Source organism: Loxodonta africana, chromosome 3 (assembly GCF_030014295.1).
Source record: "Loxodonta africana isolate mLoxAfr1 chromosome 3, mLoxAfr1.hap2, whole genome shotgun sequence".
Taxonomy (NCBI): Eukaryota; Metazoa; Chordata; class Mammalia; order Proboscidea; family Elephantidae; genus Loxodonta; species Loxodonta africana.
In genome coordinates, this window is record NC_087344.1 from 131,377,514 (window position 1) to 131,954,229 (window position 576,716).

At 40.0% G+C, this 576,716-nt stretch overlaps 3 protein-coding genes, 1 long non-coding RNA gene, 1 other non-coding gene and 1 pseudogene across 11 annotated transcripts in view; 4 read left to right on the top strand and 2 right to left on the bottom strand.

Moving 5' to 3' along the window:
• Nucleotides 1–34,813: 34,813 nt before the first annotated feature.
• On the bottom strand, nt 34,814–79,819 carry SELENOF (selenoprotein F). Its single transcript, XM_003411201.4, has 5 exons — nt 79,504–79,819; nt 63,660–63,827; nt 48,473–48,536; nt 37,195–37,244; nt 34,814–35,708 (listed from the first exon to the last, which is right to left on the bottom strand). Exons 1-5 carry the CDS (start codon nt 79,576–79,578, stop codon nt 35,577–35,579), a joined length of 489 nt encoding a protein of 162 aa, XP_003411249.2. The 5' UTR covers nt 79,579–79,819; the 3' UTR covers nt 34,814–35,576.
• Nucleotides 79,820–80,170: 351 nt separating this feature from the next.
• Nucleotides 80,171–300,300, top strand: HS2ST1 (heparan sulfate 2-O-sulfotransferase 1). Of its 5 annotated transcripts, none has more exons than XM_064282187.1 (8): nt 80,515–80,628; nt 158,679–158,823; nt 255,759–255,997; nt 266,617–266,702; nt 283,895–284,033; nt 294,223–294,320; nt 296,025–296,182; nt 297,033–300,300. In XM_064282187.1, exons 3-8 carry the CDS (start codon nt 255,809–255,811, stop codon nt 297,260–297,262), a joined length of 900 nt encoding a protein of 299 aa, XP_064138257.1. In that variant the 5' UTR covers nt 80,515–80,628; nt 158,679–158,823; nt 255,759–255,808; the 3' UTR covers nt 297,263–300,300. The 5 variants fall into 5 exon arrangements, with proteins under 5 accessions (XP_010589440.1, XP_003411248.1, XP_064138257.1 ...); XM_064282189.1 differs by lacking the exon at nt 158,679–158,823 and adding an exon at nt 90,253–90,310 and having other exon boundaries at nt 80,529–80,628; XM_023549410.2 differs by lacking the exon at nt 158,679–158,823 and adding an exon at nt 188,333–188,454 and having other exon boundaries at nt 80,544–80,628.
• On the top strand, nt 189,644–196,427 carry LOC135230742 (uncharacterized). The gene is made up of 2 exons (XR_010321432.1): nt 189,644–192,182; nt 192,530–196,427. It is a non-coding gene; the product is annotated as an uncharacterized LOC135230742 (long non-coding RNA).
• Nucleotides 191,310–191,416, top strand: LOC111751018 (U6 spliceosomal RNA). The gene has a single exon (XR_002786087.1). It is a non-coding gene; the product is annotated as a U6 spliceosomal RNA (small nuclear RNA).
• On the bottom strand, nt 239,581–242,539 carry LOC104846010 (AP-2 complex subunit beta-like; annotated as a pseudogene).
• Nucleotides 300,301–572,731: 272,431 nt separating the features above from the next.
• The window catches only part of LMO4 (LIM domain only 4), a 16,538-nt gene continuing 12,553 nt past the window's right edge, over nt 572,732–576,716 (top strand). For 2 of the 3 annotated variants that reach the window (XM_064282190.1, XM_010591135.3), the window contains exons 1-2: nt 572,732–573,130; nt 575,879–576,117. In XM_064282190.1, the coding sequence (XP_064138260.1) occupies nt 575,882–576,117 (236 nt within the window). In that variant the 5' untranslated portion in view covers nt 572,732–573,130; nt 575,879–575,881. The remainder of the gene's footprint in view (nt 573,131–575,878; nt 576,118–576,716) is intronic. The other variant, XM_010591137.3, reaches the window with a different exon arrangement.

The window sequence follows — 576,716 nt, forward strand, 5'->3', positions numbered from 1 at the left end:
GCAACCAAACACTCAATGGTTAGGCATTTGGTTGCTAACTGAAATGTCAGTAGTTCGAACCCCCCAGTAATTCTGTGTGAGAAAACACCTGGCAATCTGCTCCCATAAAGATTCAAAAAACCAAACCCATTGTCATAGTGACTCATAGTGACCCTACAGGACAGAGCTGAACTGCCCACAGGGTTTCCAAGCCTGTAAATCTTTATGGAAGCAGACTGCCACATGTTTCTCCCGAAGAGCAGCTGGTAGGTTTGAGTCACTGACCTTTTGGTTAGCAGCCAACCGCTTAACCATTGCCACCAGGATTCCTATTCCCGGACACAACAGCAAGAAACTTTTAAAAGCAATATGATACAGTAATTTTGTGTCTTTGAATCTAATAATAAAAATATCTAGGCTTGTATTTTGTATGTCTTTTTTCTTTATTTCACTTTTATAGTAATACATTTTTATTGTGTGTTTCATAAAAACATCAGTCATCAAAGGATTAAAAGTACAGTAAATAAATAATAATAAAAGCTGGTCCTTACCACAGGCAGTTTGAGAAGCACCATCTCAGAAGGCACCGTGGGCAACATGCTGGATCAGTGGCTCTCAACCTTGGCTGTCATTTTGATCTACTGAGGAGCTTTAAAAATACAGATCCTGGGTCCCACCCTCAAAGATTATGATGTAATTGGTCTGGGGAGCATCCTGGACACTGGGATTTTTAAAAGATCCCTCTGATATTTTAATGTGTGCTAACGTGGAGCCGTGGTGGCACAGTGGTTAAGAGCTCAGCTACTAACCAAAAGTTCAGCAGTTTGAATCCACCAGGATACCCTATCGGGCAGTTCTACTCTGTGCTTTAGGGTCTCTATGAGTCGGAATTGACTTAAGGGCAACACATTTGGTTTTGGTTTTAAAGTGGAGAACCACTGTGCTGGAGGAAAACCTTAGACCCCTTGGCGTTCTAGGTTTCACCTTCATATACCTGGTAAGGATAAAAGGTGAAGACAGTGGTTCTCAGCCCCGCCTGCTTAGATGAATCACCAGAACAATTTTAAAAGAACTCATACCTGGGCCCCACCCAAACCAATTAAATCAGAATCTTTGGTGGTGGGTTGTGGGCACTGGTCCTTTAATAAAATGATTCTAGGGAAAAAAACAAACCAGTTGCGGTCAAGTCGATTCCAATTAGGTCATTCCAATAGGCAGCCAGGGTTGAGAAGCACTGCGTTAGGAAGTCTGGTTGCAGATGGGACAATTGAAAGTGGGAAGGCCAGTCATTACTTTCCGCAAGACCCTCGGGGTTTCACATCTTCTACCTTTGCTGGGTCTACACAGCCAGGCAGCCAGGGGCTACAGCTGGGAGAGTTGGGGTGTGTGTGTGTCTGTGTCTGCGTCTCTGTGTCTCTGTGTCTGTGTGTGTGTGTGTGTGTGTGTGTGTAGGGTGCTCTGAGCCTCACCACAGAGACTAGTGACAAGCTGAGAGGCCCTGGCTTCAAAAGCAGCTTTGAATTCTTGTGTTCAGCCCTCTTCTCACTCCTGGCTGATGCTGTACCATCTGGGAGGCTGCACCACTTGTGCTTATTTTCCACTGAACCAAAGTGACCCCTGAGGGCCAGATTTTCTGAGCGAGGGGGAAAAAAGCATGGCTCTTTATGCCTGAAGTTTTAGCCTTTGCTGCTGAGCAGACACTTTCAGCCCCTCAGCAGCTGCGTTTCGGCATGTTCCATCACTTCCTAATGTGTCCTCTGAAAGAGTCCAGCTGTTTATTTCCATCAGTCTCTGAAGAGGGTGCCTTTTACTTGGGGAAAGCACAAATGCATTAGGACTTCTTATCTGGGAGGAAGAAAGAGAGGGGAGAGGAGAGACACATGGGCTTTGACATTTTCTGGTAAAAGTTGGGGGCAAATAATTGTAGTTTTTTTTTTTTTTTTAATGTATTTGTAGGAGAGTGATGGGATAGGCCTGACAGCAACTGAATATGCCTGTTCTGTTTGGCACACTGTCAGGTGTAATAACGGTTGTTTTTCACAAATAACTGGGACTCTCCATTGTCTTGCCGCATGGCTGTCATCAATTCTACCAAATGCTACAGGACAGTGGTGTTTGAAATATTTTTAAGTACAATTTTCTGTTGAAATTCTCGGTTTAAAAATCTGTTTTAGGAGACTTCCAGCCAACATGGCACCTTAAACAGAAGCACTATGCTGTCCCTCTACAGCAAAGACCCAAAAAACTAAGTAAAACACAGACAGATGCCATTCCTGGAACCTGAAGTGTCAAATGAAGAGATAAAGAACTCAGCTAAGCACCAAATGGAATAAGAAACTGACAGAGGACGGAGAGTGAGGAGAGATACCTGCGAAGGGCCCCATTGCTAACGCAGCAAGGATCCGCCATCTTGGACTCCTGTCCGGGATCGGTAGACAGGCAGCAGCTTTGCAGAACTCCCAGCAGGAGACACAGCACCCTGTAACCAGCAATACACGCTTTACCACCCCCCGTTCTCTGCCCTCTGCTTTACCTCCAAGCTTCCTGGCTGGCTGCGGTGGCTCTGCCAGCCGGGAAGTGCAGTTTCTTTGCCCCTTGGATTTGCCCCACCCACAAAGGAGATCAGCAGACAGGGCGTCTAAGAGAAAGCAGCTTCATGAAGTTCCTGGCAGGAGACAGAGTAAGACAGGGAGCTAAGCCCTGAGATCAGAGGGTGCCTGTTTGAGAAATAGCGAAGAGACTACTGTGGTTAGAGGAGAAACAAGTAAAAGAGAAATAGATTGTACTATCAAGGAGGTAATACGGGGTTGAGTGTGGAACCTAGAGACTTGGTAAAACAGAGAACAGAGGGGCCCCCAAATCTGCAATCAAAATAACAAGAAAAAGGCCAGGGTGCAGAAACAAAGCCATCCCCCAGAACAATGGGGCAGGGTATCTAAAAATAGTCCACTAACTTCTTTAAAGTTGCCTTTCAGAAGCAGCTGGGGAAAACCAGCCCCAGGGACATGTGCAGATCATCCACCTGTGACCACTGTGTGACCTTCTAACAGGGAGTGAAGGGCAGCCCCAGCCGGGGATCGAACCCAGGGAGCAAGAGACTGTGCAGGTGTGACACCCCATAACAAGTCCTGCTAGGAACCCCAGAGGCCTCCAGGACAGGAGCTATCTTGGAAAGCTGCTGCAAGGGCACCTTAGTTAACATATCACCGCCTATGCCTATGAATAAACATGAATCTTTTCCCACCCAAGAACTTTTAAAAACTCGGCCTGTCTTTTGTTCTGTGAGATGAAGGTATGTGTTGCTCTAGGCCCTTTTCGTCTCCGCTTGCAAGCCTCTTCAATAAAGCTTTGCTCATGTGTAAAACTACGTGCCTTACCTGCTCATTCTTGACCAGTTAGAGGCAAGAATCTTATTCCAGTAACAAGAGCACCCAGTAAGGAAGAATATATGCTTTCCCAACCCCCCCTATTCTTCCCCCCTTTGGCCTCCTCTGCTTCCTGCCAGCAGCAATCTCTTGGTGGGGAGGCAACTGCTTTGGCCTCAGGCTTCTTGGATTCCCCCTGCCCACACTGGCGGGGCTCCTGAACTGGTGTTAGTTCTTTCTGTTTATTTTGGTTTCTTCTGTGCCTCCTACCACCTCACCCTCCTTTCTCTGGAACACCTAGCTCCGTGTGCCATCTTTGCTTCCTTTTGAAAGGCTCACCATGCTAAACTGTGGAACCACTCCCCCAGCCCACAACACCATGCTGGTGGGATCCCTGGGGCATTTTTTTTTTGTTTTGTCTTGTTTTTGCTTTGTTCTGTTTTGTTTTGTTTATTTGTTTTCTTTTTCTTTTCGAAGCTTGGGAGCCCCTTCTAGCTAGGCTGCACTGCATGACTTAGGAGCCACTTCCCTAGGCTGCCCAGATGCGTAGGTGGGACCCTGGGAACATTTCTTTTTTTCTTTCTATCTTTTTTTTCTTTTCCCTCTCTTTTTCCCTTTCTGTCTTTCTTCATTCCTCAGTTTTCATCTCTCTACACTTATCTTCTTTTTCGGTCTCCTGAATACCTGGTGCTGTGTGACATCTTTACTCCCTCTAGCCAGGCTATACTGTGCAGCCTGAGAGCCGCTTCCCTGGTCTTAGCAGCCCCACCAGTGGGACTCTGGGACTCCTGAGGGCTTTTCTTTAACTCTTTTCCTAATTTTTATCTAGTTTTTTTTTCTCTTTTCCTTTTTTTCTTTTTGTTTTTCTCCATTTCTCAGTTTCTTTTCTCTCCACTCCAATGGCAAGCTCCCTTAACACTCTTTTTTTTCTTTCATTCTTTGCTTGTTTGTTTTTAGCTCCTGTTTCTCTCTCCTCTTTCCCATACCCTATTAACTCCACACATCAAAACCTCCCCCCTCTTTCCTGCCTACATGCACTGTGCACTGAACATCACATCCTGGAGCAGCACAGGCACAGCCTACCGGAACCTGCCCAGCACTGATTCCTGGCCTGCTGTGTTGGCCCTAGTATATGCCACAAACAACCCATCCCAGCCCATCCCCTTCAGATGGACCTGCCCTGCTGATTGACTGGCCCTGCCCTTTGGGCAAGTAGGTGAAAAGTATTGTGACTGCAGATGAGCAAACAACAAAGAACGCACAGCCAGCCTGCCCAGACATAACCAAATAAAACAAAAAAGCAGGATGGAACAAAAAAATCTACAATGAAGAAAATAACTACTGAATGTCCCAAAGACAGCGGGCAATATCAAAACATATTTAAAAAAAAAAAAGGACAGGATCGGTTCAGTAGGCATAGAAAATAAAACACCAGATGACTTTCCAGTAGAAGAAAAGGTACTAGAACTACCTGACAGGAAATTCAAACCTCTAATATTCAGAGCAATCCAAAAGTTGAAACAAAAAGCAGGCAAAAATGAGGAAAAAATAGACAAATTTATGGAAAAGGCAGACAAATTCATGGAAAATACAGACAAAAAATGGAAAAATTCAGGAAAGTAATACAGGAACAAAATGCCAAAATAAATTCACAACTAGAAATCATAAAAAAAAACAAAAAACAAAAAAACAAGATTTCAGAAATGGACAGTGTCAGAAAATCTGAGGAACAGTTTTGAAATAGTTGAAGACAGGATCAGGGAAATTGAAGACAAATACTTGGATATCACTTTGAAGAAAAGTCAGAAAAAAGAATGAAGAAAAATTAAGAAACCCTGAGAATGATGTGGGATAAAATCAAAAGCAAAAATTTGCTAGTGATGGGAGTTCCAGAACAGGGGGAGAAAATGGAAAACACAGAGAATATCATTGAAGAATTGCTGACAGAAAACTTCCCTAATATCATGAATGATGAAAAGCTGAACATCCAGGAAGCTCAGCGAACACCATATAGGATAGACCTCAAAAGAAAAATGCAAAGGCATGTCATAATCACACTCACTAAAACCAAAGACAAAGAAAAAATCCTGCGAGCAGCTCGAGAAAAAGAAAAAGTCACATACAGAGGAGAAACAATAAGACTAAGCTCTGATTATTCAGCAGAAGCCAAGCAGACAAGAAGGCAATGGGATGATATATATAAAAACTTGAAAGAAAAAAATTGGCAACCAAGAATAATATATCCTGCAAAACATTCAGTCAAATATGGTGGTGAAATTAGGACATTTCCAGATAAACAGAAATTAAGGGAATACATAAGAACCAAATCAAACTTAAAGAATTATTAAGTGGAGTCCTTCGATCTGAGGACAAACAATATCAGACCATAGCCTGAATCTAGGAGGCAAGATTGCACCAGCCAGATACCAACCTAGGAAATGAACTCTCAAGAACTATCCAAATCCAAAACAATTGCAACAAGGAACCAGAGAGGTTAATCTGTAAATGACACCAATATCAGAACAATAAAAGAGGGAGTAAACGGTGTAGGTATAGAACTTTCTAATGGAGAAGAAGGCAAAGCAATACCAAGTAATAATAGACTGGTTCAAACCTAGGAAGATAAGGGTAAATTTCAAGGTAACCACAAAGAAAGTTAACAAACCTCCTCATCAAAATAAAGAAGAAAAACATTAAGTCTCAATAAAAACAAAAATAAAAGAAATGCACAAACAAAAGAAACTCAGCATAGGAGAGTAAGAGGAACAAAGAAAGTGTTAGCATCACAAAAAAAGAAACTGCAAAGTGCAGCAATAAACACACCTATCAATAATTACACTGAATGTAGATGGCCTAAATGCACCCATAAAGAGATGCAGAGTGACGGAATGGATTAGAAAAAAAGGACCCATCAATATGCTATCTACAAGAGACACACACCTTAGAAACAAAAACATAAATTTATTAAAAATCAAAGGATGGAAAAATATATAGCAAGCAAATAACTACCAAAAAGAGCAGGAGTGGCGATACTAATCTCAAATAAGATAGACTTTAAAACAAAATCCACCATAGAAGATAAAGAAGGGCACTATATAACGATTAAAGGGACGATCCATCATGAAGACTTAACCATAATAAACATCTATGCACCTAATGACAAGGCTCCAAAATACACAAACTCTAACAGCATTGAAAACAGAAATTGATGGTTCCAAAATAATAGTAGGAGACTTCAACACACCACTCTCAGTAACAGACAGAATATCTAGAAAGAAACTCAACAAAGATACAGAAGACCTAAAGAGCACAATCAGCCAACTTGACCTCATAGACATATATAAAACATTCCACCCAACAGCTGCAAAGTACACATTCTTTTCCAATGCACATGGACAGTTCTCCAGAATAGACCACGTCTTAGGCCACAGAGCAAGCCTCAACAAAATCCAAAGCGTTAAAGTAATGCAAAGTATCTTCTCTGACCACAGTGCCATCAAAGAAGAAATTAACAACAGGAAGAACAAGGAAAAAAAATCAATTACATGGGAACTGAATAACACTCAGCTTAAAAACCACTAGGTAATAGAAGAAATCAAAGATGGAATCAAAAAATTCCCAGAATCAAATGAGAATGAAAACACATCATACCAAAACCTTTGAAACACAGCAAGGGCAGTCCTCAGAGGTCAATTTATAGCACTGGATACACACATCAAAAAAGAAGAAAGAAACATAATCAAAACATTAGTTACACAACTTGAACAAAGAGAAAGAGAACAGCAAAAGAAGCCCACAGCCACCAGAAGAAAGGAAATAATAAAGATCAGAGTAAAAATAAATAGAGAAAAGAAAAACAATATAAAGGATCAACAAAACCAAAAGTTGGTTCTTTGAAAGGATCAACAAAATCGACAAACCACTGGCCAAACTGACAAAAGAAAAACAAGAGAGAATGCAAATAACCCAAATAAGAAATGAAATGGGGGACATTACAACAGACCCAACTGAAATAAAAAGGATCATAACAGAGTATTATGAAAACCTATACTCCAACAAATTCAAAAAACTAGAAGAAATAGACAAATTTCTAGAGACACACTACCTACCCAAACAAACATAAAATGACTTTGAAAATCTGAACAGACCCATAACAAGAGAAGAGATTGCCAGGCTTTACTGGAGAATTCTACCAAACATTCAGAAAAAAGCTTATGCCGGTACTACTCAAAGTATTTCAGAACATAGAAAATGAACCAATACTCCCGAATTCATTCTATGAAGACAGCATAACCCTGATACCAAAAGCAGGAAAAAACACCACAAAAAAAAAAAATTACAAACCAATATCTTTCATGAATGTAGACGCAAAAATTCTCAACAAAATTCTAGCCAATAGAATTCAGCATCATATCAAAAAAATAATACACAATGACCAAGTAGAAAACATACCAGGTATGCAAGCATGGTTCAACATTAGAAAATCAATCAATGTAATCCACCACATAAATAAAAGGAAAGAAAAGAATCACATAATCACCTCAATCGACACAGAAAAGACATTTGACAAAGTCCAACACCCATTCCTGGTAAAACTCTCAATAAAATAGGTATAAAAAAAACAAAAAATAGGTGTAGAAGGGAAATTTCTCAACATAATAAAGAGCATCTTTGCAAAACCAATGGCCAACATCATTCTCAATGGAGAGAGGCTGAAAACATTCCCCTTGAAAACAGGAACAAGACAAAGATGTCCTTTATCAACACTCCTATTTAACATTGTGTTCCAAGTCTTATCTAGAGCAATAAGGCAAGAAACAGAAATAATTCAGGCCTGTTTCAGAAGAGGACTGGAACCAGGGGTATTATTGCTGATGTCAGATGGACCCTGGCTGAAAGCAGAGAATACCAGAAGGATGTTTACCTGTGTTTTATTGACTATGCAAAGGCACTCGACTGTGTGGTTCATAGCAAATTATGGATAATATTGAGAAGAATGGGAATTCAAGAACACTTATTTGTGCTCATAAGGAACCTTTACATAAATCAAGAGGCAGTTGTTCGAACATAACAAGGGGATACTGATTGGTTTAAAGTCAGGAAAGGTGTGCGTTGGAGTTGTATCCTTTCACCTTACCTATTCAATCTGTACGCTGAGCAAATAATCCAAGAAGCTAGACTATATGAAGGGCATCAGGATTGGAGGAAGACTCATTAACAACCTGCATTATGCGGATGACACAGCCTTCAGTATGGATAAAGAAAACAAAAATCCTCACAATTGGACCAATGAGTAACATCATGATAAATAGAGAAAAGATTGAAGTTGTCAAGGATTTCATTTTACTTGGATCCACAATCAACACCCACGGAAGTAGCAGTTAAGAAATCAAACAACACATTGCATTGGGTAAATCTGCTGCAAAGGACCTCTTTAAAGTGTTGAAAAGTAAAGATGTCACCTTGAAGACTAAGGTGTGCCCGACCCAAGCCATGGTATTTTCAATCGCATCATACCCATGTGAAAGCTGAATAATGAATAGGGAAGACCGAAGAAGAATTGACACCTTTGAATTATGGTGTTGGCAAAGAAGACTGAATATACCAGGGACTGCCAAAAGAATGAACAAATCTGTCTTAGAAGAAGTACAACCAGAATGCTCCTTAGAAGCAAGGATGGAGAGACTGCATCTTACATATTTTGGACATGTTTTCAGGAGGGATCAGTCCTTGGAGAAGAACATCATGCTTGGCAAAGTACAGGGTCAGTGGAAAAGAGGAAGACCCTCAACTAGGCGGATTGACACAGTGGCTGTGACAATGAGCTCAAGCATAACAAAGATTGTAAGGATGGCGCAGGACCGGGCAGTATTTCGTTCTGTTGTGCATGGGTCGCTATGAGTTGGAACAGGCTCGACGGCACCTAACAACAACAACAAACTGGTAATGAAGAAGTTAAACTCTCCCTGTTTGCAGATGATATGATACTATACTTACAAAATCCAAAAGACTCCACCAGAAAACTACTGGAACTAACAGAAAGATTCAGCAGAGTAGCAGGATACAAGATCAACACACAAAAATCAGTTGGATTCCTATACACCAATAAAGAGAACGATGAAAAGGAAATAAGAAAAACAATACCATTTATAATAGCCCCTAATAAAAATAAAATATTTGGAAACAAATCTAACCAGGGATGTAAAAGACCTATACAAAGAAAACTACAAAACACTACTGCAAGAAACCAAAAGAGATCGACATAAACAGAAAAACATACCATGTTCATGCAGAGGTAGACTCAACATTGTGAAAATGACAATTCCACCCAAAGCAATTTACAAATACAATGCAATCCCAATCCAAATACCAACAACATTCTTTAAAGAGATGGAAAAACTTACCACTAATTTTATATGGAAAGGGAAGGGGACCTGGATAAGTAAAGCTCTACTGAAGAAGAAGAATAAAGTAGGAGGACTCGCACTACCTGACCTTAGAGCCTACTATACAGCTACAGTAGTCAAAACAGCCAGGTACTGATACAACGACAGATACATTGACCAATGGAAGAGAATTGTGAATCCGATGTAAACCCAGTCGCCTATGGTCACCTGATCTTCGACAAGAGCCCAAAGTCCGTCAAATGGGGAAAAGACAACCTTCTTAACAAATGGTGCTGGCAAAACTGGATGTCCATCTGCAAAAAAATGAAGCAGGACCCATACATCACACCTATACAAAAATAACTCAAAATGGGTCAAACACCTAAATATAAAGCCAAAAACTATGAAGTTCATAGAAGAAAAAATAGGATAAATGCTGGAGGCCCTAATACACAGCATTAACAGGATACAAATCACAACCAACAACACACAAGCTCCAGAGATAAGCTAGATAACTGGGATCTTCTAAAAATTAAACACTTATGCTCATCAAAAGACTTCACCAAAAAAGTACAAAGAGGACCTGCAGACTGGGAAAAAATTTTTGGCTATTACAAATCAGACAAAGATCTAATCTCTAAAACCTACAAGAAAAGCCAACAGCTCCACAACAAAAAGACAAATAATCCAATTAAAAAATGGGCAGAGGATATGAACAGACACTTACCAAAGAAGACATTCAAGCAGCCAACAGACACATGAGGAAATGCTCACGATCTCTAGCCATCAGAGAAATGCAAATCAAAATCACAATGAGATACCATCTCACCCCAGCTTTACCGGCAGGAATCAATAAAACAGAAAATAACAAACTTTGGAGAGGCTGTGGAGAGATTGGAACTCTTATGCACTGCTGGTGGGAATGCAAAATGATACAACCATTTTGGAAAATTATATAGCAATTCTTTAGAAAGCTAGAAATAGAAATACCATATGATCCAGCAATCCCACTCCTAGGAATGTATCATAGAGAAATAAGAGTCATCACACGAATAGATATATGTACACGCATGTTCATTGGAGCATTGTTCACAACAGCAAAAAGATGGAAACAACATATATGCCCATCAACAGGTGAATGGATAAACAAACTGTGGTGTATACACACAATGGAGTATTATTCAACGCTAAAGAACAATGATGAATCTGTGAAGCATCACATAACATGGGTGCATCTGGAGGACATTATGCTGAGTGAAATAAGGCAATCACAAAAGGACAAATATTGTATGAGGCCAATACTATAAAAACTCATGAAAATGTTTACATACAAAAAGAAATAATCTTTGATGGTTATGAGGGTGGGGATGGGTGGAGATGGAAAAGCACTTAACAGAAAATAGATAAGTGGTAACTTTGGTGAAGGGTAAGACAGTACACAATTCTGGGGAAGCCAGCACAGCTTGTACAAGGCAGGGCCTTGGTAGCTCCATAGACACACCCAAACTCCCTGTGGGCCTGCATTGCTAGGCTGAGAGCTGTGGGGACCATGGTCTCAGCAAACATCTAGCTCAATTGGAATAAGAGTTTATAAATAAAATCTTCTACATTCTACTTTGGTGAGTAGCATCTGGGGTCTTAAAAGCCTGTAAGTGGTCATCTAGGACACTCCACTGGTCTCACCCCTTCGAGAGCAAGGAAGAACAAAGAAAACTAAAGACAGAAGGGAAAGATTAGTCCAAAGGACTAACGGAGCACATCTACCACAGCTTCCACCAGACTGAGTCCAGTACAACTCCATGGTGCCTGGATACCACCACTGACTGCTCTGACAGGGATCACAATAGAGGGTCCCGGACAGAGGTGGAGAAAAACGTAAAACAAAATTCTAACTCAAAAAGAAAGACCAGATTTGCTGGCCTGACAGACTGGAGAAACACTGAGAGTATGGATTCTGGACACTTTCTCAGCTCAGTAATGAGGCCACTCCGAAGGTTCACCCTTCAGCTAAAGATTGAACAGACCTGTGGAACAAAACAAGACTAAAGGGGTGCACCAGCTCTGGGGCGGGGACTGAAAAGTAGAAGAGAACAGGAAAGCTGGTAATAGGGAACCCAGGGTTGAGAAGGGAAAGTGTTGACATGCCGTGGGATTGTTAACCAATGTCATACAACAATGTGCGTACTAACTGATGAGAAACTAGTTTGTTCTGTAAACCTTCATCTAAAGTTCAATTTATTAAAAAATGTGTTTTAAATAATATCAGACTTCAAAACCAAAGAAATGTTTAAAAATGACAACAGTTCAGTAAGAAACACTCTGGACCCCCAGGGCACTCAGCCTTAGAGAAAAAAAAAATGCAATTAAGCTTATTTAAAGTGTCAGAATTTCGTTTCTGGTTGAAAAAGTTTGCATTTGCTATATGAAAGTGGAAATTATTTGGGGGATGAATTTTTGGTGGTGTTTTCAACTGTTCAGTAGTTATAGTTTTGTTATTGTGGCTTTTACACAACTTAATTGTTCATTCAAATATATTTATTGAGTACCCAAACATTGTGCTAGGCTCTGAAAGTTGAATCCATAATGAGAAAGGCAGGCGTCACCGTCTTCATGGAGCTTACATTTTGGTGAAGAAAATAACCATTAGTTAAATAATTCATTATCATAGTGAAGTGGTCCATTAAAATTTACGTAATTGTCTCTTCCTCGTCCCTTTCCCTCCCTTAAAAAAACAGAACTATTGCCTTCCTTCTTTCTTTTTTCCTTTCTTAAAAAGCCATTAAGTAGGTGCCAACAAGGCAAGCAGCCCATATGGTGGAGGTAGGCCTGAGCAGGGATTGCTGCCTGCAGGAGATGGGGACAGTAGCCCAGAAGCCAGAGACTGGCTACATAAAGTGGGGCTGAACAAATAAATAAAGATATTGAAGGTAGATCTGAGCCATCCTCTCACCGTCAGAAAAGGGAGACACGAATACACAAAGAAGTAAAGCTACAACAAACCCTGTGATTTTCAATTGCAGTTGGAGGTATCGTTAACAATATATACAATACACAGAGGAACAGATGTAAATATCTGTGTATAAATACGTGCATATATTTTCTAGCTCTGTCAATGAAAGGAACTGGGAGCAGTGATACCCTAGCAGCAATAAGCACATCTACTGCCCAGGTCTTGGTTTCTAAACACCTCTCTCCACTAAAAGGAAACAGGGCTCCATATAGAAGTGGCTGATTCCAGGATTGGGACAGGGAAATGATAAAATCAACCTGGACTATCTTTTCAGGCCAGAAAGAAAGAAAGTACTAAAAGAATGATGAAGACTGTTAAAAGAACATGAAGAGCAGCTTGAAGGGGCTCCCACAAGCCAAATCTGGGAAATTCAACCATCAAAATAAATACCAGTAGTAAAGCATCATAATTTAATGAATGAAATAGGAACCCATAAGTCCACAATGACACAAATAAATGAATAAATAAATGGAGAGAAGAGATAGCTCCTCCTTATGTTAAAAGCCAACTAATAAATGTAGAACGAATGATAGGATTAGAAAATTATCACTTGGCATCAGTAATAATTCAGGCAAGAAACATCAATGGATGCTGAAGCTCGTGGGTGAATGTAGAGATGAGTTACAGGAGTTTCCATAGTCTCAAAGTGCCTCTCCACAGAATATTTACTAATTACCATGGCAGACCAAATAACAGTCCCTGAAAGACGTCCACATCCTAATCCCCAGAATCTATGAACATGTTACCTTACATAGCAAAGGGATTTTGCAGATATGATCAAGGGCATTTATCTTGTTGTTGTTGTTAGGTGCCATCTGACTCATAGTGACCCTATATACTACAGAACTGAACACTGCCCAGTCATGTTCACAATTGTTGTTATGCTTGAGCCCATTGTCACAGCCACTGAGGGGTATTTATCTTAAGATAGCGATAATTTTCTTGAGGTGGGGATATTATCTAAATGGGCCCAATGTAATAATAGCAGTCTTAAAAGTGAAAAAGGAAGGTAGTAGAGTTAGGGAAGGAGATGTGAAGCAGGGATCCGAAGCAAGAAAGATTTGAAGATGCTACACTGCTGGCTTTGAAGATGGAAGAAAGTGGCCGAAAACTAAGGGATGTAGATGGCCTATAGAAGTTGGAAAAACAAGGAAACAGATTCTCCCCTAGAGGCTCCAGAAGGAGCACAGCCTTACTGACTGACACTTTTATTTCAGCCCAGGGAGATCCGTATCAGACTTCTCATCTCCCGAAATGTAAGATAAAATAAATTTGCGTTGTTTTAAGTCACTAGCTTTGTGGTGATTTGTTACAGCAACAGTAGGCAACTTACACAGCTACAAAAGGAAAAAAAGTAACTTCACAGTACAGAAACCTCAGTAACACCATCTTAATGAAAGTGATCAGAATTAATGCCATCAGAAACAGACAAATAGACATGGTGTACCACTGGATAGGATGCAATGAAAAGACACAGCATTTCTTATATTTCAGCCAAAAATGTATAAACTGGGTTTAATCATGAGCCATCATCAGACAAACCTCAACTGAGAGACATTCTGCTACCTGGCCTGTAATTTTCGAAAAGTGTCAAGGTTGTAAACTTCAGGGAAAGGCCGAGAAATATTCCAGATTGAAAGATACTAGAGAAACATGACAACATGATGTACGTCATGGGATCCTGAATTGAGTCCTTTTCTATAAAGGAGCTACTAAGGCAATTGGTAAAATGTGAATGGGGTTTCCCGGAGAGGGATATAGGGGAATTCTTTGTACTACTTTTGTGACTTTTCTGTGTGAAATGGGTTTCCAAACAAAATCTAAGTGGTCGATTGTCATGGATCTGAGTTTTGTGCAAGCCCTTAGTGCTGGTGAAAAGACCTCAGGGTATCGAAAGGGAGATTGGGGACGGGGGAGGTGCGGCTGTGAAACTTGAGGCTCAGGGTAAGATGGCACATTTGTGGGGTGGGAAGGGGATTGATTTAGGGATAGTGGTTTGAGAAGTCCCATCATTTCACCAATGAGGGCCTTGTTCCTGAATGAAAATTAGACATCAGCCATGTGTGGCTAAACTTCCCTTTGCTTTGAAATGTGGCCTGTGGACTTCCTAGATTATTCTGTGTGCTAACATTGCCCCAAGGCAGACCCAAAAGATGCCTCAGGAAAGTGCTGAGAAACAGCTGGAGCGTCTCTTAAAAAAATCTTAGGCTCCTAAAAAAAAAAAAAGGGAACATCAATGTGATGATTATTTTAACTTAATTTGGCCAGCAGATGGCACCAGGAAATTCAGAGAAAGAATTAGAGACAGCCCCGGTGGGGAGGCCGGCGGCTGCTGGTTCTTCAGTGTCTCGGAGCCAGGAGGGGACAGAGGCCTGGCTGGCTCATGAAGCTGGCAGTCTTTGAATCGAAGGGCTCCTGCCAGACTACAAAACCTCAGGCAGTCCAACCTCACTCGCTGGGAATAAAGGCAGAAGGAGGAAAACTGAGAGAAAAGTCTTCATTGTGTTTCTAAAGAAAGAAACGTTTATTTCTTCTTAATACTGTAATGTAAACCAGAAAAAAAGAAGCCATCATTTAACATAGGCTGAATTAGATCCTTCAGAGTCCCAAACTTTCAAAAAAAGAGAAAGAGTTGGACAAACACTTGACCTAAAGTGGCATCAACAATTTGTGGCAATAATCATAAACACAGGGTCCTGGTTTCTTTATTCGTAAAACGGGACCAGGGAGGTTTTGCAAATTAGATGAGTCAGAATATGTAGTGTTTTAAAACAGTGACTAGCACATGGAAAGCACTCAATAAAAATTAGCTGCAATTATTATTATTTACTGAGCACTTGCTATGGGCCAGGTGTTGGGCTGAGTGTTTGGTACATATGTTGGGCTATTTACTCCTTACAATAGTCTTGTACTATGTATTTTATTATCTCAATTTAAAAAAAAAAAGGCTCAATTTTAAATTTTAAGTCATTTGCTTAAATTCATTCAAGCATTTACTAAGTACCTAGTAGGGCACTGTGGATACAGCAGGGATCAGGACAGATGTGTACTCTGGTACTTAGACAGTCCTGAACCCAGGTCTAAAGTCTTGCTTTTACTGCCTTCCACAATAAAAAGAGCCAACTTTTACTGGATTTCTGTTATGTGCCAGGAATTTTACATATATTTAATTTTCACATCCACTCAATGGGGTGAGAATTATTGTCATTACAATTTGTGTTAGTTATCTAGTGCTGCTATAACAGAAATACCACAAGTGGACGGCTTTAACAAAGAGAAATTTATTCTCTCACAGTTTAGGATGCTAGAAGTCCAAATTCAGAATGCCAGCTCCAGGGAAAGACTTTCTCTCTCTGTCAGCTCTGGGAGAAGGTCCTTGTCGTCAACCTTCCCCTTGTCTCGGAGCTTCTCAACACAGGGACCCAAGGCCCAAAGGATGTGCTTGCTCCCGGCTCTTCTTTCTTGATGGTAGGAGGTCGCCCTGTGTCTCTGCTCACTTCTCTCCTTCATATCTCAAAAGAAATTGACTCAAGATACAAACTAATCTTGTAGATTGAGTCCTGACTCATTAATATAACTGCCTCTAATTCTGCTTCATTAACGTCATAGAGGTAGGATTTACAACAGATAGGAAAATCACATCAGATGACAAAATGGTGGACACTCACACAATACTGGGAATTCTGGCCTAGACAAATTGATACACATTTTTGGGGGACACAACTCAATCCATAACACTGTTTTACAAACTAGGCGGTATTAAGTAACTTGTCCAAAGGCTATGCGATAGCAAGTAGTCAAGCTTACATATTTGAAGACCGTGCCCTTTCCATGTCAACAAGAGGTCTTCACAAGCACCACCCTCATCCTGTCCAAAAGCTGCATCAATTCGAACACAGACAGGCCATGAAAACAGGAAGGTATCTTGGTATTAAAGGATCTTCTGAGCTCTTCAGATTCTTTCAGCATGTCAATGAGGCAGCTCTAGTATTAGCATTATAGATTTAAGATCAAAAGATCCAAGACTAAGACAAACCTCAACTGAGAGACATTCTGCAACCTGGCCTGTAATTTTCAAAAAATGTCAAGGTTGTAAACTTCAGGGAAGTTTGCTCTTTTTCTTATGAGCTACATAACTTTAAGCAAGTTACTGGCCTTTCTGGGACTCCATTTCCTTGTTTGCAAATCGTGGATAACGTATACTACATTGGTTAACTGTGGAAACCCTGGTGGTATAGTGGTTAAGTGCTACAGATGCTAACCAAGAGGTTGGCAGTTCAAATCTGGCAGGGGCTCTTTGGAAACTTTATGGGGCAGTTTTACTCTGTCTTATAGGGTCACTATGAGTCGGAATCGGCTCGACAGCAGTGGGTTTTTTGGTTAACTGTGAAGAGTCAAAGAGACAATTTATGTGAAACTGCTTTGGACACTTTAAAGGGAAATATAAGAATTATGTGGATTGCCTGCTAAAAACCTTGCTATTGAATCTAGTCCAAAGCCTGCATGAAAGGCCTTCTATTCTCTGGTTTCAAACTCTCTCTCCAGTCTTACCTCTTTCTTTTCTTCTACATGCTTTTAAGTAGACATTATAGAAATCCCAGTCAAAACTGGCTTAAGAAATAAAGGAAATGTATTGGTTAATGTAATAAATGGTTTGATTGGTGAATGGAATACTGAAGGAATACTTCAGCTTTGGGAGTGGCTTGATCAGAACACAATTTTTCTCTCTCCATTTTTTGGCTGTCCTTTCCCCATGCTAGCTCCATTCTTAGGCTTTCTGCTCATGTCACAAGCTGACTGCAGCAGCTCCTACCTCTACATCCTCTTAGCTTCAAATGCAATGGAAAGAGAGCTCTGGCAGATGAATTCTAACTAGATCCAGAGGTTCAAACAAAATATTCAAACAAAAGTCATGGTTCTGATTTCTATTGGTCTAAATTGGGTCACATTCCTACCATTCAACCAATCACCTTTTCAGGGGTCTAGAATACACTGATTGGCTATGACCAATAAGGTCCACCCTTAGAGCTGAAGGTTGTCAACCTCATGCCTTATGAGATGTCAGAGGGGAGGGATTATTCCCCAAGTACAATTTGGGGTATTATTTCTACGAGAAGAAAGATGAATGGTTGTTGAGTAGCAAACACAACAGATGACTTCCACACCTACATTCTAGTTGAATTGAAACTGTTTGTGGTGTCTGAAGCACATTTCGTGCTTCTGGCAGGCCTGTGGTCATACTCATCTCTTGATCTGTAATTTTGCTCTGCCTCTTCCAAGCTCTCCCTGCCAATTCACCTTGTTCCTCATAATTCAAATACTATCCTCTTACTGCCCTTGGATATAATTCATTTATTCTCTGAGCAGCAACACTTCTCGTAGTTAATGCTGTAGAATATCTCAATGCCTGAAAGTGAATCATTCTGGGGATGGTTGAGTGAGTATGTTAGGTAGATTGCTCATTTACTTGTCTTACTTTCATGGGTCTGTGAATTCCTTGGCACCTGTGCTGGGTCTGTATCTCCAGGGCTGAGCCCAGTGCCTAGAACATAATAGGCACTCCATAAATGTTTGGTAAATGATGATGTGAAGGAATAAAACAGTAAGATTGGGAAAAATATGTGCTTACTAATTTAGATGTTTTGAAAGAAATTTCCAGATGTCAGTTTACTTTGCTGGTTTTTTGCCTACTTCTGCATAAAAGAAGAAGCACTAAAATAATTTCTGATGAAGAGTTTTGAGTCACAGGCTCAAAGAATATTAGAGCTAAAGAACTCTCCACTGTTAACTGTGCCTGGCATTTAGCAGACATTCAAGTGGCATGGGAATGGATATGAAAGTGGGATAGGTGAACCAAAGTTCATGAGACTTAAAATCATAGTTGCTAAAACTGTATCAGACTGTATAGTTAGGGTTTTGGCAAAGAATAGATGACCCATTCAAAATGGGTAATTGAGAATTAGGGCTAGCAATGGCAGTGAGCCATTACCACCCCTAGACCGGAGAGGGCCAGAGATTGGAGTAGCTACCCAGCCCAGAGAGAGGTGAAGGAGAAGGCCACCCAACAGAAGCTGTGGCCTTTGATAAAAGAACTCAGCCACTGAGCCAGACAAATTAATGAGCCAACAACCTCTTTCTCCTCCCATCCTCTCCTATTAGCCAAACCCAACAGAAAGCTGATCCATACAGATCAGCCTTCCAGGATGGAGTAATGTGGAGAAGCATGGAGAAAGATAAACAGGGGATTTTCAAGAGCAAGCAGAGAATATTGACAGAGACCTTGGTGATCTTCTAGTCCCATGGTTAAAATTATTTTTGGCACCAGGAGCCTTTATTCTTTATATATTCGAGTTAAGAAGAAGCCAAACAGAAAGCAATGGAGATGTGATGGAATGAGTGGGTGGGGGGGGGGTTGGGGAGGAGAGCAGATACTTGTTCAGTGTCCCATTGCTCCCTATGGTAGATCCTAGGCACTGCCACAGAAGACCCTGTGCTTTGTGGAACATAGTTTGAAAGTCACTGGTAGTTTAATCTATTCATATAGATGAGAAAACTGAGATTCTAAAAACTGAGTAAGAAGCTTGCTAAAAGTTTTCCACTGTTAGTGGCAGAGCTGTCACTAGAACTCAGGCCTCCTGGTTCCCAGTTCAGTGTTCACACATCATTCAGGCACTAACGGTGTGGTAGGGAATTCCCAGAAAGTTGAGGCTATACTAGGCTGGGAGGCAGGACAGCACAGTTGAAGTCTGGAGTCAGGCCAATCCAAGTTTGAATCCTGGCTCTGGGACTTTTAGGGCAGTTGGAGTCCCTGGGTGGTGCAAACCATTAAGGTGCTCAGCTGCTAGTCAAAAGATTGTAGGCTCAAGTCCACCCAGAGTCACCTCAGAAGAAAAGCCTGGTAATCTTCTGAGAAGTCAGCCCATGAAAACCCTACGGAGCACAGTCCTACTCTGAAATGCATGGGGTCGCCACAAGTAGAAACCAGTTTGACAGCACTGGTTTTCATCTTCAGTTGCCTCATGAGCAAAGCAGAAATAAGAATGTCTAGCTCATAGACCTGTTCGGAGCATAAACAAAATAATGCTTATAAAGTGCTTAGAACAATGTCTGGCACTAAACCTCATCAATAACTGGTCATTGTTATCAATAGTAACTGCCTTGAGGGTCTCTGAAATCACACGCTAGCCTCATTGACTTGTCTTGAGAAATATCCAAGACCAGAATGTGACCAAGCTTGAAGAGGAGGGAGAGATTTTATAAGGGACATTTGTTGTCTTTGCCTTCCTAGCACCCATACCCCATTATTCTGGTAACAGAACCTTGATTTGGAGAGCCTTTCCTTCATTCTCAGCCCATGTCGCTTGAGTATTGTCAGCCCCAACCCCAACACCAGGGCTTTTGGTGTGACTCAATCCTGAGCCAGTCAGTGTAAATCCATCCTCCTAGGTGTCAATTTAGAATAATCCTAGGACTTTTGCAAGATTTTACTGGAAAAGAAGTGCTATTTTCAATTGGGATTCTTAGCAGAAAGGAATGATATCACCACAGAGTTGCTGGGAACTCATGTGGAACCAGAGTAAGGACTCCTTTTCAGAAAAAAAAATCAAAGCCAAGAAATAGAATGAGAATCCTGATAACATCATCTGAGCCCTTAGGCCAGGGGTTGGCCAAAGTTTTCTAGAAAGGGCTAGGTAGTAAATGTTTTAGGTTTGTGGGCCGTAAGGTCTCTCTTGCAACTAACTATGCAACTCTGCCTTTGTAGGTCAAAAGCAGCCATAGAAAATACATAAAAGGATGGAGGTGGCTGTGTGACAATAAGATTTTATTTACAGAAACATACAGTAGGCTATAGTTTGCTGATTTCTGCCCTAGGCCATGCATATAGCTGAACAACCTTTGGATTTTTCAGTTAGATTTTCCACTAAATTCCCTTTTTCTTAGGCTAGTCTGAGTCAGAGTTATATCACTATAATGGAAAGAGTACATTTAATAAACTAGTATGTCACAGATTGACTAATGGTAGAGAAATCAGCCATTTCTGTCATCACATGGAAACTTTTGGGGGTAAAAATCCCCTTTCTTTCTAAGTCCATTCTGCAGTTACTAGTTGTTTGGGGTCGTGTGTTGCTGTCGCAGAGATTGCATTTTAATTGGAGTTTATCTCCTTCTTATCATGAAGGAGAAACAAGTACCATCATGAGTCTTTGCCTTCGGGCAAGCAGTCCTACAAGAGACTAAAATATTCTCTTGAATTATTGCAAGACAAAATTATTCCAGAGGATGCCATCTCAAATATTTAAGAACCATGTAGAAGGGTTCTTATTCAGGTCACATAAAAATGGGAGCATGGGCCTACAGGCCCATCACATTCATAAAAAAAGACCAGGCTTACTGTCTGACAAGAGACTGGAAGAACCCCTGAGACTATGGCCCCCTGACACTCTGCTAACTCAGAACTAAAGCCACTCCCAAAGTTCACCCTTCAGCCAAAGATTAGACAGGTCTATAAAACAAACAATAACATACATGAGGAACATGTAGATGAGACAAAATGGGCAACATCTGCCCAAAGCAATGATGAGAAGGCAGGAAGGGACGGGAAAAAAATGGATGGACAGAAATGGGGAACCCGGGGTAGGGAAAGGGAGAGTATTGACATATCAAGGAGATTGTAATCAATGTCACAAAACAATTTGTGTATAAATTGTTGAATGAGAAAGTAATTTGTTCTGTAAACTTTCACCTAAAGCACAATTTAAAAACAAAAAAGCCAGGAATGTGGGTGTGTGGCGTGGAAGAGAAGGATGGGATCTTTAGAAAGGAGATTCAAATATTCCTGTCAAGGAAATTTATTGCCCTTCTTAGGAAATGACATTGCTATATGGAGAATCTCATGTTCTTGGATCGGTGCTGGCTGTTTTATTTTTTCTAATTCCTTACGGTTACGCAGATTTTCTTCAAGTTGACTTATTTGAAAGCTGAACACTGCATTCTTGATCCTCAAAACGTAAGAGGAGCTCCTGCTGGCAAGCTGTAGATATTATATTGCAAGCGTCTACGTAAAGGAGTTTCAGTGTTCACTGAGCAAGCAAATGAGCTAGGAGCAGCAAAGGACTTAATAATCAACATGTCCTTACCTGAAGATTGAAGGAATATCACCAGTGTGAAATATAATCCAATGCTCAGTTGTGCATAACCAACTTGAAATGCTATTCCTAAGAATGGAATCCCTGGGTGATGCAAATTTTTAACGTGCTTGGCTGCTAACCGAAAGGTTGGAGGTTCAAGTCCACTCAGAGGCACCTTGGAAGAAAGCCCTGGTGATCTAATTCTGAAAAGTCAACCATTAAGAACTCCATGGAGTACAGTTCTACTCTGACATGCCTGGGCCATCATGAGTCAGAACCAATTCCAAGGCAACTGGTTGATTATTAGAAGAATGAGATTAATATCAGCTAAAGGATATGGGCAAGGGCTCATGGAAGGATGAAGAGTGAGGACACTCCAGGTGGGGAGAATTAGACCCAGCACTGTGAGTGAACCAGTCCATTCAGTTTAGCACATATTTATGGGACACCTCCTTTGTGCCAGACACGGGCCTCAGCCCCATGAATACAATGGTAATAAAAGGAACAGGGTCTCTGCCCTTTGGCCTTACAGTCTAGTGAGGTATGCAGGGAACATCTGTCTGAGCAGACAAAATTTATCTGTATAGATTGTTGAGACAAAGTTGGAGAGAAAGGGGAGGCCAGATGAGATGTAGGAGCATGGAAATGATGTGACTGCTCCAAGGGAGGGCTTGATGAAAATGCAGGGTATTTTAATCCATGCTATGAAGAGAGCATTAAGGAGGGAAAGGGGACATGGAGGTCAGCGTGAGTGTGGGAGGCTGGTGGGAAGGCCTGAACTCCATCCTTGTACTTGTCCGGTGTTTTTGTTTGATACTGGGTCCTCTTTTATTCCTAGCTTTTTTAATGGAAGGGCCTGGTTTACATGTTTGTTGTTGTGTGCCATTGAGTTGATTTGTACTCATAGCGACTCTATAAGACAGAGTAGAACTGCCCCATGGGGTTTCCTAGGCTGTAATCTTTATGGGATCAGATTGCCAGGTCTTTTCTCCCACCAGAGCCACTGGTGGATTCAAACTGCTGGCCTTTCTGTTAACAACCAAGCTCTTAACGATTGAGCCACTATGGCTCCTTGTTTTGCATGTTTAGCACCCAGCAAAATGAAGGTGTTTAGAAAGCATTAAGTTTCTTTTTATGGTGATGGAAAATTTGGCAATGGATATTGGTGATGGTTGCACAACATGATCAATGCAATTGATCTGACTAAATGTACCTGTGAAAAATGTTAAATTAACAAATGTTGAGATATACATACACACATATGTGTGTATGTACGTATATATATATAACCCAATGCCGTCGAATCAATTCCAACTTATAGTGACCCTATAGGACAGAGTAAAACTGCCCCATAGGGTTTCCAAGGAGGAGTTGGTGGATTCAAATTGTTGATCTTTTGGTTGGCAGGTGAGCTCTTAACCACTGCGCCACCAGGGTGCTATATATATATAAAGGTTGGGTGATTTACCAAGGCACCTGGACACAAAGGCAGGAGTGATTATTGTTTTATTAGGCAGGGGTTGAGTGATAAACAGAATACCTGATAAATAGGTCCTATCTAGAGTCCTGAACAGGAAGACTCAGGTTCTGGGAGCATCTCTGTAAAGCCCAGTCCAGGAAATGATATTTGGCTAGGACAGTGTTTAAAAAACTTTGAGTTGTGGGTACCTTTACACAGAGTGTGCATTTCTCTTTGCCAGAGATCCCACTACTCCCTGCTAGTTATGTCTGACCTTGGTCTTACCTGCCTGGCCTTTGTGTTACCAAATACCCCTGCTGCCATTTAGCTTCTGATACTTGACAGGAGGAGGGGCAATGAGGCAGCCCTGGGGCAACTGCAATATTAATTGCAATATTTGTGGGTAGGCAGAGGAAGAGTAACCAGTTAATGAGACAGAAGAGAACTAGGAAAAAGCAGTATGCTGGAAACAATTGTTTCAAGGAGGGAGGTGAAATTGATACAGAAAGTTCCAATAGAGGGAGAACAAGAGAGAGCAATTAGGGGATCACTGGTAGTGAAGAAAACTCTCAGTGGTATGGCTGAGGCAGAAACCAGCTTGTAGCTGGGTTGGCAATGCAAGGAATTGAAATAGGACTAACAGCTTGTGTAGGTTTGGCTGTAAAACCATGCTTCGGACATGGAATCTAACCTTCCCAGTGATGTGTAGCAATCACCACCAAGTGTATATTTCCAGAAAAAATAAACTTTCAATGATGAATCTTAGTTGCATTGCCATTATTGAATCTGTGGCTGAGGGAAGGACTTTAACTGAGGTCATTGGGGAATATGAAAGAGATGCCAAGCAGAAAACAGGTTTAATTTCTTGGCAGAAGAAAGCCTGAGGTCTTCTAGAAGCCACTAATGCATTTTACATGATTGCTTAATTTCAGGAAATCCTGACTCACTGCCCCTATAGGGTAAGAAGCAAAAGGCTGGTGTCAATTTACAACCTGGCAAACCTGTTTTGAGTACAGCAGAGACTATTCCTGGCAGAAATACGTCTGTTCAGTGCCTATTTTAATTTTAAAATGCTTTGGTATGTGTATATTTTGTCTTATTTTTTTGAGAAAAATCAGACTGCGTTTGGAATGTTCTGCAAATAATTAAGACTGAATGGGCAAAGCAACACCTGGCTTAACTTTTGAATGAGAAATGGGAGTGCCGTCACCAGAGCTATACAATCAGAGAGAGGAGCCTTTGATAAATGGCCCAGATGAAGCTTAGAGGAAGAAGAATGAGAAGGAGGTTTGAACTAGTTTGCTAAGTAAGGGTACCAGAGTTGGCTAAAGCAAAAGGCAGAATGCTACCAACAATATTGCTGAAAATTGTATTGTATTTTAACCCATTCCTTCTCTCCTTCACTTTTACTTCTCTACTGACATCTTCCTCTCAATCTATAAACATGCTCAAATTTCTCTCTGGCTACAAAATTCCTTCTTTGACCCTCAAATGCAATTTAGTTTTTTTCTGTCTTATTCATGTTTCTTTAAAGAGATGGCTCTTCTTCCCACCTCCCAATCTCTCTTCCACTCACTTCTCTCCTTACCTCCCTGGAATCTGGTTTCTAGCAGTTTGCAAAGGTTCCCGCTAAGGTCACCAATGACCTTCCAATTAAAAAATCTAATAGACTTTTTTTTAGTCTATATTTTACTGGATTTTTCTTGTGCATGCTGATATGATAGATGAATACCTTGGTCTCTATGATACTCTCTTGGGCCCCTTCATATGTTGCTATTGTTTCCTTTCTTTTTCATTGGCTTCTCTCTCTTTGCTTTCCTTCTTAAACACTGACAGTCTCCTGGATTTGGTGCTCACACTACTGCTGCTCTTCTCATTACGTTCTTTTCCAGGATGATCTCATCCTCTCTCATAGTTTTCGTACAGTGGACTCAGATATTAGGTGGGAGCCAAGTTCTAAAGGGAGTTCTTGGGTGGTGCAAATGGTTAAGCACTCGACTAGTAGCCAAAAGTTTGGCGGTTTGAACCCACCCAGATGCTCCCCAGAAAATAGGCCGGGTGATCAGCTTCTCAAAGGGCACAGCCTTGAAAACCCTATGGAGCAGTTCTACTCTACACACATGGGGTTCACATGAGTCAGAAGAGCAACTAACAACAACTGAAGTTCTAAAGTCTGTGTGTGTGTAAGGCAAAAATACTGTGTATAGTGAAATTTCCTCTTGAAAATTCCTTAGGAAAGCACTTAGAATTAGACATAGTACAGCCAAGGTGCTCACCTACGAGAGATAAGAAAACTGAGACAAAATGAAGAGACTCACACTTCCTTCTCAAATTCACTTAGGTGTGTATGTTGAGTGGAGAAATCGCTCTATTTAAATTGTTACTTTTCTCCCTATTTTTATTTTGCCAAATGTGTTTGACTGAATTTGTACAGATTAAATGCACAGATGATGAATTCCGTTGTACCAGTGTACTTGACTAATAACTCCCAAACCTCTATGTCCCTCTCAAATCTCTCTTCTGAGCTTCAGACACATATAGCAACTTCCATTTGAACATCTCCCCTTGGAAATCTCACAGACACCTTAAGTTCAAACCTAAGACAGAATCTATTTTCTGGAGTCTCTTGAAAAAGCTAGAATATTTAGCAAGATTGGCCCCATACTCCTCCTGCCCAGCAAAGATCAGCTGGAACGGAGAAGCGGCTGTCTGGTTTCAATGGGTGAGGGACTCTAAATCTGTCACTATTTATAGTCTTTCCTCAAGCTTCTGCACTGATTTTTTACTAGCCTGGCTACCATAGGCATTTTATTTGGGATTCTTAATATATTTTCATATTTAAAAAAATGTATTTTTTCGTATCTGTCTTTTTCTTTCATTCTTTACTAATGCCCTCTGTCGTGAATTGAATTGTGTCCCTGTCATAGATTGAATTGTGTCCCCCCAAAATGTGTGTATCAGCTTGGGTAGGCCATGTGTGGTTGTCCTCCATTTTGTGATTGTAATTTTATGGTGAGGGGATTAGGCTGGGATTGTAACACCGCCCTTACTCAGGCCACTTCCCTGAGCCAAGGTAAAGGGAGTTTCCCTGGGGTGTGGCCTGCATCACCTTTTATCTTTCAAGAGATAAAAGGAAAGGGAAGCAAGCAGAGAGTTGGGGACCTCATACCACCAAGAAAGAAGCACCAGGAGCAGAGCGCATCCTTTGGACATGGGGTCTTTGTGCCTGAGAAACTCCTCGACCAGGTGAAGATTGACGAGAAAGACCTTCTTCCAGAGCCTCCAAAGACAGAAAGCCTTCCCCTGGAGCCGATGCCTTGAATTTGGACTTTTAGCCTACTTTACAGTGAGGAAGTAAATTTTTCTTTGTTAAAGCCACCCACTTGTGGTATTTCTGTTATGGCAGCACTAGATGACTAAGACAGTCTCCCAAAAATATCTGTCAACTTGGCTAGGTTACAGTTCCTAGTATTGTAAGATTGTCTATCATTTTGTCATCTGATGTGATTTTCCCTGTGTTGTAAATCCGATCACTATGATGTAATGAGATGGATTAGTGGCAGTTATATTGACGAGGGAAACCCTGGTGGCATAGTGGTTAAGTGCTACGGCTGCTAACCAAAAGGTCAGCAGTTCCAATCCACCAGGCACTCCTTGGAAACTCTAATGGGCAGTTCTACTCTGTCCTATAGGGTCGCTATGAGTTGGAATCGACTCGACGGCAGTGGGTTTTGTGGGATATTGATGAGATCTGCACGACTACATTGTGTCTTAAGCCAATGTCTTTTGAGGTATAAAAGAGAGAAGTGAGCAGAAGGACATGGGACCTCATACCACCCAGGAAGCAGTGCTGGGAGCAGAGCACGTCTTTGGACCTGAAGTTCCTGTACTGAGATGCTCCTAGACCAAGGGAAGACTGATGACAAGGACTTTCCTCCAGAGCCAACAGAGAGAGAAAGCCTTCCCTTGGAGCCAGGGCCCTGAATTTGGACTTGTAGCCTATTAGACTGTGAGAGAATAAACTTCTGTTAAAGCCATCCATTTGTGGTTTTTCTGTTATAGCATCACTAGATGACTATGACACCCTTCCTTCCCTACTTCCCTTAACACCCAAGTCATTGCTTTCTTGAGCTACTGCAATAGCCTTCAAACTGACCTTTCCTCCAATTCATCTGCAGCAAAACCTATTGTAAATACGTCTGACCATGCCAAAATGCCAAATGCTAATTTAATACCCTTCCATAGTTCCCTTCCTATAACTGTGTTTTTCAAAATGTGGTCTGAGGACTTCCTATATCGTAATTACCACAAAAAATAGATTACTATGTTCCACCCTAGACCTATTGAGCTACTAAACCAAAACTCTGGGGCCTCAGGCTTTGCACTTTTAACTACTTTCACAGGGAATTCTTATGTACTCTAAATTCCGAGAGCCACTGATACATAAGGGTAAAGCCTAAGCTTCTTAACATGCATTGATGGGTTCCTGACAAGTTGCTTCTTAAATTGAACTTTCGTAAATTAAGCCATTATTCAAATACATTAGGGCAGTTTCATCACATAAAGATGTGATAGATCACTCAATAAAGAATCACTTGGAAATGTAATTTCTTTCTAATTTATATGTTTAGAAAGTATGAGTAGTGTGACCTTAATGTGGGACAGACTTCTAATTCAACAGCTTGATGATTCATGGTAGTGGAATAAGGGAGGGAGCATTGAAAAGGATGAAATCCAAATCTCCCAATTCAAACTAGTAGAAATCTTAGAGGGCATTCCCTGGATGAGAGCACAGAGGAGACAAAGCTCCGATGTACCCAGCAATCATGAGGAAAAATAATCAGTGATGTCAAATATTAAAAAGAAGGCAGAAGGACTACCTTTATAGAAGATTGGCACCAGGGAGCGTGAGAGGTAGACCCATTGCCATTGAATTGATTTCGACTCATAGTGACCCTATAGAACAGAGTAGAACTGCCCCATAGCGTTTCCAAGGAATGGCCGGTAGATTCGAGGCTGACCCTTTGGTTAGCAGCTGAGCTCTGAACCACTGTGCCACCAGGGCTCCAGAGAGTTAGAAGTACATTTATAGTCTATTCCAGGAGAAATTACGAGACAGGAAACAATAACAGTTAAAAGCCAATTGAAAATCCAGCAGTGAGAGGATTCCTATTTATTGGTACTCTTTTTTCCCCTCTTGGCTACTCGCAGCCAAGTACCATGATTCTAGCAACAGTAATGTCATATTGGAAAGATGAAAATGCCACTTGCTTTGCTCTATGTTGTTACTGATCTATTGAAAATAAGTTGGACTAATCCTCCACCATTCTCTAATGAACCCACTTAAGACTGAGGTAATGTATCATATTTTTATAGTTTACAAATACCTATACAATGCCAGACAGGATAAAATACAGGGCTATGCTGGAGACAGATTACATCCATCACATTCCCCTCTTCTCTGTTGAAAAAGAATACATTAATTTGACAAGAGGTTATTTCTTCCAGAGCTATGCTAATTTATTACCCAGTAACTTTTTCACTTGTTTGCAAACCAATTACAAAAATTGGTTCAGAAACTTCTGAACCAATTGACATAGTTTGTACTCAAAATATGACTTTCTTTTACATTCTTTGTTAAGTCTTTTCTTGTAAACAGTGTTAAATGACTTTGAAGGTATATATTGTGGACCGTTAAACACAAACACAATCCCATATGTTACTGCTAATGAGGAAAACATCGCCACCTTGGCAAAAGCGTTTCCAGGTGGCTATGAGGAGAGGTCTGTTAAAATTCTGTCATAACTCAAGTACTATTGACAATATTGGAATATAGATTGTATATACTTTGCAAATCTTTATAAGTGAAAGTTAATCATTAATGCATAGAAATTTCCAAGACTGTCAAATTCTTTAAAACCAATCATTGTACTCATGAATGTTGTGTATCTTTATACCGAAATGAAGACAACCTGAAGTACTTACTGATGAAGATCAAAGACTAAAGCCTTCAGCAAGGATTACACTTGAGCATAAAGAAAATAAAAATCCTCCCAACTGGACCAATAAACAATATCATGATAAATGGAGAAAAAATTTAAGCTGTCAACAATTTTATTCTACTTGGATCAACAATTAATGCACATGGAAGCAGCAGTCAAGAAATCCCAAGTATTAGTTTGGGGAAATCTGCAAAACACCTCTTTAAAGTTTTAAAAAGCAAAGATATCATTTTGATGACTAAGGTGCACCTGATTCAAGCCATGGTCTTTTCAATTGTATCAAATGCATACAAAAGCTGGAAAATGAAAAAGGAAGGCAGAAGAATTCAAACTGTGGTGTTGGTGAAGAGTATTGAATATACGGTTGACTACCTGGAGAATAGGAAACCCTGCTGGTGCAGTGGTTAAGAACTACGGCTGTTAACCAAAACGTTGGCAGTTTGAATCCACCAGGTGCTCCTCGGGAACTCTACGGGGCTGTTCTGCTCTGTCCTATAGGGTCACTATGACTTGGAATTGACTCCACGGCAGTGGGTTTGTTTGTTTGTTTGTTTTTAACCAGAAGAACAAAACAAATCGGTCTTAGAAGAAATATAATCAGAATGCTCCTTAGAAGTGAGGATGGAGAGACTTTGGCTGGCTTACTTTGGGCACGCCAACATGAAAGACCAATCATTAGAAAAGGACATCATGTTTGGTAGAGGGTTAGCGAAATGAGGGAAACCCTTATTGAGATGGATTGACACAATACACACGATGGACTCAAACGTATCAGTGGTCACGGAGATGGCACAGGACCAGGCAACATTTTGTTTTGTTACACTTGATGGCAACTAACAACAACAAATAAGGTAATCAGATCTACAGAATTATTGACTTATGCTATGTGGGCAGGTGTTCTGCTCTAAGATTGGAAAGGTCTTGTGTGAAGACTTAAGAGATGTTCGAATTGTTTTGAAAATCATCTTAGCAGTGTTAATCACTTTTAGGTGAAAAATCTAGGTACAGCGGTTGCTGTCGAGTCACCTCTGACTCATAGTAATCCTACAGGACAGAGTAGAACTGTTCCAGAGTTTCCAAGGAGAGGCTGGTGGATTCAAACCTCTGATCTTTTGGTTACATAGCCAAGCTCTTAACCATTGCGCCACCAGGGCTCTCTGCAGTAAGAATCCTGGCACCAATTACATTAGGGGTGGGTGGGACTACCCTAGTTATTGAGTCAAACAACCAAGTTTGGTGCTCCGTGATCTTTGATTGGAGCCAAAATTGAGATTAATGCTCAGCTCAAGGAGTGCCTGAGTGAAGGGACAAGCCCTTCCTATTAGTTTACAAAATTAGTGACCATTCCAAGAATTCTTTGAGTATGTACAGATGAACAGCGGAATCTCATAAAATTCTAACATTTATGCTTTTTGTTCTTAATGTTGATGAATAGTTAAAAAAAGGAAACTGTATACTAGAAGCTTCTAAAAAGGTTATCATTCATTAGTGAAACCACTAGATAACGCACTTAAGTGTGTACCTAGGCATAACTGAATACTTGCTGATTGTACATGAACTTTAGAGATGATCTTTTAAAAACAAACTGGATTTTGCCATTCCCCTTCTTCAGGTTTTTTCCTTTTCTGGTTTTATTCCAAAAGTAACCTACAGTAAAATAAAATTCTTAAATGGTGTATACTGGACTCTTCTTGCCTACCTTCCCAATCTCATTTCCTACTACCCTTCCCCCTAGCTCATAGGCTCCAGATAGATTGAACTTCATTCTGTATGCAAAGCCAGGACCTTTGCACATGCTTTTCCAACTAGAAGGCATTCCCAGCACTCTTTGCATGGATAGCTTTTGTTCAACTTTTAGGCCTCAGTTTATACGCCTCATCCTTAGAGATCCTTGAACTCCCAAACTCACTTACGCCTTCTCTGTATCTCTCCTAGTAATTTTTTTTTCCACTGCTTTTTCTATACCAAAAAAAAAAAAAAAAAAACCAAACCCAGTGCCGTGGAGTTGATTCCGACTCATAGCGACCCTATAGGACAGAGTAGAACTGCCCCATAGTTTCCAAGGAGCGCCTGGTGGATTAGAGCTGCCGATCCTTTGGTTAGCAGCCGTAGCTCTTAACCTCTACACCACCAGGGTTTCCGGCTTTTACCATAGTTGTAATTATATATTTGTGTTTTTGCTTAATGGTTGCTTCCCACACTAGAATGTGATCTCCAATAGATCTGGGATCATTGTGTTTTTTTTCAAGACTGAAGCTGGGGATTGAGGAAAACAAATTAAATAAAATCTAGTAAAGCAACATAAGAGATTTACATGCCAAAAATAATTAAAAAAGAAAATCACAGTTTAAAGGTCATTTAGTGGAAGAGCAATGTGCCTAACACATCCCAATAGCTCCTGATAAAACTTGTTGCTGTAGAGTCGATTCTGATGCATGGTGACCATGTAGGACAGAGAACTGCCCCATAGGGTTTCCAAGGCTGTTAATCTTTAAGGAAGCAGATTGCGACATATTTCTTTCAAACTGTCACATTTTTCTCCTGTGGAGCTTCTGGTGGGTTCGTACCACTAACCATTCTGTTAGCAGCTGAGTGCCTAACCACTGTATCACCAGGGCTCCTTTCATAAGGAAAGGAAGCCTATGGGGCAGTTCTACTCTGTGTTACAGGGTCGCTGTGAGTTGGAATTGACTAGACTGCAAGGGTTTGAGATATCAAGAAACTGTAAGCTGTACAAAAATTAGAGCTCTCACTCATTGGTGGTGGGATGTAAAATGGAACAGCCACTTTAGAAAAGTTTGGAAACATCCCATACAATTTAAAAATAGAGTTACCATGTGACTCAGCAATTCCACTGCTAGGTATACATCTAAATAAAAACAGTGCCACACAAAAATTTGTATATAAATGCATATAGCAGCATTATTCATAATAGCCAAAAGGTAGAAACAACCCAAGTGTTCATCAATGGATAAGCAAAATGTGGTAATACAATGGACTATCACTCAGCTATAAAGAATGAAATACTGATACATGCTACAACATGAGCCTCAAAAACATTATGCTAAGCGAAAAAGCCAGTCACAAAAGATCACATTGTATGATTTCATTTATAGAAAATGTTCAGAATAGGCAAATCTACAGAAAGTAGATTAGTGGCTGGCTAGGGCTGGAAACGGAGTATAGGGAGTGATCCCGTAATGGGTACAGGGGATTCTTTTTGGGGTGATAAAAATGTTCTAAGCTTAGATTGTGGGGATGGTCGCACAATTCTGTGACTACTAAAAACCTTTAAATTGTATATTCTAAATGAGTGAATTTTATATGAGTATCGCAGTTAAGATGTTAAATTTTTTACCATTTTTTTTTAAGTTTTGAATTTAAAGGTCTAACTTCAGTCTTCACAATGCTGGATAAATAGAAAATTACTGTACTTAGCATATATGTTTCAGGAAGATAACAGCAAAAGACTAATTTTAGAAGCTTCAAATAATTATCCTTAGTTCTATTGGTTTGATATTTCTGAAAAGCGTTTCATACTAATGGCTCCTGGGCCAAGGGCCAGTTCAAAGGTAAAATGTTTACATTTAATAAGCAAAGCCTATTTTGAATTTTTGATTACAAAAGCTCACCTCGGCACCCCAAAAAAGTCCAGTCACCATAGGATATAATTGAGATATTTTCAAATAAAACTTATGTAAATGTGCTCATAACTGGAATCTGTAATCCTACCTTCCATGCATTTGCTGATGTTTTCACCTACTAACTGCTGTCAATTTTAACTTAGTTTTACAGTATTTGCTTTCAAAAGTATTTTCTACATTGATTTTCAGAATAGCTTTCAAGCCTCTGAGCCTCTTAAAACAGGAAATATCAGTCTTTGTCATAGTCTCTTAAAAATTTGTTTTTATGGTGGTGGAACATGTCAGAAAACACTTCAATCATTTTTATGTGTACAATTCAGTGACATTAACTACTCATAGCTCCTTGTAAGAGGCTTTTGTTAAAAACAGGAATTGAGATACATTAACTTGCTTTGGGTTATAATTGACATATAGTTTTGGCAGTGGGAAGTAAATTTGTAAATATCAGATGACTATTTTTTTTTTTATTACATTTCTACATTTGTGAATTTGAATAAGCTTAATCAAAATGTCAGAATTTGGCTACAAAATGGTCCTTTTTGGATCAGTACCTCTACCTCTTTCTTGTTTATCAGTACTTTTGTTTCTTGAACAAGCTCTTAGCTGTTCTTTGATTGGAATTGGTGAAAAGCAGCTGGCATTAACTCCAACCTCCCAATTAAAATAGTGGGGCTTGGTAGATAACACTTCTATTCATCAACTTGAGAACTTTAAGCTCAAAGATGCTGAGGGGTTCTTCAGTCTCTTTTGATCTCTCATAGTAACTTGAATATAATAGACTTCTTAGGCCTCTCTTTACCTTTTTTTTTCCAATCCCAATGCCAGATAATCATTTAACTGGCTCTTCCTGGCCAGAGACCAGTCTAAATACTTTTCTATGCTGAACCCAGTTCTGAAGTTTCACCTCCTTTCCCATCATTGTGTATGTAGTGGAGACTCCCCTCTTACTGTTTTTTTTTTTTTCCCCCCAGTGTCCATGACTGACTTCATTTCCCTCTTGTCCTGAAGTAATAACAACAACCATTAGGGATCAGTGGCACATTAGCCAGTGCCTTATACTCTCAAACTGATAACCCTCTCCACTAGTATCGATGATCAAAAGTAGACCACAGTTTGTTCGCCAGGATTTCTCATTATCCTTTGATTAGCCCAATTGCTCAAGATTTTTTCCTGTTCTTGCTGGCCTTAAAAAACACTTCTTAATTTAAATATTACATAACACAAACTGCTAGTACAGACAAATAAGTGATCTCTATTAAAAATAAGTATATTACAAACATTCTCTGGTAGAGTTGTCTTTAAGGCTTTCCAAATATTTGTTATTAAGGTGATTTAATTCAAAATGAACATTTAGGGAAGTTTTCAGATTTTAAGAGAAACCCTGGTGGCATAGTGGTTAAGTGCTGTGACTGTTAACCAAGAAGTTGGCAGTTCAGATTGTATGAATTTATCCTAAGTCAATGGGGTAGGATATTATCCCACTTAGATAAGTTAGTAAGGAGTTTTAATGACCTAGAAGACATCTGGATGCATGTTGGTCCTAGCAAGCCACCTCTTATCAAGGAGTCACTTTGACAAGAGAGATAACAAAGCAGAAAAATCATCATTTTTAACAGCTCATAAAAATTCTATTATTAAAAAAAGCATCCCTTTTGTAAAACATTAATACAAATGTCATCATAAATGAAAGCACTTAGAAATATTCAAAGCACTATTACCAACAATGCTAAGTTATTTTAAGTTTAAATTGTGTAGCCATTTAGACATTTTGGCTAAAATGATAATAATGCCCTGAGGAAACTGTCATTCTTAAAAACACAAAAGGACAAACAGGAAAAAATTTCAAATTCAGATAGATTTTTGCAACTTTATTTACATTTTGGTCTTAAGACAGATTCTTTTTAAATTCATTTTTTAGAATGTAAAACACAAAAACTTGCCAAATATCAGATCCACACAAATCCTTACAAAGGTTTTCTGTGCAGTCTTCATTAATGCAAATCTTTGTGAATGTTTCACTCTTACTATAGATCCTGAATCTGTTTCACAATCATGAGGTTACAAAGCTTTCATGCATGGCATTCATTATAAACTATAAATAAGATTTCTATTAATTTTTTATTAAAGGGAAAGCTGGGTAATACAAAATATGAGAGGCTGAGTAGCAGACAATCCGCTGAGGCTCAGTATATCTCACTTGCTCTGTAGCTTTCTGTCATTACTTTCAAAGAGCACACAGCACATGAGGAATAGTAATCATCTCCCTTATTAACCTCCCTAATTTAAAAATCTGTTGTTTGTAAAACTGGACCAATTATCACAAACTACCATTTGCATAATTAACCACAAGTCTGTTACAAAGGATTTAGTTAGTGGTATCAACAAATGAAAGAGGATGGAAATTTATAAAAAATGGGTTTTTCTAATAAGCATGCCAACTCATTAGGTATCATGGGCTGTGCTGCTACTTCAACTTCTAATTAGATGTTCAATGCCTCACAGTCAAAGATTGATCAATAGAAGGAAGCAAAAACTAAATTATTTTCTAGGGACTGTAATATTTCATTTGATAACAAAAGGATAGGACAAAATCTACGCAAGATTTATATGCGTTCCAACTTTTCACTCAAGAATTCTTCTACACTATCTGTGTTCCATTTGAGGATGCTCAGTTCTTCAGCAATGTTCCCATTGTCGTCCAAAAGCTTCAGTACAGGGTCTGAACCGCGAACATACTACAAAAAAGAGAAATGCCATTGTTATTTTCTGTTCATAAAAAACCTTCTCAGCTTCAAACAAGGTCCAAAACAATTTAATCCAGCTTCATTAAATTTAATAGTAATAAAAAACACTTTCAAATATAATATCAGAAATCAATGTGTCTTAAAGGAAGTCTTTTAAGAAAAAGTTTAAAGGGATTTTTGCAAATTAAAAAAAAAAAAAACCACGCACTGTACTTCTAAAGAGAAAAACACCTGTTGGTATCAAACTATTTAAGATTTAAGCTTATTACTGAATGTAACAAATATTTATTAAAAACACAAAACCTATTGCCATTAAGTTGATTCAGATTCATAGCGATCCTACAGGACAGAGTAGAACTGCCCCATAGGGTTTCCAAAGAGTGGCTGGTGGATTCAAACTGCTAACCTTTTGGTTAGCAGCTGAATGCTTAACCACTGTGCCACCAGGGCTCCATTATATGCATAGCACTCTGAAACTTTCAAATGAACTTAAAATCTCATGGAGGAAACAGACCAGTTCAAAGTTAATTGATGAGAGAGAATGATGGTATAATGAACAGTGTTGAAGTTTTATAAAAATAAATGATCAGACTCAGGATTCCTCTCGGGGTATTAAGCCTTACCTTAGTTTAAGAAATCTACTGATTTTGCTGTAATCAATCTAGAATTCGGCTGGATTCTTGAAACTTTAGACACACTAACTGGGTTCAGTATTTATCAGATAGCTCTGAGAAATTCCAACTCTGGGTAAATGTGACAACGAACATGGTTCCATTTTTAAGAGACTAAACCTTCAATTTTAAATTAAGTAGAACTGGATAACTAGATATACAGATCTCTGACAACTTCTTTCAGAAATTATGCTTCAGTTTTTCTAGGTCTTCTGGGGTTGTGAACTCTAGAAACGGAGGCAAGCTCTGATATACTATTAGCACTTGGTATATTCCCATCTCCATTTGTGGAGTTTTAGAAATGTAAGCTGAGGGCTGCGTATGTCTTGCCTCAGAGACATCTTACTACTGACACTGGGGTTTCAGACACCTGGAATGATAATTACCAATGTTACCTTTGAAGTTAATGTAAGGAAACATTTAACCCTGAGGCCCAATTCAAAAAGTCAGTTGATGATTTTTTGCTACCTATGCTAGACACACAAATACTTGATTATTAACATTAAGATATGGGACTTGGTCATTTTATCTATTAAATTACAAGTTCTAAAATTCGCAGTTAACTAAAATAATATCATGCTCATTGATCAGAGAAATAACCTGAGTTTAAAGAAAAACTGCCCCTAAGCTATAGGCCCTGTGAGCTAATAAATCAGTAATTACATTAATACTTAAACATTTCTGATCAGGCTACCTACAAAAACTCTTTTTAAACACTTATTTATTTAAATATTCATTTATTTTAATTTAAAAAAAAAAAAGAAATTAAAATTAGAACAAAGATATTCCATTAAAATCAACCATACCTTGATTTGTAGTCCTCGGAAGAGTTTGGGTTTATCACTCCTGACAAAAGCTTAAAAAAAAAAAAGATAGGTAATTGTTTACTTTCATGCCCAAACTGGCTACAAAACCAAAATAAGAAGTAGAAATAAACTGAACAAATGAAATACTCCAGCCCTAAATGGAAAAACTAAGGAAAACAAACACAAATGGAAAGACATACCATGTTCTTGGATGGCAAGACTATGTATTTTAACACACTGTCTCAAATTAACCAAAATACCAAACTCCAAAGGGGTTTCTAGGGCTACTGAGATAGCAAAGCTCATCTGTAAGAGTCAATGTGTAAGAATAGTGAAATCAGTTAAAGAAAAAAGTAAGTAAAATATGGAGGAATATCTGAGCAATTGAGACTCAGACACTAACCAAAAAGAGATCCTAAAGACACTGGAAAAACAAGGTAATTCTTAATATTGGTCCTATGTTATCATTTGCATGAATTTCTACTTAAATTTTATAGACATGCATATGCTTTTGAGAACTTTTTTTTTAACTTAGAATTGAATTACTTAGCAATAGCACTATAGACGTACTTCATTATGAAGGTCTTAACATACTTGCATTTAGGATAAAAAAAAGATTAGTAAAAGTTTTTTTTTTCTTTTTTTAAAGTTTTGAAGACTTATTGAAAGAGACACAGAAATTCCATCTAATCTTACAAAATGTGGCTCAAGATAAAATTGACTATGTTATTCTGGCTTATTAGAATATAGTCTCTATTAACTTCATTCTTTCAGATTTGTTCAAATGCCACTTCTCTGCAGATTTATGAATCCTCAACCAAAAATGATCTTATGATATCCTATTACATTTTATACCTCCCCTTTGGCAAATGCTATATGTACACCTGTGTAAAACAACAGAAAACACACAGTACCTGTGTCTATTTACTATTTTCCCTACTACAAAGAAACTTCTCTGGGAAAGGACTATTCTTATACTTCTTTGTTTCCATAACAAAGTCTAGCACATTTAATAATTTTCATTCATTCAACAGATTTTTAACAGGCTGGAACGAGTGATAGGAAGATGAGTCACTAATGACTATTTTCATCAGTTCTTTTCTCTCTGCTAAAGATAGATCTGTAAACCTCCTAATTTTGAATGCGGGGGCTATCTGTTAAACACCCTGTAGTAAGAAATGACATTTTGCATACAGTAAATGAATCTTTTAACAAATATTTGAGTAGTTATATCTACACAGCAGCAGGATAGGCTTATAAGGAAATTAAGTTCTTTAACTTCAAGAAACCTACAGTCTGCTTAATTAAACAGGCCTGCAATAAATAAAAAGATAAAACGTGGTCATAAAAATGATGTTGTCAATTCACCAACAATAGATAATAAGTACTCTGAGTTCAGAGAAGGACATTTTACTAGCTGGACTGATAAAGAAATAGGCAAAAAACAAACAAAAAAAAGATGCAACATTTGATGAGAACCAAATTACATGCATGTATGCACTTGAATATAAAACAATGCCCTGCCTTCAACATGGTTCAAAAGGATTAAAAATTTATCTTTTACTATTTTAAATAGTTTATTCATAAAATCTGACATTTCATAATAGTCAAAATAAACTTAACATCAACTATTTTGCCAGAGAAAGTAAATTGAAGTATGGTAAAAATGTATTCCAAGAAAAGGCAACATAATAGTACCTGTCGATCTTCAGCCAGTCAGGAAAAAACTACAGTTCCTGAAGTCCAACGCTTGTGTCCCACTTTTACTACTGACTGTAGCATTGTATTTAACCTCTCTATGTAAACATACAGAAACCCTGGTGGCTTAGTGGTTAAGTACTATGGCTGCTAACCAAGAGGTCGGCAGTTCAAATCCACCAGGTGCTCCTTGGAAACTCTACGGGGCAGTTCTACTCTGTCCTATAGGGTTGCTATGAGTCGGAATCGACTCGACGGCAGTGGGTTTGGTTTTGGTTTTTTTACGTAAACATACAGCTTGGCTCAGTTATGGTTGAGGGAAAATTTTCATGTTTCACAAATTATAATCAAAATCATGACAGCAAATTTTTAAAAACTTTATAAAAAAACCAATTTTGAATATGTAGTGTTGTTATTTGTATTATTCTTCTGATTTCATGATCTCATATTCACACTGTAATCAAATTTCATGTGCTCCATAGCTGCATGAGTCATCAAATACGCAAACAGTAAATGATGAAGTCCAGGAACACAAATGATGGGGTTTATGGCACCCCTTCAAGAGCCATTTTTTTCTTTTAAAAGATTCTGGAAGAGGAGAGCCTAAAACATACTAATGTTTAGTACACCAGGAAACAGTCGTCATCACTTACCATCTGGGTCCAGTAGACTCTTTTTATTTTTAAATGACTTTATGAATGAATAAAGGGAAAGTGAAAACAACAACATTATTACAAATTGTAACAAGAATGTAAATACAGTAAACTCAAATATTTATGCCGCATTTTCCTGGTTTTGAAATATATATAACGAATATGGGCAATGTGCTTTCAGTGCGGCTAACGGCTTATCAGTTCTCGTGCATGAACTTGGAACATATCCATCTTGTGAGTAAATACTGTTTCTAGATTTCAAATGCATCTTTCATAGGTTCTAATTTATAACTAGGCTGGTTATTCTCACATTTATATCATCTGGAAAACCTTGTTAGCCTAGAAGATAGTCATCTTATTTGCTTTATATCTGTAAAACTTTTTTTTTTTTTTATTTTTAGATGTGTAAACACCAATGAATCAAGTTAATGAATTTTTTTCATTTCTATACCATTTATTTTCTTCCAGTTGCCTCTGTAAGACGTACCTGCCTTCAGCACTTGCCCACTTAAAAACTGTATCAAATAAATTTTGATGTATAAACATCATAAAATTTGAAAGAATAACGTTACATGATTAGCAAACTGGGATGATTCAGATTCTCGTTGCAAACTATTTTATGAGAAAGTCCATCCTATCCAGTGACTGACTAGAATATGGAATTTCCTTTCTGTGCTTGGAAATATACTGTTCACTTATTGATTCTTGATGCTGAGAAAAATCACCCAGGATATCATCAAATGGGGTTTCACAGTCGGGAGATTTTGCGTATATGATCAACTTTACCATCACCATTAGTGTCTACAGTAGCACTGTCCAAAAGAGATTGTGGATTGTGGTTACTGCACATTTGAAATGTGGCTAGTGTGACTGAGGAACTAAATTTAAAGCTTTATTTAATTTAATTAATTTAAATCTAGTAGAAGTCTAGAGTGCTGCTATTTGTCTCTTTTCATTTATCTTCTGATCCATTAATCAGTATGAAATCTTTCTGTCAATCTTCTCTTTGTTTGCCATTATGGACAAAAAATCTGAATTCTCAAATGTGTTTAATGAAAGATAACAACAACAACAAGCCATAAAGACGGTGTCTTCAAGACTTCTTTTAAACTTTCTTGAAAGATATAAAACTCTGGGCAACACGAGATAATTGAACAATGATGTAATAATGATGATTTATTTCACTATTACATCATTATTCTTATAATTTGAATCTTTTTTAGCATAGCTGGGAACAACTGATGATTAACGACACCATAATATATCTTAAATATATAAAAGGATTCAATGGACTCATACAGTAATTAATTGCAAGATAGAATTTTATTCTATTAAAAAAGAAGTACATTTTTCTCTTTGTTCTTTGGAAGGCCTCTAAGAAGGAATAAGTCATAAAATAATAATCCTTACAACTAGTAAGGACAGCCCCCAAAAGAAACTCAAAAACAAAAATTGGGTCCAGTGGATCCTGATCATATAGGACAGGTTTAACAAAGTTAACAAATGTGCACAAATACCTCATAAAGGTAACTTATTTTCTAGTTTACTACCAGCTGTTTTAAAAATAGCTCAATGACATTAGTATGGAGATTGCTAAGGAAATCAACCGTATCTATTTCTAGAAAATGTTTTTATATTATTTGTCAATTATAAAGGCAGTTCTGTAAATAATACTTCAAAGTGATCAAATATACAGAAATGATTTTAAAAAACACAAACCAGGTGAAATGTTTCAGTTTCCCCCTTGGGATTCTTAGCAGCACGCCATTTGTGCGGCTCCCTAGAAGTGTAACTAAGTTTTGTTCCGCACACAGCTTAGAAAGTCGTGGGACTCTTCTCAGTGAAACCTTATAGTTCAGAGGCTCTTCAGAGCTAATTATAAAGAATATTAAAAAAACAAAAAAAACCCATCCTTCTATCCTCCTCCTTGTTCCACAAATGGAGTAAAAGCGGGAGTAGAAGGGAGAGAATAAGGAGGTATAGGCCTTGAAGTTAAAGGAAAATGTTTAAAGCATAGTTGACTAGATCTAATGATGTAACCTTTGACCACACTGACCACATTAGAAGTAGCTATACAAGTACTGTACTGGTTTTAAGATTTAATTTAATTACAGGAGCTTAAGACTTATGAACTCTCACATGAAATTACATGGATGGAAAATGAGATGTCTTCCTATTGATGACTTTACCCTGACACAACAAGACAAAGCAAACAGCAGTAGTGACAACAACAAAACTCAATTCTCAACTATGTTCAATAAACACTATAAAAAAAAAAAAACACTATAGGATATCCAAAAAAGGGTACTTCTAAAATATTAAAATTTACTACTGTATAAAAACTACCTGGAGTACAAAATTATGAGTCATTTAGATCATCACAACAAGACAATTTAAAAGCACTTAAAAATCCAGAAAAGGGCAACTTAAATAATTAAAAGAATTTAGGGGGATACGAGGTATAATAATGAAGAGAAGACAAAGAAAAAGGACTGACCCTCAATTCAGAAAAATAAAGCCAGAGAAGGAATGTTTGAAGCCTATTAATTCATCAAGGCTATGTAACCATTCATTTAACAAACATTTGAATTCCTCTTAATACCAGGTGCTGTGCTGGCAATTCTAGGTATATGAATGATAAAAAATTAAACAATTTAATTTTGGTCTTTAAGGAGCTCCCAGTTTAGTAGAGGAAAAAGGTAAGCCAAATACATTACAATGCTCTGCGAGAACTGCTATAGAACATAAAGGGGAAGAATAAAAAATTCTGTCTGGCAGACTATCCAAAGTCCAGGCAAAAATAATACTTTAATTAAATTCTGAATGATTAAGAGTTTCCCAAAAGAATTAGGAAGGGGCACGTGTCAGGCAGAACATACGATGTGCGCAAAGACATAGAGGTCAGAGTCCAGAGAACTGCACATAGTTCTGCACAGCTGCTTTGGGGGAAAGAGATATAAACCTAGAAAAGAGAAGCCATATTGTGGTGGGTCTTACATTTGATACAATTGAGTTTGATATTTATTCTGTATGTGATGGGGAGCTATAAAGGATTTTAAGCAAGAGAGCCACATCATCAATATGTCTGTGGAAAAGGTCTTTTTGGTAGTTGTGCGGAAGGGGCAATTAAAGTATGAAAAAGGAACAAGACAGGTAGGTCAGACAACAAGTGACTGTAACCTTCTGGATAAAGGTTTGCTAGAGGCTTGAATTAAAGGCACAGCGAAGGAGAAGGGAGTAAGGTTTGAAGGTTATTAAGAAGGGAATCAGGAGTTCCTGGGTGGCAAAAATGGTTAAACACAGGACTACTACCCAAAAGTATGGTGGTTCAAACCCACACAGAGGAGCCTCTGAAGTAAGGCCTGTTGATTTGCTTCCAAAAGGTCACAGCCTTGAAAACCCTATGGAGTAATCTACTCTGCACACATGGGGTCGTCATAAGTAGGAATCAACTCAATGGCAAATAACAACCACCACCACAAGAAGGGAAGAGAGATACTACTTGGGTAAAACATGGGAAAGAATGAGTAATTATGATTCTTGGGTTTCATACTTTTGCCTGATGATACAGCCATTTGTGGAAATAGGGAAGAAGATGGTATACTTTTATAAATGAAGAGGATTAATTCAGTTTTTCAACATCCTGGGTTTAAGGCCTTTTACTAAAAGCTTGGTTCAGTCTGCAGGACTATTAGAAATGCAAAATCTCAGGACCCACCTATACCAAATCTACTGAACTAGAACGTGCATTTTTACAATATGATTTATATGTATGTTAAAGTCTGAGAAGCAGTCAGAAATTTAAGTTTGTAGCTTAGGAAAAGTTTCGGTCTAAAAGTACAGATTTGGAAATCAGTAGGTAAGTACCTGAAACTGAGGAAGTGAGGTATCATTCAGGAGGAGAAGAAGAAAAAATCTGAAGCTAGACCTTGGCTAATACTACCATTTGAAGTACATGTGGTAGATGAGATGCCAGGAAAGTGAATGGAAAGACCTGTCAGAAGTAGGAGGAAATTAGGAGATAATGAATTCCCACATGTGAAAGGAATAGAGTTTCAAATGCTAAAAAAGTCAAGTAAGATTTAGTGGCCACAATGTAATAAGGGTAGAAACAGAAGCCAGATTGTAGTAGGTTGGGGAATGACTATAGGTGAATATATAGAATTTTGTATATGTTGATGACACAGGCTGCAGCTACAATAATATTGAGGGTTTTTTTTTCCTTCAAGCGGACAATAAATGAGTATGTTTAAATGTTTAATGTAACCAATACTATCTGAACGGTGTAAGATACAGTAGTAACAATAACCTATTTCCCTTGAGTAGATTCTGATTCATAGTGACCCTACAGGATAGAACAGAACTATCTCATAGGGTTTCCCAAGGCTGCAATCTTCTCCCATGGAGTGGCTGGTGAGTTTGAACCACTGACCTTTTGGTTAACAGCCAAGCACTTAAACACTGCATCACTAAGGTTCCTCAGTAATAACAATACCTACTATTTAATATCCTTCGTGCTGGAAGAGTGCTTGACATATAGTAAGCACTCAGTAGATACTTATAAAATGAATAAATGATTTAATCTGTATTTGCTGGTATCAGACATGTACTATATGATTTACATGTAATATAATTTAACCGTGAGTTGGAATCGACTTGGTAACAGTGAGTTTTAGTGGGTAGGTATAATTTAACACTCAAAATAGCCCTATATGGTAGGCTTTAACCTATTTTACCCCATCTGTAACCCATTTTATAAATAAGGAAATTGACGAAGATAATGCTAAAAGATCAGTACTCTTTCGAGTAAAACTCTAAAGTTGCATCATACTCCTAGGCATCACTACCCATCACAGTTGGTATGAAAAGTGAAAATTTTTATTTGCTACCTCATTGTTGTAGCTGCTGTCGAGTTGGTTCCCAACTCATGGCAACCGCATACACAAGAAATGAAATGCTGCCCTGTTTTATGGTATCTCCACGATCAGTTGTGGATCAGACCATTGTGATCCACAGGGTTTCATTGGCTGATTTTTGGAAGTAAACAGCGAGGCCTTTCCATCTTAGTCTGGAAGCTGCTCAAATCTGTTCGGCATCATAGCAACATGAAAGCCTCCACTGACAGACAGGCAGTGGCTGTGCATGAGGTGAACTGGCCAGGAATCAAATCCAGGTCTCCTGCATGGAAGGTGAGAATCCTACCACTGAGCCACCAATACCCTTGTGTTTGCTATCTTAACCAGTTGCCGTCAAGTCGATTCTGACTCATGTGTCAGAGTAGAATGGTGCTCCATAGGGTTTTCAAGGATTGATTTTTTGGAAGTAGATTGCTAGGCCTTTCTTCCATGGTGCCCTTGGATACTACATTATTTCAAAGTCCTTATCCTATGGGCCACATCTAGCCAGCTTGTTTTTGTAAGTTTTAATGGCTAAAGCCTATTCATTTGCATATTGTCTGTGGTTGCTTTTACATCAAAATAGGAGAGCTAAATAGTTGCAACAGAGCCAGTGTGGCCTGCAAAGCTAAACATATTTGTATTTGCTATGTTGCACTGGGCTTTTTTAATATGTTGCCCTTTACAGAAAAAGTTAGCCAAGCCCTATTCTAATACAAATTATGAGCAATTCACATTTTTTGAGGGACAGTCACATCTTTAACATGGTAAGACACATGCTAAAAAACCAAACCCAAACCCGTTGCCATCGAGTCGATTCTGACTCATAGTGACCCTATAGACACATGCTAGGCAAAAAAAAAAAAAAAAATGCTTACCCACATTATTTCTTTTGATATCACCAAAAGTAATAGTATACTAGGTCCAATCTATGATGAGAAATTATTATACCTAGTACTCTCCCTACTTAAACAACGTGAGAAAAAAGTATTTTAGGAAGCATATTTTTTTTTAAGGAATATGACCTGCCTGGGGTTCTTTTAAAGGAGGCCTGGTGGTATAGTGGTTAAAGCAGTTGATGGCTAACCGAAATGTCAGTGGTTTGAAAACACCAGTTGCTGCATGGGAGAAAGATGTGGTAGTCTGCTTTTGTAGAGATTTACAGCCTTGGAAACCCTATGTGTTCGTTATGAGTCGGAATTGACTTGATGGCAGTGGGTTTAGGGGATTCTTTTGCACAATCACTGAGTGGTTTAATGTGGATAAAACATACCAAATTTAAATCCTTCTCTCTTCTGTAACAGTTTAACATTAATTTAGTCTTCTGTTTCATGACACAGCTAATTTAAATTAAGTAATCTTAAAAAGTTACAATGCAATATAAGCTAAACTGTGATGAAGGTTATCATGATAATCCCATTAGCTACCCAATGTTGAAGACACAGAATATGAAGCAATGATGACATGAAAATTAGTTCAGTATTTGTAAGACTAACACATCATCTGTTTATACAGTCTTTAAAAAAGCAGTTAATCTAATTACAGTAAAAATGAACAATTCCCCTTTAGTACTTTTCCAGAATATAGCTTAGATAGCAATTTTGAAAGTGGGAATATACTTGTTGTATCAAAAATATATCTTTTCACAGGCTCACAATATACTGGTATTATATATAACTATATAAGTATGGATACACACTGTAGAATTAAACAATTATTTACATTTTCAAGAAAGCTTGTACTTATTAATCCAATTATTTTCAAAAGGAAAAGACTATGACTACATGTACCCAACCAAACCAAAAAACCCATTGCCACTGAGTCGATTCCAACTCATAGCGACCCGATACGGCAGGGTAGAACTGCCCCATAAGAGTTTCCAAGGAGCGCCTAGTGGATTTGATCTGCCGACTTTTAGGGTAGCAGCTGTAGCACTTAGCCACTATACCACCAAGGTTTCCCATGTACCCAAAGGTTTGATACTTTAACTATAGATAAGAAACATATGTCCTTACTACGATTGGTAGCCTACACCCAAGCTTTGGAAGACTGAATGCAACTATCAACTGTAAGGAATATTAGTGTAAACATAATAAAATCTGGTATCATAAACAGAAGGGTTAGTTGCTATATCAAAGCTCCTCTTTATTCTCATGAAAATGTAAGTCACAAGAGAAAACAAGCTAGTAAACATAAATAATCAGTAAAATTAAAAAACAAGGTATTCTATTTGCCAAAACTTTCTAGGATTAAGAATGATCGAAGTACCATTTAGGGAACTGATACTAAAAAAACTATAACTGTGGTACAATTCTGACTTGAAGTGTTTGAGACAAAAAAATCATACTAAGTAAGGATTTTCTTTCCCCAAGCAGAAGCAGATGTTATTTTCTGTGTTATATCAGAGTATGTGCTTATTCTAAAAAAGAATGCATTTCATTAGCTGTGTATCTGCTTATATGGGCCTCATATGAGATGTCACTACATTAAATTATTATATTTCTCTACCAAAATGAGCAATATTTTATAATAAACAATTCTAGGTCAGCAATGAAAGACATGCTAAATCGGGCAATTTTACAAAAAAACTAAACTAAAAAAGTCTCTTGCCATTAGGTAAATAAGGAAATAAATCATGGGAAAGTCAGCAGAAACTAAAACAGAACGAAAGGCATAGAAAAAGAGCACTTATGTATTTCAGTAAAAAACAAAAACAAAAACTTCATTACCTTCAAACAAGTTCAGTTTCATAAAACTGACTTTTAAATGACACATAAGGACAGAACAGAAAAACCTTAGTCCAACCTTTTTGGAGAGGCGAAGTTCCCTTACTATTTGATGTTAACCAAAAGAATACACTTTCACAATCACGCTTTCACGTACTTATCCTTAAAATGCCCAGTGAAGATGGACATGTACGGTTTTACTTCTATTCTTTTGTATCCCAAATCCTGTGGTAATTAACTCTCTTCTTGATGATTTGTCATTTTGGGCAGGTCTATTCTCACCTATTACAACTGCTCCTTAGGAGTTTCATATGTATCAATTCACCTTTAAGCATACTATAACGGTGTGTTATTTAAAGCAATGACATTTACATACGATAAAGGAAAGATTGGCTTTGTTGTATTTTAAATCTAAATGTCATATATTGGTTTTGCTCAACGTAACTTATCAAACAAAAAAACAAACTTGTTGCCATTGCATTGATTCCGACTCATCGAAAAAAAAAAAAAAAAAAAACCAAACCCTGTGCCATCGAGTCGATTCCGACTCATAGAGACCCTATAGAACAGAGTAAAACTGCCCCATAGAGTTTCCTAGGCTGTAAATCTTTTATAGAAGTAGACTGCCACATCTTTGTTCCACAGAGTGGCTGGTGGGTTAGAACCACCAACCCTTCAGTGAGTAGTCAAGTGCTTTAACCTCTGCACCACTAGGGCTCCTAAAGTAACTTAAACAAAAAACAGAACCCACTGCCTTCTGTTCGATTCTGACTCATAGCGACCCCACAGGGTTTCCAAAAGCTTGTAAATCTTTATGGAAGCAGACTGCCACATCTTTCTCTTGCAGAGTAGCTGGTGGGTTTGAACCGCTGACCCTTTTGGAAAGCAGCTGAGTGCTTTAACCACTGTAACTCCAGGGCTCCTAAAGTAATTTGTTGTTGTTAGGTGCTGTCAAGTCAGTTCCGACTCATAGCGATCCCGTGTACAACAGAATGAAACATTGCCTGGTCCTGCATCAGTCTCAAAATCGTTGTTACGCTTGAGCCCATTGTTGCAGCTACGGTTATCAGTTCATCTCGTTCAGGGTCTTCCTCTTTTTCACTGACCCTCTAGTAAAGTAACTTAGCATTCACTATTCAAAAAATTCCACTTCCATAAAAACAAATGTGGAAAAAAAAAATCACACGCTGTTGTGAAAGCTTAATCCTAAAAGTACTTATTGCTGGGAGTATTTACTGAAACTTTTCTTGTGAAATGTTGATTTTAAATTATTAAATTAAAAATTTACTAAGTTAAATTTACATACCTTGGACTTGAGGGAACCTCCCCAATTTTCATCCACAGACCTCAAGAATAGCTCCTGCGTATAACTACAAAAAGGAAAAACAGGAATTAATACAAATTTTAAAATTTTTAAAATTCTACAGCACAAACATTACAGTTAAGCAGATGTATAGATCAAAGATGCTAGATAAGACCACTGAGTTTCAGTCTAACTGAAAAGGAAACAGAACCAAGAATAAAAGTGGCTTCTCTAGGTACGGGAGCTTAAGCCCTACTTGGAGTACTCCTAAACCTAGCTGAAGGAGATATGGAGATTTGACAACAAACTCCAATAGGTAAGATGTTCTAGGAAGCTATTTACAAAGTCTTACAAAGGTTTCCTACAGTTTTTTTTCAGATAGTAAATTGAACATAGGTATATATCCATCTACCCTAGATACTTAATGTAAATTCTTTCTGGTTGCTTTTATTATAAGTGATCAATGTTTTAAAATTAGATAAAACAAAAACCCAATACTGTTTAAAAGTAATTATTATAGTAAGTACTGTGTAAAGATATTATAGGAAAACCAGTAAAACTTCACCATGGAGAACTCAAATGCAGATATCTTAATGAAGCTGAATTGGATTCAGTAGTAAATATTGCATTTCCTGCTATAGAGCCTGCACATTCCCTTTATAGTAAAAGCTCATTATAGAAAACTCAAATGCAAATATCTAATGGCAATGAATTCAGCTGAAATGGTTTCAATGGCAAAAATCACTTTTTTTTTGTAGCTGCAGAGCCTGTCCATTCTTTTTATGAAGACTTGGGAATACTGTGACCCAAAGAGAAGGCCTGCAATTGTTAAGAACATGCTGTTATCCATTCCATTTCTTCTTAGCCGTTAACATTTTTTTTATTTTTATTGAAGGCTCAAGAGCTAAAGATGAAATTTCACTTTTTTAAAAAAAATAATTTTTACTGTGCTTTAAGTTAAAGTTTACAAATCAAGTCAGTCCCTCACACAAAAACCCATACACACCTTGCTACATACTCCCAATTACTCTTCCCCTAATGAGACAGCCCACTCTCTCTTTTCCTGTCCATTTCGCCAGCTTCTAATCCCCTCCATCCTCTCATCTCCCCTCCAGGCAGGAGATGTCAACGTAGTCTCCAGTGTCCACCTGATCCAAGAAGCTCACTCCTCACCAGCATCCCTCTCCAACCCATTGTCCAGTCCAATCCGTGTCTGAAGAGTTGGCTTCGGGAATGGTTCCTGTCCTGGGCCAACAGAAGGTCTGGGGGCCATGACCACCGGGGTCCTTCTAGTCTCAGTCAGACCATTAAGTCTGCTCTTATGAGAATCTGGGGTCTGCATCCCACTGCTCTCCTGCTCCCTCAGGGGTTCTCTGTTGTGTTCCCTGTCAGGGGAGTCATTGGTTGTAGCTGGGCACCATCTAGTTCTTCTGATCTCAGGATGATGTAGTCTCTGGTTCATGTGGCCCTTTCTGTCTCTTGGGCTTGTAACCGCCCTGTGTCCTTGGTGTTCTTCATTTTCCTTTGATCCAGGTGGGTTGAGACCAACTGATGCATCTTAGATGGCTGCTTGCTAGCCTTTCAGACCCCAGACGCCACTCTTCAAAGTGGGATGCAGAATGTTTTCTTAATAGATTTTATTATGCCAACTGACTTAGATGTCCCCTGAAACCATGGTCCCCAGACCCCTGCCACGCCGGCCTTCAAAGCATTCAGTTTATTCAGGAAACTTCCTTGCTTTTGGTTTAGTCCAATCGTGCTGACCTCCCCTGTATTGTGTGCTGTCTCTCCCTTCACCTAAAGTAGTTCTTATCTACTATCTAATTAGTGAATGCCCCTGTCCCACCTTCCCTCCCTCCCCCCTCTCATAACCACGAAAGAATGTTTTCTTCTTAGTTTAAACTATTTCTCAAGTTCTTATAATAGTGGTCTTATACAATATTTGTCCTTTTGCAGCTGACTAATTTCACTCAGCATAATGCCTTCCAGGTTCCTTCATGTTATGAAATGTTTCACAGATTCCTCACTGTTCTTTATCGATGCGCAGTATTCCATTGTGTGAATATACCATAATTTATTTATCCATTCCTCCGTTGATGGGCACCTTGGTTGCTTCCATCTTTTTGCTATTGTAAACAGTGCTGCAATGAACATGGGTGTGCATATATCTGTTCCTGTAAAGGCTCTTGTTTCTCTAGGATATATTCCAAGGAGTGAGATTGCTGGATTGTATGGTAGTTCTATTTCTAGCTTTTCAAGGAAGCGCCAAATCAATTTCCAAAGTGGTTGTACCATTTGACATTCCCACCAGCAGTGTATAAGTGTTCCAATCTCTCCACAGCCTAACATTTATTATTTTGTGTTTTTTGGATTAATGCCAGCCTTGTTGGAGTGAGATGAAATCATATTGTAGTTTTGATCTGCATTTCTCTAATGGCTAATGATCGTGAACATTTCCTCATATATCTGTTAGCTATCTGAATGTCTTCTTTAGTGAAGTGTCTATTCATATCTTTTGCCCATTTTTTAATGGGGTTATTTGTCTTTTTGCAGTTGAGTTTTTGCAGTATGAAATTTTACTATTTAACTCCTAAAGTAGCATTTATTTAACTAAAAAATTACATGCACTACACATTTATTTTCCAAACTTTGGAAAATATAGAAAAGCACTAAGTAGAAATTAAAAATCACCTTAATTCTACCTACCCAAAAGATAATGACTTAACATTTTGGTGATTCTGGGCCAGATCCATAGTTCCTAAGTTTTTAAGGGTCAGAGACCCTTTTGAGAATGTGACAGAATTTTGCCTTAATTCAGGCTGTTCATGGACTTTCTGAAATCATTGATGGATTTCAGATTAAGAACTCTGAAAATCTTTCTAAGGTTCTTTCCAGCCCCCCTCAAAAAGAAAAGAAAAAAAAAACAAACCAGTTGACCTAATTGAGCTAATTCTAAACAATAAGTTGCTTTTAAATAAGATCTGGGTTAATAATAATAGATGACCAACAGAAAAAAAATCTTAAAAAATATAAGGCCATATAAAAATGTGGCTATTACATTTATCTTTTATTTACAAGTTTGTGATCCCTTGGAAACTCTTGGTGGAGATTCCATTCCATTACATAATGGCATTTCTCTACACCACTGCTTCCAATATTATTCATATCATGGGTGTACTTGGTTGAATAGTGTCCCTACAAAATTCGTGTCCATCTGGAACCTCAGAATGTGGCTTTATTTGGGAATAGTGTCTTTGCAGATGTAATTACTGGTAGTTCCCGACTTACGACGGGGTTGAAAGTCAGTTCTGATGCAAATTGAATACCTCTTGTTTTTTTAATTTTCATTACTATTGCACTTTATTATCAATATCTTTATAAATCTCATCTTTGAACATCTGTGAGTGGCCAGGTGAGACTGACAACATCAGCAAATTACATGCTGCAACACTGTATGTAGTATATATTACAATAAGATGTACCGGAAAAAAAAAAAAAAAAGGTCTGTAAGTCGTAACTAGAATATGTCATAAGTTGGGGGCTACTACTGGTTAGGTTAAAATGAAGTCATACTGGGTTAGAGTGGACCACTAACTGGTGCCCTTGGAGAAAACAAAGCCACACAAACACAGAGACACACAAGGAGAACGACACTTGACAATGAAGACTGGAGTGATGCGGCTGCAAACCAAGGACTGCTGGCATCCACCAGAAGCTAGGAGAAAGGCACGGAACAGATTCTCCCTTAGGGCCTCCGGAAGGAAACAACCCTGCCAATATCTTGATTTTGGACTCATAGCCTCCAGAACTGTGAGAAAATAAATTTCTGTTGTTCTAACGCTCCTAGCTTCTGGTACTTTGTTATGGCAACTCTAGGAAATGACTGCAGTGGTACAGTGGAAAAGGGTAGTAACTGTACGGGGGCTGTATGTAACTATTCACCCCACGCCCCCACCTGGCTGTCCCAAGGGCTGAAGGACTCAGCATCCTAGCATACCCGTAACCCATTTATAAAAGGGACTTCTCTGTACCACAAAATATCAACTTATTACGTAATTCAAAATATTAGAAACATATTCTTCAATACATTCAGATGTGACCTTCTCCAGGAAATTTTTTGATTTCCTAGTCTCAGGGACTTTCCTAGTAAACATCTATAGAACTCTGCTTTTATAATATACCTAAAATAATCTATAACTTGACTGTGGGCTGGAAATGTCTTATTTATCTTAATTTCCTATGGAACTGGACATAAAGCTGCTCAATATATGTGCACTGAATGGAAAGAATTATTCCTTTAACAGAAATAAATGCCTATTCTTTTCATCACATAAATTTAAAAATATTTCAAGTTTCTTTGGTATACTTTGGAGAGTAGATTGTACTTAGCTCCATTCTAAGGTACATTAAAAAAAAAAAGTAACTCAGGTTGCATTGACATTACTAAGTGAAATTCTAAAAGCATTAATTTGTGATGTCAGTTGGCATTTTACTCATGAATTTGTAGTGTTCATAGGAAAACATTTGTTTTTTACGGCAAATAAATAACATAAATTAACTACAGACTGTGGTAAATTTTAAATGCCTCAGAAAGTGGTCACAAACATTAGTGACATGGATGAACCTTGAAGACATGATAAGTAAAATAAGTCAGACACTATAAAGGACACACACTGTATGGCCCCACTTACATGAAATACTTAGAATAGGCAAATGCGTAGATAAAAGTTTATCAGTGGTTACCAGGGGCTGGGAGAAGGGGAAAGGAGGGAGTCATTACTTAAGGAGCAGCACCCTGGGTGGTGCAGTTAGTGCACTCGGCTGCTAACCAAAAGGTTGGAGGTTCAAGTATACCCAGAGGTGCCTTGGAAGAAAGACCCACTGGCCTACTTCTGAAAAATCAGCCACTGAAAACTCAGTGGAGCAGCTCTAGTCTGATACTCTGACATTTCACGGAGTTAACGTGACTGCAACTCATTTATTTGAAATGGATAGTGGTGGTAGTTGCACAACACGATGAATGTAATTAATGTCACTGAACTGTACACTTAAAAATGGTTAAAATAGCCAGTGTTTTGTTACACATATTTTACCACAATAAAAACAAACACCCAAAGACACGTGTACGTGGTCCAATTCTGGCTCTGTCACTTATAAGTAGCATGTCCCCATAAGTAAGTCAATCTCTCTGAGCCTCAGTTTACTGTTTGAGCAAAGAGATATTATCGACCTTCCAGGGTTGTTATGAGAAGTGAAAAAAAATTACATATATACAAAATATCTGGATATTTTAGATGCTCAATAAGTGAAAATAAGCTATTTAATGCTTTCTTTTACACTACTGAATAAGTTCAAGTTGTGTAGTTGAAACTCATTTCCATGCATGGTTAATGGAGTTTTCCGTTCAGGGACTAATGAAGGTTATCATTGATTGTTCCTCTGTAATTAGAATGGCCACTTCAACATTTCTCAAGCTCTCAAAATACAAAATTAGCCTAGACCAGTGGTTCGCAACACTGGCTGTACACTAGAATCATGTTGGGAAGTTTAAAAATTTAATCTACTACACTATTAAAGTGCTATTTCTTTCCATATCTTTAGTTTCTGTTTTGAGACTGAGAAGAAAAGTTACAAAACAAGCAAGGTAACATCTTCCTTAATTTAAATTAGGCACTAAAGAAGGTAATGAACTGGGGAAAATCTTTCCACAAAGATACAATGTTCCATTAAAAAATTCAATGAAAATGTACAAAAATAAAATAAACTGGAAGTGTTTCTTTGACATCGAATTCTAGATCAGATCATTTGAATTATGAAATCTAAGAAAAAGAACCAGGTTTCCTTCAGTACTATGATGTGGAACAGAAGCTGTATACGTATCTACTGTAAACCCAAAAAACCAAGCCCTTTGCCACTGAGTTGATTACAACTCATAGAGACCAACAAAGATTATTTCATCAACAAGGGAGCAAGACTGTAATAATGAGACTTTCATCTGGAAACAAACACACACAGAGACAGACACACCCATACATGCTTCAGCTACAAGTATGAATGATCCACAGTCATCACTTGCAAACACTGCATTTAATTCTAATGCTATTCAGGAAACAGAACGTATTGAAAGGATATAACATAAGAGGACTTAACGTGGTCACTGTATTTCCTGAGATCAAAATACTCAAAGGATTGGTAAAAATGACCCTAAGCCTGAATATCTCTATACTAAAGTTTTCAAATAAAACGATCAGCTCCTCAGTAATAAGTAAATATAAAAATATTTTAGAAAATGGCAAATCATTTAGTACTTAGAACTCAATACGAAAAAAATACTATGTCTTTTTTCTCTTACATGTTTGAAAAATACAACTTATTTTCCTGTTAATTTGAAAAAATTGAGATCCAGTCAAAAACGATTCAAAATTCAAACGTTCAACTGCCAGCCTTCAGAAACTGAACATGAAGGTGCTACATATGTGGCAGCAAAAGCTGCTTTTCCAAAAGAGAAATTAATTTTTTGTGTTAACGTTGATATTAGACAAACTTTCTTTGCCACAAAATGGGGCAATTATGAAAATCTTTTAAGAATGGTTACAAAATATATCTGAAAAAAGTACTGGCACAAGTTATAGTATTTCCCTACTAAAACTAAAGAAAGCAATTGCCATCTAAATCGAAAATTTTAACACTCATTTCTTCAAAAAGAAAACTGAAAGGCACTTTGTAGCTGCTAAAAGCCATCCCTTGTTGCTGCCTCTTTTCCCATCCACCATCATTGCCTTAATGAGCCACCTTGTAACTAAAGTGCGTTGTAGCCTTCTTGTACTGGGGTTACCAGTTCCTCAAATCAGAGCTCTGGGAAGCATCCTCACTCATTCTTTCTCCCCCCATCCCCAATCCAGTCAGTCAGTGAATCCTATAGATTTTACTGTCTAAATCACTTTCAAATCTGTCCCTTCATTTTCACTGTCAATGTGCTGGCTCAAGCCCTTGTAACTTTCCTCTGGAAAATGGCAATATAAGTTATTTTCCTGTCAATATTATTCCTTTCTGCCCTATCAACTATCATTCATACCACTAACAAATGTTATTAAAACACTAGTCTGACACCATTCACTGTCTACAGTTGTTTTCATTTGGTCCACTGCCTCAAGTCCTGACTTGTAATGAAGGCACACAAGGCCCTACATCATCTGGTACTTGTATATCTAACCATTACCGTCTCTTATCATAACCAAGCTATCTGATTTATCTTAGATGGTTATATTCTCTCATAACTCTGTGCCTTTTTATTAACTTTTCCTTCAGCCAGGGATCCCCTTCAGCTATTCATTTTCCAACTTACCATTAGGCATCAGCTCCTGTATAAGCAAGTGATGTTTTACCTGATTTGCTAAATGGTTAAGCCCTTCCTTCTGTGTGCTTATCATAGCACATGTGTATATTTTGTTTACAGCACATCTCACTGAGTTCTTTAATCAATAAAACTAGAATAAAAAGAAATAGTACAGAAGGGTATAAAATAAGAAGCAAAAATCTTCCTTGCCTGCATCTGCCCCTCTACTCAACAACTTTTAAACTGCTTGTTTTAGTTCTTCTGTCACACCATAATGATTATTATGGCTATATCCACAGTTCTTGATATACCAACTTTAAGGGATCTTTGATTCCTTCCTTCAAATTTTTATTTATTTTTAATTCTTTTAGTGTTTACCTTCAAAACATTAGATACTACGTTTTAGTCTAACAATCAAATATTCTCCTGTCAACTAAATTCTAGTAGTCCAGCTCATATGTCTGTTTTCCTACTCTTTGAGGCAGTGTCTTTTGTTTTATTTTAGCATTCTTAGAGCGTATACCAAGAAGAAATATTTATTACATAAATGTAAAGTTTACGACGACTTTGAAGTAGGTGCACCTAGGAAATGTAAGGTAGCCTGGAGATAGATCATGAATAATGTGAAGGGCTACTTCCTTTTTAAATATTACAATCTGCAAATATAACAGAATGTTTTAATATATTTAAATAGAAGATGACGCTAATTTTCAATACCTAAAAAGCTGACTATTTTTCATATTTAAGGCAGATAAAATATCACACTTAGAAATTATAAAAAATAAACTTAAATAATATTTTCAGCTCAATAACTCCATAAAAAAAGCTTTAAAACTCTGTTACACAAAAACGATACACATACTTATAGCTACTTATTAGATGTGCGATCTTGGGCAATTAAGATCTCCATGCCTCGGACTCAACTATAAAACGTGGATAATAACAGTACTTACCTCATAGAGTTGTAGAAATTGTATAAATTAATTCATGCGAAGTACTTGGAACAGTGCCTCCATATATTAAGAACTTAATGAATGTTAGAGGCTATTAAATATTTGTGTCAGTATTTAGCACTGTTCCTACTCAGGAGTTTTAGTGATACTTAAATTGAAATTGAACTCTTGCCAAACAGTCGTAGCTTAAAAAAAGCTTCTTTGTGAATAATGTTTTCGCATTATAATTAGAATAATCTGTTACAGACATTTATTTACGTTTTTGTTTCCTTTGAAGAAATCAGTTCGTATATTGATACTGCAGACACTCTATGAAAGTGAAACTATTTTAAGCAACTGTGAAATTTCTTTAGCAACTACAATTTCATGCACAGTTAGCTTAACCTCCATTTCATCCTATGTTTTACACACCAATAGAATTCTGTTTCCGACAGGCTAAAGCTTAAAATTTGCCACTGTCTTGAATAATGCTATTTAAGCTGCCTTCTGAATTACTCTGAAATTGGCAATAGAATTTCCATGTCAATTGAAAATAACTAAATGTTTTGATGCTGTTTTACCAGATTTAAGAAAAATTGTGTGACCTACATAAAACGCTGTTTGATTGGGTCTTAAAGCCAAATCTAGTAATAATGTATGTTTTTAAATAACAGCAAGTAATAGGAACCATTAAAGTTTATGGTAAACTGAGGAATAAAGATCTGATAACTTTAAATAAAAATAAGCAATGAAATTGTGTTATTAAAACTTGACTATAAATGCAAAAGGACTTGCAGATACCGAGTCCAGGTGCGTCTTCCTGCAGTAACCCTGTGAAGTATATATTACGGTAACATTTACAAGTTGAGAGGCAAAAGAGTATAGTAGTTTAAAAACTTGTGGTTCTGGAGTAAAAAAAACCTGAGATGAAACCACGTTGGCACCTACTTGGTAGGTAGCTTTGGGCAGATTACTTAACTTCCCTGAACCCCAGCTTCATCTTTTTTAAAAAGGGATCGAAAAAAAAAACTCCAGTGCTGTTGAGTCGATTCTGACTCGTAGCGACCCTACAGGACAGAGTAGAACTGCCCTACAGAGTTTCCAAGGAGCACCTGCCGGACTTGAACTGCCAACCCTTTGGTTAGCAACCGTAGCACTTAACCACTATACCACCAGGGTTTCCTTAAACAGGGATAAGAGTATTTAAATCATAGGGTTGCTGGGAGGATTAAACAGATAATATAAGAATACTTAGCCAATGTAATTTTTAAGTCAAAATTCAGGATCCAGGAGTTATCTGCATGCTCAAATTCACAAAGCCAGTAAGCAATGAAGCTGAGAAGAAACTCAACTTTGTCTCTCAAAAACTCTTGTAAAAAAGAGAAGAGGATGAACTTCTAATGAACTATACACATATGACTATTACCTCTGTACTGTTACCAGCCTGCTTGCAGTGCATGTGAACATAAAGGCAGAGTATGAAAATGCTACCATATACAGTGGGTAAATACAAATTGGTATAACTCCAACTAGGTAATGGAGTGGGAAGTGGAGGGGATCCAATTATATTTGTGAATTTATTTTATGCACTAGTTAGGTCTGTTTATTCAAATCTAGGGCAATAAGACCATTACTCAAGATAAATATTTTATTCATTCTATTATCTGAAAAGTAGATTTTCAGTAAGTGAAATAGTAGCCCTTTATCAAATTCCTGAACTTCTGAGCTATTTTCCAGAGCCAATAGTTATAAAATTCTGAGGATCAGGTATTCTCTGAATTAGACCAATATGTTTCAAAACTTAAGTAAATCTCTTCTCACTCTGTAGATTTCTAAAAAATGATTTTTAAGTTTCTCTCCAAATTTTTCTTAAACCTTTGAAAACTGTTACCATTGTCTTCTAGCAAGTGTGAGATTAAAAACATAAATAAGTAGCAGAGGAATGTTAGTGGGAAAACGAAAAATAAGTGTGATTAATTTGATAGCCTGCTTTTTTCACAAGTGATTATTTTTACATTGCAAACATGTAATCTACTTTCTGCTACAGTACTTCTCATTTCAAAGAATATCATAGCTTCCATGTGCTCTGTCATCTGAAAAAGTCTGAAAACCAAGAACACGTTTTATTCTAAAATGGCTTTAAAATATGGCTATCCTTCAGTTTTCAGACTAGGTTTGTTCCAATAATACTGAGCTCTACTTTACCAATGGTTTTTAATAGCAAAGCCCTTTTCTACCCAAATACAATCTTTTATATATTTTACAATGCTCAAATGGTGTACATTTTAAAAGTTCAAATTTGCAGTATTTCCTTATTAAAATGCCAATGAGCAGTACTCAAAAAACTGAAATCTGCAATTGTATTTGCCATAATCAGTTCATTTCTGTATTTTGTTTCATGTAGACACGTAGCCGCAAATAGTAAAAGTTTTCATAATACTCATTCTGTTATAAGACACTGCCCCTGAGTAACAGAAAATTTTATTCAAAATTTTTATTGTTGGCAAATGTAATAGTGTGTTGTATCTCTTAACTATTTTCTCTTAATCTTAACTTTACCAATAGCAATTGCTATCATGCTACTCTGAGTTCTTCAAATTCTTTTTCTTTCTTTCTTACTGAGTCTCATCAGCAAACCAGGTATTACTACTACTGTCATTACCACTGGCGGCAAACATTTATCTCGTACTTACTATATGCCGGATACCACTCTAAGCAGTGTACATATATTAACGGAATATTCACAACCAATAGTATCTATGAAATAGTACTATTATTATATCCACTTTATAGATGAGGTGGCAGAGAGTGATCAATTAATTTGTCCAAGATCATCAGCTTAGTGGCAGAGACAGGATTTGTATCTAGGAAGGAGTCCCTGGGTGGCGCAAATGGTTAAGCAATGCACTACTAGCCAAGAGGCTGGCAGTTTGAACCCATCCAGAGATGCCTCAGAAGATAGGCCTGGTGATCTGCTTCTAAAAGATCACAGCCTTGAAAACCCTATGGAGCAGTACGACTGTGCACACATGGTGTCACTGTGAGTCAGAATCAACTCTGTGGCAACTAACAACAACAGTAGGGTTCCAGAGCCTGTGCCCTTAACCACTACTCTAAACTATCTCCTGATACAATGAAGACTGAATGAACAGCAAATTAAGTTGAAATGGATTGCTTATTGATTTATATGTATGTGCAATTTAGCTAAGGGGACTCTTATCCCTAAGAAGGTGCACTGGCTTGATAACTAGCTTGGCCTTCAGAATAGTAGTTCAGAAATAAGACAGATGTAAATGCAAAAAAACTAGGACGTGCTAAAAAGCAATTAAATTACAACTATTTCCAAGAAAAAAGAGAAACCAGTATGACTACAAGATCTTGGTAAATCAAAATCTAAAAAAGAACATGTACAAGATATAGAAATAGAGGCAAATAATTAAAGACAAACACAAAAATTCTAAAATAACACTGTTTGGAAGAAGTTGAAATCACTGTTATTAAGATATGAAAACCTGAAATGAATGAAGAAACAGAAAAAGCACCCAGCTACCATAAGAAAGTTCAAGTTCACAGAACTGGAAAGATTACAAAAAGGTGAGAAAAATACCCCACCCCCATAGTAATACTACCTTTAATCTAATAAATTTTAGAAAACTGAAGTTCAAAAATTCTTAACAGAAAAAAACATTGGTATTTCAATCCAATGGTCCTGTATACTTTGAAAAAAATATTAATGTTATTGGTCAGATTAGAATCATTTAAAAATTGTGCTAAATAATTAACTTACATTTTATTTTAAAGATAGACACGGGATGTTTATGATATCCTTATAACAAAAATGTAAAAACGAGAGATCTCTACTGTAGTTGGATGAGCAATTATACCCAAAGAGCATTACTAATGGATAAATGCCAACATGGAGACAAGTATTCTTATTCTCTAAATTCAGGGTATGTAAGTGAAATACATGAAAGGCATCCACTAAGTTCATTTTCAACATAATTTTTAATAACATTACCTTTTCAACTTGTACTTAATAAGAACAGTTTATTCAAAGACAAAAAAATTATGAAGTATGTAGGGTACACTGAAGGTTGGGGATTCAGAAACAAAATACCGTCCTAGGCTTTAAAGAGCATGATTTATTAGGAGAGAAAGCAAAGCGAAATAAGTTATGATATAATGGAAAAACCAAAAAAACAAACTCAAACCTATTGCCACTGAGTTACGTCCAACCCATAGCAACCTTATGGGTCACAGTAGAACCCCCCATAGGATTTCCAAGGCTGTAATCTTTTGGGAGCAGACTGCTCCATCTTTCTCTGGCAGAGCGGCTGATGGGTTCGAACTGCTGACCTTTTGGTTAGCAGCTAAGTGCTTAACCACTGTACCACCAGGGGTCCTTATGATGTACTGTAGTGGAGTCAATGCAAATGGAGGCATCTCCAAGTGCTCTGGGTATACAGAAGTGTAGCTAATATAATTTGGGGGTGGTAATGGTGTAAATAGTGTAAATATTATAGCCTTGGAAACCCTAAGGGGCAGTTCTACTCTGTCCTATAGAATAGGGTCGCTATGAGTCAGAACACAGGGTCTACTCTGTCCTATAGTATAGGGTTACTATGAGTCAGAGTCGACTCAGCAGTAACGGGTTTTTTGGTATGGGTTAGGGGCTAGGAGAAAAGGAAAAAAAAACCCACCGGTTTTAGCACAGAAGGTATTTTAGGAGAGCTCACTTATTTAGATACAATAATCATTCCAGCTTGTAATTAGTTTGGCATATTATTAACTGGCAGACTACTTGTCTACTGTTATTGCTGAACTGTAACTGCTGAAAGGTGTTAAGATACCACACATAGCTCAATTAATGATGAAAACTGGACAGGAATATAATTAATTTTAGAAGTGTGTGTTTCAAGTTTCGCTCCACTGAAACTATCACAAAACTGGGATATTATGAAGAGCCACTGAGAAAAGGCAATAAGTAAAAATAGCTTTTACATGTACTTGGTTTAGTTTAGACACATTTGATATTAATCAAAGGGTAATGTTATTAACTGTCATGGAGTTGGCCTGACTCATGGCGACCCCATGTGTATCAGAGTACAATTGTGCTGCGCAGAGTTTCAATAGCTAAGTTTTCAGAAGTATACTGCTGTATCTTTCTTTCTGATGTGCTTCTGGGGGGACTCCAAATGCCAACTTTTTGGTTAGTAGCCTAGTGCTTAACTGTGCCACCCAAGGACTCCAATCAAAGGTAGAACTTTTCAAATTACTCTTAATCACAAGGGGAAAGGGTGATAAAGATTGCTTATTATAAAACACTCACTATTATTCAATCCTTACATAAACTTAGTGTACAAATGATAGTCACTGGTGGTTGTACAGTAGCATAATTCATAGAATAGCAGCTTAAAGATAGAGGATGACTTATACAGATTCCTTCAGCAATTTGTCCCATGTAAACATATCTCAAAAAACAAAACAAGAAGGGTTATAATAAACTAATTAAGTCTTATGCCTTAATTTAAAACCAAACTTTTAAAACTTGCTCTCTGGATTTTACTCATATGCAGTAAAGACTGACCTGTGTGTACAGAGATCTTACTGGCATATGAACCAAAAAAGTGAAAAATATGGAAGACTTTGCATGGCTTTTTTAAAGCCCTGGGAATATCTGCTTCACAATACTGAGAAATCAAGTACTATATTTTAGTGATTAAATACTACCACTTCTGAAGCTTGTCTGATTTTTTTCTTTTAGAAATATAAAACTGTATTTAGTGCTAGGAATAAACCTATAGGATGGCTATGAGTCAGAATCGAATTGATGGCAATGGGTTTGATTTGTTTATCTAACAATAAGGTATAGTTACTACTTGAAAGCTTTACAAACCATAAAAAACAAAAAATCAAACCCGCTGCCACTGAGTCAATTCTGACTCATAGCGACCCTATAGGACAGAGTAGAGCTGCCCCATAGGGTTTCCAAGGAGTGTCTGGTGGACTTAAAATGCAACTTTTTGGGTAGCAGCCAAACTCTTAACCACTGCACCAGCAGGGCTCTGTATTACAAACCATAACACCCGGAATAGAATTCAGCATATACAAATGAAAGAGAATATGAAAAGGAAAAAAAGAACAAAGAGATGCTAAAATTTTCTCATGCCAAACACAGGGACCTTACGAAGTCAGTTATCTGATTAACATCAATTATCTTTTTGGGCCATTTTATAATTCAAAGAAATCTAAGGGTTTTAATGAGAAGATTGAAAAACTGAACAAGTTCACTATTAATTTCCGTTTGAACAGAGGGTTCAAAACACGGCAGATTTTACTTGGATAATTAGAACTATAAACCTTGGCTCAATTTTCAAAAGTTAAAGGTGAAGTGTCTTGGAATATTAGCAACAGGCGTGTAAATTAACAGACCATATACTTTTTAAAAAAACCAGATCCAAAGTTATAATTTATTGTCTACCAGTTACATGCCAGGTATTGTTGTTTTCAGTTGCTGTTGAGTTGATTCCAACTCACGGTGATCACATGTGCCAGGTACTAGATGCTTTATTTTAATCTCAAATTTCACCATAATACTGTGTGGTTCTTACTACAAATGAATAAAAGCGCCTATTATTCTTGGGCTTCATCTGGCCAGAAATTAGGAAGATTGGAGAGTTAGTATCTAAGTGTGCTACAGTTGTTCTATGACCTCTTTGCTAGACAACCATGGTGGAATGAGATCCTGATATACCTTTTTTTCTTCCTATTTGGTTTGATTGATCTCATGGGCTAGGCAAGAAAACAGCTGAGTTTCTAAAACTAAAAACTAAAAGCTAGAGAAGTTGATTAAGCAATTTATGCTATTTTACCTCATCTCAATCAAACCATCCAATGGAAGAGATATATTAGAAAACAATACCTTTTTTGTTTCAAATTGTGCTTCTTCCTGACAGCATCCTCTGCAATCATGATCCAGCTGAAGCAGGCTGAACTGTCCAAGGAGATCACAAGAGCTGCAGAGCAAGTTGCTGGAAAAGCCTAACTCTCTGCATGCCTCAGATGAAAACTCTGCCCCAAATGCAGATACCTGAGAATAAAGAATGAGAAATAAAACATAATTCTACGTTTGCATTATAAAGCTCCAAAAAAGTGCAAGCTGGGGCTGTCAACATCTAACATGCTGAAAATGAATTACTGAAATGTTTCATTTGGAGACAAAGTCTCAATTATTTTGAACTGTAAAATCTTACACAAGAGTCTTCTTTCGTTCTTCTCAACACCCCTCCGCATCCCAAAAACCGAACCAAACCCATTGCCGTAGAGTCAATTCCAACTCATAGCGACTCTACAGAACAGAGTAGAACTGCTCCACTGGGGTTCCAAGGAGTGCCTGGTAGATTTGAACTGCCAACCTTTTGGCTAGCAGCCGTAGCTCTTAACCACTATGCCACCAGGGTTTCCCCCCACATCCCACACAAGCTTTTTTCACTTAAAAAATCTGTTATTTTTCAGTTTAGTAACAATACAGGTTAATAAAGACATGTCATTTCATTATAATATGTACTCTATTACATATGATGTATTTATTAAACATTAATCATTTTGCCTTTTTTAAGAATTATTTTAGAAGAAAAAATAATTCCATTTCATTTCAAGAACTTAGCACCTGTTCATATGGGTCTACAGAGTAGTATGAACTTCTAGGTCTCTACAACACCCTACAAACTTATTTGTATTCACATCTTGCAGGGGAACAGTGGGAAGGGGATACAGTGGGAGAAGGCAGGAGCACAGCAAAACAAAACTTGGGTTCAGGTGCTAGCTCCACCACTTACAAGATGTGTGACCCTAGACAAGCTAACTTCCCTAAGCCTTAATTTCTTCACTGGTAAAGCAGGGAGCAATGCATTCTACGTAAGACAAATTGTTGTAAAGATTAAATGGGAAGACTTATATAAAATAATGAATCAAACTGACTGGTAAAACAAGCTTTCAAAAAATATTAGTTCTCTTCCTTCACGTGTTCTTCTGTCATATCTCAGTGAATTCCTTTGGATCCTCTCCTCTAGGATTTCATTTCATTAATCCTTCAGCGTATTCATGCCCTCTAGTTCTAACTGCTCTCTCCACTTTGTCATTTCTGAGTTGAACTCTAGCCTGTTTCTGAACCTACCACTCCACTGAATTTGCCAAAGTCACCAAATGCAAAGACGTTCAAAACCGACGATCCTCTCTTGAAACTATCTCCTCCCTTGGTTTCTGTGATAACCACTCTCAACTAGATTTCTTCAAACATCTCTTGCTGCTCCAGCTGCTCCTTCAAAAAGCTTGTCCTTCCTCCTCTTTCATCTTCTACACATCTCTTAAATGCTGTTGTTGCCCTAGAGTTGTTTTCAGCCCTCTATTTGCTCTACATACTTTCTATGGATGACCTCATCTTTATTCACAGCTTTGAACATCTATTTATTGAAAATTCCCAATTCTTCTTGGGTGTCAAACTTCCAGAGTGAACAGCTCACTGGATGTCTCATTTAGATGTTGTATATGCACTGCAAAAGTTACAACCTCCAACAGTGAAACTTATCTTCTCAATTTAAATCTGTACTTTCTCATGCATTCAGTATCTGTGTAAAATGGCACCATTTTTCCTCATTACCTAGTTGCTGCCCAGGTCAGTCATCCTAGACTCCTCATTCTTCTTCATCATTCTCACAAACATTCACTTAAGAAGTTTTGACAAATCTATCTCTTAAAGCAATCTCAAATCTTTTCTTGCCTCAATATCTTAAATGGTCACTGCTAGCCCTGTCTCTCATCACTTCCCCAATCCCATTTTCTTTCCAGCTATAATGAATTACTCTAGTATCTCAAAGAATAAAACTCTTAATTCAACATACCTTTGCCCACACTTCTCCCTGTGTTTATGGCTCTTTTCCATTTTTTCTCACTTAGTTAATTCCTTCTTATTTTCAAAAGTATCAACCTTCTAAAAAGCCTTCTCTGAAAAAATTAGATCCGAATTTTTAGCCATAGTACTTTTCTTCTGAGAAATAATTTTGTACATAGCTGTAAAATAGCGCCACTCATGACACTGTACCATATATAAATCTAGGACTGACTGACTCCCCAAACAATACTATGATCTCTTTTGAGGGCATGTATTGTTTCTCTGTATTTATAGCACTTGTGCTAGTTCTTACATATTTAGCAAATGAATTAGATAAAGCCACAGCCTCAAGTAGGGGAATTTCAGTCTGACTGCCAAGGGTCTGTAAACTTTTCATGCAAAGGGTCAGATAGTAAATATTTTGGGCTTTGCTGGCCTGATTCGGCTGAATCTACTCAACTCTCCTATTGTAGCACAAAAGCAGCCATAGACAATATATATAGGAATGGGTGTGTTTGTGTGCCAATAAAACTTTCTTAACAAAAATAGGCAGCTGGCTGGATTTGGTCCACTGGCAACAGTTTGCAGATCTTCTAGACTGAACCAGGTAGATCAAAAACTAGTGGCATTTTCCAATGTAAAAAATTAAGTATAGCTGACATATCCCCGCCCCCATGTCGACCATCCCATTGGCTTTATGTTAGTTCATACCCTAACTTGATACACCTTATATATTTTGTATTTTTTCCCTTTAGGAATGTGGAATGCATATAATCTTCACAATAGATACAGTAAAAAGAAACCTGATCAAGTATTCCAGCCTAAAAGTTTATGGGTTAATTTTTGTATTTTATCTCTCTAGTTTAGCTATAAGAACTTACTTTGGTAATTGTTCCATCAGTAAAGTGATCTGTCTGATCTATTTCACAGGTTAATTTGAAAGTCAAGTATAACAATGTGTTCAATTATATTTCCCAAAGATGGTTGGATCAATATATACACACCACCCTAAATGTTCTTCCTGCAATGTGACTGGCATTCCTCCACTGAAAGGTAGGGTCTATGTTCCCTTCCCTTGAATCTGGGCAGGGGCTTGCAACTATTCTGATCAACAGATAGTGGAAGTGATACTATTCAATTTCTGAGAGTAGGTCATAAAAAAGTAACAGCCTCTGCTGGCTAGTGTGTTCTCTCTCTCTCACTCACCTTTGAAACTTAGCCACCATGCTATAAAGAAGTCCAAACTACAGAGACCACATGAAGAGGCCCATGTGGAGAGCAACTGAGGCCCCCTAGCGACAACTAGCATCAACTACTAGACATGTGAGTAAAGAGCCTTCAGATGATTTCAGACCCCAGACTTCAAGTCTTTCAGCTGAGGCCTAAGAAACCACGGAACAGACAGGCCACCCCTGCTGTGCCCTGTCTGAATTCCTGACCCACAGAATCTGTGAGCAAAAAACAAAACAAAAACCCAATTGTTTTAAATTACCAAATTTTAATTTGCCATGCAGCCACAGTAACTGAAAACCCAAACCAAACCTGTTGCCGTCGAGTCGATTCCAACCCACAGTGACCCTAACCCTGGTGGCATAGTGGTTAAGAGCTAGGGCTGCTAACCAAAAGGTCAGCAGTTTGAACCCACCAAGCGCTCCCTGGAAACCATATGGGGGCAGTTCTACTCTGTCCTATAGGGTTGCTACAGTAATTGAAAGAGGCAATAAAAGTGAAATCATTATAAAAACTGAAATGCTTAATAATGTCAGAATTGTTAATTAAGTGTGTTTTATAAAATAAGGATGTCAAATGAACAATCATGCATTTGCACTACACAATTTTATTCTAGCATTTACCAATCACCTACTGAAGAGGTGACATGTATTTGAGCCTGAAGACAACATTATTGAAATACCAGCATGGAGCAACTTTACTTCTGAACTTCAGAATAGGGGTAACTGTCACTTATCACGCTGAGTTTTGAGGATTAAATGAGAAAATGTACGGACAGCATTTAGTATCCTGCCTGGTATATAACCCACCAAACCATATCCAGTGCTGTCAAGTTGATTCCAACTCATAGCATCCTACAGGGCAGAGTAGAACCGCCCCATAAGGTTTCCAAAGCTGTAAATCTTTACAGAAGCAGACTATCACATCTTCCTCCCACAGAGCAGCTGGTGGATTCAAACCATCGACCTCTTGGTTAGCAGCCAATCGCATGACCACTGTTCCACCAGGGCTCCATTGCCTGGTATACCAAAATCATTGCTGTCAAGTCAATTTTGACTCATATCAACCCTACAGGACAGGGTAGAACTGCCCCACAGGTTTCCAAGGAGCACCTGATGGATTCGAAGTGCCGACATTCTGGTTAGCAGCCAAACTCTTAACCACTATGTCACCAGGGTTATGGGTACTTTATTTAAGTACCAGAAATGGGGCAGGGATCAAGGGTAGGAGAAATATATCTAGAGTTTGTTCTATCATTGGTTTTGCACATTCAAGGCTTTGCATCTAAGGGCATTAGTAGATATTTGTAAGCACTTCACAGATAAACACCCAATGCTACATAGTGTTTACAGAAGAGATCAAAATTATACCTATCTTTTTATTAACAAAAAATAAATGAATAGCATTTAAATTTGCACATTAAGGTCAAACATTAAATTTTAAAATAATCAGTCATACTTGTAAGAAAGACAGATTCTAAGCACATGATCATGACTGGGATAGCCATGCAACAGTTTAACTTTCCCCATTTCCAAGTAGGTTAAGAGATGCTATCCCCCTCCAACCATTACTAATTGACTTATTCTCTCTTTTTTTTTTTTTCTTCTAGTAATAATGAGCTCTTATGGAAGTGGATTGGCAGTAAACTGGATTAACAATTTGTAACTTTACCTGTTTAGACAAACGTCTGGTATAGTCATGGGTTTTACTACATTTATATGTTTATACATTTACTTGCCTCTTAACTGGTCTTTGCTCTCAGAAAACTGATAGGTTTCTAATGTAATTTTGAAAAGATTTCTAACCTGAGACAAACCATATAGGTGGTTTTACAAAATGAATCCCATGAAAATGAATACCAGAAACACGTCCATTACAGGGAGCTCAAAACAGACACTTTGTTAAGCACTTCAAGTTATTATCCTATTTAATCTTAATTACCTTGCATTTCACTACTATCCCCATTTTACAGTGAAAGAAACTGAGGCTAGGATACTTAAGGTAATTTGCTTAAATCTACACAACAAAAAATTGGTGGCAGCCTAATCCTGGCCTGCCCTCAAAACTCTTCACAGAATCCTTGATAAACCATTTTATTTTATAAAACACACTTAATTAACAATTCTGACATTATTAAGCATTTCAGTTTTTATAATGATTTCACTTTTATTGCCACTAAGAATAACAACAAAAATGTTAACAACTCTAACTGTGTGATCCATTGATTGTAACCTCATGCTGAACATTAACCTTTGAAAAAAAGGGAGTATCAGAATCAATGATAAAGAGTATCATACCGCACTGCTTCTCAGCACAGCGCCTTTCTGAAGAAATACTATGTATCAGCTGAATGAAGGACAGAATACCTCCTAGTCCTGGTAAACAGCTCCCTTGGGCTGCACCAAAATACCACTTTTCTAACGTTTAAGCATACTCAAAATGTACTTTCACTATACCCTCCCAGTTGTGACCTCACTGAATTGTTGATAGCTATCCATTGCTATTAACTTGAAATTACAGCTATTCAGAGGTGCAGACACAGTGATAAAAACCAAACTCCTCTAGTCTAAGGACTCAGAGGTGTGAATTAACAAAGCATGAACTAAGTCCTGACCATAGTTTCATCCTCTATTCACAGCAGTAGCTTACCTTCAAGTGTCAAGGAATCTTTGCCTCCTTCCTTTTCTAAAAATTAATCTTAATTTGTTTTTGTGATTTCCCTATTTGAGTTGATATCAGGATGTTCTGTTCTGTGACCTTGTGTTGTGCTGGTACCTGATACTGGTTTTCTGACCAATTTCCTTTAGTATCTCTTGTAGCTTTGGTTTGGTTTTTGCAAATTCTCTAAGCTTGTGTTTATCTGTAAATGTTCTAATTTCGCCTTCGTATTTGAGAGAGAGTTTTGCTGGATACATGATCCTTGGCTGGCAGTTTTTCTCCTTCAGTGCTCTCTATATGTCATCCCATTGCCTTCTTGACTGCATGGTTTCTGCTGAGTAGTCTGAACTTATTCTTATTGATTCTCCTTTGTAGGAGACCTTTCTTTTATCCCTGGCTGCTTTTAAAACTTTCTCTTTATCTTTGGTTTTGGCAAGTTTGATGATAATATGTCTTGGTGATTTTCTTTTTGGATCAATCTTAAATGGGGTTCGATGAGCATCTTGGATAGATATCCTTTCGTCTTTCATGATGTCAGGGAAGTTTTCTGCCAAGAGATCTTCAACTATTCTCTCTGTGTTTTCTGATATCCCTCCCTGTTCTGGGACTCCAATCACACGCAAGTTATTCTTCTTGATAGAGTCCCACATGATTCTTAGGGTTTCTTCATTTTTTAAAATTCTTTTATCTGATTTTTTTCCCACTATATTGGTGTCAATTCCCTGGTCCTCCAGATTTCCCACTCTGCACTCCAACTGCTTGAGTCTGCTCCTCTGACTTGCTATTGCATTGTCTAATTCTGTAATTTTATTGTTAATCTTTTGGATTTCTGAATGCTGTCTCTCTATGGATTCTTGCAGCTTATTAATTTTTCCACTATGTTCTTGAATAATCTTTTTGAGTTCTTCAACTGCTTTACCAGTGTGTTCCTTGGCTTTTTCTGTAGATTGCCTTATTTCATTTCTGAGGTCATCCCTGATGTCTTGAAGCATTCTGTAAATTAGTTTTTTATATTCTGTATCTGGCAATTCCAGGATTGTATCTTCATTTGGGAAAGATTTTGATTCTTTAATTTGGGGAGTTGTAGAAGCAATCATGGTCTGCTTCTTTACGTAGTTTGATATCGACTGCTGTCTCTGAGCCATCTCAAAGATATTGTAGTGATTTATTCTTTATTTGCTCACTGAATCTTATCTTGTTTTGTTTTCTTTCAATATACGTAGATGGGCTACTAGATTGCGCTGTCTTGATTGTTGTAGCCCTTGAATCACTTATGTCCTATTACCAGCTGTTTGGGCTGTTACCAGATATATAAGCCTAAGAGTCTGTTCACTATTCTTGAGTAGAATCTGATTTTGGGTCATCAAGTGTGTGGTGCAGACTGTCACCTATCCACCTAGAGGAGTAGTGGTGATAGTTGTGTGCACCAGATTCTAGTAGCAGCAGGGTTTCACACTCCAGGGGGAGCAGGATGCTGACAGGCTTCCCCCAAGTGCCAGTGAGGTAGCTGTGTCTCTATTCCTAAAGCACTTTGGTGGGTGGGCTCTGCAGCTGTACCTTAGGCCCCCAATGCAAGTACCTCTACAGATTGGTAGGTGTCACCCTCCTTAGACCCCTAAGGCTGGAGGCTAGGTGGTCTGGGGGGAGCTTCAGCCCTCAGTTCCCTGTTGTGGGTGAGGGCTCTGTTGAATACACAGAGATATCAGACCTGGGAAACTTGTCTTTCCAGTAATCCGCTAAAACAAGTATAGTCAGATCCCTATCAGAAATGCCTTTGCATTGTAATAGCCATCTTGTTCCCTGTAGGGATGAAAGCCCGAGATTGTGGATCACACATGCTTGGCTGGAGCTGGTTCTGTGTTTTTAGTCCAATCAGGGAAGGATTTTTGGTCCCTGGGTTTTTTGTAGCTCCTTCTCTCAGGACAGGAGAATGGGTTAGGAAAAGACCAAAAGAAAAGAAAGAAACACCGCAGGGCAGTTTGCTGCCTGGCTCAGGAAATTCCAATGTTAATGAAGCCACCTGGGAAGGGGAGCGGAGGGTTCAGATAAATAGGGGAGAGTAGTACCCCAGAATATAGCCAAAGGTACTTATCTTGCTTGGGATGACTGTTTTATCTGAGATTCCTGAGGGGCACGTCCACTGTGTGCGCTGGCTGTGTAGAGATTGCCCCCGAGAGTCAGGCCGCGTCCCGTGCTCGCGCTGTCTCAGAAGCCGCGGTTAGTTCCTCCGCTCCCAGTCCAAAGCCCAGCGCCAAGGTTCCCCGGCTGGGACGCCGCACTCCCGGCTCCAAAACCAGTCGCTGCCTCCCGGTGACTTCTCCTCCTGTCAGCCACGTCGCTGTGCTGCCTGCGTGCACTGGCTGGGGTTCCCCTGAGGTCAATTCTGGGGGGTAGGGCTGCACTCCGTGTTTGCGCTGTCTCAGGATGCTCTGCTCAGCTTCCCTGCGCCCAGTCCAAAGTCCGGCGCCAATGTTTCCTGACTGGGACGCTGGCTCCAGGCTCTGAAAACAGTCGCTGCTTCCCCATGGTTGTTCGTTCTCGGTCTCTGTCACTCAGGTCAAGAGTCTTTAGATCTGCGTTTATGGTCAGGGTTTGTAGATTGTCATATATGTGATCGATTCACTTGTTTTTCCAAGTCTTTGTTGCAAAAGGGATCCAAGGTAGCTTCTACCTAGTCAGCCATCTTGGCCCCCTCCCTCCTTTTTTTTAAACTTATCTGTCAGGTCCCAAGGAAACCCTGGTGGTATAGTGGTTTTTAAGTGCTACGGCGGCTCACCAAAAGGTCAGCAGTGCAAATCCACCAGTCGCTCCTTGGAAACTCTATGGGGAAGTTCTACTCTGTCCTATAGGATCGCTATGAGTTGGAATAGACTCGATGGCAGTGGGTTTGGGTGAGGCCCCAAAGATTTGGCTAACCTTTACTATTACCAACTATTTAACTCTACATGGCTTTCTTATACCCTTGAGCAAACTGAGAAATAGAAGTTTTTCTAACTTTTACTGCTTTTCAAACAAGCTTTCATATTCCACTTCATTTTCAAGGCTTTTGTCGGTTTCTTAAAAAAAAAAGCTAATCATTATAGAAGAGACAGGATTTACATATACTGGTATAACCCTGGAAACCCTGGTGGCCTAGTAGTTAAGAACTACAGCTGTTAACCAAAAGGTCAGCAGTTCGAATCCACCAGGTGCTCCCTGGATACCCTATGTGGAAGTTCTACTCTCTACAGACTTGCTATGAGTCGACATCGATTCTACAGCAACAGATTTGGTTTGGTATAAGCCTTGTTGTTATCTGCTGTCCAGCTGGCCATGACTCATGGTGACCCCATGCACAACAGGACAAAATGCTGCCCAGTCCTGTGCCATTCCCATGACTGGTTGCAGATCATTGTGATCCTTAGGGCTTCCATTGGCTGATTTTTGGAAGTAGATCAGCAGGCTTTTATTCCTACTCTGTCTTAGCCTGGAAGCTCTGCTGAAACCAGTTCAGCAGCACAGCAACACACAACCCACAAGGTGTTGATGGGTGATGGCTGCATACGAGGTACACTTGTTGGAATCAACCTTGATTTTCCCACATGAAAGGCAAGTATCTTGGTATAAACCTTCCACAAAAAAGAAAAACCAAACCTGTTGCAGTGGATTCCAACTCACAGTGATCCTACAGGACAGAGTAGAACTGCCCCACGCGGTTTCCAAGGAGTGGCTGGTGGATTCACATTGCCCACCTTTTGGTCAACAGCTAAGCTCTTAACCACTACACCACCAAAACAGATTGACAAGGGTGAATTTTGCTGGTTCTCACTTCCAGGACCCCCTTTCTTTTCCTGGAGTCATTTTTGTATGTTTGGGAGTGGGTAGGGTTCATCACTGCTCTACATAAGCTGCAGATATCCTGGTGGCCGTTGGTATGGAACACCACAAATTAACCAGAGTCCATTTACATCTCAGAGAGATTCAAATGAACAAATACATTTGGCGCACAATGAAAAACAAATAGAAAAATGGTCCCTGTATTCCCTTTAAGGAGCCCTGGTGGCACAGTGGTTAAGCATTCAGCTGCTAACTGGAAGGTCTGCAGTTCAAACCCACCAGCTGCTCTGTGGCAGAAAAATGTGGCATTCTGCTTCCGTAAAAATTAAACCAAAGAAAAAAAAAAAAACAAAAAAACAACCAAACCAGTTGCTGTTGAGTTGATTCCAACTCATAGCAACCCTACAGCGACCCTAGCCTTGGAAACCCTACGGGGCAGTTCTACTCTGTCTTACAGGGTCGCTGTGAGTCGGAAACCGCTGGATAGCAATGAGTTAGTATTCCCTTCGGCTACATTCTAATTGGCTGGGGAAGAGGTGTGTAGGGACACACACAACTATGTGGTTAAGACTGTGGATAGTACAATACAGTACAAAGTATAATGGCATAATATGTAAAGGAGGGAACCCTGATTAAGAGTTCAGGCAGCTAACCAAAAGGTCAGCAGTTCATCCTTGGAAACCCTATGGAGCAGTTCTACTGTCCTCTAGGGTCGCTATGAGTTGGAATCGACTGGACAGTAACAGGTTTGGTTTTTTTTGGATGTAAGGGACAGAGTATATGTTACTTTGAGTTGATTCTAGCATTTTATCTAATGACCTTACTTTACAGAAAAGGAACTAAGGAAACTAAGGCCATGAGTAAATTAATGTCTTAGCTTACAGTGAGTTCTAGCAGTTAAAACTAAAACATAGATTTTCATAAAGTTTAGTGTTTCCACTAAGTTATACTTCCTCATGAGTATGAACTCAATACGGAGAATTTACAGAGAACGCTTTAAGAGAGAGGATGCATGCAGAACGCCTATCTCTGGTAATATTCAAGTGGAATAATGTGGTGTGGTTGATAATCCAGCAGTTTTATTTGATGGCTTACTGTGTAAAATTAGGGTGTCATGCCCTCACAAAATCATGGATAAGTTGATTCCTGTCCTCAAAAGGTTTCTGTCTAGGGTATATTTACAACTAGAGTTGTAGAGCTTTCAGGAGATTCAAGGCAGAGCTCAAGTATTTCTATGTTAGCCCTCCTACCCCCCTAAGATATTGATATACACCTCCAGTTGGGACCACTGAAGCTAACTGGAATATATAGTTGATAATGACAAGCACCCCTTCAAAACAGTTTCCAATCAAGCAGGTCTCATACTTCTATATTTTCAGATCTTTGCTCATGGATTGAAAACCCTGGTGGTGTAGTGGTGAAGAGTTATGGCTGCTAACCAAAAGGTCAGCAGTTTGAATCCACCAGGTACTCCTTGGAAACAGTATGTGGCAGTTCTACCCTGTCCTACAGGGTTGTTATGCATCAGAATCGACTTGACAGCAACCAGTTTGGTTTTTTGGCTCACGGATTATCTGATTCATTCATCAAATACCTCATTTAGATATCAGGTATTATACCACTGGATATGTACCCTAAAGCGAAGAGGAAAGTCAAGGTCCCTCTCTAGAGGGCTCCAGTCAAGTCTGTGGGAGAATACCAATACAAAAAAATTACAAAAGAACACTCTTAATTATTTGTGCTGCTATAACAGAAATATCACAAGCAGATGGATATAACAAACAGAAATTTATTTTCTCACACTGTAGGAGGCTAGAAGCCCAAATTCAGGGAGCTTGCTCTAAAGGAACGCTTTCTCTGTTGGCTCTGGGGGAAGGTCCTTGTCTCCTTTCAGCTTGTTCCTGGGTCCCCTGGCAATCTTCATGTGTCCTGGCATCTATCTTCTCCCATCTCTGCTTACTTGTTTGCTTAATTTGCCTTTTTATACCACAAAAGAGACTGATTTAAGACACACTCTACACTAATATTGCCTCATTAACATAACAAAAAAACTCATTCCCAAATGGGACTATAACCACAGGTATAACCCAAACCAAACGCATCGCTGTCAAGTCAATTCTGACTCATAGTGATCCTATAGAACAGAGTAGAACTGCCCTATATGGTTTCCAAGGAGTGACCAGTGGATTCGAACTGTCGACCTTTTGGTTAGCAGGCGAGCTGTTAACCACTGTGCAACCAGGGCTCCAAACCACAGGTACAGGGGTTAGGATTTATGACACATATTTGTGGGGGACACAATTCAATCCATAACAAATACCATGAAAACTGCCTGAGAGAAAAAAGTATTAATCACCATTTGCACACATAGGAGAGACACCTAGACTTGGGGTATATGAAGCTTTCCTGGGGAAGTGACTTCTCCGTTGAGACCTGAAGGGTTAGAGAATAAGTAGATAGCCATATTTCTGTTGTGAGCAGGGGAGAGGATGGGAAGCTGGAAAGCTGGGAAGCTGCTCCTACGCAGAGGCAACATCAAGTTCAAAGACCTGGCATGAAGGACAACATGGTATGTGAGATATACTAAAACAAGTGGCCCCAGCTGCCACCCCTACCTGTTCCTCCCTCTCCCCAAAAAACCTGTTGCCATCAAGGGGATTCTGACTCATAGCGACCCTACAGGTCAAAGTAGAAATGTCCCATAGGGTATTCAAAGCTTTAATCTTTATGGAAGCAGACTGCCACATCTTTCTCCTGTGCAGTGGCTGGTGGGTTTGAACTGTCAACCTTTCGGTTCGCAGCCGAGTGCTTAGGCAGTGCACCACAGGAAATGTTGGAAAATAACCCTGGATAGACTAGTCATGTGAAGGAGGACAGACTTCACCTTAAAAGCAAGACAACCACAGAAGAGTTTCAAGCATTCAGTTTTAAATTTTAGCAAGATCACTTTGGATGTACTGTAGAGACTGGATTGGAAAGGGAGAAAAGAGATGGAGAGACTAGTTAGGAAGTGGTTTTAGTAATTCAAGGCAAACCAAACTACACCAAACCCAGTGCCATCAAGTTGATTTCGACTTACAGTGATCCTATAGGACAGAGTAGAACTGCCCCATAGAGTTTCCAAGGCTGTAAATCTTTATGGAAGCAGACTGCCACATCTTTCTCCGGTGAAGCAACTGGAGGGTTTGAACCACTGACCTTTGGGTTAGCAGCCAAGTGCTTTAACCACTATGATACCAAGGCTCCAATTCAAGGCAAACAAAGCCTAAATTTGCCTGTGGAAACAGAATTGTGGGTTGGCTCAGAGATTTTTAAGGACTTAACGAGTAATTGTGAGGGCAGTGGTGGTCCAGTGGTAGAATTCTCACTTTCCATGTGGGTCTGAGACCTGGGTTTGATCCCCAGCCAATGTTACCTCATGTGCAGCCACCACCTGTCTGCAGTGGAGGCTTGTGTGTTGCTATGACGCTTAACAGATTTTAGCAGAGCTTCCAGACTACTCTTAGTCTGGGAAAAAAAAAAAGAATTTTTCTTTTTTTTTTCCAGACTAAGAGTAGGAAGAAAGGTCTGGTGATCTACTTCTAGAAATCAGACAATGAAAACCCTATGGATCACTATGGTCTGATCTGTAACCAATCATGGGGATGGAGCAGGACTGGGCAGCATTTCTATTGTGCGTGGGGTCGCCATGAGTAGATTCAAAGGCAGCTCACAACAACAATAAGCAACAACGTATTTTATTTGGAGAATGAAAGGAAAGAGATGAATTTAAAATGACTCATTTCTGGCTTGGGCAACTGGGAACCTTGCAAAGCAATCATTTAGAATCTGAATACAGGCGGAGATAATTCAAAGGGTGAGTTGTTATTTCTCAGGATGAAGATGAAGATGTGGCATGAACTAGGGGTTAACAATATGTAGATAGGTTTGAGAAATACTTAGGGAATAAAATGAACAGGACTTGGTAATTGCCTGAATATGTAAGGAAAGGAAAGAGTCAAAGATGACACCCAACTTTCTGGCTTGCATTCTGCGGATGGTTACTGCAGTAGGCTGTCTAACGCCATTAAATCCTTCCTATTCTGGTATGGACACTGCAATGAGACTCTGTCATTCCTGACTCTTTCACTTCTCCCATGCTGAGACAGAGTCTATTTCCCCATCCTGGAAATTGGACTGGCCTTGTAACTTGTTTTATCAAATACTGTGTGGTGGAAGTGATGTATGTGACTTTGAAGGCTTGGCCTCAGGAGGTAGTGTAGTTTTCACCCTTTTGGAGTGCAGCCCTGAGACTGCCATTTAAAGAAGTTGGTCCAGCCTCCTGGAGGATGAGAGGACACATGCAGGAGAACCGAGTCCATGTAAATGACAATATGAACTATGAATAAGGCCATCTTGGATCTTGCAGTCCAGCTGACCCGCTAGTTCAACACAGTCGAATAAATGAGGCCAGAGAAAGTCAGCAGAGGAACTGCCCAGCCAACTCACAAAATTATGATACCATTGTTTTAAGCCATTAAGTTTTGGAACGGTTACATAGCTATAGATAACTGAAATAATCAGACAGGGAAATCAGAAGGCAGCCTGAAATGTCATTCCTTTTTACCTTTGCCTAGGAGTAAAAAAAAAAAAAAACTTAAAGAAATTACTACACTTTGGCAAACAATCTTAAAAAGTAGAAAATTTGGGGACAGGTCTTTAAGGAATTTCTAAGGTACCAGATATGAGTAATAATGATGATGGGGGTACTGGGATATTAATTAAAGAGAGAAAGAATTCACCCCTTGGGCAAGGAAGGAAAAGTAAAACAGAAAGATGCTTCGAATTCCTTCAATAACAAAAAGCAGACGTGTTTAGAGACCTAGGGTATAGTCTCCCAAAACCCACTGCCATCAAGTCGATTCTGACTCATAGTGGCCCTACAGGACAGAGCAGAACTGACCCATAGGGTTTCCAAGGAGCAGTTGGTGGATCTGAACTGCTGGCCTTTTGGTTACCAACCTCAGCTCTTAATCACTGTGCCACCAGGGCTCCAGGGTATAGTCTCCAGTTCCCCTTAAATGCTGGACAAATCAAATAAACCAGGTCTTCTGGGAGAAAAATTTTCAGTAGGCCCTGTAAAGAGACTATCTGAAGAAAGAGTTAAGCTTAAATAAGATAAAAGCTAACACCGGTAAAAAAAAAAAAAACCGTTGCCACCTAGTCGATTCTGACTCATAAAAAAAAAATAGCGACCCTATAAAACAGAAAAGAACTGTCCCATAGGGTTTCCTAGAAGCGGCTGGTGGATTCGAACCGCCGACATTTTGGTTAGCAGTCACAACGCTTAACTACTGCACCACCAGGGCTCACTCCAAAAACTAACAAAGGGGCTATAAAAAGTTTTATTATCCAGGTAGCAAAGTATGAATTGGAAACCTCACAGTTGTTTCGTAAATGAATAGGAAAATAAGTCAAAAGATTCAGTAATTATAGAACGCATCTATTCCACTAATTGGGAAAAACGAACACAAAACAAAAGAACAATAAACCTTGACTACACAGCGTAATTTTAAAAGATTAAGACCATCGTTTTAAAAAGTCCACTTTAAAAAGTATACATACTTTCGTATAAAGAAGCTCTTGTTAGTGCAGTAACATTGTTTAAAACCACAAACCGTACTGAAGTACACACAGTGGTACGTGAATGCCAGTGAACCGAGGTAAAAGGCTGCGTAACACTGAAGTAGAGAGAACACTAACAAGAGAGAAAAGCAAACTGGAATTGTAAGCCTGGACAAAGAACTGAGGGCTTTCCTCTAAGGTTTGGGAGTCTCGTCATAAATAACGGTAATCTATTGCGTTTCTGTCCGTTTAGAAAACGTTCACTCCTTTCCAAGTTTATTGCTTTCTTTTCTCACCGTGTGATTTACAGATTTTTTTTTTTAACTGGAGCGCTGTAAGTTAAGATAAATACTCAAGACCTCAAGACCCAGTCTGAAGTCTGGAGAAGAGCGCCGCAAGAAACCCGGGGCGGGAAAGAATAAGGAACGGAAGAACGGAGCCACGTCGCATTCCGAAGGCAGTAATCCCTAAGTAAGTGTGGCTCCCAAACGGGGCCAAATCTTCTGTCTTCCTAGGTGCAATCCCTCCCGTTTGCCTTGAGGAAGCTGCGGAGCTGATCTCCACTCACCGCTTGAAGCACAGTCATCAACAGCAGCCGCAGCCCAAACGCCGGCCGAAGCCACTCTCCTGCTCCAGCCGCCATGGCCAACTTCTTCCGTAGGTCTCTGGGGGGACAGAGGACCCCTCAGCTAGGGGCGTCCACTCCAGAGCCTGATCCAAAACAGACTGCTGAGGGCCGTTGCCATCAAATATCTCATTCCGCAGAGACGGGTAATTACCTAAGGGCATATAAAACCTTAAAGATCATAGGATAGAAATACAGTCACTAGGTCCTTTCTTTAGTCCAAATCAGGCACTTTCCTAAACTCCCCAATCTGTGCATCTCCGGCTTCTTCCTTTCATTCACGACATTTTGTCAAGCAGCCAAGAAGCACCGCCTTCACCAGTTTCAGCCTGCCTCCTTCTCCAAATTTATCCAATCGAATGCTTCCTCAGTTGAGACCTTTGGAGAGGAAACCAACCTTAACGCGAAACGGTAGCGATGTGCCGCGGTCCTTCGGGCCAATAAGCACAACCGAACGGGATGAAGGGTGGAGCCTCTGGTTGCCGAGCAGCGTACGTGGATGCGTGCGCGTGGCGGCAGAGGGGGATGGGGAGGGGGCGGGGCCGAGGGCGGCGCAGCCGCAGCCGCAGCGCTGGTGGCGGGGCGCGCGGCCGCGAGCAAAGGAGGGAGGGAAGGAAGGAAGAGAAGGAGGCGGGCAGGCTGGCTCGGGGGTCCGGGACTGAGGCAGTAGAGGGAGGCGAGAGCTCGGCAGCCGCTTCGCGCTGTTTGCTGCGCGGGCTTTTGGAGGAGGTGGCCGTTGAGTCCGCTGAGGAAAAGCGGGTATCGGCGGCGTGGGTACTGGCGTCTGGGGGCGGGGGACCGGGGAGGCAAGAAGGGGGGTCGCTGCGGTGGTTCTCTCGCAGTCGCTCTCTCCGGCTCGGTGGGCTCCTCCCGGCGTCTCCCTCGCCTCCGGGGCCCCACTCCCCGCCCCCCGCGGTATGTCTTGATCCCGAGCAGCGGGTTTCATGGGGCTCCTCAGGATTATGATGCCGCCCAAGTTGCAGCTGCTGGCGGTGGTGGCCTTCGCGGTGGCGATGCTCTTCTTGGAGAACCAGATCCAGAAACTGGAGGAGTCCCGGTCGAAGCTAGGTGAGGAGCCGAGCCGCTCCGGACTGAGTGGTGTGAGGGGCCGGGTCGGGGAGGTATTGCAACCGGAGCGAATGGCGTTCGTCTCACCTGGGGTCTGGCTCGGGGAGCTGGGACTGGGGGACATCGAGAGGACAAGCTCCAAGAATGGGGTGAATTAAGCTGAGTGGCGTGCTGGGCTCGCGAGGTCACGGGGCAGAGGCTGCAAGGTTGGACTTCCCGGAGCCAAAAGGTTGCTCCGAAGTAGGGATTCCATGAAGAGCGCGCATGAGAAGACCGAACTCAGTAGGGAGCGGGTGCTGCTGGAGGAGATAGAAACGTTCAGCCTCGCGTGTGCTCTTAAAAGTCGTTTAGAAAGCCCCGGCAGTGTCAGGCGAGAATTTATTGTATTTTGAGATGTGGACAACCTGTATACGGAATCTTTTGGGGCGAGGATTCGCGAAGGAATAAATAGATGCGCAGAAATGGAAGGAGATGCGGGGAGCGATGGTGAATAAAAGAAATACACTGTAGTGAGTTGCACTCCAGTGCTGGGGGCAGCAAGGGACCGCACAACTGACGGGAGAGGTAGGCTGCCCAGGTAGGACAAGAAAGCACATAAAAAGCTTCCACGGAGTACCGAAACTAGGAATCCGGGGCTTTAAAGTATTTTGTAGTAGCGCTAAACTGATGAAAGTTTGGGCTTAAGAAAGGGGAGTATAAATTGCGTTCGCGGCAGTGTAGATGGAGTAAATTTAGGAGAGGAGGTAACGCCGAAGAGGAGTTATAGCGAGGTTTACATTTATGAAAGGGAAAGTAAGATTAGGCGGAAGGTTAACCGTATGGTTAAGTACTGTAAGGAGTTAACGGTGCTTGCTTTAAGACGTGAAGGGGTCTCAAGTACAAAACTTGGAATGTGAAGTGGTGAAAGACCAGAAAAATGCGCAGATAATAGGCACTTTAAGATTAACAGGCAGCCTTGGCATTTGGAAGAGCTCAGGATGGGGAGCAAGTGTTAAAAGAATGTCAGCGATAAAATTTGATTTGAAAATGTACACCCAGAAAAGCCCAGTGCTGTCGATTGATTCCGACTCATAGCGACCCTATAGGACAGAGTAGAACTGCCCCATAGAGTTTCCAAGGAGTGCCTGGCATATTTGAACTGCCTGCGCTTTGGTTAGCAGCTGTAGCACTTAACCACTATGCCACCAGGGTTTCCAAAAACCAACTGAAAGACTGGAATTTGTGCGTGGAAAAGTAACGTGAAGTGTTTTTATGCGTACACTTTCACCTCAGCATCAGTTAAAATACCTTTGGAAATCAAGCAATAAAATACTTTCAGCAGTATAATTTAGACCAAGATGTAACTCTAAGGAACAGCTAGATGCTGCTGTGGATTATGATTAATTTTTAGGGAAAATATCCCAAGAAGTAATATTACATATGGTAGCCAACTATTTACAGTTTTGGTAGACTTTGTGAAAGCCGTGGAGACATTTTAAAGAGGACTGTATTAAAGAGCATCAAGTAAGGCTGATCGAAGTGCAACTGAAGTTGAAGAGATGACGATAATCCCAGTCCTCAACACTAGAGTAAAAATTGCCGGGTGCGATTCTGAAGCAATACCAAATTTATTTACCATGATTTTATTAACATGTGTCTTGTATAAGTAGATTCACCAATACCCTTTTTCTTTTTGCTTAAGATACTTTCAGCAGCATTCAGGGTCATATTCTCACCTCATTAATGACCCAGCATTACAGACAAAAATGATTCCTTTTAGAGGAAGTTGAAAGTTGTGTGAAAATTAAAATTTATATTCTTTGTTGTGTTGGTATTTGGAATTCTCTGGAGTTGATTTCTTAGACACGTAACAGTGGGATGGAATGAATAACTTCAACTTTTGCTTTTCTTTCCTTAACATTTTTTTTCACAATACTTAGAGTGATTTCCATAGAGACAGCATGGCTGATTTAAAAAAAAAGTTATCTAAAGTTGTAGAAAGCCACAGGTAAGAAATAATATGTTTCTCATAATTTTTTTTAAAAGAAAAAAACCTTATTCTATCAGAAATAGTAAATATGGGTCACAATAAGTAATTCTCAAAAATGATCCAAGAAGAAACCAACCTGCTGCTGTGGAGTCGATTCCAACTCATTGCGACCGTATAAAAGGAGCTTCAAAAACAAAACAGTTGAAGGATGTAATGATTCCCTAGAGATGCAAAAACATGGCAAAAAATGTATAACTTTATGTTTGCATCAGCAGTCTTGATTTTTTTTGTAAAGTCTTATAAAAGTCAATATTAAAAGAGATGTTGCCAGTTAGTAATTTGGCCCCTTGGGAAAAGAAGGCAGAAGGCACATTGACCATCAGACTGTATAAGCACCTTTTATCTGTGATATTCTTACTTAATCTTCTAAGAATGCCGTAAAAAACCCAGTGCCGTCAAGTCGATTCCGACTCATAGTGACCCTATGGGATGGAGTTGAACTGCCCCATAGAGTTTCCAAGGAGCACCTGGTGGATTCAAACTGCCGACCCTTTGGTTAGCAGCCGTAGCACTTAACGGATGCCATAGAAAACCATATTTACGGATGTTGGAAAAGGCTCAGAGGTTATATAACTTGCCCAAGATCACATAGCTTGTAAGTTGCAGAGCTTGATCAGAACCCAGGTAAATCTGATTCCAAATCAAGTGTTCCTTTAATTATACTATGCTATTTGAGACTTTATATTGGCATTACACTAAGATTTAGCTGTTTGAATATAATTTTGAAACTGCAATACCAATTTCTAATTGCATTTATTGCTAGGAATGAATATCATCTTGAGAAAATCCAGTTTCTGACACAAAGGGATTGCCTTACTATAATGCCTGCCCCTTGTTTATATCTGTATAATGAACATAATTATTTCACCCAATGAAACGACTGAAATAGATAGCTTTTTTCTGGTACAGGGAAAAAAAAAAAATTGTGGTTGCTTTCTATAAATGTAAAATCATAACATTAAAAACTGTTTTAATTTTGGCATCAGAAGAACTATCAAACATTTTGCCTTTAAAAGTAGTTTTTAGTGTTTATTATCTTTTCTGTTGTAGAAGGTTCATGGTATTGTCTCATAATGCCTTGTATGCACCTTGGTTTGAGAGTACAGTGTTTTGATGGTGAAATATCTGATAGATCAATAGATATATTTAAAATTAAAGGTGTATTCATTGACCACTTTGGACAATTAAATATATGAATAGGACTTGCTTAAAAATGAGGTACAGTTTTTAATTTTTTCTTTTTTTTTAAACAAGTATGGGGTCATGGTATACCTGTCATTCTAAAACTTGTTTTTTCCCCCCATGTGATAGAGACATCTTTCCAGATCAATGTATATAAACTTGACTTATTCTAATAGTTGTATAATATTCCACAGTATATAATCCACAGTATATATATCTTATAAATTATTAAGCCATTATGCCAGTAATGGACGTTCAGGTAGTGCCCTGCCCCCCCTTTTTAACCATTTTTTCTCTCATTATTACAAACAGTGCTACAAGAAGCACGCTTTTATGTCCAGTTATCTCCTCATGTGTTGATGTGAGTAGACTAGGTTCTCTTATATGTGGGATTGCTAGGACAAAGGTTATAGGTGTTTTGTAATTTAACAGATTTTAAAATTACTTTCCAAAAAATTATTTTCTAAAAGTTTACAGTAATTTACAGTGCCCCCACATGCTTACGAGCACTGGATACTATCAGCTTTTAATTTTCGCTAGTCTGAGGCTGTGAAATGATGTTTTTGCTTTAATTTATGTTCCCCCAACTTTGAGTTAGGTTGGACATCTTTACATATGCTTACTTCCCTTTTACCTGCTGGTTCATTTTCATCTATTTTTCTACTAGCTAGTTTCTCTTACAAATTATTAAGTTTTTCTTAACATTAGAATTAGTAACTCTTTTTCTGTCATACGTCTCGCATCTGTTTTTCTCCAAGTCTGTCATTTGTAAAACCTTGCCTTTGTTTATGATGTGTCTTTCTTATACAGAATTTAAAATATTTTTTACACAGTCAAATCTATCAATTTAGACAAGTAGTTTTCCTGTGATACTTAAGCAGATTCTTCCCAAGATGGTACACATTCTATTTTATCACAGTATTTTATAGTTTTTACAGTTAGCTCTTTAAACAGTTCATATATTTATATTTATTGTAATGTCAGTGAATAGTTACTTATGCTAAATATTTTAGTAAGTAATGCATTTTTTCCCGTAGTAACTGTGTGTTAGAATCCTTTTAATCATATTTTAAGCTTTCAAATGTTCTTGGATCATTTTTGGACTCTGTTCTTTTCCACCAATCAGCGATTCTTTAAGACTTAGAGTCTTATGTATGCTTCAAGGCATCCATAAATTCCCTGAAATACAAGCCTAGCTTTCATCAGATTTGCAAAGGAATATGGGATCCCTTTAATAGTAAGAATCACTGACTTACTGTAGATGTTTCATATTTGATGGAGTGTGTTTTTTGTTTGTGTTTAGTGTTAACATATTACAACATGCAGCTTGTGAATTAGATTTTGGAGACAAGCATATCAGTTATGAAAAAAAATTCTGTGGGAAGATTAGTATGTTATGTTGAAAAGACTTCATTTTATTAAAATATATATAATTTTTCTAATAGGGATAGAAAACAACAGGAAGTCAAAATGAAACTAGCTATGGCTTAGAACTGTACATAAGTCAATTTGTTGTTCCTAAAAAGTAGTTCTTTCTGTTGTCAATACTGACAGACTGAACAGTGTAATGAAACCTTCCTTTGTTTCATAAATGTTAGAATTATGTGTTGAATAATTTTATTTTTTGTAGGACCTAAGTATTTTAAATAATTTTTGTTGATCATTTTTCTAACACTACCATGTAAGGTTATGAATTTGTAATCTTTTAAATGAGGACGTTAATTCAGAATGGATTATGAGCCATCTCTACTTTTGAGAATTATGCTACTCTGTTCTTGTTGTTGTGTGTTGTAGAGTCTATTCTGATTCATAGTGACCCTGTATGACAGAGTAGAACTACCCCATAGGGTTTCTTAGGCTATGATCTTTACTAGAGCAGATTGCCAGATCTTTTCTCTCATGGAGCTGCTGCTGGGTTCGAACTGCCGACCTTAACCATTGTGCCATCAGGGCTCCTTACTTTGTACAGTGATACCTGTAAGATGTTCCTGAGAATCATAGATTCTAATCATTTGCAAACCTCTCATAATAGCTGCTGCTTAAGAGACTTTGGGTTAATAGGAAGTACAGTTATTCTAGAATTGCAGATTGGTGCTTCACTTTTGAGTCCTGGACCTCTAGTGTGCTGTGGAGTAGTCACCTGAAACAGTTAATCTCAATTAAGGTAATTCCAGGATGTCTGTTAAGCCTTCTAATAGCTTTTTGGTACTTAGTGAAATTGAAATAATAGTGAATATTCAAATACCGCTCTTCAGAAAGACCACTTCTGAGAGATGTACTTATAGATGGACTTCATAATCACGGCTCACTATACCCTAATTATTTACACCTATCTAAAAAAAAAAAAATTTTTTTTTTTTTTTTTATCCACCTACCAGTAATTGTACTCTTCTGCCTGTTAACTATAGATTGTTAGTTCTTCTTTTGGACCACTTGTGCATCTCATCCTGTCTTCCCACCTACTTAAGGACATTGCTTCAGTTCTCCTTCACTTTCCTAAAACTGTCATTTTCCCTTTCTAAGTAAAAAAAAAAAAATTTTTTTTTTTTTTACTGTATCGTTATGAACATGCTAGTGTTTCTCCCAACTCCAAAACAAAACAATACTTTGTCTTGGCCACCCATCTCCAGCCACCCTTTCTCCCACATTTCTGTTCCCCATTGCAGAATACTCTAAAAAATGTCTGTTCTGTCTGTCTTCAATTACCAAAATCATCAGTTGTTATGAGTTGCTGTTGAATTGGCTGACTTATGGTGACCTTACATATAACAGTGAAATATTGCCCAGGACCGTACCATCTTCATGATCATTAGTACGTTTGAATCCATCATTGTGGCTATTGTGTTAGTCCATCTTATTGAAGATTTCCTTCATTTTCACTGACCCTTTACTTTACCAACCACGATGTCCCTTTTTAGCAATTGGTCTTTTCTGATGATGTGTCCAAAGTAATCAAGCTAAAGTCTCGCCATCCTGAAGTCTTAAGGTGCATTCTAATTGTATTTCTTCTAAGACTGATTTGTTCCTTCTTCTGGTAGTCCACTGTATAATTCAGTATTCTTTGCCAACACTACCATTTGAATACGTCAGTTCCTCTGTCTTCCTTTTTCGTTATCCAACTTTCACATGCATATGAGGCGACTGACAAGACCATGGTTTGATAACCTCCTTAAATACAGTGGTAAATTTTTTGGTTCTTATCTAACTTATCAGCAGAATTTGACAAAATTTGTCACTTTCTCTTTCTTGATAAAATTTCTTTAACTGGCTTTCGCATTCTTGGTTTTTTTTCCTACCTCACTGGCCACTTCTCTGTCTCCTGTGTTGGATTCTTCCTTTCTCCTCAGCCTGACATAAGAATGCCTCGCAGCCCAGTTGTTGGAACTCTCCTTTTCTCTATAGACTCTCCCTTAGTTGATGATTTACATGCTGACAACTTTCAAATACATATTTCTAGTTTAGACCTGTTTCCTATTAATTCATACAACCAGCTTCCCACTCAAAAATTTTATTTGCATAGTTAATAGACCTCTCAATCTCAGTATGTTCAAAATGAATCTTCTGATCTATTTCCCACCTCGTCTTATCCAATCCCAGCTTGTTTAATTTCTGTCCTTCCCTTCCTCAGTTGATGGCAGCTCCAACCTTCCAGTTGCTAGGATTTTCCTTGACTTTTTTTTTTTCCTCACACTCTATGTCTAATCTGTCAGGAAAATCCTACTGGTTTTAACTTCAAAACACTTCTAGAACATGAGTACTTCTTGGCACTGTTATCACCCTAATGCAAGTTACCACCATCTCTTCCAGGATTATTGCCATATCTTAACTATGACTTGCCTTCCTATGACTATTCTTAATGTAGCAGTTAGAGTGATTCTGTAAAACATAAATCAAACTATGTCACTCCTCTGCATAAAATTCTTTAGAAGTTCCCTGAATTAGAGCGATTCCAGCTGCTTTTAAAATAAAGCCTACAATTTTATTGGCTAAACACAGTAAAAGTCCCCCCGGCCCCACTTATGTATTAGGTATTTTGGTGGGTGGTTTTCCTCTATGTGGTGATTCAGGGTCTTGGATACCTTCTGTCTTGTGGTACTACTATCACCTCAGACTTGGAGTTCTCTGCTGTTAGCCGGAGAAAGGGGCAAGAGAATTTTAGTGTAAGAGCTGTCATTCCTTTTAACTGTCCTTTTTCTTTTGTCCTAGATTTAAATTCTTGTGACTAATTAACCCCGTGACTAGAATTTAGTGCTCCTCATGACCACTCTGGCTTTCCTCTCGTCTCTTTTGTTTGTTTTGAATTTCTTCCTTCTTTACCATTGGATCCATGTTTCTTAAATGGTTTTATACTTTTCCTACTAATGGCAAGCCATCGTGACCTCTGAACCTTCATGTGTACCAACAACAATAACAAATGTCAAATGCTTATTACCTACTAGGCATATTCTAAGTGTTTTACATGTATTTATTTAATATAAAGGTTGATTGCCCTGCCCTCAGAGTTGCTGTGACGATCAGATGATCTACAAATGATACAATGAATGTGAAAATGTTTATAAACTATGAAAACAGTACAGTTAAGTAAGTTGTTATTAACAGTGATAGAATCAAACATACCAACAACCGTGAAGATGGCACAGGACTGGGCATTGTTTCATTTGGTTATACATAAGATCTCCATGAGTTGGAACTGGCTAGACAGCAACTAAACAGCAGTAATAGTGATAATAATATATAACTACTTTCTTTTTTCTATTGTTATTATGGTTTAATGTAGTCTAGAGTCTACGTTCTTTGTTGGTGTAGACTTTCCCAGTGCCCCATTACATGGGATAACCAGTTGCCTTGGAGTCGACTTCAGCTCATGTTGTGTGTCGGAGTAGAACTCTGCTCCCTAGGATTTTCAATAGCTGATTTTTCAGAAGTAGATTACCAAGCCTTTCTTCCAAGGTACCTCTGAGTGGACTCAATCACCAACCTTTTGGTTAACAGCTGAGCACGTTAACCACTTGTCTGATAAGTGTTCAGATAAATGATGATGTTACATGAGTTATAGATTTGACATTCAGATCAGCTATTTCTTTCCTTCTTCACTTAGGAAGGTGTAAAAATCACTGCGATTCATATGTTTTGCCCTTGAAGAAATCTATTAGCTTTTGTATAAATTAAGGAAAAGCCCTGACTTTTTAGTGTTACAGAACTGTTTTCACTCTTTCCTACTAAGCCTTTGCCAGTTTGGCAGCTTAAGGATAGATTTTTATAAAATGCAGTTAAAATTTGAACTATGATAGGGGAATTTCTCTCTCTCTGTGTTTATATACAAAATATTCTCCTAGAATGATAGCCAAATTAGTGAAGTAAGACAGAATCTAAGCTTACTTCTCCACTTTGGAAAAAATTTCTTGTGATATCTTTTACTACATTGTCAGCTTTCCCATGGTGATTCATTGTCATGACCCCAATGGAGGAAAAAATGCCATGAACGTGTTCTGTATTTCTTATTTTAATTTAGGAAGTTTAGTTTCTCTTAGTTTCTTCACTCGAATATAGAGAAGAATAAGTTGTACTTCTATATTTATTGCTAGGATTACAAGAATAACTAAAAAAACAAAAACAAAAACAGAATTCTTGAATTCAAAGGCTGTTAACTCAGGTGAACAATCATTTGCCATCTCCAATTAGAAATTTTGGTAGATCAGAAAGATAAAGAGACTATGAGTTAAACAGTGTGGTCACCTCTTTCATCATATATTATCATTGCTTCTTTTTCCCGACATTATAGTGTTATTTTTAAGTATAAGTCACCCTCACTGAAGGTTTAACATAATAGTTGCTATACACAGCTTTATGAGTTGAGCAGTGATTTAATTTGCAAACTATGATAACTTTTTATGTTTTGGGGTACCTTTTTGATTTTCCTAATTGGAGCCCTGGTTTTGAAGTGGTTACGAGTGTTTAGATACGGCTGCTAACCAAAAAGTTGGCAGTTCGATCTACCAGCCGTTCCTTGGAAACCTTATGGAGCGGTTTTAATTAGCTGGAAAAAAATCTTAAGAGATGCTGGATTTGTTTTTCTAGTAAAACATTGGGCATTTTATTTACTTGTATTTTAGCTGTACCTTTAAAATTATTCTTAATTCATTACTTAGTGGGTCTGCCAACCCAGAATTGAGAATGACAGAATTGAAAAACTCCGTGAATCTTTAAGCACAGTTCACCTAATCCTCTTCCATCCCTACATAAGGTTTACCGTGGATGGAAACTGTTATCTTAATTTTCATATGTTAATATGGGCTTTGAGGAATTATCTTCTAGAACAAAATTATCGAGGGACCCTATTATTTTCTAAGGATTTAATCCTAAGTTTATACTCACATTGGCAGAATTGACTTTTCCTTTTGTTTTTGTCTTAGGGCACACCTCCTCATCTCCCCCTGAATTGCCAGTTTCATTTGAAAACTGCCTAACCAAGTATGTAAGGTTTTATGTGTTCTTATGTGGAGTAAGATTCTTCTAAACATCAAAACACTGCTTACCTTACTATAAAAAATGGTGAGGTGGCGGTGTAGTCTGACCTCCTCCTCTAACTTCACAAACCAAAGCCAAACCAAACCTTTTGTCGTCGAGTCAATTCTGACTTAAAGCAACCCTACAGGACAGAGTAGAACTGCCCCATAGGGCTTCCAAGGAGCGTATGGTGAGTTTAAACTGCTGACCTTTTGGTTAGGAGCTGTAGCTCTTAACTGCTATGCCACCAGAGTTACCCTAACTTCACAAGGGAGAATCGTTATCATTATCAACAGCCCAAGGCTGATGCCTGTGAGGCAGCAGTCAGACATACCGCCACCCTCCACCCTTTTTACAAATTCTGACACCAGCTGTCCCTCCCCTGGCATTCTCTGCTTCTCTGCTGGATTCAATACTTCGTTGCAGTGGCCACACAGAACTCACAGGCAATACTCAATGATTACAAGGTTTATTAGGGAAGCAGAAGGTTGCAATTCAGGATCAGAAGCGACTCAGGATACAGCTCTTTGATCAGGACAGCTTCATCTCAGCTGTGCCAGCAGGCAGGCCTCTCTTTGGCCCTTGACCTCTCGGCCCCTTGGCCTTGCCTCTGCCCTGCTAGAGCAAGTGTTACAAAGCTCTTTAACTCTACCTGTAAGTGCCCAGAGGTACTTTACTCAATTAATAGGCCTCCATCCGAAGTTGCTCAGCTTTCTAGCTCTGTGGTTCAGCAAGCTTAAATCTGTTGAAAAGTGCCTGGATGCACCCCACTCTGCCAGCAAGCCTCCTTGCACAAAGGTGCTTATCTTTCTTGCCCCATTGGCTGGGAAGCCCAGTGTGCCATCTCCAGGCTCTGCTGGCTGCTTCTTGGTGTCTCTGATGTTATAGGTCTCTCTTTGTCTCCTGGGTCTAGGTGGTTCTCACTGCAGTCATCCTGGATCCAAAGGACACGCTGCATTCTAGCTATCCTTTCTTGGTAATGGTGACGTTCCTCCCTTTCTGCCTCTAGGATGGCTCATTTTAAGCCTAGTAGGATGGCAAAACTGATTAAACCCCTTGTTTGGGTTCTGTACACCTTATTTACATGATACTACCCTCACAAGGAGCTATGCACCTTATTTGTGTCATTAGCAAGCTGTGGGCCACAAACAACTTATCTGCATAGTCCCACCCAAACTTTTGGTGGATTTACAAGCCATGGCTAAAAAGGCCATATAAAGGCGATGCATCCCAACGCAATTACCCATTTAGCGTGTTGTCCACTTTTTCTATTAGAGCCCTTAGAATATTAATCAAAAAACCAGATTCATTGCTGTCAAGTCAGTTCTGACTCATGGTGACACCATGTATTACAGAGTAGAACTCCATAGGGTTTTCTTGGCTGTAATCTTAACAGAAGCAGATTGTTAGCCCATTTTTCTACACCGCTGGTAGATGGGTTCGAACTGCCAACTTTCAGGCTAGCAGTTGAACACAAAGTGTTTGTATCACCTAGTGATCTATATTAATCATAGTTATTTAAATCCCTGGTCTGATAATTCCAAAATCTCTGCCAGATCTGAGACAGGTTCTGATACTTGCTTTGTCTCTCAGGCTTTTTTTTTTTTTTGTCTTTTAGTGTGCCGTGTAATTTTTTGTTGAAGCTGGATGTGATGTTTTGGCTAAAATGAACTGAGGTAATACAGCCATTGCTGTTGCTGTGGTGACAGAGGCTAAAATTTCCTCTGGTATCATTTTTCTCTCACCTGTTGTCTTTGAGTTTTCCTGGAGACTCCTTCTTTTGTAGGATTTGAGACTTGAAGTTCTTTCAGTTGTAATGCCCAGTTATTATAAAAGAGCCCTATCGCTTAGCAGTTAAGAGCATGGCTGCTATTCAAGAAGTCAGCAGTTTGAATCTACCAGCTGCTTCTTGGAAACCCTACGGGACAGATCTGCTCTGTCTGATAGGATCACTGTAAATCAGAATTGACTTGATGGCAATGGGTTTGGTTTGATTTTTTGGTATTGATAGGCTAAGGAGACCCGGTGGCACAGTGATTAAGTGTTTGGCTGCTAACTGAAAGTTTGGTGCCTTGAACTTGCTCAGTAGCTCTGCAGGAGAAGTACCTGGTGATCTGCTTCTATTGGGATTACAGCCAACAAAACCCTATGGGGCACTTCTGCTTTGTCACATGGGCTTGCTGTGAGCCTGGAATCCACTTGGTGGTATGAGGTCCCCATGTTTCTCTGCTCTCACTTTTATCTTTTATATTTCAAAAGAGATTGACTTAAGACACAGTCTAATTTTGTCGATTGAACCGTGCATCGTTAGCATAACTGCCTGTAATCCTGCCTCATTATGACATCGTAGAATTAGGATTTACAACACACATCAGATGACAAAATGATGGACAGTTACACAATACTGGGAACCATGGTGTAGTCAAGTTGACATGTATTTTGGGGGGATTCAATTCAATCTATGACAGTATCCAGGTTTTACTGTGACTTAGAGTGAATGAATCATAAAATAATATATAATTTTATTTAGCTTCCTTTACATTGTAGGAATCCCTCCCTTTCTTACATTTCTTAGAATGTTTTTTGGGGGAGGGGTTATTATTCTTAGCTTTAGTCTATGACATTTTCTTAAAATTTTATGTTACTTTTCTATTTGATTTTGTCAGATTTCCTTTGCATCTGTCCTATGTATGTATCCCTTTCAAATCTCAGTAAATTGGGATTTTTGTGTAGCTATATTGGTTTCTTTAGGCACCTTTATTTTCTTCATTGACATTAATTGTCATTTTATTACCAGTTTTTAGTACCTTCTCTTCCACATGTTGTAAGACGTGTAGTAAGTTAATCTTATTTTAGTAATCTAATTAAGTGAAATCTGTAAAACCGCACATGTGCCCATAGATCTTTCTAAAATATACTCTAAAATGTATCATTGAGTCATTGACCTTTTTTACATGTGTACTCAGATGACTAGGAGTCAGAATCGACTCGACAGCACTGGGTTTGGTTGGGTTCGGTTACTCAGATGATAATCATTGTCTAAGATCTAACTAGACCATTTGATAAATTTTTTTAGCTTGTATGCCTAGCACTGAGCCATTACTTTAACACTGATACTCTGAAATCCTCTGGAAGGAAAAAGGTAAGATTATGTATATCTTCTGGCCAGAGGAAAGGCACATTGATAGAACATGGTACATAAACCTTTTGCTTCTGTTTTGTGTTTAACAATGGACCACATCCAGAGGCATCTTTTTTTTGAAAGTTTTGTTCTTAGTTAATGAGAAAGTTAAATGAACTTACTTTCTTGCAGAGGCAAACAGCTTGATATTTTGAAATTGAAGTATGCATAGGTTTTTCTGTATGGGAATGGGGGAGTGTTCTAGACTTGATTAAAGCACTGTTCAATTTTTTAGTGAGAATCTTCTTTCCTAACACTTAAAATGATGAATCATTTTTAATTAAGTTGCTGTGGAGTAATTCCTCCTGTACGTTTTTTGTCAGCTTATTCATTCTCTTCCCAGCTGAGTTCTTAATTCTTGATCTCTTTTGACAGCATTTTTTTTGAAACCAGTGTCGCTGTACATAGCTTTTGTGATAGACCAGTTATGAGAAACCAGTGGAGTAAATGTTCACATATTATAACTCCCTTTTTTTTTGGCTGGAGTGGGGTAGATTAGTTAAGATGAAAAAAAAGTGAATGTTGGCAAGTGTTCAGATATTTCTTCTTTTGTCTCATTTACCTTGGCACAGTTCAATAACTGCTTATGAGCAAGTTTTTCACATAGTCTCAGAGAATAAGGAGTTGAGAATAATGTGTGGGTAACTGATTAGTATATGTCTCACAGAGGTTGGATTGATTAATTGATTCTTTGAGACCCTAGGAAATATCACAAACACTATAAATGCACACTGCTATTATGACGAAGTAAAAGCTGCTTTGAAAAAAAGAATTCAGCTGGTAGAGGAAACTTCCTTTAAGGGAAAGACTTGAGTTTCTGCATCGTCGTTATTCTGAATACTAATTAGTACTTGCACATATGTAAAACTTAAAGTGTTTTTTTTTTTTTTTTTTAAATGTGAAGTGTTTATGCAAATAGATGCAGTTTAAATTTCTTGCCATATAAAATGTAGAGAAGGGCTTCTTGAGATTTGCTTTCAAATTTGGTATTTTCTCATTGGTAGGGCTAAACCATTTCCATCATTACCATTTGGACTTTTATTTTTGTTTCGGACAAAAGTTAAATGTATGTTCTTAGGAAAAATGTTTCATCTCACACTTATTTTGGGGTAAAGACTAGGTGGAGCAGTGTACAATAATGACTTGTAAAAAGCTGTATACATTCTTCCCAGGTTTTTGTGGCTTAATTCTCATCTCATCGATTTTCTGTGAATTTGTTTTTGCGGTGGGCAAATTAATTTGTTTGAGCTGAAGTGTGTCAGGATTGCTTAGAAAAAATGTTACTGTTATGTTGTCCCACCAAAAAAGCAGAGTCTGCTTACCTTTTTTACTCCACATTATGTGTGTGAGTGTTTTTGGTTAGTGGAACATTTAGTCAGGTTTGTACTGTTAGAATCTTAGAGTAGTGGTTCTCGACCTTGGTTACATGGTGAAATCACTTGGGGAGCTTTAAAAAATGCTGGTGCCTGGGTCCCGCCCTCCAGAGATTGATCTGATTGTAGGGTGTGGCCTGAGCCTTAGTTCCCTAGATGATTCTCATGTGCAGCTAAGGTTGAGAGCCTCTGTTTTAGAGACTCATACTGAAACTTCTCACTTTTCATGCACAATTTTTTTTGTTTTTGTTTAATCTCCTAAAAATTCTTGTCAGAGTTACAAGACTAACATTATGAATATTTTAAATTATGTTTTTGAGTTTACCACGGGCACCTTAAAATGAGCATTGTTAATGCTACATATATTTCCAAAGCCCTTTACCAGATTTGTCCAAAAGACCAAAAGCTAAACAATTACAGCCTTTGATAGTGAGCTGTCATTGTGTTCAAAATATAAGAAGTAACTGGTAGGGAGAGAAATAATGTTTTCTTTGTTAGTTCAAAAACATATATTTTAGGAGAATGAATAAAATCACAGACAGTCCATTTCCTGCTAGCAGTATTTTTTCATAAGGTGTGTTATAAATCCTTTACACCATGTACCAGCCCTTCTCTTGTTCTCAAAACTGGAACAGATTTTTGAAGTTGTACATAAAAACATTATTCAAATAGATTTTTAGTTTTAATACTTATTACTGTTTACCAAAACTTCATGTTTCAGAATTTCTGTAGGTGATTCCACATGTTATTTTCAAATTCAGTAGGCTATGGTAGGAACTATGCAGTAGTCCATTGTTCTGTTCGAATGACTGCCTCTTGATTCGTGTACAGGCTCTGCATGAGCACAATTAAGTGTTCTGGAATTCCCGTTTTTCTCAATGTTATCCATAATTTGTTATGATCCACACAGTCAAATACCTTTACATGGAAGCTAAAACACAGGTAAACATCTCTCTGATATTCTCTGCTTTCGGTCGAGATTCATCTGACATCAGCAATATTATCTCTCATTCCGCACCCTTTTCTGAATCTGATTTAAACTGCTGGCAGTTCCCTGTCAATGTATGGCTGCAAGTGTTTTTGAATTATCTTCAAAATTTTGCTAACATGTTATATTAATGATATTGCTTGATAATTTGAGCGTTCTGTTTGATTGCCTTTCTTTGGAATGGATGTGGATATGGATCTCTTCCAGTCCATTGGCCAAGTAGCTGTCTTCCAGATTTCTTGACACAGATGAGTAAGTGCTTCCAGTGTGGCATCTGTTTGTTGAAATATCTCATTTGGTGTTCCATCAATGCCTGGAGCCTTGTTTTTTGCCAGTACCTTCAATGCAGCTTGTACTTCTTCCTTTGGTACCAGTGGTTCTTGATCATGTGCTACCTCCTGAAATGTTTGAATGTCGACCAATTCTTTTTTGGTGCAGTGGCTCTGTATTTCTTTTATCTTCTTCTTATGGTTTCTGCATTATGCTATTTTTTGCCCATAGAATCCTTCAACATTGCAACTTGAGGCTTGGTTTAAAATTGGAAAAGTTTTGTGTCAGAGTTGTATCCATTTGCCATACTTATTCAATCTGTATGCCGATCCAGTAATCCAAGAAGCTGGACTATATGAAGAAGGACACAGTATATGGAGGAAGACTCATTACAACTTGAAATATGCAGATAATACTATCTTGCTTGCCAAAAGTGAAGATGACTGAAGCACTTACTTATGAAGGTAAAAGACTACAGCCTTAAGTATGGATTACTTCTGAACATCAAGACAATGAAAATCCTCACAACTGGACCAATAAACAATATAATGATGAGTGGCAAAGAAATTGAAGTTGTCAAGGATTTCACTCACCTTGGATCAACAGCCAGTGCCCATGGAAGCAGCAGTCAAAAAATGATATATTGCATCAGAAAAATCTGTGGCAAAAGACCTCTTTAAAGTGTTCAGAAGCAAAGATCACTTTGGTGACTATGGTATACCTGATCTGAGCCATGGTATTTTCAATTGCCTCATATGTATGTGAAAGCTGAAAAATTAAGAAACAAGATTGAAGAAGAATTGATGCATTTGAATTGTGGTGTTGACTAAGAATATTGAACCACCAGAGGAATGAACAAATCTGTCTCCGAGAAAGTACAGCCAGAATGCTCTTAGAAGCAAGGATGAGACTTTGTCCTACTTGTTTTGGATATGTCATCAGGAGAGACCAGTTGCTGGAGAAGGACATCATGCTTTCTAAGCAGAGGGTCAGAGGAAAAGAGGGAGATTGTCATTGAGATGTATTGACACAGTGGCTGCAGTAATGTGCTAAAACGTAGCAACGATTGTGAGGATGTTACAGGATTGGGCTGTGTTTCTTTTTGTTATGCGTAAGGATATTACAGGATTGGGCTATGTTTCTTTTTGTTATGCGTAAGGTCACTGTGAGTCGGAGTTGACTTGATGGCACCTGTCATGGGTTGAATTGTGTCCCCAAAAATATGCGTAATAATTTGGCTAGGCTATGATTCCCAGCATCGTGTGATTTCTACTGTTTTGTCATTTGATGTGATTTTCGTATGTGTCATAAATCCTATCACTATGATGTTAATGAGATAGATTATCAGCAGTTATATTGATGAGATCTACAATATTAGATTGTCTTAAGGCAATCTCTTTTTAAAATTTTTTTTTATTGTGCTTTAAGTGAAAGTTTACAATTCAAGTCAGTTTCTAATACAAAAACTTGTATACACATTGTTATGTGACCCTAATTGCTCTCCCTCTGATGTGACAGCACACTCTTTCTCTCCACCCTGTATTTTCCATGTCCATTCATCCAGCTCCTGTCCCCCTCTGCCTTCTTGTCTTGCCCCCAGACAGGAGCTGCCTACATAGTCTTATGTGTCTACTTGAGCTAAGTACACTCCTCATCAGTGTTGTTTTATGTCGTATAGTCCAGTCTAATCTTTGTCTGAAGAGTTGGCTTTGGGAATGGTTTTAGTTGTGGGCAGAGAGTCTGGGGGCCATGACCTCTGGATTCTATCCAGTCTCAGTTACATCATTAGTCTGGTCTTTTTACTAGAATTTGAGTTCTGCACCCCTTTTTTCTCCTGCTCCGTCAGGGATTCTCTGTTGTGTTCGTTGTCAGGGTTGTCATTGGTGGTAGCTGGGCACCATCTAGTTTTTCCCGTCTCAGGCTGATGGATTCTCTGGTTTATGTGGCCTTTTCTTTCTCTCAGGGTCATATTTTCCTTGTGTCTTTGGTGTTCCTTAGTCTCCTTTGCTCCAGGTGGGTTGAGACCAATTGAAGCATCCTGCATGGCTGCTTGCTAGCCTTTAAGACTCCAGATGCCACTCATCGAAGTGGAATGCAGAACATTTTCTTAATACACTTTGTTAAGGGTAATCTCTTTTGAGATATAAAAGAGAGAAGGAAGCTGAGAGACCTGGGGGACCTCGTACAACCAAGAAAGCAGTACTGGGAGCAGCGTGCACACTTTGGACCCAGGGTCCCTGTGCCTGAGAAGCTCCTCGGCCCAGGAAAGATTGATGACAAGGACCTTCCTCCAGAACCCACAGAGAGAGAAAGCCTTCCCCTGGAGATGACACCCTGAATTTGGACTTGTGGCCTACTAGACTGTGAGAGAATAAATTTCTCTTTGTTGAAGCCATCCACTTGTGACATTTCTTTTATAGCAGGAAAGAAAAAGAAAAAAAAATTTTTTCTTTTCTTTTTCTTTCCACATGACTAAGACAGCACCTAACAAAAACAACATGGTAGGAAGCCCATTTGGGTTCAAACTGATATTTAATGTTCTACTCTTAGAGTAATTAATGTGAGTTGGGGAGAGACTGGTGGCTGCCTTCTTATTTCAGCATATTTGGGCATAGGAAAATTAATTAAACCAAAATTGTCATGATTTGGAAAATAAGAGTATTAAAAACACATTGAAAGGTAGAAAAGCTTGTTCATTAGAGAATCAAAGGCATGTAGCTTAAACATCTGTAATCTTTTGTAGAACTGGAAAAAGTGATACTAAGGAAAATTTTTAGAAGCATCTTCATGGATAGTTACCGATCTGGGCTGATTCTTGGCAGAGTTATTTCATAGTTTGTAATTGGTGCCTTGCTGTTTTCTGAAGTCCCAACTATTATGTCACCAGTGCTATGGCACTGGCCCTCTCATTCACCTTCTATAAACTAGCTGTGTTACAATATTTCCAGACTGTTTCTTCTCCCCCTCGACCAAATTTTCTTAGTCTTAGAGTTTTTATTCTAGCGGGGGGTAAGTTGAGAGACAAACAAAGCAATTTATACCATTTTCCTACCTACAGTATAACCTTTATATCTACCACTTGGCTTTATTAAATATTAACATATTTCCACATTTATAATGCAACGTAACTAATATATCGAAGGCCCTGGCACTTCTTCCCGAACTCATTTCTCTCCCTTTCTCTGCTCAGCTAACCACTGTGTGTGGTTTATCTTTTTCAAAGATATTTTCATAAACCAAGTGAATCCCTTAAGTAATAAAGTGAGTGACATTTGGGAAGGAGATATTTATTAGTAGAAGCTGATACTTCTCTTAAGAGGTTATAAATAGTTGTTAAAACCAGCTCTGCGTCTGGATTTTTTTCATCCTTCTGTATTCGAATGTTTAGTACTAATTGTTTAAAGGCTTTTTAAAAAATGAAAAAGCTTGTGAACTTAGTCTGTAAGAGGACACAAAGGATTAAATCTACTTTGATAAAACCTACTAGTAGGTGTCAAAATGTGGTTATAGCTTGTTGACAAGGAACTGTTGTATGAACAGAATTCAGTGTTTATGGGACTAAATTTTTGGCAGGCACAATTAACACCATCAGCATCAGTCAAAACCAGCCAACTCTTATCTTTTGTAACTATTCTGTCAAATAAGGGATCAATGCCTTTTAAATTTTAGTTAATAAATAGAATTCATTTGGATTTTAATGTGTATTGCCAAGTAAAGATAGGTTACCATTGATTAGATTATCTTGGTTTTTTGTATGGTTCTATTTGGTTTAGATGAAAAGGGCTGAAGTAATGCCAAAGGAGGCAGCACAAAGAGAGCATGAACATTTTTAGAGTTAAAAAATTTAAGTAAAGTTATTTCAGAGATAATGAAAATATTTTGTACTGTTTCTAAGAGATCAGTATCTTAGGTTGTTCCTCTGTGGTATTGAGTTGATTCCAACTCATAGCGACAGAGTAGAACTGCCCCACTGGGTTTCCAAGGTTGTAATCTTTATGGAAGCAGACTGCCACATCTTCCGTGGAGTGCTTGGTGGTTTTGTGCTGCACACTTTTCAGTTAGTAGCTGAGCGCTTAACCACTGTGCCGCCAGGGCTCCTAATGTCTGAGGAGGACTATATAATACCATTGTTTATTCATTTGTGGCAAGTGAAGAAGGATCCACGTATTGGGGAGTAGAGACAGAGAGGTTTTCTACTTCAAGCTGAGACAATGAGCAGTACCCACCCTCTGCCCTACCACTTCCATCTCTGTAATAAGACATAAGCTTCTTTTTATTGATAAGGTAAGTTTTTCCATTTGGATTGGAGAAAAACTCATTAACAGCCTGTGGTATGCAGATGATACAGCCGTGCTTGCTGACAGTCAGAAGAACTTGAAGCACTTACTGATGAAAATCAAAGGCTTAAGCCTTCAGTGTGGACTGCACCTCAACATAAAGAAAAAAATCCTCACAACTGAACCAATAAGCAGCATCACAATAAATGGAGAAAAGATTAAAGTTGTCCAGGATTTCATTTTACTTGAATCCACAATCAAAGCCCATGGAAGCAGCAGTCAAGAAATCAAAAAAATGTGTTGCATTGGGCAAATCTGCAAAAGACCTCTTTAAAGTGTTAAAAAGCAAAGATGTCACTTTGAGGACTAGGGTGCCTCTGACTGAAGCCATGGTATTTTCAATTGCCTCATATGCGTGTGAAAGCTGGACAGTGAATAAGGAAGACTGAAGAAGAATTGAGGCCTTTGAATTATGGTGTTGGTGAAGAATATTGAATATACCACGGGCTACCAGAAGAATGAACAAGTTTGTCTTGGAACAAGTACAGCCAGAATGCTCCTTAGAAGCAAGGATGGTAATACTTCTCCTCTTGTACTTTGGACATGTTATCAGGAGGGACCAGTCCCTGGAGAAGAACATCATGCTTGGTAAAGTAGAAGGTCAGCGAAAAAGAGGAAGAGCCTCAAGGAGATAGATTGACACCGTATGGCACAGGACTGGGCAGCATTTTGTTCTGTCATATAGGGTTGCTATGAGTTGGAACTGACTCTACGGCACCTAACAACAACAGCAGCAAGTGCTTCATAATCAGTTTTTTCCTCCCCCAAATTAGCTTCCTTTCTGAACTCTCATTTTGATCAATGATTTCTTCATTTTTCCATATCTCCTAGGCTTGAAAACCAGAAGTCATACTTGCTTTCTTTTCCCCCTTTATATACAGTTAGCCACCAAGCTTTCTGGATTTTTTCTTTTTGTCTCTTCTAGGCTTACTTTAGTAACAATTAAAAAGCTTTACTTTTTTTATTAATTGTGCTTTAGGTGAAAGTTTACAGTTCAGGGTAATTTCTCATAGAAACATTTATACACATAGTGTTTTGTGACATTAGTTGCAATCCCTAAAATGTGACAGCACACTCCCCCTTTACACCCTGGGTTCCCTGTGTCCATTCAACCAGTTCCGGTCTCTTCCTGCCTTCTGTTCCTGCCTCCAGACAGGAGCCACCCGTTTGGTTTCGTGTATCTGATTGAACTAAGAAGCAGACTCCTCACATGTGTAATTTTTTGTTTTATGAGTCCTGTGTAATCTTTGAAGAGTGGGCATCGGGAATGATTTCAGTTCTGGGTTAACAGATGGTCCGGGCGCTGTAATTTCGGGGATTCCTCCAGTCTCTGTCAGATCATTGTCTGGCCTTTTTATGTGAATTTGAGTTCTGTTCCACACTTAAAAACTTTACATTTTATAATAAGCATGAGATGTTAGAGGTTTCCTCCCGCTTTAAAATGCTATGATGACCTTTACGATCTAAAATTAATTGTTAGACTGGAGAATTAAATGCTTGTTGAAGGGATATTATTAATAAATTTTGGGGAAAAAAGTACCGATTTTAGATTATAGTACCCTAACTAAAAGGATCCTAAAAATTCAGAGTGAGATTTAGAACTTCGTACTTAATATGAATTCATAGTGTTAATATTACATATGAATCATTTAATATTAATGATTTAAATGCCTAATACTGAGTTTTGCTTTTAGTTTTTCTGAAGGAAAAATTTTGAATTCTTCTTGAAGAAAGAACAAAGAATTTACAGTAATATCTTATCAACCAGGATCTGGGCAAATAGGACCCTCCGGCTACTGACAAAGGGAGAACTTGTGCCCAAAGATATAAAAATTTTTATTCAAAATTTGCATTTCTGAAGCCTTACAAAGAATTTCAAAGTCACTTTGAAAGATTTAATGTCTGATATTCATTTTCTTTGGGAATGATAAATTATGAAAAGAAAATATAGTATATAGTTTCATTTATCCAATATTATAAAATTAAGAAAAAATTTCTTTGGTAGTGGAAAGGAATTACTGGGAGAGTAGATAAAAGCATAAACTGAATTCTGAGAGTATGCCTATTTAGGTACAGTGGAAAGTAAATTGGAGTAGGTAAGTCTTGATATTTAGGATTTTTAAAAAAAATGTTAGAAAGCATATTGGCTTAAAGGCTGTAAAGACTATGGTGAGCCGTTTAGTATAGCTATCCCATTTACTAATATGCATAAAACCATGATAAGTTATTTTTAATGACCCAGCCTTTTTTGCTTATGTTTATATATTGGATGCTGTTTATTCAACTGTGTTAGGACTCTATGAAATATTTTCATTGAATTTTTATAAACAGCAGTCTTGGATGGCAGGCATTATCTTCTGAAGAAACTAGGGGTAAATAGGTTGATGAGACACAGGTGGCCAGTAAGTTGGATTTGAATCCAGACCTCTTTTCTTTTAAAATGTGCTACCATCATAGGCCCCTCCATTTAATTAAGTCTGGTTTGTAATGACCTCTAGATTTTTATACAAGAGGAAATTTGCAATGATCCTGAACTTGTCCTCATAGACTAGGTGGTTACTGTCATTTTGGACTAAGTGAAGAGCCATGCTTATTAGTATGTTAGGCTTCAGAAGAACTTCAAATATAAACCCAGCATTATAGGAATATGAACAGACAGCCTGAAAAAGAAGACTATACTACCTCCAGGGTTTATAAGAGGTTGAGGAGCCTCGGTGGTGCGACGATTAAGTGCTCAGCTGCTAACTGAAAGGTTGGTGGTTTGAACCCACTAAGCCTCTGTAGAAAGACCTGGTTATCTCTTTTTGTAAAGATTACGGACTAGAAAACCCTGTGGGGCAGTTCAGTTACATGGGGTCACTACGAGTTGGAAATGACTCTATGACACCTAACAACAATAGACCAGCGTAACAATATGTTGATCTTTTACTGGTTACAAGTCTGCACGGCCTAAAGCAGTGGTCTTAGCTGGGTGAGGTATAAACCAGAAAACCAAACCCACTGCCGTTGAGTCGATTCCGACTCGTAGCAACCCCTATAGGACAGAGTAGAACTACCTCATAGGGTTTTCAAGACTGTAATCTGTATGGAAGCAGACTGCCAGCACATCTTTCTCCCATGGAAAGGCTGGTGGGTTCGAACTGCTGGGCTTTTGGTTAGGAGCCAGGTGCTTTAACCACAGTGCCACCAGGGCTCCTTGGGTGAGATATAGGTGGTTATATATTCAAGGATCTTTCGCAGCATAAAAATACCAACCCCTCTTTGAAAACTACTTGGCCAAAGTGTACATCACATCAAGAGCGTCTTTAATCAGTGAGCGTAGGCCCTGTGGCTAGAACACATGGATAATATTTTTGTGTTTTGGAAACAGGTATCGGGAAAATGTATAGCTCAATAAACTTATTTAACGATAACATTGCACGTGGATACCATAAAGTTATCCTTTACAGTGTTCACTAACAAAAGACATTTGATAGGGTTGACATATCTGTTTGGAAAAACTATGAGTAAAAAAGACTGTGAGATTTGTTTTTTTTTTTTTAAACAATCTTTTTATGGATATACAAATTCTCATTGTCAAGAGCTGTGAAGGTTCTGAGATTTTATTGCAAGCTAACAAATTAAAAACAAACAAACAAACAAAAATCCATTGCCGTCAAGTTGATTCCGATTGATAGTGACACTATAGGACAGGGTAGAACCGCCCCAAAGGATTTCCAAGGCTATAAATCTTTATGGAAGCAGGCTGCCACATCTTTCTCCCACACATCGGTTGGTGGGTTTAAACTGCTGACCTTTTGATTAGCAGCCAAGTACTTGAAGCCCTTTGCCACCAGGGCTTCTTAAAACAAAACAAACCCTTTACCGTCAAGTCAGTTCCAACTCATAGCGACCCTATGGGATCGAGCAGAACTGCCCCATAGGATTTCCAAGGAGCGGCAGGTGGATTCAAACTGCCAACCTTTTTAATTAGCAACTGTAGCTCTTAGCCTGCCACAGTTTCATGATTGCTGGTAGGAGAAGAGTATTAGCCTTTTTTCACCAGTTTCCTGAGCTCTGGCTACCAGCAAGTGACACAAAGTGGGCTGGATGACACCTGTACATACAGTGGGGTACATTACTAGAGAGAAACCCTGAGTTTAGGGAGCCCAGGTTTTTGCTCCAGGGAGAGACAGTATCTCTGTATTCCAAAGCTATTGCTATACAACCACCCTAGAAAAGATGGTCTGAACAAAGACCAGTCAGTGTCTCTGCCCAGTGAGCGTGCAGATACGTGAGAAAGCAATGGAGAATTGTGTCCCAACAAATATCATGCTGTATTAGACAAAATTGTTGTTTATTCTCAATTTAAATACCCAAAACCAAACCCATTGCCTTTGAAACCATTCTGACTCATAGTGACCCTAGAGGACAGAGTAGAACTGCTCCATAGGGTTTCCAAGGCTGTAATCTTTACAGAAGCCAACTGCCACATCTTTCTCCCGTGAAGTGCTGGTGGGTTCTAACCACTGACCTTTCTGTTAGCAGCCAAGTGCTTAACCACTGTGCCATGAGGGCTCCTTTTCAATCTAAATATGTTAAAAAAAAATCTTAAACACAGAGTCTGGAGTGTGACCTCTGTGAACTTTGTTTTTAATTCCAGAAAAAATTCTGTTGTTTGCATATTATTCCAAAAGTATGGTAACATGAAAGTTGACTTTCTTAGCTTTGATGAAAGGTGTTCTGGGTAACTGGATTTTCTTTTTTTAGTTTTTATTGTGTTTTAAGTGAAAGTTTACAAACCAAGTCAGTATCTCATACAAAAACTTATATAAACCACCCAACCCAGTGCCGTCGAGTCGATACACCTTGCTATATACTCCTAGTTGCTCTCCCTCTAATGAGACAGCATATTCCTTCTCTCCACTCTATATTTTCATGTCCATTCGGCCAGCTTCTGACCCCCTCTGCCCTCTCATCTCTTCTGTAGGCAGGAGCTGCCCACATAGTCTCATGTGTCTACTTGATCCAAGAAGCTCACTCTTCCTTAGTATCATTTTCTATCCCATAAACTAGTCTAATCCCTGTCTGAAGAGTTGGCCTTGGGAATGGTTCCTGTCTTGGGTTAACAGAAGGTCTGGGGATCATGACCTCTGGGGTCCTTCTATTCTCAGTCTGACCGTTAAGTCTGGTCTTTTTACAAGAACTTGGGGTCTGCATCCCACTGCTCTCCTGCTTCCTCAGGGGTTCTCTGTCAGGGCAGTCATCAGTTGTAGCCTGGAATCATCTAGTTCTGGTCTCAGGCTGATGTAGTCTCTGGTTTATATGGCCCTTTCTGTCTCTGGGAAACCCTGGTGGTGTAGTGGTTAAGTGCTACAGCTGTTAATCAAGAGGTTGGCAGTTCAGATCCACCAGGTGCTCCTTGGAAACTCAATGGGCAGTTCTTCTCTGTCCTATAGGGTCGCTATGAGTTAAATCAACTTGACGGCAGTGGGTGGGTTCCGTTGTGTGAATATACCATAATGTATTTATCCATTCATCTGTTGATGGGCACCTTGGTTGCCTCCATCTTTTTGCTATTGTAAATAGTGCTGCAGTGAACATGGGTGTGCATATATCTGTTCATGTAAAGGCACTTATGTCTCTAGGATATATTCCAAGGAGTAGGATTGCTGGATCGTATGGTAGTTCTATTTCTAGCTTTTTAAGGAAGCACCAAATCGATTTCCAGAGTGGTTGTACCATTTGACATTCCCACCAGCAGTGTGTAAGTGTTCCAGTCTCTCCACAGCCTCTCCAACGTTTATTTTGTGTTTTTGGATTAATGTTGGAGTGAGATGGAATCTCATTGTAGTTTTGATTTGCATTTCTCTAATGGCTAATGATCGTGAGCATTTCCTCGTGTATCTGTTAGCTACCTGAATGTCTTCTTTAGTGAAGTGTCTATTCATGTCCTTTGCCCATTTTTTAATTGGGTTATTTGTCTTTTTGTAGTTGAGTTTTTGCAGTATCATGTAGATTTTAGAGATCAGAGGCTGATCAGAAATGTCATAACTAAAAACTTTTTCCCAGTCTGGAGGTAATCTTTTTCCTCTTTGGTGAAGTCTTTGGATGAGCATAGGTGTTTGATTTTTAGGAGCTCCCAGTTATCTAGTTTTTCTTCTGCATTGTTAGTAATGTTTTGTATACTTTTTATGCCATGTTTTAGGCTCCTAGCATTGTCCCTATTTTTTCTTCCATGATCTTTATCGTTTTAGATTTTATATTTAGGTCTTTGATCCATTTTGAGTTCACTTTAGTGCATGGAGTGAGGTATGGGTCTTGTTTCATTTTTTTGCAGATGGATATCCAGTTATGCCAGCACCCATTTGTTAAAGAGACTGTCTTTTCCCCCATTTAACTGACTTTGGGCCTTTGTCAAATATCAGTTGCTCATATGTAGATGGATTTATGTCTGGATTCTCAATTCTGTTCCATTGGCCTATGTATCTGTTGTTGTACCAGTACCAGGCTGTTTTGACTACTGTGGTGGTATAATAGGTTCTAAAATCAGGTAGAGTGAGGCCTACTACTTTGTTCTTCTTTTTCAGTAATGCTTTACTTACCCGGGGCCTCTTTCCCTTCCAAATGAAGTTGGTGATTTGTTTTTCTATCTCATTAAAAAATGTCATTGGTGGATTTTCTTTATAAAAATTTAAGTTCTTTTATGCCAGTAGGACACACATTATTCTCCTATCGCCTATCTCCCTTTTGAACACAAAACATTTTCGCTTCTTTTTTTTATTTCAGCAAACCTTAAGAGCGCACCTGTCATGAACCAGATACTGTATGGTAGCTAGGGATATAGATAGATATGGAAGGTTGTACTGGTATGCCTTTTATTAAGAATTATGAGATAGGCGGAAACCCTGGTAGCATAGTGGTTAAGACCTATGGCTGCTAACCAAAAAAAGGTCAGCAATTTGAATCCACTAGGTGCTCCTTGGAAACTCTATGGGGCAGCTCTGCTTTGTCTTATGGGGTTGCTTTGAATTGGAATCAACCCAACGGCAACAGGTTTGGTTTTGGTTTTTGATTATGAAGTAGGCACTTTTATTTTTCTTTTAATTCTTACTCCAACCCTTTGCTGCTGGAGGAGAGGAGATGAGGTGGGCTAAAGGTTAGAAGGGTGTTCCCGAAAGAGTGAATAACATGTGCAGAAGGTTTGGAGAAGAGGGAGAGATATGGAGAAAAGAGCATTCCAAGAAGAAGAGTAGTATATGTGACGGTTCAGAGGAGAGAAAGCATGTGAGATTGTGAACACTTCATCATATTGACACTGACCTCTTTTTAAAGTTTAAAATTTAATCTGTTGAGGTTTTTGCAAATTGTACTCCACAAGGGAATGAAGTTCTGATTCTAAAGATCTCACTCAATATACGTGAAGCTTCCTTGCAGGTCTCTTGTATCTTTCTTTTTGAGGGAATGGAAATGAGAGAAACATTTCACTATATATCTTTTAGTGTTAAATGCTATAGTATAAAAGATAGCAGTTTTCTGAGGTGTCTATGAGTTTGCTGTTTAAAGCTTAGTTTTCATTCCTATAATGTTATGAAATTTTCAAAATGGTTTTACTTAACCAGATCTCTTTATTTGCCTATCGACCAAAACTGTGGTTTCTTTTAAACTTGAAAAGCTTACACTTGTTCCAGGCATAGTATAGTCGATATTCATGTGCTGTTATGCTATGATGACATTAGAAATTAAATAAAGTTTTCTATGTGCCATGTATTTTTAATCTGAAGATTAAAGGTGTTGATATGTTTTTTTAAGTCTTCAACTAGAGGTTTTTATTAGCTATTCATTCCCTCCTACTAATGCTTTTAGTCTGGTATTAAAAATTTCCGTACATTAAAATGCAGATAACAATTTAAGTGGCCTAGGTTTTCTGAATGTATTTTGTTCTGGAGAGCTTTGCTGTAATTACAAAGATAATTTCATTATGAAATATTTCTCAAAAATTTTTATTAGAGGGCCATAAAAAAAAAAAAGAGAGCCATAGTAAAGATTAAATGAGAGTATGTAACACAGAACCCTGGTGATGCAGTGGTTGAGAGCTTGAGTACTAACCAAAAGGTTGGCATTTCAAGTCCACCAGCCACTCCTTGGGAACCCTATGGGGCCAGTTCTACTCTGTCCTGTAGTGTCTCTGTGAATCAGAATTGACGATGGCAACGGGGTTTTGGATATATGTATAGCACTTAATATAAAACTTGGCATCCAGAAAGTTCCCAGTGATAGCTACTGTTCCTTTTAGCATATTGTTATTTTTAAAAGCTGAATTAATTTGTGTTTCATATATTTGTACTTACATAGCAAACTGTCCTCCAAAATGGTAAAATTTTTCCATGGCAGTTCTCTAAGCCTAACAGTCTAATACAGTAGTTTACTAGCCACATGTGGTTATTTAAATGCTGTTCCTTGGTCCTACTAACCATGTTTAAAGTGCTCAGTAGTGGCACATGTTTAGTGGAAAGTAGTAGACAGTGAAGACACAGAACATTTTCATCAGTGCAGAAAATTCTGCTAGTGCTGTTATAAAGCTAATCGTTTTCAAACTTTTTTTCCCCAATTAGTGGAATGCTTTAATCATAAAATTTCAGCAGAATTCCATATGAAAAGTAATGAGATGCAGAGATACTCTTTAAAAAAAAAAAAAAAACAAACCCAGTAGGAGACCCGTAATCCACTGCACTTGAGCATCCCTTGGCACTCACAACACGGGGTTTTAGGACCAGATTTGCAAAGTGACCAATTGCTTTTTTTTTCTTTAACCAATTAATAAATGTAGAAACAGTAATAGAAGTAGAAGAATCCATAAGTTAAAAAAAAAAGAAAGAAACCAAACTAGTTGCCATGGAGTTGATTCTGACTCATAGCGACACTATAGCACAGAGTAGAACTGCCCCATAAGGTTTCCAGGGAGCAGCTGGTGGATTCGGACTGCCAGCTTTTTGATTAGCAGCCAAGTGCTTAAGCACTGTGCCACCAGGGCTCCAAATAGTATAAGGACCATAGAAATGTTTGATTGAAACAAAACTTTTTGGAGGATGCTGAAACCATTGACACAAGATTGTTGGGATAAGGTATGGAGAAGTCCAGCCGTTCAACCAAATGATCAAACTTAACATCAACATTGTGGGACAAACTAAAATCATGTTTCTTGATATGGTGTACTGAGAAGAACACAAGTTCACCTACTTCTGCCAATTTTTTTTTTACCAGAATTTAGTAAGGGAACCGATGGTTCTTGATCATATGCTACCCCCTGAAATGGTTGAATGTCAGCAATTCTTTTTGGTACAGTGACTCTGTGTATTCCTTCCATCCTCTTTTGATGCCTCCTGTGGCATTTAATATTTTCCCTGTAGAACCCTTCAGATTGCAACTTGAGCCTTGAATTTCTTCTTCTGTTCGTTCAGCTTGAGAAATGCTGAGTGTGTTCTTTTGGTTCTCTAACTCCAGGTGTTTGCACATTTCAATACTTTGCCTTCTTGAGTGGCCCTTTGAAATCTTCTGTCTCTTATTTCATCATTTCTTCTGTTTGTTTTGACTGCTCTGCCCTCAAGAGCATGTTTCAGAGTCTCTTCTGATACCCCTATTGGTCTTTTCTTTCTTGTCTTTTTAATGACCTTTTGCTTTTTTTATGTATATTGTCCTTGATGTCATCCCACAACTCTTCTGACCTTCCATCAATAGTACTCAGCGCATCAGATCTATTCCTGAGATGATCTTTAAATTCAGGCGGGATGTATTCAAGGTTTTTGCCCATTCCAAAGAAGGGCACTCAAACAGAATGTGGAAATTATTGAACAATATCATTAATACCACATGGTAGCAAAATTTTGCTGAAGATAATTCAGAACAGCTGTAGCTGTACATTGACAGGGAATTGCTAGAAGTTCAAGCCAGATTCAGAAGAGGACATGGAGCAAGAGATACCATTGCTGATGTGAGATGGATCTTAGCTGAAAGCAGAGACTACCAGAGAGATGTTCACCTGTGTTTTATCGACTACGCAAAGGCATTTGTGTGGATCATAACAAATTATGGAGTACATTGCTGAGAATGGCAATTCCAGAACAGTTAATTGTGTTCATGAGGAGCCTGTATGTGAATCAATAGGCAGTCGTTTGAATGGAACAAGGGGACACTGCGTGGTTTATAATTGGAAAAGGTCTTCATAAGCCTTACTCATTCAATCTATATGCTTAACAAATAAAGAAGCTGGGTTATATGAAGAAGAACACGTCATTAGGATTGGAGGAAGACTCATTAACAACCTGAGTTATGCAGATGACACAACCTTGCTTGCCAAAAGGGAAGACTACTTGAAGCATTTACAACCTTTGGTATGGAATACATCTGAACATGAAGAAATTACACGTCCTTACAACTGAACCAATAAACAGCATCATGAAAAGTGGCAAAGAAATTAAAGTTGTCAAGGATTTCATTCTTCTTGGATCAACAATTTCTGCCCAACAATTTATATGAAAAAGAATGCAGCGTCAGGATTGGAGGAAGACTCATTAACAATCTGCGATACGCAGATGACACATCCTTACTTGCTGAAAGTGAAGAGGACTTGAAGCACTTACTGATGAAGACTAAAGACTGCAGCCTTAAGTATGGATTACACCCAAACATAAAGAATACAAAAATGCTCACAACTGGTCCAATAAGCAGCATCATGATAAACTGAGAAAGGGTTGAAGTTGTCCAGGGTTTCATTTTACTTGAATCCACAATCAATACTCACAGAAGCAGCAGTCAAGTAATCAAACAACACATTGCATTGGGCAAATCTGCTGCAAAAAACTCCTTAAAGTGTTGAAAAGCAAAGATGTCACCTTGAAGACTAAGGTACGCCTGACCCAAGCCATGGTGTTTTCAGTTGCCTCATATGCATGCCAAAGCTGAACAGTGAATAAGGAAGACCAAAGAAAAATTGATGCCTTTGAGTTACGGTGTTGGTAAAGTATATTGAATATACCACGGACTGCCAAAAGAACAAACAAATCTGTCTTGGAGGAAGTACAGCCAGAAGGCTCCTTAGAAGCAAGGATGGCGAGACTACATCTCACATACTTTGGACATGTTACCAGGAGGGACCAGTTCCTGGAGAAGGACATCATGCTTAGTAAAATAGAGGGTTAGCAAAAAAGAGGAGGACCCTCAACGAGATAGACTGACACAGTGGGTGTAGTAATGGGTTCAAACATAACAATAGTTGTGAGGATGGTACTGGACAAGGTAGTGTGTCATTCCATCACATATGGGGTCACTGAGTTGGAGCTGCTCATTGGCACAACAACAATGAAGAAGAACAATCAGTGAAATCGAAATAGGAAATCTTCAAAACAACTGTCGTAGACCTTCAAAAATGTTAGTGTCATGCAAAACCAAGAAATAGGTAGATAGGTAAGTTAATGGACGTGGCGGTTAACTGCGCTGTGTGATGAATCCTTGATTAGGTCTTAGATTGGAAGGTAAAACGTTACGGATATTATCGGGATGACTGGAGAAATTTGAGAATGGAGGTATACTAGTAATAATATGAGTATAATAATATTAAATTTCTAAGTGTAATAATTGTGTGTAAATGGAAAAATTTTCTTGCTCTTTGGGGGGATACATGTTGATATATTCAGAAGTGAAACGTTGTGATGCTTCAGTTAACTTTTAAATGGTTCAAACAAACAAACAAAAAGTGTGTATGTATTTATGTGTATGTACAGGGTGGCCATAAATACTCTGGAAACACAAGTAATATTTTATCATATATTGTAATATAATTTCAGTAAAGCATCTATTAAGTATTTACCTGTGTTTCAAGACCTGAGAGCAACCCTGTGTATGTGTGTGTGTATAAAGACAGAAAGCAAATTGGCAGAATGTTAACAATTTGACCAATCTAGGTTTCTCACCTTTTTGTAATATTTAAAATTTTTCCATCCCCCACAAAGAACCAAGCTTTGCTTATTTGGAGGTCATATTGCCCACAGTGAGATACATGATCTAGATGAAGGATGTAAAGGTGCTCATCTTTTTTTAGGTTTGAAATTTTTCAAAATAAGTTAAGGGGAAAGAAGTGGCCCTACCTTAGCAGACAATGCCAGGAATTGCCCCTCCCTTATTTCGTGCTGTATGATTGCAGTGGAATGGACATGTCATGTTTCTGCAACCCTTTCAAGAGAAGGTAGTATTGTGCTAAACTTCAGATAAGGAGTTGTAAGTTGGTTTAACCAGCTATTAGGAAGGATGGGTTTCAGGCAAGGGAACAATGTAAATAAAAGCATTTGAGTAGTTTGTTTCCGTCTTTGTTTCGGCCACAGTTTATTAGCAGTAGATTGTTCAGATTCGTTTTTTCCTTTTATGGCAACTCGAAATACATAGGAGAATCATTCGCACATCAATTCCCTAACGACACTTTCCCCTGACACACATGCTTTCAGTGTCTTGAAAGATAGACAATTACTTGTAGACTCACAGATTTCCTTTTCTGCCTTCTTAATATTCTGGTGACCACCTAGATTCAGACATTAGGCTTATTAAATTGTTTAACATTATTCAACTAATAATTTCAAATAATATCTTGTATGCTATAAGTAACTAGTGTGATTTTCTTTGACCACTAATTTCCTTTCTCTAGGAAACTGTTGATAATAATTCACTGGTCAGGATTGGCTATGTCAAAGCCCTAGTCTGGTTTGTTCTGTTTTCTTCTCATGTGTAGTGCAGGACAATTTCAGGTTTCCTGTTGTGATTATGTCAATGGAAATAAAATAGATGAAAACAGAATTGTGTTTTAGGCTCAGGGTAAAACAGAAACTAAAAGTCAAAGTACAGGAACAGTTAGAACACAGAGTCCTAAACTGTTCACTATAGTTGATTTCAAAGTTAAAATTTTGGGGGGGGCGGTTATAACTTATTTCTTGTAAAATGTACAGATCTTAAGGGTACATTGCAGCTTGATGAATGTGAGTTGGAAATTTGGCTCTGAATTTCCTTCTGCCTGAAGCAAAAAAGAAAACATACTAGTTCGTTGGAGCAGACAAAACATTTCCTAGTGCTGATTTCTGGAAGAAATTTCTTGTATGGGGCCTCATATAGGAAGCATTGAATGATGTAGCGAGTATTGCCCTCACTGTATCTCCTCAGCAAATTTAGAATGAGATTTCACACAGCTGTTTCTTATAATGTCCCTAATTGAAAAGCTGAGGTCATGACACTGAGGTGTGCAGTCTTAATGGTGGTGAAGGATGGGGAGCTAAATAATCTTTATCTGAAATAAAACTTAGAGCATATAAAGAAACAGCTGATTTACATAACTGACAAAGTCGTTCTCATTCTCTACACACACCGACACAGACACACAGGGGAATGTGTGTATATGTGTGTGTATATATATATAAATTATTTGACTCTGTTGGTAAGGATTGGACTAGAAAAGCACAGCACTTATTTTGGGTTTTTGATTAGGTGAAACCATTGCTTTAAGGAATAAATAAGCAAATGATAATATTGCCATTCTTTTGTGAACATTCAGGATTTTAAGAAGATTTCCTTTTGAATCCAAGGTTGCCCCATATTCAGAGGAAAATAGGCCAATAGAGAACCTGCAGGTAAAACCAGAATTTTTCTGAAGAAACAATTCTGTGTCTCATTTAGCTCTTGAAAATGAATCAGTCAAAAGTCCGTTGGAGTATATAGCATGGCCTGGATACTTTCCCCTGCCTTAGATACTTTTAGCTGGAAGATAGTGTCAAAGCAGATGTTACCAGTTGGCCACCATTGCTGTACAAAAATATCACTAATACTTCCATGAAAATTTCCTTCTAAGCAATGTGAGCAAATGTTAACAATTGACCAATCTAGTTTCTCACCCTTTTGTTAACATTCTGCCACTTTGCAATGTAAGCAGTTCCCTGCCCAGAGGGAACTGGTGGTAAAAGGTGGTACTTTTTTCCCCTTCAAATCCTCTTCTTGTGTTTCTTTTACTCCCAGTCACCTTCTTTTTTTGTGGTCTTTCTTTTTGCTTTGCTGCCCTGATTTTTGATGTTTTTAAGGAAAGCCTTTAGTTAGCAAGGACTGGCTTTTTTATAGGGTACCACCAAGAAGAATGACACCTTGCTCTGGTGAGTGATGCAGCTTCATTATAAATTATCTTGAATTTGAAGGGATTGATACTGGCATATGGTTTTTTCTCTTTACATTTCAAGTAACATGTTTTTGTTAGTTACACATAGATCCTTGCTAGTTGAATTTAAGGAATTAGGGAATATATTTAGAATCTGCAAAATAGAACTTCTCTCCTCATCCCTGAATCTTTGGACAGTAAAATTGCATTGAATTTAACATTGAAATCATTCACGATTTTGTCGTTTTAAATTCCAGATGGTAACGCTGTGAAAATATCTGCCACATTTTGCTCCTTATGTTATGAAGGGGGCTATATTAATCTGAATTGGCAAGTGAGTTGTGGACTACAAATTGTCAGTATGTGCGAAGTGAATTTTTAGATAATGAGTAACTACTGAACATTCAGAGTCTTAAGTTACTAGAATAAATGTTATTTTAAAGAGCAATAATGGCAGTTCTACCCAGTCCTATAGGGTTGCTATGAGTCGGAATCGACTCGAGAGCACTGGTTTTTTTTAATGGCAAATTATTTTTAAAAATCCTTTAAATTCTTTACATGGATTAGATTTTTTCATTTGATAATTGAATCCTTATCAAAACCCTGCAAGGGTTGTTGTTGTTAGGTGCCGTCGAGTCGGTTCCGACTGATAGCGACCCCATGCACAACAGAACGAAACGCTGCCTGGTCGTGAGCCATCCTCACAATTGTTATGCTTGAGCTCATTCTTGCAGCCACTGTGGCAATCCGCCTCCTTGAGGGTTTTCCTCTTTTCTCCTGACCTTGTACCCTGTACCCTGCCAAGCATGATGTCCTTCTCCAGGGACTAATCCCTCCTGACAACCTGCAAGGGTAAGTAGTATTAATTAATTGTTCCATTTTATAGAGAAGGAAACGTGGTTCCAATAAGATAAACGGCCCACAGTTACACATCTCACAGGTGATGGAAACAAGATTTAAACCTGGGCAGTCTTTTTCTTAAACACTATGCTATGCTTCTTCTCAAGATGTGTAGGTTAAGTACTACTGCAGCATGTTACTTCCCATCGCTCGTTTTAAGGCCAAATTGCCATGGTGTCTGTTTTTTCATTCATTTTATTTCCCCTTTCACTTTTTAATCTCCAGCTTTCTCATGCTTTAATAATAATAAAGTACAGAGAAAGCCGGAAGTTTTAGAGTTAAATGTACTTGGGGTAAAAGACTGAATGTTCTATTTGTACTAGCTGTATGACCACAAGCAAGTTAATTTATTTGGGCTCACTTACTTTATTTGTAGTAAGGGATTAATAAGGGGGTTAGTAATAACTCATAGGTTTGTTGAAAAGATTATGAAGAGAATATTTTTAAAGTATTAGAACCATTGCCTGGCAGATATTAGGGGTTTAAAAATAGGAAACTGCTATTACTTTGTATCCACATTTCTACTTGAAAAGTTAAATTTTTTTTTTTTTAAAACATTCCTAGACTATACAAGCAATGAAAATGATTTATAGGTACATACAACAACATGAATGAATCTTACAAGTATAATTTGGATGAAAGAAAACAGGACAAAAGATTTCATACTACATGTGATGAAATTTTACTATATCATTTAAGGGTGGTTTTTTTTTTATGTAGCTAGTAAAACTACCAGAAAAGCTAGGAAATGATTATTAATAACCAGAATGGTTTTTATCTTTATGGAGAAGGGAATACTAGGAAGGAACATTCGACAGGCTTCTGGAGTACTGGAATAGTTCTGTTTTCCAATATGGTGGTGGGTTGCACAGGTGTTCATTTTATAAGTCTAAGTTTAAATTGTACATACAGTCTTTAAATTTTTTTTTAATTGAGATGAAATTTACATAACATACAACTGACCATTTAAAGTGTATAATTTAGTGGTAATTAGTATAGTAACAAGGTTGTACAGTCACCAGCCTACTCTAGTTTCAAAACTTGTTCATCATCGCACAAAAACACTATGCATTCCTCCTCCTACTTCCCAGCCTTAGTAACCTCTAGTCTGCGTTCTGTCTCTATGGATTTACTTATTCTGGATACATCATGTAAAAGGAATCATACACTAACGTGACCTTTTATATCTGGCTTCTTTCACTTAACATAATGTTTTCAAGTTTCATCAGATATCAGCAGGATCACCCATGGTGGACAGGTTTCACTTGAGGTTCCAGACTAAGACAGACTAGGAAGAAGGACCTAGCAGTCTACTTCTGAAAAGATTTAGCCAGTGAAAACCTTATGAATATCAACAAAACATTGTTTAATAATAGTGCTGGAAGATGAGCCACTGAGGTTGGAACGCACTCAAAAGACGACTGGGGAAGAGCTGCCATTTCAAAATAGAGTCCACCTTAATGATGTGGATGGAGTCAAGCTTTTGGGACCTTCATTTAGTGATGTGGCATGAATCAAAATGAGAAGAAAAAGTTGCAGACATTCATTAATAATCAGAACATGGAATGTATGAGGTATGAATCTAGGAAAATTGGAAGTAGTCAGAAATGAAATGGAACACATAGACATTGATATCCTAGGCATTGGTAACCTGAAATGGACTGGTATTGGTCATTTTGAATTGGACAATCATATAGGCTATTATGCTGGGAATGACAAATCGAAGTACAACGCTGTCAGTGGTAGGATAGTATCCACAAGTCTACAAGGAAGACCACTTAATATGACTATTATTCAAATTTACACACCAAGCACTAAGGCCAAAGAGGAAGAAATTGAAGATTTTTACCAACTTCTGCATTCTAAAATTGATCAAACATGCAATCAGGTTGCTTAGATAATTACTGAAGATTGGAATGCAAAAGTTGGAAACAAAGAAGAAGGATTGGTAATTGGAAAATATGGCCTTGGTGATAGAAACAATGCTGGAGATCACATTATAGAATTTTGCAAGACCGATGATGTCTTTATTGTAAATACCTTTTTTTCACCAACATAACGGCGACTGTACACATGGACCTTGCTAGATGGAATGCCCAGGAATCAAATCGACTACATCTGTGGAAAGAGATGATGGAAAAGCTCAATATCACCAGTCAAAACAGGGCCAGGGGCCAATTGTGAAACAGACCATCAGTTGCTCATATGCAAGTTCAAGTGGAAACTGAAGAAAATTAGACCAAGTCCACGAGAGCCAAAGTATGACCTTGAGTATATCCTACCTGAATTTAGAGATCATCTCAAGAATAGATTTGCTCTGTTGAACACTAATGACCAAAGACCAGATGAGTTGTGGAATGAAATCAAGGACGTCATACATGAAGAAAGCAAGAGGTCATTAAAAAGACAGAAAAGACCAAAATGAATGTCAGAAGAGACTCTGAAACTTGTTCTTGAATGTCTAGTAGCTAAAATGAAAGGAAGAAATGATGCAGTAAAAGAGTCGAAGAGAATATTTCAAACGGAAGCTTGAGAAGACAAAGTAAAATATTATAATGACATATGCAAAGACCTGGAGATGGAAAATCAAAAGGGAAGAACACACTCCGCATTTCTCAAGCTGAAAGAACTGAAGAAAAAATTCAAGCCTCGAATTGCAATATTGCAAGATTCTGTGGGGGAAATATTAAACGACTCAGGAAGCACCAAAAGAAGATGGAAGGAATACACAGAGTCAGGATACCAAAAAGAATTTGTCGACATTCAGCCATTTCAGGAGGTATCATATGAGCAAAAGGTACCATGGTACTGAAGGAAGAAGCCTAAGCTACACAGAAGGCATTGGCGAAAAACAAGCTCCATGAATTGACAGGATACCAACTGAGATGTTTCAGCAAACACATGCAATACTGGAAGTGCTTACTCGTCTATGCCAAGAAATTTGGAAGACAGAGCTACTTGGCCCACTGACTGAAAGAGATCTGTATTTATGCCGATTCCCAAGAAAGGTGATCCCATCGAATGTGGAAATTATCACAGTATCATTAACATCACACGCAAGTAGAATTTTGCTGAAGATCATTGAAAAGTATCTGCAGCAATATATCAGTGAACTGCCAGAAATTCAAGCTGGCTTCAGAAGAGGACTTGGAACCAGGGATATCATTGCTGATGTTGGATGGACCCTGGCTTAAAGCAGAAAATAGCAAAAAGATGTCTACCTGTGTTTTATTGACTACGCAAAGGCATTCGACTGTGTGGAGCATAACAAATTACGGATAACATTGCGAGGAATGGGAATTCCAGAACACTTAATTGTGCTTATGAGTAACCTGTATGTAGATCAAGAGGCAGTCATTTGAACAGAACGAGGGGATACTGATTGGTTTAAAGTCAGGAAAGGTGTACGTCAGGGTGGTATCCTTTCACCATACTTATTCAATCTGTAAACTGAGCAAATAATCTGAGAAACTGGACTATATGAAGAAGAACAGGGCATCAGGATTGGAGGAAGACTTACTAACAACCTGCGATATGCAGATGATACAGCTTTGCTTGCTGAAAGTGAAGAGGACTTGAAGCACTTACTGATGAAGATCAAAGACTACATACAGCCTTAAGTATGGATTAGACCTCAACATAAAGAAAACAAAAATCCCCAATACTGGACCAATAAGCAACATCATGATAAATGGGGAAAAGATTGAAGTTGTCAAGGATTTCATTTTACTTGGATCCACAATCAACACCCATGGAAACTGCAGTCAAGAAATCAAACGACTCATTGCATTGGGCAAATCTGCTGCAAAAGACCTCTTAAAAGTGTTGAAAAGCAAAGTTGTCACCTTGAAGACTAAGGTGTGCCTGACCCAAGTCATGATGTTTTCAGTTACCTCTTACGCAAGTGAAAGCTGGACAATGAATAAAGAATACCGAAGAATTGATGCCTTTGAATTGTGGTGTCGGAGAGGAATATGGAATATACCATGGACTGCCAAAAGAACAAATCTGTCTTGGAAGAAGTACAACCAGGATGCTCCTTAGAAGCAAGAATGGCAAGACTGTCTCATATACTTTGGACATGTTGTCAGGAGGTATCTGTCCCTGGAGTAGGACATCATGCTTGGTAAAGTAGAGGGTTAGGGAAAAAGAGAAAGACCTTTAATGAGATGGATTGACACAGTAGCTGCAATGGTGGGCTTAAGCATAGCAACGATTGTGTGGATGGCGCAGGAACGGGCAGTGTTTTGTTCTGTTGTACATAGGGTCGCTATGAGTAGGAACTGACTCGATGGCACCTGACAGCAACAACAGGATGTGGAATTACAAAAGTAGTAGACTAACAGTGCACATTATAAAAAGAACTACAGAATTGTGGCTCCCTTTACAGTAGTTTTAAGGTAATACAGACTGAGTTTATACAGTTATAAAATATGAAAATTGCACACAGACAATTGGCTAGGTTATGGGCTCACTAGACATCACTTACACATCTGTGATTACAAGTGAGAACCTTTGACAACTGACTTTTTCTTTTCTGTCAAGGTTATGATTCTCCTTCACTCCTCAGCCCTTAGAAAAAGGTGGTGGTATTGCCGTATTTATTTTTGAATAAAGCAAAGGGTAGACTCTAAATTTTGGCTAAAAGTAAGTCCTGAGAAATTTTTAATACTTTTTCACATTTCATTTTTCTGTCAAAAAGTACAGAGAAACTGTATTCATTAAAATGTTAAAGTTAAAACATCTTTTAAAATAGATACGCAGCTGCTGTCAAGTCAACTTTGACTCATGGTTACCTTATATACAGCAGAAGGAAACATTGTTCACTTCTGCATCATCCTCACAGTTTGGCAGCTTGTTCAAGTCCATCCTTGCATCTATTGTGCTATCCCATTTCACCAAGAGTCTCCCTTGCCAGCCCTCTACTTCATCAAACCTGATGTCAGTCTTGAGATCAGGATGAGTGGAAAATGAGCACAGAGAACATAGTTCTGTGAATAATATTAATACACAAAAATTCATGCCAGTCCAGCCTTAAAAGACCAGTGTCCTTAAGTTCCTAATGATCTATGAAAAGAGGGACTAGCCTGTACAATAGAAGTGATTATTATCTTTTTTTTTTTTGGCTAAGATATATAGGTTATAAATAGTTGAACGGTACTTGAATTAGAACACTTAATTTTAAGCACACTCCAGAAGAGGGATATGAAGTTATGTGCACACTGTTAAAGGTTGTCCTTAGGTGCCATTGAGTCAGTTCCAACTCATAGCAACCGTGCGTACAACAGAACAAAACACTGTCTGGTCATGTGCCATCCTCACCATTGTTGCGGCCACAGTGTCAAGCCATTTTGTAGAGGGCCTTCCTCTTTTTTGCTGACCCTCTGCTTTACTAAGCATGATGTCCTTCTCCAGGAACTGATTCCTCCTGATAACATGTCTAAAGTATGTGAGACGTAGTCTTGCCATCCTTGGTTCTAAGGAACACTCTGGTTGTACTTCTTCAAGACAAATTTATTCATTCTTTGGGCAGTCTATGGGATATTCAGTATTCTTCACCAGCACCACAATTTAAAGGCATCAGTTCTTCTTTGATCTTCCTTATTCATTGTTCAGCTTTCACATGCGTATGAGGCAATTGAAAACACCACGGGTTGGTTCAGGTGCACCTCAGTCTTCAAGGTGACCTTTTTTGTTATTGAACACTTTAAAGAAGTGCTTTGCAGCAGATTTGCTCAGTGCAGAGCATCGTTTGATTTCTTGGCGTAGATTAGTGAGTGCTTCCAGTGCTGTGTCCGTTTGTTAACACATCTCAATTGTTATCCTGTCAGTTCCCAGAACTCTGGTTTTTCGCCAGTGCCTTTAGTTCGGTTCCATAGTTTTGATTTTAAAACGAAAATACATTCTTTATTGTCGATTACTCTGACATTTCACATTGGTTCTTTTTATTAAGCTGTTTAAGATTTTTTAAAGATACCTGTTTGATGCCAATGTAACTCTAGTTTGTGAATTCCAAAACCACCTCTAAAGATTCCCACTATTTTTCCAGCTCATCTAGGTCTGTTATTTTTGAAGATGAGCGCTTCAGAAAGTTGTTCTGACTTCTCTTCTCATTTTGGAGAATTACCTTCTGCTTACTAATGACTCTAATTTTAGCCTCTTCATCCATTGAGTGGTCTTTTTGTGCCAGGCACTCCTCTTGCATTTCCTGGCTCTCTCTTGCACCTTCAACTCAATCTGTTTGCTGGCTTATCTCTACTTGGTTCCTTTCCATTCATTAGTTCCCACTGCTTGAGGCATGGCATTTATCCCAGAACACTTGAATCTTTATAGAGTTTTTCCCAGAGGACAGCTCTCTGCTTTAAAACCAAACCCAAACCCGTTGCTTAGGAGTTAATTCCAACTCATGACTACCCTATATAACAGAGTAGAACTGCCTTCATAGGATTTCCAAGGCAGTAAATCTTAACAGAAGCAGACTGCACATCTCCTGCAGAGCAGCTGGTAGATTTGAACCACCTTTTTGGATAGCAACTGTGTCACCAGGGCATCTGCTCCCTACTTCAAACCAAACCCCTTGCTGTCAAGTGAATTCCGAATCACAGTGACCCTATAGGGCAGAGTAGAACTGCCTGAAACGGTTTCCAAGGAGTGACTGGTGGATTTGAACTGCGGACCTTTTAGCAGGGAAACTCTTAACCATTGCTTCACCAGGGCTCCACTCCCACTTAGTATCATGTTTTTCCGTGTATGACTTTTCAGAATAGTTCCTTGCTGCCCTCTTCTGGCTATGGACATTAGGGTGTCGTGGAGCATGTTTTACTTTTTAATCATTATTTTGTATAGACCAGTGGTTCTCAAGCCTGCCTGCACACTAGAGTCACTTTGGAGAGCTTTGAAAAACTGCTAATGCCTGGACCTTACTTTTGGAGATTCTGATTTTCTTGGGCGGGGGGTGGGTGGGGTGGAACTGTGCATTGGTATTTTTTTTTAAGCTCCGTAGGTGATTAAAATCCGTAGCTATTGATTAAAGTCTAACCACTGCTGGAATTCTACGGGGCTTGAACTACTGAGATGTAGTCCTCACATTTTTAGATATCATAATGAATTTTTAAAAATAACATTAAAATGTGGAATATAGAACAATCTTTCCCTTTTCAGGAATGCCATAGCCTAGGCAAGGAAGTGAAATGAATGAGTAATGAAATCTAAGGTCTGTATAAAAAAAAAAAAAACTCTCTACTAATACCAGAAGAGCTTTTTTTGGGTATCATTTGCTTTTAGATCCATATCTCAATTTTCACCTCCTCTTCACTGTATTAGGGGCTGACCCCATAGGCTTCTCTTGGTTTTGTCCATTTTGGGAGATACTAGCAGACGATTGGAAGACAGGTGGAGGGATAAGTCAGGGTATTATTTTGCTTGTTCTGTCTTGGGTGCCATTTCAGATAAAAGCTGCATCTCTGGTTGTGGCTTCAACTTTTGCAAGAGAGATTTCTCTCTCCATCGTCCCAGGTTCTTCTGAGAAGTGGCTTGTTACCAGTAACTGCATCTTCCTGATTTGAAATATCTTGAGTACATTCAGTTTTCTTGTTTGGATCCTGACTGATAAACTCTTTAATGCCCTACAATGTGTTTCTCTTTTCTTCTCCTTTTTCTGAGCTCCTACCTTTCTTTCTGTTTTGCTTTTGTTTGGTACTTTTCATACTCCAACAACAGTCACAGGAATTATGAACAATATACAACAGTCAGGGTTATAAGGAGTTGAATCTTAATGTTAGGATCTCTAATTTCATGGAAGTTCTTTTACCCTTCTAAGTACTACTTTCTGAAATGCATAAAACATTCTTACTATCATAATTTCTTAGTTGGACACCTAATGAAAATACATCTTTAACCTGAACCTCTTAAGTACAATTCATTGTTGAAAACTATTTGTAATCATCATCTTTTTAATAATCTTAGGTGCCTTGGAAGACAGGCCTAATGATCTGCTTCCAAAAGGGTGCAGCCTTGAAAACCTTATGCAGCAGTTCTACTCTACACATACGAGGTGCCGTGAGTCATAGTCAACCCAATGGCAACTAACAGCAGACCTTCAGTATAACAGCTGCACAACAGCAACAAACCCAGTTTCTTTTCTTGAACTTTAATTTACATCATTTTAAAAAATAGTAAAATACATTCCATTCTTTAGGAATTTGGGACTAGACCTCTAGTGCACAAGTAAGTTATTTGAGCAAGGGCCCTCTCTTTTCCCTTTGAAAAGGAGATTGTAGTCGTTTGTATTGGCCTTTTTTTTAGAGCATATTACTGAGAATTTACCTCATTGTCTCTTGATCTTTTTTTTTTTTTTAAACATTAGGGTTCTTGGGAAATACAGTATTAAAGCTGCTAGCACTGGAGACTTTTGCTTAGTTTGTCTGTATAATTATAGTTCTTTATTTAGTTTTTGCAAAGAGTTAGGGGATCTTTAGTTTTTTCAAGTGGCCTATTAACTGGTTCATTAATATAACTATTTCACTGTATTTCCTTTGTTATAGTATTAATTCAGGTGTAGGCTTTGCATGTATTATTATTATTATTAGCTTTAGGTAAAAGTTTACAGCTCAAATTAATCTCTGGTACAAAAATTTATACACATATTATTATGTGATCCTGGTTGCAGTTGCTACAATGTGACAGCAAACTCCCTTTTTCCGCCCCGGGTTTCCCGTATCCATTCAACCAGCTCCTGTCCCTTTCTGCCTTCTAATCCCTCCTCCAGACAGGAGCTGCCCATTTAGTCTCATGTAGCTACTTGAATTAAGAAGCAAATTCTTCACGAGTATTAGTTTATGTTTTGTAGTCTGGTCTAATCTTTGTCTGAAGAGTTGGCTTCAGGAATGGTTTTCGTTCTGGGTTAACAGAGAGTCCGGGGGCTGTATTTTCTGGGGTTGCTCTAGTCTCAGTCAGACCATTAAGTCTGGAGTTTTTACATGAATTTGAGTTCTGCATCCTACTTTTCTCCTGCTCCATCAGGGACCCTCTGTTATGTTCGCTGTCAGGATAGTCATTGCTCATAGCTGGGCACCATCTAGTTCTTCTGGTTCCAGGCTGATGGAATCTCTGGTTTATGTGGCCCCTTTTGTCTCTTGGGCTAATATTCTCCTTTGCTCAGATGGGTTGGGACCAATTGATGGTATCTTGGATGGCTGCTTGCTAGCTTTTAAGAACCCAGATGCCACTCACCAATGTGGGATGCTGAACATTTTCTTAATAAACTTTGTTATGCCAGTTGACCTAGGTGTCCCCCAAAACCATGGTCCCCAGATCCCTGCCCCTGATACTCTGTCCCTTGAAGTGTTTGGTTGTGTTCAGGAAGCTTCTTAGCTTTTGGTTTCGTCCAGTCGTGCTGACTTCCTCTGTATTGTATATTGTCCTTCCCTTCACCTAAGATTATGCTTGTCTACTATCTAGTTAGTGAATTCCCCTCTTCCACTCTCCTCACCCTTGTAACCATTAAAGAATGTTTTCTTCTGTGTTTAAACCTTTTCTTGACTTCTTAAAATAGTGGTCTCACGCAATATTTGTCCTTTTATGACTAACAGATTTCACTCAACATAATGCCTTCCAGATTCATCCATGTCGTGAGATGTTCCTTGGATTCATCATTGTTCTTTATCATTGCGTAGTATTCCATTGTGTGAATATACCATAATTTGCTTATCCATTTTTCTGTTAATGGACACCTGGGTTGTTTCCATCTTTTTGCTATTGTAAACAGTGCTGCAGTGAACATGGATGCGCATATATCTATTTGTGCGACAGCTCTTATTCAAGGAGTGGGATTGGTAGATCATATAGTACTTCTATTTCTAGCTTTTTAAGGCAGTGCCAAATAGATTTCTAAAGTGGTTGTACCATTTTACATTCCCACCAGCAGTGTATAAGTATTCCAGTCTCTCCACAACCTCTCAATATTTATTATTTTGTGTTTTTTGGATTAATACCAGCCTTTTTTTTTTTTGTTGGGGTGAGATGGTATCGTATTGTAGTTTTGATTTACATTTCCCTAATGGCTTTTTTTTTTTTTAATGGCTAATGATTGTGAGCATTTCCTCATGTATCTGTTAGCCGTCTGAATGTCTTCTTTGGTGAAATGTCTGTTTATATCCTTTGCCCATCTTTTAATTGGGTTGTTTGTGTTTTTGTTGTTGAGGTTTTGCAGTATTTATAGATCTTGAAGATTAGACCTTGATCAGATATTTCGTAGCCAAAGATTTTTTCTCAGTTTGTAGGTTGTTTTTTTACTCTTTTGGTGAAGTCTTTTGATGAACATAAGTGTTTGATTTTTAGGAGCTCCCAGTTACCTAGTTTTTCTCCTGGTGTTTGTGCATTGTTAGTTATGTTTTGTATTCTGTTTATGCCATGTATTAGGGCTCCTAGTGTTGTCCCTATTTTTTCTTCCACGATCTGTATCTTTTTAGATTTTATATTTAGGTCTTTGATCCATTTTGAGTTCACTTTTGTGCATGGTATGAGTTATGGATCTTGTTTTTTTTTTTGCAGATGGATATCCAGTTATGCCAGCACCCATTTGTTAAAGAGACTGTCTTTTCCCCATTTGACTGACGTTGGTCCTTTGTCAAATATCAGTTGCTCATACGTGGATGGATTTATGTCTGGATTCTCAATTCTGTTCCATTGGTTTATGTATCTGTTGTACCAGTACCAGGCTGTTCTGACTTCTGTGGCGGTATAATAGGTTCTAAAATCAGGTAGTGTGAGGTCTCCCACTTTGTTCTTCTTCTTCAGTAATGCTTTACTTATCCAGGGCCTCTTCCCTTTCCATATGAAGTTTGGGGTTTGTTTTTCCATCTCATTAAAAAATGTTGGAATTTGGACCTGGTTCGCATTGTATCTGTAGATTGCCTTGGGCAGAATTGACATTTTCACAGTGTTGAGTCTTCCTATTCATGAGCAAATTATGTTTTTCCACTTATGTTGGTCTCTTTTGGTTTCTTACAGTAGTGTCTTGTAGTTTTCTTTGTATAGGTCTTTTATGTCTCTGGTTAGATGTATTCCTAAGTATTTTATCTTCTTGGGGGCTATTGTAAATGGAATAAATCAATACCAAATCAGGTGACTTCCTCTTCGAAGTTCTCTTTGTTGGTGTAGAGGAATCAAAGTGATTTTTGTATGTTATCTTGTATCTTAACACTTTGCTGAGCTCTTCTGTTAGTTTCAGTAGTTTTCTTGTGGATTTTTTTGGGTTTTCCGTGTATAAGATCATGTCATCTGCAAATAGGGATACTTTACTTCTTCCTTACCAATTTGGATGCCCTTGGTTTCTTTTTTTTTTGCTTTATTGCTCTGGCTCGGGCCTCCAACACAATGTTGAATAAGAGTGGTGATAAAGGACATCCTTGTCTTCTTCCCGTTCTCAAGGGGAATGCTTTCAGACTCTCCCCAGTTAGGATGATGTTGGTTGTTGGCTTTGTATAAATGCCCTTTATTGTGTTGAGGAATTTTCCTTCTATTCCTATTTTGCTGAGAGTTTTTATCATGAATGGGTGTTGGACTTTGTCAAATGCCTTTTCTGTGTCAGTTGATAAGATCATGTGGTGTGGTTCTTGTCTTTTGTTTTATTTGTGTGATGAGTTACATTGATTGTTTTTCTAATGTTGAGCCATCCCTGCATACCTGGTATGAATCCCACTTGGTCATGGTGAGTTATTTTTTTGGTATGTTGTTGAATTCTCTTGGCTAGAATTTTGTTGAGAATTTTCGTATTTATGTTCACGAGGGATATAGGTCTGTAATTTTCTATTTTTGTGGTGTTTTTACCTGGTTTTGGTATCAGGTTATGCTGGCTTCATAGAATGAGTTTAGGAGTATTCCATCCTTCTCTATGTTCTGAAATACCTTTAGTAGTAGTGATGTTAATTCTTCTCTGAAAGTTTGGTAGAGTTCTCTAGTGAAGCTGTCAAAGCCAGGGTTTTTTTTCATTGGGAGTTTTTAAATTACCTCTTCAATATCTTTTTTTTAATAGATTTATTTAGTTTTTCTGCCTCTGTCTGTGCTAGTTTATGTAGGCAGTTTGTTTCTGGAAATTTGTCAGCTTCTTCTAGGTTTTAAGATTTGTTGGGGTATAATTTTTCATAGTATTCTCTTATGGTTCTTTTAATTTCAGTTTGTTCTGTTGTGATGCCGCCTATCTCAATTCTTATTTGGGTTATTTGCTTCCGCTTCTGTTTTTCTTTTGTTAGTCTGGCCGATGGTTTATCGATTTTGTTCATCTTTTTAAAAAAACTGGCTTTTGGTCTTGTTAACTCTTTCAATTGTTTTTCTATTCTCTATTTCATTTATTTCTGCTCTAATTTTTATTATTTCCTTCCTTCTGCTGCTCTATTTGTTCAAGTTGTAGGGTTAATGTTTTGAATTTAGCCTTTTCTTCTTTCTGTATGTATGCATTTATTGCTATAAATTGACCTCTGAGCACTGCTTTTGCTGTGTCCTGAAGGTTCTGGTAGAATATGTTTTCGTTCTCTTTTGTTTCTGTGAATTTCTTTATTCCATCCTTAATTTGTTAATAACCCACTAATTTTTGGGCAAGATGTTGTTCAGTTTCCATGTGTTTGATTTTTTTTTTCCTTGCTTTTTCTGTTACTGATTTCTACTTTTATGGCTTTATGGTCTGAAAAGATGCTTTGTAATATTTCAGTGTTTTGGATTCTGTTAAGGCTTGCTTTGTTGCCTAATATGTGACTTATTATGGAGAATGTTCCATGTGCATTGGGAAAGAAAGTATACTTGGGTGCCATTGGGTGGAGTGTTCTGTGTATGTCTATGAGATCAAGTTGTTTGATTGTGGCATTTAGATCTTCTGTGTCTTTATTGAGGTTCTTTCTGGATGTTCTGTCCTTCATTGAAAGTAGTATGTTGAAGTCTTCTACTATTATTGTGGAGTTGTTTCTCTTTTAAATACTGTTAAAGTTTGTTTTATGTATTTTGGAGCCTTGTGGTTGGGTGTGTAAATATTTATTATGGTCATGGCCTCCTGGTGTCAAAAAAATAAAAAACCCGTTGCTGTTGAGTCGATTCTGACTCATAGCGACCCTATAGGTCAGAGTCGAACTGGCCTATAGGGTTTCCAGGGAGCACCTGGAGGATTTGAACTGCAGACCTTTAGGTTAGCTGCTGTATTGCTTAACCCTTATGCCACCAGGGTTTCCCCTCCTGGTGTATTGACCCTTCAATTACTATATAGTGTCTTTCCTTATCCTTTGTGGTAGATTTTGCTTTAAAATCTGTTTTGTCAGAAATTAATATTGCCACTTTTGCTCTTTTTTGATTGTTTGCTTGATATATTTTTTTTTCCATCCTTTTTTTGAGTTTTATTTTGTTTCTTTAGGTTAAGGTGTGTCTCTTATAGGCAGCATATAGATAGATTGTGCTTTTTTATCCATTCTGCCACTCTCTGTCTCTTTATTGGTGCATTTAGTCCATTTACATTCAGTGTAATTATTGATAGGTATGAGTTGAGTGTTGTCATTTTGATGTCTCTTTGCATATGTTGTTGACAGTTTCTTTTTCCACTTGATTTTCTGTGCTGAGTCATTTTTCTTTATGTGTTTTCTTTTCATCTTTTTCATTGTTGTTGATTTTGCATATTGCTGAGTTTTTTTTTTTTTTAATTTTTATTTTGGTGAATAGGAATTTTGCTTTCCTTTGTGGTTACCTTCATATTTACCTCTATTTTTCTATGTTTGTAAAAAAAATGTTTATAGAAGTCTTATATTTTTTGATACCATCTTGACTCCCTCTCCATAGGAAAGTTCTGTGCCTGCATTATTCAGTCCTTCTTTTTTGTTGTAATGTTGTCATCTTTTACATATAGAGGTCTCTGCTTCCCTATTTCAGTGTTTTCGCCTTGATTTATTTTGGTGACTTCCCTATCTGGGTTAAGAGTCTGGCAGCTAACCAAAACGTCAGCAGTTCAACTCCACCAGGCGCTCGCTCCTTGGAAACCGCATGGGGCAGACTACTTTGTCCTATAGGGTTGCTAGGGGTTGGAATTGACTCAGCGGTATTTTTTTAAAAATCTGGGTTGATATCTTGTTGTTCTGTCCTGTGTTGAGTTGTTAACTGATGTTATTGATTTTCTAACCCAAGGACTCCCTTTAGTATTTCTTGTAATTTTGGTTTCGTATGTATATGTATTTGGCAGCAGTTTTTGCAGTCCAAGCAAAGACATAATGTGTGTCTGCATGCTTTTGGCTTAGTGTCTGTTTCTCCAATCATTGAAACATAATGGTTCTTCTAACATCCTCTGTTTCTGTTTACATTTTAAGTGTCTTTTAAGCAGTATCCTAAAAAGGATCCCTGGCATCTCAACTTAACTGCCACCTAAGATGCGGAGCTCTGCCCAGCGACCTTAGAAATAGCTGCTGCATAGATCATGCTACTTTTTAGTCTTACATCGTTGGTTGTCCCTGACTCTCAGGCCCAGATTTTTATTAATTTTTTAAATCAGTGTTCCCTCTTTTCTAATTTGTCTGCTAATAGGATTCTTGTTTGCTCGCTGGAACTGCTGAGAACCCATGCAGATTATCTGTCTCCTCCCCCTGAACCCTAACTACTTAGAGATGTGGTTCTCAACCTAGTTTCACTTAGAATTACCTGGGGGATTAAAAAAAGAGGGAAAAAAATACTGATACCCAAGCTCCATTCTCAGAGATTCTAATTTAACTGGACAGAGATAGAGATGTCTCTTAAATCCGCCCTGGGGTTGGTACCTGGCCACTAGTATGTTCTAAAAGTTTATCAGATAATTTTTAATATGCAGCCAAGGTTGAGAACCTTTGACTTAAGGTTTGTTAAAAGTCCAGGGCTTCGAACCAGTTTTTTCTAGTTAAGTCATGGCTGAGGAAGTGACACCAGAGCAGACCTGAATTTTCAAAATTTGTGTGACCCAGAATGATAATCAGAACGGGAAAAATTATGGGTCGAAACCATGCTAGAAATATAATCTGCCTCCTAGAAAACAAGGGCAGTGTATGCATTTGTATAGCAACCAAATCTCTTGCCCGCGGGAGTTTGAAACAGCAGTGCCTAGCTTAAAGATGGCTACCGACCGCGCCACTTTCAACATGTCACAGACCTGGCAATAATCCAGCCTCCTGCATCAGACTTCTGGAAGGGCTCACTAGCCCCTTCCGAGTCTCCTATTCCAAGGCTTTGCCCATAACTTTTCCCGTTACGGTTATCGTTTCAGTTCACCTAAATCTAAAAAATTTGGCTCTCTTCGGGTTTTGCTGCATCAGCCGTGACTGAACCGGTTGGAACCAGTTCAAAGCCCTGGTTTTAATCTTTATTGGCCACATCAAAGTCGATGAAAAACATCTATCATTTGACATTGGTTGATTGATTTTGCTGTTCCAAGTGTTTGAAATGAGTGGAAGTTTGATATAGATATTACAAGCGAAGACTAAAAACGAAGCACATAAAACCTGTTGCTTTCTAGTCAATTTTGACTCATGGCAACCTCATCTCTCAAAATACTGAAGATGTAATCCAGTCCAATCAAGATAGTAACCTAGTTGTTTGCAGTGTTAGTTCCAGGGCATAGGGGTTAAGAACATTGATCCTGGAACTGCGTGGGCTCAAATCTTGGTTCATATACTCCTTGGACATTTGACTTAGGGCAAGATAGTGTGTCACTTCATCTTTAAAATAGGTTAAACAAAATTAATATATGAAAAGTACTTAAAACAGTTTGGAACTTAGTAAACATTTGAAACTCGTTAGCAGTGAGGATGATGTAAGCATTCAGAAATTGTTAATAGGATATTTTTGGTGGTGACATCCATTTACATTGTTTACAGTTTTAAATAGTCCTCTAGACATTTATGTTATTTACAGTTTTTCAATATTATACCTGGTACTGCAGTGAACAATCATTTATGTGAATTTTTATACTTCTCCACAATTCTTAGAAGTAATATTAGCTCATCAACCATGTTTGAAAAATTAGGGTTTGGGAGTAAGTGTTAAAAGTAGTAGCTTCTTGGGTCTTCTTAGAACTGTCTTCCATGGGGATTGTCTTGGTAGGTTGGTGTGGTTATTGTTAATTCAGATTTGACCCTTATACTGGAACAATTAATTGGTCCTAGAAAAGACACTGATGTCTTTATGTAATGTAAAAAATTTCCCTTCCTTTAGCTACTGATTTTAAAACAAATCATTAGCTGTATTAAGCACTGTGTGTCAAGCACAGTTCCAAATCCTTTTGCCTGTAATATTACTTTGGTATTTACAACAAACCCATTAGGTGCTTAGAGATGAGATAAGTGAGGCACAGACAAGCTAAATAACTTACTCCAGATTATGTAGCTGATACAAGGGGAACCAGTATCTGAAGGCAATTTTACTTCACATCTTATGTTACTAAATCCTATGTATAAAAAGCATTCTTATCTTACTTGACTTGCAACAGCTTTATTTTTTGTATTTTTTTTAATCTGTACTTTAGATGAAGATTTACAGAGCAAATTGTTTCTCGTTAAATAATTCATACACACTGTTTTGTGACATTGGTTGCCAAACCCACAACATGTCAACACTCTCCCCTTCTCGACCTTGAGTTCCACATTTCCATTCATTCAGCTTTCCTGTCCCCTCCTGCCTTCTCTTTCTTGCCCCTGGGCTGGTATGCCCATTTAGTCTCATATACATGGTTGAGCTACATGGCTACATGTATTATTGTTTAATGGGCCGATCTAATCTTTGGCTGATGGGTGAACCTCAGGACCTGATGGGTGAACCTCAGGAGTGACTTCAGTTTTGAGTTAAAAGAGTGTCTGGGGGCCATACTCTTTGGTTTCTCCAGTCTCTGTCAGACCAGTAAGTCTGTTCTTTTTTTGTGAGTTAGACTTTTGTTCTACATTTTTTTCCAGCTCCGTGCCCTCTGCTGTGATCCGTGTCAGAGCAGTCAGTGGTGGTAGTCGGGCACTATCTAGTTGTGCTGGATGCAGTCTGGTGGAGGCTGTGGTAGTTGTGGTCCGTTAGTCCTTGGACTAATCTTTCCCTTTGTCTTTGGTTTTCTTCATTCTGCCTTGCTCCAGATGTAGTGGGGCCAGTGGAGTATCTTAGATGGCTGCTCACAAGCTTTTAAGACCCCAAAGTAGGATGTAGAACAGTTTCTTTATAAACTGTGTTATGCCAATTGAGATAGATGCCCCCGAGATCATGGTCCCCAGCCCTCAGCCCAATAAGTCTGTCCCTCAGGGAGTTTGAATGTGTCTCTGAGGCTTCTGTGACTTTGCCTTGGTCAGGTCGTACATGCTTCCCCAGTATTAATGTACTGTCTTGGCCTTTACCAAAGTCGCCACTTAAACTGTTGTCTAGCTAGCGTTTTTCCCTCCTCGCTCCTCCTCTCCCTCATAACCCTCAAAGATTCTTTCTGTGTGTAAACCTTTTCATGAGTTTTTTATAATAGTGGTCATACAATATTTTGTCCTTTTGTGTTTGACTTATTTCACTAATGCCCTCAGATTCATCCGTGTTGTGAGATGTTTCGCAGATTCATCCTTATTCTTTATCATTGTATAGTATTCCATTGTATGTATGTACCACAGTTTGTTTATCCATTCATCTGTTGATGGGCACTTAGGTTGCTTCCATCTTTTGTACTGTTGTGAATAATGCTGCAGTGAACATGGGTGTGCATATGTCTATCATGTGACGGCTCTTATTTCTCTATGATATATTGCTAGGAGTGGGATTGCTGGATTGTATGGTATTTCTATTTGTAGCTTTTTAAGGAAGCATCATGTTGTTTTCCAAAATGGTTCTACCATTTTGCATTCTCATCAGCAGTCGTAAGAGTTCCAGTTTCCTTGCAGCCTCTCCAAAATTTATTTTCTGCAACAACTTTCTTTTGGCCTGTCTACAAAGGTCTCTCTTAAAAACCTGTCCTTAAAGTTACATTAATCTTTCTGGTTTAAACTTGCCCTTTTGTTTCTTAATTTCATACTGAGTTACAAGTCTCTGGCTGGATTCTCCTGGAACCTCAATTAATATTTCTTTTAAGGGTAAATTTTTCTTCTGTACTTTTTCTTTCTAAACTCCTGTATCTTGTCAGTGGAGCCTTTTTCTCCACTTTCAAGTTGCTGAACTAGCTCTGTAACAATTGTGTGTGTTGTACAAAGATGTGTGGGTTGGGGAAGGATTTGCAGCTGCAAGTCATTCTTTCTCAGCTAATTTCATGTAATTCCTCTCAATTCGAAGGTTCGAATGATTTAATGGTTTTCTAAGGGCTAGACTTTTATAATAATGACATATTTAAAAATACATTTTAATTATAAACAAAAAGATGTTTGTATAGGTGTTATTGAAATTTCAAAATTGATCATATGAAGTAAGGGACTTAATTTTATAAATTTATAAAAACAATTTATAAATTTTTCTCTGGCTTTTTAGTTGTGTTTTTACTTTTAACTGTAACAGTTAAGTTAAAATTGTTTACTGACAAGGCTCAGTTATATAAAGTCTTTTAATTAAGAGTATTTCTTAATTAAGGAGACCACTTTAACATTTCATAACAGAATGATTAAATCTTGTTTAGGGTATTAATTCTACCAATGCACATTTTACAATTAATAATGTATTGATGCAAGTAAACATAATTAAAATAATTTCCTGTGTAAGCAATTTAACAATCCGGAGAAGATCTGAAAGAAATGTATTCAGTTATGAATTAAAAAAATTTCTGAGTGGATATATCTGCTTAATGAAATCCAAATAAAAATACTTAAGCCTGATTTTAGCATTTATGCTTTTTATTTAGTTTTTCCAGTGATGGCATGGGTGAATGTTCATGTTTAAAATCATTTTGACTCACACATAGCATTTGCATATTAATAAGGAGAAGAAATAAAATTATACAAGTAAATCAAGGTATGATACAAATATGCAAGTCTAACCCAGTGCCTTCGAGTCGATTCAAGTCTAGAGACCTTAAAACTTATGTTAAGAATTCTTTATTTGATCTAATGGAATAATTGACAGGTCAGATATTTTAAGATTGATATGTATAGGCATCCCCAGGTTACAAACGGATGAGATCCATCCCTAAGTGTGTCTGTAAGAATTTGTAGGTAAGCCGGAACAGGTGCATAGGGTTCTTATTTAGCCTTACTTTAAAACCAAAGCCAAACCAAACCCATTGCCCTCGAGTCGATTCCGACTCATACAGCTCTGTAGGACAGCGGAGAACTGTCCCATAGAGTTTCCAAGGAGCGCCTCTTGGATTCAAACTGCTGACCTTTTGGGTAAAAACTGTAGCTCTTAACCAGTACACCACCAGGGTTTTCAGCCTTTAAAGCAAGAAAAAAGCTGGAAGCCTTTTCAGTGATATAAAAGCTACAGTGCAGCAAGTGAAGGTGATTGTGATGAATTTGTTGTGAATATTGGTTGGTTCCGTTTTTTCAAAGTGAGGGCAAAGTTACATAGCGTTGGAGGGCAAGTACAAGTCGTCTGACTTTGAGTTGTGTTAAGTCAGACATTTGTAACCCAGGGACTTACTGTAGTAGATACCAAGTACACCATTCACAAGTCCCTCTTATATGGAAAAGGCCCCAAAATAACTTCAACTGATTCTCTGACAGTGATTGAAAAAAAAAGGGGGTAGATAACTGAAATAAGCTAGGCTGATTAGATTTTCTCACCTAGGAATTAACTAGTTGTATATTCCACTTGATGGCAGTGGGTTGGTTTTTTTTTTGCTTATTGATTTATCCAGTCAACAGATATTTATATTGTACCTATTTATAAGGAGCCCTGGTGGCACAGTGGTTAAGCACTCAGCTGCTAACAGAAAGATAGGCAGTTTGAAACCACCAGCTGCCCTGTAGGAGAAAGATGCAGCATTGGAAACCTTATGGGGCAGTCCTGTAGGCTCGCTATGAGTCGGAATCGACGTTATGGCAGTGAGTTTTCTTTGAATGTGCTAGACATTATTTTAGTTGCTAGGCTTACAGTGGTAGAAAGGCAGATAAAGTCCCTCCTCTCCTGAAACAAATAAATGGTGCTAGAGTTGGAGATAGTGTCATCGAGAGGGAAAGCCCATAAATTTATGCTATTAAGGTCTAGAGAACGCACCTGCTCATGACATCCTATGGCCTGGTGGTCCATTTCTTTCTTCAGCTGTGTGAGCTACCCCAGTATCCTTCCAATGTTTCCAATAAAGCTGACTGCCTCCCTTCCACCCTTATTTTTAGCTTATTTCAACCAAAAGACCTTTACTAAAATATAACTTGGATCTGGAGTAGGGTTTTGTGATGGATTTAGGTCAGATGTGTACTCTTAGACTGAACAGTGTGGCCACGTAGAAATGGGATTTGAATGTACATGGCAGCTTCTTCAAAATTTCAGTCTTAAAGTATGAAAATGAACATTTTACAGCAGAATATGTGTGCCGTTTTGTTCTGGACAGATGAAACAATGTCCACTACAGTGTATACCTATCATATATGTTGTGTTTGGTTAGGACTTTGAAAATATATTTCATGGTATCTCAGATTTTTCTTAAAAATTTATAGGAATTTTGTGCAAGGAGAAGATCTAGTACTTATATTTATAGTCTGTCAGAAGTTGAATCCTTGGCTTTTAAAAGAAGAAAAAAGTAAAAATATGCTGGTCTCAGAAGATATGAAAACTATTACTTTCCAGTTTTGTGTTTTGTACTAGCTTTTTTGAGGTTTTGACCTCCAGCTTTTTGTATTTATCATAGCTAATCTGTTATAAATAGCTTAAAGGTAGTTGCCATGTCACCACATTCTGTAGTAACTCAGAGAACATGTTCAATAAACGTTGATGTGATATGTATTCAGTAAAAAACACCATACGTAGTTTCATCATAGGATTGCTTTAAAGCATTCTTAAAAGATGAATTCTTGAGTTTCAGAATAAAGTCCAAGAACCCTTTGTTAAAATTATTTTTTATGTTGAACTAATTTCATACTTAAAGAAAAGTTAAAGAAATTAAGGGTTTCCATATATCCCTTACTCAGCTTCATCTCTTATTAATAAGTTACATAATCATTGTGTAGTTATCAAAATGAGGTAATTAACATTGGTAGAAAAAAAATTAACATTGATACTATACTATTAATTAAATTGCAGACCTTATTTAAACTTCACAGGTTTTTTCATTGATGTCCTTTTTCTGGTCCAGCTTCCAATCCAGGATATCCCACATTGGCTTTAGTTATTATTTCATCTTATTCTCCTGCAATCTGTGACAGATCTTTTTTTTTCTTCGGTCCTAGCTTAGATCAGTTTCATTAAATTCATTTCATTGTTCAGACTACTGTGCTAGGTATGGTAGGCATGCAAAAATGAATGTGACTCAAAATCTGTAGTATTGCCTAATAGTCGGCTTTGGTATCAGACAGACCTGAATTTAAATCTTGGAGTTGTGTGAAGTTGGAAGTTGCTTAACTTCGTTGAGCCTTAGAATATCTCACAGAATTAATTGTAAGGGATAAATGAGGTACTACGTAAAAAATGGGTAGTATGGTGCTTGGTACATAGTAAGTGTTTTCTAGTCGTCATCATTGTTAGGTGCTGTGAACCAACTCACGGTGACCCTCCGTATTACAGAACTGAAACACTGTCTGGTCCTGTACCATCCTCACAATCGTCATCCTTGAGCCCATTGTTGTAGCTACCATGGCAGTCCATCTCACTGAGGGTCTTCTTCATTTCACTGACCCTCCACTTTACCAAGCACAGTGCCCTTTTCCAGGGACTGATCCCTCCTGACAACATGTCCAAAGTATGAGAGACGCAATTTCGCCATCCTTGCTTCTAAGGAGCATTCTGGTTGTACTCTTCCAAGACAGACTTGTTCACTAATAGAAGTGATAATATTATTAGACTTTTTTATTACAAAGGTGACTGGTCAGTACAGGAGCCCAGAATCTCATTGAAGCCCATTCTTTTATAAATCAGCATTTAGCTCCAGGGACTAATTAACCACTCCTACCTTCTACTCCCACCTTTTTCCCCTACTTTAGTAGCTAGTTCACTAGAACTCTTTTGCTTTTCATTTAAGAATATTTTGCTTTTCATTTCATCACTGCTGCTTCTTGAGTCTTGTTTATCCTTCTGCTGCTAGCTTATATATTCTTCTCCATTCAGATTCTGGAGGGAGAAATTATAATTGACCTAGCTAATTACCATGAACTAGTGTTTTTTTTTTTTTTTTTTTTTAGTGTTTAGTGGATAGTAGTTAAAATGTGAAAACCCATGGATGCTGTGAGTTAAAAACAAGATGTTTAAATTCTTTAAGGTAAAAATTAGTCCAGCTTGAAAAAACAGATTGTGGTATAACTATCCAGTGGATTATCACTCAGCAATAAAAAAGGAACCTATCTGAGAAATGCAAAAACCTTGATGAATCTCAGAAACATTATGCTGAGCAAAGAAGCCAGGCCAAAAGAGTATTGTCATGAAGTGAGTTATGTCCTCCCAAAAATACGTATATCAATTTGGCTGGGCCACAGTGCCCCATATTGTATGGTTGTCCTCCATTTTGAGATTGTAATTTTATGTTAAAGAGGATTAGGATGGGATTGTAACACCACCCTTACCCAGGTCACATCCCTGATCCAGTGTAAAGGGAGCTTCTCTGGAGCGCAGCCTGCACCACCTTTTATTTTACAAGAGATAAAAAGAAAGGGAAGCAAGCAGAGAGTTGGGGACCTCATACCACCAAGAAAGCAGCACCAGGAGCTGAGCGCATCCTTTGGACCTGAGGTTCCTGCACTGAAATGCTCCCAGACCAAGGGAAGACTGATGACAAGGACCTTCTTCCAGAGCTGACAAAGAGAAAGCTTTCCCCTGGAGCTGACGCCCTGCATTTGGACTTTTAACCTACTAAACAGTGAGAGAATAAATTTCTCTTTGTTAAAGCCATCCACTTGCGGTATGTCTGTTATAGCAGCAGTAGATGACTAAGACAAGTATATATAGCATAATTCCAATTATATATGGAATTCTAGAAAAGGCAAAATAATCTATAATAACAGTAGTTGTTGGTTATCTGGGGCAGGAAGTTGACTTCAAAGGGAGCTGAGGGAGCTTTCTGGGATGAAGAAAATATCCTCTCTTCTTTTCCCCCCAAACTCATCATACTGTGGATTTGAAATGTGAGCAACTTATTGTATGTAAATTATACCTCAATGAATTTGATTTAAAAACCGAGGCTCTTTTTGAACTCTTTTATTAATGGTAGGCACAAAGTGTGATTACTTGGAATTCAGAAATGTTCTGGGTTTTGGAAATTACCTAGCTCTTCCTTGTGACACCTGAGCATATGCAGAGCAATCTAAGAGTTCAGGTTATAGTTTTCACATGCTGGCTTATCTTTAGGGCTAGGACTCTTATTTTTTTCCCCTTATGTGGATTCTAAACCCTTAGGATCTTCATGATCTCTTTTGACCTCACTGGAATCTTTCAAATAGATTAAGTACGGTGTTTGATTACCTAGGAGGTTAATTGATTGAAGTCCAAAATTCTGGACTCTTTGAGTTCAGAATTTTTTCCCTTTCTCTCTGCAACCCCAGAATTGGCTGGCTTCTTACAAGTCCCGGGAAGCAAGAAGAGTTATTTGGTAATCTTTAATTTTAAGATCCATATGTTGACAAACCCATGTGTGTGTTTGTTGTTAAAAATAATCAGATCTCAAAGAAATTGAAACATCAGGTTTATTCTGGGCAGTAATTCTTTATGCATATAGGGAGATCATTCTGATTCCAAAAAAAAAAAAGGCCCAAAGTAGGCTAGTTACAATGAAGTTTATAAAGAGGGAGAAGAATTCAACTTCTGACAGACTATTTAAAAATACAAGTGCTGGATTCTCTCCTTGCACAAAATTCTTATAAATTTTTGATAAAAATTTGAGATATCATGAAATATATTTCAAAAGTCCTAACCAAACAACGTGTATGATAGGCATACATTGCAGTGGACATTGTTTGTCTGTCCAGAACAAACAGCACACATATTCTGCTGTGAAATGTTCATTTTCATACTTTAAGACTGAAATTTTAAAGAAGCTGTCATCTGTATTCAGATCCCATATCTACATGGCCACACTGTTCAGTCTAAGAGTATACATCTGACCTAACTAAAAAAAACAAAACAAAAAAACTCAAGTCCATCACAAAACCCTAGACAGAAGAATAGAAGGGGCTGCTCTTTCCTTCGTTGAATGGACTTGGCCCCCTTGTCAAAAATCACTTGGCCATAGATGTATGGTTTTATTTATGAACTCTCATTTCTGTTCCATTGTTCTATATGTCTGTCCTTATAGCAGTACCAGACTGTTCTGATTACTGTAGTTTATAGTATGTTTTATTTATTGAGGAGTATTAGTCCTCCCACTTTGTTCTTCTTTTTCTAGATTGCTTTGGTATTCAGGACTTCTTGCAATTCCATATGAATTTGAGAATTGGCTTTTCCATTATGTAAAAAAGGCTGTTGGAATTTTGATAGAATTATGTCATATCTATAGGTCGATTTGGTTTGTACTGACATCTTAACAGTACTAAGCCTTTGCCTCCATGTGCATGGGATATCTTTCCATTTACTTAGTTCTTTAATTTCTTTCAGCAATATTTTATAGTATTCAGTGAATAAGTAGTAAAACTTTGTGTATGTGAAAGCATTATTGATTGGAAAAGCTTCCAGATTTTGTTCTCAGGTTATATTCCTGTGGGAACCTATTTTAGGGTGGGGTACATGGAGCTCTGGTGGCACTAGTGGTTAAGCCCTCAGCTGCTAAACGAAATGTTGATGGTTCGAACCCACTCAGTGGCTCTTCGGGAGAAAGACCTAGTGATCTGCTTCCATAACAATTACAATGAAGAAAACCCTATGGGGCAATTCTACTCTGTCACATAGGGTAGCAGAGTCAAAATCTACTCCATGGCACCTAACAACAATGACAACAACGGGGGCTAATAAAGAGAAAACCGTTATCTTTCTGCTGGCTACTTCTGTTGCTATAAATTTTGACCAAATACTTTGGAGGAATTAAATAGGTCTCAGGAGATCTAATTTTACAAACCTCAGCGTATAATGCCATGGCAAATGTATATCTGGTTTTTGTTTTCTTCCTGATTCTGTAGAATAAAAGCAAAGTACACTTTCATTAAACACATCATTAAGATTACACTGGAATGCTGCAATTTAGGTATCTATAGCTGAAACATAGTTTAGAGTGATATATTTAAAGCTTCCGTTTCTGTTCAGTGGAGGATATTGTTACACATTCTAAGTTGGAAACCCTCATGGTAATAGATTTTGATTGAGAACTTGTCAGTCATCGTAGCAGCTGCTTTAGACGGCATTTATATTTAAATAGGGGAAAGTGATCTGTTTAGAATTTTAAAAGTTGTTGCCATGGCAAAATAACTTGCTATCTCATCTTTTATTTTTGCCATTGAAGTGATCTGACTGGCTGCATATTCCCTTGAGTGGGGAGGATGAACTGTTCTGTTGGAAAGCTTTCATTAGGACAAAGCTGAATGCTTCCTAATGAGATATAAGTTAGACTAAAGCTTTCTGAAATCATTGGCTTTGGTTAGGTATAATTAGAATTGATTGTTCTCAATTAAAAACAGACAAGATAAAGCTAGGACATTTTTAAAGAAGAAAAATATGAGCTTGATTTAACATTGCTCTTGACTGATTCAATGAGTAACATCCACATTGTATGCTATGAAAAAAGATTTTTCTATTCAAACGATCTATTATTTCTGGAACATAAGACAATGTAAGTCAGTCCTTTATAAAAGTGTATATCCATTTTTTTTTTTTAAAGAAAATAACATACCCCATCCCTTCTGCCTCCCCCTCTCTTCTCACCCCATCCCTCATTTTTCCACTGTTCTCTTGAAAACAATGGCGTCGTAATCTGATATAGGTGATTTTATGAAGACTGACTAAAGATTTTGTTTTACATTAACTTATTTCTAATAGAAAGAATAGTAATTCAACTCTTGCCAGACTAATAGTGACCTATTTGATGGATATTAAACCCACGACTATTGCCTAGTCTTTCTTTACTTGTTTTTGTCATAAGACAACGTAGAACTACTGCAGGGACTTTTCTCACTCCTTTGCATGTGCCTCTGAAAGTCAGATCCTTTTACTTGGGAAGCTGTTGTTGGCAAAATGACTGTTTTCCATTTGCCATTTACCTTCAGTTTATGTGGCTTTTGCTGTTAATATACACATTTAGCTATGTGCAGTATCTGAGTGTATCGTAAGGCTAACAGACATGTCTTTGATTAATCTGAGGTATGGGCCTGGCAGCTTTAAAGATAAACTATGTATTTGTAATATCACATCCTGAAATAATGCAGCTATTGTGGTGAGATTTACTAGGACATAATTATGTTTTTTGTACTCATCTAAGCATGTGAAAGTTCAACTAATAAAATATCATGAGTCTTATATGTAAATGAGGATACTTACTTAATAAACAGCCTTTCAAATAGGAAAGACCTTTAACCTCAAGTCCAAATGAAAGCAAGGCAATGTCGTGAATGATTTATCAAGTCTTGACTATTTTATTGGCTATTTGGTATTATTTTTATGTTAAGTACTTTAGAGAATTAAGTATATTTTCTGAAGGTTATACTTATTTTCTGGTTTTTGAGACATTTGGTAATGTAAAGATGTGGAGAGCATCAGGAATTAAAAAACTAACTGAAGGAAAGTTCAAGGCATTGATTTGCATGGTGTTGATACCTATATGGAGTCACTGGGTGGTGCAAACGGTTACTGGGCTCAGCAACTAACCAAAAGGTTGGAGGTTCTAGTCCACCGAGAGGTGCCTTGGAAGTAAGGCTTGGCAGTCTACTTCCAAAACATCTGCCAACCCTATGGCACACAGTTCCACTCTGACACACATGGGGCCACTATAGGTCAGAATCAACTTGATGGCAACTGGTTGGAAGCTTCCTCTACGAAGAGTTTGTGTCTCCTGCCGAAACTAATTTTTGAGTACTTTTAGATAACAATGTTTATAAACAAATAGAGTATGCGTAGTTTATAATATATTATACCTACCATTCTTCAGTTTTCCTTACTCAATATTACATGTTGAAATCTGTTTATACATGGAATTAGATAATCAAAAACCAGTTACTGTTGATTTGACTCCAAATCACGGTGACCCCCATGTATGTCAGAGTGTAACTGCTCCTTCATAGGGTTTTCAGTGGCTGATTTTTGGAGTAGATCACCAGGCCCTTCTTCTGAGTTACCTCTGGTGAACTTGGAATCTCCGACCTTTTGATTAACAGTTGAGCCTGTTAACTGTTTATACCACCCAGAGACTCCCATCAGTTGTTATAGTATCTGTTAATGTTAATAGCCACCATTTACTGAGATATCAGTAAGTGTCAGGCACTGATAACTTGCATGCTTGCATCCAGGCCCTTCCCTAAAATTTGCAGGATCTGGTGGTGTAATGGCTAAGAGCTGCGGCTGCTAACCAGAAGGCTGTCTGTTTGAATCCACCTGGCACTCTTTGGAAACCCTATGGGGCAGTTCTATAGGGTCGCTATGAGTCAGAATTGACTTGTTGGCAATGGGTTTCGTTTTGGTTTGGTTTGGGGTGAGGATAGAAAAGGAGAGGCAGATACCACGTGTCTAAATATGCAAAAATTAAATTCAGGCTAGCAAACCTGTTAAATATAATGTGTATTTCCTGACTGGACAAATACACCTTCATAATGACCTAGGGAATCCACAGGTGGTGCAAACAGTTAATGTACTTGGCTGCCAACTGAAATATTGGTGGTTCGAGTTCTCCTGAGGTACCTTGGAAGAAAGGCCTGCCTATCTACTTCTTGAATATCAACTACTGAAAACCCTATGGAGCACAGTTCTACTCTGACACACACCAGGTTGCCATGAGTTAAAATCAACTCAGATGGTAACTGGTACTAGCAGTAATATACATACATATAAAAGCTAATAAAAATCTTAAGGAACCTTAAAAATTTTTAAGTGTTTAGAGTATTTTAAGAATTTGTCAACTATTTTGTATCTATTTTTTTTTTAATTTTTATTGTGCTTTAAGTGAAAGTTTATAAATCAAGTCAGTCTCTCACACAAAAACTTATACACACCTTGCTACATACTCCCAATTGTTCTCCCCCGAATGAGACAACCCGCTCCCTCCCTCCACTCTCTCTTTTCATGTCCATTTCGCCAGCTTCTAACCCCCTCTACCCTCTCATCTCCCCTCCAGGGAGGAGATGCCAACATAGTCTCAAGTGACTATCAAGTGACTACCTGATCCAAGAGGCTCACTCCTTACCAGCATCCCTTTCCAACCCCTTGTCCAGTCCAATGCCTGTCTGAAGAGTTGGCTTTGGGAATAGTTCCTGCCCTGGGCCAACAGAAGGTCTGGGGGCCATGAACACTGGGGTCCTTCTAGTTTCAGTCAGCCCATTAAGTCTGGTCTTTTTACAAGAATTTGGGGTCTGCATTCCACTGCTCTCCTGCTCCCTCAGAGGTTCTCTGTTGTGTTCCCTGTCAGGACAGTCATTTGTTATAGCTGGGCACCATCTAGCTTTTCTGGTCTCAGGCAGATGTAAGCTCTGGTTTATGTGGCCCTTTCTGTCTCTTGGGCTCGTAATTACCTGTGTCCTTGGTGTTCTTCATTGTCCTTTGCTCCAGGTGGGTTGAGACCGATTGATGCATCTTAGATGTCCGCTTGCTAGCATTTAAGACCCCAGACGCCTCTCTCCAAGGTGGAATGCAGAATGTTAATAGATTTTATTATGCCATTTGACTTAGATGTCCCCTGAAACCATGGTCCCTAGACTCCTGTCCCTGTTACGCTGGCCTTCGAAGCATTCAGTTTATTCAGGAAACTTACTTTGCTTTTGGTTTAGTCCAGTTGTGCTGACCTCGCCTGTATTGCGTGTTGTCTTTCTTGTCACCTAAAATAGTTCTTACCTACTATCTAATTAGGGAATACCCCTCTCCCACCCTGCCTCCCTCTCCCCTCTTGTAACCATCAAAGAATGTTTTCTTCTCTGTTTAAACAATTTGAGTTCCTATAATAGTGGTCTTATACAATATTTGTCCTTTTGCAGCTGACTAATTTCACTCAGCATAATGCCTTCCAGATTCCTCCATGTTAAGAAATGTTTCACAGAGTCATCACTGTTCTTTATCGATGCATAGTGTTCCATTGTATAAATATACCATAATTTATTTATCCATTCATCTGTTAATGAGCACCTTGGTTGCTTTCATCTTCTTGCTATTGTAAACAGTGCTGCAGTGAACATGGGTGTGCCTATATCTGTTCGTTTAAAGACCCTTATGCCTCTAGGATATATTCCAAGGAGTAGGTTTGCTGGATCGTATGGTAGTTCTATTTGTAGCTTTTTAAGAAAGTGCCAAATTGATTTCCAAAGTGGTTGTACCATTTGACATTCCCACTAGCAGTGTATAAGTGTTCCAGTCTCTCTACAGCTTCTCCAACATTTATGGTTTTGTGTTTTTTGGATTAATGCCAGCCTTGTTGGAGTGAGATGGAATCTCACTGTAGTTGTGATTTGCATTTCTCTGATGGCTAATGATCGTGAGTATTTCCTCATGTACCTGTTAGCTACCTGAATGTCTTCTTTAGTGAAGCGTCTGGTCGTATCTTTTGCTTATTTTTTAATTGAGTTATTTGTCTTTTTGCAGTTGAGTTTTTGCAGTATCATGTAGATTTTAGAGATCAGGCGATGATCAGAAATGTCATAGCTAAAAAGTTTCTCCAGTCTGTAGGTAATCTTTTTACTCTTTTGGTGAAGTCTTTGAATGAGCATAGGTGTTTGATTTTTAGGAGCTCCTAGTTATCTAGTTTGTCTTCTGTATTGTTAGTGATGTTTTGTATACTGTTTATGCCATGTTTTAGTAACGTTGTCCCTATTTTTTCTTTCATGATCTTGATCATTTTAGATTTTATATTTAGGTCTTTGATCCATCTTGAGCTCGTTTTTGTGCATGGTGTGAGGTATGGCTCTTGTTTCATTTTTTTGCAGATGGATATCCATTTATGCCAGCACCAGTTGTTAAAAAGACTGTCTTTTCCCCATTTAACTGTTTTTGGGGCCTTTGTCAAATATCAGCTGCTTACATGTGGATGGATTTATGTCTGGGTTCTCAATTCTGTTCCATTGGCCTATGTATCTGATGTTGTACCAGTACCAGGCTGTTTTGACTACTGTGGTGGTATAATAGATTCTAAAATCAGGTAGAGTGAGGCCTCCCACTCTGTTTTTCTTTTTCAGTGATGCTGTACTTATCTGGGGCCTCTTTCCCTTCCGTATGAAGTTGGTGATTTGTTTGTCTATCTCATTAAAGAATGTCTTTGGAATTTGGATTGGAATTGCATTAAATGTATATATTGCTTTTGGTAGAATAAACCCAGTAATAGAATAGACGTTTTATAATGTTAAGTCTTCCTATCCATGAGCAGGTATGTTTTTCCACTTATGTAGGTCTCTTTTGGTTTCTTGCAGAAGTATATTGTAGTTTTCTTTGTATAAGTCTTTTACATCTCTGGTAAGATTTATTCCTACGTATTTTATCTTCCTGGGGGCTACCGTAAATGGCATTGATTTGGTGATACCCTCTTCGATGTTCTTTTTGTTGGTGTAGAGGAATCCAGCTGATTTTTGTATGTTTATCTTGTATATCAATACTCTGCTGAAGTCTTCTATTAGTTTCAGTAGTTTTCTGGAGGATTCCTTAGGGTTTTCTGTGTATAAGATCATGTCGCCTGCAAATAGAGATAATTTTACTTCTTCCTTGCCAATCTGGATGCCCTTTATTTCTTTATCTAGCCTAATTGCTCTGGCTAGGACCTCCAACACAGTGTTGAGTAAGAGTGGTGATAAAGGGCATCCTTGTCTGGTTCTCGTTCTCAAGGGGAATGCTTTCAGGCTCTCTCCATTTAGGGTGATGTTGGCTGTTGGCTTTGTATAAATGCCCTTTATTATGTTGAGGAATTTTTCTTCTATTCCTATTTTGCTGAGAGTTTTTATCATGAATGGGTGTTGAACTTTGTCAAATGCCTTTTCTGCAGCAGTTGATAAAATCGTGATTCCTGTCTTCTGTTTTATTTATGTGATGGATTACATTAATTGTTTTTCTAATGTTGAACCATCCCTGCACACCTGGTATGAATCCCACTTGGTCATGGTGAATTATTTTTTTGATACGTTGTTGAATTCTATTGGCTAGAATTTTGTTTAGGATTTTTGCATCTAAGTTCATGAGGGTTATAGGTCTGTAATTTTCTTTTTTTGTGGCGTCTTCACCTGGTTTGGGTATCAGGGATATGCTAGCTTCATAGAATGAGTTTGGTAGTATTCCGTCCTTTTCTATGTTCTGAAATACCTTTAGTAGTAGTGGTGTTAACTTTTCCCTGAAAGTGTGGTAGAACTCTGCAGTGGAGCTGTCCGGACCAGGGCTTTTTTTGGTTGGGAGTTTTTTGATTACCTTTTCAATCTCTTCTTTTGTTCTGGGTCTGTTTAGTTGTTCTACCTCTGTTTGTGTTATTTTAGGTGGATAGTGTGTTTCTAGGAAATCATCCATTTCTTCTAGGTTTTCAAATTTGTTAGAGTACAATTTTTCAGAGTAATCTGATATGATTCTTTAATTTCAGTTGGGTCTGTTGTAATACCACCCATCTCATATTCGGGTAACTATTTTGTATCTTGCACGCTTTAGTCACTTAATAAATACTCATTGGTGTCATAATGTGGAACAAATTCAGATGTATTCATACTGGACAAGTTTTACTCTGAAAGATAGGACAAATCCCTAACATTTGAGTTTTCACAAAAAGCAGTTTTCCAGGCCTAGAATACCAGTTTAAAAACCTTTGAGAACTATTCTTTTTCTTTCATCCTTATGTCCATATATGGCCATGAGGCTAGACTAGCATCTAAATTTTCAGATGATACTGTGATTGTGTGTTTAATAAGTCTGTGGTTGTATAACTTGGCATGGTAGAGAATATCAGAACATGGACAATATGTATTCCATCATAATTACAGTTATAACTGAATAATTGTATGTATGGTGGTGCAGTGGTTAAGAGCTCAACTGCTAACCTAAGGGTTGGCAGTTCAAATCCACCAGACACTCCTCGGAAACCCTACGGGACAGTTTTTCTCTGTCCTGTAGAATCACTATGAGTTGGAATCCACTCAGTGGCAGGTGGGTTTGGTTTGGGTTATATTAATAGAGATGGAATTATTATTTTTTTATTGTGCTTTAAGTAAAAATTTACAGTTCAAGTTAGTTTCTCATATAAAAATTTATACACACATTGTTATGTGACCCTAGTTCCTCCTCCTGTAATGTGACAGCACACTCCTCCTTTCCACCCTGTATTTCCTGTGTCCATTCAACCAGCTCCTGTCCCTTTCTGCCTTCTCATCTCTCCTCTGGACAGGAGCTGCCTATTTAGTCTCATGTATCTACTTGAGCTAAGAAGCACACTCTTCACAAGAACCATTTAATGTCTTATAGTCCAGTCTAATCTTTCTCTGAAGAGTTGGCCTCGGGAATGGTTTTAATTTTGGGCTAATAGAAAGTGCAGGGGCCATGTCTTCCAGAGTCCCTCCAGTCTCAGTCAGACCATTAAGTCTGATCTTGTTACTAGAATTTGAATTCTGCATCCCACTTTTGTCCCTCTCCGTCAGGGACTCTCTGTTGTGTTCCCTGTCAGAGCGGTCATTGGTGGTAGCCGGGCACCATCTAGTTTTTCTGGTCTCAGGCTGATGGAGTCTCTGGTTTATGTGTGTCTTTCTGTCTTTTGGGCTTATATTTTCTTTGTGTCTTTGATGTTCTTCATTCTTCTTTGCTCCAGGTGGGTTGGGACCAATTGATGCATCTTAGATGGCCACTTGCTAGATTTTAAGACCCTAGACGCCACTCACCAAAGTGAGATTTAGAACATTTTCTTAATAAACTTTGTTATGGTGGTTGATCTAAATGTCACCTGAAACCATGGTCCCTAGACCCCGCCCCGGCTACTTTATTTACTGTCCCTTGAAATGTTTGGTCGTTTTCAGGAGACTTCTTAGCTTTTGGTATAGTTCACTTGTGCTTACTTCCCCTGTATTGTGTGCTGTCCTTCCCTTCACCTAAGATAATTCTTGTCTATGGTCTAGTTAGTGAATTCCCTTCTCCCTCCCTCCCCACCCTCATAACCATCAAAGAATGTTTTCTTCTGTGTTTAAACCACTTATTGAGTTCTTATAATAGTGGTGTCATACAATGTTTGTCCTTTTTCAGCTGACTAATTTCACTCAGTGTAATGCCTTCCAGATTCATCCATGTCCTGAGATATTTTGAGGATTCATGGTTGTTCTTTATTGTTGCGTAGTATTCCATTGTGTGCATTGTTTATCCATTCATCAAGATGGAATTATTTTTAAGTTGAATTGAAATATATTGATAGCACTAAAAATAAATATAGGACTGTACCTCAGTCTCTTTTGATAATGCTTTGCCCGAAAGGTGAGATCTTTTAATTGGAAAACACTGATTCCTAGGGTTTTTCATTTATGAATCTTTATCCTTATTTGTTTTTACTTTTGCTTTAGGTGATCCTCCCTCTTTACTGGATTAATTGTTTTTTTCTTGGGAAATCTTGGTCAGAATAAAAGACAAATTACTAGATAAGCTGTGGCGTGAAAAATCTAACATGTATTATTGCGTTAAGGGAGAAGAATTATTCTGAAGATAGGAGAATAGATAAATAAGTTCATTCATGCATTTATGTAATCATATTTATTGCATACCTGTTTACTCCATGCCAGGCACTGTGCTCTGAGTAGGCAGTGGTGACTGAGAAAATCATGGCCCCTGCCCTAAGGGAGCTTACAGTTTAGTGGAAAAGAGAGACATTAACTAATGAACACAAAAATATAATAGCTGTTGTGGAATTTATTTAAGATCATTGCTTTAAAGACAATGTGTACAGTACTGAGTGAAAATAGTAATATTAAATGAAGAATATGTGTTGTAAAGTTACATATTGTATATATACCAATTATAGTCTCCTTTTAAAAAATGTGAAAAGAGGCTAAGGTAATGTAAAAAAAAAAAAAGGTAACAGTGGTTCTAAGATGATGAGACAGTATTCTATTGTATGCATATATTTTACTTTAGAAATTGTAAATAATTAGATAAGCAATATAGAAGAGGAATTTAGAGGTAATGTTTAATTTTTCTTTGTTTCATTTTACAAAGATCATTGTCTTGTTAGTTACCAAGGTAGAGACCAAAAAAATGCTAAGTATTAGTGAAACATTTTGTTTACCTTGAATTTATGGCAAATAAATTCAAAATTTATTGTTATCAAAGAAGAATGTTAAATTTTGCTCAAGGAAAATAGTTTTTATTTGGGGTCTGTTTCTAGCACTGTCAGGATATCTTAGCCTAGAGTAAAAAATACAATTTTTAGAGCAACTTAATTTTTATTAATGGAAACTTGTCATTTTTATGGAAAAAAAAAAAAGAGTAGAAAATTCACTGTAGTATGTTCTTTCTGGCTAATTGAATGCATTAGTAATGTATGAGAGCATAAAATTATTATCGAATGTTGAATAACCCTGTTATTCTGAATTCGTGTCACATTCTGATTTAAAGAGCACCTCTTAGGATAACTAGTATAGTATATTGCCTAGTAATAGGATAATGCTTCAGGAATGAGCTTTGGGGAGGGAACACAGAGTTTACAGCAGGACTTACGCTATGACAGTGGTTCAGGTGCCTTTGAAGGAAGAGAAGAAGAGAGTCAGTCAACCTTGACCCTCCCCTGTTAATTCTCTTTCATTCTGGACTCTTAACATTTTGTCTGCTTAAGACCACCTGCTAGGGAACTTTTCTGTGTGCTCCTTTCCCAGTTGTTCCCTTTTTAAAAATATAATTTCAACTAGGTAATAACTATTTATTGGAAACCCTGGTGGCATAGTGGCTAAGTGCCATGGCTTCTAACCAAAGCGTCGGCAGTTTGAATCCGCCATGCGCTCCTTGGAAACTCTATGGGGCAGTTCTACTCTGTCCTATAGGGTTGCTATGAGTCGGAATCAACTCATCGGCACTGGGGAATAACTATTTATTAGATGCCTGATAAATACCAGGCATTTTATGAGGCATTTAACACTGTAAAAGTAGATTTATATGTGAGAAAAACTGAGGCCAAAAAATGTTAATTTTTTCCAAAGTCACAAGTGAATTTATAGGTTTGAGTTAAAAAATAATGGCTACTGTACTAAGAAATTTAAGATTAATGTCCCAATAAGGCTTAGAAATGGATGTGGATATAGAAGTTCAAAGTCTCTTTGAAAAATTAATAGCCATATTTTGACTTAATCTGCCTAGTTTATAAGGTAATGTACCTTTGGGTTCGTTTTATCACTCAACTCTCTGTTGTTGTGTGCTGCGGAGTCAACTCTGACTCTTAATGAACCCATAGTTCAGAGCAGAACTGCCCTATAGAGTTTCCTAGGCTGTAATCTTTATGGGAGCAGGTGGCTCAGGTCTTTTCTCCCATGGAGATGCTTGTGGGTTCTAACCACCGACCTTTTGTTTAGCAGCTGAATGCTTTACAATTGCACCACCAGGGCTCCTCAACTCTGTTTGGAAGGAAGCTTTTCTTAAGAGCCTTTTCCTCCTCCGATTGAAATTAGAGAAAATGAAAATAAAGTGACTAGCTAGGGCTCGAATGTCTATGAATTAAATAAAAGGAAGGTAAATAGATTTAATACATACTCAGCTTAATCCTGTTTTTCTTATGTATTTTTAGTAGCTTCACGTAAATTAAGTGTTTAAAAGAAATATAAAGTGCCATTTCTTACAGACAGTAGTTTAATCCAGTTGAATATAATAAATTATTTAAGTATCTGTCTAGCATTTTTAGGAAATTCAAAGAACTGTAAAACTTTCTCTGTACTTCCATCTTGAACTTTGAAGATTTTGACTCACTATTGAAGTTCTATACATATGCGTGTAAGTAAAAGCCATTGTAATAGTGTTCTTTTTACCCCCATTGGTATGAACAAGTGAGTCTTGGTGTCACAGTGGTTAAAGCACTGGACTGCCAACTGAAAGGTCAGCCATTTGAACCCACCAGCCGTTCCTCAGGAGAAAGATGTGGCAGTATGCTTCTGTAAAGATTTACATCCTTGGAAACCTTATGGGGCAGTTCTACTCTGTCCTATTGGGTCCCTTCGAGTCAGAATCAACGGCAATATTGTTAGGTGCCATCGAGTTGCTTCCGACTCATAGCAGCCCCATGTACAACAGAATGAAACACTACCTCGTCCTGCACCATCCTCACATTGTTGCAGCCACTGCGTCAGTCCGTCTAGTTGAGTGCCTTCCTCTTTTTAACTGACCTTCTACTTCACCAAGCATGATGTCCTTCTCCAGGGACTCATCCCTCCTGATAAACATGTCCAAAGTATGTGAGATGAGGTCTCGCCATCCTTGTTTCTGTGGAGAATTCTGGCGGTACATCATTCAAGACAGATTTGTTCGTTCTTTTGACAGTCCATGGTATATTCAGTATTTTTTTCCAACACCATAATTCAGAGATGTCAGTTCTTCAGTCTTCCTTATTCATTGTCAAACTTTCGCATGCATATGAAGTGATTTAAAACACTATGGCTTGGGTCAGGTGCACCTTAGTCCTCAAGGTGACATCTTTGCTTTTTAACACTTCAAAGAGGTCTTTTGCAGCAAAGCTTCCAGCATCACAGCAACACACAAGCCTCCATTGCTATTGTCAGCTGACACATGCGTGGGGGCAATGGCAATGCTTTGGTTTTTGGCGGATGAACAAGTTATAGTGTACACCCACTACCGTCGAGTCGATTCCGACTTATAGCAACCCTACAGGACAGAGTAGAACTGCTCCTAGAGTTTCCAAGGAGCGCATGGTGGATTCGAACTGCCAACCTTCTGATCAGCAGCCGCAGCACTTAATCACTAAGCCGCCAGGGTTTCCATTATGTGTATAAAGAGCCAGTATTTTGAGTTAAACATACTAAGTTTAAATCCCAAATGTGCCACTTTATTTGGCAGGAAGCAATCTTGTCAAGTCTCTGGTTCCTCATCTACAAAATGGGGGTGATAAGGCCTGTTCTATAGAGATCTTGTAAGAATTAAATGAGAAAATGTATAAAGTCAGCCAGAATGGCTTGGTCCTTTAATACTCACATTAATATATCATTAGAAAAGAATAAAATATGTCCAAAATATTCTTTCCTTCTAAGAAGAAGGATATCTTCGTCATCAAACAATATATCTTGGGCCCTTGAAAAGATTAGGTTTTAACTATCTGGAAAATGTTCTTGAGTAACTCATACTCTGAGGGTGAGGGTTCAAGTTACTTGAAGCTGTGTTGTACATTAATTTTCTATTCCTTTATATGTACTGCCTTTTATCTCAAAAGCTTTTTAGTCCTCTGTGAGGAAAGGTCTGGGTGGAAATTTTTAGAAACCTGAAAATTGACAAGAGGATTTGGGGTTGGGGAGGTTGCCACTTTATCTACTACGGATGCTTACCTAGTGCTTAGATTGAAATTATCCCCCTACAGAAATACAGCAGTGCTGTTTTTTTTTTTTTTTTTTTTGCTTCTTTTTACTGCTGTAACACATTGTCTTTATTTCTAGATAATTTAAAAATTGGTTAGATACTGTCTTCTTTGGGCCTAATAAATATACTCTTATCTGGAAGATATATGTACTTACTATATGACCCTTCTAGGGTTTTTTAGATTCTCTGTAACTCATGTCCTTGTATCTTGGGTGGTGCAAACAATTAAGTGCTCGACTACTAGCCAAAAGGTTGGCAGTTCAACTCCACTCAGGCGCCTTGGAAGACAGGCCTGTCAGTCGCATCTGAAAAGTTACAGCCTTGAAAATCCTATGGACAACAGTTCTGTTCTGCACACATGGGGTTGCCATGACAACAACATATTGATACAGTTTGTAAATGTAGTATTCTAAGAAGCATGTTAAACAAGCACCTCATTCCCATTTCTGTGTAGTATTTCTCTATGAATTGCATTACCTATAAAGCATCATTTCACATTTCCATAAATTCGCATTTGCCAAATTACACCAAGAGGGAAAACTTAATATAATCATTTCATAAACATATAATCTATTCAGTCTGATTGCATTTTTTCTTGATGCAGTTTGATAAACTGGAGTTTGTGTAGATACAAGGTAGTGTCCTACAGATAATACAGTTTTATACATTTTATTTTTCAGTGTTCTTCATGTGGTTTGTATCCTGGAGAAATTGGATCATATATGTTTTCTTTATCCTTTATTCTGGGTAACAAAATTCTTTTGTTTGTTAGAGGTTACTAGGTCCCATAGTGAAGATGGCTCTGAGTTAGCTGTTGGCTCATTCTAGAGTACAAAAATGCTTGTGATAAAAGCTGTAAAGTGAGAACGAAGTTTGCTATACAAATGTGTTTTCTTCCCTCTTTTTCTGGGGAATTTTTTATTTAAACAAAAGTTAACAATAGTGGTGTTTCAGAAGGAAAGTGTGAAAGTGCAGTTTAATCTTTAGCAGTGAAATGTGAGACTTTATACTGAGATCACAAAGATATTTAGTAATGAGTAAGCCTAATACTTGAATAAGTAAAGCTGATTTTGGCTGTCTTTTACTACAGAATGGAAGTTGTATTGCTTCTTAAAGTATTAATAAACTAAAAAATGCATGCTTATAGCTTAATTGGGTGAGCACATCATACTTGAGCTGTAGTATTTTGACCATATATCTTCAAATAAGAAGTACACATACATACTTTTGTTAAATAATGAAATTTTCTGGAATTCGGGCAACCAAGTGAGGTGCCTGAGAATAGGTTTGTGAATACTTCAAATTTCTACTCATTATTTTCTTTTGACAAAACTCTCTTTGTAGCATTAACCATATTGCTACTGAATAAAGAATAAAGTGTTTCATTGCTTGCTATAAAAAAAGTAATTTTTAAAATGGCTATATGTGTCAAAAATAAATTCAATTTGATAAAGTTGTGAGAGTTTTTTCCTTCTTTCTCAGTGCTGCCCTTTCATCTTTGCTTTTTGTGATGAAAGAGTCTAAATGTAGTTACTTGACCACTGGATTAATAAAATGGTTGGAAAATTAAAACAAAAATCCACAGTTAATTTTTTAGTTGATCAATTTGTTTTCAATAGTACGTATTTAAATAAAAAAAAATCTAATGTAAACCATTTACTCATAGCAAACAGTTTACCCTAAGCATTGAATTATCTTTAAAAAATAGGTACCCTTATTGTATATGTGATTACCTTGGTGTTGAAGAGCTCTGATGAGTATTAATCTATATACCAGGATATGATCTCAGTCGTTTTCACAGTCTGATACTTGAAAGCTCTTAAAAGCATAAACATTATAATTTATTTCTCTCTATATTTGGTAATTTCTTAGCAACCTGGAGATGGCATGAAGAGCAGGTTATAGGGGATTAGACTTGGCTGCTTGGTATTGAGCTGTTAGAAATTAGAGGTCTGCCTAAACAGAGAAAGTGAAATGAAAGGTTTTTTTCAGGTAGGTTATAAGTTTATTTGGAAATCTCAGGTTTGTAATCAAATTTATTGATTTAACATACTACTTTAGTAAATATTGGAACAACTACAATACATTATGTCAGTAACTATGCTATATAAATTTTGGGTATATAATAATAAACTGAATAGACATGTCCCTGCTTCATTGGAGCTTATATTTTTACTCAAGAATAACAGAAAAATAAAATAAAATAAACAAGATGATATCATAGAGCCCTAAGCCCTATAAGTTTTAAAAAACAAAAAGGATAGAGTAAAAGAGAGTGATTGGGGAGCTACTTTAGATTCAGTGCTCATGGAAGGCCTCTCTGAAAAGGTTACAACTAAGATAATAAACCTCCCCCAAAAACCATTGCTGTCGAGTTGATTCTGACACATAGCGACCCTATGGGACAGAGTAGAACTGCCCTATAGAGCTTCCAAGGCTGTAAATCTTTACAAAAGCAGACTACCACATCTTTCTCCTGCGAAGTGGCTGGTGCTGACCTTTTGGTTAGCAGCTGAGTGATTAACCACTGTACCAACAGGGCTCCTTTACGATGTAATGGTAAGCTAAATTATTCAGGTTAATTTTTTTTTCACTGAAATGAGGGAAACACTGGATGCAAAATATTTTTAAGTTATTTAAAAACTAAACTCTAAAAAGACAACCACTTTTTGGATGACAGCCTATAACCAGATAAGGACCATAGGGAGGGATGTTTCAGTACTTAATAGAACAGGAGAATAAAAGAGATTTTGAAAACAAGTTCCCGAGAAGTGTGGCCCCAGTCTGCCCTTCACACATATTTGTGTTGCAGGTACATGCACCCCTACTTGGTTTGAAATGTTCCAGTCCGGTAGTGTTCCCAGAAGCAAACGTAAGCCTCTACAGATCAGGAGCATTATCCTAGGCCTCAGTGAACTTCCACAAATAAAATTTCAAGCAAAGATAACGAGGTACACTAAGAAACAGACAACAGAATGACAATCAGCAAGAATAGAGAATCAGAAGTCCACAGACTTCAGATTTTGAAATTATTAGACACAGATTTAAAACAACTGTTTACAAATTGTGGCACACATGAAAATATCTAAAGGGAAACTATAAAAAATGACATAGCATGTATGAAAATGGATCAGACAAAATTTCTAGTAATGAAAAACACAATAACTGAAATTCATTGACCCTTCTAGTTCTAGTTCTGTTGAGCAGTTTGTATCAAACAAACCATCCTGCTAAACCCAGTTATAAAAATTGTACCATACATATAAAGCAATTCTTTGAAGGTATTGGAAAGTAACAAGTGCAGGCCAGACTAGAAGGGCTATGGTTCTTGAAAACAGGGAAGCTAGTAACAGTGGTTAATAGCTTGGCTGTTAACCAAAAGGTCACCAGTTCAAATCCACCAGCCGCTCCTTGGAAATCCTGTGGGGCAGTTTTACTCTGTCCTGTACAGTCGCTAGAAACCCTGGTGGCATAGTGGTTAAGTGCTACCTCTGCTAACCGAAAGGATGGCAGTTCTGATCCCCCAGGCACTCCTTGGAAGCTCCATGGGGCAGTTCTACTCTGTCCTGTAGGGTCGCTATGAGTTGGAATTGACTTGAGGGCAGTTGGTTTGGTTTTTTTGGATAGGGTCGCTGTGAATCAGACAGCGCATAACAACATATTCATTATGGCTTTTTCCCTGAAAGAATGTCCGAATTCTCCATGCTGGATAGAGCTCAAACAGAAAACAGCAGTTTTAGTGGGTTAAGGAGATAGAGATTGGAGTCAAGGCTGCCAAACAGACCGGAAGGTGAGGCAAATCCTGGAGAGGAGAGAACTGCAGAGAATTCAGATATCTGCCTATAAAACTTTCACCTAGAGCAGGACTCCCAGAAACCGATCAGAAAACAGTGGTTGTAATGCTAAAGCGCTGAGAAGAAATTTCAGTAATTTTGAGGGACACTCATTAAATAGAGTTCAAGTCGCTCAAAAATTAGCAAGTGGCCCATTTAAGCCATTATCTAGAAAACATGTGCCTCCAGGATATATTCACCCATGTATAGTTATTTTGTTCTTAAGAGCCAAAGAGATTCTGTTTAAAGAAATACAATAATAGCACAGCGACTGTGATCTTTTTTTTTTTGAATAACATTTTTCTTTATTATTAACTTTTACTGAGCTTCAAGTGAACGTTTACAAATCAAGTCGGACTGTCACATATAAGTTTATATACACCTTACTCCGTACTCCCACTTGCTCTCCCCCTAATGAGTCAGCCCTTCCAGTCTCTCCTTTCGTGACGATTTTGCCAGCTTCCAACTCTCTCTAGCGACTGTGATCTTTTGTGGAAGAGTTAGGCTGTGTCCCAATTACAAATGTTGGTTAGATTTTAGAGATTAAACTGTGAAAATAATACATCTTTGGATCATAACTGTCCCTTATCTGAATGAAGCAGTGTATGATCCTTACTTTTCTTTTGCTGTATCTGATTGCTACAGGAGGTAAAAAGTATTTAGAGATTAAGGACATCCTTGTGTTGGGTATGTACATATTTCTTTAAGTCATCTTTTTGTTTTTATCATGTTAAAGCTTTCCAATTTATCTTTGCTCTCATAAACAACCAACTTTTAAGTGCTTACAGAAATTTGATGTAAAGCACTAAAATGTCCTCAGGATTCACCAGCACAGTTAATGCCTGAACAAATGCATTCACCATCCACAGGAACATACAACACTCAAGAACATGTTTTTTTTTTTTTTTTTAAATAGGTCAATGAATTTTCTACAGAGCTGTTGCTAACAGTTATTTTTAAAGTACCTTTTCAAATACGCTTGTCTAAGTCAGCAAATCCATTGCACTAGAAAGCTTCCAGGCAATAAATAAAGCGGAGCACTGAACAAATTGCTTGTTCTCTCAAGTGACATGATGCCTCTATTTTACTTACTGTTCACAATAATTTTACTACAAAAGTGATTCCTTTTTTCTTCTGAGTAGGAATTATTAATTTTTAGGGGCTTTTATAACATTGTTTTTATTAGACCTTAAGATCTCACGTTCTCTTAAGTTTCTTTTTCTGTGTGTGCACGTGCATATACACACACATTTAATATAGCTTTTGAAAAGTTGGTCTTCCTTCAATAAGAAATTATTTTTTTTGCTATGTTTCAAGCATCTTCTATTAAACTTTTTAATGTAATTTGCTAAATATAATATTTTGGTACTTCCTCCTAGAATCTAATCCCAAGGCCAGTTTTTTTTTTTTTTATATGTATAATTTTTATTGAGCTTTAAGTGAACATTTACAAATCAAGTCAGTCTGTCACATATAAGCTTATATACACCTTATTCCATACTCCCACTTACTCTCCCCCGAGTCAGCCCTTCCAGTCTCTCCTTTCGTGACAATTTTGCCAATTTCTAACCCCTCTACCCTCCCATCTCCCCTCCAGACAGAAGATGCCAACACAGTCTCAAGTGTCCACCTGATACAAGTAGTTCACCCTTCATCAGCATCTCTCTCCAACGCACTGTCGAGTCCCTTCCATGCCTGATGAGTTGTCTTCGGGAATGGTTCCTGTCCTGGGCCAACAGAAGGTTTGGGGACCGTGACCGCCGGGATTCCTCTAGTCTCAGTCAGACCATTAAGTCTGGTCTTTTTATGAGAATTTGGGGTCTGCATCCCACTGATCTCCTGCTCCCTCAGGGGTTCTCTGTTGTGTTCCCTGTCAGGGCAGTCATCGGTTGTGGCCGGGCACCATCTAGTTCTTCTGGTCTCAGGATGATGTAAGTCTGTGGTTCACGTGGCCCTTTCTGTCTCTTGGGCTCATAGTTACGGTGTGACCTTGGTGTTCTTCATTCTCCTTTGCTTCAGGTGGGTTGAGACCAATTGATGCATCTTAGATGTCCGCTTGTTAGCATTTAAGACCCCAGATGCCACATTTCAAAGTGGGATGCAGAATGTTTTCATAATAGTATTATTTTGCCAATTGACTTCGAAGTCCCCTTAAGCCATAGTCCCCAAACCCCCGCCCTTGCTCCGCTGACCTTTGAAGCATTCAGTTTATCCTGGAAACTTCTTAGCTTTTGGTCCGGTCCAGTTGAGCTGACCTTCCCTGTATTGAGTGTTGTCCTTCCCTTCACCTAAAGTAGTTCTTATCTACTAACTAATCAGTAAATAACCCTCTCTCACTCTCCCTCCCTCCCCCCCCATAACCACAAAAGTATGGGTTCTTCTCAGTTTATACTATTTCTCAAGATCTTATAATAGTGGTCTTATACAATATTTGTCCTTTTGCCTCTGACTGATTTCACTCAGCATAATGCCTTCCAGGTTCCTCCGTGTTATGAAATGTTTCACAGATTCGTCACTGTTCTTTACCGATGTGTAGTATTCCATTTTGTGAATATACCACAATTTAACCATTCATCCGTTGATGGACACCTTGGTTGCTTCCGTTTTTTGCAATTGTAAACAGAGCTGCAATAAACATGGGTGTGCATATATCTGTTTGTGTGAAGGCTCTTATTTCTCTAGGGTGTATTCCGAGGAGTGGGATTTCTGGGTTGTAAGGTAGTTCTATTTCTAATTTTTTAAGAAAACGCCAGATAGATTTCCAAAGTGGTTGTACCATTTTACATTCCCACCAGCAGTGTATAAGAGTTCCAATCTCTCCGCAGCCTCTCCAACATTTATTTTTTTGTGTTTTTTGGATTAATGCCAGCCTTGTTGGAGTGAGATGGAATCTCATCGTAGTTTTAGTTTGCATTTCTCGAATGGCTAATAATCAAGAGCATTTTCTCATGTATCTGTTAGCTGCCTGAATATCTTCTTTAGTGAAGTGCGTGTTCATATCCCAAGGCCAGTTTTTAGAAATTCATTTGAAACCTTACCAGTACTGTGTGGCTGTCACCTGGGAACTTTTTTTAAATTGTGCTTTAAGTGAACGTTTACAATTCAAGTCAGTTTCTCATACAAAAACTTAAACACACGTTGTTATGTGGCCCTAGTTGTTCTCCCTATAATGTGACAGCACACTCCTCCTCTCCCCCCTGTATTTCCCGTGTCCATTCAACCAGCTCTTCCCCCTCTGCCTTCTCATCTCGCCTCCAAACAGGAGCTGCCTGCAGTCTCATGTGTCTACTTGAGCCAAGAAACTCATTCCTCACCAGTATCATCTTCTGTCGTACTGTCCAGTCTAGTCCCTGTCTGAAGAGTTGGCTTCGGGAATGGTTTTAGTTTTGGGTTAATAGAGAGTCTGGGGGCCATGTCCTCTGGGGTCCTTCCAGTCTCAGTCAGACTTTTAAGTCTTTCTGTTTTTTTTTTTTTTTACTAGAATTTTTGAGTTCTGCATTCCACTTTTTCTCTTGCACCATTAGGAATTGTCTGCTGTGTTTCCTGTCAGGGCAGTCATTGGTGGTAGCTGGGAACCATCTAGTTCTTCTGGTCTCAGGCTGATATAGCCTCTAGTTTATGTGGCCCTTTCTGTCTCTTGGGCTCATATTTCTTCATTCAATGAAAGTTCTTCATTCTCCTTTGTTCTAGGTGGGTTGGGACCAACTGATGCATCTTAGATGGCTGCTTGCTAGCTTTTAAGACCCCAGACACCACTCACCAAAGTGGGATGTAGAATATTTTCTTAATAAACTTTGTTATACCAATTGATCTAGATGTCCCCTGAAACCATGGTCCCCAGACCCCTACCCGTGCTGGTCTGTCCCTTGAAGTGTTTGGTTATATTCAGGGAACTTCTTAGTTTTTGGTTCAGTCCAGTTGTGCTGACTTCCCCTGTATTGTCTGTTGTCTTTCCCTTTACCTAGAATAATTCTTGTCTACTATCTAGGCAGTTAATACCCCTCTCTCTTCCTCCCCATCCTCGTAACCATCAGAGAATGTTTTCTTCTGTGTTTAAACCTTTTCTTGAGTTATTATAATAGTGGTCTTGTATAATATTTGTCCTTTTGCGACTGACCGATTTCACACAGCATAATGCCTTCCAGATTCATCCATGTTATAAGATGTTTCATGGATTCATCATTTTCTTTATTGTTGTGTAGTATTCCATTGTGTGAATATACTATAGTTTGTTTATCCATTCATCCGTTGATGGGCACCTTGGTTGTTTCCATCTTTTTGCTATTGTGAACAGTGCTGCAGTGAACATCAGTGTGCATATATCTGTTTGTGTGAGGGCACTTACTTCTCTAGGATATATGCCAAGGAGTGGGATTGCTGGATCTCATGGTGGTTCTATTTCTAGCTTTTCAAGGCAGCGCAAAATCGATCTCCAAAGTGCTTGTGCTATTTTACATTCCCACCAGCAGTGTGTAAATGTTCCAGTCTCTCTACAAGTTCTCCAACATTTATTATTTTGTTTTTTTTGGATTAATGCTAGCCTTGTTGGGGCAAGATGGTATCTCATTGTAGTTTTGCTTTGCAGTGATCTAATGGCTAATGATCGTGAGTGTTTCCTCATACATCTGTTAGCTACCTGAATGTCTTCTTTGGTGACGTGTCTGTTCATATCCTTTGCCCATTTTTTAATTGGGTTTTTTGTCTTTTCGTTTTCGAGGCTTTGCAGTATCTTGTAGATTTTAGGGATTAGGCGCTGATCCAATTTGTCATAGCCGAAATTTTTTCCCCAGTCTGTAGGTCATCTTTTTATTCTTTTGATGAAATCTTTGCATTAGCAAAGTGTTTGATTTTTAGGAGCCCCCAGTTATCTAGTTTCTCTTCTGGTGTTTGTGCGTTGCTAGTAATGTGTCTGTATACCGTTCATGCCATTGTATTAGGGCTCCTAGCGTTATCCCTTTTTTTTTCTTCCATGATCTTTATTGTTTTAGATTTCATATTTAGGTTTTTGATCTATTCTGAATTAGTTTTTGTCCATAGTGTGAGGTATGGGTCATATTTCATTTTTTGCAGATGGATATGCAGTTATGCCATAAGAGACTGTTTTTTTTTCCTATTTAATGGACCTTGGGCCTTTGTCAAATATCACCTGCTCATCAGTGAATGAATTTACATCTGGATTCACAGTTCTATTTCACTGGTCTAAGTATCTGCTGTTATACTTGTACCAGGCTGTTTTGACTACTGTGGCGGTATAATGTGTCACCTGGGAGTTTATTGGAAATATAGAATCTTGGTCTCCACCCCAGACTTACTGACTCATCATTTGTATTTTTAATAAGCTCAAGTGGTTCATATGCCTATCAAACTTTGAGAAGCACTGATCTAAGAGCCTGTTTCCTGGTGTGTATTTCCAATCTACCTGAGCATTAAAGAGAAAATATACAAAATGCGCAAATCAAGGCATTTTAAAAGCTTTCAAGGAATATTTCAGAGACTGATGTAATCTGTACTTTTTAGAAATATTTGTGAAATATTTATTTTGTTCTAAGTGGCTTACCATGCCATTTGTTTTACCCTCTTCCTTTTGTTTATCTAATCTAATCTCACACATTTAGCACTTAGCTGCCTGCTGTAGAATTTTTAAACCAGTGTCAACCCTAACGTCTTTCACTTGGGCTTTTATATTTCTGACTTGTCATAGGATATTCATCATGCCTTAAAAGGAATATATGATCATCCTTTTCAAAGCCTGCTTTCTTTCTTAACTTCATTTTGTTAATCATATATCCAATAAAGCCTCATATCCTCCACAAGTCTTTTCACAACTTTTTTTAAGCATACAGTAATTTCTGCTATCTTTGTTCCTATAATCCCTTTTATCTCTTTTATAAGAGATGGAGATCAAATTCATGTCTTCAACACAACTCCCTATTTCCACATTACTTCTATTTCTAATATTTTCGTTTCTGACAGTAAAATGTGTCTTTGAAATGCAACATTTTATTTTAGTAAAAAATGCCCTAAATCATTCAGTTGAGAATAGTTATACCAGCAAGTACACCTTGCCAGTTGGTTGACTGTTTGTGAACATGAATTTTTATATGTTTCTGTGTTTTATAGTAAACTAGGTTTTCATGTGATGCAGTAACTAACTCATTAAAAATTTTTCAACTCATTAAAAATGAAACAAAACTAAATAAAAACACAACAGTAGAATAGTTCTTATAAGGAAACAATCAGCATCCTCTCCTTTCGTTAGGTACTTGTTTAGATGGTGGTACATAGAAGCGGAATTAACATTTGTGTTTGGTTGCTTAGCGTAAAATGAAGTTATGAGAGTCTGCATTAGATTATAAAATGGAAACTAATGAATACTAAAAGAACACAGTTTTTTTTTTTTTGTGCTTTAAGTGAAAGTTTATAGTTCAAGTCAATTTCTCATACAAAAACTTAAACACACATTGTTATGTGACCCTCGTTGCTCTCCCTACAATGTGACAGCACGCTCCTCCTTTTCACCCCGGATTTTCTGTGTCCATTCAATCAGCTCCTGTCCCCCTGGCGTTCTCATCTCACCTCTGGACAGGAGCTGCCCATTTAATCTCCTGTATCTGTTATCCGTTGAACTAAGAAGCACACAAGTATCATTTTATGTCTTATATTCCAGTCTAATCTTTATCTGAAGATTTGCTTTTGGGAATGATTTCAGTTTTGGGCTAACATAGAGTCCGGGGGCCATGTCTTCCAGGGTTCCTCCGGTCTCAGTCAGACCGTTAAGTCTGGTCTTTTTACTAGAATTTGAGTTCTGCATTCTACTTTTCTTCTGCTCCATCAGGGACACTCTGGTGTTTTCTCTGTCATAGTGGTCACTGGTGGTAGCTGGGTACCATCTAGTTCTTCTGGTCTCAGGCTGATGGAGTCGCTCTCTGGTTTATATGGCCCTTTCTGTCTCTTGGGCTCATATTTTCCTTGTGTCTTTGGTGTTCTTCATTATCCTTTGCTCCGTGGATTGGGACCAGTCATTGCATCTTAGATGGCCACTTGCTAGCTTTTAAGACCCCAGACACCACTCACCAAAGTGGGATGTAGAACATTTTCTTAATAAACTTTGTTATGCCATTTGACCTAGATAGCCCCTGAAACCATGGTCCCCAGACCCCCACCCCTGCTACTCTGTCCCTTGAAGTATTTGGTTGTATTCAGGGAACTTCTTAGCTTTTGGTTTAGTCCAGTTGTGCTGACTTCCACTGTATTGTCTGTTGTCCTTTCCTTCACCAATATAATTCTTGTCTACTATCTAGTTAGTGAATACTCCTCTCCCTCCCTCCCCACCCTCGTAACCACCAACGAATGTTTTCTTCTGTGTTTAAACCTTTCCTTGAGTTATTATAATAGTGGTCTCATAAAATATTTGTCCCTTTGTGATTGACTAATCTCACTGAGCCTAATGCCTTCCAGATTCATCCACGTTATGTGATGTTTCACAGATTCATCATTGAAAAGCATACATAATTTCTAGCTGAGGAATGTTAAAGATTATGTTGTTGTTGCTATTTGCTGTTGAGTGGATTCTGAACTCATTGTGACCTTGTGTGGGGAGTAGAACTCGAGGGTTTTCAAGGCTGTGACCTTTCAGAATCAGATGGCAGGGTCTGTCTTCCCAGGCACCTGTGGGTGTGTTCGAGCTGCCTATGTTTCCCCTAGTAGTCAAGTAGTTAACAATTTGCATCACCCAGGGACTCCTTTAAACATCATGTTGTTGTTAGGTGTTGTTGAATTGATTTTTGACTCATAACGACCCCATCTGACCTAGTAGAACTGCCCCATAGGGTTTCGTAGGCTGTAATGTTTACAGCAGCAGATCACCATCCGTGGAGCCCCTGGATGTGTTCAAGCTGCCGACTTTTCTGTTAGCAGCCAAGCACTTAACCGTTGTGCCGCCAGGGCTCCTTTAAAGATTATAGCCCCCTTATCCTATAGAAAAGGAAACCAAGATAGCGATTAACTGCCTGTTCCTATTTCTTGCCAAGATAGTATGCAGAATACACCTCTCAGCATCTGATTTTTAGTCTGAGATCCTGAAGCTTGAAGATTAAAAATTTTCAAATTATGTTCACTTTCAATTTGCAGTAAAAGGTTATCTCTCGGATTAATGACAGCATTTGGCATTAGGTTGTGCACGTGAGTAGTTTTAACACAAAAGACTTCAAGTTCCAAAAAATGATCCAAAGAGTAGAATGTACTTGGTAGTTTGTTGTAATGGATTGTTGGAACATCTGGAATTGTACAGTTAAAAGCATGTGAGGTTTTGCCAAGTTCCGTTTTGTGCATTTTTTTCCCCTCATTGCCTTTTTCTTTGTAAGGCATGGCGAGCCTTTTACCCTTTTTAGGCTTTGTATGTTTCAGCTATATAGCACAGTGGGAAAATACTCAGTTTCGCACTTGGGAAAATACTCCCTTTTGTGGAATTGTAACTACTGAAACAATTTTACCCTCAGTTGTTTTTATTGAAGAGTATCCAAATTCTGCTAACACTTTAAAGATACTTAAGAAACCAGTCAGTCGGGATCAGAATTAATTTTTGTTTCCTTGTGTTCAGCAGGTTCCCATAAGTCTAGTGTCTTCTGGTATTTTATAGTGTCAGGCCTAGTGTCTTGCAGTGCCAAGTGTAATGGGGAAAAGCTTTTGTGTTTATTCAAATTTGCATAACCTGTATGATTTCAGTATATTACTTGGGAAATAGGAAAAGCAAATGAAAAGCTAGAGCAAAAATATTAAAAAATTTTTTTTTTCCTTTAAAATGTTAAAATGTTTCATGGGAGGCAGTCAGAAGAGAGAGGTGCTGTATAAGTAAATAACTTTGAATTTATTGTACATAAACAGTTTCTCGTAATCTGTTGCGTATTTTTTCAAACCAAGTTCCTGTCTCCAAAAGATATTCATATAATCTCTGTGTAAAATTTTGTTAGAATCATGAGATTCAAATCTTTATTTCCTTTTGGGAAAGAGAGTCTGTTTTAGTACTTTTTTTCCAAATCTTCTTTGCCCTGTGCATATGTATAGGCTATCTGCAGGAGGGGAAATTTGAAATCTAAATTTATTGTAATTTCACATTTTTACTTTTAAATGGTAAAAAAAGAAAGGGAAAAAAAAATTGGAAATAGTTTTTCTCTGAAAATTAAGAGAAAGACCCTTTTAGAACATTGAAGCTCAAAAAACAAAAAACTTAGAGTATAATCTAAAGATTCTTCAGAGGAAGTTTTTATTGTGGTACCATTTCCTTTTTATTTTTTATAACATTTGTTTTTAAATGTTTTGATCCGTGACAGCTTTGTATGTGGCTACTGTTAAGACTCTTAAATGTTAAAGCTTTTTCACTTAATTTCTACATAGTTTTTTATTTTCTGTGTCTTTTCCCAAAATATATTATCAATTCCTTTTTCTCCTTCCACCAAATAGTTGTATAGTTCACTTTTTGGTAACCCTTTAAATCCTCGTTTAGCTCTTGATGGAGCCTTTTGGGGATCATTTCAGGACATTTGTAAATCATTGCTCAGTCTAGAGTGTAGGCTAGAACAATAGTGCTTCAGACTTTTTGGCTGTGGAACTTTTTAATTCAGAAATTTCATAGAAACTTAGCATATATAAATTTAAGACACATAAACGTACTGTTGCTCTTTTGAAGCAGTAGGCTCACAGGTGGAGTGTGGGACCCAATGTACTTGTGTGAGCAAGGGGGTGTATGTGATCCAAGCCCCTGGGGCTCCACAGATCCCAGTCCAGACTGGAAGACTGGGTCTTTTAGTTAGTGATGGGTCAGGTGAAATTGGAGAGAGAAAGCAGACTGTTGCTACTTCATAGGTTTTGAGGAGACACTTGATTGATTATGGTTGATTTCTTAGATGTAGGACATAAACCAAAAAAAAAAAAAAACCTGTTGTCATCTAGTCCATTCCGACTCATAGGATTACATAAAAAGTTGTGCAAGATGCATTACATCCGTTTTGTGCTAGGTATAGAATTAATTGAGAGAAAAACGATAGTATGCACAGGGTCTTGAAGTTGAATGGAAGCTTGTCATTAATATTTATACTAAATGAGATTTTATACACAGTTAGCCAACGTTAAAAAATGATTTTCAAAAGCTTACTGTATTCATGAACAAAGCCATTGAGGTTTTTTTTTTTTTCCTGTTTTTATAAAGTAGCATTATGAAGTTAAGCGCTTACATACTACAGACCCGTTTGATCAGTGGCTTTGTGTTAAGGCAAAAATAGTCAATTTTTATAATTCCTTTTGTGTATGTCTTTTGCATTTTGCTTGATGCTGTTACTTTTATAGGTACTGTCAGATTTGTAATTATTTTTTAGTCAGTAGGTTAGTGTAGCCTCTTGTTTGTTTTTTAACAACAGAATTTTTAGATGTGGCTAAGAGAAATGTTTGCTTAATGCTACCAAACGTAGTTTCTGAATACTTTGTGTTGTTGATCATTTATTGATTCAGAAAATATTTATTGAATGCCGGGCAGACATCTCAAACATTTAACTTTAAGACCCAGAGTATATGATTATGTGTCATCATTTACTAAGGAGTTGTTTGTCAGAGGAACGCATCATACAGCAAACATTGTTTATAAGCTTTTATAAAAGGATATTTACTCCTGTATTAGAGCTGCTGTCATCTGAAGAATGACAAAATTGTGTTGTACCAATCTGCTTGTCTTTCCTGAACTAATTCAATATATAGTTTGATATGAGAATATAAAAGAAAAAAAAAAAACCTATCAGGAAATATCTGTCAGTAGACTTATAACCAACACTAATGGTGCTGTAGAGCTTCAGGTTTTTCAAATATTAAGAGTTAAAATGAAATTTTAGAAGCCATATAGTCCACTCTCTCAACCAATATAGAAATCCACTTGGTATCATTTTTGATAGGCCAGCATCAATCCTTTACTTGATTATTTTTAGAAAAATGATGTTAGTAAAGGGCAGTCTATTTCATTTTTAAATTGCTCATTACTGGAAAGCTCTTAGTTGGTTGAACTAAGACCCGTTGCTGTTGAGTTGATTCCTATTCCCAGTGACTCTGTAGGACAGAGTAGAATTGCCCCCACAGGTTTCCAATTGACTTCTAGAGTTAAAAATTTAAGCCTAATCTAATCTAATCTAATCTAATCTAATCTAATCTAATCTAATCTAATCTAATCTAATCTGGCGTTGCACATGATGGCAGTTGACATATTTAAAGATAGTTATCATGTTCTTCTAGTAATTTTTTTTTTTTTAACTATACCTTGTCTGTATCTTTTGATCTAAATCTTAAGTTCAGGAGGATCATTTATCGTAGTTATAAATTCTCTTTTCCTCACTTAGAGGCAGAATTCTCTTCCTTATATGTTGGCTTTATCTTTTTTCTTGGGCTTTCATGTTTTATGCCTTGATAGTTTGAGAACTTTTTGGAGTAACCGATCCTGTAATTGTCCTGTAATTAAGTGTTCAAATAGATAAATCTTTTTAGGCAAAGAAAATATTTTATCTCTCTTTGTATATTAAAAAAATTAACTCTTAAAGTAATTATAGTTAATGTTACAGTAAATATTAAGGAATAGCCATTTAAAAATTAATTACAATAAAAGACAAAGTTAAGTCATATTAGCAGTTCTGTGTTTAATTAGACATCAGTGATGTACGCGATTTGCAAAATAATGACATCATTAAAATCATCTCTTTTTAGCAGTCCTGGATTCAGTAATAAAAGATGAAATAAATTTATATTTTTGTTAACCTCTATTAGTAGTGGAGAAAACTAGGGGAAAGAAAGAATTCTAGGAAGATGCAAAATAGCCATGAAGAGAAGAATCTTAAGAAAAATACAGTAACAAAATTAATTGGACAGAGGCATTAATAGCAAAGTTCTATGTATTTGCCTGTGATGTTTTTCCAGCCCACTCAAACTCAACCGTGCACTGTTTTAACCACTGTATTATAAATCATTGCTTGCTGGATACGTGAATATTCAGATTGCTTTTGTAGCATGTTTAAGTGATTCTCTTTTTCTAGTTAAACTGAGATGTTCCTGAAGTGTAATTTGACAATGAAAGATACCACATGCCAATCTTTGCTCTCCTGTAATCACAGTACCAAAATTTAGTGTATTCGGAAGGACTGTCTTCTGGTGAAATAACTTTTTTATTAGGATTTTTTGGAATGAGTATGTAGCTGTCCCTTGGAATACATGGAAGATTGATTCCAGGGCCCCCGCTCAGATGCCAAAATCCACGAGTACCCAAGTCCCTTATATAAAATGGTGTAGTATTTGCATATACCCTGTACACATCCTGCAGTATACTTTAAATCATCTCTACATTATCTAACACAATGTAAATGCTATGTAAGTAGTTGTTATACAGTACTGTATTTAGGGAATAATGGCAAGGCACGAGGTGAACAGTGCTCAAACCAGGAGTGCTGGAGAGAGGCTGGGGATCTGTGAAATGGTGGGAGGCTACAGCAGGGTGATCAATGTAGTGTGCTCTGCACAGAGAATTGAAGTTTTGCTTTTTGGAACTTTTTTTCTGAATATTCTCCATCCAGAGTTGATTGAGTCTGTGGATGCAGAACCTGCAGATACAAAGGGCAGACTGTTATTGCAGAAAGGAGTAAATTTCTGTTAACAGTTTTCTGGGCAGTGGAAGATGACATTGCCCTTTACCTCTGCTTATTCCATGTGAAGAAAATACTATATTTTTAGCTGACTGTGGAGAAAGATATCTTTTTAGAGCCATATTATTTTTATATAAAAATAGGGTATTTCATAATATTTCAAGTGTAAGGTGGAACAGGGATAAGTCTTGTTGAAACTGTCATAATGAAAAATAAAATTTCTGGATAAACATTCTTATGGAATTTTATAATAGACTATTTAGTGTCTCAGAGATTTGAGGAAATGCTTACAGTTTTCCTCCTAATGTTTTCTGTTACCTTAAAATGCACCCCTAACGCCTAGGGATAATAGTGAATTCAGGAAAAATCTCAGCATTGACGTGACCCACTCAGCTCATTTATTGCTGACAAGATATTCACAAAGAGACATTTAGTAATACTGTGAGCCATAGGAGTTGCTGAGCTAGTTCACTATTATAGCACAACCCAAATACGGAGGAAACCCTTAAATAAGGGACATCAAAGTAAATAATGCACATAGAGCACTTAGTAGTCATCAGGGACTGGTTTGCACATATAGGCAATGCCTGCCTACTGATTGATGAGGTCTGTTACCATGAGATTGTGTTTATTAAAGACAACACATCAGTAATTCTATGTACAAATGATTAATAACCACAATGATTATAGATTTTAGTTAATTAGAATGGTCAAGTAAAGAAAAATTCTGAATCCGATTAATTTGAATCATTTCATTATATTGATTCATCTACTTGAAATTATTAAAGCTTAACATTGCTACTTAAAGTTATGCTATGAGTATTTAAAGTTTGAATTATTTTTAGTCAATTCTTATAATATTAACTATTATGATTAATCTGAATTAGATGTTCAAGTATTTGCTAACATAGGATATTGCTTTAATTGCTTTATTAGCAAAACTTTGTTTACTAGCCATTACTGAGCTAGAGTTAAAAGTAAGTCGTTAACATTAATATTTTGATATATAATTTTTATAGTCCTTTCATTAAGTGGAGTAGCAGGTAAGAGCTACTGCTGCTAACCGGAAGGTCAGTGGTTCAAATCCACCAAGTGCTCCTTGGAAACTCTATGTGGGCAGTTCTGCTCTGTCCTGTAGGGTCACTATGAGTCAGAATTGACTTGACAGCAACGGGTTTGGTTTCAGTTTTACGTTTTCATTAAGTGGATACAGGCATACTAGCACAGGTTCCTGGGGGGTGCGAATGGTTTGCTCTTGACTGCAAACTGAAAAGCTGGCAGTTCGAATCTACCCATTGGTGCTGTGGAAGAAAGGCCTGGCAGTCTGCTTCCATATTGATTACAGCTAAGAAAACCCTGTGGAGCACAGTTCTACTCTGAAGCACATGGGGTTGCCATGAGTTGGAATCGACTTGAAGGCAATAAGTTTGGTTTGGGCTTTTTTTTTTTTAAGTTTAGTATACTAGTACTTTTTAACCTAGAAGTGTGTATGTGTTTTTCCCCTATCTTCTTCCCCTCTACAATGTGGATTGAGTGAAGTAGCAATCTTATAAAAGAGAGAGGATTGTAGACAGGTGCTGTACAATTGTATGATGGGTGATGCTGTCTATTGTGATTAATGCAGTAGGAAGAAGGGTTGAGTTCTTTTCTGACAATAGCATGAGAACTTGTTGGTCAACAACTTTTGTTATGGATTATACCAGAGTAACCTCTTAAACCCTTCAAACCAATTGCTACTGCCATGGTCACACCAGAAGCTAATGGAAACATTTAGAAACTCGGGCTAAGTGTTCTTGGTTCTAGAATTCACTGTCTTTATATATGTATGCCTTGACACACATTCATTCATATAAAATCCTAAGAGGAACATAAATGTGTGTATGTATGTCTTTTCTATCTATACTTAGATTTTGTTGTCCTTGGTTTCCTAATACATGAATGAAAATATCTACCAAATATTTAATTTGTAGGTTCTGCCAAGATTCCCACAGTGATTGGCTTGGACTTCTAGGGATTATAGAGAATAAACAGTAGGACATGAACCCAAACACTGTGAGAGAGTTATACTGATACCCATACACTGCCAATATAGCAAGGCTGATTAAACTGTGATGGAAGAAATTGCCTCTTGTATTTAACTTCATACCTGTTATTTTCCATTCAATTTTTTTTTTCGTCCAAAAATTCTGGGCATTCCTCTGACATCTCCAATGACACACGGCTTTACGGTATTTTTCTAGTCTAAGGCTACTTTGTGACAAAGGCTTTACAGTATTTTTAAAACAGTATGTTATAGTGTGACATAGTTTATCATTTATGTGCATGCCAATACGTAACTACCATTACTCTTTCTGGGCCGATGTCCTTATCTTTCTTTCATCAAAACATAATGACATAGATTTTTCCTTTGAATGATATATTTGAGATTTTCTATGTATTCTCGTGGACCCATTTTTAAAACTGTCAACAATCTCAACTGCTATGTTTATTCTCAGTAGAATAAAATGGTATAAATCTTTCTATTTTCTATCCTTATTTGCAAAATTAATCTAAAAGTAAAAATTGCTTCTTTAGATTGTGGCATACGACAGCTAAAAACACCACTTAGATTTCTGAATTGTGGGCAAAAGAAAACAATCACTGTTACAGAAAAAAAATTACTTAAATCGGGTGTTCTTGAACACTGTTTTAGATTAAGTCTTTGTGAAAGTGATTTGAATTGAATGTCTCCTTGTGTTAAATCTCAGAGAAACCAGGTCAGCTTATCTAAAATCTTCCCTAAGTACCAAGTCAACTTATCTAAAATCTTCCCTAAGTATAGTCAGCACATGGAATGACTAAAAAAATAGCAAAAATTTCAACAAGTCTTACATGGAAATCTGTATCATTAATTTTTCTTTTCATAACTCATGTTCTTAAATAATGTGTGACATGTTGAAGGACGTATACCATTAGTTAATGGCTCATATTTGGAATTTGATAATTAAATTATATCTAGCACTTAAAAATGAAGACTGATTGCTTATGCCATGTTTTGACAAAGCATTTATACACTATAATATTTCGAAATAATTACTGAGCAAAAAATGACATGTCAATGCTTTGTTTAATTGCATTTACTCCATTATCAGTTATCCAAAATCTTCAACACAGTTCTCCAGAACTTTACAGATTCGTCAGCAAGTAACCTTTTAGCCGAGCTCATAAATCCATGTTTTAACATCCCCTTTAACATGGCAGGAAGGTGAATTTTTTAGGAAATAATGCAGGATAAAATTAAAAAGACTTCAAATAGGTGTAATGACTTTATATTTGACTGGCTATATCTTAAAAAGATTTGGTAAGCCTCATTGTATTAAAAGTCCCTCATAACTAATTTTAAAACCTAGATGCTAATTCCTTAGCTGCCAAAATGTGAAATCAGGCGTTCCAGACTAGGAAATTACTGTGTCCAATATTTCTAATGTTCATCTTATTGCCACTGCCTCTTTTGTGTATAAGAAAATAAGTGGGATTAAAATCTCATTGATTAAGGGTATGACTGCACAGCTGATTATTAGAATTACTGTCCATAAGTTATATACCTGTAAAAAGTTGAACTGGCAAAAGTTATATGACAGATATATTTACAAAAACAAAAATAAGAGTAGCGCTGAAGCTGCTTCTGTACAGCCAAAAACCTTGTGGGATTTGGTTCATTGGTTTGAAGTTTTAAGGCCATGGTTTCGTAGGACATCCCAGTTAATTGGCCCAATAACATGTTTAGTGCTTTTGTTTTACCTGCTAGTTGGTTCATAGTTCCTGGGGTCTTAAAAACTTACAGGTGGCCATCCAAGGCACTATGTTGGTCTCTATTTGCCTGCAACAACAGAAAAAGGAGAGTCAGGAATAGGAGGAGGAATGTGTGGCTAATTGCCTCCATGAACAGCTGCCTCCTTTGCCATGAGATCAGAAGAAGTACATGGTGCCCAGCTGTCATTACTGAACATTTTGATCAAAGAAGCTGTAGAAGAGTTCTTATCGAAAAGGGGAAAACGTAGAACAGAATTTCATGTTCTTGTTGAATCCATACTTTCTGGACCCATGGGGGCTGGATGAACTCCTGAAACTCTTGCCCTGAGATAACCTTTAAACCTTAAACCAAGAATATCCTCAGAAATCTCCTTAATACCAAACAATAGTTTAGCTTAACTAGTAAAAAATGTCTGTTTTGAGCATTATGCTCTTTTAAGCTATTTATATGGAATCAAAGGACAACAGTAGCTCTAAAGATTAGATAGGAAACTTTGGGGGCAGTGAGTTTTTGTTAACGAGGGAGGAACAGGTCAGAAAAGGAGTTGAGAATGGTTGCACAACTTGAAGAATGTAATCAGTGTCACTGAATTGTATGTATAGAAACTGATGTGTTTTGCTGTGTATATTCTCAACAATAAAGTTAAAAAAAACAAAATACACACACACATATAGTAATTATTGACCTCCTGTAATCTTTGGAAAGTAGTAGAAAGAAAGGATAAGCCAGTTGCTGTTGCATCGACTTTGACTCATGTCTATTCCATGTGTGTTAGAATAGAAGTGTGCTCCATAAGGTTTTCAATGGCCATAGGTTACTAGACATCTCTTCTGAGGTGTCTCTTGGTGGACTCAAACCACCAACCTTTTGGATAGCAGCTGAGCATATTAACCAGTTGCATCACCCAGGGACTCCAGAAAGAAAGAATAAGCAGACTTAAATGAAAGCTCAGGCATCAGAGCAATATTCAGGAAAATGGGAACAACTGGCCTTGTTCTGTGGTAGTCTGCTGACATACAACTAGGCCAGTAGAGATTAACACAGAAAAGAGCTTTGTATTGAACATTTGCCATGTAATGTGGATAATTTATAATATTGAGCATCTTTCTCACTCTCCATAGATCAGGGTGTATTAGTCAGCTTTTTTTAAATTGTGAGAGCCTACAACTCCAAAATCTATGCCTTATTTCTTCTCGTGTGTACTCTGCGGATCTGCAATAGTGCTGCTTTATGTCCTCTTCATTCTGAGACCTAGGCTAAAAAGTGTGATGACAGAACTTGTATGGTGGGTCTTAAAGCTTCTGCTTAGAACTGACACAAGTCACTTTCACATTTCATTGGTAAAAGCAGATCACACGGAAGCAGGAAATATAATCCTTTTAGAGGAATAGACCCAGTAAGGGAAAGGCAACTAATATTAGGACGGTAGTAAGCCTATCACACGAGGGCTAACATTTCTGTCTCCCCACCAACCACTGCCCTTGCCCCTTCTGATTGTGGTGAAGAATAAAAATTTTTACTAGCTTTTATATGCTTCTTGATTTTTTTTTTCTTAATTACTATTTAAATATGGAACAGAAATGAGGAAGTAACGGCAAAATCAGTGACACTGTAAATGTAGAGAGATTAATTTATAGACATTCATATTCATACTTATAACCTCTTCTGAATTACCACAAAGCAAGTTGATCATGATGTGGAAATAGAATTATTTTTTTCCTTCTCTTTTCTTTTTATATAGAGCACCTTTCTGGGGATTCTGAAACCAACAGAGAAATTTAGTATAACAAAGAAATTACCTTTGTACTGTATTGTTAAGTGCCATTGAGTCGGATCCAGTGCATAGTGACCCCATACACAACAGAATGAAACACTGCCCGGTCCTGCGCCGTCTTTTATAGTATACAGTTTTATATCTCAAGTTAGATTTTCATAAGTAGGCTCAAACTAGATGCTCTCCTTGTATATTCATATAGATATAAATTTGAAATATTTTTAAGTACCAAGGCTTTTAAACTGATTGCTTACTTATTTAAAATGCAATAAAAGCACATAAAAATCAAAATAGACTCCCATGCATTCACTTTGATAAAAATAATATATATTTTCTTATTTTTACTGTTAGGTATTGATTTTTTTTATATTGCACTCATAGGCCAATCTACATTCTGCTTAATACTTAGTTATTACTGTAGAAATGTGATTGTCATAATGTGAACTGACTTCAGTGTATTGTGTGCATATCTTAATGAAATGTTCTGCCTGGCCCTGATCAGAATGGAGGTATATTTACATAATGTTAATCAAGCATTTGGAAAAGGGCAGTACTTTAATTTTAGTGGGTAGATACAAAAAAAAAAAATTTTTTTTTTTTTCTTAGATATATCTGTCACACAAATTTAGCAGCCAACTACTTAAAATACAAATCACTGTACTGCGGAAACTGTCAAGGTTAATTATAAGTACTATTGCCTTTTTTAAAAACATACCTTATGGTATATTTTAATATATTTAAGAGTACTGCTTCATTTGTTGATTGCGGACTTTTATTTTTTAGGTTACCAGAATAGTTCTCTGCATTCTCCGTTTGCTCGTTTCTTGTGTCTGGTTTAGATACCTGAATTTATTTTTAATTTAAAAAATTATTTTTGAATTTTGTTTGGCTTTGATTTAAAATCAACTGGGTGTATCTTAGGACCTTGGTTGTGCAATGATTAAGCACTGGACTGCTAACTGAAAAATCAGCTGTTCAAACCCACCAGCCACTCTCTGAGAGAAAAGACCTGGTAATCTGCTCCCATAAGGATTTACAGCCTTGGAAACCTTGTAGAACATTTCTACACTGACCTATAGGGTCACTATGAGTCGGATTCCACTGGATGGCAGACAACAACAGGTATATCTTGGAATATAGAGTCTTCAAAAGTGCTTTCCAAAGCATAACCCTTCATTCATTCAGCAGACTATTGACTGCTTACAGTGTTTTAGGTTATGGGTTCTCCCTACCCATGAGAAATTTACAGTCTCCTGGGAAAGATAGAAAATTAATATACAGTGGTGTTGTCAGATGCCATCAAGTTGTTTCCAACTCATAGAGACCCTAAGTACAACAACACAAAACACTGCTGGGTCGTGCGCCATCCTCAGCATCATTGTTATGCTTGAGCCCATCGCATCCACTGTGTCGATCCATCTTGTTGAAGGTCTTTCTCTTTTTCGATGACCCTCTACTTTACCAAGCATGACTTTCTTCTCCGGGGACTGATCCTCCTGATACATGTTCAAAGCATGTGAGACATAGTCTTGCCATCCTGGCTTCTAAGGAGCATTCTGGTTATACTTCTTCCAAGGCAGATTTGTTTGCTCTTTTGGCAGTCCATGGTATATTCAGTGTTCCTTGCCAACACCATAATCCGAAGGTGTCAATTGTTCTTTGGTCCTTGTTACTCATTGCCCAGTTTTCACATGCATATGAGGCGATTGAAAACACCTTTGCTTGGGTCAGGCACACCTTCGTCTTTAAAGTGACTTCTTTGCTTTTTAACACTTTAAAGAGGTCTTTGGCAGCAGATTTGCCCAATGCAAGGAGTCCTTTGATTTCTTGACTGCTGCTTCCTTGCATGAGCATTGATTGTGGATCCAAGTAAAATGAAATCCTTGACAACTTCAGTGTTTTCTCCGTTAATCATGATGTTACTGCTCATTGGTCCAGTTGTGAGGATTTTTGTTTTCTTTTTGTTGAGGTGTAATCCATATAGAAGACTGTGGTCTAAGTGCTTCAAGTCCTCTTTGCCTTCAGCAAGCATGGTTGTGTCATCTGCATATCACCAGGTTGTTAATACATCTTCCTCCAATCCTGATGCAGTGTTCTTCTTCCTATAGTCCAGCATCTCGGATTATTTGGTCAGCATAAGGATTGAATAAGTATGGTGAAAGGATACAACCCTGACGCACACCTTTCCTGACTTTAAACCATACAGTCTTCCCTTGTTCTGTTTGAACAACTGCTTTTTGATCCATGTCCAGGTTCCTCGTGACCACAATTAAGTGTTCTGGAATTTCCATCTTTTGCAATGTTACCCATCGTTATAACTCACACAGTCAAATGCCTTTGCATAGTCAATAAAGCAAGGGTAAGCATCTTTCTGGTATTGCGTTCACCTAGGGTCCATCTGACATCAGCAACGATATCTCATGTTCTACATCCTCTTCTGAATCCGGCAATTCTGGCAGTTCCCTGTCCATGTACTACTGCAACCACTTTTGAATGATCTCCAGCAAAATTTTACTTGTATGTGATATTAATTATATTGTTTGATAATTTCCGCATTCTGTTGGATCATCTTTCTTGGTATAGGCATAATTATGGATCTCTTCCAGTCGGTTAGCCAGATAGCTGTCTTCCAAATTTCTCAGCGTAGATGACGAGTGAGCACTGCCAGCACTGCATCCGTTTGTTGAAACATCTCAATTGGTATTCCATCAACTCCTGGAGGCTGTTTTTCACCAGTGCCTTCAGTGCAGCTTGGACTTCTTCCTTCACTGCCATTGGTTCTTGATCATGTGCTACCTCCTGAAATGATTGAATGTTGACCAGTTCATTTTGGTACAGTGACTCTGTGTATTCCTTCCATCTTCTTTTGATGTTTCCGGCGTCATTCAGTATTTTTCTCATAGAATCCTTCACCGTTGCAACTCCAGGCTTGATTTTTTCTTCTGTTCTTTCAGTTTGAGAAATGCCAAGTGTGTTCTTCCCTTTTGGTTTTCTAACTCCAGGTCTTTTCACATGTCATTATAATACTTTGTTTTCTTAAGCTACTCTTTGAAATCTTCTGTTCAGCTCTTTTACTTCATCATTTCTTCTGTTCATTTTAGCTACTCGACATTCAAGAGCAAGTTTCAAAGTCTCTTCTGACACCATTTTGGTCTTTTCTTTCTTTCCTGTCTTTTTAATAACCTCTTGCTTTCTTTATGTATGATGTCCTTGGTGTCATTCCACAACATGACTGGTCTTTGGTCATTTAGTGTTCAGTGCATCAAATCTATTCTTGAGATGGCCTTTATATTCAGGTGGAATATACTGAAGATCATACTTTGGCTCTCGTGGACTTGTTTTGATTTTCTTCAGCTTCAGCTTGGACTGGCATATAAGCAATCGATGGTGTGTTCCAGAGTCGGCTCCTGGCTTTGTTCTGACTGATGATATTGAGCTTTTCCATCATCTCTTTCCACAGGTGTAGTCGATTTCATTCCTGTCTATTCCATTTGGCAAGGTCCATGTGTATAGTCATTGTTTATGTTGTTGAAAAAAGACATTTGCAAATGAATGTCATTAGCCTTGCAAAATTCTATCACGTAATCTCTGGCATTGTTTATATCACCAAAGCGGTATTTTCCAGCTACCAGTCCCTTTTCTTTATTTAAAACTTCTGCATTCCAATCACCAGTAATTACCAGTGCATCCTGATTGCATGTTCCATCAATATCAGACTGCATAAGTTGGTAAAGATCTTCAATTTCTTCATCTTTATCCTTAGTGGTTGGTGTGTAAATTTAAATAATAGTCATGTTACATATGTTATCCATATGTAGACATATGGATATTATCCTATCACTGATAGCATTGTACTTCAGTTTGTCATTCCCGGCATAATAGCCTATATGATTGTCTAATTCAGAATAGCCACTACCAGTCCATTTCAGGTTAACAATGCATAGGATATCAATGTTTGTGTGTTTGATTTCATTTTTGACGATTTCCAGTTTTCCTAGATTCATACTTCATACATTCCATGTTCTGATCATTAATAGATGTTTGCAGCTGTTTCTTCTCATTTTGAGTTGTGCCACATTAGCAAATGAAGGTGCTGAAAGCGTGACTCCATCCACATCAGTAAGTTCTCCTCTATTTTGAGGAGACAGCTCTTCCCCAGTTTGTCTTTTGAGTGCCTTCCAACCTGAGGGGCTCATCTTCCAGCACTCTGTGATACAGTGTTCCACTGCTATCCATAACATTTTCACTGGCTAATTTTTTTTTTCAGACGTAGACCACCAGGTCCTTCTCTGCAGTCTCTCTTAGTCTGGAAGCTCAGCTGAAACCTGCCCACCATGGGTGACCCTGCTGGTATTTGAATACCAGTGGCATAGCTTCCAGTATCACAGCAACATGCAGGCCCCCACAGTAGGACAAACTGACAGATGTATGGGGGAATGGACAGATGCATGGGGGTAATGTATAAGTGCTATATTGGAGGTTTTTTATATATATATATATTTTATATTTATTTCTTATTGTGCTTGAAGTGAAAATTTACAGCTTTAGTTACTTTCTCATACAAAAATTTATATACACATTGTTATGTGACCCTAGTTTCTATCCCTGTGATATGTCTGCACACTCCTCCTTTCCACCCTGGATTTCCCTTGTCCATTCAACTTTTTTTTTTATTCAGCCAGCTCCTGTCCCTTTCTGCCTTCTCATCTCACCTCCAGCAGGAGCTGCCCATTTAGTCTCAAGTATCTACTTACACTAGAAGCACTCTCTTCACAAGTGTCATTTTATGTCTTATGGTCCAGTCTAATCTTTGTCTGAAGAGTTGGCTTTGGGAATGGTTTTGGTTCTGGGTTAGCAGAGAGTCTGGGGGCTTTGTCTTCTGGGGTTCCTCCAGTCTCAGTCAGACCATTAAGTCTGGTCTGTTTACTAGAATTTGAGTTCTGCACCCTCCTTTTTTTCTACTCCATCAGGGACTCTCTGTTATGTTCCCTGTCAGGGTGCTCAGTGATGGTAGCCAGGCACCATCTAGATCTTCTGGTTTCAGGCTGATGGAGCCTCTGGTTTATGTAGCCCTTTTTGGTCTCTTGAGCTAATATTTTCCTTATGTCTTTGATTTTCTTCATTCTCCTTTGCTCCAGGTGGGTTGGGACCAAGTAATGCATCTTAGATGACCTCTCACTAGGTTTTAAGACCCCCAGATGCCACTCACTGAAGTGGGATGCAGAGCATCTTCTGAACACACTTTGTTCTGCCACTTGACCTAGATGTCCCCTGAAACCATGATCACCAGACTCCCGACCCCACTACTGTGTCCCTTGAAGTGTATGGTTGTATTCAGGAAAGTTCTTAGCTTTTGGTTTAGTCCACTTGTGCTAATAACTTCCCCTGTATTGTGTGTTATCCTTCCCTTCGTCTAATTAGTGAATACCCCTCTCCCTCCCTCTCCACCCTCATAAACATCAAAGAATGTTTTCTTCTATATTTAAACCTTTTCTTGATTTCTTATAATAATGGTCTCATACAATATTTGTCCTTTTGAGACTGACAAGTTTCATTTAGCATAATGCCTTCCAGATTAATCCATGTCCACACTGCATATTGATCTGTGCTTTTAAGTGGTAGATTCAGGGCACTGTTATAGTTTTCCTTCTCAGCCTTGCTGAGTTACTCCAAATCTTCGTAAGCCCCCAAACGAAAACCCATTGCATTTGACCAGATTCTGACTCATAACAGCCCTCTTGGACAGATTAGAACTGCCACCGTAGGGTTTCTAAGGCTGGAACTCTTTTTTTTTTCTTATAATGTTTATTGTGCTTTAAGTGAAAGTTTACAAATCAAGTCAGTCTCTCACACAAAAATTTATAAACACCTTGCTACATACTCCCAATTACTCTCCCCCTAATGAGACAGCCCGCTCCCTCCCTCCCCTCTCTCTTTTCATATCCATTTCGCCAGCTTCTAACCCTCCTACCCTCTCATCTCCCCTCCAGACAGGAGATGCCAACATACTCTCAAGTGTCCACCTGATCCAAGAAGCTCACTCCTCACCAGCATCCCTCTCCAACCCCTTGTCCAGTCCAATCCCTGTCTGAAGAGTTACTTCGGGAATGGTTCCTGTCCTGGGCCAACAGAGGGTCTGGGAGCCATGACCACCGGGGTCCTTCTATTCTCAGTCAAACCATTAAGTCTGGTCTTTTTATGGGAATTTGGGTTCTGCATCCCAGTGATCTCTTGCTCCCTCAGGGGTCCTCTGTTGTGTTCCCTGTCAGGGCAGTCATCGGATGTAGCTGGGCACCATCCAGTTCTTCTGGTCTCAGGATGATGTAGTCTCTGGTTCATGTGGCCCTTTCTGTCTCTGGGGCTTGTAATTACCTTGTGTCCTTGGTGTTCTTCATTCTCCTTTGATGCAGGTGGGTTGAGACTCATTGATGCATCTTAGATGTCCGCTTGCTAGCATTTAAGACCCCAGACGCCACTCTTCAAAGCAGGATGCAGAATGTTTTCTTAATAGATTTTCTTATGCCAATTGACTTAGAAGTCTCCTGAAACCATGGTCCCCAAACCTCTGGCCCTGCTACACTGGCCTTTGAAGCATTCAGTTTATTCAGGAAACTTCTTTGCTTTTGGTTTAGTCCAGTTGTGCTGACCTCCCCTGTATTGTGTGTTGTCTTTCCCTTCACGTAAAGTAGTTCTTATCTACTATCTAATTAGTAAATACCCCCTCGCACCTCCCCTCCCCCTCTTGTAACCACAAGAGTGTTTTATTCTCAGTTTAAACTGTTTCTGAAGTTCTTATACTAGTGGTCTTATACAATATTTGTCCTTTTGCAACTGACTAATTTCACTCAGCATAATGCCTTCCAGGTTTCTCCATGTTATGAAACGTTTCACAGAGTCATCACTGTTCTTTATCAGTGCATAGTATTCCATTGTATGAATATACCATAATTTATCCATTCATCTATTGATGGGCACCTGGGTTGCTTCCGTCTTTTTGCTGTTGTAAACAATGCTGCAATAAACATGGGTGTGCATATATCTTTTCCTGTAAAGACTCTTATTTCTCTAGGATATATTCTGAGGAGTGGGATTGCTGGATCCTATGGTAGTTCTATTTCTAGCTTTTTAAGGAAGTGCCAAATCGATTTCCAAAGTGGTTGTACCGTTTTACATTCGCACCAGCAGCATATAAGTGTTCCAATCTCTCCACAGCCTCTCCAACATTGATTATTTTGTGTTTTTTGGATTAATGCCAGCCTTGTTGGAGTGAGATGAAATCTCATTGTAGTTTTGATCTGCATTTCTCTAATGGCTAATGATTGTGAGCGTTTCCTCATGTATCTGTTAGCTACCTGAATGGCTTCTTTAGTGAAGTGTCTGTTCATATCTTTTGCCCATATTTGAATTGGGTTATTTGTCTTTTTGTAGTTGAGTTTTTGCAGTATCATGTAGATTTTAGAGATCAGGTGCTGATCAGAAATGTCATACCTAAAAACTTTTTTCCAGCCTGTAGGTAATCTTTTTACTCTTTTGGTGAAGTATTTGGATGAGCAAAAGTGTTTGTTTGATTATTAGGAGCTCCCAGCTATCCAGTTTTTCTTCTGCATTCTTAATAATGTTTTGTATACCGTTTATGCCATGTATTCAGGCTCTCAACGTTGTACCTATTTTTTCTTCCACAGACTTTATTGCTCTAGATTTGATATTTAGGTCTTTGATCCATTATGAGCTCATTTTTGTGCATGGAGTGAGGTATGGGTCTTGTTTCATTTTTTTGCAGATGGATATGCAGTTATGCCAGCATCATTTGTTAAACAGACTGTCCTTTCCCCATTAACTGTCTTGGGGCCTTTGTAAAATATCAACTGTTCATATGTGGATGGATTTATGTCTGGATTCTCAATTCTGTTCCATTGGTCTATGTATCTGTTGTTATACCAGTAGCAGGCTGTTTTGACTACTGTGGCGGTATAATAGGTTCTAAAATCAGGTAAAGTAAGTCCTCCCACTTTGTTCTTCTTTTTCAGTAATGCTGTACTTATCTGGGGCCTCTTTCCCTTCCATAGGAAGTTGGTGATTTGTTTGTCCATCTCATTAAAGAATGTTGTTGGAATTTGGGTTGGAATTGCATTAAATGTATAGATCGCTTTTGGTAGAACAGACATTTTTATAATGTTAAGTCTTCCTATCCACGAGCAAGGTATGTTTTTCCACTTATGTAGGTTTCTTGCAGATGTGTATTGTAGTTTTCTTTGTATAAGAGTTGTACATCCCTGGTAAGATTTATTCCTAAGTATTTTATCTTCTTGGGGGCTACTGTAAGTGGCATTGATTTGTTGATTTCCTCTTTGATGTTCTTTTTGTTGGTGTAGAGGAATCCAACTGAGTTTTGTATGTTTATCTTGTATCCCGATACTCTGGTGAACTCTTCTATTAGTTTCTGTAGCTTCCTGGAGGATTCATTAGCGTTTTCTGTGTATAAGATCATGTCATCTGCAAACAGAGGTAATTTTACTTCTTCCTTGCCAATCTGTATGCCCTTTATTTCTTTATCTAACTTGATTTCTCTGGCTGCGACCACCAACACAATGTTTAATAAGAGCAGTGATAAAGGGCATCCTTTTTTTTTTTTTTGTCTGGTTCCCGATCTCAGTGGGAATGCTTTCAGGGTCTCTCCATTTAGGGTGATGTTGGGTGTTGGCTCTGTTTAAATGCCCTTTATAATGTTTAGGAATTTTCCTTCTATTCCTATTTTGCTGAGAGTTTTTATCATGAATCGGTGTTGAACTTTGTCAAAAGCCTTTTCTGCATCAATTGATAAAATCATGTGATTCTTGTCTTTTGTTTTATTTATGTGGTGGCTTACATTAATTGTTTTTCTAATGTTGAACCATCCCTGCATACCTGGTATGAATTCCACTTGGTCATGGTGAATTATTTTTTTGATATGTTGTTGAATTCTATTGGGTAGAATTTCACTGAGGATTTTTGCATCTAAGTTTGTGAGGGATCATTTTCTTTTCTTCTATAATTTTCTTTTCTTCTGGTGTCCTTACCTGGCTTTGGTATCAGGGATATAGTGGCTTCATAGAATGAGTTTGGTAGCGTTCCGTCCTTGTCTACACTCTGAAATACCTTTAGTAGTAGTGGTGTTAACTCTTCTCTGAAAGTGTGGTAGAACTCTGCAGTGGAGCCGTCGGGACCAGGGCTTTTTTTTTTGTTGGGAGCTTTTTGACGACCTTTTCAATCTCTTCTTTTGTTATGGGTCTATATAGTTGTTCTCCCTCAGTTTGTGTTAGTTTAGGTAGATAGTGTGTTTCTAGGAATTCATCCATTTGTTCTAGGTTTTCAAATATGTTAGAGTACAGTTTTTCATAGTAATCTGATATGATTCTTTTAATTTCAGTTGTGTCTTTTTTAATATCGCCCATCTCATTTTTTATTCGGGTTATTTGCTTCCTCTCCTGTTTTTCTTTTTTCAGATTGGCCAGTGGTTTATCAATTGTGTTAATTTTTTCAAAGAACCAGCTATTGGTCTTGTTAATTCTTTCAGTTGCTTTTCTGTTTTTTATTTCATTTAGTTCAGCTCTAATTTTTATTATTTGTTTTCTTCTGGTGCCTGTGGGTTTCTTTTGTTGCTCTCTTTCTATTTGTTCAAGTTTTAGGGATAATTCTTTGATTTTGGCCCTTCTTTTTGTATGTGTGCATTTATTGATATAAATTGGCCTCTGAGCACCGCTTTTGCTGTGTCCCAGAGCTTCTGATAGGAAGTGTTTGCATTCTCACTGGAGTCTATGAATTTCTTTATTCCGTCCTTAATGTCTTCTATAATCCAGCCTTTTTCGAGCAGGGTATTTGTTCAATTTCCAAGTGTTTGATTTCTTTTCCCTGTTTTTTCTGTTATTTATTTCCACTTTTATGGCCTTATGGTTAGAGAAGATGCTTTGTAATATTTCAGTTTTTTGGATTCTGCTAAGGCTTGCTTTATGACCTAATATGTGGTCTATTCTAGAGAATGTTCCATGTGCACTAGAAAAGAAAGTATACTTGGTTGCTGTTAGGTTTAGTGTCCTTTGTATGTCTATGAGGTCAAGTTGGTTGATTGTGGCATTTAGATCTTCTGTGTTTTTATTGAGCTTCTTTCTGGATGTCCTGTCCTTTACCAAAAGTGGTGTGTTGAAGTCTCCTACTATTATTGTGGAGCTGTCTGTCTCACTTTTTAATGCTGATAGAGTTTGTTTTATGTATCTCGCAGCCCTGTCATTGGTTGCATAAGTATTTAATATGGTTATATCTTCTTGGTGTATTGTCCCTTTAATCATTATATAGTGTCCTTCCTTATCCTTTATGATGGATTTAACTTTAAAGTCTAAATAGTCAGAAATTAACATTGCCCCCTCTGCTCTTTATTGATTGTTGTATGCTTGATATACTTTTTTCCATCCTTTGAGTTTTAGTTTGTTTGTGTCTTTAAGTTTAAGGTATGTGTCTTGTAGGCATCATATAGATGGATCATGTTTTTTAATCATTTTGCCACTCTCTGTCTCTTTATTGGTGCATTTAGTCCATTTACATTCAGCGTACTTATGATAGGTATGAATTCAGTGCTGTCATTTTGATGTCTTTTTTTGTGTGTTGTTGACAGTTTCTTTTTCCCACTTAATTTTATGTGCTGCGTAGATTATCTTTATATATTGCCCTTTCCTCATATTTTGTTGTTGGTTTTGTTTCTGCTGAGTCTCTGTTTCTTTCTTGTATTTTATTTTGATGAGTAGGATAGTTTGTCTCCTTTGTGGTTACCTTATTATTTACCCCTATTTTTCTAAATTCAAACCTGACTTTTAGTTCTTTGTATTGCCATATCTTCCCTTCCGTATGGAAGGTGTATGATTACATTTCTTAGTCCCTCTGTATTATTTTAATATTGTCTTCTTTTATATAATAACATCACTGTTACCCTGTTTTGAGCTTTTTTTTTCCCCTTATAATCTTTGTTTTTTTGGATTTCCCTGTCTGGGTTGACTTCTGGTTGCTCTGCCCAGTGTTCTAGTCTTGGGTCGATACCTGATATTATTGATTTTCTAACCAAAGAACTCCCTTTATTATTTCTTGTAGTTTTGGTTTGGTTTTTACGAATTTCCTCAACTTGTGTTTATCTGGAAATGTCTTAATTTCACCTTCATATTTAAGAGACAGTTTTGCTGGATATATGATTCTTGGAAGGCAATTTTTTTCCTTCATTTTTTAAAATATGTCGTCCCATTGCCTTCTTGCCTGCATGGTTTCTGCCGAGTAGTCTGAGGTTATCCTTATTGGCTGTCCTTTGTAGGTGACTTTTCATTTATCCCTCGCTGCTCTTGCAATTCTCTCTTTATCTTTGGTTTTGGCAAGTTTGATTATAATATGTCTTGGTGACTTTCTTTTAACATCTACCTTATGTGGAGTTCGATGAGCATCTTGGATAGATATCTTCTCATCTTTCATGATATCAGGGAAGTTTTCTGCCAAGAAATGTTAAACAATTCTCTCTGTATTTTCTGTTATCCCTTCCTGTTCTGGTATTCCAATCACTCGTAGCTTATTTCTCTTGATAGAGTCCCACGTGATTCTTAAGGTTTCTTTATTTTTTTTAATTCTTTTATCTGATTTTTCTTCAGATATATCAGTCTAAGTGATTTTTCTTCAAGTTCAGAAATTCTGTCTTCTGCTTGCTCAATTCTGCTCCTCTGACTTTCTACTGTGTTGTCTACTTCTGTAATTTTATTATTAATCATCTGAATTTCTGATTGCTGTCTTTCTATGGATTTTTTCCAGCTTATTAAACTTTTCATTATGTCCCTGAATAATCTTTCTTATTTCTTCAATTACTTTATCTGTGTGTTCCTTGCCTTGTTCTGTGTATTGCCTCATTTCTTTCCTGATGTCTTAAAGGTTCTGTACATTAAAGTTTTTATTCTGGCTCTGGTAATTGCAGGAATGCGTTTTCATCTACAAGATCGCTGGATTCTTTGTTTTGAGAGTTTCTTGAGGTGATCGTGTTCTGTTTATGTAACTTGATATTGAGTGTTGTCTCCGAGCCATCTATAAGTTATTGTATTAGTTTATGGTTGCTTACTGTGTCATAGCTTCTTGCTTTATTTTGTTTTGGTATACCAAAATGCTTGAGTGAACTAGCTTGATTATTTTCGCATTTGGAGCTCTGATGTCCTGTCCCTAGATGGCTAAAGCTGTTAACAGGTATATCAGTCTAGGAGTTCGTTCAGTTTTTTTGTATGAATTCAGCTCAGGTTTTCAGGTAGCTGATTGTCACATGTGTGGCACAGGCTCTGTCGTATAGTCCTAGAGGTGCGGGGGTGATGGGTGTATGTACCAATATCTGATTACAACAGGGGGTCATGCTCTGAACAATTCAGGGTGCTGAGAACTGACCCCAGAGTATCTGTGAGGAAAGTGCGTCCCTGTTCTCTAGAGCATGTAGATGCGTGGGTTCTGCAGAGGGACCATGGGCACCCAGTGTTTTTGATTGTAAGGACTGGGAGGTACCAGTTATCCTTGGATCCCTGTTGCAGGTGGCTGGGTGACCTGAGTGGAGCTACGAGTCCTTAGGTCCCTGGTGTCGGTAGGTGAGGACCTTGTTTAATAGTCAAAGCAATGTCAAAACATCAAACACCCACCTCTCCATCTCACAGCTGAAATGGTTGGCGTCTGCCAACAAGGGCCTGTACTCCCAGAATAGGCCCACACAGGTCCATGCAGAAGGGAAAGGTGCTGAAAATCCATGGACCATTTATACCTGGATAGGAGCTTCTTCTGTCCTGAGCTCCTCCGGTTAATGGAGCTAGTAAATTATCTTTTCCCCCAACTGCAATTTTTGTCCTTCACCAAGGCAGGGAGGCGCTCAACAGGGCCTATCTCAGGCCCAGAGAATTCAGCCACTGAAGCCGGCTTGGGGGTGGAGGGGGAGCGCAGTAAAATATACGCAAGTACCTAGCTTTTGCTGAGAGGGACGTTCTTCTTAGGTTCCAGAGGTGTGAGTCGGCTGCGTGGCTGGCTGCTTCTCCCTGAGGAAACTAGCCGAAAGCTTGTACCAGCCTGCTCCTGCTGCTCCAGGAATGGTGCCTGAGGGTTCCGCACGATTCAGGTCGGGTAACTCCTCTTTGCTTCTGAACCATCTGTTCCTCCCCTCTGCCCCTCTGTTCATTTTCTAAACTTGCCTTTGAAGCTCAGGGCCACCAGCTTGTCAGAAATATACCCGTTTCACTTGTTTTTTGGGGTTTTTGTTGTAAAGAGGGCTCGCCTGGTGTGTCTGTCTATTCCGTCATCTTGGCTCCGCCTCCTATTTTGGAGGTTTTTGCTAATGACTTTATGTATTATGAAGTTACATTCCATTTTAAAAATTGTTTAAATTGTTAAAAATGTTTAAATTTAAATTATTAAACTGTTTTTGGGTTTGGCAACATTATTATATTGTCTTACTCCTCTGCGTCGGCTTCTTCAGACCCATTCTTCTCGAGACTCCCTCATTAAGAAACTTTTCCAGCACTAATTCTGATAGTCTTCTCACATGCAACAATCTCCAGTGCATTTTTCTTCCCGTTAAAAATGTACTTTTCTTATCTGCACCAATTAATGGGGTCATTGAGCTGAAGTCATCCCATTCAAACAAAGTCCAGCAAAGCCTAAAGGATCCTTTTTCTGTATATAGTGACAGGATTTGGTATTGATGTGTTTCACATTTTCCAGGCTCCTTTCCTCCCCCTCTTTCATTGAAACAGAAAATGGTGCTTATGGTTCTTGAGTAGTCTTTTGGGCTTTTTTCTAAGATTCCTAAGAGAAGAAAATTAGTCTTAAGATACTAGGAATAAATAGAAAACGATGTTGGGGTAGTCAGAATAAATTTTAATAAGGCACATTTAAAGAGATAGTTTTTTTTTTTTTTAAACTTTCGGTTATTTCTTTTTTAATTTAGAACTCCTTGATGGTTTTACTTGAGAGATTATAAACACATTTCAAATGTTTTGATTGGAATAATGAATGCTGTGTTTAGTTTTAAAATAATTGAAACTGAATTGTTGGTTTACTTGATTCAGTCCTGTCTCTAAAACTAAATCACCACGTTCCAACTCTAATTTTGCATCACTGCAGGATAACATCCATTTATCTTAAAATGCTTGTGGAAATTTTTTTTTTAACTTTCAAGTAATTTTATTTTGGTTCCTTTTACTTTTTTAAGTTGGTAGTTAAAAATTTATATTTATAACTTCCTCACTACATGACGGAGTTGAGGCACTTTGCCTTGGTGGCAGGGCGAGGGGGGGTGGGAATCTAGACTTGAAAAAATATTAATTAGAATGGGGAGATCAAGATAAATGAAACAGAACACAAGTATGTAAACCATAAAGGCCATATTGTGTATTATAGATAACTTTTAAGAAAATAAAAGATGTCTAGGAATTTTAAAAATGACTTTTACATTATTGTAAGTGTTACATGCTTTATTATTATGAATGCTAGATTATTTGCTTAGATTTAGAAATATTAAGAAATGCTTGCTACCTAATGAATGCAAGTGACTTTGGCAACTAGGATATATGGAGTTACAAAAAGGATACATTACAGTCCATGGAATAACATAATGACAGTTTTTGTGTTTGGTGCCTGTCAAGTGTCTAGTACTATTTTAGCTACTTTGTGTGGGGAAGGTTGGTATAGAAGATGTTTTCATGTGCTGGATAAAAAAAAAATAACAAAATGCTAGATAAATAAAATGATAGTTAAACCAGAATATTTTAAAGACTGGTAGGTTTTACCTTTAAAAAGCAAAAACCAAAGCCAGTTGTCATCAGGTTTGTCGATAGGTGCACTGTTATCAATAAATCAAATTACGTAGAGGATGCGGACTCTCCTCACTGGGAATATCTTCCAGAGTATAGGATATTGGTTCCTATCTCTTGCCTCCTGCCTTTCCCTTAAACTAAAATTGTTGTTGTTGTGTGCCATCGAGTTAATTCCAACTCATAGCGATCCTGTAGGATAGAGTAGAACTGCCCCAAGGGGTTTTCGTGCCTGTGATCTTTACAGGAGCAGATTGCCAGGTCTTTTCTCCTGTGAAGCTACTGGTAGATTTGAACCTTTTGGTTAGCAGCAGAGCACTTACTTTCAAATTGATTCTAACTCATGGTGACTTCATGTGAATCAGAGTAGAACTCTGCTCCATAGAGTTTTCATGACTGTCGTCTTTTGGTAGCAGATCGCTAAGGCTTTTCTTCCAGATGCACCTTTGGATGGGTTCATTCAAACCACCCCTCCCCTTACCCCTGTTTTATTTGTGGCTTCTCCAACTCAGGTTTGTTGTTCCCAATAGTTATCGTACAGTGAAAATGAGCCTCAAACTTCTCTATCAAGTGCACAACCCTACCAGTCAGAATAGACTTTCCTTCCCAGTTCTTCCCTGCTCAAATTTTAAGTAGGTTTCCTGTACTAACTTCCCTTTAATATTAAGTTAACATAGTCTTTACCCTGGTTCATATTTCTCTTTGAGTTGTGTCTGCTCATAATTTTTTCTGTCATAATACACATTTCAGTCCAAGCAACCTGAACCACCTGTTACTGGCAGAACTATAGTAAGCTCACTTTGCCTTTTCCCAATCTTAGTCTGTAGATTTCCCAATAGATACCATTCGTCATCAACATTGCATTCTTAATTTTATAAACAGGGAACAGTAATCAAGCACCTACTATATGGCAGTCTTTACACTAGAAGCTTGGATTATAAAGATGAACCAGGCATGCCTACTATGTGTAAAGATCTTTTCTAATAGGGAAGAAAAAAAAATTTTTTTTTTTTTTGTCCGACAGACATGTAAATAATGAATAACTGTAAAATGTGTTGTATTATCATCTAGATGGAAACAAAGTATTCTAACTTAATGTTTAGGGAAAGGATGTCTTCAAGGAAATGGGATTTGAACTGGACCTTGAAGATTGAGTAGGAGGGTACTCACTTCGGCAGCACATGTACTAAAATTAGAATGATACAGAGAAGATTAGCGTGGCCCCTGTGTAACGATGACACACAAATTCGTGAAGCATTCCATATTTTTTATGGGAGTGTTGACATGTCCTGGGGTTGGTAACCAGTGTCACAAATTTGCTCCTTATATAGGGAGTCACATACATATTCATGTACAGTGAGGGGACAATCTTCAGTCCTGGGATCCATGCACAGTCCGCATAATTTTTGTGAATGAGTTTTTGCGCACAGCTCTAAAACTACTGCACACAGTCCTAGAAAAATGGTGATGGCTCACTACTGCCACCCCAGGAAGGTCGTGTAGCGGGTAAATTTGGAGTTCGTGCCCCTGCATCTCAGCCTCCTGCAAGAGAAGAAGAGGAAACCTGGTGAATCAACCAATCATGAAGTGCTATGGTGAAGTGCTATGAAAGTTGCAACAAAAATGTAACAAGGGTAGACTTTTCTGAAAAATAACTATTATGTGATGGTCAATAACCTTCTACCTGCTTCAGTACCTACTTTGTAGGGTTATTGTGAAGACTTTTTAGGACATTTTTAGTAGTTTCATAGTGATGACTAAGTGAGTTTAAAAAAAAATTATCCTGCACACAAAAAAATTAATAGGCATGGGAATAGTGACAGTCCTATAATGTAAAAATTTATCAGGCTTCTTCAAGTCTGTTTTAGAGAAATGGGAACAGCATGTATCATTCTGAATGTAAAGTCCAGAAATTCCTTCTTATCAAGTCTATCCTGTCATTATGTTTTTATTCAGTTAGTTATCATTTATTTCCTTTTTACCAGGATTGTGTCCCCAGTATTCCTGAATACCATTTGAAAGATCTGACTCATAAGTATGTTTACTTTACTTTTCATTTCTCAAATCATTAATAATACAATCAGGGCATTGTATACTGTTATTTCATAGGACAGCCGTCTATATTATCTAGCAAAATCAGCATAGTTTAAATCTTAATATATGTTGAGCACTTCTGTCAGAGTAGACAATAATTTGTCCTGTTCAGTAACACTCCAGACTGAAGCCAAAGGTAGTATGTCAGAATGACAGATTTAGGTCCAAGGTATGTACCTTGAAGAACTGAAGCTGTAACTTTCTTGTTTACACATGATTTTGGAGATGCAAGTAGCATACCTAGGATATGTGAATTTATACCCTCTTCTCTCTTATTGACATGGTTAGGTTCCAAAGACCAGGTGGTTATGTGAAACCAGCATTATGGAAAAATGGAGGATGACTACATCATTACATGACTGCCAAATTACATCTTTACATAGCTGTCAAATTACATCATTACATAACTGTCAAACCGCTGAGAATCATGGCCCAACCAAATTGACACATAACCATCATTGCAGTAAGAGTTATTCTCGCTTTGCACCTCGGTCCTTGGTAGTGCCTGATCTTTGACAAAGGCTCAAAGTCCATTAAATGGGGAAAAGACAGCCTTTTTAACAAATGGTGCTGGCAAAACTGGATGTCCGTCTGCAAAAAAATGAAACTGGACCCATACCTCACACCATACACAAAAAGTAATTCAAAATGGATCGAAGATCTAAATGTAAAATAAAAAACTATAAAGATCATAGAAGAAAAAATAGTGTCAATGCTAGAGGCCCTAATACACGGCATTAACAGGATACAAACTGTAACTAACAATACACAAACACCAGAAGATAAGCTAGATAACTGAGATCTTCTAAAAATTAAACACTTCGGCTCATCAAAAGACTTTACCAAAAGAGTAAAGAGACAACCTACAGGCTGGGAAAACATTTCTGGTTACGACAAATCTGACAAAGGTCTACTCTCTAAAATCTACTGCAAAATCCACCACCTCTACAACAAAAAGACAAATAATCCAATCAAAAAATGGGCAAAGGATATGAACAGACACTTCACCAAAGAAGACATTCAGGCAGCTAAAAACATGAGGAAGTGCTCACAATCACTAGGCATTACCCAGTACCCAGTGCCATCGAGTCGAACTCTATGGGGCAGTTCTACTCTGTCACTAGCCATTAGAGAAATGCAAATCAAAACCACAATGAGATACCATCTCACCCCAACATTACTGTCATGAACCAAAAAACAGAAAAGAAGCGTTGGAGAGGCTATGGGGAGATTGGAACTCTTATGCACTGCTGGTGGGAATGGAAAAGATAGAACATTTTTGGAAAATGATATGACGCTTTCTTAAAAAGCTAGAAATAGACGGGGCGGGGCCAAGATGATGAACTAGCCAGAAGCTTCAGACGATCACTCTAACAAAGAAGACCCGAAAAAACAAGTGAATTGATTGTATATATGACAAACTAGAAACCCTGAGCATCAAAGGCGAAATGAAGGAATCAGTCTGAGTGACAGGGTAGGGAGAGACGGTGTAGAAGCAGCGATGAGTTGCTGAGCCATGCAGTGCCTCAGCTCCAATTCTTTGACACCATTCTTTGGCACGACTGTGGCGGGGCTGATGGTAGTTCCCTGAGACACAGCAGCTTCAGCGAGAGAAGGCAAGCGGAGTAGTGCACCCCTGACCCTGTGGCATGTCTACAATGGGGCTGGCTGTGGCATTTAGGAAGTGGCTGCTTCAGTGAAAGAAGGCAGCCAAAGTGCTGACACCCTGACCCCCTGGCATGACAGCCACGGGACTGGCGGTGGAGTTTACGACACAGCTGCTTCAGCGAAAGAAGACAACGTGGGACACAGCCCTAACCCCCTGGGGCAGTCTCGGCGGGGAGCCAGCCAGTGCACACAGGCTACACATGCCTCTGGAATCTGAGATAAAACAGCGCTCTTGACACAGATAAGTGTGTTTGTCTAATTTACTGCTTGTGGATCTAATAGCTCCTTCTTTTGAAAGAACTCTCTCCTGTCTGTCTAATCCTTCCTCCTCTGCCCCAGCTGGCTTCATTAACAGTTGATTTCCCTGGGCCTGAGATAGAACCTGCTGCACTCCATGAGCCATTCTCCTGACCTTTTAGAAGGAACAGATTAACAAATGGGGGGAAAAATACTCTGCAGTCTCCCCTAATCTGGAAGCATAGAGCAAAAGCAGCTCTAGTCCAAGCATAAGCGATCCAGACTTTGTCTCTCACCCCTACATAGATCCAGGTGGCTATTATATTGCAAGGGCAAATATGTTTGAGGTCTGACTGTTTCAGCTGTACGGTGGAGAGGCAGGTTTTGGAGATCTGATACCACTCTGCCTATTAAATAGGGCCTTCACCTACCCACAGCAGGGGCCTGCAGACTGGAAGCTCCATCCATGCCAACTAGCCACCCGGGAAAGCATAGTGGTGCCTACCAGTCCTTACAGATATAAGCAATGGGTGCCTAAGGTACAGCTGCAGAGTCTACCCACCAGAGCGCTCTAAAGAACAGAGACGCTCCTTCCTCACTGACACTTGGGGGAAGGCTCTCAGCCCCCTGCCTTCCTCAGAGTGTGACCCCTGCCGCTACCAGAAACCAGTGCATACACCCATCACCACTGCTCCTCTAAGATAGTAGGTGAAAGCCTACACCACAAACTAGGTGACCGACTATCAGGAACCTGAGCTAAATCAATACAAGAATAGTGAATGGACTCCTGGGCTCATATACCTGGTAACAACTCCAGCCATCTGGTAACAGGACATTAGTGCTTCAAAGGCTCCGATAACCAAGTTAGCTCACTCTCGTAGCCTGTTTAGCTACATCAAAACAAAACAAAGCAAGAAACTAGGACACGGTGAGCAAACATAAAATGAATATAATAACTTATAGATGGTTTGGAGACAACAGTTGATATCAAATCACATAAAGAAGCAGACCATGATTGCTTCAACAAATTCACAAAACAGAGAATCAAGGACTCTCCCTGATAAAAATTTAATAAACTGCAAAAATCCATAGAGAGCAATCAGAAATTCAGAAGATTAACAATAAGATTACAGAATTAGACAACTCAATAGAAAGTCAGAGGAGCAGAATTGAGGAACTGGAAAGCAGAATTTGTGAGATTGAAGATAAATCACTTGGAACCAATATATTTGAGGAAAAAATCAGATAAAAGAATTTTTTAAAATGAGGAAACCCTAAAAATCATGTGGGACTCTGCGAGTGATTGGAATACCAGAACAGGGAGGGGTAATAGAAAATACAGAGAGAATTGTTGAAGATTTGTTGGCAAAAAACTTCCCTGATATCATGAAAGATGAGAAGATATCTATCCAAATTGCTCATTGAACTCCACATAAGGTAGATGTTAAAGTCACCAAGACATCTTATAATCAAACTTGCCAAAACCAAAGATAAAGAGAGAATTGCAAGAGCAGCGAGGGATAAACGAAAAGTCACCTACAAAGGACAGCCAATAAGGATAATCTCAGACTACTCGGCAGAAACCATGCAGGCAAGAAGGCAATGGGATGACATATCTAAAGCATTGAAGGAGAAAAATTGCCAGCCAGGGATCATATATCCAGCAAAACTGTCTTTTAAATATGAAGGCAAAATTAAGACATTTACAGATAGTAGGTGAAAACCTGCACCACACATGAAGTGACCAACTATCAGGACACCTGAGCCAAATCAGTACAAGAATAGTGAAGGAACTCCTAGGCTCATATACCTGGTAACAGCTCTGGCTATCTGGTAACAGGACATTAGTTCTTCAAATGCTCCGATAACCAAGTTAGCGCACTCTAGTAGCCTAGGAAATTTGCAAAAACCAAACCAAAACTACAAGAAGTACTAAAGGGAATTCTCTGGAGAGAAAATCAACAATATCAGATATCAGCCCAACACTAGAACATAGAACAGAGCAACCAGGTATCAAGTCAGATAGGGAAATCATAAAAATAAATCAAGATTAAAAAAAAAAAAAGCTCAAAACATGGAATCAGTGACGTCATTGTGTAAAAGGTGAAAATAATAAAGAAGGACTAAATAAAGTAGGTACAGATCTTCCGTATAGAGAGGAAATCAAGGCGATATAGGGTGATTCAAGTTAGCTTTAATCTTAGACAACTAGGGGTAAATATCGAGGTAACCACAAAGAAGACTAACAATCCTACACTTCAAAAAAAAAAAAAAAGATAAACATACAGACTCAGCAAAAACAAATTCAAACACAAGGAAAAAAGAGGAACACAATTTACAAAGAAAAACTCAGCCCAAAAAAGTAAGTGGAAAAATGAAACTGTCAACAATGCACAAAAAAATCAAAATGACAGCACTAAACTCATACCTATCTATAATCACGCTGAATGTAAATGGACTAAATGCACCAAAAAAGAGACAGAGTTGCAGAATGGACAAAAAAAACACAATCCGGCTATATGCTGCCTACAAGAGACGCACCTTAGACTTAAAGACACAAACTAAAATTCAAAGGATGGAAAAAAATTTATCAAGCAGACAACAATCAAAGAAGAGCAGGAGTGCCTATACTAATTTCTGACAAAACAGACTTGAAACTTAAATCTACCACAAAGGATAAGGAAGGACAGTATATAATGATTAAATGGACAATAAACCAGAAGGATATTACCATATTAAATATTTATGCACCTAACGACAGGGCTTCAAATTACATAAAACAAACTCTAACAGCATTGAAAAGTGAGATAGCTCCACAATAATAGTAGGAGACTTCAACATACCACTTTCAGTGAAGGACAGAACATCCAGAAAGAAGCTCAATAAAGACACGGAAGAGCTAAATGCCACAATTAACCAACTTGACCTCATATACAGAACACTGCACCCAACAGCATCCTACTATACTTTCTTTTCCAATGCACATGGAACATTCTCTAGAATAGAACACCTATTTAGGTCATAAAGGAAGTCTTACCAGAATCCAAAACATAGAAATATTACAAAGCATCTTTTCTGACCATAAGGCCATAAAAGTAGAAGTCAATAACAGAAAAAGAAGGGAAAAGAAATCAAACACTTGGAAACTGAACAATACCCTGCTCAGAAGACATTAAGGATGGAATAAAGAAATTGATAGAATCCAGTGAGAATGAAAACACTTCCTATCAGAACCTTTGGGATACAGTGAAAGCAGTGGTCAGAGGTCAATTTATATCAATAAATGCACACATACAAAAAGAAACTGCCAGAATCAAAGAATTATCCCTAAAACTTGAACAAACAGAGAACAATGAAAGAAACCTTCAGGCACCGTAAGAAAGCAAATAATAAAAATCAGAGCAGAATTAAATAGAAAACATAAAAACAATTGAAAGAGTTAACAAGACCAAAAGCTAGTTCTTTGAAAAGATTAACAAAACTGATAAACCATTGGCCAGACTGACAAAAGAAAAACAGGAGAGGAAGCAAATAACCCGAATAAGAAATGAGATAGGTGATATCAGAACAGACCCAACTGAAATTAAAACAATCAGAGTACTATGAAAAGTTGTACTCTAACAAATTTGAAAACCTAGAGGAAATGAACAAATTTCTAGAAACATACTACCTACCTAAACTAACACAAACAGAGACAGAACAACTAAATAAACCTGTAACAAAAGAAGAGATTGAAAAGGTAATCAGAAAACTCCCAGTGAAGAAAAGCCCTGACCCTGACGGCTTCACTGGAGAATTCTACCAAACTTTCAGAGAAGAGTTAACACCACTACTACTAAAGGTATTTCAGAGCGTAGAAATGGATGGAATACTCCTGAACTCATTTTATGAAGCCACCATATCCCTGATACCAAAACCAGGTAAAGACTCCACAAAAAAAGAAAAATTACAGGCCAATATCTCTCATGAACTTAGATGCAAAATTCCTCAACAAAATTCTAGCCAATAGAATTCAACAACATATCAAAAAAAATAATTCACCATGACTAAGCAGGATTCATAGCAGGTATGCAGGGATGGTTCAACATTAGAAAAATTCATAGCAGGTATGCAGGGATGGTTCAACATTAGAAAAACAATGTAATCCGTCACATAAATAAAAGACAAACATAGGGTCTTATTAGTTGATGCAGAAAAGGTATTTGACAAATTCCAACACCCATTCATGATAAGAACTCTCAGCAAAATAGGAACAGAAGGAAAATTCCTAAACATTATAAAAGGCATTTATACAAAGCCAACAGCCAACATCATCCTAAACAGAGAGAGATTGAAACCATTCCCACTGAAACCAGGAACCAGACAAGAGTGCCTTTTATCACCACTCTCATTCAACATTGTGCTGGAGATCCTAGTTAGAGGTATAAGGCTAGATGAAGAAATAAAGGGAATCCACACTGGCAAAGAAGAAGTAAAAGTGTCTGTATTTGCAGATGATGTGATCTTATACACTGAAAAACCTAAAGAATCCTTAAGAAAACTACTGAAACTAAGAGTTTGGCAGAGTTTCAGGGTACAAGATAAACATTCATAAATCAGTTGGATTCCTCTACATCAGCAGAGAGCAATGAAGAGGATATCACCAAATCAATACCATTTACAATAGCCCCTAAGAAGATAAAGTACTTAGAAATAAATCTAACCAGAGATGTAGAAGACCTATACAAAGAAAACTACAAGACACTACTGCAAGAAGCCAAAAGAGACCTTCTTAAGTGGAAAAACATACCTTGCTCATGGATAGGAAGACTCAATGTTGTAAAAGTTTCTGTTCTGCCCAGAGCGATCTATAGATACAATGCAATCCCGATCCAAATACTAGTGATATTTTTTTTTAATGAGACGGAGAAACAAATCACCAACTTCATATGGAAGGGAAAGAGGCCCCAGATAAGGAAAGCTTTACTGAAAAAGAAAAACAAAGTGGGAGACCTCACACTACCTGATTTTAGAACATATTATACTACCATGGTAGTCAGAATAGCTTGGTACAGGTACAGCAGCAGATACACAGACCAGTGGAATAGAATTGAGAATCCAGACATAAATCCATCCACATATGAGCAGCTGATACTTGACAAAGGCCCAGTGTCTGTTAAGTGGGGAAAAGACAGTCTCTTTAACAAATGGTGCTGGAATAACTGGATATCCATCTGCAAAAAAAAAAATGAAACAAGACCCATACCTCACACCATGCAGAAAAAACAACTCAAAATGGATCAAAGTCCTAAATATAAAATCTAAAACGATAAAGTCTATGGAAGAAAAAATAGGAACAATGCTAGGAGCCCCAATACCTGGAATAAACAGTATACAAAACATTACTAGAACTGCAAAAACAGCAAAAGAAGAATTAGATAACTGGGAGCTCTTAAAAGTCAAACACCTATACTCATCCAAAGACTTCACCAAAAGAGTAAAAGGATTACCTACAGACTGGGAGAAAGTTTGTAGCTATGACATCTCCGATCAGCAACTGATCTCTAAAATCTACATGTTACTGCAAAAACGCAACTACAAAAAAACAAATAACCCAATTAAAAAATGTGTAAAAGATATGAACAGGCACTTCACAAAAGAAGACATTCAGGTAGCTAACAGATACATGAGGAAATGCTCACCATCGTTAGCCGTTGGAGAAATGTGAATCAAAACTACAATGAAATTTCATCTCACCCCAACAAGGCTGGCATTAATGCAAAAAACACAAAATAATAAATGTTGGAGAGGTTGTGGAGAGACTGGAACACTGCTGCTGGTGGGGATGTCAAATGGTGCAGCCATTTTGGAAATCAATTTGGTGCTTCCTTAAAAAGCTAGAAATAGAACTACCACACGATCCAGCAATCCAACTCCTTGCAGTATATCCTAGAGAAGTAAGAGCCTTTACACGAACAGATACATGCACACCCGTGTTTATTGCAGCACCGTCTACAATAGCAAAAAGTTGGAAGCGACCAAGGTGCCCATCAGTGGATGAATGGATGAATAAATTAAGGTATATTCACACAATGGAATACTGTGCATTGATAATTAACAGCGATGAATCTGTGAAACATTTCATAACGTGGAGAAACCTGGAAGGCATTGTGCTGAGTGAAATTAGCCAGTTGCAAAAGGACAAATATTGTATGAGACCACTATTTAAAAAACTCAGGAAATAGTGTAAACAGAAGAAAACATTCTTTGATGTTTATGGTGGGGGAGAGAGAGAGGTAGGGAGCAGAGGATTCACTAATTAAATAGTACACAAGATCTAATTTAGCTGAAGGGATTGACAACAGAGAATACAGGAGAGGTCAGCAGAATTGCAGTATATCAAAAGCAAAGAAGTCTCCTGAATAAACCGAATGCTTCTAAGGCCAGAGTAGCAGGGGTAGGGATTTGGGGACCATGGTTTCAGGGCACATCTAGGTCAATTGGCATGATAAAAAAGTATTAAGAAAACGTTCTGCATCCCATTTTGGAGAGTGGTGTCTGGGGTCTTAAACGATAGCAAGCAAGCCATCTAAGATGCAACAACTTATCTCAAGCCACCTGGAGCAAAAGATAATGAAGATCTTCAAAGACACAAGGTAAGTATGAGCCCAGGAGTCAGAAAGGGCCACATAAATCAAAGACTACATTAGCCTGAGACCAGAAGAACTAGATGGTACCCAGCTACAACCAATGACTGTGACAAGGAGCACAAGAGAATTCCTGAAGGAGCAGGGGGTTGCAGACCCCAAATTCTAGTAAAAAGACCAGACTTAATGGTCTGACTGAGACTAGAGGGACCACGGAGGTCATGGTCCCCAGGCCTTCTGTTAGCCCAAGACAAGATCCATTCTTGAAGCCAACTCTTTAGGCAGGAATTGGACTGGACTGCAAGACAGAATATGATACTGGTGGGGAGTGGGCTTCTTGGATCAAGTAGACACATGAGACTATCCGGCCAGCTCCTGTCTGGAGGGGAGATGTGAGGGCCGAGGGGGACATAAAGTGGTTGAATGGACATGGAAACATAGGGTGGAGAGAAGGAATGAGCTGTCTCATTAGGGGGAGAGCAACCAGGAATATATATAGCAAGGTGTATATAAGGTTTTGTATGAGAGACTGACTTGTAAACTTCACTTGAAGCAGAATAAAAATTTAAAAAAACTAGAAGAAATACTTTATGATCCAGCAATCCCACTCCTAGGAATTTATACTAGAGAAATAAGTACATACATACAGTAGAATAATAATGATAAAGAACAATGATGAATCTGCAAAACATCTCACAACATGGAAGAAACTGGAGGCCATTATGGTGAGTGAAATAAGTCAATCACAAAAGGACAAATATTGTATGAGACCACTACTATAAAAACTCATGAAGAGGTTTACATACAAAAAAACACAATCTTTGGTGGTTAAGGGGGAGGGGGAGGGATGGAAAAACACTGAAGAGACAATAGATAAGTGGTAACTTTGGTGAAGGATAAGACAGTACACAGTACTGGGAAAGTCAGCCCAACTTGACCAAGGCAAGGTCACAGAAGCTGCATAGACACATCCACACTCTGAGGGAGCGAATTACTGGGCTGAGGCCTGTGGGGACCATGGTCTTGAGGGAAATCCAGCTCAATTGGCGTAACATAGTTTATAAAGAAACTGTTCTACATCATACATCTAGGGTCCTACATGCTTGTGAGTGGCCATCTGTGATACTCCACTGGCCTCACCCTTTTTGTAATACGGAAGAATGAAGAAAACCAAAGACACAAGGGAAAGATTAGTCCAAAGGACTAAGGGACTACAGCAACCTCTGCAGCATCCACCAGACTGAGTCCAGCACAACTTGATGGTGCCCGGCTACCACCACTAACTGCTTTGGCAGGACTCACAGTTGAGGGTCCCAGACAGAGCTGGAGAAAAATGTAGAACAAGATTCTAACTCTCACATGTGAAAAAGACCAGACTTACTGTCTGACGGAGTCTGGAGAAACCCCAAGAGGAAGGTCCCCGGACACTCTTTTAGCTCAGTACTGAAGTTACTCCTGAGGGTCACTCTTCAGCCAAGGATTAGACAGGCCCGTAAAACAAAACCAGACTAAATGGGCACACCTGCCCAGAGGCAAGGACAAGGAGGCAGGAGGGGACGGGAAAGCTGGTAATATGGAAACCAAGGTCTAGAAGGGGAGAGTGTTGACATGTCGTGGGCTTGGCAACCAGTGTCACAAAATAATAGGTGTATTGTTAAGCAATATTGTTTCAATATATTTAATATATATATTTCAGTGATAAACTAGTTTGCTCAGTAAACAATCTAAAGTACAATTTAAAAAAAAATTATAAAAACTAAATCTCCCTTTCACTCTGGATACTTCAAAACCCAGTACCATGGAGTTGGAGTCTTAGTGACCCTATAGGACAGAATAGCACTGCCCCATAGTGTTTCCAAGGGTGTAAATCATTAAGGAAGCAGTCATGGATTGAATTATGTCCCCCAAAATGTATGTATGTATTTGGTGGGGCCATGATTCCTAGTATTGTGTGGTGGTCCTTCATTTTGTGATTGTAATGTTATGTTAAAGAGGATTAGTGTGGGAGTGTAACACCATTACTAAGGTCACATCCCAGATCCAGTGTAAACAGAGTTTCCGTGGGTTGCAGCCTGCACCATCTTTTGTCTTACAAGTGATGAAAGAGAAGCAATGGGGGGGGGGGGCGACCTCATACCACCAAGAAAGAAGCACAGCGTGTCTTTTGGACCCAGGGTTCCCGAGCAGAGAAGCTCCTAGTGTAGGGGAAGATTGACAAGGAGGACCTTCTCCATAGCTGACAGAAAAAGAAAGCCTTCCCGTGGAGCTGACACCCTGAATTTGGACTTCAAGCATACTAAACTGAGAAAATTATCTTTGTTAAAGCCATCCTCTTGTGGTATTTCTGTTACAGCAGCACTAGATGACTAAGAAGCCAACTGCCACATCTTTCTCCCATGGAGCAGCTGGTAGATTCAAACCACTGAGGTTTTTGGGTAGCAGCTGAGCAATTAACCACTGCACCATTATGGTTCCTTCCCACTCTGGATAGCCCCAGTTAGAAACATAGAATGGCATAACTTCCAGGAACCTTAGCTTATCATCAGTAATGTTTTAATTTTGGAGAGCATTACCTTTTCCCCTCCCATTAGAAACCTGAATTGGAGAAGTGAGTTCTAGGAAAGAGGGTCTAATGCAGTTGTTTTTCAAATCAAGCAGCTGATCAATCAATTCCTCACTTTTTTTTTCTCATCTGTTCTCTCCCTCTCCTTTTCGCTCCATTTTCTCCTTCTCCCCACCTTCCAGTTTTCCCTCCTGCCAGTACAATTGTTTTTCAAATTAAATTTTACAGAAACAGTATAATCTATGTTACTACTTTAGTTATTTCTGAAAGTAATTTGGCTTATACACAATTAGAGCCCTGGTGGTGCAGTGGTTAACAGCTATGGCTACTGAGCAAAAGGTTGCCAGTTCGAATCTACTCCATGGGAGCAGGTTTGATTGGTTTGCTACACAACTGGTAAATAAAATAGAGTTGGTTTATAGTGGTATTTCCCAGCACCTCCAAGTTACAGCAGCTAAATACAAAACACAAAGTGAACACTGCACCCGAGTGCCTGAGCTCATTTACCCCATATGCCACCTTTTGTCTCTGTTTGGCCGGTGCTTTGTCTTAAAATATTTTATTCTGTGCTCTGCAGTTTCTGTTCACTCTTTTTTTCTGTAACTCAATCCTTCCTTATATCCTCTTCTGTCAAGCTACCTTCATTTTTTATTTTAAAAATAATGCCCTGTGTTTATAGGAATTTAACATATCTTTTTATTATGTTACCGTGTCTGTTAATTCTCTGGTTCAGAATGGCGTAGATTTTCAGTGGTCTGTCCTAACCCTGTTTTTCTCCAAAGTCCAATTAATTATAGTGTGTGGCTTTGAAGAATGAGAATTTTTTCTAGGAACTCATATGCCACCTTATAGCCTAAATACCTGTATATAAACAAAAATAGAGTTTCTCTGATTTATGAAGGGGATTAGAGCCCCACTTTGTTCTCCATTACTTGTCCTATGCCAGCCTATCCTTTGTAGCACTCCAGGGTAACTCCTTGGGTTCTGAGGAGTATAGTTTAGAAACATTTAAGGTAAAGAATAGGCAACTCATCATTTTGTCTAGGTATTGTAAATCCTTTCTTTAGATAAATTTTGGTTAATGGAAGAATATCCACCACCCATCTGTCAGTTTTTCGTACTGTGGTGGCTTGTGTGTCACTATGATTCTGGAAGTTATGCCACTGGTATCTCAGATACCAGCCAGGGCTACCCATGGTGGACAAGTTTCAGTGGGACTTCAGACTAAGAAGAAAGGCATGGTGATCTGCTTTCAAAAATCAGATGATAAAAACATTATGGATAACCACAGAATATTGTCCGATATAGAGTGCTCGTAAGATTAGCCCCTCAGCCCTCACATTGGAAGGCACTCGAAATACACAGCGGCCGCAACAATGGGCTCAAGCATACCAATAGTTGAGCAACATTTTGTTCTGTTGAGCGTGGGGTCACCATGACTTGAAGCCATCTTGACTGCAGCTAACAACAGAAGGAAAAAATATGTATTTAGACCAAATCATCCTGGTTTTCTATAAAATTACTGAGCTGTATCTCAGTTTTATACTTTCTCGTTTTGTTTCTGCAGGTCTTTGGAAGAACCAGCTTTGAGAATTTTATTTATTTTTTGGAAAACTGTTGAAGACATTATTTATTGTATTATATAATTTTGCATACAAAAATTTCTAAGTTTATTTTGGGGAAAATCTTTAAAGGAATTGTATATTCATTTTTGTTATTGTGCTTTAAGTGAAAATTATTCATTTTTAATAATGAAAATTTCTGTAAATAATTGAATTTTCTTTTTTGCCTTGGGTACTAGAAATTTTCACAGTTAATGGAGAGCATATTAACTCATAAGGTTGATATATCATAGTTGCTTTCCTTTTTCAATTCATTTTTTTCTTTTCCTTTTTGAGTCTTACTGCAGATGTCTTTTAAAAATAATCTTATTTGAAAAGAGAAGCTATAAAAAACATTCAATATGTGAAAGTAAAGCTAGAGGCAGAGTCTACTCATTAGTAGATTATAAATAATCTAGGCATGAGATGATAAGGGTCTCTTTGAGGGCAAGGAATCCAATAGAGAGTTGTTGTGTTTGTATCCTGTAACAAAGACATTGTGGAACACATAGGATTACCATGAGTTGGAATTAACTTGACAGCAGCAGGTTTGGCTTCTTTTTTTTTTTTTATTTTCTGGAGCTATGAACAAGAAAACTTGAGAACTTAATTGGTTGAGAGAAAAGTGAGAAAGAGGGAGAAGTTCAGAAAGATAATACATTTATGTATCTGTCCAAAACACAGGAGGAGGAACACAGTTGAAGATAATGAATTGGGTTTTAGACAAACTAAGTTTTTGGTATCCATTGAAATAATTTGTATTTTTTTTTCCTTTCATCTGTTAATGTAATAATACACTGAATGGTTTTCTGTTATTTCTGAGATAAACCTTATTTAGTCTTGATGTATTATTAGTATTGGATTTAATTTGCTATTTTGTTTAGAATATTTGCATCTGTGTTCATAAGGGATATTTGTAAGGTTATTGTATATGTCTAGTTGTGTTATTAAGGTCGGTATAAGGTATTAGATGCTTCATAAAATGGCATATCTTCTTTTTATAATATGACCTTTTTAAGGTAAAGTTGGTAAAACTCACTTGTAAAAAACCACCTGAATCTGATGCTTTTTGGGACAGGATATGGGCTAGTGGTAGGGTAGTAGATATTTTTGACTACCAGTTTCTTTAATAGCTATTAATCTTTGCGTGTTTTCTCCTTTTGGGGGGGGTCAATTTTTAACATATATATATATTTAGAAACCCTGGTGGCATAGTGGCTAAGAGCTATGGCTGCTAACCAAAAGGTCGGCAGTTTGAATCCACTAGGCACTCCTTGGGAACCCCATGGGGTAGTTCTCCTCTGTCCTGTAGGGTTGCTATGAGTTGGAATCAACTTGATGACAACAGGTTTGGTTTGGTTTTATATATATTTTTTTAATGAACTTGGCCATTTCATATGGCATGCTGTTTTTAGGGTGTCTTTTTTTAAGAGTCTAGAATGTTGAAAAGAGATTAGCCTGGAGATGAAGATTTAGGCATCAACATGGGAGAGAATGAGGTTTCTAGACCAAGGCTAAAAAATTTAAGAGTTATGGGAAAAAGAACAAAGTTTGTGTCTGGTGTAACAGCCCCCCCCCCCTTTTTTTTTTTTTTTTCTACCATTTTCTTCATATTTCTCATCTACTATAGTTTAACCATTATAAACCAGCAAGTTATACCCATATGACAAGAGGAAATGGTCACTTCTAAGTGTTAGCTGATCATGCTTGACAATGCTTGGCAGGCATATTAGCTAAAAAGAATAGAGACAGTCATTAGGTCTCTAAACAAAAGTAGGCTTCTGTTAAAGAGTTATTTGCATAGTAACTGGATATCTGCAATTTTTTTTTAAAAGCAAGTACATCCTTTCCTTTGGCTTAACCTAAGTTTCAGAGGGAAAACAGGCCCTAAATCAGGATCTTCAAATTTTGTATTTCATCAACCTGTCCTCCACAAATGTGCCTTAAATATGAATGATTGTTCCTTCATTATAAAATTAGGGAAATTGATGTTCAAGGGATAAATTTTATTTAAGGTCTTCCCTTAGTGACTCATTCATTTAGGTCTTTATTTTTAATTTCCCAGGGTAAAATATATAGCAATTTAGAATTCTAGCTGAGTATCCCCGTCATCAATTTATGACCTGTAAGTTCCATATTCACCCTTCATTGCCTGCTCTGGGAAATATAGATGAACTCTTTAAATATTTTTTCTTTGCCAGCTGGTACAGGGTTAAGGTTTGTCAGTTGAGGGTACTGGAGAGACACTGAGTGAAGAAGGAACCATCTTTCTGGACTCCAGGTTCTGGAGTGCTTGTAGTTTGCTTCCCCGGCTCCTATAGTGCACAGTGGTCAGCAACACCCGATGGCCAGCAGCTTCTTCCCACACCCTGTACCCATCTCTTCCCACCCCTTCTCCCCTGCCCCAGGCAGTTTTGTATTAGAGTGCCTCTGATGTCTGTAGCACTTGCAGCTCCCATGTCTGGCTCTTGTGGTGCATTGCAACCAGCAGCACCTTAGCAGCCAGGAGCTTGTCGGTAGTTTTATAGTGGAGTGCATCCAGTGAGATACTTTTCATGAACAACTTTCCTTGATACCCTAAAGGACAAATTTCCAGCAAGCTCTGCCATAAGTGAGCCATAGCTGTGTGCTTTCCAATAATGTCTGGATCTTAGCTGGTAGTGAGGTAGGGAGTGCTTTCTTGGGCATTCTATTTCAGTTCTGGGGGTAGTGGCTGCTTTTTATATCTGCTATTTTTATATTCTTTAGAGTTCTTTTATTGTTGATAGCCAATCTCTTGTTACTCTAATTGTCTGTTACAGTTAATGATTCCTTATGTTAGATTTTTCCTGTTCAAATTGCTGGGTGGTTTGTAACTCCTTCCTTATTGGACCTTGACTGATACATATGTGTGTTTGTAAAATGCTTGGAGTCTTGTATGTAACTTACGCTTATATACATGTATATAAATTAAATTATTAAGATGTTTCTTTAGATTGGCTTTCTTGAGCACATGAATCTGGAATATATTTCAACATAATGTTAGTTTTGATAACTATACTGATTTTCAAAACTGAAAGTTAGAACCCAGAATTTTAGATGTATGCATCAGCAATGTGATTTTACGTCATGTGGCTAATAGATTAGACATCCATCTACTAATGAGCTCAAAACTCTCCATGGGATTAAAATCACTTTGTAATGTATAGTACTTTGCAGAAATTTATTAATTTCTTTAGTAATTTTATGAAGTGCCAAGTAACATCATCCTGTTTTCTATAAAAAGAAATTAAGACTCTTAAGTTCAAAGGATTCCCGCTGAGTGTTTCTTAACCATCAAATTGTCAGTTTGCGAGAACATACATTATTTATCAGTTAAAATTAATATGAGCAATGCCAGACTGTCTGTTTTAGTGTCTTCAAGATCATAATCACCCCTTTCCAATCCTTTTTCCCCCAGAATTCACAATCTTAGTTAACTTTGTATGAAGCATGATTTTAATATTTTCATTTTTCCCTGAAAGCCACAGTACATTAAATTGAAGGTATTTACATTCCTGTGTCACATTAACATCACCTTAGCTTACTAGATAGTATTTTTTTTTAAGTTGGTTGCAAATGTTGATTTCTCCTTTTCAGTTTGCAAAATTATATGACAGGAAATCTGTAGCTAAATATCACTTTATGATTCCCATCTGTTCAAGTACAATAGTGTTTATAGTATAGTCCAGATTGCAATGTGAGAGAAATGTCCTATTACAGCAGATAGAATTTGAAGTGATCATTGTACATTCTAATGAGAAAACATTTTTAAACACGTACTTCACTTAATTTCAAAGCGGAGTAACTGAATACTACAGTTTGATCACAGCATCTCCTCTACAGAGTGTGTTTGTACAGTCAACAATAAAAACTTTTTCTGACTCCAGTAGAAATCTATCATTAGCTCATATATATACCAATATTGGAAGCTGGGCAGGTGGGGAGACTGTTAAAGTCAATTTGAATAACCTTAATTTTTTTTTTTCCTATTACCGTGGAGAACATCTTCCATTATATTGTGTGGCTTGACCATGAAGATGAGAGTGGGATTTATTTTGGCCTTTTTATTACATAACAGTGTGATTTTTGCTAAATTTTATCCTGGGAGTATGTCCACATTTATTTAAAAAAAAAATAAAATTTTTCTTATCACGTGAAACTCTAGCCATTTCTAATTTCTTTGACTGTAAAGTCGAGGAGTGGAGGAAAGGAGATAAAAATCATGGTCTCGGGGTATCTCATAAAGTGTTGAGTAATTCCAAGGTTTTTAGTCTCCCCAGTTTTGTGATAGTGTTTGCCTCTATTATACAAAATTATATATATATATTTTATATGATTTTTTATAATATATATATATTATAAAAAACTATACAAAATGCATCTCTCACCTTCATGCTGTCTGGTCGTTTACTTTCTCGTTTTTCTTTCCAGTAAGGTGCAGTGCTAAAGTGAAGGGGGGAAAACCACACTTTCCCACCAATGCTGCACTTCACTCTTAGCCCACAAAGTAGCACCATGTGTCCTGAGTTTCAAGCAGACTTTAGATACGAAGTTTCTTTGTATCCTAGCAGCTCCTCTCCTCCCTTTAGAGTGACCTTTGTCCCTATCCCAGACATTGGCTAGGTAATTAAGGGGTAACTTTTATACCCCAGTAATGTAAGGGATTTAGTGCAGAGACTAGTTGTCTATCTGAAGGTTTCCACTGATTTGTCTTTCTTTTTCTTTTAGTAGTATTTTATTAAATTTTTGTTGAAAGTGTACACAGCAGGACAGGTTCCCATTCAACAGTTTCTATGCATATTGTTCAGTGACATTGGTTAAGTTCTTCATTCACATTGTGTCTACATTGTCATTATTTCTAGTTGTTTCGTTTTCATGAAGCTATTGTCACTGCCCCCGACCTTTTCATCTATGCTTTAGAGTAATTGTTGACCAGTTGGTCTCATAGAGGTGATTTTTTTTAAAGAGTGCAGTACTCAAGAGCAATATTCTTTATGAACTGACTTGCTGTTTAGCTAAAAGGTGAGTTCAGGGTATTGTTCACGGTTTAAAGAGTGTCTCAGGGCAATATTCTCAGAGATTCATCCAGTCTCAGTGGGTTCAGTAAGTCTGGATTTTTGGAGGATTTGAAGTTCTGTTCCACATTTTTCTCCCTTTCTGTCACGATTCTTTTTATTGTGGCCCTGATCCACATGTTCCATGGTAGTAACCAGGCACCATCTATTTCTCTTAGTCTCAGGGTAAAGGAGACTGTGGTTCATGTAGACAGTTCTGTAAACTGGTGCTTCTCTGATTCTTGGGTTTCCTTCTTTCTCTTTTGCTTCAGATGAGTAGAGACCAATTGTATATTAGAAGGCAACTCACAAGCTTATAAGACCCCAGAACTCACCAGACTAGGATGTAGAACATAGTCTTTATGAATCGTATTATGCCAATTGACCAAGTTGTCCCATGAGACTATGACCCTAAGTCTTTAAACCAAGAGAAGTAATCCCATGAGGTGATACAGTTATACAGTTGCCAGTGAAGCCAGAGTTGTTTGTTTATTTAAATTTTTTATTGTGCTTTAGGTGAAAGCTTACAGATAAATGAAGTGTTCCATGACATTGATTGCATTCCTCTCAGTATGTCAGCACTGTCCGTATTTCTTCCCTGGGCTTCTCCATTTCCTTTTTTCTGGATTTTCTAACCCTGTCTTCTCATCTTTGCTTCAGGTCAAATGTTCTTTGGATCTCGTATAATTGATTATTCTAAGGAACATGTTGCTATTGGGTATTATTGTTTATTTTGGGGGCTGTCTGTTGTTTGACAGAAAGGTAGTCTCTGGGAATGGCTTCAGTTCCTCGTCAGAATGGTGTCTTAGGGCCGTAGTCTTGAGGGTTCCTCCAGTCTCCGTCAGACTAGTAAGTCTGGTCTTTTTTATAAAGTTGAAATTTTGTTATACAATTTTTCTACTGCTCTGTCCGGGGCCTTCTGTTGTGATCCCAGTCAGAGCATCCAGTAGTGGTAGCCGGGCACCATCTAGTTCTTTTGGTCTCAGGGCCATGTAGGGTGTGGCCCATGTGGTCCTGTAAAAATGGCATGGGTGCAGTGTCTGACCTCTTCCAAACCCACAAGGGGGAAAGAGAACCAAGATCAACAGCTTAAGGCTGACTCCCATGAGGTGGAGGCCAGACAAGCCTCCTTTCTGTACCATCTTTATCAATTCTGATAGCAACCGTCTCTCCCACAGCATTCTACTGAGTTTGATAATTCACTGCAATGGCCACACGGAATTCACAGATAGTACTCACCATTATGGGTTTTTTTGGAGAAGTAACAATTACAATTCAGGCTCAGGAACACTCCAGGATACAGTTCGTCCATCAGGACAGCCTCTTCACAGCCTTGCTCGCAGGTGCGCCTCTCCTAGGCCCTAGGTCTCTGCTCAGAGGCATTCAGCTTTCTCTTTCCGTGAGCTGGGAAGCCCACCGTGCCATTTCCTTCTGCTGGGTCTCTGCTGCCACCACTTCTCACCGTCTTCAAGGTTACAGCTCTCTCTCTTTCTCTTGGTCTTCTGCTTCCAGGAGCTTCTCAGTACAGGGATCCTGGGTCCAAAGGACATGCTGGCTCCTGGCTGTTCTTTCTTGGTGGTGAAATGCTCTCTTTCCTAACTCTGGGTGACTTATTTCAAGCCCAGTGGATGGCAAAACTGACCAGCCCCCTTTGTGGGCTACAATTACTCTGTCTGCACAGTCCTGGCCAATCGCCTAGGTGAGAGTTACAAGACCATGGGGGGAAAGGCCACGCACAAAAGTGATCTGTCACACCACAGGTCCATTAATCCTTTGGACTAACTACTTCCTTGAGTCTTTGGTTTCCTCACCCTGCCTTTGCTCCTGATGGAAGAGACTAATAGTTGTATCTTAGATGGCCACTGAGAAGCTTTTAAGACCCCAGACACTACACACCAAAGTAGGATGCAGAACATTGTCTTTATGAACTGTGTTGTACCAGTTGACTCAGATATTCCCCAAGTCTATGGTCCTTTGCCTTCAAGCCTAGAAACTTTGTCTTGTGAGGTGTTTGATTATGTGTAAGAAGCTTCCATAACTGTGCCCCTTGTGTTTGGTTATGTGTAAGAAGTTTCCATAACTTCTATATCAGTTATGTATGCAGCACCTACAATTACGTATGTAGCCACAGTTGTTTATTGGTCTTTGCTTGCTCTGAGATATGTTCATGGTTTCTAATCAGAAATACTTGTAGTTCTTTTAAAAGGATGCTTTCTTTAGCAAGCAGCCTTTGTAAAAACATGGCTGCTTTTATGGTAAGCTGCTATTGAGTTGGCCCCGACTCTTTAGAACCCCAGGGATTATGGGATCAAATTGTTGTGATCCACAGTGTTTTTACTGGCTGATTTTCAGAAGTAGATTGCCAGGCCTTTTTTCCTTGTCTGCTTAGTCTGGAAGCTCTGCTGAAGCCTGTTTAGCATCATAGCAACGCACAAGCCTCCACTGACAGTGGGTGGTGGCTGCACTCGAGGTACATTGGCCGGAACTCGAACCCAGGTCTCTTGCACAGAAGGTGAGAATTCAACAACTGAACCTCCAGTGCTCCCATAAAAATATGACAGGACCATACTTCTGAACCAACTTTTCTTTTTACCTTAGGACAGGCACTGGTTGAATTATGTCATACATAGCAGTATATGGAATTATAAAAGTTAAGGAAATGTTAGCAAATAGTGTCATTACCTTAAAGTATTTTGGAATGTAGGTAAAATTTTACATTATTAAAACACATTTTCAGCATTTCACAAAATTTATGGTTTGGTTGCAGTTTTTATTAAATAAGAATTACTTGATTAAATAAAAAATACTGGAAAAGTTTCTTAGTAGAAGATCTTTTTGATGTACACTTTTCATGTCATCATGAGGTTTAAATTGTGTGCCATAACTTCAGTGGCATTCTGGAGATGGAGTTTTGCTGATATTGGGCAGCTGTAGTGTGAAGTCTGCACTACAACCGGTGGATGAATGGCAACATAAAATTAGTATCTTTAATTATCAGCTTAAAAAAATTATCTAAAGTATAATGATCAGAAAACTCTTGATTAAAATGTCCTAAAGTTTAATGAAACTCATTAATATGTTTAATAGTGAAACTTAAATTTTCAGTCAAATTATTTTTCTGATTTTTATTAATAGAATGAACCTTCCTCAAAAATATTATATATGTTGGATAATAGTCTAGAAACAGAGTAAAACTTGCATAGAGAAAGAGTTTTATCTGTATTTTTAACCAGCCATGAAAGTGAGTAAAAATCAAGTGCTTAACACCAGTTGATAGCCATGCAGATTTTTGGTTTTTCAATACCATTGGTATGCCAGTATCATTTTTCAAACACAGTGTAGCTCCCTGTGTTAAAAATTCTATCTTCTGCCCAACAGGTATTTATTCTCTTGTGATATGCTTCTATACTCTGTGTTGGTTGTCAGCTTTCTTTTATAAAATACGAACAATTGCATAATTAAATTATTATGGTTTTATGCCCTAACTTACTCCATGTCTTTGAAATTGCTAAAATAAGCAACATAGTTAAGGCATTTTACCACTGGTCATTGGGAGAGAAGCATACAATGGATAACATGTTTGAAAATCATAGGAAAGAGGCATGATTTTCAAAATCTGAATGAGAATTCATAGGCAAGTTTAGATAAATATTTCTCAACTAGAGGCATATCCTACAAGTAGGTTAAAATAGATGATATAGTATGAAAAAGCATATTTAACTTTATAGCATAATTTTATACTTGATAAATGAAAAAAGAAAAGGATAACTATTTTGTTACGTAGACCACAGGAGAAAAGTTCAGTAACTGGTGGGGATGAGCAGTTACATAGATCTTCAACAGAGAAGAATGAGAATATAAGATTTTCATGTTTATCAGAATTTTTTTTTTTCTTTCCATCGCCGTTAAGTTGAGGATAAAGTAGAACTGCCCCATAGGATTTCCGAGCAGTTGCTGGTGGATTCCAACTGCTGACCTTTAACCACTGTGCCACCAGGGCTCCCTTATCAGAATAGGGCATACATTTAAAAAATGTTAAGCAACAGTGCCTTAGATTACATCTGGATGTTGTTTGGCATTAACTGTTATCTGCCTCTCCCTTCCAGCAGATCTAATAAGATCTTTCATTTGAAAGGCCAAACCTAGGTGTAGGCTACACAACAGGCAGTAACTACTTTAAGTATTTAAGACCAATCCTGTCTCCAGTTGTTGTTACCTGCCCTCGAATTGGTTCCGGCTCATAAGGGCCCTATATACAACAGAATGAAACATTGCCCAGTTTTGTGCCATCCTCGTGATTGCTATTATGCTTGAACCCATGTCGCGGCCACTGTGTCAGTCCATCTCGTTGAGGGTCTTCCTCTTTTTTGCTGACCCTACTTTACCATGCATGATGTCCTCTCCAGGGACTGATCCAAAGTATATGAGATGAAGTCTTGTATCCTCACTTCTAAGGAGCATTCCGGCTGTACTTCTTCCAAGACAGATTTATTCATTCTTTTTGTTTATTCTATCTCTCTCTTTTTTATTTTTTTGGTTCATTCTCTAGGAGGTAAGTGATATTTGTGTCAGGAGAACTCCAAATTGAAACTTTCCATCTGAGCAGTAATTTCTAAACTGTAAACCAGGAAACCCCAGAGCCCCACAAAGGTGCTTCAAAACTAAGACACGACCAGGGAGAAGCCCACTAGGCTTCCTTTTACCCTTCACATCAGAGCACTTCCACATTTTACTGCTTCTTTTTCTTTTTTTGAGGGTGGAGTGTATTTGACTTTTACCAAGTGAAACAAAAAAAAAATTGGGATCACCACTGAAGAGCATTTCCGCAAATGCCACTATTTTCCCTTTTGTGGTTAACATAGCCACTTGGGAAATGTTTTTCTAAAGAGCTTTCCAAGCTATTCTAACACATGAAGCTGGCCGCATTGTTTTATTTACTGTCTTATGAATAAATTCAGTGCGCCCTGGTGGCATAGTGGTTAAAGTGATCTGACTGCTCGCCGAAAGGTCAGCTGTTCAAAATAACCAGCAGCTTCTAGGGAGAGATGTAGTGGTCCGTAGAGATTTACAGTCTTGGAAACCCTGTGGGTCGCTATGAGTCAGAGTCAACTCGAAGGCAGTGGATTTGGGTTTATACATAAATTGGGGTGAAAGATGTGGCAGTCTGCTTGCATAAAGATTTACAGCCTTGGAAATCCTATGGCAGTTCTGCTCTGTCCTGTAGGGCCGGTGTGAGTCAGAATCGACTCGACGGTAATGAGTTTGGTTACACATAAACTGTGGAAAAATTAGAAAGTAGAAAACTACATATTTTGGGTATTTTAGCAATGTTTATATATTATGGGTACTGTAGACTACCACATCTTTTCTCCCAGAGAGCTGCCGGTGAGTTTGAACCACCGACCTTTTGGTTAGCAGTCTAGCGTGTTCAATCCCTGTTCCACCATGGCTCCTTTTCTAAAGAATAGGTAGTATATTTGAAGAACCCAGCCTATGACTGAGATGTTGCAGTTGTCTCCCCAGGTTTAACAGTAATAATGGCCTATCATTTTCAGACTGGATAGTTGTCATGGATTCAGTTGTGTCCCCCAGAGATATGTGTCAACTTGATTAGACCACGATTCCCAGTGTTGTGTGGTGGTTCTCCATTTTGTGATTGATGTAATTTTCCTATGTGTTGTAAATCCTAATCTCTTCCTGTGGTTAATGAGGCAAGATTAGAGTATGTTAAAGAGGATTAGGGTGGGATGTAACACCCTTGTAGGAAACCCTGGTGGTATAGTGGTTAAGAACTATGGTTGCTAACCAAAAGGTCAGCACTTCAAATTCACCGGGAACTTCTTGGAAACCCTATGGAGCAGTTCTGCTCTGTCCTGTAGGGTCACAGTGAGTCGGAATCTACTTGACAGCCTTACTCAGGTCACATCCCTGATCCAATGTAAAGGTAGATTCCCTGGGGTGTGGCCTGCGTCACCTTTTATCTTACAAGAGATGGAAAGGGAAGTGAGCAGAGAGTTGGGGACATCATAACACCAACGAAGCAGTGCTGGGAGCAGAGCGCGTCCTTTGGACTTGGGGTTCCTGCACAGAGAACCCCTAGTCCAGTGGAAGATTCATGACAAGGACTTTCCTACAGAGCCAACAAAGAAAGAAAGCCTTCGCCGGGAGCTGGCACCCTGAATTTGGATTTCTAGCCTCTTAGTCTGTGAGAGAATAAATTTCTCTTTGTGAAAGTCATCCACCTGTGGTATTTCTGTTATAGCAGCACTAGATGACTAACACAATAGTTGAAAAGGATTATATGAAAAGACTGATGTAAAAACAGGAAAGCTGATATTTCTAAAGTTAACTGCCTCCATTCTTTTATTAGCTTTCTATTGAAAAATAAATTTCCTCCAAAAAGTGTGATTATTTATTTTTAAACTCATACTGAAATTAGAGTCTGTTTTATGCAAAGGTAGTAAAACAGAAGATTTGTCCCGGTGTTCTGTTCTTGGGTTTGGATAATTGGATGTCCCTAGTTTGGTCTGGAAACTCTGGTGGCTTAGTGGTTAAGAGCTACAGCTGCTAATCAGAAGGTCAGCTGTTCAAATCTACCAGTTACTCCTTGGAAACCCTGTGGGGCAGTTCTACTCTGTCCTTTAGAGTTGCCATGAGTTGGAATTGACTCGACGGCAATGGGGTTTGTTTTGTTTGTTTGTTTGTTTGGTTTGGATGTGGGGAACAAACCTTACCAAGTTGTCTTCTTTTAGATTGGATTCACTGTTGGAGGGTGACAGGGGATACTTGGTAGTTTTTGTTTTGCCTTTATGATGATAGGATGGCGATGATGATGATTGAGCCAAGCCTATCAAAATCAAGACTTGCCTGTGAAATAGTAATTATCCAAATGGGTCTGACCTAGATTTTTTACCCTGAAATTGTTCTGTAACTTCCTGGACAGCCGATAAAGAACTATGGGTTACGGTGTGCTGTACATCTCAAGTCTTACCTGCCCTTTTTTTTTTAGAACACCTGAAAAGTGTTAACTGTTGGCACGTGTTGGTAAAGTTTTTTCATAACTCTCTCTGCGAGCAGTGCTGCATGGTTCTGCCACTCAGCTGCAGTATTTTAACATAAATAGAAATACCCACTTTCTTTTGACGGTGCCACGTGAATTACTCTTTTTTTTTTTTTTGCATAGAACTTACACAAATTATTCCTGTTGCCATTGTACTCATTTTTGTTATTTTAATTTAAAATCTTTGTTTATGTCTTTGAACAAGGTCATCACATAGTACTGTTAGTAGTAGTGCTGAAAAACATGCAGAAATCATTAACTTTGGAAAAGAAGTTATTATGGTAAAATATAATAAAGAAGGCCAAAAAATGCTGTGCAGTTAATTTGAGAAAGAAAAGTCTACAAAATACTAGTGATAAGGTTGAGAAAACAAAAAGCATTAAAACAAAAATATTACAATGATTATAGATTTATGTATTCTCACATTTTTTTTTTTTTGTATGAGAAAATTAGTATTCAATACTAAGTTTTGACTTATGTAAGATCTTCAGGAACAAGTCTCCTCATTAAAATGAGACATCCCTGTGTATATTGGGGGCTGAAAGCAGAGAATACCAGAAAGATGTTTGTCTGTGTTTTATTGACTATAAAGGCATTTGACTGTGGATCATAGCAAATTATGGATAATATTATGATGAATGGGAATTCCAGAACACTTAATCGTGCTCATGAGGAGCCTGTACATAGACCAAGAAGCAGTCGTTTGAACAGAACAAGGGGACACTGCATGGTGTAAAAGCAGGAAGGGTGTGCATCAGAGTTATATCCTTTCACCATACTCATTCAGTCTGTATACTGAGCAAATAATCTGAGAAGCTGGACTATATGAAGAAGAACGTGGCATCAGGATTGGAGGAAGACTCATTAACAGCCTGCGATATGCAGAGGACAGTCTTGCTTGCTGGAAGTGAAGAGAACTTGGCAAGACTTCATCTCACATACTTTGGACATATTTTTAGGTGAGACCAGCCCTGGAGAAGGACGACATGCTTGGTGAGGTAGAGGGACATTGAAAGAAAGGAAGAACCTCAACGATGTGGATTGACACAGTGGCTGCAGCGATGGGCTCAAGGATAGCAACAGTTGTGAGGATGGCACCGGACTGCGCAGTGTTTCATTCTGTTTTACATGGGTTGGCTATGAGACTGAACCAACCAGATGTCACCTAACAACAACAACAAAGAAACGAGGAGAGGCACCTAATTCAGCTGGGCCAGGACAGGAAGGTGTTACAAGGAGAAGTGACTAGGAGATTTATGCAGATGAGGAAGCTGAAGCTCCACAACATGAAGAAACATATTGGAGAGCACATACAGATGGATGAAAGGCAAGTTGTTTAAAGGTATCATCAGTTCATACTCCAGCAGGTCTTCTAAGTAGAATTGGGTTTGACTTCATTAATATGCTCACCACATTTGGTTTCATGCCCCAGAAGAAAAGTATTTCAGTAAAAATGAAAGCAAATTAGTGCCACAGTTTTCCTTTAAGATGCAGAAGATGCAAAGCACTCTAGCACTTACTAATATTAATCCCAGTTTGCTCCCGTCTGTGCTTTTGCCAGTCTTTAGAACTTGCAGAAAGGATTACAAAACTCTGTGGTCCTTGTTTAACCAGCACTTGTTTGTCACTGACCAGGATGTGCTGGTTAACTGTTTTACAATAAGCTTTAAGCTGGGAGAGAAATACGAAAGTCCATTTAGCTTTTTTATGTTCATAGAATATTTTCAAATTGGAGAAAAAAAATGCCTTTCCACTTGACATAAAATAGTCATTAATTTGCTGTTAGCTTATTGCTTAAGAATTGATAAATTAGTATTTTAAAGAAAATCACAGGATATTTAACTCACTAATGTCCTTTTCTGGATTTTCCCTAAGTAACAGAAACCAATTTATCATACCTTAAGGAAGATACAATTAATCCTTCAAGTAACCAAAAATCAACCATGTAATGCTTTCTTAATACTTTGTTATCTTTTACTTCAATAATAAGAAGCCAAAAGTTTTCCAGACAAATGTTTCTATTCTTCCAGTGTCTTGAGTACAGGGTGGTGCTATAATAATTTAATCTTATGTATTGGGTACAGCGGAAAGAGCATTATACTGAAGAGTCAGTTCTTTTCATCTCAGGTCCCATAAACCAGGGCTTCAGATCAGTTCATTTCTGGTTGGAACCCCTGCTGAGAATTTGCATTTCCACTCCAGATATGCTGAATCAGTATCTACCTTTTAACAAGATCCCCTGGTGATTCTTATGTACACCTGGGGATCTCGTTAAGATATATATTCTGCTTCCGCCTACAGACATTCAATGCGTTATGAACAAGATCTGTTCCTGACTAAGTCTTTCAGTCAAATTTGTAGCTGTGTCAGAACAGGTGCATACAGTTCTTATTCAGCCTTTCTTGAGGGCAAGAAAAGACTCTAAGCCTTTTCAGTGATTTAAAAAGCTGCACATGTAGCAAGTGAAGATGATTGTGATGAAGAATTTGTTGTGTGTAAAACCAAGGAAAAACCAAACCCATTGCCATTGAGTAGATTCTGACTTATACTGACCCTAGTGGAAACCCTGGTGGCATAGTGGTTAAGAGCTACGGCTGCTGACCAAAAGGTCTGCAGCTTGAATCCACCAGGTGCTCCTTGGAAATTCTGTGGGGCAGTTCTACTCTGTCCTGTAGGGTGGCTATGAGTTGGAATCGACTGGATAACAGTGGTTTTTTATACGACAGAGTAGAACTGCCCCTGTAGCGTTTTCAAGGACCAGCTGGTGGATTGCACCTGCTGACCTTTTGATTATCTGCTGAGCTCTTAACCACTTTGACACCAGGGCTCCTTGTTTCAGTGTAGAGGTTGGTTAAATCATTTCAAATTGAAATTTATATAACATTAAAGGCCATGAGGGCAAATTTACATAATACTAAAGAGCTAGTAGGAGCTGTGTTAGCCAGATGTTAGTAACCCCAGGGACTGCCTGTATCTGGGATAGAAGTACAAATTCTCAGTAGGGGACTGAACTGGAACGAACCGGTTCGAAGCCCTGGGGAAAAACCCAAACTATTTTTGAGGTGAAGCCCCAAAACCAAACCCATTGCCATCTAGTGAATTCCTCTCAGTCCTTGTCTGCGGAATAGGATGGTCCTAGACCATATTTTTGCTCCATGCTGCAGACCAATTAAATCAGCCTCTGAAAGAGAGGCCCAGTGGACTTTTTTCTTTTTATGTTTCCCAGATTATTGTCACGTGGAGTCAGAATGGAGGACCACTGGAGTAGATGATCGTTAAGACAGTACTTTGCTCAGAGTGTGTAGACTGGCCACCAGTCTACAAACTGTCTATAACTAGTCCACAAGGAGTCGTGGAGCTTACATCAGAATGTCAGTCAACTAAAAGCCCTCAAGCCTTAGTTTGGCAGAGAGTTTTTCTTTTTTTTAAGGTGGCAAGACTTCGTTGACTAAGGAAGCGGTGAATTTAACTTATATTCTGACACAAGCTCCTTATTTGGTCACAGATCAGCACTTTTAAGTAGTACTTCTCCAAGATATTTTCTAGTTCCTAAATTCTTTGACTAAATACTAAATATATGGTTGTCTAAAATTTGCTGATCTAAAATCTTCTGAAATACTATTTTATTTATAATGAATGGAAAGATATTAGATAATGAAAATGGTAAAACTTGAAAGATTAACAATATTAGGTGACACTTTTTTTTTCATTTCCTTCTTTTTTTTTTCATAACTTTTATTAAGCTTCAAGTGAACGTTTACAAATCCAATCAGTCTGTCACATATAAGTTTACATACATCTCACTCCCTACTCCCACTTGCTCTCCCCCTCTTGAGTCAGCCCTTTCATTCTCTCCTTTCTTGACAATTTTGCCGGCTTCCCTCTCTCTCTATCCTCCCATCCCCCCTCCAGACAAGAGTTGCCAACACACTCTCAAGTGTCCACCTGATATAATTAGTTCACTCTTCATCAGCATCTCTCTCCCCTCCGCTGACCAGTCCCTTTCATGTCTGATGAGTTGACTTCGGGGATGGTTCCTGTCCTGTGCCAACAGAAGGTCTGGGGACCATGGCCGCCGGGATTCCTCTAGTCTCAGTCAGACCATTAAGTCTGGTCTTTTTATGAGAATTTGGGGTCTGTATCCCACTGATCTCCTGCTCCCTCAGGGGTTCTCTGCTGTGCTCCCTGTCAGGGCAATCATCGATTGTGGCCGGGCACCAACTAGTTCTTCTGGTCTCAGGATGATGTAGGTCTCTGGTTCATGTGGCCCTTTCTGTCTCTTGGGCTCTTAGTTGTCGTGTGGCCTTGGTGTTCTTCATTCTCCTTTGATCCAGGTGGGTTGAGACCAACTGAGGCATCTTAGATGGCCGCTTGTTAGCATTTAAGACCCCAGACGCCACATTTCAAAGTGGGATACAGAATGATTTCATAATAGAATTATTTTGCCAATTGACTTAGAAGTCCTTGCAAACCATGTTCCCCAGATCCCCGCGCTTGCTCCGCTGAGCTTTGAAGCATTCGTTTTATCCCGGAAACTTCTTTGCTTTTGGTCCAGTCCAATTGAGCTGACCTTCCATGTATTGAGTGTTGTCTTTCCCTTCACCTAAAGCAGTTCTTATCTACTGATTAATCAATAAAAAACCCTCTCCCACCCTCCCTCCCTCCCCACCTCGTAACCACAAAAGTATGTGTTCTTCTCAGGTTTACTATTTCTCAAGATCTTATAATAGTGGTCTTATACAATATTTGTCCTTTTGCCTCTGACTAATTTCGCTCAGCATAATGCCTTCCAGGTTCCTCCATGTTATGAAATGTTTCAGAGATTCGTCACTGTTCTTTATCGATGCGTAGTATTCCATTGTGTGAATATACCACAATTTATTTACCCATTCATCCGTTGATGGACACCTTGGTTGCTTCCAACTTTTTGCTATTGTATACAGAGCTGCAATAAACATGAGTGTGCATATATCTGTTTGTATGAAGGCTCTTGTATCTCTAGGGTATATTCCCAGGAGTGGGATTTCTGAGTTGTATGGTAGTTCTATTTCTAACTGTTTAAGATAACGCCAGATAGATTTCCAAAGTGGTTGTACCATTTGACATTCCCACCAGCAGTGTATGAGAGTTCCAGTCTCTCCGCAGCCTCTCCAACATTTATTATTTTGTGTTTTTTGGATTAATGCCAGCCTTGCTGGTGTGAGATGGAATCTCATTGTAGTTTTGATTTGCATTTCTCTAATGGCTAATGATCGAGAGCATTTTCTCATGTATCTGTTGGCTGCCTGAATATCTTCTTTAGTGAAATGTGTGTTCATCTCCTTTGCCCACTTCTTGATTGGGTTGTTTGTCTTTTTGTGGTTGAGTTTTGACAGAATCATGTAGATTTTACAGATCAGGCGCTGGTCGGAGATGTCATAGCTGAAAATTCTTTCCCAATCTGTAGGTGGTCTTTTTACTCTTTTGGAGAAGTCTTTAGATGAGCATAGGTGTTTGATTTTTAGGAGCTCCCAGTTATCGGGTTTCTCTTCATCATTTTTGGTAATGTTTTGTGTTCTGTTTATGCCTTGTATTAGGGCTCCTAGGGTTGTCCCAATTTTTTCTTCCATGATCTTTATCGTTTTAGTCTTTATGTTTAGGCCTTTGATCCACTTGGAGTTAGTTTTTGTGCATGGTGTGAGGTATGGGTCCTGTTTCATTTTTTTGCAAATGGATATCCAGTTATGCCAGCACCATTTGTTAAAAAGGCTATCTTTTCCCCAATTAATTGACACTGGTCCTTTGTCAAATATCAGCTGCTCGTACGTGGATGGATCTATGTCTGGATTCTCAATTCTGTTCCATTGGTCTATGTGCCTGTTGTTGTACCAGTACCAGGCTGTTTTGACTACTGTGGCTGTATAATAGGTTCTGAAGTCAGGTAAAGTGAGGCCTACCACTTTCTTCTTCTTTTTCAGTAGTGCTTTGCTTATCCGGGGCTTCTTTCCCTTCCATATGAAATTGGTGATTTGTTTCTCTATCCCCTTAAAATATGACATTGGAATTTGGATCGGAAGTGCGTTAAATGTATAGATGGCTTTTGGTAGAATAGACATTTTTACTATGTTAAGTCTTCCTATCCATGAGCAAGGTATGTTTTTCCACTTAAGTATGTCCTTTTGAATTTCTTGTAGTAGAGCTTTGTAGTTTTCTTTGTATAGGTCTTTTACATCCTTGGTAAGATTTATTCCTAAGTATCTTATCTTCTTGGGGGCTACTGTGAATGGTATTGATTTGGTTATTTCCTCTTCGGTGTTCTTTTTGTTGATGCAGAGGAATCCAAGTGATTTTGTATGTTTATTTTATAACCTGAGACTCTGCCAAACTCTTCTATTAGTTTCAGTAGTTTTCTGCAGGATTCCTTAGGGTTTTCTGTGTATATAATCATGTCATCTGCAAATAGTGATAACTTTACTTCTTCCTTGCCAATCCGGATACCTTTTATTTCTTCGTCTAGCCTAATTGCCCTGGCTAGGACTTCCAGCACGATGTTGAATAAGAGTGGTGATAAAGGGCATCCTTGTCTGGTTCCCGTTCTCAAGGGAAATGCTTTCAGGTTCTCTCCATTTAGAGTGATATTGGCTGTTGGCTTTGCAAAGATGCCCTTTATTATGTTGAGGAATTTTCCTTCAATTCCTATTTTGGTAAGAGTTTTTATCATAAATGGGTGTTGGACTTTGTCAAATGCCTTTTCTGCATCAATTGATAAGATCATGTGGTTTTTGTCTTTTGTTTTATTTATGTGATGGATTACATTAATGGTTTTTCTGATATTAAACCAGCCTTGCATACCTGGTATAAATCCCACTTGATCAGGGTGAATGATTTTTTTGATGTGTTGTTGGATTCTATTGGCTAGAATTTTGTTGAGGATTTTTGCATCAATGTTCATGAGGGATATAGGTCTATAATTTTCTTTTTTTGTAATGTCTTTACCTGGTTTTGGTATCAGGGAGATGGTGGCTTCATAGAATGAGTTGGGTAGTATTCCGTCATTTTCTATGCTTTGGAATACCTTCAGAAGTAGTGGTGTTAACTCTTCTCTGAAAGTTTGGTAGAACTCTGCAGTGAAGCCGTCCGGGCCAGGGCTTTTTTTTGTTGGGAGTTTTTTGATTACCGTTTCAATCTCTTTTTTTGTTATGGGTCTATTTAGTTGTTCTACTTCTGAATGTGTTAGTTTAGGTAGGTAGTGTTTTTCCAGGAATTCATCCATTTCTTCTAGGTTTTCAAATTTGTTAGAGTACAATTTTACGTAGTAATCTGAAATGATTCTTTTAATTTCATTTGGTTCTGTTGTGATGTGGTCCTTCTCGTTTCTTATTCGGGTTATTTGTTTCCTTTCCTGTATTTCTTTAGTCAGTCTAGCCAATGGTTTATCAATTTTGTTAATTTTTTCAAAGAACCAGCTTTTGGCTTTGTTAATTCTTTCAATTGTTTTTCTGTTCTCTAATTCATTTAGTTCAGCTCTAATTTTTATTATATGTTTTCTTCTGGTGCCTGATGGATTCTTTTGTTGCTCAGTTTCTATTTGTTCAAGTTGTAGGGACAGTTCTCTGATTTTGGCTCTTTCTTCTTTTTGTATGTGTGCATTTATTGATATAAATTGGCCTCTGAGCACTGCTTTTGCTGTGTCCCAGAGGTTTTGATAGGAAGTATTTTCATTCTCGTTGCTTTCTATGAATTTCCTTATTCCCTCCTTGATGTCTTCTATAACGCAGTCTTTTTTCAGGAGGGTATTGTTCATTTTCCAAGTATTTGATTTCTTTTCCCTAGTTTTTCTGTTATTGATCTCTAGTTTTATTGCCTTGTGGTCTGAGAAGATGCTTTGTAATATTTCGATGTTTTGGACTCTGCAAAGGTTTGTTTTATGACCTAATATGTGGTCTATTCTAGAGAATGTTCCATGTGCGCTAGAAAAAAAAGTGTATTTTGCAGCAGTTGGTTGGAGAGTTCTGTATAAGTCAATGAGCTCAAGTTGGTTGATTGTTGTAATTAGATCTTCCGTGTCTCTATTGAGCTTCTTACTGGATGTCCTGTCCTTCTCCGAAAGTGGTGTGTTGAAGTCTCCTACTATAAATGTGGAGGTATCTATCTCACTTTTCAATTCTGTTAAAATTTGATTTATGTATCTTGCAGCCCTGTCATTGGGTGCATAAATATTTAATATGGTTATGTCTTCCTGATCAATTGTCCCTTTTATCATTATATAGTGTCCTTCTTTATCCTTTGTGGTGGATTTAAGTCTAAAGTCTATTTTGTCCGAAATTAATATTGCTACTCCTCTTCTTTTTTGCTTATTGTTTGCTTGATATACTTTTTTCCATCCTTTGAGTTTTAGTTTGTTTGTGTCTCTAAGTTTAAGGTGTGTCTCTTGTAGGCAGCATATAGATGGATCGTGTTTCTTTATCCAGTCTGTGACTCTCTGTCTCTTTATTGGTGCATTTAGTCCATTTACATTCAGGGTAATTATAGATAAATAAGTTTTTAGTGCTGTCATTTTGATGCCTTTTTATGTGTGTTGTTGACAATTTCATTTTTCCACATACTTTTTTGTGCTGAGGCGTTTTTCTTAGTAAATTGTGAGATCCTCATTTTCATAGTGTTTGACTTTATGCTAGTTGAGTCGTTAACGTTTTTCTTGGCTTTTATCTTGAGTTATAGAGTTGTTATACCTTTTTGTGGTTACCTTATTATTTACCCCTATTTTTCTAAGTAAAAACCTAACTTGTATTGTTCTATATCGCCTTGTATCACTCTCCATATGGCAGTTCAATGCCTCCTGTATTTAGTCCCTCTTTTTGATTATTGTGATCTTTTACCTATTGAGTTCCATGATTCCCTGTTATGTGTATTTTTTTTTTTAATTAATCTTAATTTGTTTGTTTTTGTGATTTCCCTATTTGAGTTGATATCAGGACGTTCTGTTTTGTGACCTTGTGTTGTGTTGATATCTGATATTATTGGTTCTCTGACCAAACAATATCCTTCAGTATTTCTTGTAGCTTTGGTTTGGTTTTTGCAAATTCTCTAAACTTGTGTTTGTCTGTAAATATCTTAATTTCGCCTTCATATTTCAGAGAGAGTTTTGCTGGATATGTGATCCTTGGCTGGCAGTTTTTCTCCTTCAGTGTTCTGTATATGTCGTCCCATTCCCTTCTTGCCTGCATGGTTTCTGCTGAGTAGTCTGAACTTATTCTTATTGATTCTCCCTTGAAGGAAACCTTTCTTTTCTCCCTGGCTGCTTTTAAAATTTTCTGTTTATCTTTGGTTTTGGTGAGTTTGATGATAATATGTCTTGGTGTTTTTCTTTTTGGATCAATCTTAAATGGGGTTCGATGAGCATCTTGGATAGATATCCTTTCGTCTTTCATGATGTCAGGGAAGTTTTGTGTCAGGAGTTCTTCAACTATTTTCTCTGTGTTTTCTGTCCCCCCTCCCTGTTCTGGGACTCCAATCACCCGCAGGTTATCCTTCTTGATAGAGTCCCACATAATTCTTAGGGTTTCTTCATTTTTTTTAATTCTTTTATCTGATTTTTTTAAATTCTTTTATCTGATTTTTTTTCAGCTATGTTGGTATTGATTCCCTGGTCCTCCAGATGTCCCAGTCTGCATTCTAATTGCTCGAGTGTGCTCCTCTGACTTCCTATTGCGTTGTCTAATTCTGTAATTTTATTGTTAATCTTTTGGATTTCTACATGTTGTCTCTCTATGGATTCTTGCAACTTATTAATTTTTCCACTATGTTCTTGAATAATCTTTTTGAGTTCTTCAACAGTTTTATCGGTGTGTTCTTTGGCTTTTTCTGCAGTTATCCTAATTTCATTTGTGATATCTTTAAGCATTCTGTAAATTAGTTTTTTATATTCTGTATCTGATAATTCCAGGATTGTATCTTCATTTGGGAAAGATTTTGATTCTTTTGTTTGGGGGATTGGAGAAGCTGTCATGGTCTGCTTCTTTAAGTGGTTTGATATGGATTCTTGTCTCCGAGCCATCACTGGGAAACTAGTTTTTCCAGAAAATCCGCTAAAAAAAAATGCAGTCAGATCCCTATCAGAGTTCTCCCTCTGGCTCAGGCTATTCGGATGTTAATGAAGCCGCCTGGGGAGGGTGGGAGAGGGAACAGAGAGATAGGAGAGTAGCACCTCAGAATATAGCCAGAGTTGCTTGTCTTGCTTGGAATGACTATTATATCTGAGATTCCCGCGGGCACGTTGCTTATGTGTGCTGGCTGTGTGGAGATTGCCCCTGGGGGGTCTGGCCCGCTGGAGTCACGGTCAGATCCTCCGCTTCCAGCCGCACGCCCAGCGTCAAGGCTCCCCTACTGGAACGGTGCACTCTCGACTCCAAAATCAGTCGCTGCCTCCCGGGGACTTCTCGTCCCTCCAGCCACGTGGCCGTGCCGCCCCCACGAACCAGTTGGGCCGCCTCCCGGGGTTAGTTCAGATGGGTGGAGCAGCTCCCCGTGTTTGTGCCGTGACCGAGTGTCCCGGCTGGGACGCTGATCTCCCCGCTCCAATACCAGTCGCTGCCTCCCGGGGACTTCTCCTATCGGCTGCGTCCCACGCCGCCCGTGCGACCCGGCTGGGCCCCTTCCCGGGGTTAGTTCAGGGGGGTGGAGCAGTTCTCCGTGTTTATGCCGTACCTGCGTCCAGTCCAAATCCCGGCGGGACGGTTGCCCGGCTGAGACACTGCTCTTCCTGCTCCGAGACCAGTCACTGCCTCCCGGGGACTTCTCCTACCGGCTGCGTCCCACGCTGCCCGTGGAACTGGCTGGTCCCCCTCCCGGGGTTAGTTCATGGGGGTGGAGCAGCTCTCTGTGCTCGTGCTGTACCTGACTGGTGCGCTGGCTCCAGGCTCTGGGAACAATCGCTGCTTCCCCATATTAGTTCGTTCTCCGTCTCTAAATCTGTGTTTGTTGTTCAGGGTTCGTAGATTGTTATGTATGTGATCGATTCACTTGTTTTTCCGTGTCTTTTTTGTAAGAGGGATCTGAGGTAGCGTCTGCCTAGTCCGCCATCTTGGCTCCCAGGTGACACTTTTTAAAAGAACAAACGAAAAAGTTCACGTGTCGTTATTCTAAAATGGAAAATGTTCACCTCTACAACTATGATATTATAACTCTAATATATTTACCACTTCAATACACCATTATATTTACCACTTCAATACACCATTCTTTCTTCGTTATCATAAGAGATTGTTGTATTTACACATCTCCCTTGCCCCATTGCTGTCGAGTCAATTCCAACTCAGAGCGATCATAGAGGACAGTAGAACTGCCCCATAGGGTTTCCAAGGCTGTAAATCTTGACAGAGGCAGACTGCCACGTCTTTCTTCTGCAGAGCTGTTGGTGAGTTTGAACTGCTGACCTTTCAGTTAGCAGCCAAGCACTTAACCACTATGCCACGAAAGCTCCACATAGATAATTATTAAAAATATTGTGAAGTGGTTTTAAAATTTAAAAAATTCTGTGTAAGTGATGTATAATAGGGTTTCAGTGATAGTAGCTGAAGAAAATTAAGAAAATCATTTTCTTATATGTAGTGGTTAATCAATAAACATTATTCTGCTGATAACTCAGAACCAGAAGGATCATTCATGAGTGGACTAAGAATACTGGCTGTAGAGAAACGGGCTGATGAGAGAATTTTGACTGTTACAGAGAAGTATTTAAAATGGATTGTATGATAATGAAATTTTCGAATTTGTCAGTTCCTTTGTATTTGAAGATAATAGTATTAAAAACAGTATTGAATGAAAATCTGTTTTGGAATAATCGTGGTATACCAGTTTTCCTTCCCAACCTGCATAATTTTGTTAAGGGTTAAAAATGGACCTGAATGTTTGAATGCCAATTGAATGGAAGGTCATTCTGAACCTCCCAGTAATTTTTAAAACAAATTTAAAGCCATCCTTCTTTTTGCTATTGATACATTTGAGACTTTCTTCTTTCATTATTATAACTCAGTTACAGATCATTATAGGAAATTATTTACTTTAACTATCTTGAGGCAGTTCTTCCTAGATTGTTCTAGATTGGCACTGACAGCTCTTTACTATCTTTATTATTACTTTTTAAAGTAATCAAGGTTCCCTACTTTAAGTTCTTGTTTTTAATAAAACATTTTGCTTTTCTCTTCCTTTTATTGCTTTTTTCAACTCTTTGGTCAGTGAAAGCCCCGATAACAAATATTCTTGGCTTAAAAAACTATGAAATGTATATATGGAGACCAATATAATTAAAAGTTTTGAATAGACTCCCTGCTGGATTAACTCCCACAGATTTTCTGGATGAGCAGCTGATTCAGTTTGACCATCTGTGAATACTGCCCTTTATAAAAATACTTTTCTTCCTTTCATCTAGTTCATTCCCAGTCTTTGTTTTTTTCTAGCTCATTTAGCGTGTGGTAAACTCCATCTTTTAATTATGATGGTTCTGTGGTTTGAAAAATAATAAATGATAAATGCCATTGTTTACAAGTTCTAAAAATAATTGTAGAAGGTTTGATTATATATAGTTATGAATTATTTATGGACATTTTTGAGATATATGTAAATACAGTAGTGAAATGAATCCCACACATACTTATTACTCAGCTTCAGCACTTATCAACTCATGTCCAGTCTTACTTCATCTATGCCTCCCTTCACCATACTATATCCTAGGTGTCGTACCATTTTATCTATAAATCTTCCTCAAGAGGATTATTGAATAATAATTGGTAAATTGGAATGGATGAAATTCAAGAATCCAACTAGATGCTCAGAAGTAATAGGTAATGAAGAAGCTGTGCTAGAAGGGAATATGAAATTTTCTGCTGAAGTTGACTTTGTCCATAGTAGCTATATTACATAAGAAGTTGAAGATTTTTCCCAACTTCTGCAGTCTGAAATTGATCAAACATGCAGTCAAGATGCATGATGATTACTAGTGATTGGAATGCAAAAGTTAGAAACAAAGAAGGATCAGTAGTAGGAATATATGGCATTGGTGATAGAAAAGACGCTGGAGATGGCACAATAGAATTTTGCAAAACCAATGACTTGTCCGTTGCAAATACCCTTTTCAACAATATAAACAGTGACTACATATGGACCTTGTAGGATGGAATATACAGGAATCAAATTGACTACATCTGTGGAAAGACACAATGGAAAAACTCAGTATTGTTAATTGGAACAAGGCCAGGGACTGACTGCAGAACAGAACATAGGTTACTCATATGCAAGTTCAAGTTGAAGCTGAAAAATTTAAAACAAGTCCACGTGAGCCAAAGTACGACCTTGAGTGTATACCGCCTGAATTTAGAAGTCATCTCAAGAATAGGTTTGACACATTGAACACTAATGTCCCAAGACCAAAGGAGATGTGAGATGACATCGAGGACATCATATATGAAAAAAAGAAAGAGGTCATTAAAAAGAACAAAACCCATTTCCATTGCCATCGAGTCAATTCCAACTCATAGCAACCCTATTAAAAAGACAGGAAAGAAAAAAAAGACCAAAATGGATATCAGAAGAGATTCTGAAACTTGCTCCTGAATGTAGAGTTGCTAGAGCACATATAAGAAATGATGAAGTAAAAGAGCAGAACAGAAGATTTTAAAGGGAGGCTTGAGAAGACAAAGTAAAATATAACAGTAAATTATTTCATGACAAAAGAAAATTTTAATTTTTTTTGGATTGTGACTATTAATGTTAAAAAGAATTGTTGTCATTAGGTGCTGTCGAGTTGGTTCCAACTCCTAGTAACCCTATGTACAACAGAACAAAATTCTGTTTGGTCCTGTGCCAGCTTCACAGTTGTTATGCTTGAGCCCGTTGTTGGAGCCACTGTGTCAATCCATCTCATTGAGGGCCTTCCTCTTTTTCACTGACCCTCTACTGAGCATGATGTCCTTTTCCAGGGGCTGGTACTTCCTGATAACATGTCCAAAATATGTGAGATGAAGTCATGCCATCCTTGCTTATGAAGAACATTCTGGCTGTACTTTTTCCAAGACAGATTGGTTTTTTCTTCCAGCAGTCCATGGTATTTGAGAATCATTATTCTAGAGCAATTTTTTTTCTTTTTCCTTTTTGTGATTTTTTTTTTTTTTTTTTTTTGCCTCCAGGGTAAAAATTATGGATGGTTTCTCCAGATTTTGGGGGGAAGAAAATAATTTAACAAGGGATTAATATTTTTTTTTTTTTTTTTTTTTGTCTTATGCTGGGTTCTTTAGAGAAGCAAAACCAGTGAAGTGTGTAAATATGTAGAGAGATTTATATCAAGGAAACCACTTGCAGTTGTAGAGGCTGGAATGTCCCAAATCCGTGGATCAGGATAGAGGCTTCTCCTGACTCACATAGCTGCAGGGGGCTGATGAACCCAAGATTGGCAGGTCGGAAAGCAGGGCTCTCGTTCTCAGGTTGTGAAGATAGAGAATCCCAAGATTGGCAGGCAAGACCACAAGACTTCTGATTCTCATACCTGCAGGGGCTGATGAACCCAAGATGGGCAGGCTGGAGAGCAGGGCTTTTGTTCACAGGCTGTGAAGATTAATGAATTCCAAGATTGGCAGGCAAGACCACAAGACTTCTGATTCTCACAGCTCCAGGGGCTGATGAACCCAAGATCAGCAGGTTGCAGAGCAGGGCTCTTGCTCACAGGCTGCGAAGGTCAGTGAATCCCAGGATCAGCAGGTAAGCTGGTAGCTCAAGTCCTAAGAACCAGAGGTCAGACTAACAGGAGGCAGCTGCAGGATCCAGAGCAGGTTAAAGCCAGGACGTCCACTTATGTTCGGATGTAGGCCACATGCCCTAGGAAACTCCCTTTCAACTGAGTGGCTGCTCACAGCAGATTCCATCATGGGGGTGATCACATGTAAACACCGAGAATCATGGCCCAGTCAAGTTGATACGCGGTCTTAACCATCACATTATTCTTCAAGCTATGGTAAGGAGCCGCGGTAGTGCAGTGGTTAAGCACTTAGCTGCTAACTGAAAGGTTGGTGCTTTGAACCCACCAACCGCTGCATGGGAGAAAGATGTGGCAGTCTGCTTCTGTAAAGATTTACAGTTTTGGAAACTCTGTGGGGAGTTCTGCACTGTCCGATAGGGCTGCCATGAGTTGGAATCAACTGATGGCAGTGGGTTTGTTTTTTTAAGCTGTAGTAATCGTTTCAGTAAAAATTGTCCTTATAGAGTAAATGTGATATGAGTGTGAACTTTTAATGAACTTCATATTCAAAATACGTAAATACAGTGTGTCAGGCAAAAAAAAAAAAAAAAAATGAACCTCTAGTAAATCAGAATCACATTTTGAAAGAATCTTGAGGTTTCAAAACCTTTCAAATCATGTCAGGTAAGAAACTATTACACTATTAATAAGTATATGTACCAGGCTTTTCCTTTTGAAAGACTACTAAAAAATAGATGAAAGAGGAAAAGGGCCAGGAGTCTTTGTATTTCTCAAGCTAAAAGAACTGAAGAACAAGCCTTGAGTTGCAATATTGAAGTATTCTATGGGCAGAATTTTGAATGACACAGGAAACATTGAAAGGAGATGGAAGAAATACAGTCACTGTACCAAAGAGATTTGGTCGACATTCAGCCATTTCAGGAGCTAACATATGATCAAGAACCAGTGGTACTAAAGGAAGAGATCCAAGCTGCACTGAAGGCATTGGCAAAAAACAAGGCTCCAGGAATTGATGGAATACCAATTGAGATGTTTCAACAAATATATACAACACTGAAAGCGCTTTTTTGTCTATGCCAAGAAATTTGGAAGGCACCTACCTGGCCAACCGACTAGGTAAGATCCATATTCGTTCCTGTTCCAAAGAAAGGTGATCCAATAGAATGCAGAAACTACTGAACAATATCATTAATATCACACACAAGTAAAATTTTGCTGAAGATCATTCAAAACTGGTTGCAGCAGTGCGTTAACAGGGAACTGCCAGAAATTCAAGCCCAGATTCATAAGAGCACATGGAACCAGGGATATCATTGCTGATGTCAGATCTTGGCTTAAAGCAGAGAATACCAGTCAATAAAACCTGTGTTTTATTGACTGTGCAAAGGCATTCGACTGTGTGAATCATAACAAATTATAGATAACATTGTGAAGAATGGGAATTCCAGAATAATTGTTCTCATGTACAACTTGTACATGGACCAAGAGGCAGTTGTTTGAACATAACAAGGGGATACTGGGTGGTTTAAAGTCAGAAAAGGTGTGCGTCAGGATTATATCCTTTCACCATACCTATTTGATCTTTATGCTGAGCAAATAATCCAAGAAGCTGGACTATATGATGAAAGACATGGCATCGAGATTGGAGGAAGACTCATTAATAACCTGCAATATAAAGATGACACAATCTTGCTTGCTGAAAGTGAAGGAGACCTGAAGCACTTACTGATGAAGATCAAAGAGTATAGCCTTCATTATGGATTGCACCTCAACATAAAGAAAACAAAAATCCTCACAAGCAATAAGCGACATCATGATAAACGGAGAAAATATTGAAGTTGTCAAGGATTTCGTTTGTCTTGGATCCACAATCAATGCTCATGGAAAGAAGCAGTAGTCAAGAAATCAAACGGTGTGTTTATTGCATTGGGCAAATCTCCTGCTAAAGATCTCTTTAAAGGGGACTGAAGAAGAATTTTGATGCATTTGAATTTTGGTATTGGCAAATAATATTGAATATACCATGGACTTCCAGAAGAACGAATTAATGTGTCTTGGAATAAGTAGAGCCAGAATGCTCAGTACTTTGGACATGTTATCAGGAGGGAACAGTTTCTGGAGAAGGACATCATGCTTGGTAAAGCAGAGGGTCAGCAAAAAAGAGGAAGACCCTCAACAACAGGGATTGACACAGTGGCTGCAACAGTGGGTTCAAACATAGCAACGATTGTGAGGATGGTGCAGAACAGGGCAGTGTTTCTTTCTGTTGTATATAGGGTTGGTATGAGTCAGGTCCAACTGGATGGCATCTAAAAACAACAACAATCTTACTGTAAAGCAAAACAGTTACTGGATTTGTATCTTCCCTATTCTGGAGAACTAACTGGTGTAGACTCATTGTTTACTGCATTCTGATGTAGTCAAAACTGAAAAGTAAATGAAGACTTTATTGTTACAGTTCTGTTTTGTATTCTGCATGATTAGTCTGTTCCCTACTATGGGTGTGGTTGTTTGCAACTGAAATGAAATCTTTCTGGTTGAAAAACGTGAACATGTATGTCTTTATGTGCCCGAAAGTTATTTCTAAAATACTACTATGCTAAATGCATCAAGTCTTTTTTTCTATATAGCAGCTTAATATTTGTCAACAAATATATATATATATATATGTCAGCCACAAAGTGCATAAAGAATGTCACAGTGGAAAGAACCACAAGACTGTTCAAGATTGAAAACAAAGGTTTTTATTATGGCAAAAAAAAAAAAAAGGGCAGGCGTTTCTGGAAATGGGGAAATGGGGAAACACAGTGCCTGGAGAATCTCGACAAGGTGCTCTGGGGGATTGCAGTGGTATGGAAGTTAATAAAAGCAAAAACCACAAACAAGGAGGGGGTACAATGGAGCAGTTCTGATTGGTTAATATTTACAAAGTTGCAGGCAGCAGGGTTTTGGTTAACCACCTTTGCAGGGGTTGACCTCCTTTACAGGGGTCGTTCCAGGTGACAGGATTTGGCTGACGGATTTTCCTGGCTTTAAGTACACAGTATTGTAAAGGAGGTCAAAAATACATTTTTCTAGGGGGGCCCAGGGGTAATTTGGCTTAGCTACCGTATTCACATGTTTAAAATCATGTCTAACACCTGCACAAGCTGAATAATCTCTTAACATCAGACTTTTTTTTTTTTTTTACCACAACTTGGTAATAAGCAGAACAGGATGGGCAAAACTGCATTTTTCTGTACAATTACCTGTTTCTAGGTCAGAGGTACAGTGGAAATTTTACAGAAGTGACAGACTTCACTGTATGACACAAGATGCAAATGTAGTTACTTAGGACAAAAGGGATTTGGCCTAGACCTCAGAATGTCAGTCACTTCAGGAGCCTTGATTTTGGAATGCTCTTCTTCAACAGAATTATGCATTTTGCATTTAGGGGGTGGCTGTATTTTTTATATTTGTAACATTATATGTTTTGCAAGAGTAAATTTTCTTTGGATTACAAAAGTAATGATGTTTATTTTAGAAAATTTGGGAAATATTGAAAAATGCCACCGTATTTTAAATCTAATAGTAATGAAGATAAAATGCTTTAAAATTTATATAGAATGTTTTAAATGTTGGGCTCAGAACAAATCATTGGTAAATGATCTTTAGCCATTTCAACACCAAAACACTTAGCCAGAGAAGGATTTTGTAGTGTTGAATAATAGCAGTATCCCATCATGTAATTTTATATTGTGGCAATATTTTTATTTTGCAGTTCTAGCAAGTACAAAAATAGAGGTCTCTTCATAAACCACAATCACAGGCAGTACCCACATTTTTGGACATTACAGCTCTACTTTTTCTTGGTTTCCTAGTTGACACCATTACTGTTCTTATCATCCTGATTTTATTTATTTTATTGAGTCACTAGAATGCAGGCATAGGAATGTGGCAGCTAGACCCCAGGAATGAAATGTCAGGTTATATTTCTGGCTTAACACATAAGGGAGGGGTGTTTTTGAAACTCCTTTTAAAAACTCAACGTAGATAATTGTTTTTACTGCTTTCCTTTGAAGTGGGATGTGTTTTGATAACTGTCACAGATTGTTATTTAAGTTAGCAGCAGTTATCTTCTGGTTGTTTTAGCCTTTCTGAGAAGCTGCTCTTATAGATTTGAGTAAACGGAGGTAGTAAATGAGAATAAGGTGGAGAAATACTAAGCTAGTTCTTTTTTAAAGAGTAAAGTAGTAATTATTGCCTATGGAGTTGTACTCAAGAATCCAGGTTTAGTTTTTCTTAATTTATTACCTTTAATTCCTACTTCTCTATTCAAGAAAAGTGAGAAATAAATGACGCTTTTTGCACTGAGTATAGATAGTTTAAATAGACATCAATATGTGTATATATGGCTTCTGTAATTTTAAAAGCCTGTGTAGGGCCGCTATTTTGACAGCACTGGGTTTGGTTTGGTTTTTGGTTTTGCCAGGTCATTAAAATTACCATTGTTTTCTGTAACATGAGAGAGCTAGCATGTTTGTAAAGTTAAGGGAAAAAGAGAAGGTACAAAAGTGTTTCTATGTTACGATTACTTTTTAATTAAAAGCATAGGAAAAAACAGCAAAGACACGTTCCCAAATGTTACAGTGGTGATATTTTGATGTTGAGATTATATGTGGTTTCCTCCCGTTTTTCTGGTTTTGTGAATCCATCTTTTTCAGGAGCGTGTTTGCTTTTACAAGAAGAAAAAAAATGAATTCAAAAGACCTCAGGAGCCCCTGTTTTCATTGAGATTAAGCCACCGTTTTGTCGGTTGATGCATGAGGGAATTGTACCTTAAATATTTTAAGTGAAAATATTAAGCATGCACTCATTCATGCACGTAACAAAACATAAAAAAGCCTTTTTCTTTTCTTTGAGTATGGGTCTATTTTTGGAAGTTCCACCTTATCTTTGTTTTGTAAAGCACACTCACAATACTTAATGTTTTCCTGTTTGAGTTTCTTTAAAATGTAACAAAAACTTAAGACTTTTGCAAAACAATCTGGATTTCCTCCAGCTTTTTCCCTGTAGTCTTTTCCAATTGTCTTGCCAATGTTTGATTCAAGAGCAGTTTTATCTGGTATTTTGAGAGCATTCAATTTTATTTTCATGGAAGCAACAGCCCTCTTTCTGTACTCATATTTCATTGATTTATGAAATTATAAGAAATGTAGCTGGTATAAACTAGTTTGGGAACACACAGCCGACTAACAGGTAAATTTTTATGAAACTAACAACTTCATTGTCTTGTTTATTTGTGTATATATTTTTCAATTTGTACTCTTTTGGGAGGAGAGCCTTGCTTTAAGTCGGCATAATTTTGACATTCATTCGTGTTGTATATATTAATAGTTCATTCCTTTTTACTGGTGAGTTGTAATCCATTGTTTGCTTATACCACTATTTGTGTAGTCATTAACTTGTTAATGGACATGTGCCTTTCTTCCTGTTTTGGGCTATTAAAAATAAGCCTGCCATGTACATTTGGGTGGAAGACTGTGTGTGGACATACGCTTTCATTTCTCTCGGGTAAACACCTGGAGATGGAATGGCTGGGTTGTATGTTTAATTTTTTAATAAATGATCAGACTGTTTTCCAACGTGGTTGTCCCATTTTATAATCCCACCAGCAGTGTATGAGAATCCCAGTTCCTCCACATCCTTGTCAAGACTTGATATGATCAGCCTTTAATTTTAGCCATTTTAATAAGTGGCTTATTGTATTTCACTGTAATTTTTAATTTTCTTTTCCCTAATGATTAACAATGTTGACCATCTTTTCACAGTCTTACCTGTTAAGACTATTTTATCTTTTTGTGGAAAAAGTCCAAATCTTTTGCTCATTTCTAAAACTTGGATTAGTTGCTTTCTTGTTGTAAAGGCTTTTTAATATATGTGTATTTTAGATATAGATGTTTTGTTGGCTGTATATTTTGTAAATATTTTCTCACGGTGTGGTTTTCTTTTTAATTTTCATGTCACTCAATTTTGATAAAGTCCTGTGTATTGATTTTTGCCTTTGTAATTCTTGCTTGTTGGATCATAGTTAAGAAATCTTTACAAAACCCAAACTTATTAGGAGTATGCTTCTTCGAGAAGTTTTATAGTTTTAGCGCTTACAGTTAGTTTGAGTATATTTTTGTGTAAGGTCTGAAGTAAAGCGAAGAATTTTTTTGGCTGCCCAGTTTTTATACCATTGGCTGAAAAGGTGATCATTTCCCCCATTGACTTGCCTTGCCAGCTTTGTCAAGTATCAGCTCACCATATTTGTGTGATTGTGTTTCTAGATCACTATTCTTTTCCATAAGGGAGCTTTGGTGGTGCAGTGGCTAGATGCTCAGCTGCTAACTGGAAGGCTGGCGGTTTGAACGCACCAGCTGCTCCTCAGGAGAAAGGTGTGGCAGTCTGCTTCTGTAAAGATTATAGCCTTGGAAACCCAGTGGGGCAGTTCTGCTCTGTCCTACAGGGTTGCTATGAGTTGAAATGTACTCAGTGGCAATGGTTTTGTTTTTGGGTTTGGTGTTCTTTTCCATTGATCTAAGTGTCTGACTTTATGTCTGGATTACTGTAATTTTATAGTAAGTCTTGAAATCAAGTAGTGTAAGTCCTTTATTTTTGTTGTCTTTTTCAAAACTGTTTTAACTATTTTCAGTCTTTAGCATTCCATATAAATTGTAGATTCATCGGATCAGTTGATACCAAAAAGCCTGATATGATTTTATATTAGGATTGCATTGCAACTATAGATCAGTTTTGGGAGAATTGACATCTTAAAAATATTAAGTCTTTTGAATGTCAACGTGGCACATTTCTCTATTTAGTTCTTATTTTTCTCAGCAATGTTTTATAATTATTGTTGTAAAGTCTTAAACATCTTTTGTGAAATTTACCCATATTTCCTATTTTCGTGCTGTTAACAAATGGTGGTTTTAAAATTTTTTATTTCTGATTGTTATTTTTTATATAGAAATGCAATTGATTTATATATATTGATTTTGAATTCTAGTAGTTTTTTTGTAGCTTTCTTAGGAATTTCTACACAATCATGCTATCTGTGACATGACAAAACATAATTTTACTTCTTGCTCTCCCATCTGTATATCTGTTCTTCTTGTCTTATTATACTGGCTAGAGATTCCAGGATAGTTTGCACAGAAGTGGTGAAAGCAGACATCCTTGCCTTTTTCCCAGTCTTGGGGTGAAAGAATCAAGTCTTTCAGTAAAGTATGATGTTAGCTGTAGGTTTTTCAAAGATGTTCTTTTATCAGTTTGAGAAACTTCTATTCCTAGTTTGCTGGAATTTTTATCTAGAATGGATGTTGGATTTTTGTCAAATGCGTTCTCTGCTTTTGGTTGAAATGATCATACAGTTTTTCATTTTTAACTTGTTAATACAGTGAATTACATTGATTTTTTTTTATGTTTCAGTGACATTTTTCTTTGCTTTAATATTTTTTTCCTTTTTCTGTTTTTGAAATGAGCTCTCGATTACAAAATATCAAACCACACTCAAGAGCGGGTATAGAAAACACTAGCCGTTGGCACAGCATGGAGAAGCCCACAAGTAAGGACAGACAGCAGCAGCAGGCGGCGAGAGTTCGGAAGTGATTGAAGCAGTGGTTACAAATGTTCACAGAAAGCTAAAAATATCCAACAGGTTGTGCCCTAATGTTAGCACAGGTTAGACTAGTCACTACCTTGATGGGTGGCCTCAGTGTGTTTGGGTTCAGATTCTCTGCACATCAATACAATTTCTTCTAGTTAAGAGCTCTTGGCGTGCACCAATCACAGGGTGGCTGGAGAACACTGGACCAGCCCATTAGTTTTTCAGAATGCTGTTGTCTAGGTTGGGGGTCATAAACCTGATAGATGTACTGAGAGACTTCAGGAACTCTACACTTCAGTGGCAGCATATAATTGGGGTTTCCTGGGTGGATACATAGCTTGTCCAAAATCCAAATGCCATCAGTGAGCTTCAAGGGTTGGTACAGCATGTCCTGCCCTTCAGCATTCCTCTTGGCAATAGTATGAACATTGTTGTTTTGCAATTCTCTGGAAACAGTGTCAGCATTTAAATGACATTTCTTAATCTGAAGTTGAAGTTAATTTTCATTGGGAGTATCCTTCCATGTTGCCAGGAAGACCTGGCGCACCATTTTGTCATCTTCTACTAAAAGCACATTGAGTGGGATGAGGCAGCGGAAATAGAAGACATCAATATTGTTTTTCATAGCCACCTGCAGGTTATTCAAAGGTTCCATCTTCATGACTGGGCCTAAGGTGTTGAGAGACAGGGAGACATCAATGCTCTGGTTTGGCATCAGTGGTGTATAGATGGCCAAAGGAGTACTAGGGATGACACCAAAGCTGTTCTTGTCAAACTGGATGGCAAAGTCTGTCATGTGCTGCAGAGCTTTATTGGTGAAGTTCATTTCCATATAGCTGTGTCCTTGGCAGTGAGTGAATGTTCCTGAAATCTCTAAGCCTTTCGCCTTTACTGCAGGCAGCCAGACAGCCTTTGGAGCCACATATCCACCAGGTGCCTTGCCTATTCCTGTGGATAGTTCAAAAAGGTCATTCAGACCACTGCTGACCACAGCAGGAGTAGGCGAAGGAGCAAAGGTTGCAGGCACTGATGATGGGATGAAGGACTGCCCAACCAGACTATCTAGTCCTCCTCCCAAGAGATCCACTCCTCCCATCTGTATGGATGATACCTGTGGCACACTGACCAGGGGACAAAGGTCAACGTTCAAAAGGTCCCCTAGAAGGCCACCTTGAGATGGTATAACCTGAGCTGTTCCAGGTTGGTTGCAGTGGTGGTGCCAACAGGGCTGTCACCTGCATCAGTGCTCCCATGATGAATTGGCAAGTATTTGCAGTGGATTCCATAACTTCCTTCTACAAAATCATTGGGAGGCTTATGGTACACAGAGGCCAAAGAACCAATGTGGCAGATTAGTTCGTCCAGCAGAGTTGGCTCAGTAAGATCTGTTTCCTTGGAGATCAGTGACTTCTCAGACAAGACTACTACTTTGGCTGAGACAGGGTCTGTTGAGAGAAGGTGCCAGTAAATATAGCCTCGGTCTCGAAGGTCAGGGTTACCAGAATCCTGGGTTGCCAAACTCAAGACTTGCTGGACCAGTTCCTGTGTTTCTGATGATTTCTTAAGAAACAACTTCACTATGGCAGTAAGCAGAGTAAGCTGCACCTGGGTGGTTTCATCATGAAAACCCTCTAGGAAGCTCTCTAGTAACTCATCTGCATTGTCAATTCTTTCAGCATATTCTCCCACGATCCAAATCATAGCTGCTCGAGCATCTGGCTCATCGAGCCAGTCTAAGTTCTCACATAGAGTAGCAATGGTACCTTCATACTTATTGGGATACTTGAGGAAGATGTCCTGGATGACAACAGTTGCCTCTTGGACCACATAATTTACTTTTGTCTGGATGAGATCAAGCAATGTGCTTACACAGCGCTCTGCAGATTGCTCCACCTTGATGGCACACCATCCATGGCCTGCACAGCTTTGCGAACAAAGTCAACATCCACCTCTGTGGCATATTCCTTCAGTTCTTCAAAACCTGTGCAGTGTTGGCTTGGGATGCCAAACGAATTATGATGTCCAACTTCTCTAGTTTAACATAGATGGGATCGTTGTACTTCACTAGGAAGACACTGATTTCCTGCTTCAAGATTTCAAGCCTTTCCTGGACAATTAGGTTGATGTTCCTCAAGGCGGCATACTGCACCTCTGCCTCCCCAGACAGCAAAATGACAAGTGGAGGGTCTAACTTCTTCAGCAGCATATTGTAGTAGTCAGAGTCCTTGGGTAACAACTCTAAAAATTTCATTAGGACTTTTACTGCCGAGAGCACCACTGCTGCGTTGGCATGGGATAGCCAGGGAGTTACCTGCTCACAGATGGTCTGAGCCCCCCGGTTGTCTTTAGGGTTTTAGTTAGATAGGCAGTCAAGGATGAAAATCTGGCCCTATTCAGTGCACTCATTCAGGGCTGTCAGCAGCTTATTAATGTTCTGTGGGTTTGGATTAAGTAGATTGCTGTTGGGTGAGCCTTGCTGATTTCAGATAACGCTGCTACAGCACTGGCCACCACCATTGGATTTGAATCTGCTATGAGATCTCACAGAGAATCCAGGAATCCCTGATCTTCCACCATTTGGGTATTGATATCATGGAACTTTGCCATGCAGACCACAGCAGTTTTCTGACCATAGGAGTCTTCATCCTTCAAGCACTTGCGGAGGGGCTCACAGAGAGATTCTGTAATCTTGTCTACCCAGATGCAGCCCATGGTTCTGACTGCCAAGGCTCGAATCAATGGATGGGGGTCTTCACAGTCCTTCACAAACAGTTGACAGCCATGATGGCCATGTCTGGCTGACTCCTGACATAGTTCATCAAGTAGAGATATGAGTTTCTTTAGTTCTAGGTTGTCAGTCTGCATATAGTTCACTACATCTGGAAAGAGAGCTAACATCCTTTCCACGGTCATAGCAGCAATCAATTTCTTCACAGCCTCCTTCTCTTCTCTTTCTTTTCATTGTTGAGTTCAGCCTTTAGTTCAAAGATTTCTCCGTTGTTATTGGTTGTGAAGTACTTGGAGTCAGTCATGGTTTTGGATCTTTAATGTGCACCGGAGGCAAGAGTGGGGTAGGCAGCAGCAGCCAGAGAGCACAGCCTCAGTGCTGGTGTAATGGTTTCCTGCCCGTCGTGATTCCTTCTCCAGGTCTCTACATTGATTTTTAAAAACGTTAAACCAACATTGCATTCCTAGGATAAACAACATGGATATGATGATGATTATTTTATGTATGTTGGATTTAGTTGTTAAATTTTGTTAGTAATTTTTGCCTCTGTTCATGAGAGGTATTAGTTGCTAGTTTTCTTGTAATGTCTGTCTGATTTTGGTATCAGAGTAATGCTGACCTTGTAGAATGAGTTGGGAAGTGTTCTCTCATCTTCATTTCTCTTTTTTTTAATACATGTTTGATAGAATTACCCAGTAAAGCCATCAGGGCCTATTGGTTTATTTGTAGGAAGGTTTTTGTCTATATATTCAATTTTTTTTAATTAATAAAATGTTATTCAGTTTAATCTGCTTCTTCTTGTGAGCTTCATTAACTTGTGTTTTAAGTAATTTGGCCATTACATTTCCGTTGTCGAATTTATTGGCGTAGAGTTGTTTATCATATTCCTTTGTTATCTGTAGTAGTATTTGCTATTTCCTTTCTCATTCCTAATAGTGATAACCTGTTTCTTTTTTTCCTTTTTCTTATTGGTCTGGTAATAGAGGTTTATCAATTTTATTGATTTTCTCTAAGAACCAGCATTTGGTTTTATTGATTTTTCTTTGTTGATTTTCTGTTTTCAGTTTCACTGATTCTGTTTTTATTTGTTCTTTTTCTAGTTTATTAGGATGGGGCTTAGGTCACTGGTGGTAGTTATACCTTTCTTCTTTTTTAATATAGTCACATAATGCTGTAAGTTTCCCTCTAAGCGCTGCTAGATATATCTCACAGATTTTGATGTTTCATTTTTATTAATTTTAAAATACTTTTCTAATTTTCCTTTTGACTTTTTCTGTTTTGGAGGCGGCCCATAGTTTTGGGGGTCTCTCCAGTCTCTGTTAGACCATTAAGTCTGATCTTTTTACGTGAATTTGAGTTTTGGTCTACATTTTTCTCCTGCTCTGTCCAGGGCTCTCTGTTGTATTCCCTGTCAAGACGGTCATTGGTGGTAGCTGGGCACCATCTTGTTCTGGCCTCAGGCTGGTGGAGTCAGTCTGTGGTTCATGTGGTCCTTTAGTCATTCGGGCTAATGTTTTCCTTGTGTCTTTGGTTTTCTTCATTCTCCTTTGCGCCAAACTTCTAAGACCTGAGACACCACTCACCAAAATGGGATGTAGAACATTTTCTTAATAAACTTTGTTAATGCCAGTTGGCCTGGATGTCTCCTGAAACTATTGTCCCCAGGTCCTGACTTTTACTTTTACCTGTGGGTTATTCGAAGCATGTTATTTAGTTCCCAAATAGTTGTGGATTTTTCAAATATCCTTCTGTTATTGGTTTCTAATTTAATTCCATTGTAATTAGAGAACATACTTGGGATGATTTGAATTCTTTGTTTTATGACTCAGAATATGGTCTATCTTAAGTGTTCTGTGTGTACTTGCAAAGAGATGTATCTGTATTCTGGTTGAAGTGTTCTATAAATGTCATTAAGGTTCAAATTGGTTGACAATATTGTTCAAGTTTTTTGTATCCTTACTGATTTTCTGTCTATCCATTTTATCAGTTATTGAGAGAATGATGGTGGTATCATTGACTATACTTATGGATTTGTTTTTCTTTTGAGTTTTTTATTTGTATGTTTTGAGAATCTCTTATAGATGCACAAATGTTTCAGATTGTTGTGTCCTTTTGATAATTATGAAATAATCCTCTTGACCCTTAGTAATATTCTTTGCTCTGAAATCTTGTTATTAATATGGCTACACCACCTTTTTTGGATTCATAATATACTGGGTTTTTTTTTTTTAATGTATCTTTTTCCATTCTTTTCATTTTAACTTATTTGTTTCTTTTATTTAAAGTGGGTTTTCTATAAGCACCATATAATTGAGTCTTGCATTTTTATTCAGTCTGACAATCTCTGCCTTTTAATTGGGGTGTTTGAATCGTTTACTTTTAATGTGTGAAATACTAGTTTTAATAATTATAAGTATGGATTTAAAAATTTGGTTACTTTAATGGATTTAATTATATAACTTCTTTCATAAAATTTAATTGCCATTAAAATCATTTCATTTTGTTTAAACTTATTGTATCTAGTTTATCTTAGGCCACTTAAAAACAAAGAAAGCCAAAGTTGGGAAATAAGATAGAACTGCATTACTACATTCCTCCAAAGAGTTCTTTCGTGATGTGTTAGTTATAGAAGGGCAAAATAGAGAGTGGTACTCTCAGGGTCACAAATTGGAGTCAACAAAAATGTATAAACCAGATTCCAGTATTGTTGTAGTATGCTTTTTAATGGCTCCTATTTGGTACAGGTTTTAGATTATCTGGGATCTTACATCACCTTGGGAATTTTTTTAAAGATACTGATTACCCAGTACCTCCCCAGCCCAATCTCTGATCGTTATGCCCTGGAATCCATTTTAAGATAACGTAACTCTCCATATGATTCTTAGATTCTTCTGGGTTTGAAAACCGTTGTGTGTGCTGGTTATTTGAACATGTTAATCTCTAACTTCTCTGATCCATAGTCTTCTCTTGGTGCCATTAGAGGAAAAAGCCCTGAGGCTTAGGTGTTAAACACTCAGAATGTCATACCTGCATAAAACAATCTTGACATGCTGTGTGTAACATTGCTAGGTTAATAGAGATCAAATCACATGAAACCTTCACTTTAACACCATCCTTCCTTTGGTTGCTCAGTAAAAGATTGTATCTCCTATATGGTTTAATTTAGTAATACCATGTTGCTTTCGTTAAACAAATCTTTTGAGTTTGTACAATGTGCTGGGTAACAGTCATCACCTTTCTTTTATAGAAAGAAGGTAGTTTTTTAAAAACTTATGTTTTCTCCCCAAAAGATACATGAATTCTACTTCTCTGATTTTTAAGTTTCTGCAGTTTGTTTGGTCTCAGTGTAGAGTCCCTGGGTAGTACAGTTAACCTGCTCCGCTGCTAACTGAAGAGCTGGAGGTTCAGATTCACTCAGAAGTGCCTTGGAAGAAAAGCCTGGTGATCTGTTTTCAGAAAATCAGCCTTTAAAAACTCTATAGAGCACAGTTCTACTTTGGCACACATGAGGTCACCATGAGTTGCAATTAACTTGATGGCATCTGGTTTGGTTTTTGGTTTAATAATACAAAATTAGAATGTACTTACTTAAGTTGCCTGATTCAAGGAGATTAAAAGGTTAAGGAATAAACAGTTTTGCATAGTTGTTACTTTGCCTTCATCCGCATTAATTTTATCAACCTATACCTTTAAACACATGGAGTCACTGTGGGTGAGAATCGACTCAACAATGGGTACCTTTACATAATGATTATAATTTTATTTTTAGCATGGGAAAATCAGTTAAAAAGTACATGGGTTTGAAAGCTGATATAGGATATGTACAGATTGTTTTGCAATAATTTATTATAAAGTAGATACTAAAGTGACTGTTAATAGTATTGTGTGGTAAATGTTCAGTTATCTGCAAGATAAAGAATGTTTTACTTAGTTGAGGATTTTTTCCATATGACACTTGGAAAGGCTGGATAGAATTTCCTGTATGGCAGGTCATTATTGAGACTTCTACTTATTATTGCACCGTAGGCATGTGGAATTGCCAACTAATAAAGAATTGTAGTTAACAGGATACTGTTATTTGTCACAGACAAAATGTAAAAGAAGAGAATGTTGAAAGTTTGTATTTAAAAATGAACTTTTCTAGAATAATGTTTAAAAGCCCATTAAAAGTGTAAATCCATCTAGAAAGCTAAAATCCAACTAAAAGCTCCTTATAAAATATAAAAAATTAGTTTTAAAACTCAATTTTTCAGTTTTAAATAACAATGAGTAATATGCAGTCTACTTGAACTTCAGTTTTTAACTATTTCAGTAAACTTGTTATTGGTTGCCAGCAAGTCAGCTCTGAATCATGGTGACACTTCGTACAACAGAGTGAAATGTTTTCTGGTCCTTCACTGTCTTCAGGATCATTGGTATGCTCAAGTCCATTGTTGTGGCCACCGTATATTTTGGTGCTGTCCCATCTGCGAACTCATCTTCCAGCACTATATTGAACAATATTCTGTTGTGATCCGTCGGGTTTTCACTGGCTAATTTTTAGAAGTAGATCACCAGGCCTTTCTTCCTAATCTGTCTTAATCTGCAAACTCTGCTTAAACCTGTCTACCATGGGGTGACCTGCTGACATTTGAAATACTGGTGGCATAGCTTCCAGCATCATAGCAACACACAAGCCCCAACAGTATGGCAAACTGATAGATGGGTGGTGGTTTAGTTAGTAAACTAGAATTGGAAATTGTAATCTAATCAGAATTTCTTCATGTAATTTCAGTAAGTTAGGACTGGAAATTGTAGTCTAATCAGAATTTCTTCATATATAGTAGAATGTTACAAAATGGATCATAACATAGTTCTTGAATTCATGGCTGTGCCCAAAAGTGATAATCTCAGACTAAAAATGTCAGGGGAGCATACCATGAAGGTCAGTCAGAATTAATAAATGTTGCATTTTCAAAGGTTTGTTAACAGTTTATTCTCATGAGTAGTTTAAACATTTTACTTGTGCTTCCCATAATGATGGTTAAAGCATCCTCGAAGGAGGAACTGCCTAGCCTTACAAGACCTAATGGTTGGTGAGGAGCAATGAGGGAGATAGAACACCTATGTAACCCAGTAGAATCAATGCCATGAGTTAGAGGGTAACAGATGTCATGACCAGAACACTCTCACAACTAGTTTATACCATGAAGTTGAGTAGCATTTTTTTCCCACAAACTAAGCCATATCTAAAATTATCACAAATTCCAAATTAATGGGGGCACCAATTAATTCGTTACGTGCAAAAGAGTATATTCTGCTTCTGTCTTCTTAATAAACCAACAGAAATGCTCTCTAGAATGCTGATTCTCAAAAGTGTCCCTGGACCATCATACAGCATAATCTTGGAACTTGCTAGAAATGCAATTTCTCAGGCTGTACTGAATTAGTAACTTGTGGCAGGAGAAGTAAGAGGGAGGTAAGAATCTGTTTGAAGATACCCTGCAAGTGATTCTGATATACTCAAATTGAAAACTAGTTCTCTAGAAAGTGATGTATATCAAACTTGTGAAATAATAGCAAGTTTTCAGCATCACTAATTCTAATTCTTGAACAGCTGTTCCATTAAGTTTTAGTTAATGATCTCCAAACCCAGCTGGAGATGAGTCTCAGTTGCTCTTTTTCTTTTTACTTACCAGTGAATGAAGCACCAGGTGCAGTTGTTGAAGTGTGAAAATAATTCAGCTTTGTAGACAGTGCTGGCATTTCTTTCTTAATTTTGAAAATGCTTTAATCTTGGTATGGCATTTATTTCAACAGTGAAGCCATGCCTATTTTAATGGCAGTTTGGACTTCTAAGAATTGAGAAAATCTCTGAATTTTCCTGCTAGTTTAGTATCAAAATTAATATTTTAGCTGGATGACAAAGCATACGTATAGTTTAGTTCCTTCTATTGTATCACCCTCTCCCCCCAGTGTTTACATTTTAATAGTAATTTTTAAGTGTCTTTTGTGAATAATTTACTATCTTCTTCACATCTTCCATATTATCACATATTATCCATACTATTTCCACTCTGGGAAAAAAAATGCCATCAGAGATTTATTCTAGTTAAAGGTATTCTGTAGTAGTGAGGCCCAACTATGTCCACTAACGTCCTCAAGAAACATCCAAAGGCATATCATTAAGAGTGACACAAGTATGTCTTAATACTCATTATCTGTTGAATCCAAAAAATCCAGTGCCATCGAGTCAATTCCGACTCATAGCGGCCCTATAGGACAGAGTGGAACTGCTGTTGAAGTGGTACTAAATAATGAATATTTGAAAGTGGACAACAAGGTCAAAAACACTTACAATGCTCATTAATAAATAAGCACATATCTTGCAGTGATACTAAAGAATTTTTTTTGTTGTATTAAACATATTTTATAGGTAGTGTTGGTAGTAGAGATCTTTAAGTCAAGGGCAGTGGTCTCAAAATTCTGTTTCAACTTAGCAACGCCCAACAAGTTTTTAACTCTGTACTCTGCCTGCTTAATCTTACTCATGCCATTGACATTAGCTGCTGTCTTCGTGTTGGAACTCCTGAATTTCTATCTTTAGTTCAGAAATTTCTCCTGAAAATGTAGATCATCAGCAGCCTACACGTTACTACATCCATAGTCCATGGGCACCTGAAATTCACTGACTAAAATAGATCATGTAAGTTTCCTTCACACTAGCCCTGTGACATATATTGATATGTATATATTACATTAAAAACCTAGTTTTTAATTGGTCTTGACTCCAGATGTTCACATAGTACCTCATTCTCCATTAAAATACCTTTCCGACTATGTCTAGAAATCCCACAAGAATGTCTCAAATGTATTTAAAAATAAAAAGTAGAACCCTCTCCATCTCTCAGGTGTGTGCTGGTCACCTCTTTGTTCACTGGGCAACTATCTTCAATCAAGCATCATCATCTCTGCTGCTGTCCCAAGAGAAAGTGCCAGAACGTGCTAGGGTCTTCCTGGTGCCAAAACTGATGCTATGTTCCATGTAGAAATGGAGAAAATTCTGATATCTCACATTTGTGTCCTGCTTTATCATCCATGAACCTGCTTTGTGTTTGAATGTGAGGAAATGGCTAACACCAAACAGTCGTACTTTCCCGCACATAGTATGCACTTATTGCTAGGAAGCACTTACACACCCTAGGACTAAATTTCTCACCACTACCCATGCACGTACCCATTCCTATCTAGTCGATTTCCACTCATAGCGACCCTGTAGAACAGAATAGAACTGCCCCATCGGGTTTCTCAGGAATGGCTGGTGGATTCGAACTACTTACCTTTTACCTTAACCACTGTACCACCAGGGCTCCACTCCTGCATGTAGATGGGGTCATATGAGCAGTTTTTGCCAAGATGATTGTTATGGGTTGAATTGTGTCCTCCCAAAATAGGTGTTGTAAATCCTAACCTGTGGAATTATAGCCTGTGGCTATAATTCCATTTGGGAATGGGTTGTCTTTGTTATGTTGATGAGACAGGATTAGCATAGGGTGTATCTCAAATCAATCTTTTTTGAGATATCAAACATTCCAAGATAACTTTTAGTTCTTTTTTACAGATTTTTTTTTTCTAAGCATTGAATTTTTTTCAACAATTCTTTGTATGACATGGTCCATCCAGCTCATTTCCATTTTGAATACACTCTAGTTTTTAATGTACCTCTTAAAATGTGCCCAAAATGACACATAATATTCCTATGCAATTGAATACAGATTTTTCAGAAACTATTCCTTCCTGTGATTTAAGATACTGTATTTTGGTTAGGAATATAGGCTTTGGTATCAGACAGATAGGAGTTTGAATCTGACTTTATTCTTAACAATTCTGTGATTAATCTGAGTTTAAATTAATATAATGTTATAGCATTGTTGGAAGAAGTAAATGAAATGATGCACATTTAAAGAGGTAGAATTATTCCTAGCCCACAATAAAGGCCCACTAAGTGGAAGCACTTGTTACTATGATAATTACATGCCTGTCAGTGCAGCCTAAAACTGTCCTAGATGTTTTTGCATCTGCTTCACACTACTGTTAAACAATTTTGTAATCAAATTTACCAGTGTATCTGTTACTTATCAACTTTTTGTCATTCCCTGAACTTTCACACCTTCCTCCATTGTCTTTCTCTGCGTTTTGAAAGCCATCTCCGTCCTTTCAAGGTCAGCTTATTCAGTGTACTTTTCTAGAGAAATTATTTGACCTGTTTTTGAATCCAGAAGGATTTTGTCTTCTTTTTTATGTCATTTATTATAATGACATTTGTTAAATTTTATAAAAGATGAAAATAGTCATAGTTCATATGAGAAGTTTGTAAATAGGTGACAGATGATTTGAGATGTAATATCTCGGTAAAGCTCAAGAGAAGGAAAAAACAGGTGAGTTGGATGCCCATCTTGTACCAGAGTATTTTTTTTCAAGAGATTGAAATATGTAAAAACCAAGCCTTGAAGTCAGCTCACCTCTGATTTTTAACTATAATATTTTATATTTTACAAATAGATACCCATTGCCATTGAGTCGATTCTGACTCATAGTGGCCCTATAGGGCAGAGTATAACTGCCCTGTAGGGTTTCCAAGGAGTGGCTGGTCGATTCGAACTGCTGAGCTTTTGGCTAGCAGCTGTAGCTCACCATAGCTCTTGACCACTGTACCACCAGGGCTCTATACTTCCCGCAGAAATATAATTTTTCTATAATTTTACTGCTGTCTAGTCAATTCTGACTCATGGCACCCCATGTGTGTCAGAGTAGAATTGTATTCCCTAGGATTTTCAGTGGCTAATTTTTCAGGTGCAGATCACCAGACCTTTCTTCCAAGGTGCCGCTGGGTAGACACAAATCTCCAATCTTTTGGTTAGGAGCTGAGCGCTTTAACCATTTGCACCACCCAGGGAAACCTATGTCTGTAATAATGTAATACTGTATTTAACTGTGAGGCTCTACTCCATCCTAATAGAGAAACACAATAAATCTCAGACAACCAGAATGATGTGAAGCACAGACTAAAGTCAGACCTAGGATGGTATCCTGATCTCATTACTCAGCTGGTGACTGTTTAATTTCTTTGAGATTTCATTTCCTTATCTAAATAAGGATAATAATAGTGCCTCTACAGAAATAAAAAATAGAATCCCATGATCACCTCAAGCAATCCAGAAAAGGCATTTGATAAAGTCCAACCCACAGTCCTGTTAAAAACTCTGGAAAAAAATAGGAACAGAAGGGAAATTCTTCAGTGTAATAAAGGGCATCTATATAAAACCAAGAAACCCTGGTAGCATAGTGGTTAAGTGCTATGGCTGCTAACCAAAGGTTCGGCAGTTTGAATCCACCAGGCACTCCTTGGAAACTCAATGGGGCAGTTCTACTCTGTCGTATAGGGTTGCTATGAGTTGGAATTGACTCAACGGCACTGTGTTTGGTTTTTTTTGGATACAAAACCAACAGCCAACATCATTCTCCATGAAGAGAGGCTAAACATTCCTCTTGAGAACAGTAACAAGACAAGGATACCCTTTATCACCACTCCTATTTAACATTGTGCTGGAAGTCCTAGCTAGAGCAGTAAGGCAAGAAAAAGAAATAAAGGGAATCTAAATTGGAAAGGAAGAAGTAAAACTGTCCTTGTTTGTAGATGATATGATACTATACATAGAAAACTCAAAAGACTATGAGAAAACTACTGAAACTAATATAAAGATTCCATAGAGTAACGGGGTACAAGATAAACATACAAAAATTAGTTGGATTCCTATACACCAATAAAGAGAATGACAAAAAGGAAATCAGGAGAATAATACCATTTATCATAGCCCCTAAAAAAATAAAATACTTAGGAATAAATCTGAACAGGAATGTAAAAGATCTATACAAAGAAAACTAGAAAACACTACTGGAAGAAACCAAAAGTGACCTACGTAAATGGAAAAACATACCAGGCTCATGGATAGGTATACTTAACATTGTGAAAATGTCAGTTCTATCTAAAGCGATCTACAATTACAGTGCAGTCCTAATCCAAATACCAACAACATTCTTTAAAGAGATGAAAAAAACTAGTCATTAACTTTATATGGGGAGGGAAGAGGCCCCGGATAAGAAAAGTACTGTTGAAGAAGAATGAAGTAGGAGGACTCATACTACCTGACCTCAGAACGTACTGTACAGCTATGGTAATCAGAAACAGCTTGGTACTGGTACAATGATAGACACATTGACCAATGGAACAGAATTGAGACCCCAGATGTAAATCCATCCACCTACAGTCACCTAATCTTTGACAAAGGGCTGAAGTCCCTTAAATGGGGAAAAGACAGTCTTTTTTAACAAATGATGCTGGCAAAACTGGATGTCCATCTGCAAAAAAAATGAAACAGGACCCATACCTCATACCATACACAAAAACTTATTCAGAATGGATCAAAGACCTAAATATAAAATGAAAAACTATAAAGACCGTGGAAGAAAAAATAGGGTCAAAGCTTATACACAGCATAAATAGGATACAAACCGTAACTAGCAATACGCAACCATCAGAAGATAAGCTAGATAACTGGGATCTTCTAAAAATTAAACACTTATCCTCATCAAAAGATTTCACCAAAAGAGTAAAAAGAAAACCTACAGACTAGGGAAAAAAAAAAAACATTGGCTATGATACGTCTGACAAAGGTCTAATCTCTCAAATATATAGGAAAACTCAGCACCTCTACAACAAAAAGGCAAATAATCCAATTAAAAAATGGGTGAAGGATATGAAGAGACACTTCACCAAAGAAGACGTTTAGGCAGCTAATAGACACGTGGGGAAGTGCTCATGATCACTAGCCATTAGAGAAATGCAAATCAGAACTTCAGTGAGGTACCATCGCACCCTGACATTCCTGGCATTCATCAAAAACACAGAAAATAACAAATGTTGGAGAGGCTGCAGGGAGATTGGAACTCTTTTGCACTGCTGATGGGAATGTAAAATGGTAGAACCATTTGGGTAAAATACGGTGCTTCCTTAAAAAGCTAGAAATAGAAGTACCATATGATCCAGCAATCCCACTCCTAGGACTATATCCTAGAGAAATAAGAGCCGTCACACGAGTAGACATATGCACGCCCATGCTCATTGCAGCATTATTCACAATAGCAAAAAGATGGAAACAACCTAAGTTCCTATCAACAAATGAATGAGTACGTAAACTATGGGACATATGCATAATGGAATACTACGCAATGATGAATCTGAGAAGCATCTCACAACATGGATGAATCTGAAGGGCATTATGCTGAGTGAAACAAATCACCAAAGGACAAATACCATATGAGACCACTATTGTAAAAATTCATGAAAAGGTTTACACACAAAAAGAAACAATCCTGACGGTTACGAGGAAAAGGAGGAGTGAGGAAGGAAAAACACTAAATAGGAAATAGATAAGTGGTAACTTTAGTGAAGGGTAAGACATTACACAGTACTGGGTAAGTCAGCACAGCTTGACCAATCAAAGTCATAGAAGCTTCATAGACACATCTAAACTCCCTGAAAGACCAAGTTATTGGGCTGAGGGCTAGGGACTGTAGTCTCAGGGAACATCCTTCTCAACTGTCATAGTATATAAAGAAAATGTTCTACATCCTACTTCCATGAGTAGTGTCTGGGGTCTTAAAAGCTTGTGAGAAGTCATCTAAGATACCTCTACTGGTCCCACTCTGTCTTGGGTAAAGGAGAATGAAGAAAACCAAAGATGCAAGGGAAAGATTAGTCCAGAAGACTAATGGACCACAATTACCACAGCCTCTACCAGACAAGAGTCCAGCACAACTAGATGGCACCCGGCTACCACCAATGACTTGCTGTGACAGGGATCACAAAAGAGGGTCCCAGAAAGAGCTGGAGAAAAATGTAGAACAAAATTCAGACTCATAAAAAAAGACCAGACTTACTGGTCTGACAGTGGAGAAACTCTGAGAATATGGCCCCCGGACACCCTTTTAACTCAATACTGAAGCCATTCTTGAAGTTCACCCTTCAGCTACAGATTAGACAGGCCTATAAAACAAACAAAACACAGGTAGTTCAACCATGTGTAGAGACTAAATCAGCACTCCAACCCAAAAGCAAGGACGAGAAGGCAGAAAGGGACAGGAAAACTGGATGAATGGAAATGGGGAACCCAGGATCAAGAAGGGGAGAGTGTTGACACATCGGAAGTTGGCAACCAGTGTCAGAAAACAATTTTGTATTGTTTAATGAGAAACTAAATTACTCTGTAAACTTTCACATAAAGCAGGATAAAAAAAATGATAATAACAGTGCCTCTTAGGCAAGTCTTCGAACCAGTTCATTATGGTTCGATCACCCCTGGGCATCTTGTTAAAATGTAGATTCTGATTTAGTATATGGGGGGGGGGATGTAAATTCTCAGCAGGGGGTCAAACCGAATGAACTGGTTGCGAAGCCCTGCTCTTAGGGTTGTTTTACTGTTACTGTTATTAAAATGAAGCCATATTATTAGATAAATATATTTTAGAATACTTCCCTTTATAAATTTTTTTTTTCTTGAGGTAAAATTCATATAACGTTAACCATTTCAAAGTGAACAATTCAGTGACATTTAGTCATTTACAATGTTGTGGAACCACCATCTCTATCTAGTTTGAAAACATGTGAGGGACTGTCTTTCTGCCAAGTAATATGTAATCTTGCTAGAGGTTTTTTTCCTCATTTCCTCCTTTTTTTTCCTCTTTCTCCCTTGCTTTCGTATTCTAAAAAATATTCGAAGCTGAAGTTTACATTAAATAAACGTTAGTAGAAAGCAGAATACAACTGCTTTTCAAGTTGCGTGCTAGACAGTGATTTGAATTAGAGAAACCAAGATATTTAAGAATTAAACATAGCCAGAACTTAACTGCAACCCAACAACAAAAAGAAAACAGGTTTGTGGTGGTTTTGTTTTTACTCTTGTTACCTGAACTCACATCAGTATTTATAATCACTGCCCTGCCACATTTTGATAAGGCAGGGATTAACTAAATCCTAAATAGTAAATTTTGAAATCGTTGCTTTAAATTATAAATGGTTTATTTTCTAAGTGCATTTTTTCACCATGAAGTTTAATATTCCATGCAATCTGTCTCTGCATTTGAGAATTAATTGAAGCTGTAGAAATTCTTTCAGAATGTAAAGTGACTTCCGAATTGCACTCTGCTGTGTGATATTCTAAACTTGATGGCTTGTTTATTCCTTTGTTCTTGATGTACATGTATGTGTATTACCCTTCAAAGATGATTCTGATTTTTTGCTCCTCAAAACATTTCTTCACCTCCTCTTACCAGTCCCTGAATAGGAAAGTTATGTCCTAGGCCATAGCTGTTTTGTAATCAGCTGTATTGTTAGTCTTAAAAACTCAAACTCTTTATCCATATTTTTATATACCTTGGTCTTTTGTCCTCGTGTTTTATTTTATTTCATTTGTGTTTTCATCTTTCATTATCATTGTCAAAAGTACAATGTTCATAACTTCTTACAGTCTCACTAAAAACTTAATATCTGTTTTTCTTGGCAGAAAGGGCTATTGCAAGACATGAAGTGCGAGAAATTGAGCAGCGACATACAATGGATGGCCCTCGGCAAGATGCAGCTTTAGATGAGGAAGAGGACATGGTGATCATTTATAACAGAGTCCCCAAAACTGCAAGCACCTCTTTTACCAATATCGCCTATGACCTGTGTGCAAAGAACAAATACCACGTCCTTCATATCAACACTACCAAAAATAATCCAGTGATGTCACTACAAGATCAGGTAAACACCACTTAGAGCATTCACAAATATTTTCTGACATTTTCTCACTGAAATTTTGTATGTGAAGGGTATTAAGCATTTTAAAGGGACATGTGTGCTGATCCCAGAGTCCCGGGTGCTACGAACAGTTAATGCAGTAGGCTGCTAAAGAGAGGTTGGAGGTTCCAGTTCACCCAGAGGTGCCTCGTTAGAAAGGCCTAGTGACCTACTTCTGAATAATCAGCCACTGAAAGCCCTATGGCGCGCAGCTCTGCTTTGACACACGTGGGATCACTGTGAGTCGGAATGGACTCCACGGAAACTGGTTTGGTTTTATGCTGATCTCAGCTAATCATAAATCTCCTGGGGGAAGGCACCAACCCAGTTTTGTATAATTTTACATTCTTCACAATATTTGGCACATTTCCTTTCATAGAATATGTACTCACATATTTCTCAAATAAATGAATTAATGAATGGCTTGGCTTTTTGAAGAGAAAATTCATGCTCTTTAGTATGATATTCTTTTAAAAATATGAAATATTTTTGGCAAGATACCCTGCAATAAAAATCATTCTGTTGTCTAAATTTATGATAGAGGAATATTTCTTTTATTTGATGAATACCTGTCCTCTATATAGGTCAGTTTTGTAGCGTAAATTACCTTAACTGGTAATTTATATAATTACTAGCTATGAACTCTTGGAAAACTGTTATTTTGGCTTATATTTTTAACATAATCTTGTCTTCTAAATTCTCAGAGATTTTAGATAAATAGGTAGATAATTTAATAAAATGATTTTAAGAAAAGTAGAAGAAATTACCTTATGAAATCAAGCTTACCCATCTCTGTAGCAGTAGGAGCACACATTACCCCAATGCCTGGAGCTGTGACTATAATTATAAATAAATGAAGTTCTGTCTACAAATATTGAAGAGGTTAGGAATTGGGCTTCATGAAAAGAAAAGGTAGTATTGAATCAAATACTGTATTTCAGTAGCCGGATTAGAAAAGTATTTGTGATAAAGTCCTACGCTTAGAATGACATTTATCTACAGGTAGTTCTGACTTACCACATGTTCAACAAGTAATGACGAACTGCACTTAAAAGATCTTCTGTTCTTTTTTTTTTTTTTTGCATCTTTAGTAATGTGTACTACATACAGTGTTGCAACACTTTACTTGTAGGTGTTATCAGTGTCATATGTTTATATGTAATGTTTCCAACCCCCGAAGACAAAGATCAGATTTACAAAGATACCGATAGCAATACTAATGAAAATTGAAAAAAGAAAGAGGTACTCTGCTTAAGTCAGAACCGAGTAGGTCAGAACAGAACCCATTGTAAGTTGGGGACTACCTATATTTGAAAACAGGTGAACTTGTTTTATTGCTACAGAATTGATTTATCACATTATACAGCATAACTATAATCCATACACTGAAGCAAGAGAATAATATTGATACACAAAGTTAAAATTGGCTTTCTTGTTAGAGAGTGTCAGCAGAGTCTAGTGATATGTGACATATCATCTAGCCATATAATTATTAGCTCACTGCAAGATCCGTGATTACTGTTTCCTAGAACGAAAAATCTACATCCATCTGCCAAGTCAAATAATTCTTCTGTAAATGAGAAGGAACATGAGCTTATTTAGCTAAGTGGGTCATAAAAACTATTCATTATGTAATATTGTACATCTCAAGGGCAAATGTGCTAAGTATTCAATCTTTATGCAGTGTTCAGTAGGTTTTAATCTATTTGCATTATTGCTTTTCAGACTATATCTTGATTTACAAAGAACGTTTCCTCATGTTCCCATAACAATTTCAAATTCAGTGTTTTTTTTTTTCTTTTTTTTTTTGGGAAAACAATGTTAGCTTGCCTGTTTGGTTTTCAGGGGTATTTTGTGTCCAGCATTACAAAGTTGTCTGGCAACTACGGGATGTCTGACAATGACACCAGCCTTTTATTTCCATGAGATATAAATCTACAGAAGCTCACCAGATAAGACATTTATAGATATCTGTAGTTTTTTGTAGTAGTACATTTTTTTAAATAGTTTTTTGTTGTTGTTATATAGAAGAAAATCAGTGGAAGAGAAGCCCAAATGCTATCTTAAAAGCATTTGGTTTACATACTAAACAAAGCTTAAAAAATATTTGTGTGGGGCAGAGTAGAGGGCTAGTCTTAATCATTTGTTGATATACGGGCAGTCCCCAGGTTATGAACGAGATGCATTCCTAATTGTGTCCTCCCTGCCCCACCACGGGAGGTTTTTTAATTTATTTTAATTTATTAATTAATTTATTATTATACTTTAGATGAAGGTTTACAGAACAAACTAGCTTTTCATTAAATAATTAGTACACATATTGTTCTGTGACATTGGTTACCAACCCCATGACATGTCAACACTCTCCCTTTTTGACCTTAGGTTCCCTATTACCAGGTTTCCTGTTCCCTCCTGCCTTCTAGTCCTTGCCCCTGGGCTGATGTGCCCTTTAGTCTCATTTTGTGTTAAGGGCCTGTCTAATCTTTGGCTGAAGGGTGAACCTCAGGAATTATTTCATTACTGAGCTAAACGGGTGTCTGGGGGCCATACTCTCTGGTTTCACCAGTCTCTGTCAGGCCAGTAAGTCTAGTCTTTTTTTTTAAGTCAGAATTTTGTTCTACATTTTTCTCCAGCTCTGTCCGGGACCCTCTGTTGTGATCCCTGTCAGAGTAGCCAGTGGTGGTAGCTAGGCACCATCTAGTTCTACTGGATTCAGCCAGGTGGAGGCTGTGGTAGTTGTGTTCCATTAGTCCTTTGGACTAATCTTTACCTTGTGTCTTTATTTTCGTTCTTCTCCATTGCTCCCAATGGGTTGAGACCAATGGGTTGTGATGGCCACTCACAAGCTTTTAAGACCCCAGCCTAATTGTGTCTTCAAGTCAAATTTGTAGGTAAGTCAGAACAGGTACATACAATACCCTACTTTACTTAGCCTTACTTCAGGGCAAGAAGGAAACCCTGGTGGCATAGTGATTAAGTACTGGGGCTGCTAACCAAGAGGTCAGCAGTTCAAATCCAGCAGGCACTCCTTGGAAACTCTACGGGGCAGTTCTACTCTGTCCTATAGGGTCACTGTGAGTCGGAATCAACTTGACAGCAGCAGGCTTTGGTTAGTGCAAGAAAAGGCTCAAAACTTTTTCAGTGACTTAAAATCTGCACATGCAATAAGTGAAGGTGATTGTGATGAAGAATTTTTTGTGAGTAGGGGTTCATTCGTTTCAAGGTGAGGGCTGATTTACATAATATTAAAGTGCAAGTACATCTGGAAGTTGGACTTTCAGAACCTGGGGACTGCCTGTACTTCAGAATGTCAGCTGGTAGTTCAAAACCTGGTTGTAATTAGGAATGGCTTGTATACCAAATATTCTCTAATATACCATATCTAAAGTATTTATTGATATCTTGTTCTGTACAGAAGAAATTCTTTAAACAAGTCATATTTACTGCTTCCCCTTTCCTTTTCATGACATATTAGATGGCATTTTTATTTCACCTTTAATCAAATAAGCATCATCTAAATCTAAACTTCTAAAACTATATTAAAACCCAAACCAAACCCATGACCTTCGGGTTGATTCCGACTCATAGTGACCCTACAGGACAGAGTAGAGCTGCCCCATAGGGTTTCCGAGGAGCTGCTGGTGGATTCACACTGCTAGCCTTTTGGATAGCAGCCGCAAGTTTAACCACTGCACCACCAGGGCTCCAAAACTGTATTCAGATGCTTTGAAAATAATTTTTAAAATAGTCCCTGAACTCCATCTTATATAACACACTTTTATTTTAATGCCATTATTTTGTTGTCCCTGTATATCCTTTTCAGCTCCTTTATTGTTGAAGTAGAAATTAAATGATCTATTTTGCTATTCCTTCTCTAAAAAAAAGTACTAGTCAATCTATCTGATTCAAGTGAGACTTAAAAGGTGAGATTTTTATTAAATCTGCTCTTGTCCCAATCTTCCATTTAAACCCCAATTTTCTCATAAAATATTTTGGGATATAATAGATGACCACATTCTTTATTCCTATATCCTTCTAACCTCAGCAGTTCAGTTGGCTTGATCTCTGCCTTAACTGCAGCTCTTTCATAGACATATTTTATACATACGATACTTGGCACTGTGCTAAACTGTTTACATGCTTAATTATTTCTATGAAAAATTTTAGAGGCAAAGCCCATACATTTTTAGTCTGATATAAAGCTATTCAATGCATATTTTGCTATCCTTAGAAGTAGTTGTCAACTTTGTTTTTGACTTTTTCATTTATTTATTGAGTTTATAATATATACAGAGATAGTACTACATTCTCTGGGGAAATACCAAAGAAATAAAAGCAAAGCCACATCTTTCAAGGAACTTATTTATAATTTGAACCAACTCGACAGCAGTGGGTTTGGTTTTTGGTTGTTAATAATTTACTTGAGAACATAAAACATACGCACGGAAACTATTTATGTAGCATTCTCCCCCCAAAATGTTTAACCTGGATCTAATCCTGAGGAGACAGACCCATATTGTAGAACATTCTACAGAATAACTGTCCTGGACCCTTACAAAGTGTCATTGTCATTATAACCAAAAAAAAGTCAGGGAGGGTGGGAAGGCGTTTAGGAGACTAAAGAGACATGAAAACCAAATGTAATGTGTGATCTGTTGATTGCATCCTGGATCAAAAATGATAATGTCTTTGTTTATAGGCAGTATATGCTGAGGTTTATAGGGATGAAGTATGATGTCTGTAACCTGCTTTCAGATGGCTCAGAAGAAATTAAGAGAGGGAGAAAAAAGATAAAAATGTAATTAGTGAATGTAGGTGAACAGTGTATGGATATTGACTATACTAGTCTTTCAACTTTTCTTTAGAGATTTTTCAAAATTAAAAAGCTGAGATAAAAGAAAAAGTTACAACAACGGGAAAAAAGATAAACGTTTGAAAATGCAGGGTTTCCAAGGAGCGCCTGGTGGATTCAGACTGCCAACCTTTTGGTTAGCAGCTATAGCTCTTAACCACTACACCACCGGGGTTCCCAATAGAAATGAGGTGGACTTCATTATTAGAGTTATATTTTTGAGATGAGCTTTACTCGGTTAGTAAATAGGTATTGTCAGGAGACAGGTAATCGGCTCTTCTTGTGAGAAAGTGGTGTATGTCAAATAGGTGTAATTCATAACATCTTTTAAGATCTTTCTTAATTTCTTAATACTTTTCTGTATTTAGGTCTGTGATCATATTTAACCCCATTACGTTAAGACATTGGAAATATCCAGAATTTGCCTTCTCTGTAAGACGACACAGTAATTTTTTTTTTTTTCTTTTAATTTGCTGCCAACCCAACCTCCGGTAATTTGCATTAGAGGCCACTGTTTGCTATTAGTTGCAGATACTGACTTTTCAGAGCAGCATTTTAGATGAGTATGTCTCAATCTTTAATATGTATACTAATAACTTGTTAAAATGCAAATTCTGATTCAGAAGAACCAAGATGGGGCCTGATAATCTGAATTTCTAAAAAATTCCAGTCGATACAGAAGCTGTTAACTGCTTTGTTTGATTAGCAAAGATCTAGACCATGATTCTCAGTGGGCATGTGGGAAGCTGCAAATTATAATCTCCTTAGGATGGTGGGATAGTTATCCTCAAATTCATATTCCTACCACCCAACAAAAACCCAGATTTTTTACCTACGCCAGCAGGCCTTTTTTAATCTAACCCTTGTCCACAGCTCCAACCTCTTATTTACTAGCCACACTAACCTTCTTTTGGTTCTTTGCACCTAGCCTTTGCCACTTCAAGACCTCTGTACTTACCATTTCCTTGTAGAATGTACTTCTTCCACAGTTGCCTTTGTGTCAGACATTGAAGGATTCAACTTAAATGGCATCCACTTAGAAGAACCTTACCTAGCCATTCTATATGTTAAAAACATTTTCTAAATTACTCGATATCATGTCACTATTTCTGTATCCTTCTTAGTACTTATCAGCTTGTGAAATTGTCTTATCTATTGGTTTATTTGTTTACTGCCTATCTTTTCCTCCATTATAATATAAGCTCCTTAAAGGCAGGAACCTCATCTGCCTTGTTCGCCAATGTATCTATCCCCTGTGGTGAGCTTGGAAGCCTGGTGATTTGCTTCCAAAAATCAGCCATTGAAAACCCTGTGGAGCACAGTCCTCCTCTGACACACATGGGGTTGCCATGAGTGGGAATTGACTTGACAGCAACTGATTAACTGGTTGAGACATAGTAGGTACTCCATAAATTTTTTGTTGAATGAATGAATATACGAACAAATGGTAGTTCTTAGATGTGTATAAAGCCCATGTTGATGATTACTGGCAGAGTGAACCACCCTGATTGATAGGAGCATCATCTATGAATATCCCTGAGGTGATTTGGAGCTAAAACAACACAATTCTGAACTTTAACAAAGCTATTATGTTCCAATCCTGCTGAATCTTTCTTATAGTTGTATCTAGCTACTACTCAGGTTTCCTCTTTGCATAGAAAACTTCTCTCCCGTTTAGTCTTTTAAAAGTACCCACAACCATACAAAAAAGAAGGGATGTTTAAATAAATACATGAGTAGGAATTTAGTATATAGTGATTACTCGTTAACAGTAGTATTCATTCAACAGATAAAAATAGTATTCATTCAATAGATAGTAATTACAAAATTAGGATTTGGCCAGGATGACATTCCTACTCTTTTAAATAGTGAAAACAAATGCTTTTGTGAGGTAAATCTTACTAAGAACGTAGATCTAAATACTGTTAGTGAGATGGTGCTTTCTTAGCCTTTTCTTATAGCACTGGTTCAGGTATGATACACATAGCAAATAAATCACAGCAGCACTACCTACATTGCTTATGTTTTCCCTAAAGGTCTCTTGGGATTACTTGCTAGCCTTGACTCTGCTTGAGTTATAAAATCTGACAAAAATCACAGTTTAGGATCTGCTCCAGGCTAGCCATAAAAACACCTTTTTTTCATGTACTGTACCTAACTACGACTTCTGAAGCATCCTTCTTTATAGCCTGTTTCAGTGTATAAAATTTCTTTGAATAAAGTCACCATTGTGACTTTATTTCTCCTTCCCAAGCCAGAATTTTCGGTCTCCTTGATTTCATTTGATACTACTAAATTTTGCCCCTTTTTGCCTCCTCCTTTACCATTCATTAGTGCCAAGTAGAGTAAGAATCTGTGAAGTGAACTGAGTAGAAGCTTGCTCATCAAATCTTCACTTCCTCCCCTTACTCTGTGTTCCAGAGTCTTACTTTGAGGTCTTGGGCAGAATGCTCCACTGTAGGGGAAAACCAGAAGAAAACAAACCAAAAAATAAAGCAAGTAGTGCAGGAGAGGTGAGAAGGCAGAAAATAATAGAGCAGCAGCTGGGGCTGGTCTTGATGAAGGACTCGGCTAAAAAGACAAGTGCTTAAATTAATACTTTGAAAAGAAAATTTTCAGAAAATATTCTTCAATGGGGGTGAAGTAGGTTGTTTGGGTCCTTGGAGATCAGTTTTGAAGAAGAGATAAAGATGGTATGGAATTCTCTTGTATGTAAATGACACTTCTAACCACTCTGGCTCTTTTCCATGCTAGTCTGAACTGCCACTTTAATCTTACTGACATCATTTGTTTGCTTAGCACTTTTTTCTGCCCCATAAAAAAAAAAGAGATAAACCTCAGCTCAGCATCTTTTGATTTATCGCAAATTGTAAATCAGCCACAGCTTTATTAATGAGATTTTAAACATATTGGCTTGTTAAATGTTGATGAAATGAAAAAATATACATATATATTAAAAATATGCAACCTTAGGTATTCTCTTAGTTGTAGATTGAGAAAAAAGACTGTGTGTTTAACTAACAATAATGGGCTGTAGAGATTTTAAAAGCAATAATGACCCACCTGATTTTACCTCAGAACGCATGAATTTAGGAAATAAGTTCAAAATCCTGCAGAGACATTTAGACTCAGTCTCTTGATTTTGATCATCGTTCAGCAACCCCTAGGGTTATTCAAAATAATAAAAAGGCAAGGGAATAAGTCAAGGGTCATTGTTGAAATGGTGGTCCAGTAAGCGAGTGGAGAGTAGGGTGGATTGGAAGATGAGATAATGATGAAAGTGATGAGCAAATTCCTGTGGAAATAAACAATTGAGAGATGTATATCAACAGAACTTTCAGATCTTGGAGGTGGAGGAGTTTTGGGTAATAACTAGAACTACTTTAGCAATGAATAAAATCCAAAAATCTCAATGTCTGAATTTGTAGGTCAGAATAATGACACTAAAGATAATAACGCCTGTGATTTTTCCTTTCAAACCCTTCTGGTTTTCTCCCTTGTTTAAGTTAGATAATCATAAATTAGAGTAGTTAGCTAGTGGCATAGAAGAGTGATTGGACTAGAATCCAAGGTATGTGGTTCTTGGACTTCAGTTTTCTTATCTCTAAAATAAAGAGTACAGGATATCCAAAGTCCCTTTTCACAGACACCTGCCTGCACCAGACTCTTACCTGGAGTCCAACTGGAGACACAAACCTTTTTCTTATTTTATTAGTTTTTTAAACTACGTTTCTTGGAATGCTTTGGTTCCACGTGCTTCAGACATCGCTGTCATACATGTGTCATTCATCCTGACAACGGTTTAGTTTAATGGTTACCCTCTTTAGTGAAGGCGGAGGAAAACTGGGTATTTTGAAGTTTATATTATTTGATTCTTATTTCTGTCTGGTCTTTCACCACACTGTGCTCCAAGTTTGTGTTATGATGATCCTAAACGTTTGGCTTAACACTATTTTCTCAGACTTTTATCTAGCATCTCCTTCCTTTATTTCTTCCTTGCACCACCACATTCATAAACCTAAGCTTCTGGAAGATAGAGCTGAATTGTGAAATGTGTCTTAAGCTCCCTTGAACAACCACACCCCAATTCCTTATTCTCTTTGCCTTTCGTTTACCCCTCATTTTTCATTGAAATACTGGAACTGATTTTCACAGAACCAAAGGTTTGTAAGTAGCAGTTATAAAAAGCTGTCATATTCAACACTTAAAATTTTTAAGAATTTAGTTTTTGGATTATCTGATTTTTATTTTCGGTTTCATTTGCCGTTTGATATTTTCGTTCCATTCGGTACCTTACTTGAACAAATGGGAAGAAAAAAAACATGAGATCCTCAAATCTCGTGTTTATTTGGCTCTTTGTTTTGGTAGGGAAAAAATTGAAAATAATTACTAAAATGAGATTATATATTTTCTAATGCAATTTAATTTTTTAATCTACATACAGCTTTCAGATATTATTTTAAAGGTATGTGTTTTTTATGGAGAGAATATTAAGATAAGTCTTATATTTCATTTCCCTTCTAAAACCTCTATTTCTCTTCGTATATGATTCATTAATGCTCCCCCTACAAAATAAATTCTATTTCCCAGACCTTTCATTTTTCCCAAGTTCATATTCTCTGCATTGTGGCTGCTGCTTCGCTGTTTTCCTACCGTGCCCTGTCAATAGTCTTATTGGAAGCAGCAGGCAGCCATCACCATTCATTGCTACTAACTTATTGACTCTAATCCCATATGAAGTGCTCCAAAATATCACCACGTGACCAGCTCTATTCTAAAATGTAAATGAAAGCTTAATAAATTGTCAGAATTATGCAGTTGACGATCCTGTGCTTTAGAGGCTGAGGTCACAGCTTGCAGATGCTTTCAGTTCAATACAGAGTGTTGCTACCCACCCGCCACACACATATACCATATCTAGTATCTGGAAGGGGTTTTTAACCATTTGCTGTTTATCATGCAGAGATTCGTTTATTTTCCCTTGAGAAATTGTGTATCATCACTTTGCAGCTGATGCTAGTTAGATTTGTCAAGTTCTCTATATTAGTTCTTAAAATTTTAACGATATTTACATTTTTAGGATTTTCTAAACTAACCTTTTGTATAATTTTAACTTCAGTAAGTTAGAATAAGTAATATTTTAATTTTTTAGTTTTTTCTTTGACCTAAGTCATCTCTCTAATGTTCTTTTTTTTCTTGTAACTGCTTACGATATCTGCTCTTAATGCTTTAAAGTCTTCTTTGTGTTTTCTTTAATCATTTTTGTTTAAGTTAGTTACTTGTTGGTTTTACTGTTGTTGGGTCTTTAGGCTTAAAGGAATTTTTATTAATAACCAGTCCCTGAGAAGAAGGCAATTTTAATGTGCAGAGAATATCTCTATGTTGCAGTGCTGCCTGCTTCAGCATGTGTATTGATAGGGAATAAACGCCCCTCCACCCCCATGTAAATGTACTCACCTGTACATTTAAAAGTACTAACCTAAACGTTTGTATTGTGTGATTGTGTTTTCAGAATTGTCCTTCACTGTGTTTTGAATATGATGAGTAGTAGCTCTCACTGATGAATTAATAGTTACAGATTGCACTATCCTTGGTCCAAACCGGTGTTTCCAAGCTCTGTAATTGTCAGAATGGTGTGGTTTTAAATACCTAAATGGAAAGTATTTTGCTACCATCAAATTTCATTTTCTTTAAATTGTACTTAAGTAATGAGTGTGTTCTCTTCTTTTAGGTGCGCTTTGTAAAGAATATAACTTCCTGGAAAGAGATGAAACCAGGGTTTTATCATGGACATGTTTCTTATTTGGATTTTGCAAAGTAAGTAACACTTAAAATGACACACTACCGAATACTTTGTACTTTAGCAGCCTAAAAAGGAATAAAATACCTTGCTTAAATTACTATGATTTTGACCTTCCTAAAAAAAGAGTGTACTGACTTCCCTTTGTCACTTTTAGATATGTAATATACCTTATAGTATTTTACTGCCCTCTAGTGTTCGTAAGTTGACAATTCTCATATTTATTAGAAATTTGAGGTAGGTTAAATTTAGGTATTGCTCTTTACAATTCTTTGTCATTGTTATATGTATCTCTCTTGCACAACCAGAATGGCACTATTTCAGGAGAGTTCTAAGCTTTAACCTAGAGGTCAGTGAGATTATGGTTTATATCATTGACTGAGAGCCGAGAAAGCAAAGAAGCCATGACTCAGTTATTGTGCCCCGATGCATCTGCTTTTCAACCACGTCATAGTAAAGTATACACTTCCCTGGGGTACCTTGCTTTTGTTTTAAAACTGTGACGTATAAAGAAGAGACTTTTGAAAAAAACAACGATTTTCCTTTCTGTTCAAATTGTCTATAATTGGAGATTGATAACTGTAACTTCCCATGTTTTTTGGAACGAACATGGTCAGGGTATTTCTATCGTAATTCTCTCAAGAAAGATTCACAAAACTGTAGACCACCTTACAGTATCCAAGTATTACTTGGCTCCCTCTAGAGTCTGTGCCACATTAAGTACTAAGTAGAAAATGGGTCAAAGGGAATATTCTAAACAAACACAGCTCTTGGATCCATTTGAAAGTTCTTTATAGTGCATGTAATTCCATTACAGTAAAACCTCAAATCCAAATCTTTTCCCTAATAAGATTCTGCGGTAGCTTCAAAAGCATTAAAAATATATGTATTTTTTTCTTATTTAAGCTTCTACATGTTTTCTCAGCGTTTTCATTAGCAGTCATGATTTCAAAGTAATATACGCTCATATATTTATCAACTTTAAAGGGCACTGTGTATGAAATTTGAAAATTAAATTGATATCCCACTCTCAACTTCTTAAACTTGCAAAGAGTGATAAGATATTAACTTTTTTGAAAATCATACAATTAAAAAGGATTCTCCTAATTATTACATACATAAGCTGATATATTCCTATTTCTAGTTCCTTCCACAGTACTCAAGATTTTTCAGTAAAATGGTAGCTGTAAAGGTAGATGTATATTTTCCTATAAATAATTTATATTTCATTATTGAAAACATTTTATAGCCAGCTTTAAAATAAACTAATTATTTTTTGCTTTGTAGGTGCATTGAACCAATTTCATAAACTTAATTCATATGCGTATTTTCCCTTAGGGCTGCGCTATCCTTGGATTGAATGTTTGTTACCCTTTCACCTAAATGATTTATTTTTTCCACACACAGCTTGGTTTCTAATACTTGAGATTTTCATTATTAAAATAATATTGAGTGCTTTTGCTTTTGGCAAAAGTCTTGTACTTAGAACGAAGCTCTAGTATATGCTGGGGTTCTTGAAGTTGAAAAAGCATAAAGCTTTTTGAAAAGATTAGTCTCATTTATTAAATATTGACATGAAAGCTTAAGGGGTTGAATATTTTCATAGTGAGTCTCATGTTAGATTGGAAGTGAAAAGTGTTGGGAAAATTTTAACAGGCCTTACAAGGTTTTAAAAAATACCTAAACGAAATCAACTGGAGGAAATGTTTTTTAATATATATAATCAAGAACTGTTATAGGTGTATCTTTTAAAATCTTTGAGTTTGACAGTTCTACTCAGCATGAATGAATAAGGAGGAAGAAAAAAATATCACCGTACCAATTTTTAAAATACTTTGTTCTTCAAAAAATGTTCTTGCTATTTACAGCCTTGGAAACCCTATGGGACAGTTCTGTTTTGTCCTATAGGGTCACTGTGAGTTGGAATTGACTCGACAGCAACCGGGTTTTGGTTTTATTCTTCAAAAAATACTTTTGCTAGGCCTAGTACTTTATGGAGCTCATTAAAATATTTGCCGTCAGGAGAAAATGGTCAAACTTGGTGAAAGAAGTTAATTGCTTTAACAGAGACATTAAAAAGAATATAGCCCAGTAAAACCCATTTTGCAGGCCGATCTGTATCTGTTAAGCCATATTTTGGTTTTATTTGGTGTAATTCAGAACTTTAGAATAATAACAAAAATATCTTCTTTTTACATGTTTGCATTCTTACCCTGTCTTGTTCCTTTTTCTTGTAACCCTATTCTTTGATTTTTTTTTTTTTTTTAATAATAGACTTTTTTGAAGCATTTTTAGGTTTACAGGAAAATTTTGCACAAAGTACAGAAAGTTCCCATGTTACCCCCCTTCCCCACACAGTTTCGTTAACTAAAACCCACACTTTACAATAGAATTCAGTCTTTGTGTTGTGTAGTTCTGTGGGTTTTGACAAATATATGTCACGTATCCACCATTATACTATCGTTCAGAATAGTTTCATTGCCCTAATAATGCCCTATTTCTCCACCTATTCACCCTTCTTCCCTCCCCCTGAACCTTGGCAAGCACTCCTCTTTTTATCGTCTCTAAGTTTTCCACTTTTTTAAGTTTTAACAGTCTGCTTCCGTAAAGATTACAGCCTTAGAAACCCTATGAGGCAATTCTACTCTGTTCTATGGTGTTGGACTCGGAATTGACTCAAGGGCACACAACAAAAACAGCAAGTAGTTTTACCTTTTCTAGAATGTCATATAGTTGGAATCATATAGTTCATAGCCTTTTCAGACTGGTCTTTCACTTAGCAATATGCATTTAAGGGTCCTCCATGTCTTTTCATGGCTTCGTAGTGCTTTTTTTAAATCGCTGAATAATATTCCATTGTATAGATGTACCACAGTTTATTTGTTCATCTATTGAAATACATTTGGTTGCTTCTAATTTTTGGCAATCATGAATAAAGCTGCAATAAACATTTATATGCAGATTTCTGTGCAACTGTAAGTTTTTGATTCATTTGAATAAATCCAGTATGATTGCTGGATTATACAGTAAACTGTGTTTAGCTCTGTAAGAAACTGCCAGACTGTCTTCCAGAGTGCCTGTACCATTTTGCGTTGCCACCAACAATGAATTGGAGTTCCTGTTGCTCACACCCTCAGCAACATTTGATGTTGTCAGTGTTTTGGATTTCAATCATTCTAATAGGTATGTAAGGATCCCTGGTCACAGTGGTTAACGCAGTCGACTGCTAACGGAAAGGTTGCCTGTTCAAAACCACCAGTGGCTCTGAAGGTGAAAGATGTGGCAGTCTGCCCCCATAAAGATTTACGGCCTTGGAAACCCTATGGTGTTGCTGTGAGTAGGAACTGACTCCACGGCAGTGCGTTTCATTTGGTTTGGAATAGGTGTTATTGTCTATTTGATTTCTTTAGCACATTTCCTCGTTCTTCTTCCTTTCCATTTTCCCATTTAGTGTTCAGTTATAGTTTTTTGTTTTCCTTGTAATTCTTAGAAAATGCGACCTTAAAAATAATGTAGGTATGATAAATTAATGCCATAAGTTTAGAAATTTTTTAGTTTAAAATTGTATAGTGTGGATATTTTTCAAAATTTAAGTAGTAAATCATAAGGGAAATTTCCATTCAAATATGCATTGATTCCCTAATACCTGTCAGAGTTTTGTACAGGGGATATAAAACTAAATAAGTTGCAGTTCTTGCTCTCAGTGAGTTCACTGAAACCTCAACTTTTTTTTTCCCCTATAGTTATTAGTTCATTACTTTATAATTAGTGAAAATATTATAGGTTTCCCGTCCTTTTAAATTTATATTACTTATTAATAGCATCCATTACCTCTACATTAAATTTTCTTCAAACTTCAAAAACATTAGAACATCTCTTTTCAAAAACCCCTTTCCAGTAACATTTTCCTTCATAAGGAGTAATGATCAGGTAAAAGAGTGGTTTCCATGCTATAATTTTGATTATTTTCTCTTCAGAGCTTTATGATCTAGCTAATTGAAGGTCACATGGCAGCATCTATCTTAGAAAGATATTTAAAAATTATTTTTGATGTAACAGTCAGTTTTATTCAGGCACATGTCAGATGTGGACCTTTGTGCCTGTTCCAGGAATGAGAATGGGTTCTCCTTGCTATCATTTAGGTTTTTCCACATCAGCTCTGTTGTCATTTTCAGAACAATTGAGGCGAATTATTAAAGAAGCAGATATGTTAGCACAAGAAACAAATTCCTAAATGCTTCACTTGGTGTGAAATAGCCTAGAGGGTAGTAGTGTGACATTATTTTAGGCCTAAATAGAGTTTGTTAGTGTATAGATTCATGTGAGATTTCCCTTTTATCTTGTAATTCTGTGCTGAGCCAGTTGAAATTTACACCATCTTCTACAAGTTTCAATAAAAATTTCACAACACTGTAGAAACATTTTTTTAATTATGATTTTAATCTTTGTAGACAACATTCAAGAGTGGCCGTTCCTTTGTCCTTGTACTACTAGTTTTTTGTGCAGCACTGACACTCAGACCGCTAAGCAGCAAGCCCTAGAGTCAGGTGGGTCTGCAGTTAAATCTGCCTCAGCGCCCTCAGGCTCTGGGATTTCAGCCACGGTACCTCAGATCTTAGAACTTCAGCTTCTCCGTTTGTAAAATGAAGACTATAAAAGTAATTACTTCATGCGGATTAAATAAGGTAATGCGTGTGAAGCACTTAGTTCTGTGTCTTGCAGAGAGCAGTGTCGTGATGATTCTTTTAAAATTGCCTTCTTTCAGTTGTCATGTTGTCTTACTGTTGTTTCCTTCTCCCTATCTGAATTATTCTCTGCTGAGGCTTCTTGTTCCCAACTCTTAGCTGGCCTTGCATAGGACTGTGTCTTTGTCTCCATTATTCTCTATTAGAAAGTGTACCCATTTTTATCTGTCAAGAGACCCAAGCAAGAAACTTTAGAGTCATCTTGGACACCTCTTTACCACCTGTATCTTAAGTAGTCACCAAGTACTACTGATTTTGATTTTTATGTATTCCTCAAAATCCATCTCTCTTTGCCATTCCTACCCTGAATCAGGTTCTTTTACCTAGTCTTGATCTTTCCCTGTTAAATGTATGCTCTAGTCAGGTGGTCTTTTTTAAATGCACATCTGTCCGTGTGCCTGTTTGGAAAGATAAAAATTGATTAATCATACCTTATCATTTATAGGTTGGTCTTTTCTGTTCCTGTTTTTCCTACAATTGGCCAATTCATCATCCCTATCACCTAGATCTTTGAAACAGCTTTCTAACTTATCTCCCTGTCTCTGGTATTCTTTTTTATTCCAGGCAATCCTGCGTAATAATATCTCACATAATCCTTCTAAAATACCGCTTTCACTAAGACCTACTCAGGAAGCTACAATGACCATCTCATTGTCTTCCACATCAGATGTGGACTTCTCTGCCTAACTTTCAACGCTGTCTGTAATCTGGTTATCACCTCTAATCATCAAGTTTTATCTCTTAAAACTACCTAGCACAAAGTCTCTCCTGTTATATTCTTTTACAGGCAGAGTACTTGCTTGTTGTTGTTGTTGTTGCTGTGTAATTATTGCTATTACTTTCAGTAATAGCAATATGCTAAACATTGAGTAAAGAACTTGGATTCTGTGATATAGATAAAATATAATTGCTAGTGAAGAAAGCAGTGTTCAAAGAAATAAATGTTTTGTCTTGGATCACACAACTATTAAATGATAAGGTGGACATTCAGACTCAGGTCTGCCTGATTCCACACTCCACACATGGCTCATAACTGCTGTTGCCTTTGCGTATGTATTCATCTTACTTCCAGAAATGGATACTCAGTAGCTTGACATCAGCTCTCTTCTCAAGTACACAAAGGGCTGGAACATGGATTCCCAAAAATTTACATGTTGCTTGACTGAGTAAAACACCTCCCAAGAAGCATTAACTGGAACAAACACTATTTGGCTGAATCATTTGAAATTGCTGATATTTAGCTATTTTGACCTTTAAAAAACAGAGTTTAATATACTAATAATGCTTGACTGATATTAATAATAGATAATTACAGTTTAACAAGTGTTTTCTTGCATTACGTCATTTAAAATTGCAGTCATCCCCATTACTCAAAATTTAGCCTGTTAACAAGTTTTTATTGCTTGCTGACTGTGTGGCATGTGTTTTACTAAACAGTGGGAAAATAGTGGTGAATGAGACAGATATGGTACCTGTCTTAATCTAGCTGGGAAGATACACTCAAGTAAACAGTTACAAAATGTGACAAGGATAATGCAGAAAAACAGTTTAAAAGGAGGAAAGAACCAAGGTCACAAGGTAATTATGAGCCCAAGAGACAGAAAGGGCTACATGAACTAGAGACATCATCCTGAGATCAGAAGAACTAGATGGTGCCTGGCCACAACCGATGACTGCCCTGACAGGGAACACAACAGAGAACCCCTGAGGAACAGGAGAACAGTGGGATGTAGAACCCAAATTCTCATAAAAAGACCAGACTTAATGGTCTGACTAAGACTAGAAGAATCCCAGTGGTCATGGTCCCCAAACCTTCTGTTGGCCCAGGACAGGAACCATTCCCGAAGCCAACTCATCAGACATGGATTGGACTGAACAATGGGTTGGAGAGAGATGCTGATGAGGAGTGAGCTACTTGCATCAGGTGGACACTTGAGACTCTGTTGGCATCTCCTGTCTGGAGGGGAGATTGGAGGGTAGAGGGGGTTAGAAACTGGCAATATGGTCACAAAAGGAGAGACTGGAAGGAGGGAGTGGGCTGACTCATTAGGGGGAGGGTAAGTGGAAGTATGTAGTAAGGTGTATATTAAGTTTATATGTGAGAGACTGACTTGATTTGAAAAACTTTCACTTAAAGCACAATAAAAATTATTTTTTTTTTTAAAAAAAAAAGCTGGGAAGAAGATGGGATGTTCAAGCAACTGAGAGAAGGCCAGTTAGACTGAAGCAGAGGGTGAGGGAAGAGAAATGCAAAATGAGGCTGGAGAGGGAACAAGGGACCTGATTCATGCAAAGTCCTTTAAGGATTTCAAAGCAGGAGAGGGACTGTGTAGACTTGTGTTAAAAGAATATTCTAACTGCAGTATAGAGAATGGATCAGAGAAGAACAAGCATGAATGCAGGGAAGCCAGTAGGAGGGTTCTACAGTAACCCAGGCAAGAGATGATGGGGGCTTGTTTTAGGTTAGGAAGAATGGATGTAGAAGTAGAAAGAATTAAGGAATGTTTATAAAGTAGAAGAAACAGAACTTGGGGACTAAATATGGGGTGGAGGAATCGAAGTCAAGAATGATTCCAGGTTTCTGGCTAGATGGTAATGCCATTTACTGAGACAGGCAGAAATAGAAGAGGAACAAATTTGTCCAGGTAAAGTGAGGGGAAAGATGATCATAAATTTGATTTCATGCATGTTAATTTGAGGTTTCTATGAGATAACTTTGGAAACCCTGGTGGTGTAGTGGTTAAGAGCTCAGCTGCTAACCAAAAGGTCAGCAGTTAGAATCCATCAGCCGCTCCTTGGAAACCCTTATTGGGTAGTTCTACTCTGTCCTATAGGGTTGCTATGAGCCGGAATCACTCAACGCCAATGGGTATAAGATAACTTTATCCATCAGGCAGTTATATATACAGATCTTGAGCTCAGCAGAGGTCTTGTTTTAAGATAAAAATCGAGTAGTTGTTAGCATATAGGCAATAATTGAAGCTGTAGGACTCACTATGCATTTTGGGATGGCAAAGCTGACCTTCAGAAAGGTTAAACAACACAGGTAAAATCTCTCAGCGAATACATAGGATGGCTGGGACTCAGGGCTTCAGACTTCCAAATCTGTGCTGTTTTCACGGTACCTACTGCTTTTCTTCTCATAGTACCATGAAAATGATGATAAAGTATAATAAATAGGAAATATCAGGAGCTATTAAATCATCTTTATCCTTTATATCCCAAATTTTTATTTCTGAACAAAACTTAAGATAGAAGTTTGTAGAGGAAATTAATGCCTTTTTTTTACTTTGGGTTTCTGAGACAAGTGTACCTTGTGAATAAAAAATGCTTTCATGCCCTGAACTATGCAGCTGCATTCATAAGGAAAGCTAATACAACATCTGTCCATGTAAAAATGAGAAGTTTTTCCATAAAGTGGTTGTCATTGTTTTTTTTCTCATTATATATTGTTTTTCTTATAAATTAAAACATGAAAATGTAAAATGTAATTGGTAAGTTGCTTGCTTTTTATATTTGATCATTGGAGTATATATACAGTAAAATGTACCCTTTTTTAAGTGTACAGTTCTGTGAATTCATACAAACATGTACAGTCATGTAACCACCACCACAATCAAGATAGAAAATATTTTTGTCACCCCACAAGTTCCTTTGTGCCCCGTTGTAGTCAGTTCCCTTTCCCTACTTTCACCCCCAGCAACCATGAATCTGATGTCTGTCCCTGTAGTTTTTCTTTTCCAGAATGTCATTTAAATTGAATCATTTATCTTCTTTTGAGGCTGGCTTCTTTCACATAGCATTATGCTTTTGAGATTCATCTGTGTTGATATACATATCAGTAATTAGTTCCTTGCAGAATAGTATTCCATTATATGGATGCACCACAGTTTCTACCCATTCACCAGTTGTTGAATATTTAGGTTGTTTCTAGCTTTTGGTGATTATGAATAAAGCTGCCAAAACATTTGCATACAGGTTTTGTGTGGACATATGTCTTCATTTCTCTTGGGGAAGAACCTACAAATAGGATTGCTGGTTTATATGGTGACTCTGAATAAGAAACTGCCAAACTATTTCCCCAAGTAGCTGGATCATTTCGCAGTCTCACCAATAGTGGATGAGAGTTCCGTTTGCTCTCCCTCGCACGTTGCCAGCATTTCAAATTGTTAGGCCTTTTTTTTTTTTTTTTTTAGTTAAATTTGAGTCATTCTAATAGATGTGTAGTAGATTAATACCTTTTTAAAGAGAGAGAGAAGTTATTTTAAAAATCATTTATTGACAACAGTATCATCACTGGGACCAACAAATGCCAACAGACCATTTACTTTTCTTGAACTTGCACTTAGAAGGACTTGGAACCCTTTACATAAAGGGTTCTTTATGAACCCTTTTGTATGAATCCTTAGGGATAAAAGAGTCCAAAATAAATATGTACAATATGTAAATGTCCCTAGGGGGACCAATGCTAAATACAGATGTTAAATCTACGGAGCAGAAATCTCTTAAGTATTAATGCTTCCCAAGGGCTGTTCAACTCTTTCTGTTTCATCTTCCTTTTAGGCTTGGCCTAGCCAGTTGACAAGATTCCTTTTAAATGTTCTGAGTATGTTACTTGTTTGTTTAGCCATTCTTTATATAAATATATATGTATACTTAAGCATGTACACATATGTATAATTTTATTTCTTGTTGAGGATATACACAGTAAAACATATACCAATTCAACAGTTTCTACAGGTACCATTTAGTGACATTGATTACATTCTTTGAGTTGCATAACCATTCTCACCCTTCTTTTCGGAGTTGTTCCTTCTCCATTAACATAAATTCACTGCCCCTTAAGCTTCTTACCTAATCTTTTGAGTTTCTGTTGTAGGTTTGATCCCATATAGATAGTTCATAAAAGAGCATAATGCTCAAGGCAGACCTTTTTTTACTAGTTAAGCTAAACCATTGTTTGGTTTTAAGAAGACTTCAGGGGATATTTTTGGTTTAAGATTTAAAGATTATTTCAGGGCAGTAGTTTCAGGAGTTCATCGAACCTTCATGGGTCCAGGAGATCTGATCTGATAGCTCCAGGAGTCTGGAGTGCATAAGAATTTGAAACTCTTTATTTCCCCCGTTTCAATCAGGATTCTTCTATGGAATCTTTGATCAAAATGTTAGTAATGGTAGCCACGCACCATCCATTTCTCCTTGCCTCATGGCAAAGGAGGTAGCTGTTCATGAATGCAATTACCAACACATTCCACACTCTCTTCTTACTTCTGACTCTCCTTCTTCCTGTTTTTCCAGGTGAATAGAGATTAGTTGTTATGCCTTGGATGGCCTCTTGGAAGCTTTAAGACCCCTGGTACTATGAATGGAACTAGGAGGTAGAACAGAGGCACTAGACATGTTATTAGGCCAATTAACTGGAATGTCCCATGAAACCATAACCCTAAACCAAGAAGCCAAATCCTGTGAGGTTTTTGGTTGTACATAAGCAGCCTCAGCAGGTTTTTTTTTTTTTTTTTTTTTGCTCGTTGTAAATGTGTCTATCACACAACTCTTGCCAGTTCACTTTTTTATAGGTGTACAGCTTATTGACAGCAATTACGATGAATGGCTGTACAGCCCTACTCTTAATCAATGTGATATTTCCATCACCACTAATCCATCCCTTTCCTCTTCCCTCCTGTCCCTGGTAACCACTAGTAAACTTTGTTCTCTGTACATTTGTCTTTTCTTGTGGTTTTATATAAGTGAGGTCATACAATATTCGTTCTTTTATGATCGATTTTTTTTACTTAGCATAATGTCTTCCAGCTCCATCCATATTTTAGCATGTATCAAGACTTCATTTCTCCTACTGGCTGAGTAGTATTCCATTGTATGTACACATTTTGTTTATCCACTCATCTGCTGATGGGCATTTAGGTTGTTTCCACCTTTTGGCTATTGTGAATAGTGCTGCAGTGAATATGGGTACACAAGTCTCTGCTTTCAAATCTATTAGGTATATACCTAGGAGTGGAATCTTGGGTCATGTGGTAGTTCTATAGGAGTCCTGGTGGTGCTGTGGTTAAAGTGCTCAGCTGCACCGGCCGCTCCTCAGGAGAAAGATGTGGCAATTAGCTTCTGTAAAGATTATAGCCTTGGAAACCCTATGAGGCAGTTCTACGCTGTCCTGTAGGGGTGCTAGGAGTCAGAATCAGCTCAGTGGCAATGGATTTGGTTTTGGGTTTATGGTAGTTCTATTTTTAGTTTCTTGAGGAACCGCCACACTGTTTTCCACAACGGCTGTAACATTTTGGGTTCCCACCAGCAATGGGTAAGGGTCCCAACTTCCCTGCATGTTTGCCAACATTTGTTATTATTATTATTACTATTTTTTATCTCAGCCGTCCTAGTAGGAGTGAAATGGTATCTCATTATGGTTTTGATTTGCATCTCTGTGATGGCTAGTGATGCTGAGCATGTTTTCTTGTGTTTGGTGGCCTTTTGAATGGTCTCTTTGGTGAAAGGTCTATTCAGCTCCTTTGCCCACTTTATGATTGGGTTATTTGTCATTTTGCTATTAAGATGTCAAAGTTATGTGTTTTTGTTAATAGATTCTTTTTGGATATATGGTTTCCGAGGGTACTTTCCTAGTCAGTAGCTTGTCTTTTTACTTTTTCTGGTAGTCTTTTGATGAACAAAAGTTTTTATGCTTTTGTTACTATATTAGATAATTGATTGTTGAAACCTAGGCCTGACAGCATTGCCCCTGCTTTTTCTTCTAAGAATTTTATTATTTTAATTTGTACATTTAGGTCCTTAATCCATTTCTAATTTGTTTTTGTGTATGGTGTGAAGCATGGACCCTGTTTCACTTTTCTGCATGTGGAAATCCAATTTTCCCAGCACCATTTAATGAAGAGACTTAGCATCCTCATCAAAACTCAGTTAACCATAGATATGTAGGTTTATTTCTGGACTCTATTCCATTGATTTAGGTGTCTCTTTTTATACCATTATTAGGCTGTTTTGATTTTTGTAGCTGTATAGTATGTTTTAAAATCAGAAATGTGAGTCCTCTTACTTTATTCTTCTCTTTCAACATTTCTTTAGCTATTTGGGGCCTCTTGCTAGTCCATATAATGTTGAGGATTGGTTTTTCTATTTCTGTTAAGAAGGCTTTATCGGGATTGTGTTGAATCTGTAGATCACTTTGGGTAGTATTGATATCTTCACAATATTAAATTTTCTGATCCATGAACATGGAACATCTTTCCATTTGTTTAGGTCTTCTTTAATCACTTTCAGCAGCGTTTTATAATTTTCATTGTGTAACTCCTTCATGTCCTTGGTTAGATTATTCCTAGGTATTTTATTCTCTTAGCTGCTATTGTAAATGGAATTGTTACCTAAATTCCCTTTCAGATTTCTCATTGCTGTATAGAAACCCAAGTGATTTTTATTTGTTGATCTTGTACCCTGCAACTTTGCTAATTTCCTCTGTTAGCTCTAGAAGTTTTTTTGTGGACTCTTAGGGATTTTCTATATATAGGATCATATCATCCATGAATAGGGATGATTTTACTTCTTATTTTCCAATCTGGGTACCTTTAATTTAACCATTCTCGATGTTTACTCATCTATCCAAACTATCTATGGAGTGTAATTTTAAAGTAATGAGCCTAATTTATGTTCCTTACTTCATATGTTAACATGGCAGGAATGAGATTCCTAAAATTCTTTCTCACCAACCTGCTACCCTCATTATATTTTTTTCCCTTTTGATTCTCATATAACATTGCAGATTCCTACCACATATGCTCTCCTCTTCCTAGGAAGGTCATGTTCTAACAGGTCAATAGTATATTTTCCTGGAACGAATATGGGTTTTCCACTCTTCTACCTGAATTTGCCTCAAGAACAGTTCAGATGACTGCCGAGGCCTAAAGACAGAGTCTGCAATCACACCGTACTTATTTTTACCTGTGCAAAACTATCTGATTGGCAAAAGAATTAAACCTACAAACCTATAGCTTGTTTTGGGACTAGCTAAGCCAAGTGGTCCAGATACGGTTTTATCATGCTTGCTTTGTATGTTGTAATCCTTTGCCTCCAGCCCTTCACACCTATGTAATGATTCCCTAACTTGAAGATAATAGCTCTTACCCATTTTCAGAATGACTTCACACACATCATCTCTTTAACATAATAATTTATACATATAATTGACACCCAAAGCCATACCACAGCCAGCCATGTCCCTGACAGCAAGAAGAGTTTTCTCAAGTGTTGTATCCTCTTTTCACTGCCGTCAAGAATTGCTGTCTGTTCCACATGTTAGAGACTGGGGGAAAGGAGGGAAGAGGAGGAATTGGTGGGAGATGTTCTTCTGGGAGGAGGTAATTCCCAAGGGGATGGCTCAAGGCAGGGCAGTGACTAATAATGGAGATAATAGGGGGTTCTCAGGGAATCCCACAGTTTTAGGAATGGAGTCATTGCCCTATTGTCCTGTGCTCTCCCGTTCTTGTAGCTCCCTATTACAAGACGCTCAGCTCCATCCGTTTAGGTAACAACTGTTTTTCTGATGCCTTCCTGCTCTCTTCTCACTGCTGAGCGCACTCCCATAGAAAGACTTTTGTAAGTGACTAATTCACAGCAGTCTCTCCAACCTAATACTGTTAATATTCATCACCTATCAGGCTCCGTGCTGAGTACTCCCTAGTGATAAAGGCATGAACACAAGAGAAACAGTTCCTGCCTTCATGGGGTTTCTAGTCTAATACCTAATGTGAAAAAATGCTATATATTTGGAACATTAATATTTTTCTCTTTTAAAAAATTGTGAATCTCACGGGACATCTAACTCAATTGGCATAACATAGTTTATAAAGAAAATGTTCTACATCCTACTTTGGTGAGTAGTGTCTGGGATCTTAAAAGCTTGTGAGGGACCATCTAAGATACTCCACTGGTCCCACCCCTTTTGGAGCAAGGGACAATGAAGAAAACCAAAGACATAAGGGAAAGATTAATCCAAACTAAATAATGGACCACAGCTAGATGGTGCCCAGCTACCACCACCAATGGCTCTGACAGGAATCACAATAGAGTGTCCCGGACAGAGCTGGAGATAACTGTAGAACAAAATTATAACTCATTAAAAAAAGACCACACTTAACTGGTCTGACAGAGACTGGAGAAACCCCAAGAGTATGGTCCCCGGACACCCTTTAAGCTCAGTAATAAAGTCACTACTGAGGTTCATCCTTCAGCCAAAGATTAGACAGGCCTATAAAACAAAATGAGACTAAATGGGTGCACCAACCCAGGGGCAAGGACAAGAAGGCAGGAGGGGACAGGAGAACCAATAATGGGGAACCCAAGGTCTAAAGGGGAGAGTGTTGACATGTTGTGGGGTTGGCAAACAATGTCACAAAACAATATGTGTATTGTTTAATGAAAAACTAATTTACTCTGTAAACCATCTAAAGCACAATTTTAAAAAAAGTATGAGAATTAACAATTTCTCCTTCAACTATACATATTTTTATTCTCAGAAAAAAAATTTGTGAAAACATTTTACTATATCATTGGGTTTTATAGGCTTTTATCGGTCGTTCAGTGAAAAAAAAATACATCCCAAGTTCTGATCAACCAACTCATGAATTTAATATAGTAAATAATATCTTACAAAAGGATTATCTGTAGTTTTTAGTTATTTAGAGTTACTTAATGGTAAGAAGAGGAACTCAACAGAGCTGACCCCTTTTTGTTACAAAAAATAGTTCTTACAGAATGTTGTCGTTGGTAGTGGATTTGAGTTGGCCTCTGACTCAGGATGACCCCGTGTACAATGAGATTGGACCGTTGTGATCCATGGGTTTTCACTGGCTGATTTCTAGAAGTAGATTGCCAGGCTTTTCTTCCTAGCCTTCGTTTGGAAGCTCCACTGAAATCTGTGCATCATCATAGCAATGTGCAAGCCTCCACGACAGACAGGTGGTGGCTGCCCTTGAGGCGCATTGGCCAGGAATCAAACCCAGGTCTCTTGCGTGGAAAGCCAAGAATTCTGCCAAAATACAACCTGTTTATTAGGTAAGAACTTCCTGTCCATTAATTTTCAATAATTCAGAGGCTGAAAGAATCAGCAGGTTATCCAGCCTCTTTGCTTTTTCTGTTCTGTAGACTATCTTCACTACTCATTTACTTAAGAATTCAATACAAAAACGAAAAACATTTATAGACTGTCTTCTGTATATAAGACACTTACTGTAATAGGCAGAAGTAAGGAGAAAAAAAGTCAAATAGGTTATTTTAGCTAGATGCTTTTTAGTCTTTTGAAAAAGATTTTAGTAAGAAGGGAAATTTAAGTTATAAGCTATTAACTAAATTGAGGATTTCTGTGGACACATGTTTATTTTATCTCTAACTTTCACTGTCTCTGACTCACTTAGAGTCATAAAACTTATGTTTGAAATGTATCATTTCTCAGTGTGATGCCCATTTTAAGAGAGATTGCTAATATTTTTTTTAATCTTCTAAAGACAGTACTGCCAGTCAGTGGTCAAGTATTTATAGGTATCAAGTACATTAGGCACTGTGACATATATAAAAGAAATGTAAGGTATTGTGCCTACCTCCAAGTAGCTTATAATGCTGTTGAAGAAAAACGACCTAGAAGAGAAATGGTAGTAGGACAAGTTACGAGTGAAATTGCCAGGACATATCATACGAAAGCAGGAAGTACTGTATTTCAGAGTCATCAGGAAAGGCTTCCTAGACTTCACAAGATTTTGTTATTGGCACCCTACAGTCGATTCCAAAACAGTAGCCAGTGGCCTTTTAAAATAAACCGTATCATAGGACTCCTCTGCTTAAACCCTGCAGTGGCCTTCCTCCTGACTGCAAGCAAAAATTAAAGCTTCTAATGATCTACCAGGCCCGCTCTGCTCTCCCTCCACCCCACTCCCATCTCTCTACTCCCTCCACTACTACCCACTCTCTGACTCTGGTGCAGTCAGATTGGTCTCCCAGCAATTCCTCAAACAAGCCTGGCACTTAGCCCATTCAGGGCCTTCATCACCTTCTCAGGTATCTGCATGGCTCCCTCCCTCATCAAATAGTACCAGTAACACCTTCCTGAAAATTCCTGTTTTGAACTGTACTCTCCACCACCTCCGCTGGCACTTCCTGTTCCCTTTCACTGCATTATTTTTCACTTTAGCACTTTTTACGACCTGACATATTTCCTTTTTTTTTTTTAATTGTCTGTGTCCCCCAAGTAGAATGTTAGCTCCATAAGGACAAAATATTTAGTCTTTTTTGTTCAGTGCTGTATCCCTAGTATCTAGAGTATTGGGTACCCCAAAAGTATTTTACAAAAGAGTGGATGAGTAGAAAGAATAAAGAAATGAGAATGGCATTCTAGTTAAGGAAGATAATGAGCAAAGGCATATAAGGAGAAACAGGAATAAGTATATATGGGAGGAGGTAGAAGAGACAGGCCTAACTATAACAGGTGGTTTCTTATTTGAGGAGAGTTGAAAATAGAGTTAGATTGATCAGGTGATACCTAACGCATGAGGCTTTAACAACCAGGCAAAAGAGTTTGGGCTTGTTGCCAGCATAACAGTAGTTAATTTAGGCTCTTAGACGAATGGTGTTTTAGGAATATCAGCTGAGAATTGGTATAGGAGTTAGGTCAAAAGGAAGAGACTAGAAGAGTCAAGATAACTGAACGGTTTTAAGACTGGGAGAAGTGAGGATGTTGAACAGGGAGCCAGTCGGACAATTCTAGGGTCTGCAAGGATTGCTGAAGTGAAAGATTTCTTTGTTCCTTCAACTCTTTGTCATTCCTTAAGAAATAATACTAAGAATTTAACATCTTTTACTTCTGTCTTTTCTTTAAAATGAGCAACAAGAGAAGGCAAAATCAAATGGTCACATTTGTGTTATCTTAGGCAATATCCATTGATAATGTTTACCTAGTTTGGTGAACTGGAAACTTGAGAAATCATTGCGACATATTTAATGTGTATTTGTGTCTCTTTTTTGTAGCACCAGATGATTATAGACTATAATAAAGCACTTTTTTATAAGTTCATTATTAAATTATAAATATTCTTAATAATAGATACATATTAACTTGAAGAGTTGTCTACTTGAACTTGAAATCCAAGGAATGTATAGAATTAAAATAGTTTATGTAACTTTTGCCAGTAAAGTTTAAAATTATTTTCATTCATTTTTCTCCTCTTTTCCCTATCTTCAACTGTAATTTTTAAGTTTATTTCTTGTTTACTTTATTGTGATACAAATATCCATAAAATATTTTCTTAATCTCCATATATTCTATTCTATTTAAATTCATATTCTTTCCACATTGAGTCAATACCTTCAACTTTTATGATTAGTTTTAAGACACCCCTAAACACAATGAAAATGTTGATTTTATCTTTTTTTAAAATTTTGTTCTCTTTCAGATTTGGTGTGAAGAAGAAGCCAATTTACATTAATGTCATAAGGGATCCTATTGAGAGACTAGTTTCTTACTATTACTTTCTACGATTTGGAGATGATTATAGACCAGGATTACGGAGACGGAAACAAGGAGATAAAAAGGTAATATTTTAGTTTTAAGATTTTTGTGAAGAGTTGTTTTTGGAATGCAATGAACATGAGCTTTTTTATTTGTTATTGACTATAAATGTGTTGTTATACTTGCTTATTGTGGAAATCTTGAAAAGAACAGAATGGTATAAAGAAGCAAAAGTGAAACCACTCACATAGTTGATGTCTTGGAGCATACTTTGTCTTATTTATTCATTTTTAAATAGACTTACCTTTTTTTAGAGCCATTTAGCTTTACAGAAAAATCATGTAGAAAGTACAGAGTTCCCATATATCCCTCCTCCCCCCGTACACTATTTCCTATTAACATCTTACATTCATATAGTACGTTGGTTAGAGTTGATGAGCCAGTATTGGTACATTATCATTAACTATAGTTTACATTAGGCCTCACTCTTTGTGTTGTACTGTCCTATGGGTTTTGACAAATGTATAATGTCATGTGCTCACTATAGAATAGTTCCACTGTCCTAAAAATGCCCTGTGTGAGCATACGTCATTTTTTTGTGATCTTCTAAAAATATTTTACTTCTGTTCCAGGGCTAAATATTTGCTTTATTGTAGCCACATTAACAGTTTTTTATCAGACCATTATAATTACTCATTAATATGATACATTTGTGTGTGTACTTTGGTTCTCTTAGTTTTAATGATGTCAGTTTATATTGATATGTGATCATCAATTTATGGACATCATTTTGGTAAAGCAACTATTCTTCAGGCAAGAGAGTAATGGCCCAACAAAGTTCCTACTTAATCGTTTCAGATTTGGGTTGTCGTCCATTGTAGTGCATCCTCCAGAGTATCACCAGAGTTAGTTTTCCAGGAAACCAAACTGATTTGTCACTTCTCTGGTGGAACACCTTTACTGGGACCTCATTGATCATAGGATTGCCTGAGGCTTAGGAGACAATCAACATAATCAGAGACCTACCTTTCCTGCCTCATTGTCCCTCAGGTGCCAGTGCTTCAGCCACATGAAATGTCAGTGTCTTCCGAACTTATTATTGCTTCATACTTTTTGCACATGTTGTTACCTATATTTAGAATGCCTTTCCTTTACCCTGGAAAACTCTTTGTTCACTTTTAAGATCCAGCTCAGATACTACCTCTTCCATAATGCCCCTTCTGAGACCCCCAGGCGGAGTTAGTCATTTCCCTTTTAAGGCTCCCAAAGCACTCCATTAAAATCTCCAATTTTTTTAAGATTTATTTTGTGGTATTTGAATTATCTGTTTACATCTGTCTCTTCCTGAAAGTTGTGAATTTCCTGAAGCAGGGACTATATCTCATTTATCTGTGTTTCCTCCATATTCAGCACAGTGGCTCATTCATCTGTACGTGCTTAATACGTGATTGAATGAAATTCTGCATCTTTTTAACCTAAAGTATTACACAGTCGTGGTGCTAGATATTTGGTATATTATGGTACAAATCAACATCCAGCAATTTTTTTTTCTTCTAAGTTAATATGTTCCCCTTTGTCTTACAGGAAGAGGCAATGGTTTTTTGCTTTGTTTTGCTTTTATGTGTTTTCTAGAAATTATTGTTTCTTCCCTTTGTTTCAAAGCTTTAGGCAGAAGGTACTGATCTAAACACAGATAACTGACCAAACCTTTTTTTCCCCCAACCTCTACCTATCATGAGGTCACCATGAATTGGAATCAACTCGATAGCTAGTGGTTCGGTTTGTTGTTTTTTGTTCCACTTATCTCTTAGCATTAGATTTAATCTCCTAAAAATATGTATATGTATGTTTTTATGAAGATTGTCCAAAATTTTATAAAATCTATTGGTAAATACCCTTTTGTGACCTAGTGCTTTAGAGTTTACTGATATTTATTTCTAAATTCACTTCAACTCTTTCTACTACTCTCTTTTCCTTTATTTTGCAGCCATATCATTTACACTAGCTCCTACTCAGTGAATGTTAGTATCTAGCTCCCCCCTTCAACCAAAGGGATATTAACGTTGGCAAGAACAGATTTGTGGTCATGTAGGTCCCTGCATCCACCAGTTGTCACAGTCAGCCCTGATGAGCATGGTTTTGTGGTTACTATCCTGTGTAGTGTGGGGGATTAGATAATGATAATACTTAATAATTAATTCTGTCAGCAACAATCATAACCATTTGCCGTTGAGTCAGCTACAACTCATGGCGACCCCATGTGTGTCAGAGTAGAACTGTGCTCCACAGGGTTTTCAATGGGTGATTTTTCAGAAATAGATCACCAAGCCTTTTTTCTGAGGCACCTCTGGTTGGACGTAAACCACCAACCTCTCTGTAAGCAGCAGAGTGCTTAACCGCTTGCTCTACCCAAGGACTCCACAACAAGGATAGCTTATAGCTATTGAGCGTTTATCATGTACCAAGCACTGTTTTAAGTGCTTTATACTTATTTTTTTTTTCAGTTAGCCCACCGAACAATTCTATGAGGTAATTGCTGTTATTGTTCCCATTTTACAGATAAGGAAACTGAAGTTATGGACCCTACCCTGTGCTATACATCTGGAATTTAAACCTAGATGCTCTTAATTCCACAGCCCATAATCTTAACCTCTAAACCCTTTAAGAAGGAGGGAGGGAGTGCAACATGCTACTCAACAATTTTTATGTGAGAGATATTCTGAAGTTGCATGTATAATACTCCTGGAATACTCATGTAGTATTAGTAACATTACCAAAATATTGTTACATTGCCTTAACTCTGATGAGGACAGGACCATCTAAAGATGTTTTATTAAAGTGAAAAATTATTTTGTTTGTGATAGAATGGACCTTTTTGGTTTTGGAAACACATCAATGATCACACATTTTAATAATTTGGCTTGTTTTTTGTGATGCAAATGTTGGTAATGTTCTGGGACCTAACAAGTTTTACGATGCAACACTTGCTTTGTTGCAAATAACTCTTTGATATCCTTAATTGGCAAGCATTAAACTCTTTACAGTCTTATCTGTAAAGTTAGTAAGACTGCGTGGCACATAACATTTCTGAAGATTGCTGGGTATTTGAGGATAATGGGGATTAAAAGGTGACCATGATGATGTTGGAAATACCTTGCAATGACACTTACTCTCAAAAAAATCTAGATAGCTTTATTTCCATGAAATTGTGTATTGTTTGAACCTCAGTGATAATTTGAAGCATGTTAGATAGTATTCAGTTCAGCACTCACGACAATAAACTGCAGTACTTCAATAGTCTGACACATTTCCGGTATAGGTACACCTTTGCTAGCTTCAGTTGATATTGTAAGGAATGAAAGATTTGTTTTATTTGAGAAATTTTAGATTACTTTGCTTTTCACATACTAGAACTGAGTCTTACTTAATTTAATCTCTGCCTAGTACCTGGAAAAGAGAGATAAGTAATCCAGGCTAGCACTGAAGAACTATATAGATTAAATTAGTAGTTTTCAAACTTTTAGTCTCAGAACCTCTTTTACACTCTTAAAAGCTGTTGAGGACCTCAAAGAGCTTTTGTTTATGTGGGTTATATCTATTGATATTTACTAATATTGGTAAATTTAGAAATTTACTGGTAAATTTAAAAAATATTAATTTATTTAAAACAGCAATAACAGACCCATTTTGTTAATATAAGTAATATAGTTTATGCAAAATAACTTTCTAAAACAAAAAGGTAAGTAAAAAGAGTGGCATAATTTTACATATTTGCAAACCTTTTTGATATATGGCTTAATGTGGACAATTGGATTTTTATATTTGCTTCTGCATTCAGCCCATACAGTATGTTCTTTTGGTGGAAGCATATGAAGAAAGTCCAGCTTCAAACAGATGTGTAATTGGTAACGGGAAGATTTGAGTAGACTTTTCAGATAATTGTGGATATTCTTCTTTGATACTACACTAAAACTTGACAGGTGGTAGTTTCTTAAAGGTTGGTTGCAATGTGGAATCTGAAGCCGTATCAGTGAACTTGTTATACTCTGCTACATTAAAATCCATTGATCTATTTTATGTGTTAAGAAGTACTTACTAGTTTCAGAGATCACAGCCCCTACACCAGCTTGCTTTTTGTATTTTTTACTATAAATTAGCTAGAGTTATAGAAACCTATATGACCTATAGTGAATTTAGACTATTCTACTTAGAAATATGTGTTAATTTGAAGAAGAATAGTAATGAGGTTAGAAGAAATTCATGCGTAGTGCTATCTGATCCCAGTATTGGCTTACAAAATATTGCCTGCATAGCCCTCAGCAGTCCACAATCCCTTGACCACGGTTTGCTTGTGGAACATGAGTTTTACTATTCTGTCTCACAAAGGCATTTGAGAACTTGTTACTGTTTGCTTAGAAAGTATTTTGTATATAAAAAGCACCTCAGTGAAGCATTATAATAAAATAGCTTTGCAGTTGGCATGTTTAAAAGTTTGATAAATTTTCATTGTTTAAGGTTTTCAAACTATATTTCTGAATATTACAGTGTTTATAATACATACTATTTTCCAGGCCATTTAGATTCTAAGTTGGCAATTTAGACCCAAGTACAATTTGTAGATGTAATTTTTCACTTTTAGTTGCTGCTTCTACTCTGCCAGAATACTTTTTTTTTTTTTTCCTACTCTGAACTTTGGTAGCCTTGGTACAACTCTCAAGTAAGAATCTCATTTTAAAATGCTTTTCTTCATGACTCAGAGACTGACACTGGTGCACATTAGAATGTGGCCCTTTTTTAATATAAGACTTGTCAATGAGTCTTGAAAAATTTACATTTCTATCTCAATTTGAGTCTGAATTGTTTTAGAAAATTCTTAGATTAAAAATCAACAAACATGTCAGTCACCAAAAATTGTTGAGCTGGTACCTGTGCTACTCTTGCCAATCACACTTTATATTTTTAACATAATATTCTTCTGTGTATAGATGTGGAACTTAAATATTTACTTTTTATTAAATAAATTTTCACCATTATTTTCTTTTAAACTTCCTGAATTATCTTGAATCATCATCAGAGAATAAGCAATACAAGTCTACATGATGATCCCTGAAAATGTAAAAGCAAATAAAAACAAGAATGGAAATACCTTTATTATTTTCACATATACCGTAGAGATACAAATAAGGAGCTCTGGGAAATGCCATCATTTAAAGAGTAGGCAGAGAAAGAGGAACATGCCAAGGACACTGAGGTCAGAGAATCCAGAGGCAAACCTGGGGAGTCCTTGAAATGGATGGGAAAAGAGTTTAATGAAATAAGGATGGAAAACTGCCCTTTAGGTTTGTCAATGGGCAGATCACTTGTGACTTCAAGGAAAGGAATTTAAGTGGAATCCAAAGGGTTGAGAAGTAACTGATAGATGAGGAAATTGAGACTGAGAGGAAGGACTACTACTCTTGAGATAGAAGTTTGGCTTTGAAAGGAATAGAAAACATCAGGGAATATTTCTTTAAGATGACAGCCATTTGGGCATATTCATATACCTGAAGAGAGAAAGAGGGTGAAGATACAAGAAACTGGAGAAAAAAATTGATGGAAGAGAGTCTCTGAGTAGGTTGTGAGAATGATATTCAGAGATAGGAGGAGGAAATACTGCTTCAAAGATGGTGGAAGGAGGGAGCTACAGATGGAGATAAGCTTTTATCTAAGCAGGAAATCCAGTGAGCTCACTCATTTAGTGTCAGCTCTCTGTATAACATGTGAAGCAAGATCATTTGATGAAAAGGAAACTTTGAATGTAAATATGTATAATTCATTATCTTCACTGTACAAGTATCAAATTGTATTAATTTTTAAAAAAACTTTTAAGAATTAAATATCTAAACTAAAAAGCTAAATGGTCTGAAGGATATTTTGATATTTCATGCTTTTTAAAATCATTTGTACCTGTTCATAAATAATTGCTTTTTCTAAGCATGGACGGTTTTTAAGTGAAAAGCTGAACATACCTCTTAATTTTAACAACTTTTTGTTTATCTGGTAGAAAAGAGTCTGGAATATTTTTTATTTATTTTCATTTATTTTTTGTTTTTGCTTTTAATTTTAAGGTCTTGAAGTTTGTAAGAGAAAAATATTTGTTCATAGAAAACCCTATTCCTGAAATGTGACAATAACGTTTGGCAGAAGGCTAATGGGCCACTATTACATCTGCCTTCCAGTCTGTGGGAATGAGAGACTTGGAGGGCAAGCAATTTCCTTTTAAGCAAGTGACCCAGAAGTTGCTTACATTGCTTCTACTCTCAATGCACTGACAAGAACTTAGTCACATGACCATACCAAAATGCTCGGGAGGCTAAAACTCTTACTGTGGAAGAAGGAAAGAATGGATTTATAGGTAACTCTTCCTTAGCCTGCCAAAGCAGGTTAGATTTAAAACTACTGGCCAAAAATATGTTTGAGGATTATCTGTAGGTGGTCTTTGCTTGAAGTACTAAAATATTTCAAGAATAAAGGAATTAGGAGTTGGCTAACTAGGGAATTTCTGTTAAAATTGCCACCCTGCATGCTTATTCATATATTACTTTTAATTCCAACAGTAGGCATTTAAATCTTCAAAGTTGCCTACATTGTAGCTCTATGGAAACTTTTAATACTGCAGCCTCTTTTAATATCCTAATTTCCTACATTTAAGTGAAACCTTCTTAATGTCTTAAATCATGCTCACTTGCATGCACACATACACACACTAAATTGTGGGAGACATTGTGAGTTCACCCACCTTCACCTTAGTAATTTATTCCTTTCTATCTGATACTCTAATCAGATAGAGGTATAAGAGGCAGAGCACCTCTTCTGAGCTTCAGAGGCAGCATAGTGTGAACTACAGCCTGTTTGAAATTGGAGAGACAGAGAATCAGAAGCCTGCCAATCTATCATCACTCAATTCAGTGAGCCAAAGATTTCATGGAAATTGGGACATGGGAGAGAGAGATACACAGTTGTTTTTTGTTTTTTTTTTTAATGATTTAGATACTGTTTGGCATAAATGATTATAAACCACTTTTTGGAAAGTGACATAGACCAGCAAATCTAAGTCAGACCATCCAGTAAAATTCAGAAATAATGTAATGGCAGTTGAAATAGGGTTTACTGAGTCTTAAGTGTAAGCTGAGGTGTTTTCACTTTTTAAAAATATATATACGGAGCCCTGGTGGCGAAGTGGTCAAAAGCTAGGCTGCTAACGAAAAAGTCATCAGTTCAAATCTACCAGCCACTCCTTGGAAACCCTGTGGGGCAGGTCTGCTTTGTCCTCTAGGGTCGCTATGACTCAGAATTGACTTGATGGCATTTTTTTTTTTTTTTTGAGGTATGTAACCTGAGGGGATTTGGGAGAACTCTAAGGGACTGCCAAGGTGCTTCTTGAAGACAGCCTCTGTCTTCATCTCCATTAGAACTATGCCTTTACTGTGCATGTAAATCCCAAAAGTTCAGGCTTTCCAGTAGCCACTTTCAAACTATGCCGACAGTTTGTATAGCACTACACTGTGTGCTATGGAGGACACAAATGCATAGTGCATGATCCCTTCCTTCGAGAAGTTTTCACTGTAGTTGGGAAGGCAGAACATAACACATTTCTTAAAAAGTACATGAAGCAAGTTACGCAGATGATATATACATAGGTACACATACCCAGACTCTTAAGAGCTGACTGTTTACAAGGCAGTATATATCTAATTTATATGAGTTCAAAGAAGATGAGGGTGACTTTAGGCCAGAGTAGTCATTGGAGGGATGTTCTTCGTGTAACTAGACTGGCAGAAGGAAGGCAGTTTCAGAGGAGGAAAATGTAGTCAGCAAAGGTATGCAGATTTGAGGATACACATGGCATGTTTAAGAAACCACAGAATAGATTAATCTGTTAAGGATATAAATTACACATAGGGAATAGGCAAGACTTGCATATTGAAGTCGGACTGTGAAGCATTTCTGAAAGCCAGGATAGTTTGGAATTTTTTTAAGGAAGTCATTGAAAATTTCTGAGTAGGGGGTGTTATAAGTGGCTGTTTAGACTAATCTAGTAACTGTACCTAGCGATTGAAAGGAAAGAAGGAAAGGGAGCCCAATTAGGAAACTATTGTAAAATTCTAGACATGACATGGTGAGATACTGATGGAAGTAAGATTGAAAAGGAAAAGATGGATTGAAAAGGCATTACTAAGGAAAGACATTACCTCAAAGATGTGAGGTGAGGGAAGGGAACAATTAACAAATGTTCTGAGATTGAGTCTAGTTAAAAGGAGCAAGATAATCCCATTGGCAGAAATACTGAATATGAGGTAACACTGGACATTCAAGTGAAAATACAACTAGAATATAGATAAATGATAGATCTAGGGATACAGATTTGGACGTCCTTTACCTACAAATTATAAAAGAAGCCAAGGAAGTGTGAATGAGTGGGCTAAAGAAGCTAGTGAGCAAAGAGAAAACAGCTGAGATGAGTTTCCATACTTGGCGGAAGGACCAAAATGTATGTGCCATCAAAGAAGATAATGATAGTACATTCAGAAAGGTACAGAGAATCAACAAAAGAGGCCACAAGAGGGAGTGTTCAAAGACATAGAAAAGTTTTAGTGGCAGGAAGACCAAGAGATTTTCAGAAAGGAGAAAGTGGTCAGTGGGGCCAGATGCTGTGGATATCAAAAGAACAAGAACACACAAAACATTGTATTTGACTGTTGAGGGGAGAGGTACGGACACATCCATTTGTTGAATGCCTACTATGTGGTAGATTCTTTCACATCTCTAGTTCTATTATGTCTTCATTTTTTACTTAAACTAACAGAAAAAAGTTTTCTAGGTTCAGGATTAAAACCCAAGTCATGAATCTTTTCACTAAATGACAGTGATGGTCATCTGTAAGAGAAATGGGCGATTAATTTGTGGATTGCAGTTTACTCTTGCCTCTTAATGTTACCCAGGCGCTCCTTGGAAACTCTATGGGGCGGCTCTACTCTGTCCTATAGGGTCGCTATGAGTCAGAATTGACTCGACGGCAACGGGTTTTGTGTTTTTTTCTTAATGTTACCGTAATTAAGAGAATCATTCTAGTATAGTTCCACCCATGGCCAGATCTAAGGATTTTTTGGCACCATTCTCATAGATTTTTCAGAAAGAACCTTCTGAGTTGATATAGTTTTATAGATTTGAAAGGTGAGGCCTGGAGGCCTTAAAGACTTATTTAAAATAGAGTCAAACCTGGTTCTAGAACCTCAGGTGCCTTGACTTGGAACTAGCGCTCTTTTTACTTTTTCATACTACCTCTTTACACAAAACAGGTGGTATTTGTAGATGTCTCGCTGCACCAACTGAAGCTCTGAGGTTTGTTCTCTGGTATCCCTGTTATATCATCTCAAATAAATATTAACCCCAAAAAAACCCCAAGTGCTTTGCCATTGAGTCGATTTCGACTCATAGTAACCCTATAGGACAGAACAGAACTGCCCCATAGAGTTTCCAAGGAGGGCCTGGTGGATTTAAACTGCCGAGCTTTTGGTTAGCAGCTGTAGCACTTAACCTGCACGCAACCAGGGTTGGCCTGGTGGATTTAAACTGCCGAGCTTTTGGTTAGCAGCTGTAGCACTTAACCTGCACGCAACCAGGGTTTCCCAAATAGGTATTACCTGCTGTTAAGATGCCTGGGACCGTAAGTATTCAATAAAGTGAACTTGATTAATTTGACAGGTCTATAAGCTGTTGCATCTCTTTTCCTTCTAATTTGTTCATTCAGATGCATTTGGAGAGGAGGACATGCAAGTCATAAGTATCTAAGGTCGCTTTTGCTTTCTACAATGATTTTTTTGTTTGCTTTAACTAGAGAAGGAGAAAAGTCCTGCTTTGTATTCTTTTCAAATAATTCACAAAGAATGTCTATATGTAGCTTTATTTTTTATTTAATTTCCTATGGTAAGAGGATAGAAAATATAGAGACACAAATTCAACATAAGCCAGTACTTATTTCCAAAGACAAATTATTATCTAGTGTATTTCCCTTCATATAGTAAAAGAATTTTTAGAAAGCAAAGTTGTGAGAAAAATCCGTGTTTAAGATTCCTCAGTATCTCGAGCGAGTTGTCTTAACCCGCCTATCTCTTTCAATTTACTATCTCGTTCCACCCACTCCCCATTTATTTAATAACTTACCACATTAAGATGTTTAACAGGTAAGACTTGGATTTATGGCTTACCTGTGTTGCTTTGTCTTTCTTCCAGACCTTTGATGAATGTGTAGCTGAGGGTGGCTCAGATTGTGCTCCAGAGAAGCTCTGGCTTCAAATTCCATTCTTCTGTGGCCACAGCTCGGAATGCTGGTAGGGAGATGAAGTTAGCTTAAATTGATAATCTGCTTATTATCTCTATAATCTCTATTTAACAAATAACGACTGTGTTAGTCAAGGGTTCTTGTTGTTAGTTGCCATCGAGTCGACTCTGACGCATGGCAACCTTATGTATAACAGAACGAAACGATGCCTGGTCGTGCAGTATAAGGAAATCAGTGAAAGACCAAACTAAAAACAACATGTAATTAATTAATATCTGGTTTTGTGGTTACCTTTAAATGTGTTTAAAAAAAAAAAAAAAGATTCCTCATATGTAATACCCTTGCAGTGTTTTCTCAGATGCTGGATTTGGAATTTTTTTGTTTTTGGAATTAGATGTTTTGCCGTATTGGAGCAGGGCTCTATAATTAGAGGTCAGGGGCCATTTCGTAAACTTCATTTTCTCCTAAGCTTACTCTTTTAGCCATTCATATTAGATTAAGAAAAGGCTTAGTGGGTAAATTATTTACCTGGTTTTACTATTAAACTGTATTTGACTTTGAGAGAAGGCAAGGTTATGGTTTTAGTTTAGTTTGCTAATACATGTGAGGTAGAAATTAAAGATATTTTATCTTTAATAAAAAATTTATTTCCTCAGAATATGCTGAGTGTTTAGTTTTTGAATACCATGGTACATATTCATTTGTTCTATTCAGTCATCTTAATAGGAAAGAAAGGTTAAAAAAAAAAAAAGGAACACATTCAAAGTTCGTATTTTCCTTAAAACCATAACCAAAAATGCAAGGAATGCCTTCTCTTCTATTTATTATTTGAGATCTATTATTGAATCACTGTGAATCTTAAGGCCTTACTGAATAGATTATATCAAAGCATCATAATAGCATGAGAAGAATTGGAAGCATAGACAGAATGTCTTCTCAATTTTTAACGATTTCCTTGAAACAGGGATTTTCAAGCTGTAACCCAGGAACCAAACTCTGGCCCATCACTTGTTTTTATAAATAAAGTCTTATTGGGACACAGCCACATCTTTTTTTTTTTTTTTTTTACTTATTGTCATCTCTGGCCTTTTTCATGTAACAACAGCAGAGTTGAGTAATTTGTGGCCGAGACCGTGAGGCCTGCAAAGCAAAGCCTAAAATATAAACTCTCTGGCCCTTCACAGAAAAAGTTTGCCAGCCCCTGCCTGAGAATAATAGTTACTGCTTTACTGGGCATTATTGAGGAGATTTTAATTGAACTTCTTTAGAGTATTTCATAGACTCATAGAGCTGGGAGGGAGGGACCTTAGCAATCAACTAGTTCACCCCAACCCTTTTTTTTTTTAAGTTAAGAAAACTGAAAATTAGAGAGATTAAGTCACTAGCTCAAGATCACTCTGCTACTTAAAGGTAGAATTAGGATTAGAGAATGTTGGTGCTAAAAAGAACCCAGAAGTATGGTTTATCTGGGGCCAAACCTCTATTAAAAGCCATTGGCTCACAATTTTTAAAGTCAACTGTGTGTATATTAGGGAAGAGTGCTATTTAACACTGCAGAGGGAAGCAGGAACTGGACATAGTGACAAAGGAAGTGAAACACAGCTGTGCCCGGCAAATGACGTTAATACCAAGGCATTAAGAGTCTGGATGTGCATATGCTTCTCTGTTTTCTCCATGATACACGGCGTCAGAGGCATCAGAAACACGTAGCAGATTTCCCAGCCAGGTTTTAATTCCACTTCTTTGGTTTTAGGAACGTGGGAAGCAGGTGGGCAATGGAACAAGCCAAGTACAACCTAATTAACGAATACTTTCTGGTGGGAGTTACTGAAGAGCTTGAAGACTTTATCATGTTATTGGAGGCAGCTTTGCCCCGCTTCTTCAGGGGTGCTACAGAACTCTATCGTACAGGTATATGGACGATGGGTTTCTTTTTAAAGCTTTTCTTAGCTTTTTCTTCTTGTTGTTTACAACTTGAAAAATATGTGTGAATTGAGGTTTCTTCAGGATAAGATAAGAAATAGCTCCAGAAAGGCAGGCACATTGCCTGTTTGTGCTCACCATTTTCAACACAAAACAGTGCGTGGTATACAGAATGTGTTCATTTAATGTTTGTTGAGTGAACAGACATGTACTAGGTGAGAATTAGGAGGTATTATAGAAATAGTAGAAAGATACAGGCTGCAGAATATGCTAGATCTGTTATAGCACCTCTGAAAGTACGCTTCAGCAACAGCGACAGTTATTACATATCCGAAAGTGACCGTGCCGGTCCAATCGAATTCTGATTTTTTTGCAATTCTTTAGTAAGCCACAGTAGTAGGAGCTCCTTTCTATGCCCTAGCTTCCAAAATAAAATTATAGAGAATGTAGATTATGAGATATTAGAATTAAATTTGACAGTATGTATTTTATCATATTAAAAAAAAATAATAAACTGGTATTAGAACACCAAGTACTTGAGAATACAGTGTGTGAGGTGCCAGCCTATACTTTACTGAGTGGTGATCCCTGCCTTTACCATCTGACATCTCAGTAAGTCTTTAACAGGTTAAGGATTTACATTATAAAGGAATAAATTAAGTTGTAGAGCTCCATTTTTGCCTGAATTATAGTGTATTACTGCAAGACAAGTTATGCTACCTGTCCTTCAGTGTGTCACATTAACTTAAACCACCTGTTCAAGTAAAGAGGTATTGAACTTTTGTTTGGTGTGCTCCAAGAATTAATTACCTTTTCTGTTTTTTTTTTCCTTTGTAAGTAGGAAAGAAATCTCATCTTAGGAAAACTACAGAGAAGAAACTCCCCACTAAACAAACCATTGCAAAACTGCAGCAATCTGACATTTGGAAAATGGAGAATGAGTTCTATGAATTTGCATTAGAGCAGTTTCAATTTATCAGAGCCCATGCTGTTCGAGAAAAAGATGGAGACCTCTACATCCTCACACAGAATTTTTTCTATGAAAAGATTTACCCTAAATCGAACTAAGTTCAAGGTGTGACTATTAGATTCTTGAACTAAAACTTTGACCCCATCTTCACCTTAGTTCTAAGCTTCGTATCCAGGATTTCTTTTAGATGTGTAAGACAATTTGTATTGACCCGAGTTAGGAAAGACAGTGATGTCAAGAAAATGCATACTGGCTGATATGTCAGTGTTTTAGGAAGTTTAAGTTTCAGGGGTTTTCATTTGTTTATTCTTGTTAAATTTTGGTGGGTGTTATAACCTCCCACTTGGAAAAAAACTTACACTTCACCTAAAATATAAACATATAGCAGGTCTAACCAAAAGGCTACATACAATTTCAGAAAAGTTTCTGATATTCAGTTTTTGATAAAGCATTTTTTCAATTAAACCATAAAGGAAGATTAATCCATTTGCTACTTCCACCTTCACCTGGAGGTTTGGGTTACACACCTCTACTGAATAGTGTTAATGACTGGTTGGTAGTATGTGCTGTATTTTTGTGAATCATGTCCCATGAAATTCATTGGAATGTTCAAATCCTGTTTGCTAAGAAATGTTTCTGTTGTAGTTGGGTTTGCCCATATTTATGTAGGTTGTTTTAATTTTTTTTTTATTATTGATCATTAGTGTTAAAAACTAGTTTAAACCATTACTAATACTGTAAAAAGACAGTCAAAGCAGTATTTCTCATTCCTGTCTTCCCAATATCAAAGATTGGGAAGACACTTCAAAGAATGTTGACATTGTCTGAAGTTTTAGTTAAAGACTTCCACACATTGATATCAAAAAAGTAGTTTTAGTACTTGTTTCTCCATGGATTATTTGTAATAACTATAAACCGAAATGCCGGTGACTCCATATTATGACTCCATTAGTGAGCTGTGGTATGGGTAGGGTTTTCCTACATCTTCTGTACTTTTACCTGTAGGCTATTTTTACTAAGGTGCTTTATAATGTGTTTTAAAGCATTGCATTTACAAAAAAGGAGAATGCTGTATATATTGCAAATTTTATGTATTTGGACCAAAAGGTTACAAGTAATTAGACAGAAGTGGTCTTGCACCAGTTTTATTACATCAAGTAAAACCGTCAGACCTACTATTCTTTTTCTCATTTAACTTTACTGTTAGACATCACCGAAATTAACTTTAATAACCTTTCAATTTTGATACACAGTACATTATTCATAATTGGAGGCAGTAGTTATAGTGAAAAGAGTACTGAACAAGGAGCCAGAAAACTCGATTTTTGGTTCTGGCTCTGCCACTTATCAGCTGTGTGGCCTTGGGCAAGTCACTTAACCTCAGTTTCCTCATCTTGAAATGAGGATAATAATACCTGCTGTACCTACCTCACAGGGGTGTTGTGAGGATTAAATGAGATGGCATGTGAAAGCACTTTGAAAACTGTAAAGCGCTATATATAAATGTAAGGTATTATTATAGAAACATCCTTAACATACAGTTTCATACCGTTCATTTTTTTAGCACAAGAAAGGGTAAAGTCCACTTATATAAGCTGGTTGAAAAAAAGTTAATCTTGGTATAAATTCATGTTTGATAAATATCTTCTCAGTGTTTTTTCTTCTGTGTTCCTGCAGCTACTGAAATACAAAACACCTGTGAACTCTTAAAGCGTCATGAGCAGCTGCTTGAGTTCAGAGGGTTCTCTGTTTGAAATAGACTTGATTAGTTGACTAGGGGCAGGGGAATCTGTGCTCATAAAATTTGAAGGATTTTTCTGATTTTATTTTACGTTACCATTCAGAAATGGTAACTATTTTATACCTATGGTTTCTAAGGTATGTTTTACAGAGTTTAATTTCCCTATGCATTCTTAATCTTCTTCCCCTTCTTGGAATAACAGAGATAAAGAATTTAGAAACGTATTTTCTAAAAGAATAATCTTTAATATGCTTAGTTTAATAAATATTCCTCAGTAAGACCTAACCAAACTATGTAAACATTATAGGCAAGTTGCCTTAAAGGTTATTAACTGTGGGGTTGGGGAGAGGGAAGCACTGCTTATCAGAAAACATTTAAAATTTGAAGAAAACTTAAGTATGTTGACAAAAAATAATCATTTTAGCACCCTTTTCCTCCAATAATATGAAAATACTAAGAGAACATAGCCAAGCGTATTTTTCTTATTTGGCTTTTTCTTTTCTCTTTCTCTCTCCCCCTCCCTCCCTCCCTTCTTCCCTTCCTCCTTCCATCCCTCCCTTCTTCCTTCCATTTCTGTCTCCTCCCTTTCTCAATACATTCGTTAACTTTTGCAGGTGTTTGTTGAAAATACATACAAATGATTTCCTTGCCCAAAAGGTGGGAGTGTTTGATATTTACCTGCTAGCGAACCCCAGTGTGTAGGTTATTCTCGGAGTACAAGCTAACATCTTCTAGAGGTGCATTAACTCTTTTAGGTAACTAAGGTAGTACTTAGTGCACTAGACCAGAGGTCAGTGCTTTTTCTGTAAAGGGCCAGAGTAAATATTTTAGGCTTTGTGGGCCATATGGTCTCTCTCACAGTTATTCAGCTCTGCCATTGTAGTGCAGAAGTAACCATAGACAATACCTAAACGGATGGACATGGCTGTGTTCCAATAAAACTTTATTTAGAAAAACAGATGACATGTCAGATATGGCCCATGGGCTGTAGTTTACTAACCCCTGCACTAGAGAAATCCTTATTTATGGAGAAATCATTTTTGAATCTGTACTCTAGTGGCCTAGAATGAGTTTATATACTTTGAAAAGCTAACATATCCAAAGAATAGCTTTCTGATTCATGTGGTCTCTCTCACAGATCATAAACTTTTACGACTTAGATTGCTTCCAGGTGGGCAGGTTTTTTTTTTTTTTTTCCCCCAGTTTAAGAGTTCAGTATAGGGGCATTTATTCTGTCATTTTTTAGGGTGGGTTAGAGTGTCCTTCCTGGAGGCTGAGAAAGGGTGGATTTAATTCCATCAGGTCCATTACAGTCCTAGGAATCTGACAAGTTCATAGTCCTTAAAATGCCTAGCTTTATAATCAATTAAATAAAACCACTGAAACGATAATGTATTTTTTTAAAGTGGCAAATGTGGTATTCTTTTTTCAACCTTTGTGCTTTTTCAGTATTTTGATCATAGGGAGATATTTTTTTTTATAATACAAAAGTAAATTAACCACTCTGAATTTTAAAAGATGTTACATGTGTATGTGTGTGTGTGTGAATATATATATATATCTATATATGTTTGTTTCCTAAAAGAGGAAAAAGTATCGTTTTGTTCAACTTGTATCAACTCCTGTTTTCTAATTGCTGGCAATGGTTGATAAGTTATTTTGACTTTTAAAATGTAATGGGGAGGATATATTTTGATTTTACCCAGTTTTAATCTGTAAACTCTTACTTAAATATATCTGATAGCAACACTTAAAATATTGCATGGGGATTACTTTTCTGTCATCCATATGCATTTGTGCAACTTTGAATGTATTGGGTGCTCCTGAATTCCTGATGATTGGATTTAAAGTATTGAAAATCAGAGAACTTTAGCTTATAAAAAAATAGACTTCATAAAATTTTATTTTCTATTCTTAAAATTCAGTTAATGCCTATAATTTGAAATCTACCGCTGCTCTTTCTCAATAGATGTTCTACTGGAAATTCCTAAAATTGTTAGTGCCATCAGTGGTTTACAAACAGTATTTTGATATTGGAGATGATTTGCTCATTGTATTTGCATAGGTAGAAAGAAGATAGTTTGTAGACAATGGTTCTCTCTTTTTTTAATAAAACGAAAATTTTAAAAACACTGGAGAGTTTAAGACAAGACTGGTTCCCAAATGCATAGCTGGTATTTTAGTTTATATTCAGGTTCTACATAGAGAACATCTGTGTAAGTCATCTAGCTGGGTTTTCCCATTGATCATTCTCAAACACACCTTTGTGATCCTAGAATCCCTGTAAACGCATCCCATGTAACTTTTTGTGAAGTCTGCCCCTTTAAGAGGCCCAAGTGCTTCTGCTTTGATTTGAAAGTTTGTTTCTTTATAAATTAGTGCTACTTACTTTGAGAGTTAGGGCAATTGCTGATAAATTTTTTGTATCCATTTGTCCTGTGCAAAGTTGATGTCCGATGCCAACTAAACTGCTGCTCAGGCAGCTTTCTGAGGGGGAAAAGCAGCCCTGTTTCAAGGCACTGCCAATTCAGCTCCTCTGGAGTGGAGCTAACATCCTGAAATGGTAATTCTAAGAGATTGAAATGGAAGATCAGTTAGTCAGATTTATCCTATAATTTAAGTTCACGCAGCTTTGTGACCTTTGCAGTACTGTTTATAAAATGGACCCTGATGGTAAAAAAAAAAAAAAAAAAGATCTCTTTAAAACACATTACTGGCAAGCCCATGATTTAGACTTACTGGTGCTGTCTCCCTGATTTTTAGGCAGCTTTTGTGGCTTATGTTTTGAGAGTCAGGTACGTGAGCATCTCTAAAGCAGTGTTGAATGTAATTTTGAGAAACATGGATTGTGTATTTTGACTTTATTTTATAAATAGTGCCTTTTTGATTCACAATCCAGGTTGGAACACGTTCACTCCTTTCTTTTTTCTTCTCTCCCCAACTCCACATTTGGTTCATTTATGCAATACTGTTTCCATCTTACAACCATTTTGTCACATCTGTTGGAGAGATAATCACTCTTTTTTCTTAATATTTTGCCAGTTTTCTGTTGTTGAAGTGTTTCAGTTGATTACCTGATGCAAAAGCTATAAAATAAACACCCAGTGGGAAGGGGAAAAATGGTTTGGTGTCCTGTTTTAATATTTTCTTTAGCCTTCACACTGATGGGCATTTTCTAAGCAGACTGAGCGTTCAGCCTCATCAACTTGACGCTCAGATATTGTTGCCACCAGAAAGGTTCACACTATCATTGGTCTCTAATGATTGTATAGTTTATTTGTGAAAATCTTTTATCCGGACTGACATACCTCAACTGCTTTTTGCTTTGTACTTCATCATTGGTATTGAAATTTCAGATAGTATATTTACGAAGTATACTCAGAATATACGCTTAATTAGAAGAAAAAAGAAAAATAGGGAAAGGCCTAAGAACAGGAAAAATGTAAGAGAAATTTTTTTATTTGAAAACAATGGCTGAGGATTCATGAAAAGATAATCCCTAAGAGTTGGCTAGTTTTTCCTTTCCTTCCACTTTTTTGGTCCTGCATTTATTCAAAACCAGATGACCAACTTAGTGAGGCCACCATATCGTTTTTTTGAAAATCTTTTGATATCCTTGCTTTTTACCCTGAAAACTTCCACCTCAAACTTCACTTAATCTCTCATTCCTATAAGATTCAGTACTTGCCTCCTCCTTTTCTCTAGTGTTCTTCACCATATACATATTGCTTCTGGAGATTCTCATAGCTCGGCAACTGAAGTCACCTTTGGGAGGGTACAATAAGAAGGTGACTAGAGGATTAGCCATCAAAAGGAGGCATTTATAGTTTGGTGGTTAGAACATGGGCTCTGGGATGCCACCACTTATTAGTTACCGGGTCTCGAACAAGTTAACCACCCCCTGGCAGACTCAGTTTCCTCTTCTCTAGAGTAGGAATAATAGCCACTGTTCATCTGAGAATTGAGATAATGTTATATATAAAGCTTACTTAGAACTTCCTTAGTTCCTGTCACATAGTAAGCCCTTAAGTGCTAACACTATATTCTATGATAAATACAAAAGAAAAAGATGAATCATCTATTTGGATATGCTGTATAGAGGTGTATTCACTCATTCATTCATTCATTAACATGTGCCAGGTATAAAAAAAAAAGCCCCTTGTTGTCAGTTTAATTCCTACTCATACACGATACCTGGCACTCATAGCATACCATGAATGCCAGGTATGGGAGAATATGAAAGGTGAACAAAAGAGGCATAGCCTTTATTGGGAAGAGAGTGGGTAAAGAAGAAACAAAGCATTGTGTGAAGATACCTTTGCTACCTTAACTGATAACTACAACCACCCCCACTTTTTTGTTGTTGTTAAGGATTCATAAAATCCACTGGGCCTTTTAATTTAATGCACTTAATAACTTTGTCACTTAGTTTTAACCTGATATTGGCAAAAGTATCAATCTACCCCCAGGTAATCAAGTTCTAGAGATCTAATACCCATTAGTTTGCTTTAAAATGTAAACCTCCCATGTTCATCTATACAATAGGCTTAATTTCAAGACAAATGAATCTGTTTTCCCATTTGTCTAGACGCCTAATTGGGTTCATAGATTAAAATGATAATGGTTTTACTGCGATAGGCATTGCTGAACTTTATACTGTGACATTCAGATGCCATTTTCAGTTCTGTTATATTTTAATTCCAAAGTCACTTAAACAATAAGAAATACAGAGAGCAATATAGTCTAAATCTCACAAATGTGTTGTGTTCTCAGCATTCATTATAAACTAGTTGTTTGGAATCCACGTAGAACCAGTATTACACATGTGGGCCAAGCCCACAAAAGTCAGCTTAGTCTATGTATTCATGGATTTATCTCTCTCTATTAAGGAGCCTTGGAGCCCTGGTAGCACAGTGGTTAAGAGCTTGCCTGATAACCAAAGATTGGCAGTTCGATGCCACCCGCTGTTCCTTGGAAACCTGTGGGGCACTTCTAGCCTGTATAGGGTCACTGTGATTCGGAATTGACTCAATGACAACAGTTTGGTTTGGGTTTTTGGTAAGGCGCCCTGGTGGTACAGTGGTTAAAGCACTTGGCTGCTGACGGAAGGGTTGGGGTTTCGAACCCACCAGCCACTCTGCAGAAGAAAGATGTGGTAGTCTGCTTCCGTAAAGATTACAGCCTTGGAAACACTATAGGATAGTTCTACTCTGTCCTGTAGGAGCACTATGAGTTAGAATCTATGGCAATGGGTTTGGCTTTGTGTGTGTGTGTGTGTGAGTGTAGTGGTAGAACTCTCACTTTCCGTGCAGAAGACCCCGGTTCAATTCCTGACCAGTTCACCTTGTGCTCAGCCACCACCCATCTATCAGTGGAGTCTTGCATGTTGCTATGATGCTAAACAGTTTCACTGGAGCTTCCAGACTAAGCGGACTAAGAAGGAAGGTCTGAAGATCTGCTTCCAAAAACCAGCCAGTGAAAACCCTATGAATCACAACAGTCTGATCTGCAACTAATCGTGGGGATGCCAGGTATGGGGGGATATGAAAGATGAGCAAAAGAGGCATGGCCTCTATTTATTGGGAAGAGAGGGAATAAAGAATAAACAAAGCATTGTTCTGCTGTACATGGGTTGCCATGATTCAGCAGCTAACTCAGCGGCAGCTAACAAGTATGGAAAAACATAAGGGCTGTGTCCTGGGGCTTGATTTGTTTTTCTGCTTTTTTTCTAAAGGAGGTTTTTCAGTCTTGAATCCCAAGCTAAGTAATTTGGATTGTAATCTGTGTGGTGGGGGTTATAAGCAGAGGATTAAGTGGTCATATTTGAGTTCGTGATAGTTGCAGCAGTGTAGAGAATGGGCTGTTAGGCCGAAAGACTGGGAACAGGAAGACCTCTGAGGAGGCTACTGCAGTTGTCAAAGGAAGTAGTGATAAGAATGAAGAGATGAAGATGGATCTTGGGGCTAGAACCCCCAACATTTGGTGACAGGTAGGCTACAGTCAGTAAATGAAGAGTGGAAACAATAACTTGAATTTGCAAAACACTGTATCTGTGCAAATTTTCAACATCTCTTCCTTTGTCCCAATTATGCAGTGATTATTTTCCTGGTTAAAGTGTAAAACAGGCTAGTGTTTATCCAAAGAACCTAGAATCACAAAGACAGACTTCACTGTCTCCCATCAAATGCTTGACTCCCTTACCTCTGTTGGTCATTCAGATTTTGTGACCTAGGTTAGGGCTTGGGAAAGAACTTGCGAAGATTTCCCTTAGTGCCCTGTCATTCAGTGATGAAGGTTTCTAGTGAAACACACCAGTCAACTCCAGCCCTTACCTTATCCTGTAACTTTCCTAAAGCTGTAGCTTAAAAATTATAGCCCGCATCATTAGCACTGAGAGTGTTTATAGGGAAATAAGAGAAAACATAGTTGGGTCAGTTTTCATTTTTAGGGTTTTCGTTAAAGGTTTGGACAACTAGACTACAAGAGCTTGTCAGTCCATCCATCAGTGATGCTGGAAAACAAACCGGGTGAGCTGGAAGTGTGGTGATCGACCCCTCTGCACATGTTTTGTTGCTAAATACTCTCCACAAAATTGGCAATGTAATGATTAAGAGAAAGTATTTTGAACTGTAAGAATGTTGAGAAATTCCTCTCCTTGAGCAGTCCTCTAGACTCAGCCATCCTTCAAGGAGCTGGGAGTCAGAGGCAGGTCAAGCTGTGAGTATCTGTCTCTCTTTTTTCCTTCTTTCCAATTTAAATTACTCAGCCTCTTAGTGGCTTATCAAATAAACTGACATTTAAACTGTCCTAAATTTGTTTAAGCACCAAATTAAAGCTTTAACATTTATCTTCATTGAATTTAAAAATCTGGCAAGGGGTAAGGCCTATAGTCCCCAAGTGATCTGGCTTCTGAACTTTGGTTTTTCTTTTACAAATATGAATCAATATGATCTAAACCCAAGGTATTTCATGTAGCATCTCCAGAGTTTTATTTAAAGTGTTTGTGGCAATAACATTTCATTTATATCTGCTTTACTGATTCTAGGAGCTCCCTTGACACCAGCGAGCTTGGGCTATAAAAACAACGCAGAGAGTTTTCAGAGCCTTAAGTGTTAGAAACTGTTGAATGGTTTAAGCATCTCTCAAATCTTGACCAGCTGAAATAGACCTTCCCTGGGTAACTGAGCTCACAGTAATTCCATTTGAAGTGGGCAGAACCTTTCTGAAAATGGCTGATGAAAATCAGTGACATTTTATAAAGCCAAGAGTAACAGAGACTTTTTTTCCTTAGAAAGCAAGTTAAGATTCTCCGGAGGATTGGTAATTAGGCGTCTTGACATAGTGAGGTTATCTGATCAGACTATCATGCCCATAAACAATGAAAATGCAGGATGTTCATTCATATGTTTTTCTTTAAAAAGTGTGGACTTTAAACCCCTTTCTCTATTTTCCACTCTTGCTCTGTTTCTTTTTGTCTCGTGTGGGAACTCTTCAAATAAAACCTTGGACAAGAACAATCTTTAAAAAGTGGGCCAGTTGTATTTTGCTTCTCTATTTCTACCATGCTAATGGCTCCCTACTTGATCATTTAAACAGTGATCCAACTCCAAATGGAATTAGATGTGCCCTTTCCTGCTGTGCTCATGCAGTCAGACAGTCTGTAATGTTTGATATGTATCTTGAGTGGACAAGATGAGATTAGATTGGTCTCTCTGGGAGCCAACACTGTTCATTTTGTAAGAAAGTTATACAGGAGGCCTGAGGACTGCCAAGAGCAAAATGGAAACAGCCCAGTCTTTTCTTCTTATCGAGATCCACAGTAGGTTCTACATTAAGCAGTGGAGCACTCTGTGGTAAAGGGACCTGAATAAAGAATCGGACCAGAAGTCAAGGAGGAGGTCCATGCCACCCACAACTGGAATATGAATCTCATGTTGTAACTTATTACCACTTTTCGTTTTAATGTATGACAGAGACTGAAACTGAAATCTCTGGCATGGTGTTAATGTTTTTCATTTGTTTTCATTTAATATTTATTGAGCCCCTACTATGTGCCTGTCTGTGCATTATCAGCTTTAATGCTTACAATAATCCTCATATTTAACCCTTTACAACCATGTAGAACTTTATACTTTACAGGGCACTTTCACATTTATCAGCTCATTTGATTCTCACAATTACTCTGGAAAGTGGATATTATTGCCCTCATTTTACAATTGAGGACACAGCAGAAGATGGACTAACCCAGCCCTCTTGATTCCGAGTCAACCAAGCCCTATGCCTGTCTCTCAAAGTAAGCCAGGTGCAGTGAACCAGTAGTATAGATGTCACCTGGGACTTGTTGAAAGGCAAATTCTCAGGCCCCAAATCTGAGTGAGGCCCAGCAATGTGTGTTAACAAGCCCTCCAGGTGATTGTGATGCAGGCCAAAATGGACTAGTGCACCGTTTTACAGATGAGATGCCTGAGCTCAGCTAGGTTAAGGAACCTGTCTGAGGTCTCTGTCTCATAACAAATAAATTATGAGCTAGGGTTTAAACCATGGCTTCAAACAGGTTCATTCTGGCTTGAACCCCTGCTGAGAAGTTGCGTTTCTAACAAGATCCCAGGGGATGGTAATGCTGCTGGTTAGGGACCAATTCTGAGAACCACTACTGGAGCAGTGATTCTCAAATTTTATCATACATAGAAATAACCTGGGGAATCTTGTTAAAATGTAGGTTCTGATTCTGTATATCTGGGTGGAAAGGCAAAGTCTCAGGAGGCGGCTGAACTGGAACAAATCAGTTCGAAGCCTTGATTTAAACACAGGTCCATCTGACTTCCAGCACCGTCTGTCTTCTATGCCTTATAAACTATAGTTTATCTTAGATTTGGTAAACATGCTGAAACATCTTTTGGAGGAGAACAGCAAGAAGTTTCTCTGGTTGTGCTCCTCTGGGGTAAAGAACAAATTCTGCCCCATCTGATGCATTTTTGTTTTCTGAGTGAAATGAACAAGAGAGGATGGGCCCAAAAATGCCTACTAGAATGCCCAAGGCCAGAAAACCCAGGAACGTAGTCTAAAATGGCCGCCCAAAGTAAGCACATTTCAACCTGACCATTCCTGTGGTGGGTGTGGGCCCAGTGTTCCTTGGTTACTCCTAATAGTCTACCATAATGTGCTTAATGGTAAGAGAGCTCCTTGCCCTGCTCTGGCAGCATCTGTGGTGCTATGAAATGAGGCAATGTGGGAATCCCTGGTGCTATCCTTGGCAGTGTTTTCCAACCCAAGTTCATAGGCTGTGGTCTTAGGTGGACTCTTCTGTGTAGCTTAAATGGAAGTGTTCATGTGTTTCTCAAAAATTCCATCGGCATTTTTTTTCTCCTTGAAGCAAGAGCCCAACCAAGCCTTAGGTGGTTAGGTGCTTCAGGGGAATTCAGAATAGATCCTCTTCCTGTGTGGCAACGCCAGCAGGCTTCTTTCCACATGCTCTGAAGAGAGATCAGCCTGAACTTCCAGATGCAGTGCATTCTCAACACATTCATTTTGAAAGAGAATTGTTGCTGTTCATAGAGCACTTACTGTGTGCTGGCACTGTACCAAGTGCTTTGCATTAGTTATCTGATTTCATCCTCTTAACAACCCTCGACAAAGGTGTTGTGTTAGCCCTATTTTAAAGATGAGGAAACTGAGGCTTCTAGAGGTGCATACGCTTTCCTAAAATCACACAACTAGGAAGCAGCAGAGGCAGGATTCAAATCCAGGTCCGACTACAGATTTCCAACTCTTAACCACTGTATAACGTAGGGTGCAGCAGGCAGGAGAGGTTTTGTTTGAAAATCTCGCCACACGTCTTTTTTCAGCCTCTTTGATATAACCCTACAGGGCTTGGCAACAGAAGTAGGACCCTGCAGCTGTGGCACTCTCCCATGTGGTCTACAGCAGTGACTATAACTCAGCAGGGGCTTCTAAGGGGAAGGATTCTGACAGGAAGTTGGGAGAGGCAGGAAACGGTGGCCACCTGTCTTTTGGGTATATTTATGCCATTTGGTTTTGTCGTTTGAAGTGCTTCCTCCAATTTTTTTTTTAGGAGTACCTGGGTGGCAGAAGGATCCTGGTAGCACAGTGGTTAAAGTGCTCTGCTGCTAACCAAAAGGTTGACGGTTCGAACGCAACTGTTGCTCTGCAGAAGAAAGGTGTGGCAGTCTACTTCCATAAAGATTTACAGCCTTGGAAACTTTATGAGGCAGTTCTACTCTGTCCTGTAGGGCCACTATAAGTTGGAATTGACTCAACAGCAGTGGGTGGTTTGGTTGCACGAAATGGTTTACGTGCTTAACTACTAGACAAAATGTTGGCAGTTCAAACCCACCCAGAGGCACCTCAGAGGGCAGGCCAGGTGATCTGCTTCTGAAAGGTCACACCCTTGAAAACCCTATGGAGCAGTTCTAGTCTGTGCACATGGAGTCACCATGAATCGGAATTGACTTGATGACAAATAACAACCACAACAGCCTTTATTATCTCACACATCATTCCTAGGTCAATAAAGGTAGTTATTTTCTATTGTCGTGTTGTCTAAAGATTAACCAGATTCAGTGTTTGGAAAATCATTGTAGGTTTGCTTTTCTCTTTTCAATGCTGTTGTAGTTTGTTTTATGTATTTTGGAGCCCTGTCATTGGGTGCGTAAATATTTATTATGGTTATGTCCTCCTGGTGATATATTGACCCTTTAATCTTTATATAGTGTCCTTCCTTATCCTTTGTGGTGGATTTTGCTTTAAAGTCCATTTTTTCAGAAATTAATATTGCCATTCCTGCTCTTTTGATTGTTGTTTGCTTGATGTATTTTTTTCCGTCCTTTGAGTTTTAGTTTGTGTCTTTGAGTCTAAGGTGTGTCTCTTGTAGGCAGTATATAGACAGATCATGTTTTTTTAGTCCATTCTGCCATTCTTTGTCTCTTTATTGGTGCATTTTGTCCATTTACATTCAGCTTAATTATTGATAGGTATGAGTTTAGTGCTGTCATTTTGATGTACTTTTTTTTGTGGTGTTGACATCTTCTTTGTTCCACTTAATTTTCTGTGCTGAGTCATTTTTATGTATTTTCTTTGCTTCTTTTTCATTGTTGTTGATTTTGTATTTGCTGAGTCTTTATGTTTTTCTTCTTTTTATTTTGATGTGTAGGATTATTAGTTTCCTTTGTGGTTACTTTAGTATTTACTTGTGTTTTTCTAAGTTTAAACCAATCTTTTATTTCTTAATATCACCTTGACTTCCTCACCATAGGAAAGTTCTGTGACTGCATTATTTAGTCCCTCTTTTTTTGTTTTAATGCTGTCATGTTTTACATATCGACATCTCTGTTTCCCAATTTTCAGTGTTTTAGCTTTGATTTATTCTTGTGACTTCCCTATCTGGGTTGATATTTGGTTGCCCTGTTCTGTGTTCTAGTCTTGGGTTGTTATCTGATGTTACTAATTTTCTAACTGGAGGACTCCCTTTAGTATTTCTTGTAATTTTGGTTTGTTTTTTACAAATTCTCTTAACTTCTGTTTATCTGGAAATGTCCTAATTTCACCGTCATATTTGAGAGACAGTTTTGCTGGATATATAATTCTTGGCTGGCAATTTTTTTCCTTCGGAACTTTATATATGTCATCCCATTGCCTTCTTGCCTGCGTGGTTGCTGCTGAGTAGTCAGCTTAGTCTTATTGACTCTCCTTTTTAAATGACTTTTTATTCATCCCTAGCCGCTCTTAAAATTCTCTCTTTATCTTTGGTTTTGGCAAGTTTGATTATAATGTCTTGGTGACTTTCTTTTAGGATCTACCCTGTGTGTGGTTCAGTGAGCGTCTTGGATAGATATCTTCTCGTCTTTCATGATACCAGGGAAGCTTTCTGCCAGTAAATCTTAAAAATTTTTTCTCTGTAGTATTTTCTCCCCTGCCTCCACCGCCCCACCGTCTGGTACTCTAATCACTCGTAGGTTATTCCTCTTGATAGAGTCCCACATAATTTTTAAGGTTGCTTCATTTTTTAAATTTTTTTCTCTGATTTTTTCTCAAATAAATTGGTGTCAAGTCCTTTATTTTCAGCCTCACTAATTCTGACTTCCATTGCCTAAATTTTGCTCCTATGACTTTCTATTGAGTTATCTAACCCTGAAATTTTATTCTTAATCTTTTGGATTTCTGTTTGCTGTCTATGGATTCTTGCGGCCTGTTAAATTTGTCATTATGCTCTTGTATAACCTTCTTAAGTTCCCCTGTTGCTTTGTGTGTTCCTTGGCTTGCTCTGTATATTAATATTTTGAACTCTACCTCTGGTAACTCCAAGACCTTATCTTCTTCTAGGAGGTTTCTTGGTTCTTTGTTTTGGTCACTTGCTGAAGCCATCATGGTCTGCCTCTTTATGTGATTTGATATTGACTGTTGTCTCTGAGCCATCAATAAGTTGTTAGTTATTTTATGTTTGCTTACTGTGTCCTAGCTTCTTGTTTTGTTTTGATATGTCCAAATAGGCTGGTTGTGTGAGCTACTTTGATTATTAGCGTCTTTGAAACTCTAATGTCCTGCTGTCAGGTGGTTAGAGCTGTTACTAGGTGTGTGAGCCCAGGAGTCTGTTTATTTTTCTTGTGTGGATTCAGCTCAGGTGTGCAGGTCATCAGTCACTGAGTGTGTGGTGCAGGCTCTCACCTACAGTCTTAGGTGGGCAGAGCTATGTAGGGGTGACTGGAATAGGCACAGGTTTCTGGCTACAGTAGGGGGCTATGTGCTGAGCAAGGCAGGGGGCTGAAGGCTGCCCCTGAGTGCCTGGGTGGAAGGTGTGTCCCAATTCCCTAGAGTGGGTAGGTGGGTGGGTTTTGCAGCCAGACTTTGGGCAGCCAGTGCTGTTCGCTGTGAGGATTGGGAGGCATCACTTATTCTCTGACTCCTATCTTGGTAGATGGAGTGGGTGTAGCCACGAGCCCTCAGGCCCCTGATGTAGGTAGGTGAGGACCCTGCTTAATGGGCAGGGCAGTATCAAATGTTACAGATCTTCACTTTTCCTTAGCTATTGCAGTTAAAAATAGACATCAGGTATATACCCTGTTGTACCATGCTAATGAGGGCCTACGTTGTTGAAATGGGCCCATTCACAGGTCTGTGCAGGGGTGAAAGGCATTCGAAGTCCGTGGATCCCTTATGCCTTTGCCTAGGCAAAGGGGCTGTGCCTGCCCTGAGTTCCCAGCTTAAGGGAGCTGGGAGATTATTTTTTCCTGTTTGTTAGCTTGTCCCCTCTCCAAAGCTAGGAGAATGGCTCGGGGCATGTGACAAGCCCTACTTCCTGCCCAGGGGACTGGAAGTGAAGGAGAGCAAGGAGTGGGTAAATGGGAGAGGTACTTCTCAGAGTGAGGAAGGGTTTTTTTGATCCCACACAGTAGGTTAGAGGCTTGCACTTTCACAAATTCAATGCTGCTTCTCCTTGGTTCTGGAGGCTTGAGCTGACTCTCTGCCACTCAGTTTCTCCCGGTGTGGAAAATGCATCCTGAGTGCTACTGCTTGCCTCAGCCCACACACACCAGCCAATCCAGCCTACAGGGTGCTGGCCAGGTTAGGTCTAGCAAATCCTCACTGCTTCTGAACTGTCTTCCCTCCCCCTGCCACTCAGTCCAACTCCTCAACTTTGTCTTTGATGTCCAGGCTTCCCAGATTGCCATATATAATTGATCCACTTGTTTTTTCAGGTCTTTGTTGTAAGAGGGATCACAAGAAGCATCTTACTACTCTGCCATCTTGGCCCTGCCCCAAGTCTGCTTTTTAGTGTGCCTAGGAGTGAGTATAGGCCGGGTCCTGAGTCCCTGGGGGTTTCCTAGGGTGTCTTATGAATTCTCCCAGGGCTCTCTGGTCCTGCCAGAGCCTCCCCGTGCAAACCTTGCTTGGCACAGCAGTCACCATGGCAGGAGGTTGTCCAGGCTGTTCCAGGCAGGTAGAAGGTGCTAAGCAGCTAAAGCCTGCTCCTAAGTGCTATGTGGAGCAGATGTGCCCCAGGCCCAACAAGAGAATCCAACAAAGTCTGGTTGTCTCCCAGTGTCCCTGCACCCCTTCTAGCCATCCCCTCACTCCCTCCTGTGACTTACTGTGCATGCGTGCTCTCCCTCCACGTTCATGGGGCCTTTCTGCAAAGAGGGGTTCAGAGATATCTATAACTAGCAAGTTCAAGCCTCCCAGAGTAGGAGGGCAGAGCTGAATTTTTGCAGGGTATAACAAGGCCGGAAGCCGAAGGAATAAAACCTCTCAGGCATCTTCAAGCAAGGAGGGGCAACACGGTAGCAGGTGGGTAGGACGGCTGCCTGCGCCCAGAAATCTGGCTTCATAGGTGGTACCTGCTCTGAGGTCTCCAGAGATCTCTGATTCAGGTCACATGGTCTATAGCTCCCTCCCCGCATTCCCCACCCCTAGACATCCCCTTGTGTCCAGGGGAGGTTTCCTAGCCCTTCCCTGGCTGACAGATCAGACCCATCTGAGCCAGACCGAGCCTCCCATTTAGTAACTTAGGCCCCTGGAGTCTGGGTGGTCCAGGCCTCATGCCAAACCCACTACTGCTAATACCAATGCTATTATAATGGCTTTTATACTTAAATGTCCTTTCTTTCAGAAGACCCAAGGTCTTTAGCAAATGCAAGAATTATGCTGCAGGCTAAAAAATAGAAACTGGAGGAAAATATACACCTTACTCTAATTCTACTCCTCCTTCATGGCCTTGAACAGTTCCTTTGAAAGTTGATCTTTAAAGCTTTATAAACTTGGGTGGGGGTGGCAGGTGGGTAAAGGAGACCTGAGGCTTTCTTACTGTCTCAGACCTCACCAGCTTCTACCATTCTCTCTTTCTGTGGTTTTACAGCTCAAAGACCTCAAAACTCTATCTGGATGGGTCTAATAAATGTGTCTTAGAAGAGAGAATATTCAATCTGATTATATTTGCCTGTCATACCCCTAGAGGATATGGATCTAACAGGCACTCAGTCCAGCTTGTTGCTATGTGGCTTAGAATAGACAAAAAGGATGACCTACCAACAGATGCCTGCAAGGATAACCAGTTGCTGTTGAGTCAATTCCAACTCATGGCAACTCCATGTGTGTCAGAGTAGACCTGTGCTCTGTAGGTTTTCCATGGCTGATTTTTTGGAAGTAAGTCACCAGGCCTTTCTTCCAAAGCACCTCTGGGTGGACTCAAACCACCAACCTTTCAATTAGCAGTCGAGCACATTAATTGTCTACACCACCTAGGGACTCTGGCTTGAAGGATCTTCTTCCCATTGCCATCAAGTTGCTTCTGACTCATGAGAGTTAGCTTAAAAGGCAAGAGTTGAGCTTGGCATCCCATCCTTAGCACCAGTAAGGATCTCAGAGGGCAAAGAGAAATATAGACCAGGGCCCACTCCTGTGAGCCTGTCACTGCTAGGTGCAGAGGGAGGGGATACATGCCAATGATGACTTTGGCCAGGACCAGCCATCCTTTCTTTTACTTGAGGACACAGGCTCATTATTCAGTGAAAGAGAATTAATCTTGGAGTATAGCAACATAGGTTCTAGTTTTGATTCTGCCCCTTTTCTCACCAGGGCTCCTGAAATGTCCACTAAATTCTGTTTTCTTTTTGTTGGGAGGAGAGAGTACTATCTAAATTTAATTATTAAGATTTGATCTCCTGGCTCAAGCTCATTCTTCACACTGATGACAGAATTGTCTTTCAGAGAGAAGATTCATGTTTTTCTCCCCCCAAAAACCTCAGTGGCTTCCCATCACTGTGGGAAGGAGACTCAGCTCCTTAATGAAGGATTCAAGACCTTCTATGATATGTCCCTAACTCCCCTTTCAGCCTTGTCTCCCATTCCAGCTTTCTTGTAGCCTGGACAACTGACTACTTATATATACTTCTATGCCTTTTGCCCATGTTCTTTCCACAGTTCTCTATGGAAATCTTTGTCACCATTCAAGGCCTGGCTCAAGCTGCATCCCTCTGGGACAGTTTCTTTGCTCCTGAGAGTCCAAATCTCTCCTGTCACTATACCCACAAAGTCCAACGTGTGAGCATATGTTCAGTAATAGTGATATGTGAAGCGCATGATTTTGGAATAAGACAGACTTAGGTTTAAGTCCTGGTTGTACTTAGCTGCCTTGTGACTTGGAAAAATCCCTAATTCTGAGTTGCCTTGTGCTGCAAAAAGTTAAACCGAAACTCAACCTCCTCGTGTTGTGAGGATTGAATGAGGTGATATTGTCTTAGGCTGTGTTTTGCTTCTAGAGAAGCAAAACCAGTAAAGCATATAAATACATAGAGAGGGAGATTTATATCAAGGAAACAGCTCACTCAATTGTAGAGGCTGGAATATCCCAAGTCTGTGGATCAGGATATAGGCTTCTCTCAATTCAGGTAGCCCTAGGGGCTGGGGAATCCAAGATCGGCAGGTTGGAGAGCAGGGCTCCTGCTCTCAGCCTGTGAAGATCAACAAATCCCAAGGTCTGCAGATAAGCTGGTAGCTCAAGTCCGAAGAGCCAGAGGTCAGACAGCCATAGGATCCAGGAAACGCAAAAAAGTCAGAACGTCAGCTTATATTTGGATGCAGGTGACACCCCTAAGGGGACTCCCTTTCAAGTGATTGGCCACTCAGCAAATTCAATCATGGGAGTAATCACATATAAACGCAAAAATCATGGCCTAGCCAAGTTGACACACAATCTTAACCGTCACAGGTATCAATAAAATATTTGGGAGAGGAAAATTGTGGGTGACAGGAAGGCATTGGTCTTACCTAATTTTGCATTCTAGGTATTGTCAACCTGCTCATGGTTCCCACTAATGGCAAACTCCAGATCAGGGTCTTTGCCAGTCATCTCAATAGTTACCCCCACCCAATTCCAACACTTAGCACCATGTCTTATGCAGAGTGAGCATTCTGTAAGCATTTAAAACATTGCTTGATTTCTCTTTTTCTCAGCTTCTCTGGCAGTAGTGACAAAAAAAAATTCTGGGCCCTCAAGAAAAACTCCCAAAGCACCCCTCCCAGGACAGAGCCTGTTGTTAATTGGAAAATAAATAGCTCTCCAGCTGAGCAATGCCTTCTCCTTTCCCGGGGCCCCCTGCAATGCAGTGGCTGCTTAGGAGCGGGTTACACGTCCTTTGAGGATAATAATGACTGCCCCAAACTCCTCTGGAGGAATGTTAGGAAAGATAAATGAGATAATCCACCTGACAGCGCTTTGAGTTCTTATGAAAAAGATACCCTTGAAATATAGGATACAGGTGTGCCTTGTTTTGGTTTGTGAATTTGGGAGATTTTATGAAAATCTGAACCTACAAAACAAGGGGTGAAAATTAGCATCACAAACAGCCTCTTGGCTTGACAAAGATTCACAGCAGGATTCCTTTAAATAGGCAGCTCCCCTAGTGCATGTAAAATATGACTCAATTTATAAAGAATCTGATTTACATATATCCCGTCAGAAACACATCTACCACAGAAGAGGAGGCACATATGTTTTTTATAATAAAGATTGATAACTGTGGAGTTTTAAAAATATAAAATACTTTTTTTTTCTTCTCATCATCTTTAATCCCACAGTTAACACTTCGGCTGCTAGGAAGCAGCTCTGGAAAACGTGCAGATGTTGCCGTGGAGGTTGGGCCGAACCAAGGCGTGCAGATCTCCAGGACTGAGCAGGCTTTAAAGATCTCCGCTCCGCTGGCGTCCTGATTTAAATAAATAACGCTTGAAATCACATCTGAATGCAGCATGCTGTTCCTAATTGGGTCAAAACATTTCCAATTTAATATAAGATTAAAAACTAGCAAGTAGGAATCTCTGGTGTCTGAAAAAGTAGAAGTCAGCCTTATTTAGAAGCGGGACGATACATAACAGATGCAGAAGCCACTAGAAATGAATGAGCTCATCGTTCAACTTTCCGCTTTGGGAGTACGTACAATGTCGGCTACCAGAATGAATGTGTGTGTGCGCACGCATGTGTGTGCACGTGCACACGCATGTGCGTGCACACGGACACACGTGCCAGCCAATGCCTGACCAGGTTGAGGGGGTGTGGTAGTCAGAATAATGCCCTCCCCCAAAGTTGTTCACATCCTAATCTCCAGGACTTGTGAATATTACATAGCAAAGAGGAATTACAGATGCTAATAAGCTGACCTCATACTCATAGTGACCCTATGTTTTTAGGTGCCATGGAGTCATTCTGACATAGTGACCCCATGTGACAGAGTAGAACTATCCCATAGGGTTTTCTTGGCTGTGATCTTTTTTTTAATCTTTACTGCTATAAATTACCAGGTCCTTCTCCCTCAGAGAGGCCGGGTAGGTTTGAACCTCCCACCTTTCTGTTAGCAGCCAAGTGCTTAACGATTGTGCCACTAGGGCTCCTTGCAGAAAGCCTTTAGTAGCTGGAAAACGCAAGAAAACAAATTCTGCCCTAGAGCCCCCAGAAAGAAGGCAGCCCTTCTGACACTTTGACTAGGGCACTGAGACCCATTTCAGACTTCTGATCTCCAGAACTGTAAGATAATAAACTTGTGTTGTTTTAACTCACTAAGCTCATTTTGTTACAACAGTCATAGAAAAATAACACGGGGCGGGGGGAGGAGGTGGTTATTGTAGTTTCACTGCACATTTTATGTTGATGGGGCTTGTGTGATATCTCCGGGGGTTTCCAAGAACATGAATGCATCACATTTACCTGCTGCAGGCCCCGCCCTGCCTGGTACTACATTCTAACTGAGAGGCAATATGGAGGGGTAAGTAGGAACCTGTGGGCCACATAAGCATGGAAAAGTCCTAGAATTTCCCCAGCTGATGATGACTCCTGTCTTCCAGTTAATTTCCCACTTGTGAGCCAGCCCTCAGAGTTAATGGCACAGGCATGAACCATTCCAAGCACCTTCCTTCCCCAGATTTACTGTGTCTCTAGGCCACTCCTCTGACCTCAGCACCTTCCTCTGCAAGCAGAATCCTAGGTCTAGCAGACCAACGTTCCAACCTTCTCAAAACTCCTGTGCCTCTCGGCCCCTCCCTTTATCCTTCCAGAGCAGGGGGATGTGGCAGCCTGGCTGGCCTGACTGTAGGCTGGAACATGGTTTTTGTGGAGGGAGAATGGAACACTGTTCTGTCTTTGAGATCTGCCTAACCCCCAAGAGGGTCGCACTGTCTTCTCCCCTCTGCATGCTTCCTCCCTGTGGCAAGCCCACTTGGGCAGGCTCTGCTCCTTTGGTTGGACTTCTGACTAATGGGCATGGAGGGGGTAAGGTCAATGGGAAAAAGAACAGGAAGTCTGATTTTGTTAGAAGTCCAGCTACTTTCTCCAGTGCAGCTTTTCCAGCAGTAGAGCTGCTGTTTTGATCCCTTAGCTGGTTCCAAACCTTCAACGCGGAGGTGTGTAATTAATCGACCACAACAATTGTTGTGAGTAGATAGAGCTCTGAATTCCAAAATCCTCTGTGGTTAGAGAAATAGAAGTTTGAATCTCCACTCTTTACCAATTGTGTGATTTACAACAAATTAACTGACCTTTCCAGACTTCAGTTTCTTTATCTAAAATATGAATAATAATAGTACCTGCCTCATGGTGTTAGTATAGGGAGAGCAATTACTGCTGTTATTACCGTATTTGTTATAAAAGGATGGTGAAGAGGACTCTTGCTGTAGTAGTTTCAGTAGTGTCAACTCCTTCCATTTTTCTAAATGAGATGTTGGCCACTGTCTTAGTTATCCATCTAGTGCTGCTATAACAGAAATACCACAAGTGAATTACTTTAACAAAGAGAAATTTATTCTCTCACAGTCTAAGAGGCTAGAAGTCCAAATTCCAGGTGCCAGCACCAGAGGAAGACTTTCTCTGTCTGTTGGTTCTGGGGGAAAGTCCTTGTCATCAATCTTCCCCTGGTCTAGGAGTGTCTCAGCACAGGGACCCCAGGTTCAAAGGATGCACTCACCTCCTGGTTCTTCACTCTTGGTGGCATGAGATCCCCGTCTCTCTGCTCGCTTCTCTTTTTTATATTTCAAAAGATATTGACTCAAGATACAACCTAATCCTGTAGATTGAGTTCTGACTCATTAATATAACTACCTCTAACCCTGCCTCATTAACATCATAGAGCTAGGATTTACAACACATAGGAAAATCACATCAGATGACAAAATGGTGGACAATCACACAATGCTGGGAATCATGGCCTAGCCAAACCGACACACATTTTGAGGGGACCCAAATCAATCCGTAACAGCCACTGAAGCAGGATGTACAAAGGAGGTGTCCTGGAACTGGTTTTCCGATGAATATCTGACCACCAGAAGATGCAGAGGCCAGAAGAGTGGCCAAGATTGCAGAGAAAATTTCTTTAAAAAAAAAATTGCATGCTGTGGCACCACCATCTCTCACCAGCAGGGCGGTGAGCATGTTTCCCATGGGCTTGGGGGACCCCATGGGTGGAGGGCCTAGCGCTGTCTTCTGGGTCTAAGAGGATCTTCTGGAGGGGCAGTGGGACCCCTAAAGATAATCTATGGGGAGTGGTCTGCCAACCTCCAGTAGCTGCAGGGGTGGTGATGTAAGCAGTTGGGTGGAGGAGGAGTTTTGCCTAAGTTAACAGAACTGCAGATGAGAAGACCCCATCTTGAAGACCCACCAGGACCAGAGAAAGTTAGCTTTAAATAGAGTGATTATGTTTCCCCAGGGGGCAGTGGTTGTTCAGTGGTAGAATTCTTGCATGGAGTTGGGAGACCTGGTTCAATTCCTGGCCAATGCACCTCAAGGGCAGCCACCACCCATCTGTCAGTGGAGACTTGAGTGTTGCTATGAGGCTGAACAAGTTTCGGCATGGCTCAGACTAAGACAGACTAGGAAGAAAGGCCTGGTGATCTACTTCCAAAAATCAGCCAATGAAAACCCTATGGATCACAACATTCAGTCTCATTGTGCATGGGGTCACCATGAATTGGGCCTACCTGATGGCAGACAACAACAATCGCAGGACAGTGCCAGTTTACTTCTGCCATTAATAAATAGTGCCTTCTTTCACTCTCAAAAATGTCCTCACTTAGACAAGAAATTTCATAGTCACCTTCTGCCATGGTGGGGGCAACCAGTGCAGGGAGAGGTCTCCTAGCCTCCACCTGTCCTCCGCTTCCACCACCACCGCCACTCATTCTGAAAGAGCCAGCAGCACTTTGAGGAGGAGGAACAGCAGTAGAAATATGAGCCTTAGACCAAGAAGTAGAAAAGCTGACCATGCCCTCCTCCCACTCCCAACCCTGCTTTCACTGAGAAGCCTTTCTGCCTGAAGCAGGCCTGAGCTGAAGGATGAGAGAAGTAAGTTTGGCATTTTTTATTATTACATGAAACTAGACATGGACATGTTCCTGAACTATGTCTGTTATTGTGGTTAGAAGTGACCAGAAGACTTAATTATCTTAAGTGAAAAGACAAACTCGAGAGCTGGCCTGAAGTTTCATATGGAAGCAAGGAGACACCAGCCCACACAGTTGGCTCGAATGAGCGAGCAGTGGGGGAGGAAAAAAACAAAAGCGTTTTCTAATTACATCCTATATTTCCCACTTGTTAAAAATACCAGTTATGGGAGGGTGGGAATTCATTCTCTAGAGAGTAAAAAAAAAAAAAAAAAATCCCATCGCTATCGGGTTGATTCCGACTCGTAGTGACCCTATAGGACAGAGTAGAGTTTCCAAGGAGCGACTGGTAGATTGAAACTGCTGACCTTTTGGTTAGGAGCCAAATGCTTAACCACTGTGCCACCAGGGCCACCTCTAGATAGTACCAAAAAAACCAAACCAAACCAATTGCCATTGAGTCAATTCCGACTGATAGTGACCCTGTAGGACAGAGTAGAACTGCCCCGTAGAGTTTCCAAGGAGTGCCTGGTGGACTCGAACTGCCAACACTTTTGTTAGCAGCCACAGCACTTAACCACTACACCACCAGGGTTTGTTTGCCCTCTAGATAGTAAACACTTGTTATTTTTGGTGATGGGAAACACCAAATGAAGGTGAAGTGTACAGAGCTTGATGTCACTAAATCAATGTTACTAAAAAAATACACAAGAAAAAAGGACTTGTTGGTAATTGCTATGGCATATATAATTTTGAAGCAACCAAAAAATATATGCATGGTATATATGTATGTATGTAGGCATATACGTGTATACCAAAAGCCAAACCAAACCCACTGCCCTGGAGTTGATTCTGATTCATAGGAACCCTATAGGGCAGAGTAGAACTGTCCCATAGGGTTTCCAAGGAGCAGCTGGTGGATTCGAACTGTCAGTCTGTTGGTTAGCAGCCAAACTCTTAACCACTGGCCCACCATGGTATATAAGTATGTATATATGTGTGTGTATATATAGGTATATGCATATGTATATGCATATATGTGACCATATGCACATATATTCATATATATGATAAAGCACATGGGGGTACAGTTATGGATTCTTCTTAGACACAACCAAACACCTCATAGGATTGTTTTTTGGGGTTCGAAGGATTAGGACCATAGTCTCATGGGATATCTCTGTCAACTGGCGTAATATAGTTCATAAAGTTATGTTCTACATCTTAGTTTGTCTGGGGTCTTAAAAGTGTCTGGGGTCTTAAAAACTTGAAAGCAGCCATCTAAGATACAACTGTTGGTTTCTACTCATCCAAAGCAAAAAAGAAAGAAGGAAACCAAAGACTCAAAGAAGAAACTAATCTACGGGACAAATAACCTAAACAAACCACAGCCTCATCCACCCTGGTGCCAGAAGAACTGTATGGTGCCCAGCTACCACTACCAACCGTTCTAACCAGGGCCACAATACACGGACCCTGACAGAATGGGAGGTAAGTGTGCAACAGAACTCAAATTCCTAGAAACAAGCAAGAAAACCAGACCTACTAGACTGGTTGAGACTAGAGGACCCCCCTAGACTATAGCCCTGAGATACTCTTTAAACCTTGAACAAAAGGTTTAAACCCTGAGGTCGCCTAGTAGCTAGATAACAAATTGGCTCAAAAAATAATAAATATCACCCATAAGTACTGTACTTTTTTAAAAAAAATCACCTGTATGAGTCCAGATGGTCAACAATTACTTTAAAACAGAGATGAGAATGTAAGGAGTCAGGGAAACTAGATTAATGGAAATGGAACAACGAGAACAGATACAATGAGAATGTTCACGTGTTGTGAAGAATGTAACCAACGTCACTGAACAACTTATGTAGAAATTGTTGAATAAGAACTTAAGCTGCTGCTTAAACCTTCACCGAAAACGCAACAAAATATTGTTTTTTAAAAATACCAGTTATGTTATTATTACTGTTATTATTTCTAGCTCCTTAGAAACTGAAGCAAATAAGCTCTATTTCTAACTACAGCTTTGACTTCCCATCATCATGTGCTCCTTCTCTGGGGAGCTGCCATGGCCCTCATGAGAGCATCTGGGAATTATTTTGAACTGCAAGTTTAAGGCCTGGAATTTAAGGTGCTGGATGTCCTCCTCCAAAATACCAGACCAAAAGAGGGAAGCGAAGAGTGAAAACAAAAACCTTCTTGTGGAGATGTTCTGCTGCTTCTCCCTATTTTATAAACAGCATTACAGAGGTTAGCCCAGTGTTCATTATCTGAGCCTTGTAGTTATAACGTTGCACAGGGAAGCAAAAGTTGTGACAGCCCAAAAATATTCCCCAATAAACATCAATCATCACTCCTCTCTCCACCCATCTCATGAACCCCTTTTGGGTTCTGTGTCCAGTGAGATACTATAAACATCGGACAGGATAATGTAAACTATGCAAATCTGTTGTAAAGACAGATTTTAGATCTTGCGAAGGATGGAAGATTTCATGACTGTTGACCAGAGTAAACGTGAAGAATTGCTCAAGTTAGAGCAAGCTATTAACAAATGGGGTGAGGTGGAGCTGGGTCAGTTAACGGGAAAAACAAAAAGGGGGCAGAGATAGCGACCCTAAAGACACTTCAAGGACAGAAAAAATTATATACACACCCGACAATTATATGAAGCCTTTTGGAAAATTCATAAAGCTCTTGAAAACTCTGGTAAAAATGCCCCTTCATATTTTGTCTATAAAAGTAAAATTCAAAGCAAAGGATGTAGTGCTGATTATATACTTAACAATGGGCTCAAGTGTAACAACAATTGTTGAGGATGGCACAGGACCAGGCAGTGTTTCGTTCTGTTGTAAATAGGGTCGCTATGAGTCAGAGCCAACTCGACAGCACCTAACAGCAAAAACACCATGGACTGCCAAAAGAACAAACAAATCTGTCCTGGAAGAAGTATAGTGGGACTGCTCCTTGGAAGCGAGGATGGAGAGACTTCATCTCAAGTACTTTGGACATGTTATCAGTAGGGCCCAGTCCCTGAACAAAGACATCATGCTTGATAAAGTAGAGGGCCAGCGAAAAAGAGGAAGGCTCATAGGGTTGCTATGAGTTGGAACTGACTCAACGGCACCTAAGAACAACAACATGTCTTCCTTTTTTCCCTCTAATTTTGTTTGGGTGTATCCTTTTCTTCTTTCCTAAGGAATAAGGCGTGAAATATAAGAATTTTGGGGAAAAAAAAAAATTCCAAAAATAAATTTGATGTGTTTCTTTGTTCAGTCTAACAATTAATACATATTTATAATTATCACTTAAATTTTGTTAAATGTATTTATAAAAGGAAGCTTAATTTCATATTTCTGAATTTTACTTTTCAAGTTCAAGCCCCAGTCAAACTTTTTTTTTTTTTTTTTTTACTGTAAAATCGTGGTCTCTCTTCTAAGTAGTTTTCCGCTAAGGGTTTTCCCAGAATTATTAAATAACGAAGCCTTTCTGCTCCTAATACGCCATTCTAAAAAATATTCTTTGCATGTGGATAGCTTCACCAAGGTTAGGACCAGAGGAAAACCTTGACTTATATTTGCATGACCCAGAAAGTAACTAAAGAGAGTCCTGAATGAAGAAACCCTCTGCCCCAAAGACAAATTCCAGCTTCTATCCATAGGGACCAAATGCTGATTCATGGCAACCCCCATGAAAGTCAGAGTAGAACTATACACCATGGGCTTTTCAATGGCTGATTTCTCAGAAGTAGATCACCAGGCCTTTCTTCCGAGGGGCCTCTGAATGGACTTGAACCTTCAAACTTTCAGCAGCTGAGCATGCTGTTTGCACCATCCAAGGACTTTCCCTTATAGACAGAGGAAACCAATTTTCTGTTCATTTTGGAGTGGTTAATTTGTCCCTAAGGAGCCCTCGTGGTGCAATGGTTAATTAAGTGCTTAGCTGCTAACTGAAAACAGCTCCACAGGAGAACGACCTGGTGATATGCTCCTGTGAAGATTACAGCCTAGAGTAGTTCTACTCTGTCACACGGGGTTGCTATGATTTGGAATCAACTCAACCTCACCCAACAATAAGTTTGTCCTTACTGTCAACCACTAGTGCAGAAATATCAAAGCCCAGTCTCAGAGATCTCCGCTGTAGAAGCAAGAAGTTTTTGAATGATAAAAAAAAGATTTACATCTTCTATATTTTTATTGCTATTATTTGAATTTTTTCCTGCCTGGAAACCAAACTCTTGCCCTGTTCAGTGAAATAACAGGAACATGATTCTCCTATCAGAGGCACTTACTTGCCTGGCCACCTCGGCCCTTCTTTGCCCAAATGTCTCTGACTGGAGGAGGAAGACTCCAGCCACAAAGAAGCCATGAAAACAAGAGAGGGCCTATTCTCAGTGAGGCTAAGCTACCCACTCCACACTTGCTTTATTGTGGGGTGTTCCCAGGACATCTGAGGCCTTTCCGAGGAGTGGGAGGAAGTGGGTTGTCTCCCAGTGTCTCCAGAACCCGTCTTGCTACAACAGTCACACAGAGAAGTTCAAGGTGTCCCATGAAGACAGAAACAATGAAAGGGAGTTGTCTACTTGCTACAGTTCCATTCTGTTATGGACTCCCAAAAGGTATGCTGAAGCCCTATTCCCCCAGTACCTGTGAATGTGACCTTGCTTGCAAATAGGGTCTTGAAGATATTAAATTAACATGAGGTCATACCAGAGTAGGGTGAATCCTACTCCAATGTGAGTTGTGTTCTTACGAGAAGAGACCCAGTCAGAGAAGGAAGTCAGTCACATGATGAGGGAGGCAGAGATTGGAGTAATGCGACCAGAAGCCAAGGGTTGCCAGGAACTATCAGGAGCTAGGAAAAGGCAAGCAAGGATCTCCCCCTAAAGCCTTCAGAGGGAGCGTGGTCCTGCTGAAGCCTTGAATTTGGACTCCTAGCCTCCAGAACTGTGAGACAATAAGTTTCTGTTGTTTTAAGCCACCCACTTTGTGGTACTTGTTACAGCAGCCCTAGGTGACTAATACATATAGACAATCCCTTTGCTCCTTTAGCTGAAATCCCCACCCCTACCTCATAGCCTCAGCACAGCCTTGATGACTGCTTAGCAAGGGGGGGGTGTCTGGAGACCCTGGAGACAACCTCTTCCTCCCACCCCTAGAGAAGGCCCGGAAGGTCTCAAGGACACCCCCAATAAAACAAGTGTGGAGTGGGCAGCTTAGCCTCACTGAGAGAGAATCAGGGACAACTCTTGTTTCATGGCTTCCTCGTGGCTGGAGTCTTCTTCCTCCAGTCAGAGGCACTCAGGCGAAGAGCCGAGGTGCCCAGGCAGGTGCCCTCAGTAGGAGAACCGCGTGCCTGTTATTTCACTTCAACGCAGCCCTGATGATCTAGTGTCCTTTCTTCCCTGGAATGGGTGAGGTGGGGGCAAGACTTGTCTTTTCCTAGAGGTCAAGGTATATCCCAAACAGTCTAAAAGTCGCTTCATCTCTGACCAGCCTTGTGACCATGAGAGGAGAGGGCAAACACCTCAGACCGTAGCTCAAGTGTGGAAAAAAACATTAATTTCGTTCTAATAAATCAGTGTAATTTCCATTTCAAGTAACTTCTGGGCAGCCTTTTGATCCCTGGAGATCGTGTCTCCACTCTGGGTGGCTTATTGGTGCTGCAGCATGAGGGTGGGTTGTGGAGAGGGGCCCTCTGACCAAGTTCTGTCCACGCCATTCTCCGAGGTTTGTATCATCCTGTCCGATCCTTGGTCATTGACCACATGGGCTTGTAGCTGCACTCTCCCTCACTCCCTTCTGCAAGACCTGACTCTTTCTTAACTACTTTGGCCCTTTTTGAAGGCCTGGAGGAAGTTCTGCTGCCCTCCCACACTGCTCCAAGGTTGTGGAAACTGAGGCCGTCACAAGCCTCTGGATCTGGGCAAACCAGTAACTATTTCTATTCTGCGACTTTTGCCCACGCTGGGGGTCATTTTTGTGCTGTTGTTACCCTTGTGGCAGAGGGAACAAGGGCCCTTGAGTGCCCAAACCCCTTTGGTAGTTCTCTCCTTCCCCTCTGTCCTCCAAGTGCTAGCCCGGTGCAGGGTGGCAAAGGCTTCAGTGATAGGGTTCTTTCTTAGGGTCCTCATTGACCAATCCTCTTGTTTTCCTTATGCTCTACTTGCGTACTTTCCAGTCAGGGGGCTTGATCTCAGCTCAGGGTGTGGAGCAGTGGGAGTCCTCCAAATCTTTTACATCTTTTATGGGCCTTCCGGAGTCCCTAGATAGTGCAAACAGTTAAGCACTCAACTATTAACTGAAAGGTTGGTGGTTTGAACCCACCCAGAGATGCCTCAGAAGAAAGGCCTAGAGATTTGCTTCTGAAAGGTCACAGCCTTGAAAGCCCTATGGAGAACAATTCCACTGTGTATGTAACATGTGGGGTTGCCATGAGTAGGAATTGACTTGATGGCAAAGGGTTTTATTTTTTGGTATGGGCCTTCACTTTTGAATCTCAAAACACACCCATTTGGATCTCAGGCGCTCTAGTTCCACTGGAATAGTGTCCCTTTGAGATAAAAATGCCTCATGGCCCACTGCCACACGTGGGAGAGTCACGATGCAACAAAGATACCAGTAACATATCCACATATTGTCTGTACGCCCAACAAATGGCCTCAAGATGCTGCCTTCCACCAGTCATGCAAAGATAGACCCATGTTAGGGAAAAGCAGCAAAGTCTGCTCTGTGAACAGACAGTTATAGCTAATCATCCCACAGGCTTTTAAGCTTAGAACGTACCATTTTGTTGCAAGTTTAAACATGTAGATATGTTTCCTTGGCCTAACTCTAAAGGTAGACATTTTCTCCCTTTTGTGAATGTGGTCATTTGGCAGTTTCAGCTGAAACTGTGGACACTTGTCTGGACAAGAATCTCAGCCCGTTGTGAGGAGTTAAATCTATTCAACGTACAAAAGTCTTAAAACCCACGCACTTCAATGTTTGTGGTCATGTGGGATATTATCAGTGTCAGGGATGGGCAAAGTTAGAGGCATTTTGGGTCAGTCTACTTTCTTTAAATCTTCTCCAAACATTTTAGGTTTGGCACAACCTGAATTGCATTATGCCAAACCCCTGAGCTTGTAATTTGTAAACCCCTGTGTATTTTCAGGGAAATGTAATCCATATGTTCTTGATTGATTTACACTTAACTCATCTAAACGTTGTTTTGCTAGTGTTATTTGATGTCCAAAGGGCCCCAGAGCCTGTTTACGTCTGTCTAAGCTGTTTCTTCTCCCCTGAGACTCAGGAAGATCTGTTTTGCCAAGAGTAAACTAAGTTGAACACTGCTCTGCACAACCGCCCCCCTCCAAGTTTGAATCAGACTTGGGTTGAATCTGACATAAAGATCTGAGGAAGTTGCATTGGGCTTTGAAGTTGACCACACACTCTATTCCACACTTCACTAAAAGGAATCAGAGCCCAAAACCTCCCCGTTGGAGACTAAGACCAAAATACCAGTGCAAAAACCAACCCCCATACCAGGTCAGCTTTCCAGCCCTGCCCTTGCCCTAATGCACTGGCACTGAGGTGCAGTTAGCCATCCACCCTACCTGGACAGTCCCTTCCCTTAGGACTAGTTCCATCCAAGCTTCACCTGGAGGAGTGGAATAATTTTATACAGTGGATGAAAATGTTCAGCCCTCCTACTAGATTTGTGATAATGATCTTGTAAAGCAAGACTGTGGTTTCAAAACAAAACAAACAAAAGAAATCCTCAGCTAGTGCCCCACATCGCTGAACCTTAATTTTAGATAGTCTGCATTTGCCTTGCAAATGAGTCCAAAAATTACCTAAGCCACAAACATTTAAAGCAATCCTACCCAACGCCAGAAGGAGTAGGCCTGGCAGAACAAATGAGGCTGGCTCCTTCTGCTCAGCAGCAGTGGGTGTGAGTGCTAGGGTGCTACTTTAACTTTGAGGGCACCCCACAATTTTTGAAACATGATAACTAGAAGTGGGGGAAAAACTCATTGCAACTTTATGATTCATCTTTAAGGGAAATGGTGCTTTACTTTGGAGGAAGTGCTTTAATGGCTATTTTGGTCATATTCATGCAAACCATATCTGGAATGCAGATATTTGATACAAAAGTCCATTGCCGTCGAGTCGATTCTAACTCATAGGGACCCTATAGGACAGAGTAAAACTGCCAAAGCTGTAACTTTAGTAAGCTGAAATGGACTGGTGTTGGCCATTTTGAATCAGACAATCATATGGTCTACTATGCTGCGAATGAAAAATTGAAGAGGAGTGGCATCACATTCATCATCAAAAAGAACATTTCAAGATCTATCCTGAAGCACAACACCATCAGTTATAGGATAATATCCATGCTTGTACAAGGAAGATCAGTTAATATAACTATTATTCAAATTTACACACCGATCACTAATGCCAAAGATGAAGACACTGAAAACTTCTACCAACTTCTGCAGTCTGAAATTGATATATTGATAATTACTGGTGACTGGAATGTGAAATTTGGAAACAAAGAAGGATTGGTAGTTGGAAAATAATGGCCTTGGTGATAGAAACCCTGTTGGAGATCAGATGATAGAATTTTGCAAGACCAATGACTTCTTCGTTGCAAATACCTTTTTTCAACAACATAAACAGTGACTATAAATATGGTCCTCACCAGATGGAATACACAGGAGTCAAATCAGCTATATCTGTGGAAAGGGACAATAGAAAAGCTCAATATCATTAGTCAAAAAAAGACCAGGGGCTGACTGCAGAGCAGAACATCAATTGCTCACATGCAAGTTCAAGTCAAAGCTGAAGAAAACTAAAACAAGTTCACAAGGACCAAAGCAAGAACTTGAAGTGCATCCCACATGAATTAGAGGCTATCTCAAGAATAGATTTGACACCTTGAACACTAATGACACTTTCCACAGTTGTGGAAAGACATCATATGTGAAGAAAGCAAAAGGTCATTAAAAAGAGAAGAAAGAAAGAAAAAACTGAAATGGATGTCAGAAGAGACTCTGAAACTTCCTTTTGAATATAGACTAGCTGAAGCAAATAGAAGAAACGATGCAGTAATAGAGCTGAACAGAAGATTTCAAAGGGAGGCTTGAGAAGACAAAGTAAAGTATTATAATGACATGTGCAAGACCTGGAGTTAGAAAACAAAAAGGGAAGAACACACTCAACGTTTCTAAAGCTGAAAAAACTGAAGAAAAAATTCAAGTCTCCAGTTGCAATATTGAAGGATTCTATGGGCAAAATGTTCAACAATGCAAGAAGCATCAAAAGAAGATGGAAGGAATACACAGAGTCAAAGTAACAAAAAGAATTTGTCGATGTTCAACCATTTCCGGAGGTAGCATATGATCAAGAACCAACGGTATTGAAGGAAGAAGTCTAAGCTGCACTGAAAGCATTGGTGAAAAACAAAACTCCAGGAATTGACAGAATACCAAATGAGATGTTTCAACAAACAGATGCGGCGCTGGAAGTGCTCATTCATCTGTGCCTAGAAATTTGGAAGACAGCTACCTTCTGGCCAACTGACTAGAAAAATTCATATTTGTGCCCATTCCAAAGAAAGGTGATCCAATAGAAAGTGGAAATTATCAAACGATATCATTAATATCACGCACAAGTAAAATTATGCTGAAGATAATTCAAAATTGGTTGTAGCAGTACGTGGGCAAGGAACTGCCAGAAATACAAGTAGGATTCAGTAGAGAATGTGGAACGAAGGATATCATTGCTGATGTCAGATGGATCTTGATTGAAAGCAGAGAACACCAAAAAGATATTTACCTGTGTGACTGTATAAATCATAACAAATTACAAATAATGTTTTGAAGAATGGGAATTCCAGGACACTTAATTGTGCTCATGTGGAACCATTACATAGACCAAGGGGCAGCTGTTCAAACAGAACAAGGGGATACTGCATCATTTAAAATCAGGAAAGGTGTGTGTCGGGGTTGTATTCTTTCACCATACTTATTCAATCTATATGCTGAGCAAATAATCCAAGAAGCTGGACTATATGAAGGAGAATATGGCATCAGGATTGGAGGAAGGCTCATTAACAACTTTTGATATGCAGATGACACAACTTTGCTTGCTGAAAGTGAAGAGGACTTGAAGCATTTACTGATGAAGATCAAAGGCCACAGGCTTCAGTATGGATTATACCTCAACATAAAACAAAAATCCTCACAACTGGACCAATAAGCAGCATCAGATAAACAGAAAAATTGAAGTGTCAAGGGTTTCATTTCACATGGATTCACAATCAACACCCATGGAAGCAGCAGTCAGGAAATCAAATGACAGATTGCATTGGGCAAATCTGCTGCAAAAGACCTCTTTAAAGTGTTAAAAAGCAAAGATGTCACCTTGAGAACTAAGGTGCGTGTGACCCAAGTCATGGTATTTTCAGTCGCCTCATAGGCATGCAAAAGCTGGACAATGAATAAGAAAGACTGAAAGAGAATTGATGCCTTTGAATTACGGTGTTGGCAAAGAATATTTAATATACCATGTACTGGCAGAACAACGAATAAATCTGTCTTGGAAGAAGTATAGCCAGAGTGTTCCTTAGAAGTGAGGATGGTGAGACTTCATCTCACATACTTTGGACATGTTACCAGGAGGGAGAAGGACATCATGCTTGGTAAAGTAGAGGGTCAGTGAAAAAGAGGAAGACCCTCAAGGAGATGGATTGACACAGTGACAACAACAAACATAGCAAAGATTGTGAGGATAGCACAGGACCGGATAGTGTTTCGTTATGGTGTACACAGGGTCACTATGAGTTGGAATTCACTTGACTACACATAACAACCACAATCTTTAGGGAAGCCAATTGTTACATCTCTCTCCCACGGAGTAGCTGGTGGGTTCCATCTACTGACCTCTCAGTTAGCAGCTGAGGTTTAACCACTGTGCCACCAGGGCTCCTTTACTTGAGACAAAGAGAAGTTACATGACTGTATAATAATGTAATGGGTTGTCTTTATGTGCAGGGTTGTGTTTCTGGAATTTTTCTTGTGTTTATTTGGAGGTTAGTCTGAGATGTTTCTGTCTCGTGCTAGGCTGCGAAAGGTATTGGGAAATCTGGTTTCTGCGTAGAAGGGGCATGGTCAAAACATTTCACTGGGCGACGGTAGGCTGGCCTCTGAAATGTGGGGCAAGATAGGAGTTAAGGACATAGACAGGGTTTCCTATCTCCAGGGTTTAAGTTTTTCTTTTTTGTACTGTAATTCCCTTCTGCTATCTTTAAGTATTCAGAAAATCTTATTTAATATTATAAGTTCATCTTGATTATGTTCTGGGGCATTAAGGAAAGGACCTGTATCTATCTTAGGGAAAACTGCTATGGGGGAACCAGCAACCTGGAGAAGTAGTCAGAGGAGACCTAGGGGGAGGGGAGCACTGGTCCAAAGCAACAGGACAAGTGACAAATGGGCTCAGTCTCTGGAATGCAGAAGCATTCTGCAGGAATTCTCAGGAATACCTGGGATCAAAGAAGGCAATAGTCTTCTGGAATGAGAGCCAACTAGCTAACCCATTGCCATCAATTTGATTCCAACTCATAGCGACCCTATAGGACAGAGTAGAACTGCCCCATAGGATTCCCAAGGCTGTAATCTTTATGGAAATAGACCGCTGCATCTTTCTCCCATGAAGTGGCTGGTGGGTTCAAAGTGCCGGACTTTTGGTTAGCAGCTGAGCATTTAACCACTGCACCACCAGGGCTCCTGGGATGGGAGCCAAGTCTACTGGTATTTGGGTGTTAAGGGAAGAGTTGAGGCTCGAAGCCTGGAGAACTTGGGGACAGCAGCCTCACACGAGCGTTTACTCTGGTAGGTTGTCAAGTGGATATTTTCAAGTCTCACTTTTAAAATGGGCACCAATGGTACTGTCGGAAGATCCACCCATGCTGGCACTAGTGTGAGGGACAGGCAGGTTGCAGTTTCCACAGCCACATGAGCAGATGGCTGTTTCTCCAGCCTCCGTGAACATCCAGTATGGTTACCTGGACTGCACCGTCTTGCCCTTGCCCTTACTTTGCATTTGCTGAACTGCATTTTAGTGTCTGTCATCAGCCTATACTGAGGCCTGAGAAATGCCCCTGGAAGCATCACCGTTACATCTACTGTTAGCATGTCGCTGAGTACGTTCTTTGCAATCTCACACAGCCTTCTTTTGGAGGAGCTCTAAGAAGAAATTTCTTCCTGTCCAGCTATTCCTGAGGGCCTGGTTTTTATCTTATGGTAACGGAATTCTCTCATGGATCAAATGTCCCTCTCTATTTTTTTGCCATGGCAGCTAGAAATTGAAGCCAGACTTAAGTCTGATTCAAAATAAGGGTATGGGTCTATGTGGTAGGAGTTGTGTTTGTTTTTGTAGCCTCATTCTTTATTCCATTTTCTCTTAGAAACCACCCTACTCCTGTGACCTCATGTTAACTGATAACATTGGCAAAGACCCTATTTCCAAACAGGGTCACAGGAACCCAGGGTTAGGACTTCAACATATCTTTTGGGGGGACATAATTCAATCCATAACATGGAGGAATCTGTGTTTTCAAGTAGATTTCCTTGTGTCTTGGCTTTGTCCACAGATGGGTGTTTGAGTTATCGCTTGCCTAGACCATCTCTCTCCCACTAGGCAAAAATTTCTTTCTGCAATTCCAGGCAGGTGAAAGCCTGTCTTGAGTTTAAAGATTTTAATAAGCAGGACTCCACAATCGCCCTGGGGAGCCCTTCTGGTGTCTGATATTCTTTTGCCTGATCACTTCTCCGTTTTTTCCCTTCGCCTTCTCTGCTTATTTCTCCAAAGATCTTGAATGGCTTGTGATTACCATCCAGCCAATTTCTTTGTCTCCCCAGCTGTGACTTGTCCCTGCCCTCCTTTGGGAGGTGTGCTCACTCATTTGTCTTTCTCTGTTAGTCTCTGAGGCTGGATTTTTACTAGACTCTAACTCCAATTCTTCATTCCTTCCTCACACTTTCTCCCGTCTGGAGTTTGGGTTTATTTTTCTTCCTGCCTAACTACTTCTAATATACTAAGTCAATAAACAGATTCTCTGTGGTTACATATGGCAAACAGCTGAAATTTACAGCTGAGAGTAAAATTTCCTCATTTGGGGAAAAAATAATCATTTCACAGATTTAGAAAGTGGTCATTCTGATCTCCAGGGCAAATAAAAATGTTTTATAACCTTCCACAAAAGCTTATGCCTTGATTAAATTTTTATTATGAATTATTAATTAAACCAAGGAAATGCAGAGGCCTAAACCCTTGCTTAAATTTGCTCCAGATTGAGACACAAAGCAAAGGCGGCAAGAAACCCTGAAGGGGAGGTTTAATGATGAGCAACACATATAAAACTATCCGAGCACTTTCATCTGCCAAAGACTCCAAACCAGCCATGTAAATGAGGCCACGTGCCCACGCCTGAATCGAGATTGGCAGTGGGCCTGGAAGAAATAGGACCTCCTCGGCCTTTCTCTCCTGAGTTTTGTGTTTGGGTTTCAAGAGGTATTGTGCCTTTGGAGACACACAGGCTGTTCACTTCATAAGTGGCTGTGGTTAGGTGGGGAATGGTAGGAAGCATGTAGAAAAACAGCCTGGTGTCTTGGAAGCTAAGCCAGAGGTCAGGAGAAGTGGGTCACTGCTCTAATGGTTGAGTGATTGAATCAACCAGGGTCAACAAAGGCAATTGTGCAGATTGCCTTGAAGAAAGGGCAAGTGAGTAGGGAAACCCAGCTCACGTTCTACTTGCCAAGCCTTACTCCCCACTGCAGATCTGCATCCACTAGGAAGGAGGGGTGCCTTTTCCTGATTTGAATCAGTTACCAGTTGTCAAATCAACTATGACTCATAACAACCCTATGGATGTTAGAATAGAACTGTGCTCCATAGGGTTTTCAGCGGCTGCAGATTGCCAGGCTCCCTTCTCAGGCACCTCTGGATAGATTCAAACTTCCAGCATTTCAGTCAGCATCTGAGCGAGTTAGCTGTTTCTACCACCCAGGGGCCTGATTTGAACAGGGAGGGTCATATATGCTCTTCAAGCTTTGCTTGGAGCCAATAGTATGTATATGGTGGGGGAGGAGGTATGGGCCTGCATTCTTCCAGGAACAGAGTCTTTTTCCTAGAACATAGAGGATTTGTTTGGGAACATGGTGACCTACAATTCAACAAGTAAATGCTGCAGATGCAAATATGAATAAGACTCTGTCTTCAAAGAATCACAGTAACTTGGGAAGTCAGACAAATAAAGCAGAGTATTACAACCTAGTGGTGCCAAGTGCTGTACAAGACATCTAGATGGGTGCCCACCCAAATGGAACTGGGCAGGGGGATATCAGCGTAGTCTCCTTGGGGATGATGCTGAAACATGTCTTGGAAAAGGGAAAGGGTTTGGAAATGGGAGAGTGGAGAGGCTTTGAAAACAAAGAGAACAAACAGTATGATCAAAGTAATGCAGAATGAAGAAGAATGGTCTATCTGATTAGAAGGGAGAGAAACGTCCAGAAGAGACAAAAGATCCTGAGGGGGCTCCTCACAATCTGTGATTGGGGTTCAAGCCATTTTCAAATATGCACATCATCTATTCACATGCCCACCCTACTTCCCCACTGGCCAAGATTGGGGGGCTTGGGAAGAGTGTCAACTTCCCAGCCCAGTGCTTGGCATGTGACACGTTTCAATGCTGGTTTCCTCCACTTCTTCTTCCAGCCCAGACATTTCTAATATGAAAACAGGGGTAAAAGACATATATGTGTGTATCTTTTAAAACATTCAAAAAAGAACAAGAACAACAACAAAATGTAAAGGTAATGACTTAACCCTTTGCAAAGGAGTATCTAAGGTATGGCAGGCCAGGTGCATGCCCTTGGTGCCACTTGTCGGGGGGTACTAATGAGCAGTTTCTATTGGCCATCACAGTTTCCATCGCCAGCTGTGAGAGATCACTCAGCAATTAAACACTAATAGCCATTCAGTGCTATTTTCTGTAAATACTCCACTGAACCGGGCAATCCCCTATGATTCTGGGTCCTCACTTCTGAGCTGGCTTCTTAGAGCGAATCGAGGTTGTACCACAGCAAGGAGCTGGCCTCTGAATCAGTCACTCCAGAAAAGGAGAGGATAAGAGCTCTTCAACGGCTCCAGGAAGCAAAGTTGCCATTGTTCTGATGATCTATTATTCTGATTATCTTAACTCTACCTCTTTTTGTGGATATTCAGGCTCCCAGTTACGCCTAAAGAAGATTGTGCATGGAGACAATGTGGCGTTTATTTGGCTCTTATTTATATGGAATTCACTGCTCATGGAAAGTGGCACGTTGACAACACTGTTTCCTAGCATGACATTACATAAATAAGTCTGAAGATACTGCTTAATAAGAAGCCTGTAAAGATAAGAGAAATAGTGGTAAGAATTAAATGATGTTGTTTCTTCCCTAGTATCTGCCCTGAATCATTGCTCAGGGGGAAGTTCTCCCTCAGGTTCTTAGGGAGAGAGCACACTGGTCCAGGGTTCGGGAGAGGGGCTTCCTTAGAGGGGGTATCTTACATTCCTCCCATCGCTTTGGTCTGAGGCTGAGCAGAGAAGGAAGGAGAAGGCTGTGGGGTTGATACGAAGGGTAGGGTAGTGTCATGGATTGAATTGTTCCCCCCCTCAAAAAAATCTGAAAACTTGATATCCATGATTCCCAGTGTTGTGTGATTGTCTACCATTTTGCCACCTGAAGTGATTTTCCTGTGTGTTGTAAATCCTATCTCTATGACGTTGATGACGTGGGATTAGTGGCAGTTATGTTAATGAGGCAGAACACAATCTATAAGATTAGGTTTTGTTTTAAGCCAATCTCTTTTGATATATAAAAGAGATAAGCAAACAGAGAGACGTGGGGACTTCATACCACCAAGAAACAAAAGCCGGGAGAATAGCGTGTCCTTTGGACCTGAGGTCCCTACACTGAGAAGCTCTTCAACCAGGGAAGATTGAAGGACCTTCCCCTAGAGCTGACAGAGACAAAAAGCCTTCCCCTGGAGCTGACACCCTGAGTTCAGTCTTCTAGCCTACTAGACTATGAGAGAACAAACTTTTGTCTGTTAAAGCCATTCACTTGTGGTATTTCTGTTATAGCAGCACCAGATGACTAACACAAGTAGAGAGGTTAGCCTTTACTAGTAGTTTTGTTATCTGTTGTTGGTGTTGGGTGCTGTCAAGTCAATTTCAACTCCGTTATCCCATGCAACAGAACAGAACTGCCCCAAAGGGTTGTCTAGGTTGCCATCTTTACGGAAGCAGATGGCCAGGTTCTTCTCCCGTGGAACTGCTGGGTGTGTTTAAACCACCAACCTTTCAGTTAGCAGCTGAGCACTCAACTGCCATGCCATCAAGGCTCCTTTCATTATCTACTAAGATAAATAAATCCATCAAAACATTGCATGCACTTCCTCAGTTAGCCAGTTCAGATTAAATGCCTATTGTGAGGCCAGCTTGGCATAGTGGTTAAGTTCTACAGCTGCTAACCAAGAGGTCGGCAGTTCAAATCCACCAGGCGCTCCTTGGAAACTCTATGGGGCAGTTCTACTCTGTCCTATAGGGTCACTATGAGTCGGAATCGACTCGTAGGCACTGAGTTGTTTTTTTTTTTTTAGTGAGGCCAGTGCAACAGGCACTCAGAGATGATTCTGCCAGCACAAAACAATGATCTCAGCTCTCCAGGACTTCTGTTTCCAGAAAAAGGCAATACTCTCCCCTTGCCCTCACCTGCTCCAAGGGAGAATAAGATGCAGGCAGGGGTGGATAATCCAATAAGCAAGATAAGCACATCTTTGATATGGTGAAACCCATGTGAAATTCTTCACTAAAAAACAAAAAAAAACCTTCTACAGATTAGTAAGTAAGCACAAGTAAGCCTGTGCTTACCTTACTTACTGAGCCATCTGTCCCTGTCAGGGATTGTAAATTTGAAAAGAGGCTTTGATTCTGTAGGAAGGTGCCTGAGGCTGGGAGAGAGACAGATGCCAGCCACACCCAGAAGCAGAATCTTTGATGTGGTGAGAAAAGCGTGAATTTCTTCACTACAGATGATCTGGTAAGCACTGTGCTTACCTTTCCTATTGGATAATCTGCCCCTGGGGAGATAAAGTTCTTGGAAAAAATATTTATTCCTTTTCTGTGAAAGTTTTTTTTTTTCCCCCAGTGGAATACAGTTCAATTATGGGTCTCTGAAAGGCTGCTGAGAGGTGGAATAAAAGACTTGGTGTCTGGCCAGGCCTTCATGGTGGTGAAGACTTTTGGTTGCTGCCCTGCTGAGATGATTGCTTTCTAAGTGGAGCAATTGGTCCAAGGCTGGAGGGTGAGGAGGGAGGCGGGGGTCGCTCAGTAGATAAACCCAAGTGATCTTGTTTAAGGAGGGCTCATTCAGAAAGCGGAAGAGTCAGCTGGAGGGAAAGAAGAGTGGGAGGAGGGAATGAGAAACAGGTGGTGTCACTTTTGATGACAGAGGGAAAATTCAGGGAGTGCCCATCAACCCAGGGAAAGCATACTTCTGGTCCTCTCAGCAGCGACAGCTTGATGAAGGGATGGGCTCCTCAGTGTGCTCCTTCCTGCTTTGCAGAGTCAGCTGCGAACAGCTGGGAAGAAGTTTGAGAACTGAAGGATGCGGCCAGGGAATGAGGGACGTATGTGAGGGGAAAAAGAGGAGTTAGGTAGGGTACAGAGGAGGAGTGTAAGTAAGGGAGATGGTACTTCAGTGAAACCAGCGGCATCTTTTAAACCGTAAAGAGTACCTGCTGGTTTGCTTCAGGTTCATAAAATGGCTCAGTAGGGTCTTGGAGATTATTTAGTTAAAACAAAACAAAACTAAAACAGTTACCATCAAGTCAACTCTGACTCGTGGCAACCCCATGTGGGTCACCGTGGAACTCTACTCCATAGGGTTTTCAATGGCTGATTTTTTTCAGAAATATATTGCCAGATTTTTCTTCCAAGGTGCCTCTGGGTGGGCTCCTTTAGCTTAGCAACCAAGTGCATTAACCTCCCCCCTAAAAAAAAAAAAAAAAAAAAAAAAACCCAGGGACTGTTCAAAGTCCTGATTTTAGAGTTGAGGAAACTGAGGTCCAGAGAAGTTTTAATTTGCCTTTGGTCATATGGTGTCTTTGTGGCCCTATGGAGACCAAGATCTCCTGAGCTGTGGCTCAGGGTCTAAACCTTTGCTAGGGGAGGTTTGAAGTTCCTTTAGCTTGTCCCTCTGAGTTACAGGAAAACCCCATGAGGAAAACATTGACCTTAGAGTTAGATGACCTCGGCTTTGGGGTCTAGTTACTCAGTTCCCCCACTTAGAAGGTCTGCCAATATCTTTCCCCAAGTTTTCTAGGCCAGGGCCGAGTGCCCCTCTCCCGCCTCTGCTCTCAAGCAGATGACCTGTGGGGTTGGAAGGGAGAGAGGGTTCAAGGTAAGCAAGGCCAGTTCTGGGCCTCCTGATGTGTTCTCCCCCTTCCTCCTTTCGGAGGTGGCAGTTACTGGGCAACATGACCCATGAGAAGGAGATAAACTGCCTTAGATAGTAGGTTTTATCGTTGAAGTTATTGCAAATGTGCCTGACTCCTTAATCTAGTTCTGTCCGGATCTAAACTGGTAGCCAGATAAACTGTTGGCTGCCTGATTTCATGTATTTATCAAGTCTAAACAATTATCAGAAGGCAATTATCCCCTGGGAGGCCAGTGGCTCCCAGAGATAAGCAATGCCCTGCAGAAGCCACAGAACCCCTAAACTGTCAGCCCATTCCCCGTGCAGGCTTCCTCCTCTTTTCCCACCATCCTAAATTTTACTGGAGGTGCGCAGTTCCAGCACGTTCGTTTTGGTGTTCTTTTGCCCACAGCCAAAAGTAAAATCCAATGACAGGTGGATAAATCCTTTTTAAAAGCCCTTTCATTATCGCCGTGAAATTTGTGAGCACTAAAACTGGGTTTTAGGGGACTACTGAAACCTTGGAGTCATGGTTTGCTATAACTGGAAAGGACCAAGTGACCACTTAGTATTGCCCCCTTCATATTGATAAGGAAGCCAAAGCACAGAGAAATTAAATGTCTTGTGAAAGGAACAGGGTCTTTAGAGTTGAACAGATGCAGATTTGAAGCCTGGCTTTGCCAGGGGCGGGCTGCCTGACCTTGGGTAATCTCCCAGAGCCCTTATTTTCTCAGCTATCATGTGGAGATAATAATCTGCACGCAGGGATGGATTACCCGATAAGCAAGGTAAGCAAGTGCTTAAGGCATCAACAAAACAGGGGTACAAGTTGTTCAAAGCAAAGACCCATAGATGGCAAGCAGACAGGACATAAGGAAAAGCGAGCACTGCAGTGGAAGGGAGCCGGCAGAGCACTAAATGAAACTGATACCAGCTCCACTGTTGAGGATGTGCCTGCTGGAAATAAAGTTCACCTGGGGTTAAGAGCGCGCCCATGTGCAAGGTTCTGTAAACTATGAGGCCCTACCACTTCGATACCTTCATTGACATCTGTCTCCTGCAGTCCCCTCCCATGTAATTGAAACTCCTTATTTCAGTTGGTCTCTTGGGAGTATACTATTTCTTTCTAAGAAACAAAAGGCGGGGTGGATCGGTGAGTCTAACTCTTGCTACATTCCCTCAATATGCAGATGGATCCAGCATGAGTGGTTACTGGGCAAGGATGGATTATATTAACAGTAACAGGTCTTTGGTCCATTTCGAGAGAATCGTCTTGGACATCCGTCCACGTCTGCTGATCCAGCAACTCCAGCCACAAGGGCCAGTAATGTGCTTTGCCGTTATACAAACGCAAGGGTATGTTCTTTTGCATGTTCTGGTAAGCAAGCAATGGGAACTCCAGTCTCAGATGACACACAAAAGCGAGGGAACTTGAATAAGTTGACTATTGCAATGAATTCAATCAAGTTACTTTTTAACTATACAGCATTTACACACACAGTTACGTACAAAGTTTGGTATACAATATTTATAACTTTAAAATATATTTGGGATACATGTGGACACAATCTAGTATACATTTAATATACTAACGGGTAATAATTTAATATAATACTAACACAGCAAACATCAAAAAAATACTGGAAATATTAATATTTATCTAACACGAAAAGTTTTAATTTCCCATTGTAATGCATAAGTAAGCAGAGGAGGGGGCACCACAGATTGTCAGTGTTTAGGGCCCTCAGATGACTTAATCCCGCTCTGTCCAGACCTCCCGGTAGTGACATGAGAGGTAAAAGGTGTTTGACCAAGGCCACACAGACAACTGAGGCAGAGCCAGTGTCAAAGCCCCAGTAACCTGGCTCCCAAATCAGTATTCTTTCCATTACACTGTAGAATCTTCTCTGGAGGTCTTCAGTTTACCATTAAATAAAAAGTAAATATTCTTCTCTGTCTCACCCAAAGGCTGAAAGCACTCTAGTTCAGTGTTTCTCAGATGCGGCACCTCCAGATGGTCTGAGGCTCAGTTCTGCTCGGGGACTCATGTTTATATGATGACAGCATCTACATTTTTTCTGGATGAATTAATAATCGACTTGCCATTGTATTTCGGAAAAACCAGACATCACCTCATGGATGTCTCATTGAAAAGGACCGTCATTTATTCCATTCATTTTGGAAAATTTTCTATTTAATTTGGGTGGCAGCAGGAACAGGGGTCTGGGGACTCACTGACCCACAGCCCGGAGGTTCCAGGGCTGAGTGGCCATTCCAAGGTCGGGGGCGGGAGTCGCAGGCCTGAGGACAGTTCCCGCCCTCCGCTCTTGCAGCCCTCGCCAGGGCGTTGTTTGCACTTCGGACACTAGGTGGCGCCACAGGAACATCCTCGCGACCGAGCCGCGGTCGAAGCCGAGGAGGACTCGCCGGGGCGCCGTGATTCTCCGGCTTTTCTACGCAGGGTCAGGGCTCCCGCTGGCCGCCTCTCGCCACTCTGATCTCCCGTCAAAAGCAGGGCTCCTCTCTGGGGGAAGGCCTGGTGTTTTCCTGCACGGCGATTGGGATCGTGTCCATTTGGTGTTAGGAGTCTCAAATTCAGCCTTTTAAATACTAAAATGCTAAGCTTTTTTGCTCCTCCTCAGTCGTTGCCCCCGGCGTCTCCGCCCCGCATGTTATTAAAGATTCATTTGCCTTCAGGGGCATTATTACAAGGGCTTTGGGTGCTGAATGTACCTTCCGACTTCTAAAAGACAGCAGACATGATACAAATTATGCTTTTGTAATAGGCGCCTCAGAGTTGGCCTTAAGAGGTTGCCGTGGGGACTGTGGAGCGGTGTCTGGCGAAAGCGTCACGATGCTGTTCAGCCAGGTGCGTCCTTGACGCGGCCTCTCCTCCGCCTGCCGCCCTGAGCGCCCCCTGGAGGCGGCCGGGTGCTCCGGCCCCAGAGAGCGGCCGGGCTGTCGGGGTCGCCTTTAATGAACCGCTCAAGTCCCTTCCGCTCCCCTGAACCCTGCAGTGATTCCCCATTGCTTCTCCAATCTCAATAAAGTCTTTTCACTTCAAAGCCAATTGCCGGTCCTCTCACCTCATTGTCTGCATTGCTATTTACACCTGGGCCCATTTCCTGCTTCATTCAGACAAACAGCTTCTTGGTCCTACTCAGTTCTCTGTACCCTGCTCCCCCTTACAATGCAGAGCTCCTTTCTCAAAGGGCTCCTTCCAGGTCCTGACCCTGTAGGCGCTGGGTTAGGCCCGATCCACGGTCACTCCCCATACAAAGGCTTCTTAAAACTTACCGATTCTGGAAAATCAGAAATTCATTCGGCAAAGTTGGGTGTCTGAAACTTCAGGCAACTTTTTCTGTTTACCGGGGTCGTTAGATCTGAAAGTGATTTGAGGACACCTACACTTTCTTTTTCTTCCCGCCAAATTGCCTTTCCACTAGTACAATGTCTGTGCCCAGGGCTTGATGTAAGTTGTTACGATGAGGAGTGGAGACCTGGGAAGTTGATGGAAATTTCAACAACCCTAGCCTTAGCTCTGAGGCCAAAGAGAAAGCAGACAAAGCATGAAGAGTTGGCCAAAGGAAAATAGGGACGGAGGACCAGGAAGGGTTACAAGAACCAGAGGCTCCATATTGCCCGTCTGGTGGGTGCTGAATCTTGCCCCCGCCATTTGTGAGCTCTGGGAATGTGGGAAAGTTGTTTAAGTTCTTGAGCCTGTTCCTTCTGTGGAATGGGAATACTACTACCTCACAGTGTTGTGGTGAGGATTATTAACCATTATGTATATAAAATGTTTTCCTGGCAAATGGCAAGAGCTCAATAAATGGGAACTGTTGTGATGCAAACAGATAATGCGTTTGGCTGCTTACCAAAAGGTTGGAGGTTCAAGTCCACCCAGAACCCTTTGCTGTCAAGTTGATTCCGACTTATAGTGACCCTATAGGACAGAGTAGAACTGCCCCATGGGGTTTCCAAGGCTGTGATCTTCACAGAAACAGACTGCTTTATCTTTCTCCAAAAGAAAGGCTGGTGGGTTCAAACCACTGACCTTTCAGTTAGCAGCCGAGTGCTTAAACTCCTGAGTCCACCCAGAGGCACTTGGAAAGAAAGCTGTGGCAACTTAGTCTGTAAATTGAGCTATCGAAAACCCCACAGAGCATAGTTTTACACTGACAGATAGGGCTGCTATGAGTCGGAACCGACTGGAAGACCACTGGTTAAATGGCTATTATTATCAAACGTAAGCTCCTCCCCTAGTTTTTTTGCCAAACTCCTCTTACAGAATTCAAAACCCATTTGCTTTTCTCCCCTCGTTTGGCATTAGAAGAAACTTTTCCTGAGTTATTACTGTTTTCCTTCATTTTATGTGCCACACTGTCCTCTCTTCTCTATGGCAGGAAAGAAAAGAGGGTAACTGACTTGTTTCCTTTTCCCATGACTCTTGAAGAGGGACTCATGACTGGTGATAAATGGGGTAACAAAGGGGCATGTCAGCTTCCTCATTTGTGCAATGGGGATCTTATACAGGCCCCTTCCTTTCAAGAAAGATTCTTTCTGAGAAACCAAATATTATTGTATCAGCTCATTGGAACGGACCTGCACATGGCAGCAAGTCCTTCTCTTTGCTTTTGCTTTAAGTCAGTACAGTTTGTAAAGATTTCTCAATATAAATCAGTCCTTTGACTATAAACCAAACCAGATACTCCTTTGCCTCTAAATGTCCCTGCTGCCAAAAACATAAAGAAAAGTCCTGTTCAAATTTCTGGTTTTGTCCCGCAGAGATTGTGCTTAAGATCTTAAAATACTAACACTTCCAACGTTTTGTATTTGAATAATTCTATGTTTTTACTTATTGACATTGTGGGGTTGACAGGGCACTTCACTGTGTAGATGAGGAAACCAGGATACAGACAGGGGAAGCTCTGCTCATCTGCCTGTCCTGCTCCCAATCCTGCTCCTGCCCTGCCCATGTGCAGTGCAGGGACCTCTGAACATCTCACCATCCCCTGGTCTTGGTCCCCTTGATATTCCATGAACAGAGAAAATGGGCTTAGATTCCTGCTGTGATACTGTCTGAGAGGAAGCAAACCCTTCTTCCAGCTTCTGACGGCAAACGCCACTGCAGCGTTAACAGCTGTCTGCTGCAGAGAAGGACGAAGGAGAAGGGACCTGCTGTATGCTTCCGACGCTGTGATCCTCGGCCCGCAGCAGAAAACCGAGCTCTTTTATTAATACTGTGAATGTAACTGAAAACAGCCATCCATCCCCTAGTGTGAATGACTCAGTTTATTAATGCTCAGCTGAAGATGGCTCCTTTGCTTGCCAGCAGCTTTAAACAGTATTTCATTAAAACTGGCTTAATTATTTTTAAAAGACGGCCCAATTAAAAGCTATGCTCTCCTTCTATGTATGTGTTTATACACAGAACTATACACATATCATATATCATATATATTTTTATGTGTATGTATTTGTAGGGGCGTGTGTCTACGTATGTGTATGCTTAGCAATATAATTCCATGGGATAAATTGTTGGAAAAACTACCCAGGACCTGGTCCCCTTTCTGTGGCTAGAGACAGAGGGGATGGCACTGGTGGTCTCTCAGTGACTCTGCTGCACAGAGACCTGCCCCGGTGGCAGGAGCCAGCAGCCTGAGAGATGCTGTTCCAACCTCTGTTCTCCTCTAGGGATGTGCCTCTCTCTTCCCAATAGTACTGAGATGCTTGAACTGGGGAGTGTTGAGGGAAGCTTCCTTGGCAGAGTTCAGGAGAGACATGGACTTTGGGCTTTCTGCTTTAGTTTCTGAAGCTGGCTGTCTAGCTTTCCTAATGAGCAAATATGTTTTCTTTCAAGAAAGAAACAAACAAAACAAAAACAACAATTCATCTGGATTTTATTCGTTTGTTTTAAACACAAACAAACAAGAGGAGGGGGGAACATGGTTATTTCTGCACCAACTATTTCAAATGCAAGTAACTCCATTGCTCGGGGTGGTTAGTGCTTGTCGGCACAGGACCCACAGGGCTAGTTCCAACCAATATTCGGTAGGGCTTTTTTTCTTTCCAAAATTCCCAGTGTTCCTTTAAGGCCCATTTAGCTGCGGGTTTTGTTTATTCTCCCGGCAATCAGCATTTAAAAGAAGACAAACAAGCATTTTTCCTGGTCTTGGAATCCCTGCTGGCCAGCCTTCACGTGCACACCTGAAGCCAACGTGTCCAACTGAATTTCTCTGTAACCCATATCCCCTTCAGAGACCTGCCCCCTCTGTATACCAAGCTGGAAATCGAGAACTTAAACAGGGCAAATGTAATTTTAAGAATTGCTAATGATGCTAGAAATCTGCAATGCAATTAGCATCATTGGATTTGGCGTTCCTCCGAAGGCACAAAACTCCTCGTCATAACCGCAGTGGCAGCAGCCGCAAGCGCCTCCGCGCGTGCCTTGGCGGCACCGGCTATGCTGGCAGCCACTTCACACCAAGACATGAGCATTTGGTTAGGCTTCCTCTCTTTCTCTCTCATGGATATTGACTTCTTTGTCTTTTTTCTGGGCTGCAGAGAGATGCGTATTTTTTTTTTCACCGATCATATCCTTTTGCTCCAGTGCTGTCACCCCGCTTTCTCGGCCGGGTGGGGTCTTTATTTTGGTCCCTGGGATTTCAGTGCCCCAGTTCAACCGATGCCCCCTGCAATGTCCCTTCTGGAACTCCAGTAACTCGACTGCTATTAATTGGCACCTCAGCAATTGTGGGAGCCCACCACCATTATCCACCACAGGGTCTATTTGTTTTTGTTTTTCTTCTCTCGTTTTCTTTTCTTCTCCACACTCCATGATTCAGAGGTAGTACGAAGAGTTTAAATTAGGGACAGAAAGAGAGCCAGAGGGAGAGAGGGAGTGAAAGATGGGGGGGGGGGCAGAAAATGGATGATTGAATTAAACATAAGCTTTACTTTTAAATAGGAAAATTATTTTTGCTCTCTGGAAAAATAGCATGGGCCAGGCAGGAAACCATACTAGCTGGCTAAGAGACTGCAAAATTCAGAAGATGATCTTGGTGGGTCTGTTCAGTTTAGCAAAGGTCTCTACTCCAGGGAAGCCTTTTTCAAACACCGAGGCCCAAATCAGAAGCTTGTAGAGGGGAGCTGTTCTTCCAAGATTCCAGGTGTGTCTGTGAGACAACATGCTATGGGGCAAATTGATTTCACCCTTGGGAAACTGGAGATTTTTCAAAGTTATGTCTGCAGAGCCGCCTAATACAATCCCCCATTAGTGCATTAAAGTCTGCCCTTATTAATTCAAACATAAAGGCAACAAAATAAGCTGTTAAATTTAAAATATAATATATAATGAGGAGAATGTGTGAAAGGCTTATTCAAATGAAAATCCAGGAGTGTTTGAACTACTGAGGTATCTTTTGTATTGAATTATGAGCATATGTAATAGATTTAATTATTAATTTTCCCATTGTTCTATGCACACAGACAGGGTTCAAGGCACAGTCATTCTCTGGCTTTCATAGATCTAATTTGTATAATTATTGCCTGAATAAAGAATTGCTCCAATTCCTAGCTCCCTTTTTCTCCCCATTCTAAATACTATTTCAATGCTGCATTCCAAAAGGGGAGCACCTGCCACTTCTTCAAAGTCAGCTGATCATCTGGGATGACGGACGGCGCTGCTGCCGGTGACGTCCCCTTTCAAGTCTCTTTGTCTAAGTGAATTATCGTGCATCCTTTTAATTTTATTGAACAAATTACATTTGTCAAGGTCTATCTTTGTAAATAAATGATAACTAGAGACACATGGATGCGGATTTCTGCTGTTCAAGGGCTCTTGTTCCATTTCTGGAAGCCAGATGAACATGGAACAAAGGAGAAACTTTCCTCTAAAAGCAATTATCTTTCTGCATTCCCATCAGTATAATTATATTGCAGGGAATTTTAAGAAGCTGTAGAAGTAGAATTGAATGCTTAAAACTGTGTTTGCTGAATTGCTATGCAAAAGTTGAGCAGGCTGTATTGCATCACACTAAATAACCTAACTCTCTCCTGGCCACATTTCTGTAAGTTCAGAACGTGCCCGAAGGCTGGAGACAGTGTGGGGAAGGGGTAGGGATGAGACAGACCACATTTAGGGGTTCACGTGTTTCTTAAAAAGAATGTCTAATGACATTTCTGAAACCTGGGGCTGCAAGAAGGTGACTGGGAATGCGTACAATAGAACTCCCTTTTTCCAACCTGTTTGGGAAGCCTCAGATTGCTCTCTGCCTGGAACAGAAGCCCACTAATTTATTAACTGATTCGTTAATAGCGGTGGAATAAGGTGGGGACTGTTCATGAAATGACGGTAGCAGCGATTGCGTTGCCCCAAGAGGCAAGTGAGCAGCTGGTTTAGAGAGATATTGAATGTGGTTTATGTGGCTACTGTGTCAATACTCCATATCAACAAGGGTCATTTCTTTATCGTTGGCTTCCCCAGGTAACTAGACTTAGTGAAATAAACTGTATTGTCCCACCACTGATGGCTCATCAATGTCTCATCTCTCCCCTCTCTCAATTTTCAATAAACCACCTGATGGACATTCAAGTGGAAGAAATCTCCAGTGAGAAGTGAGGCCCGTGGGTTAGTTTAGGACTGGCTGGTGGTAGGTTTTTGAATTACTAGGCAATTGATGGGGTAACACTGCTTTCTGGAGATCCAGGAAAAGAGAAAACCAGAAGCAAGAATGTCTTTGTGTCTTCAAAGAGAGACGGGTGAAAGGGTGAAGCAAAAACCAGGAACTAACATACCCACGTTCACCAGAGGCTGTAATAGAAAGAGCATGGGCCAGGGGTTGGGAATGGGGCCTGGGGGGTGGAGGGAGGAGTAGCTGCTTGGCCTCCTGCACCTTAGTGTCCACAACTGCAAAACAAGGGCTTTGGGCTAGATTATCGAACAGTTTATGTTTGGATTCTGTGTCCATTATACAGATTATACAGGCCACCGATCTCCACAGGGAGGCGGTGAAGGGAAGATCTATGTACTGTGATTGAGTGGCTAGAGCTTTTTGAATGTGTCAAAGGGAAGAATAGTTTATTCTCTTTAAGAAAATGAGCCCAGTGTTTTCTATCTCCAATTTCTGGGGCCAAAGTTTAACGATAAACAAGAGCTGAAACTCAAGGGATTGTTGATGGTAGTGTGGTCAGAAAGTGATAGGTGTACAAAATACGTTTAAAATGATGTCTTATGTATCTTCATTACTGAAAAGACTTGTCTATCACAATAAATGGCTAACATGACTGACTTGTTTGATTCTGACCATCTCTTTAAGCAGGCAGTGAAGGTAATGGGCAGAGAGAGCCAGCATGGTCAATTCCCCCCAAAGTGCCAGACATTGTACCAGCTACTAGGAATAGAAGGTTACATAGGACATTGTGCCTGTCATCTGAGACCATGTTTCATGGAGTCGGGTGGTCAGGCCAGGTTGGTAAATCAATGAGTATAGGACAGAGTGGTAAGAGCCATGTCAGAGGTCTCCTGGGGGTGAGGGGTCACCGTGGGTGCCCAGTGGAGGCACACACAACTCAGCCTAGGGCCGGGAGGTGGTCAGGGAAGGCTCTGGAAGGAAGTGAGGCTTGAGCCGAGATAGATTTTAAAAGTGGGGGCTGGGCGTGGCAACATGGTTTTCCAGACAAAGAAGTACAGGCCCGTGAGCTAAAGCAGCACAGCAGGTCAGGAAGCTGCTTATGTTTCAAGATGGCCAAGGAAGAGGGTGAGTATGGGCAAGGGGGTGAGGCCAAGAAAATTGACAGATGCCAGATGGGGAAGGGTCATGGGGCCTAGCCAGAAAGTTTGAAGTTTATGCTCCAAGTTATGGGAAAGCATTGAAGGAGTTTCACAGGCGAGTGACAGATCAGGGTTAAGCTTTAGAAAGGTCATATTGGCAGGCAGGACTGGCTACTGGTGCCCAGTGCAAAATGGAAATGTGGAGCCCCTTGTTCAAAGACTAGGAAAAAAGTGGTGCTAAAGGTACCAAAATATAGAGCTTTTCCCTTTATTCTCCAATCTCTCCTGTCATTAAAAAAAAAAAAAGGAAAGTTTACTATTTAATGTCACACTCCCACCAGCACAGGGATAGTCATGGGGCAAATGTGGAGCCTCACAGGAGCCTGGGGGACCCACCCTGCGATGTGGTATGTGTGTGGCCCGTGGGCTGCTGAGTTCCCCTCCCAATATCCACTGGACTGGTGAGCCATGCCGAAGCTAAGGGCAAGAAAGTCAAGCTAGGCCTCTCCTCTTCATGCATGGGCCCCAACCCATGGCAGACAGATGATCTCTAAGGATATTGCAACCTGCATGCCAGGACGCACTAGGTACCTTGATCTGAGTGAGTGACAGGCTCTTCCGCGTCAAGTTGTCTGTCAAATATGCTGTAGTACTGTCAGCCTGGGGTGGGGATGGCCACCTCCATGCCCTACCCCTAGACACTGTGAGACATGTGTGCCCAACCCTGACTCTCCTCACGCCTGCCTCTGTGCCCTTGCTGAGAATGGAGGGTGGCAGTTGTCACTGGGAAGGGGCAGGGCCCAGAGTGTCAGGGGTAGGGGAGTAGGTGACCGAGAACCTGTTCTGGGAGGCGTCAGGAGGTGGGACTACATGTGAGCCAAGGCCCTGAGCCCCAAGTGCATGCTCCATTGTCCCATCAGACTTCACTTCCAAAACATGAAATTATTAAGAATTTCAAGGTGGCAGCTATAGAGCATTAAACCTCATGCAGGGCCTTTCTGGGCTTAGGGTCCTGTGAGATTGCACTGGTCACTTGCTCATGAAGCTTGCCCCATTGGCAGCACTGAGACTAGAGAGGAGCCAGCCTTACGGCCAGGAGCCCGTTAGGAAGGGACTGGAGCTATTTGGGTGATGCGTCTTGAAAACCATAATTAAGGCAGTTGTGATGGGAACGGAGAGAGAGCAAAGACGTGGGAGATATTAGGAGGTAGAATGTCTAGAATTAAGAGGAGAAAGTGAGAGGTGGGGGTGAATGAAGCAGTGAGTGGACTATAAGCTAACTCCGGGGCTTCTAGTGCGGGCAACCGGTACTTTATAAAATACTTTCACATAAGTTATACCACTTACTTCTCAAAATAACTTTTGGAATATATATTATTGTTACTTCCATTTTGTGGTGGAGAAAGAGCTCAGAGAAGTGAGGTAATTCACCCAAGGTCATCCAGAAGACAGCAGACCTGGGACTCAACCCAAACCATTTGATTTCAATTGCACGTTCTGTCCACCATGACATTTGGCTCCTCTAGTGCTCTGGATGGCTCTGGCCTGGTCCGTTCATTTATTCATTGCTTCATTCAACAAATACGTATTGAGTGACTCCAGTGTGCCAGTGCTCATCTAGGTGCTGAAGAAACATTGGTAAACAAGCCAGACCAGCCTTTATTCTCAGAGAATGTGTATTCTAGTGGGGCCCGTGTGCCAAATTTAATCAGAGGTTCCTGTAGGCCTTTAAGGGCCAGTGGAAGCTATTATTTATTTTTTCTCCTCTGTTTCTTGACCCAGTTTCTAATGAATTAGAGTTTGATTAGCTGCAACAGAGCAATCATGACTACGGGGAGAGGAATAAAGTGTTCATTTACCCACCCCTATCTGAAAGCTGTGTATAATTAGAAAAATCAAACCCTAGTGCTCATCATCTCCACCTGGGCTGGCAAAGGTCTGTCCAAGAAGCTTGTTCTGTAGATAAATAATTACAGTGGCATCACTAGGGGGAGGTGGGGGTTGTGGACCACACCAGGTGACACTGTTATAGGGGGTGACACCAAAATGACTATAAAATTTCATGTGCGGTGTTTCAGCGGAAATTTATTATTTTTTATAAAAATACTCCCATAGTTAGTTATAACAACAAAAACATTTTTTTGTAGGGTCAGTTTACATGTGTCAATATACCTACAAGGCTATTTTATGCTATTGTACTTTTTGAACCTTCTAACGTGATCTGGTCAGAGCGGTCCTTATTACCCTATTACAATGATGCTTTGAATCATGTGGTTTTTGTCTGCAGGTAAGCATGTACTGTTGTTTTGGTTGCTGGTGGTGTTTTTATAGGCACTGATTTTGCCAAATTTTCTGGTGTTTTAGCTACAATGTTGTGGTAATTAGTGTTCATGAACCGATATCAATAACTTTTCTGAGAATGAAGTAGCAATTAAAGGGAAAGAAGTGATAGGCGGGAATTACGATTTATGAGTAGCATCAGTATAAAAACATAACTAGGGATTCTGTATGGCCTGGCATGGGAGGAGGTTTATGGGGCAGGTGTGACACTATGAGCTACTGCACTGAACCCTAGTGATGACACGGGATAATTATTTTGTTTTGTTCTTTCATTAAAAAAAAAGATATTATCTATTTCAAAGAACATTGTAAATCTTAGACTAGGAGACTGGATACTTCTGATGAAGGATACATTTCAAAGTATTAAATTGTTGCTGAGCCAACAACAATGGTTTTGAATATTGTTCCGATGACTCAACTGTATGGATCAGGAAGGCACTTAATCGGTTGATGACTCAGCCCCTCCCAATGTCTTGCACCGTACAAGACCATCAGGAATGCAAATGTTGAATGGTGTTAGAATGAACCAATCAGTTTTCTCCCTTAGTGCACAGCCTCTGACTGGCTGCCAGATGACTTGGGGTGCTAGAACATGACCATTTAGGACATGATACAATTAAAGAAAGTTTGGAGAGGGAAATCCTTTTAAAGGCAAAGTTTCACTTGATAGGAAACAATATTAAAATAAGACTAATCAAAATCACTGAGTCCCTGAGAACTAAAATCATTGTTCTTGCAGGAGAACTTTCTGAGGCTGATGATATCTCCACGGTCTGCCATGTATCAGGAAGGTTGGGGAACAAATCATGAAAACCTGTGATACCAACAGATGCACACCAGTTTACACACCAAAATGTCTATATATGGTACTCAGCTTCTGTCTGATAGCCCAGAGGGATTGGCAGAATGGGAAGCTACAGGGATTGGTCTAGAAGATCTGGTCTGTAGTAGGCCTGGGGAGAGTGTTGAATCAAGCACCTGATTCAAACCTTAAGAGATCTGAAGGCCATCCCAGAAGACCAGACCTCCCTGGGCACATCATCATCATTCTGGGCCCCATGTGGCTGCCCACATGTACAGGAGGCCCCATTCTTGTGTGTGGCATGACTCTCCTGATGGCGTTCCCTTCCTGCCCTGTAGCATTGCTCTGTTCTCACACAGTCCTTCTCCATAGTAACAGAAGCTTCGTCTGAGTTAACACCTCAACCCATTAAACTTAAGTGCTTTTCAAAACATTTTATTATTGGCTGAGTGTTTGTGAAGCAGCTTACCTTGGACTCCAACTGCTTCAAGAGGTTTGTGCGTGTTTTGTATTCCAGAAGAGCTGTGTCCCAAACCCAGCACATTCCAGCACACAGATTTCCACCCATCCCTTACCTCTCTTTCCAAAGAGCATGGTACCATGCACGGGAGGGCAGGAGTGACTTTGATTTCAGCCTTTATAACACTGCTTGGCTAATTTAAAGAGGGACATTATCCCCTTTAAAAAAAAAAGAATGAAAATTAACATTATATGTTACATGGAAGGGGTCTACCCACGGGGGTCAGGTGACTAGTGGAGTGAATGAATCTTGCTCTATCAAGGGAGAAACCCAATGGACCACATTCTAGGTTCTTTTCCAGACCCTGCCTGGTATCATGTTCTCTAACTTTTGTTGGCAGACAACACGCCAGCCTGTGTCTGTGTTCATGTTGCAATTGTGATGCAATGGTTTGGCTATCCCATTGACATAATATTATTAACCTCTTGTTAAAAGTGCATAAATAGGCACAGCAATGTTTTACAGTAGTATTATGCAAGAGCCATGAATCTTGAGCAAATTTGACCCATCTATGACATATCTTCCCAGACCCATTCTAATTTGTGTGTGTGGGGGTGGGCAGGGAAAGGTTGGGTATTAAACATCAAAAGGTCATAATATGCAATAGGTGCGATAGAAAAGGTACTGATAGAGAACCATGACAGGTTCTACTGTGATTTTGTTTCTGCACACAACATGGCATTCACAATTTAAAAACCAATGCATTTAATAAACTGGATAGGTAGATTGAGCACAAACTAGAATAAAGAACTCCATGATAACAAACCGCAGTGCATATTCACGACGGATGAGATAAATCCCATTCATGAGGAGATTTTGATTTCAGCCCTTATAAAAGAAATGTAAGATCGTGGCAGCATCTAATCTTGAGGTAGGTAGATAGCGGTGAGATGGCACATCATGAATAATTTTAAAAATCAATCTGTGGCTAAATGTGGTGAGCTTCAAATCACCTTACTACTTTGGGCTGTGGAAGCGAAAAGTCATTGTGGCGAAATAGAATAAAAAACAGGAGATGCAAAGCTCTCCTCATTCCTTGCTTCAATCTCATTCCTGCTCTTTAATTACTGTACACCTTAAGATTTCTTTTCCTGAAGTTTCCTAAAGCTGCAGAATGCTCCAGATCTTCCTAGAGCTGGGTCCTGCCACCCCCCTCACCCAACTGGTGAAGCCATTCCCTGCTTCCTGCGGGAGGCTGGTGGGAAACCTGAGAGGGGCCTGGTGTGCTACCTCCCTGGACATCCTTGGTGACCTGCAGTCCAGCAATGGCAAGGCCTGGGTCAGGGGCAACTGTTGTCTTGGCAGCTGGGTTCTCAGAAATCCCCACAGCTTTGGAGACACAGCAGCAAAGAAGAGAATGGCCTGCCTAGGTTGCTGGACGTCCTGGAACTGGAGTGTGATGAGGAAATCCATGTCAGGAGGGGTCAGAAAGGAGGGAAGACTGGTCCACAGTCACCGTAGGATGAGGAGCGGTGCTGGGTCACACGTGTGTTTTCACCTAATCGGAGTGCAGTGTTTGTGGTGGGAGCTGGTGGCAAGGCAGCGTTTGTATTTTGCAAATCACTCATCTGAAAACGCTCTTTCCATAGCCCCCTACCCTCAACTGAGGCCTTGATTATGTGAACCTAAAATAATTCCCACCGTATCCTAATGACAGTTAAATTGTCACAGCACAGCGTCACGTTTATTTTGAGCACAGACTTTTAGCCATCTCATGGAGCCTCCATCTGTGGCAATTTTTTTTTTTTAATTGTATTTTAGATGAGGGTTTACTTAGCAAATTAGTTTCTCATTAAACAATCAATACACATATTGTTTTGTGACATTGGCGGCCACTGCCATGACATGTCAACATTCTCCCCTTCTCGGCCTTGGGTTCCCCATTACCGGCTTTCCTGTCCCCTCCTGCCTTCTTGTCCTTGCCCCTAGGCTGGTGTGCCCATTTCATCTTTTATTTCATGAGCCTGTCTAATCTTTGGCGGAGTGGTGAACCTCAGCAGTGACTTCAATACTGAGTTAAAAGGGAGTGCGGAGGCCATACTCTCGAGGTTTCTCCTATTCAGTAAGTGTTTTTGTGTGTGTGTGAGTTAGAATTTTGTTCTACATTTTTTTTCAGCTCTGTCCAGGACCCTCTACTGTGACCCCTGTCAGAGCAGTCTGTGGTGGCAACTGGGACCGTCTAGTTGTGTTGGACTCAGTCTGGTTCAGGCTGTGGTAGCTGTGGTCCATTAGTCCTTTGGACTAATCTTTGCCTTGTGTCTTTGGTTTTCTTCATTCCCTCTTGATCCAGATGGGGTGAGACCAGTGGAGTATCTTAGATGGCTGCTTACAAGCTTTTAAGATCCCAGATGCTACTCATCAAAGTAGGATGTAGAACATTTTCTTTATGAACTATGCTATGCCAATTGAGCTAGATGTTCCCTGAGACCATGGTACCTACGGCTCTCAGCCCAGTAATCTGTTCCCTCAGGGAGTTTGGATGTGTCTGTGGAGCTTCCATGACCTTGCCTTGGTCAAGCTGTCCTGGCTTCCACAGTATTACATACTGTCTTACCCTTCACCAAAGTTACCACTTATCTGTTGTCTACTTAATGTTTTTCCTTCCCCTCCCCTCTCTTGTAACCATCAAAAATTGTTTCTTTTTGCCTGTAAACCTTTTCATGAGTTTTTATAATAGTGGTATCATACAATATTTGTCCTTTTGTGATTGAGTTATTTCACTCAGCATAATGCCCTCCAGATTCATCCAGGTTGTGAGATGTTTCGAAGATTCATCATGTTCTTTACTGTTGTGTAGTATTCCATTGTGTGTATGTACCATAGTTTGTTCATCCATTCATCTGTTGATGGGCACTTAGACTGTCTCCATCTTTTTGGTCTGGTGAATAATGCTGTAATGAACATGAGTGTGCATATGTCTATTTGTGTGATGGCTCTTATTTCTCTAGCCTATATTCCTAGGCGTGGGATTGCTGGATCATATGGTATTTCTATTTCTAGCTTTTTAAGGAAGTGCCATATCATCTTCCAAAATAATTTTACCATTTTGCATTCCCACCGGCAGCGCGTAAGAGTGCCAATCTCTCCAGAGCCTCTCCAACATTTGTTATTTTCCTGTTCTTGCCAATAATGTTGGGGTGAGATGGTATCTCATTTTGGCTCTGATATTTATTTCCCTAACGGCTAGTGATCTGTCATGGATTGAATTGTGTCCCCCCAAAATATGCGTCAACTCGATTAGGCCATGATTCCCAGTATTATGTGGTTGTCCTTCATTTTGTGATTGATATAATTTTCCTATATGCTGTAAATCCTAATCTCTGCCTGTAGTTAAAAAGGCAAGATTAGATTGTGTTAAAAAGGATTAGGGTGGGATGTAGCACCATTGCTCAGGTCTCATCCCTGATCCAATGTAAAGGGAGTTTCCCTGGGGCGTGGCCTATGCCACCTTTTTATTTTACAAGATATAAAAGGAAAGGGAAGCGAGCAGAGAGTTGAGAACCACATACCACCAAGAAAGCAGAGCCAGGAGCAGAGTGCACCTCTGGACCTGGGGTTCCTGCTTGGAGAAGCTTCTAGTCCAGGGGAACATTGATGACAAGGACCTTCCTCCAGATCTGACAGAGAGAAAGACTTCCCCTGGAGCTGACACCCTTAATTTGGACTTCTAGCCATCCACTTGTGGTATTTCTGTTATAGCTGCACTAGGTGACCAAGACATGATCACAAGCATGTCCTCACGTATCTGTTAACCGTCTGAATGTCCTGTTTGGTGAAGTGTCTGTTCATATCCTTGTGGCAAAATGTTTTTCCAAAAAACACAATGCCATGCATCTGTTTTAACTCTCAGGTCTTCTGTGTGTTCTGTCCTTACTCACAAGTGATAATGATGATCATGGTGGTGACGATAATGATAGTAACAACAACAGCAGCTAACATGTATATAATGCTAGGCACTAAGCACTTTTCAAATACTAGGTCATTTAATTTTCATAAAAACTTTCTGAGCTAACTACTATTATTCTTATTCCTATTTTACAGATGAGGAAATGGAGGCACAAAAATTAAGGTCACACTCCGGTAAGTAGCGGAGCTTGGTTTCAAACCCACCCTCCCTGTCTTTGCTGTCTGTGCAAACCCCTTTACTATAAAAAAAAAAAAAAAATTTTTTTTTTTTTAGTGCCCTCATTATTGCCTCTATTCTTTAAACGGCATGGTAACACAAATCAGAGCCATCATTTGCAGTGTCCAAATGTTATGAAATTTGCTGTCAGCTACAAAGTATCAGTGAACAATTCAAATTTCCATCAACATAGCTCAGGGAGTTACACCACTGATTTTCATTCTCACATGCATGCACTCAGACATTTATTGACCACCTACCACCAACAGTCCTTGGATGGTGCAAATGGTTAAGCACTCAGCTACTAGCCAAAAGTTTGGCAGTTTGAACCCACCCAAAGGCACCTTTGATCTGCTTTCAAAAGGTCACAGCCATGAAAACCTTATGGAGTGCAGTTCTACTCTGAAACACATGGTGGTCACCACAAGTCAGGACTGACGCGATGGCAACTAGTTTGGTTTGGTTTACCATCTGCCAGACCACCATGCTGGGGCTAAGACTAAGATAGACATGGTCTCTGATCTCATAGAGTTTACAGTCCTTCTGGGAAACTAACAAATTAAACAAGAATCACAGTGATGAGTGACAAGAGTTACACCAGATGAAGTATAGGATAACAATGGCTAATATTTATTGAGCATCTTGCTATGTATTGTCAGGCATTGTTCTCAGTGCTTTTTATGGATTCTCTCATTTAATCCTGACAACAACCCTATGATGTCAGTCCTATTTTATCCCCACTTTTTACAGATGAGGAAATAGAGGCACAGCAAGGTTATGTAATTGCTGAGTGACACAGGACTGTAAAAGGGCACATCTGGATGGCTGACCTAGCCTGGGAGTTAGGGCACCTGGTTCCAATCAGTTGGTGAGCAGTATTCATGAAGATAACAAAAAAAAGAAAAGGGAGGTTTTTTTATTTATTTTCACACAAAATCACTTTTCAGACATTTTCGCTATGTATTACGTCAAGGGGGGTGGTGTTTGGTGGTGGTTGGATACAGCGAAAGATAATATATAAGACATTTACATTTAATGGGACAAAATTCAGTAACCAATGCTCTATTAAGTATTTAAGGGTATAAAAAAAAAGTATAGAAGGTAAGAATTGCACCTTAGTCTCAAATTGATTACCATTTTAACAGAGGAGTTGCGCAGGCCACTCGTCTCGTGCACATGTGCAGCCTGATGGAGTAAAAAGAAGGGAGCAGACTCTACTTCTGGTCTGGACTGTAGTACTTTCCAGCTGTGTGACCCTGAGCAAGTTGTGGACTTCTAGAGCAAATCATGGACTTCTACAGCAAGTCGTGGGCTTCTAGAGCAAGTTGCGGATTTCATTAGAAACGAAGGTTCATATGAAAAACCTGAAGCTCAGGAAATTGTAACAAGCTAGAGAAATATTTAAAACCTGACAAATTCTCTGATTCAAGCGTCCTTTCCAGCTCCTTAGATCTTATGAATCTTAACTTGCAAATGATAAATTTTCCAACATTTAAATAATGTACATGTTAAAGGCTTTGAAGACCTAAGTTGCAGGTTTAGAAATACAATACTACAAAGTGTTCCTAGAGCCAATAAGAGAAGCTTCAAATGAAAAGAGGAAAGCAACACAGAAGCCATGAAGGAGATTCTTCCAGCAATTTGGAATTATTCTGGGCAGCAGCTTGGGGTAACATGAGGGAGAATGGTGGGACTTCTAGAAGCCAGGGTTAACTAGAATGAAGGAGGGCAGCAAGAAACAGTGAGGACCAAATGATAGCATTTGGGAAGTTGAAATGAAAGAAGAGGAGGTAAGAAGGAACAGGAAGAATGTTTTCCTAGGAGTAAGCCTTTTTCCTATCCTTCAACATATGACTCACATCTTATGTCAATTATTTGTGTAAGTGTGCCCTGGGTTTTCTGTGCTGTGCGTGGTTGCTTTGGATAAACGGGTGGGAAGTATATAAAACTAAGTACAGGAAATTATGATGGAGGTAGAGGTCTCCAAAGCCTCCTAAATGGAGGCAGAATTCTTATAATTTACTTGCACAACTAACCTTTAACATTCATGTTGAAGTCTATTTCTTCAATGAGAAAACTCTAGGTATAGCCCCGCTTGCCCACTAGAGTTGGGGGGCAAGAATGCAGAGAGAAGGGATAGAATTTCCCAGTTCTTTTTAGACAATGACTATATCCTAAGCATCAATAGTGGAGATGGAAAAAAGCGTTAAGAAATGTGAGAGACAGAGAGAGAGAGAAGAAAAGGCAAATGTGTACACGGTAGGAACACTTGGTAGGTCCATTTTGCATGCTGTCCTCCTTTGGGCTGGTTGCTACTGCTTTTAAAGCCATGTTGGTTTCTTTATTATGGCCTTTTTGTCTATTGTCCAGGTCTGTGCTTTAAGGTTTGTACATGACTTTTTCTCATGTTCTTCTTTTGTCAGAAAAGCACCTAGGGCTATAATTCTAAGCACAGTCATGGCTAGAGTTCCAAGTATAGCCAATGAGCAGCTACCAAGGGGGTCCTAGAAGTCATCTTTCTTAAGAATGCAATCTAGGCAACACCATGCTGTTTGTACCACTCAGAGGAAGAATAAAGGCAGAAAGCCTATTAAATCACATCAGATATAGAGATCTGCTGAGGAAGGTTGGAGCCCTGGTGGCACAGTGGTTAAGAGCTTAGCTGCTAACCAAACGGTTGGCAGTTCGAATCTACCAGTTGCTCTTTGGAAACCCTGTGGGGCAGTTCTACTCTGTCCTATAAGGTCACTATGAGTTGGAATTGACTGGACAGCAATGGGTTTGGTTTTTTGGGCTTGAGCAAGGTTAGGTGAGGAGGGTCTCTTCTGGAGAACTCTACCTCAAGCCCTGAATATGTTTCCTCAAGTGTAGAACTTGGATATTTTCTCAGCCTGCTGGAGCAGCTTAAAGTGTTACCTGAATGGTGTATAAAAGATGTTTGCTGTAATAAAAATTACACCAGGCTTGAAATCCGAATATCTTAGAATCTGAGATCTGGCTCTTCTTCCTAGCTATGGGTAAGCTGCCTTTCTTAAAGTAAGACTAATAATACTTGTTCCACCTTCTTCATGGCATAGTAATGAAGAGCAATGAGAAAAGTTATGACAATACTTTGTAAACTGTAAAGCAGTGCAAATATTAGTTAGTTTATTGTTGTTACCTAGCAATACTCAGGGATTGTCACGGTCTAGGTTCCAGTTAAGTAACCAAGGTCTGTGAACAGAAGTATTGGCAGGCTCATTACAACTGAAGGGTGAAATCAGGTGATAAAACCTTTAACACAGGTTTCATTTTGAAGACCTATAACAACACTACAGTGAATCACGTACAGTTTTGCTAAACAGTTGCCTTGGGTGCAACTACGAACTCCGTCTCACCAAGGATTGATCATGTGTTTCATCTTATTTTTTCCCCCAACATTCTGTCTTGCGTATTCCTGAAGGCTTGGCACCTTAACAGTTTATCTTCTCATGGGCTCAGCCACAGGGGTTTCTTACGAGTCTCTCCTCTTCCACAAGTGATTTTTCCAGCTTCTGCTTCTCTGACCTCACCTCGCTGTCTTGCCTGGGCTCAGGGGCTGACCCTTTACTTTGGTTTCAATTCTTGCTCTCTGTATTAGTACCCAGGGCTAACATCACAAAGTACCAAAAATGTGGTGGCTTAAAACAACAGAGATATATACTCTCGCAGTTCTGGAGGCCAGAAGTCAAATCGGGATGTCCCCAGAGTTGGTTCCTTCTGGGGACTTTGAGGGAGAATCTATTCCATGCCTGTCTCCTAGCTTCTGGTGGTTGCCAGCAATCCTTGAGGTTCCTGGGCTTGTGGCAGCATAACTTCAATTTCTGCTCCATCTTCACATGGCATTCGTCCCTCCTGTGTGTGTCTATGTCTGGATTTCCAGACAATTTTTAGGACACCAGTTATATTGGATTTAGGGCCCACCCTAATCCAGTATGGCCTCATCTTGATTACATCTGCAAAAATCCCATTTCCAAATAAGGTCACATTCACAGGTTCTAGGTGGACATGTACTTTGGGGAGACATTCTGTAACTCCTCCCTTGGACTTGATGCTTTGGAAACCCACTTACTTCCCAGGGCCCTTCCCCTCACTTTGTGATACCAGAGGGGAAGTATGTGACTTGGGTTCCATATTCCTGTCTTGGGCATGTTGCTTTCTGTTGGAGGATGTATTTAGAAGTGTTCTGGCCAAAGGGTCTACTCCTTAGCATTTACTAAAGTGAACTTTCTGATGTACAGGGCATTCCACTCTAACTGTGGCTGCTATTCTGGGTCTGAAACTCTTCCACATTTCATTGGATTGTCTCTTTGAAGTTTCCATAGTTGCAGATTACATTATGCTGGGGACAGGGAGTCATCTTTTTTCTGTCTGGGAGGAAACCTGAGTCTTGTTTTTGTCAGTTATCCCTGGGTGCTTCACTTCCGTCTATGCTAGGCTTACTTTTCCAATGACACACTCCTCATTGGGCGCTGCTAACCTGCACGAACTTCTGATACTATTTTTTTCGTTGCATGTTCCCAAGGCAGAGCTTTCCCTATGACCACTTTGCGCCTAAGGACCAGCTTTATCATTCCAGATTCTCCCAGGAAACTCATCTCATGGATACCTTTCTTATCCACTGAGCTACACTGACCTTCGGCCCTTGCCATAATCTTTGATCACTTTGGTCTCTGCTGAGCCGTGGGGATTATGATCCCCACTTCAGGGCTCACCTCATCGGGTCCAATGATCCTCCTGCTCCCAGCTCTGGGGACTGGTCTGCTTATCCTGTCTGTAGTCGCCATGATTGGAATTGTGAAGAAGGAGCTTCTGGGTGAGATGCCACAAGAAAGTCTGTACCCCTAAGAACAAGGAACCGTTTTCCTCTCTAGTAGTTCTGCAACGTACCCCTTCTCTCACAGCTGTGTAAAAAGAAGCCAAATGCCCATTCTTAATGTGTAACAACTGAGACTCACATGCGAACCGCTGTTATCTCAGCAGGAGAGCAATTTGCAACCATTTAAAATCTTTTCACTCTTCCCTTCTCCACAGTGTATGGTTACACACACACACCAGTCCATATTTATTAGTGCAGATGGTGAGAAACTCGTCTTTGAAAGGGCTTAGAGCACAGAGGGAAATGGATTTTTGGCCTCTCTCTGGCCTTATAAACAAGAAGGCTTGAATGATTTCAGGTTCCTGAATCTTGCTCAAAAGAGCACAGTTTGCTTCTCTCCAAACACAAGAGGTTGTAAATTGGTAATTCATCTCAACCAAAGGCCACATGATGAGCAATTGTAGAAGTATTTTTTTTCCTTGTGCAAAGGAGCAACCAGACATCTGAGTGTGGGTTCCAGCTGGTATTTGCCTTTCACCATTTGCAGCCAAAAGGGACTGCCTTGGCCAGCCCCGGGCTCCCCGAGCAGCCTTCTGCCTTTTCACCTGCATCACTCACGTATTATCTATCACAAGGTAGAAGTCAGCTCTGCATTTCCATGTGACTTTTTTTTTTTTTTTTGCAGCTAAAAAATAAATCAGTTCTAATGAAAATATTTATATTATGTTCTTTATTGTCAGCTAATCCTGCCCAAACTCATTAAATGGCAGTGTGTGGGTTATTTGCTGTCAGTGAAATTATCAAAGGCATTTTTCAGCTAGGACACCAGGAAAACATATGCTTCAATGCCAACTAAAACAATAATGAGGAAATGTTATGATCAGTCTTGACCAAATGACCCTGCCCATTTTAGATGAGTTCTTAATTTCAGCACAAGGGTCATCCTGTGAATTCTTACAATAAGTCACTGCTTACCACTCACATGAAAAAGATGTGACTTATTAGAAAACTCACTGTACTCATTGCAGTTAATGAGATGTGGAAAGCTTTGTAATTTGATTTGCTGGACCATATGCTGTAAAGGGATACTGCTGATTTCATTCCTCCGTATTTAATTTAAGCAGTATGCAATACCTTCTTCATATGGCTACTTATATAATAAAAATTATCTTGGGGTATAAAAAATACACCATTGTGGGGTTTATTACTTGGTGCGGTTCAGTTTCAACTGTTTTTCATTGAAACATCTGTAAGTAATGTGGCAGGTCTAATTTTAAATCCCACCAAATATTTTCCATTTACCATTGGGTTTAACTGACAAGCTTGCAGAGGTGGTTTTCAGGGTTGTCGGTAACAGATATGTACAGTATTCCCAAGGCTATGGCCTCTTTTTTTTTTAACGGTAGATAACAGTAATTCAAAACTTGTCTCCCCCCCCGTTTTTTTTTACATTTCAATGGATAAAAACAGCGATTCAGAATGTAGCCACTTCTATTCCTTGAAAACTCAGCTGCAGTTTAATAATCTATTACTCCTTGTTATGGATTGAATTATGTCCTCCAAAAATATGTGTTGTAAACCCTAACCTCTATGCCTGTGGTTATAATCCCATTTGAGAATGGGCTGTCTTTATGTTAATGAGGCAGGATTAGCGTATCTTGAGTCAACTTCTTTTGAGATATAAAAGAGATTAAACAAGCGAACGGAGCAAAGTTGGGGGAACAGAGATATGCCAAGTCACTTGAAGACTGTCCAGGAGCAGAAACTCTAGGAAGAGCTAAGGACTTCCCTGCAGAACTGACAGTCTTCCCCTACAGCAAGCATCCTGATTGAGACTTCTAGCCTCCTAAACTGTGAAAAAATAAATTTCTGTTTGTTAAAGCCATCCACTTGTGGTATATCTGTTATAGTAGCACCAGATAACTAAGAAAACTAAGACACCTCCTAAAAATAGTTGCCTTGGTTTTGACTTTTCCTTCCACATCTTCCAGCAAGGATGCCTGTGCCAGATTCTGGAAGACCAGCTGTGGGAAAGGGACCATCAGCGTAGGGTCCTGCCTCCATCCTGTCATGGAGAGACAGGGAGGCGAGGAGGAAGAACAGGACCAAAATGTTGAGAAATTGGCCAGTCTCCAGGGAGGCCTAGGACCCCAGAGAGGCTCCAAGAGCGAGTTCTAACTTGGTATCTCCTACTCTTTAAAAAAAAAACCCTCACCTAACTCTTAGGGGGCACCCATCCTCCCTGGATTATCTAAGGGTCTGGTCAAAAGCTGAGTTGTAAAACCATAAATCAGAACCAGCCACTCGTTTTTCCACTAGGGAGAGTTGACAATTAAAATACTGGACCTCTAGTTAGATTTGAATTTCAGACAAACAACTGCTAATATTTTAGCATAAGTTTTTTTTTTTTAATGTGCCAAATATCAGATGGGGCATATTTACACTAAAAATTATTTGTCGTTGATCTGAAATTCAAATTTAACTGGGCGTCCTGTATTTTTATTTGCTAAGTCTGGCTACCCTATCGCTAGGGTCAGATGTGTTTGCCGACACCATTCTATTCATGGCCACGGAGGCTTTATTTCAGGTTGTTTGATTATGGTGGCTGACAAAATGAAACAGCTTGAACAGGCAGGCCGGGCCTGCAGCAGCCATAAATACTCACCTCCAGGCCCCCTGGTCCCGGAGCGAGCGCCACGCTGCTGTTAATAAACACGATGGCGCAGCGTTCTCCTCCTGCTGGTCCCACAGAAGTGCTGACTCAGCGGCAGGGCAGGGATGATGCGGGGACCCCCAGAAATGTAATTAAGCTGTTTCCATGACTGATTCTAAAATAAAATTGTGTATGGGAACAGAAACTTGAGGGGGAAGTCAAACAACAAATGGAGAGGAGTAGAGTGAAACCTCAGGGAAACTGTTGGTTTTGCTTCAAGGGAATTGAATTGTGAAATTTGCAGTTGCGAAATTTCCCTCCGTTGATTTTTGTGAGAACTGAAGTTTGTTTTTAATTGTCAATTACAGCGAATGGTGCTAGGGTCCCTGGGATCTAGGGGAATCTTAGGGTGGTGCTCCCCTCTGCCTACCAGGAGAGGGGGAACCCATGTAGGTCGGATGACAGAGTCCACCACTGGGGGTCAGGGTAGGCTCACAGAGTGTGCCTCCACCATCTGAACTTCCCGGGGAGGGAAGGCGGCTCCAAACAGAACCCCAGCGCCCTGAGAAACCAAAGGCCTGCGTGAGATGCTGAAGAAAGATGCACCTTAGGCCTCCCCAGAGACTGCCCCGGCCCTCTCCCCGGAAGTTCCCTTGGCTGCACTCATTTGTAAGGCAAATCTAGGCTCGCGCACACGTAGCTCAGCTGTCAGGTACTAAATTGCCTTTAAGAGTGTCAAGCAGGCTTGCCGATGACAACACTCTGATAACAAAAGGAGTGTGGCCTTGTTGAAGATTTTATGTAAAAGGAAATGATTCATTTGAATTCAGAAGGAGTATTAAAACAGGGCCGAAACAGCCAAGCCCTGGATTTTCTGCCTCATGACTGGTTTCTCTGAACATGTGTAAGAAAAGACAGGAGGAAAAAAAAAAAAGGAAAAATACTACCCCAAATATCCAACCAAAGTTTAACTTTCCTTTGTTGCTGCTGTTTTCCTCAGATCAAGGTTGCCTTCTTGTTAACCCTCGACTGTAGCGGCAAAAAATTAGATTCCCCCACTGAGGGATTAACCACAGAGAAGAGTTAGGGAATGTGGAGGTCTTGAGAGAATCTAGATCAAGGAGCTTGAAATGCTTGAAAGAAAAAAATCTTCAGTGGTGTAAGAGCTTCACTAAGACACTTAAAGAAAGAATCAAAATTACCCTTATTCAAGAGTTTTGCAGATCCAAACTCAAGGCCCTTTTCCTTTGCCAAGAAGGTCACTTACTCATTTTATGTGTCTTTAATGCTTAATGGAAATGCTGAGATTCTTGTTCAATCCCTAAACAGGAGTCTTGCAACCAACTGTATGATTTTTTTGTTTTTTCAAAGATCGTTTTTTGTTAAAGCCTCGAATTTCTGTTCTTGGTGATGAAAGAATTTAAGGAGGAATCAGCGCCTTTCTCAGAATCTGAGTAAGAGAGAAAAATCTCATCTCATTGGAGTGGACCAGACTGTGTGACACAAGTGTTGGGGGCAGAGCCGTTTGGATTGGTAATGATGTTCAAGGGCTCTTGACAAACTGCTACGAGGTTTAGAGATAATCTATTTTGAATATTCGTTCAGTCAATCAACCAGCATTTATTAAGCACTCATGGTATCTATGTAGAGTTTGATGTGAGGGATACAATGTCAAATAACACAAAGCCATGGTCTCATATTCCAGGAGTTTTCTTCAGGTAGGGCAGCAGACCAACAGCAGACAATGTGAAGAGACACAAAAATTATTCCCTTGTATTGAGAACTTATTTTGTCCTCTCTTCTTCATCTAGAAGATGAGAAAAAAAAAAAAAAATCAGGTTGGTCAACACTGTTTAATAAACAAGTGGTACGTTAGCTATAAGAAGGATCCCTGGTGGCACAGTGGTTAAGCATTCAGCTACTGACCAAAAGACTGTGGTTCGAACGCACCAGCTAGAGAAAAATGTGGCAATCTGCTTCCATAAACATTACAGCCTTGGAAACCGTATGGGGCAGTTATACTCTGTCCTCTAGGGTCGCTGTGAGTCAGAATCGACTCGATGGTAACAGGTTTACATTAACTGTAAGGAGTCCCCGGGTTATTGCGCTCAGCGGCTAACTGAAAGGCTGGAGGTTTGAGTCCATCCAGAGCCTCCTAAAAAGAAAGGCCTGGTGATCTGCTCAGCCACTGAAGACCTTATGGAGCACAGTTCTACTCTGACACACGTGACGTTGCTATGAGTCAGAATCGACTTGAAGGCAACTGGTAAAAACTGGTAAACATTAGCTATAACAACAAAAGTCTCATTTAATTCGTCAATGGCAGGTATCCATCCTTGGTGGCAGACAGCTTCTTTCTTCCATAGGGCCCATCTTCTATCCCAGTGGCCCAAAGTGCCCTTTACTTTTAGCCAAACCCTTTGCCTACAAACCAATAGGATAAAATGGTGATGGAGGCTGGGGGCAAGCTGATAACTTTTACTGTCTGACTTTGTAACTAGCTGTTGGATGGCCTGACATAGTTTTACTCTGAGAGTGAGGAAAATGTTCTTTTCCTTCTGGAAGGAGGAGAAGCCAGAAGTTTATTTAATCTTTTCTAAGCAACTTATTTTATTGCATTTTTAATTTCCTCTCTTGCATTAACATGACCCTTTTCACTGGCTTCCCACGCCTGGTGCTTAATTACTTATCATTAGCAATGTACATGGGGGCCTTGCTGCATATGTATAAATGTGATCATTAGTACATGGAAAGACAAAGGCTTCTTTAAGACTGTCATTAGTTATTCTGTTTTCATGGAAATGTTCATTAGGAGAAACTACCCACCTGGTTAAATAATTATAATTAAGAATTGGTAATCTCCTTTGCATTTTTAACTCCATCTTCTGTCTGTTTGTATGAAGCTAAACAATCCTTATTTGGCCAGTATTCTATCTTTCATTTTCACAAGAATTGTCAACAAATATGGACTTTTTGCTTTTAACTCGTAGGTAGTGGCTGATTTGCGGCAGGATAGATATATAATTTATGTAATGTAATTTATGTAATGTGGCAGTTACCTCCAAACCATTAACTGGCTTTGTGACGGTGAGTCAGTGAATGAAGTTAAAGTATAGCTGGTTGGTTTTATTTTCTGGATGTTTGTCAGGGGTGTAAAGTGAACTCTAGGCTCCCAACCAAACTTTGCAAAGACTCTGCTTTAGCTCCTCAACCACAGAGACGCCATGCTGGGTGGCCATTGGCTATGGCTCCTTTGGGTATGCCAAGCAAGACAAGTGGCAGTTGGATGGTGTGTGTGTTTGCATGTCAGCTTCCGAGTCTTCATATATTTTTGATTTGGGGTAACCACAGCAATGTCATAGCAATGGTCTTGCCAATGCTTGCGCAAATAGAGTCTGTGAGGAGTCTTCAGATTGCTAGCAAATGGCCGTGAGGCCCATACATGTTTATGTGTCAACTGAGCTGAAACAAATAAGGTGACAGAAACACAATAAAGGAAGCATGGTCATGCTACCACCCACTCCCCTCTGCCCAGACTGGTCCTTGGTGAGTCTTCACCCTGGACTGATGAGAATATGCCAGTGATAAACCACAATTGTGAGAAATGCTGGGTGGAGGCATAAATATCATCTGTAAACAATTAGGCAGCCACTGCTCATTCAGTGCCATTTTAAGAAGCTAAGGAAGTCTGCAATCAGTTATATCTCCAATTACCATAAAAATATATTAGCCATTCATTCATTTATTAATGATTCATCATTTAACCACACATAATGAGCAAATAATTAGCAGTGTTGTACGGTTGCCAAAATTGAAGAAGTGTTGGCATTTTAAAGATGAAAGGTTGCATTTATACAAAGTCTGGTGATGATAAAGTTAATATGGAAGATAATTATAAAAGTGGCTGTCCTATATTACAGGCTGAGGTACCACAAAACTTGCCTAATTGAACTGAAATTAATATTCTTCCAAAGTCTGCGTGTTGCCACACACAAACTGCTGAAATTCTCTTGAAGATCTCTCTTCTGTAAGGTGCACCACACAATACAAGTTAATAAAATGCCAGACAGCTAGACTGTGTTCTTTGTTTGCTTGGTTCAGGGCCTCGTGGAAAACAATAAATTGCATTCATGTCAGCTGAGGCCCATCCCTTTGCTAATTACCGTTTGGTGCTGAAATGACTTCTGTGAAATTGGGAGCATGAAGAAACATACAGCCATACAAGGGAGGCTTTTCAGAGTTTTGCAGTAAATGTGAGATAGGCCTGAGGCACACAGATGTTAAAACAGTGAATTCCCCCACAGATTACACTAATGGAAACCCTGTCAGGGTAAGTCAAATCCGGGTCTGTGGTCAAAATCTAATTAAGGTTTCTGTACTTAAAAAGAATATGAATGCCTGGGGGTGGCGATGAATGTATAAGAAACTCACTTGTTTGTAAAATTGTTTGCATGAATAGTAAGTACCATGGGGCTGTTACCTGCAATCTAACACCTGTTCTCTGAGCCACGCTCTGCTTGGCTGAATGGATTAGAGTGGGTTATTTCAGGGGTCAGGGAACTTGGCCTGGGCCGCAGGAGCCTCCCATCTTTAGGGCCTTGTACAGGCATGGTTTGAGGTTAGGGATGAAAATGGATCCTTAGAAGTCGCCTTGGAATCCCTGAGGATGCATTGCTTTGCCACATGAAAACCACCCCAGATGATCCTGCCCAACTGCCTGGCGCCACTGAGGAAATAGTTCTTGCTAAGGGTGTGGGCCCGGCCAAATCTCCCCTCTTGGTGAAACAAAGGGTCGTCTGCTTGCTCGCCGAGAGCCTGTCGGGACTGCCTCCCGGAACAGCTGCAGCGGGCAGGCGCGGCCCTGCTTGTAATAGAGGAAATGAATTTATAATACTGCAGTCTCTTCATTTTCACCAAGCACAAATTTCCCCTTAAATACTTAAAAACAACACCCAGGGCTCGATATACCTTAAATTTCAAATAAATGAAATCTTAATCCAGCCTGTTGCTGAGTCTGAGTTGTTATTAAAGAAATAAATTTGAAACAGCAAGTGGTTTGAGAATTTTTGAATTTAATTATTTAAATCTACTTAGGGTAACTCTCATGCGCTATTTCAGTTTCCCATGGAGAACATGAATTCTGGGAAAGGTATCCCACGCAGGGCCCTGGAAATATTAACTTTCGTGCCCAACCGTGGGCTCAGCCATAGACAGACTGTGCCACCCTCCTCCCCGGAAAAGCAAAAGAAAGAACGTCTGAGGTTTTTTTTTTCCCCCTGTAAAATTCAAGCAAGTGATACATGTTTTTCAAAGGATTAGGGAAGCCAGATCCTCTGCTTTAGACTGTAGACTTCAGCGATGGACTTTTTCAGATGCCCTTTCAGCGTGCATGCTGCCAAAGCTAGCACATTCAGATGCACTTAGACAGAGGTAGGTGGATACACTCATTTACTCAGCAATGTTATGGGGCAAACGGAAAAGAGAAATTGACCTGGGGTGGTAATCTGTATAATAAAAAAAGACCAGCCATTTATTTATGTTGTATTCCTATCTGGTCCCATCACCTGTCTGTCAGTTTGTCATACTGCAGTGGCTTGCAGGTTGCTTTGATGTTGGGAGCTATGACACCAGTATTTCAAATACCAGCTGGGTCACCCATGGTGGGCAGGTTTCAGGGGAGCTCTCAAACTAAGACAGACTAGGAAGAAAGGCCTGGAGATCTACTTCTGAAAATTAGCCAATGAAAACCCTCTGGATCGTGACAGAAAACTGTCTGATATAGTGCTGGAAGATGAGTTCCCTAGGTTTGAAGGCAACAATGGACTCAAGCGTGCCAGCGATTATGAGGATACCATGGGACCAGGCAGCGTTTCGTTGTCCATGGGGTTGCCATGAGTCAGAATTGTTCATGAACAGCAGTTAAAAACAACGACTGGTCTGGTTAGTGTCTGGGACCTTATTTTGACACTTGTGAAAATGGATGTTGTCCCTTGACTGTATAAAGAGCAATAACTTCAGGTCTGGCATGGAACACTTGTAACTTTTGGTGTCACTTTAGTCCTCAAGCTTAGAAAGATTCCTCTTTCATAATTAGGGCCAGGTGCTACTCTTGCCTTAGTTTTGAAATCAAAGAATACCTTCTAAATGTTAGCAATCCAGCTTTCTAATGGTGTCCACATTGGGGTGTGGGAGGGGGAGAATATGCAAGGTTCAGGCACAAACTTGTGACTTTATCTCTTTCCAGGTCATTGGCATTTTGCTATGGCATAAGATAGGATTGTTTTGGACCCTATGCTAATAAACAGAACAAAACAAAAAAAACCCTTCCTGTTGAGTTGATTCCAATTCATGGTGACCTCATGTGTGCCAGGGTAGAACGTGCTCCCTATGATTTTCAATGGCTGTAATCTTACGAAGCTTTTCTGTGGTGCTGCTGGGTAGATCCAAACCACCAACCTTTCAGTTAGTTGCTATTGTTAGGTGCCGTCAAGTCGGTTCCGACTCATAGCGACCCTACATACCACAGAACAAAACATGGCCCAGTCCTGCACCATCCTTACAATTGTTGTTATGCTTGAGCTCATTGTTGAAGCCACTGTGTCAATCCACCTCGTTGAGGGTCTTCCTCTTTTCCGCTGACCCTATACTCTGCCAAGCATGATGTCCTTCTCCAGGGACTGATCCCTCCTGATAACACGTCCAAAGTATGTAAGATGCAGTCTCGCCATCCTTGCTTCTAAGGAGCATTCTGGTTGTACTTCTTCCAAGACAGATTTGTTGTTCTTTTGGCAGTCCATGGTATATTCAATATTCTTTGCCAACACCACAATTCAAAATTCAGTCCGAGTGCAAACCACTTGCATGATCAGGGACCTTACCGGACACCTGTGAAGACTCTTGTTGGAGCATGGTCTCACCCACGCTGCGAGGCCCTGAGGCCTGAGCCAGTGAACAATTTATTTCTATTTTGTGCTGGCCATTTGATAGCGCTTGGGCTTGATTATTAATCAGAACTGCCAGATGGAACTTTCCCACACCCATCCCAGACTAACAAGAGGATATTGACTTGGAAGTGATTTCTAGATTCAGAGTTCTATTTTTCTACCCAATATAAAAATCTTCATAGAAGCCCAAGTCTTTAAGAAAAAAGGAGATCTTTGTGTGGAGCCCAGCCTCAGCCTCGACCTTGTGTCCCCAATAAATAAGAAAGGGCTACAGAAATTGCAAGATTCACAGGGTTCAGGGGACAAGTGAACGTTTTACCATCTGAATGAACAGACATAAGGCTGGATCAGGAGTTTCTACAGGAAGTAAGGGGCTGTGGCCAGCGATGGTTCAGAAGTCAAGAGTTTCTGAGTTTATGTTTTAAGAACAGTAGCATAGACTTATAGCTAATTCTGGGTATTGTACTTTTTAAACAATCTACACACATTCATGGAATAATTCTTTTCCAAGTGCAATGCTGGCCCCTAGGACTTCAGGGAGGAAAAAGCTATGGTTCTTGCTTTTGGGAAGCTTGCATTTTAGCTGTGGGGGCAGGCACACAAGAACATGAATCAAACTCCACATAGCCAAATTCCTGCATCATTACAATGCCTAGCACGTAGGAGCCCAATAAATATTTTTTGAATGAATGGACCTGTTAAAAGGGAGGGGATGGTCATGCTTACAGTCTTTCTAAGGAGTTAATGTGTGAGTTAGAGAGTTAACATTTATAAAGCACTTTATGCCCCTACATTGCTATGTAAGTACTGATTATTAAATATCATCATAATAAACTAGGGTCCTAAGGAGCCAGTTACATTTTCTTGTAAAGTTAGTGACATTTAGATTCTTTTGTTAGGCAGATGGTGTAATATTGCACCTGTTGGAAAAGTAGGCATTTTGGGAAGGGACATTAATTCAGAACTATTTACAGTATAGCAAAGCACTGGGTTTTTTAATAAGTATATTTGTATTGTTTCCTAAGGAAGTAACATAGCTGACCTAGCCTGAAATTCTTTTTCCCCCTACAATATTCTAACTCCTTGAGTTGGAGCTTCTTACCTTAACACACTATTATTTCTTAAAGTGCTATTTATATTTTTTCTTCATTTCTGGTTTTGTCTTTCACTGTCTGAATTGGCTTTTAATCTCTAACTTGTTCTCAGCCTTCTCCCTCTTCCACATCTCTCTCTCCTTCTCATCTGTCCTTCCTTTCTCTTTCCCTGCCAAGACGTCCCATTGCTAAAGGATGCCCCTCAAGCCACTTCTGAGCCCAAAGTACAATGGTCTGTTGGGGTCTTCACAGCTGCTATTTCTGTCTGAGACTTCTAAACTTTTCATAATCCACCCCCCTCCTAGTCTACTTCTGAGCTCAAAGTACTGCAGTGGCCAGGCTGACTTCCTCGTTGGCCCACAAATGTTGTGCTTGTCGCATAGGCCTTTGCTTTTGCTACCATCTCACCTGGAAACTTTCTTCTCCTGTTCCACCCATCTGAACTCCATGCATCCTTGGACCATCTCCTCATAGTGAAGCTGTTTTTCCTTGCTTTTCTTGACCTTCACTTCTTCTAAGCTCCTACTGCACACACTGTAGCAACTTTTTCTCTTGTAGCCTATGGTTTGGTTTTAGCTTCCCATATAAATTCTTAGCTTATAGCTACAAGAAGCTACAATGCTTATTATGTACCAGGCTCTATAAAGTGCATCACATTGTAATTTTATTTAATCTTCATGACAATCCCAGGGAGCAGGCACCATTATCATCACCCTTTTACAGATTAGGAAACTGAGGTCCAGATTGCATAACTGACTTGCTCCAGATCATACAGCTAATAAGAGGTAGAGCTGGGTTGTGTGGTAATCTCTATGCTGTATCACCTTGACACTCTTTCAGGACTGAAGAACTTACTCCTCCAGCTGCCGGGAGTGCTGCTGACTGAGAGCCCTCAGCTGTCAGTCCTCTCTGCAAGTCGCCCTCTGCTTAAGTGAACCTTAAGACTTTACCCAAGTTAACACCCCCTTTTCTGGGCAAGCCTGCATTCAAAGACTAGTATTTGCAGGGCATAAAGGTCTGTGTACCTCACCCTAACTTGGGACAACTCCTAAGTGCCAACTAGCTTCACAGCTGTAAGTAAGGTTGGACGATGCCTTTATTGTGACTGTATTGTAGCCCAACTTCAGTCCAATCTCTTGCCTTCCCTTTCATGTCCTTTCTACAGAACAACTGATAAACTTCTTACATACAAAATCTCTAAGTCAAAGTTTGCTTCTCAGGGATCCCGCCTGAAACAATTGGTACCAGAAGTAGTTTCAGAGAGCAATATTAAGCTGGAATTCTGCATCTGGATCACCGGCTGGCTGCTGGTGATCAGAACCCATCTCTGGGGGTAGGTAGAGCAGAGATAGACTGGATACAAGGTAGCAGTGGTGACCTGGGATGGAATGCTGGAGGAAGGGAATGTACTGGTGGGTGAATGTATCAGTCGTTTGAGAAATACAGGGAAAACAGTAATTACAAGAACAATGGCATTGAATGGCTATTGCTGGGGGTAATTAATGCTTTGGAAAAAGAAAGTGATTTAGTAGTAATTAAAGGCCCAGTGTGAAAGCCAGAAGGCCCATTGTCTGGATATAAAATGAGTCTTGTCTCCTGTAGTTAGAGGTCAGAAAAAGTTAAAGATCAGGCCCAGGACTTAATCATAAGATAGCAGAGTTCCAGAGAAAGTTGAGTGCTCAACTTAGATATGTGTACTCTGCCAAGGCCAGAGTTCTTATTGGGAAAGAACAGGACCCTGAGATGTGAGATGGAGACGTCTGAGTTGAGGCACTTGAACATCTTGAGTTTCCAGATTCTTTTAAATGCCCTGGGTCTGCAGAAGTGGCCCACTGCTCTCTGTGAAAGGCTAGCACTAGTTCTCCCTTACTTGAAGAAGATGTAGAGGCTGGTGCCTTGCAAGTCAAATGTACCCCCTTAAGATCTCCCGCTACCTCCCCTCTTGACAGCCAGACTAATTTAGGGTAAATCACAACGTTGTATTAAATAATATAAGACTAGAAAAGCCACCAGATAACTATGCTGAGTGGGAGGGCCCAGAAGATACATTATACACATTTTGAATAACAGCATAGGAAGTGCTGGACCTACAAGGGGAGGAAAGTCACTATACCGCGAAGGAGCAAACCGTACTGGCAGGATCCTGAGCAGTATTTAAGGGGCTGCATTCTGAAAGTACTGGATCAGGGCGAGTGTAATATAAAGTCAGATAAGAGAATTTATCAATTTGGGGGCACTCCCCTGGGATATAGGATTTAACATCTGGCAAAGATCCTGGGAGATGGTGCTCATATACTGCTAGGATGGCTCTTAGAAACTTGGAGAAGGTAATAATAATAATAAAAAAAATTGCCATCAAGCCAACTCCAACTCATGGTGGCCCATGTGTGTCAGAATAGAACCGTGCTCCATAAGGTTTTCAATGGCTGATTTTTTGGAACTAGATTGCCAGGCCTTTCTCCTGAGGTACCTTTGGGTAGACTCAAATCTCTAACCTTTTGGTTATTAGTCATGCGAGTTAATTATTTATACCAGTAGGGACCCCAAAGAGGGTTAAAAAAACAAAACAAAACATTGCCATTGAGTTGATTCTGACTCATACTGACCTTACAGGACAGAGTAGAATTGCTCCATAGAGTTTCCAAGACTGTCATCTTTATGGAAGCAGATTGTCACATCTTTCTCCTGGGGAGCAACTGGTGGGTTCGAACTGTTGACCTTTTGGTTAGCAGCTGAGTACTTAAACAGTGCACCACAAACAGAGCACTTAAACAGGCTCCTCATAAATGAAGTAGAAATGAAGTACCATGACAGCTGGGCAAAGTAAGGATCAAAAAGCTCAGAAAAAGGGGATCCCAAACCAAAAAGAACCAAAATCGCTACCATCGAGCCGATTCTGACCCACTGTGACCTTTTAGGACAGAGTTGAACTGTCCCGTAAGGTTTCCAAGGAGCGTCTGGTGGATTCAAACTGTTGACCTTTTGGTTAGCAGCTGTAGCTCTTAACCACTATGCCACCAGGATTTCCAAGGGGATGACAGAGTGGATATATGCATTAAATAATACAAAACTAGAAAACCCGCCAGATAACTCTGCTGAGTGGGAAGGCCCAGAAGATACATTATACTAATTTTGAGTAACAGCATAGAGGATAAGGCCAGAGAAAGCGGAGGTCAGATAATGCAGGTCCTATATTCCATGCTAAAGAACATGAACTTTATCCTGTGGATGATGTGAAATCAGTGACAGGTTTTCAGTGGGGAATGGGGTTCTAATGTGTTCTCCAATCTGTTCTGTTTAGTTTCCTGCTTGCCTCTCTTAGTTTACTGAAATACAGCTGCTTGCGTGTCTTCTGGTCGCCATATAGAACACCTTACGAAAGTATTTTACACCAACAGCAGATCTCATTTCTGGCAGATGTTAAGCAAATCTGTCTGCTGAAAAGGACGTCCTTGAGGTTACTCCCTGTTGGTAGGGTCTTGGCATTAGAGCTACTGATAACTTTTTAGCTTTACTGTATTGCTGAAAATTGCCTAATTTGTTTCAAATTATTTAAAACAGCAGGAGAAGTCGTGATTGATTAGGTGCCCAGATGTTGGCTCTTTGAGATAACCCCCTAGAAGCTTCTGTACATTGATAGTGCTCTGGAAGGCCTCGTTGGCATGGGCTACTTTGCTGGGTCAGTGTCTTAGTCTCTTAGGGCTTCCATAACAAAATACCACAAAATGAGTGACTTTAAAGAGCAGAAATTAATTTTCTCCTGCTTCTTGAGGCTAGAAGTCTGAATTCAGGGTGTTGGCAGGCTTATGCTCTCTCTTTGTCAGCTCTAGGGGAAGATCCTTCCTTGCCCCTTTCAGCTTCTATAGCCCTGGGCATTTCTTGGTGTTTCTTGGCTTGTGCATGGATCCTCACATGCTGTTTCCCCCTGTGTGTAACTCTCTTTTTGTGTCTGTCCTTCTCTTTTATAAAATGCCACTCAGGAAGGCCTAGGATTAGGACCCATCCTACTCCATGTGATTTCATTAATTTAACTGAAAACGTCTGTAAAGAAAAACGCTATTTCCTCAAACAAGGTCACATTCACTGGTACAGGGGGTTAAAATTTCAACATATCTTTTTATGAGACATAGTTCAATCATAAATTAATAAAACTGATGATAATTTTGAAGACACCACACAAGACTACCACACAATCCTGGCCATAAAACCCAAGGTTTCAGTATCACAAGGGAGCTTAAAGAATGCAATGAACTCTGATGATCAGATAATATGCTATCCTATGATGAATTGCTAGGCAAGGAAGGGAAAAAGAAGTCAAGAAAGATCATGCATGTCTTAGGAAACAAGGAGACGTATGGACTACGTTGGTAACAAACTCCTGACCAAGTTGAATATGAGTGCTGAGTTCCAGATAAAATCCAATATTCTACGTAGATAAAACTGAATATAAGGTAGAGGTCACCTTTGGCTTCTTGGATTTTTTTGTTCATTTATTATATACAGAACACAAAAATGGCAGACTGGAATCACCAACAATCAGATTGAGAACTGCAGACAGATCTAGAGTGGAAACCGTACTTGTTTGGAGAAGGGTAGCATTACTGAAAAATTATAATGTTACCAGGATATCCCCTATGGATCAGCTTTTCCAGATGAGGGATCTATAAAAATCCATAAGAACAGAACGGTTTGTATCCTTGGTCAGCACTTGGTCTTCCCTCATTGCTCATCTAGTCCAACATAGCCCAAGGTGTCAACCTACATATTGCACAGAGGCAAAAAGCTGAACGGCTGTGATGCTATGCTACTGAAAATCTAGTTTGAAAACAGACATCATAACTGAGAGACACAGGGTATCTGTATGTAGCAAAGACAGTACCTGATGATAATGAAGGGAAATTGCTATAACCAAAATTGTGGAGGCATTTTTTTTTTTAAATATCTTTTTTGAGCAAAACCCCCGGTATAGATTGAATGTGAAGCTTTAAAAAGTGTTTTTACCTGTTAAAATCATTATTATATTAAATTCAAATGTTTATATTTGCATTAAAATGAACAGATTACTAAACTCCTGGGAGAACTGACAGCTGAAAGCCTTCTAGGGGTGTCTAGTTTTCCAACCAAGCCTCTGCCCCCTCCTTTGCCCAATTGCTATTCTTCCCCCACCCTTGTCAAAAAAAGAAGAAGAAAAAGACTCTTTCAGTCCCTTGTAAATTGGATTCTTTAAGCCCAGTACAGTTTCCATCCTGTTTCCAACAATGATTTCATTAGGTTGCCCTGCCCAGATGAGAACAAAGCATGGACATCAATTGCCACTGATTCTTGCTGAGCTGGAGCTGAAATGTTGACTGAAAGGGAAAGTGAATGCTGCTTGGTTCCTAAAAGACTCTAGAGAGAAACCAAACCAAACCCAACTCAAAGTGATCCCACAGGACAGAGTGGAACTGTAGGGTTTCCAAGGAGCAGCTCGTAGATTTGAACTGCTGACCTTTTGGTTAGCAGCCAAGCTTTTAACCACCGCACCACCAGGATGGAGAGAAGGGTGGTTTAAGTGATAACACTGGGCTCAAATGAATTTTGTAGCCCTAGATCTGATTTTGGGTTGGTTTTAGATCTGATAGGTCCTTTTCATGTATTGAGTCATAGAAAAGAGGTAGAGATGTGGAGTCTAGACTCAGCTCTGTTGCTAACTTTTAGGACCTGGGTTTCCTTACCTGAGCATGGTGGGGCTTAATTTGATGATCTCTGAGTTTCCTGTCAACTTGAAAATTTCATGAACAAGAATCACATATGACCACCCTGGATGGTAATATTGCTACTGTATGTTTACTTTAAACCAAGTCTCAAATGTGTTCAGCATGAACTAGGTTAGTAATGGGAACCAGGAACTCTGGAGAGGCCACCCTCCTATACAGGGAATTTACTGTCTTGCCCTGTGTGTTTGTGTTTATTTCTGCTGACTCCTAGGTGGGGATTGATTCTAGTGAAATAACATTTATACGAATCCAAGTGGAGGGGGAAATTTTCTCCCTCATCTCCCCTTCCCAAACAATCCGGTTTAGTTCATCATCTTGTGTTGACATTACGTATGAATGCTAATGAACTCATAAATGCTAATTAATAACTCCATGTGCTTCTATTTACTGGCAAATATAGGGAACCAGGTGTAGTGTAGACATGGCCCTATGCACAGTACACTTAGCCACTGCTGAGCTCAAAGCATGGGTGGGATGGCTCTGGTGTAGTCCTGCCAAAGTCAGTGCTTTGCACTCCTTTTCATACACACAGGAGCTATAATTAAACTGTCACAAAAGCATCATCTTCTGATTTCCCACTGTGAAAGGAAACCAGTCCAATCCAGCAAACAACAAGGTTAGGTTTTTGGGAGATGGTCTGTGGGGGAGGGGTCAAAGTATGCTGGTGGGCAGAGAACCCGCCCAACCTGATCTGAAGTACCCAGCTGTTGTCTTCTTGGCTCAGAGAGTGGGACAGGAAGCTGCCCCAAAGGGCAGTATGAGAGTTCTGAAAGACTGGGTCTAATGAAGGTCAGCAGGCCCCTTTGTTATTTTTCAGGTATAGCTGCTTCAGTGGCTTCCACCCAATGGTAAGCTCTGTAGAACCAGGAACTCAGCCTCCCTAGATGTGTGCCGCATTGGTACTGTTGATTGAAGCTCAGACTTGTGTTCCTCTTTGAGAAATCCTGAACTCACCTCAGCAAATGAGGAAATGAGGCCTGACCCCAGTCCTAATGATAATATTACCTGAAATTTATCAAGTACTTACTATGCAACAAGCTTTTCTCCACAACGACCCTATTTTGAAGTTAATATTTATTATTGCAGTCCCTGGGTAGTGCTAATGGTTAACATGCTCAGCTGCTAACCAAAAGTTTGGAGGTTCGAGTTCACCCAGAGGTGCCTTGGAAGAAAAGCCTATTAATCTGCTATAGAAAAATTAGTCATTGAAAACTCTATGGAGCACAGTTCTACTCTGACACACGTGGGATCATCGTGAGTCAGAGTTGACTCCATGGCAACTGCTTTTTGTTTGTTTGTTTTTATCACTGCCCACATTTTAGTGTTTAGTAAACTGAGGGGGAAGCGCTATATCACTTGGCCAAGGTCCCACAGATAGTAAGTAGCAAAGCTGGGATTTGAACTGTGGCTTGGGCTCCAGAACTAACACCCTGAAGCCCCTCTCCAGACTGAGGCCTTGGGTACAGCTCCCATGCTACTGTGGACTTGGGCACCATGCTAATTCCCTCACTCTCAGGGCTACTTCTGCACAGGCAGCTAGTACAGGTGGCTGCATGCTGTCAGCGGTGCTACTTGCTAGGAGTTCTCCGTCCCTTTCCTTTCCAGGACCTGTTTTCTCTCCACCGGTGGTGAGATGGAGCTCAAATCCAATTCCCTTTTCCAGTTGCAATTTGCCTCTGAGCCCCCAGAATCCCTCCTGGCTTGGAAATCACCCTTTCCAACTACTCAACCCCACTCTCCCTCCATCTCCCTCCTCTCCTCTCAGTCCAACTCCGTCCTATAAGAGCACTGTCCCTGGCCCTGTTTTTAAAGTCACCACTAAATAAATGATGGACTGACCCCCTCAGGGAGAAAGCTGTGGTTAGGGGGAAGCACCGCTGAAGGTGAACACTCACATCCTTGTGTTAGACCCAGGCTTGTGGGCAGTGCAAGCTATTTCTTTTGGATGAGCCTCCCAGGAATGGAGGAATTTCTCTTTGTAAAGAAAGAGAGGATCTTTATGAGCCCTGGGCTCTTCTCAAAGAGGCTTTATGGGTGGCAAGGCACAGCCACTGTGGTGAGGATGAAGCTGGAGACACAGGAAAAAGAGATGCTAATTACATGGCAATGATACATGCTTTCTAAGGGTGGAGCATGAGAGGAGGAGAGATTTCCCTCAGCCGCTCTTTTCCTGGAAGTGATGAACACACGGACACTAGGCACCTCTGTCCCTGCTCTCTGGGACAGCCTGACGCCCTCCATCCCTCGTTCCCGGCACTGAGTGGTGCTGGAGGGAGAAAGAGCCTGGGCTCTCTCTGCCAGCCCCAAATGCCAGCAGCTGCATAATCCTGGGATAATTGCTCATATCTGTTTCTTCTCTCTTCCAGGCCATGGAAAGTGTTCCAGGAGCAGACTTTTGGTAGAATGGTGACCTGCAAAAGCAGCCCTTCCATTTACATTTCAAGCTCTAAGTCAGCCGTGTCAAAGTTTGAACCCGAGCCGCAGAGGATAATGGGTCAAATGCAATTAGCAGCCTGAAAAGCTGCACATTACAGTCTGATTTATTTTTTTTTTGCCCATCAGATTCCAAGAATCCTAGTGCTTAAAAGCAACTAAACAATCCCTGTATTGTACTGAAATAAAGCCCAGTTAATTCACAAATCAATTGCACCACCAGGTGGGGCACACTCTGGCCCTAAACAGATGGGATTGAAAACTCCCCCCAAAACACAGTCTTGTTAAATTAAAAACTTGATCCAGGAGTGGAATGAATAGGGAGTCATGAATGGAATGGAGTCAGGTCCACCCCAGCAAATTCTTCTTCTCCCACTCCTTTGCTTTCCTTAAAAAAGAAAAACCCATCAATCTGTTTTCATCAGTGTTCATATCTATGCAGAAATGCAGCCATCTACAGTTTGCAGTTCAATGTGTTACTTTGATTAGTCTGAAAATTAAGGGTGACTCTGGACCAGTGTGAATGATTATAAAAATACATGTGCATCCCATGTAATCATCTTGTTTAATTAATAGTCTTGTAAACTGTATGGCTCGCTTTAAGTCCATCTCGAGGTACAGCAACTCCATTTTAAATACCCACTTAATACTTAACAGGATGTGGCGGACACTCTATAGCATTCAGCCCCTTCTCAAGTTTCACTGTCTGAAATTTTTCAAAGCTGACCTAAGTCAACCTGAAAAATGTTTAACACCCTGGGCTTGAACACAAGAAACCCTGTGATGAACAGACATTCAATTACATTTTTCTAAAAGTGAGAAGCGTTTTTGTAAAATAGCGACTCTGGAAACTAATTGGCAGCCTTAAAAGTTGTGAGCAAAGGCCAGATTGGGTGGAGAACTATTACTACAGTAACTTGACTCAAAGGAAACATGAATAAAAGGCATCTTTGTTTCCCAGTCAAATCAGCTGATTAAGAAATAAAACATCTTAAAATGTTTTTAAGTGTGGAACTAATTATTTATATGAAAAAAAAAAAATAGAGCCAGGTTATGCGAATTCTACCTTGTGTGTGAGTTGAATGGGACAGATAGAGTAATCCTTGTAGATCTGTGTCTTAGGTCATTAAGCAAAACTAAGTATTGAGAGCTCCAGTTACAGAAAAAAAATTTTTTTTCATTCAAGTCACATGTTATGCTCCCCATTTTGATTTTTCAAAGTCCGAGTTAGTTATGGTACGCATTAAAAATATGATTCAGAGCAAGAAAACTTTCTTATAGGCTGAGTACTGACAATTGAGTGGAAGAAGAAAACACACAGCTATACAAATTGCAGAGCCAACTCTTGGGAGAACACAGGCCTTTTGCTCCTAAGGAACCTGGGAAAGATTCACAGAAAGAATTTGAACAGGCGCTTTTTATTTTGCTAATGGGTGAGTTTGGAACTCAGGAAAATAAGAAAATCCAAGTTACTCTTTAGATTCAGAAAAGCAGTGGGCAGGCAACCTTTGACATCTCAGGCCCCCACATCTCGGCCTAAGCTCCTAGTCCCTGACCTCTTAACATTCCAATATCCTGAATCCAAGCTCTCTCCTAACCAGAGCTGCAAATTTGTGAAGTGGAAACATCCAGGAGGTCAGTGTTTGCCAAGTGTAGTCTAGGGGCCACCTGCATTTCCATTATCTGGTGAGCTTTCAGTGGACTCCTGGGCCCTCAGGAATTACTGGATCAGAATCTCTGGGAATAGGGCCCAGGATTCTGCATTTTTAACAAATCCTCCAGGATTCCCTAATGGTACTAGAGTTTGAAAATCATTACACTGGAGTAACTTAGAAACCCGAAGAGTAATATTCTCTGATGTTGTTTGATGCCATCAAGTCGGTCCTGACTCATAGCGGCCCTATGTACAATATGAAGGAAACACTGCCAGGTCCTTTGCCATGCTCACAATCATTGCTGTGTTTGAGCCCATGGTCCCAGGCACTGTGTCAATCCATCTCATTGAGGGTCTTTCTCTTTTTCGATGACCCTCTACCAAGAAATTTCACTAAGTTTCTTTAGTGGGTTTCCTCTACTGAAAGGCATTTACTAAAATGTGAAAGGCTTTCCACAAATCCCTCATTAAAAGAGAAAGACCTCCAGCCATTTTCTCCCTTCCCCATGGCATCTCTTAACAGAGGAAGTATAGGAATGCTTTGTCCTTTAAAATAAGTTCAGTGTGTATTTGAAAAGTCATTTGGCAAGAGATGAGGGATGAGACAAAGGGGGAAGATTAATGACAAACAGAATCAGAGTCCTTGCTAAAATAAAAATGGATTCACACCCAACTTTTTATGAAGGGTAAGACATATGGCAGCTCATGTGGGAAGCGAGCGTGTTTAGTAGAAAGAGGTCCTGCTGTAGAGCTGTGTGATGTAGAGTGCAGCTCTCTCAGCCAAAAACAGAATGTCACATGCTATGGGGAGATGTGCCATCTCTCTTCTGTGATGAGAAGCTAAATTTCTAAAGAAAGTTGAGCAAACAATTGACTGAATGACTTTATTAGGCTTCTCAGAGTCAAGATGATTGGATTTGGGTATTTAGACCATGGTTTTGTTCTTTGGGTGTGGAGTGTGGCCCACAGCCCATTTTCTAAGACTATTTATGGAAGCAACCCATAGTTTGTTGTTGTTCTTAGCTGCCTTGGAGTTGGCTCCTGACTCATGATCACCCCATGCACAATGGAGTGAAATGCTGCCCAGTCCTGTGCCAGTCCCATGATGGGTCCCAGGTTGAACCATTGCGATCCGTAGGGTTTTCACTGCTGATTTTCAGAAGTAGATTGCCAGGCCTTTCTTCCTAATTTGTCTTAGTTTGGAAGCTCTGCTGAAACATTTTTAGCATCATAGCAATAGGTAAGCCTTCACTGACAGGCAGGTGGTCACTGCTCAAGAGGTACATTGGCTGGGAATCGTACCTGGATCTTTCACGTGGAAGGTCAGAATCTCCTATGGAACCACCAATGCCCGTAGTTTAAAGTTCCTCATCTGTAAAATAGAAACCATAATTCTCCCTCATTCCCTGGAAATGAGAGAAGGAAAATGATGGCCACTAGAAACTGTCTGAGCTCCAGCTGCAAAATACAGATGTATTATTCTTCTATATCCTTTTTTGGGCTTTTTCGTATTGAGGTCTTGGAGTGTTCACCAGGAAAATGCTAAGACACAAGTGGAGGATGGTTTTTTTTATAGGAAGAAGGGCGTGCATGTGTACTTAGCGGCCTGTACCAACCTTAAAGTAGCAAGTGCCCAATAGACTTCAGGATTCCATTTTTAGGGTTCATTCAAAACACTAAACGTATAGATATACGAAACATTAAAAGTGTGGCTCTTATTTACGCTTACGGTAGCAGTTGAAAAAGTTTGGTTTTAGTCCATGGAAAATTGCTGCTTAATAAGAACTTTCCCAAACCCATGGGCCCTTTGAGATAAAAATTTCCACACTTAGTTTCATCGCCCTACTTGAATTTCCTTTGGAATGTTTGTGCTAAATTCCTTTCTCCTGGATTGAAGCATACAGCACAAAATCTCGTTTCAAAACTTAAAATGTAATGGACTGAAATCCACAGATATATAGAATGCCTTGGTAGGGGCCATGGAGAAGAGGAGGCAGAGGAGAGTTTCTGAAATGAATTAAAACTCCAATAATTAAGAAGTGATTTACTTGGCACCTTCAGAATTTGGAATGCCTGAGTGGTAGGGCAGTGTTTAACCTCATTTTATGCCACGGGCAACCCTGGCAACTCAGTTTTGTAGTGAGAAGCTTTATTTTGTTGGGTTTTTTTTTTTTTTTTCTTTCTTTCTTCTGGTATTTCCTGACTTGGTGTGTGTAGCTGTGAACTTAATTAACACACTAGTGATTCTGCACCCTCAGGGAAAAATGGTAAATTTAATAAAATGTAAATACAGGAAAAAAAGGAAGTGTCTTTCCGTTTGGTTCATGGATGTTTTTATTCCCGCTCTTGTTTTACGTGTCAGGGAAACACAAAGTCGCATGAAGCTTTACAGAACCCAACTCTCAGGCCCCACTAAGGCACAATACCTAGGGATTCCTCTAAATCACTGTTGTATGTTGGAGACCATCCTAACTGCTTTTGTGTGAGAGAAAGCAGGGTTAATTGGTTGCAAAAGTTGGCCCTTTAGATGATAACGTTACATCTTATGCGCTTTTTTTTTGTTACATTGCTTTTATTTGGAAGTAGCTTCAGCAATTCTCTTTTGAATTGAGCCCTATAAATTCGATCAGTATCATTATTTTCATGAGGTGAGTTTAAACCAATGAAGTTGTCTCCCTTCATCCCTTTTCTCTCCCACCCACCCTCTTAAAAAAAACAAGTAGACTCACCACCTTGGCTTGTAGCTTGAATCTGAGGCTCTGGTATGGAAAAGTCTATGAAAAGATGACATTTATAGATGGGTACATATATATTTAATTTCTTGTGTGTGAGTGTGTATGTATATATATATTTCTGCTTCTGTTCATCGAGAATACATCATAGCAAGGACATTTTACTTTATCCAATGATGAGTTTTTTTCAGTTCGCTTTAATTGGTAATTTAATTACAGAGCTAATTAGGAGCGTAGTGGGTGTTGGGACTACAATGGTTGTCTTTAACTGGAAAGTCTTACCACTGACAAAGCAGGGAAGTTTTTAAATTACAGAACCCTTAAATAATGAATGAATAAGTCTGTAAATACAACTGTATGAAGGTAGATCGTTCACATGCGCTTCAGTTGGCAAAATTCTTGATGCGAGTCTGATCTATTACACTGAGTAATTACCAGTTAGCCATTCCAGCTTACTGGGGGGTCTGTGCTCCCTGAGGCCCCAGGGAATTTACATGGTAAATGTCAAGACTGGGCCAGGGCTAGGGCTGAAAGCTGTTTGAGAAGACCAAACCCACCAAACCCACTGCCGTCAAGTCAATTCCGACTCATAGCGACCCTATAGGACGGAGTAGAACTGCCCCACGGAGTTTCCAAGGGGCACCTGGCAGATCCAAATTGCTGACCTCTTGGTTAGCAGCCGTAGCACTTAACCATATACCACCAGGGTTTCCATTGGGAAGAAGTACGGTTCAATACTTAGAGCAAAGAGGAATTCTATTATTAGTTTCTTCTGCTCATTGATTACACGGAGGAAAGCAAAGAAAGTGCTTCTCTCTCTGCCTCAGTTTCTCTCCATATTTGCCCACTGCAGAGAACACCTATGCCCCAGGGCAACAGGGCAGCTTTTGGAGGTGGCTGAAGGATGGCTTCTGTGTACTAATAGGTCATTCAGGCTGGCTTTAGCACGTGCTGGGTGGCCCTTTGGATCTTGGGTTCACTGGACAGAGGGGGCTGCAGCTGACTGAGCAAATCCATTCCTTGTCCATCTGACCCTCAAAATGAAGGCCCTCTGATGGCTGAGGTTGGACTGGGTGAGGGGGATGGGGCTAGTAGTGAAACCAGAAGATACAGCCCCTGTATTTTGAGGAAACTTATGACTGTTCTACTTACAAGGAACAATCATTTGTTCATCAAGCATTTAGGGGTATGCGTATGAAGGGCTACTATGTGAAAGATGCTCATAAAAAGACAAAAATACCGAATTTAAAAAGTCTTATCTTTGAACACTAAATGCAGGGAAATTCCTAGAAGACCGATTTCCACAAGTGCCTGAAAGAAGCCTAGATCAGAATTCCATCTCTTGGGCCTTTTTCTTGAGAAGGTCTCCTCTGGCAAGGTGAGGTCTCAGAAAGCCTGCAGTTATTAATGGAAAATGAGCAAGACAGCTCAGGTCCAAAGGATACATTTGGTGCACTAAAAATTCTCAGTTCTCCATGGTGACTGCAGGGGAAGGTGTGTGGGAGACAGAAAGGGAAGATAAGAATCCACAGATAATCTCTAAACATGGTTTCAACCAATAGCCTCACTCAGACCCATTCACCCTAAAACCTTGGGCCATAATTACTATCCATTACCAGAATTAATTCATTTGAGCTTCACTTGTTTTCCTCTGCAGCCCAGAGCATGGACAAGAAAAGCTTCAATGGGCTGGGTTAGAAAGGAGCACACATACAAGCCAAGGGTTCAGGTTCACAAACCAGCTGTTAGCACCTGCCCCCCATCCCCCACAAAACAAAGAGTGACCTAAAAATGAAGGCAAAAAAGAGCCATCAGCCTTTCCTCTAAACAGAGTTACTCGCTGATGGAGTAGTTTTACAAGTCCAAGTGTTTAGAATGGTTTCAGTTTCTCCTCACTCACCAAAATAAAGTATTTTTCTGATTTTTTGTTTGTTTGTTTTATACACTCATCTTAAAGAACTCTCCTTGTGCTAATGCCTCCCCATTTGGGGTTGAGAAGGACAGATCCCTTATACTTTGTAATTTGTTTGTACTCTGTTTTGCTTCAAAAATGACTTCAGCTGAGGTTCCTCATGCTATCCAGTCCAAGCAAGAGGAAATGGCGACCATCCAGATGAGCAGCAGTTTGAAAGAAATGAATCAATAAACAAAATAAGCCCTTAAGTATCATCTTTTCATTAAATTATTGAGTTTACAATTTCATCAGAACAGTCTTTCATTTATTTAATAAATCCACAAATACCTATCGAAGGCCTAGGATATGTAACGAAACCCCAACCCCATTGCCATTGAGTCGATTCTGGCTCATAGCGATCCTATAAGACAGAGTAAAACTGTCCCATAGGATTTCCAAGGAGCGGCTGGTGGATTTGATCAGCTGACCTTTTGGTTAGCAACCGAACTCTTAACCACTGTGCCACCAAGGGATATGTAAAGATTACATAATTTTATCCAGACCTTGCCCTCCATGAGTTTCTAGTTAGATGGGGGAGAGGATGTGTACACAAATTATTATGCTGCTTGGCACAGGGTAATAAATTCATGCTTGAGGGACTGATAATATAAGGCTTTTGAGAAGTCAGGAGAGAGAAGGCTCTCTTTCAGCTGGACCAATCTGGAAAGGGTTCATGCAAAGAGAAGGGGCTGGGGCTCAAGGTGGGGCTGAAGTTTGGGAGGAACTTGATAGGCAGAGATGGTGGGAGGGCATTCCAGATAGGGGGAAAGAACTTACTATGGTGGATTGAATTGTGTCCCCCAAAAATATGTGTATCAATTTGGCTAGGCCATGATTCTAAATATCGTGTGATTGTTGACTATTTTGACATAAGATATGATTTTCCTATGTGTTGTAAATCCTACCTCTATGATGTTAATGAAGTGGGATAGGCTGCAGTTATGTTAATGAGGCAGGACTCAATCTACAAGATTGGATTGTGTTTTGAGCCAATCTCTTTTGAGATATAAAAGAGAGAAGCGAGTAGAGAGACATGAGGACCTCATACCACCAATAAAGTAGTGCCAGGAACACAGTGTGTCCTTTGGATCTGGGGTTCCCGTGTGCAGAAGCTCCTAGTCCACGGGAATATTGATGAGAAGGACCTTCCTCCAGAGCTGACAAAGAAGGAAAGCCTTGGCCTGGAGCTGATGCCCTGAATTTAGACTTCTAGCCTATTTTACTGTGAGGAAATAAATTTCTCTTTGTTAAAGCCATCCACTTGTGCTATTTCTGTTATAGAAGCACTAGATAACTAAGACACTTATGTTTTTTGAACGCTTACTTTTTGCCAAGAACTGTGCTAAACACTTTATATACATCTGTTGTTGTCATTGTTAGGTGCCGTCGAGTCGGTTCCGACTCATAGTGATCCTATGCACAACAGAATGAAACACCGCCCGGTCCTGAGCCATCCCTACAATCGTTGTTATGCTTGAGCCCATTGTTGCAGCCACTGTGTCAATCCACCTCATTGAGGGTCTTCCTCTTTTCCACTGACCCTGTACTCTGCCAAGAGTGATGTCTATGAGATATATCCATCTCATTTAATTTTTACCACAGCCCAATGAGGTAAGAACGATTATTTTCCTCAAAATGCAAATCATAAATAACAAGCATTTACTAAGCATTTGCTGTGTATCATTTGGTGTATATCAGGCACTCTTCTACGTGCTTTACATGGAACAACTCTTTTAATCCTCAAAGCAGCTCTAGGAAGAGGATGTTATTATCATGATTCCCATCTTACAGATGAGAAAACCAAGGCACAGAGACATGTAACTTGCTCAAGTTTACCTAGCTAGTGAGGGGTAGGTCTGGGATTAGGACTTTCACTTCATAGCCCTCACTTTTAATTGGGTTCTGCTGTTTACCATAGGAAAGGCCACAGGAAGGGCCTATGAAACGGCTGAGAACTCAGTACTGAAATTTCTCTGGAATGTATTTGCAACCTCACACAAATCAAAACTTTTTTTTTTTTTTTTTGGCTTAATACAGCAGAAATTTATTATTCATAGTTCTGAAGGCTAGAAGTCTGAAATCAAGGTTGTGGCAAGCTTGGTCCCTCTGGAGGCCCTGAGGGAGAAACTATGCCATGTCTCTCGCCTAGCTTCCAGAGGTTGCCTTTGGCATTTCTTGGCTTGCCATCTCATCACTCCAGTCTCTGCCTCTGTTATCACATGGAGCTCTCCCTCTGTCTCCTCTGTGTCTCTTTACCCGACTCTCCCTCTTTATTTTATAAAGACATCAGTCGTTGGATTTAGGGCCCATCTTAATCCAATATGATCTCATCTTAATTTAATTTATTAATCTGAAAAGACTTTTTCGTTTAAGGTTATATTTGAGGCTGTAGGTGGACATGAATTTTGGAGGACACTATTCAGCAAGCTGTTGATGTTTGGTGCAGTTGAGTCAGTTTAGACTCTTGGTGACCCCATGTGACATAGTAGAACTGTACCCGTAGGATTTTCTCGGCTAGTGACCAACCCAAAAACATGTTTAAACTTTAGGTTTATCATCTGATGTTGCTACAGAGGCAAAAAGAAACCATTTTCAATTCATGACGTCTTGTTTCTGCTGACCTTACAGACAGATGTGTGGTGGGTGGGGGAGGGCTTTGGGGGAGGCAGGAGAAGGAGGAGAAATGGAGGAAGGATGGAGGTGGGAGCTCCACACTTTCCTAGCAGGGGTCCAAGTAGGTTTCTTTCCACAGAGTGCAGACCTCTTTCAGGCCAGGAGGGTGGGGGTGAATTATTTCGGCCAGCCATTTTGTTGAATTTGTTGATGCAGAAGGGGTGAAACTGGATATTCAGCCGAGTGCCATCTGGGCATGTCCTCTCCGGGAGGGAGCTTGTGAGGTCTACAACTGTTGGGGTGGGTGGTCCCAGGCAGGGGGCCTAAAGAGGTGACAGGCCAACTTATGAGGAATTGGCGCTTTGCTCTCAGTTTCCAATCATGTAACAATGATCTTGAGCAGTGAAACATTCAAATAGCATCCTTAAAGGTTAAGTGTAATTTTTTCTTGAAACCTTTGTATAGTATACCACAGTTTTCAAAGCAGTTTCCTCGTATATCCTAGCAGGGAGTCCATTGATTCGGCATGGAGAGCAGGGTATTTACAGATAGGTTAATAGGTTGAGTGAGTTTAAGTCAGTGGGCTAAGGGCTCAAGGCTGGGATTAGATCCTGGCTCTTTGCCTCCTGGTCCGTGCACTGTGTTTACAGAGACTCTCTCCTTGCATCTGAACAGCAGGGACTGGGGACATGGAGAAACAGGCAAGTAACAAGGGCTGAAACTCCAGAGGAGACAGACAACAAACCACTTCCTGGTGGAGCTGAGGAAGGAGAATAGAGCAAGTGAGGTAAGAATTCAAAACAGAGATATTGTTGTGTGCTGTGGAGTCAATTCTGACTCACAGCAACCCTACAGGACAGAATAGAACTGCTCCTTAGTGTTTCCCAGGCTGTAATCTTAACGGGAACAGATTGCTGGCCTTTTCTCCTGAGGAGCCACTGGTGGGTTCAAACCAATGACCTTTCAGTTAGCAACCAAGTGTTTAACCATTGCGCCACCAGGGCTCCTTGAACAGAGAGATAGTACCTTCATTTTTTATTGAGAACAAAGTCCTTGAAATAAAACCCTCAAGACAGAAGCCCTGAATTTGAGATCATAACTATCCTCAAGTGAAGGACTCTAGCAGGAAAGGAAGCTAACATTCATATATACTTAAGACAAACCTTTAACAAGCACCTACAGTGCTCCTCGTACCAGGGATACTGGGATAAAGTAGATATGTCTTAGTCCTTATGGGGAATCCCTGGGTGGTGTAAATGGTTAACACACTTGTCTGCTAACTGAAAGGTTGGTGGTTTGAGTCCACCCAGAGGCACCTCAGAAGAAAGGCCTGGCAATCTACTTCTGAAAAAAATCAACCATTTGAAACCCTATGGAACACAGTTCTACTCTAACACACATGGGATTGCCATGAGTTGTAATCAGCTCCGAGGCAACTTGTGGTAGTAGTGGTAGTCCTTATGGAATGGATGTCGAGAGTGGAGGTGAGTAGACGGATAAGGAAACAGGTGATAACACAGGTAGTATGTGACAGAGATGTGCCCTGGTGCTGTGGGACGTCAGAGCAGGGGCACCTAATTCTCACTAAGGGCTCACTCTGCCAGCATTTTCTAGATAACTTTATCTATGACACCTCAGAGTAGTCTCACATCATGTGAGCTAGGCATCATCATGCCAGTTTTTCAGAAGAGAAAACAAGGCTCAATAAGGTTGAGAAACTTGCCCGAGGTAACATGGTTATAAGCGGGTAGAGGAAAGACTCAAACACACATTTGATAGACTCCAAAGCTCAGGGCTGTTTGAGGCGTCCATATTCTGAGCGACCAAAGTGCTGTTTCATTTTTATCTATTCCACCTATGAATACTGTGCCCTATTTTTTCCTTTGTCCACCCAAAGGCTGGGGATTGGAGGTGGGCACAAAGGGGGGAATAGGAGTGGCCTTTGGGTAAAAAGTCAGCAAACACATTGCAGACTGAAGTTGCCTGGAAATCTGACAATCAGCTAGTAAACTTTGCTGATCCTTAAGCCCAATCTCTGTGGGGCAAAGAGTTCCAGAAAAGAGAATTTACTTCACGGCATGCTAAACAATCTGGTGCTCGTTTCCATGCATATCCTGCAGGCTTCAGTTTACGAAGAAACAGAACCGAAGGAATGTATTCCAAAAGTTGTTTAGTCTTTTCTCTTGCTCCTACTCAATCTCTTAAATACTCCTTTAAAGAAGTCTATTGGCTTGAGTATGGGGGACATTGGTGATTCAGTGGTTGAATTCTCGCCTTCCATATAGGAGACCCAGGCTCTATTCCTGGTCACTATGTCTCGTGCATAGCCATCTCTCAGTGGTGGCTTGTGTGTTTCTATGATATTGAACAAGTTTCAGCAGAGCTTCCAGACTAAGATAGACTAGGAAGAAAGATCTGGTGATCTATTTCTAAAAATCAGCTTATAAAAACTCGATGGATCACAGCGGTCAGATCCCCAACTGATCATGGGGATGGTGCAGGATTTGGCAGCATTTCTTTCTGTGGTGCATGGGATCACCATGAGTTGGGGCCGACTTGATGACAGCTATCATCAATAATTGGCCTGATTATATAAAGAAATAAAAAGTGCTCATTGTTCCAAGTGACCCTTAGGGACATGACCAGCTGGGGCCTAGTTGGCATCCAAGAAGGAGGCCTGTGTTGGACAGGCTGCAAATTTCCTTGATTTGTTGCTGCCACAAGCGTTGCGAGGCCCATGGCTGGGGTAAGGGTGCGGAGGAACTGCCAACAGACACCTTGCCACCTGAGCAGAGGCACTTTGGGGGTTAACTTCAAAATAATTTCCCACGCTTGGATAATCATCTTGTCAGAAATGAACCTCTGGTGTTCCCTGGCCTCATTTCGATACCTGCCGTCCCTCCCTTCCCTCTTTGGAGTCCTATAGTAATTGCCATTAAAGCCCCCGGAAAATGTCAGGCGAAATCAAGGTTCCTGTTGGTTATAACCTATGAAAAATGTATTGGATTTAATATGTTTGGTTTGGGAAATCAGTTTTTGTCCACTATAACCAATTGTCCATAATAACCCTATCTGTTGTCAGTGGTGTGCCTCTTATAACCCTCATATAAAAGGTAAAATGAAAGACAAACCATTTCAGATGGTAGCTGCAGCAGTATCAATATAGATCACTGCCTACGTATATCAAATGATTGATGGCCATTTTTAAGGCTTTTTCAATTCAGTGCCAGTGGCGTCTAACGGCAGTAAAGCACACAGTGTTTGCTGATACCCTTCCTGATAAACCGTCCGGTTGTATGTGAGAACAGTGTAAAGAATGAAAAGGCACAGGGAGCCATTTCTTTCAAACGATCCCTTCCCAGTGTCCTGGCAGGAGGACAGTCCTCGTAGCAGAATATGGAAACACACCGGAAAGCAGCCAGCAGATCTGTGGCAGAACATACTCTGGGCCAGGAAAGTTAGCCAGTCCCAGCAAAGCTGTAATCAGCTGCAGCCCCATTGATGCTTGCTGCTACAGGTAAGGAGGCACGAGAAGTGGTTTTGAGGCAGAGATCGACTTTGACTCCTAACAGGAGCAGAAGGGGTGTGTTTGACCTTCAAAATGATAAAAACCGAAAACCAAACCCAGTGCTGTCGAGTCGATTCTGACTCATAGCGACACTATAGGACAGAGTAGAACCATCCCATAGAGTTTCCAAGGAGCGCCTGGAGGATTCGAACTGCTGACCTTTTGGTTCGCAGCCGTAGCACTTAACCACTACACCACCAGGGTTTCCTTCATAATGATATAAACACTTAAATGCATAATTCTAAGTGCTTTATACTTGCTAACTCATTTAATCCTTGGGTCAGCCCTATGAGGTCAGTACTCCTGTAGCCCCATTTTACAGCTGAGGAAAAGGAGGCATGAAGAGGCTAAGTAACTTGCTCAAGATCATGTAGTTGGTTAGTGACTAAGCTAAGAATTGAACCAGGTACTCTGGCTCCAGAGTCTGAGCTTCTAGTTGCTAGGTTATTCCCCGTCTTGGGTCACAAACATTCATGGATATTTAACTGTGTTTTCTTGGAGTAAATGTTGAAAAGTTCATGAGGCTGTTGCTGACATCCACACTCACAAATGCCTCTGAATAGCCGCGTCTTGGTGAGGATGTCTTCATTCTCCTTATAAGCTCTGCTACATGACCACAGCGCCCAACTGATAATCTTGCTCTTCCCCCAGGAACATGCACCAAAACGTGACCATTTGGAACAAGCTGGTTATCCAGACACACATTCACACAGGAACCCAGACCCTTCTGAGCAGTCCTTTCATGTTTTGCTCTAGTTATTTGTATAATTATTTTTAAAAAATATAAGTCTCAGAATAGTCTAGAAACTCCTGGAGGCAGAGATCATTTGTTTTATTCATTGCTGTCTCCCCAGGGACAGCCAGACCCTTGGCCTGGCACACAGTAGGATTCCATAATTACTAAAGAATAAATAAAATGCCTGAAATTCTTCAATGTTGGAAAGAAAGTCGGTATTTTATCTATCCTTCCTGCCCCTTCTCCAGGATGAGAAATGTGATAAATCCTTCTCAAAAGGATGATTTTCCTTAAAATATCCATGTCTCTCTTAAGGAAATGAAATTTCACAAGAGCCAGGACTCTAGGATATGAAACTGGTGCAACTTTCAAAAGTCTCAGGTTTCACGCACACACGCATGCACACCACAAGCGCACACATGTACACCCCCAGTGTGTGCCCCATTAAACCTACCCCGCTCACACTGCTTCCCTCACGTCCTCCCGTAAGGCTTCCTTTTGCCTGGGGAGCAGGCATTAAAGGGGTGATCCCACTGTCTCGGCAGAATCCTCGTGATGTTCACTTGCTTTGGGAACACATGCAGATACTCACAGTTTAGCACATGGGCCCTGGCTTTTCAGCTGTCTTTTAATCTTTGGTAAATTGAACAAGCATGGAGAACTTGCAGGTGACAATCAGCTCAGCTGAGGCTGCAGGGATGAAAACCATGTCAGTACAGTCCCTAAAAGTCCTCCAATGTGCTTGAAGCATATAAAGAGAACCCTTGATCCTGGCTATCAAAGGGTGCAGAAAGATCAAGAAGAATTAAAACCGATGGTGTGCCAGAAACACCTGCAACAGAAGGTCATTACTTACCCTCGTTAAAACAGCCTCAGTTCTGGGGCCTGATCTGAAGCTTAATTGAAATGTTTCAAACAGTGGATTGTAACGAAGATGAGACATCCCTAGCCCATTTTGTGACCTTTGCTAAGAAAGGCGGATTGGTAATAAGGTAAAAAGTCTGAGCGATTGCCTGAAGACGGCCAAAGCCTCTTAATGATAGGAGCTGTGACACCTTTCTTGTCAGGGAGGAGCTTGCCAGGATGCTGAAAGGATAGTAACCATCAATGTGAAGGCAAGAAAGCCTAGGCCTCAGGATCCCCAGCCACTCCCCTGATCCACACTACCTTATTGTGATAACCGTGACCTTTCCGTTATAAACAGGGTTGGAGGGATACCAGACAACATCACTTCTGGGATAATAATTTTCCATTGTCCCAAACGTTATCCTTGTGGTGCAAAGGGGCCTTCGCCCTGTCACGCTTCTTTTGCAATCTCTCTATCTAACTTGGGGAACCACACATGACCCCCTTGATAGATGAAGATGAGGGAGGCCCCCAGGTCTGCAGAAGATGGCACAGCATCAGGAGGTTGAGAATGGCAGGAGATAGCTCAACTCTGATGTTATCAATTTTTCTATATCCTGAAAAAAAGAATCACAATGCTATTGCCACTTATGCTTTTCACATGATAATAAATTGCAAGTCATATTTGCCTAGAGATTTGAATGCCTTCTGGCTCTCTTCCCCTTTTTGGTATGATTATCTGCCCTGGCAATAAAGTCCATGTCTGAAGTCCTGTGATTATCTCAACCTCCAGCTGGCTCGTTGTGAAAGTCACTGTTTTGGGGATTTTGTTGCAGGAGCTGATATGAAAGCTTTACAAAGTTTCTATATCTTATGGCCATTCTCCTTTGGACTCACCCGTTCTAACCAGATACATGCCTTAAGTCTCTTAAATGATCGCTCATATGCTTGTCTTTGGGAACCCTCTAAGACCTTGCTACACAAAATCTGGTCAACAGACTAGCAGTATCAAGATCAGTGGGACACTTGTTAGAAATGCAGAGTCTTAGGCCAAGCCCCAGACTTTCTGAATCAGAAAGTGCATTTTAACAAGATCCCCAGGTGGCTCAGATGCATAGTAAAGTTTGAGAAGGACTTTAGGAAGAGGGAACTACCAAGGTTAGGCGGGTGTGAGGAGTTAAATTGAGCGTTCCTGGGTGCGAAACACCTAAGATTGGATTCGGTTGATCCAGTGCAAAGCCAGGCCCAGAAAGATTCTTTTGTTTCTTTTGCATAGTTTTAGTGCGAAAGGGTTAATCAGTCCTTCAACAGCTGGAGCTATTTTGCAATCAAGGACCAACGTAAAAAGATAGCAGGCCAGGCCCCAAGGCCAGCCTGCCAGAGCTGTTGGATTAGAGGCCCTCAGAAAGCCTAAGAGAAAGTACTAGTCATTCTTTCTGACTTTATTAAACTTTTGTGTGGTGGCAAATTTTGTTTGAACTTCACTAAACCCTACAAATAAAAGACTAGCTTGGACCATCTGGTTCTCTAGGATGAACTAATTTAATTCAGGACAAGCAATTATCAATAATTGTTTGGGGATGATTAAGAATGGAAACTCCTAGCCCCACCTGCTCTGTTTCCCTCCTGAAAGTATTTTTCACTAAAACTTTTGAGTGGGAAGTTGAACTAGGGAAACTAGTCTTATTTTCACGTCATGCCTTGGGTACTTGATTCTATCTCATTTAATCCTCATATTACTCTCCTTCAAAATCCAGTACCTGCTCCTTCTGAACAAATATGCACACACCTACCCCTTTTGGTTTTGCTTTAGTGATTTCCTCTGTCTTTGAAATTTTCCTTTACACTTTTCTTCCTGAGTTTCAGCCTGTGATATCTTGGGAGGTTGAGTTTCTCCTCATCATTTTAACCCTCCTCTCAAAATATTTCCATTTTCTTTTTTCCCTATTAGTCTTATAACAAGGAGCCTTGGTGGTACAAACAGCTAAGTGCTCAGCTGCTAACTGAAATGTTGACTGTTCAAACCCACCTAGCAGCTCTGCAGGAGAAAGACCTGGAGTTCTGCTTCCATTAAGATTACAGCCAAGAAAACCCTAGAGGGCAGTTTTACTCTGTCACACTGGGTCAATATGAGTTAAAATTGACTCAATGACACCTAAAAACAACAATAACAAGTCTTATAACACAGATATAACTGAAAAAGCACTTATTAAAATGTCCAAAGGGGGTCTTGTGTTGAAATACATCCTTGAAGTCATCTTATGCAAAAAAAAAAAAAAACCTGTTGCTACTAAGTTGATTCGGACTCGTAGTGATCCTATAAGATAGAGTAGAATTGCCCCCTTAGGGTTTCCAAGGCTGTAAATTTTTATGGAAGCAGACTGCCACATCTTTCTCCCATGGAGCGGCTGGTGGCTTGAACTTCTAGCCTTTCCGTTAGCAGCTGAGCACTTAACCACTATACCATCAGGGCTCGCTTTTTATACGATAATGTACCTGTATTCAAAAAGCTCAGATTTTCTACCTCTATCCTCTTACTGAGGTCCCCGGGGGTGGGGGGGAGCAATGGTTCCTTGAAGATTACAACCAAGAAAACTCTGTGGAGCAGTTCTACTTTGTAACATGGTCGCTATGAGTTGGAATAGACTTGATGGCAATGTTTCTCTCTCTCTTTTTAATCCCCTTACCTTATTGTATTGCAGTGGACAGACCTGCTGCAAAAGACTTCTTGAAAGTGTTAAAAAGCAAAGATGTGGAGTGTTGTGGCAAAGAAGACGGAGTAGTCAGACACTTCCTGTGGTCCTCCTACAACAAAGACCTGAAAAAACAAATGAATTGATTATATATGACAATCTAAGAGCCCTGAACATCAAAGACAAAGTTGAGGAATAGGACTGGGTGGCAGAGGGACAGAGAGATGGTTCAGAAGCAGTGAGGAGTTGCCAGAACTGACCTGGCCGGCACCGGCACCCTGCAGGTTAGATTGGCTGGCATGTGCAAGGTGAGGCAAGCAGTGGTACGTGGGGTGTGTTTTCCACATTGGGAGAGAACGAGCAAGGGAGAGTCTTCTCAAGCCTCCAGAACCAGTGAGAAGTGGCACTTAATCGGTGAAAGGTAAGTACAAGCATCTAATCTATTATCTGAATCAAAAATACCCCCACTTTGGGAAGTACCTCTCTGCCATTTACCTGCCCTCTCCCCTCTTTGCTCCAGGTCCCCATCCGGCTTCAGTGATTGTTGTGCCTCCTGGCCAGAAGTAGGGCCTGTTGGGTGTTCTGAGCCATTCTCCTGGCTTTGGAGAGGGAAAAAAATAACAAACAGAAAAAAATAATCTGCCAGCTCCCCTAAGCCAGGAACTCAGGGCAGGCACAGCCCCTTTGTCTAGGCACAGGCATAAGGGGTCCATGGACTTTGAATGCCTTTCACCCCTACATAGACCTGTGTGGGCCTGTTTCAACAGCATAGGTCGTCATTAACACACTACAACAGGGTATATACCTGAAGCCTATTTTCAATTGCATCAGCTATGAGGGGGGGAGTGGCAGATTCGTGACATTTGACACTGCCTTGCCCATTAAGCAGGGTCTTCATCTACCCACATCAGGGGCCTGAGGACTGGTGGCTCCACTAACTTCACCTAGCCACCCTAGACAGGGGTCTAAGAATAAGTGGTGCCTCACAGCCCTTATAGCCAACAGCACTGGGTGCCCATAATATGGCTGCAAAACCCGCCCACCTACTAGCTCTAGGGAAAAGGGACACGCCTTCCACCCAGACACTCAGAGGCAACCATCAACCCCCTGCCTTGCTCAGCACATGACCCTCTACTGCAGCCAGATACCTGTGTCTACTCCAATCACCTCAGCCCATCTAGAACTATAGGTGAGAGCCTGGAGCACACACTTGATGACTAATGACCTGTACACCTGAGCTGAATCCACATAAGAAAAGTAAACAGACTTCTGGGCTTGCATACCTAATAACAGCTCTGACCACATGGTGACAGGATGTGACAGCTTCAAAGGTGCCAATAATCAAATTAGCTCACACAACCATCCTATATGGGCATGTCAAAACAAAACAAGAAGCTAGGAGACAGTGACCAAGCATAAACTAAATAAATATAATAACTTATTGATAGCTTGGAGACAAAAGTCAATATCAAATCACATAAAGAGGCAGACCATGATGGATTCAGCAAGCCACCAAAAAAAAGAGACCAAAGAAACCTTCCAGAAGAAGAAAATTACTTGGAATTACCAGAAGTAGAATTCAAAAGATTAATATACAGAGCTCTTCAAGAGATCAGGAAGGAGATCAGGTAAAATACAGAACAAGCCAAGGAACACACAGACAAAGCAATAAAGGAATTAAGAAGGTTATACAAGAGCATAATGACAAATTTAACAGGCTGCAAGAATCCATAGAGAGACAGCAAACAGAAATCCAAAAGATTAACAATAAAATTTCAGAATTAGATAAGTCAATAGAAAGTCATAGGAGCCGAATAGAGGCAGTGGAAGTCAGAATTAGTGAGACTGAAGATGAAGCACTTGACACTAACTTATTTGAGGAAAAAGCAGATAAAATAATTAAAAAAAATGAAGAAACCCTAAGAATTATGTGAGACTCTATCAAGATGAATAATCTATGAGTGATTAGAGTACCAGAATGGAGGGATAACAGAAAATACAGAGAGAATTGTTGAAGATTTGTTGGCAGAAAACTTCCCTGTTATCATGAAGGATGAGAAGATACCTATCCAAGAAACTCATCTAGCCCAACACAATGTAGATCTTAAAACAAAAAAAAGTCACCAAGACATATTATAATCAAACTTGCCAAAGCTAAAGAAACAGAGAGAATTTTAAGAGTGGCTAGTGATAAATGAAAAGTCATCTGCAAAGGAGAGTCAATAAGACTAAGCTCTGACTACTCAGTAGGGACCATACAGGCAAGAAGGCAATGGGATGACATATATAAAGCCTTGAAGGAAAAAAAATTGCCAGCCAAGAATTATATATCCAGCAAAACTGTCTCTCAGTTATGATGATGAAATTAGGGCATTTCCAGACAAAAAGCAAAGATGTCCCTTTGAGAACTAAGGTGTGCCTGACCCAAGCCATGGTATTTTCAGTCGCCTTGTATGCATGCGAAAGCTGGACAATGATTAAGGAAGACCAAAGAAGAATTGACACCTTTGAGTTATGGTGTTGGTGAAGAATATTGAATATATCATGGACTCCCGAAAGAACAAACAAATCTGTCTTGGAAGAAGTACAGCCAGAATGCTCCCCAGAAGGGAGGATAGTGAGACTTTGTCTTACATACTTTGGACATGTTATCAGAAGGGACCAAACCCTAGAGAAAGACATCATGCTTGGTAAGGTAGAGGGTCAGTGAAAAAGAGGAAGGCCCTCAACAAGACGGATTGACACAGTGGCTGCAATGATGGACTCAAACATAGCAACGATTGTGAGGATGGCACAGGACCAGGCAGTGTTTCATTCTGTTGTACATAGGGTTGTTACAAGTCAGAACCGACTCAATGGTACTTGTCATGGATTAAATTATGTCCCCCTCCCCCAAAAATGTGTGTATCAACTTGGTTAGGCCATGATTCCCAGTATTGTGTGGCTGTCCTCCATTTTGTGATCGTAATTTTATGTTGAGAGGCTTAGGGTGGGATTGTAACACCATCCTTACTCAGGTCACCTCCCCGATCCAAGGTAAAGGGAGTTTCCTTGGGGTGTGGCCTGCACCACCTTTTATCTCTCAAGAGATGAAAGGGAAGCAAGCTGAGAGTTGGGGACCTCATACCTCCAAGAAAGCAACACCAGGAGCAGAGCACATCTTTTGGACCTGAGGTTCCTGCACTGAGACGCTCCCAGGCCAAGGGAAGGCTGATGACAAGGACCTTCCTCCAGAGCCTACAGAGAGAAAAAGCCTTCCCCTGGAGCTGGTGCCTGAATTAGGACTTCTAGCTTACTGGACTGTGAGAGAGTAAAATTCTCCTTGTTAAAGCCATCCACCTGTGGTATTTCTGTTATAGCAGCACTAGATGACTAAGACAGCATCTAACAACAACGATGCTTCTATATCCCAGTGTTTTGTGTTTACATTCTCAAGTATGTCCTCTTTTGAAGCTTCCTATGACTGGAGCAGGACAGACAGAGTTCACTGTACTCTAGAGCTCTCAGTCCAGAGTCCCCACATGACCTCAAGGAGCACATCCTGTGACTGTCAGAATCTCATTTTTTTTTTACCTGAAAAGTAAGGTATGTACCATTTCTACTTCCTCAGGAAGCAAGAGAGCTAATGAGAGGACAATAAAGCCTTTGAATTCTTTCTCTTTAGAGATGAGTGCCATAAGCCTAATATTTATCACATTGAATGCCACACTGCGTGATCTGTCTGCTCTTCTCTTATCTTCCTTCTTGGTCATCTAGTGCTGCTATAACAAATATCACAATTGGATGTCTTTAACAAAGAGAAATTAATTTTCTCGCAGTCTAGTAGGCTAAAAGTCAAAATTCCGGGTGTCAGCTCCAGGGGAAGTCTTTCTCCCTCTGTCAGCTCTGGAGGAAGGTCCTTCTCATCAATCTTTCCATGGACTAGGAGCTTCTCTGCACAGGAACCCTGGGTCCAAAGGACATGCCCTCCTCCCATGCTGCTTTCTTGGTAGTATGAGGTCTCCCACTCTATGCTTGCATCCCTTTCCTTTTATCTCTTGTAAGATAAAAAGTGGTACAGGCCACACCACAGGGAAACTCCCTTTACATTGAGTCAGGGACATGACCTTAGTAAGGGCATTACAATCCCCCCCTTAATTCTCATTAACATAAAAATACAATCACAAAATGGAGGACAACCACACAATACTGGGAGTCATGGCCCGGCCAAATTGATACATTTTGAGGGGGACATAATTCAATCCATGACATCTATTTCTCTCATTGAACCAGGTGCTTCAGCACATGGAACACCTTATAGTTCCCTAAACACACCAGGCTGTTTCGTCCCTCTCACATTTGTGCATGCTCTTCCTTCTGCTTTTCTCCCTTGTCCGCATTAGTCACCTTTCAGGATTTCCTGTTAGCATCACCTTCTCTGAGCTGGCTTCCCTTATGTTCTCAGGTGAAGTTCGCCAACTCTTCCTTTGTAATCTCACTGCTCACATTCCTTTCTTGTTGAATCTACTACCTACATCGTGTATTTTTTTTAAATTTAGTACTGTCTTCCCAACTAAACATGAGCTTTTTGGAGTCAGAGACTGTGACTAATTCATGTCTGTGTCTTTAGTGCTGGGGTTGGCAATTGTTCATGGAATAAATGAATACAGACCTTCTAGACCAGGCTGCACTTGATTGTTTTAAAGCGTGTTTTGGATAAGGCTATTTGGCTGCAAGTAAGAATCAAACTTGAACCTAATTATGCAAAAAACTCACTGCCATCGAGTCAATTCCAACTCATAGCGACCCCATAGGACAGAGTAAAACTACTCCAAGGCTGTAATCTTTACGGAAGCAGACAGCCACATCTTTCTACAGCAGAGCCGCTGGTGGGGTTGAACTGCCAACTTTTGGTTAGTAGTTGAGGGCTTAACCATTGCACCACCAGGGCTCCTTGATTATGCAAAACGGAGTCAGCATAAGTGTTTTTTGTTTTTTTTTTTAATATTACAATCAATCTTTCTGAGTCATTCAAGTACTTAGTATGCTGCAGGTAGAGGGCAGTGTTGGTTCAGTGGTAGAATTCTTCTCTTTCATGAGGGAGACCAAGGTTCTATTCCTAGCCAATGCCCTTCATGCACAGTTACCACCTATCTGTCAGTGGATGCTTGTGTGCAGCTATGGTGCTGACCAGGTTTCAGTGGAGCTTCCAGACTAAGATGGACAAAGAAGAAGGCCTGACCATCTACTGAAAATCAGCCAATGAAAACCTTATCGATCACAATGGTTATGCATGGGGCCCCCATTAATTGGAGGCCAACTCAATGGCAGCTAACAACGACAACAACACCATGTTGCAGTTGGTGGTGGAGGAGAGGTAGAAGACAACTAAAACATTGGTCTTTGCTTTCAAGGAGGGTCCATTTTATCTAAGGAGACAAGATCAACATTACGAGACAAATAGAAAAAAAATGTGACACACAAACTTGTGAGATACGGCCTATATATTTGGTATGTGGTCAGAAGAGAGGAGGATCAAAGAGATCTAGAATGTAGTCTCCACAAAGTCATGGATTTGTTTTACTCACTTCTGTATCTCTGTCACCTCAAACAATGCCTGGAAGTAGTAGGTGCTCAATAAACATTTGGTGATTTTTTTAACAATGGGGAGAGATTTAAGCAGAACATCAAAAGATGAACATAGTTTTTGTATGTGTGAGGATCAGAGAGGGAGGAATTATAGAGATAATAAGTACAGAAAATGGGCAGTGGGTATTCTTTGGAGGAAAAACAGCATTGAAAGATGAATCGTTTTGCAATGGCACATAGAATGGCTCATAAGCTGGAAAGAATAGATGCAGGAAGTACAGTTGGAAGTTGCTGAAATAATCTCATGTATAATTCATTGCCATACCCTGTTGGCTTTGTCTATCAAACACCTCCAGAATGCACCAATTTCTTCCCATGTCTATTATCACTAGTTTTATCTCACCTAGATTGCTGTAATAGCTTCCTAACCAGTTAACTTGCATTTGCTTTTGCCCTATTCCCACTCATCTTTCAGACACTGTACTGGAATGATCTTCACAAAATTAAAATCTAACCATGTTACCTTTCTGCTTCTTACTGCTCTTAAGATAAAGGCAAAACAGCCTGGCGTGGCCTGGTCTTGGTCTGCCTCTCCAGGATAAATTTTGAATCACCGTTTCCCTCACGCTTGTGGCTTCATCTCAATGGCTTTCTCAAAGTCTTTGGAATGTTACATGCTTCCTCCCACCTCAGGGCCTTTGCATATGCTGTTCATTTTGTCTGGCAGACTTCCTACGACTCTTATCCTTTGGGATTCACATAATCCTCATTTCCTCGGTGAAGCCTCCATTAGCTTTTTTTTTTTTTTTAATAATTTTTATTGTGCTTTAAGTGAAAGTTTACAAATCAAGTCAGTCTCTCACACAAAAACCCATATACACCTTGCTACACATTCCCAATTACCCTTCCACTAATGAGACAGCCCACTGTCTCCCTCCACTCTCTATGTGCCCATTTCGCCAGCTTCTAACCCCCTCCACCCTCTCATCTTCCCTCCAGGCACGAGATGCCAACATAGTCTCAAGTGTCCACCTATTCCAAAAAGCTCACTCCTCACCAGCATCCCTCTTCAACACATTGTCCAGACCAATCTGTGTCTGAAGAGTTGGCTTTGGGAATGGTTCCTGTCCTGGGCCAACAGGAGGTCTGGGGGACATGCCCACCAGGGTCCTTCTAGTCTCAGACTATTAAGTCTGCTCTTATAAGAATTTGGGGTCTGCATCTCACTGCTCTCCTGCTCCCTCAGGGGTTCTCTGTTGTGTTCCCTGTCAGGGCAGTCATTGGTTGTAGCCGGGCACCATCTAGTTCTTCTGGTCTCAGGATGATGTAGTCTCTGGTTCATGTGGCCCTTTCTGTCTCTTGGGCTCATAATTACCTTGTGTCCTTGGTGTTCTTCATTCTCCTTTGATCCAAGTGGGTTGAGACCAATTGATGCATCTTAGATGTCTACTTGCTAGCGTTTAAGACCCCAGACGCCACTCTTCAAAGTGGGATGCAGAATGTTTTCTTAATACACTTCAGTATGCCAATTGACTTAGATGTCCACTGAAACCATGGTTCCCAGACCCCGGACCCTGCTACACTGGCCTTCGAAGAATTCAGTTTACTCAGGAAACTTCTTTGCTTTTAGTTTAGTCCAGTTGTGCTGACCTCCCCTGTATTGTGTACTGTTTTTCCCTTCACCTAAAGTAATTCGTATCTACTATCTAATTAGTGAACGCCCCTCTCCCACCCTCTCTCCCTCCCCCCTCTCGTAACCACAAAAGAATGTTTTCTTCTCAATTTAAACTATTTCTCAAGTTCTTATAATAGTGGTCTTATACAATATTTGTCCTTTTGCAACTGACTAATTTCACTCAGCATAATGCCTTCCAGGTTCCTCCATGTTATGAAAAGTTTCATAGATTCCTCACTGTTCTTTATCGATGCATAGTATTCCATTGTGTGAATATACCATAATTTATCTATCCACTCATCTGTTGGTGGGCACCTTGGTTGCTTCCGTCTTTTTGCTATTGTAAACAGTGCTGCAATAAACATGGGTGTGCATATATCTGTTTGTGTAAAGGCTCTTATTTCTCTAGGATATATTCCAAGGAGTGGGATTGCTGGATCGTATGGTAGTTCTATTTCCAGCTTTTTAAGGAAGCAACAAATCGATTTCCAAAGTGGTTGTACCATTTTACATTCCCACCAGCAGTGTATAAGTGTTCCAACCTCTCCATAGCCTCTCCAACATTTATTATTTTGTCTTTTTGGATTAGTGCCAGCCTTGTTGGAGTTAGATGAAATCTCATTGTAGTTTTGATCTGCATTTCTCTAATGGCTAAGGATCGTGAACATTTCCTCATGTATCTCTTAGCTACTTGAATGTCTTCTTTAGTGAAGTGTCTATTCATATCTTTCGACCATTTTTTAATTGGGTTCTTTGTCTTTTTGCAGTATCATGTAGATTTTAGAGATCAGGTGCTGATCAGAAATGTCATAGCTAAAAACTTTTTCCCAGTCTGTAGGCAGTCTTTTTAGTCTCTTGGTGAAGTCTTTGGATGAGCATAGGTGTTTGATTTTTAGGAGCTCCTAGTTTTTCTCCTACATTCTTTATAATGTTTTGTATACTGTTTATGCTGTGTATTAGGGCTCCTAAGGTCCCTATTTTTTCTTCCATGATCTTTATCGTTTTAGATTTTATATTTAGGTCTTTGATCCATTTTGAGTTAGTTTTTGTGCATGGAGTGAGGTATGGGTCTTGTTTCATTTTTTTGCAGATGGATATCTAGTTATGCCAGCACCATTTGTTAAAAAGAGTCTTTTCCCCATTTAACTGTTTTGGGGCCTTTGTCAAATATCAACTGCTCATATGTGGATGGATTTATGTCTGGATTCTCAATTCTGGTCCCTTGGTCCATGTATCTGTTGTTGTACTAGTACCAACGTGTTTTGACTACTGTGGCGGTATAATAGGCTCTAAAATCAGGTAAAGTCAGGCCTCCCACTTTGTTCTTCTTTTTCAGTAATGCCTTATTTATCCGGGGCCTCTTTCCCTTCCATATGAAGTTGGTGATTTTTTTCTCCCTCTCATTAAAGAATGTCATTGGGATTTGGATCAGAATTGCATTAAATGTATAGATCGCTTTCAGTAGAATAGGCATTTTTATAATGTTAAGTCTTCCTATCCACGAGCAAGGTATGTTCTTCCACTTGTGTAAGTCTCTTTTGGTTTCTTGCAAAAGTGTACTGTAGTTTTCTTTGTATAAGTCTTTTATATCTCTGGTAAGATTTATTCCTAAGTATTTTATCCTCTTGGGGGCTGGTGTAAATGGCATTGATTTGGTGATTTCCTCTTCGATGTTCTTTTTGTTGGTGTAGAGGAATCCAACTGATTTTTGTATGTTTATCTTGTATACTGATACTCTGGTGAACTCTTCTATTAGTTTCAGTAGTTTTCTAGAGGATTCCTTAGGGTTTTCTGTGTATAAGATCATGCCATCTGCAAATAGAGATACCTTTACTTCTTCCTTGCCAATCTGGATGCCCTTTATTTCTTTATCTAGCCTAATTGCTCTGGCTAGAACTTCCAGCACAATGTTAAATAAGAGTGGTGATAAAGGGCATCCTTGTCTGGCTCCGGATCTCGTGTTGGCTGTTGGCTTTGTATAAATGCCCTTTATTATGTTGAGGAATTTTCCTTCTATTCCTGTTTTGCTGAGAGTTTTTATCATGAATGGGTGTTGGACTTTGTCAAATGCCTTTTCTGCATCAATTGATAAAATCATGTGATTCTTGTCTTTTGTTTTATTTATGTGGTGGATTACATTAATTGTTTTTCTAATGTTGAACCATCCCTGCATACCTGGTATGAATCCCACGTGGTCACAGTGAATTATTTTTTTGATATGTTGTTGAATTCTATTGGCTGGAATTTTGTTGAGGATTTTTGCATTTACATTCATGAGGGATATAGGTCTCTGATTTTCTTTTCTTGTGGTGTCTTTACCTGGTTTTGGTATCCGGGATATGGTGGCTTCATAGAATGAGTTTGGTAGTATTCTGTCCTTTTCTATACTCTGAAATACCTTTAGTAGTAGTGGTGTTAACTCTTCTCTGAAACTTTGGTAGAACTCTGCAGTGAAGTCGTCTGGACCAGGGCTTTTTTTTGTTGGGAGTTTTTCGATTACCTTTTCATCTCTTCTTTTGTTATGGGTCTATTTAGTTGTTCTACCTCTGTTTGTGTTAGTTTAGGTAGTAGTGTGTTTCTAGGAATTCATCCATTCTAGGTTTTCAAATTTGTTTGAGTATAGTATTTCATAGTAATCTGATATGATTCTTTTAAATTCAGTTGGGTCAGTTGTAATATCGCCCCTCTCATTTCTTATTCGGGTTGTTTGCTTCCTCTCCTGTTTTTCTTTTGTCAGTTTGGCCAGTGGTTTATCAATTTTGTTGATTTTTTAAAAAAACCAGCTTTTGGTTTTGTTAATTCTTTCAATTGTTTTTCTGTTTTCTATTTCATTTATTTCAGCTCTAATTTTATTATTTGTTTTCTTCTGGTGCCTGTGGGTTTCTTTTGTTGCTCTCTTTCTATTTGTTCAAGTTGTAAGGATAATGCTTTGATTTGGGCCCTTTCTTCTTTTTGGATGTGTGCATTTACTGATATAAATTGGCCTCTGAGCACCACTTTTGCTGTGTCCCAGAGGTTCTGATAGGAAGTGTTTGCGTTCTCATTGGATTCTATGAATTTCTTTATTCTATCCTAATAATGTCTTTTATAATCCAGTCTTTTTTGAACAGGGTATTGTTCAGTTTCCAAGTGTTTGATTTCTTTTCCCTGCTTTTTCTGTTATTGATTTCCACTTTTATGGCTTTATGGTCAGAGAAGATGCTTTGTAATATTTCAATGTTTTGGATTCTGCTAAGGCTTGCTTTATGACCTAATATGTGGTCTACTCTAGAGAATGTTCCACGTGCACTAGAAAAGAAAGTATACTTGGTTGCTGTTGGGTGGAGTGTTCTGTATATGTCTGCGAGGTCAAGTTGGTTGATTGTGGCATTTAGATCTTCTGTGTCTTTGTTGAGCTTCTTTCTGGATGTCCTGTCCTTCATCGAAACTGGTGTGTTGAAGTCTCCTACTATTATTGTGGAGCTATCTCACTTTTCAATGCTGAGAGTTTGTTTTCTGTATCTTGCAGCCCTGTCATTGGGTGCATAAATATTTAATATGGTTTTATTTTCTTGGTGTATTGTCCCTTTAATCATTATATAGTGTCCTTCCTTATCCTTTCTGGTGGATTTAACTTTAAAGTCTATGTTGTCAGAAATTAATATTGCTACTCCTGCTCTTTTTTGATTGTTGTTTGCTTGATATATTTTTTTCTATCCTTTGAGTTTTAGTTTGTTTGTGTCTCTAAGTCTAAGGTGTGTCTCTTGTAGGTAGCATATAGATGGTTCTTGTTTTTTAGTCCATTCTGCCACTCTCTGTCTCTTTATTTTTTGCATTTAGTCCATTTACATTCAGGTTAGTTATGGATAGGTATAAATTTAGTGCTATCATTTTGATGTCTTTTTTTGTGTGTTGTTGACAGTTTCTTTTTTCCACTTCATTTTATGTGCTAAGTAGATTTCCTTTATATATTTTCCTTTCCTCATATTTGTTGTTGTTTTTCTGCTGAGTCTGTATTTTTCCCTTGTATTTTATTTTGATGAGTAGGATAGTTCGTCTCCTTTGTGGTTACCTTATTATTTACCCCTATTTTTCTAAATTTAAAACTAACTTTCATTTCTTTGTATCACTTTATCTTCCTCTCCATATGGAAGGTGTATGATTACATTTCTTAGTCCCTTTTTATTATTTTAATGTAGTCCTCTTTTATGTAATAACATCACTGTTACCCTGTTTTGGGTTTTTTTTTTTTAGAATCATGTTTTTTTTTTTTTTTTGGATTTCCCTGTCTAGGTCAACTTCTGGTTGCTCTGCGCAGTGTTCTAGTCTCTTGGATTGATACCTGATATTATTGATTTTCTAACCAAAGAACTCCCTTTAGTATTTCTTGTAGTTTTGATTTGGTTTTTACGAATTCCCTAAACTTGTATTTATCTGGAAATGTCTTAATTTCACCTTTATATTTAAGAGACAGTTTTGCTGGATGTATGATTCTTGGCAGGCAATTTTTTTTCTTCAATTTTTTAAATATGTCATCCCATTGCCTTCTTGTCTGCATGGTTTCTGCCGAGTAGTCCGAGGTTTTCCTTATTGGCTCTCCTTTGTAGGTGACTTTTCGTTTATCCCTCGCTGCTCTTATAATTCTCTTTTTGTCTTTGGTTTTGGCAAATTAGATTATAATATGTCTTGGTGACTTTCTTTTAAGATCTACCTTATGTGGAGTTCGATGAGCATCTTGGATAGGTATCTTCTCATCTTTCACAATATCAGGGAAGTTTACTGCCAACAAATCCTCAACAGTTCTCTCTGTATTTTCTGTTATCCCTCTCTGTTCTGGTACTCCAATCACTTGTAGGTTATTTCTCTTGATAGAGTCCCACATGATTCTTAAGGTTTCTTCATTTTTTTCAATTCTTTTATCTGATTTTTCTTCAAATATATTAGTGCCAAGTGATTTATCTTTGAGTTCAGAAATTCTAGCTTCTGCTTGCTCAATTCTGCTCCTCTGACTTTCTATTGAGTTGTCTAATTCTGTAATTTTATTGTTAATTATCTGAATTTTTGATTGCTGTCTGTCTATGGATTTTTTTCAGCTTATTAAACTTTTCATTATGTTCCTGAATAATCTTTCTAATTTCTTCAGTTGCTTTATCTGTGTGTTCCTTGGCTTGTCCTGCATATTGCCTCATTTCCTTCCTGATGTTTTGAAGGGTTCTGTATATTAAACTTTTGTATTCTTTTTCTAGTAATTCCAGGAATGCACTTTCATCTAGAAGATCCCTCGATTCTTTGTTTTGAGAGCCTGTTGAGGTGATCATGGTCTGTTTCTTTATGTGACTTGATATTGACTGTCATCTCCGAGCCATCTATAAGTTACTCTATCAGTTTATGCTTGCTTATACTTGCTTACTGTGTCGTAGCTGCTTGCTTTGTTTTGTTTTGGTATACCCCTATGGGTTGCTTGAGTGAGCTAGCTTGATTATTTTCACCTTTGGAGCTCTGGTGTCCTGTCCCCAGCTGGCTAGAGCTGTTATCAAGTATATCAGTCTAGGAGTCCATTCAGTTTTCTTGTATGAATTCAGCTCAGGTTTCCAGGTAGCTCATCATCAAGTGTGTGGTACAGGCTCCATCCCACAGTCTTAGAGGGGCAAGGGTGATTGGCGTATATACCAGTATCTGATTGCAGCAGGGGGTCACGCTCTGAACAAGACAGGGGGCTGAGAGCTGACCCCCAAGTGTCTCTGAAGAAAACACGTCTTTGTCCCCTAGAGCGTGCTGGTGGGTGGGTTCTGCAGAGTGACCCAAAGTTTTTGGTTGTAAGGACTGGGAAGTACCAGTTATCTTTGGACCCCTTTCACTGGTGGCTGGGTGACCTGCATGGAGCTACCAGTCCTTAGGTCCCTGATGTGGGTAGGTGAGGACCTCGTTTAATAGGCAAAGCAATGTCAAACATCAAACATCCACCTCTCCACCGCACAGCTGAAATGGTTGGAGTTTGCCAACAAGGGCCTATTCTCCCAAAATAGGCCCACAGAGGTCCATGCAGAAGGGAAAGGTGCTCAAGGTCCATGGACGGTTTATGCCTGGACAGGAGCCGCTTTTGTCCTGAGCTCCCCTGGTTAATGGAGCTAACAAATTATCTTTTCCCCCCAGTTGCAACTTTTTTCCTTCCCCAAAGCCAGGGGAATGGCTCTAGGTGCTCACCAGGGTCTATCTCAGGCCCAGGGATTCAGCTGCTGAAGCCAGCTTGGGCTTGGAGGGGGGGTGAAGTAAAATATATGCAAGTACTTAGCTTTTGCTGAGAGCGGCGTTCTCCTCAGGTTCCAGAGGTGTGAGTAGGCTGTGTGGCTGACTGCTTCTTACTAGGAAACTGCGGCCAAATGCTAGTACCAGCCCACCGCCACCACCGCCGGTGCTCCGGGAATGGTGCCTGAGGGCTCCCCACGATTCAGGTCCGGTAACTCCTCTCCACTTCTGAATGGTCTCTTCCTTCCCCTGCCCCTCAGTTCATTGTCTAAGCTTTCTTTTGATGCTCAAGGCTCCCAGCTAGTCAAAAATATACTCATTTCACTTGTTTTTTCAGGTCGTTGTTGTAAAGAGGGCTCACTGGAAGCGTCTGTCTATTCCACCATCTTGGCTCAGCCTTCCTCCATTAGCTTTTATAATTTACTTCAAACCCCATTATACGTGTTCAGAGTCCTACATGCATCTCATTACCATGGTTTTAAGCTAACATTTATTATCTAATTAGCAGCTGCCTCCCTATTAGACCATAAACTCCACGAGGGAAGGAATACATCTTATTTTTTGCATACTGCTGTATTCCCAGTATATATCTCACTCTCTGGTGTCCAATAAATATTTGGTGACTTAGTCAATGAATCAATGAGTGAATGAATAGTGGTCTGAACTGTGATGGAGGCCCTAGGAATGGAAAGGATGGGATGATGCATGAAATGCTGGGAAGGGGATTAGCATAGTACACAGAAAACAAACAAACAAACAAACAAACATGGTTTTGGTATCAGTTGACCAGGTATTGAGTCCTGACTGTTCTACCAATTGACATTTATTATGGACAATTTCCATAGCAATTTTTAGTCTCTGTTTCCTAACTTTTAAATGGGAAACAATATCACTTAGCCCCAAAAGAGTAGTGAAGAACAAATGAGACAAGGTACATAAGAATGCTTTATAAAATAAAAAAATTTTTACAAATTTATCAATTTTATAGCCAGAAATCGCCTAAGAGAGAAATTTGTTTGAACTCTGGCTTTTTGCATAAGGAGAAGGAAGCCAGCAGAGGTTAAAGGAGTTGTCCAAGATCACTCCTCTGCTTAGTAAAAATAGTAATGATGATAATGATATTGATACTAACATTTTTTGAGCGCTTACTATGTATTAACCACTTCACCAATTTGTTTTTTCCTTACCTAATCTTTGCAACAATCTATGAGGCAGAGAGTATTTCTATTTTATAATTAAGGAAACTTATCAAAGAGCCAAGGAAGAATGGAATTGGGATGAGAATTTAGTTGTCCTGGCTTATCATTTGGCAACTGATTGTTTAATTCCCTCTTTTAAGGGATGAGAAGGAAGAGCCAGACACTCCTCCAAATTTCTGAACTTGGATTGGCCACTGTCAAAGTTAAATGAGGAACTCGAGGTGGGAGGAATAGGATAAAACTATGGGAGGAAGAAAACACTATGGATTTTTTTCTCTTTTTTTATATGTGTGATATTTTATTTTCATTTTTTTATTGTGATTTAAGTGAAAGTTTACAGCTCAAGTTAGTTTCTCATACAAAAATTTATGCACACATTGTTATATGACCTTACTTGCTCTCCCTATAATATGTCTGCATATTACTTTCCACCTTGGATTTCCTGTGTCCATTCAACCAACTGCTGTCCCTTTCTGTCTTCTCATCTTGCCTCCAAACAGGAGCTGCCCATTTAGTCTTGTGTATGTAGTTGGACTAAGAAGCACACTCTTCACAAATATCATTTTATATCTTATAGTCCAGTCTAATCTTTGTCTGAAGAGTTGGCTTCAGGAATGGTTTTAGTTCTGGGTTAACAGAGTCCGCGGGCCATGTCCTCTGCAGTCCCTCCAGTCTCAGACAGACCATTAAGCCTGTCTTTTTAATAGAATTTGAGTTCTGCACCCCACTTTTCTCCTGCTCCATCAGGGACTCTCTGTACAGCCAGGCACCATCTAGTTCTTCTGGTCTCAGGCTGATGGAGTCTCTGGTTCATGTGGCCCTTTCTGTCTCTCAGGCTAATATTTTCCTTGTGTCTTTGGTGTTCTTCACTGTCCTTTGCTCCAGGTGGGTTGAAACCAATTGATGTACCTTAGATAGCCGCTCACTAGCTTTTACGACCCCAGACACCACTCACCAAAGTGGGATGCAGAACATTTTCTTAATAAACTTTGTTATGCCCATTGACCTAGATGTCCCCTGAAGCCATGGTCCCCAGACCCCTGCCCCTGTTACTCTGTCCCTCAGAGTGTCTGTTTGTATTCAGGAAATGTCTTAGATTTTGGTTTAGTCCAGTTGTGCTGACCTCCCCATATTGTGTGTTGTCCTTCCCTTCACCTAAGATAATTCTTTTCTACTATGTAGTTAGTCAATAACCTCCCTCCCCAAACTCGTAACCTTCAAAGAATGTTTTCTTCTGTGTTTAAACACCTTTTCTTGAGTCCTTATAATAGTCGTCTCGCACAATATTTGTCCTTTTGTGACTGACTAATTTCACTCAGCGTAATGCCTTCCAGATTCATCCATGCTATGAGATGTTTCACGGATTCATCGTTGTTATTTATCATAGCATAGTATTCCATTGTGTGACTATACCGTAATTTGTTTACTCATTCGTTGGTGTTTACTCATTCATCGGTTGATGGGCACCTAGGTTGTTTCCGTTTTTTGCTATTGTGAACAGTGCTGAAATGAACATGGGTGTGCATGTATCTATTTGTGTGACTGTTCTTATTTTTCTAGAATATACACCAAGGAGTGGGGTTGCTGGATTGTATGGTGCTTCTATTTCTAGCTGTTTTTTTTTTCTTTTATTGTACTTTAGATGAAGGTTTACAGAGCAAACTAGTTTCTCCTGTAAGTTGTGTATGCAATATTTTAATATCACCAATTTTTGATGAAATTATTGAAATTTCCAGAGCAAGAAACAAACGCTTGGAAGTTATTTAACTGGCATTTCTAGTTTTTCTGAGGATTTTATTTTCACTTATGGAAGAGAAGAATAGAAGTATATATTATTGTGAACATCTTATAATGAGGCACTTTAAAATGTGATATTTATAATTTGATTGTCATATCCAGTGCAATATACAAATAGGTCTTGATTGTGTGGTAAGCAAAGGATAGAATATTATTTTAAAGTACCATCTTTTATCACCATATTGGGATTATTATTGCTATCTTCACCAAGGACAGAAGGACATGTTTGGCCCCTCTTCTGCCTCGCTTCATCCTGGACATGGGGGCTGTATCACAGTAGGAGGCATTCATGTGAGGTGCTAACCTGGGAGTTCATTCATTCACCCAACAAATATTTATTAAGTTCTCTTACTATGAATAGGAATTGAAGAAGAAGACAATAGGCGAGGAAAAAGAAGGAGGTCAGGGTGGACGAGGAAGTGGAATGAGAGAGGGATTAGGACTACCCAAGTCTACCACCACATAAAGCAGTGCCAGAAGCCTTGGTCTCCAGTTTTCTAATAATATTAACAGAAATAATAATAGTAAAATCTTATTCTCATGGTCCAGGCATTGTTCTAATTGTTTTTTAATTCTCACAATAACTTTATGGATTAGGTCCTATTATCGCCCTCATCTTTAAAATATTGAAAAGCAAAGAAGTCACCTTAATGACTAAGGTGAGCCTGACCCAGGCTATGGTGTTTTCAATCACATCATATGCATGTGAAAGTTGGACAATGAATAAGGAAGATCGAAGAAGAATTGACATCTTTGAATTGTGGTGTTGGTGAAGAATACTGAATATACCATGGACTGCCAAAAGAACGAACAAATGTATCTTCAAAGATGTACAACCAGAATGCTCCTTAGAAGCAAGGTTGGTGAGACTGTGTCTTACATACTTTGGACATGTCTTCAGGAGGGATCAGTCCCTGGAGAAAGGCATCATGCTTGGTAAAGTACAGGGTCTGCAGAAAGAAGAAGACTCTCAATGAGATGGACTGACTCAGTGGCTGCAACAATGGGCTCACGCATAACAACAATTGTGGGCATGGTGCAGGACTTGGCAGTGCTTTGTTCTGTGGTCCGTGGGGTCAGTATGAGTTGCAACCAACTCGACGGTTCCTAACAACAATATCACCCTCATTTGACACATGAGGAAACAGAGGCACAAAGAGAGTAACCAATTCACCCAAGATCACACAGAGAACAAGTGGTTGGGGACAGAGTTGAGCCTAGTCAGCCTGGCTCCTGAGCTCATGCTTGTAATACCACTCTGTGCTGCCTTAGCACAAACCACATCTCTGACCACTGAAATTATGCTGGCCCTTTTTCAAAGAGAAAGTCCAATCTAGGATGACCAAGGAAAGCAGGAGAGGCTGGGAGGCCAGTTTCTGTTTGAATGAAACTAACCCAGCCATAGTTCTTGAGGGGTCAGTCTAAGCAGCCCTCTCTTTCCAGGTTTTAAGGTGGTCTGTCATGAGCCACCTGTACTTCAACCTGGAGATGGGTTCGCTCATTTGCTACCCAGCCTTTGATTTGGAAGAGCAATGCGCAGAGGTGGCTGTTGGGTGGTTTCCACCTGCTAGATCCTCTGGCTCTATTTATAGTCACGTTTTTGCATTAATGTTTTAGACTTAGCTAAATTGTGCACATTGCATTTAAGGCCAGTTTTGCCTTGTTTAAAAACATCCAAATTGGGATTAAGTATTCAGGCCATAATCTCTTTAGTGGGTGCCTGTCTATTGGATTTGTATGACATAAACAGGATTATTGAAACACTGTAACTTTAATATTTTTTATCCTCTATACAGATATGAGTTTTAAATGAATTTAGAAACTAGGAAAGACATCGGACAGATACCAAATAACAGAGCAGCCCCTCATTATTTTTCAGGCCAGTTATAGCGGAGCCTGCATCTGTATAATCTTCTCCACTGAGATTCCTTGCTTTAAGCAGTAATATGCTATGTTCTTGGTCCAGGATCGTAAATTCCCTTGAAAGCTCTAATTTCCCCCTTTCCCCGTTTGTAATGGTGTTGTTCTAAGCCGATACAGCTTCCCTTACTCTTAAGCAGCTAGACAATTTGATTTATCCGATTCTAGAATATGCCCAGGAATGGGGCAGAGGTGGAGCTGGGGTTGGGGGTTAGGATGGGTGACAAGAAGTCGACACATTCGTGTTTAATTGAAGAGTGTGGAGCTCTAGTTTGTATTCCTCAAATACTGAATATGAATAACCAGATAAGACACTCAGTAGTATAAAGAAACCAATAAATTTTTTTTTGCGGTACATTAAAATAAAATTCAGATAAAAATTTAAAATCATAGCATATCCAGAATAACCATTTGATAGCTATAGATAAATCTATTTTAGAGATGTGCAGGCACAAATTATGGAATGCCAGAGCAAGTTGATTTAGGCTGCTTTTTCTCCAATATAAATAATGCAGAATGCCGCAAATATTCAAGTACACTTAACTGAGCATAATTAAAATATTGGAATATATTTTAAAAATAAATAATTAAGTAGTTAGAAGTATCTGCGATACTAATTCAAAGTGATAGTCATATGGTGATTATGTTATGCAGTTTATCCAGTACTTCTGCTTTAAAGTGCAATAATAAAATTTGCATTTAATAAAAATTATGATTCTGTAATATTTGAGGATACGGGCAGATTCTATTTCAAGTACAAAACACAACCCTTGTCTCTCTGATCCATCAACAGATGGACTGAGAACAGACATTTTCAGCTAAGCTGAGCAGCTTGTCTGCTGAGACACTGCTTACATCCATTATCACACTTTTTACACCATGTTGGGTTTTCGTTTGCTTGTCTTGCTTGCTAGAATGTCAGCCCCTTGAAGGTATAGACCTAGGTATCTTTGTATCCCAGGACTGAGTACAATACTGGTAAATAGCAGGTGTTTAATCTTGTCGCTGTTGTTAGCTGCCATTGAGTCAGCCCCCGACTTATGGTAACCCCATGCACAACAGAATGAAAAGCTGCCTGATTCTACACCATCTCCATGATTTGTTGCAATCAGACCTTTGTGATGCAGAGTTTTCACTGGCTGATTTTCCAAAGTAGATTGCCAGCCAGGCCCTTCTTCCTGCTCTATCTTAGCCTGGAAACACTGCTGAAACTTGTTCAGCATCATAGCAACAGGCAAGCCTCCACTGACAAATGGATGGTGGCTGCACATGAGGTGCGCTGGCCGGAAATTAAACCTTGGTCTTCCACGTGGAAAGTGAGAATTCTATCACTGAGCCACCATTGTCCTTTAGGTGTTTAATAGATATTGTTAAATTAATGAATCAAAGAGTGAATATTTCTGCCCTTGCTCCTGGTTCTCAACAAAGCAGCCAAAGGATCACGGAGGCCAGGCCTGCTCCCCATTCAGTATTTGCTCTTGCTGTTCCCCTGCCTGGAACGCTGTTCCCCAGATATTGGCAGAGACCACTCCCGTACCTTCTTCAAGTTTTATGCAAATGTCATCTCTGTAAGTCCTCCCCTGACTACTCTATTTTAAATAAAATTACTCCCCTCATTCTCTAGCTCCCTTTGTATCACCACACGAGATATGTAATTTAGTCATTTCATTGATTATATGTCACTCCCTCTAAAAAATGTAAGTTCCAAGAAAACACAATTTTTTTCCGTTCATTGCTGTATCGCAGCCCTCAGAACAGTGTTTGACTCGTAGTAAAAACAAAACAAATCAAAATAGTTGCCCTTGAGTTGAGTCTGACTTACGGTGATCTCAGTTGTGTCAGAATAAAACTACACTCCATAGAGTTTCAGTGGCTGATCTTTTGGGAGTAGATGCCAGAGCTTTCTCCCAAGGCACCTTTAGGTGGATTTGAACCATCAACCTTTCAGTTAGTAGCCAAATGCTTATGTGTTTGTACCACCTGGGGACTCCTTGACTCATCGTAGATGCTCCATAATAATTTGTTGCATGAATAAATAAATGAGTTGAGGATGAGAAAAAGGATTGTCCTGAAAGTATAAGGCAAATGAGTGTGATCGCACGACGTGTTCAGTATTCGGGGACCCACAGAATAGGGTCAGATGCATTTGCCCATCTTTGCGCCTCATCTGTTAATGATCACTCCTCAAGTAGAGACAGATAGCAGGCATCTTCATTTATCAAAATGCTTTTTCAGCATCCTATTAACTCTATGATCTCCTCTGGAGGCCTCAGTTGGCTCTGAAGCCTTGGCCCAGATGAATAATGCTGTATTCATCTATTCGGGCCAGTATGGATTCTTAGCGTTCCTGGAGACTTTGTGGTCAGTAGCCTCCTCTCTTGCTGCTCTTTTCACTTGGTATTGCCTTGTGTCCTTTCCCAACCTCATAGTTCCTTTACAGCCTTGAATCCTCATTGCAGCATTATTCCCGCCCTACATTCCACAGGTCCAGCAGCTCCAAGGCCTGTCAAAAATTCTGGGTCTGTTACCCCTGTGTGATCTTGGGCAATGTGGTAGATTAAAGATCTTTGCTAATTCATTGTTACTTTGAAAGGTGAAGTTTATTTCTCCATGTCCTAGTTTCTAGGCTGGCTTTGTGACTGGCTTTGACTAAAGACACATGGCGGACATGATGCTGCATCAATCTGGGCCTAGCCTTTAAAAAAGAGGCTAGGCTTCTTCCTCTTGGGAGTCCTGAACTGCCATGTCTGGCTTTCCTGCTGGAGAGATTACAGGAAGAGGGAGAAGCCCTGAACCTATGTGGAAGAGCGAGAGAGGCCGTCCCAGCATCCCAGCTGCACTTAGCCTTCCAGCCTCTCCATCAAGCCACCAGTCATGCGAGTGAAGCATCTTGGATGTTTCAGCTCCATCTGCCACCTGAGAGACCCAAGTGAGACCATTAGCACTATAGTACTGTCTAGCTGAGTCCCAGTCAGCCGCAAAATCTAGAGAAACAATAAATTATTGTCTTAGGTTACTAAGCTTTGGGGTAGTTTGTTACGCAGTAATAGGCATCTGAAATAGGCACGTCACAGAACCACTTTGAGCCTTTTTTTTTTCTTATCTGGAAAATAGAAACAATAATCCCTGCCTCATGGAGCTGCTATGAGGCTTTATGTAGAGTACCTAACACAGTGCCGGGAACACAAAATCATTCAGTAAATATCAGTTTCCTTCCCTGGGCAGAGCCTTAAGCTCCAGGTTTATCCCTCTAATTTTCCACTCATCAGAGCATCCCTCTGCCTGTCCAGCCTGTTTTCTCTTACAATTTATTTTGGGGAAGACAACTTGATAAACTCATCCCGGAGGATATGGGCAACAGCTTCATTTGTTAGTGCTTCGGGGCTATTCGCACTTATTAGGAGGCTCTGGTAAAGCAAAAATCTCTTTCCCAGGGATTGAAATTTTCGCTGTAGATTTCAGGCACAGGAATGGGTAAGGAGCGCAGGGACATGGGAGGAGAGTTTAGGGGGAGTTTGTCTTCCTAGAGCCCCTCCTGCTATCTTGCTTGTAAGCCCTCAGTCTTTGGAAAAGAGAGCATAACGTGGGACCCAATCATTCTCAAGTCAGCGGAAGTTTACTTTCCTTAACCTAGTAGCCACTTCAGTTTTACCTTCGAGGATCTCAGCTGCTCTTATTCTTTCCTTAACTTGAACCCCTCCTAGTCTGTTCATTTTCACGAAGTGTTACAGAAACTGGAAAGGAAGGCAAACTCCACTCTGCAGTTCAGTCGTGAAGCTGATAATTTTATACCTGGGTGAAAAAAAGTTATCAATGGCAGAGACTTGGGTCTGAGCATGACCCATTGAGCCCTGGCTGTTCAGTATATTATTACGGACAGACTTTTTCTGAGGCACAGCTAGGGAGGCCTCTGGGAGGATCTGCAGTGGAACACACCTTGTCAACTCGGTAACCACGGACTTTTTTGTTCAGGGATTAGAGGTTTTGTTTCAGAGAATACACATAACATTTTCCAATTCCCGCCCCTATTCTTGTTATAAAACCAATAGGATAATATTAAAGAAAACTTTCCCATGCCCAAAACAGAAAAAAGAAAAATTCTTTCGATAAGGATCAAGATTTATTTTCAAGTTAAGTCAATGTTGTTCAAATATGATATGATTGTGCAGAAACAGAATAGTTCCAACATTGATGCTTTCTTCTGTGAGGGGTAGGATGCTACAAAAGTTGGAGAGATGAAATTCCCAGAAAACACTGAAACTTTTTCTCTGGTCAAAGTGAACTTTTTCTCTAGTAAAACTGTAAACAGGACAAATAGTAATGATGGTTGAGGAAAGTGGTAGTGATGAGAGGGTAGAGAACAAACGAATAAAATTAAAAACATCAAGTATAAAGAACAAATTGTAAAAGGTCTGGATAATGCACCAATTAAATAAATGACCCACAAATAACTATAAACTGGTTATTTCTTAAAAGCATACTTTTATGTCTGTGTATAATAGATAAATTGTCTAAAATCACTTCACATTACAGAAGAGTGTTTTTGTTTTTGAAATCATTGTTGAGATCAAGTTATCAGGCTAAGAAAGAGGACGATTTTACTGTCTGCCTCCCAAGCTTTGTAGTCCCTGGGTGGTGCAAATGGTTAACATGCTTGGCTGCTAACAGAAAAGTTGGAGTTGAAATCCACACAGAGGTACCTTGGAAGCAAGGACTGATGATCTACCTTTAAAACATTTGCCACTGAAAACCCTGTGGAGCACAGCTCTACTCTGACATACATGGGGTTGCCATGAGTCCTAATGCACTCAAAGGCAACTGGTTTGCCCAAGCTTTGGTTCATTGAATTTGTAATGGTCTGGGGGTATGTGCATGGTGGAGGTTGATGGCTCTCTCATCAACCTCATTGTCATCCTATAAATAGATGAGGTACCTTTTTCATTTCCTTGCCTTGTGCAACATAAAATCCTTCCTGCCCTCCCATCTAAGAGATTGTGAGGCAGCGTGATGGAGCTAGGGGATTTGAGTTTAAGTTCTGGGGCAAGTCAGTTAATTTCTCTGAACCTCCATTTGATCATCTGTAATGTGGGTAAAATGATAATCTTTTCCATGTCTACTCCAGCGAGATAATGTCTACGCAAGAATGCAATGCTCTTGAAAGGGAATGAGTCTCACCATGAAAACCATATTATAGCTGATTGATGACTATCCCTGTCACTACAATAATGTAGAAGGATGCTAGAGAAGATACCAGCAAAGCAAAGAAGGAGTTCAGAGTTTCTAAGAACTTTCCTTCGGACACACAGCCTAGTAAGAGCTGGCTATCCATTCAGTGATGTGTTTTCCTGATGAGCTGAGACGGATAATTCCAGTTTGGTGGATCTTTGTCAAAACAAATATTTCAAAACAGATCCCTTCTTTTATTTTTTGTGGACTGTGAAGGACATATAATCCAAAATTTTTAAACTAGGAATTTTGTATTAGAAAAGTAATATAAGCACATGTAAAGAGTAATAAAAAATAAAATGTAAAAAATAACAAGACAACCATAGATAAGCACTGTTAACAGTTTCTGTGTTTAATTCTTATGGTAGTTGCCATTATAGTTTTAAATAGTCTACTTCTATCTACTGGTTTATCAACTTTAAATAGCATCTATTGATCCTTGTTATGGAGCATGAAGAATTAGTGCAATTACAGTATCACTCAGCTGCCATTCTCCATTCCATTCTCAGGTTTTGTTACTTTCATAACTTTAATTAATATATTTAAACCTCTACTTCTTGACTTATTGAAATTAAGCATTACCTATTGACTTCCTGTTATAAAAAAATTAGGTAAGTTTACTTATACTTTATCGTAGCTCTTCTCTTTTCTCCCAATTTTGATTGATGTAATTTTCACACTGTTAAGGTTTATGTTTTCATTTTGTTTAGTGATTATAACATGTTCTGTTCTTAGCAAAAATGTCTGCCTTGAGCATTAACCAAACCAAAAACCAAACCCAGCGCCGTCTAGTCGATTCCGACTTATAGCGGCCCTATAGAACAGAGTAGAACTGTCCCATAGAATTTCCAAGGAGCACCTGGCAGGTTTGAACTGCTGACCCTTTGGTTAGCAGCCATAGCACTTAACCACTACACCACCAGGGTTTCCCCTTGAGCATTACACTCTTTTAAAAACTACCTATATGGGATTAAATCAGCAACAGCAACTCGAAAGTTTAGGTAGGAACCTTGGGGGCAGTGAGTTTATGTTAATGGGGGAGGAACAACTCAGAAAAGGTGGCTGAGAATGGTTACACAACTTGAAGAATGTAATCAATGTCACTGAACTGCACATGTAGAAACTATATTTTGCTGTGTATATTCTTAATAACAACAATAAAATAAAATAAAATAAAATAAAATAAAATAAAATAAAATAAAATAAAATAAATGTTTTGTACTTAGTTTATGTAGTTAAGTGCTTAACTACTGTGCCACCTGGGGTCCTACAATGAAAAATCAATAAAAACAGTTCTATTATTATGCAGATATTATTCATAGCAAAACCAAGATGTCTGTGGTCAGATCTACAGAGAAAGAAAACTAGGTGACCCTGGGTCACCAGCGTATTTCCCTCAGAAGAGAATGTTCTGAAATGTTAAGGACTGGCTTTATTTATTTCGTTTGGCTCAACCGCATTCTTTTATCATAGATCCGCCCCCCCCCCCTTTTTCTGAAATGGCTTTGAGTAATTCTCTTTTCCTGTAGAATTTATGATGGCAAGCTTTTCAGCCTTTGCCTTTCTGCAAATATATCTATTTTGTCCGCATTCTAGATTTAAACCAAACACGTTGCCATGAGTTGATTCCTACTCATAAAAAATTTTTTTTTTTTTTTTTTTATGATAGTGACCCTATAATACAGAGTAAAACTGCCCCTATAGGGTTCCAAGGAGCAGCTGGTAGATTCGCACTACTGTTAACCACTGTGCCACCAGGGCTTCCATTCTAGATTTATACCGTATTTTTGTGCAAATGATGTGTGCCTCCTATGTTTGTTTGCCAACAGCTCCCTCTCACTGCAAGTTATGTTCACAAGGGATGCTATGCCAGTCTTTTTTTTTGTATGTTGCTGGACAAGAATTAGCATAGAGCGCTGATGAAAATACTTTGGGGGGGGGGAAGGGAGCAGTTGACAAACAAAAGTAGAAGGTGTGTGTTATTTGTGGAAAATATGGTGGTTTTGTCGGATATAAGATTTTAGGTTTAAAATAATTTCTTTTAGAACTTTGAAGTCATTATTAACTTTCTAGCATCAAGTGGTATTGATGAGAAGTGTAACGGCAATCCAGTCTTTATTCAGTTGTTGGTAGTCTATTTTTTCTCTGTGGAAGTCTGAGATTTTCTCTTTATCTTTAGAGTTTTGAAATTTCCTCAGGGTCCACTTTGATACGAAACTTTTTTTTTTTCATTCATACTGCTCATTATGTAGTAGGTCTTTTAAATTTGAAGACTTGTATCTTTCTTTCAGTTCAGAGAACTTTTCTTGTATTATATCTTTGGTTATCTCCTCCCTTTTGTAGCCTCTGCCCCTGTGTTTAGAATTTCCATTAGCTGGCTACTAGCTCCATAGGCCTCTCCTTTTTTTCATATTTGCTATTCTTCCTTTCTATGCCATATTTTGAGAGACTTCTTTTTTTTTTTTTGGCTAAATCTCCAATTTATCATCCATAATGCATTAAATTATGCTAGTTGTCCACTGAATTTCTTATTTAAGCATTATGTTTTTCTATTTCAAAGATTTTTTTTTTTTTTGTCATTTGAAAAAGAGCACCTTGTTTTTGGTTACTGGCTACATTGTCCTCTTGAATCTCTTTTGCAACTAATCGAAATTTTAAACAAAGTTATCTTCTATTTTCTGAATAATCTCTGTTCTCTCTGAGGTGAGTTGCTTCCCCTCCTTTTTTCATAATTTCCTTAAATATTTAGCAATCCTTAGGATGTGTCCCTATAGATATTCTTAGGAGTCCATGATTCCTCTAAGAGAATTTTAAAATTCAGTTTTCATTTTAATTGTAACGTTTTAAAATATCAATTGCAGATTCTGAAACATATATTGTGACAAGCAATTTCAGAACCTGCATTTGCATTTGTGTGTACTATGACATCCATGTCATGTGTTGGCCAAATTACATCAGAGCCCACTGCATGGATAATGACTTGCATAGACAGAGACAAATCTGGGGAGGATCAAATCCTCATTCAGTGCCTGGAATGTGGTTTGAGAAACATGGTTTCAGTTTATTTCACTCAAGGATAAGCTTATAATTTGTTTTTCAACCTGGGACATTTTGGAGAGTGAAAGGAAAAATATCAAAATTTGTGTAGCAATTATGGAACTGTCTGGGCAACCCAGGATAATTGGTCATCCTATTCAAGACTGACTGGCTTTCCTGTTCACAGTTTTCTCCTCGGCAGGTGTTATAGAGGAATAGAATTATCTCAAGCCCTACTCTGTTTCTACCTTAGTGCCAAACCCCCATACAGGACCCCTCAATAGGCAGATTGCTTCCCTTACCTATGGAGCAACTCTCTATGCTTTAACCAGAAGGCAAAAGCCACTAAATGTGAGCTGATCTACAGACATCGGGGTAAGGGATGGTGAAGTGCCTCATTGGTTTACTCGTTCCAAATTAACTGTTCTTATGATTTCTCACCCCCCAGCCCACCACCTCTCTTGCCCTCCTAGCTTTGCATTTGTGGACTCTGAGTATGGACCCACTCCAGAACTTCTGTGCAGTTTCCTTAATTTCTAATTCTATGTACTTTCTATCTTTTAGAATTTCTTCTATTTCTAGTTCATCGATGTTACATTCTAGTTTTACTGAACAGTTTTTGTTTCATTATTTTAAAATATATCTTTGCTATACTTTCTACAGTATCTTTGGAAGAAGGTGTTGTGAATTAAGTAATGTACCCCCTCCCCCAAATATGTGTTGAAGTCCTAAACCCTGCACCTATAAATATGACTCTGTTTGGAAATAGGCTTTTTATTTTGTTATGTTAATGAGCCTATGCTAGAGTAAGGTGGGTCCTAAACCTAATCGCTTCTAAATGGTGTCTCATAAAAATAGCAGAATAGATACAGAGGAAAGACAGATGCCATGTGAGGACTTGCGTACAAGCAAAGGAACTTCAAGGATTGTCAGGAGACACCAGAAACTAGGAGAGAAGCCCACAGAAGGAAATGACACAGCCAAGACCCTGATTTTGGACTTTTAACCTCCAGAACTATGAGAAAGTTAATTCTGGCTCTTTAAAGCCACTTGCTGTACTTTTTGTTATGGCAGCATTAGGTAACTGAGATAGAAGGGGAGAAAAGTATTTGTGTTCAGGACTCCATCATGAACCAGAACTCCCTGTTGTATGATTTTACATTTGTATCTGAATATGGGTATATCTGCTTTCCTGGATATATACACCACCATAAAGTACACAATGAAGTAACACTGAGGACACATTTGGGAGACTTCCACTTTTTTTATTCTGTTCTCTCCTTTGCTAAATAAACTCCTTGTTTTTGTTAGGGGCTGTTGAATTGATTTTCAGCTCATAGCAACCCCTTGTGACAGAGTGGAACTGCCCCATAGGATTTTCTAAACTATCTTCACAGGAGCAGATCATCAGGTCTTCCTCTTGTGGAGAGGCTAGAGGAGTTTGAAACACCAACCTTTCAGTCAGCAGCCAAGCACTTTTAACTGCTGCACTCTCAGGGATTCTAAACTCCTTACTCAACACTTTATGAAGGAATCAGCTTTCAGAAGAGAATTTTCTTAACTAAAACTCCACTCAATCTCTAGTTCACTGTCCTATTGGCTCACACGTATCCTAAATGAAAAAAGGAATAGTAAAGTGATTTAAAATAGAAGACTACTTCTAACTTTCTTTGGACATATCAGAAAAGAGTAAAAAAATTAACAAAAACAACTTTTGTTGATTATCTACTGCAGTGTTGTGCTGAGTGGTATAAGGAATACAAAGAAGTACAATGTAAGATCTTTGCCCTCAATCTGTGCGTTACCCAGCAGAGTTGAAAACAAATGCAGGGAAAGTTAGGGGACAACAGAGACAAGGTTACATGTCATACCTTAGTGCGAAGTCAGAGGCCAAAAACCCAGGGTCTTGAATTCACGGGTTAGGGAGCTCCCTGTAGGCATGAGGGGGCTCATGGTAAGTTTCTTGGGGCCCTGGTGGCACAATGATTAAGAGCTATGGTGTGCTACAGCTGCTAACCAAAATATTGGCAGTCCAAACCCACCAGCTGCTTCTTAGAAACCCTATGGAGCGGTTCTATTCTCTTCTATAGCGTTGCTATGAGTTGGAATTGACTCGACAGCAGTGGGTTAATGGGTAAGACTCTAAGCTTTGAAGAAATAATAGGAGGTGAACTGGTGGACAATAGAGGGCAAACAATTCAGACAAAGAGGCCAAGAGATGGGAAATTGCTATGTTCAGTGTTGGGTGAGTGAGTAAATGAGGGTAGCACAGAGAGTCACCCTTGGTGGACCTCAGCTGAACTTCCAGACTAAAACAGAGTAGGAAGAAGGACCTGACAGTCTATTTCTGAAAAAATTGGCTAGGGAAAGCCTTGCGAATAGCAGCAGAACATTATCTGATACAGTGCTGGAAGATGAGCCCCTCAGGTTGGAAGGCACTCAAAACACGACTGGGAGAGAGTTGCCTCCTCAAAGTAGAAGAAAAGAAAAAAAAATTTTTTTTTTTTTTGAAGTAGAGTCGACCTTAATGATGTGGATGGAGTCAAGCTTTTGGGATCTCCTTTTGCTGATGTGGCATGACTCAAAATGAGAAGAAACAGCTGCAAACATCCATGAACAACCAGAACATGGAATGTACAAAGCACGGATCTAGGAAAATTGGAAGTCATCAAAAATGAAATGGAACACATAAACATTGATATCCTAATGTGAGCTGAAATCGATTGGTATTGGCCATTTTGAATCAGTCAATCAAGTTGTCTACTATGGCAGCAATGACAACTTGAAGAGAAATGGCATCACTCTCATTGTCAAAAAGAACATTTCAAGATTTATCCTGAAGCACGGTGCTGTCAGTGATAGGATAATATCCATACGCCTACATGGAAGACCAGTTAATACAACTATTCTTCAAATGTATGCACCAACCACTAAGGCCAAAGATGAAGAAATTGAAGACTTTTACCAATTTCTGCTGACTGAAATTGACCAAACATGCAATCAAGATGCATTGATAAGTCCTGGTGATTGGAAAGCTAAGGTGGAAAACAAAGGAGAAGGGTTGGTAGTTGGAAAATATGGCCTTGGTGATAGAAACGATGCTGGAGATCGCATGATAGAATTTCACAAGAAAGACCACTTCTTCACTGCAAATATCTTTTTTCAACAACATAAATGACAACTATACACATGGACCTCACCAGATGGAATATGAGGAATCATATCGACTATATCTGTGGAAGGAGATAATGGACAAGGTCGATATCATCAGTCAGAACAAGGCCTGGAGCCAATTGTGGAATAGACCATCAATTGCTCAAATGCAAGTTCAAGTTGAAGAAAATTAGAACAAGTCCACGAAAGCCAAAATACAACCTTGAGTATATCCCACCTGAATTTAGAGATCATCTCAAGAATAGATTTGACACCTTGAATACTAATGACTGAAAACCAGACGAGTTATGGAATGACATCATATATGAAGAAAGCAAGAGGTCATTAAAAAACAGGAAAGGAAGAAAAGACCAAAATGGATATCAGAAGAGACTCTGAAACTTGCTCTTGAACCTTGAGTAGCTAAAGCAAAAGGAAAAAATGAAGTAAAACAGTTGAAAAGAAGATTTTCAAAGAGTGACTTGAGAAGACAAAGTAAGGTCTTATAATGAAATGTACAAAGATCTGGAGTTAGAAAACCAAAAGGAAAGAACATGCTTAGCATTTCTCAGGCTGAAAGAACTGAAGAAAAAATTCAAGACTTGAATTGCAATATTGAAGGATTCTACAGGAAAAATATTAAAAGACACAGGAAGCATCAAAAGAAGATTGAAGGAATACACAAAGTCACTGTACCAAAAAGAATTGGTCAACATTCAATCATTTCAGGAGGTAGCATATGATCAAGAACCAAAGAGGTCCAAGCTGCACTGAAGGCATTGGCAAAAAACAAGGCACCAGGAATTGACTGAATACCAAATGAGATATTTCAACAAATGGATGCAGAGCTGGAGGTGTTCACTCATCTATGCCAAGAAATTTGGAAGACAGCTACCTGGCCAATATACTGGAAGAGATCAATATTTGTTCCCATTCCAAAGAAATGAGATCCAACAGAACGTGGAACTTACCGAATGATATCATTAATATCACACACAAATAAAATTTTGCTGAAGATCATTCAAAAGTGGTTACAGCAGTACATAGACAGGGAACTGCCAGAAATTCGAGCCAAATTCAAAAGAGGATGTGGAACGACTGAGTTCATTACAGATATCAGACAGATCATGGCTGAAAGCAGAGAATACCAGAAAGATGTTTACCTGTGTTTTCCTGACTATGCAAAGGCATTTGACTCCGTGGATCATAACAAATTATGGATAACATTGAGAAGAACAGGAGTTTCAGAACACTTAATGGTGCTCATGTAGAACCTATATATAGACCAAGAGGCGGTCGTTCCAACAGAACAAGGGGATATTTCATGTTTAAAATCAGAAAAGGTGTATATCAGGGTTGTACCCTTTTATTGTACTTGTTCAATCTGTATGCTGAGCATAAAATCTAAGAAGCTGGACTATGTGAAGAAGACCAGGGCATCAGGATTGGAGGAAGACTCATTAACAACCTGCGTTATGCAGATGAGACAACCTTGCTTACTGAAAGTGAAGAGGACTTGAAGCACTTACTGATGAAGATCAAAGATCACAGCCTTCAGTATGGGCTACACTTCAACGTTAAGAAAACCAAAAATCCTTACAATATAAGGAACATCAATATGAACAGAGGAAAGATGAAAGTTGACAAGGATTTTGTTTTATTTGGATCTGCATTCATCACCCATGGAAGCAGCAGACAAGAAGTCAAATGACACATTGCATTGGGCAAATCTGCTGCAAAAGGTCTCTTTAAAGTGTTAAAAAAGTAAAGACGTCACTTTGAGAACTAAGATGCGCCTGACCCAAGCCATAGTATTTTCAATCGCCTCATATTTCTGTGAAAGCTGGACAGTGAAAAAGGAAGACTGAAAAAGAATTGATGTCTTTGCATCATGGTGTTGGTGAAGAATATTGAATATACTGGACTGCCAGAGGAACGAACAAATCTGTCTTGGGAGAAGTACAGCCACAATGCTCATAGAAGCAAGGATGGCTAGACTTTTAAAAAAATTTTTTTATTGTGCTTTAACTGAAAGTTTACAAGTCAAGTCAGTTTCTCATACAAAAATTTACATACACCTTGCTATATTTATATATACTCCTAGCTGCTCTCCCCCTAATGAGAGACCATACTTCTTCTCTCCACCCTGTATTTCAGTGCCCGTTTAGCCACCTTCTGTCCTCCTCTGCCTTCTCATCTCTCTTCCAGACAGGAGCTGCCCATATAGTCTCACGTGTCTGCTTGATCCAAGAAGCCCACTCTTCACCAGTATCATTTTCTATCTTGTAGTCCAGTCCAATCCCTGTCTGAAGAGTTGGCTTTGGGAATGGTTCCTGTCTTGGGCTAACAGAAGGTCTGGGGACCATGACCTCCGGGGTCCTTCTAACCTCAGTCAGACTGTTAAGTGTGGTCTTTTTTATGAGAATATGAGGTCTGCATCCCACCGCTCTCCTGCTCCTTCAGGGTTTCTCTGTTGTGTTCCCTGTCAGAGCAGTCATTGTTTATAGCTGGGCAGCATCTAGTTCTTCTGGTCTCAGGCTGACGTAATCTCTGATTTATGTGGCCCTTTCTGTCTCTTGGGCTCATAATTACCTTGTGTCCTTGGTGTTCTTCATTCTTCTTTGCTCCAGGTGGGTTGAGACTCGTTGATGCATCTTAGATGGCTGCTTGCTAGCGTTTAAGACCCCAGATGAGCAAGGATGGCTAGACTTTGTCTCGCATACTTTGGACATGCTATCAGGAGGGACCAGTCCCTGGAGAAAGACAACATGCTTGGTAAAATAGAGGGTCATCGAAAAAGAGAAAGATCTCAAGGAAATGGATTGACAGCGGCTGCAACAACTGGCTCAAACATAGCAATGATTGTGAGGATGGCGCAGGACCAGGTAGGTGGTGTCTCATCCTGTTGGACATAGGGTCGCTATAAGTCAGAATCGACTCAAAACACCTAACAACAATAACCAGCAACAGAGTTTCTGGGTTGTAACAGTGCGAGAAAAGGTTAGTTAGATGGAGGGTGGGGGTCATGTGAAAGTTCTGGAATGCTAGCTAGGAAATTTGAATTTTAAACTCCCAGTGAAGATTTGGAAGAGGGGTATTCTATTAGGGTTGTGTTTAAGAGGGCTAAAATGGAAGCTGTGAAGGATGGGCAGAAATTGATGGTGGAAAGACTAGATAGAATGATAACTAACAGTTAATTATATTAATGGTATTAATAAAAACATTACCATTTTATGTTCTAATGTTAACAGAAGGCTTTGGAAAGTAAGATAGACGACAATGTCAACAATTATTTAAAGGCAAGATTTACTTAGTGATAAACCAAAAATTGTTATGAATTTAAAAATTAAATTAAATCCTAAAGTTTATTCCAGAGTTTCTTGTGAATACCTAAGCATTCTAAGATCAAAGAGTGTGGTTTCTAGTCTCGTATCCAACAGGAATTCTAAAGGCACTTGTTCTTTAAAGATAACTCTGTGTGTGTGTGTGTATTGGCCAAAATGTTTTTTCTTTAATTATGCAGGATTGAGTGTGAGTGTCATATTCATTGTGCTGTGGTACCTAGCTTACTAGAAAAAGACTACAGAATTTTGGGAGGTGACAGGAAAAAAGGTAAACTCATATTTTAAAATGGATTTTAAAAGCATTTTTGTTTACGTTACTGATAGAGTATATGAAGAGGTAGAACTGCAGCACTGTAAATAAGTTCTTCTGGAAGCAATGAGTCAACCCAGATGGTAGTTCTGTCTCTGAAATTCAAGATCACATCATATTTTGGTTTATAAAGTTAGGTTTTAAAAACTCCAGATGGGAGGAGATACTTTAGTCTAGCCTCCTTTCTGTGCATCTTTGTTGTGCCAATCACTACGGGAATTACAAGGAGATAAAGATGGAAGCTTTGTCCTCAAAGAACTTACCATCTAGCATTTGTGATGATCTATGAATGGAGTTATTCTTACGCCGTTAGTATATACTCACAGGATGGTCAAATAAAGCAGCTCACTAGCCTGCTTTCTTTGCTCCCTTATGACGAGAAATGCAGACGTCTTCTTGCTGATTTCCCTGAGGTGTCTCCCTGGTTGTCCTCTGCCTTGATAACATGATGCTGTGGATGTTTTTATCATCACAGTATTGAATGGATTCAGGCTTAAGGGTTAGGTGACTGTCCTTAGGTGACCATACTGCCAGATCCAAGGTATGTTTTGGGTCCTTCTATGGATACTTTATGGATTGAACAGTCCAGGTAGGTCCCCCAAGGACACATTGATAGCGGTATCACTTTCACTGGGAAAGCAAAGCAGGAGCTGGCAGTGGCCACAGTATATAAATCTAAGTTTCCAAATGTGAAACTGTGTTTCATTGTCTAGAACCAAGGGTTCATTCATTCATTCATTCACTCATTTATTAAATATTGATTGGGCATCTCCATGTGCCAGGTACCAAGAACAGATAGTGTCCCAGGTGCAACAACATTCTAAGGCAGCTTTCAGTGGATGGAGAAAGCAGGCAGATGTATAGTGAACATCTATTGTTTAGTCTATGCAATACCCCTTTCCCCCCTTTCATCTGGTAATAGGATCCTCCTTCCTGTGGGTAAGTTCCCTTTTCCAATTCCAAGTGGTTCTGGGAGAATGCTAGTCATAGTAGTTCACCCCACTTCCCATGACACCGATAGTGGGGTAAAGGGGCACGTGACTGTAACTGGACCTCCATGCCTGTGACCATAGCAGTTAGCCCAGGATCAAGCCTGTAAACCCAAACCAGGCCAATCAGGGTCACTTCTTGTGGTTTAATATGTGGCTGCTGGGAGAAAGCAACTCTGTTTCCTTTGAGGTTTTGGGGATGTTGTAAACCCAGTTCCCTCTACAGTCAGACTCTCCCCTATTCTACCCTCCTTCCTTCCCTCCCCCCACTTTTGGCTGCATTGAGGGTAAGGCCCATGCATAGAGAAGCAGAGTCAGTAGAAGGAGAAAAGGAGAGACAGAAAGAGGAAAGAACAGGAGGGAATGGGAATTGACCATAAACTTTGAGTCCAGCTCCACCCTGGTCATTGCAATTACCTGAGCCAATAAATTCTCTTTCTTTTTTTCTCCTTGTTTGAGTTGGTTTTCCATTACATGTAGCCAAAAGTGTCATGATTAACACATGGTGTGACAACCGCTGATTGGAATAAACACAGGGTGCTGGGGGAACCAACCATCAGTGGTCTTATGGGATAAGGGAGGACTTCCTAGAGTGAGCGAGACCTAAGCTCAGAGCAAGCATCTTTCCAGAACAACTGGGGCGAAGGGATGGGAGGGTGCGAGGAGTTCAAAGGCTGAAGGAGCATCTCGTGTAAATATCTGAAAATAAGAGATGAAATGGCCCATTTGGGGAACTATGAGGACACTTGTGTGCCTAGAGTGGAGAGAGCACAGATAGCACAGGCCAAATGCGAGTCTTACTAAATGGTTTTGGAACAATCAATAAAACACTGACTATTCCAGGTCTTGGCGGAGCAGAGAGATAGGAGGGAAAAATGGTCTCTGCCCTCAAAGAACCTATAATTTCACCAATGATGTTGGACATAGTATTTACAAAGTTAAATCACAACATGATGATATACCAAATCTGTGACAGGAAGGTGGACAGAAAGTGCTATAACAGTTCGAAGAAGAGAAAGATCACTGGGAATTCCAGAGAGGAGGAAGCATGGGGACTGGGCCTTGAAGATAGGGTGAGGTATGGATGGACATAGGGTCCAGTGCAGGACATAGCTTTTTCGGAGACCAGTGAAGAAACCAGCTGGATGGTTCAGGGTGGTTGCACTGGAGAAAAGAGGAAAACAAATTTGGAGTGGTAGGTTAAAGCCGGATAGTGGTGGGCTTGAATGTCAAGAAAAAGAGTTTAGACTTTACCCTGAAGGTAACAAGGAGCCAGATTTTGAGTGTGAGGACAGGTGAGACTTTAAACCCATCCCCTTGAAGGAGTAATTTGATGGAGGCATGCAGAATGTCCTGTGCCATCTGGAGGCAGATGACCAGAGAGGACCTGATGAAGGCCTGGGCTAGGGAACATGGGAAGGGACAGAAGGAAGATCCCTTTTGAAGACAAAACAGATAGGCTTGAATTCCAGGCTGTGGAGAGGAGAGGACAAGGATGAATAGGACTGGCCGTCTGTCAGACAGAAAGGGTCCCATTGTCCCAAGGAGAAGGGGCACTCCCACCACAGTCCCGGCACACGGGGTGTTCAGCTACACTGGAAATACGTAGCTGCTGCCACAGAGGCAGCAGTGGTGTTGACAGGGAAGGACAGAGATAGATGACAGGAGTGATTATGCAGTGATGCCTAACAAATGATTCGCTCTAAGTTACACCTCCTGTGTCAATATGCAGAACTGTTTTGACTGAATTCAGTGAAAAGAACACCTGAATTCAGGAAGACAACACATTTTCTGGTGTGTCAGCATGACACCAAGGACCCTGCTTAAACACTTCTGCTTTTTTTTTCTTTCTTTTTTTTAAAACTGTTCTATTGTTACCTAGGAGTCCCTGGGTAAGGGGACTCAGTTAAGTGCTGGACTGCTAGCTGAAAAGTTAGCAGTTTGAATTCACCCAGAGGCACCTCGGGAGACAGGCCTGGTGATCTGCTTCCGAAAGGTCACAGCCTTGAAAACCCTACAGAACAGTTCTACTCTGCCCACATGGGGCTGCCATGAGTCAGAATCAATTTGACGGCGACTAACAATGATTATGCAGGCAAATCAAAACAGTCAACTGGTAGAGGGGCAGGCTAATGAAGCCAGTTTGCTCTAGTTAATGTGCTAGGTGCTGGGGATACTGAAATGATACAAGATTCCAGCCTCAGGGTGCTGAAACCAGCGGGGAGGAGCACAGGCTTTCTGGGCAGGAAGACTTACTTTCAAACCCCAGCTCTGCCATTTACTAGCTGTGGGACTTTAATCTTGTGACCCTCAATTTCCTCACCTGTAAAATGGGAATTGTCATACCTTTGATGATTGATTGTAAGGATTAAGTGAGATATTTATGTGTAAAGTGCTCAGCATGGTGTTTGGTACACGATAAGTGTTCAATAAATGATACCTATTTATCACACAACAGAGTACGTGCAAATGCTTAAGCTATTGGCTATTAATCAAAAGGTTAGAGGTTGGAGTCTACTCAGAGGTGTCTCGAAAGAAAGGCCTGGGGATCTACTTCCAAAAGAGTATTCAGCCTTGAAAACCGTATGAAGCATAGTTCTACTCTGCACTCATGGGGTCGCCATGAGTCACAATCAACTCCATGACAAATGGTTTGGTTTTTTTTTTTGAGTTACCACGTAACTGTGAGAAGTTCCCAAGGTATGTACATGCTGCTATGGAAGCACACAGAAGGGACATTTAGCCTATCTTCAGGGAATTTCAGGAAAGCTTCCTGGAGAAGCTGACACCTGAGTTGAATATTGATGGTGGATAAGGAAAAGTGAGAAGGGAGAGAGAAGACGAGAATTCTAGGCAGAAACTCCAGCAGCACCTCCTAGCAAAGGTATGACCCTGCAGAAAGGGTCAGGTAAGGGTGTGGGCTACCCCAGGGCAAACCCATCACAAGGCTGGAAAGGCTATTCCAAACCTGTGCCCTCCTGAGAGTGATTCCAACTTTCACCCTGGATTCCAGGTCCTCCACAGGCAGCCACCTTCACAGAGTGACAACCATGAACCCCTGTTATGTTTCACACAATGGTTTGTACCGGGTAAGGGAGACAGCTTTGTGCTAGATTCCATTCCTCCCTGAACAACAAACTGGTTTGTGTCTGTCTTCATTACTCATGCTCATCAAACGTGCACTGACTCCCGAGGGCAAGGGGAGGCGTGCGAGGATTGTCCTCAGGAATGTCCTCCACTTGGCTGACGTAGTTTTAAAAACCGGAAATAGAGCAATTAGTAAAATGTCCTGTTGCTCACAGGGCTTGGCTTTCTCCAGGCCCTGAAAGCATGTCACTTCTTTCATGTATTGCTGTTGATGCCCTGTAGATGGTTTCTCCAGGACCGCATTGTTATGCCCGAGTTCCAGATGGGGCAATTAAATACAGAGAGGCCGGCTGTCCCCCCCCCCCCCCGTTGCCTCTGGAAATAGAATGTACAGTGCTCTCTTGTCCTTTTCAATTTTCCCCTAATGGAGCAGTTCCCCTCTCCTCTTGCAGGAGGCTGCGCCTTAGTGGTGGTGGGCGGTTCTCGCTGGGCTGGTTTCTGCAGGGGCAATGGCGTCTCTCTGGATGAAAGGCTCAGCAGAACTCTAAGTCATTATCATGATCAAGGACGAAGGGAACCGTTTCCGTGTGTAAATGCAGATGCTCTCTTGGTTGCTGTAATAGATGTGTTCCCAGTGCCGATGCTGCAGTGTGTTGAATTCTTTTTAAAATCTGAAAGACCTGCAGGCTCTTCTCTCCTTTTCGTAAATCCATTTCCCTGTTGAGATGAAAAATGTAATACTTTTCAGCTTACTTTAGACTTTCTTCAGAAGTGTTTCTGGAAAAGGATCCTTCATGTGGAGCATATGAAAACCGTCAGAGGATGGAAGAGAGCAAGGTTTTAAAAACACACTAATGGACAGCCATTATGCTGTGGGGAGTTTCCCCAGAGAGTAAAACCGTACAGGCTGGGGCGGGGGGTGCAGAGTGTGAAACCTATAGGTCTAGGAATAAGGGATGGACACAGTCCAGAGATACTCAAGAAACTGGGTATATAACAAGATAGACAAATACTATTGTCCGAGATAAAGAAGACTGTCAAGGTTCGGCTTAGCAGAGTGCTTGAAAACATAAGTTTTGGAGTCTGACAGACCCTATTTAAATGTTGACTTTTCTACTTGCTAGCTGTGACTCTGAACAAGTGAGTTTTTGTGTGACCCTGGTTCCTTACCTTTAAAATGACCATAAAAGTGACTTCCTCATAGGGTTATTGTACTAACTAAATGAGATAATATATGTAGAGTGTCCACTTTTTGTTATTACTATTCTTAGTCGCCAGGCGTTTCCTTGGTGTGTCTTAGTCTGGAAGCTCCACTGAAAGCTGACCACCACAGGTGACCCTGAAATCCCTCTGGCATAGCTTCCAGCATAGTAGCAACTTGCAAGCCACCACAGTACAATAAACTGACTAGACTGGTGGTGGGTCAAAACACCAGACTAAGACCAGGAAGAAAAGTCTGGTGATCTACTCCCAAAAGTTAGTCAACAAAAACTCTATGAATCACAACAGAATGTTGTCTGATACAGTCCTGGAAGATGAGCCCCCTAGGTTGGAAGGAACTACACAATAGCCACAATAATGGACTCAAACATGCCAACGATCATGAAGATGGTACAGGATTGGGCAACATTTCATTATGCTGTGCACAGGGCTGCTATGAGTCAGAGCCTACTTGATGGCAACTAACGACAACATTATTACTGTTGTCATTACTGCTACTCATTATTAAAATAGCTTCATAGACTACTTGTGGGGTATTTACTGGTCTTATTCCCCATATGTGTGTATGTGCATGTATTTTGTTAAATGTATTCACACCGTTCTGTCTTGATGTTTTTGTTAGTTGCCGTTGAGTCAATTTTCAACTGACAGTGACCCAGTGAGACAGAGTAGAACTGTCCCATAGGGTTTTCTAGGCTGTAATTTTTATGGGAACAGATTGCCAGGTCTTTTCTCCCATGGAGCCGCCAGGTGGGTTCGAACCACCAACTTTGGTTAGCAGCTGAGTGCTTAACTAGTGGATTATACATTTAATCCTATTACTGAGTTTTCTTTGCATAAGTCCTGGGTGTGTACCATGGCATCAAACCCCTCAGGTGCAGTACGCTTGTAGAGAAAGGGCTGTGTTTTACTAGCAACATGGGATCCAAGAAGGAGGTCTGTGGCTCGTTTTCATCTCATCGTTCGTTGCTTTGCCTGGACGCCAGGGCTGGGAGGTGAAGGGCTGGAAGTCTGTGCTATGAGCAAATCTGAATCATGGCGAGAATATGAAGGAAAACAAGCAGTTTAAAAATACCCCATAGGAAAGAAGTTGTAAGCAGCCTGGTTTCTTTTGAACGTTCTCGAATCAACCTCTAAAAAGGGTGTCATAAACCTCTGCAGGGGTGACTAAGAGCCAGGACAAAGGCAAGTCTGTTACAGATGTCCCGGCAACTCCAGGAGCAAACCTCTTTTTTCCCCTCCTAAATAACTCCATAACATTACATGGCATTAACAAGTTTCCCAGGACAGGAACTTCTAGTTTATTACTTGCTCACATTGTCATCAGAAATTAATTTTGTCCCTGAAAGACAAATTGGCTGGTAGCTTATGAAGTTAAATGGAAAGAACAAGTGCGCATCTGTTTCTTCTGCATTTTGTCTCCTTGGTGTCTTACATATAAATGAATCAGAGTGTTCAAACTTAAATTAAGATCTTTGGCTAGATAAACAGTTAAAACTGGTTCCCATAGCTACCTCTCACACATAGCTGTGATTGCATTATAATCCCCTAGTAATCAGCTCTAAATGAAAGAAAGATGATAAGGGTGCTCTTTTCAGTTTTCAGTACTGATTTTTATTAGCTCTCAATCAGTCCGGGACCGCTCTGTCTTTCATCACATTGTGGTAGTGTTTGTAGAATCATTAGAGTAATAAAGTGTAAATCTTACTGAGGTGCATTTTTCTTGAGGTGTTTTATATAACGAAAACTCTGAAGATTACACTGGCTGGTACAAGAAAGATTTGTTTCTGCGACTCGGCTGAGAATGTAATGTATGCTATATTCATTTATTCTCTACCTGAGTGAAAACCTAATGAATTATCCATACTAGGTAAAGCAACAGCCACAAAAAACCCTGGGTCTTGCTTGGCCAAGGATTGCCATAACACAGATCTGCAAGTATTTAGCCATTTCCTAATTTGGCTGGTTATCCTTCTCTCGCACTTGCCCAGTGTAAAGCCCTCACATCTGCAAATGCATCACCCACAAAACCGCAAGCTTCGCTCTTCCCAGTGTGATTTCTTTAGCAAATTAGTGTAATCCGATAAAACATCCTGTCGCACCAACATTGAAGTATTTATTGTGGAATAAATTCCAGCTTAAAAAAGTACACTTGCCCCCCTTCGTTCTCATATATCCCAGAGTGGCTTGTCCTTTCAGTTTCTTTTGGGATGGCCATCGCTAAGTGGGGAAAAGGGGCAACTGGAGATAACGGCTTTCTGATGCCTCCCTGCATTAAGTCTAGACTTTTCTAGGCCCATCCAAGAGATGGTAGCATGGAAAGCAACTTGCCCTGACTTTCCACAAGTGTTGTAGGATTGTTCATAGATTTTTCAGGTGTGCTACACATTTGTAATTAGCAGAATACTTAATCCTGCCGTGCCTTGCCTTTCTTTCCCATAGGCTTTACTGTAGCTGGAATAGGTTACGATGCTTCATACTCCATGATACCTATGAAAAGGCCTGCGTGTTTTAAATGTTGAATTTTATGCATTTTATGTTTGTATTAGGTAGAAAGTGTCCCTATATTTTAGTGATAGATGTTTATACTCATCCACAAGGTAAGAAACAATATAATGTAGCAGTGTGTAATCTCTGCAAGAGTTTATAGAAATGCAGTGGTTTTATATTTAATTTTAACTCACTATTTTTTAAAGGAAGGTTCTTGCCTGAGATAATTATTACAGTTTCCATGCTTACAGGGTGATAATGTGCATCTTTGCAAAAAAGAGAGTGCCTGTAAGATTCAGGTAGCTGGAGAGCCAAGTGGTAGGTTTGTGAAGATTTTTGTCAAGTGTATTTATTATTATCATTATATGCTAAAATATGTATAGGATTGAATGCTCAGAAGGAATCACTTAATTAGGATGGTCCTAGATGATAAAGGAAATCTTGTTTTCTTTTTTAACCTATATACCATCCTGAGTGACCTCACACATTATTTCCTATTTATATTTAAAAATATAAAAGCCTGAATTCAAGCATTGATTCTCTTTACTTTTCCATTTTTTTTTTTTAAAGAAAGCAAATAAAATATTTTGCTGATGATGGTGCTTTTTGTATGTGTTTGCATGTTGGTACTTAAATGCAATATGTCTGGAAGATGTTGCTATTTCACACTAAACGCACAAGAAAGAGTACATTGTAGGTCCTGATTATCAACAGATAACAAGACATACTGTATATAAATAAATGCTCAGCATCAAAACCCATTATTGGATTAGCTATATAATTATGTCTCAGGCTGTAAGTCTGTGCTGACAAATGAACACTTTTCATTTGGCTCAAGGTCCTCATCAGCAACGGAACTAATTTTACATTCTCACCCATTAAGTGAATAAGATGTGGAAAAAGCTGTCTGCTTTTTGAAGTGTAAATTTGCTGCTACAGGCTGTGCAGACCAAAGTGCTTTTGAAGCAGGCAAATGAGATCATCTCTAGGGACATGTGAACCTCACAAAGTTTAGGTCATTTCTGTTGAAGGGACAGGATGTGTGTATGTGTTCACCAATGGCTGTATGATTTAGGCAGCCACGTACATTGGGCAGTGTGGGTGTTCTTGGGAATAGGTGATGAACACTTTGTGTACATCTGGGAGAGAGCTGAGAGTGCCATCTTTTATCTTCTCCAGAAACCGTAGACCTGTAGAATCTGTGGAGAGCCTGAGATGGAACATTCGGGGGCGGGGGTGGGGGGTGGCACGTTGGACAGTCAGGTTGTTCAGCCTTCTCAGAAGAACAGGCTACTCTTGAGAAGGAGTAAATCCTCTGGGCATCCAGTGCAAAACCTTCTGTAGGTCTGGACTGCTCCCAGGAGACTCTAAGATGAAAGACACTGGTACTGCTGGAGCTGGCTGGAGATCAAGAGGTGCTGGGAGGAGGGAACTCATGCCTCAGCTGCTCTGAGTGATTTTAAACTATATACTGATGATTCTACATTTATATGTCCAATGCAGACCTCTCCTTTGACTGCCAGACACTTTTATGCAATTTGGCATATCTATGTGGATGGCTCATTCACATCTCAACCTCAACATATCCCAAATAAAAACCAGGGGGCTCTACCCCCAAGTATATCTCTATCCCCTAACTCAATCTTCATCTCGTAAATGACATCGCCATCTTCCTCCTTGCTCAAGTCAGAAACCCAAGAGTCATCCTTAATTCGCCCCTTTCCCTCACTAATGAAATATAATCTATCAGCAGTTATGTTGGTTTTATCAACAAAACATACTTTAAATCTCTTTGAACACCTAGCCTGGGCAAGCATTGTCTCTTAGTTAGACAAGGACACCAGCTTCCCAACTGGCCTCTGCACCTCAACTCTAGCCATTCCTGTTCTCCCTGCCCACCCCATTCATACTCAGCAGAGGAAACCAAAAATCAAACCAAACCCATTGCCATGAAGTCAACTCCAACTCATAGTGACCCTACAGGACAGAGTAGAACTGCCCCATATGGTTCTCAAGGAGTGGCTGGTGATTTGAACTGATGATTTTTTGGTTAGCAGCTGAGTTATTAACCACTGTGTCAGCAATCTGAAAAGTGTGGGATCATGTCACTGCACTACTTAAAGCCATCGATGACTTCCCATTTTATTTAGATTCAAATTCAAATTCTTCATCATGACCTACAAAACTCTTCATGATCTGGCCTCTGCCCTCTTTTCCAATTTCATCTCCCACCATCCTTGCCTCATCATTTATTCATGCTTCAACCACACAACCTACTTTTCTGTTCCTCAGTCACACCAAGCTCTTTTTTCTCTCACAGCCTTTATACACGAAGGGCCTTCTACTTGGAAGGCTTGCCTCCTTGCCACACATTTTGCATGGCTAACACCTTACATTTCTTAGCTTATAGAAGATGTCATGATAAGGGTCTTAGCTTAAATGTCAACCCAGCCTGCTCTTGCCATTATTCTCTGCCTCAGTCTCATTCTTTTCTTTCATAATTACTTATCATTATATGTATTTCTTTTATATTCTTTTTGGTCTAGACTGTAAGATCCAAGAGAGCATGTCAATCTAGTTCATCAGTGTATCTCCAGTGCCTAACATAGTGCCTGAAATACGCTAGGTATTCAATAAATATTTGTTCAAAGAATGAATGAATGGTAGATACGTAGAGAAACACCTCTCCCCAAGCTCTGTGGCTATTGAAATGTGTGGGTTTTGCATAAGCCTTTCTCCTCTTGGTTACTGTGTGGAAAATGATGATTCTTACATGGGAAGGATCCACTGGTTTCTCTCTATTTTGGAAATGTAGGTCACCCCATATTCTCAAGATTGTCTGCCTAGAAATGGACAACCTAACCAAAAATTTAGATGGAGGGATATCACAGGCAAAAAGAGCAGTGAGTCAGGCCTTTGCTCATTAATTGCACCAAGAGGTCTCTGAATTCTGTTTCAGAGAGATCATTGCCTCGGCAGGCCAAAGAGTACATTGTTAGACAGAAATTCTCCATGATCTCAGCTTTTGCCAAGTTGAAAAACAGGAAGCTGTGTGGGTGAGTGTGGGGGAGACTGCTAGCTGTCCACAAAAATCTGTTCTCCTTTCTTCCTGGGCACACAATTAAATTACATTTCCCAGTGTTACTTTCAATTAGGGGTGGTCACATGACTGTGTTCTCTCCACTTTCAGGCCTGGCCTACTGAAAGCCTCCCTCGTGCAAGTGCACCCCTCCATGATCTCATCTCTCTGGTTTATGAGACTAAATGCCCAGGACAACCCTTGAGGCCATGGCTATAGATGGAAAACTACCATCAGACTGGGTCTTTCATGAATGGGTAGAGAAGACCCTCCCTACTAACCTGAATTGACCAGGCAGTACTGATGAGCAATTTATATTAAGCCACTGAGACTTCAGATTCTGTCTGTAGCTCAAGGCTAGCCAACCCTAATAATATCAAGACGCCTTTTATAAGAATCTGGTACTTATGAGGGGGCTGAAACTAGAAAACACTTGAGTTTCTGATAATGTTGGTTAAAGGAGGAAGGCTTAAGGAGGAATGAGAATGGACAATATGAATTGATTCAGTCAGGAACGTCTTTCTCTCATGAATCAAACGAGCCACACAGAAATGGATTTGGAAAGAAATATGACAACAACTTATTCTTCTAATGTTCTGTGAGATGAAGGTCATCAAGGGAAAGATGAAATCTGCTACAGAGTTGTCTTACCATCTATTGCCACATATCCCAGACACTGTGCTACTCAAGAGTAGTCCTCTGTCCTTTCTGGTCATGACACCTCTTGAGGGCATCACAAAGGCTTTAGAACCAACAATTGGAAGGCACAATTTGTGGGGTGAGCACTCAGGGCTTAGGAGAGGAAGAAAAGGGCAAACAAATTTTAAATGACATTCAGATGCTTGACTATCTTCTCAAAGGTTATATCTGCAAAGGAGGGCAGTAACTGTGTCTTACTGACCTTTGTATGATCTCTCCTAGCCCAGTGTTTTGTAGATCTTATGTGCTTAATGAATGTTTGAGAAATGAATAAATACGTTATCTCATTTGAATCTCATGAAACTTTATGAGGAGATAAAGCTTTATTACAGACACTATTGTTTGCCTACTGGGGTCTAGACCTGCCATGTGTTTACCAATTCCTGTTTCATTTTTCTCCTTCCATTCCATAGAAAACTATACTTCCCAGTTCCTATGCAGTTAGGTGGTGCCATTGACTCATTCTGGCCAGTGAAACATGAGTAAAAGTGAATTGGAAGAGAGGCCTCTCCAGCTTATCTCTCCTCCTGCGTCAGTAAATCCTGAGACCTTGTGCCAATGAGGTGGAGCCTCTGTCAGCCCAACCTTGGAGTGACTCTATGGAGTTGGACAGATACCTCCACTGACTTGCGCCAGGTATGTAGTGTTATTGAGAAACAAGCATTTGTTGAGTTAAACTGTATGTTATACTCCAGCATAAGTTAACTTATGTGGACTCATTCACTTACCTGACAGCCATTTCATGCTCACAGAACCTCAGATTTTTCCAGCTTTTCTCCGGATGGCCATCTGCTTCAGGGGAGGTTAGGACTCTCACAGCCTCAGGGATGAAAGCCTGGTGGAAGCCAACCACGGTAATCTCATTCCCCTTGGACAGTGAATACTTGTCAGGTCTGGGGAAGTCTACTGAGGGATTTCTGGTAAAATTTTTACTCACTTATGGAACACAATACAAGAATGCTTTCCTTCCATGTTTTGGATGATGTTTTAGAAGGACATGAGGCTTGTTGCTGCTAAACAATCTTGGAACCGTGAGGGCAAATGCCAACACACTGAAGATGGTGGACTAGGAAGAAGAGAAATCCTTTTAGGCTGTTTCCAGTTGTGCCTTCTGTTATTTGTATCTCAAATCGTCTACACAGATTATCCCAAATTTATGAGAGAGCAAACTGAAGTTCAAAGAATATAAATTACTTTCCCAAGGTCTCTTGGTTTGTGAGTGAAAATCAGGTCTTCTAATTCTAAGTCTTTTTCTCTTTATACTGTTCCAGGAATGGAAAATAGATTTTCTCTCGCTGCCACAGCATTAATTAGTGGCAGCTTCTTGAAGAGTTATGTTGAGAAGGGTTTTAAACCCACATCTAGGAAGAAAGATGGTTTTTGGTTGATTAATGATTTTGTGGGCAAAAGTGAAGCAGTGGAACTTTTCTATGTCATGTTACATTAACTTTACGGTGGGAAGAGTGATGTGGTAGTTATTTACTGCTGCGTAACAAATGACCCCCAAACTTAGCCACATAAAAAAAGCCCAAGCTTTTATTATCTCCCAGTTTCTGCGGCTGGGTATGGTTTAGCAAGGTGCCTCTGGCTCAAAGTCTCTTATGTGGTTGCAATCAAGCTGGGGCTGCAATCTTATCTGAAGACTTGACTGAGAGAGGATCTACTTCCAGGCGTACTTGTGTGGTTGTTGATAGGATTCAGTTCATCATGGGCTGTTAGACTGAGGGTCTCAGCTCCTTGTTGACTACTCCTGAGGTACTTACCCCATGGACCTCTTCATAGGGCAGCTTGCAGCCTGGTAGCTGGCTTCTCTTAGAAGTGCATCACTAAGTCCAGCTCATACTCAAGGGGAGGGTATTACACAAAGGAGTGAATATCAGGAGGTGGGGATCATTGGGGGCCATCTTAGGGACAGTGTACCTATCACAAGTGGCAAATAAAACACACACATACACGCATACATGAAATTGTTATTTTTTTCTGTTACCATTTTTGTAATTGTTATAGTTAACTATCTTGGCTCTAAAATTGTGGTTTCTCTTCTCAAAACTCAGTATTTTTCCCTGTGGGTTCAAGCAATAGTGTGAAGACCTGTCTATGTGCCCTCTCCATGTCAAGAGGTTAATAATAATGATCATTAACAATGTTAGAAATGAGTCCCTAGCGTGGTGACTGTCACTGGCATTTCTCTTCCCACTCCTTCTGCCAAATTCTGGTCACATCACATGTCTCCATTTCGTATAGACCATGACTAGCGCTCTCCTCTCTGACTCTTCCGGTCCCTCCCTGTGCAGGATATAATGCAGGTTGTTGTTAGGTGCTGTCAGGTCAAATTTGACTCATAGCAATCCCATGTGACAGAGTAGAACTGCTCCATAGAATTCTCTAAGCTATAATCTTTATAGAGCCCTATTGGCACAGTGGTTAAAGTGATTGACTGCTAAATGAAAGATCAGTGGTTTGAAACCACCAGCGGCTGCTCAGAAGAAAGATGTAGAGATTTACAGCCTTGGAAACACTATGGGGCCATTATGATTTGGAATTTGACTCAACAGCAGTCATTTGGCTTTGGTTTTTTAATCTTTATGGAAGGAGCCTTGGCAGCACAGTGGTTAAGAGCTCAGCAACTAACCAAAAGTTCCACAGTTCAAACCTACCAGCCACACTGTGGGAGAAAGATATGGCGGTAAGATGTGGCAGTCTGCTTCCATAAAGATTACAGCCTTGGAAACCCTATGGGGCAGTTCTGCTGTGTCCTAAAGAGTCACTATAAGTCAGAATCAATGACAATGAGTTTTTAATTTCTATATGAGCGGATCACTAAGTCTTTCTCCTGTAGCTGGGTAGGTTTTAACTGCCAACCTGTCAGTTAGCAATGAGCATTTAACCATTGTCCCACCAGGGCTCCATTATAATGGAGGGCTGGGTTAAAATCTTGTCTCCTTCTGAGGATTTGCCTGAGGGAGGGCCAAAGAAAGGAAAGGAGACAGAAAGCCATCCCTTAGGGCAATGCCTGTCCTTTAGAGTTTGGTGCTTCCTTAGATAGACACTAGTTCCGGAATTCCAGACAAGGAAAAGAATGGAAGTAGGATGGGTTAATGTTAATCAAAAGAGCCGAACAGTTGTGGGGCTTTTTACTAGCCTATCAGGATGGATAATATGAGGGGAAGAAAACCGGACTTTTAATAAAGGGAGGCAGATTAAATTAATCATGACAGGAAAATGAGCAAGAAATGCTTTCACATTGTTATTTAATAAGAAAAATGTGTAATTAACTGATAAAAATAGTTTTTGCAAGAAACAGGCGGTTAAATAGTTTATAAAGCCAGCCAGGCCAAATCCTAAGCATCACTGACTGTTAGCAATCAGAATGCTTTTTATATGGTGTCTTTCTTTGGAAACGCACAAACCATCTCACCACAGACATTACCTCATTTACTTCACAGCCTAATGAATGCTTTATGGCTGGAAATGGTTGAGGAAGTGAGTGAGACTGAAGAGATGAAGAAACTGAGGCACAGGGAGAGAAACCCGGCACTCCCAGGCAGTTATTGTGAGCAGTACTGAAGACTTCAAATTCCTAACCCCCTGCCCCTTAATTGTGTTTTAGGCATCAGCTAACAAATTTAAGTGAAACAATTGTTAGTCTCTTCCAAAAGCCACATAAAAGAACCTAGGTTTTGTGTCGTGGCCGCTAGGATACAAGTCTTCCAAATGGGAGGTGGGGGTGGAAAGAGATCCTGGCATTTGCCATCTGGCAAACCTGTCTTTAATCCTCAGTAAAGTAATGGAATGGAGATGAAGAAAAAATGTGTAAGAATTGAGAGCATAATGCCACTATGAGCAAGCAGCTGTCTGGATTTTTAAACAGCAAATTCCATGAGACAAATTTAATTGCATTTTTTAATAGAATTAAAAAAAAAAAACCTCCACAACATTAGTGGGTGAAGGAAATGAAATGGTTGCACCCAGAAATCTACCTGAAAGATGAATTCAACTGAGCTGGTTCTGAGCGCCGTCTCACGGACTGAAACCTGGCTGGAAGGCTACGTAAGCAGCCGGTGGGCGGCCGTGGACTGACAGGGTGAGAGTGGCCGGTGGTGTGCTTCTGGCAGGCTCTGAGAGGGGCTGGTATCTACAGAGCATCATTATTAATGACTTGCAGGAGGTGACGAGCAGAACATTAATTAAATGTGCACATGTGGCCAAGTGGGAAATTGGCGGCAGAAACACCAGAGAGGCAGGCATATAATACCTAGGTACTCGTTTGCAGCTTCTGTGATTTGGCCTGAGAAAAGTGGCTTGACTTTGCTTCCCTGCTCTCTCCCTGCTGTCTTGGGCTGGAACCAGATTTTTTGCATGGTGCCACAGGGAAAGTGGCAGGGGAGGTACTTTTAGAGCAGGCTCACAAATCTCCTTGCCAAACACCAGGGTGTGTACAAGTTGCACCTCTTGCCTGGTGTTCTGAAAAAGGAAGCCTGCAAAAATTAATATTGATATTAGCAGAGTAATGAAGCAGCTGCAAAGCCGATTCACAAATGTCTCACCCCATTTCGTGGCATGTTTACATCTGCAAAGGGGAGAACAAGCAGGAGATGCAGGGAGTGGGGAGGCATGTCTTTGGTCTACCTCATCCTTCCTAAGAGAAATCTGCAGGGGCTGGGGGCTGACTTCTGAATACATTCAGGCATTTCCAAATTAGGTGGTTTGCTCCAAATCCTAAAGAAAACCATCCAGGTAAGCTAAGTCCAAGCTTGACATAGTTTTCACAATCAACAGTTCTCTTCTTAATGGATCATCCTAATAACTCTGCTGGCTTGGTTTGTCACTTTGTCACAACTGGATCTTAGCACTGCCCCTATTGGAATCTATATTTATTTGTAAATACTGTTGCCAAGGTGGAAAGAATGGCTCTAGGAGAATGCAAGCTTCCTGCCCTGAAACATCAAGGACTGTGTGTTCCGAGATGGTAGATAATCTTTTGTGTTTTATTTAATTTGAGAACTATTAGCCAAACTCTTTGTAGACAGGGAGAGTTTTATAATGAAGATGATACTGAACAACCACATGCCATTCTGAAACTGCACTGTGGCAGGTGAGGTGGCTGTGCAAGTGCTCAGGAAAAGGGATAAAAACAAGACCGCCACCGCCACCACCGCTATACCAACAACAGTAATGTCATCTCTATAGTGACAGTAATGTCACCACTATACCAACAGTCAGTAATGTCACTGACTGTTTAGATGCATTATCCAATTCACACAGCAAAGCTATGGAGGTGGGATTATTTTTATCCCTATTTTATGGATCAAGTAATTGATCGATATTGTGATGTAAGCTTTCGGAGCATGGAGTGAACTACAGAGAGCAAAGTCTGCGGAAGGCAGAACTGCACCCTGTGTCTCAAGTCTATTGCTCCAGCACCATGACCAACACTCAACCTTGACCCAAGGTTACTTTGGGAAGATTTGATGCCTAGAATGACAGATCTAGAGTCCAGGGCCAGAAAGTGACACAACACTTTAGAATAGAGGCTGAGAATTGCATGAGGGATGTGCAGAGAAGAACCCCTGGTGGCAGCATCCTGCCTCTTTTCTACTCTCATGAGCAATTCAGCTCTGACCCCAGATTTGCATAATTCTCCCAGGAAGGCAAAAGTCTATGTCGGCTGCACCCATTCTCCTGAGAAGGCACTTCAGTGACCCTGTATTATTACTTAAGCATGCCCCTTTCCAAATCTTACTTCCTACCTCTGGGAGCTTATCAAGTAGTTTGTTCCAATGATATGTAGAATGCTTTCTCAGAGGAATTTTGATAAATTCAATTTTTCCACATGATTTCATTTCCAGTGATTTTATTTTTTTAGGTTTAAGTGTCCTTTTAACACCTCTTATACATTGACATCCCAAGCTGCTATCCCACAGGCCCTGCCAGAGTCAACTACTAACCTCTCTATGATGGCAGGAAGTAGGTATTCTAGGATTGAACTAAGTGAACAAACAGTTTCAGATCAGGGCAGACAATCTCTCAGTAGTCAAAAAGGCACTTTTGGCCTTAAAGCTGTATTTGGGTGTTTTAGGTACCATACCATGCGGAGACAATCAGAGATATTTGTCCCAAGTCCCTATCTGTAGATTGTATTTTACAGTGATGACTGCAATAACATTCATATCCCACATTTCTTCTTAAAATGTGACTTTAAGCTCTGCCATCAAGTGAAGGAATCAAATTCTCCTTTTATGAATCTGCGTTGGTCTTATGACTTAATTATAGCCACTAAAATGCAGTGGAATTGCTACCATGTGACTTCCACCATGGACTTCAGAAAAGGCCATGAAGCTTCCAACTGATTCCCTTGGGACGCTCATTCTGGAGAATGCTGTCTGTCATGCAAGTAGTCTAACTGGCCTGAGACTACCATGCTAAAGAGGTCAGGTGTAGGTGCTCTGGCCAGCAGTCCTGACTGAGCCAGCCTTCTAGCCATCCCCACCAAGGTCTTTGACATATGGGTGAAGCCAGCTTGAAGCTAATTACTCATCTGACAGTTAAATGCTACAGAGCAACCTTGATTGACTTCACAAGGAGCAGAAGAATCTCCTAGCTGAGCCCTGCCTGGATTCCTTATTTGTAGAATTTATGAGCTAAAATAAAATGGTTTTTGTTTTAAGTCACTAAGTTTTGGGGTAGATTGTTATACAGACCAGAGACTGGAACATCCTCCACTGCTCACATTCAATCCCTTTCAAATTCTCTGTCATTTAAACAACCAAAAGAATAAGAAAAAAGATATTTTATCCTGTATTAGGAAATAAGCTGGCTATGGCCTATATCACAATTGTCCCCTCACATGCCCCTCAACAAAGAATAGGACTCATCTCACGTATGATTTCCTATTTTGCCTTCTGCTCAATACAATTGACTTGGTGTGGAACCACTATCATTTCTGCATGAGCCATGGCAACTGCTAATGAGAATTCTTTATGCCCCACGGTGTAGTCTGTATGAATTAATCAGATTTAAATCATGGCACACGTAGAAACACCAAAGTTAGAAATGAACAGCTCAGAGACATACAGATTCAGTTGCAAGAGTACAGTTGGATTGCAGAATTATTTTCTGAGTTTAGGACTGCTTTGGAAGTTTCCCTGAATTTGGAAGACCACCGAAAGATACTAGGCTTCGGAAATAAAGCTGCCAGCTATGAAGATGGCCATAATATTGTCATATGGAAATATCTCCATCTAAAAGTGAGGACTTACAGTGTAAACATCTTTGTGGGTGGATTAGTGTTGGCTTTCCAACTGGGACTTCTATAGTGGGTGACTGAGAAGAAGGCCTTTCTACCTTCTCACTCTGCACCAAGGCTGCCTTCTATTGAGATTGCTATGGGTTAACACTGCATAAGAAAGGGTCTTAGAAAGAGCCCCACTTGCTCTTCACCTGCAACCTCTCCCTTTCTTATCCTTTGGACCTCATATCTAAGCCATTATTTTTCTATTCCTTTCTTTTACATCCACTTCCTCCTCCCGTTCATCCCCCTTATTTTTCTTTCTCTTGATCCACTCCCTTTCTATCTGTGGGTAGGGAAGGTATCAGACAGGGTGATTATCCTGTTAGGATGCTATGCCAAAAGCTTTACATACATGGTTACGTTTTCTCTCCTGGCAAGCCTTTGAGCTTATTCCTGTAGGGATTATTTCTATTTTTCATGTAAGGAAACTGAGGCTCAGAAAATTGGAGTACCTTGCCAAAGCTCACCCATCAAGTAAATGCTGTAGCTGGGTACATTCCTAGAACTGTCTAATGCAAGAAATCATTCTCTTTCCATTGGTCGCCTGATTTAGGGGTAAGAACTAACCGATTTATGGTATATAATCATATTTAAGTTAACTGACTATTTGGCCATATAGTATTCTCCTTGCACACTAAAAATTTGATCGTTTAAGCAAATCCCTTGTCTTTATGAATTCCAAAGTTAAACACACAAACAACAAAGAGAGAAATTCTCCAAGCTTTGTTACAGATGGAAATCTGAACCTTAAGGTATTTTGCAGTCAAGTTTCTGGTGAAAATAGTGGGCAACTCTACAAATACTTTCTGTAATGAGGTTTATTTCCATCTGAAAGGACTGTGCATTACACTAACAACTTAGGAACTTAAGGAAAAATGGTATCTATCATAAGCTTGAAGATACTGGATAGTGTCAAATGGCAGTACCCAGCATGTAACTCATTGCCATCCTGTCTATTCTGATTCGTAGCTACCCTATAGGAGAGAGTAGAACTGCTCCATAGGGTTCCCAAGGCTGTAATCTTTATGGAAGCAGACTGCCACATCTTTCTCCCATGTAGCAGCTGGAGGGTTTGTACCACCCAGCTTTCCGTTAGCAACCGACCGCTTAACCACTGTGCCATCAAGCCTTCTTACACCAGCATATAGTAAGGGTTCAATAAATACTTATTGAATGAATACATGATTATTATTAAAATGCTGATTTGTATTTTGTTTTTTAGCATATCCAAACTTTTAGCTTCTGCTGAATTTTGTGACCATACATCCCACTTTGTGCGTGTGAGGGGGGAGGGATAGGAGCACGGGGAGGGGGGACGGTGGTTATGGTAGTCTGGACTAATGTAAAAGGCCATACAACCTACTGTGGGCAAATCATGGTATCATTCTGGACCTCGATTCACTTATTTTCAAAGTAAAAGATTGAATGAGATGGCCTCTCTGGCCCTCTCTGGTTCTATATGTGACCATCTTGACTCTTATATTGAAAACTACATACATTTTCATTAAAAGCTGAATCTGGAAAACTGATTGCAACAGTGCTGAGTATAATCATACAGTAGGGATTTTTAATTCAAGCATTATTTATCCAGCACTAATCAAAAATACAATGAAAGGATTAAAAAACTAAAAAGCAAACTGAGAAACTGCCAGACTATCAAACAAATGCTTTTCCTCTCTAGCTCTCAGATTCTAACATCTGGGAGATTTAGAGGTGTTAAAATTGCCCCTGAAAGAAACCTTTTTATTTCCTGGGGTGGTGGAAATATATTGATAATTACAGGAGGAAATTAGTTTTTTTTTTTAGTAAAACAATTAAAAGGGCTTAGTGTTTAAATGAAGGAGAATGTAATTTTCCTTTATTTTATCTATCATTAAATGGATGTTATGAGCTATTAGAAGAATTTAATCAAGGCTGATTTTCAAATATAGTCCATCGTTATGTGGCTAGCCAGAAAAGAGGGTGGGAAAAGCTTAGGGCATTGTACACATTTGCGTGCGTGCACATACACACACACACACACAGACACAGCTCTTAGGGGCTTGTTTTCTTTATAAATCATGACATCAGTGCCTCATTTCTCCAGCAGGTCCTGCCAGCGGCTCAGGAGTTGATGGATAAAGTCACTGGCATTCTGGAAGGCACAAATTTTCAGCTACACTGGAGTGAGCCCTTATGAGTCTTCACAGAGCTGAGAAATAGTTCCTGGAGCAGCCTAGCTCCAGTAAGGGGGCGGGGGGGGGGGGGGACAACCAAACCTATTGCCATCAGTTGATTCTGACACATGGTGACCCTATGTGTTACAGAGTAGAACTGTGCTCTATAGGGTTTCCTTGCCTGTAATCTTTATAGAAGCAATTTCCCAGGCCTTTCTTCAGTGTGCTGCTGAGTGGATTGGAATAGCTAATCTTCAGGTTAGTAGCTGAGAACAAACTGTTTGCACCACCCAGGAACCTTTCTTCAGACTCAAAACCACTCATTTCTCTTCTTCTTCTACACTCTCCCTCTCCACCCCCCCACCCCACTTCCCTTCCTTTTTTGACATCTGGCACCCCAAGTCTTTATCTACCTGTTCAGTCCCTTCCTGCCCTCCCTCCCTATTACCTAACTTCATCTTTGCTCCTGTCAGCATCTTAGCAGAACGTGAACTCTTCCAATTTTCTGAACAATCCCAGAGTTCACCAGGGTAACAGGGCAGATAACATCTTACTATTCCAGAAACAGGCAACAGAATTTCTTTCAGGCAAGAAGTGTTTTTGTTTAAAGAGGATGCCTTGATGAGTGCTTAGGGGAATGGCCTCTAGATTGGCATGCAGGCTTCAGAGAAGGAAGGAGAGCTGCTCTAGTGAAAATGAAGAAAATTTAGGAGCTAGGAGAGTGGGATCTAGAGATAAGGTGAGGAGGAACAGAGATAGGAGGAGGGAGAGAGAGCATAATCCCTTCTAGGACATTTCCATAAAGTTTAATAAACCTGTGAAAGAGTTGGGGCAAGGATTTAATTTTTTTTTTTTTTTTTTGGAAAATGAAAAAGGGACTAGGTGCCACACAAGTGTTGATGTTATGGGACAGAGGCAGCTAGTTAGGAAGCTGGACCAAAAACCTTGAAAAGGGACCCCTGAAATTAGCAGAAATCTGGGCGGGGAGCTTTGGGTTTTCAAAGGCCACAGAATGGGTGGGAGGTAGGTTCTGACCAGTTTTCTCCATGCCCACAAAGATCTGGGGGGCTTTGACTGACACCTGGGTTACCCTGCCTTCCAAAGCTCTTGGCTTCCTTAGTCTGCTCCAGTTTTTACTGGCATCAAATACTGTCTTCCCCCTTCTCCCCTCTTCTTTCCTTGGGCCATGTGCAGGCTTAGGATGGCCAGCTGGTAGTATGATGATACAGAATTACTGGGGGCAAGGAGGTAAGGGAGATGGAGCACCAGAATGTGGAAGAGAGGCCAAAAACAAACAAACCAAACCAGTTGCCATTGAGTCTATTCTGACTCATAGTGACCCCATGTGTTTCAGAGTAGAACTGTGCTCTACAGGGTTTTCAATGGCTGATTTTTCAGGAGTAGATTGCCAGGCCTTTCTTCTGAAGTGTCTCTGGGTGGATTTGAAATGCCAACCTTTTGGTTAACAGCCGAGCGCTTAACTATTTTTATCATCCAAGGACTCAGAAAAGGATCAGAGTCCAAGAAAAGAGAGCAGGAGTCATTAAAGAAAAGAGAATTTCTGTTTAATAGACATCCTCCTGCCAAATGAAATAAAGCAAAATAGAGGCATATCTCAAAGTACAACTGTCATAAAAATAGGAAAAACAAAACACAAACAACTCAACAACAACAATACAGTCCCACTTTCACGATGGTGCTAAGGTGAGGTGGGAACAGGCAAGGATAGCCTTGGTGACTGGGGCACAAATGGCAATCTACGATTGAGCACTGGGCCAAGGCAACAGATGGTGGCCATGGGGACATTTCATGCCCTACACAGTTATTCACATGCATACACCAGTGAGAACTGACGTCTTAAGTTCTGTCACCAAGTATGACGTTGAAATTGGAAGAATGCAAAACAGGCCATTACGGGGCCTGTGGAGCATTGATGAAGGTGTAGGAAGCCTGTCCCTGGCTGACATTGCAAAGAAAGAACTTGAGAAGGCCCCCCTTCAAGTCCTGCCTGATGAAGTTTGAGATGGATACCTGGTTTAAAAAAAATGACATTATGAGTGCTTGGGATGTGAATACAACACCTCAAATTCTTCAACCAGCCTATTTTAAATAGATGAACAATAGTCCCATTTTTCTGACTTGCCTTAGTCACTAAAGGTGATTTCCCGTACTCCAGAAAATTGTTACTGTGAACTACATAAAAAAACGTAAATGTCTTCCCGTAAAAATACAGAAAAACAGCCAGACTGTGTTTGCAGTAGCCCTTAGTCAGTGAAACAACCCCAAAGAGTAGAAAACATGCCAGCCTGTACCAAAAGAAAAAAGAAAGTCACTCAACTGAATTGCTCAGACTTTAAAAAAACAGCAGCATTTCTCACTTTGCTTTAGTGTAGACGTAGGACTTCTGACACAGGTAATTCTCCACAGCACATTGTATAAATGTGCCCTCTGAATAGAAAGATTGAATTTTAGGCGGCTGACCCCTGGGATAGTGTTTATGATCAAATCCAAGAGGAACATTTTTATCTGTCATATTCCAACCAATTCTACCCTGTCTGGCATCTTCATTTGCCAAATCTATAGAGCAAGATTAAAATCATTAAAAACAAATTCCGTGTCTTTACCAGGGTGAACCAGAAAGAAGAATCTTACACCGACCAAGAGTAAATTCTACAGTAATCAAAGAAATTTATTGGGCTGCTGTTTGTTGTTGTTGTTAGGTGCTATGGAGTTGATTTTTGATTCATAGCAACTCCATGTGACGGAACAGGACTTCCCCATGGGGTTTTCTAGGCTGTCATCTCTGTGGGAGCAGATCTCTGGTCTTTCTCCTGGGGAGCTGCTGGGTGCATTCGAACCACCAACCTTTCAGTTAGCAGCTGAGCACTTAACCACTGTGCCACCAGGGCTCCTTATTGTTACTTCCCTAATAAAACCGTAATTGTGAGTATTGTCTGTGAGTTCTGTGTGGCCATTGCAATGAATTATTGAACTCAGCTGAGAAGAAAACTTAACCATTGTGCCATCAGGGCTTCTTGGGCTGCCATTTAAAAAAAAAAGCCATTTAGTACCTGTAAAATTGGAGTTGTGTTAGTCTCTACATCATAGGGTTGTTGACAGAATCATATGTGATCACTCTCATAAAACTTCAGCCCAGAGCCTGGCACAGAGCACACACTCAGGAAATGGTGCTAGAGCTTTTGTGAAGTTTTCAAGTTTGGGAAGTTTTCAAGGTGTGGGGAATTTAAAAATGAATAGAACACAGTTTCTCTTTAAGTAATCTCAGAGGAAGAAAGACAGGTCAGGAGGTAATTGTGATACATAGCACATAGCATATACTATGTATAATAAATAATAGGAGTGTATATGGGTACTGCTTCAGGAGTAGTTTCAGTGCTCCACAGTGCAGAATCATTAAGGGTGAAAGAACCATCCACTTGCATTAAGCCTGAGAATGTGAAGAGCTAGGTCCTAGAAAGGCCTGTGCCGTCATTCTGCTGTCCTAATGATGAATGGGGATTTCTGAGCAATTGAATTCAGCCTCAGCCATTACTATCGATTGTTGGGACAGACTTCTCAATCAGAGCCAATGGGCCAGTCTGGGTCGGTGGTCACACTGACATAAGGTTTACAACCTCTTATCTCATAGGCTTCCCATGCACCTCACCACACGCCCATCTGCCTGGGACCTCGGATCAAGCTAGTGGTAGAGGACTTGGGAAAATAAGGATTGAATTAAGTGACCTTGCATCTAAGCCAGTTGTGGCTGGAGCCTCTTCCTCTTTGTGAGGAGGAAACCTTTTCATTTCCAAAGCTTTGGAGGCAGTTTGATTAGGGGCAACCCAAAACACAACCACTGACACAAGTCGATTCCAACTCATAACGATCCTATAGGACAGGGTAGAACTGCCCTGTAGGGTTTCCAAGGCTGTAATCTTTACAGAAGCAGACTGCCACATCTTTCTCCCCTGGAGCACCTGGTGGGTTTGACCCGCTGACCTTTTGGTTAGCAGCCGAATGCTGCTTACTTGTTGTGTCACCAGGGCTCCTTAGTTAAGGGCACCAACATGGAAATGAGATACATGGGGGTTCAAATAATAGCTCTTAGTTCCTTGATTTTTGACCCTGAACAAGTAAGCTGCTCACTCTGAACCTCAGTTCCCTGGTCTACAAAACAGGGAAATGAAACTTATCTCCTCACGGTTTTTTTTTCTTTTTAATAACTGCTTTAGTGAAATATAATTTACGTACCATAAAATTTACCCTTCTAAAGTGGTTTCAATACTGTCTTTAGCGTATGTGAAAAATGGCATGGTGAGGGCTTCTGACCCCCTCTAACCTCACACGGAAGGAGAAGAATCAAGATCAACTGCCTAAGGCTGATTCCTGTGAGGCAGAGGCCGGACATACCTTCTCTCTCCAACCATTTTACCAATTCTGACACCAGCTGTCCCTCCCATGGCACTATTTACTTCTGTGCTGAGTACAATGATTCACTGCAATGGCCACACAGAACTCACAGACAATACTCACAATTATGGGGTTTTTAGGGAAGTAACAGTTAGGAGCCTTGGTGGCACAGTGGTTAAGTGCTCGGCTGCTAACTGAAAGTTCGGTGATTCAAACCCACCAGCTGCTCTGTGGGAGAAAGACGTAGCAGTCTGCTTCTGTAAAGATTTATAGCCTTGGAAACCCTTTGGGGCAGTTCAACTGTGTCCTACAGGGTCGCTAGGAGTTAAATCAACTCGACGGCAATGGGTTTAGTTTTGGTTTAACAGGTTATAATTCAGGATCAGGAACCTGCACGTAGACCTCTCTTGGCTTCTCAGCCCTTGCTCAGGCCTGGCCTCTGCCCTGGTCAGGCAAGTGTTACGAAGCTATTTAGCTCCACCAATAAGTGCTTGGAGGCACCCCACACTGCCAGAGGCACCCACTCTGCCAGTAAGCTTCAGCCCAAAGGTGCTCAGCTCTCTTGCCCCATGGATTGGCTCTCCCACGGTAGCCACCTTGCTCTGTAAACCAGGAAGCCCACTTCACCATCTCATGCTAGTCTCCTGGTTCAGCTGCTGCTGTTCCTCTGCCGCTGCTTCTTGTTATCTTGCACCATCTCTGGTGTAACAGCTCTCTCTTCTTCTGTCTTCTGGGTCTAGGGTTTTCTCAGTTCAGGGATCCTGGGTCCAAATTACCCTTATCTCTTCTTCTTGGTGTTAGTGAGGTTTGGCTTGGGTTGGCTCTCTTTTAAGCCTAGTGGGATGGCAAAACTAATCAACCCCGGGTTAGGATTCCATATACCTTATTTCCATGGCCCCACCCCACAAGAGTGCCATATACTTTATTTACATTATTAGCAATGCTGTCCAATCCCCTTGGTGGGCCACAAGCACCTTATTTGCATAGTACCACACAATGATTTTTTTAGAAGTCATAAGACCATGCATGCCTAGAGGGGCCATATTAGCTAATTCACTGCACTGGGTGGTACAAATGGTTAACACTTTTCAACTGCTAACTGAGAGGTTGGCTCACTTGATTTGACCTTTAGGCAAGAAAGGGAACCACTGTACACTAAACACCTACCTAGGTCAGACCTTCTACATGTTAGCTCACCCAGAAGCACCTCAGAAGAAAGGCCTGGAAATCTACTTATTTAGCCATTGAAAATTCCATGGAGCACAGTTCCACTTTAACACGCATGAGGTTGCGTGAGTCAGAATCAGCTCCACTGCTACTGGTAGTGGTGGTACACAGTTGTGTAATCATCACCCACTACCTGATTCCAGAATATTTTTATCCCCCTGCCCTGAACAAACCCTGTACCCCTTACAGTCACTCCCTAGTCCGCCCTATTAGCCGCTAATAAAGTTTCTTGCCAACCACTAATCTATTTTCCATCTCAATGAATTTGCCTATTCTAGATATTTTATATAAATGGACTCATACAATGTGTGGTCTTTTGTGACTGGCTTCTTAAATTTAACATGTTTTTAAGATTTACCTATCTGTTGCATGCATCAATACTTCATTCTTTTCTACTGCTGAATTCTATACTGTACTGTATGAATATACTTTATTTTGTTCATCCGTTTATCAGTTGATGGATATTTGGATTGCTTCCACTTTTTAGCTATTACGTATACTGCTGCTATGAACACTCATGTACATGTGTTTGTGTGGATATACATGTTTGTTTATCTTGGTATATACCTAGGAGTGGAACTGCCGAGTCATATAGTAACCCTATATTTAGCATTTTGAGGAACCACCTGTTTTCCAAAATACCTACAGCATTTTACATTTCCACCAGCAACGAATGAGGGTTCCAATTTCTCCATATCCTCAACAACACTTGCTATTGTCTATATTTTCTATTTTAGCCATCTGTTTTTTTTTTGGTGGGGGTGAAGTGGTATGTCATAGTGGTTTTGATTTTCCTTTCCTTAATGACTTTTTTTTTTTTAAATGTTGTGCATTTTTTCTTGTGTATATTGGCCACCTGAATAATTTCTTCAGAGAAATGTCTATTCAAATCCTTTGCTGATTTTTAATTGGGTTATTTGTCCTTTTATTGTTCAGTTATAAGAGTTCTTTATATATTCTGGATACAAGTCCATTCTCATAGATATGATTTATAAATATTTTCGCCCATTCTGTGGGTTGTCTTTTCACTTTGATGGTGTTCCCTGAAGCACAAAAGTTTTTGGTTTTGATGAAGTCCAATTTATTTTTTCTTTTATCACTTGTGCTATTGGTGCCATATCTAAGAATACATTGCTTAATCCAAGGTCATGAAGATTTACTCCTATGCTTTCTTCTAAGAGTTTTATAATCTAGCTCTTATATTTAGGTGAACCGTTGTCCTGGCACCATTTGTTGAAAAGACTATTGTTTCTTTTTCAATTGTCTTGGTACCTCATCAGTTTTTGAGGAATAATGTTGCTCACAATCTATGTAAAGTTCCTGATATATGATGAGTTTCAATACATGGTAACTACTATTCTTATTGTTATTGTTAGGCTAATGGTAAAATTCCTAGGTAAAATATGATAGGCTGTAGTTCTTCCTTATTAGAAATTCCAACAAATAGAGGAGAAAAACAAGTGGCAGCAATCAGCTTGAGGTCTTCTACGTAAGGTTTGCAAATAACAATAGCAGCTACCATTTATTGAGTGCTCCCTATGTACCAGACACTTCACACCCAGTATCTTAATAAGCTCTTACTACAACACTTTGAGAGAAACACTATCTTAACTTCCTTTATTCAAATGAGGAAATGGAGATTTAGAGTGGGGGGGGGGGGGGAAGGACTTGTTTAATGCCACAAGAAGCAAGCCACAAAGCAGATATTTGAATTCACACTGTCTGTGGCTGTGATGGGAATTTGTCTCAGGCAATTTGGTTGACAGGCTTGTCAGAATGAGAGAAACATAGAATGACATGTCCATTGACTGACATGATGGTTAACAGAGCTAGACTACCTGGGTTGGAATCCCACTCAACCACTTACAAGCTGCATGACCTTGGGAGGCTCAGTTTCCTCAACGCAAGATGGGGATAATCAGGCTTCTTATCCCATGGTCTTGATGTGAAGAATAAATGAACTAACCTGAACAAAGTGCTTAGAACACTGCCTGGCACATAGGAACAGCACAAAGATTGACCTCGATGGTGTGTGCTAAAACTGATCCCAAGCTTCCTTTCCAGGATTATTCCCACTGTCAGGGCCAACTTTGTAGGTGTGCAACCTGTACAACTGCACAGGATCCTGGGTTCCAAAAGGCCTTGGACTTGGTTTAAGGCTCTGTTGTCACCATTTTGAAATCTATAATTTTTAAACAAGGGGTGTTTTCATTTTGTCCTGGGCCCCACAAATTATATAACTGGTCCTGGGCAGGGCACAGGCCTCGCTGCTGAGTTAACTCCCTCCCAGCCATGTCCAATACAGCTCAGGCTGGGGTATCTCTTCCCATACACGCTTCAGAACCTCCTTGGCTGCTGTGAGCTCTACTTGATAGCAACACAGAAGATAGTGCTGCTCAGTTTAATTACCACATCAACCAGGCCAACAGAAGGTTGCTTGACATTCCTGATTTATGACCTAAAAGTGAGTGCAATGCATAGAGAGCCCCAAATCCTGCCTCTATTATTGGGCTGAAAACCTCCATTGACTTTAGCTGGCAGCACGCACCACTAATTGCAGACAGAGTTTGGCCCCATGGGTTTTATATAGAACATTTTTCTTTATTTCTTGTTTTCATGGGTGTGCGTTGTGGGCTGGGGATTATTTTTATGTTTTTCCACTTCCTGATTAGTGTTAGGACTTGTTTGTTTGGAGACCGCTTTAATAAATTTGCACAGCAGGGTGAGTTAGTAACAGGGTTGGTGTATTTAACCAAGAACCGCTTTCTTTTCAGTTTGGTTCTTGGTGTTTGACTTCAGGGCACAGTCACTCTGTTTTGGTAAAACAAATCTTGCCAAAGATCACCTTTCCTTGCTCTAGAGATGGTCGTGATGGCTTAGCGAGAGGGCAAGGCTCTGCTCCCACGGGACTGTGGGCAGAACTCCACCACAGCACACTTCCGCTGCATTTTCAAAGTGTATTTGAATTCAAGTGATGTGTTTCTGTCTGTTTCCTCTTCTAGACTGTGTAGACCAGTGAGCCTTCAGAGAGCAGGGACTAGGTTATTGTGGTAGCTCCAGTGCCCGGTACAGCTCTAGTCACAAAAGCGTTTGAGAAATATTTTTCTGAGCGTCTATTATGTACCAGGCGCTGTAGGTGTGACAATGAACAAGACAAACTAGGCCCTTGCTTGTGAGGGCCGTTAGCTTTTATGGAGTGAGGCACAAGTACAGGTAAGCAAAGATTGTAGCAATAACTATAGAGTAAGATTGCTATTAAGATCCCTGGGTGGCACAAAGGAGCCCTGATGGCACAGTGGTTAAGTGTTTCAGCTGCTAACCCAAAGGTTGATGGTTTGAACCCACCAGCCGCTCTGTGGGAGAAAGATGTGGCAGTCTGTCTGCATAAAGATTTATAGCTTTGGAAACCCTATGGGGCAGTTCAACTGTGTCCTGTAGGGCCGCTATGAGTCAGAATTGGCTCGATAGCAACAAGTTTGGTTAGGTTTCAGTTGGCAGTTGGAGCCCACTGTGTGGCACTGTGGAAAAAAGGCCTGGCAATCCGCTTCCATTAAGATTACAGCCAAGAAAACCATATGGAGCAGCTCTACTCTGTAACACATGGGATCTCCATGAGCTGGATTTGCCTCGACAGCAACAGGTTTGGTTTTAGTTTTTTGAAGATTGTTATAAAATCAGAGGATGTAATAGAATGACTGGTTGTGTGTGTGTGTGTGTGTGCACGTGTGTGTGGTGGGGTGGAAGGTAGTCAGGGAAGAGTTTCCTGAAGAGGCGACTTCTAGGGTGAGAACTGAAGGCAAGAAGGAACCAGCCGCATACAGATCAACATTCCATGTTGCCGCTGACAGAGAAGCTGATGCAAAGGTCCTGAGGCCAAGACAGCCTTGGCTTTGAGGAACAGAAGGGAGGGGGGAGCATAGTGAATGTGAGGAAAGTGGTAACAGAAGAGCCTGGTGAGGTAGGCACGGCCCAGATCGTGTGTGCCCTGGTAAGGAATTAGATTTTATTCTAATGCGAACCTTCAAGGCTTTCAAACAGGGGAGGTACACTCTAATTTACATTTTCAAAGAGCGTTCTGGCTACTTTGTGAAAAAGGAACTGGTGGGAAGATGGCCAGTTTGAAAACTATGAAACTGGTTAGGTAGGTGGTTTTTGTGGCAATTTGTTCAACTGAATCGATTATTTCCAGAAAGAAACTAGTATTGTCCTTGTCAAGGTTGGTAGTGGAAAGTGGAATGGAATAACAGATCAGGGTAATTCCACTTACTTTGAGAGACAATATCAAGATGACATTCCTCCTGACTGAGTCCTTGCATCTAAATTTAAAACAAACCTTAGGAAACCAAAGTCATGGCCTCGTGATGCTGGTGAGACTGGATTTTTGAGTAGTGAAGAGCCTGGCTGGGAATGGAAAGGGAGGAGCCATACATACAGGGGCATGACTTCACTAAAGGAGGAAATTGAAGAAAAGAAGGTATTCCCAAGCAGAACGCCAGTGTGGCAAAGAGCAACGGAGAGGATGGCGTGAAATGATAGCTTGTTTAATAGCCAGTACATTGCAGCAGTATCAGCAGTGTAGTCTCGGCTGCAAAGGCAGCATACTGGAACTTCCTTAAAAAGGCTATTGTAGAATGTTCCGAGCCAGTTAATTACTAGTTTTTGTTATATCAGTAACTCCTCAAGTTAAAGCAGAAAGAAACCATTCATGAATATGTTCCAGTTCTGTCATTTAATGGAACAAGGGAAAAAAAAAAATTAAAAATTGATAAAATGATTTAGTTCATGGGAGGATTGAAAACCCTCACAAGAAAAGCTGAAATTACATATTGTGCTCCGTCTTCTCTTATAGAAACCATTGAAATGGCCGTGGACTTAATTGGACTAATGACCCAATGCTGTCATACGTGAAACTTGGGTGCCCACAGAGAATTAATAAGGCTGTGGAAATGGCCTGTAAATATGAACCCCGATGAGCCCGTGACCCAGTCTGTCTGAAGCACTTGTCCAAAGGTGAAAAGGAAAAAAGATACCTGTGACCAAGCTCCCTTCAGTCTTGTGATCAAATAGCTGAGCATGTGGAAAACAAATGAGAAAAAAAAAAATCCACATTTCCAACGAAAGATAATTTTGGAATGGTTGGGACGTGGAGATAATGGGACAGAGAGGTAGGGGAGACTTTTTAAAAGACCCAACCCAACCCACTGCCGTCTAGTCGGTTCTGACTCATAGCGACCCTATAGGACAGAGTAGAACTGCCCCTATAGAGTTTCCAAGGAGCGTCTGGCGGATTTGAACTGCCGACCTCTTGGTTAGCAGCCGTAGCACTTAACCACTACGCCACCAGGGTTTATTTAATATACCTGGCAGCAAGTATAATTGTATAAACTGAACACACTTGAGATGAGAAGAGGCAGATTGTGAATGACTTCTTCATGTCTAGAGTTTTATTTTCTCCTCACCTGTTTTTGTTACCTCAAGTCTCTATTCAGGGAAGCACAAAATTCCTGAAATGGATCCTGGAGTGGTGGTTGGCAAGAATGTGATAAACATGGAGTTTGCCTCCAGATTTTAGTTACTGCCACAATGAAGTCAAAAGACCTAGGTTCCAATCTTGGTTCTGGTACTTTAAGGTGTATGATTTTTGCTGGTTACCCCACCGTCTCACCTGTCAGATTGAATGTCCCCTATCCTGTGGGTGTGCCTGGAATGGAGTAATGGGTGGCCATGGAGGGACTTGGACAGTGCTAATGTAGGTTGTCCGCTGAAAGAGCCTCGTGGGACAGGCTGCAGAGTTGGCCTTGGGCTCCTGTGTTTGTCTGGAACCCTCAGAGCAGCCGCTCCTCAGCCAGCAGGCCCACAATCCTACCCAGCTGGGACAGGCCAGATTTTCTCAGCAAAATTTTCCTTTACATATTAAGGTTGGTAATTATGTGAGAGAAAAACTAATAGGGACTGCAAACAAACAAGTGGATTTTTAACTTAACTGCCACAGAGAAGGGTTGAGTGTTTGGGTGTCTCGCTTTGTTTTTGCATCCTTGCTAGATCTGAGTCACAGCAACTTCTTTAACTAGCCATTTTTTTTTTTTTTAATTTTATTGTGCTTTAAGTGAAAGTTGGAAACCCTGGTGGCATAGTGGTTAAGTGTTATGGCTGCTAACCAAAGGGTCGGCAGTTCGAAGCCTCCAGGCGCTCCTTGGAAACTCTACGGGGAAGTTCTACTCTGTCCTATAGGGTCGTTTTGAGTCAGAATCGACTTGACGGCACTGGGTTTGGTTTTTGGTTTGTAAGTGAAAGTTTACACGTCAAGTCTGTCTTTCACACAAAAATTTATATACACCTTGCTATGTACTCCTAGTTGCTCTCCCATTAATGAAACAGCACACTCCTTCTCTCCACCCTGTATTCCCAGTGTCCATTCAGCCAGCTTCTGTCCCCCTCTGCCTTCTTATCTCCACTCCAGACAGGAGCTGCGCACATAGTCTCATGTGTCTACTTGAGCCAAGAAGCACACTACTCACCCGTATCATTTTCTATTTTATAGTCCAGTCCTACCCCTGTCTGAAGAGTTGGCATTGGGAATGTTTCCAGTCTTGGGCTAACATAAGGTCTGGGGACTGTGACCTCTGAGGTCCTTCTTGTCTCAGTCAGGCTAACTGGCCATTTTGTGACTAGTTGCTGTCAAGTTGATTACGACTTATGGCGATCTCATGTGTGACAGAGTAGAACTGTGCACCAGAGGGTTTTCAATGGCTGATTTTTCAGAAGAAGATTGCCAGGCCTTTTTATGAGGTGCCTCTGGGTGGACTCACACCTTCAACTTTTTGGTTAGTCACTGAGTGTGTTAGCCCTTTGTACCACCCAGGGACTTCTGAGACCTTTGCAATTTGCAAAGCAAGGGTGAAAGCTCCACTAATGACTAGGCTGTCGGGGAGTAAACAGAACATTAATGAAAACTGCAGGTGATGGTACGTTGATTAGGAAGTTCCTATCGGCCCTGGTGAAAGAGACCAGGAAAAGAAGGTGGAGGCAGAAGAGGACATGAGTCTCAATAGGGAAGAGGACACAGAAGGAAGATGGACCAGGAGAAAGGGAACTGAAAGTTCAGATATGGAATCGAGAAAGCAATGTGCAGCCTACTGCGGACACCTCAGAGAGACTAATGTTTGTGAAGACTGTAAACTCCAAAGAAGGGGGAAAACCAGTGTGAACACAGTGCCAGGGAGTGCAGAATGCTGGCTGCGTACTTGATGCCTGTGGTAGGTTGAGTAACGGCCCCCAGAGATAGCTACGTCCTCGTTCCTGGAACTTGTGAGAGCTACCTATATGGCAAAAGGGACTTTGCTGATGTGACTAAGTTAAAGATCTCGAGATGGGGAGATTATTCCAGGTCATCTGGGTTGGCTCTAGGTGCAGCCACAAGTATCCTTATAAGAGGGAAGTAGGAAACTTGACTACAGAAGGAAAAGAAGGTGATGTGGTGATGGAAGCAAGGGGAGAAAATGTGATGTGATCTAGGACCATGAGCCCAGGAATCAGGCAGCACCATCCTGTAAAAGGCAGGGGAATAGATTCTCCCCTAGAGCCCCCAGAGGGAACCAGCCCTGCCAGCACCTTGATATTAGCCCACTGTGACTGATTTTGGGCTTCTGACCTCTAGAAGTATAAGAAAATTAATTTGTGTTGTTTTAAGCTACCAAGTTTGTGGTAATTTGTTACACAAGCCATGTTGTTGTTGTTAGGTGCCGTCAGGTCGGTTCCAACTCATAGTGACCCCACGTACAAGAGAACGAAACACTGCCTGGTCCTGCCCTATTCTCACAATCATTGTTATGTTTGAACCCATTGTTGTAGCCACCGTGTCAATCTATCTGGTTGAGGATCTTCCTCATTTTCACTGACCCTCTACTTTACCAAAAATGATGTCCTTCTCCAGGGACTGGTCTCCCACTCCATAACATGTTCAAAGTATGTGAGATGCAGTCTCGCCATCCTTGCTTCTAAGGACCATTCTGGTTGTACTTCTTCCAAGGCAGATTTGTTCATTCTTCCGGCAATCCATGGTATATTTAATATTCTTCACCAACACCATAATTCAAAGGCATCAATTCTTCTTTGGTCTTCTTTATTTGTTGTCCAGCTTTTGCATGCATGTGAGGTGATTGAAAATACCACGAACAGAAGCCACAGGAAACTAATACAGTATGTGACTTTGATCAGACTTGCCCTTTCTAAGCCTCAGTCTCCCAAACTATAAACTGGACATACTGCTATTGATACTTGCCCCTCTCTCAGGAGCTGGTTATGACACTTAAATGAGACAATTTTGGGGAGAGCTTGTCATTAATTATAATGCACTATACACATGCGGGAGCCCTGGCGGTACAGTGGTTAAGAGCTCTGCTGCTAACCAAAAAGTTGGCAATTCGAATCCACCAGCCGCTCCTTGGAAACCCTACAGGGCAGTTCTACTCTGTCCTCTAGGGTCACTATGAATTGGAATCGGCTCGACAGCAGCTGGTTTGGTTTGGTTTTATACACACATGAGTTAACACTATTCTTGAAACATACTCATCACGGTGATAGCCATTTTAACAATATTCATCCAGAGTATTGTGGAGGTTGGTTAAAGTTAGAGGTTCTTAACTTTAGGAATAATTTTGTTGGAGGGAGAGGAGAACGAGATGGGGAAGGAGGGTGGACAGAGGGGCTGAGGCACAGGTCTGTTCCAGGGCACCCAGGGTTCAGGCTCAGCTGAGGGGGAGGCTATCCCAAGGTTTAACCTGGCATGGCAGCTGGAGGCTGGGTTATGGCCTGAGGTATCCTCAGAGGTGTTAACTAGCCCCCAACACTGAAAGGTCCTATGTTGCTCAAAGGAAAGGAAGAAAGGAGTCGGGGGTTAAGGAGATATTTTCTTAATTTGGGGTAGGGACAGGCAAAACTTCCTTGATAAACAGGGGCATTTTGCAGAGCTGATCCGGGATGCCAAGGTATCTTTTGTCTCTTGAATTTCTCAGGGTTCTTTGTCTACCCCGGATAAGGGCCTAATATTAGTAACTGTGTTTATTATACTATGTTCCATTGAACATCTTGAAGTCACCCTATTACTATATGCCTTTGTCAGTATGTTAGGTGAAATAGAATGTTTTCTTATTTATAGCTTAAATCCAGTCAATGTCCAAGAAGTTTTCATAACAGCTAGAATAGCCAGACATCATTTATATGGCCTTGGTTTCCCTTTTTTTTTTTTAATTGGTAGTTATTAACAATATAGTCTCCAACAGTCCAGTGAAATAGATGGTCCATTCCCATTTCCTCAAATAAGCAAATAGTAGGCCCTTAAAGATGTTTGCTTGAATGAATGGCTGAGTTCTTTAGGCAATCTCTGGCCCAGCAAGGACTATGCCTTGGCTATTCCAGCACATGGCTTTGTGCCTGACACATTAAACATTGTCACACTCATCCCAACATCTCATGCTACGGCTCCTCTTCACTACCACCTCAAAAGGGCAATAATCCAACCCTGAAATGATAATGATTTCACTGCTTCTGAAGTGGGCAGGTCCTCATCTAAATTAAGGTTATCTCATAGCGACAGAGACAAAAAGGCAGGTGCCCGCAGGCACAGAACAAGGTGATGGATGAAGTAAAGGGTGCATTTGCGAGGCTTTGTCAGCTATCTTGACAACAACGCTTACAGATGTGTGCATACGGATCTGCATGATTGAAATCAAGTCGTTTTTGTATTTTCTGTTTTCATTTTGTGTTTCCGCAGAAGCTTCTGTCAGTAAGCTCAGTTTACAGCCATAGGGGACTAACTATCAGATGTAGTCTAACAACTGACTTGACTTGCTCCCGACTTTCTTCAGAGTGAGGTCCACACTTCCTGTCTCAATTTCTTGACCTCCTCCTCTACTCCCCACCAGCTGCTGCAGAATTCACCAAGGATTCATTAATTGCCAGATCTAATGAAGAGTACGCGGTCCTTACCTTATTTGACCTTTCTGAGAAATCTGACTGTGCCAGCAAATTTCTCCACTTCAGACTTTCTTTCTTCACCCCCACAACATCAATTTTCCCTGAATCTCTGCCTCCCTGCTTGGCCACCCCTCAGGCCCCTTCATTGGCCTCTCCCCTGTTAAAATTATACTCTCCAGAGTACAGAATTCACCCTTGTTGTCTCCTCATTCTACACACTCTGTGGGGCACTCAGTGAGAACATGGCTTCAAACCGTGATGAACTGTGAAACTTTACATTTAGCTGGGCTTGTCTGGACATGGTTTCTCCAACCCTCTGATGCCATCTCATCCAATCACTCCTGTGCCTTGTCATTACCAACAATGGCCAGTCAAGCCAATTGTTGTCAAGCTGATTCTGACTCATGGTGACCCCATGTGTGTCAGAGTAGAACCATTCTCCATAGAGTTTTCAATGGCTGATTTATCAGAAGTTAGCTGTCAAACCTTTATTCCAAGGGCCTCTTGGTAGACTAGAACCTCCAACCTTTCGGTTAGCAGCCATGCATTAACTGTTTACACCACCCAGGGACTCCACCAAAAATGGCAACTCCTGTATAATCTCAAGTTAATGTACCTACTCTTGGCCACCACTGCCAAGGTTTCTAGATCATTCTTTTTAGTAACCCAGGTGTGAACAATCCCTTGGCCTACCGGGAACATGCGGTACTGATTCTTTTACCTTTTCACTGTCCCTCAACATTTGATGTTCTCGTTCTTCTCCTTTACTGAGCTTAAATTCCAGCTCAGTCATCACAATCACATCCTAGCATATACCCTTGACTCCATTGCCCCGTCTCATTTCCTCAGACTCATTTGGTGAAACCACAACCTTGGTTAAATCTAACTCTTTTCCTTCACCCATGCAGCTGAATGTGACTAGAGGAAAACACACAGCCACGCAGACTGGTCTCACTTTAAATTCACAGCCATGAACCTTAAGTGGGTCCTTAATGCTGCCAGGCAGTCACTCTAATAGTTCCTGGTCCTTTCATTCTCTCCGTTAACTAATTTCCTCCCCTAGTACTCACGCTTAATTAATGACCTTACTTCCTACCTCACTGAGAAAATCGAAGCAATCAGAAGAGAATGACCACAGACTCCTGTCCCCCCATCCACCCATCTACTCCCATCTGCACCCACATACTCTGCCCTGTGGCCTGTTCCCACAGATGAACTATGAACTGTCCATGCCCCCATCTAAAGCCAGCTCCTCTGCCTGTGCACTATGCCCCACCCTCTTCTACTCAGTAATATTACTACAGCACTTCTCCTTTCCTTCTGACATCTTCTGTCGCACTCTCCATTGGTGCAATCCCATTGGTTTAGCCCCCAATTCACTCAGAGCCAAAGTCAAAGCCATTACAATGGCTCTCATGGTCCACATAATCTGGCTCCCGCATCATCTCACTGACCTCATCTCCAGCTTCTCTCTCCTTGTTCACTTCACTCCATCTTACTCCCTGGCCTCCTTGTTATTTATTTCTTGAGCCTTAGGACCTTCCTCCCCACCCCCCATCTGAGATGTGATTTTCCCGTATATCTGCTTGGCCAAGGGTTGGTGTCATAGAGAATAGATGTAGTCTAACAATTTTTACCTCCTTAAATCTGCTCAAATCTCACTCCTCAATGAAGCCTGTCCTGACAACCACAGTTAGCACTGTAACACCCGACTGCCCCAACCTCAGCACTCCTGGTGCCCCTTACTCTTTTTTTTTTTTTGCTGATCACCTACCTTATCATATATAGTTTGCTTGTTTATTACATCTGTTAATTGTTTCTGCATTAGAATGCAAGCTACTTAAGGGCAGGTAATTTTGTTTTGTTCACTGATGTATTCCAAGCACCTGGAGCAGTACCTAGCACAGAGAAGAGGCTCAAGAAAACTTTGTTTGAATAAACGTATACCTGTTGTTCCTATCCGTGCAGATGCCCTCTCTGTTCTATCCTCTTCTTCTCTTTCCAGCCTTATTTCCTATAGTATTAGCTCATATAATGAACAGCTTGTGGTTTCTCAAATCTACTATGGTTCTTTGTTTCCACCACTCTCTGGAATTAACTATGTTCCAGTCACATAGAATTTCTTTTCATTCTTTGCATGTGCCATGCTTTTTTCCCTCCAAATTTCTCTTGCCATTGTTCCTTCTTTCTGCAATGCCCTCTGCTCTTTTGTCCAAATGTGAACTAAAACAGGAAAGACAGATCGGTCTAGCTGAGTCATACACCCATCACTGAACTCAGCACTGTGGCCAGGAGATCAAAGATTCTAGACTTAAGTTGATGCAAAGGCCCTGCTGTATGTTGTGGGGTGTAGGTGGGGGACAGTTGGTAGGAGTGTCAGCTTTACCTGAAATGCATAGATTGAGCAGTATTATTATCGAATGGGTGAGGGATGAATGGGAAAGATGTTGGGACATAAAAAATAAATGTCCACAACAGAAGTAATCCTAACATAATCAGTCAAGAGCCAACCTAAATAACCTCTCTTTTGTGAGGCCTTCCTGGGAACTTCAGGCCCATCCCAGGGCTCCCATAAAACCTTGTGTGTGACTTTACTACAAAAGAAGAGATTATCTTAATCTTCTTTGTGTCCTCAGTGCCTCCTCAGTGCTTCACATTACTCAGATAAGTACATGCTTAGTTGTTTAGCAGAACTGACTAATGATAGAGATGGTGACTACTGTTCAGCAAAGATCATATGCATAGCTCATGCCCATATTTGTCAGGCCTTGTCCGACTCTTGGCTTCTGGAATCTTTTTCTCCCTTTAGCTGGGGTCCCTTCAGCTCGACCTGCAGACTCGCACCAGCACTCCCACCCCCAGCCTCTAGGACCAGTGTTGACCGTGGCAGAAGTGATACAATGAGCTCTTTTCTATCACCTTTGTAGTCAAAATAATGCTTTTGTAATGCTACTTTGTCCTTTGTGTCCAAGTTCTAAAAATTGGATCTTTAACCCTTTTCAAAGACTCAGTCCCCACCTTGGGTTTCAATTTAGCTGCTCAGAAAGAATTGCTGAATGAATAAATGAATGCATTACTGCTCACATTTTATGGGCCACAATCTAATCATGTCACCACATCTCATCTGATCGCAAGTGAGGTTGCAAAATGTACTTAGCTATGTGTCCAGGAACAAGAGAAGAACAGAGATAATAGGGGGTATGAGAGTCCTTTCCATACTCTCTTGGTAACTACTAATATTTTTCCATGCAGCAGATATTTTATTAATAGCTAGGGTATTACTTCAAATCCTTGTTTGATTTACTCCCCAGGTGAAGTGGGATGGCGCACATGGAATCGCAAGGGCAAAGTTCGCCCTCTGAAATTAAGTCCAAGCCCTGTACCTACATACCTGTTTAGTCCTCTAGGTATCTCTATGCTAATGACTGAAAGGCACATGAAACGTAAGACCCCCTTCTTATACCTGCTAGTTCTTCTAGGCATAAGGATCCCTTTTAAGTAGGAAGAGACCAAAGCTCGCCTAATTGCATCAGCTGCTATACTGAGAAGGCAAAGAAAAGGAGGAAGAAACTATATTAATCAGGAATATTTCAGGTGACAGAAGTCTAACTCATAACTTAAAAAAATAAAAAGGATGTAAATTTGCTCAAGTACCTGGGAAGTTCATGAGAGACAGCTAGCTTCAGGGATAGCTGGATCTAGCAATTCAAATGCCTCCATGTGTCTCTGCTCAACTTAATTCTCAGGTAGTTTCTCTCCATGAGTAGACAAGATGGCTGCTGGCAGCCTAAAGTTATTACTAACTTTCCCAAAAACTCTAGGAAAAAAACAGGAAAGACTGATTGGTCTGGCTGAGTCATACACCCATTACTGAACTCAGCACTGTGTCCAGGGGATCAAAGATTCTAAACTTAAGTTATTGCAAAGGCCGTGTTGTATATTGTGGGGTATAGGTGGGGGATAGTTGGTGGAAGTGTCAGCTTTACCTGAAATGCATGGATTGAGCAGTATTATTATAGAATGGGTGAGGGATGAGTGGGAGGGATATCGTGAAATAAAAAATAAATATCCACAGCAGAAGTAATCCTAACGCAATCAGACTATGTGGAATAGTTTTTACCGTTTTTGTTCTATACATATAATCAATAGATGGAAGTTTCTTTGTCTTACTTGAAGCCCCTTACTTCCTGGCCTTCCAATTTTTATCAACTCCTAGATTCTCAATCACTGAACTTTGCTCATGCCTTGGGGCACCCAGGTACCTTGGGTTCAATACCCCAATAATCCTGATTTTTGGTTTGGTGGTGGTGGTGGTTAGCTGGGTGAGTCGAAGTCCATATATTTGTTTTTCCCCATCTGTCGTATTTCATTGCCAATTGCTGAGTCAAGTTCAATCATGTCCTCAATGTGACAGAGTTGTATGACAGGGTTGGCACCTTGTTTTTTGGTGCAACGCTAAGTGTAATTTTGGATATGTTACCACATCAAAATGAGGTATAGGGTTTCCCTTTGTCAAGATGATGCATGAAGCTTATAATTACATTTTTGTTCTCTGGGAAAATAATTTCTTTTGCTTAAAGTTATCTTTCAATTAAAAAAAATTTTTATAAAACTTTTTTTCTGATGATTAAGAAATATATGTTTGTTAAAGAAAACCTAGAAAATAGAAGAGTATGAAAAAGAAGAACAAATTCACATTTTCTCATTCCAGACATAGAAATTATTAATATTGTTGTGAATTCTTGCTGGATGTTTTCTTTTTATGCGTGGGTATACATTGCGTGCATAATGAATTACAAAATGAAACCGTATTTTATATATACAACATTTTAATCTATTATTTTACTAATATAACGTGAAATATTTCTTGTGTCAGTAAGTATTCTTCTAAACTATGACTTTTAATAGGTGCAGAATCCTTATTACATATGGATGTTGCTAAATTTATTTAATCAATTCTCTATTATGGACATTCAGGTTATTTATAATTTTATAAATAATATTGTGATAAACAGCTTTGATTTTTGAAATCTTTGAATGTATTTCTAAGATAGATTCCTGGACATTGACTCCTGAATCATTTTAGGATTTTTATACATTTTCAAATGAATTTGAGAAAAGTTATACTGCTTTACACTCCTATCAAGGATGCACGAACATATACATTTCTCTAAACCTTCTTCAGAAATATGAAAAAAACTTGATTTTTTCATGTTATATCTAGATGTTTTTTCAGCAGGAAGGAAAATCTCCATAGAATGCAAGTTTCCCAGACAAGTAGAACATTCAAAAGAATTTCCCTTTTAGCAGACTACATTGTATTACTTGCAAACTAGCTGATGAATAAAAGATGCTTTGAAATTTGCATAGCCGATTAAAAATGTTTCTTGAAGACGAGGAGACACCTTCATAATCTATCAACAGGTATTTTTTCTTGATTACCACTTGTGCTTAGTTAATCTTTATGTATAGTTTACTAATCAAAGCAGCAACTAGAGCTTATGAACAAGCTCCTGGACCAGGCAGTGTGGAGATGCCAAAATGAGTAAGTCTTAGTCATTGACCTAAGAGGCCTTGCAAATTCGGAAGAAGGTTAAGTCTAAGGCAAATAACTGTAATACAAATTGCTGTTGTTGTGTGCTGTCTAGTTGATTCCAGCTCAGAGTGACACTAAATGACAGAGTAGAATTGCCACATAGGGTTTCCTAGGCTATAATCTTTATGGGAACAGATTGCCAGGTCTTTTCTCCTGAGAAGCCGCTGGTGGGTTCGAACTGCTGACCTTTCAGTTAGCAGCTAAGCACTTAACCATCACACCACCAGGGCTCCTTGTGATACAAGTTAGGACATGGTAAGTTCTGTAAAGGAACAACAAGCAAAATGCTGTGGGATTAGCCAGGAAGAGATCATTTCCGACTGGGGAGAGAAGGGTAGACTCAGGGGCAGAGCGGTGTATGGGGCAGAAAGGCTTTGGACAGGCTAAAGTGGTTGAGTGTGGGAGTAGAGGATTCCAGGCAAAGGAAATAGCAGAAGCAAAGCTATGGAATCACAGAGGCAATAGGGGAGAGGGGTGGGATGGGGCTGGGTTGCTGGGTAGGTTGGTAGGTGGAGAGGAACGTAGATCAGACTGGAGGATGGGTTTCCAAGAAAGTGAGCTTCCTGGCTCCACGTCACATTCCCAGTCCCTAGTATGGTGTCTGTCATAGGAGGCACTGAAGGATACTGAGAACCTCAATAAATGAGCAAATGAAAGAATGAAGACCCAGTGAGCAATAACGGAAGTTCCTTCAGGTTTGTAGGAGCAGACTTTTTGTTTAATTCATTCCCTGGACATTTCATAAATCGGTATATTTATCACCTAGTACAGTTGTTGTTATTGTTAGCTGCCGTCGAGTTGGCCCCTGACTCATGGGGCCCCTGAGCCCACGAACACTGGAATTAAATTCTGCCCCATCCTGTGTCATGCTCATGATCGGTTTCAGATTGGACTGTTGTTATCCACAGGGCTTCACTGGCTGATTGTCAGAAGTAGACCACCAGGCCATTCTTCTTAGTCTGTCCTACCCTGGAAGCTCTGCTGTTATCTGTTCAGCATCCTAGCAACACGCAAGCATCCACTCACAGACGGGTGGTAGCTACTTATGAGGTGCATTAGCCACGAATGGAAACCTGATCTCCTGCATGAAGCCAAGGATTCTGCTACTGAACCACATACGTCGATTCCGACTCATGGTGACCTTATAGGACAGAGTAGAACTGCCCCATAGGGTTTTTAAGGAGCAGCTGATGGATTCGAACTGCTGAACTTTTGGTTAGCAGCCAAGCTCTTAACCACTGTGCCACCAGGGCTCCCCTAGTACAGTAGAACTATGGTAGTTAATTTTTTATCTTGGAAAAAATCAAGAATATAATCACAGAAAAGTGTATATTTATACCTTAAATGATTTATCTCATAAAATAAATGTACTTTCATTTATCCTTTTTTTTTTTTTTTTTTTAATATAGGGCCAAGGCCTTTTCTTTGAGTAAGGATTCACTGATTCGAGTTTTCCCAGCTGTTTCGCATAAACCACATGCACAACTCAATACGTTATGCATTTCCAGCTTAGGTTCTTGTAACATGGGAGGCAGACTTAAAAGACACCTGTGAAGCAATCTGAAAGCAGAGGCATCCCAGATTTTTGCTATTTTATCCCAATCTTTAACAGTTAGTTGTCTTGCCCACACCTCATCAGGCAGCAAGTCTTCTTAGCAATTTCCCTTTACTAATTCTTTCCACATCATTCCATTTAGTTTTCATAGACACAGCCCTTCTCTGAACTCATGTTTCATCAGTTTATGTAATATTGACCACAATTATGTAATCACAATAACAAGGAAACCTGGAGTAAAGATTCAGAGAACCCACACAATCGATTCTTGATAATAACACAATTCAGCCTGTGGGAGCAGAAACACATGGGCTAACTCTAGTACCAAAGTCCTTAGTCATTGTATCTTACACGCGGGCTAACTCTAGTACCAAGGGCCTTAGTCATTGTGTCCTCCGAGAAGACAGAGCCTCTGTGAATCCCGAGAGCTGGTCAATCTTGAGTTTGGAGAGCTTCTACTGTTCCACCAGCATCTCTTGCCACAACACACAGAAACCTCAGCCAACTCTGATGTGTGTCATGCAAACCAGACATAAAGCTAGTCTGCCTTAGGATTAATCCCAGGTGCCTTCCCTCAGAAATGCCAAGAGGATGCTGCTATCACACTTTTACTTATCATCAGGTCCCATGGGGTGGCTCTCACAGCTGGCATTAGAGGGAAGCTCCAGGGTGTGTAATTGTTTTAGCGTGAATGAGTCCAAAGTGGGGAGAGAGGCTCCTGGGGATCATGGACCAGTGCTTAGCATGTTGCTAATACGTATTAAATCACTCTGAATAAAAATGGACACGGTTTTCCGCTACACTAGGCGGATTCCTTGACTCTCTGGGAGTTGAACACTTGGAGGAGAAAAATGAAGGCTTCCAAGTAACTGGCTGGTATCTTATCAAAATTCATTTTCCCTTCCGAGATGACTCGTTTCCTGTAAGAAGGAAGGGAAGTAAGGCCCACCTGAGCAACTCAGGACAATGCCCCAGACCCTAATGATTCTTGTCCCTCACAGAGCAGGCAGAGTAACCTTGTGGGGACGAGACATGGTAGGGTGCAGGAGTCAGGCATCCAATCCTTTCTTGTGCTTAACTTGCCACATAATCTAAAGAAAATTCTCTGATCCCTGAAGGCCTACTTTTTTTCTCTCTCTCTCTTTGTAAAATGAGGGCAAACTGAAAGCATTTGTGAAAGTTGAAAGAAAAGAGCCAAGTTCATGACAACACAAGGATTTCTGAAAGGATAAATCACTTAGTTCGTTCAGGGGCAAGGCCCATGCACCAGCCTGTGTCCTTAGCCCCTTTCCACTGGAAGGAAATGAGTATTATTTGGCTGCTGCCTGTCACCCCATTGATCCACCCACTAGGGTTAATTAGCGCCTCTGCCCTTGAAAATGATCCCACCCCTGAAGATTACCCTTGGGGCATTAAGATCATTGCCTGGAAGAACACAGTGAGTCAGGGAATTGAAAAAATCCATGGCACTAAGTTTTTTTCTGTCTTCTGACTACCTTGAGGTTTCTTAAGATGTTTCCACCTAACACCCTCACCCTTCTATGAATAATTACCACCCAAGTTTTCCCAAACCTTCCTACCACTGGGCAGATGTTTAGATCCTCCCATTGTCAAGCAAGTCTGGCTTTTCTCTGGAGCACACTAACATATAAGTCATGAAGAGCAGGCAAGCAGGGACCCAAGACAGTGCATAGTTGCCTCCAGGAATTTAGGTCTTTGTGACTCCCTTGGAAACTTCCTGGGCTATCCCATATGGGAACAGGAGTCAAACAAGCTAATGAGTGACTTAGCTTGTGAAATGTTCCATTGCAGTGTACAAAATGCCATCACCATTAAAAAGAAGGAAAAGAAAACCTTGGTGAATAAAGAAATGATTTCTTTCAAACAAATGCATGGCGTTTAAATCTGATAAGGAACAAACGAACCTGCAGTTCTTCCTGGTTTGGAGTAGCGCAGGCCCAGAAAAGGGTTTAGGCTGTATTTCTGGAAGTCATATAAAAAGAATTCTTTCTTTAGAGCCACCTTTGAAACCTGGTGGCGTAGTGGTTAAGAGCTATGACTGCTAGCCAAAAGGTTGGCAGTTCCGATCCCCCCAGGTGCTCCTTGGAAACCCTGTGGGGCTGTTCTATTCTGTCCTATAGGGTTGCCATGAGTCTGAATCGACTCGATGGCAGTGGGTTTTTGATTTTGAAACCTGGGGCTGGAAAAGGAGGGGTAGAAACTGGAACAGGGGCAAGGGGATGGCGCTCTGAGGTCTGGCATCATTGGGAGGGCCTGGGGTGGCAGGGACCAGGTGGCACTGCCATCTGGCTGCAGTTTAGTGGACTTTGGAAAGTAAGTTGGTGTTCTGAAGGCAAGGCAAGAGGGTTCTTGGTGCCAGGGAACAGAGTAAATGAGAATCTGTCTCTAAGCCGCAGATTCTGGAATTTCCCATACTTAACATTCCAGCTGAACATTCAGAAGGGCTAAGCCCTTGGTAGGCCTGTAAATTAAAACAGGGTACAGTACTTAGGGTCTATTTGTGAGGGTAACAATTTGGGAAACTATTACTTTTGTCATCTGTGAATTGTGACTCAGTTTGTGCATCTGTAAAGTGGCAACAGATTCAGAAATTTAAGAAAATGTTATTGCTGACCCAGATCCTAGAGACAATCCAGTCTAATTCCTTTATTTTACAAAAATGGATCCTGAAGCCAGAGAGGCAATGCTTACTACTATAATATTAATAATAGTACCAACTGTGCCAAATTCTTTAAGTATATAAGTTCATTTCATCTTCACAAGTTCTCCCAGAATAATTATTGGTATTATCACTACTTTATGGATGAGAAAACTGAGACTTAAAGAGATTGAGCATCTTCCCCAAGGTCAGGCAGCTAGTAATGAGGATAACTGGCATTTGAAATCAAGTCTATTGAATTCTAGAGTCCTAGATGGTACAAATAGTTTGTGCTTCACTACTAACCTAAAGGCTGGGGGTTCAAACTCACCCAGCAATGCCATGAAAGAAAATCTTGGCAATCTACTTCCATAAAGATTACAGCCAAGAAACCCTATGGATCAGTTTTACTCTGCAACACATGGGGTCACCATGAATTGGAATTGACTTGACAGCAAAGGGTTTTTTAGGTCTTAGGGAAGTACCTCAAAGCAACTCATATGGGAAACTTCTTTTTTTACATCTCAAGGGTCTGGGGAAAAACATAAATGTGAGGTGTAAGAGAAATAACGGTGCTTTTATAAACAGTCTGTACTGCATTGTCTGGCAGCAATAATACTATTGATAATAATAACTGAGAAAGTACCGACTCTGTGTCAGATACTGTCTTAAATTCTATACCTAGATTATATCAATCATTTGATCCACATTTCAACCCTACAAGGTAGGTGATATTATTCCCACTTTAGAGAGGCACAGAGATGAATCAAGATCATACAGTAAATGGTAGAGTCAGGATTAGAATCCATGATCTTAACCTATGAGCTTTTCCTATGTGATATGTCTGTTAATGACATGTCTTTCCACACAGTTACCTTAAAATGACAATTTACATTTATTATAATGATCTCAATCTTTAAAGGCAGATTAAAATATATTCACCATGACTTTGTTGGGAGACACATTCTTTGTATTCAAATTGTTGGAAGTGGGCAGTCCATGTAGTCTCCAGACAACATGTCTAGATTAACATCTCAATTCCAGAGCCATTTGTTTAGCTTAAAGGGATTATGCTAATTATCAGCCCCTTGGATGAAAGATTTGAAAGCAAAAAGAAATGACCTGACTACAGCTCACCCTTATCTTGCCCTCTCCTCTTCAGAACTGGAAGGGAACCCTGCCCTGCCATTAGTCTCGACTGTCTCCCTTTGGTCATATTGGAAGGCATGTTGCAGATGGGTGAGCATTTGGATTTGTGAATAGTGGCCTCGTCGGCATTGAAATGTATAGAATGAAATTACTTAGAGTCTCTTTTCCAAATGATTTCATGTCTAAAATCTATTCATTTGAGAAATTAATCAGTTTGGATTTTAAAAGTTACTGTAGGATGGTTCCCCCCCTTCTTCTTTTTGCCTCTAATGGATAATTTGAGGGAATTGGTTTTTATATCATGAAGATAAAACATGAGTTTGCAAAGTTGCTGTCTGATCTTATTGCCTGATGGGCTGCCTAGGAAAAGGAAGTTTCAGATGAGTCTTGGATCCCAGGATACTTGAGGGCAGGAGCTATGTATGTACAGTTCTCTTTGTCCATTATTTAGTCCCTGAGTGGTGCAAACAGTTAAGTGTTCAGCTGTTAACTGGAAGGTTGGGGTTTAAACCCACCCAGAGGTGCTTCAGAATAAAGGGCTGGTAATCTACTTTCAAAAAATCAGCCCCTGAAACTCTGTGGAGTACAGTTCCACTCTGACGCACATGAGGTTGCCATAAGCCAGAATGGACCTGGTGGCAACTGGTTTGGTTTTTAGTTTTTTTGTCTATTGTAATGCAGAACCTTGTGACTGGGCTCTGCACCCTGACCTCTTAAATGATATGCAGGAGTCAGTTCAGAAAGCTAAAACCCCAACTGAGAGTTGCCTCCATTCTTGGCTAACCATCCCTCCTTTCTTGACCTTCTCAGTCTATGCTCCTGACCGCAACCGGATGGTCATCCTGGAAGGGCACAGGTTGTGGGTTAGCAAAGCTGATAGGGTGACTTGTGCTTAGCTGGCTTCCATGTTTCACGTGCATTTTATCTGCGCCTGTCTGAAGACAGTGCCCTGCGTTTGGAATGAGACCTGCTGAGCCATGCCACGCCCCTTAGCTTTCCTCTTCCGTGGTAGCGGTGTGCTTGAGCATGGGACCGGCTCCGTGACCGCCCACCCCTTCGCTGCCCCATTCCTCGAGTGAATGAGCAACCACCGCTTATCTACTCACTAGGTTTTTATACTCATCTTCAACTTTTTTCATAAATCACCATTTCATTCTCTATTACCAAATTATGCACTTCTCCTTTTTCATTGCCTTAGTTGTTTTTTTTTTTACTTTTTCTGAGGCGAAGTCTTATGTTAAAATTATCATGACTGAGATTTATTGAATGTCTTCTGTGTCTCTGAATTTATGTCTGAAACTGTATTAATAAATGTTTGTAACAATTGTCATTTCTGAATACTTACCATGTGCCAAGCACTGTGCTTAGTGCTTTACATGTGTTAATTCAACTAATCCTTATATGAAGCTTATGAGGTGGGTAGTTATTAAACCCATTTTACAGATGTGGAGACTGAGGATCATGAGGTTTATTCGCTTGCCCAAGATTACCCACCTAGTAAGTGGCAGAGCCTAGAGTTATGAAATCCAACTCCTGACCCCATACACAACACTACAATCTATTGCCTCCCCTTTAAATCTGTGATATTACTCACAACTGTCATAAGGTCAATATATTACTGTACATACTTAGTAAGACCCATATTTTAGTCTTAGGTTTGTATGCTTCCAAAGCCCATGCTTTTTCTACTCTGCAAATTCCCTTTGAGGAAGAGTGACTCTGAGTCACCCGCCATCACTCATCCCATTGTTTCTTTCTCAGACACAGATAGACAGAATTATTATACCACATATGATGCTTAAGCAAATCCAGTGGTTTAGTCCAGTGGTTTACCAATGTCAATGTCAAGCTTGGCATCCTTTCTTCAGATCTTATATGATAACATATACAAGAGATCAAGACAGAGCTACTATGGTTGAATCAAGGGTAAGGGACCAGTGACCTTCATGTGCCCCACGCTCTATCTCCCACCAGTTGTGGCCTCTGCAAATCCTCCATCTAACCCTGAAGGGTACAAAAAAGCACAGCTGAAATATCACTAATCTTATCCTAGGTCAGGGACATACGGCAACCATCCCTAAGGGGAGAGTTATTTATTCTATTTCTATGTTTATTAAGCATAACATTATTTCAAGACACTAATGGTTTTATAAAGTATTTTCTTCATTCCAGCCAAAGATTCATTTTCTAAGCCCAGCTCGTTGTCGTTGTTAGGTGCCATTGAGTTGGTTCCAACTCATATCGACTTTATGTACAACAAACTAAACACTGCCTGGTCCTGCACCATCCTCACATTCTCACTTCATCAGTAAGCCCAGCTTGCTATAACGTTAAAAGAAACTGGTAAAATCGAATTAACACATACTCATCTAGTACCTATCAGTTTGGGGAATACAAAATTCAATATGAAGTGGTAAGTTTCATTCTAAGTTATAATATAATATAATTATAAGTCTTATGAAGGGTGTAAACCCACCAAGTTAGAGCCACTCCAGGACTATAGTATAGCAACCTTGATGTCTTGAATTTCTTCTTCCACAGGAACCCCAACATCCAAGCCACAGACACATTACAGAGGTAGGTCATGCTATAATTTCAGTTAAGCAACTAGAATCAACCATAGCTCACTTTCTTCCTGTAGACAACCTAGAGAACATGCTATAGTCATAAGCCTTTGTCACTGTTTTCCTTTTTATGAAACCAGAATAGATCATAAATGACAAAACGTAGAGTATCATGAAGCCAAACCTGATGTTTTCTAGTTGAATCCATTATCTTCATCATTTTTATTATCAGACTAATTTTCTGAATCTTGACTTTCATATCTAATGGCAGGAAAATCTGACTCCTCTGGAGAAAGGAAGGTGGGAAATACACCATATATGGATTTTGGGTTTATAAGTATATGAGGTTGTGGTGGAGAATACTACATGTCCCCCAAATCATTCTTTCGTCTTTCAGGCACATACCGAGACTACATTTCCAAATCTTCTTTGCAGTTACATGGCATGGTGACACTGAGTTCTGGCCACTAGAAGATGGCAGAATTTTCTAGGCCTGGCCCATAAAATCACCTTACACATTCCTCCAAGTTTTCTTCTCCTGTATTTGCTGGCTGACTGGAGAGGACGCTGAGGATTTACAGGAGGGTGGAGCCAGAGAAAATGTGGATCTCTGAATGACAATGTGGAGCCGAGCCTCCTCCACCAACAAGTACTGGACAGTGACATGAGTGGAAAATCTCATTGTGCTAAGCCATTGAAGAGGAGCCCTGGTGGCACGGTGGTTAGGCACTTGGCTGCTAACTAAAAGGTCCACAGTATGAACCCATTAGCCACTCTGTGGGAGAAAGATGTGGTGCTCTGCTTCTGTAAAGATTTACAGTCTTGGAAACCCCAACAGGCAGTTCTGCTCAGTCCTATAGTGTTGCTTTGAGTGGGAATCAACTTGATGGCAACGGGTTTGGTTCTGGGTTTTTTTTGTTTGTTTGTTTAAGCCATTGGACATTGGTGGAATATTTGTTACAGGAGTTAGCCTACCCTGACTAATACAGAAGTACAGTGACTAAAGCATAAGTATTCGAATGAGACCATCTTGGGTTCTAATACAAACTTTGCTGCTTGCCAGCTGTGTGACTTTGTGCAAATAACAACCTCTCAGAGTTACAACTTCATTTGTAAAATGGGAATATAATAACACTTATGTCATAGGATGGTGGAAGAACTCTATGAAAACATATGTGTGTAATGCCTGTTACCTAGCAGGTGTAGCAAGATTACAAATTTACTCACACAATTCAATTGTGCAAACATAATGCAGTTTCTTTATTTCTCTATAACTGATTGAATTTTCTTCAGAATCCTCCAGCCCTGGGGTAGCAAGGAAACAAACGTGAACTTTAAATGAGCCAATTAACAATATGTCAGTCTCCTTTTGGTTTAAAATAGTCCCTTTCAGGTAAATGCTCAGGCTTTCAGAGTCTTCCCCCTTCTCCCTCTCAAGATGGTAGATGGGGGAGTTTACTTAGTCTTCATGGCAGTAGGGAATGACCCTAGAGTTCTTTGTGCAGGCTCTTGGCTGTTCTCTGAGTCCTCATTGGCCTTACTGGATTGTATCCTTTCCCTGAATTTTTTCTGCATGCCCAGCTGGCATCTTCTGCTGGACGCTTGAGACCTCGTCTCTCTCAGCTCGTAAAGGCCTGGTGATTTTCTCTTTTGACCCAGTTCGTTACCTGTAAACTTCTGAGGTCTGGTTGTGATTTTCATTTGCTTCCTGGCCTGGGCTACCCGCTCTGCAGTCCTTGGCCACAGGGTCATTTGTTCTACCATGGTGACCCCTTTGGTAGACTGGCTGTCCAGCAAGCCAGTTATTTTCCAGTTCCTTCTACAGAGCATCCAGGAACTTCTATGTACTTTTCATGCCAGAAGGGAGACTCAGGAAACCAACTCAAGTCCTCTATCAGCCTAACCATGATTTTGCTCTGATAAAGCCACCACGTGTTGGTGGGGAGGAGGGAGTGCTCTGCAAGGCAGTCTCCTCCCAGAGACCCAGATGAGAACTAGGACAAGGGCCTCTTTGCCTTTAGTATTTGTGGTAGACAGGCTCTATGGTGACCCTCTATGATCCCCACCTCCTGAAGTTAAATAATTCCCTTCCCTTGAGTGTGAGTGGGACTTGTGACTTACTTCTAATCAACAGAATATGGCAAAGGGACATGATTACATTACATACTGTAAGTTCCCATTTTGCTTGCAGACTCACTGCAGAGACTTTACTTGCTGGCTTGATGAAGTGGCCATGGTGGCAAAGCCCATGAGCAGGGAGCTACAGTGGCCTTTTGGGTTTGAGGGCAGCAGACAGCCATTAGCCAATTAAGAAGCCAGGGCCTTTTGTTCTATAGCAACAAGGAAATGAATTCTGCCAACAATCTGAGTGAGCTTGGAATAAGATTCTTCCCCAGTCAAGCCTCCAGACAAGAACACAGCCTGGTTGACATCTTGATTGCATTCTTATGAGACCCTAAGTAGAAGACCTAATAAGCTGTGCTCAGACTCCTGACCCACAGAAACTGTGAACTAATAAATGCGTATTATTTTAAGCTGCTAAATTTGTGGCGATTTGATATGCAGCAATAAATAACCCTCAAGAACTTTGGCTGAGAGTTCAACGCATGTATGGCCCATCATTTTTTCCCTCCCTATGTTCAAATCCGCCAGGCGCTTCTTGGAAACCCTGTGGGGCAGTTCCACTCTGTCCTATAGGGTCACTATGAGTCGGAATCAACTCGATGGCAACAGGTCTTATGCTCATCTTATACTTCTTACAATCCACTAGGGGCTAGAAGGCACACTTTCGTTTTCTGGTCGGTCCTCTCCCCGACATCCTAACTTCTTCTCGCCTGAATTGGCATTCACTCTCTCCGCTTATTTTGGCTCAGTTGTTGTGAGCCGCCTTGTTTTCCCAGGTCAAGATGTTATGCCAAACCATTTTTAACTCTGATTTTCTTCTGACTTTTTCCCTATCAAACTTCTCCTGGCATGAGAAAGACCATCAAGGCTGGATGGCCTACCTGCTCAGATATAAATATGACTTGCTCTGAGTCTAGTTTCCCACGCAAATATATCTGGTGGGAAGATGATCGGGATAATTAACTATCTAGTTAGGGTTCATGGAATACAATTACAGGTTATTAGACCTGGAAAAATAGCTATGAAGCCCAAACACTCTCCTTTTATGGATAAGGAAACTGAGGGCCAGGAAGGTAAAATGACTTGCAAAAAGTCACCCTACTGATTAATTCAAAATTATAACTAGAATCTCAGCATCCTGGCCAGCAGTCTATATACTAGTTATCTCAAGATAACATGTACAAACTGCAAATAAATGTGTAGCAGAAAATTCTTTTTGCAGCAAGTTTTGCCAGAGTGGATAATTCTTTACACCCATATTCTTGAGACCCCTTCCTTTGCTAAGAATTAAGTTTTTATCCTTTTCTGCTGATAAGAGAAAATCTTCCCAGAAGATTTTCCCATTTAGTCTGACCTGCTAAATGGTAATAACAGTAGGAATATGTCTCAGCACACCCCAGGGAGTGAGGTGTAGGGGCCTTAACAAATTTTGGGTTCCAGTTGGGGTTGTCCAGACTTGGGCAGCCTGCTGACCTTGGCTAGAGATAGGGTTTTGAACCATACTTTTATGTATAGTCTCTTCTTCCCTGTTTCTTTCTCAATCTCTTTTTTCCTCTTACGAAGGGGAGCTAGTCTTTATTTTATTCATTTTAGTCTTGAAATTCAGACAAAGCCCTGGAAATATGAATACAGCCTTTGTGAAAATGAGTGAGAATCTTTTTTAGAAAACAATCCTTTTATCACTTTTATTCATTTTGCAGAGATTCTTCTCACTCCTGGAATTAGAAAATGGTTTGGGTCACAGAGAGTGACTTTTTAAAGCATGTTGTTATTTTATTTCCAATTCTCATAAAAGAGTTCCTTGCCCATGAGTAGCTTGAGACAGTTAATGTTGGCTCATTTATTTCTTCCCCAATCCTGACAACAGTCAAGTTTACAATGTTAAGTGTCATGCCGTATTTCAGCTTTGTGGGAGATGATGTAGTGTGATGGATAAGAACCCCAGTGACAGTCAGACAGACCTGAGTTCTGAGCTCAGTGATCTCGGGAGAGTTATTTACCTTTTCTTAGTTTCCTTATATGTTAAGTGGGGAGAATAATAGTCCTTACTTCATAGGGTGTTATGAGCAACACGTGGGATTCGAGTATAGCCCACCTAGCACAGAGCCTGACACTTAGTGAGTGCTATCATAACATGTAGGTCCCTGGATGTCGCAAACAGTTTGCGCTTGGCTACTGACCAAAAGGTTGGCATTTCAGATCCACCTGGTGGCACCATAGAAGAAAGCCCCGGTGATCTACTTCCATAAGATTACAACCATGGAAAACCTTGTGGAGTACAGCTCAACTCTGAAACACATGGGGTCACCATGAGTTGAAATCAAATCAATGACAATGGGTTTTTTTTTTTTTTTTATCATAACATGTAGGACACTTTATTAGAATTACTGTACATACTGATTGTCCATATTCCCAGCTGGACCCTAAACTCCACTAGAGTGGAATCATGTCTGTCTTGTTCACCATGGTAATCCCAACACCCAGCTTAATGCCTACCACATAGTAGGTACTCAGAATATACTTTTGTGAATGAATGAATAAATGAGTGATCAAAACTGAGAGCTATTATTAGTCTTCCCTTTAACTTAGGTGGCACATCAGAAGGTCATACAGACCGGCAGAGTCCTTTTAGCAACACCCTGTCCCATATGTACATTGAGACTTGCCCATACAGAGATGTGGGTATGAATTGCTTCCAGGTTTCCTGCCTTGGACATATTTTGTTCAAATTTAGGAGTTTGGAAAGGCATTTCTTCATATTCTGGCATTGATTGGCACCTATGAAAACTCTAACAGCCTGACATTAAAAAAACAATATCTGAAGAAGAACAAGAAAGGGCAAGTGTTAAAAATAATCTAGTAAGAAAAATAAAGTTTCTTATGACTTAGTTCTCAAAATTCAAAACCCAATGTGAACCCCTCATGAGTTCAATAATTTCTAAGGAAACTGAGGCTTTTAATGTTCCCGTTCCATTATAGATAATTTCCTTTTCATCGGAGGCCTCTAACAGCAGTTGAAATGGAAATAAAAATAGACTGAGGAAAGAGAGTGCGAGAAATAAAAAAGGAACGTAATATGGAGGTGAGATAGATCCTTAGGAGATAGTTTTGTAAACAAGCTTTCTCTAGACAGTGATTGAATTCATCTCTGTATCCCCAGGGCCTAGCACAGAGCGTGGACATGTGTGCTGCTCAGCACATGAGAGTGTCTATGAGATGAAGTGACAGGCAAGGAGAAGGGCTTAGAGTGCAAAAAGCCAGAACTTGTTATTGTTAGTTGCTGTTGAGTTGGCTCCAACTCACAATGACCTTACGTGTAACAGTGAAATGTTGTCTGGTCCTGCACCATCCTCACAATAGTAAGGATATTTGAACCCATTGTTGCAGCCATTGTGTCAATCCATCTCATTGAAGGCCTCCCTCTTTTCTACTGATCGTCTACTTTATCAAGCTGATGTCTTTCTCCAGATGATCTCCCTCCTGATGGTGTGTCCAAAGTAAGCGAGCTCAAGTCTCACCATCCTCACTCACTTCTAAGGAACATTCTGGTTGTATTTCTTCTAAGACTGATTTGTTCATTTTTCTGGCAGTCCACAGTATATTCAGTATTCTTTGCCAACACCACAATTTGAATGTCTCAATTCTCTGTAGGTCTTCCTTTTTCATTGTCTAGCTTTTGCAATCATATGAGGTGATTGAAAAGATAATAGCTTGGGTCAGGTGCTCTGTAGTCATCAAAGTGACATCTTTGCTTTTTAAGATTTTAAAGAGGCCTTTTGCAGCAGATTTGTACAATGCAATATATCATTTAATTTTTTGACTACTGCTTCCATGAACATTGATTTTTGATCCAAGTAGAGCAGAGGAGGCTAAATAGGCAGCTGTCCAAAAACAGGAAGAGGAAGACAAATGCTTGGAAGAATGAGAAGCTCTTCTACCTTCATTTTGATTTCTTTATTTAAGAAAAGCAACAAGGGAGAAATATCAACAGCAGAGAGTTATAGAAGGCATTGAAGGCAGAGTGGGAGATAAGAATTAATTCCTCATTCCTTGTTTCTCTCTGAGAATGTTAGGCTTCCAGTCTAATTCTCCATCACCTCCCCATATTTGTCTGTGTTCTTATTTGTCTCTTTCACTGGGCCATAAGCAACTTGAAGGCAGGCAATCTGTTTTACTCATCTTTATACCTACCACTATCACTAGGCCTAGCTGGATGCCTGGTTAGTTTAATTGTAATGAGTTGAATTGGCAAGTGCAGTTGATATACCTGTTAGTGGATGTGTTCATGTTTTGAGTTGAATTATGTCCCCCTAAAAGATATATTGAAGTCCTAACCCCTGGTACCTATAAGTGTGACCTTTTTGGGAAATAAGATCTTCAAATGTAATTGAGTTATGATGGGGTCATATGGGGTTAGGGTGAGTCCTAAAGCTGATTACTGGTGTGCTTATAAAGAGAGATTCAGACACAAGGACACAGAAAAGGGAACAGCATGTGAAGACAGAGACAGAGATTGGAGATGCATTTACAAACCAAGGATTTCCAGCAACCACCAGAAGGTCTAAGAAAGGCATGGAAGAGATTCTCCCTATGAATCCCCCAGAAGGAACCAGCTCTGCTGCTACCTTGATTTTGGACTTCTTGAGAACTGTGGAAGAATATATTTCTGCTGTCTTAAGCCATCTAGTTTGCAGTTGGAGCCCTGGTGGTGCAGTGGTTAAGAGCTCAGCTGCTAACCAAGAGGTTCGCAGTTCAAATCCACCCACTGCTCCTTGGAAACCCTAGAGGGCAGTTCTACTTTGTCCAACAGGGTTGCTATGAGTCAGAATCAACTCAGTGGCACTAGGTGAGGTGAGTTTGTAGTAATTTGTTATGGTAGCCATAGGAAACTAATACAATCCATATAAGGAGACTCCATTTCTGCATGATAAGAGGACAATCACTACTTTCTCCCCTCGCCCAACCCCATTTTGGACAATAAGTAATAGAAAATTGTAAACTAAGTGGGAAAATGTCTGCACTTCCACACATGATTGAAATCGCTGGAAGAATTTAAATCAATCAAAAAAACATACGACAATACATACCAACTCTATTCTTATGATAGTTAAAGGCAAAACACATCTCCAAGTGAGACAAAAGACACTAAGAAACATGTACCAGTGTTTCATTATAATCCATTAGTTCTTGTCTCAAATTCAGTCATTCAACAGGTAGAAGGTAACCTGATTTCTTCCAGCTATGAAGTCTTACCCATTACAGGCTGTTCAATATTAGAAATAGTTAAAGTCATGCCCAGGAATATGGTTGAAGAGTTTTAAAAAATAGGATATGCAGGAGGAGTTGAGCTGGGATAGAAAGATATGGAGAGAGAAAGAAAATAAGGGCAAGAGGAGGATACAAAAAGAAGAGCAAAAAGGGCCATGCTGTGGGGAATAATAGGGCTGCACGTGCAATTCTTTGGAGGTCAATGCTATTACCTTTGATATGTATGATTGGTCAAGCCTGCATTTCTTAACACTGGAAGAGAAAAGATACAGTTTAAGACAAGTTTCAAGTTGGCTTTGGAGTATTGGAAAGTATATCACATAATTCTATGTGAGACCAGGTTCTTAGCCTTTTCTGGGTCATAGACCTCTCTTTAATAATCTGATTAAACAAATAATTTCATTTGTATCAGCACAAAGCTGGTTCCTGTGAGGCAGAGGGTAAAGATGTCTTAAATGTCTAACTTTTCCAACCTGCTCTACCACTCCATCATCTCTAACATCAACTACTCCCTTTCGCCTCAGTACCCTCCCTCCTGTCTTTGGGTTCCCTAATTCCCTGCAACATCTCACAGAAATCAGGGACCATATAAAGGAAATGGCTTAAGCAGTTGTGGAGGCTGGCAAGTCCCAAATTCGTGAGACAGGCATAGACTTCTCCCTGGTCCTAAGTCTCTGCCCAAAGGCACTCAGCTTTCTTGCTCTGTGGGCCAGAAAGCCCACTGCACTGTCTCCTGGGGCTTCTACTGCTGGTCTCTCCTTTGGGTCTCTCCTTTTGTGGTGGTGGGCTCTCCTGTTTGCTCTGGAGTTGGCTCTCTTTTAAGGCAAAACTGACCAGTCCCCTTGATAGGCCACAATTACCCTATCACACAATCACCTGGGGTGGGACTTAACGAGACCATGGCTAGAAAGGCCGCACACAAAAGTAATTAATCCACCACACTGATGAAAGCTAATGGATCTTTTCCTCCAAAAAATGCCCAAACATTCAAAATTTTGTATTCAGTTTCAGAAGATTCACAGACTCTTGCAGCCCATCCATTAACTCCATTGCAAGACACTTTTTAGTAGATAATTTCTCAATGTTCCCTACATCTCACCCTAGACTTGAGCCTTCAGTTGCTACTCACTCCAGAGCAGATGGGACAAAGTGTTCCCCATCCTTGTGCAGTGGTTATGCGATGTCTCCGCTCTGTATTTTAGGTGCAAACATTTGGCCTTCCAGAGATGGCAACCCCTGTTAATAGTAAAAATTCAGCAGAGGCAATCTGAAACAGTTTCCTTATGTATCTACAAGGAGCCCTGGTGGCACAACACTAAAGTGCTCAGCTGCTGACTGAAAGGTTGGCAGTTTGAAATCATCCAGTGGCTTGGCAGGAGAAAGATCTGGTGATCTGCTCCTGTAAAGATTGCAGCGTAGAAAACCAATTCTACTCCAGTTCTATTCTGTCACCTGAGGTCACTATGAATTGAAATCAACTGTGTGACACATAACAACACAACAATATGGTAACTCTAATTTTTGAGAAAGTGCCTGTTTTCCAAAGCAGGTAGACCATTTTCCAATCCCACCAGTAACAACCACCACTTGTCTGTCAGCTTGTCGTACTGTGGTAGCTGTGTGTTGCTGTGATGCTGGAAGCTATGCCACCAGCAGGGTCACCCATGCTGAACAGGTTTCAGCAGAGCTCCTAGACTAGCACAGACTAGGATGAAGGACCTGGCAATTTATTTCTAAAACAACTGGCCAGTGAAAAACTTATGAATACTAGAGTCAGAACAAGGCCAGGGACCAACTGTGAAACAGACGATCAATTGCTCGTATGCAAGTTCAATCTGAAGTTGAAAAAAATTAGGACAAGTCCACGAGAGCCAAAGCATGACCCTGAGTATATCCCTCCTGAATTTAGAGACCATCTCAAGGACAGATTTGATGCTGTAAACACTATTGACCAAAGACCAGACAAGTTGTGGAATGACATCAAGGCCATCATACATGAAGAAAGTAAAAGATCATTAAAAAGGCAGGAAAGAAAGAAAAGACCAAAATAGATGTCAAAAGAGACTCTGGAACTTGCTTTTGTAAATGGAAGAAATGATGAGGTAAAAGAGCTGAACAGACTATTTCAAAGGGCAGCTCGAGAAGACAAAGTAAAGTATTGTTGTGGATTAATGACTTTTGTGTGTGGCCTCTCTAGCCATGGTCTTGGAACTCCCACCCAGTTGATTGGGTGGGACTGTGTGATAGGGTAATCCAAGGGGATTGATCGGCTTTGCCTTGAAAGAGAGCCAATTTCAGAACACAGGAGGAGCCCACCACCACCAAGGAAAGAGAGACCAGCAGGAGAGATCGAGCAGCGGAGACCTGGCAGCAGGAGACAGTGTGGTGGGCTTTCTGACCCATGGAGAGAGAAAGCTGATGGCCTTTGGGCAGAAACTGAGAGCCAGGGAGAGGCATGCCTGTGAGCACAGCTAGGGAGGGGCTATTGTGATGAAAGAGCAGTATCCTGAGTGTTCTTTAGCATGAATTGTAACTGTTAAAAATGTTACTTCCCTAATAAACCCCATAATTGTGAGTATGATCTGTGAGTTCTGTGTGGACATTGCAATGAATTATCAAACCCAGCTGAGAAGTAGAGAGTGCTGTGGGAGGGAAGGTTCGTGTCAGAATTAATAAAAATGGCCAAAAGAGAAGGCAAGTCTGGTATCTGCCTCATAAAAATCAGCCTTTATGACGTTGATCTTGGTTCTCCTTCCCCCTCGTGGGATTGGAGGAGGTCAGACACAGCCCCCAAGCCATTTTTAAAAGTGTTATCATGAATGTGCAGACTTGAAGTTCGAAAAACAAGAGACAAACAAGCTCAGCATTTCTCAAGCCGAAAGAACAGAAGAAAAAATTCAAGCTTTCAGTTGCAATATCGAAGGATTCTATGGGCAAAACATTGAATGACACAGGAAGAATCAAACGGAGATGGAAAGAATACACATAGTCACTGTACCAAAAAGAATTGTTCGATGTTCAGCCACTTCAGGAGGTAGCATATGACCAAGAACCGACGGTATTGAAGTTGAAGATGCACTGAAAGCATTGGTGAAATACAAGGCTCCAGAACTGACAGAATACCAATTGAGATGTTTCAACAAATGGATGCAACCCCAGAAGTGCTCACTCATCTATGCCAAGAATTTTTGAAGACAGCTACCTGGCCAATATACTGGAAAAGATCCATATTTGTGCCCATCCCAAAGAAAGGTGATCCAACAGAATGTGGAAATTATTGAACAATAAAATTAATATCACATACAAGTAAAATTTTGCTGAAAATAAGTCAAAAATGGTTGCAGCAGTATATGAACAAGGAGCTGCCAGAAATTCAAGCCAGATTCATAAGAAGATGTGGAACAAGGGATATCATTGCCAATGTTAGATGCATCTTGGCTGAAAGCAGAGAATTCCAAAAAGATGTTTACTTGTGTTTTTTTGACTGTGCAAAGGCATTTAACTGTTTGGATTATAACAAATTATGGATAACATTGCAAAAAAAGGGAATTCCAGAACACTTAACTGTGCCCATGAGGAACCTGTACATAGACCAAGAGGCAGCCATTCAAACAGGACAAGAGAATACTGTATGGTTTAAAATCAGGAAAGGTGTGTCAGGACTGTATCCTTTCACCATTCTTATTCAATCTGTATGCTGAGCAAATCTGAGAAGCTGGACTGTATGAAGAAAAACGCAACATCAGGATTGGAGGAAGACTCGTTAACAAACTGTGATATGCAGATGACACAAGCTTGCTTGCTGAAAGCGAGGAAAACCTGAAGCACTTACTAATGAAGATCAAGGACTATAGACTTCAGTATGGAATTCACCTCAACATAAAACAAAAATCCTTACAACTGGACGAATAAGCAATACCATGATAAATGGAGAAAATGTTGAAGTTGTCAAGGGTTTCATTTTACTTGGATCCACAATCAACGCCCATGGAAGCAGCAGTCGAGAAATCAAATGACACATTGCATTGGGCAAATCTCCTGTAAAAGACCTCTTTAAAGTGTTAAAAAGCAAAGACATCACTTTGAAGACTAAGGTGTGCTTGACTCAGGCCATGCTATTTTCAATTGCCTCTTATACATGTGAAAGCTGGACAATGAATAAGGAAGACTGAAGAAAAATTATTGTCTTTGAATTATGGTGCTGGTAAAGAATATTGAATATATCATGGACTGCCAGAAGATTGAACAAATCTGTCTTGGTAGAAGTAGAATGGTGAGACTTCATTTCACATACTTTGTACATATTATCAGAAGGGACCAGTCCTTGGAGAAGGACATCATGCCTGGTAAATAGAGGGTCAGGGTTAGTGAAAAAGAGGAAGACCCTCAACGAGATGGATTGACACAGTGGCTGCAACAATAGGCTCAACCATAGCAATGATTGTGAGAATGGTGCAGGACTGGGCAGTATTTCTTTCTGTTGTACATAGGGTTGCTATGAGTTGGAACTGACTCTACAGCACTTAACAACAACGACCAGTAATGAATGATGGGTCCAATTTCTCCACATCCTCAGCAACACTTGTTATTGTCTGTCTTCTTTATTTTTGCTGTTCTAGTCAGTATGAAGTGGTTTGCAGCTGTTTCTTCTCATTTTGAGTTGTGCCACATCAGAAAATGAAGATCCCGAAAGCTTGACTCCATCCACGTCATTCAGATTGACTCTACTTTGAGGAGGCAGCTCTTCCTCAGTCATATTTTGAGTGTCTACCAACCTGAGGGGCTCATTTTCCAGCACAATAACAGGTAATATTCTACTGCTCTCCATAAGGTTTTCACTGGTTAATTTTTTTTTCGGAAGTAGGTTGCCAGGTCTTTCTCAGTCTGTCTTAGTCTGGAAGCTCTGCTTGTATTTGAAATGCTGGTGACATAGCCTCCGGCATCACAGCAACATGCAAGCCACCACAGTAAGATAAACTGACAGACAGATGGTACAAAAGGCCTCTTTAAAACCTTACAAAGCAAAGACGTCACTTTGATGACTAAGATGCCCCTGACCCAAGCCATGGTCTTTTCAATCGCCTCATATGCATGTGAAAGCTGGACAATGAAAAAAGAAGATCGAAGAAGAATTGCCGCTTTTGAGTTATGGTATTGGTGAAGAATAATGAATATGTCATGGACTGCCAGAAGAATGAACAAATCTGTCTTGGAAGAAGTACAGCTAGAATGCTCCTTAGTAGTGAGGATGGCGAGACTTTGTCTCACTTACTTTGGAAGTGTTATTAGGAGGGACTAGCCACTGGAGAAGGACATCATGCTTGGTGAAGTAGAGGGTCAGGGAAAAAGAGGGAGACCCTCAATGAGTTGGATTGACACAGTGGCTGCAACAATGGGCTCAAACACGCCCAGTTTTGTGAGGATAGCACAGGACCAAGCAACGATTTATTCTGTTATGCATTGTGTTGCTATGAATGGGAACTGACTCGATGACATTTAATGACAAAAACAAATGACGTGATATCTCATCGTCATTTTTATTTGCACTTCCCTAATGACTAATGATGTTCAGCATCTTTTCATGTGCATATTGACCATCTGAATATCTTCTTTAGAGAAATGTCTATTCAAATCCTCTGCTGATTTTTAATTGAGTTATTTCTCTTTTTATTATTGACCTATAAGAGTTCTTTGTATATTCTGGTTACAAGTCCCTTATCATCAATATGATTTGCAAAAATTTTCTTCCATTCTGTGGGTTGTTTTTTCACTTTGATGATGTTCTCTGAAGCACAAATTTTTAAAATTTTGATGAAATCCAATTTTTTTCTCTTGTCATTGTGCTTTTTATTTCATATCCAAGAACTCATTTCCTAATCCAAGCTCTTGCAACTTCTATCCTTTCATCTAAGAGTTTTATACTTTAGCTTTTGCATTTAGATCTTCTATAGATTTTGGGTTAATTTTTGCATATGGTGTGAGGTAAGGGCTCAACTTCATTCTTTGGCATATGAATATCCAGTTATTCCATCACCATTTGTTTGCAGACTATTCTTCCCCCAGTGAATTGTCTTAGCATCCTTGTCAAAAATCAATTGATCATAGATGCACGGGCTTATTTTTGGACTCTCAATTATATGTATTTGATCTATATGTTTATCTTTATAACAATTTTATGGGAAAGTACTATTAAAGGCTCAGGGAGTTTGAGCATTTTCTTCAACATCATACAATTAGTATGCACTGAGATGGGTAACTTGGATTCTCTGATGCTACAGCCCTGGCTAGAAAGCTAACACTCCCCTGTCACAGGAGGGAATGACTGTGACGTGGGCTCATAATTAGGCAGAGAATGACAGAATGGAAGAAATTTACATTCAGAAAGGATACAACATGTAAGAATATAAAGATATATGAAGCAAAGGCAAGACCCAGGGGACAACAGGATTGGAAGGAAGTCAAGACATCACAATTAATTTAAGGACTTGGAAAGCTCAGAGGAAGCCACCTAATCAGCCTATGTGGATAAGAGAAGATTTTTAAGAGGAATTCGCATTTGACCAGTGTCAGCAAAGCTCTGTAGAGGTTTTCCAGGTTGTGTGTGTATTGAATGGGGTAGAAGAAATTCTAGAGAAAGGGAGAATAGCATGCATGAAGGACTTATAGTACAAGAGATCAAAGCGTAGCAAGAACACGACTGCAACCTAGGGGGAACGTCGGTGATTAGCTGGAGATAAGACTGGAAAAGTAACTTGGGGGTAGATTATGAAGGGTCTTGAATGCCTAGCCAAGAAGTTTTGTCATTCTCTTGTGAGCAGTGAGGAACAATTGTAGACAGAGGTAGGAAAACTGGTTCAGGAGCTATTTCAAGTGAAACCATGAGGAGAATAGGGATGGACAGAAGAGGGCAATTCCCTAGGATGCATGAGTGATAGGACTTGATGATTGATTCATTACGGTAGAGGGAAGGAGGGAAAGGCAGAGAGAGGGTCAGTACTGACACCATTTATAAAGAAAAGAGAAAGAAGAGCTGGTTTTAATAGAAAAAGGGCACAAAGAGTTCATTTTGGGACACACAGTGTTTGAGGTAGTTGTGTAACACCTGGTGAAGATGACCTACAAGTGGTTAGAAGTATGGGATCAAATCTTGGAAGAGGGGCAAGGGCTTAAGCTACTGTTATGGATTGAATTATGTCCCTCAGAAGGATATGTTGAAGTCTTAACCCTGCACCAGCAAGTGCGACCGCGTTTGTGAAAATGGGGGTTTTCTTTGCAGATATTGTCAGTTAAGTCAATGAATTCATGCCAGAGTAAGGTGAATTTTAATTCTAATCCCTTCTGGACACAATTTTTTATAAGAGAAGAACATACACATAAATAGAGTCAAAACTGGGGAAACAGTATATGAAGATCCATCTACAAGCCAAGGGATGCCAAGAAACATCTTGGGCTACAGAGCTGGAAGAGACAAGAAAGGCTCTTCCCCTAGAACCAACAGAGATCGTACCCCCCTGCTGATACCCTGAATTCAGGCTTCTAGCCCCCAGAACCATGAGAAAATAAATTTCTGTTCTTTAAAGCCACCCGCTTTGTGGTATTTTGCTATGACAGCCCCAGCAAACTAAGACAACTCCCACCCCAGAACTCACTCCTTTCCTACTCCTGAAATATGACGTAATGCCGTGGAAAACAGATAAGGTTGTCTAAGGAAGAACATGGCATGAGATGTGCAGAAGGACAAGAAAGGAACTGGTCAGATGGATCAGAGACGAGAGGAGGGAGGGCTCTGGAGCATCTTCCCCTGTGGCGCCAGGCTGTAAGCACACCTGGTTTGTACCCTCAGAAACGTGACTTCCAGGCCTCAGACAGGCTTGTGTGACTGTAGTGAGGGTCATTTTCTCTGCTGTCTCCCACAACATCCCCAGACTGTTGGATGGGGTAAGGAAAGAACAGAAGGTGAGAAGAGGATGGGTGATCAAAATGGAGGAGACAGGAGGCTCTGCTACAAGAAGTAGACAAGTAGAAATGGCTGACTTTCCTGTGATGGGGGGGGCTTCTCTCCCACCCCATGAGGGGATATTTCTTCTTGTGTGGGTAAAACTGCTCTAGAATAACATTGCTGGCCTTTCTCAGCCCCTCTTCACTCCTCCTTTGGCAAGAGAGAGACTTACCTGACTGTGGTTCTGGGATCAGACATGAGCCTGTGTAGCTTAGACCTTCCAGCTCCTCTTGGTTGCCAACTGCCCCAGAGAGCATGGTCTACTCTACTCTCCCCTCCATGGTGGAAGGCCCCTCCCTCTGCTTGGGAGGCCTGGGGTTTTCCAGAACTGCATATGCCCCGGGAGTCTGCCCAGCTCTGGGGTTTGTCCTCAGATAAAAACTGCATTCTCTAATGCTAGCCATTAACAGAGGCAAAGGATCTTCCCCCATGCCTTACTCTTCTTTGTCTGTATTTCAATTGATTGAAAACTTGGGCAGAGGAGAAAGGGATGAAATTTATTAGACCCTCTCAAAACACTTATCACTTTCCAAAGGAGGTAGGTAACACCAGAGGAAGACTACATTTGCGCAGCTGTGAGGGCTGACTCAAAGGGCTCTATACTGCACGTAAAAAACAAAAATATCTCAGGATCTGATCAATCAGACTTGCAATTCCTCCTCCTTCAGGATGACTTGTAAGGGGGTGAGCAGAGAAGGTAAGAAGCCTGGGCGAGAGGCAGCTGGGGACTCTCCTCCTATAGCGAACACTCAATAAAGGGTCATCATTATTATTAATGGAGCCCTGGTGGTGCAGTGGTTAAAGCACTTCACTGCTAACCAGAAGGTCAGGTTCAAGTCCACCATTCATTCTGTGGAAGAAAGAAGTGGCAGTCTGCGTCCATAAAGATTTACAGCCTTGGAAACCCTGTGGTTTCCTGTAGGTTCGCTCTGAGTTGGAATCAACTCGATGGCAGTGGATTTTGGATCGTTATTGCTGTGGTTATTCTTATCATGCACAGAGCAAAAATCAGCAACTATTTTTCTAGAATATATTTAGCATAGCCCTCCCCAGAGGCAGGGCCATGGAATGAAATGATTTCCTGTGGTCCCTCCCAGCCCCACGGATCCATAATTTTCCTACTTTAATATGTGACTGGTGAATAAGAACTATCTTTGAAATTTTGATTTCTGGCTCAGAGTCTATCATTATACTTCCAAATTTTATTGAGAAAATATTTGAAGCCAAAGTGAGACTTTCATTTTGTTGACTTTAAAGAACGCTTCATTCATATTCATCCAACAAATATGCATTTATCACTTGCTCAGATAAATAATCCTATGCAAGGTGCTACAGTGAAGCTGTGGAAATACAACATCTCTGTCCTCAGGGAGTTCATGATCTAGTTAATGTGGGAGATGAGCATACCTTTAAAGGTATGTATTAATGGAGTGGGTAAGTGACCTAAGTCAACTTTTCTGAGAATTACCTCCAAGCAATTTATGGCAAAATGCTAGACAGTATGGATTACAGAAAAATGGAGGAAAGAAGGTGATAGCGATGCTAGAGATCATGAGAGAGAGAGAGAATGCATGCTTTGGGCTGGAGGATGAACCAGAAGCTAGCCTTGAGGTTGAGACTGAGTATGATTTGGATAGTCAGAGAGGAGGAAAAGCCCAGAAGGGAAAAAACAGATCTGAGCAGAAAACAGGAGGTAAAGATAGTCCAAATGTGTTAGAAGGGCAGGGGTTGACGAGTCTGAGGGAGGCAGGGCACTGGAGGTATAGCCTTGAGATCTAAGGTAGGAAGGGAAAGGGAGGGTTAAGGGGGAAGGGAGGGCTACAGATCACAAGGTCCATGCATGTGTCCTCACACATCCTTTCCAGCCAGGCTTATCCTAGACTTCTGTTGGTCATCCCAGGGATGCCGTCTTGGTCCTATATAAAGGGGTATTTACAGGCAACTTACAAGGAGCCCTAGTGGTGCAATGGTTGAGCACTAAGCTGCTAACTGAAAGGTTGGTTGTTTGAACCTACCTGGTGGCTCCACTTGAGAAAAGACCTGATGATCTGCTCCTGTAAAGATGACAGCTTAGAAAACCCTGTGGGGTAGTTCTACTCTGTCACATGAGGTCACTATGAGTTGAAAATCAGCTCGATGGCACCCAACAACACAAGCCACTTGCTCTCATTCTAACCTCTTGAGATGCGTATTTTGGAAGAAACATGGCTACCAGTTTCTCTCAGCTGTTGCAGACACCCACCATGTACATTGGTCACTATTGCAGTTCTGTACATCGTCCAGAACTTTTTAACCATTTGCTGGTTGTCTCCCCTTCACCCCATTCTCCCAAAGCCATGAAGCCTTCTCAGAATCTGCCATGGTAGGAAGCAGAGGCAATGGTTCTGAGGATGACCAGTGATTGAGAGGCTGTCCGAATTCTCCTCCCGTAGCTTCTGATCCCTCTCCTTGTGATTTGTGTGTGTTCTACTTATTTGGGGTACAAACCCTTTTAGTGGGGTCTGGGGCCCTGTCTGTGCTTTGTTAGTGCCTGGATGGCCAAAAATGGGACCTAGAGAAGGGTTTCTTAGGCACTAAATAACACGAAGATGATTTATACATAAATGAGTCAAAAATATGGAGATTAAGTTTTCGCTGAGATGCACATGAATTAAGGGGAAAATCATTTGAGGCAATTTGAAAAGAAATGCCATGAAGCTTAAATCATATGGAAAATAATACAAAATGTTGGAGAAATCTCAAAGCGGATGGGGATTGGTCTAATGAGTCCTTGGAGTCCCTCCCCATTTTAGCGACAATCTCATCATTTGAAGAAATTAACATGACTTTAGAGTTTGGTTGAAAAGGGTCCATCTCTCTAGGTTTGACTGGCTCATCCCCAGTCTATTTGTTCAGATTTCAATTTTTTTTTTACCTTGTTCTGTGGTTCATGTCTAAATACTCGAAGATGTTTATATTGCATACATTCAGCTTTAATTGGCCCTTAAAAGAAGGTGTTGATTAGAATCCGCTCAACATCAACAGCTAGCTCACACAACATTCTGTAATTACTGTTTATTAATTTAGTTCAAGTGGCATAGTTGAAAGCCCTGTTCAGATGGGAGAAGTAAATTGTCACTGGTATTGAATATGTAAATTATGTGCATTGTAAATTTCCATGAAGAAATGTTTAAAGTAAAATGCTGTGCACATAAACCCTTCCGGTTTTGTCTAACCTAGCCCTTGGAGTCGAATCAGGTCTTCACTCAGAAAGCACATGGTAGAGGAACCCAGCGGGGCTGTGCCATTGCCCCAGGGCCGTGCATCTTACCTTGAGTTTGTAAAATGCGATTTTGTAATCAAGTTTTGTTGTGTGTGTTCCCTTTTTCATGAAACAAGGCAACGCTAATGTGCCCCCTTTATCCTTGTTCACAAAGCCCTTCAATGGAGTTCCCCAGCAGATTTTCTGAGGCTGCTTGGCAATCCGGCAAATTCCCTGCTTCTCTGAGGAAGCTTCTAGATGCTATTGGATGGCATGCTGAAAACAACAGGAATTGAAGACAGCTTTTTTCTTTAGCAAAGAGCTGAAATAAGTTGCTGTGAATATTTTTTTTAATTATTATTTCTTTCTCCCCCCCCCCCCCCCAGAATATCAAAGAAGATGCTAGAAGTTGGGATATATTCTCTAGACAGAATTGTTTCCTGGAGCCCAAACCCTCTGATCTCTGAAGGCCGCATTAAAGGCTCTGTGCAGCTTTTCCCAGGAGAGGGTGTGGTTTAATCTGGTTGGAATAACTTTATTATATCAAAGATTGTCTTGGATTCTGGCTGCATTAAGTTTGAATTAAGCAAATTTTTCCTTCAAACATCAAGATGTAACGAAAACACTTTGTTTTTTGTTTTTCTATACTAATGGTGCTTTGGGCAAGTTACTTCATCTGTCTGTGGTTTGGATTCCTTACCTGTAAAATGAAGAAATTAATAGTGCCTATTTTTTTTTTATTTCATGGAGTGGATACAGGGATTAAGTGAGATAATATCCGTAAAGAGCCTGTAATAGTGCCTGCCCATAATATAGGGGCAAAAATAAATGCTATTATTATTTGCCCCCATAAAGTTTTACATGGTTATATACCCAAAAGCTTTTATACATGCTTTAAAAGATTCTTTTCTAGAAACTTCTGGTTGACTGGGGTGAGTTTTAAATTCACAACAAATCAGAAAACATACTTTCAAAAAATTAAAGATTGAAACTAGGAGTTTTTGTAAGTACAAACATTCAATTATATATTCTTTTCATAAAGGTTGAAAAGAGTAGTTGAGGCAAAAAGTACATCTGGCTGCTGCGCCACTGAAGCCCACACATACCCGTTTTGGGGGCTTTCTGGCTTTGTACAAGTTTTTCAGCCCAGATGTTGGATGTTTTCAATTTTGCAGAATCTGACTATACATGAACTGAAAAAAAAAATGGCCCAACTGTTACTGGGACTAATTATGACAGTTCTAAGGAGAATGTGCACGCTTTTACTTTTCCTTCATGAAGTGTTCCCGAAGAAAGCCTTTTGATTGAAATAACCCTTTCAGATATAGCTAGCATTTTCAGAAGTAATAATACCACTGCTTCAGATCCGTAGAGAAGGAAGTAATTGAAATACCAAGCGCTTTGCATTACCCTCCTGGGTGACAGGTGGCAAAAATTCCTCTACCTGTTTTACAGACGCAGAAACAGAGGCACTAAGAAATAAAAGCACATGTAACATACAAGTTCTAGAGAAAGTCAGTGATAGAACCAGGAAGCCTAGAGCCTCATAATCTGATTAGGTGTTATTCAGTAAGGACACTGCCCCTAATGGGAGCCTCCAGAATCCAAGGAAGCCTGCCTTTATGAATCAGAGGTGTTGCAACTAAGTGGTCTGTTCATTGCTGTAAAGTCAATCCCTTTTTCCTATTAATGCCAATAAAAAAAGAAACAGAGATATTTTTCAAAAGTCCTCCCATCCGTAGAACTCAATATTTTTGACGTGGCAGAGCTGAATGTGTTTTCCCAGGCTCAGCTATTTTTTTAATCACTTCATCCCCGCCCCATGCCACTCTCACCCCATTAACGTTTTTGAGAAATTGGAAAGAAAAATGTTGCAGTACTTTCTCACTTCTGACACTCACTCTAAACAATTCTTCTTCAAGTCACAAGGATTTTTGCCCTGCCAGGGCCCCCACAGCCAATTCTTAATGCCCCTGGAATTTGGCTTTCCGTTTCCTTGGTGTGATACTTGGCTGTGTTCTCACAGATTACAAACAAGTGACACCATCTTACACATGGTTTGATTTCTTAAATTATTTTGTTCATTAATCTAATTGTCCATGAATGTCTTCACTGTACTTCAGTCACAGACATAAGTACTGAGAGGTGAAAAGAGGTGAGTAGAGAGATGACCAGAGTTTCAGCCCTCAAGGAGTTTGGACCTCACTGTGGGAGACAGAAGTAAACCAACAATTACCACTCAGGAGGCATGTTGTAATGAGGTAACAACATGTAGGAGAGGCCCCAATCTCCTCTTGTGGAGGCTCCCAGGGGAAGTTTAGAAGAATGCGTATGAATTAGCCAGGTGAAAGGGAGTGGTCGGATGTCATCGTAGGCAGAGGGAACAGTGCATGCAAAGGTATGGAAAGCTTGAGGTAGGTTGGCCACCAGGGAACCACGAGCAGTAATGTATAGTTCTCACATAGGGTGCACTCTGGGTGTAAAGCCAGAGGTGATGGAAGTCAGACTTAGAAGGGTCTTTCATGCCAAGGAAGGAGTTTAAACATTTTCCCAAAGGCCATGTTGTTGTTGTGTACTGTCAAGTCGATTCCAACTCACAGCAACCCTATAGGACAGAATAGAACTGCCCCATAGGGCTTCCCAGGCTGTAATCTTCATGGGAGCAAATAGCCAGGTCTTTTCTCCAGCAGAGTGGCCGAGTGGCTGGTGGGTTGGAACTGCCGACCTTTCAGTTAACAGCGAAGTGCTTAACCCTTGTGCCACCAGGGCGCCTCCAAAGGCCATAAACAAAAAACAAAAACCCAAACCCGTTCCCATGGAGTTGACTCTGACTCATAGTGACCCTGTAGAGTAGAACTGCCCTATATGTTTCCAAGGAGTGGATTCAAACTTTTGGTTAGCAGCCAGAGCTCTTAACCACTGTGCTGTGCTTTGATGGTGATTTGAACATGACCAAATGTAAGGCTTCCAGTTCTACAGAGCCAATTTGTTCCCTACTTTACCAGTGCAGTAAATCTGCTGTATATTTATATGTGTTTACTTCAACAGCAATGGCTATATATATTCACAATTCCCATGGATATAGTATTCTTATACTGTTTTCCGTAGGACTCCGATCATCCATGCACTCTTTAAAAATTACTTACTTAGTGCCTACTATGTGCCAAGCACTGGGGATGCAAGAGTAAGCAAAACACTGTTGCAGACCTTGTGGAGTTTTCTAGTGGAGCAGGGGTTAGCAAATTATGGCCCACGTGCCAAATCTGGGATACAGTCTATTTTTGTAAATGAAGTTTTTGTTTGAACACATTCACATTCATTTGTTACATATTGTCTATGACTGATTTCCTGCTACAATGGCAGAGTTGAGTCGTTGCAACATTATGGCTCACAAATCCTAAAATATTTACAATGTGCCCCTTTTCAGAAAAAATTTGATGGCCCTGTATTGGAAAATATGGATAATAAATAAATAAATAGACTTATAATATGATGTTATAGAAAAACAAAAACCACTTGTTGAGTTGATTCCAACTCATGTTGAACTCACGCGTGTCAGAGCAGAACTGTACTCCATAGGGTTCTCAATGGCTGATTTTTTGGAATTAGATCTCAAGGCCTTTCTTCCTAGGAGCCTCTGGGTGGATAGTAGTAAAGCGCTTAACCATTTGCACCACCCAGGGCCATCTAATATTATGTCAGGAAGAAAAAGTAGAACAATGGATAGAATGATGATATGGTGGTTAGGGAAAGCCTCTCTGTAAAGATGACATTTGAGCAGGGGCTTTAATAAAATGAGGGGCAACAGTGAGAATACCTGAGGGAGGTGAGTGCCAGGTAGAGGACACAACAAGTGCCTGGCATGCTTGAGAATCTGGAGACTAAGGAATGCCACGGCTGATGGCCTGCAAGTTGTCCCCTCATCCAGGACATGGCAGGATGGCCTCTGTTTCACTGAAGTTGGCTGAGCATTTGGTGTCTTGAAAAGTGTGGTTTGAGCTTTTTGATTATTCATAGCTTCCCCATTGTATTAGCAGCCTGGGTTCTCTAGAGGAGCAAAACCAGTGATATACATACATATGTACATACATATCTATATATCTATATATAGAGAGAGACTTCAAGGAAATGGCCTCTTGGGATCGAAGGGCCTGGCAATCCAAAATCTGCAGGTCAGATGGCAGGTCAAAAACTTATGTAGGCTTCATATCCCAGGAACCAGAGGTCAGGCAACAAGAAGCATGTAGGGTCAAGTGAGAGCATTTATATTCCATTTATATTCCATTTATATTCTGGAGGCAGGTAACACTCTCCAAGGAAACTCCCCTTTCCACTGATTGGTTGATCACTCCAGGGAAGGTAATTGCATTATATCACATTACGGAAGAGCAACCAGTTCAATGTGCCAAGCTACTGAGAATCATAATCTGGCCAAGTTGACATATAACATTACCCTTAAAAAAAAAAAAATTTCTTTTTTTTTTTTTTTTTATCACACCCATTGGTCTACCAAAACCCAGATGGGGTCAGATGTCCCTTATGTCACTCTCTGTCCTCAAATCTCCACTGCTGCTGATTCTAAAGTGCAAATCCCTCAGCCTGGCAATCTAAACACTCAACAGTCAGCCAACCTTTCTGACATGACATCCTAGTGTCGTACTTGCCGCGGTTCTTCTCCCACACCAGCCCCATGTGATTTCCCTCCACACCAAAAAGCCAAACCAGTTGCAGTTGAGTTGGTTCCAACCAGTTGCAGCTGAGTTGGTTTAACGGTGGTTCCATGTGTTGCAGAGTAGATATGAATTCTACAGAGTTTTCAAGACTGTGACCTTTAGAAAGCAGATCACCAGGTACCTCTAGATGGGTTTGAACCACCAGCTTTTTAGATAGAAGACAAGTGCTTAACCATTTCCACCATCCAGGGACTCTGTGCTCTCCAGACCAAGGTCCCATATTTCTTTTTTTCTTTTAAATTTTTATTGTGCTTTAAGAGAAAGTTTACAAATCAAGTCAGTCTTACACATAAAAACTTATATACACCTTGCTACATACTCCCAATTGCTCTCCCTCTAATGAGACAGCCTGCACCCTCCCTCTACGCTCTCTTTTCCTGTCCATTTCGCCAGCTTCTAACCCCTTCTACCCTCTCATCTCCCCTCCAGGCAGGAGATGCCAACATAGTCTCAAATGTCCACCTGATCCAAGAAGCTCACTCCTCTCCAGCATCCCTCTCGAACCCATTGTCCAGTCCAATCCATGTCTGAAGAGTTGGCTTTGGTAATGTTTCCTGTCCTGGGCCAACAGAAGGTCTGGGGGCCTGGACCACAGGGGTCCTTCTAGTGTCAGTCAGACCATTAAGTCTGGTCTTTTCATGAGAATTTGGGGTCTGCATCCCACTGCTCTCCTGCTCCCTCAGGGTTTCTCTGTTGTGTTCCCTGTCAGGGCAGTCATCGGTTGTAGCCGGGCACCATCTAGTTCTTCTGGTCTCAGGATGATGTAGTCTCTGGTTTATGTGGCCCTTTCTGTCTCTTGGGCTCATAATTACCTTGTGTCCTTGGTGTTCTTCATTCTCCTTTGATTCAGGTGGGTTGAGACCAATTGATGCATCTTAGGTGGCTGCTTGCTAGCTTTTAAGACCCGAGATGCCACTCTTCAAAGTGGGGTGCAGAATGTTTTCTTAATAGATTTTATTATGCCAATTGACTTAGATGTCCCCTGAAACCATGGTCCCCAAACCCCTGCCCCTGCTATGCTGGCCTTCAAAGCATTCAGTTTATTTAGGAAACTTCTTTGCTTTTTGTTTAGTCCAGTTGTGCTGACCACGCCTGTATTGTGTGTTGTCTTTCCTGTCACCTAAAGTAGTTCTTATCTACTATCCTTCCCTTGCATGTGAAAGCTGGACAATGAATAAGGAAGACCGAAGAAGAGTTGACACCTTTGAATTGTAGTGTTGGCGAAGAATATTGAATATACCACTGACTGCCAAAAGAACGAACAAATCTGTCTTGGAAGAAGTACAACCAGAATGCTCCTTAGAAGCAAGGATGTCAAGACTGCATCTTACATACTTTGGACATGTTGTCAGGAGGGATCAATCCCTGGAGAAGGACATCATGCTTGGCAGAGTACAGGGTCAGTGGAAAAGAGGAAGACCTTCAACGAGGTGGATTGACACAGTGGCTGCAACAATGAGCTCAAGCATAACAACGATTTGTTAAGGATGGCGCAGAACCAGGCAGTGTTTCGTTCTGTTGTGCACAGGGTCGCTATGAGTCAGAACCGACTCGATGGCACCTAACAACAACATCCCTCCCGTATCTATTATCCCTCCCTCCCTCCCCGCTCCCGTAACCATTGAAGAATATTTTGTTCTCTGTTTAAACTGTTTCTCGAGTTCTTATAATAGCAGTCTTATACAATATTTGTCCTTTTGCAACTGACTAATTTCACTCAGCATAATGCCTTCCAGATTCCTCCATGTTATGAAATGTTTCACAGATTCATCACTATTCTTTATCAATGCATAATATTCCATTGTGTGAATAATCATAATTTATATTCCCATTCACCCATTGAGGGGCACCTTGGTTGCTTCCATCTTTTTGCTATTGTAAACAGTGCTGCAAAGAACATGGGTGTGCATATCTCTGTTCATGTAAAGGCTCTTATTTCCCTAGGATATTTTCCAAGAAGTGGGATTGCTGGATCGTGTGGTAGTTCTATTGCTAGCGTTTTAAGGAAGTGTCAAATCAATTTCCAAAGTGGTTGTACCATTTGACATTCCCACCAGCAGTGTATAAGTGTTTCAGTCTCTCCACAACCTCTCCAACATTTATTACTTTGTGTTTTTTGAATTAATGGAGTGAAATAGAATCTCGTAGTTTTGATCTGCATTTCTCTAATGGCTAATGATCGTGAGCATTTCCTCATGTATCTGTTAGCTGTCTGAATGTCTTCTTCAGTGAAGTGTCTGTTCATATCTTTTGCCCATTTTTTAATTGTATTATTTGTCTTTTTGTAGTTGGAGTTTTTGCAGTATCATATAGATTTTAGGGATCAGGCACCGATCGTAAATGTCATAGCTAAAAGCTTTTTCCCAATCTGTACATAATCTTTTTACTGTTTTGGTGAAGTCTTTGGCTGAACATAGGTGTTTGATTTTTAGGAGTTCCCAGTTATCTATTTTTTTTCTGCATTGTTAGTAATGTTTTGTATACTGTTTATGTCATGTATTAGGAGGGCTCCTAATGTCTCTATTTTTTCTTCCATCATCTTTATCATTTTAGATTTTATATTTAGGTCTTTGATTCATTTTGAGCTCATTTTTGTGCATGAAGTGAGGTCTGAGCCTTGTTTCATTTTTTTGCAGATGGGGTCCCATATTTCTATTTCACTCAGACCTGCTGTGCACTTTCCTTCCCATCCAGAACCTTTGCCCATGTTCTCCTCCTCCTCCTGCAGTGACCTCATCTCCATCTCACACACACTCTCTCTTCCTCCTTCTCCTTTTCCTCATCCCTCCAAGCCCTCACTACTGTATTGCTTGCTGTTTGAAACTCCACTACTGCATTTCCTGCCAGTCATCTAATGCATGTATATCTCTCCCCCTGCAGGCTGTGAGGCCTGGACAGCAGACATTAAGTGGAAGCAAAGTAGCTTTTCTTTGTAGAAGAAATGAGATAAAATGAGACGAACACATAAATGTTTACACTACAATATAGATGCTTGTGAGATTATCCGTGGTTCAGTGGTAGAATCCTCGCCTTTCATGCGAGAGACCTGGGTTTGATTTCCAGCCAATTCGCTTCGTCCACAGCCACCGCCCCTCTGTCAGTGATGGCTTGTGTGTTGCTTTGGTGCTGAACAGATTTAAGTGGAGCTTCCAGTCTAAGACAAACTAGGAAGAAAATCCTGGTGACCTAACTCAGAAAATCAGCCAGTGAAAACCCTATAGATCATAATGGTCCAATCCACAACCATTCATGGGGCTAGTGTGGGATTGGCAGCCTTTCTTTCCATTGTGCCTGGAGTGGTCACGAGCTGGGGGCCAACTAGATGGCAGCCAGCGACAACAACATAGATGCTAACAGAATTTATATTGGAAAAAGAGAGAGTGTGGTTAGCTTTGCCTATGGGAGTCAGGAGGCTCCGTGGGGGAGCTGACCTTTTAGTAAGGTCTAGGCAGAAGAAAAAGGGGCCCTGGTGGTGCAATGGTTAAGTGCTTGGCTGCTAACTGAAGGTTGACAGTTCGAACCTACCCAGTAGCTCTGCAGGAGAAAGAACTGGTAATCTGTTCCCGTAAAGATTACAGCCTTGAGAGCCCTATGGGGGCAGTTCTACTTTGTCACACACGGGGTTGCCTGTTAAGTCAGAAATCGATACAATGGCTCTTAACAATAACAACAGGCAGAAGAAAGGACCGGTAAAGGTAAAGTCCTGACATAGATGAGCAATATTTTTATGTTTATGTCCCCCTCACTTATCCTAGTACTTTTGACAGAGTTGTAAACACTTAATAGTTTCTTGATTTGAATTAGCATGTTAACTTTCACTGTATATCTTGAAAGCCATTCAAATGTGGTATGCTAATCATTTTTGTAACGTGCTATACTTTGCATACAATAATGATTGTATCAGGTATGTACATTACATCTTTTTACATATTAACCCGACTTCCTTGAGCACTTGATAACAACTAACCTCTCTGTTGGGCTGATGTATTTAACATGCATAAAAAGCTTATTCTTTCTTAAAATAAGAATTATGCTCTGTGCTCAAGTAATGAGATATATTGAAGCCAGCAGACCCACTTGGCATTTCACTTTTATAGGATCCTCACTGGACGGTAATAAAGTCAGAATAAGTGGGTGTGACAAGATTTCCTTTAGGAGGGACTGAAAAAACAGTGACTGATGATCATTCAGTATCAATATTTAATTACTAAATGAGGGGCGCATGATCTAATAGCAATTTGATTTCCTGCCCAAATGGCCCAAACCAGACCTTTTTACAAGGCTGTCCATGTGCTCTTGGCAGGAGGCTAGCACCATTTTAAAGATGAGTTTGTACTCTATTAGGTCAACGAGGAGTGAACTAAATATTTTCTGCTTGGGACTTCACATGATAAAAGAAGCTTAACAGCTTTGAAGGAGCTATTTCAGGCAAATGCCTAAAAGAAATACTCGTTTGAAAAGTCTATAATTATGTACTTCTAAAGGGATCACAGTTCCCATGAAGGGTTATTGAGTAAATAGTGAGTTCTTAAGTCCATAACTACTTATTTACATGCTGGTTGGTAATGACAGTAAAGGAACCATTGCAAATGCCAAGTAGATCTTATTCATCCATGTAACTGGGGCTCATAAGGTGCTGAGGTCTGTTCTTCACTCAGACATAAAAAGCACTGCAGCAACTTGGAGGGAAGGCGAGGCTCTGTGCTGCCATTGAGTCAGGGAATGCTAATGAGTTCCAAAGTGCCCTGCAAGTGATTTAGGTTCTAAGTGGCCTGAATGGCACTGCCTAGAAGACATCTGCCTTTGACTACTCAGTCTCCATTCGCCTTTCTTCTGATAAACGCATCCTTTCCTTTGGGTTCTGCCCCTCCCACGTTCCTTTGTGACTCCGGTAGGACTCTCAATCAAATGTTCAGGGCTCCCCCACACAACGGGGTTGGGCAAGTGATCCAATTAAGAACGCTTAGAGTCCTTTTGGTGGTTTGATATGAATTCTGGAAGAAAGGGACATTTTTTTTCCCTAGAATTACTCAATGCTATGGATTGAATTGTGCCCCTCTCTGCCCCCCTCCAAAAAAAAAGCTATGTTGAAATCCTAACCCCTTTTCTTATAAATATCACCTTGTTGGGAAATAGGGGTTTTCTTTCGTTATGTTAATGAGTCCATAGTGTAGTCAGGTGCACCCTGAAAAGGGAATACAGACATGGAAAGGCACACACACACAGGAATACAGATGCCATGGGAAGATACATCTATAAGCAGCCAAGGGAATGCTGCGAAATGCCCACGGCTACTGAACTGGAGAAAGACAGGATCTTTCCTTAGAGCCCAGAGAGAGAGAGAGACTAGCCCTGCCCAAAATTCAGACTCATAATTCAGACTCCTAGACTCCAAAACTGTGAGACAATGAATTCCTGTTCCTTAAAGCCATCCATAAGATTTTTATTTATTTATTTTGGTTATGGCGGCACTGGGTAACCCAGATACCCAGTAAAAGTTCAGTGCAAGTTTTGAGCCACTGGTGACTTTCTTTATCATCAGGTATAAAAATCTTCCCTGAGAATAAAACCAACAGAGAGGAAGGTAGAAATAAGAGATGGTGAGAAGGAAATAGATTTCTGACCACATTGTTTGAGCACCTGGGTTGAGTGGCCTGAAACTAGACCGCTCCTTGGACTCCCCAGTTACATGGACAATGGATTTCAGTTTTGTGTTTATGTGGTTGAAATTGGGTTTCATGTTGCCGTCACTTCTGAGTTCCCCATCGTGGAGTACTTAATTTGTGATTTTTCTTTTCTTCTCTCTACTGCCCACCCAATTTTGTGAGAATTGCTTAGTGAGTCTATCAGAAGACACATATTTTTGTGTTGGGTCTGATGACCCCTGTTATGGATTGAATTGCATCGCCCAAAAAGGTAAGTTGAAGTCCTAGCCCCTGGTACCTGTGAATATGACCTTAAGTCATACTGGGGTAGGGTGAGTCTTAATCCAATCTGAGTGGTGTCCTTATAAAAGAGAAGAGAACAGAGAGACAGACAGAGGAGGCATGGCCATGTAAAGATGCATCTACAAGTCAAGGAATGCCTGGGGTTACCAGAAGCTGGGTGAGACAAGAAAGTTTCTTCCCTTAGAGGCTTCAGAGGGAACATAGTTCAGCCATCATATTGATTTGGACTTCTTGCCTCCAGAGCTGTGAGACAATAAATTTCTATTCTTATAAGCCACTCTGTAGTATTCTGTTACAGCAGCCCTAGGAAATGAATAAAACCCCTATCTGGCAGACTTTTACTGTCAATAGTCTTAGTAATGATAGTATTATGGAAAAAGTTGAAACCAAAGTTTTGTTTATATGGCTGATGCTTCCTGTGTTAGCAGAAATCAGCAAGAGTTGCCTGACTGCACCTGGATGACAATCCCAGGAGAAAACTATCCCTTCCCATACTTTACATTTTACTTTCATTCCTTCTTTTTCTCTTGACAAAATGTATGAGGTTCCTACCCTCTTGACTTTAAACCAGATGAATAGCACAAGGAGAAGCTCTATTACAGAACATTTTCCTTACAACTCGAGATGGAGTTACATATTTAATCCTCTTTCTAAAGGCTGAAGTCTCCAAGTGTTGTTGTTAGGTGCCACTGAGTCGGTTCTGACTCACAGCAACCCTATGTACCACAGAACGAAACACTGGCCGGTCTTGTGCCATCCTTATAATCATTGCTAGGCTTGAGCCCATTGTTGCAGTTACTGTGTCAATTCATCTCATTGAGGGTCTTCCTCTTTTCTGCTGACCTTGTACTTTACCAAGCGTGATGTTCTTCTCCAGGGACTGATCCCTTCTGAAGTCTCCAAGAGGGTGACAAAATGCAATCTTAATTTGAATAAGTTTTTAAGTTTAAAAGAAGTCTTTAAAATAAAGTTAATGAAAGTGCAGATGCTTGCAAAGTCCTGAAATGCTAAAAAGAGTGAGAGTCACAAAGTCACAGGAAATGAGATTGTCCCAGGTTGAGCTTCAGCCTAATTTCTCAGTAGCCGAAGGCATAGACATAGAATACAAGAACCAGACTGGGGTGTTTCTGGAAGTGTGGATGCATTGGGTGCCCCTGGGGTCTTGGATTAGGGTTCAAGGATTGAAGATTGGATAACACTCATCCTAATTGTTGGTTCTGGACCTCTCTGGGAATGTCATACTTTCATTTTGGTTGACATTTGTTTCAGGGCTTCTCAGTAACCATCATAATTTCTGTACCTGGAACAGATCAGCAATGGACTCACATCTCTTAATCTTGCTTCACATTTGAAAAATCTTTTGTTGCTGTCGTTGTGAAAATGTATATAACACAACATTTGCCAATTCAACGCTTTTCACCTGTAAAATTCAGTGACACCAGTTACATCAATCATGTGGTTCAGACATCACCAATATCCATTGCCAAATTTTCCATCACCATAAACAGAAACTCCATGCTTCTTAAAGATGTAGAAAATCTTAATAGGTTGAGTGAGAATGGTTGTAGAGGATAGAGAATATGGGAATCAACATCTTTATTTGTAGGATTTTAGTGTTTTGTCTAGCAAAGAATATTGAATATTGAATATACCCTGAACTGCCAGAAGAACAAACAAATCTGTCTTGGAAGAAGTACAGCCGTAGAAGCAAGGATGGCAAGACTTCGTCTCACATACGTTGACATGTTATCAGAAGGGACCAGTCCCTGAAGAAGGACATCATGCTTGGTGAAGTAGAGGGTCAGCGAAAAGGAGGAAGACCCTGAATAAGATGGATTGACACAGTGGCTGCAACAATGGCTCAAGAATAGCAAAGATTGTGAGGATGGCACAGGACTGGGCAGTGTTTCGTTCTCTCCTCCACAGGGTTGCTATGAGTCAGAAGTGACTCGACAGTACATAACAATAGCAACAGTATTGTGCCTATGGTCTAAAACAATGAGATGCTTATCATAGGGTAAAAACAAAGAGAAGTTGAGACGGAAATATACAGTAGAAAAAAATAAAGTTTAATAACTAGTGGTAAAAATCTAAATGGGAAGTACAGCAGACTACATAGGGAAAAAGATGACTTTGGGAAGTGCAGAGAACTGGAAATTGGAGAAGGGGAGGAAACCAGCAAAGGATGCACAAGGGTGAAGTTTGCTTATGCTGTCCACATCTGTACAAGACTCTCATTTCCCATGGGATGGACATGTCATTCATTTTGAGCACTTTCAAGGACTATTCCATGAGCCTTCCATGGATATACCTCCATTTTTATTTTTTGCATAAGAGTCCCAAACCAAAACCAAACCTCTTGCTGTCAAGTTGATTCCAACTCATAGTGACCCCATAGGGCAGGGTAGTACTGCCCCTTGGAGTTTCTGAGTACTGTATGTTTGTTCTCCATGTCTACTTGTAAAAATGTTCTTTCAATAGGAGACTTAGGCTAAGGTTTAGTTGGTTTTAAAAGCAAATCTCAAAGTTTTTTCACTTGCATTTGGGAATGTTACATCGTTTGAGCAGAAAATCAGATATGTAGTATGTTGGGGAATAGGGGATAAAGGAGGAATGCTTTTATACAAAGTTGGTTCACTTCTTACTGATTTATAAGTTTAATTTTTACCAGAATAGCAGAATGAGAAAACCTGAGACCTTTCCAGTGCCTTCTGAAAGGCCTGGGGTTTGGCTTGTCTGACAGAACGACCATAATTACTTCGGGTTCTTCTGTGGCTAAAATTTGGGAAATGGATGCTGTTTTGGTGGCTGGATTTCTTTCCCTTGTCGCCCTTGTTAATGGCTTCATAAACCCCTCTCCAAACTCATGTCTTCTCTCCTGCTCCACTCTTGATTCTCTGTTTTCCTGCTTTCCCAGATTGCTACTCCATCCTTTTTCCTTTCTCTATTCTTTAGCTCATCTGTGTTTGGATTGCAATAGCAATAGAAATGGAGTAAATTTCTCCCAGGTGATACTGTGCAGCAGTCCCAACATCCATGAGTTCGATGACCATGCTGCGTAGAATACTTCCTATTCTCTTAGAATGAACTGATAATGCTAAGGTTCATACTAGTCCAAACTTAAAAGCACCAACATAAATATAAGGACTTGATGTATATATCTTCTAGAAAAACAAGGGGGCAGTGGTTAACCTAAGCCATTTCCTTGGTCATTGATTCCTAAACATCCTAAATCCCTTCTTCAGTTTAGTGAAGACCTTGTTTTTCGTCTGGTAGCCTAGTAAATAGTATTGTTGGATCCTATATAATGAACATCATAATTTAATGGCCGGGGGAATGAAGGCATCCAGCTAGTATACTTATTTTTAATATCAGTTTTATTGAGGCTGCAGTATAGAAAGGTTATCTATTCAAGTCCTAATGGAGCTGCTCCCATTCCTCAAGGGGTTATCACACATTATCAGAAAGACCCCAATTTTTAAGACTACGGGATGTAAAGTAATTAGGCTTCAGTGTCTTCAAGAGTATTTTTTGTTTTCTTTTGTAAAAAAAAAAAAAAAAAAGAGAGAGAGAGAAAGCCTCTTTCCAGATGTAGAACTGAAGTATCTGTTGCTTCTGATGGTGCTGTCAGAAGCCAATTGGGAAGCAAAGTATCAAACACAATGGCTCCTTTGAATTCCCTTGCAAGAAGCAGAACTTTCCCAGACTCAGGATTCCGGTCCTTCTTGCCTTAGTGTGTGGAAAAAAGCAAATCCCCTCCAACGTGAAGAAAGAATCTTCCTCCTCCACACCCTGTGCCTCTGACCTTTGAACCCAACTAAGTTCTGCTATTTCTTAGGAAAATGGTTTAACTCAGAAGTGTGGCATTTGAAGGTGAAAGAGGGGGAGATGAGAGGAATTTGAGCCTGTTTTCACAATTCCAGTTGGGATGTTGGAGAAAATTTCTGTGACATTTAAAATGCCAGTGACTTTATTAGATTTTCATTTCTAAAGCAGAACTAAATAAGTGCAGTCAGTCAATGGCTCTGGTCAAAACATGTGTAGGATTAGGCTCATTAAGGGTATTTCTTCCCTTAGCTGAAAAGTTCTACATGTTGGCCTTGGGTAGAAGCACTGTGGAGAATTGAGTGTAGCAATGCTTCTTATTTCAGTCTCAGAGGCATTTCATCATTTTTTTTAATATTCAGAATTTGGTCTAAAAAAAATGAAGTGCTGAATTGTCATTGTCATTTCCTTAGATGTTGGTTTTCGGTGGGGGCGGGGGGGGAATGGGGTGGATCGATTTCTGACATTTTTAGGCCAGTAAGGTTTTGAAAGCAACATTGTTGCTAGCAGTACCTATAGCTAAGCTAGACAGAAAATAAGGAATGTCTCCTGCTTCCTTCTCGTCCTCGTGCCAATCCTCCTTAGTGTATATATAATTTAATACAGGTCAGGAAAAAGTGGACAGGGACAGTAGGTTTGAGTTTGTCTTGTTTTTTATTTGTTTGTTTGTTTTTCTGTTAGCTGTATTGTGCATTTTCAAAATGGACTTGCTTTCCAGGCCTTCTTTGCATTGTTTTTGGAATTAGATTCTTCTCAATTATTCAGGAGTAGATTATCCAGTTTGCAGACTATCTGGGTATTTTGTTTCTTTCCCTTCCTATTTCTTGTTGCCAGTGTTTTGACAATTTCCTCACACTGCTGACATCCACAAAACTGACCATAAAAGGAGAAACATCCAATCCGCTTTACTGGTTAATTGCTCTGGTAAAATTTGTTCAGAACACAACTAAAATATAGACCAAACTGGAGTTTGAAGATTATCTGTGAATTGAATCTATCCATACTTTCTCTAAGCCTCACTTGTACAGATAATCGAGGGTTGGCAGAACTTCAGAGAAGTATCTTGCAAGGGAGATCAAACACTTCTCAAAACCCAACTCCTTCTGAAATGGCAAATTTTTTCCTTCCCATGGGAAAGCCATTGCTTAGAGAAGCAAATAAGCAGAGGTGGTGAGAGAGAGGGAATTCCTCTGGTCCGGTCTACCTTTGATGGGACAAGCTCAATAAAGAGTGACTAGGTTGGTGATTTGTTCTGGGCCCAGACATGTATACAGACATGTCCTTGTGTGTGTGTGTAATATCTGAATTCATATCAAGGCAAGATGCCAGGTGAGGACTATGGAGGTCAGTGCCTGTGAGCTGCACATCTCTTCTTAATAATGACAGCTCTTCCCCACTCCCTGTCCCCCACACCCCTTTGGATTTAGGGGCTGCTTTTCCAACTCTGACCACCCCAGTGGGGTGAGCTAATGATTAACCCTTTGCACCAGCACTGGAGAGCTTTCTCCACTAATTGGTAATGCAAAACCCATTGGTGATTAGTGTGGGGACACTCCGAGTCCAGATGTCAGGAGGTTAATGAAAAATCAAGTATTATATTTTGCTGGGGGGATTAAAAATTTTAAGATGGATGATGTCTTTTTCTCCTTTCAGCCAGCAGCTGTTGAGATTGAACATCAAGCTATTGGCCTCCATGAGCTGGTCTGTTCTTTATGAGTCTAGTTGGGTTTTATCGGGAAAGTCAGAAAACTTTTGCTACCAAATCCAAACAACCACCATCTAGAACTATCTTTCATAGTGCAGAAATGGAGATGGTTCCCAAGGGCCACCTCAGAAGTAGATTTAATTGGCTAATAATTGCAGGAGTTTTGCCTGCAAATACATCTGTTAATTGGAAATATACACACACACACACACACACACACACACACACACAGAGCCATTTAGGCTCCTGGGAATGGATAAGAGGGAAATTTATTGGAGAACTTTATTTGGACTTGTGGACCCATTTGTGCAAGTGCATTCCTTATTAACAGGTCTTTGTTCTATGCTGGAACCAGCAGGCAGGGATTTTGAGAGGCATGCTCATTTTCCTCTAAGTCATATCAGCATAGTAATCACTCTTGGCTGAAAACCAGCTGCCATTTGCATGTTTAATAAAAATATAACACCAATACTATATTCAAAGCAATTTTTCCTTTTAGGCTAAGACACCAAAATAACCTGGTTCCCCATATCTCTCGTAAAGGCCGTTTCCCCGGCATTGAAGTCTTTAAAACAGAGAGAGAATGCTGAAGCAACCTGATTACCCTCTCCTTTCCCTATCAGTCACCAACTATCTCTCCTAATTATGGTGTAAGAGCATTTACATAACCAGGGAGAGGGTCCCTTAACTACATTTCTATTATGTTTGGCACTTGTGTGAAAGGATATTATATTCATGTGCGTGTAGAGATGGCTTATAAAAGATCAAGACAATAATAGCCGATCAGATGATAAAGGTCTCTTTTCTCCTCCCAGACAGGCTGTCTCTGACTGAAGAATACAGTTCATCAAAAGTGTCTGCAGGTTGTCAAACTCAGGGAGGTTTGGGGACCCTCTGAGGCTGTCATGGTCAACAAGAAGATTTTCTGTCGGGCTTTGCCATCACTCACCCTGAGGAAATAATCACTCACTACCTTCTGCATGTTCTCATGATAGACCTCTCCATTTGAAAGCAAAGAGCCATTTTATCAAAGGACAATATAGCTCTTCTCTGGGCCCACGTAGCTTCCATTATCAGACCATAATAAATCATATTTATGTTCTCAGTTAATAAGACTGATTACGACACAGGGTCCAAACGTGGGAAAAGCAAAGCAGGTGAAAAGATGTTTTAATGAAAATATGATAACAAAACAGCTTCTTGTGAACATTTTGTGCTATTATTTGTAATGATTACAGGCAATTTTTGATGCATCTTCCTTAGCAGTGGTTTAAGCTGCATAAGTTGGCTCACGGGTAGAGAAGTAAAAAATGATAAAAAATCACGAGATCTTCTTGTGTTGTCTAGAATCATTATGTACATAACAAGTGCAAAATGGGTTTAATGTATATGCTGGGGATGGAGGGGAAACAGATTTCTTAGGAAAGCATAGTTTGGGAATTATTGAAAATGATGTAGAAATTTTCTCCTCATCTTGGTTATTAAAGGTGTGTGTTCCCTGAAATTTGGAGATGCTAGTCATTCATTTCATCTTTGTAAATGAATCTACAACTCTGACTCTTTAATTCAATCTCAAAGTTGTTTTTCCTTTTCTTGCTTTTTTCCTCCCCTTGGAGCTCAGTACAAAGAGACAAAGAGATATATATTTTCTACTCAATGTTTGTGCACAACTGCCATTAGTGCTAATGGGAGTTAAGTGCCTGCTTGAAAGGAAAACAGACTCCTAAGTTTAATATTGAAAGGTACTTTATTAAAAAGGTCTGGACATTTTTAGCTTCAGTGAGTTCAATTACATTAAAGTAGTAACTTTCTAAATTAGTATAAAGAAGAAAAAAATCAGATAAAACATTGAAATAGCTTCAGCTTTTAACAGAGTGATACAGAAGAGCATATAAAGACTGAGGACTGGGGATATGCAGTCTGGCTTGTTCATTCATACCAATATATCCATCTGATAGTGTAACAAATAACAATTCCAGGTTAGCACCTAACAGTGAGAGAACTTCTTTCTATTGCCTATTTGTAGCTTTGATGAGAATTTTGTTCTCCTTGGCTTTTGGGTTTCCAAAAAGACAATGAAGCTTCTTGCATTCCATGTTATTCTGGACTGTGGTATTCTGAAACCTTGGATTAGTCCAGTTCCATGTCACAGAGGGGCATTTTTACGTGTATACGCCCAAGGGGGCCTTAAGACGTTTGCTTGTGGAATAGCCATTGTTATGGATTGACAAAGGGAACAGCCTCCATAATGAAGTTGTCACGTCTAGGCTGCTGGAGAAGGCACACTATTGATGGCACTGCAAATACCAAAAGAAAACCTAACGCCATCCAGAGTCTCCGTTTGAATCAAAGATGGTGCTTGGATTCGACTTTTTTCCACATCAGTTTGCGCATATGTTAGATATTGGGAGCATTAATAATGTCACTGAAGCCTAAGAGAGTAACTTTACAAATCGAAGGGTAAATTCATGGGGACAGCTTATGATTTTAAATGGTAAGGATGGCCATGTACTTACAGGGTATGTGCATACCTATGTGGGGGCCCCATGTTTTTAGTGATACCACTCTGTTTCTTGAAATTAAAAGCCTATTGAGATTCAGTCCCCACCCCCTAGATCACTGCTTTCTTTGTTGGCAATTTCTCTTTGTTCTATTTTCACATCAATGGGGGGGGGGGGAAGAGTGATTGGCCCCATGTCAGTCATATTGTCTGACTTCCACGGAAATAACTGCTAAGACTTCTGCTGCTGCATCTTCCTTTGATTTTGGCCCTCACTCCATTTTTCTTTTCATAGGTTGACCAAAAAATATTGCCTGCATGAGAATTCCGTAATGCCACCATCTATCTAATATCTACGAGGTGTTCTGTTTTAGCGTTACTGGACTTAACCACAAAAGACACTTGACATTGATAAAGAATCTGTCAGGTCCACCCTGATCAGTGCACTGCAATAGCTCATGACAGGGAAGACACCAACTCCCTTAAAGCAGTGTAGATTAGGGGAAAAATGATTAGGAGCTTCATCGTTGTGAAGCCATTTCATGTTGGCCCATGTACTGAGCCAAATGTTTTACTTGTCACACTCCATTAGCATGTGTGCAACTGTTGAGATAATGGCCATATGATTAGACAGAAGGAAACCTGGATTCTTCATACTCGGACTTGTTACCACCGAATAATGTCTATGCAAGAGGGATTGGTTTAGATTTTCTTCATTTCTTGTGTGATGGAAAATAAGTGGCCTTTGTGAATGGAATCTGCATAGGTTAACCACTAACAGTCTGTCTAAATCGCCCCAATTTTAAACATTTTTTTTAAAAGAAGGCTTGGTGAAATCCACATTTTTATGGGCAAAAACTTCACTGATATTTGATTTCTAAGATTTTCTCAGTTCTCCTATGGCAACCAGTAGATTACATTTTCCTGGGGACTAAGCAATCTTTGGGTGTCTAAAAAAAATAAAATAAAAGCACAGAATCAGCTTCAGATGAGGACTCACTTCTGGAGTATTTCTCACCTGAATAGGGTTTGACTTTGTGTAGGTATGTTAGATTTCTTTTTTTCTTAAGAAAAGAATGTCAGTGAAAAGATGACTTTAAGGATGGGAAGATAAGAAAGACTCAGATACAAAGGAAATTCTAGTCATGCTTAAACCAACACAGACCGTGCGCTATGAGGAAAGGACAGAGTAGGCAGTATTTTTCTCTTGGGGGCAATCTGTTGAAAACCCACATAGAATGAAAGAAAATCTATTATGGCAAAGAAAGATTGCTTTCTTGAATACTGCCTCTCTAATTACATATTTATGAGTGTTACAATTCCTTAGAAGGAATTCTTGTCCCACGTAGGATCGGGGAATTATTAAATGTTGATTATTAAATATTTTAGTTAATTTCACACTGGGTTTATCTCTCCAGAACAATGAATATGCAGATTTAAAATGGAATTTCTTAGTTCCCAAGAAAATGAGGAAGCCAAATTCTTTACAATGTCTGGTTTTTGCAGATGAGCCCTCTGCTTAGGATGACTCACCACGGCAGGCAGCCGTGTGTCAAGTAAACCCATACAACCTCCCACCTCGGTGAAGGAGGACATTTGGATCGTGAAATGGCAATAACTCTCAGGATCCCTGGGCACTTGTACAAAAGTTTGGCCTGATTTAGTTTTGGTGGCTAACAGTTCCCCAGCTCCAAACCCAAGCAGAGGCACCAAATAGACATTATTTCCAATAGCAGGGAAGGGTGAGGACAAACAGAGGGCCAACGAAAGACGTGTATGTCTCCAGACAATCCAGCATGGCGGGTAGTAATTAATACAAACCGCCCATCTCTGTGTTTTTCTTGTGATCGTTCAGCTTGTCTGGCCCCAAAACTTCATAATTGGTCCAAGAATTAAATGCAGTCCTCCCTTGTGACCACAGAGAGGGCGTCTGCAGTGTTGAAGGCTAGCCCGGGACAAATTCTGAAAAGTAAATCTGGGAAACAGTTTAATTTCATTTCCCTTGAGATTTTTCTGGGACAAATTTAGAAGACAGTTGAACAAAAGAGCAGTTAGGAGCAGAGGCTACTTTGAGCAAAACCTTTCTGTCAACCTCTTACCTTACTTGATTCCCCTCAGATGTCTACCTTGTAAAGTATATTTAATGGATTACCAGTAAATGGTGGTAGTGTATGATGCTACACTGGAGCGTTTTACAACACTTGAGCTGCTCTTATAAGCTGCAGGGTCTTTAGTTTAAAGAGTACCCAGGAGAAAGCTATAATCAAATATACATAAGTGACATGGGCTTCTCAATTCTCCAAGTGTTTACTGAGCACCTACTATGTGCCAGGTGCTATGAAGAACCAAAAAGTGGCTCAGCGGAAAGGATTCTAGTCCAGTGCACTTCACGCTACAACACACTGCTTCCCGAAGTCAGTGCTCCTGATTTTGTAGGTGTGAAGTCAGAAGTAGCCATTTCGGCAGACGCTCTAAGATAAGAATGTACGTGAAAGTGTGCTTACCTTTTCTTGGTGAATCAGTATAGAGTAGTGTTAACCTTTGGAGTTACATACCAGTCACCAGTTGTCATTAAGTCGATTCCGACTCATGGTGATTCCAGGTGTGTCAGAGTAGAACTGTGCGCCATAGCGTTTTCGATGGCTGGCTTTTTGGACGTAGGTCACCAGGGCTTTCTTCTGAGGTACCTCTTAGTGGACTCCAATCTCCAGTCATTCTGATTCAAACCCTGGCTCCATTGCTTTCCATTTAGTTTGCCCTTAGGCAAGTTACTTAATCTAAGACTCACTTTCTTCAACTGTAAAGTGGGGGTATAATGCTACCTATTTTCTTAGCATTGATGTAAGGAGTACGTCTTCACATGTGCTAACGTGTGAACAGTTAGTGCAGCCAAAGCCAGTAGGGCAGCTGCTTGGGGGTCAGTGAAGAAAGAATGCCAAACACTCCTGGAATAAATGACAAACGTGGCACTGGTAACTCAGGTTTCTACACATGATCCTGATATATCCAGCAAGATGGAATTGATCATGTGTTCCTGCCCTGACATAGACAGCTCCCTCGAGAAGGAAGAAGAAATCACTACTGACCGGTGTTGCTCTGCATCTGTGGCATAGTTTACAGTGTGCAAAAGCAAGCTGGGTTGTATGGTGTGGCAAAGGCCAGGCCTCCACACACCCTGTGAGCAGCAGTTGTAGCCAGCCAAAAACCTGGAACTAGATAACACCTGGCCTATGGCTGTATTGTGGGGAATTATGTTACTATCTAAATTAGAATTCTGATAACAGGTTTCCCAAGCAGTTGTCTGATTTAGAGAATCATAGGTGAAAACTGAAGAGAAAACAAGAACAAAAACGTGGGAAACGTTTTGTCAACATAAAAGTCAGAGAGATTAGATTTTTAAGCAAAATTCAAATGAAATTTTGCAACTCTATCCATGTAAGTTACCTCTATACTTTGAAAAGAATACTATGCGGTTATGAGAGTAAAATAAGCGAAATGGAAGGCAGTATTCTAATTAAGTTAAAATGTTTCAGGGCATGAAATATTCCTCTTGTGAACATCAAGGAAGATATATATGAATTATATTAGTAGAAAATCAGTTTATCCCCAGGCTTAGCAAATAACTGTTGATCAATAGGCTGCAGGCTTATAAGAACACCAAATTTTGAGTCTTCTCGGGATGCCCACGTTCCATCTGGCCCTAAGCACAGTGCTGAGCACAAAGTAGCTGTTAACAAACATTTGCTATTACTGCTAGAGGAAACCTGGTGGTGCAGTGGTTAAAGTGCTCAGCTGCCAACCAAATGTCTGGCTGTTTGAACCCACCAGCCACTACACAGGAGAAAGATGTGGCAGTCTGCTTCCGTAAAGATTGACAGCCTTGGAAACATTATGGGAGCAGTTCTACTTTGTCCTATAGGGTTACTGTAAGTTGGAATCGCCTCAGTGGCCATAGGTTTGGGTTAGATTGCTGTTAAAGTAGCTTATTTTAAAGCATCTGGTTATGAATTCCTGAGGAAAAGTTGAATCACTGTTGTGGATTAAATTGTGTCCCCCAAAATATGTGTCAGCTTGGATAGGCCATGATTCCCAGTATTGTGTGGTTGTCCACCATTTTGTTGTCTAATATGAGTGTCTTATGTGTTATAAATCCTAACCTCTATGATGTCAGGCAGGGTTAGTGGCAGTTATATTAATGAGGTGGGACTCAATCTACAGGGTTAGGTTGTATCTTGAGTCCATTTCTTTTGAGATATAGAAGAGAATAGAGTGAAGAGGAGAAGGATGTCATTATCATCAGGCAAGAAGAGCCAGGAGTGGAGAGTGTCCTTTGGACCTGGAATCCCTGTGCCAGGGGAAGACTGATGACAAGGACCTTCTCCCAGAGAGAGCTGACAGAGAGAGAAAGCCTTCCCCTAGAGCTGGTGCCCTGATTTCAGATTTCTAACCTCCTAAACTGTGACAGAATAAATTTCTGTTTGTTAATACCATCCACTTGTGGTATTTCTGTTATAGCAGCACTAGATGACTGAGACGTTGACTTCAGAATTTCAGAACTGTGACAACAAGACAAGGGAAGAAACTGAGGTATCTTAAATGCTGTTCTTTGGACTTCTTGCCTGGTCTGGCCTCCACATCACTCATCCCTTCTTTTCTCTACTCCTTTGTGTTTGTATCATTCCTTTTCTTCTCCTTTCTTCTTTCATGCTCCTGGTCATCTGCAGACATCCAGCATCTAGCACAGTGCTTGGTGCCTGTCCTCATGCATGCTCCACTCCCTTCCTCTGTTCCTCTCCTCCGCCTCTCCCACCTTCCACATGGGATACTACTCAATACGCTCTTTTTGAACCAGAGACTAATCACTGTTCTCTGAATTTCTATGTGAAATCTCTTAGATATGTTTTTATCTGGCTGCTTCATGCAAGTGAAATGAGGGTTGGTGGCAGACCAGTTGTCCATGGGTGAGGAGGAGGGTACTCTAGCCCACATCTGCCTTAACCAACCAGATCTTAGCATGGTTGTGAGGAGTCAATGCATGGACTAAGGAAACCTCCTCAGCATCAGATCTCCAGGGGCAAAATGAGGGACTTGGACTATATCTGTAGTGTTCAAGCATTTTTAAAGGAGTAAAAACCTTTTTACAAACATGATTGTACATGGAATGACAATATAAAGAACAAATGAAGCAGGAGACACTTTGGAAAGAGACTGGGAGTTTAGAGCCCTGCCTGCTCAGCCTCTTGTCATGACCCATCCCCACTCTAACACCCCTACCCAGCTCTTTGGTAGCCTCCCAGGGATTATTCCAAAATCTCTGTGGACTGAATGATCACCAAGATCTACTTTCAGTCCAAGGTAACTCAAATAGTGGGTAAGCTCCTTGAGGGCAGGTATCAAACCTTATTTTTTTGAATTCCTATCCCCACCCCATTCCCTAAGTGCTTAGCAAAATACTAGATATATGTAAGCCATATATTTATTTACTCCAGCTAACTTTCTGATGTCTAGAAAATACTTAGAAATTTATTACTATTTACTGTATGCTTGGAAGAGCCCCGATGGTGCAGTGGTTAAACACTCAGCTGCTAACTACAAGGTCAGCCATTCAAACCTACCAGCTGCTCCTTAGAAGAAAGATGTGGCACTCTGCTTCCATAAATACTATAGCCTTGGAAACTCCATGGGGAAGTTCTATTCTATCCTCTAAGGTTGCTATGAGTCAGAATCGACTTGATGGCAATGGGTTTTTTGGTTATGCTTATGATTGGTGCAGACAGTTAACACTCTTGGCTGCTAATTGAAAGGTTAGAGGCACCTCAGAAGAAATGCTCGATAACCTACTTCCAAAAGATCAGCTGTTGAAAACCCTATGGAGCATAGTTCCACTCTGACACACATGGGGTCACCAAGAGTCAGAATTGATTCAGTGGTGACTGGTAACTGGTATGCTTGTGGTTACCCAGATCTAGGCTATTTGAACTGATATTTCAAAGCACATTCAGGATTTAAACTATGAAACGACAAAAACTGAGGTGCAATTTCTTAGTCCAATATCACCTTCTAATCCCAAGGATTCTGAGCATTGAATCAGTAGAAGATTTCAGTTAGAGTGGTTCTTGGCTCATAGCTCCCCCTTCTCTGGGACTGGCACCAAGTCATAAGGGTCTCCATTGATTTTTCTGGGCAGTATGACCCCATCTCTTCCCCCAACCTGCTATGGTTTATGGTTTATTGGGGTGGACACTGACCCAAACCAGGCCAATCAGAATCTTTCTCTGGGGTTTTCCAAACTAAAACCAAGGGAAGATTGTCCACCTCTCTCTGGTGGTGGCAGCCCCTGAGTGCTGGACTCAGAAGCCTTCTGAGCCAAGCTCCTCATCACATGCAGGAGCCAGCCTGTGGAAGAGAAGGAAGCCCACCTCAGAAAGGAATGACAGAAAGTGATAGTGATGTGTAAGCCCATTTGGGTTTGTTCCTGGGTCCCTGCCCTTATTCATGATTATAATCCAGCATCTTTCTGATTCCCTTTTTGTCTTAAGCTAGTTTGATTCAAGTTTCTGTCATTTTCAACCAAGAGAATCTAGACTGATGCAAGAGTCTTTCCTTTTTTCTGTCTCTTATCTGATTTCATATCAAGTTTATTTCTCTTTCTGTGTCTCTACCTGAAGCCAAGCGCTCAAGCTGATCATTATCTACGCCCAGGTGTGCCATCTCCATAACAAGATCCTTGCTGACCTGGACTAGTTGTGGGTGACTTTTCTGCAAGACTGATTGGGTACTCTTTTTTGTGTTAGCATAATTTCCCTAGTAGTTCACTTATAATACTTAGGAGCTATACTGTAATCACCTGTTTGTCTGTTTTCTCTCCTAGGCTTTAACCTTCTTGAGGTTACAGTGTCTGATCTCTTTCTTGATTTCCAATGCCTAGTACAATGCCTGGGGCATTGTAAGCACTCAATCGTTTTCCGTGTTTGTTTACAGCAAGAGACCTTGCCAGATATTATAATCAAGTTTTTTTTCCTTTCTCTTTTCTTCCCTGAGGAGTTCATGTGTTCAATCACCGATGCTAGGAGCTCCCCTTGTAATCACTGATAGTAGCCCCACCTCCCCCAAAGGGAAGGGTTATAATCTCCTGGGAGTCTTTCGTAGACTGCTAAAATGTCTTTGAGTCACTAAAGGCTGTTTCGTCCCAAAGAGTGGGTGTAAGTTACCCTGTTGATGTTGTCAGTTGCCGTTGAGTTGGCCCAGACTCAAGGTGACCCCATGCTACGTACAACAGAAATAAATGCTGTCCAGTCCTGTACCATCTCTGTGTAGGTTGTGGATCTGGTCGTTGTGATACATGGGGTTTTCACTGGCTGATTTCTGAAAAGAGGTCACCAGGCCTTTCTTCCCAGTCTACCTTCGTCTGGAAGTGCCACTGAAACCTGTTCGGCATCACAGCAACATGTAAGCCTCCACTGACGGGTGGTGGCTTCACTTGAGTTTCATTGTCTGGGAACTGAATCTGGGTCTCCTTCATTGAAGGCAAGAATTATACTGCTGAACCACCAATGTCCTCACTAAGATGCCCTAAAAGTACTGAAATCAGCTTATTATAGGGGAGAGTGGGTGAGTAGCCCCAACATCTAGAAAAAGGAATAGAATACTTTGGGTGTTGAGGCTTAACAGAAAAAACAAAGCCACTGAACTCCTAAGCTGGAGCCTGGGGAAGGATGAAGATGATGGTTCTGGACTGTTGAGGCAGTGGACACTGGAAGCAGGACCAGCTCAGTGCCTCTGAGGCTAAAGAGTGCATGAGACTGCAAACAGCTGGGGACAGGGACTGCATGGTGGGAGCACAGATGTAGGATATTCTTGGCTGCTTTCAGCACTGCAGAAATAGGAGTGTCCTCCCTTGGAGGGCCCTGGCAGGCCAGTGCAGAGATCTGGACCTGTGAGGCGGTGTTGCCCCCAGGAAATCAGCATGATATGCCAGGTTGCGCATGACTAACTCTCAATTGTAATACTGCATTGCTATGGGAAGCTGCGGAGTAGCAGACTGAGCAGGCTTCCGTACTTTTCCTGACTGGATGTGCAAGCAGGACGGCTGCGTGGAAATCCAGGGTTCCTGGACCATTGGTCAGGGAGCAGGGTTGTATGAGACAGAAACACTGGGACGTCTTGCTTACAAAGGGCCTCCAACAATTCATTAGAAGAAATAAAATTGTCGGAACCAGATTTTGTATTCCAGTTTAAAAGATAATCAGTGGCGTAACTATGGGGGGGGGGAGGTGCAGATGCACCGGGTGACACTGTCAGAGGGGATGACACCAAAATGACTGTCTATAAAATTTTTGTGCAGTGTTTCAGCAGAAACATTTTTTAATAAAAATATCCCGGTAGCTAGTTATAACAACAAAAATGTTTTTTATAAGCCCAACTTACACGTATCAATATACTTTCAAGGCTAAAACTCTATGCTAATTTACTTTTTGAACCTTCTAACGAAACCCTGGTGGCATAGTGGTTAAGTGCTACAGCTGCTAACCAAAGGGCTGGCAGTTCGAATCTGCCAGGCGCTTCTTGGAAACTCTATGGGGCAGTTCTACTCTGTCCTATAGGGTCGCTATGAGTCGGAATCGACTCGACGGCACTGGGCTTGGTTTAATGCACTCTGGTCAGAGCTGTCATTATTACCCAGTTACAGTGATGCTCCGAATCACATGGTTTTTATTCGCATGCACCTTAAATATTGCTGCCAGAATTTTTATAGTCTCTGATTTTGTCGAATTTTCTGGTGTTTTAGCTACAGTATTGTGGTAATTAGCATGAGGGAGTTTGACACCTTGAGTTGCTACACTGGGTGATGGACCAACCCTAGTGACACCCTTGCAGATAATTCTGGTTATACGTTCAATAAACAAATGTGTCATTTGGGTCATCTCAGTTGGGCTGTTTCAAAAAATGTCAGTATGTCAAAAGGCCCCTGTAGGCATATTACAACATACAAAAGCCATGCATTTATATTGGTTTTGCTCTTCACAACAGTCCTGTTAAGATAAGCAGGGCAGTGAGCACTATCTCCATTTTAAAAGTGCTTTAACTATTTTTAATTTTTTATTATTATTTTAATTATTTAATTTTAACTATTGCTGAGATGGAGTGACTCACCGTTGTTAAAGGGGCCGTTAATGCTGAGCTCTTTCCTCTGTTAGAGGTCTCTCGCTCTTTCGCCAGGCAGCCAATAATTTGGAGGAGAGCAGGGCATTGCAGAAGAGTGGAGAGAACACTTGGTCCCGTGTGGATCGATCTCACTTCTGGTTCTAGCTCCTCCATGAGCTGGTGGAATGACTGCTGGGCTTCTATAAGATTTCTTTTCTTCATTGTGGGGGATAAATTAAGGCGCCTCAGAGGTCCTCTCTAGCATGAACATCTCTGGGATTTTGGGGCACAAGGAGAAAAGATGACTCCTGAGAAGGATGGGGGAGAGAAAGACTGCCAACTGTCCTGCAATATCTAGTCTCATCTTCTGTTTTTAAAAATAAACTTTAAATTTTAGAACAATTTTAGGCTTATAGAATTACTTCAAAGATAGTACAGAGAGTTCTCATATATCCCATACCCAGTTTTTACTATCATAAACCTCTCATATTAATACCGCACCTTTGTCACAATTAATGAGCCAATATTGGTACATTATTATTAACTGAGTCCATACATTATTCAGATTTCCTCAGTTTTTCCTTAAGCCCCTTTTTGTTTGTTTTGTTCTAGGACCACATCCAGAATACATTACATTTATTAGTCATATCTCCTTAGACTCCTCTTGATTGTGACATTTCTTTGACTTGTTTTTGATGACCCTGACAGTTTTGAGGGGTGCTGGTCAGGTATTTGGTAGGATGCCCCTCAGCAGGGACTTGTCTGATGTTTTTCTCATGATTAGACTGGGATTGTGCGTTTTGGGGAGGAAGATCTCAGAGTTGAAGTGCCATTGTCATCACATCATAACAAGGGCACTCTATCAACTCTCAATGATTTATCACTGTTGATGTTAACCTTGATTACCTGGCTTAAGGTAGTGTTTGTCAGGTTTCTCCCCTGTAAAGTTCCTCTTTTTTTTTGTTTGACCCCCTCTCCCTTTCCATACTGCACTCTTTGGAAGAAAGTCGCCATGTGCAGCCCACACTTAAGGAGTGGGGAGTTCTGCTCTACTTCCTTAGGGGCAGTTGTTTTTAGGTGCTGTCGAGTGGATTTTCAACTCATAGCAAACCCACGTGACAGAGTAGAACTGCCCCACAGCGGAGGAGTTTGCCAGGTCTTTCTCCCACAAAGCCCATGGGTGGGTTCTAATTTTCAGTTAGCAGTCGAACGCTTAACCGTTATGCTAAATAATTTGGAATTCTTCTGCAAAGGAGGTTTGTCTATTCTCTTCCATTTATTTATTTATTCAGTCATTTATTTATATCAGTATATACTCACGGATATTTTATGTGCTGGTTTATAAGACTTAGTATAAAATCCAATTATAATTCAAAACTACTTTATTTTGTTGCCCCCTTTCTTTTTACAGTAATATCCCCAGTTTTTAGCGGACATACTGCTGTCATGAATACGACTACATTTCCCAAAGTCTTTTGCAGCTAGATGTGACTAGGTGATTAAGTTCTAGCCAACAGACTATGAGCAGGAGTGATATATACACATATATGTCATATGTGTGTGTGTGTATATATATATACAACTTTTTTAATCCTTGCTGAAATGTGGCATTAAGGTGAGAGCTGGAGTACTGTCTTGACCAAGAAGATGACTTTTGGGATGGAGGCCACACACACTTGTTCAATAAGATAAGAGCCTTGGTCCCTGACACCATGGAGCACCGTGGACATTCTAGACTGACATGCCTATATGTATTTTACCTGAGATAGGGAAAAAAAAAAATTCTTGTTTCAACCTCATAGTTTTGGGTTTTCTGCTACTACCAGAAGAACCTAATGCTAACTAACACGGTATGCATGGTGGGTGTGTATTCTTGGAAGTGTGCATCTATGTGTGAGGGATAGCTCCAGGGACTGAACTTGGTTTTTAAAAAGTGAACATACCAGAATCTTTTAGTTAGTTTTCTAGAGAAGGGGGATTTGGTTACACTATTGTTATTACATTTAATTCTAGGAAGGATACAACCAGGGACAATAGGGTGTTGTTTGCTAGCTGTTTGGGACCCTGACTCCTCTGTTTTGGGAATCTCACTAAGACTAGTTCTTGAGTCATAAATATAAGGTAAGTTACACCTCGTGGAAAACTGTGAGAGCACCTGGAATATTTTTTCATATGGTGCAGATTGTTCTGTTAAGTAATTTAAATCGAGAGGGTCTTTAACTATGTTTATGAAGAAAGAGGAGAAAAGATTTTCTGGAACAGGAAAGTATGCTGGTAGCCCCCAATATGGGGTTAAGATGGAAAAACCGAGACTTTGTGAAATTCGTTGTGGATATTGCTATTGTCTTATTTGTTCATGGAGTCTTCTCCTAGCTGTATGTTGGGGAAGCCGAGGAAGCAGATAGTGGTTGGATGAATGAAAAGGGCTTATGTGAAATACATGATTTAGGAACTAGGGGAGAAGTTATATGCAAGTAACTCAGAAAGAAGTTTGGAGCATAGTAACAGGGTGATGGATAAAATAGAGGTAATTAGGGTTGTGATAAGAGGTATTGATTATTAACTTCATAAGAAAAAGAATCAGATATATCTTTGCTTCTCCATTGTCTGGTAAAAAGTTGTACAAATGAATGTATGAAAGAATAACAGAATGGGAGGAGTTACTGTGATACCAGGTGTCCGGGAGACCTTCCCACTCTTTCTTTCCTGGTGGCCTTTGTGTTTAGCTGAGAGTTTGAGAATGAGAAGGGGAGAGAAGGGCATCCAAGATAAAAGAAGAGAACGAATGAAAGCACAAAGTTATAAAATAACCTGATGCGGGTAGAGAACAAGTAATTATGATTTACAACTGTGCTGTCCAATATGGTAACCACGAGCCACATGTGGCTAGTCAAATCTAAAATAAATTAAAATTTAAAATTCAGTTTCTTTGTCACACTGGCCACATTTCAAGGGCCCAGTGGCCACACATGGCTATTGGCCACTGGATTGAACAATGAAGATAGAGACCGATTACATCATTATAGAAAGTTCTATTGGGCAGTGCTCTTTTAGAACACAAATGGTAAAGTAAGGAGGGCAGCAAAAGTTGGAGAAGTGGGTAGGGTTGGGGTTACAAAGGTCCTTGCATATCATGTTTGGCTCAAACTTTATTCAGAAAGGTATGGGGAGCTGATGAAAGGTTTTAAAGGGAGGTTAATGGATGCCCAGAATCCATTTCTCCCCTTTCTGGTAACGACCTTTGGTTTCCTTTAGAGAATCCTGCTTCTGCCCTCTTGGTTTATGTGGATAAGTTAAAGTACGGGGTAATGCACACGTGATGCATACCTGACTAACAATACTTCATCCCCAGGCCACAATGATTGGCTCAGAGGTTAACATGCGACCCAAGATGGATCATATCAGAATCGATTCAGGATTTTCCTGGAACTCTTGGAAGAGGTTCTCTCTGCTGGGTTTGCTAAGCTGCTGGAGTATACACCTGGAGCTGCTGGTAGCCATCTTATCACCTCAAGGAGAGCCTTCCTGAGGATGAAACAACATCAACCCAGAGGACAGCAGAGCCGAGAGGTGAAGACAGATGGATTCCTCTCTTCATTTTCTGAGCACCTGGGTCCATGTTCCAAGTTACAGTAACCAATAAATTCTCTATTTTGCATAAGTCAGTTTGGAATTGTTTATTGACACTAGCAATCAGGAGAGGCTTGACTCTATACCAGATTGATACAGGGAAATTTACATTTTAGAAAGCTCTCTTTGATGATTATGTGAAGGGAAGATTTGAGGAGACAAACCTGGAGGCAGAGATGCCAGTTAGGAAGCTATTTCCATAGACAAACAGAAACATGGCTATAGTAAGAAGTGGGACAGGGTCAGCAGGGATGGAGAGAGGGTGTGGGATCCACTGCACATTTATGAGGTAAGATGATCTGAACTGTATGACTGATTGAGTTAGGGGCTCAAGAAGTAGCAGGATGGCCCCAGTTTTCTGGCCTTCGGGATTGGGGATGGTGAGGCCATTGACTGAGAAAAGCAATATGTAGGGAGGTGTAGTTTGGTACAAAGATAAACTATTCTGCATGTATTTTGAGTCTGAGGTGACTGTGGGACACCCAACCAGAGAGGCTTAGCAGGTATTTATTAAGTGGACTACAAGATTAGGTGAAAGGTCAGAGCTAGAGCTGGAAGTCTGGGAGGTGCTGCCTGGCTCTCGATCCATGGGAGTAGATTAGGTGACTCAGGGTGAAAGGTAGGGTGAGAGGAGCAGAAACAGAGGCTGGAACTCCAGGGACACTGATGTTCGAGGCCATTTGAGGGTAGAGGAGTTCACCTAAGAGATAGAGAGGGAACAGTCAGAGTGATAGAAGGGCACCCATGGCATCATGGACTCTAACACAGAGAATGTGACAAGGAAGAAGGGTTCAGTGCTGCCAGAGGGGCCAGTCAGGTAAGGCTAGAGGGAAGGGGGTGTCTCCTGGGCCTCTGAAGCAGTTCTTGCTACTGAGCCTTGCCTTGGAGAGGTAGTGGTACCATGAAAACAGAGGGCTCTGAACTCAGATTCCACATCTGTCCCATAGGCTGGCGTGATGTTGGGCAAGTTTCCCAGCCTCTTTGAGCCTCAGTATAGAAATCTATAAAATGAAGACTAATATCCTGTTCATACAGGATTGTTGTGAAGCTTCAATGAGATGTTGATGAATCCGGTGCCCGGCACATAGCAGGTGTTCAATGCATTTCAGCCTCCTTTCCTCTCTCCCCTTCCCCCCACGGCAGGGCCATCCACCGGTCCTGCTTCTCTCTCTTTCTTCCAGTCTAAGACTAGTCAGGGCCACCAGAAATGCCTGGACAGGGGCTGGATCTTAAGTTGACCCCCTTGCTCCTGTAAGAGTTAATAGTAAGAGTAGTGTGAGGGGTCAGCAAGCAGTGAGGGGCATGAGGACGAGACAGAAGGATATCAGGATCTTGTTGATTCAAGACAGAGGCACTGCCTTTTCAGAGTCTCCAGGGCTGTCAATGAGTGGTGACTCCAAAGAGGCCAGTATAGAAAAGCAAACAGACCAGAAGGCAAAACAGCATGCCACCAGTGGGTCATCAGCATGACCCTTATCCAGGGCAGAAGGCCATTCAGGGAGTCGGAACCCTAGCTGGGAAATTGTGGAGCTAAAATCGACCAATTGCCCACAATAAGGAGGATTTCAGGGGTAGATGATCTTCTCTAGCAGGGAGCTTTTTCCTGGCTGTGTCCTATTTTCACAGGCCTCTAAGAGATTTAAGCCACAAAGATGAGCTTGGGAAACTCATTAACACACACACACTCTACACTGTGTGGGTAACCCACATTTAATTTGGAAGCCTGTAACTGGAGTCTCATTGGGGCAGCCTTCCTGGGTCCTACCTCACAGGAAGGGCAGAAACAATGCAAATTTACTCAAGTTTTGTTAATAAAATTTTTATTTGCAATAACTTCTAAATGATATCCTATAAAAATGTAAATTATTTCTTCTGCTATTTGTTACTTATGAGCAATATTATAAAAACAATATAAGAATCTTAAAAATGATCTAGTTTCAAATTTTACTCCAAAATGTGGCCAAGGATAAAGGTTACAGCAACTGTCCTGTCTGGAAATGTAGACTTTCAATTTGCTAGTATTGGTGGCCTGTGAAGTTTGTAAAACTTACAGAGAGGGAGACACTAGGCAGAAGTTGGGATTATGGATAGAATTTCTCTCTTTTTGAGGGTTTCCATTTTAAAATATGTTATTCAAAGGTATTGCACGTATGTTTTTGTTCAAAGATTTGTGTAAACTGGTTCAGTCAATCAGTACAGATCATCATTTATAATAAAATGATGTTTTTTCATTGGTTTCACATTAGCCCCTGGGAAGTCTGAAGAGCGAGAGCTTTCATATTCATGAGAGCTATGGCTGCTAACCAAAAGGTTGGCAGTTCAAATCCACCAACCACTACTTGGAAACCCTATGGGGCAGTTCTACTCTGTCTTAAAGGGTCACTAGGAGCCGGAATTTGTAATTGACTTGATGGCAATGGGTACAGGGTTTTTTTGGCACCAGAGACACAAACAAGTGAAAACAAGGTGGGAGCAGAAGAGAAGAAAGGCACATTCGGAGAAGAACTTGGGGATGATGGAGATGGTGTCACAGTGTCTGCAAGAGAAAGTACATGATAGCTTTCTAGAACTCTGTGGTACTCTGCAGTGTTAGTAATTCAGGAACTCAGGGTTCAAAGGCATCAGGTAATATCGTCCCTCAACTGAGTGTGCACTTGGCAGTGGCTTTTTTTTATTTTCTTTTTTCTGTCATGCCCTGTTACTTTTTTAGAATCTGACTGTGATCCTTCTGTATACACCTCAAAGAGATCTCTGCCTGTGTTGATTCTTAAGAGACCAGAAAGGCTAGTTCTCTCTCCCCAAACACTGTGCTGCCTGGACCTGGAGCCTTGGAATGCAATTAGGTTTTTATAGTGAAGCTCAGACTTTGCCTTTAGTATACAGTTACACCTTGTCTAACGATATCAGTTAAGCACAGGGTTATATCAGACTTTTTTTTTTTTTTTTTGCCAGTCAACTGCTTGGACAACTGGGCTCTGAATTGTTTAATTCATTGACCAGCAGATGGCGCCATTTGTCACTTATTGACACCATTCCCCACATAAAACACCAAGTGGCATGGCTTCTTGCCTCTTTAATTTGGGTAGTATTATAAGTATTTTCAACTGTTTATTATGCATGATCAAAAATTCCATGAATGTGTAACATTTTCTCCTGTATTTCCCTTTTTTTATAACATCATTTAAATTCCTTATTAATAATTTAAAAATGTTCTGGATTTTAATCACTTTTCTCATCACTAAAATATCTGATGAAGAGATGTTTTTTTCCCCTGCTGAAGGTGAGATAGAGGAAATCGTCAGCGAGGAAGAAGGGCATCTCGCTTCCAACTGGAGCTCATCGCCCCTTCGCGCTCATCGTCTTGTCTTTTCAGTTTAATTGAATGGTATTTATTTAGTTAATAAAAATATCTGCCTAGTGCAGGTTCCAGAAATCCAAGGCTAGAATAGGCTGCCATTAATAAAACAAGTTTTTTTTTTTATATCCAAGTTTAATTATGGTGGTTTTTTTTTTTTTTTGATAGCTTGTTACTGTAAATAAAAGAGATAAAGGCAGCCCTTCAGTAGAGTAGCTCAAGAGCTGTGAAATATGTACCTAATTAAAACTATTGGTGTAAGAGGCTAATAAAGTACATGTGCCTACTAGATGTCTTATTCTAATGAATCTCGGCTAATTTGCTTTGACTGATGAATTTCGGTGTTAGTGGTAGGGCCTGAATAATTATGAAATTTATCACAAGATACAAGGACTCATTAAGGATTACTCAGGTTGAGTCGGAGGAATGTTTTCTTTGTCAAGAACACAGGCCTTGACCAACATAATTGCTGCGAGGCCAAAGAGTAGCCAGATTCCACTTCGAACCCAAGTGAATGTTGAAGGCCAGGAGGGGTATGTGTTGATGGGCAGTGGTGGGAGTGGATGGGAGACTGCCTGTCAGCTCTGGAAGAGACACCTGTGTGGTACTCACGCCTGAATTTTAAATAGAATCATTCAGCACACACAGACCTCCTCATGGAATGGTTCTAATGAAAACGACTCCCTTCTCACCTTTTTATTGAAAACATTTCCCACCCTTCATGAAGAAACATGGATGAGATAATCATTTATTTAATAGCAAGGACACTGATATTTAATAGCAAGGACGCATTGCATTGGGCAAATCTGCTGCAAAAGACCTTTTTAAAGTGTTAAAAAGCAAATATGTTACCTTGAGGACTAAGGTGTGCCTGACCCAAGCCATGATATTTTCAATCCCCTCATATGTATGCAAAAGCTGGACAATGAATAAGGAAGACTTTTTTTTTTAAGAAGAATTGATGGCTTCCAATTATGGTGTTGGCGAAGAATACTGAATATACCATGGGCTGCAAGAAGAAGAAACAAATCTGACTTGGAAGAAGTACAGCCATAACGGTGCTTAGAAGGGAGGAGGGCAAGACTTTGTCTTAAGCACTTTGGATATGTTATCAGGAGGGACCAGTCCCTGGAGAAGGTCATCATGCTTGGTAAAGTAGAGGGCTAGTGAAAAAGCGGAGGACCCTCAATGAGATGGATTGACACAGTGACTGCAACAATGGGCTCAAATATAGTAACAGTTGTAGGGACCATACAGGACTGGGCAATGCTTTGTTCTGTTGTACATAGGGTCACTATGAGCCGGAACTGACTAGATGGCACCTAACAACAACAAGGACACTGCTGCAGGAAGCCACATTCGTCCGTAAACTCTTTTTCTTCCCCACTCATAAATTTTAGCTTTCTGAGTCTCCTGGCTTATTAATTAATCTGATTTCATTAACTCCTGGGTGGTAGGCCCCAAAACTGGGACCGTGCTTGCAGCCCATTTGGCCAGTCTCATGAAACCACTTGCAGAATGCCCCAGAGGTAAAAAATATCTGTTTCTCTTGGAATGGAAGTTCTAATTGTTACAACGTGTGCTGCTGGCAACACAGAGGAGAGCTGTCTCCCTAACGAGGAACTGGGCGTCCTGCTCCTCACAGTCCAGGGACTACAGCAGCAGGTGAGGACACACATAGACAACTTTCCAAGGACAAGGGACACTAAGGCATTAGGACAATTGCCCTCCCGTGGGCAGGAACCCAGCTCAGAGGTTGAGGTCGGTGAATGAAATGCCACTGTGAGCTGGATGGGTCTCAACCTCGTCCTCGGGGGACCAGGAGTAATGGGGGAGAGAAAGGGGGAGACAGAATTGCCCCAGTGAGTCACACTTGATGACACCCCAGCTGGAAGCCTTGTAAAACAAATGGAGACTTATTTACCCCCCTACCACCAGAGATGGCTGTTCCCAGGGCTGAAATCAAGGGGGACTGTACAAGGTCTTCCTGTCCCTGACCCCATGGGCAATTACAGCCTGAGAGGGTTTTCTCTTCGTTCACATGCTGGCATTTTGTATGAACAAAGAAATTTAAACTCTATGACATCAAACCTTGTGTGTGTGTGTGTGTGTGTATGTGTGTGTTGTTAAAAAACATACACACGTACACATATGTATATGCTTTTAAATGTCATTTAAAACTAAAGCAACTAGCAGTTCAGCTTGTAGGTATTTCACAACCAAAGCTTTCAAATCAATTAGCCCTCTGCTTTGTTTTTCTTTCCAAAAATAATTTTGAAACAAACTTTTTCAATTTACTCACCTTTGAAATGTCAGATAAATATTAAGTGAAATTTCAGCCTTCACGCCAACGATCAAAACTTATTAGATAACTTGCTGAATTTTAAAATTATGGTTTTCTTTGTCTTCTAACTCAGAAAGGCGTTACTCTGTTTCAGAAAAGAAAAATATCTCTATGATTTAGCATAAAACAAAGAGTTGTGTGGGTTTTCCTTTTCCATCCCATTGGTCCCAGCCCTTCAGCCTAAATAAAGTAGTAATAATATTAACAAATATTGAACGCTTACTCTGTGCCAGACACAGTTCTAAAGGTTTTACAGTGTTCTCTACTCCTCATAACACGCTGAAGAGGTAGGAACTATTATTATTTTCATTTTACAAAAGAAACTTTTACATACCAGCTCAGAGAGCTGGCAGGATTTGCCTAAGGCCCCACAGCTAGTAAGCAGCTTTCACCCCAGGTGTCTGTCTACCTAGCTACTATGCAATGCTGTCTTCTGATTGAAATACACTCTCTTTTACCTTGAGAACAAGGAGGGCTGGTGGTACAACGGCAAAGTGGTTAAGAGCTTAGCTGCTAACCAAAAGGTCAGCAGCTTGAATCCACCAGCCCCTCCTTGGGAACCCTGTGGGGGAGTTCTACTCTGTCCTATAAGTTCGCTTTGAGTCAGAATCAACTCAACAGCAATGGTTTTGGTTTGTTTTTCGGTTGGTGGCACAGTGGTTAACTGTTCAGCTGCGAACCAAAATTTTGTTGGTGGTTCCCTCCACAGGAGAAAGCCTTGGCAAGTCTGCTTCCTTAAAGATTACATACAGCTTTGGAAACCCTATAGGGCAGTTCTACTCTGTCCTATAGGGTCACCGTGAGTTAGAACCCACTCAACGGCAACGGGTTTGGTTTTTGATTTTACCTTGAGAACATTCTAGAACTTCACCACTTAAGCAAAAAGGATCCATAGCTCAGGTACCAATTACTGCCAAATCTGTGGGTCCAAATGAAGGCACGTAAGGTCTAGCATCCATGTTGAAGGCTTTGCTCAAGTGACTGTGGGAAAGAAGGAGTCTGGGCACCAGACTGAAAATTGAGTGTCAACATTTTGTTTGTTTTTTTTCTGCCTCAGATCCATTATCTGTAAAATGGGGCTCGTTGAACAGGTCAAGTGTCAAAAGGTTGAGAACTTGTAGAGAGGGGCCTGGTACAAATCCCCCAGCAGAGCTACCTGCCTCCTAAAAGCTCGCCTCTTCCCAAGCCGTGATTTATACACACTTCTTTGTCTTTTATGGCTTCCTGAGTTAGCTGTTTCAGACTAAAATTTGTGTGTTATAAGCCTCAGCGTGCATGATTTCTTAGGTTTTTAATTACAAAGTGTAGTTTTGACCTATTAAATCATGTGTGAGGTAAATTTACCATAACAAAGCCTTATTAATCCCTAACAATTAAGAATTTACAGTTCTTTTGCTGAACTTTTTATTGGATTTCCCATGAGGAGACTTAGTGGCACAACTGTTGCAAAGAAACTTTTTAGCCTATAACCCACAAGGCAACAGAATAGAAATAAGAATATGATTTAGGAAATAACTGGATACGTGGAGCCAGACTTCTTGTTTTTGCAAATAGTATCTCACTGAGGCCTTACCACAACAACCATGTGAGATAGCCGCTGTTGTTCCTAATTTATAGATGTGGAAACTGAGGCACAGAAATGTGACATAACTTGCTCAAGGTCACATGGCTACTGTGGCTGAGCCAGGGTTTGAACTAGGCCATCAGGCTCCAAAATGTGTTCTCCACACTGCTTCTTTTAATAATAATAACAGCAAACACATACAGTATTTACCATGTGCCTGTCACTGTCCTATGACAATATGTGTGCAAGTTCATGCATGCTCCCACCAACCTTATGAGATGGGTGCAATTCATTAGACCCCTTGTTTTTATAGATGAGGAAGGAATCCCTGGGTGGTACAAATGGTTAAGTGCTCAGCTACTAACTGAAAGGTTGGCAGTTCGAGTCTACCCAGAGGCACCTTGGAGGAAAGCACTGGAGATCTACTTCTGAAAAATCAGCCATTAAAAACCCTGTGGAGGACAGTTCTACTCTGACACACGTGGGGTTTCCATGAGTTGGAATTAACTTGACAGCAACTGGGGGTTGATTATGGTTGACGAAACCAAGGCATACAAAAGCTAAGCAACTTGCTTGAAGTTCTACATTTGGGGAGTGGTAGAACCAGGACATAAGCCCAAGCAGTTGTCTGTAGAGTCTATGCTTTTATCCCACCCCTACCCTGGGAACATCAGCCACAGTAAACTTTCTCCTCTTTTCTTCTCCAAACCCACTATGCACTTTCTAACTGCCAGGCCTTTGTTCTCCTGGCCTGTGTAGGTTCCCCAGGCTCTGGAGGAAGACAGGCTTGGGTTTGACTCTTGTCTGTGCTGTTTCTCAGCCAATCTGCTTGCACTCTCTGTGGCTCAGTTTCCTCATGTGTAAAGTGAGGATAATTCTCTTCACGGTGCTCTCATGATCTTCCGGGGTGATGCATGTCAAAAGCTGAGTATGTATTAAGTATTCAAAAAGGGACAAGGCTTCTTCATTTCTTCTTCTTCAAAGCCAGTTCAGGTCTCTTCTGCAAATTCTTTCCAGAACTCTTCAGACAGAATAAGCATGCAGGTCTCAGCGCCCCCATGGCTCTCCATGTATATCTCTATTTAGCACTAATCAGCTCCTGCTTTGTATCATGGTTACGTATGTGTGTTTCTGTCTCTTTCACTAGATTTTGAGGTTCTTAGGGTCAGAGACAGTGTCCTATTCATCTCTCTGTCTCCAGATGCAAGATTGGGACCTTACACACCAAGATTTTTTAAAATTTTTGGTGAATTGAGTTGAAAACAATGAAGCAGAACCGTGGGCCCCATTGACTATGCGCTGCATGTTCCAAGTGGATCTCTCAGGAGGCTGGGGCCACTCCCACTCAGGCAGTACAGAGACAGAGCCACCCAAACTCCTGCTTCATCTCTTCCTACTCTCTACCCTTCATGCTCAAACCACCAACAGCTGTCCTGATGGAGGATTTTTCTCACAGGATTTCCAATCGGTCGTTTTTGAATCCCTGCTGAGAATTTGCATTTCTAACAAGTTCCCAGGTGATGCTAATACCACTGGTTAGGGATCAGTTCTGAGAATCACTAGTAGACCAGTGGCTCTCAAAATTTATTATACATAAGAATCACCAGGGGATCTTGTTAAACTGTAGATTCTGATTCAGTATATCTGAGGCAGAAATGCAAATTCTCAGCAGGAGTTCAAAGCAGAATGAACTAGTTTGAAGCCCTGCTTTCCCAGTGTGTTTCAATCGCTGCAGCATGCCCTGAGAAGTTCCTGGGTTGGGCGCATATAGGTCCCATGTGTGACAGAAGTAGCCCTGTCTTTGATTGGGATGGTGGCAGGTGTACGAGACCTGCTTTTTTCTCGTTTCCTTCAAATGACCTTCCCTGAGGCCCAGAAATTCTGACTCACAATTTTGGATTCTGAGCATTGTCTTCCAGAACTGTTCTAAATTGAATGGAAGCATGGGATACACTATCAAAGGCTCTGTACATTTTTTCTGTGCTCCGTGGCATGGCTTGTCTGATGGCTTCATAGCAGAAAGCAAGGCCCAAAAGGACTGCAACATGGTACTGGTGCCTTCGGAGTGGAGTTGTAGGTGTGGGGTGGTATGTGAGGAAAAGACTGTGTCAGCAAAGAGGAAGGGCCCTGGATGATCAGCATGAAGCTGGAGGCCTAGGGGAGGTGTGAGGGAATGAAAGAGAAGATGACTGGGGAGAGATGTTCTGGGAGCCCTCAGCTCTCTGATTGTGCATAGAGGAAATTTAGGTGAGGCCCCTGCTGGGCTTCAGGCTTGTGTTTAGAGGCCACCTGCAAAAGAAGAAACTTAATCCCCATGTTTCTTCCATTAAGGGGCATATAGGGGTAGACAGGCAGCATAACCTGGCTGTTAAAAGCTTTGGGCCATGCAGACCCAGATTTTACTCCTTGCTCTACTAGGAACAAGCTTGGTGACCCAGGATAGTTACTTAACTCCCCTGTACCTCACTTTCTTCATCTAGGTTGCTGTTTTTTGTTGTTAGCTACTTTCAAGTCAGTTCCCAACTCATGACAGCCCCATGCACAAAACGCTGCCTGGTCCTGTGCTTTCCCCATGCTCAGCTGCAGATAGGACTGTTATGATACATAGGGTTCTCCACAGAACGGGGAGATGAGTATTAATGCCTTCTGAGGGTCCTAGGAGGACTAGTGGCATAGTGGTTAAGCGTTTGGCTGCTAACCAAAACGTTGGCAGTTCAAATCCACCGACCACTCCTTGGAAACCCTATAGGGCAGTTCTACTCTGTCTTATAGGGTCGCTATGAGTTGGAATCAACTTGACAGCAATGAGTTTGGTTTTTTTAGGAAGACTAAATAAAATCTTCCCTGACAAGCATGCAACAAAAGACAGTCAGTCTTATTAAGGGGCACGGCCCCTGCTGCAGGAAGTCCGAGACCCAGGGAGGGCAAGCCACCAGGAGCAGGCAGACTATGACTCTGGCCTGCAGAACCCTGAAGCTAATTCAGCCCTCCGTTGAAAGAAAAGGACAGAGGAGTAAAAAGATCATGTGGCCAGACCAGGGTCAAAGAGCTGAGGAAATCCCAGAGTTGGGCCTCTTGGCTCCCGGCCAGTGCACTGTAGGTGGAGGCACATGGAACAGTGGGCATTGTGAGGAAGGCTGGGCATTTTGGAGCCCATAGAAATCACCATCCTAAGATCAAAAGACTGAAATTCTGTGCTCCGTAAAAAGAGGAAGCACTTCTCAGACTGCAGGTTGCTTGCAGGTTGGCTGTCTTAAAAAACAAACAAAATCCCATTGCCATTGAATGGATTTCGACTCACAGGGACCCTATAGGACAGAGTAGAACTGCCCCATAGAGTTTCCAAGGAGCGCCTGGTGGATTCAAACTGCCAACCTTTTGGTTAGCAGCTATAGCACTTAACCACTACACCACCAGGGTTTCCAATACGCCACCAGGGTTTCCATTTTTCTGTTTTGTGACCCTCATCTCCTTATAGTGGCATTTTCCTTTTTCTCCTCCCAGGCTAGGCTTAGTTCCAGCCTGCCTGCTCTGGGCTTACAGATGTTCCCTTCCCCCATCCTTTTCTGTCCTCCCTGTTTCCTATCAGGGATTGAAATTATTGATTCAATCAGTTTATCCTCCCACAGTGATGCATCTTGGCTGGATCACTGACTCCAGGGCCGAGCCTCAGAACAGTCTGTTCACTGCTTCTGCTTCGCACTGGGGGCAGTTGGAACTGCAGAACCTCCTGGGGTGTCATCAATGAGGACCAGAGGACTTGGCTGGTAATGGGCTCCCAGGGCCTCAATCTGGCTGCTGTTACCGCGTCCAGGAAACGAGTAACAGGTCCAGCGTCCACAAAGGCAGCCCCATCTACCTGGTCCATTGCAAAAGAAGTGGATTTGATTCTCAAGCTTGGAGTCCAATGTTCCTCAGGACATGGCCATGAACTGTTACAATCATTGTTTCTGGAAAGGTTCCTTCCTTGAGTATGAAATAATTTGGAGCTGCAAGAATGAAGACATTGCTGTTTCTTAAGTGATAATAAAAGCATCATCTTGGGGGCAGTTTTGGCAGCCAAGTGACTGGACTTATTGTAAATGCCTTTCTATTTTACTAGGTCTTTTAAGTTCTCCTGCCCGCCCTCATTTATTTTACAGGGATTTTGCGTAGCTGAAGTAATGTGCATGAATATTGCGTAACATTCTGTGGACAGATACAATATTGTAGAAATAATTTAATTGACGACCTTTAATGAGAAAAGCGCCGGGTAAGTCGCTTGGGTTGCAATTTCTCTCTGTATTTTTACATTGCCAGGGATAGTGCTGTTGATGTGAATAGGCCAGTATTGATTTCATTTAAAATTTTCAACATCTGAATGATGTGAGCAGTGATCTGTGGGAAGATACTGTGGAGCTGTCGGCATAGCCCCTGCTAACAAAAATACCATTTTTAAAAGGATTTTTCTATTAGCATTCACAGAGAGAAGAGAGAATGAAAAGGTTATGAGAATGTTAAAAATTTTCCCTGACCAAAGAAATATGAAGTCACCATATTCATTTTACTCTTAATTAATTGAGTTATTGGAGCTTCTATAATCCTCTGTTAAATACCTAAAAGAAAGCAGGCAGGGACCTTGAGGTGGTGTATAGAATACTTTGTTTTCTAAAGGTGGTAACTTCAATGACCTCTTGTGAAAGTCTCTGAAGGTGCTCAGACTCCCCCTAGAAATGAATTTCAAATGCAGCAGCAACTCCTTAATGCTGCCCTGTTGATGAGTTCCAATTCAGTGGTTACAAGTTACCATCATTTAACAACTGTAGCACGAATTAGATTTTCAGACTTTCAGAGATGTAGTTTCTCATGGTGCCTGAGCCCTCCAGTCAGATCATAAAAGGTTGGAGGAGCCAGACATTGGGCAGGTAGCCCAAGTAGCATTTTATAAAATAGGGTAAACTGGGACACACCACCCTTCTGTCAGTTCGCTGTACTGTGGTGGCTTGCATGATGCTATGATGCTGGAAGCTATGACTGGTATTTCAGATACCAGCAGCGTCACCCATGGTGCACAGGTTTCATTGGAGCTTCTAGATTAAGATAGACTAGGAAGAAAGGCGTGGTGTTCTACTTCCAAAAATTAGCCAATAAAAACCCTATGGATCACAACAGAATATTGTTCAATGCAGTGCTGGAAGATGAGCCCCGAGGTTGGGAGGTACTACACAATAACTGCAACAATGGACTCAAACATACCAACAGTTATGAAGATGGCACAGTACCGAGCACCATTTTGTTCTGTTATACATGGGATCACATGAGTTGGAGCCAACTCAACGGCGACTAACAATAGCAACAACAGGGAACACTGACTGTGTTCCATTTCTCAAGATCGAAGGTTTGAAGTGCTTTGTTTGCCCATCTCTGAGAGAGGTTCCTAGTGAAAATATAGGAAACATGTAAGGTGGCAGCTCTTGCCTTTGCCTTTTTGTTGACCTAGAAGTTAACAAGGACAGGCAGATGGACAAGGTTGGGCATAAGCAGCCATCTAAGTCCCTGAAATGGTGAAAAGCCACCCCTTGAGCAGCTTCAGCCTTCCTGCCTTTCTAATGACAGGATCTAACTTCAGCTCAGATATAGCAAAGAGATCTGAAGATATGAAGAGGGCGCTATCTAGAATCACTGCTGCAAGCCTGGTAGAAGAGCCCTCTGAATGCAGTATTGCCCTGGCTGCAGATTCTTCCAGAAAACTGACAACAACTAGGCTGCTTCAAGCTGTAGTACTGCTCCTCCTACCCAGCCCAAGCAAGGGCATGTTCAGCCTTGGGAGAGGAGGCCATGACGGAGGACCTGGCTCAGGGCAGAACAGGAAATGGAGAGGCAGGCTGTCACTAGATGTTGCTTTGAATGGAACAAACTAAGCCCGTCTTCAGCTCTGGCAGTAGCACAGGCGCAAAGGGCAGGATAGAGATGAGGCTGGACAGAAAGTCAAGAACATGGATTCTGGTCTTCACCCTAAGAGCAATGGGAAACCATGAAAATGTTTTAAATAGAGAGAGACACATAGTTCTCAAATATACCTACATGTGCCTGCCAAATACAGTAACAATATTTTTATTGACATAATACACAATCTACACTGGAAGAATATATATCATTCCTATGAAACTCAATAAAGCTGTTTTCATTTTGAATAAAAATAAAAACACCCTGTGAATTTTTTTTTTTAAAGAACTGAATTTGTTTCTCATTCCTGTCAAAAGAGTTTCAAAGAGGCCACTCTAGTGCTGGCAGCTACTGGCCAAGCACATGCCTAGGCCCAGAGTTTTTCTTCTAGACTGTGGTCTGTCTTACTTTGATTTTCTTCCCACATGAGTCACAGAGTAAGTAGAAAAAGCATTTAAAAATCCACCACGAATTCCTCCTCAGGAAGACTCGCTCCAAATTCTCACTGCAGGCTCACACACTGGAATGAAGCTCTGTCACAGAATCATGGCCTGCCACCTGTACCAAGTACTTCCTACAGCAGCCTGCCATCTGGGATGATGTTGCCATCATTAGAGATGATTCTCTGGGCTGCACAGTGCCTCTGGGGGTCCTCTGAAAATGCCAGTAGATTACTACTTAAAGTTGGGATGAAAGTAGGAGTGGTATTAAAAAACCAAACCCGCTGCTGTCGAGTTGATTCTGACTCATAGCGACCCTATAGGGCAGAGTAGAACTGCCCCATAGAGTTTCCAAGGAGAGTCTGGCAGATTCGAACTGCTGACGTTTCGGTTAGCAGCCATAGCACTTAACCACTACGCCACCAGTGTTTCTGGGGTGGTATTATATGGTTTATATTTGGGGACACAGGCATCCTGAAAGCTTTCCTGGCTAACCACCTATCCTTAGAAGAGATAGGGAATGAGAGAGTGGAAAGGGGAGTTATACTTCATTACTGGCTAGGGTTTTTGCCTCCAACCCCATCACAGAAAAATCTGGAATGTTGGGTTGGACAACACAGAAGGCTGACCCCTCTAATCTGTCTAAGGACTCTGACTCCTGTTTTTGAGCTTACTGTCATAATTCTCAAAAAGTTTGACCCACTACACAAGACAATAACAAGGGAACTTACAAGATGGAACAAGTTTGTTCTTGGTGTGTAGCAGAGAGTTGGCTCACATTGTGCTGGCCATTAGCCTCATGCTTTGCAGCCCTGTTGGAGAGAGCATTTAAGGAGACTGAGGGAGAAAGAGCGACAGAGAGAGAGGTGGTTGCTCCCTTGCCACACTAGTGAAGACAGCAAAATTATAACCAAGTCCTGATTTTTTTCAACCCCTTGAAACTGGAAGAATGAGATCCAGTATCCCATAATCTGACTAATAAATTTAGTGCTCCTGCCCAAAAACCCAGTTTCCATATTAGCAAGGAACAGTTTATCAGCATGTCCTAAGTATGGGATAGCAAATTTAAGGTGATTTTGGGTGGTTCATGGACACAGGTATTAAAGTGTACCAAACCCGTTGCCATCTAGTTGATTCCGACTCATAGCAACACTTTCCGACCCACAGGAGCAGATGATGGATTCAAACTGCTGACCTTTGGTTAGCAGCCCAGCTCTTAACCGCTATGCCACCAGGGCTCAGGTATATTGGCTTCATTTAGTGAGAAAATTATTTCATTTAAAATTCCCTTTCAAAAAAGATGTTCAAGACACATAGCACCAAAGGAGAGTGTCTCAATTGATGCTATGTGTCTTGAATACCTTTTAAATAATTTTATTAATCTCCCTTTTAAACAATTTTATTAATCTCCCTTTTAAACAAAGGGTAGTCCTCATCCTCAGAACTGTCAACTGACCACCATTTATAGCAATAATTTGATAACTTGGTTTTATTTTTATTTATTTTTCAATTCCTTTTATTTATGGTAGCACAGATTGGCCTCTTATGTTAACATTACAATAGTTACATAATACTTACCAGGGGCCAGGAGCTGTTTTAAGTTTTTAACTTATATTAACCCATTTAATCCTCACAACAACACTTAAGGTACAGCTGTTATTATCCCCATTTTACAGATGCAGAAACAAAGGCAGAGAAAGTTTAAAACTTGCCTGAGTTCTCTCAGCTACTAAATGGTGGAATCAGCACTAGAATCCAGGCATTCCGGCTACAGAGCATAAAGGTGGGGGTGGGGGTGGGGGTGGAGGAAGGGGTGTTTAACCACATAGCATCCGGACCCTCCAATCAGTGAATGTCCTTGAAAAACTGAAGGCATCTCACATGGAGTCTCTGAACCCACCAGAGAGACGGTGATGAGCTCTAGGCCCGGCTCTTACTCTAGAACTCTGGTCAGGCCCAGCTTGGCCACATTCAGTCATAAGATCACAGTCAAATCATTCTCTGTCAGAGCTTTTGTTTCCTCATCTTTAATACAGAGGCTGATAAGTAATTCCTACCTTGCTGGGCTACTGGAAAGATGAGTTAAACTTTGACGAATGGTAGAATGGTATTTGAAGGAAGGGTGTGGTATCTGCACACGGAGGACTCAGTTCACACTTGGCCTCCTTCATTTACTATGGAGAGATACTGAGGGGGTCACCCTGGGAGTCTCCCTGACCCTAGCTGTAAGATAGGAATTACAGTCTAATCTCAAAGAGTTTTCTTCTTTATGCTATTCAAGAACCTTTAGGAGTACTAAGCTGTATACTTGAATGAATTATTTTCAGAGGTGAAACTGAATGGCATCATGTCACTAATGTTGAAAATTTCCACATTTGAAATATTTTTTTAAAAATATTTCTTCATATTATAAATGTAATTTATATATTACTATAGAAAAGTACCAAAGGTAGTTAACGGAAAAGAAGGACCCGCTTTCATTCACATATACATATGGAGCCCCGGTATTACAGTGGTTAAAGCCCTGGCTGCTAAGTGAAAGGTCAGCCGTTCAAACCCACCAGCAGCTCCTCAGGAGAAAGATGTGGCAGTATGCTTCCATAAAGATTTATTGCCTCAGAAACCCTATGGGGCAGTTTTACTCTGTCCTATAGGGTCACTGTGAGTTGGAATCTACTTGAGTTTGGTTTTGGTTTTTTATATATGTCATGTTGGAGCCCTGGTTGCACAGTGGTTAAGAGCCCAGCAGCTAACCAAAAGGTAGGCAATTCGAATCCACCAGCCACTTCTTGGAAACCCTATGGGGCAGTTCTATGCTGTCCTGTAGGGTCACCATGAGTCCGAATTGACTCAACAGCAGTGGGTTTGATTTTTCGTAGTTTATGTATATATAAAAACTAAAATCAAACTGTTGCTGTCAAGTCAATTCCAACTCATAGCGACCCTCCCTGTAGGACACCATAGACCTGCCCCATGGGTTTCCAAGATATATATATATATATGTATGTATATATGTATGTATATATGTATGTATATATGTATGTATATATATGTATATATATATGTATATATATATGTATATATATATGTATATGCATATGTATGTATATGCATATACACACATATATATAAAAATTGTACATAACATATATATAATACTTGTGTGTTTATGGCAACTGGTTTTTCTATATGTACGTATACACACATAAACGTATACATATATATGCAAACACTACATTTTTAAAAATGAAAATGAGATCATATCACACACACTGTTTTGCAACTTCTCCTTTCACTTAAATTGGCCGTATTTTCTCTCCTTCCTCCTTGTCTCTTCCTGAGAGACAAACTTGCATGCTTCTGATTGGGAGACACTGAGGTTAAAAATGGCAGAGTCTAGCTTCCTTAGTTCTGGAGATTGTAAATGAAGGACCTTATGATAGCTGTCAAGAGACATTAGTGTAACAAGATAGCACTCCAAAGTCAGGGAAAAAATCCCTTTGTCTATATGGAGTTTGATCCCTTTGTGTATTTGGGGCCTCATCATGGGGAGGTTTGAGATAGTCTTGCTTCTTTTCCACATAAAACTCAGAACATTGCTTGATTTAAAACCAGCTTTTCCCTTTGTCATTTCTGGAAGATTTTTTAAAGTGTTAAAACTAACTGAAATTCATTACAGTGTTTTAGGTAGACAAAATGTGCATTCTCGTAGAGGAAAAAAGGCATGTATGTCTGCAGTCAGTGAGAATGGAAAAGAGGAATATATGTTGTTTCTGGTCTCAATCAATCTGATCTTATCTAATTTAAGAACTTAAGCAGTTTTGAATTTTCTAATTGTCCTAATGGGGGACCAGTGGAGACATTATGTTATTCTAAGCATGTTCCGTTATGACAACAACGTGGGCCTGTAAAGCTTTTTTTATGCTTTCTATTTTGAAAGTTTTTCACATATTTGAAGCCTTGCCTAGTGGCCAAACCCTAGTGTTCTGCGGCTCTGTGGAAACACAGGCTCACCTCCTGCTCCTGGTATCCCACTCCCTCCGGCTTTAATTAATACCGTGCAATAAAATTCCTACTCTTCAGCCAAACCACCATCGGCTGTAATCTTGTCAACTCTCATAAGCCAGACAGAAACACACACTTTTTCTTGTTGTTGTTAATCGCCTGCATCTGCTATTTAATTTCCAGAGGAACCTCATCTTGCTGTTCTGGGTTCCCCTCTCCTCCTTTCTATTTATTTATTTAAAGGAGCCCTGGTGGTACAGTGGTTAGAGCGCTCGGCTGCTAACGAGAAGGTTGGCAGTTCGAACCCACCAGCTGCTCCACGGGAGCTGTAGTGGTCTGCCTCGGTAAAGATTTACAGCCTTGGAAAGAAACCCTATGGGGCAGTTCTACTTTGTTCTATAGGGTTGCTATGAGTTGGAATCGACACGACAGCAGTGAAGTAAAGATTTACAGCCTTGGAAAGAAACCCTATGGGGCAGTTCTACTTTGTTCTATAGGGTTGCTATGAGTTGGAATCGACACGACAGCAGTGAAGTTGATTTATTCATTTGCTTTTCATTTTTTTTTTTCCCTAAAGAAAACCGTAGGCAACAAAGTATGTGAATCTAATACTGAAGATTCTAATGACAGACGCCTCAGTTTATGACAACCTAAACACTCTTTGCAAACTGCAGCATACGAGACATGAAGAATTCAAAAGGCTGCCCTAGTGTAACGGAGAGGGGCTTCAGTTTTAACTAGAGCAACAGTTGAGTAAGGGGCAGGTACGTAGCAGGCTGCATTGCTTCGAACTGTCAGGGTTAAATTTTAAGGTTATTCTTCCTCTAGAAATGAGCAAAAGATAGTATATCATGTACTGCTGTATTTTGCAGTAGCTTTGGTTAAGGATTAAAACAAGCATACTTCCACTAAGTGCCCCTACTTACTGACCACAATCTGTAGCTGCAAGCCACTCTGCCTTTCTGTTGTTTACAGCGTTAGAACATCCTCGTGCTGGCAGACATGAGACTACAGCATGTGTTTAAACCATTCCCAACACCATAGCCATCACCCAAATCCTCAAACCCAAGTCCTGCTGGTAGAGGACCTTAACTTCACTGATACCCTCAGCAGCATCCTTAAATACAAATCAACAAAGTTTATGTGCTCTTTCTGCTACTGATAGTATAATAATGTATGGTTCTTTGTTGTTAGGTGCTGTCAAGTCGGTTCCAACTCATAGCGACCCTACATACAACAGAAGGAAACATTGTCTGGTCCTGCGCCATCCCCACAGTCATTGCTACGTTTGAGCCCATTGTTGCAGCCAGTGGGTCAATCCATCTCACTGAGAGTCTTCCTCTTTTTCCCTGACCTTCTACATTATCAAGCATGATGTCCTTCTCCAGAGACTGGTCCCTTCTGATAACATGTCCAAAGTATGTGAGATGAAGTCTTGCCGTTCTCACTTCTAAAGAGCATTCTAGCTGTACTTCTTCCAAAACAGAATTGTTTGTTTTTCTGGCAGTCTGTAGTTTACTCAATATTCTACGCCAACACCAAATTCAAAGCCATCAATTCTTTTTCAGTCTTCCTTAATCTTTGTTCAGCTGTTGCACGCATATGAGGCAACTGAAAATACCATGGTTTGGGTCAGGCGCACCTTAGTTCTCAAAGTGACATCTATGCTTTCTAACACTTTAGAGAGATCTTTTGCAGCAGATTTTTCCCAATGCAATATGTTGTTTGATTTCCTGACTGCTGCTTCCATGGGCATTGATTATGAATCCAAGTAAAAATGAAACCCCTGACCACTTCAATATTTTCTCCATGGTTCGTCAGTACCCTGCAAAAATTTTTGGTTCTTTTGCTAGGGTTTCATTTTGTTTTCTATTACTAAATATAAATTATATACACTATGATAAGAAAAAAAAATTTTTTTTTTTTATGATAAAGCAATGGAAAGAAAATGTTCTACTTTTCTCAAACTGGTAGGAATAAAATTGCTGTTGAAAATCTTTCAATTCCCTGGCTTTCATGTGAATGGAATTTCAACTCTAATGCAGCATTAATGGGGTTTTGCACTAAATCGCCTTTTTGGGGTTTGATTTGCCTTTTAGAGAAGCTGGTGTTTGACTGCGTGTTCAAACAAGGCATGTATTCTTATGAGCGATGTGAGATTCAAATAAACACAACGAGTGTGTTCATTTTGATGACCTCCCCATCACACATTCAAATAAACACAAATGTTCTCAAATGTATAAAAGCAGCTGTGTTTATGTCAACGTGCAAAGCACCAGATATATACATTCAAATTCACTTGCCTATCTGGAACCATGTACCTCCGCTCATCGTTAAAAATTTAGTGGAAAATCATGCATGGGGCATGTGTAATGTGCAATTTTCAACCATACACATATTTCTAAACAAATTTTCTTCAAGCATGTTACTGACATTTGTTCTAATTGAGGATGAAGCCTGGAGAAACTTTGAAGTTTTTGAAAACAAAACAAAGCAAAATGCATGTTGCTACCAGAGGGTACTAATGTATCTTAAGTTTGCTGGCAACATGGATAAGTCACCTTCCTTGATATTCACAACAACCTTCTCCCCTATTCTTTACCTTTCTTCTCCTCTCTCCTCCTCTCCTCTCCTCCCCTCTCCTCTCTTCTCCCCACTCCTCTTCTCCCCTGCCCTCCCCTCCCCTCCCCTCCCTTTTCCCCCCTCCCTGTCCTTCTTCTTTTCTTCCCCTCCCCTTCATTTTTTAGCTTAAGCAAAACCATGAAGTTCTTCCTTCTTTCCCCTCCCTCCCTCTTTTTTCCTCTTTCCCTTCCTCCCTCACTCACTGTACTGTCTTAGCAAAGCCGTACAAAATGCCAGCTCGAGAGTTAGGTTTTTCTCTTGTTTACTTTGAATATCATAAATGCAAGACATGACAAATCTTTTCTTCAGAACCTCAGCTGGAACAGTTCAGACATTAATGCTGGGTTAAGCTGTACTTTCTGCATAAGAACCAACTTAGGCTTTGCGTGTCAGACTAAAATAACACTTCCATCTTGTATTTCTTCTAATATAAGAACAGTTTGCAGGTCTCCAGCAAAATCCCCGCCTCCATTTTGCTAGCAGAGAGTAATATGTAGAATAAAAATAACACCTAAAGTTGATGGAGGCTTACCTATGGGGCCAGGGACCGTTCTAAATGTTTTGAAAATTTTATCTCACTTTATTCTGAACCACCCTCTGGGATAGGTACTGTCACTATTCCCGTTTTACACATGAGGAGGGGCAGAGAGGAAATTTTCTAAGGTCACAAAACTAGTAGGTGGTGGAGCCATGTGGGCACCTAGGCCCAGGGCTTCCAGACCTCTTGGTATTTAAGAGAAACTGTAAATTCAAATATTTACAAGTAATATCCTGATTTTTAAATGTTAGCAAAAAGTTCAATTTTTTAAGAAACTGTATCATCTAAACAAAGCATATATAGTGGCTGGATTAAACCCCTAGGTTGCTAGTTCATCTCTTCTGATTTAAGGGATACTGCCCCAAGTCTCTGGAGCCCTGGTGATGCAGTGGTTAAGAGCTCAGCTGCAAACCAAAAGGTCGAATCCACCAGCCGCTCCTTGTAAACCCCGTGGAGCAGTTCTACTCCGTCCTATAGAGTTGCTGTGAGTCGGAAGCAACTCAGTGGCAACAGGTTTGATCTCAAGTCCCTCTGAAGTCCCTGGGAGGTGCAAACAGTTAAGTACTTGACTGCTAACTAAAAGGTTGGCAGTTCAAATCCACCCAGAGGTGCCTTGGAAGAAGGACCTGTGATCTGCTTCTGAAAAATCAGCCACTGAAAACCCCATGGAGCACAGTTCTACTCTGACGTGCAGGGGGTCACCATGAGTCGGAGCTGGCTGACAGCAACTTTTTTTGGGGGGGAGGGAGAGGTGGGTCTCTAGTCTTTTAGTGTTGGAAAATCTACTATAATAATGGATGAACAGAAAGATAATAGAGTTTGGAGGCAAAGAACTCATGTTCACATCCGGATTCTCTTAGTTCCCAGCGAAATCACCTTGGACAAATCACTTATATTCTCTGAACTTCAGTTTCCTCACCTGCAAAACACAGATGATTGCTATTTTACAAAAGGTATTATGAGAATTCTGCAATCCTCATAGCTTCTATGTTAACGTTTATATTAAAGCATTTTAAATCATCTAAGCATTATATAAATATAAACTATTGTTGTTACTATCATCCACTTCCATCTAAATATCCCTTGAAAGGACATGAACATTTGCGGGGTGTTAGGTATCGTGCTGACACTTTGACCTGTGAAGTCCTCGCCAACAATGGCCCTTAAGGTAGGTGGTAGTGGTGGTGAGCTGCCATCAAGTTGGAACCCAACTCATGATGACTCCATGCACAATGTTTGTAGGGTTTTCATTGACTGATTTTCAGCAGTGGATCACCAGGACTTTCTTCCTAGTATGTCTTAGTCTGGAAGCTCTGCTGAAACCTGGTCAGTATCACAGCAACATACAAGCTTCCAATTACAGATGGATGGTGGCTGTACACGAGGTCCATTGACCAGGATTGAACCAGGTCTCCTTCCACATGAAAGGTGAGAATTCTACCACTGAACAACCGTTGCTCTCAAGGTAAGCGGTATTAGCTCCATTTTATAGATTAGGACCCTGAGATTCAGAGACATTAAGGGAATTGCCCAAAAGGTGCAAAACTAGTGAGAGGTGCAACTGAAATTCACATAGGTCTATTTGACTCCAAAACACTTACTGACGGCACGTGATATATTAAGCTTCTCTCGGTCATTCCAATTTTAGTGGGAACCAGTTTATAACACTTGCCAAGGTGACAGTTAGGATTCTGCTAGAATAAAGCTTAAGGCCAATAAGTATTGATGAGGAAAGGAAGACGAGCACAATTCAGGGAATGCACGCAACGACAGAGCTGGACAGAGCCCCATAGTGGGCACCTCTAGGATGCTGGGCAAGGGGGTGCCAGATGCCTCAGAAGAGAGACGACAGTTGAGACATGCTGCTCCTTCCTCTCCCTTCCTTTAGGAAGCAAGTCACCCCATAACACAGTTCTCCTGAGCTCCCTGCTATGCTTTTGGCTGAATTGCTATGATGACCATGTTGTGAAGTCAGTCTCATTCTGCCTTTTGGTATTTTAAAGCTCACTTGCCTTTAGATGAAAGCCACTTCATCAGTACGAACGTGATATTTGGACCTCCACCTGCCTGTTCCTTTGTCTTCTCAATTGGTTCAGAATCCAGGCAAGGAAAGGGGTGCTATCTCTTGGTCCCTTTATACCACAGCCCAAAGTTGAGGGGATGGAAGAAAGAGCACACCTTTCTTCAGCTTGGGAGTATCTTGAGCAGTCCATCTTCCAACCAAAAACCAAACCAAACTCGTTGCCCTTGAGTCAGTTCTGGCTCATAATAACCCTGTAAGACAAAGAAGAGCTGCCCCACAGGATTTCTAAGGAGTGACTGGTGAATTCGACTTTTTGGTTAGCAGCTGAGCTCTTAACCACTGTGCCACCAGGACTCCACCTTCCAGGCTCCTTTTAAAGGAGCATGAAACCTTCTCTTCACCTGAAGTGCTTCAGGGCTGGAGGGGTTTCCATTTCTTGAGGACAAGGTGAGGCAGCTCCTTATGCAAGCACAGCCATCTACGGCAACCTGGGAAAAATGATCTGGCGCTTTGTAAATGCCATTTGTCTGTGGTGAGTCTCTTTTTAGGGTCAGACCTTTAAAATCTGGAGGCTCTTTTTATGAGGTTCAGCGACCTGTGGGGGAGGGGCAGCTCCTTTACAGCTAATTTCTGTGAGAGCTCTAGTTCTCATTCTCTTCTAGTCATTAAAAAAAAAAAAATTAACATGGCGGATGTAACAAATATCCAGCCCCATGGAATTATAGGATGGAAAAGTTTCCCCAGCAGATTCAACAGTGGTAATGATAACAATAATCAATACAAATTAGGGACATGCTTCTGTTTTAATGCACTTAGTAACCAGATCTCTTGTCCTCAGATAAGTCTAAAGGAGAACTGTATCCTCCTAACCAATCTGAGTGTTGTTGTGAAGGAGGTGTGTGTGTGTGTATGTATGTATGCATGAGGGTGTGTGTGTGTGTGTGTGTGTGACAGAGAGAGAAAGAGTTCCCTTTTCTCTTAGGGATTCTATAGCTTCCTTCATTCTTCGCCTCTCTCGTATTACAGAAAGAAGGTAATTTTTCCTGGCCATTTACTAAAGCTCATTAAAGACTGGAGAGAACAAACAATGCTACTCCTCAGAGACTACCATTCAAAGTCACTCTGCAATTCTCTGTTCTAATACTTGAGACAAATTAATTATTCCTTAGTGAAAAGTGTATAATTCCTATTCTTCATTTTTGGGGGGTGGAGAATAATAATGGGAAGTTTATAGCTGACTGAAAAGCTGTCTATGCTGAAGGGAAATGAGAAAAAAATGTGTGTTTTGAGAGGAGTAAAAGCAATTATTCTAATAATAATTCTAAGAATATTAATGTCTTTTTAAAGTAGATTGCCTTCAAATAAACAGAGGTTGCAGCAATGGGAGGCTGGTTTATTTATTAATCATTCCAAATGTGCATTCTTCTAAATGAACAACTGCATGATCAACTTTGCCAGCACATATTAAATTTAGTTAAACAGCAACTTGCAAATGTCTCAAAACTTTTGTAACCAGAGACTAATTTGTTTAACACATTTAAAATGTTATATTGATGTAAAGCCCCACATATTAAACTTCAAAGGGAAAAGCTCTTGAGAGTTCCTCATTTGAAAGACTACATTGCTGGAAATGAGTTGGAGACAAGGCTCATTCGCCATTCTCCAGTTTTATTTTGTTTTTAAATAAGAGGCAGCCTCTGGGCTCTGGGCCTCATCCTCAGGACTGTGTACAGTCATCTGCAGAGCAGCAAGTATCTAACTGTGGGGACTGTAAGACGATGGTTAAGAAAGGTCTAGTGTTTCCCTTTCATCTCTATTAATTAATCCTGGCTCCGTTTGCCCAGAGTACATTGCTGTTGACATCACCTTTTCCTTACACTTTAAAGAGTCCCCAGAGAGATCGGCTGCAGAACAAAACTGGACAAAGAGTACATTTGGTAACCATTTTATTTCTCAATTACCAACCTAAACGTATGGAAAAGATTTGTGCGCTATCCGATTTACACAACAATTATGCTTCAAAAGTTTAGAAATAAATAACTTTTTTTTTCTTGGACTCATTAGTTCGTTTACCAGTTGTAATTGGCGTCAACTAACGAGTTTGCTTGATGGCTTGCCCTTAATTACTGATAAACGCTAAATTGCAACTCCAGCCAATCAGAAACCAGTTTATTCATGGGCGTATAGTATTCTTTTAAAAGCTCTATTTATCCTAATAAGTGGTTTTGTGTTTGGCAGAAACCTTCTACAAGCCCCCTTAAGGTAAGCAAAGGACTCTTAATGACTATATACAGTGAAGGAATATCATTAGTGTCCCCATTCAAACAGATGAAACAAAGGGAACATTTGATGAATTTCAAGTGTATACATCATGGACTTACCAGACTCCGAAATCTCATCTATCTGGTGGGAAATAGCTATTAGTACTCACCAGACTGATACTGAGAATTTGTTTCGTCTTTGAATGTCTAAAATGTTTTCTTTTTCAAAGTATCCCTAGCCTTCTGAAACAGGCGGTAAGAAGCAGAAGAAACCCAATATAGTCATTAAAAGAAAAAAAAGAAAGAAATTGCTGTGAAGTCAATGGCAACTCATAGCGACCTGCTAGGACAGAGTAGAACTGCCCCATAGGGTTTCCAAGGCCGTAAATATTTACAGAAGCTGACTGCCACATCTTTCTCCCACAGAGCAGCTGGTGGGTTCCATCTGCCAGACTTTCCGTTAGCAGCCAAGTGCTTAACCACTGCACCACCAGGGCTCCTAAGGCATGTTAAATCCTAATGGTATAAACAAGGCTTGGCTGAGGCCAAAATCGTACATTAAAAATAAGAGGCATTCGGGAGATGAAGGTGTTAAGAGATAACATGTGGTGGCATCGTGTGGAGGGAGGGCTTGAGAATGGGAAAGTCTATTTGCAGAAACAGCGCCCCAAAGACAACCCTCTCTGTAATTGTGTTCAGAAATCAAAGTAAACTTTCTCAGGATTTTTGGAAAGTCTCAAGATTGGTTCTCACTTCACAATTAGGATGATTTCGGCTGTAATTATCAGTAAACCCAGTAGAAAGTTGCTAGTACAGTAGAGATATTTATTCCCTCACGTAACAGGAAGTTAGAGATTAGAAGTTTCCGGCTTGGTCAATTCAGGGACCCACCAGCTTCATTAAAGATGCAAATTCTTACTTCTTTCCACTAGGTTAGCCTCAGTTTATTGGTGACTCCCTTCACGGCCACAAGATGCAGGTCCAGTCATCACATCCTAATACAACAACATCCAAATGCAGAAGAGATGGGACTACTTGTTCCATTACCACTTTAACAAAGGGCAAAGACAGACCTCCAGCAGACCTCGTTTTATCTCCTATTGGCTAGAACTAGGTAACATGCCCACTCCTAAACCAATCACTGAGAAAGACTTGCCTCAGGCTTGGACTAACAGTTATTCACCTCCAGAGGTTGTGGAGGACTACGGGCTCCTTGTAAAGCATTTGACATGTTGATACCTGAGCAAAACCTAGGTTCCAGTAGAGAGGAGAAAGGGGGTGATGGTGAATGATTTGTTGGCAAGGTAAACGACCGTGTGTGCTACACACTTAAAGAGAGAATTATTTCAAGGTATCCATTCGCAACTACACCCAGTCAATAGTGATGGAAAGTCAAGGGTGATGGAAAAATTTGGAAGAGGGAAATGATGATGGTTGCACAACACAATGAATGTAATTAGCGTTACTAAATTGAACATGTGAAAAAGATTGAAACTGCAAATGTTTTCTTACATATATATTTATAACAATTTAAAGAAAAAAGTGGATGAATGTTAAGTATGAACTGAGAAGACAAAGTAGGGCATGGGGTGAGGTCTATGTCTTGCAGCCTTTATACCTGTTCTCCTGACAAATCGTCCTTCGACAAAAGGGAGCATGCCCTGGTGTTGGAAGGGTGTATAGAGGGCCAAGTGGTGAGGTGGGGAGTGGCAGGGTGTTCAATGTGGGGACCAGGGTAGGCCCTGTCATTACCTGGCTGTGTGACCTCTGTTACATCCTTGCCGCTGCTGACCTCACTAACTTCACTGTAAAATGAGGGAATTGGACCAGAGCATCCCTGACACCTCTTCTCACTTTGGGATTTGATCTATTGATTTTCACTTTACTCGTTGCCATCTAGTACATCTCCTTACTTCTTTAGTCTCCAGCTGATAGAAATGACACTCCAAATTCTCTTTCTACCTTTGTTGTAGTTCTTAGCTACTGTGGAGTCAGCTCTGTAGTTCTGTAGTTCTTAGTTGCTGTGAAATCAGACCCCATGTACAAAAGAACAAAATGTTGCCCAGTCCTGTGCTATCTTCATGATTGCTAGTATGCTCAAGTCCACTGTTGTGGTCACTGTGTATTTTGAGTGTCTTCTAGCCTAGGGGGCTCATCTTCAAGCACTATGTTGGACAATATTCTATTGTGATCCATAGGGTTTTCACTGGCTAATTTTTGGAAGTAGATCTCTAGGCCTTTCTTCCTTGTCTATCTTAGCCTGGAAGGTCTGCTGAAACATGTTCACTGTGGGTAGCCCTAATGGCATTTGAGATACTGGTGGCATAGCTTCCAGCGTTATAGTAACATGTAAGCCACCACAGTACGACAAACTAACAGATGGGTGGTTAACTTTCTACCTTCAGATGTTTTTTACCCATTGACTTTCAGACTAGATTATAAGAGCCTAGAGGGTAAGTCACCTCTTTATGCATTACAGTATCTCATGTTCATTGAACAATCATTTATTGAGGGCCTACTCGGTGCTATTCACTGTGCAAGGTGCTTGGCTAGCAAGTAGTGGACACTCCATCAGTATTTCCTTATTGATTTTCCTCAAGTAGCTTTTGGTGTCTCCAGATTTTTGTAAGAAAGGCAAAATAGCATTCCTGAGGTGGAGGTATTATATGTTTAGGTTATTGTTATTACGAGAATGAGGCCAGGCCTAGTCCCACAGGATCACAAGTTCTGTGAATAAGGCAGCACGCTTCACCTCCCAGCACCACCCACTCTTTTATAAGCACAATTTCCATATATGGCAGTGGAGTTAGAGGAAGTTAGAGAGGCTAGTTCTCATAACCAGCTTTAGTCTTACAGACAGATGACAATGGAATGTTTAACTTTAGGGAACTTTATAAGGACAAGAGACAGGGTTTTTTTAACCAGAAAACGGAGAGGCAGAAGCTGAGGGACCCACATCCTCTTAGGGTTCACATGGAGAATTCTCTTGGACACATTTTTTTTTTTTTTTTTTGTAATCTCTAGCATCAGTTTTTCTCAAAACTTGGGCAATGGTAACTCTTAAAATTTTACGAATGTGGCTGAACTCTGTACTCTTCCAATGCTGACAAGAAGGTGGCTCTATTATCTGAGGGGAACAAAATCAATGCACTTGATTCCTTTTCCACTTGGTAGCATCTTTATTTAGATGTAGGTGTTGAACCTGAAGATGAGAGTGATTATTTTGCAAATATAAATGCCCGACAATCGGTTTGTTACAGGACCAATGGCAACAGCAGAAATCACCAGATGACTTTACTTCTTGTACCAAATGTAATACCAGCTCCAGCTGTGATGAGATTTGGAGTTTTCATGTAAAAATAAAAGGTATGATGGTAGACATTGTTTATTGCCCAATGAACAGCCATTTCCCTGCCCCCATTTCCCTGTGAATCAATTCCTGATTTTTTCCAAGGCAGAGATCCATTGATCCCAGGACAGGTGGTTCTCTCCCAGCCCAGGGATTTAATCATGATTGGCCTAGGGGTGAGTATATGACTTCATTCTAGTCAATGAGGCATAAGGGGAAGGAAGTCTGCTGGGGGCTTCACTTCCCAGATAAAGCCATCTTGCCAAATCCAGTGATCTATTTTCCATGCTCATCTTGGCCCCTCAGCAGCATTTGTGGATTTAACCACTCCCTCCTTGGGACATTTTCTTCACTTGCCCTCTGGGACTCTGCATTCTCCTGGACTTAACCCACTTCATTGTCCTCTCCTTTTCAGGACCTGGACTGGCTCTTCCTCCTCTTCATCATCTCTAAAATTAGGATGCCCCAGGGCTCAATCGGTGGCTCTTTTTCTATCTGGACTCCTTAAGATCCCATTCATGACTTTACATCTTTTCTATATAAAAACGTTTATGTCCAAAATTTATACCTAGGGCCCAGAAGTCTCCCATGATCCCCAGACTTACCTATCTAACTGCCTTCTTAAGTTCACCATGTGAATATCAAGTGGGGATTATAAACTTACTCTTTTATGTCCAAAAGAGAATCTTGATTTATCCCATAATGCTCTCCTTTCCCAGGTTTCCCCATCTCAGGAAATGACAACTATCACTCACCTGTTCATGCCAGAAAACTAGAGGTCACCCTTGACTTTGTTCTTGCTCTCCACTCCCCTACACAATGCACGGGCATATGCTCTTAATACTACCTGCAAAATATATCTGGAATCTTCCACCTCTCACCACTTCCACCATTCACCCTGGTCCACGTCAGTTCCATCTCTCACATGGACTACTACAGTTGTCTCTTTACTGCTCTCCATTTTTTCCACTTTCACCTCCAGTGTCAGTTAGAATTGGTATCAACTCTATATAAAAAACTTGGTGTAAACAAATTTATGTGTATTTCTCTTTCACATAAAGGAAGTTTGGAAGTAACCATTCTAGCATAGGTTTGGCAACTTCATAGAGTCATTAGGGACCTATCTTTCACCAGGGCTTCAGCTCCGCCATCCCAGTACTTGGCTTCATCCTAGTATATTACTTCCATCCTCAAGGTTATCTCATGGTGAAGCAGTTAGCCACCAGGTCCACATTTTAGGTCCAAAGAAGAAGATACATAGAGAAAAAAAGTGGGTCCTTCCCAGCTGAATCATCTCTCTTTAAGCACTTTCCTACAGGTCCTTTCTACACTGCTCCTTACATATTATTCATTGGCCACAACCTGGTCACAAGGTCCATGGAGCCTGCAAGCGAAATTTGGGAAATGTAGCCTTTTATTCCAGGGGACAATATAAAGCAAAAAACCCAAACCCGTTGCCTTGGAGTTGATTCCAACTAATGGCAACCCCATGTGTTACAGAGAACTGCTTCACAGGGTTTTGTAAGCTATAACCTTTACAAAAGCAGGTCAGCAGGCCCTTCTTCTGCCATGCTGCTAGACGTGTTCAAACCGCCAATCTTTAGGTTAATAGACGTTTGCACCACGCTTTGGGGCTCTGTTTCTAAAGAGGAAGCAGGAAATGGATCCTAGGGCAAGCTTGTAGCAATTTCTGTCACACATTCCTTCAATGAATTCTTTCTGAGAAAGCCAGATAATTTTTTTTTTCAGAAAATTAAATCGAATTACGACACACCCCTGTTTAACATCCCCCAGTGACTTCCCATTGTGCTCAGATTGAAATCTAATGGCCCTGGCTTTCTCCAGCCTCAGCTATGACACTCTGTCCCTCTCACTTCATCGTAGCAATACCACCTGACACAGAATGTGCCAAGCCGATTCCCACCCCCAGACCCTTTGCCTTTGCTGTTTCCTCTGCCTGAAATGTGTTTCCTTCAAATCATCGCACGACTTGCCATCTCATTTCATTCGGGTTTAGCATTGTCCCTGGTCCTGAGCTCCTGCTGTAATGATGCCTGCAGAGCTATTATCAGACTTCTGTAGAGCCTAGGAAAATCTTACTTTTGGAATATCGATCCAAATCATATCAAATGCATCCTGCAATAAATATAATTAAAATGTGCCTGTATAAGAATTGAATAATATTACAATTGTCTGGTTAACCTGTTACCTTTTGTTGACGTTTACTTGGACGTTTGCCAATTTCAATTTTGCAGTTGTGTCTTTGTGTAGAGGTTAAAAAAAAATTTTTTTTTTTTTTTTTTCAAGGAGTAGCTAGTGGATTCGAACTGAAATTGTTCTGTCTGGCTTCAGAAGCGTCCTCATTTTTAAAGCCTCTTGATGAAAAGATTATTAATAAATGTTTTAAAATCAATACTATTTCCACTATGACAGCTCAATTATCTAACAGTGGTTTAGAACAGGGTTTCTCGACTTCGGCACTATTGACATTTTGGGCAGGATAATCCTTTGTTGTGGGGGGCTGTCTTGTGCACTGTAGGATGTTAAGCAGCATCCCACCCACTAAAGCCAGTAGCAGCCTACCCCACTACCCCAACCCAACTTGTAACAACCAAAATTGTCTCCGGACGTTGCCAAATGTCCACCGGGGGCCAAATCCAGTTGGAAACCATTGGTTTAGAGGCTAATGTTGCACAAACCAATTTAATGAAACCCATCTACTCATTTATTAGGAGCACAGAATGTGGATGTCTTCTTTAACCTGTAAAGCTTTGCAGAACTCCAAGTTTTACCTCAGCTTTTTTTTTTTTTTTTTTTGACACAATTTGGGCAATCATTTAACTTCTATGATTCAAGTTTCCTCAATTTTAAAAGGGAGGCAATGAAACCTATTGTATCAGGTTGTTCATAAGATTAAATGAGTAGCTCTATGGAAAGAACCTAGCACTGTGCCTGGCACTCATAGAGAGCCTCAGTACTTGTTATTTCTCCCTTCTGAGTTAAAATGGAAAGATCCAAGTGAAAAATTGCATGATGACTATTTTTAACATGGAGTCCCTGGGTGGTACAAACATTTAGCATGCTCAGCTGCTAGCCAAAAGGTTGGGAGTGAGTCTACCTACAGGCACCTCAGAAGAAAGGCCTGGTGATTCACTTATAAAAGGTCACAGACATTGAAAACCCTATAGAGTGCAGTTCTACTCTGACATACATGGGGTTGCCATGAGTCAAACTAACTCAACAGCAACTGGTGCTGTTATTTCTGACATGAACACAGTATATGGGAAGGAGAATCTTATAGGCGTGAGGGGAAGGGATGCCCTGCCCAACGTCTCAGAAGCAGAAGGAAATTTATAGCTATCCTGAGCCACAAAAACATGAAAGAACTGTCAAAGTTCATTTATACAAATTTAAAAATAGAAACCATGGTTTCTATCTGTCTCACATCAGATACTCAAATCAAAAACCACCTGTTGCCGTCGAGTCGATTCCAACTCATAGCGACCCTATAGGACAGAGTAGAACTGCTCCATAGCGTTTCCAAGGTGCACCTGGTGGATTCGAACTGCTGACCTTTTGGTTAGCAGCCGTAGCTCTTAACCACCACACCACCAGCATTTCAAGACACTCATAATATATGCAAAATCTGATGACTCTCACCTCCCCCTCCGCTACCACTTTAGTCCAAGTCACTAGCACCCCTTGCCTGATTATTGCTACAACTTTCTATCTGGTGGTGGTCTCTCTGCTTTTGCCCTTGCCCCCCTGGCATTTGTTCTCAACATAGCAGCCAGAGTGATGCTCTAAAAATACAAATCAGATCATATCTCTTTTCTGCTGAGAGCCCTCCAAGAGCATCCCTTCTCAATCCAGGTAAAAGCCCAAGTCCTCGGTCCACCCTAGTCTGAACTCTTTGATCTCGTCTGCTACTACATGCCAGGCCACCAGCCTTCTTCTTACTTCTGAGTCATGCCGTGCACATATCCTCCACAGGGCACTTCCCTGCGGCTGCCTTTCCCCCGGATTCATAGCTCCTTTCCTTCCTTCCTTCTCTGCCTAAATCTCATCACTGAGGACTTCCTGACTGCCCTACATGAAGTTCCACCACCAAGACCCATTCCGCCCTGGCCCTACTGCTCTCTATCACTCTTGTTGCTGTTGTTGTTGTGTGTTGTTGAGCCAGTTCCAACTTGTAGCAACCCCATGTGACAGGATAGAACTGCCCCATAGGCTTTCCTAGGCTATAATCTTTACGGGAGCAGATTGCCAGGTCTTTCTCCCATGAAGCCACTAAGTGGGTTCAAACTGCAGACTTTTTGTTTAGCAGGCAAACGCTTAATCAGCTTGTCACCATGGCTGCTTCTGTCACTCTTACCTTGCTTCATTTTTCTTCATAGCATAGACCTCTACTTAATGTATAGCAATTTATAAACACCAAAGCAGGGGCTTTGCTTTCTTTGCTGCTGTATCTCCAGCACTTTGAATATTGGTTGTTACATAGTAGTAAGGGTTCAATAAATGCTTTTTTAAAATAAACAAACGAACAGAGAATAGCAAGGTTTTCATGGAGGTAAAAATACAAACAAAGAAATCTATGAGCTCATTTGGGTAAGTCAGCTGATGAGGATCCTTCCACGCCCTGGATCTACTGCACTGGTTCGCCCACTGGCCTCCTGAAAATTTGTTTATGACAACTCCAATATGTGTTAGTAACATCCATCCATTTATCTATCTATTGAGACACCTGGGTGGTGCAAATGCTTAATGAGCTTGGCTGCTTACTGAAAGGTTAGAGGCTTGAGTCCACTCAGAGGCATCTTGGAAAAACGTCTTGGCAGTCACCTTCCGAAAAATCAGGCATTGAAAATCTTATGGAGCACAGTTCTACTTTGACACACCTAGGGTCACCATGAATAGAAGTTGACTCGATGGCAGCTGGTGTATATATATATATATACACACCATATATATGTGTGTGTGTGTATATATATGTATATATATATAACCCAACCCAGTGCCCTCGAGTCGATTCCATATATATATATATATAATATATAATTTCTCCCTCCCCCTCAATGGGGCATTTATCATACTAAGAGGTAGGAACGTGGTACTTACAATAGGGTAACAAGTAAGAAATTAATGAATATTAGCCATAAAAGATGTAGATATCTGTCTCATTCTGGCCCCTCTATATAGGTCCAGACCACCCAAGTGTGAGACATATAGAAAGCCAACTGGATTCTTGGCTCTAGAATTAGCTCAGCTGGCCCCCCATGTGCTGCAGAGCTCTGCTCTTCAGGCTCATGATCAGACCTCCTGTGGCCTGCCATTCCAGTCTCTATATTTTTTTAATGACTTGTTTTGGGTGTGCTCGTCTGATGGACTTTCTGTTCTCCCTCGTACATGATGTTCTAATGTTCACCCTTTAGCCACATAAGATGTGGTTGACATATGTCACTCTCTTTTTTTTAACTGTCTAGTATCTATTTCCTTCCAGGGTATTGCCTCTCTCCCATCACTGCTATCTATTTTCAAAATATTTTTTATTCCCCTAAACAGAATCTCACGGTGCCCTGGTGGTGCAGTGGTTAAGTGCTCAGCTGCTAACTGGAAGGGTTGTGGTTCAAAGATGTGGTAGTCTGCTTTTGTAAAGATTTACAGCCTTGGAAATCCTATGGGGCAGTTCTACTTTGTCCTATAGGGTCGCTATGAGTTGGAATCCACTCTATGGCAATAGGCTTTTTTAGAAACAGAAACTCAGTACCCCTTAAGTAATAATTTCCATTCCCCCCTCCCCTGCACCCCCTCCCCCCGCCCCAGCTCCTGGTAACCACTAGTAAGCTTTGGCTTGAACCCTCTTTTAAAAAGGCTCACGTAATTAGGTCAGCCCACCCACAATCAAGGGATGAGATTACACAGAGTGTACAGAGCGTGAATACCACGGGGTGGGGGTCTTGGGGGCCATCTTAGAATTCTGACTGCCACAGCATTCCTGTCAGGATACATTAGATGAATGGTACATGGCACAAAGTTATCACATACATTCAAAGAAGATGAGTCCAGCACACTTGGCTGACAGTAACCAACATCTGTGGACAGAGCATTCATTCTGTAGGCCTCTCCTGAAGCTTGAAGGAGAGCAGTCTATTTGGGGGCCAATGTGGGGACTTATTAGTGTTTCTAGTGTGACTGGTAATGTTAAGTAATTGCATTTTTTTTTTCTTTTTTATTGGGGCACATTTATCTGTGCATTTTTGGTGTTTTCTCTTTAAGTAGCACTGCCCTTAGAAGTTGCCTTCTGATTGGAAGAATCACATAACAAATCTGTTCCTCTAGTCAGAAAGAATGTATTCTCCAGTCACAGGGATATGAGCCAATGCCATTCTGCCACCCCACATCCATCAGGAAAAGGGATCATTCTCTATCAGCCATTTGGCAAAATTGAAATAAAGTAACTGTAACACAACAGTGTCATAGGATCCATGACACCTGCTTTAAAAATAAATCTCCTGGCTTTGTCTTCCCCTTTATTTTCAATAAATGCTCCAGTATTATTGCCACTGCATTAATCTAGCAGCAGGAAACCATTACCCTGTGACAACAGTCTCTCCCATTAACATTATGTTTTAATTTTAAGATTGTTTAGATGACTACTAGAAGCTACTAAATTATGATAAAATGAAGAAAGAATTATTTCCTCTAAGCTAAGTGTTCAGTCAAGCTACCCACTTCCAATCTCAACTGCTCTGGAAAAAGAGACACCATTATTTTTGTATCAGATTACTAAATACTATTTGGGTATAAGCTAAAATTTCTAGAACTATAGACATGCATTACATGCTGTTTAATAACTGTTAAAGTTTAAATCATTATTTAATATCATTTGATGTATTACATGATATATATTAAGAGCTGAAAATACTAGCTAATTTTTTAGAAAGCAATTGTAGTAAATAAAACAATAATGAAATAGCAATAATTAAAAACTCACTAAAGAAAGAAAGGAAACATTTGCCTAGTAGAGTTTACCCTGAGAAATAACTGAATTTGAAGGATGTAGCAAAAAAGAGACAGGAGAAAAATATATCTAAAACCAAAGGGAAGTTGTGATTGTTGGTCATTATTATTAAACGTTCAGACAAGCGAGCTTTACAGTGACAGTTAGGCCTTATAAAATGGTATCTGTAAATTTTATATCAAACGTATTTGCAAACTTATTTTTCAAATAATAACTAACTTGTGTATTATCCATTAATTTAACAAATTCTTTTTTCTCCCATTGGCTGTATGCTAACACTTCAAGACGCTCTTTTAAAATCTCTCACTCCATCTTTTGCTCCATTTTCATTTGTTCCCATGGTCTCAGGGCTTTTTTTCAGAGGCAGAGGCTGGTACAGCTATAAATGAGGAATATATTTAAATAATTATTAGAATAGTGATACCATACACTCAGGAGTCTAGATCAGTGATTCCCCACTCCCATGAGTAAAGCACACAGAAGAAAATTAATGGAAACAGAGCTACTGTTTTAATAGAAATTGTCCTGGAAAAAAAGAAAAGCTTAAGTTGTGAATTCGCCCATATTGTTAATGTAGTTGAAGTAGGCCATCAATATGTGTCCTATTTACTGATAGGTGCAAAATAGGTGTGGGAGATCAATCAAAGCCCTCTTCCATAAATTACCATGACTTCTAGAAATGATCAAAACTTCACTGGAGTGTCACGTGTAGTCTTCCCAGCAATGAGTTATAGTCAATAATTCATTCCCTGACTGAGCTGATAACAGGCAGATATTCTAATAATGTGCTAGGATTTACTACTGGACACAAGCAGTAAGTAGGCATTTCAGTGCAGTGTTCAGTGTTATCTCAGTGGAGAAAAGCAATAAAAACAGGACAGAGAGAGGCATCTGGGCGCAATGCGGGGATGTTTTAACCCTCTAATTAGAACAAACATGTATAAAGGTAGTGTTGTTTAAGTTTTCATTCTTTCTTTGAAGCAAATTGTTTCCAGAGTGTTGTTCTGTGCTGACTTCTGCCAGCCTTATTGTCAGAGAGCAGAACAGATGGCTCTGAAAAGGAAGTCTAGTTTATTCTTCCGTTGTTCCCCCAAAATTTGAAAATGGCTTCCCTTGAATATTTTCCTCTTTTCTAGGAAGCTTCCAAAAAGAAAAAAATTATCTTAGACTACAGGTCTTAAATATATTTTCAGTGATTTCTTATCATACAGAGAAATCGACAAATTTGCTTCTCTGTCAGAATGTTTTGAAGCTAGAAAAGAAGTGGTGATTCATCAAAAACAATTTTATTATAAAATTTGATTTACGTTGAGAAATATAAATGATGACGTTATGTGTGCCTCTGCGTGGCGGGGACATATTTTAGTCAATTGAGTTATCCAATTTTATTATTTAAAAAAAATCCATATCTTGTTCTTTTTATTTCAAAAAATTTATGGCAGTGTATAGAGCGGCAATATGTGTTTTTCAAATCTATAGACAGCTATGGATTATACTCCCTTAATCCAATAGGATCATTCATTAAATTGGATGCATAAATGGTATGTTTTCATAAACTTTTTTGGTGAACAAATAGAAATCAGTTTTATACTTTAAGATACTACATTTTATCACAAATCTACACAGGGAAAAAGCTTAACTATAGAGTTTAAAATGTCACTAACTAAAGAAGCTGTGGTTTGGGCACTTGAAATTTGTGAATTATTAGGTTTTCTTTTACCAAGAACAGTTAGTAGGAAGGTAAGGGGGAATGAATTATAATTTAATGCCTTAGTTTCTCTATCAATAAATGCTCATTTCCATTGTCTCAGAGAGGAATAGCAATTAATGTTAAATGAAATTGCTGTTTTTTATTGGATTTATAATTTTAATATATATTCTTGGTAATAACCACCTCACATACATACAAATGGCCCAGTCATCTACATCTTTTTTGTAACTATTACAAAATTAAATTTATCTATGCAAAGATTTAACTTGACTTTAATAAGCTTTGCCTGTCGACCCACTAGACCATTTAGAAGACTCTAATGAACATATACTCATGCATATAGTCTGATCATTTAGTTGCAAGGATACATGCAGAATATCACTCGTGTTTGAATACTGCTGACAGAATTCAGTCCTAGAAGTAGATAGTATGAGGGAGCCAAATAACTTCCAGCGTATCATCACTCTGAAATATACTCATATATCAAGATTTGCTTATAATTCTGAGGTAGATTTGGGGGATTTTTAATGTCCTGTTTCTACTCTGATAAACACGTATGAAGAAAATGAGTCATTTTTCTGCCATAATAAAGGTGGCCTTTGTATGTCGGGCAAAATGCATGTCACAGAGGTTTGTTTCATTCCCAGCAACATCTTTTTCACCTTTTCCATCATCTCAAGGTATTTCAACCAAAAAAATAACTAAAAGCAAAATGTACATCTTAAATTATATTTCCAATCACAATAATATCAATGTTCTTTTGTTTTCCTCAGTGATCTTTCAATTATTCTATTGCAATAAAATCAACTTCTGCATTATGCTTTTATATTATCCTATAAAAGAGGGGTTAGGATAGACCATCCTAAATATTGATTAACATGATTTGGTGGGGCATTCACCAAATATAGTCATTTGGATTTTTTTTTTTAAACAGAATATTCTAATAAGGCAACTATCTTCCCCTCTACCACATGAAATTTTGAGAAATAATAATAAAAGGCAGTGAGTAAACTTAAAATATTATTATCAGTACTTAAAGCCAGGAGATGGTTCTTTGAAATATACTCTTCTAGAGATGCTGAGTTTGATACGAACCCCTATTTTTAAATGCCATGGTGGTCTCCCCAATTCTACTTACTCCCACCACCATCCACCATCCACCAGCAACAAGAGAAACAACACAAAAAGCTGACACAGATCTAACAGCCATAAAGCTCCTTCGGTTTTCTCATTAGCATCTCTTGGTTAACTACTGTTCCCACTTCTTCTCTCCACGCCTTTTATATTTTAGAACTGTTGTCCTGGACTCAAGCTTTTTGTATTCACCTTGGCTGAACTTTTCAGTTCAAAGGATCTTTGTGGTGGCAGCAATAAAGGTGTACAGATTTTTTCTGTTAATTTCCTAAAACAAGACTTCCTTCAAAAACAGTTTTGCACTGATTTTTAAAGGATAAAATATTTCTTGAGAAAGGGCTGGAGGCACTTTGTCTTAGAAGTTGCTGTCAGCATCAAATAGTTTGGCCCTCCTGGTGGCACTGAAGGCAACATGGGGCTGTGTGGAACCTCTGGCTGTCCGTGGAAGGCTCTTAGGGAATGTAAGTCGGAAAATGGGAAAGTGATTATGAGTGAAGAACTTAAATGAGAAGAAGGGAAAGTATGGACAAATATTTGGGGCAAGTGGGAGGAATGAGTGCTTTTTCTAGGATCAGTATGGTTCCTAAATTTATTAGGGCTCAAGAAAGAAACAATTTGAATTTCTCTTTATTTCCAAAAATACTGCACTCTGGTTTCTCATAGGAAGAGGATGAATGATGGAAGTATGACATCAGCAGCGGTTTCTTGAGATGTTAGACATAATAGCATTATTATTTTGATTCAGGAAATACTACTTTATACCAGGATTACTACTTTGAGCACTGTTCTATATTCCTTTGACGATTACCCCAAGACAAAACTCTCTTGCTCATAATGAATTTTTTGTGTTCATAGCAGTTTCTGTGTCTTTAGTAGCATCAGCGGAAAGAAAAAATTTGACATTCTGACCTCATTCAAGCAGGCACTTGCACATCACAAATCTTGCTACCCAGATTAGGAAAAAACAAAAACAAAAAAACCCCAAACCTATTGTTTTGGAGTCTTATTTCAACTCACAGGACAGCTTATACTGCCCGACGGAGTTTCCAAGGCTGTAATCTTTACAGGAGCAGACTGCCACATCTCTCTCCTGTGGAGCAGCTGACCTTTCAGTCCGCATCCGAGCGCTTTAACCACTGTGCAACCAGGACTGCTAAACGAAAACGCTGCGGAAATAAAGACTACCCAGAGGTGGCGCTGTGGTTAAAGTACGTTAAAGTACACCTGAATCTTGATTACAGTGAATGTATTTACGTCCTACCCCTCAAAAGAGAGACTGTTAGCCATTGTCGCTTTCGTATTTCTATAACCACAACATCAGCAAATAAAGCTCTCTACACTCCCACCCACTCCCACTATCTCGACATAGGTAAAGACATCACTCGACATACAATCTGAGACAAAATAATAAAAAAACCCAACACCCCCAAATGTAGGCCCCTTCTACCCTAGAGATCTATATTCAAAGTTTTATCCAACATTCTTTCCTTCCTTCCACAAAAACTACCTGGCTCCTGTGGATAATTACTCACTGATACCTGAACATGCCTCTAGTTAAATTTCTAACATCTAATTTTAAAATGAAAATTTCACTTTAGTGCAAGTACTTCAGAAGATGCCTAAAATACCACTATTCATTACAGCTACATATTTTATTGAAGAAAACAATTTTAAAATGGAATAAACAAAGACCATTTGGTTTAATTCCCTCATTTTGTAAATGAGAAAATTAAGGTTCAGAAGAGGAAATTTACTTGCATATTACAAATCATAACTTAATTGTAACCCACTAAGATCTCGTGTTATCTCATTCTGATTATTATAAATTATTAACAAATTTAAAACTGAACCAGGGAATTAAAATTTGCATATTATTTGTTTATGGAGTTCCTCTCCTCATTTGGTTTTATTGAGCTTTCTTGACTAAACTTCAAGGAACATTACATCTTTTTAAGTTGGCATTTTTTACTCACACCCAACTTAAGCTGTGTTCTGTACATTTTAATTGCTGTTATTGTTTTAATGATTTTTTAAAAAATGTTTTTCATACATGCACAAGGTGAATTGATCATAAAACGCAATTTTAAATTTCAATTGATAAAATTAAGTCCTCTAATTTTAAGGTGATAGGAATATAGAATAAACGAGTATTCTAATTGGTATCTAAAGTGTCCTCTTTGATGTTATAGGCAACGATTGTTCTTTCTTGCTCAGCCTTAATTTTGATGGTTTGAAAGACATAAATCCTCCAAACAGACACTAAAGCCATAGATATTTCACATCTGCATCGTCTAGCCAGATTCTCCTGCAGGTTTCTTTCCCTGATCTAGCAGTACTATGTGTAATACAATATGAAAACTTGTCCCACAAGCCTGGTTTTACTTAATGATACTTAGCAGAAGGGTTTTGCACTTTCATAATACTTTCCAACAGAAAATCTCTCTGGAACTTACTAATAATAATCAGACCTAATATTAACTTCAGATTGGAGATTTATTAAACTTATTTGGCAGCGTGGATAAAGTCGAATGGCTAGGTATTCCAGTATCTAGGCTGAGCTTCCGCCCTGGAAAGAAACTCTCAGGCTACCACCCTAAAAGCATTCCTCAAAACTTGATTTATACTAGGAGTGACATTTCTTACTCTCCAGAGTCCGTGGGATTGCGAATCCTGCAATTACCTTCATTGCTTTTGGGGGCTTATAAGAAAATTTGGCCTCTCATCCTCCAGGGCGGGGTGGATGGAGGGGCAATGACTTTGTCTCTGAAGTTTTCTTCAGCTTTGAAAATAAGGGGTGTGATCTGTTTATCACCAGCAATTGACAAGAATCTCTGAATGCCTACTAGGCACTTAGCTTACACCCAGATTAATGGGGAGGAAAGTGGGTTAAGTGACCAGGATTTCGGTAGTTATCGCTTCCCCTACTAAGTTTTTATCCTGTTAACAAAACTCACACTAAAGTTCATAAATCTCCAAAACTAAAACCACCTCTTCTGCATGTGTATGGTGTGGCGTGTGTACGTGTGTGTGTGTGTGTGTGTGTGTGTGAGAGAGAGAGACCTACCACCGTAAGATTTCAGGGAGACTTTTCCTCTCAAACAGGAAGAGACCCATTCTTGAGAAAGGTGGCAAGGAAGTTTCCTAAGTGTCTCGTCCCGAGCAAGGGCAATGCCCGAGGGGCAAGCAGTGCGGGTCCAAGGGTCTCTCGCGTGCTGCGAGGGCAGGTGCGGGTGCCTCGTGCCTCCGCTCCCCATTGGGGCCGCGAAGAGCAGCTCTGGCCCGGTCCCCGGCGCAGGGCGCCCCATTCATTCCTCCCCACCAGATCCCGGCCCTGCTTCCTCCCTCCACGGCCCGCTCCTCCGCCTCGCTCTTTCCCCCGCCCCCCAGAGTCTCGTTTCAGTCATCCCTTTGTCCTTCTCCGGATTGGCAGGTTTTATTATTCCGCCTGAACAATCCGGCCGCCCAGTGGCTGAGGGTCGCTGACGTCGGCGCTAGAGCCGGGGAGTAGTTGGGATTTTGCTCTGTCAGTAACACATGTGTAAGAGCCGCGGAGGGAGCGAGCGGGGCGGCTAGAGGCCAGCGCCGCCGCCGCCTCCAAGCCCGGCAGTAGCAGCCCCGGCAGAGCCCGGGCAGCGGCGCAGGCTGCAGTGCGCTGGGCCCTGGCCGGCCGCAGCTCTCCAACTCCTGCGCGCCCGCCTCCTGGCCTCCGCTAGGTCTGTTGTTTCTGCGGCTGCTCCCCGCTGGAGGTGCAGGAAGCTCGGTAGAGCCGCCGCCGCCGGAGCCGAGCGAGCGCGCGGGAGGGAGGAAGGCGGTGGAGGAGGAGGAGGAGCGCGAGGAGCGCGGGCGGGGGCGGGGGCCGTCGGGCGGGGGAATATACAAAGTGAAGCCACATTGCCAAACTTGCAGCAGCGATTGCAGCAGTTGCTACCGCTGCGCTGCGCCTGAAGCCGCGCTGCGCGGGCCGAGGGCTCCTGCAGCTGCTCGCGCGGAGGCGGAGAAGGACGAGGACCGAGACTGACACTTCTGCTCCTGGCCGGCTGCCACTTACGCGGGGTCCCCAACCCAACCTCAAAGCAACGCGTTAAAAAAAAAAAAAAAAAAGCAGCCCTTAGCCCCCTCCTCCCCTTTCCTGCTTCTGCGAGAACTCCCTCCCTCCCTCCAGCTCGCCGGCCGAGGCGCCCCTTCCGTGGAAGCCGAGCGGCTTCGCTCGCATTTCGCCGTCGCCGCCTCTCGCAATATTGCAATATAGGGGAAAAGCAGGTAAGGGGGCGGCTGAGGAGCCGTGGGCAGGGAGGGCGGTGGGAAGAGGAAGGGGGCTGTTCTGGACTGAGGCTGTTTTCTTTGGCTTCCTTCCCTTGACCGTCCCAAATTGCAAGTAAACAATACGTCGGCTTAGATAATGCGCGAGTCTGAAACTACCGAGGCCGGCCTGCGAGCTAGCACAGAGGACGGCCGGGGCCGCTAGCTTTGTAGCGGTTCCTGCTTACAAAAGGGTTGTTCTCGGAGACGAGGCTGGTGGGGTGCTTAGAGGGGCTTGGAGGTATTTCTAGTTCATAAGGGGCTCATCAGGGGGTGCTTAGACGAGGGTTTAAGTATGAGAAGTAGTGAGCTGTGGGGTATAGACATGACCCCCCCCCAAGTAAACACTATTTTTGAAACAGTGGCAGAAAGGATCCAAGTGAGAAGGATTCGGTACTGCTGATTCTTTAAAAAAAAAATTCTTCTTGGTTTATAAGTCTTTTGTTCCAATGCAGGAGAAATCCGGTGAATCACCTAATTAAAATCAAGGCATGAATTAAGCATCCATTTTTGTACTACAAATTGCCAGCGCTACGTTTGTTCCTCCCTTGGTCTCCATTAAAAAACACCAGAGACGTTGTTAAAGGGGGGCAGATTTTGCCTCTAGCTGCCAGTTCTGCTTTCTATTTCACTGACTATCCCAGGACCTAAATTGCTTGGCTATGTAATTACTAGAGTATAAGCCTATTTAACTTAAAAGCTTTCTTTTTTTTTTTTTTTCCAACTCTAAATGAAACTTGATGAGGGCCCGTCCTTAGTTATCAGGGGAGTCAGTTTCTGGTCAGTCCTCTTGATTCATCTCTTTTAGATTTAATCAGCATTAAGGTATTGCTTGTCCTTAAGAGCTTTAGCTAATGGGGTTACTGGATGCTTTTCTCAGCGTAATGTTTCCTTTTCAAAAAAAGTATACATATATATTTACCTCTCACCAAAGATGGGGGCGGGGAACAGCTTGGACTTTCCTCTCTCCCCTCCTCTTTTAAAAAGGAATTCGGAGCGATTAAAACGTTGGTGGAAACAGTTTAAAGACCTAGGGCAGGAAATGCAGATTCATTTGGGTTAGGGCTGAAATTGTAACAAAAAGCAATTCCTCGAGTAAATGCATCAGATAAATCAATTTACATAAAGGTATGATGCATTCGGATAAATGCAATGCTAATGGGTTTTAGAGTGGTCCTGTTTCCAAAGTCTCAGGGTTTTGTTACAGCTTAATTGGTGCAGTTCTTATTCTGGTTTATTGTGCGGTCACTGGACACACGTTCTGGGACTCTTTCGGAGGAAATGTGTTTAAAATCGGCCTATTTAAGGAACCCGAGTCCTTGTTTCGTTACCTCCCCCCTCCCCCTTTTTTTTTTGCAGCAGCCAAGTTGGGCCGGGGACTGGCAAAGTTCGCCCTCTCCCTTCTGAGGTATCAGCTGAATGTCTTGAGCAGATAGCTGGGAGCCTCGGGGGGAGCCCACACTCTCGGCTTACAGAGGACAAAGACAAAACAGGCTGCTTAATTGGCAGTAAATAACTTGATCTTTTTATAGAATAAGTGACTGGAGGAACACTAGGACTTTATTGGACTCAGGATTGAAGGCAACAAATTAATCGGTTTAGGCTAAGCTTAATAAATTGATTCTTATATTATACCCTAGTTGCTTCTCCTGTGGCATTCATTAGAAAGAGTGGGGAATTTTTAAAAGCAGTTTTTGGTGACAGCAGGACTAGCTCGAATTTAACTTTGAGCATCCCTTAATAGTGCTTTTTCGCATATTATTTGTACCCCCCCCCCTTTTTTTTGGAGGAACAAAGCTTTAGCATTTAAATTGCTGATCAAGGGCAGATTAGGGAGACCAAAGTGAAGAGTGTTTGTATAGGAAGTTAACAGGCATCCTAAAGTTCAATGATCTATTATTCTTGCCTGTGTCCCGAAAACCCAGAGAAAACACTCATTGATCTTCAAAATGAAATGAGATTTGGAACAATAATGGGAGATGGCGGTCACCACAATGGCATGTGAAAGGTGCTGTTTAAAATACGAAAAACCAGTTTCGCAACTTTACACACCGCACTCCCTCGCCCGCCCCTCACCTCCCCTCCCACCACCATGCTCTCCTTCGCCTCACAGCCGGTCCCTCCCTCCTTCCCTTTCAGAAAACCGAACTCATTTCCAACTTGTGAACTGCAGCTGCACTTCCCAGGGCAGAGCTCGGGAGGGAACGCGGCTCCGGAGGGGCCCGGTGGGGCCGCAGCCTTCCCACTCCGCCTTGCTCTCTGGGCCCGGCTAGGACTGGGGAGGGGCTGGGCGCGGCAGTGGGTGGGTTTGACCCTCATTTGCTGGGGGCGGGCGGCGGGGTAGAGGAGGAGGGGGCAGTGGGCGGAGGCGGGTGCTGGGAGGAGGTGCTGCGAGGGGTGGAGCGCGCAGCCGGAGCCTCGCTTTCGGAGTTTTGACAGTACCGAAGCTGAAATTGTCAGCGGCGGCGAGCGCAGGAAAGTTGAGAGGAGCTCGTGGCCCCAGAACAAAGCTTGAGAAAAGTAAACAGGAGGCTGCTGCCGGCGAGCCTCCCTCCTTTCCTCTCCCCCTCACCCTCCTTCCCGCCCTAGCCCTTCTTCCTTTCAGCAGCTCCAGGGAGGAATGGGCTCGCTTGCTCTCCTGGCTATTATTAACTTTTGCATTGCCTCTGTTTTGTCTTTTTTTCCTTGTCCCCTTCCCGCTCTCTGCAGACCATGGTGAACCCGGGCAGCAGCTCGCAGCCGCCCCCGGTGACGGCCGGCTCCCTCTCCTGGAAGCGGTGCGCAGGCTGCGGGGGCAAGATTGCGGACCGCTTTTTGCTCTATGCCATGGACAGCTACTGGCACAGCCGGTGCCTCAAGTGCTCCTGCTGCCAGGCACAGCTGGGCGACATCGGCACGTCCTGTTACACCAAGAGCGGCATGATCCTTTGCAGAAACGACTACATTAGGTAAGGTTTTGCTGCCTTTACCCCAGATGGAGCAATGGCATAGGCCAAAGGTTTCCATGGGGTTTAAGGAAAGGAGAGAGCACCTATGATAATAAATTGCAGCTTTAGCCCCCCATATTTTCGGGTTGGCAGAATTTAAGGGGTTCAAGAAGCATGTGTTAGTTTCCAGTTTATAGTGGTAAATGCCATGCCTAGTAAAAACTCGGTCCATTTAGTGGGATTGGGCCGATAGGTGTGTGAAGGTTGAGCACTGTCTGGACCAAAATTTTAAGTGATCAGCCCCAACTTAGAAAAGGACTGCCGGCTACAAATAAACATTTCAAGCGGAAGTTTAAACTTCTTTCTGAAAGCAAGGTAGGCACCCCCAGAGAAACTTGGAGACAAAAGGTTGACTTAAAAATAAAAGTGTAGTTAGTGTGAAATGATTTGCCTGTGGTAATGGCTAATTATGATATTTACATAAGCACCTTTAAACTTTTTTGAGTGGAAAGCTGTGACTCATTCTTTGTGCTCCTTGGGAAAAATGCTGATTACCCATCAGTTTAAAGACTTGTAATTCTTTTTATAGAAAAAGAAAAACACTAAAAAACACCCAGCAG

What these genes read in the sequence shown, in the direction of transcription:
- HS2ST1 (XM_010591138.3), top strand. Translation starts at nt 80,505, where the DNA reads ATGGGGCTCCTCAGGATTATGATGCCGCCCAAGTTGCAGCTGCTGGCG. An exon ending in TCTTATTTGGATTTTGCAAA is followed by an intron (nt 266,703 to 283,894) that starts GTAAGTAACACT and finishes GTTCTCTTTCAG; the next exon opens with ATTTGGTGTGAAGAAGAAGC. An exon ending in GGAAACAAGGAGATAAAAAG is followed by an intron (nt 284,034 to 294,222) that starts GTAATATTTTAG and finishes TCTTTCTTCCAG; the next exon opens with ACCTTTGATGAATGTGTAGC.